The following is a 576716-nucleotide window of genomic DNA, read 5'->3' on the forward strand; positions in this document are numbered from 1 at the left end:
ACTGAAAATCTTTCTCAGAAGAGGCACAGGATGATTAAACCTATAAGTCCTGTAAAAGAAAGATTTGTGTTAAAATTGACATTGAAAAAGACAAGTAAAAACAATTATCAGATTGTGAAAACTACCTCTGATAATACCCTGAAAGCTAAATTTAGCTGCTGGTTTTGTGGTAGGATATTTGACAATCAAGATAATTGGGTGGGACATGGCCAGCGACATCTAATGGAAGCTACTCGGGATTGGAATCTGTTAAATAATGTTACTGAATGAATGAAAAAAGCAAAAAATTAACTACCATACAGTACTCCTTTTTAAAGAGCCAAATTATGATACACAGGTTATTTGTTTTATATTTTAGTATCACTGATAAAGTTTTAAAATAATTCAAAATGGTTCTATTTTAAAAGAGGAATGGATTTTTTTGATGATGCTGGACCTAGAGAAACAAAGAGCTTTGTGGGGTAGATATATAATTAATGGCAAATACAGTTCCATAAAACTGCATATTATTATTATTATTTTTTTTTGTTACTACTATCATGTCCTATATTTTTATTCTCTAGACTAAGTCTTCAGGGGTTTGGTTGTGTACATATTTAAGAAACCTAAACATGTAAATATTTTTATATTCAGTTATTTGCTATAAATCTTGCACAGAAATTTTCCTCGCCCTTCTTTCAGTTCTGTGCATGCACTACTAAAATTGATTTATAGGTTTTTCAACTACACACAGCTATTATCCTTGGGATTTGTTTTGTTTTAATTTCAGATGTTTAGTTCTTGAGTTTGTTGTTTTCAGGGATTGAACACTATTGTTAGCAAGTGCCTAAAAGATGTGAAGCAGTTTACATTATGTCAACTGTGTAACCATAGGTCCAACTAGGGCCATACCCCAATAGTTTCATTTAAACAAAGCCATATGTGAATGCTTTAAGCTATATTGCTATGCACATGACACTTGTACTATTTCTGTGCAGTTTGTCTACTTTCTTAGTGAAGTATTTTTCATATAAATTAATAAACATGTTACAATTGTGTTTAATACATTGAGCCTGAGAATGGAATCAGTTGAAAATATACGGTATGTGTGCATATATATAATATTCATAATGTATATAGTGTTTAAGAATGATGAACATTCCTAATTTGTATTGACTCATTAAATTTGCTATAACTATGTTTACAGATGATTGTGAGCATTTATAGAATTTCTAAATATGTTCTGTCACAAGCTGTGAGAAAGGGGTAGGATGTCCTGCACTCATTGTAGTAGCAGACCAGAAATTAGATTATAATGTCTTCGGTGGGGGGGAGGGGTAGTAATCTCTGCAGTTAGTAAGTATAGATTACTTAACTGTCTTCACTCATGCTTTGGCCATTCCTCATCCATACAAAGGAGAAGGGGATTAACATCCTCACAGGATTCCCATTGGTGAGGATGAAAGAAATAGCTAGTGAAAGTGACTAAGGAGCCTTCTGTTTCTCTATGTGTACCTGCCTGTAGCCTAAGAGTCATAACCTGTCCTTTGGAGATTACTATGTTCAGGTGGGGTAGACTAAATCTTGGAGTCCTTAATAAGTTGGTGGAAGTTTTGCCAAGATTGTACCCCAGAAATCTGATTTCAGCTTTCCAAATATTGTAGGAAATCACTGGTGAAATTCAGCAAAAGGTCATCATGTAAATCCGTGTAAGACCTTAAATTATACTTAGGCCATATGCTGGTTTTCTATAGAATGGTGCATTGTTAACCAAATCTGAATATGGAGACTGATTCTGATACCAGCAAAGGTAATGGTAAGCCTCTTACTGATGTGGGTGGGAACAGATTGAAACCCATGATTCATTTTTATAAGGTAATGAGTGTTAGCATATTTCATATGAAATTTTTCAGTGTTTAAATATTCATAAATCAGGAAAATGATTCAAGTACATTCATTTAATAGAAGCTTCCTCTTTGGGTCTCCCTGTAAAAAGTTTTAGCATTGACAGATTGCTTGGCATCATTTTTTATGCCTTTCTGGATGTGTTGAGTTAATATTTACTTGGCCCAGGAGACTTTTTTTAAATAAGTGTCTGAAGTTCCAAAATGTATTGAGTGATCTGATTTTTCTGTTCTCACCCCAGTGAGTGGTGACTAAGAGCAGCTTTGCTCTCAACAGACTTTTAATCTTGACCTCTAGATTTTTTTGGTGTATACAGTAAAGTTCTCTGTGGATGTTTTATGTCATTTTGTGGGTTTTTTTTCACTTGAGGTATTTTTTCAGTGGTGTGTGATTAAGGCTGTGTCTAGATCACACAGTTACTATGTCTGGCAGTGGCACTCACAAATGAGAGCACTGCAACATGCGCACAACCTCGGTCCAACTAGAAGTAGGATACAGTAGGCCATGTGGTGATGGGGGTAGGCTAAATGGCACTGCCCCTCAGCCGTGTTAATTAGCCTGATTTTGGTGCACATGAATGCAGCTGTACTGGTTGTAGAGGGTAACGCACTTAGGATCATAGGAAGGTAGGGGAAGGGGCCACAGGTTCAGATTTGGATTCATGCAGCATATTTTAGGGTATCATTGCCAGGCTTGCCAAACTTGTCATCTAGACATGATCTGAGGATTTTCCTAAAGAGCTATGTGTGTACTGTATTTATTTTAATAAAAAAGGAGGTCGTGTCCCCCCCCCCTTAACATGGAGAAAAAAGTTCCCTTCTTGGATTTGAGTATGGGGTTGTGGGGGAGGAGGATGGCCAACTACTGTGGCTCTTGACTGGCTGTAGCCCAGGATGTGTTAGCTGCTGCCTCTGCTGTCCCTGCCTCCATTGCTTACCCTCTGGCTATAGCTCAGCCATGGCCCCACTCCAGCCTGGCCTGGTAATGTTGATGATAGCTCCATTTCCAGCCCAGGCTGTGGCTCCAGGACCTGGACAGAGTTACCACTACCACAATAGCTGCGTGACCAGGTTGGACCAGGGCAGGACTGGAGCCGGGGAGGGAAGGGGGGCTAAAATTCAGGTGCCAGAGCATGCAGATGTCAGGGGGGTGTGGGGGTGCAGGTGCTGAGGGGCAGGAAGAAGTTGAGGAGCAAGGTCTGGCAGGGGGCAAAAGAGCAGGGTCTGGGCTGCGTGCCAAGCTTATCCTCTTCCCCCTACCCATCACCTGCCTCCCCCTGCCTCGCTTTTCTTGCTGCAGTGGTGGGGGGGACACATTGCAGGGTCAGTTTCAATAATGAAATACTATACATGGAAAATTATAATGAATACATTTTCTATGCATAGAATATATTGAATAGCGTTATCTTTTATATTCAGTCTTCTTGGCTTTGGATAAATATAGTAGTTATGGGAGTGGATTTGAATTGAAACATATGTGCATGTACATATGCAAATTCAAGATTGTGTTAATTCAACAGGTACTTCAAACTTAAGAGAACTGCTTTTCCTTCATGAAGAGACTGAAATTCAAATTTCAGTCTTAGTTTTAAAACAAACACTGTAGTGTGGAGAATGGAAGCACTGTGGGACTGTTGCTTAGCTTTTTAACACTAACTTGTGAAAGAGTCTACCACTTAGACTGCTTCAGTGTGGCATGTTGCAGGGTAACCAGACAGAGAGCCTGCATACTGATGACAATTCACTGCCGCAGCAAAATAACTTCTAGCAGCCTGAGTTGATATGTGGATGTTTTTGTAAATAAAAAAATTATAAAATTTGATATAGGGTATAAAATATTACAAACAATTTCTGTAATGTAGGTGTTCAAATGTTGATTATTTACTGGACTCACATGATCAACTACTAATAGCTAGTTTTAAAAAAATGAGGATTTAGGTTTATTGTACCTTTATATAGTCTTCTGAACCACTCAGGACATTTTTTAATGCATTGATCAAGTTACCATTATAGAAAGCATAACTATTTAGAGACTACAATCAAGTATACTGTCTGTATACATTTTTATAAGTTTTGCATTTCTAGAAAATGTTGGTATCTTTTGAGTGTTTTAACTCCTCATGCATCTTCTTCATATAGCTGAAGAATCCTACTAAGAGGGGCTTCTCTAATTCACAAGTTTGTAAATATTTGTCTGCCAAATGTAAGTATTGCAGGCATTTATTTAAAGACCTTCATGGAGGATAATAGCATTGGTTGATGTGAAAACATTTTAGAATAGATTATTAACATCAAACTAAAGGTCATGTGAATTGACTCTGTCACAATCTCTCTTAAATTAACATTATAAATAGAATACTTACAACCTCCTCTACATAAGACTAGATACATACTCCCCATTATAACATGTTGCTTTCAGTTGATTTATACATTTGCCAACTTTTAGCAGTTCGGAATGACGTTTTTTATGCTAGGTCATCTGCTTCAGGCTATGTATGTGGGTTTTTAAAATTGTGCAAAACTAGTACATCTAGTTCCAAGAACATGTTTAAGGACAAATTCATCTTTTTGCCCTCACTAAAAAAAAAAAAAAGACATTACAGCAGCTTAATTGAGATGCGTTAGTGTCTTTACTATGTGGCAGGCACTTTAAATGTGATAGAGACATGACTGTTGGAAAACCTTGATTCATGCATGTTTTGGAGACATTTGTTAGTGTTTTGGCAGCTAAATTTTCAAATGAGTTCATCTGTCTCTTGATTTCCAGGACTGCTTTTCTCATGTGTAGGTGAAGGGGTTAAGAGCCAGTGGAGGGTGGAGCTTGGGGAAGGGAAATAGGGGTGGAAGAGTAGATCTTTGTTGTAAAGATCTCAGACTAAAACATCAGAATATTTTTGACACTGGGTTCCCATTTGAAATTTCTGGGTTTATCTTGTGAATCATGTAGGTGTTTGCATGCCTAACTGCTAATATTTCATGGAACGCTGTAGCATTATTTAAAAGGATCTCATGGTACCAAGCTTAAGAATCACTGGTGTAACATGATGAATCTTAATTTTTTTTTTCTCAGCAGAACCCAGGAAAGTAGATACAAGCCACAACTACACAAGACACTGACTACGCAATAGCTCGTTACTACTGTGCAGGAGCATCACATGGCAGGAAGTGTGATTCAGTGCTACTGCGCAGTAGTAATAAGCTATTGCACAGTCAGTGTCACCTAAAAGCCATTCAGTGATGCTACTGTGCAGTAACTCCAGCTGCTGCACAGTTATTTAGTACTTGTTTATACAAGTACTAAGTGACTGTGCAATAATGACTGCGTAGTCAGCGTCTCATGTAGAGACAGCCACAGTAAACTGTATTGAAATAAGATATAAAGTTGCAATTGCAGGTATTCAAACTTGGGAACTGCCAAAATAATGTGGCCTGTACAAATTAATTCATCATATGCATATTATAATGTGCATATACGTCATAATGCAGGCTTTAATTGTCTGACTGCTTTTTCCACTGGATCCCTATTCCTTTCCATGCATAAATTGAAATTTATTGAATAAGGGTATGTTTAATGTGTTTTCTTCTCAAACCCTGAAGATAGGATGATTAATTTCCTCATTGGTATGGAACTGAGGCACCGAGGTTAACGTATATGTATCCACTGATTTCCACCACCCCCTTCTTTTTTGGATGTGCAATTGGAGATACCAAGGACCTGATTTTTTTTTTTTTTCCCCAAAGCATTCAGTGTTAAAGTAACAGTTCTCACTGACCTCATTTGGAGCTGTGAGTGCTCAGTTATGCAAATCTAACCCCAACAGTCTTAAATCTGTCACTTGTGAAAATGATACACACAGGCCACCTATGAAAAGACTGGTTTCAGGTACTTGACTAGTGTCCCATAGGAACTTTAGCAGGGGCATGGTTAGTGTCTTATTCTTCAGGGAGCATTTGTGTGCTTTAATCATGAGATCATTTTTTTTTCCATTGTTACAGTTCCTTGGCACATAAGGTGAGGGTCTTACAGACAGTGTAGCTGTGAACAAGCTAGCTGTGGTATTGGAAGCAGTGCATCTGCAGCAGGTTGTTCACAGCTAGATCAGGTATCTACACTGTGTTACAGACTATGCCATAGTTCAGTTGTCAGCTCTCTTAACTTCCAGGTTCTTTCTATGCAGAGGAGCTCAGCTGGTTATATTTTAGGAATACCTTTTCCCATGTAGTTTCCCAGCCCCATTATCAGGGTGCTGACACTCCTACTGATCTCCCTAGCTCTCTATGGCCCTTGAGAGATGTTAAAGGTGTGATGGGATCTGATGTATGATCCCAACAGTCATGCTTCCTGCCATGCCACATGTGCATGGGAGGAGGCGCAGTTGGCGGGATTGAGCATCAGATCCTATCGCAACGTTGTGGGGGGAGCCTAGGATCAGGATCCCAGGCTCCTCTTGTACTGGTAAGTAGCAAGCTTGTCTCCCTGTGCTCTCCTGGCTGGGAGGCCTGATCAATGGAGGGTGCTCCCAGCCTTTGGAACACATGGGAGTCCTGAAAGGCTCCAGTTTGTTCTGGAGGCTGGGAGTACAGGCACATTCAATTAAAGGTGTGACAGGAACCAGCCATAAAGTTATTACACATTTTTGTGTAATGACTTTGTGGTTTATTCCTTATTTTATCATGTCATTAATGGATCAAATGTGTGGTCAGGTCACTAAAGTTGTGACTAACTGGCTAATCACACTTTTAAGTGTAATGTCTGTCGGGAGTCTATTTTAGGTCTATGCTTATACTGGCTGACTTATTCGGCCACCTTTTTATTGCTTGAAAGATTTGTAGCAGGCTTCTCTTTCAAGGCTTTTTCCACACTTAGCTCTTTTTTCCAGAATGACATGAAATGAATTGGATGGTGGTTGATTGGCTCAGACCCACTGCTGAAAAGAGGACAGACCTTATAAAACAGCATTATAGCCATTGCTAGTAATGCTCTTTACCATTTAAAATTGCCTTACAGTTCCTGTTACAAGACTGTGCTTGTTTGCATATCATTTTCCCAAACATAACCATTTGGGCCCAGGCTCATGTATCCCTATAATTGCAGAATCTGGAATCCAAGTTGCTTATGATTCCCAGTACCCTAGTGTAAATTCTTGGGAGTGCTACCTAGTTCAGCAGTGAGTCAGCTCTGGCAATCTTACTCCCTTTGAGCTACTTAACACGCACTCTACTTAAGTGGAAGGGAAATAAAATTTGTGTAACGTGTATGCCAAAGAAACACATCTTTCTAATGGCATTGCTCTAATTTGTTTACACTTTTTTGTTGTTGCTTACAACTCCATTGGATTTATTTATCAAGGTTTTGGGGCTATAGATTCATAGATGTTAGGGTCGGAAGGGACCTCAATAGATCATTGAGTCCGACCCCCTGCATAAGCAGGAAAGAGTGCTGGGTCTAGATGACCCCAGCTAGATACTCATCCAACCGCCTTTTGAAGACCCCCAGGGTAGGGGAGAGCACCACCTCCCTTGGGAGCCCGTTCCAGACCCTGGCCACTCGAACTGTGAAGAAGTGTTTCCTAATGTCCAATCTAAATCTGCTCTCTGCTAGCTTGTGGCCATTGTTTCTTGTAACCCCCGGGGGTGCCTTGATGAATAAATCCTCACCAATTCCCTTCTGTGCCCCCGTGATGAACTTATAGGCAGCCACAAGGTCGCCTCTCAACCTTCTCTTGCGGAGACTGAAAAGGTCCAGTTTCTCTAGTCTGTCCTCATAGGGCTTGGTCTGCAGGCCCTTAACCTGGAGAGGGTCCAGAGAAGGGCCACTCGTATGGTTATCCGCATCCTTCTTGAAGTGTGGCGCCCAGAATTGCACGCAGTACTCCAACTGCGGTTTGACCAGCGCCCGATAGAGGGGAAGTATCACCTCCTTGGACCTATTCATCATGCATCTGCTGATGCACGATAAAGTGCCATTGGCTTTTCTGATGGCTTCGTCACACTGCCGACTCATGTTCATCTTGGAGTCCACTAGGACTCCAAGATCCCTTTCCACCTCTGGAAAGGGATGAATTATGAACACTGTGAACTATGAACAGTGACAGTTGTAATTAAGTTACATTTAAGTAATGTTTAGCAATGAAGGAATCTGGCATTGTTCAGCTCTTGCTATCTGGGGGTCGGACCTGATGATCTGTTTAGGTCCCTTCTGACCTTAAGCATTATGAAATGATGTGTAACAATTTTCAGACAAAGGAATTTGACAAAACTTAAGTAAAAAATATACATTGCAGAACAACATAAATACAGATGTGAGAAAAGTATATGTTAGTAATCTTGGCACTAGAATTTGTGCATCTTAACAGAAGAGTTTGTGAAATTGCTTATACAAAGGTAATATTTATACCAAAACTCAAGAGATGTAATGAAGTACAGCTGGAACTAAATGTCAACCAATAATACTATTAGACATTACATGCTTTAGAATTTTGAAATGTTTTATTTACCTATTAAAATACAACCATAAAATCTCACAAAGAGTTGAAAACAATACAAATTTAAAAAAAACCCAAACCCTAGATATTTTTACTGGAGATGATCACATGAAGGAAAATCCTATCTGCATACAAGGTCCATTGCCTAGGTATCGCCATTCTAATGTCAAGAGCTATGGATTTTGCAAGGAAGTTACTTTATTGAAAGCAGTAAATTCTTTAAATGTATTGAATAGATATATGCCACAGGTGGGTACATTTTTTTTCTTCACTTGCAAAGTGCGTATATTCTCCAGGAAATAAATCCCTTAAACAGGAATGACAGTCATTCTGTGGTATGTATCTTTTATTGACATTAATTTGGAATGACCACATTAAATGATGACACCACAAAGAAATAGTTTGTACCTTGTTTAGGTAATTATTAAAAACAACTCTTAGATATTTTGATAAAACAGCATGGGCTTGTAGTCCTTATGCACAGCATTTTTTATTGCTAAGTGGATACTTTCAAAGACCATTCTAGTGATTAGTATCTCTGGATGGCATGGTTTGCTTTCACAGTTCATCCGGAAACTTTGAAAAAGTTGAAGAAAAATTAAGTTTAACTTTTGCCACAGTTCGTTGTGATTATGAAACTCGTACAATATGTCTCAGTTTGGTGGAATCTTTTGTGTTGTTTTGGCTGTCAATTAGAACAAGGGATGTGCGCTGATGATTTTCTATTATTTCAGCAACACTGTCAAAGCGCTGGATTGAGAAAAGAGAAATCCATTAGAAGTAATTTATACTATGTGGCTAACACTGGCAATTGCAAAGACCATTTTCTTTTTCTTTCCTTTCTACCAGTTTCAGTATATGCAATGATAGAGAACCATGGGCTCCTCTGAGGGGAATGGATAGACCTAATATAGTGCTTTAAAAACAACTTGAAAGTGCTATTCAAATTGACTGGACATTACAAATCAGTTCAAATTATATCAAAAGTGCTCCTGGATGAAACAGATTGCCCTGAAACACTTCACAATAATGCTTTAGCTAGGAAGCAGTTGTATATCTATATGCTATTGAAGCACTACAAAGTGCTCTTAAATAAAAAACAAAAACAGAATTTGAAGCACTTGATATATCTGTCTCTGTATGCCCCAAGAGTGTTACCAAATGGTGGTTCTACTATTCCAAAACTTAAGCATGCTGTGTCTACAACATTCTTGGCTTCCTTTAGCACAGAATTCCAGTATAGCTTGGTAAAGCTAGTAGAACAGAGAAAATATCAGTACCCATAATGGTTTGTTTCTGGTGACACATTTACAGCAATAATGAAACTGTACTCCTACAGCTAATCTTATGAAAAGGATTTGGAGGATCCTAGCCTGAGTATCTTCTCTCAAATTTTTCTAGGTGATCTGGAAAACTATTGGCTTATGAGCAATTAGCAATAAACCTATTAGCTACCAGTCCAGCTGTCAAAGAAAGCTCCAAACATCAGGAAACCTTCAGGTTTGGAAAGCTCCAAACATCAGGAAACCCTTTCTTTAGAAGTGGGCTTATTTCTCCATGTAAAAACAGTCATACAGGGTCCTACTACCTTTTCCTCTTGGCTCAGGCCTCCTGCAGAGGTGGCTCTCTCTCCTTGAATTTCTTGATGTGCCTTTAACTGATGTATCTGTAGACCATCATATGTTCTCTGGCTTCAGACCCATCACCTGAGAGGCAGCTTGACTAGGTTCAGGTAAAGCTAAGTCAAGATCCCTCAAAGGCCATCCTAACCTATGAAAAAGCTTTTTTTTTTTTTTAAAATCAGTATTTGGGTTCCCAGTCTCCACGCAGCTTTCAAAATAGCTGAATTATGCAAGTGGTATAACATTAAAACTGGAAGAGTTTTAACAGTCTGCATCCTTCCTTTTTTGGTAGGTACTAGGCAGAGAGAGTGAGCGAATAATTCTAACTATATTTCTCTACCCTTCTTTTATGGCTGCTCTTTGTTAATGTAGCGTGAGCTTCAGAGGAAGGGTGGAGAGGAGTAGTTCCTGAGAGAGGTTCGAGAGTTTCGACTAAACTACAGCTCTGATCCTGGTGATGACTGTCCAAACGTGTATTTAAAGGCTTCTTACAATCTGTAATAAATTAGAATTCAATCTGGATTTAAAGTACAAATGTTGTATTAATTTTCCAGTATAAGGGATACATCTATTGTTTTATGGGTATATTTTCTATTTTCAGGCATCAAGACTTACACTCTTCACAGTGTAATTTAAAATACGTACTTTAATCTTTATCTACATGGGCAAAAAGTTGAAACAAGAAAAATCACTCACCTCCTCACCATTTTTTTCTCTGCCCAGTGCATATTGTTTTGTTGATTCAATAAATCGCACAGGAATATTATAAACTCTCTTGTTATAAAACACAACTAGTGTATATGGTTGCTTTGAGTCTTGTCCAGAGCTCTTCCTTATTAGAAAAGATCCATCCTAAAATAAGAAACAATGCAGTAATTTTAATAGTTTAAAAAAAAATTGTAGTAGCTTGCTACTTTGGTGTCACTGAATTTGTATCATTATTTAATATAACCAATGGAAAAAAAAATGATGGTGGGGGAAAAGGTTCCTTTGTCTCAACTAAACTTATGCAGATGTTATTTAGCAGGCTTCACTGTTGTCTCAAAAGCCTCTGTCACTGCTGCTGCATGTGCTCTTTCACCCACAGAGACAGGAAGAAAATGAGCATGCAGCAGCCTGTGCAGAGGCCATTTTAAGTGAAGGCTTTACAAGCTACTAACAGTAGTGAAAAGGCAAGAAAGGAGTGAAAACCTGAGAGAATGAAATATTTGCTGCAGCTTTGTAGAAGTAGCAAAGAAAAGCTGAGTGCTAGTGTCAGGATATGCTTCCTATGCAGCAACATCCTACTCTAAAAATTACCCCTGTGTTCAGTCCCTTCTCCTGCCTGGTGGAAACAAGTCCTTTCCAACCTTGGGAATCTGCCTGGTAGTCCAGGTTTTGCCTTTATATTTGATGCTCCCTATGGCACTAGACAGAACTTTCAGTGTAGGTAGATATGATCTCAAACAGGAAGCTGAGGTAGTATCTAAAATACTGATTTCTAAATACTCTGGTGGTGGTATGTGTGCGCATGTGCTCCAAATGTGGTAGCACCAGTTCCTATTGATACTAGCACTTTCATATGAGACAGTAGGCAGTGTTAGCTGATCTGTGACATGGAGCTTAATTAGCAGCTGTGCATTACTGCGTGCACCCATCAGGGATGGACATGAACTAGCAGATCTCTTCTCTCTCTCGTTTTCTACAGTATTTTTACCTTATATCAGACTCTGAATAGCATAGGTACTGCTTTGATTGGCTTTAGAGAAGCAGAACAGGAAGGTCCTATCAAGGGGCAGTATCCAAAGAGTTTAGAGCTTACTTCAGCCAAATTAGAATCCTGCAGGGAGTCTTCTAACTTGTTCAGCGTGTAGCCCAACCTTTCTTGGAATACTTCTAGTGTGTTCCTCATTCTGTATTTCTAAATTGTCCCTAAAAGAATGAGACTGTGAATGTGAACAATTTGCTTTACCTTATTTGATCTGTATAATGCATCTTCTGCAGTTTTGCGATCACAGTCAGCAGCATACCATGTTTTACTATGAACACCAGCATCCTGTAAGAGAAAGAGAGAGAAGCACTGGCTTTCTTTGATAAGACAGAGCAAAATGCAATGATGGTTTCAGCACTGGATTTTGTTGTAATATACAAGCTGCAAATGGGGAATAAACAATGACCCACTGGTACACTGAGCACTTAAAAATAACAGATAGGTAAAACAAGCATCTGCCAGGAGCTTATATCTTAAATGGACAGATGCAGTGCAAAAAATAGCGAGCATGTTCAAAACAATTTAAGTGGATTAGTAGTGAATGGTTATGGGGGTGGAAATCCCTAAAGGAGAGGTTTCCATGTTGAGAAAATGATTTTTTTAAAGCAGAAGGCTATTCCAGTGGAAGATGTGGAAGGAGTATGAAAGAGTTGAAAGTTTTTTCCATTAATAATTTAAGTGCAAAAGTATTTATTTAATACAGGATTTTTAGTTATCCTTTGACCTACTACTTTAACGGAATCAAAATTTCTCACCCTCAAAAAGGCTACATTAAAGCTGTCCATGTGTAAACACAGACTTAGGAATATAAATACATATTTTTTCAAAAATCTGACCTAACTTGCTCATAGTCAGAATAAGAGGGCTCTTGTACATGTGAGGAGATTTGCCCCTTTTAGTGGTTTAATTGCATAAGTGTACACATTTGGCAGCATGTTATGATTACATTTTGTAGCAGTAAACATGTTTGGCAGTGTATTTCAATTTAAATTTTTATGTAGCAAACTAAAACACATCTCATGTATTTTAGTTTGCTATGTAACAAATTACAGTGATATTCCTCACATGTACACGGGCCCTATCCAGAAAAGACACAGGGTGCTAGAAGCCAGGGCATGCTCAGGGAAGCTCGGGCTTGGCGGGTTTCCAGTGCCCTCTGCACCATCCCCACTGCCCTAGCTGGCTGTCAGCACACCCAGCTGCCCTCCTGCCACTTTCCCTGGGCAACCAACCCATTCCCAGGTGGTCCTAGTCGCCATTGGATCTGTCGGGTGCAGCCTGTGAGCTGGGGCTGTACCTGCGCAACTAGCACCTGCCTGGGGGGCACTGTCGCTGCAGAGGGAAGCACCAGGCCATCCTGCAGCTCAGGGGCTGCACGATCCGACATCAGCTTGCGTGGGTAGGCTCTTCTAGGGGAATGGCAAGGGGCCCGAGTTTATTTCCCCCCCCCCCCTTCCCTCCCAGAGCCTGCCTGCATCTCCCATGGCCGGGAAGTGAGCTGCTAGCAGGTCACACAGGCCTTGAGCTGCAGGGGACCCCAGTGCTTCCCTCTGTGAGAGTGGTGACCCCTGGGCAGCACCCGCTTGCTGACATGCTGCCTGGGTGGTCCTAGGGGCCACCACCATGGAAAGAAGCACCAGGGCACCTGTCAGGTTGCCCCCTGGCAGCGGGAGAGGTGGGCAAGCTTGGGAGGGGGAGGGGGTGGGAAGGATCAGGCCCCTCACTGTATTTTTTTTTTTTTTTTTGTGTCGTTCCCCTCCCCCCTCCCGGCAGAGCCTGCCCACTCCATGGTGGGGGGTGGGGGGGGTGTCCTGGTGCTTCATTCTAGCTCTGACTTCGCTGCATATCGCTTGAAATGCCTCAGGATCTTCTATAATAACAGGCTTATTCTGTCTGTCTGGAGCACTCTGGTTGTTTCAGTAAGCATTGTGATTGGCTGCTGAGACAACCAATCAGAGTGCTCCGGACAGAAAGAAAAAGCCTATAATTATTATAGATGCTTTTCTTACTCCTGAGCTGTTGTGAAGATTGTTTAATATCTGAGATGCTTTGAAACCAAAGATGAAAGCCAATTTAGAAGGGTAGAGTGTTTTCACTTAAATGATAAAATATTCTGTACAAAAAAGTGTAAAATTTTCAATAATACTTAAATTCCATTTTCAGAAATAACTTGGTTGCTTAGTAGCCTGTGTTCTATTAATTGCCAGTGAGGCTTGAGCTGATTAGGACTAGATCTACGAAGAGTTTTAGGGCAGAATTCTATTACCCTTTATGCACCCAAACAGCAGTTTTCCAGCCACATGCACATAAATGTCAAAATGCCGTAGGTTTTGACTCTGTTATCCATGTACTGTAGATAAGTATACATCCACACAGCTATGGAGCATGCATAGTTACTGGCTGGGCAGTGCATAAAATAGAAACATTTCAATAGGAGGGATTGGCAGTGATTTGCTTTGCTGCACAGTACAATCTAATAGTAAGCACATTCCCTTGTGAAGGGGAAGATATGATTTGAACCCTCCTCAAGGCAGAAATAAAGAGGCTAGAACCCCAATTTCCCACATCCTTGATGAGTGGTCAAACCATATAAAAGAGGTTACCATCATTTTGTAAGAAAGGGCTGACGAGCTCCAGCTCCCACAGAAGGTTCAGAACTGCAAATCAGTCATTTCAGATGTTGTTCATATACCTTATTCTCAGGATAGCTAATACATATTTTACAAGATTTTTTGTATTTTAGCCTTTTCACCTATATGTTTTATGTGGATAACATGCTTTTGTGAGGAGTATGAGATGTCATTTTAGCTTTATATGTTAAGGTAATTGTTTAACAAAAGCTTTATAAATAACCCACTCTTTTCTTCTATGTAATAATCCCAGAGGCCTTCAAGCACGGAACAGTGTGTGTGGAGTTATGATGATAAATAGAATGGGGTAGAGTGGCTCAGATATTACTGTAATGAGTTTTTAGTGTAGGAACCAATGCATATCAAAATACAGGATCAGCTTCCCACTGGAACTTTACTGCTTCCAGTCGCACACTGTCAGGAATAACCTATACGAGTGGAGACCTTATTTTGTTGGCTCACAGTTCACAGCTGGCAAAATGAAGGTCTTTGCTGATGTAAACCCTAAAAATCTATGAGAATATGTATCTTGAGGTGTGCTGCAGCAAACAGCAGTATCAGAGAACATTATTATTTTGGGGGAATAATAATACTCTCTGACTTAGAAAGTAACGCTTTTTTTTTTTCCCTCCGGTGAAATGGAGATATTTTATTCCGTTTCTTGTTTTGCCAATAACAATTATATTTGCTACAAGCTGTTTACTCTAGCATCTGCTGGATTATTTATATAAAAAAGACATAATAAATATCCAATGTGATAAACTGTTAAAATTATTCCAAAACTGCAGGTTCTTTGTGTTCCTCACTGCTGTATTATCGTTGTCATGTCAGCCTTTAGAACATTTAGTGTTACCGGCTTTGCATAATGGAGGCTTTGTTTTGCACTCAGTAGAACTATATTTATCTTGTATGTGCACGACTACTAGGCTAATAAGTACTGCTCCTTGCAGTTTATGTTCCCCCATCATCAAGAGAGATTTTGGAATAAAAGTAGTTGTATTGTCTTAGATTATTCAAAGCCTTAATGTTATAACAAAGTCTTCCAACTAACTACAAAACTAACTTGATATTTCTTAGGTTCCATCTCTGCTAATACGACCCCCCCCCCCCAAATAAAACAAATCCCCCAAAAAACAAAAACCCCAACAAAACACAAAACCCCAAACCTTCCTCCGCCCTCCCCATCTCCCACTCAGACAAACAAATGTGCCTTAAGGAGAGTTATGTTTTATGATCAAGATTCTGCTTTGTGCATTCCACCGGGCTTCTGTGTTGTAATAATTGGCAGGACCATTCTCCAACCAGGTTGGAACATTGCTACCTAGTATGTCTCACAAGTAAGCCTCTGTTTTTGTGCTAGTGCATTCTGGGATTTCTGAGTACGTATCTGCTGATGCAAGAGCTGCAGATGGATTGCATTGATAAGCTGGTACATACTTTCAGAGAATCTAGTTAGCAGCACAAGAAAGCTGTCAGATAGAAAAATTAAAGGGCAGTTGCATGTTCCTTGTAGCTCTTTGCAGCAAGGACAAAGTGAAGTAGAACATCAAGACATACATTTGTAAGCAGGTGGGCATGCCTTCTGTGGGCAGGTTTTTGTCCCCTTAGGAGTCCTTCAGACCATCCAAACCAGTGTTTCTCAACCTGTTGTATGCGTACCCCTGGGAGTACGTGAGACATGAACAGGGGGTATGTGGGTGCCACATTTTGAGTTTGGTTGCCCCCCCCCCCACGAGCCCAGCGAGTTGGAGATGTCTTTGCCTGTTCGGGCCAGAAGTTCCGGCTGCCATCCCTCCCGGTGCACTGGGGCTTTCACTCCCCAGCACCAGTGTGCCAGGGACAGGGAGGGAGGCCCTTAGCAGGCTGGTTTGCCCTGGGCCGTGGTCTGTGAGGAAAAAGTGGGACTCGGCTCACAGTGGCAAAACCAGAAGTGCTGTGGTGGGACTTCCGGTTTCGCTTTTGCCGCATCGATCAGGAGGGGGTACGTAAGGTACCAAAAGTTGAGAACCACTGATCCAAACAACAGTCCATAAGTGGGCTTGGGAATCTGCAGCCTCGCTATCTGGCTTTGCTCCCTTTGGAGCCTCTCAGCCAGTCCTTGTAACACTAAACAATGGTCCTTAGTCCAAACAAATACATATGTAAAGCAAACCTTTAGGTTTTCTTTGAGCATCAGGAGAGGGCCCTGCAGCTTTTACCTTTCCTAGAGCCAGGGTTTGCTGGGTTTGTCTGCTCCATGCTCAGAAACTGCTCTTTCTCCACTTGGACTTCTGTTTAGTTGGCTTTAGGTGCCAACTAAACACCCAGAGCTAAACACACTCCAGGGCTGTCTGCTTCCCTTAAAGGACCTGGCTGCCTTGTTATAACCCTGTTTATTTGGTATAGAATTATTTTATGTGAAGTGAACTGGGGAGTTGGGAGGATCTGAGACTCAGTTTGGTTCTGATGTTTTTGAGTTACTGTTTACATTGAGTGAGAAAACTAGTAGAGTCCTACTAGCCACAACTAAGTTCACTTTAATCCTATCTAAGCATTATTCTACAGCCTAAGTGTTGAGATACTGTCGTGGTGCGCTGTAACCATTTTTTAGTTGAACTATGCATTTAGGTGGTCTATAACATGACAAAAAATTCACCATAGATCAGGCCAGTGACTACAATTAGGGATGAAATGAAACACCAATACCCTAAGCCCCAGACTATGCTTTTTAGACAGTGGGTGGGGTGAGATAAAGGACTAGAAAATTCCTTTTGCAACACCTGTTAAGACATGCATTTCCATGTATTGTATTACCTTTTAGCTAACTTCTTACCTGGTCTGCGGTATTCAAACCAGCTGAAAGGCTGCTGCGTGGAGGTGTACCCACAATGCGACTTCCAGTGTCTGGTACTTCTGGGAAAGACGAGTAATGACATGTTTAAGCTTTCAAGGTAATTTACTATTATTTTGTTGTGGGTAGGCTTGGAAGAAATAATAACTGTGTCCAGGTTTTAGAAGGCTTTGGGATGTCTGGCCGTTAGGCATTAATGGAAAGAGGGCTATTTTCAATAGGTGGACTCCTAGTATCTGGTATTGTAATCTTTTGGGACTTAGAGCCTGGCATAGCTGATTTAAAATTTTCAACTAAGACATGGGGGAGGAACGATTGGAACAAACTGCTAGGTTCTTTACACTTGGCTTGATGCATAGGATAAATAAAATCAGGTGAACAGACTCATAGTAATGGCTAAAAGGAAACCATAGGTTAGGAAAATGGCTAGCAAGGACAAAGAACTAAAACTTGAGACCAATAGGTAGGTGAAGCTGTAAGTGAAAGGCTTGGACCTCATTTAATTAGAACTAGAAGTCAGAAATTGGAAATGAGAAACAACTAAAATGCCTGTACACAAATACAAGGACCCTGGCCAATGAAGTGGTTGAAGTAGAACTACTGTTACAGAATGTGAAACTTGACATAGGGCTAACAGATACACAATGAAGTAGCAATCTTGACTGATTCACATAGACTGGAGGGTATGCATTGCCAGAAAAGGTAAAAGCAGTGGTAGCTTTGTATGCTAATTATATGGTTAACTGTAAATTAATCGAACTGGTTTGGGTCAAAATCATTTTTGGGATAGGATAGTAGAACCTCTTTTACTGGGGTAGGATAGTAGAACCTCTCTTACAGCTAGGGATCTGCTAGAGACTCGTGGGTCAGATTTGGGTGTGCATGGGGATCACTTTAATAACAACAGAGAGAAAAATGATACCAGAAAAATGTACTATTATGGAGACTATTTCCTACATGCAGATAGCAGACAGAATGCTGCCTAATAATGATAGAGAAGAATTTTTCCTGCATGCAACAGTTGAAAATTCTTCACCAAATAGTCACTGGACCAACAAGGAGTTATGCTTTTTAGGCTTGGTTTCAGGAAGTAGTGAGGACATTGTAGAAGAGGTGGTTATAAAAAAAAAAAATAACCTTGAGTCAAGGAATCATGAGTTGATTCAGTTTTAATTAAATGAAAATATAAACAAAAATAGATCTGCAATTTAAGATTTTCAGTTTTAAAATGGCTGTGAAGTCTACTGGACTGAAGTGCTCAAGGAGCTAAATATGAAGGAATCTTAATTTTGTATTCTGAAATTCCATCTCTGGATTTATATAACAAGCAAGGGAAAGAACTTTCATAGGAAAGGTCTCTAGAATCCACTGAATGAATACCATCTCTAAAACTACTGATATAAAGCTTATAGTGAATGAGAAATGGGACTGATAAGCAAAGAAAGCTACCCTTTAGATTTCAGAAAGTAGGCTTAACATGAGAACTGTCAAAAGTCAAAGTGAATCAGGTTTTGCCCAGGATATTAAAATCAATAGCAATGAAAATCATTAGCCGTATAAATAAAGAGTGCAAGGATAGAAAAAAATTCCTACATCCCAGCATTCTGAAAAAATTGGTATATGAAATTGCAGAGAAAATACCTTTTTATAATCCTATCAAATTGAGAGTGGTACTTTTTGACGGGAGAACAGCAAATGTGATTTCCATATATAACAATGGTTAAGAGGAAAAAAATGTGACCTGGGAATTTACAGACCCATTTGTTTGACTTTGATAGCAGGTAAGGTTTAATTAATCTTTCCTTCATCATTTGTTTTGAAGGCAGAGGGGCAAATGGAAAATGGGATAAAATACATTATGCACGCACCAAAGGAGAGCACTGAATTGTAGACAACGAAGCCTTAAAAGGTCCTATTATCCAATTCTCTACTCCATGACAAGAGAAACTGTACCTGAATCCTTGCTCAGTGATGTTTTATAAATCCATTCTCCAGTGATAGAGCTTCTGCCAGTTTCTGAGATAATCTATTTTAGTTCTTACCTATATCCCTACAGTTAGATATTTTCCCCACTATTGCTTAACCTAAACCTCCCTTGTTGCATTTAATCCCATTACTCCTTGTGCAATCATCAGTGGACATGGAGAACAATTCATTACATTCCTCTTTGCAGCAGCCTTTTCTTATCTGAAGACCCTTGGTCTTCTGGGTCTCTTGTCCACATGACAGGGGTTTAGTTCCCTAAATTGAAATGGTGGGTTTTTAATTGCAATGATAGAAAATCCACTGTTTCAATTTAGGGCTTTCCAACACTAATGCAGTAAGGGGTCCAATCCTTTTTTTTTTTTTTTTTTCTTCTGGAGTCTATATGTCTGTCTCCTGCAGCTGGGGGTGGGGGGAGCTGCTAGTGGGCCTAGCAGACCCTGAGCTACAGGAGCCCCCAGTTCTTCCCTCCACAGTAGTGGTGCCCTCCCAGGGCTGCCTGGGTGGGCTGCTAGCAGGCAGGTGCCACCACCATGGAGAGAAGGTCCAGTGCCCACCGCAGCACAGGGCCACCAGCAGCTCACCCCCCGGCCACAGAAGACACAGGTAGGTTCTGGGCAGGGAAGGGGGGATCTGGCCCCTTGTCACTTATTTATTTTTTCTCTCAGCAGAGCCTGCCTCCTGTGAGCTGCTGCTGGGCCATGCAGCTCCTGAGCTTTGAGGGGGCCCAGTCCTTCCCTCTGTGCTAGTGGTTCCCCCCCCAGGGCCACCCAGGCAGGGTGCTAGCTGAGTGGGTGCTGCCTCAGTTTGTAGGTGGCACGTGCTGGATCCCACTGTTCCCTGAGCCTTCACGGGGAGCAGTGGACTTCCAGTGCACAGTTAGGGAAGAGTTGGATCTGGCGGCTGCTGCCTGTGAGCTGGGGCAGCACTCATGCAGCTAGCACCCCACCCGAGTGGCCTTGGGGGTGACCACTGCCATGGAGGGAAAGCCTGTGACCCCTGCAGTTGTTTTTTCTCCCACAGAGCCTGCCCACATCTCCCACAGCCAGGGGGTGAGCTGTTGGGGGGACCCTGAGCTGTGAAGGGCCTTGGACCTTCCCTCCATGGCAACGGCACCCCCTGGGGCCACCCAGGCAAGTGGCTAGTGGGCAGGTGCTATTTCAGCTCGCAAGCAGCACCCACCAGATCCAACTGTTCCCTGAGCCTGAGATGGGGCAGCACCCACCCACTAGCAGCCTGCCCAGGTGGCTCCAGAGGGTGCTGCTGCAATGGAAGGAAGGACTGGAGCCCTCCGCAGCTCGGGGGCAGCTCGTCCCCTAACTGTGGGAAATGTGGACAGGCTCCACGAAAGAAAGGATTGGGCCTCTCCCTGCCACTGCCTTCAGCCCACCTCCCATGGCAGGAGGGCAAGCTGTCAAAGGCTGCTGCATTACAAATAGTTACATTGCAACCTAAACTACATGTAGATGTGGTTTAGTTTGCAACCTAGCAAACTAATTTAAATCATAGGAAACCCCTGCATGTGTACAGTGTGATGCAGTTAAACCACAAAAATGGCCAATTTTCATCACTTTTACAAGTGACTCTCTTTTCTAGGAAGCCAATTCTTTCAATCATGGGTCATGTTTTCTAACTTCTGTTAATTTTTTGTTGCTTTATTCTGGACTATTTCCAATTGGTCCATGTCTTTTTTTGAAGCTGAGACCTTACAAGTATAGAATTGAGAGAGAGGATTACACTGTCTTGCAGATGATACTCCTATTTCTATACCTCAGTCAAATGTTTGCCTTTTTTCCAGCCCAATGCCATTGCTGACTTGCATTTAGTTTGTCAGCCAGTATAACCCCTATTATAACTACTCACTTTGCAAAGCTATTCAGCAGAACTGTTGCTGTGCCAGTCATTCCCTTTTTTACATATTCTTGCCAAGTGTAGTCTACATCTGGAATACTGTGTACAGTTCTGCATGGGTGGATCTAGGATTTTGAGAAGGGGGGGTGCAGATGGTATGGCACATCATCACATATAACAACATATTTTTCTACAGTTAAAGAGAAACTAAAGCTTTACTAATATGCTAGGGAGTTAACACTATAGTATTCAATTTAAGATCAAAGCAAAAACTAATATGTAAGTTTTGGATCATTCACTAACTTGCTAGGTTAGATATAAGCTTTAACAAAATACAAGAAACTAGGCAAAAAATAGAATAGTCAAATGATACTGTGTCATTAGCCCTGTAGTCATCATAGTTATATACAGGGATTCTGGTTTTCTCTGATTAAAAAAATAAAAATCCCAAATTTTCGGATTTAAAAAAAAGTAACCCAAAATCCACATTTTTCCATGATTGAAATGAAACAGCACTAATAGATATAGATTATATTTATTAGTGGTGGTTCATTTTAATCATGGAAAAATGTGGATTTCAGGTTACTTTTTTTTTTAATCAAAAAAAAAAAAAATCTTCAATTTTCAATCCGAGAAAACAAGGATCCCTCATTAGATAGAGAGAGATCTTTGATTCAGATGCCTAAAATAAAATCTAACTTTCCTGAGCAGCTTGACAGTGCCTCCAGTACTTTGCTGTTAGTTATTTCAACACCTGAGTTAATGTTACCACAACTAAGTTAAGGTTTTTGCTAGAGCTAAAAACAGTCTGCAGGGCTGTGAAATGAGAGATGTTACTATCAATGACTAACAGATGGCTATACTGCAGAAGAAAGGATAGTTTGAAGAGTGGAACATCAAGACAATTAAAAATTATCTTAAAGGTTAGAGGGAGATTAGCAGGAATTGGGGCAATAACGAGCCATGAAGTCAATTGACTCCTTCAGTCCCCGCTCCCCTTGCTGGCTGCTCTGTTGTGCAGGAGAAAGACAGACACCAGGGCAGCTGGCAGCTGACTGGAGGCAGGAGGTGGGGCTGGGGACAGAGCAGGCTGAATTCCAGTGAGCTGCCCTGCGAGGGAAGGTAAGCGGGGGCCCGCAAAGCAGCCTGGGATGTCAGTGGATAGCAACCTCACTTGAGTTGGGATGGCAGCTGGTACACAAGTTTTGATAGACCAGTCTAACCTAAATCACTTAAGTCTGATACCACATCAATCCAGGTTTATCTTAGACTGGGTTCCATTTTAAACCAGAGCATGTATGCTGAACTCCTCTTCTGTTATGGGGTTTAGACCAGTTCCCAGTCACTTATGGTGGTTTATGTGTAATGTCTGTGCCTGACCAAAAAACTTGGCTTGTTTAACTGAACAAATTAAAGCTGCCAGGCAGTATAATTTGCTTTTTATAAATACATTGGTGGTAAAAAACAGGGAAGGAGTACAGTTCTCTAAGCTAAAGGAAAATGTTGGTGTGAAAAAGTGTACAGACTGACCATTGACTGGAAATTAGAATTCACACAAACCATTTGAGGACTGACCGTCTGAAACAACCTGGCAATAGGAATAGTGGTAGTGAAAAACCTAACACATTTTAACATGGAGTTAAGTTTATGAGCGGACATGTATGATTTGCTTCCTGTAATATCAAGTGACTGGATTTGATAGGAGCACAAGTCCCTTTTAGTTGCATGCTCTATGTTCCTAACTGTTGGATGAGGGTATAGGGAGGAATATTCTTTCTATTGTGAGAGAGAGCCCAATATCCTCACAAAAATAATACTGTAGCTCGTTAAAGATCTCTGATGATTTAAAACCATTGTATGGACGTGCCGAAGGTTTGTTATTTATATTAACATATGATCTATTTTACACTTCTGTCTGTGAAAAAAATAATGAATTGCATATATGCATTCTATCCTAAATTCTGAACTGTAAATTGAGCTATTTCCAAATGTCTTGTAAATGTATTACTTATACATATGAACTTAAGCATTAATCATAACAGAAGTAGTACTTTTTTCCTGTAGTGCAAGAACAAATGGTTGAATTCTATATAAACTCCATCTGATTTTCAAGCTGCAGAAGCCTGAACCTGCCCAGAAAATGTCATATTTGAGGTTCTAGTGTGCTGTAGGAGCAAGATGAAATTTTTAATTTTACAGGACTCAACATGAATGGTTTCAGGTACAGACTTTCAGAAGCACCAAGTAGAGTCGGGTACTTGATTTTCCCATTAAGACTCCTCTAATTGTACTGGTTTAGCTAATAAAGTATAGCCAGGCAAGCATTTTAATCTCATTATTATATGTAGTAGAGACTAGTGTATTCAGAAACTAATGACTTGATGTATATAGGGCAACTGAAATCAATCTCAATTTAATCAAAAATGAAAGTTGTACTTACTTGGCAAGGTTGGTGGCTTTTGAGGTAATGGCCTGAAATTGAAATATTTAAGAGATTATGGGAAGATCTAAAGAGATCTACTCTATTCTTATGTTTTAGAAACAGTGAACATGCAGAATGTGGGCAGTGATATGTATGTGCCTTATTGAGACTGAAGACCAAAGCCTAGATTTCTGATGCATCTAGGCACTGAAATATAATTGAACTACTGATTTCAAATCAGTTGATGTTAGTCATCAAGGAATCTTAAAAAAACAAAACACAAACAAAACCCTGTCCTTAACTACCTTTAGCCTCTGAACAGGGTATATATCCTTTTTTGGTCACTTTTTTTTCATTCTGTGGGTACATTTGTCATACTGTATTTTTGGAACTCTGAGTGACTAGGGCTTCAGGAAATATAACTTTAAAAAAAGGGAAGTAGGAGCCACAGTGAGGAGACTGCTTCCCTCTGAATTTCTCTTGTGATTTTGTTCAACCTCAGTAGCAAGTGCTAGTATCCATACCCATAAGAAAGGAAATAAAAATAGATTTTACTTCTGGGCTCCAGGTAGGGGTGGAAGTGGGATCTCTTGAGTGGAACCTCTGCGCCTTTCGACTGTAGATACCTCTGTAATTTGTTGGGGGGGGGGGAAAAATAGGTAGATTAGGTTTAAAGTAACCTGCTTGAAATGGTCACCCCAAATAAGAGATTATTTAAATTTCTGTCTCTGTCTCCCCCCAAATTCATACACACTATCAAATATCCAGAGCCATGCTGTATGCAGAACCCCTCACTGATTCAGTTAGGGACTTCTCACAAATGAGTGATGTGATGTGATCCATTAAAACTAGAGAATTATACCACAGATTACTTAAAGAACAATGCCAGCAACTGAAAAAAGTAAACAATCAAGGTCTTATTCTTCCACCTTTACTCACTTCAGGGCTAGGGACAGAAGTAGCACAAACTGGTTTAAGTGATCAACAAGGATCCTGGTTTTCTCTGATTTAAAAAAAAAAATTCCCAATTTTCAGATTTAAAAAAGTAACCCAAAATCCACATTTTTCTATGATTAAAATGAAACACTACTAATAGATAGATAGTGGTGTTTCATTTGGTCGTGGAAAAATGTGGGTTTCGGGGTTTTGTGTGTGTTTTTTTTTTTTTTAATCTGAAAATTGGGTGGATGTTTTTTTTTCTTTTTATCAGAGAAAACCAGGATCACTGGTGATCAGAAACCAATTTAAACCTGTAGCAAACAGAAGTTCAGTGTACATAAACCACTTTCAAAATGGCTGAAACTGGTTTAAAATAAACCTGGTTGACTGTAGTATCAGACCGGGTTAAGGTCAAACCAGTCAAAAGAACCTCTGTTCCAGGTTTAACTTAACTCATAGTTTCCCAGCATTCCAGTTTGCTTTGCAGCCCTGGGCTGGGCTGTGCTGTCTGCTTCAGCAAACAGGGTTGGCTCTGCTCCTCTGCTTGCTAGCTGTAGTACTATCACTGCACCTACTGGCTGAGAAGGGGGTGTGGGTGGGAAACCCTGCTCAGGACTGCAGCTGGGGTCTGCCTGGCAGGGGTGCAGCAGCCCCTGCCAGGCTTTTCCCTGTTCAAGGGCAGGGGACATGGTCATACCCCGGCCAGCACACTGAAGCAGAGATGAGGGAGGGGGTTTAATCCCCCCACCCTCCCCTATCCCACCAGCATGGGACCCCAGCCAGGATCTGTCTGGCAGGGGCTGCTGTGCCCCTTTGTCCCCACTGATTGAGCGGCAGGGGCAGGGGCACAGCCAGATGCCAGCCCTGGGCCAACAACCTGTGGCGAAGGGGGGTAGAGAAGGAGGTTTAATGCTCCCTCCCTTCCCTTTCCCACTGGCATGGGACCCCTGCCACGCTTTCCCCCACCTGGTTTAAACCCCCCTCCCTCACCCCTCTTCTCCTCAAGCTGCCAGCCCGGGCTTGGTGACTGGCCATGCCCCTGCTGCTGTCACTTGAGTGGGGAGCTGGCTAGTTCTGTGTCCAAAGGAGAGGGGAGGGAGTGGGGGTTTAAACTCCCACTCCCTCTCCCACTTTGCCTCAGGCTGCTAGACTGGGACTGGCATCTGGCCATACTCCCTGCTGCTTGAGTGGGGAATGCGGGTGGGGAAAGCCTGCCAGTAGCTGCTGTGCCCCTACCAGGCAGACCCCGGCTGGGGTCCCGTGCCGCTGAGAGAGGAGAGAGGTGGATTAAGCCCCTCCCCCTCCTTTGCTGTCTGGCCATGCCCCTGCCACTGCTGCTTGGGGGGATGGGGGGAGCCTGGCAGGGGCTGCTGCGCTCCTGCTAGGCAGATCCTGCCCATGGGAGAGGGGAGGGAGTGGGTTTTATACCTCCCTTCCCTCCCCTCCCTCCACCTCAGTCTGCAGGTCCAGGCCTGGCATCTCCATGCCCCCCTCCCCCTGCCCCCCAAATCACTACAGCGGGAAGTGGGGGAAGCCTGGCAGGGGCTGCTTCCCCTCTCTCCCTCTAGGCACACCCTGGCTAGGGACTGCAGGTCAGAGTGGGGGTTAAACCCCTCCACAATCATACTCAGCAGCCTCCTGGGGCCTGTCCTTCCCCCCACCCCCAGCTTGAGCAGGGAGCTGGGGAAAGCCTGGAGGGCTTCTCTCCTAGCTTCTTTCCAGCCTTCTGGCCACTGTTGAAGGGAAGGGAGGGCTTGCTCTGGTCCACGCCTTTTTCCCCCCCAGCTTCTGGCCTGAGCCACAGCAGGCATGTGGCTGCATTTCCAGAATCAAAACCGAATCTCTATTCACTTGCTTCTCAGTTCAATCTGTGCTGTTTAGTAGGACTGTGTGAAGCTTCGGTCGCTGATTTGATTTGGCTCGATTTGGTGGTGAAATCTCTGAATAAAAATTGAATTGGGAGGCCCTTTAATCTCTTCAAATTGAATCAAAACCCTTCAAATTGATTCAGAAAGATTTGACGATTTGGACATAGACACACCTTGAGGTATGTAGAAAAAACATTTTAAAGTTATCGGGCAGCTCATGAATGCTGTGATGGTGGGGTGTGGATGGAGTGTCCCACAGGAGCGCAAAGGGGAGGGGTCCTCAGCACACTTGACAGCAGACCTGGAAGCGGACCAGAAGCACTTCCGGCCCAATTCTGGGTCCACTGGTGAGCACGCTAGCCCCCCCACCCCACCCCACCCCACCCCACATGCCTCCCTGGGCCTCCTGGCCTGGGGGGGGGGCACCCGGGGTCCCCCTGTGGCCAACTGTGAAGCCAGGAGGGGTGGGGATGCCCTCTGCATGCTCGGCGGTGGACCCAGTTCTAGGTTCACTGCCGAGCATGCAGAGGGCCCCCTCCACGCTCTTGTGGGATGCTCCATCTGCCCTACCATCACAGCATTCACGAGCTGCACCTTGTTTAAAAGCTGTGTCTATGGCCGAATCACTGCTTCTCCAAATCAGCTTTGAATCTTCAGAAATGGATTCAACTGAATTGAATTGGGGACAGTGATCTGAATTAACTAATCGAATTACTGTCCCCGATTCAGGATGAATCTGAATCAAATATGGCCCATTTCGCACACCCCTACTGTTTAGACTAACCTGCAAAGATTGAAATGATTCAGTCAGCCTTTTTGAATGTCTGTACTTGGGTCAGGTGAAATTCAGCTCTTTTCAGGTGACTCATTTAAGTCCTGCTTTAGGGTATATAGGACTTGTGCTGACTTGTATACTACCAATGTATTTTTTTTACCATATAGCATGTGGTATATACTGTGCCTGTAGGCCCCACTGATCTCAGGGGACTACTTGCAGAGAATGTAATGCTCAGTAAAGTACCTAATTCGGTTTGTAAAACAGGGATTGACAACCTTTTACCACTGTGAGCTACCACTTATGTTCCAGCTAGAGCTATGGGAAGCAAATCTTCCCCTCCCTCCATTCCTGAGGACCGAAGCTGCTTGTACTCACTTTTCCCACCAGCCCTATCTTCCATGGCAATGGAGAGGAACAAATTCTGTGTTAAGGTATGTGAGAGCAGCAGGGAAGGCTGTAAATGGGGGTGCTGCAGAGGGGATGGGCAGTACATGCTGCCTTCTATCCCCTGTGCCACCTCAGGCTGGATACTCTCTATGGGCAGGGTCTGACCTGTGAGGCATAGACTGCAGACCCCTGTTGTATATCACTAAAAAGCAGCAATTGGGATGTGATGCTTTGTATTTCTCTCACATTTTATAAGACAAAGTTAAATTCTGCGGAACATGAACAATTGTGCACAGAAATAATTTACCTTCATTAACAATCAAGTTATCTCTGGGTGGCAAACTTGGTTTCTATTAAAAAAAAAAAAAAAAAAAGAAGTCAGAAAAATACTTGAAGGACATCAATCTAATATTTTTGCATAGCAGACTTTACTATAAAGCAGCTTGGTTTTCAGCTTTATACAAAACTTTTCACTCAATTATATTCTAGATATAAACTGCATGGATGCTGTATAGCCACAAACATGGATGCACTCCTGAATAAAAATTATAAAATAATAGTATATAAAAGTTGTATCAAAAGGCTGTTGGGTTTGTTTGCATCTGAAACATGATACACAATGTAGCTACAAACCATTTTTATTCTTGCTTCCTGCTGGAGTGGTTGCAACAGTTTAAATTAGGGATAAGCAAAATCCAGTTTGTGGATTTATGTGGCCTGTGGCAGGTCCTTTGGCCCCACCCAGCTCAGGCACAGGAGCATCCCAGGTCATGGCATGTGCCACCCCTGGATGAGCAATGGGGGTAGGGTGGCATGGCAGCTGGATTCTGCTTCCTGGCAGCCCCAGCAGTGGTGGCTCCTTCCGGCTGCCAGTGCCAGTGTCACCACCACTGCCGCTGAACTTGGCCCCACTGCCTAGGCACCCCAGACTATCCACCCCACACCCACTGCCAGGGGTGCTAGATGGAGTGGGCGGGTGGTGATTTCTATGGAGACTGGCTTGGGGTCCCTGTGAGCAGGGCATGCTTGGCCAGGCAGATGAGATGGGGCTGCAGGTGGGCAGAGTGTGACATCTGGGAGTGGGACAGGCAGGCAAGGCTTGGCCAGGGCCAGGATCATGGGGCAGTGACTGGTCTAGTAATCTACCACTTGGGGTGTTTTGGTGAGCTGTTGCAGGCCAGGGAGAGGGAGGAAGGGGGGGGGGGGGGGGAGTACTGACCCAGCCTGAAACAGCTCACCAAAACTCCGTATGTGACCCTCCAGCCCAAATAATTGCCTTGGTTTAAACCCAGCTAAAATCTTTCCATAGCAATTTTAAAAATAACCTTTAATATTTTTAAACAAATCAAAGTTTCCATATCGTATTTGAAACTGTAACTTTGCATCATTCATTGTCTGAGCTGGACAAAATTCAAAAGTAAATACACTGTGAAATATATCAAGTAAATTTGGGGGAGGGGGTTCAGTTTCAATAATCCAAGCTATTAGTAGGTAAAATAATTTTGCTTAAAATATGTATTTTAAGTTGATAATATCCCCTTAAATAGATAGGGTAACTGGCTAGCTCTAATGGAGTACAAATACTGGAGATATACCTGGTAGTGACCAATTCTCAGGAGTTTATAGTGATTGGTGGGAGGAAGAAGTACTGAAGATGACCAGTGCAATGTTGACTTGAACCATAGTGGTGAATAATCCCATAGGGGTATTTAACTGAATATATTGCATATTGTCATAGTAAACAGTCATGGAATACACTCTGAGTTGGGTAAGAGCATGTGTATAAAATATCAAGAAACCTGTTATTTAAATGATTTTTCTATTTCAAATTTGCAGGAGCCTCGTGGTTGGTATATGGGGGAAGTAGTCTTTTGTGTAATGCACTTTCTGGATGTTTGTGCAATTATGATCAGATGGATTTTGCAACATAAACTTGGAAGCATTCCAACCCTAGAAATATGAGCAAGATGGACAAAAGCAAAATCTAGAATGGGGGGTGCTCAATGACTTTCACATTGGTGAATTTTCAGGATATCAACATCTCCAAAAATTTTCTGAACCAAAAATTAAAATGTTTGGTTTGGGTCAAAATCTTTCTTTGATTTTTAGATTATTTCTTCCACCTATATTCACTTAAAATTTTAAATGAAAAGGTGTTTTGAATTGGAAAGTAAGGTTTTTTTTTTCATAACTTTCAAAAAGAAAAACACTTAATTTTTAAATTCTATTTCAAAACAAAAACTTTTGTATTGAAAGATTAATTAAACCAAACTTTCCCAATAAAGCTTTTGGTCCCAACAAATTAATATTTTTCCAGTGAAAAACATTTAGTTGGAGAATCTCAGACTTCCTCTATTGTACTTTGTACACTGAGCTATCACTCTTATCAAATGGTAGCATTTTGTCTTCATTCTCTAGATTACTTGCACAGTAAGTCAGGGTTACTTTTTTCTGCAAAAAACTTGAGGGCAGAACATGGACCCATATAATTCCCGTTTTATTTCCTGAGTCCCAAAAATGTGGATTCTATCACTCTGTCATGGACCAGAGACTCCAAATATTGATCATTGTCTCGGGAAAGGCCACAACTACATGTATATTTAATCAGAACTTTTTTTTCCAAGAGCACCCAAGTGTTTTTCCCCATTGTTGCTTAGCTCATGTTAGACCCATACTCAAATCTTTATTCAAAAGACAGTTAATTTCTACCCATTATAACCCTCCACTGTCTACCTTTAAATGTTTTCTGATGGTATCAGATGTATATTTATTATCAAATTTATCTTAGACAAAATTATAGGCAAGATGCTGTATCATCATGAAAATACAAAGTCAACTTACAGATGGTATTACTGGATTAGGGGGTTTCTTTCTGAGAATTGAAAAAAATAAATGGTTATTTGACACATAGGATAGGATGCATGGAACAATTAAATATCCAGGTAACTGCTGGTACCAACTACTGGTAAAGGTTATATTTTGGGTTAAACCCTACCCATCCTTGGGTGTTGTAGCAAAGGGAAAAAGAAGGGCTGAGATCATTGCATGTACTTTGTTACATAGAAATCAGAAAATATTCTACTATGATGTATAAGAAAGCACTGTAGAACACAGTATGGCATTCTTGCATTGAAAAAGAACGTAAAGGAAGAAAAAGGAACACGACTACTGTGACAGACTTATCTGATCAAACTCCAATGTGTCTGGGGCTCGAGAATCCTCAATTCTGATTGGTGGAGCCAATCCACTAATCGGGAACAAGCTGGGGGGAAGTGGGCACCACCCCTTTCTTGAAGGGAGGGGGAGCAGAGCTCCCTGACTGGACTGTGGACTGCAGCATGGCAGGTCCACCAGACTTCAGGGGCAGAGCCCCTGAAGCGGATAAAAGGAGAGTGTGCTTGTCATGCTGGGGGGAGGATGTGGCAAGGGATGGTGAGGAGAGAGAGAGGAGCTCTGGAGAAGACTATCATCAGGACCCCTCCTGAGCCTTGATGGTGCACGGATCGGCAAATGGCGCTCAGACTCTGGGAGCTGCTCGAAGTGGCTTGAGCCTATAAACCCAGCAAGCAGCTGGGTGGGCAGTGCATGGATCAACGCAAGGACAGTTGACCTTGAGAGGCATCTCAAGGCTGCTCAAGTTAGCCCCAGCTCTAGGCCAGGAAACTGGAGCCCTGCAGTGTGGCTCAACATTAAACTAAAAGCCCCAGTGCCCAGACCAGGGGAAAGACCCTGGCATGAGGCCGGGGAACCGGAGCCAGTAAGGGTTTGGCTCCTGTAGGAGTGTGCTGGGTGCCCAATGCGGGCACCAGGCCATCGAGAGGAGCCAGAGGCACCTCCGGGGAGAGGCCCTTGCAGGACTGGCCACCAGGGGACGAGCCTCGTCTTCTTCAGAGCGGGAGTGTAAGTTGTTGGGGAAGTGGGTCCCACAGGGGAGGTGGGCTTGGGAGAGGAGGGTCTGCAGCCTCCAGGGTGTGTCCATATCCTGGGGCCCTAAAGGGGAGGGGCTCTAGGGAACACCCTGTGGGGTCCTGAACACACCCCATATTTTGTGATTGATGTTCGCGTTGTACTGCAGATATTAATATTGTTATGGAAACTCCTTAAGGCGGTTTATATGGGTTACCTGTCTTCATTACCTATATATGTTTACTATCTATTATCTGAACTTACCTGTATTGTTGCCTGTGAACGTCTGTTGCATTGCTACCTCAACTTACCTGGGTTTGTCTGAGTTTATGCTTATGTGTTTATTGTGTTGATGCCTTGACTTACCTGTTCCAGGGTGTTAATGTTCATCTGTGCAGGGGGGTTAATTATTGCCTATGCTGTGGATCACCTGTACTGAGTTCCCAGTTACCTGTTCTATGTTCTGCAGTCCCTTGAGGTGGTGCAATGTCTTGCAGGTTATTGTATATGGTGTCACATACCAATTCTGCTGTAAATATTTAATGTCTCTTATTCATATTTATTTTTGTATAGCAATAATTTTGTATATAGTTAAGTGCTTTGTCCTGGCCTGGCTCTATAGAGAAAAGAGGGAACTGCTCCCCGGTGGCAGAACCCTCTCACAGCACTCTTGCCTGACCACACCATTCCTTCCATTTGTGAACAGCACACACTGCTAGGTGTACCTCGGCTACACTATCTTATTTCTAGGTACTTCTGCAGATCCCTTTAGTGGCTGACTATCTTAAACTGGCCATCAGGTATCCTGTAACTAAAGGCCTGAACTAATTGGCAATAATGCTTACAGAAGTACTAGTGTGGCCTGCCAACAACAATCCTATCCTGTCCATTTATGCTCAACTCATAAATAGCAAGACAGATAACTCCCACTTTACTGGCTGCCTCCACCAAGGATAGGATTTAGCTCAGAATAAATCAAGCAATTAACAGTTAAAGAGAAACAGTGATATATGTTACTTACATGGCCCTTGGTAATGGTGATGGAGCTGCACCAGAGGGAAATTTGGATTCCTGAGCTCCACTGCTGCTATGACCTAAATAAACACATAAATATAATATAGTCAATATGTTAACTTATCCAAACATTGTTTTTTACTGTTCCTTATTTAACTGGTATACTTAGAACTGCACTGGTATGTACAGAATTAAATAAAAATACAGTTTCCCCTCAGAAAGCTGTTTCCTGACTTGTTTTCACATTAGTGAACTGAGAAATAACTTTATCAAACTTCCTTTAACACTGATGGTTGCAGTTAAAATTTACAGAAAGATACCAGTGCTTTTTTAAGGTCACAAATTGTATACTGATCATTGTCTTCAGTAGGAAATACTTACTTTCATCATTATCATGTGCGTCGTACCTGTCACGCTCCTGAAATTGAAATATAAACGTCAAATGACTTTCAAAGCAGTAGTTGGGGGGGAAAAAAAAGATAAATATGTAAAGCAAGAGTTCTAAGATATTCTAGATGAGTAACAGGATGGACATATTGTACCAAGGTCCCAGTATGTAGGTAGGTACTGTTTGCAGATAATAATACTCTATAGTTCTTCCTGCATCTCATTCAGATATTTGAAATTGTTTAATAAGTAATTAACTTTTTACACCCTAGTATTTAAACACTGGACCTAGAGCTCCATGTACTCTGCAGTGAAGTGGTCCTACACTAGGGTGACCATCTTTTTCAAAATGGAAAGGTGAGGCATATGCCTGCCTTCTCCCCTTGCCTCACCTTCTGCCTCTCCCACCACCACTGCCACCATTGGCAGTGGCACGGCCAGACCAGAGTCAAATGGAGTGGAACAGGGGGTAGATACAGAGGGATCAGGACTCCCTACCCTGCTGTGTTTCTCTTGGGAGCCCCATGGTGGGGGCATGCCCCCTACCCACGTAGCAACAGCACGAGGAACAACTTAATGTCGCTGCTGCTGCTGCTGCTGAGCAGGCAGCACCTTGCCATAGTGGTGCAGCCAGCATGGGACCCCTGGGGTCAGGGCAGCAGGTTGGGAGCTTCAAGCCCACAATGGGCAGCCCACATCTACATTGAGCAGCAGGATGCTTTAGATCATGTGGCACTCTAAAGCAGGAAACAAGAAATTCTGCATTAGATTCAGTCCCCAAGGGCCATGTGGGCTGCACCAGGTGTGCCATGCAGATGCTCCCCCACCTTCCCTGCTGCACCACGTGGGCCTGACTTACACCCCTACCCTCCTGGCCACAGACCCAAACTCACCCTCAGCTGCCCCTCTGCTGCTGCACTGCCCTGGGGCAAAGGTAGGAAGCAGCTGCTGGAGGAGGGAGCGGGGAGCCTGGAGAGTCCAACTACTATTGCAGCCACAGCAATGGGAGGGAGCAGTGGCTAGGCAAGAGCCCGAACCTTTGTGAGCTTCATGTGACTCGTGGGCTGCCAGTTGGATAACTCTGAAATTAATTAAAAAAACTAGGGCTTTGGTTCTGAGATGCAGCTGCAAACGTTAGCACTTGGAAGGGGATTCCTCTCCTCTTTTCCTCTCTGTTTTAGGTGGACATGCTGTTAAATTAAAGGTGGATTGAATCCTTAGTCTCAACCTCCTTGGGCACTCGTGGTAGCAATCTGCTCCAAGACGTATCAATGATGAATAAATGATCATCTAGGTGTCCTGAATACATGGGAAGATGAAAAGTATGATCTTTAATTTGGCTACAATTTAGTTCCCAGATGAATTAAGGGAATAATCTGGCAATAACTCGGACACTGCAAGTCACTGTTAATTATAGCCATCTACTGGAGGACTGCTATAGGATTGCTATATTGTCCCTGCCATAGCATGTCCCTAGCCTATTACTGAGACTCTACTACCTACCCTTCATGATGCTTAAAGGGCTGTAGGGATGGCACTGTCTGGTATGGCAAGAAAACAGAAGCTCCAGCCCAGTTCCCCAGCTTCTATAATGCCTGCCCTTTCCTTAGTTCATTTCTAGTTCTGGCCTGTAAGGGAGTTGGATTCCATATGGAATGCATTGGATGCTTGCCACTAAGGCTAAGTGCAGACAGTCAAAAAGCCTTAGGCTGAATTAATTCAGTCTTTGCAGATTAGTCTAAACTGCTAGATAGAGCATGACTCTCTGGCACATAGCCAGAGTGTGTGTTTGCTTCCTCTTCCTGCTTCCCCCAAGGTCCCTAGGATTTGCAGTCCACAGTCACAGCAGCAGGACTCTGTAGGGTTGCTCCTCACTTTCTCTTCCTGCTTCCAGGTGCCTCCAGGATTTATAGTCCACAGTTGCAAGCAGCAGTAAGTTTAGCAGGGCAGGACAGCCCTGTACTTGGGGGAAGGGAGATTTAATGCCCCCCCCCCAGCCTCAGACCCCAGCTGGGGTTTGCCAGGGAGAGGGCAAGTGAGGTGCAGTGAGCCAGCCCTCACTGCTCCAGCTGGGAGCACAGGGGTGGGGCCAGCCCTGCTCTCTGGAGCAGACAGCACAGCCTATCCCAGGGCTGAAAAATGCTAGGATGCTGGGGGACTCTGATTTAACTTGAACCAGGAAGGGGTCTGGAACAGAAGTTTCACGAACTGGTTTGACCCAAATTGGTTAAGTCTGATACTACAGTCAATCAGGTTTATCTTAAATGAGTTTCAGCCATTTTGAAACTGGTTTATATGCACTGAACTTTTATTCTGTTACAGGTTTAAACCAGTTTCTGATCATTTAAACCAGTTTATGTGCAACTTCTGTCCCTAGTCCAAGTGTCAGCATTAGCCCCTTGCCAGCCTGATTGCCAGGCAGTTAAACATTCCCTGTCTAACTTCAGGCAGAATATATATCCACTGACAGAAGAGATGTTACTTCCGTTTTCCCTGAACAACCACCTGCATGGACAGTGCGGGGCGGGGAAGGTGGTACTGGCATGGTGTAGTGAGTGCAGCTTGTCCAACACAAAGCTCCAGCCACTAGACAGCCCTGGTTTAGGTGAAACGCTATTTTCCAACAGACACCTGTTCTTTCAGAAATGCTTCAAGTAGTTTCCCCAGTTGCATTATTTCTGAAACAAAGAATCAGCAGCAGAACTGGCAGATAAATAATTCTGTCCCCTGCTGCCCTGTTTTAAGTTCTCACTCATTGCCTCTCTGTTTCTCTCTTTGTTGGAGCTTTGATGATGGTCTTTGCATGGTCGTTAGAATGCAAAAACTATTGGAAAAGAAGCTCTCCATGTAAAGGCTACATCAGGATTTTCAAAAAGAATCTTTTCAGAAGTCTTGGCACCATGCAAAAGTACCTTTAGGATAAGGAACTAAATTTTGTTACTGGATCCTATATCTGGGAAAGGAGAAAGGAAAGTGTGTATAATTACTGCTCAGATTCTCATATTGACTAATTCTGGTGCATTTAGAAAATTCAAAATTGCAAAAATATTCAAAACCTTGAACAAGGTTGGAAATAAAACTATAAGCCTAACTTTCAAGAGAGATGAATTATTTTGGGTGCACAATCTGACATTCCTTTAAAATAGATTTTCAGAAAGTGCTCTGAGTTTGGCAAACTTACTAGCCACTTTTGAAAATTAATGCTAGTATAGGGATTTTCCAGTACAAAAGTCTTTACTGGAAGATTGATAATTTCATGGAGCTTCTGATAGGTGAGAGAGGCCATAATGGGCAGCAAATACAGAAATGGGATTCATTCTTTCTCACTGTAATAGATCCATTGAATTGCATAAAACATCTCCAAAGAGACAGAAGGGGCATGCATGTGAATAAAAGCTTCTGCATCATATATTTATAGATAAATTATTTATTTTGAGCACTGTGACATGTAAAACATTATTTTGCTATTTTGAACTAAAGGGACATGCTTGGAGTTTTAATTAACTTACAATAGTAGATGAGCCAGTAGACAGCTGATGCTTTGGATCCATTTAGATTTAAAATTCTCTATCTGTCTATTTCTTTAATGTTTCTAATACAGATAATAATATTTGCCTATGCAGCATGGAGATTGTTGTATCTCATTTACAATTTTAAATGACATGGTAGCTACTCACTGCTTTTTGCTGATGACGATTTCTGGGAACAGGCACTACAGGTCTGGAAAATACAGAATACAATTTAAATTGTATACATTTTTTACTGATTTAGTTTCAAATTACTTTGCCCTAGTGTGTACGTTCTTTTCAGTTTCAAGCTGCATAGAAAGTCTTTAGCAAATAAGCTGTTAACCCATAACTATGTGTATGGTGCTGCAGTTTGTGTAGGTTTGAATTATGTCTTTAATTTATTGTCCAGAGCTATCAACTATGTGAAACTCACAATTTCAGGACTACTCAGGTCCAGCTCTGCATAGTCCCTTCAGAAACAGCAGCCTGCTGTTTCTGGTTCATATGGCCTTTTCTGCGTGGCAGCATGTGGGAATGAGACTATATCTTTGCCTTCTCCTGGCCTCTTCCTGTGCTTTTGGGAACATAGAGGAGAAGCTCACATCCACATATTTAGCTCCTGTGCACCTGATCCATGGGTTGTATGAATTCCTGATATGTATTTATGGCTTCACCACGCCCAATCAGCTCTTTTGTCATCCCTCAACCTAAAAGCTTGCTGAGGCAAAAAAAATCTCTTGGGGAACTTGGTTCTGGCTTGCAGCGGTTCTCGCTGGGCTTTGGGTCTTACAGTGCTGCCTTAACTATACTTAAAATTACACTCCAAGCCTTGGTGAAAGGGAGGCAGAGCTGCCCCTACACTTTTTTTCTCAAATTGCTTTTCAGAATGAATTTGTTGTTTTGGTTTTGAATAATAGGTGTCTTGATCCCTCCCTCTTCCCATCAGGTATGTTGACAGGGATCAACCACTCCACCTTTCTGCTAGAGGTCATGTTAAACATCTAAAACCTATTCAAGAAAGATTCCTGTCTCCAGCAGCTCACCAAAGTAAGGAAATTGAGAGATAAGTAGGAAACTTAGGGTGCAGACAGTAGGGCTGTGCAAAGCTTCACTCACTGATTTGATTTGATGGAAATACTGCCCAATTCAGAAGCACTTCTGGTCCACTTCCAGGTCTGCTGTGGGGCGGGTGGGGGACCCTCCTCTCGCCCTCTGGCTTGGCAAATGGTGCCTCCTGGGTCTGGGGGGTCACCTGGGGTCGCCCCGTGGCTAATTGCTGAGCCAGGAGGGCATGGTGGGGGTGCCCAGCACGCTTGGTGGCGTACTCAGAAGTGGACCAGAAGTACTTCTGGTCCACTTCTGGGTCTGCTGCCAAGCATGCAGGGGGACCTGCTCTCCTGTGGGATGCTCCATCCGCCCTACCATCTCAGTGCTCACAAGCCACGCCTACTACCTCAAGGTATGTAGAAAAAACATTTAAAGACATGTCTATGGCCGAATTGCTGATTCTCCAAATCAGCATTGAATCTTCAGATTCAGATTTGGCCATGTTGAATTGGGACAGTGATCCAAATCAATGAATTGGATCACTGTCCCCCGATTTACAAGGTTACCCCAGACCAAACAGAAGTTCACTGTTGGTTCCAGTGGGGAGGGGAATCTAGCTGGGGCCGGGAGCCTGGAGCCAGGTTCCCATGGCAATGGCTGAGGTGCTCTGCCAGTGCTGGCTGTTTTCAGAATGGGAGGAAGCTCATTCTTGGGGCTCCCCAGCTGGTGCTGAAGGGTGGGGTGGGTGAATTAGACCACCTGCACCTTGCGGGGGGGGGAGCCTCCAATATACCTGCCCCACCCTCCGGGGGGTGGGGGGGGGGACTGAAAAAACTGTGGACTGAACTCCCTCGGCTCCCTTTCTCCCCTCCCATTCTGAAAACTGCAACAGGCTGGAAGCATGGCAGAAACAAGTTAGAGAACAGATACATTTTGTAACATTTTTATCTGATACCTCATGCAATGAGGGTCAGATTTTCACCCAGCTGGCCATTTTTTAAGTTGTTTGCAGCTGTGCACTTGTGTTTAGTCACAGCTATAATCTGCTTTTTGTGGCCAGATCAGGTAAAAATTGTCATGTCTGCCTGCACCTTTAATTCTTAACTCATCCCACCCATGTGTAGGGCATTTGCACATATGTTTCACAGTAGCTAGGGTCAGGAGGGACCTGAACAGATCATCTAGCCTGACCCCCTGCCACAGGTAGGAATGAATGCTGGGTTCACAAGACCCCAGACAGGTGATCATCCAACCTCTTCTTGAATATGCCCAAGGTAGGGGTGAGGACCACTTCCCTGCGAAGTTGGTTCCAGATTTTGGCCACCCTAACTGTAAAATATTGCCTCTGATCTCCAACCTAAACCTATTCTCCATCAGCTTATGACCATTGTTCCTCATCACCCCAGGTGGTGCTTGGGGGAAAAGAGTTCTGCCTATTTGCTGTTGATCCCCCTTGATGAGTTTGTAGGCAGCCACCAGGTCCCCCCTCAGCCTCCTCCTGCTGAGGCTGAACAGGTTCAGGTGCTTCAGTCTCTCCTCATAGGCCCTGTCCTGCTGCCCTCTTACCAAGTGGGTGGCCCTCCTCTGAACCCTCTCCAGGCTGGCCACATCCCTTTTGAAGTGCGGTGCCCAGTACTGGACACAGTACTCCAACTGCAGCCTGACCAAAGTCACATAGAGGGGGAGTATCATCTCTCTGGACCGGCTTGAGATGCACCTTTGGATGCATGACAAGGTATGGCTGGCCTTGCTGGCTGCGGTCTGGCATTGGCGGCTCGTGTTCATCTTGGAGTCAATAATGACTCCAAGATCTCTTTCTGCCTCTGTGCTTTCAAGAGGGGAACTCCCCAGCCTGTATGTATGCTGTGGATTCCTTCTGCCAAGGTGCAGCACCCTGCATTTATCTACGATGAACCTCATCCTAGTCTCGTCTGCCCACTTTTGTAGTCTGTCTAAATCTAGTTGCAGCCTCTCTCTCCTTTCAAGTGTGTCCACCTTGCCCCACATCTTAGTGTCATCAGCAGACTTGGACGGTGTGCTTTCCACCCCCTTGTCCAAGTCGCTGATGAAGATGTTAAACAGCGTGGGCCTGAGGACTGAGCCCTGGGGTACCCCACTGCTCACATCTCGCCAGGTTGAGTACAACCTGTCCATCACTACTCTCTGGGTGTGCCCTGTCAGCCAATTTTTTATTGATGAGGTTGGGGTGAGAGACAGTGTCAAAGGCCTTCTTAAAGTCTAGAAAGACTATGTCCAAAGTGACACCATCATCCAATGATGACCAGTCAATCATTCCTTGTTTGAAGGCCTTGTGGTTGTTAGGCATGCTTTTGTAAGGAGATGATTTTGTTTTTGCTAGAATTTCTTATGCAGATGAGCAGACATGAACTCTGTTTGACTAACCTGGAAGTGTCCAATTGAGGAGGCTCCTTAGCTATGCTGTGGGTATGAGGATGTTTTGCATTTGAAGAAGGCTTGGAAGGGAGTGGTTTAGTGACCCTAGTAAGAAAACACAAGTTAAAACAGGTATACACACAGTATAGAATAAAAATGCGAAATTCCCTGAAAATCTAGAAAAAAACTTGGAGGTACAGTCTAAACTGATTAGGGTGGGGTTATTGGACAATAGAGAAATGAGCTGGCATGTCTGGTGGATGACTAATCCTACAAGCCCATCACCAGCATAAGTCCTGCTCCATTTGGACATAACCTTGCTGGTAGAAGGGAGATTTGGGTTACTGCTGGGAAACTTTGAGTATAGAATACAGGCATTATGTTCTGTCAGCAAACTTTTGTAGTGTGCACCAGCCTACTTGGTATAAAAGACAAGGTGTTACCTGCCTTTAGTAGCTGCCAAAATTCAAGCAGCTGCTGGATTAATTGCTTCTGCCAGAACTCTGAACAACAATGCAACCAGCCTAAATTAGGTGCTAACAGGTATGAACAGGCTGAGCAGACGGTATTCTAGAACAACATATCGGACACTGTGCCTCACAGGTGATACTGACCCTCCTGAATTGTTGTTCTTCCACTTATCAGGTTTCATTGCATCTCTGTCTGTTGTTTACCTAATAATTTCTCTTGTATCCTCCTTTCATTTACATATGGAGTTTTACTGCTTCCCAGAGACCTGATGAAGGGTATTGTGGTACCTGGAAGTTTGTCTAAGTCTCTCCCAAACATGCATTTGGTCCACTAAAAATATCACCCACAAATCTTCACAGATGCCTTTAATTCATTTTAAGCAATGCCTTGAATATACCAATCCATAGTATTTGGCCAATGACTCATGCCATTTGCACAGTTTAAACAGCTGCCTGCCTTGCCCCTAGCCACCTGAAGTGACTTGCACTGTATTTCTTAGTGTGTAGTTTGTGTGTTCTAGCTGTCAAAATTACAAAACATAGCTTGTAATGTTTTGTAGCTCTTCTAGTGAGATATTTAAAGCTAGATATTAAGTGAATAAAAACCACAGGCTATCAAAATATACTTCTTGACAAGATCTAAGGAACATTAAAGCATACCCAGAATTTCATAATAATGGATTACCTGTTCATTGGTGGTGATGGCTTTTCCTTTAAGAGAAAAGGCACTGTTAATTACTTGGTTATGTCTATTTGTAGGCATTTATATTATACAATTGTTTTAATTTGTCATTGTGGTATTTTATTTATTTGGTGGGGCACAGTTTTCTAGTAAAACTTTGCCTGGCATTGTGCTGAAAATGGAATAGTGATAAATTAATCAGTGGTAAACCATGTAGCCTAAAGCACAGGGCTCATCCAAATGCCAGTGCTGTGATATGGGGAGGAAATCACTGTCAGTGTTTCTTTTGTGGCAACATCACATCTAGAAAATACTCCTTTAGGCCCATGCTTCTCAGGGCTTGGATAAACACTTTTTAACCACTTAGAAGGGGGAAGGAGACTTGTTTAGGAGCAGCTGCTATTCTGTAACTGACTGTTGCATCTACATGATACTGTAGCAGTACAAGTGAAATCGCCCTAAGCTGGACTGGTTTTGCTACCCTTGTATTGCTACAAAATCATGCAGATATAACAGTTGCATTGTACCAATTTGTACCAGCATCCTTTGACAGGGATGCAGTTGTTACAACTGTCCAAACCTTCAGGCTAGATCTGTAGCATAATGTGACATGTGGAGGGGGCGGGGGCAACAGGGTGCTAACCTCAGCTGCCAGAATAGGAGCCCCAGTGAACTCCTGCTGCTGCCACACGCCTTATTTGGGGAACTTGTGCTGAGGTGGCAGCAGCCTGCACTGCCACCACAACTACAACAGCCCTGGCATAGAGAGGTAAGCACTTGCCCCCCTTCCTGCGCCACCAAGGCTCCTATACTTCAAGTTATACCTCTAAGATAGATCCCTTTACACAGGGCTGGGAACCTCACACCATCTAGAAAATCTGGGTGAATAAAATAAGTTTCCTGCTCTTTTGTGGAGGGAGCCAGAACCATGAAGTTGCCAAGGGAATGGGGAACCAGTATTAGTAGCACAGGCTTATTTCCACCCTCATTAAGACCTTACCTCCTCTTCAGGGATTTCATAGACTTCTGAAGGAAAAAAAAAAATTAGGTAGTTAGCAAAAGGGGATTGCAGTTGTTTGGTTTTTGTTTTTTTTTTAACAGGAATGCAGATAGGAATACACATTAAAGTTGCTTCTGCTTTTAAAGAGAAAATAAGATTCCTGTATGTAGTAGTGATTCAAGGAAATGGAATTATTTTCACTTAGTGACTGAATCTACCTTTCTCAGTCACAATGAGCTGTAATTTACTCCTCAGAGAGTCATATTTGTTCCTTTTAAATCTAAACATTAGAAAAATTACAGGAAGTGCTGACAAAAAGGATAAAAAGTCCATACCAGCAGGAAGCAATTACAAGCACTATATCATCCAATTTAATTTTTATCTTTTCCAGTCTTAAGCACCTGTACAAGAACTGGGAACTACTTTGAATACAAGTGTTCTTTTCATCACCAAAATCCTCAAATACTGTAGTTAGGGAAGTTAGAGAGCAAACACTAAAATAATTATTGCCCCAATCTAAGTCCAGTTTCTTCAATTGTAGATGAGCTATGTTTTTATCATATTAATGCTACAAGTTCTTTGCTGAACATTGCTCAAACACCCACTAGGGGGAGCTGTTTGTTTGTTTTGGGTTTTTTTTAGTAATATTAAAATCTGTCAAGAATTACTTGTGTGGTAACTGATTTGTAGAAAAATATAAGGCTGGCTGGTTGTTTAAAGATGTTTGAAAAGCCTGTGATAAAACTGAAAGTCACTGAGATAACTTTGTTGTCCATGGGTTGGAATGTAATCAAATTACTAATGAAATTACACAGTACTTTTTAAGAATTAACTATTTTGTGAAGTGTACATTTTAAACGGTTATTAACATGACTAGGAAGCAAAACTCAGTACTATCCAGCTAAAGGTGATTAAGTAATTATATTTGATTTTACAAAAGAAAATATGAGTCTGCTTTTCTGTTTTCTTTCTGCTTTTATTTTCTCTTTCCAAACTAATATCTTTTTATAGAGCAGTACTTGCACTCATAATAATCTAAACCATCAGAATCCTTATAATCTGATTAAGACTTAATCTTGTTTCAGTATTTTAAAAATGCATTTTAGTTTCTAGATAAAGTGACCAAAGTCTAGGACATGGTCCCAGATGCTCCACAGATTTGAGCGTAGCAACAGATATCTGGAACTGGAAGTAATCTAGCTGGAACCATAATGTAGCCACCTTAATGAGGCAGTGCAGGTGAGCTGAATTGCTGAGGCAAAGCATTGTGAAACATGGTTATACTTTTTCTATTAGAACTAATTAGCTCTCAGTAGAGGTAAGGTGCCCCCATGGAGCAGACTGGTGTTTGGATGGGGCATTTGGGAATGTTTGTTAGGAGCTGTCAAACTGGGATGAGTCTCTCATTTCAGGAACTCTTTGGGGATGCTGCAATGCAGTCCTCAAATCCAGGATGATTGGTTGCTTTATTTCTGTAGTAAAATGGGATTAGTGATTTTTTTAGTTTGGTAATTGTTTGGGATGTAGGTCCTTTTGCATTCTATATTCTGCCTTAAAAGAAAGTAAAACATAAAAACAAAAATGCAAAACCAAAGCCAAGCAAACCAACAAAAAAAACCTAAAAAAAACCACAATCCCAAATTCAGGGCAAGTGGGTAATTCCAGCTTTAGTAATTCTTGCAATGCATTTATTGAGCAGGAAGCTACAGTATCTGAAATACCTATGACATACCTATGTATCATAATTTTGTTATGAATATGTCAAGTACAATTAACATAATTTACTCTGTGTATAGAAGTGATCAATGAGAAAAGCTGTGAAATAAAATAGCTGGTAAATGGTTTTGGGTTAATTATAGGGTTTTTTTTAGCAGAATGTGGAGAATACATAAAAATGTTGATAAAGTATGATTTCATTTTGTAGTAATAAGACAGTCACAAGAGGTTCAGAACCATCAGGGTCAGTGTTGATAAGCATGCAAAAGAAATGTGTATTCATAGACCTACAAGTCACCTGATCCATGTTAGGTCCCCACAGAAGCCTCTGATATTTACATAATGGGTTCATGGTTCTCCTTCCACATGCTTATTGCTTCCTATCTGCAATAAATCTCCTTGCTTTTCATCATTATGTCCAGTTCAGCATTCCCTTCCTAACCTGGTGTGACGCCAAGCCATCTTTTAGTGGGCAACAGGGCAACCTGTTGTGACTCAGTAAACCTTTTGCTGGACAAATTTAGTAGTCTTTCTCTAACAGCAGGAGTAAGAAATCACCGTGGAGATTTTTTAATCAGAATTGCATGTGGTATTGAAAACCACAATGTGCACAAGAACTGGGGATGTAGGTAGGACCTTGGATGCTCCATGACTGCAAATTCCACTGCTGGGCACTTTGAAATTCAAGCACCAGTTGTTCTCAGTTGGGCAGGATTTCTGTGACTTGGGCCAACTAAGTAAAGTGCTATCCATCTGTAACTTGAGGCTGAAAGTGAGGTAATGACATGAACTGGGGACTATGGGCCATTCTCTGAATAGCAGCTGCCACTGGAGAGAATAGCAGCCTCTCAGATATTCTGTTGTTATAGATGGAGAGCAAGATTCCCAGATGCTTACCAAGAAATTGTCAGCAGATAAAATAAATATCAGCTATTTAGTTGGTTCCAGGGATGAGGTAAGATTTGAGTTGCTTCAGACATCTTTAATATGTCTGAATCAACAGACATCGTTAATATGTCTGTATATGAATGATGTGTGCCCCCAGAGGCTGGGGGGGCATGGCGACCACCCGCAAGTGGCAGTGGCTGCAGCAGGGGCATGGCGGCAGGGAGTTTTTGCAAGCGGTCGCAGTAATGTTGGCATTGGGGAGTGGAGGCGGGGTGGTGGTGACCGCCTACAGGCACTGCCAGCAGCATTGGTGGTGCACTCCCTGACAAGCATCACCAATCTCAGGGTTCACATGCACCCATATACCCCCCTATGCATTGCCAATGTGCCTGTACTTCAAAAGGGATGTACTTCAAGAGGGGTATGGATAACCTTGAGAGGGTTCAGAGGAGGGCTACTCATGGTTAGCAGCCTACAGGTAAGGCCCTATGAGGAGAGATTGAGGGACCTGAATCTCTTCAGCCTCTGCAAGAGATGGCTGAGATGTGATCTTGTGGCCGTCTACAAATTTATTGGGGTTGGAGGTGGGGTGGGGTGGGAGGGAGACAGCAAGGGATAGGAGATGCTCTGTTTACTAGGGCACCCCTTGTAGTAACTAGAAATAACGGCCACAAACTGACAGAGAGCAGAGTCAGGTTAGACATTAGGAAGAACTTCTTTACCATGAGGGTTGCCAGAATCTGGAATGGGCTTCCAAGGGAGGTGGTGCTCTCCCCTACCCTGGGGATCTTTAAGAGGAGACTGGACAAGCACCTGACTGGGGTCATCTGGCTGGGGAGCACCCCAGTGCTCTTTCCTGCCCAGGGCAAGGGGTCAGACTTGATGATCTGCTGAGGTCCTTTCTGACCCTAAGGTCTATGAATAACTCATTTCACATGGATTATCTTTCTTCCCAGCCAAATAGCTATGATCCCTGGCATCCATATGAGTTGCTGACTGCCTGATACTACTGCATGGTAGTGTTGTGCTGTGCTGATATGCTGCTGTGCAGTAGTATTAGGTTACTGTACAGTAGCATCACTTAAAAGGCGTTTGCCAGTGCTACTGTACACTAACTCTGGTTACTGTGTTTATTTAGTGCTTGTTTATACAAGTAATAAATAAATGCACATTAACCACTGTGCAGTAACATCTCATGTAGACATGCCCAGGGTGCATTAAAGAGGCTCCTCTTATACTAATATAAACTCTTCATACCTTGAATGGCAGAAGCAGGAGAGGGCTTTGCAGGGATAGGAACTGGTTTTGTTGTTGACTTCATATATCTGTTCACAGGAGCTTGAAAAAAGAGATAAATGTATCAATGTTATGTTTATGAAATGAAAGCAACTGGAAGGTCTGAGTTCTAGTTCCAAATTCTCTGAAGTGTTGAAAAAGTGACTAGCAGCAGAAAAAGAGCCTTTGATTCATGAGATTAACCTTATTCACAGTGCTCCCACTTTGCTGAAAAGGTCCAAGACTGTCAACCTTGTGAAAAGTTGTGCTCAGTTCACTTTTCACAGAAGACTGTGATTTCAGTTTCCAGCTTGCCATATGTGCAATCAAGATAAAATAAAATGAATTCCCAAGTTCCTATTAACTAAAAACTTAACCAGCTTTTTGTCTTTATGGTATACTCCAGTGGGTGGAGAATTTTAATACAGCATTGTTTTGGTTGAGAAGAGGCACCTCAAACCACAAGATTCTCAACTGGAAGGGTGCAGAGCTTTTGAATAGCTTTGGGAAAAGAAAGTAGCATCATCCAATCATCAGCTGAAATGATTAAAACTCACGTTTTGGAGATGGTGAACTGCTACTTTCTGTAGGTTCAATATAGTTATCATCTTCATCGTCTACAGGCACAACATAATCATCCTGTGAGTAATACAGAAAAAGCTTTATCAGCTAGGTGTGTATTATCTTGGATACACTACAGAGAGCAAAATCTTGCCTTGGCAGCAATGGACTAGATGCATGCCTAACATTTATACTCTCTACGTGAATTTTTAAGGCTGGACTTTTGCTAGGGACCTGTGTTCTTGTACCAAATAGGAAATGTCTCTAAGTGGGTCCTCCTCCTCTTCACTGCTTTTTTATGACTTCATCGTAAGAGTAAGGTGATGGCTTTTTATAAAAGAAAATGGATTAATGACTTGTCAGGACTTGAACATGGTGGAATAGAATTGCACTTAGGTGCCTAAGTCCACTTGGATACCTAATAGATGGAATCAAATGTCACCCTTAGTCTTTCAGTACTCTGTAAGCCCATCTCAGTGCTCAAAATTTCCCGTGGCTATCAGCAGTATATCATCATGGGTGAGGAGCAAATATTAAATGGGTGAAAGGGCTCTACAGATGATGTGGATAAATGTTGCCTATGGAACTACTGTGAGACTAGCAAGTAATTCTCTAATGATTTAAACCATAGCAGGCAGGTGGGAAAGGGTAGCATATTAAACTTGTGGACAAACTAGTTTGTGATATATTCCTGGGGCTGCCATTCATTTGTGCTGTAAAGATGTGTGGATCCATGACTTACCTCATCATCGACACGCTCATTTCGCTTAGGTGGCACTTTTGGTTTTGGAGCAGCAGATGGTGATGGCACAGCTGGTTTAGATGGTTTCTTGGGTTTAGATAAAGACTGACTTGGTGTGCTGGGTAGAGGCTTGATTATGGGTGGGGGTGGCTGGAGGCTAGTGCGATTGTCTGTAAAGGAAGGGGAAAATCACAAGGTTAGTACATAATTGCTCAATAGTTACAAGTCTTTTTTTTATATTTGTGTAAACTGAGCATTTTTACTCTGGCTAGAGCATACGTCATATAAGATTTTATAACTGGAACTGAACAGAACATGCCAGGTGCTATAGTCATCATGTACTGAAACACTTTTGTACACAACAGTATGTGTGAGATGGACCGACATAATCTGACCAAGTTCTCTCATGCACCATCAGAATGAATTAGAATTATAGAAACCTAGAGTAATATACAATCAGGGTTGGAACGGACCTCAGGAAATCATCTAGTCCAACTCCCTGCTCAAAGCAGAACCACCCCAAATATATAATCTCAGCCAAGGCTTTGTCTACCTAGATCTTTAAAATCTCCATAATGGAGACTCCACAGCCTCTCTCGGTAACCTGTTCTAGTGCCTTACTACCCTCCAAGTGAGAGTTTTTCCTAATATCTAACCTAAACTTTTCTTGCTTCAGCTTGAGACCATTGCTCCTTTTCTATTATCTGCCACCACTGAGAACAGTTTAGCTCTATCCTCTTTGGAACCACCCTACAGGTAGTTGAAGGCTGCTATTAAATCCCCACTCAGTCTTCTCTTCTCCAGACTATATAAGTCCATTTTCCTCAGCCTCTCCTCACAAGTCATGGCCCCCAGTCCCTTAACCATTTTTGTTGCCTTCTGCGGAACTCTCCAATTTCTCCACTTCCTTTCTGTAGTGGGGAGAAGGGGGAAGGGGCAAAACTGGACACAGTACTCCAGATGTGGCCTCACCAATGCTCAACAGAGAGAAATAATCACTTCCCTTGTTCTTCTGGCAAGGCTCCTACTAATGCAGCCCAGTATGCTATTAGCCCTCTTCACAACAAGGGTGCACTGTTGGCTTATATTCAGCTTATTGTCCACTGTAACCTCCAAGTCCTTTTCGGCATAACTGCTGTTTAGTCAGTTGATTCCCAGCATGTATCAGCGCTGGGATTGTTCCATCCTAAGTGCAGGACTTTTCACTTGCCTTTATTGAACCACATGAGGTTTCTTTTGGCCCAATCCCAATTTGTCAAGGTCATTCTGAACCCTAGCTCTGCTCTCCAGCTTTTCGACTACTTGGCCCAGCTTGGTGTCATCTGCAAACTTGCTGTGGATGCATGGTATCCCATCCTCTAGGTCATTGATGAAAATATTGAACAAATCTGGCCCCAGAACCAAACCCTAGGGCACTTCACTTGATACTAGCTGCCAACTAGATTGAGTCATTGACTACTACCCTCTGAGCCAGCTAATTTCTATCCACCTTACAGTCCATTCATCCAACCTGTACTTCTTTACCTTGCTTGTGAGAATGTTGTTGGAGATGGTATCAAAAGCCTTGCTAAAGTCAAGGTATATACTAGGAACAATGGCCACAAATGGATGAGCAGGTTTAGGTTGGACATTAGAAAGTACTTCACAGTAAGGGTTTCCAGAATCTGGAATGGGCTTCCAAGGGAGGTGGTGCTCTCTTCCCTACCTTGGGGGTCTTCAAGAGGAGACTGGACAAGCACCTAGATGGGGTCATCTGACCCCAGCGCATTTTCTAGCCCAGGGCAGGGGGGTGGATTTGATGACCTGAGGACTCTTCTATTCCTAACATCTATGGATCTATATTATATCCACTGATCTCTCCACATCCACAGAGCCAATCATCTCATCATAGAAAGCAGTCAGGTTGGTCAGGCATGACTTGCCCCTGGTGAATCAATGCTGACTGTTCCTAATCACCTTCTTCTCCTCTAAGTGGCTAGAAATGGATTCCTTGAGGACTTGCTCCATAATTTTTCTGGGGACTGAGGTGAGGTTAACTGGTCTGTAGCTCCCTGGATTCTCCTCCTTCCCTTTCTTAAAGATGGGTACTATATTTGCCCTCTTCCAATCATCCACTACACTTTCCTGATTGCCATGAGTTTTCAAAGTTCACGGCTAGCAACTCTGCAATCACATCAGCCAAGTCCCTAGCATCCCAGCCGGCCTGATGGATTTGTACGTGTCCAACTTGTCTAAATAGTCCCTAACCCATTCTTTTGACACTGTTGGCTACTCACCTCCTTCCCAAACTGTGCCGGCAATTGCAGTAGTTTGGGAGCTGACCTTCCCTGTGAAGACCGAGGTGAAAAAGTTATTGAGTACTTCAGCCTTTTCTACATCCTCTGTCATTTGGTTGCCTCCCACATTTAGTAAAGGACCCATGCTACCCCCGATCCTCCTCTTGTAGCTGACATACTTGTAGAAAACTTTCTTGTTATCCTTCACATCCCTTGCTAGCTGCAACCAATTGTGCTTTGGCCTTCCTGGCTGCATCCACATGTGCAAGGGCATGAGCCTATGTCCTGCCACATATACTTTGTTGTGGGACACCATGTCCCACGTTGGGCAAACTGCACTTGCCCAGCACCTCCTGGCTCCCAGAGTGCTGGGGCACGAATGGAGGAGCGGAGATGCTCTGGCCAGGTGCCATAGCATTTCCCTGGAGGACCAAACCTCTGTTTGTTCCAGTGCATGCTATTGTAGCGTGCGCCACACCGCTTTTTTTCCTGGCATGTTTTTTTTTTCCTCCCTACTGGAAAATTCTGGTAGCAAATTTTGCCCTTGTGCTACAAATTTGCAGTGTGGGGCACATTTTAACATTCCACATGTTTGGTTTGTGGCACCACAAACTGCATGAAGCCTGCATGTGGGGACATGGCCCCTGATTTCATTTCTGCATGCCCAAGCAATACTCTTATGCTCCTCCCTAGTTGTTTGTCCAAGTTTTCACTTCTTATAAGCATCCTTTTTGTGTTTTAACTCACTGAAATGTTCCCTGCTAACCAAGCTGGTCTTTTGCCATACTTGCTAGTCTTCCTGCACATCGGGATGGTTTGTTCCTGCATTGTTAATAAGGTTTCTTTAAAATACAGCCAGCTGTTCTGGACTCCTTGCCCCCTCAAACTGGCCTCCCGGGGATCCTGCCCATGAGTTCCCTGAGTGAGTCAGTCTGCTTTTCTGAAGTCCAGGGTCTGCACTCTGCTTCTCTCCTTCCTTCCTTTCCTCAGGATCCTGAACTCAATCATCTCGTGGTCACTACTGCCCAAGTTGCCATCCATAATTCCTCACTAATTCTTCCCTGTTTGTGAACAGCAGATCAAGAAAAGCATGGCTCCCAGTTGGCCTTTCCAACACTTGTACCAGGAAGTTGTCCTCACTCTCAAAAAACTTCATGTATTACCCTCCCAGCGGATGTCAGGGTGATTGAAGTCCCCCATGAGAACCAGGGCCTGTGATCAGGAAACTTCCACTAGCTGTTTGAAGAAAGCCTCATCCACCACATCCTCATTTAATTACTGGTTAAACCACATTTAATTACTGGTTAAACTGTCCCCACATTATTTGCAGAATGTGCAAGTGATTCATTAATTATATGTTTCAGAACTTATGTAAGTAATATTTTGTATATTCAGTATCAGAACCTAATAAAATGCAAGTAATAAAGAAAGAAAGGGTGGGATATTGTTGATCAATCTTTTTCCTATGGGCAAAATCTCGGTCCAACTGAAGTTAATAACAAAACGTCCTTTGTCTAGTATTTGGTTGAAAAAACATTACTGTGGAAGGAAGAGGAGGGTCTGTTAATTGTAGTGATTAAGTGGAGTAATCTTTTGCTTATACTGTTTCTTAGGGTTCCTACTCTCTGCTCCTAATTTTTAAGGGCAATCTGAGATTGATTTTTGTGTCTGTTATGATCCTTGCTTTGCTCTTCCTGGATTAACAAACAAGTATACTTGAATAAAGGGCTCCTTTAAACTTCATTCTTTTTTGAATAACCTTCAGTCAACAATGGAAAAAGCCGTCCTCCTATTAAAGCACCTTGGATTACATGCAAGGCATTCAATGCAATTTCTTAGCAACATTCCAATCCTTGGTTACAACTTCATGTTATGTTTTTCTAAGCGCCAACGTATTTTGTACAAGTCATTGGGCTTTGTACAAAATATAAACATTCTTTAGATGAGACCATCAATATCATGGTCTCTCACCCTCCAACAAGTCCATTATATCCCAGAAGCTCTGGACTCTGACAATCTTCCTTATTCAGGTTCATCTTTTCCCAGAGAGGAGGATGAACTAACTACCTACCATGTAGACACTATTTTAAATTCTTTTCTTTTTTCCAATACGTTAATATTTATGCTGCTAGTATTGAAAGCTGAGCCACTGACTCATGTTATCAACAGTTCCATAGATACCTGCATATTCTCCCCTAGAAATTGGGAATGCTGAAGGGATTTTCTTTTTTTCTTGCTCAGTTGGAGGTGGCTCATAGCTGTCATCACCATTCTCTTCACTTGGAACCACATACATCTCTGAATCAGAGTGGTCATCTGGATTTTCATAATCGCTGTCCTAGAAAGAGACAATTTCATGTTTCTCACTTTGTAAGATACTTGTAGCTTCATTCTTAGCAGTAGCACTCAAACACCCCAATCGCTGCATTATTTCATGAACTACAAAAACACTTAAGAGTTATGAACATTATTAGGGTGATGAATATTACTTTATTTAGTCACAGATTGATGATGAAGGAATTAACCCTTAGGGGGGAAAAAGTTTCTGAGTACTCCTCACTGCCTCCTCATCTCAGCTGGAGTACCACACACATCTCACTCCCTATTTCCTACTACTTTCCAACATCTCCAGTCTTTCTTCTAAAGTGAGAATGCACCCCTCACATCAATAAGCCAACAAACAGCCTGGTCCACTTCCAGTGACCCTCATTCTCTCGAAATAGGTTGTAAAGCAAGGCATGTTCTAGGAGGAGGGATGGGTCATGACTTGCTTTTGTCTAATGTTCTGAAAAGTAGAGCTGGTCAGAAAAAAGCACTGCTTTTCAATTTAAAGCCAAGATGATTTAGTAAAATAATGTTTTAAAAAAAGAAATATAACATTTTAATAATATCAGTTTTCATTCTAAAATAAACAATTGTATTTTGTTTTGAATTGATTTTTTGAAATGAAGAAGAAGACTAAACGTCAAAACTGGAATATTTTTAGTTGTGTTGAACTGATGTTTTTGATTGACTTGAAATGGGGTTCTTTGTGGAATATTCCATTTTTTCATACCATTTTGAAAACAGGATTTTTTTTTGACAATATGGAATTTACTGTGTGTCATGACCCAAAGGGTATGATTGTGTGCGCGCTTCGGCACTGCAGAATTATTTCCCGCCACAAGGAGCTTTCTTTGCATGGTGCAATTCTCAGTTGCATAGAGAAAACCCCGGTGCAAAGGAGTTCCCGCCACCTGTATGTAAATTCGTACCCCACTATTGGCTGTTTCTAAATTATTCCCACGTGGCGGCTAGCGATTGGCTTGCTAGCTGTATAAGAGGCTTGAGCAGTTTCCGCCCAAGTTGGAGGAGGAGGACTTCACATCCATCTTGTGGAGAACTCTAAGCGCGCTGTGGAGCCTAACAAACTCCGCGTGTGCCTTAAAAGAGGATACAGGGGCCTGATCAACCTCTAGCCTCCCCGTCGCCACACAATCCCTCGACGTACCCTTCCCTGCATGCTTTCGTGGAGAGTCACCTTTCGGACTCTCATTTCGGACGGCCCACGGAGCCTAGCATGAGCTCTGTTCATGTTTGTTTAGCGGAGCCTAGCAAACTCCGCTCGTGTGTCTTCGGTGGAGCCTAGCAAACTCCACGTGTGTGTTTTTTTTTGTAACTGCAACTCAAGAAAGTTTTCCTGCCTGCACCGCGACCACCTATGGTGTAAGTAAAATAATCTTTAATCAACCTCTATACGTCAGTGCCTAATTCTAGTTCGCCGTGCCAACCTTTTCCCTGGCCCACGTGCCCAGGCTGCTGGCCACAGCCCCTCAGCCCCGACACTGTGAAAGAGAAAATCCTGTTCCTGCCCACCTTTACTGATTAGACAGTATCTAGAAGTGTCTAAAACCCTTCTACCTCCCTTACCTGACATGCCCATAAAAGTCCTAGTTGAGTCATTCATCAGGTGACACCTGGGAATTAGTGAATTTCCTAAGAGTTAATAAATACTCTTAACACTCTAAGTTTCTTAAATATAGAAAATCTGGGCTGCTTGGTTATAGAAGGCATAGAGATTGTAAGGAGCTACTAGTTTGCATCTCAACTGTACTCAAATCTAGGTGTGTTCAGACCTGGGTTTCTTTACACGGTCTAATTCAAGGAAATATTAAAATCTTCACATTTAAATCTGAAAGGAGAGAAAATGTATATAGACTACATGCTTTCTGGGGACATTGTGTATAGCAGAAATCATGGACTAACTGAAATCAATGGAAAGCTTGCTGTTGTTTTCACTAGAGACAGGATTTCACCCTATGTTTCCAAACTGAGTTTGTAAAATGGCTAACACATTTTGGGCATGTCTACACTGTATCAACAGCATGTCTCAGCTGGGCTATTCCCAAACAAATCCTGCCCACCTGCATGCTCTAAACCCTAAAATATTCCATGTAGGTGTTCCAAGGCCCCTTCTGTGTCCACTCTTGAGACCTGTCTTTGGGGACTGTGGAGCAGCCTCATCAGTATATTTCTGGCTTCAGAGCATGCATGCATGCAGGAGCAGGTTGACAGGGCCTGTCCTGGCTGGGACATGCTACCAACTATATGCAGGCATGTCCTGTGGATTCAACTGTTATCTAAATATGAGACAATAAAAATAAATCACTTGGTTATCACACATTTTACAATACTGATAAATAAGTGAATTCCATATGTGCCTGCAAAAGGAGAGGCCAGAGTAATTTGGGACTCCTTAGAGGTTTAATTGTGATGAGCCACTCCCTTGCAAAAACTTCACCCACCAAAAATCTGGACCCCCAGGGGTGTGGGGCCCTGGGCAGTCACCTGGTTTGCCTTCCCCTAGAGCTGCTACTGATGCATGATTTGGAACTGAAGTTTCATTACTATCTCCCTTGGGGAATGTGTTGATAGAATAACTGCCTGTTATCCCAGGAGCATATACTTACAAAATCATCTGGCCATTGTTCCTCTTCTTCATCTGCATGTTCTAAACAAAACGTTTGAGTTATTTAAGGAAGCAGAATAGTAATCACAAAAACATGCATTTTAAAGACAGACTGAAAAATCTGATTGCATTTTAGTAACAAAAACAAAGAGACCCCTTAAAACCCCATACAAGTTAACACATACTTTGGCTTGATTAGCACTGGTAATCTGAATTAAGATCTAGTTTCTTATTTGTTTTATAGATTAATTAAAATTGCTTGTGAAATAATTCCAAATGGATGCACTGAACAATACAATCCCTGGGTCTGAGGGGAGCAGTGGAAGCTTTCTAGTATCTTTGGTTCTTTTAAACTAGATGGCTAGTTCAGGTCTTTTGAGAATTCAGACCTTCATTCCCCTGTTGTAGTTCCTAGGGGGATGCTGGTTAACAGTGGTAACATCAATCACTGAACAGTTATTAGATGGACAACTTTTAGTCACTACCTGCTTCATTCTGCTCCTGTATTTTACTGTATTGCCTCTGAGCAAAAAACAATCTCTATCACCTAACAAGTAGAAAACAAAATAGCTGGAAACTGACTTGTATGATAAGCAATTAAAGATTCACTTGCACTTGAAACTAATGTTTGGCATCATCATCTGGTTTGGTTTGGGTGGAAAGGAAATATTTTAGCCTCTTTTTCCTCTTTGTTTTCACTGTGTACAGGGTAGGCTCCCCTGACAGATAATGGCTAAAAATGGGCCCTTCTCCCTCCATGGAGTAGGTGAAAGCTGGGTTAGTTTGCAGGGGAATTTGCTATCAGCTACTCATTACTGTTTATCCTGCCCCTGAGAAAGTTCTCCATGAGTTGGCCTTCTCACATTTAATAAGAGAGTTGCAATATGAGTTATTGGTAATGGTTCAGTCTTCCCTTGTCTAGAAGAAATTATGAGCAAATATGTCATTGAGGCACTGTTAGGAAAAATACACAAATTTAAAGTTCCATTAAGCCATCCTTACCTGAAGCATAATCCCTTTGTGGAACACTTGGTGGTGGTGGTTTATTTGTTAGCCTGTAAACAATAATTATTGCATTTATGATACAATAAGTAATAGTTGCTGGGAGGAAGCATTAGCCAGATGCACAAAAAAAAGCTGGTGACAAAAATTATCTGCCACTGAAGAAATATAGTTTATCATCACAGAAGCTTAGCAAATAGCTGCAGGTGAATGCTCTAAAAAGCTGGAAATAGCTAAAAAAACAGAATATATTCTGGTTTTTTGTTTTTTGTTTTTTTTGCTATGAACACTTCTTTGAAATAAAATGGCTTGAAGTTACTTCAAAGTAGGTTTAGATTGAATATCAGGAAAAATATCTTCACTGTTAGAACAAGTGAGGCAATAGAACAGATTCCACAACATCCTTAGGCAGTCTCCATCCTTGCAGAGCTCTACTCGGCAGCTCTATCTGTGCTCTGCTATCTTTATTTTCCATGTATCATGCTGTTGGTGGTTGCTGCATGGGGCTGGGAAGGACTCTTTTCCCCCGCTCCTGTTGCTATACGTGTTGGGTAGGTAGGGGGGTGGTTCTACTTCCTTGGAGGCAGTGTGTGTTGGCAGCAGCCAAGGATGAGGATTTTGGCTCGGGTATGCCAATGCTCCTGCTGAGACTTAAACCTGGAGGTTCCTGGCTAGAGGGTCTTTCCCCCTCTGCTCAGGGTCTGCCTGGTTGCCATATTTGGGGTCATGAAGGAATTGTTTCCCATGATCAGATTGGTACAGATCGGGGGCTTTTGCTTTCCACTGTAGTGGGGTGCATGGCCCTCTTCCTTGGATCTCTCAGGCATATTTAGCAACCCTCACAGCAGCATGATATTGGCCATCGTTGTCCCCCTGCCTTACTTGTGGCAGGTTAATGTGTTATGCCTTCTGGTTGTGTCAGGGTTGACTGTGTTAGACAATGGATTTATATAGGATGGTTAGGATAGGGATGATCCTGCCTCTGATAGGGGTTTGAACTAGATGACCTCTGGAGGTCCCTTGCAGCCCAACTTCTCTATGATTCTAAACATCTCTTCCCTCCCATTTCCTCTACTCCAATAGGATTTCAGTGCAAGAACAGAAGATATAGGTATCTGGATAAATTGGGGTATATCTTTTTGAAGAAGTGATGTTTTTGAAGTCACAAAAGACTTTTCTAAGACAGAACTGGAGAGTACTTTACTGTTATGCTAATTTACCCTTTTAGATTTCCACTCAATCTGATCTCTGACTGGGATTTAAGTATTTCTGAACTCTTCCAGGGCCAGATTCTGCTCCTGTTCACAGAGATTTAATTTGCATCTTATTTCCATTGTCTGTAATGGAGCTACTGATCTCTCACCAATGTAAATCAGAACTGACTCCTCAGCCTTTGTACATCTGAGGAACTGCAGACTTGGCATGATAGTAAACATACTAACCAGTGGATCTTACATCGAGCATATTTCATTGAGGAGAATAATTGAAATAACTTTGGACTTGCAGTATTGAGGGAAAAGATTATTTGTAGAAACTAAAACAGTCCTTGTAGCTTTCTCTTCTTGTGCTTTAAAATTAAGGTTCAGTCTTATTTGCTAAGTTGCAAGCCATCATAGAGCCCTCCCTGAGGAATGTCATGAAGTGATATATTTATTATTCTGTTAGCACCTTGTAAGGAGAGAGATGAATTTCTGTTAAGTTAAAGTTATATCCAATGGTGCATATGGGACATTACACACCTGAGTCGATATTTCTGAAGAAGTCACATTTTGCTTTTTGTAGTAATATAAAGCATTAATACAATTTACATTAAACTGTCTCTAGAAGAAGTTTTAATATAATCCAACAATTTTCCTTAGCATCCATGGGACTACATCAAAAGCCTGATCCAATGCCCATTGAAGACTTCCATTGACTTCAATGGGCTTTCAATCAGACCCCAAAAGAGAAGCTTCTTGGAATGCTATTAATTTGCAAAGCTGAGCAAATATTCACAATGAATAAAGTCCACATAAAACTTTCTCCAGGTCTTGAAGCTTTCTCAGGAATTGTGATTTCCTCAAAAGCTCTTTTACAGCTTATTGCAAAAATTCAATACTCAGTATTCATGACTTGGACATGTCTCTTAGTTCTGATTTTTTAGAGAAGTCATATGCCTAAGTGTTATTTTTATTCCTGGAAGAGTTATGCAGTCACTTCTGGACCAAATCCTGATATGCACATTTTACAAGTCAGTTTCCAAGAATAATTTCTGCCACCATTCATATTACTAGAACTCAGCCAGTTAAATATTTTTTAAAAGTCAATGCACATGAATGGATGATGCAGAGTTGAAGTGAATTTACTACCAAGTTCAAGAAAATATCCAGGGAACATTTTTTTCATAGTGTTTGCCCAGCTCTGCTTGTTAGTGATGTTACAGGTAAAGTGTAGATGATTATTCTTTATCAAATCTTTACTGACTCATACCAATGTGAGTGTAACTTAGTTTGCAGGTAGTACATTAAAAAGCATTCTTAACACCAATTTGCATCTCATCTAGGTTAACACAGGCATGTTAGAAAGAATAAGCGAGGGCCACTGCCAGGGGAGACAGCTAGTACACTTATACCAAATCTGGGCATAGAAGAGGAGGTAGATCCAAATCCAGCAGTTTGCTCTGCAGTGGATTTGTGCTGTGGTGCACAGAGACAATAGAAACAAACAAAAATAGTGGAGACAGAGCCAGTAATAAGAAGCTCTTTGGTTGAGAATCTGGGATATTTGACCTAGGCCACATTGTGGGTATTTGTAGGATAATCAAATAGGAAAATTTGCTTCCATACTTTTTTTTCCCGGGCCTTGTAAAGCCTGGCTATGACCCTGGCAGAAAATGTAAATATGTTATAACAAAAGAGTACAAAGCACAAAATAGAGCTCTGTCTGAGCACTCTATCATGCCTTGCGTAGTTCTGAAATAGCATACCGATCCCAAGTATTTTTCCCAGTTTTGCAAATTAAGGCCACTTGTTCAGTTTGGAACCTAAATATCAATAGAAGAAAATAAGTCATGTTTGCATCACAGGTTTGAAAGCATTTATGGCCATATCTATATTAGTTATTTTCAAAGGCTGCTGGTTATTTTAAAACACAAATGCAAACACATAGAAGTTACTGTGCTGTAGTAATATTTATGAGCAAGTGCCAACATTGTAAAATCCTGGCAACTTGGAAATCAATGGGAGCTTTGCCATTGATCTCCTTGGAGCCAGAATTGAAGTTAAAGCTGTTGTTCAGATCAGTGAAGTTAAAATGTGTATAAAGGGTTTGTAGGACTATGATAAAGTCATAAGATCAAAAGCTCATCCTGAGCCTAGTGGTTGATCTGTTTTGAGTGTTTAAGGCATGCCAGTTTTGTAGCTAATGGCACCCATAGTAGTGATGTGATTGACGTATTGTCTGGCCATTTTTGACTCTCTAGCCTAAAGGCCCAGATAGCATAGGGTATAATGGAAGAGTGGTTGAGGCATCTCTCTAGGGAACCAGAGGTCTGAGTTTGAGTTTTACTTGAGACTTGTGCTAAACGGCACCTCTAGCTGATGTAGCTGGAACTTCAGACAAGGTGTTTTAATGACTGCAAGACTGGACCCTGGCGCATGTCACAGCACAATTTGTGTTCTAATTACACTTGATTTTAGGGATCCCTTTAAGTGAGCTGGAAATGGAGAGAGGACTCCACTTTTGTTGTGAGGGCCCTAAGGGTATGGCCCACTGTTGTCTCTAGACACATTTTATCTCTCCTAGTACTAAATATTTTTTTTTCCAAGATGTTCATTAATTTTACTACTGTTGTCCCTTTTCTGTAGCACATGCCCTTGCTCCTAACCCAGTTTTGCTTAGAGGGTGATTTAAAAAAAAAAAATTATGTTATGGTTTTTGTATCTTTATTGACTCATATTTTACTGTATTTATTATTGCAATGAATCTTGGTGTAGTAGATAAGTAAAACTATTATTAAAAAATGAATTCATTTGAACCTGTCCAAACCCTTTTGGATCTCTGAACAAATGCAGTCAAACTGGTTGATAAATTGGTCCCAGATTAGAATTTCATGACACAGTAGAATGGCTGGTAGCTGCAGGAGAAGTATCTGGTGATGCAACATTTTTCTAAAATATTTATGAAACTGTCTATGGTTATTATTAGTGTCTCTAATACAGTTTTATATAGTTTCTTTACAAAAGCCTGGGGTAATGTAATGTTTATGGCTATACAATACAATACTTTTGATGTTAAGAAAATGGCTAATTTTCAACATAGGGCATCAAGTATCAAGAGAAGGAAACCCTAAACACATAGCATTGCCACATACATGATTTGGTGTAAGTCACAAATTATGTTTTTTCTTTCTGGTTACCACTTTCTCAAGTCCTTCAATTTGTTTCCTGACTAGTTCCATCTAGTAAATATAGTATTTTTAAAGAACTGTAGGAACAGTAAGTGGTACAGAAACATGCAACATGAATGATCTGAAGTACTTTGCTTGTGTAAGGAAAAGATCATATGTGATCTTCCTGTTATCTTAGCATGTGGCACAAATATGATTTCAAGGAGCTAACAAACTTTGGCTACAGGAGGCTTCCTTATTTCACTTATTTTACTGACTTCGAAATTTCACTGATACCTCCAAGGGACATTCAAAAAAATGATGCATGTGTTTTTATAGGGCTCAGTCCTGCAATGTACGGAATGTCCTGAACTCATAGATCCAGTATCAATAAAGTATTTTAGCCTGTACCAGTCTTAAGGGTGAAATCCTGACTTCACTGAATAGTCAGTGGAAGTTCTAACATTGACTTCAGTGTAGTCAGGATATTGCCCGGAGAATGGAAGTTGTCTCATTGGAGCTTAAAGTTTGTGGTGTGCTCACTGCACCTTACTGAATCAAGAGTTGATGGCACTCGGTACTCTGCAGAATAAAACCCATAATTTCTGTCATCTTTCCTGTTTTCTGTTCTTAAAGACATGGACCTAGAAAATGGCTTTTTGTTATTTGTCTATTAAGCTACCCCCTATATCCATTGCTTACTCTATACTTGAATTAATACATCATGCACTATGGCTTCCTTGTAGTAAACAACTATGTATGTGATTAAAGGGAAATATGAACATTAGGATCAGGGCCGAATTTTTGGTTGCTCAGAGGAAGATTGTGACCTCAGGTGGGGAGTAAGCAGCAGGAGCTTTTAAGAAGTGAAGAGTATGGTACTGATCCTTTCTCTATAGTCCTCAAAAAAAGTCTAGAGACAGAAAAAAGTTGTCTAAGAAAAAAATTCACATTAAATCAAATACATCAGGCTTTAACTTTAAAACTTTAGACTCCTACAGGTACCATTTTCAGCTTTTCCAACTTTCATGATTTTATTGCGACTCTCATGATGATATTTGGTGTTTTTCTTTAAGCTTCAAGTCCTGGACTCATGTTAACATGTGACTCTTTTAGCTTTCTTTGTAAAGAAGAGAAATTTTCTAGCCCTCTTGGTTGCAGAGAAAAGCTTGATGTGACCCAGGTACGCTATAGAGGATCAACCATGAGAAGGCAAATAAGAACAGGCTGATTTATATCCATGTTATATATATGTGTGTGTACTAATATAAGAGCTCATATTTTTACACTGTGCCATGATTTTTGGAGGTTATAGATTCATGATTGTTGAATACTTGAGTCTGGCTAAAACACAGCAAAATAGAAATTCATCCTCTTCTCAAAGAGCTACTTCATTAACTGTTTTCAAATTCAGCTTGGTTCAACTTTTAATAGGATTCTTCCTAGTCTGGTCTTCTGGTAGCTATTTCTTTAAATCTGGGAACATCAAGCGTCTGCTGTACTAGCGGCCATTTTGTATTTGACTGCTTGTAAGTACTTTTTGTTTAAATTATTATTCTCCTTACGTTTTTCCTTTCATCCTGTTTTGAAGAGGGGGAGGACATGCACCATCAGAGGAGTACTATTTAAAAGCAGATTTTGCCTTTAGGCAATGATTGTTTATCTTTGCAAATTATAATGTTGAGATCCTTCTGTCATTTTTGCTATACACTTTCATTTTAGATGGATTTGCCACTGACTCACTGCAATGTGACTGAAACTAACTGCTCTGAAGCTGCTATTGAAACAGTGTTCTTTATGAAGACTAAGAATCTTAAACTGCAAGATATTCTTTGTGGGCTGATGCTTATTGAAATCAAAGGGGCTTTATGCAGATACAGAGATCTGCCTGGATAGCTAGAACAGTTTGTATGTGCACTATGACAAAAATCCTACTAAAACAAAATACATATATTTATATTGTCTTAAAGTCCTGGCAAATAGTTAAACCCGATGCATAAACATTACATTTAGAAGTTTGGGAGGTTAGATTGGGTAAAAAATGGCCTCCCAAACTAACTCAGTGACTCCTCACTTGAATCCTCTTCTTTGCAAATTAATTGCAGAATAGTACAGTCATTCCCAGGATCCCATCTACAGTCACACAGCTTACTTTAAATTGCATGATTGTAGATAAGGCACTGGCTCTACAAATATTCACTGCTTCCAGGAACCTGATCTAAGTAAGTTGAGGGGTGGGTGGGGTTGGGGCGGGGGTTAGTAGGTCTGTGGGGGGAAGGGGCTGGTCAGGATCAGTGGGGCTAATGGGTCTGCAGCGGGAGTGTTGGGAGGATTGGGGAGCCAGCAGATCATCTGATCCCAACACCACTCCTGGATCCCATTAACCCCTCTGTGGACCTTTTAGCTCCCTGATCCCACCAACTCACCCCCCCATGGCAGAGCTGCTATCCCCCTCATTCCTGCCCACTCCTCTTTCCACCCTGACTTGCTTAGATTGTGCTCCCTGTGAATGTCTTCAACACTGGCATCAGGGGTGGTTTGGCAGGATCAGAGGCTAATGGATTGGGGTGGGGGGAGTTAGCAGGATCAGGGAGGCTAGTAGGTCTGTGGGGGGTGCTGATGGCTCTACAGAGGTGGTTGTCCCCCTGGTGGGATTGGGGGGGGTTGTTGAGGGGCTAAGAATAACTTGGTTGGGTCAGGGGTGGGTAGGAAAGGTGCAGCCCTGGGGCTGAGGTGAGTGGTTGGGCTTTTCTAGCCCCAGGCTCCATTCAGAATGTGTATGCATGTTTAGTAGATCAGTCTAACTATGCCTTATCTAACTGTAGTGCACCTCAGGGGAACTAAGTTAGATTAGGTTGGCCATTCCTTAACCAATTTAATCTTTACGGAACATTTTAACCAGGGGTGGGCAATCACTTGGGCCTGGGGGCCGCACAGGGAGTTTTGAGAAGTTGCCATGGGCTGGGTCAGCACCCCAGGCCCCGCTGCCACAACTCACCAAAACTCCCTATCCGGGGCTACAGGTGGGCTGGAAGTGGTGTTTGGGAGTGAGACAGGTGGGTGAGGCTGGGATCATGGGGTGGGATTGCACATACAGTGGCCCCTGACCTGTTGGGAGGGGAAGGGAGTCCTGGGGGGAATGTGTTTGTGTGTCTGTGAAGGGGGATGCTTGGGCGCTAGGTCCCAGAAGCCAGCAGGGGAGTGAGGGGATGAAGGAGAGGCCAGGAGGCACATAAATCAGAGCTTGCCCGAGCAGTGTGGTATATGGCTGTCTCTGCAGTGCTCTGTATGGAGCTGAGCCCCAGCCCATCTAGGTGGGCAGAGTGGGGGAAAGGCATCTGGGAAATGGAGCCAGAGCCCTGAGTGCTGTGGCAGGAGTCACCCAGCTGAAGCTTCCTCCTGGTCAGGAGTGGCACAGCAGGAGGAGGAGCTGCTGGAGGCATGGGGAGTGGAGCAGCACCCACTGGAAGCTGTGCATGCTGGCTGGGGCTGGTCCAGGCCAGAGGTCACGGGCTGGAGCATGGCATGGGCTGCCCTGGGCTGGGTTTGGCCCTATGCGGTGCACTGCAGCGGCAGCTGTGGGCCAGATTCAATCTGCTGGCAGATCTAGCCCGCAGGCCGTATTTTGCCCACCCATGGTCTATACAGCTTGGCACTTTGGCACTTAAATAGACTTAACTAGGGATCTAACTGTAAGATCAGCACGTGGGTGAACCAAGTTAGATTGGTTAGTCATTTTTTTGCCTGATATAACCTTTCCAACTTCTAAGTGTAACATCTGTACATAACCAGATTGCAATTTAAATGTAAAATGGATGTTTAGTCCTTCACATGTTAAATGCAAGAAGAAGAAGAAAATGTAATCTTTAGCTTTGAATGTCCCTACTGTTTGCTAGCATGCATCATAGGATCACAGTAAAGTAGAACTCTAGTGCAGAACTGAGTCTATTTCTCCCATGCTTTCTCCCCCTGAATTTAGGTTAACATGGTCCCTGTTGTTTAAACGCATTGCTCTGTGTGTGTTCTACAATTGTTTTTTGTATGACACCATGGTCAGATAAACTCATACCGTCTTGTAATTTACTTTGGTTTTGTATATGGTGGTAAATTACACTGCAGCCAGGAAAGGACAGATGTGCAACTATCTCAGGGTAGGTCAAGCAATAGGTGGCAATTAATGTGCTTTGCCAATAAGTGGAAGGGCAGAAGGTAAGAGCTACTTTGCCTTTAGCTTATATTAATTGAGTTTTACCCTGATATGCCAGTAGATTGAGTAAAGTTAGGGGTTCATGTTATTCACTGGCTACTTTTTAATACTGGTGTAATGATATTATCTGTCCATGTCCTCAATGTTGCATTGCTATTCTATATTGAGTTACAATGAGTGTTTTATATGGCCTTCTCATTCAGTGTGAAAGACTTGTCAGAGCCAGCCTTAGGGAAAATGGTGCCCTGGACAAACTTGTATTTTGGCACTTCCCCCGCCCCCCAATCCTGTTTCAGAAATAAAGCTGTAATCTCAAAAGTTTTTTTATAATTTACTACAAAAAATACAAAAGAGGAAATGACACAAAATTCTATTCAATTAAACTCAAATAAGAAATTATATAATAAAAAGTAACATTATAGCTGTGACAAATAAACTAAATGTTAATTTAAACACTAATAAATAACAAAAATAAAAAACTTCTTATTAACTAAGATTCCAAGACTCGGAAGATGACTCTGTGTGCCTCTGCTGCCACAAACTCTGTTGTTGCTTGTGGCAGGTCTATATTTTGAGCCACAGCACACTCAATAGACAAGGTGGCTAGCAAGGATAGGCTGTCATCTCCCATGGTTGAGCACAAATATGTTTTGATAAGCTTCAACTTCGAGAAGCTCCATTCACTGCTTGCCACTGATATGGGCATGGCTAACAGGATCCTGAATGCTATCCATGTGTTTGGGAACTTGTCATGAAGTTAATTGTTGTAAGTAAATTGTAAAACTTCTTGGGGAGCGCTACAGTCCATTGGGAATAGACTTTGGGGTTAGTCAAGTTCTTTACAGAGGTTGATGCCGTTAATGTTGGAGCTCTCTCCATATATCAACGCACAGTGAAGGTCCTTACAGTGCTTCTTCAAAGTTTCTTTGTCAGGGAGTTGCATCGTGTTATGTAGGAAGTCCCAACATTCCTCATGTTGATTAATTTGCTCAAGCTGTTCTTCCACAGGCAGGCTCACTGTGTCTATACGCTGGTTGAAAAATTCAAGTTTGAACATGACTCCTGGATTGTTAACTGTTTCAAATTCACATTCATAGCTGAACTGACACTTTTTATGATGAACGCTTGGGGCTAGTTTAAACATTAGATCAACACCAAGATTGTGCAATTATCTTGTTTTATCCTTTGCTTTGCTTTGCTTCAGGAAATTGAAAGAATTGAAATGACTAGGCTACTTTTCATGTTGCATGATAATCTGAGACGCATGCTTTCAATAGTTCAAATGCTAGGGATGATTTTAGGTTCAAGTCAAAGACCTTGCAGCAGAAACAGAAAACATTGTCAGTGGACTCTGAGTACAGCAGCCAACTACCCTTCAGAACTGATGTTTTCAAGGTTTTCTTATAAAAAAAATCATAGAAAAAAATGGGAATTCTGCTCATCCAGAGGAAAATCCATTTTTTTTTTTTTTACTCTTAGTGGATCATTGGTCACTAGCAGATCTCATATTTTGGGGGTTAGATTGGACTATAAAAGCAGGATCAGAAATGGAATTGCCAATGACTATAATGGGAATAATTTCACACTATGACTAGTGGCATTATCATTATTCTGGTCCTGATGAAGAATTTCTATTTCATTTTGGGTCTCTGTTTCTCTTGCAGTGATTCTTGGAAGTTGAATTGTGTATCATCTATGCATTTTTCATCTGATGTCTCCTCTGTGACTGTCTTGCCACTACTGCAATCTGTTGTTAACAGATTTCAAGTATTTTTTCATCGCATGTCCATCTTTTTGTTTCCTGTTCTGCACCCTGACATCCTCTTTGTAGGTACTTGTGACATTTTCTTTCCTTCTAAGTTTTGTGGCTGGTAAAAATAAAACAAGCATCCTGGCACATGTTTGCATACCCTGGCACATGCTTGGACACCCAAAACAAATTCCCCAGCTCTGGCTTTCCTCCTGCTGCTGCACCCTGCCCCTGTGGGAGGAGGGGGTGCAGCTCTGGTATATATTAGAGGAGAGTATTTTTATGAAACAAGGATGTAGTAATACTGGGGTTTACGTGTGTGTGTGTGTGTGTGTGTGTGTGTGTGTGTGTGTGTGACATCAGTGTTTATGCAGCTTTTCAGTTTTCTACTCCAGTAAATTGGCAGCAGTGGTGATCCCTCATGGTCAAGGATGATCACTCCCATGGGTCAGGATAGTATGTTACTGGAATAAATACGTTAGGCTAGGAATCTGGTTTTAGTTTTCTGAGTTTTTAAAAAATCTGTTGTAATGGAATGGAAATTTGTGAGAACTGAACATTGAAGTTTGAGTTCTAAATATTATGGCTGATTAGTGGGGATTCTGGTTTTCTCTGATTAAAAATATCCAAAATTTTCTGATTAACCCCCGTCCTCTCCAAAATCCACATTTTTCCATGATTAAAACAAAATACCACTATATATCCCTTTAAAAATATATTTTTATATTTTATCTGATTTTTTTTTTTTAATCAGAAAATTTTGGATTTTTCTTTATCAGAGAAAACCAAGATCCCTGCTGATTAGCTGCCTGAAGCTGGAGTTCAGATTAGAAATCCAAATTAAATCATAGTAGATACCCGTATTTAGGTGTAAGGGGAAGGGGATACATACATGCCACTCTGATAACTTTGTCAAAGAATACATAGAAGAATCTCCCACTCCCCACACCTTTTACATTGATATTTTTTAATTGATCCATCACTAAATATACAATACTTTTGGGGCACAATTCTGCAGTCACTGGCTGTGGGATACCTGTTAATACTGATGACACTTGCATGTGGATAGTTTCTGGAATATTACCTTCTTAGTAGATATTAGTATATGCATCTATCAACAGTAATACATTATTATTTTCTTGAGTGGCCACACATTATTGGAGATGTTCTAGAAATTCTTATTGCTATGTTGACAAAAGTATTATAACTTACTTTTTGAACTTGCTCATTATTCCTGTTTCATTTTTCTTGATATCATGGACCATCTTTTGAAGTTTCCTATAAGAAATAGAAGGAAACCATATGAAAATTCCATGATATAGTTGATCAGATGATGAACAAAAGTATACATAAAATATTGAGAATTATTCTCCTTCCAATATAACTTGAATTTACACACTCTAGAGTGTTTGCTCACTAAGTTGTTCACTTGTTACTTGTGTGTATAGTTTTTCCCTTTTGACATTTTGTGAAAGGTTTATCTTTTCACTTGGTCTGGTTTGGTGCATATTAAGCAGTGCATTCAAAGCACATTGAGAGGACTGTGGCAGCCTACAAGCAACAACGATGTTGCTTGGGTTAAAGTGAAGTATTCTACTCCATAAGTAAACATTTTAGAATGGGATTTATAATTTCCTGTCACTACTGTGGTAGTGTTTTTTGGTTTCTAATTGACACAAATGGTTTAGAACAGGAGTTGTCAACCAGTATGCAGACTGGTCCAAGGGGCATGCATGGGTGGGCGGGGATGGAGCGTTGCTGCCTCCCAGGAGCAGGGCTGGGGCAGGGCGAGGGCAGTGGTGCTCCTCTGCGGGGTAGGGAAGCTTGTTTCGTAGTTTCATAGTAGCTAGGGTCAGGAGGGACCCAAACAGATCTTGCACATAGCTGACGTCATGCACCAACACAATGAGCTTCCTTGCCCTGCAGAAGGGTGCTGCTGCCCTCACCCCAGCCCAGTGAGCTTCTGGGAGGCAGCAGCACTCCATCCCCACCTCCCTGCTGAGCATCTGGCCACACACCCCTCTTCCCGCTTGGCATCCAGCTGTGTGCTATCCCCGCCCCTCCCCCTCCCCCTGCTCAGTCCCCAGCTACTGGGGGTACTTAGACTAAAAAAGGTTGAAAACCCCTGGTTTAGACCACTATTTACTACTTCCCTTGCACTGTGCTCCTCTTTATTAAAACAGAAACAATAATAATAAAAAAGTGACTTCCTGAAACCCCCTTTTTCCCCCCTCCCAAACGTGTAGTAGTTCTTCTGGGAAGTCATGATCTTGGGCTAACAGCTGATAATTTAGATTATGGGTACATGATTTGATGTCTGGGACAAAAGCATCTTTGTCTTTTGCTGAATTAACATCCTTAACTTTAGAAAGAATATACTTGTGAGTAAGGGGATCTGAACTTGGCTCCTAATTTGTATTTAAGGATGATCAATTTAGAGCTCAGCTTCATTTTTTTCAAAGGAAAAGGCAACCAGGGTGGCTCCAAGGATATATAATTATTTCTTTGTAAAGATACTGCTTTTATAAAAATCATAGAAATTAAGGGCTGAAAGGGACCTTGAAAGATCATAGAGTCCAACCCCTCTGCTCTGGACAGAAATACTGCTGAGATCAAATGATCCCAGCAAGATGTCTGCCCAGCCTCCTTTTGAAGACTTCCAAGGTTGGGGACTGTACCCCCTCCTTCAGAAGTCTGTTCCAGATTCTAGTCACCCTTATTGCAAAGATCTTCCTTACATCCAGCCTGAAACCATCCTTGAACAGTTTATGGCCATTGCTCCTTGTCCTCCCCTAGGGCTCCCTAGTGAACAATTTTTCTTCCAGCTTCCAATATTCACCCCTTACATCCTTATAGATGGCTACCAAGTCCCCCCTCAATCAACTCTTCCCCAGGGTGAACAGTCCCGGATCCCTTAGTCTTTTCTCATTTTGTAAGAAACAATGTTGTAAATGTAATAAGGCGATTAAGGGTAGTATACATTCCTATAGAGAGACCATTTTATTTAGTTTTCTTTGTTTTTTTCCTCCAGGAGTCAGTCAAGTGAAACATTGAACTATGCTTGATTTGTCTGATGATTTTATTACAAGCAACAAAGAATAAATATGCTTTAAAAATAGGCTTTCAAACTCCTGCCAACAATCTTCATTATACATTTTCCACCCCATTCTACATTTGGTTTCACCTTCTTTCATCTCCAAAGCAAAATGATTCCTATTAGGAAGTTATTGGAGGTTTTGTTTACAAAGACCGATTAAAATGGCATTCTACTAATATCTATTTCTAGAAGCTTTATAATATGGAAGCAGCGTTTCCTCTAAGCTGCACAGGTGCACTCATGCTGTGCTGCCAGGTGCGCCTGCGCAGCCATGCACGCCGCACAACTTAGAGGGAACACTGTCTGGAAGTCGTACTTTTCAGAGAAGTACTGAAAGCAGAGTGTTAGCTGAACATTTCTAAAATGAAATGTAACTTTCAGGAACTTTTGGCTTTTCTTAAAATGATTAAAACAATTTTCAAGGAGATCAGAATTAGCCAAGACCAAAAACCAAAACAAACCAAACAAAAGCAAGTAAAACAAAACAAAAACAATTGAAAAGTAAAATAATTTGTCTATGCCATGTGAGATTGGGTGTGGGTATGGCTGTGTAATTATTGTGTGCCTATGTCTTGGTTAGGAAACTGAGCTTAATATTTTTTTCTCCAAGCTTTGCACTGCAAATCAGTGACAGCTAATCCATATGTGCTTCTCATCTGTGAAATTGGAAGAATAGTACTTAGACTACTGACTTAACAGGAGAGTTGAGTGACTCCATTGAATAATATTAAGTATTTTGGGATATCAAATGAAAAACAGTATATATGAGTTTAGTTGTTTTTTGTTATCAGCGTGACCCTTGTGTGCTGAGTAGAGGACTTGAGCTTCTTTTCATTAATTGTGACTGTTGGACATTCTGCAATTTTGAAAATTGACCTATTTATTCAGGTGACTAAAATATGGCTTTAGATGCCTTATATGGATACATGCTCCCCTACTGGAGACTGTATACTAGATAAGGTGAACCTTGCATGACATCAAGTATGGCCAATCTCATGTTTCTGAATTGCTGTCTTCACTTGTATCTTACTCCTAATTAGAAAATAACTTAATCTTACTTTTCAGGTCCTCATCTGAAGAGGAAATCAGTGGAATAACTCTGTTCAATGAATCTAGAACACAATTTACAATGATTAAGTAAAAGGCTGTCCTGCTGGCGGCCTGTGTGTTGCGTCTGGCCCATAAAGTGTTAATATGCAGTTTGTAGTCTTTCATCCAGCTACCACTATCCCAATAGCTCAGGTTGCTGCAGTGGCAGGGTCTCTGGGACAGGACAGCAGGGTGGGAAGCATGAATGTAGTGGGGCCCAAGACCCAAAAATTATGTGGTGTGTGGCCTCCAGCCTCTCTGAAGTTGAACAGCCCTGATTTTAATATTTCAGCGTTTCTCAAACCACATGTGATCAGGTTTAAATATACAGAATAAAGCCAAATATAATTGTTGAAATACTCAGTTTAGCTGGTCCAAAATCCTGGATGCTTATCTGAAATAGCTATTGCAATTGCATCTGGAAAGACCAGACTCTTTGATGAGATTTTTGCAAATTTTATTTCTTGTCATGCTTGAAATGTCCTGAATAGTTATTTTGTAGAAATTTGGATTTTTGCTTTCAGCCCTAACTGGATCCTGAAATGCCTCTAATTGAACAGTAATTGGGAGTAAAAAAAAAAAAAATCAAAGCATTAAATGATTTAGTTTTAACTTTGGAGAATATTTATTTGCAGAGGGTGTTTGTCTTGCAAATGGGCTTGCCAGTCTTTAATCAGAATCAGCATTCGAGGACCAGCTATTTATTGTTCTTTAGAGATATATGCAAACTGAAGTTTAAGTCAGCTGAGATCTGCATTACATATGGAGATTCTGTCATTCATGAATCTTTGTCCTGGCAAAATTAAAGCTTTACTTTGGAAAATTCTGCTTTTTGCATGACTCATTTTGCTTTGTATAGGCATTTTGGCCAGGGACAAAATTACTTCCAGCTACCAGTTCTCAGGATGTGGTCACTGTTGTGAGCAGATTAAAGTTGATCATTGTGACATCATATTTGCATTGAATTACACTGACATTTAAATGAGAAATCTTTCCCCTCCTTATTTCCTGCAAATAGGTTGGAAATAAGTGTGTACATTCAGGTTAAAGCTAAATTCAAAAGTGGCAGGATATGCAATTTCTTATTCTTGCTGTATAATTGGATTTAAGCCTATATAATTTTAGAATTTCACAAATTTGGTCTTAGAGATCATAATCATGTTTTTGCTTCTTTCTTTTCTTTCTTTTCTCAGAACCCATGCTTTACTAGGGCTGTAGCAAAATCAGATGCTGCTGCTTTAAACTTCCTACTTCACAGAGTTGTAAAGTGGGGCTCAGTTACCTGCTAATAATTAACGGCTTGAGATTCCTGAATGTATGTTTTTAACATCATCTATATTTCCCAATATTGCTGATGTCTAAAGGGACAGCAGTCAGAGTAATTCAGGTACATTTTGCATTCCAGTTGTCAAAATTTTAATTAAAAGGCCAAACTAGAGAACTCGGAACACTGAATGTCTCTTTGTTCAGCATTGATTACGGGTTTGTTATTTAAAGCCAGGCTTGCAGATAAAGAGGAAGGCATTCTCTGCTCTGGTATTCTTTATCTGAAAACATTTGTGAGAAGTAGGTAGCTGATTGGGATCTTATCCAAAGTCTGTTGATCTCAGTGTACCTTGCATTGGCCCCTGGAGCATGGCCTTTCTCCATGTAGTAGCCTCTTTTGCAAAGCTTTGGATTTCTGATAAAGAGATATTTTAAAATTCCCCAATCTTCAGGGAATGTGCCACCAAAGATTCTCTGCAGAATGTGTCCTCTGTCTCCATTCCCCATTTCGTGCCTTGTTTCACAGTGTCTGTGGCACTGGAACAGCTACTGAATTAATCGATCCAGAACAGCCTAGCATAAGGGCAGGATTTGATTCTATGCTTCCTATGGCCTGATCAATAGATGGTTATTCTTATCTTTGAATTTTCTTCCCTTAATTGTTGGCATTTGGAAGGCAGTGACTTTATATCTTCATTATTCTCTAATGATGCCAAACTCCCTGCTTATGCCCCAAAAGGAATGACCATAAGTTAACTCATTTGGCAATATTGGGCATGTTTACACATGCATTATTGTGCTGTAGTTAGTGTGCATTAAGTTTAGCACATATAATAATGGGTACTAACTAAATGTGCAGCAACTGGCGCTACTGCATAATAGCACCGGTGCATGCCTTTAAGTGACATTAATGCACAGTAGACTAATTCTACTGCACATTAGCATGTCACGGTGAAAGCCATGCTATTGCACTAATGCACAGTAGAATTAGTCTACTATCCATTTAGCATCTTGTGCAGATGCGCCCATTATCTCCTTTTCTATCAACTCTGTGTTTATGAATCACTTGCTGGGCCCTAAATCTCAAAAGTACAATTATTGACTTATATAAAATATGAATTTCTGTCTAGGTGAAATAATTAAAAAGTTGAGTTAACATAAAGCAGCACCCTTTCTCTTTGCTTATTTCCAGTCAGGTGTCTCCAAACATAGAAATACTGAATGAGAGAAAATTGACTAGCTCCACCCTAGTTTTTATCCTTAATGTCTGGGCAGTTGTTTCTATGTTCAAAACACTCAAACATATGCTAATACACTTTGATACTCTTTTAACATGGTAAGATCTACTTAATTTTGTGATTTACAAAAAGAATAGAGGGGTAGACAGCAAGATGGCAAGCAACTGACTTACCAAAGACCATTGTCGCAGAGCACCTAGGTGCCCTGCTCCTAAGAAGGAAAAAAAAACTGCTAGGGAAAGAGCCCTATCAGTGAGTGATGAGCTGAGCTGTGGGTTGCCAGGGCAACCAGAGGAGGTCAGCTGACCAGAAGGGGCAGGGCCTGGCTCCCTTATAAACCCTAGGGGCTGAGGCCAGGGGGAAGTTCCCTGCCAGCAGCCAAGGAGGAAGGAGCTCTCTCTTACGGAAGAGAGGAGAAGCCTGAATGCAGGAGCAGCATCTAACACTGCTGCATGATGAAGTATCCCCAGTAGGCTTGAACGTGGTTATAGCTGGGCGGCTTCTGTTTATGTTATAGCCCAGGGGCTTGTGTTGTGTTACTGTTTAATACCGGTGGTTTGGGTGAGGCTATTAGGGGTTGGAGGAGGCCTCATAGGGGACCCACAGCAGTGTGAGGACCCCAGCACCAGTGAGGGTGCAGCAGTCTGGGTGCACTGACCCCAGCCCCAGAAAGAGGGCAGTTGAGAGGCCCCAGAGAGAGGGGCGTGGATGAGAAGTCCCAGTGTGGGTGTGGAGAGCCCTAGAGAAGAGGACAGCATTATTGTGGGGAAGCCCTAGAGAGAAGGGGGCAGTGAAGAGCCCCAGGGAGGGGGCTGCATTGACGAGTGCCAGAAAGGGCACAGGGTGAGACTAGGGCTGCGCAGGGCCCAGAGAGGACAAAGGGCTAGATTATAACAAGGCCAAGACGGAACAACAGCTATTCCATCTGTGAGGCTTGGGGCGTGGTACAGGGGTGGTTGGAGCCACGCATAGCCCATAAGGCTAGGGTGCCCCTGCAGCACCCATTGCAGAACGGTACCCATGAGGGGTCCGGGAAACCACGGGGTCTGAGTGTCCATCAAGACGTGACCAAGAGGGCGTAAAAGGCAGCCTCCCAAATATATTGTGTCATCAAAGACGTGGTGGGCGAGAATTTGAGGTTGCCCTTGGGCCAACTTGGCACGGGAAGGAGGCCTTGAGGAGATCACGGCCCTCCTGCAGGACCCCGTGCCATGACAACTATCATTACAAAACACTAGCAAAGACAAAACTAGATCCAGGTATCTTGATTTACAATCCTATCCTGGTACCGTGCATCATGTTGCTTCTCAGAAGATCATAGTCTACCTGACCAAAACAGTAAAAATGCAGGGGGAGAAAGGGATTCATTTATGATGTGGAGAGTTTGAGATGAGACATAGAAGTAATGTGCCTGTGCAGAGCTCTGCTTAGGGGAAATATGGTAAAAAATAACAGCAGGGCAGATGTCATAGATTCCTAGATGCTAGGGTCAGAAGGGACCTCAACAGATCATTGAGTCCAACCCCCTGCCCTGGGCAGGAAAGAGTGCTGGGGTCAGATGACCCCAGCCAGATGCCTATCAAGCCTTCTCTTAAAGACCCCCAAGGTAGAGGAGAGCACCGCCTCCCTTGGAAACCCAGTTCAAATTTTGGCCACCCTTACCATGAACAAGTTTTTCCTGATGTCTAGCCTAAACCTGCTGTCTGTCAGTTAGTGACCATTGTTCCTTGTTACCCCAAGGGACACCCTAGTGAATAGAGCATCTCCAATACCTTGCTGTGCCCCTGCTAATGAATTTTTAGGTGGCCACAAGATCACCTCTCAGCCTTCTCTTGCAGAGGCTGAAGAGGCCCAGGTCCCTTAGTCTCTCCTCATAGAGCTTGGCCTGTAAACCCTTAACCATATGAGTGGCCCTCCTCTCAAGGCTATCCACATCCTTCTTAAAGTATGGCGCCCAAAACTGGACACAGTGCTCCAACTGCGGTCTGGCCAATGCCACATAGAGGGGAAGTATCATCTCCTTGGTTCTATTTGTCATGCATCTGGTGCGGTTAGCTTTGCTGATGATTTCGTCACACTGACGACTCGTGTTCATCTTGGAATCCTCTATGACTCCAAGATCGCTTTCTGCTTCTGTGCTGCTGAGAGGGTCATTTCCTAGCCAGTAGGTGTGCTGGATATTTTTATGCCCTAGGTGTAGCACTCTGCATTTGTCCTTGTTGTACTGCATCCTGTTGTGTTCTGCCCACTTTCCAACCTGTCCAGGTTTTCCTGCAATCATTCCCTACCCTCCACAGTGTGCACTTCACCCCACAATTTAGTATCATCTGCAAACTTGGACAGAGTACACTTCACACCCGCATCCAAGTCACTGATGAAGACATTGAAGAGTACAGGTCCAAGCCCTGCAGGACCCCACTACCCACATCCTTCCAGGTTGATACTAACCCATCTACTACCACTCACTGGGTGTGACCCCTCCTCCCCCCAAGCGAATTTGCTACCTACCGGACTGTGTAAACATCTGTTTACAACTCTTAATTTGTTTATGAGAATGGGATGAGATACCATATCAAAGGTCTTCCTAAAATCCAGAAAAATGGCATCCACCTCTACTCCTGCATCTAAGCGTTTTGTGACCTGGTCATAAAAACGAAACCAGGTTAGTTAGGTATGATCTACCTGCTACGAATACATGCTGGTTGTCCTGCTGCATTATTTTTCCTGCTGGACTCCCACAAATATGGTCCTTAATAACATTTTCAAAGACTTTTCCAAGGATGGAGGTGAGACTGACTGGCCTATAATTACTCGGATCTTCCTTCCTCTTCTTCTTGAAAAGAGGGATGACTTTGGACCTTTTCCAGTCCTCTGGGACCTAGCCCGAGTGCCACGAGTGCTCAAACAGCTGTGCCAGTGGTTCTGCTATGACACCGGCCAATTCCTTCAGTACTTTCGGATGCAGCTCATCCGGGCCTGCTGACTTGAACACATCCAGTCCATCCAAGTGACTCTGCACCAAGTCAGTGACAACAGTTGGTAGGCTGGTGTCCCTCTGATGCCCATCTAAGAACCCATTAGGTGATTTATCTTGACCCTTGTTCAACAACACTGAGGCAAAAAACTCATTGAAGAACTCAGCCTTGTCCCACCTGTCTGTCACTAATTGGTCCTGCTTGTTCAGTAGGGGTCCTATGCTGTCCTGTGCCTTCCTTTTACTCCCTACATACCTAAAAAAACCCAACTTTTTGTTGTCTTTAATTTGTGTTGCCAGCCTCAGCTCTGTAGTTGCCTTTGGCCTTTCTGACTGCCTCCCTGGAGTGCAGGCCAAGTAGGTATACTCCTCCTTGGTAGCTTCCCTCTGCTTCCACCACCTACATGCCTCCTTTTTTTTGCCTTTTAGCCTCCCCTGGATTTTTATGTTTAGCCAAGGAAGTTTTTTGGCTCCTTTTCCCCCTTTCCCTCACACTGGGATCATCTTCCTCTGTGCCTGAAGGATCGCTTCCTTTAGGAATGACCTCCCTTCCTGGACTCCCATCTCACCAATATTCCTATCCTGCAGTGCGTCATTAACTAAACTCATGTGCCCACTGAAGTTAGCCTTCCTAAAGTCAAGCACTTCCACCCTACTAGTTATCTTGTCCACTCTACGCTGTATGGTGAATTTGATTGATTGGTTGTCACTGTCCCCAAGGTGACCATGAATCTGTAGCTCCCCTACCAGGTCCTCCCCCATAGCCAACACCAAGTCTAGTAAGGCATTCCCCCTAGAGGGGCAGTATACTTCCTGTGTTAGGTGAAAGGTCCTTGACGCAGGCTAAGATTTGGCTGAGGGTCAAAAACCTCCGTGAACGGCTGAATTTGGCTAATTGCTCCTCCCCGAAGATGTAAGAGTAGCATATGTCATTTCCATCTGAACGTTGGTTATCTACTGTGGTCCAATTCTAATTTTATTTCTAAGGCACCAAAGAGCCATCTTATTTCACTCTTCTTGAGTCCCTGAAAAACCATTAACGAGTATTGTTAGATGTGCTTTACCTTGACCTTAAGACTACATCATAAGAAGAAGCAGGTGGGAAGAGGACCTACCTACCTTTTGTAACAATGGTTTTTCAGAACTTATGTAACATAAAAGAGTATTATGTTTCAGGTTCCTAAACACCACTTAAGTATCTTTAGCAGTGAAATAAGATTTGGGTCCTTGTGTCCCACAGCCTTTTTTACACGTTTGTTCTTAAAAGGAGAGATATTGTTCTGCCACAGGTAACTAATTTTTCCATTTCCTCTTTCATGACATATACTATATAGGATAGTATTTTCCAAGTGGATGATGAGAAGAAAGGTGTAACTAGCTAGGATGTGTGTGAATACGGTGCCCACCGGTTCCTAACTGGGCCAGGACAGTCCTAAAATGGAAAGTCCTGGTCCTGGGCTGAATGACTCCAGGACAGCATTTGTCCCAGATTTCCCTGTTCAATGGAAAGATGGTGATGGGGGGAGCGATGCCAAGTCCAGCTTCGGTAGTGGTGGTGGCCAGGAGGATGCGGAAGCAGCAGTAAGCAGGGCTGGGGCTACCTGGACACAGAGGACACCCCTGGGGCAAGGCTTGTGGTGCAACCTGTCCCTGGCATGTGGGACACCAGCCCCTCCCTGCCTCTGTGGTGCTGGAGGGGCTGCTGCTGCCCACCTGCCCCTATTGTTCTGTGAGTGCTTGGGTAGGTCACATGGGGGCTGTGGGTGACCCATTCTCTTGGGCTTCTGGTGGTGGTGATAGTGCGGGGGGAGGGGGAAGGGAGAAGGTGGAAGGATTACATTTTCCCTCCCCTGTGGGCTTGGGATGGGCAATGGGGATGCACCCCCCCCCCGCTCCCCCCCCGCTCGGCTGCTGGCCTCATGTGTCTTGCTTTTGCATTTTGAAAAGGTGGCCATCTTGTGTGTAGCAGGCTGAAAAGCTGTAAGGACAGAGGGGTAGAGGACAAATCAATCTCATGGGCCCTGTATAAATAGTCTTTTCTTTAGCATCCACTCTCTGAAGTATGGTAGTAATCACACTCAGTATGACATTTCTTATGTTCTTAAGATTCATCATTGTAAATGCACAGGATCCAGAAAGAGCTTGTTTGAGCTCTGTAAATGTCCAGCTGTACCCAAGGACCACCCAGACTTCCCCCGAAGTTATTGCTGAGCATGTGAATAATAAGTGTGAAATGGAAATGATTTCCCTTATACACATCAACATTATTTCCTGTGGCACGTTATCCACACACACAGCATGCTGAAAGACTGACACACAATGGTATACCTCTTGTATACAAACCATCTTTCAAATGCTTTCCACAGGTAAAATAAAATCCCAGTGGTACATATGAGGAATTAGCTATGTAATATGTTTCCCAGTAAGATTTGAAACAAGACCAAGAGTCCATTTGTTGAGAGAGAGGGAAGACTTTCATTTCAGTGAGCTCTGTCTAATAAAGCAATTCTTCCTTCAGCTATGCAGTGGATATATTCTGTATCTTCCAGTATTAATAATTTGTTTGCACTTCAAAAATATACTGAGGGAAACAGCAGGGCTTTTGTGTGTGTCAGGGCAGTTGGTGTGTAAGGAGTTCCCTAGTTGCACAAAAAATCTTTGCTCAAAATAGAGATGGATGAAGTCAGAATTGGGTGTGGTGCTGATAAGGGAAATGTTTTTTTGGAGCAATGCCAACAGCAGAATCACTTATGGGAGTGGTAATGAAACTTAACAAAGCACAAGACATTAGACATGAATCACTGGCCAGGAAGGTATATAATGGTGTTCCAGGAATACTTATTTATCAGGAATATTGTAAGAATGTAAGACTCAAAAATCCCTGCCTTCTAGAACTGGAATTTTCAGTGGTTGCTGAATTATCTGTTGTATTCCTGGAAAGATCCTAACCTTGAAAATAAAGCCAAATGAGTAACAGACAGCTATGTTTGTGTAACAGGCCCCAGGTTTCTAGTTACAAAGGCCACCATATTGAAGAGGATCTGCTCTGGCAGAAAGGGGAGAAACCTGTGCAGGTCCCAAGGGAGTCTGTGGAAGCTACTGTGAGGTTGGTATCGAACAAACTAAGTAGTCTGTCTCCTAAATTACATTATTATTTTTATTTAGCTATAACATTATGATCCAGTTTAAAATAACAGAAAAAGAGAGAGAGAAAAAAAATATCACAGTAAGTGGGTGTCTCAACTACAAGATAATCCCTCTTTATTCCTGGGTTCAGCCTCCAATACTTCCCCGACATAACTGCTTCAAACTGATGGGGCTCCTTTAAATTCTGCGTGTAAAATGTCCCATATGTTAAATATACAGAAACTGCTGGTGCTCACTTACAAATGCTATATGCCCACATTGAAGGTGTCCCTCTACTGGCTTCTTAGAATAACACATCCCTGTGCTTAAGTGGAAAACATATAACGAATTGTATTTTTAGCCAGCCAACTATAATAGTTAACAAACCTGAGGTGAAGTCACCAGGAATATATCACATTATCTACTTAACTGTGCCATTCAGGCATTGTGGTAAGATTGGCACTGTCCTATGGGAGTTATTGGAATCAACTTTGTTTCAAGGACGCTGAATGCTTCCTTGGCATGTCAGAGAAGTGTGTCTGTGTTAGCATGTCAAAATAAATCTGTAAGCTTTGGAGTGAATGTTCTCTGCATGGGACAAGAAGAGTATGCTTTTAAGAATTAAATATTTTATTCAAATATTGCATGACACACAAACCAGAAGTGTTTGTTCTGCCAACTACAGTCCAAAACCCACCTTTCCAAAAAGGGGGATGAACTTAGGTGTCTGTAGCTACAACCTAGATCTTCTTACAAAAATGGTGGCTATTTTACCGTTAGAGAGGCTAGTACCATGGGATGCCATCTGACCTGCCATTTTGGGCATGATGTACATTCTTATAGGGACATGGGAACAGCAGCATATTTGCTTTCCCTTGTGCTATGGAAGAGGGTGGACAAATAAGGGACTTTTTGTATACTCCCTTAACTCTGTGCAGTTTGCTCTCCCTGGAAGTGGGCAGTAGGAAGAGAGATTTAATAAAGGCAAATTGGGACTGAGAGTTTGACATTTGCATACACCATAAAGGTGGTACTGAAAAAAGTCCAGTGGAAGACAGGAAAGAAGGGGAAATATAAGGGAAGTAGAATAATAAAACTGACGTGGTAGGAACATTATAAAATAAAATAAAAATAAAATACAACTGTAGCCATAATAACAAATTTAAATACAAGTACAGGCAGTCCTTGACTTACAATGTTTTGAGTTTATAACATTTCGTGCTTGCAACATTTATAAATTGACACCCTGTTTCATATTTATGATGTCAGTTTCGACTTTACAGCGCTTGATCTGATGCGATGCCACACCAGCGAACAATTTTACTGCTTTGCTCAACTCCCTGGAGAACATGTGTTCAAACTTCCTTGGACACTTTCTTTAAGAAAGCAGACAAGACTCCAGAAAAACCTGCAGCCAGGACTCCTGAGAAGACTCCAGCCAAGAACCCTTCAAGAAGTCCAACCAAGAGCCCTTCAAAAAGTCCAGCAAAGTCACTTCAAAGAAGTCCTTCCAAATCAATGTGATTGCTATCTACAATATAAATACATTAATGTAGCTATATCACTCCTCTATAATTGATCGAGTACAAAATTTTGGAGTATTTTTGGTGAAAATAGGGTATTGGGCCTTGGTTCAGAAACCAATCCCCATTTATAACATTGTTTCGTATGGGAAAAATGGTTCCGAGTTGCAATGTTTTGACTTAAGACATGGTTTTCAGGAACCAATTGTGTCATAAGTCTGAGGACTGCCTGCACATAGATTGAAAAGTGAAATGTTGCAGAAGAAAAAACATGCCAGGCTCCTTCTGCTGCTGTTCTTTATACAGCGAAGTCATTCCAACTTTTCTTTTCCAGCTGGTATTTATCTGTTTATTTTGGTTGGGCTTTCTATTAGCTTTTCAATTTTATAAACAAGTAGGCAGGTGAATTGTTAAGAAAGGTTTATTGTTCTTGGACAAAGGCAGAGAGCAGTTTTTGCCATGAATAAAGCTTGCTTCCTCTTTAGAACAATTGTAAATGTTTTGCTTAAAACTTGGAAAAGTTTAAAGACTTCATGTCTCACCACCCTAACAAGCCAAGATCATGTGCCACCTCTGTCAGTGTGCTCCTGCCAGAATTATGGTCACAGATAGGTCTCTGTGCACAGGTACTGTTTTCAGTGAAACATCTGAATCCATGTTCATTTTTTTCCTTTATGAAGTGAATACAAAGTCCTTATTAGCTGTTGGTTTTCAACAGTCTAAAATGACCCTACTTTAAAATAACAGAAATAATAGAAGTGACATGACAGACAAACACACATGATAAACAACAAAATAACAGACAAAGTTATCTCTTTTTCAATACCTGAAGTTCATTATAAGCCAAATTTAAATGTCCAAATGTGGCTGACCCTAAATTTCCCTCTTCAGACTTCTTTCAGTTCTACTTGGGGTATGTCTATACTACAGCAGCAGTATGAGCTAGCAAGAATACTTCTGATTATGCCCTACCTATCTGCTCACAAGCTCCAAACCCTGAAGCATGCCTGTGTGGCCATGCTGGGGTCTTCCCCTTGCTCTCAAGGCCTGAGTTTCCAAAAGGCTTGAGAGAAGCCACTGAAGATAATCCTGGATCAGTGTCACTCAGGTAGTATATTTGGATTTGGAGCAGGTGGGTAGGGCATATAGGGAGTGTCCCTTATTTGATTATGCTGCCACTATTTTTTTTAAGTATCTCTGTAGTCTTCATATAAGTGGCATTTTGGAGGAAGTATAAAATTCTGAAAATATTATCCTCTGATTTTACTATCTTGCCCATATTTCCACACTGTGCTACTATTGTTACTATTCTATTGTGATTCTTCTGTGTGACTGTTGGACATGTCAAAATGCTGGCATGTAGCTACTGTGTGCATATGAAACTGGTTTCTTAAGATTCTCCTTGTTCGTTGGGAGAGATTTGAAAGCTGTAAAGAGAGAGAGAAAGTGAAAGTCTATGCTAACTTTCAGGAAGAAATCAATGACAGGCACCTAACTCTTTCCCATCCTTTAATAGAAGGAAGCTGATATAACTTCCTCCCTTGCGTCCATTGCATTGATGGGATTTAGCAAAGGGAAGTGGAAATAAATCTTTGATTTTTGTCAGATTTTTTTTTTTGTTTTGTCTCAATGCCATCATAGTCACCTCACTTTTTAATAACTTACTATTCTGACAAAAAAACACTGTGTACATTTTGTACCTTTGTTTACAGAGTATACACAGTGGCCCAGAGAGGCTAAGTATTGAATATATTTTATCTCTGTGTGTCCTCTAGGACACATCTTGACAAACAGGCTGCTAGTCACACTTATATAAGTACTAACCTGAAATTTAGTTTCTCTATTTTGAAAACGTGGGCTCAAGTTTTAGCACGATGGCAAAGCAAGAGGTATTGCCAAAATCATCAAATTTGGTCAGTAGCTAATGGTGTCTTGCTACTAATTTTCAAACAGAAAACCTATTTCTCTTGGCAATGCTATATTACAATCTGCATATAAAAGCTACTTGTTATAATATGCACAGTGTGACTAATGGAGTTGTACTCGTTTTGTCTATGGATGCTATGGTGTGAGAGAGAATTGTTTTTCCTGATGACAGCTTCCTACATTCTGAATTGGGTAGGGAAGTTGTGTGCGCTTCAGCCAGGCAGAAATTGGCTGCTCCTTAAATGAAGTGTTTGTGGGTTTTTTTGGAAGTCTACTGTATTCTGCTTAATGATTTCAAAGCAGCAGAATTAAATGAAAGGCATTAATGGCCACCTTACAACAAATATTAAACAAATCAAAACTCACTCAGCTCCAGGCTTACATGAAGGACTAACATTACAATACTAAAGGGTATGGCAGAGCAGATATAATTGTTCAAAGGAGTTTGTATTGCTCTTCAAAAAAAAAAAAAAAAGAAGAGGAAAGTACAAAGTCACTGGAGGGGAACCAATAAAGAAAATGCATAGTAGAGAGGTAGAGAATTATAACCTATTGAGCCTGACATCACTTTTAATTACAATTCTACAGGCATTTTTGAATAATGACATAACATTCCTCTCCTCCTTTAAAGGTAGAAAACATAGCATGACTCTATGAGGAAATAGAAAGTGATGCAAAGAGTAAGGAGGCTAAAGGAAATAATCTGTTGTTCATAAATACTTTAAATGTTGTGTGTGAATTGAGCAATTGAAAATGAAGGATTAATATCACTGGTTTGAGATTGGCATAGCATGGACACTGATAAACCTCTATTCTCTTGTTTTCTTGTTCCACTTCACTTTGAATCTGGCCTTGCCATTTTAGCCCTGGGCATTTGTTGAGCTGCAACTAAAAATCCATCTTGAATTATACAGAGGCATTGGCTCAGATTCAGTAATATGTTTATGTTTAGGCACATGCTTAAGCATTTTGCTACATTATGGTCCTGATATTGTAAACAAGAAAGAACTGAAATGAGACCTTCAAATTCCCTTATGACCTGAAACATCTGCAGTTTCTGCCTAAGTATATTTTTTTTTACAAAGTAATCAAGGTAGACTAATATATGAACCCTGAAAACACATAGAAGTTCCCCGTCCCTCAGTAGATAAAATGCTTTGGTTTTATCATGGAGTGTTTTTGTGAATAGAACAGTAAAGCTCTGTGTACATTAGAAAATGGATTATATTTAAAAAAAAGTCCTATTTTACTCCATCTTAAACTGAACATGTGTAGCTGACTGTAGAAGCTGTGCAAAATGATGATCAGAATCCAGATCAAAAACCACACCTGATATCTGAAGTAGCACATAGTGCAGAATTCAGATGAGGCACTAAACTGAGGTCCCCCTGGCCTGTCCCCAGAAGTTCTGTAAGTGGAAGTTTTTGATTCTATATCCATTTTTAAAGGGGAGCCCCCCCCCCCCCTCAAATATCTTACTTCCAGCCAACATTCTCAATTTTGGTAAAGGGGTACAAATGGACAAGTAAGTCAGTGCTAGGAAAGCAGAGGTGTCATAAAAACAATGGAACATATGACTTTTAGGCACTTTCTCAAGGCAAGATTCCTTACAAATCAGTTAAATCACATGCTCAGTAAAGTACTCCACAGTGTGAGTCAGATCAGTAGAATCTGGACTTCTGCATACTTAAGGAACATGCACATAGCTGGATGCTAGCCATAGCTTAAATTTGTCTTTAACAGCCAGCTCCTTCCTTCCTTAGTGTCTGAATTGGATTCTTTGTCTTTCATTCTTTTAGGCAGCACTTCCTTGTGGCATTGAGCTGGGAAAAGATTAGTTTTTTCTCTGGTCCTGCAGTCAAGGATATTTTTTCTTTAATTTTTAGTAAGAATTGATGCATAGGAACTAACTTTGCTCACCAGTTGCCCAAGTCAAATGACTACAAGTTTGCATATACTTGTCAATTATGGGATTGTGATGGGCTGACAACGATTAGCTACAAGCCAATTTCCTAGTGTAGATAAGTCTTAATCAGTGCCAAAGAGGAGTGTATGTTATTTGCCTCTCTGGAAGAATGCCTTTTGTAACAAATCTCAAATGCTTACCTGCCTGTGGTGTGGAGGCCAATCCTGATTCATAGATTTTTAAGGCTAGAAAGGATAATTAAATCATCTAGTCTGGCCTCTGGCATACACGGTCCTTAGAATATCACCCTTTTGCCCCTGTATTGAACCCAATGAATGTGTGTGATGGTCTTGTATCCAGGTTGTAGCTGTATTGGTCCAGAGGAAAAAGGAATCAGGACTCATGGTACAGGTGGTATCTTTTATTAGACCCAACAAGATTTTTGCAAAAAACCCCAAACAAACAAACAACCCCCCCAAGCACTTAAAAGAAATGAAAGATTTATTTTTTCCCCCAAAAATCTTGTTGATCTAATTAAAGACCTCTACCACGAGTCCTATTGTGGTCTTTTACTTTACTGCTTTGGGATGCATTTTGATTATTGCAAGAATGTTGTATGTGGCATTTTCGTTGACATTATAGATTTGCAGCATATCACAGGAAGCTTCCTTATAAGTACTTCTGAAAAACAAGTGGCTATTTTGTAACACCTATAATGAATTTATTTTTACAGATTAGAAAAAGAGCTCGGCAGAACTTGCAGACTGCTGTTGGTGCTAAAGCCATTCAGTAGGGCTGAAGCAAACTATACAGTCACTTGTACCATCTGTGAGGTCCTTTTAGCATTCTGCCAAAATCTATGAGAGTTCCTAAACAGCTAAATAAGGCAATTCTGAATCATTGTCAAGGGTAATTTTTCTGGAGTTTTCCACCTCTATTGCTAAGCACATAATAGCTCTGATATATGCTTTTTAAAAGAACATATCTAACACATTGCATTATACTGTAGAGTATTTAGAATATGAAAGATGGGGTGTAAAACTAAATTTTACAACCAATATTTTAACCACCACATAAAGCATTTGAGAAAAATTAAATTAATACATATTCCTTCATTTCTAACACTAGAACTCTGAGCCACCTGCAGAAGTGAAGAGATTTTTTTAAAATTGACTACCACTTTTTTAGTCTGTGGTCTACATTATCAGTGGTTTTGAAGCATTTTCATTAGACATGTAGGCCCTGTCCAGATGAGCACAGACATGTGGTATGTGACACTGCAGACCTATCTGCAGCACCACACACCACACATGCAGGCGTTCCCAGCACTGCTACCCTGCAGTGCAGGGTTTTTTTGACCCCAGGACATCCTGGGGTCAAAAAACCCACTCTGAAAAAAAGCAGAGCAGCCCATGTGGGGGCAGCATGTGCTGCCATAACCAGAACCTGGCCAGCCAGAGCTACAGTCTGGTTGCTGGTCAGGCTTTCTGCTGTGGAGGCTGCTGGGGCCAGCACAGTTGCTGGCTCCAGCCTCTCCTACCCCACCTGGGATAACCTGCCGTGTGCCAGAGCACGTGTGTGGCACAGGCGTTCCCTGGGGACAAGTTGTCCCTGGGGAAACAAACGTCTGTGTTCATCTGGACATGCCCATAAAGTATAGCTGGTTGGGAATTTCCCTGCCTACAGTTTTCATGAAGCAATGCCTAACAATGCAAAACTGCAGTCTAGTATGAAAACTGGCTTCAGATGGAGCATTTCAAAAGGCAGTTCAAGAAACTGGAGAGAAGCATGTCCATGTTGTGAATGAAAACAATGGCTGAAATGTTGGAATTTCCTGCAAGATAGAAATGCCAAATTTCTCTCAGCTGTAAGGGGATTAAACAATGGGATTTTAACGAAGATGCAAGTAATGACGGCACACATTTTCTATCTATATTAGGAAAATTCACAATTAAAGTATAAGTCAAAAGATAAATTTAATCCAGGCTTGTCCTGCCAACTATAGATTTAAATGCAATCGGCCCGGATTTGTCTGCTGCACCTAATGGTTTTCAATACCAAGTTCAGGCAGCAGAGACAAAAATCTAGCTCTATTAACCTTACTAACTTTCTGAATAGTCAGCTGGCCATGATTTGGCCTGGGTTAAAAAAAAAAAAAAAAGACTAACTAAGCTCAAATCTGACTTTTTTATGGAGAAAGATGGTGAGGGTATCTTGCTATGTGTCTAGAAGTGTGCCATTGAGCCAACTCCAGATTTGCACAAAAGGCCTCCTCCACTCAACCCAGCTGTGAATAGGTTCCTGGTATTTCAGGCAGAGGATTCAAGGGTGACAGAATACCCTATCTTGTTGGCTACAGAAACAGCTGTGCCTTTAGTTAGCTGCATTTCTTTTACTGGCTGTTTCTTGTATAGCTATGCAAGCCAGAGGTGTGATTTGGTGTGAGTTGTGATTGTTATGGCTGTGCTACTAAAAGTCCCTAGTGTAGACAAACAATAACACTAGCAAAATGATGAAGCTGATAAAGCTGATTTTGCTCTGAGTAGCGTGTAGGTGGCAGTTTTGAAATAAAGTTCGTTTTGCCACTACGAGTCATACTAGGGGCCTGGACTGCATGAGTACAATTTAACATTGGTTCTGTACGTTTGTCTGAAGCAGACATGCACAGCTATTACAGGGTACCCACTTGGTAGGTAGCTATTACTGTGCCTTGTTATTAAGTTTCTAGGGAGTAGGCAGTAGCTTGTTTGCCTTGAGCTGAGGGCTGACTGGCCGGGCAGCAGCTCTGCATAAAAGGTCCTCGGGGTTATGGCAGACAATAAGCTGAATATGAGCCAGCAGTGTGCCCTTGTTGCCAAGAAGGCTAGTGGCATACTGGGTTGCATTGGTAGGTGTGTTGCTAGCAGGTCAAGGGAAGTGATTATTTCCCTCTATTCAGCACTGGTGAGGCCATATCTAAAGTACTGTGTTCAGTTTTGGGCCCCCCACTACAGAAAGGATGTGGACAAATTGGAGAGATTTCAGTGGAGGGCAACAAAATGGTACGGGGGCTGAGGCATATGACTTATGAGGAGAGGCTGAAGGAACTGGGCTTTTTTAGTTTAGGGAAGAGAAGACTGAGAGGAGACCTAATAGCAGCTTTCAACTGCCTGAAGGGTGGTTCCAAACAGTGTAACTTAGGGAGCTAGACTGTTCTCAGTGGTGGCAGATGACAGAACAAGGAGCAATGGTCTCAAGTTGCAGCAGAGGAAGGTTAGGTTAGATATTAGGAATAATTTTCTCACTAGGAGGGTAGTAAAAAACTGCAACAGGTTACCCAGAGAGGTTGTGGAATCTCCATCCTTGGAGGTTTTTAAGATGTGGCTAGACAAAGCTTTGGCTGGGATGACCTAGTTGGGGCTGGTCCTGCTTTGAGCAGGGGGTTGAACTAGATGACCTCCTACCATCTCTTCCAACCCTAATTTTCTATGATTGTATGATTCTATGATACTCTGGGGTAAGCTGCAGGCATACAACACCTACACTGCTATAAAGCTACATTGGTGTAATTTCATGCCTGATTTTTCAGATTCATATTAGTTACAGCATTGGATGGCTGAACTTCCTGCACTTATGCTTTTTTTTTTTTTTTTTTTAAACCAGCATAGGGGCTGATTATACCAGTGTTGAACATGTGTGTCAAGGTTCAAGCACCACTAAGATACTATAGCTCTACTGTCAACGAATCACTAGTGTGGATTTGGCCTGTACCTTAAGGTTGATAAATATTCAAGCTTATCCATGACTGCTTAGCAAGGGTTTTAGTATTATGGTGTTTTCTGCCATACAAAAAATCGGTCATGGTTTAATAGGTTTAAGTCACAACCATGTTTAAACAAATTTCTGTCTGTAATATAAACTGGGCCATAGATAAAACCACTGTGTAGACATAACATACCTATATGTTCCAAGCTCCAGAACTGGGCATGTTTTAAAAAGGTTTTAGTCTTATGAATTATTGCTGGAAGCGTTCACAGAAAATCTTTTGATAGAGGACTTCAAATGAAGAATGCCATCGGTTGGCAGACAAAATGACAAAGACTGCTCTTAGGAGTAAGAGGCTGCAAAAGGGTTTGAAGAGAAGTGAGTTTCAAGTGAAAGGAGAAGAGCAAAAAAATGGGCACAAACATAACCTGGAGTGGAGTTGGCTTTGGAGGTGAGGGCCAGATCAGCAGGTGGAAGCTGGGAAGGAATTTGAATATGTAAGTCATGTAGACCTTGCCGTGGAAAAGTGATTAATATAGTGGTATTTGGAGATGTTGAAATAGAGTGTGCCAAGAAGCATGAAGGAGTAAGTTTCAGTACTTGATTACAAATGACAAACAGTGGGAAATGGAAGTAAAATGGCAATGCTATATAATCGTAACTCCACATTTTGCCATGAATTGGCCCTAAATCCTGTGATGAGACCTTTAGTTTCTGCAGTGGACTGGGAATGCTGTAGAGGTGTCAGGGAAATTAACCTTTTCCTTTCATCATCCTGGTCACAGTCAGAAAAGAACTGAGACACTTTTCCTTTTGTCTTCCTGTGTCATCAATCTTGCTTGTCATGGGTTTTTATCTGGCTAATTTTTCACGCCCTACATGCCCGCGTAGGTGTACTGAAAGGTGGAGGAGCTAAATATGGCCCCTTAAGTAAAATGGAAACTTAGAGTCTATTTCCATATTTTTTGTGGGGGCTTTCTGTGTCAGATGTTGAAGTCCTAGTTTGCACAGGGCCACATGAATAATAAATAGTTTTTCAGACCAGCAATTCTATGTTTGTATCCAACTTCTCCTACACGGATTTCATTCTGAGTATGACATGTTGCATGTCAAAGCTTGATTAGGAAACATTCTAAACAATAATAATAATAGTAATACATTATTATAATAACAGGAATTAATTACTGAGATTAATACCAACACTTTCTTATAGCCCCAAATCCAGCTTTCTAACTTTTCCAATTGATTTTCCTCACAAAGAAAACTGTTCTCTGTGATAAAATATTTGATACATAATAGCACACTAGGTTCCAATTTACATTAACATGTCATTTTGCTCCTGAATGTGTTCATTTCTTGCTATGTACACTTGAGAGAAAGAACTTAGGGTAATAGAAGAGGCAAAGTATACCTGTATTGAGACACCTATCACATGAGTTTAAACAGGGGAATCTGCCAAACAGCACCCAGGACTATACTTATCAGTTAGAAAGCTCATGTTTTCTTCCAGTCCTGGAAGTGACTCTGTGTGGCTGTAGGCAAGTCAATGCTTGTAGTTAATATATGGTATCACTACAGTTTGTCTCCCTACAGTGGTGATAGTAACCTTTGTATATTGTACCTTTGTATGTTGCTTTGGGATATGTAACTAGTACTAGCTAAGTGGTGAAGGTTGTTATTAACTTTTGTGGTCATAATAGAGAATGTAGCAAGTTTGAGGAGTTCTAACACAATCACATATGTAGCTGCTAGAAACAGTGTGGAGCCAGGAGTTCTGGGATCATACTCTCAAAAGAACGAGAGCCACTAAAGCTATTGCAGGATTCTGAAAGCTTGAAGCTATATCTTTGGGTTAACAGCTGCACTTCACTTTTGCAGAGGGAAGGGGCCAGCCCTGGGCTCTGGAGCAGGCAGTACAGCACAGCCCAGGGCTGCAAAGCATGCTGAGCAACTCTTATTTAACTTGAACCAGGAAGGGGTCTGGACAGAAGGTTCATAAACTGGTTTGACCTAAATCAGTTAAGTCTAATACTACATATAACTAGGTCCATCTCAAACCAGTTTCAGCCATTTTGAAACTGGTTTATGTGCATTGAACTTCTGTTCTGCTATGGGTTTAAAGTTTAGTTTCTGATCACATAAACTGGTTTATGTGTACCTTCTGTCCCTAGCCTTCATGTCCACCATGTTTTCAGAGTAGCACGTAGAAACTTGCATTGCTATTGCTGCGCCATATTCTACCAGTTGGTTTCTTGTATCCCACACTTTTAAGAAATACACCATAAAGAATATAGGATCCTATGTCTATCACATAATTCATTTCTCTCTAGACAATCTTTTCCTGGAATCCAAGCTTTCCCATTTGGAAGCAATAATGTGTAATGGTTTTTGAGGAAATGTCTACATAATACTATGCATGCATATGATGTTACATGAAAATAATGTTGGAATTCCATGAAGCATGTTAAAGTGAATGAGTCTTACAACTGCAAGCACAATGTGCCTGTCCACAACATACTGGGTAGAGAGGCCTATAGGAACACTCTGGTAGTCCTATCTTACCAAGATAAGCAAAGCAGCTGAATGAGTTAAATATGCAGATCCAGTGATGTGAAACACTGATACAGTAGTATGAACAAAAGAGCACTCTAGTAGAATATAGTATACCACTTGGGGAGAAGATGAGAAATATTGATATCAAACCAGATTGTAAAATCTAGCTTTATGAATCAAGTCCTGAAAAGTTAAAGCTTTGGGCTCAGACACTGATTCAGCACTAAGGGCATCTTGATTCTTATGTAGACTGAGGTAGTTAGCTGTGTAACATAGCATCTGATGAAGTGGGCTGTCTCATGTGAAAGCTTATGCCTCCCTGAAGCAGGTGCCACCCTTGCCCTGCCTTCTGCTAGATTCTTGTGGCTACAAAATGAACCTTCAAGAAAGCTACCATTAGAAATCTTCTGACTTTAATTACAAAGGCAGTATTTATTATCAGTAGGAATTTTTGTCTCTGTGTTCATTCTCAGCACATGCAATTATTTCACCAATGTAATATTCAGTGTTAATAGTGAAAACAAGGGAGCAACACTTTGTTGCTAGTAAACCATGGACAATACCTTGTAGTGTGTTCCCGTATAAATCACAGGATGAAGCAATGCTACAGCCCCATTGCATTCCTCCCCTGATGTATTTTGTGCCTCCTAACTCTGGGCCAGTTATGCAGTTATGGAAACCACTGCTACAAATCAACAAAGCCTAAAATATTAATACTGCCTTATGGGCAAATGTTTGGGTCCCCTTCAGAAAAAGGTATTTAGTCCTTTGCCACTATTTAAGCATGGGAGTAGTCTCACTGAGAGTGATGGGGCTACTAACATGTCGAACAGTCGGCATGTTCTTACAGATATTAACTGGCCATGAGGATTCTTAACTGCTGCTTCATTTCTGCACTGCAAAATCATCTGAATTGACTGTGACCCAGCCTACCAGAAGCTATAGTAGAGCTTTCTCCGCATGAACTTTGAATTGGTACACAAACAATCATGCCCAGGTTAGCATGGCAGCGGTACACTCTTGTTTGTGCTTGAGCAAAGTTCTGTTGTGCCATAGCTGTGGAACATGGGAGAAACTCAGTAGCCAAAAAGGTGATTTTACACTAAGATAGCTATCTGGACATCAGACCCTTGTGGAGACTAATTTTTACCAACAGGCAACTAACAAAACTACAATCCTTTGTTTCCACTATGTTTTTCATTATTATGATAGACTGTGTCTTCACTGCTTATACTTCTGTTTGGCCCCTAACTCCCATTTTTCTCATCAAAGAAAGCTGGTCATAGAGCCAGACCTATTCAAACCACCAGCCTAGAGGACAGAGGCTCCATTAGAGAGAGAAACTTTTTGACTCAATTTTTTTTCCATTGGAAAACCATGGTCAGTGATGTACCTAGACTCCTGGCAACCCCAGGCGAACTTTTAGTATCGGGCCCCCCTTCGCCAGAGATGATGATGATAATAATCAGACAATGGAAAAAAAAATTACCATTTTTGAAACCCCTTTCTGTCTGGGCGCTGGGCAGCTGCCCGGTTCGCCCACACCTGTGTCTGGCTCTGAAAGTGATTTGCCAAACTGAAACTTTTTGCAGAAATAGTTCAGTTAGACGTAAGTCTCCTCTGACAGGGAAACTGGGATTCAGAGACTGAACCCAGATAATTGGCTATTGGTTATTGTGGGATGGGTATGTCTCAATCTTTTCCTCATTTTTCATGGAAAATATTCAAGAGGTATATTCTGTTCCTGTATGGAAAAGGAATTAAAAAAAAAATGTTCATGGTGTAGGAAAAGTGTGTTCCCTACTTGGTGCAGATTTTTTACAGAGGAGTTCTCCAGTTACCTTAGAAATTATTTTGTAATGATTTCCTTCTAATTCTTCCCAAGTATGCTATATTTAGAATTCTCTCTCCTTTTTTTGGCCTGTTTTGTGCTTTCCTTCCCCTGATACCATTCCCTTCCAAGATTTGGATATATTAACAGTTAAACAGAAGAGCCCTCTTACAAAACTCTGACATGTTTAAGCAAACTCCTGACTATGCGTCAAGGGCCAGGTGAGTTAATGTTTAAAAAAAAAAAAAGACAACTTTTAAAACAAAAAAGAGGAGGCTGCTGTTCACTGAAAATAAAAACAGCAAGGACAGAGTCTGCTGTGAAAGCTACTTGGTTATATCTGAGTTTTATTCACATGACTGTTTTGTCATCATTTGAACTGTGCTTTTCTGCAGCTCTGTAGATAGGTCATGATCTTTTTTACAAAATGCTCTGCCACATATATTGTGCCTCAAAATCTTCAAATCCTTTTTAATTTTAATATGGAAAATGCTCTTATTTTTATGTCTAATCTTCCCTTTGTATGCTTTATTGGCTATGCTTATTTTCAGTTTTCAGAATTTTAGTGGCACTGGTAGAAGCTAGAAGGGAATGTGTTTTCCAGCACAACAGGTTGTTTGGCTTTGCACTTTTCTAAACATAGACCAATACCAATTTCCCATTTCTAAGCCCAATCTGTCCTCTAACTTGTCTTATTCAGTTCTATGAGCACAGCAGTAAAGGAGAAGTATGACAAAATCATGGAAAACAAAACATAAAAGGAATAAAAACTCATACCTTAGCTTCTCACCAGCTGGCACAGTGATCTTATTGAACTTGTCCATATTCCTTGTAGTTAGAATCAGGTAAACTAGGAACCTTTTAGTGAAAACATGTGGTGGCTCTTATGACCATAGGAAGGAGTGATATGTCAAACTGTCGACCTGAGATACAATCCCACAGATGATCTCTGCCTGGCTTCTAAGACTATTGTGCGAAGGAGGACACTCATTTATTAGGAGAAGCAGAACTTGCCTGAGCACATAGTCAAGTTTCATGTTTCGAGTGAATCATGTGACAGAGCCAGCCAGACAGCTTGCTTGAACTACTGAATGTTGTGCAAACTTTGACAGACACCTATTGGGTATACACATTCCCCTGAATGTGCTCAAGTCTTTTATTACTTCCTCTTTGTGCCTTTCATGCAGCTGGTGTTTTAATCAGATGGTATGACTGGAAAATATACAATATGACGTACAAAACACACTCACTCCCTGCTGCAGGCTGGCTACTTCTTGAATGATCTTTTTTTCAGTGCTCTTCTAGCTTGTTAAAGACATACAAAAAACTAGAACTCTTGGTTCCAAAATGATACCTTTTTATTAGACCAACTGGAAAATGACAAGAAAATTGTCCTTTTCTAGCTTGTTAACAAATTTATCTGGGTGCTGCAACTTGCCAAACTGTATCCTAGCATTTGCAATTACAGTGGTGGCAGCTTGTCTGAAAATATTTTCCTTGTTTTCAGAATAAGGTGTTGATGTTTCATGAATTGCCCCTTCCAAGCAAAAGCAATGTTAAATGAGGAACATCATCACAGACAAAGGAACTCACTGATGATGCTTCCCAATGCATCCTGCAACATGGTTGCTAGATGCTATGATTTTACTTAAGATGTACTAGAAGGAAAAGTCTTGCCTACCATAGGAAGCAGGGTTGCTGAGACACAACCCCCCCCAAACAGAACAGAACAGAACAGAACAGAACAGAACAGAACAGAACAGAACAGAACAGAACAGAACAAGAAAGAAATTAAGCAAAAGGGAAACTCTGCATTTAAAGCCTGGTGAGTGTTTTTTGGAAAAAGGCCTTGGAGAAAGACCTTAAAGGAAGTTGTACTAGTTTAACTAGAGGTGAGTTACTACAACAGTTGAATTACAGAGGTAACTCTAGCCTCAAAGGTTTGACAGCACAGGGCCTGATGGTCAGAAGTGTGGAAGCAGCCAACCATACTGCTAACCAACACAGCTGGGCTGACAAAGTCTATCTGTAGATGCAGTTATCTACCTTAAGCTATTCCTTTTGCTGGATAATTTATTTCAGTTGGGAAATTGCTTTACAATTTATTTTTTCTGGTGTAAGTTGTGTCTCCTGGTGGGGGGGGGGAGGGGTTCTAGCCTAGCTCTAAAGGCAAAGCTCTACCAAGAAACCATTCTTTTTATTTTAATTTTTTTTACTGTGTAGGCAAGACTAAGGATTTAGTTAAGCCCAGGTTATTTTATATTTGTTTACCCTATGTGGCTAGGGACAGAAGTTACATCATAGGCAGTGTGTGCTTCCTGAGGCTGGGGGGCACGGCAACTGCCTGCAGGTGGTGATGCAGGTGTTGGTGGTGAGGGTGGGCTGAGTGGGGACTGTCCATAGGTGGCTGCGGTGGTGAAGGGTCCCCCCCCATGGTTGATCACTGACCAGGGGGTGGGGGTCCTCCCATGACTGGATGCTGTGCCAAGAAGTGCCAGTGGTGTGCCTGGAAGTACCAGCGGCACTTCTTGAGGTGGGGTGAGGGAGTCCACCAGCGCTCCGCCTGTCCCCCCTGCCCATTGCTGAAGCCAACAGTGTTCACCCTCGGGGGGGGGCACCAGCACTCTTAGGGTGTGCACATGCACCCCAATGCACCCCCTATGCATCACCACTGAGTTACATATTAACCAGTTTAAGTGATCAGAAACTGCTTTAAACCTGTAACAGAACAGAAGTTCAGTGTACGTAAACTGCTTTCAAAATGACCAAAACTGGTTTAAGATAAACCTGGTTGGATGTAGTATCAGACTTAAACTTTTTTGACCTAAATCAGTTATCGAACTTCGGTCCCAGATCTCCTCCTGGTTCAGGTCAACTCAGAATCTTCCAGCATCCCACGATCCTTTGCAGCCCTGGGCTATGCTGCCTGCTCCAGTGGGGCAGGGGCTGCCTCACCCCTCTGCTCCTTAGCCTGCTTCCTACTTGTCTGTCAGCCCAGAGGGACAGGGGGGCAGGGGAACAGACCACCAGCTCCCCTTAGCCAGGGTGTGCACAGCACATGTGGGGAGGGAAGGCCCCTGTGGTGCAGGCTTTTCAGACCCTGGCAGCTTTTCTTCCCCTCCTGATCCTTTCCTTAGAACCTTGCCTCAGCCCTTGTGAGTCTCAGGCAGCTTGAGGGAGCAGAGGAAAGTTCTCCTGCTCCTCTGTAGCCTGTTTTGCCTTAGCTGCTATGAGCCTGAGGCAAAACTAATGCAGGAGGGCAGAGGAATTTCCCTCTGCTCCCTGTGCTATCTCTGAGAATCCAACAGCTAAGGCAAATGGGTAGGGTTAGGAAGACTTCCTCTCAGCTCCTGAGGCTGCCTGGGGCTGGGGGGGACTCTGGGCTGGGTTGTGGGAAGCCCCCCAAGGCAGGGGCTCCCCAGTGCCCCCCTGCTGGGCTGCAGGGGCAGGCACCTGGCTGAAGGACTCCTCCTCCCTGCACCTGTAGTAGTGGCTGAAACAATCAGTGGGTTGGAAGTGGGAGAGGGGACTTGGGCTGGGGAACCCAGGCTGGGGGAACCTCCTGAAGAAAGAGGCTCCCCCAAGGTGGGCCAGCACCTGGCCAGGGGGCTCCTGCACCCCCTGTGGGGGGACAGTAGGAGGCTGGGGACACTTGGCTGGGCTGGCAGTGACCTGGAGACTGGGAGACATACTCTAATGCCTTCTGCCTACTGGTCTGGGTCAGTGTAGGCCTCTCCTTGCCTTTCCCACTAATTGAAAACTGAATGTCAGTTCCGTTGGTTATCTGTTCAAACTATATAGCATAGAGGAAGCTGCCTAGTTTGAACTGATTCAGCCTCAGGCTTTATAATGAGGTACTTAGCCTGTGGGGTAAACTAAACTGCTGTAAACCAGAGTTAAATCCATGAGTGTCTACACATAAATTTGCACGGCTTTAACTGAACTTGGACTGGTGAAACATCTATGTATGGAAGTCCACAATGCCTTTATACAGGTCAATCACTCTGATCCTCCTCAGTTAAGATACAAGAACTCATAACATACTTTTTTAAAAACTTTGTATCCGAGGAAAAATTAGCCCAAACTAATTCCAAATCCAAGAGTCCAGAACAATAAGTGGCCCTACTACTGGCAAACCTCCTCCACCTACACCTGGGGCTTCAGATGTTTCCATATCCTTTGGCAGGCATCCTACTTGCAGGCCCAAGCTCATAGGCTTGGGGTTCGGATGCCCCCAAGTTTTGCTTGCCCTGAGCCATAAGGCCTTCCAAGCAAGCAAGGGTTTATGAGCACCCCATGAACTCTTCCATAGCTTCTTCAGCAAACACAGGAAAGGCAAAACTTCTGTTTCTACTTGACACAACCATTTCCCCCTCCTTTGTTTTGAATTATGCATGAATAGGACCATCCTTACTTATGACCCAGGCTGATCTAGGACATGATACTTATGTCTGAGTATATGAATTTTCACATAGCCTTGGGCACAACTGTTTGTTTGACTATATATAGTGATGGCCTTTATACTGAGCTCACCTACGCATGCAACTTTGGTATTCAACAGCAAAATAAGCAGGTGTTAAAATCCATTCATCTTTTACCAAGACCACATTTGATGGGTCCTTTGAAGTTCTTGGGTGTTTTGGGCTCTGTTGGTGATGTTTGTTTCCTGTTGTTGTTCTTGTCTAGCTATGGCTTTGTCATAAGCCAAAGTTTTTCTGGGTAAGAAATCTGTAGGATATTTATTACCCATTCAGGGGTGGCAATGGCCATTCCATTATTATGTGCATTTTGGAGCAGATAATAGTGACTTCTTAAAAAGGCGTTTCAGCAATTTATACTTGATTTCTTCTTGGATGCTTTCTCTTCCTTGACTGTATTTTTCATGTGAAAATACAGTAGTAAAACACTTTTTTTTTTGGATTAGTGCAAATTCCATTCTACTGGGGAGATTAGGAATTGGCCACAAGATCTGTACCTCTGGTAAGGATGCTCTTTTGAACCTTGTCTTGCCAGCATCTTCATCTTATATTTCATGTGACAATGTATACAACTACTCTAAAGGGGAACTTGATGAACAAGCTGCATGCTCTTGTCTGTTTTGTCTGTTTCTAGATTTCCTACCCTTCACAAACATCAGTGGAGTTATTTTAATATTTAAGACCCTGGGATACCAAATTGCATTATGTGTTTTTATGAATCAGTATTCTTTGTGTGCAAGAATAATGTGTGAACCTCCATTGGAGTTTAAAGACCCTGAACACTGCTCTGACAGTGTAAATAGGCCTTGAATAGATGTAAATTAATTGCATTTACAACTACTTAACAGCCCTATTTTAAAGCAGCAGAGTGTAATGAGGTTGCAATGTAAGTGAGAATTGGGATCTGACCTCACTAGATCTATGTCATGCTTGCAGGGGGGGGGGGGGGGGGAGGATAATTTGCAACTATGGTTTCACATTGTTCTGATTCTTTGCCAGCACTTCCTTCCCAATTACCAGCTCCTGATAATTATTGGAAACTCTCAGTTGTTTGCATTCCTGTTGAGCAGCAAATTAACTAGAGTTTCCTGTTGGATCTGCACAGAAATGCTAACAGAAATTTGGGTTTTATTTATTTTATACATAAAATATTTTATACATTCATTTTATATATGCATTTTATTTTATACATTTATTTTATCATATTTACATACACACACAATGTGCATGTGTGTATTTATTTATGTAAATATGTATATGCATTGTTAGTCTCTCTATAAGGTGCATATCTACTCTCTCTGTTTGACTTCAGCCCAGCTAATAACTACATCTCTTAAACCACTGAATACCAAAATAGATAAGCAACAGTAAATACATCAAGCCACAAAGACTTTCTCGTTATAACAAGAGAGGATTAAAACCACAAAAACCCTAAAAAAATAAAATAAAATATATAAAACCCTATTGTGTGACACTATAAGTGTGAAGATATTGTATGCCAGTATCCTCATTTTTAATATAGTATGATATGATACAAACTTTTGTGAGCTACAGCTCACTTCATCAGATGCTGTGAATTTAGTGGCTTGCTAAAATTGCTGTTTTTGTATATGCTAAAGGTAACAAAACCTCCAAACCTCTTGTATTCCCACCAAAATGTTTTATTTTACATTTTTATAAGGAAATAGATGATCTAGTTCTCTGAGGCTTTTGTCACTTAGTTTTAATTCCTAATGCAGTTACCTTTTTCTTTCTGTACTTGCAGATGTTGTTACAGTGATCTATTGCAGTATCTGCAGATAGTTTCATTTACTGGAAATATGCTATTGCCATTCCTCATACCACAAACCCTGAAGGTCTCTCTCTGCATTTTTTTTGCAATGTCACTGATGCATTATCTAGCTGCTTATGTATTTTTTTAAACTTAGGTTCATGTGATTCCTTTTTCTTTTTGGTCCGTGTGATAAAGTATTTGTTGACCGTTTCCTTCAGTGAGCTGTGTGTGTGTGTGTGTGTGTGTGTGTGTTGACTTATTTGAACTCTTACAGAGCTCTTATGATTCTTGGAGCTCTTTCATTCAGGTAAATAACAAGTATTTTATTAATTCATATTTTAATAGCCTGTCCTTGTGGGATCTGATATTTTTTGTGATTTATACTGATATCTGTTAACTTTCTTCCTTGAGCACAACTAAGAAGAAGATGGATTAGTGTCTTGACCTAGTGATGGCAATGGATATTTTGCCATTTACTTCAGTGGACACTGGATTTATATATGTTATATTTATATCTCATTTTTTAGGCCCAATGTGCCCTCCTGCTTTTGGAAAGTTCTTCTCAGTCTGCAGACAACATAACAACAACCTAGATCCAGTAGTACTTATTTTCATCACAGCAAATGTCATGGCTTGGCTTGTGTTTATCACATTTTTCTGTTTGACCCCATTTTGCTGCAATTTTGCAATTCTCTTAGGATCTCTAGTTGTTAAATTCATTCTCTTTCATCTCACAGCTATGGACAGGTTGATCCCTTGTGTCCCTCTGTGGGTTAACTGCTTTGTTTATCCATTTTCATCCACTTCCACCTCACTGAGTACTGCTCTCTCCTTTCCCTAATCCTTTGTATTTAAATGACATAATTACTTTCTACTTGGCACCACTGCTCTCTGTAAGCCCAATTATAGTCTGTAGCAGGCTTGCCTTTCGGAGCTTGGGTTGAGTCCCAGGCTTAATTTTGCTGTTTTGATTGGTAGCGCCCATCCACCAATCAGGAGGCAGCAAGAAGAGTTAAGCTCCCCCCCCACCCCCCCAGACCTGATTGAAGACTGCAACACTTAGGTCTGGAAGACTTCAGGGGTGGAGCCCTGGAGAGTATAAAAGGAGCTGCATGCCCAGCATGAGGGGAACACATTCGGGGCACAGAAGAGAGAAGAGTGGGGCTTAGAAGAGCTGAGGAGAGCTCCTTAGCAGGGCAAAGCAGTAGCTCAGAAGTGCCCCCAAAGACTTCCATCAGCAGGGAATGGCAGATGGCTCCAGAGGCTAGATTCTCAGTTAGCAGCACAGTGCACAGCATCCAGACCCTGGGAGCTGCGTGAGGCAGCTCGGGTCTGCAACCTCTGGTGTGCGGCCAGAGACGCGGTACACAGCCAGCATACAGGTCTGAGCCAGAGACCTCAGAAGCCCTGCATAGAGGAGCCCTGTTCCAGGGGACAAGGACCGCCTCCCCCCCCCCCCCCCAAACGCCCACTGCAGGTGAGAGAGCAGCTTGGTGAAGTGGACGAGGGCCACCCTCCAGGCCTGGGAGCCGTGAGTTGCAGGGAAAAGAGGATTCCCACAGGGGAAGGGGAGTCCCCCCTGGTTAGTTAAGGGCTCCTGAAAGTAGAGGTCCCACTGGGAGGGCCCCCCTAAAGTTACCAGCGTCCTTGTGGGAAACACCCAAGGGCATTGGGGTTTCCCCTTGGGATTAAGTTTATCTTTGGGGTTCTTGTGCCCTAAATGGTGTGATGTCATGCCTTATATTTTGTGAACTCTCATGTTTGTAAATTAGTAGATGAGTAGAGTCCTAGGGCTCTGCTGAGACCCCCTGTTGCTATTATTTCACCTGTTGTTTACTTGTATTTATTTGTGGCTTATTTATTGTTCAGCCATACTTATCTATACTTTTTCTATTGGCTATCTATGTTTATTTTGGGGTTTATCTGTTTCAGATCACATACTTACCAGTCTCTGGAGCACTGGTATAAGGTTTTATAGCATTTACCCTGCAGTTATTGTTTATGTTATTTGTTTAGACATCATATATATATAGTACATATGTTTATATCCATGTTTCTTTTCCTTGTGATAAGTTAATGTAAATAGACTTGTATATAGTTAAGTCCCCTGACTGTCCTGGCCTGGTTTTATAGGGATGGAGGGAAACTGAGCAGTCTGCAGTTCCCCCGCAGCACACCTGCCAGCTAACAATTCCATTCAATTGGAGAACGGGAGTATATACCCTAGTTACCTGGGCTACATTTTGGGGGCTTGCCCAGGATTTGTTAGCAGGTAATTTGATCTTGTAACGTTCTGTGTGTGTTTCTATAGAGAGCCAGAAAGGGAATCATGTCAGATCCTGCTAGTCCTCAACAATCTGGGGAAGAGGATCCTCTGAGCAAGGAAGGGCGACAACCTCCCCTGGTGTTACCTCTGAATGGACTGTAGCTTTGCAGCAGGTCATCAGGGAAGTGGTAAATTCTTCAAATGACCGAGCTGCGTATAAAAGACTGAGAAACTTCTTAGGAAATCTCCCAGTCCCTGCAGGAGAGGAAGGGTTTGAGGCCCGGATTGCCCACATACAGGAAAATCTAATTACATGGCAGATACCGGATGAAGAGAAGCGGCGGCGACTTCTTGACGTACTCCCACCTTTGGAGTCATCCAAACTGCTAAGCACCAGAATCCTGGTATCACCACACAGCAGTGCCTTCAGACCCTACAGGATGTGTTTGGATGGCCGTCCCAGGGTGGAGGAGCATACTACGAACTGCTTAGCATGTTCTAGCCCAAAGGTGAGGCTGCATCCTCGTATTTGTTACGCTTGGAGCACGTGTTGCAAAGAGTGGTTGTGCAAAGGACCATTAGCCTGAGCAAAATGGATCATGTGAGGCTCTGGCAGGTCCAAATAGGGGCTTGATACAGCTTGTCCCTTATTAGGGATCTGAATCTGGCTGGTCAGAAAACCAACCTTCCTGGGTTTAGCCAATTAGTGAAAGAAATGAGGGAGTAGGAGGAGATCCTTCACCTCTGGGATGCCATGTGGTTCTGGGAGGAAGTCTCCTCACATCAAGGACCTGTTAGTTGGGTAATGGTGATGACCCCACAAGAAGAGTGCCCCCCCAGAGGTTGAAGAAGAGTCCTCCCAGCAAGTGTGGGCAGCTGTGGTCTCCAGGGCTCCTCCTGGGAGGCAGCCTTGGCCCCAATTCTTTGCCCCACACTGGGCCAAGACCAAAGTTGGGACTAAGATGCTGGGGATCTGTTATAAACATGGGGAATATGGGCACTTGGTCTGAGAGTGTACACAGCCAGAAACCCAGACCTAGTTTTTCAGTGGCTAAAGGTCCGATGTGGGGCGGGAAACTAAGGATGGGTGGAGCAGGGGAGTCGGCTCCATCCCAGGGCCTGCCAGGCTCCTGAGCCCTGGTCTCATACTCACTGCCTGAAGGACTAATAGGCCCTAGGGCAGAGGTCCCAGTGGCAGTGAATGGCCAAAGATGTATGGCCATTCTGGATAGTGGATCGCAAGTGACCATCATATTTGAGTCCTTCTATAAAAACACCTTCATCCACTTACTGGGCTGGATCTATGTGGGCTTAGCCACAACCTGTACCCATACCGTGGGTACTTAGAAATTCATATTAAGTTCCCTGCATCTGTGGCTGGGGTGGAGGAGGAGGTGAACTCCATTGCCCTAATGTGCCCAGACCCAGGTTGGATAAAGGGGCCTCCCTCCTCACTGGGATCAACTCCAGTATATTCCAAGTCCTGGCCTGATATCTAGGCAACAGGCTGGTCCAGACTATCAGGAGTGGTCACCAATGCACGCTCTATGTTCTGAGGCCTATGGTCACTGAGAAAGAAAGGGTATGGGGAAATCCCCCCAAATACTGGGAGTTTTGCATTTCTCTGGGATGGCTTCTCAGAAGATCCCTGCCCAAGGCCAATGGGCCCTACCTACTACATGCAGGTGGGGAGGAGAGCCACAGCAGCTGGGGCCTGTTGTGGTGGAGACCCTCTCTGGAAAAAGGGGTTTGGGAACTTTGAGAGTCCCTGATGGAGTATTCAAGGCTTGAGAATTGAAAGAGGAGCAGGTCACTGTAGTGGTGGTAAATCCTTCCCTAAGAGATATAGTAGTGCACCTGAGGCAAAAAGTGGCCATTGTACAGGAAGCGGATGTGGTGAATCTGGCAAAAAAAGACAGTTCCCTGCACATAGATCCTAACCGTTTTTTCTTTGGGGATTCCCCCGCACCTGAGGAATGGAAGGTTCAATTATGGAAAAAACTCCAGGACTGGGCCAGTGTATTTTCCCTGCATGACTGGGATGTAGGGGAGGCAAAAGAAGTTGAGTACCAGATACACCTTAGTGATCCCAGACCCTGTTGTGAAAGGTCGCATCGCATACCACAGGCTGAGATGGGGGAGGTCCGGCACCATCTGCATGAGCTCCTCAACCACAAAATCATCACAGAATCTAACAGTCCCTACACCTCGCCAATTGTGATCATGCGCAAAAAGAATGGGAGTCTGTGGATGTGCATCGACTACCGTGTATTGAATGCCCTCACGGTGGTCGATCAATACACTGGACCTCAAGTGCAAGAGGCATTGGACTATCTTGGGGGCAGCAAGTGGTTCACCATGCTTGACCTCTGTGGTGGATATTACCAGATCCTGTTGAGAGAGGCAGATAAAGAGAAAACCGCATTTATCTGACCACTGGGGGTTTTCCAGTTTGAGCGCATGCCGCAGGGCATCTCAGGGGCCCTGGTCATGCTTCAGCACTTAATGGAGAAAGTAGTCTAACCCAGGTGCTGGTGTATTTGGATGACCTCATAATGTTTGGGAAAACACTTAAGGAACATGATGAAAGGTTTCTCCACGTGCTAGACCAACTTGAAGCTGCTGAGCTTAAGTTGGTGCTTGACAAGTGCAAATTCTGCCAGGCTTCTGTCAAATACGTGGGACACATCATATCCCAAAATGGAGTTAGTATTGACCTGAAAAAGGTCAAGGCCATGACCACTTGGTCACATTCTTCCAACTACAGGGAACTTAAAGAGATTTCTAGGGTTTGCAGGGTTTTACAGGAGATTTGTACCAGACTATGCAGCCATCACTAGGCCCCTGAACCAACTCACCCGAGGGTACCAAATAGGGAAGTCTTCTAAGAAGCGGGGTGCCCAGGACCCGAGCAAAGGGATTCAGAAGGTATGCAGCCCTACAGAGCCTTTTGGGTCACAGTGGGACGCTCAGTGGGAGGATGCGTTCCACAAAATCATCCAGCGCCTTACAGAAGCACCCATGTTGGCGTATGCTGACTCAAATCACCCATTCATTCTGCACACAGACGCCAGTCTTTCAGGACTGGGGGCTGTCCTGTATCAACTGCATGAAGGATGGCGACGCCCAGTAGCTTATGTCAGTAGAAGTTTGGTGCCCAGTGAGACCCGATACCCAGTACACAAGCTTGAGTTTCTGGCTCTTAAGTGGGCCATCCCTGAGAAGTTCAGGGATTACTTGTATGGAACCACATTCTAAGTATAGCCCAATAACAATCCCTTGACTTACATACTAACCAGCGCAAAGCTGGATGCGACCAGGCATCGGTGGGTGGCTGCTCTGGCGGACTATTCATTTAGCCTGCACTACAGGGCAGGGCAGCAGAACATTGACGCCGATGCCCTCTCAAGACTGGCATCCCCAATTGACCGGGACGTGCTGCTTCCAGAAACGGTCTGGGCCCTCTGTGATCTGCCTGCATGGGACTCTGTGGCTGAGGGAGTGAACATGATCTGTGTGGTTGAGACCCTAGGAATACCACCCGATGGGATCCCACTGGTGTGGATACAGTATATGACCCTGGCCTCTGCTATTCTTCCCCAGATGACGGCAGCTGAATGGTGCTGGGCCCAAGAACAAGACCCTGATGTGAGGGACATGTTATGGGCCCGACAGAAGAGCACTGAGCACCCTCTCCCTATTGGGCGAGTCATCCCTGTGGCCCATCTCCTGGCGAGAGAGTGGGAAAGGCTGCGGCTTATTGATGGGGTGCTGCACTGTGAAGTACAAGACCCAGAGGGAAGGTCGCTGCTGCAACTGATCTTTCCCAAGCAGCAGTGGGAGCTTACACTCGGGGGCCCTGCATGATGACTTTGGTCATCTGGGTATGGAGCGCACCCTGGCTTTATCTAGGGAACATTTCTTCTGGACCCAGATGGTGGAGCACATGAAGGATAAATGTCTCAACTGTGAGAGATGCATAAAGAGGAAGACACTGCCAACCTGAACACATACTTGCACACCATACAGAGCTCGCAGCCATTGGAGCTGGCGTGCATGGATTTTTTTATCTATAGAAGGGAAGGGAAATCAAAAGGGCAACATACTCGTGGTGACTGATCACTTTACCAGATATTTACAAGCCTTCTCTGCCCACGACCAGATTGCTCAGCCAGTGGCAAAGGTGCTTTGGGAGAAGTACTTTTTGGTGTTTGGGCTGCCTGCATGAATACACTTGGACCAAGACTGAGATTTTGAAAGCAAACTACTAAGAGAAGTGTGTGCCATTGCCAGAATTCAGAAGTCCTGATCTACCCCTTACCACCTGCAGGGGGACCTGCAATCAGAGTGATTCAACAGAACACTCCTGAATATGCTTGACACCTTAAGACATGAGCAGAAGGCTGCCTGGAGCCAGTATTTGGCTTACCTGGTACATGCATACAATGCTACTCATAACGATGCTGCTGGGGTCAGCCCCTATCTATTGATGTTTGGACAACAACCCCAATTGCCCATAGACTTGTGTTTTGGGGTGGAGAACGCCTATAAGCATCACTTAACCCACGGGCAGTATGCCCAACAGCTGTGGAACCGGTTGAGGCGAGCGTACCAACTGGCAGCTGATGCTGTGGGGAGGAATCAACAGCGCCACAAGAAGAACTATGATGCTCATGTACGGGAGCAGGGACTGCACCTAGGGGACTGGGTGCTTTTATGCAATCTCAGATTGGCTGGCAGACATAAGATTGCGGTCCAGTGGCAGGCTAAGCCCTACACTATAGTTCAACAAATGGGGAACTTACTGGTATATGAGATTGTCCCAGAGGCCAGGCCTGGATGAAAGTGAGTTGTACACAGAAACCTCTTGCTGCCTATAGGGGAACTGGTGGGGACTTGCCCACTGGCTCAACAACCTCCACAAGCCTGGCCCTGACTCTCTTGCCAGAAGGGTACACCTGCACCTGACCCTCCACCTGCCATAGTGCCAGAAGATTCTGACTCCGACTCTGACTGCGGTGTGTGGTATCTGTCCGAGTTCCACCCCAGCCTGGGGCCCCCACTCTGCAAGGTGAACTGGGCCCAGGGCCTGATGTGCCTGAAGCCCCACCCATAGGAGTTGTCGGGGTAGGGCGATCCACCTGTAGGCTCACACAGAGACGTCTTCATGGACTCTATCCACCAGCAGAGAAGGCACCATGGGTGACACGAGACCCACACTGCGTGGGCCTCCTGGGAGCCCAGAGCCTGACCACACTCCTCGTCCCAGATGTGACCGTAGGCCTGTAAGGCGGTTTATGTATGATGCCTCTGGGATACCAGGAGAGGTACCTACTACCACCCCATGGGTGAGGTGAGAGTTAGGCTTGGGGATGCGACCTTCACCAGGGATGGTGAGGATTCCCTCAGGGGAGAGTGTAGCAGGCTTGCCTTTTGGAGCTTGGGTTGAGTCCCAGGCTTGAAATCTTGCTGTTTTGATTGGTAGATCCCATCCACCAATCAGGAGGCAGCAAGAGGAGTTAAGTTATGCCCCTTTCCTGAGGGGAGGAGAAGAGGAGTCCCCCCCGGACCTGATTGAAGACTGCAATACTCTAGTCTGGAAGACTTCAGGGGTGGAGCCCTGGAGAGTATAAAAGGAGCTGCATGCCCAGCATGAGGGGAACACATCCGGGACACAGAAGAGAGAAGAGTGGGGCTTAGAGGAGCTGAGGAGAGCTGCTCAGCAGGACAAAGCAGTAGCCCAGAAGTGCCCCTGAAGACTTCCATCAGTGGGGAATGGCAGACGGCTCCAGTGGCTAGACTCTTGGTGTGCAGCATGGCACAAAGTGTCCAGACCCTGGGAGCTGCATGAGGCAGCTTGGGTCTGCAACCTCTGGTGTGTGGCCAGAGACACGGTGCACAGGCCGGTGCATGGAGTAGGACCTTTGGAGTGCTTGGGCAGCTCAGGTCCTCAACCCCCGGAACAAGGCTGGGAGCTCAGTGCAGGATGTGCTGCATGGAGGGTTTAGGAGTGGACCGAGCCTGGTGCTGCATGAGGCAGCCCAGGCCTCCGACCTATAGCAAAAGTCCAGGGAGCCAGATGGTGCTCGGGCTCCTGAGCCAGCAGACAGGGCCGAGCCAGAGACCCCAGAAGCCCTGCATAGAGGAGCCCTGTTCCAGGGGACAGTGACCACCCCCGACACGCACTGCAGGTGAGAGAGCAGCTTGGGGCAGTGGACGAGGGCCACCCTCCAGGCCTGGGAGCCGTGAGTTGCAGGGAAAAGAGGGGGGCGGAAGTCCCCCCTGGTTAGTAAAGGGCTGCTGAAAATAGAGGTCCCACTGGGAGGCCCCCCTAAAGTTACCAGCATCCTTGTGGGAAACACCCAAGGGCATTGGGGTTTCCCCTTGGGATTAAGTTTATCTTTGGGGTTCTTGTGCCCTAAGTGGTGTGATGTCATGCCTTATATTTTGTGAACTCTCATGTTTGTAAATTAGTAGATGAGTAGTGTCCTAGGGCTCTGCTGAGACCCCCTGTTGCCATTATTTCACCTGTTGTTTACTTGTATTTATTTGTGGCTTATTTATTGTTCAGCCATACTTTATCTGTTGGCTATCTATGTTTATTTTGGGGTTTATCTGTTTCAGATCAGCTATTTACTGGTATCTAGAGCACTGGTTTAAGGTTTTATAGGATTTACTCAGAGAGTATTGTTTATGTTATTTGTTTAGATATCATATATATATAGTACATATGTTTATATCCATGTTTCCTTCCCTTGTGATAACTATATACAAATTTATATACATTAACTTAAGTCCCCTGTCTATCCCGGGCTGGTTCTATAGAGATGGAGGGAAACTGAGCAGTCTGCAGTTCCCCCGCAGCACACCTGCCAGCTAACAATTCCCTTCAGTTGGAGAAGGGAAGTATATACCTGATTTACCTGGGGTACAAGTCCATAAATCAAAATAGGGTATCACTTACAAAAATGTATGCCTTTCTGAACAGTCTCTAAAGTGCTACCCTTCCCTGCGTTCTGCTTGGACCAGGATACGGCCTTTTCCCACTAACTCGGAGCTGGAATGTATTTTTTACCCATGATGTTGTTTTTATTTCTGACTTCCTTTTTTTTTCCTTGTATTTGTTCTTTATTTTCAAGAACTTATATCTGACACCATGTTTTAGTTTCTGTTTAAGAATTGGGAGAAGGTCAAGGCATGATCCGTACTCTATTTCATGTACGTAACAAACTGTCTGAAGTTGCTAACATTTCATCCTCATTTGGACACATTTACATTGTACATCAGGGGTGGACAAAATATGGGCCAGATCTGGGCCCTCAACTGACTGTATCTGGCCTGCACTCCCTCCAGCCCTGGCCCCGGCCCTGACCCCTGGCTAGTATGGAGCTTCTGGTGGGGCTGTTCCCATTGGGCTGCAGCCAGCTGGATACTCCTCAGCCCCCCTCACCTCTAGCTGGAGCTGCCAGGCTGAAGCTTCCCTCCCCACCCACCTGCCTGGAGCGGTGCAGCAGGTTCAGGACCATGAGCAGGAGCAGTTGCTGGCGGTGAGGGGAGTCCAGCAGAACCTGGCTGGCTGCAGCCACACCAGGGATAGTCCCACCAGAAGCTGCATGCTGACTGGGGCTTGTGAGGCTGTTCTGCTCCTCTTGCCTCCAGCTACGGCCGCTGCTCCTGCCCCTACCGTGTGGCTCCAGGCTGGTGAGTTGAGAGGAAGCTTCAGCCAGGCAGCTCCTGCCCTGGGCATAGAGCTTTGGCTCCAACTTCTGGTCGCCTTCAACCTGTTTTGCTTGTCTGCAGGTGACTGCTTATCACACCAGGTGGGTGGAGTGGGTGGAAGACAGCCCTGAGCTAGAGCCAGAGCTCCATGTGCTGGGCAGGAGTTACCTGTCTGAAGCTTCCCCCTTGCCCAGAGTGGCACAGCAGGAGCAGGGGAAGGGGCATGAGCAGCAGTCAGAGATGGAGGCAAGGGGAGCAGCCCTGCTGGCCTGGGCCCTGGCCAGTGTATAGTTTCCAGTGGGGCTATTCTTGGTGCACTCTGTTCCCCTTGCCTTTCTGGTGACAATGTGAGCCCGACTGGCTGCATCCACACTGGGAACAGCCCTGCCAGAAGCTACATGCTGGCTGGGCCCAGGGCTGGGACAGGGACTGGGGTTGGGGGAGGGGGGCAGGTGGGTTGTAGCAGGGCACAAGCTGCCCTGGGTGGGGCTTGGCCCCATGTGGAGCACTGCAGGGACAGCTGTTAATGGGGTGAGCTCTGCTGCACATGCCCTACTCCTTCTCATCCTTCTCCTCACCCCTGGCTGGCTTTCAGGCAGCCCTCCCTCCACACACCCATACACCCCTGCCATTTCCTCCCAACAGGTCAGGGCATGTAGGGAGCCAATCACACCTGTCATGCTCCTGAACACTGCTCGCCACCCACCCACAACCCGATAGGGAGTTTTGGTGAGTTGTGGGAGGAGGGGGGAAGCTGAACTGACCTGCAACAGCTTATCAAAACTCCCTTTGTGAACCTCAGGCCCAAATAATTACCCACCCCTGCTATACAGTATTGCGCCATGCTTCATTTCTCTAGAGCCTATAGTTAAGATGGTAAGTTTTTATACTTCCACTGACAGTTATAAAGCCAGTGTGACTCAGGATCTCAGAGGATCTTTCCAATGCATTCTGGTACCTAATAAATGATGTACTTGAAAAATAAAAATAATGTCACCCAATACCAATTGTCAGTAAGAAAGCAATTGGTAAATTTTCATTATTGATCAACATCAGGAATAGGTGTGTGGGTTAAGGCTTATGCTTTTCCTAGATTCTAGGTTTTCATCTCACTTAAGCCGTATCTGTAGTTTATTTCCATTGAAATGAATGGTGGTAAAGTATTATATTTTACAAGGCATGTTTTGTGAGTTTTTATTTTTCAATATGTTTTGTGCCTTTATCAATAAACTGTATAATAAAGTCCCCTAAATAAACTGCTACCTTTTCTATACAGTCATGACTCACTGCAATGATATGTGGTGCTGTATGCTGTTTTGTTTATAATAAGCTGAGTTGCCACAGTCATGTTAACTTTCACAAGTCTCACAAAAGCTAAGGGTGTTTTTTCAAGTCCCTGCTTCTGATGTTGGTAGAGAATCTCCACTTTCATTCAAAATTGAGGTTTCATATCGTTGCAGTGAAATGTTGGAAATTGTGAGCCAATTGTACCTAAAAGCTTAGGAAACAGAAGAAAAGGGCTAAAAATTTGTTGTAGAAATGTTATGATTAAGTTGATCTCTTTTTTGAATGCAGTTCTAGAAGTATTTCCAGAAAGAATCTCAAGGGACTATGCACTGCTTTGATTCAGGAAGAAGGCACTGCATTTTTTTTGCATACCCCATGCCCCCGAGCAAGACAGAGGGGTTGTTTTGGGAAGGCAGAGTGAAGCAGAAAAGACTTTACCTGGTCGGGGGCTGAAGACTGGTTGTGTGGCGAGGAACCAGAAGACTCTCTTCAGTCTCAATCCCCATCAGCTGTGGGGCTAACCTCGGAGTCACTGACAAACTTTATATGAGTGATGCTGTAAAAGCCTTAATTTAGCAGTGCCTGTAAGATTGAATGCAGTAACTGTTGGCCAGGCAGGCACCTCCACCTGCAGCCATGGAAGGTGGCGTGAAGCAGATGAAGATATTCCTGCCCCAGCTTTGTGTGGCCGGAGCCTCCAGCCTTTTCAACAGCCCCACCTAGTCAGTCCCAGGGTTTGTTTCCTTGTTTAAGACATGTACACTAATTTTTTAAAATTCCTAATTGTTTGGGGAAAAGGTGCAGGTGGTATGTGAAAAAATAAGGGTAATTAAAGATGATATTAATGCTTATATTCATTTTCTAGGGGACTCTTTACAGATTCATTATAGACTCAGCTGAGACGCTTGCTTTAGAACAGGCAATCAGAGTAATATTCAAGTTTTGAGTATATTTTTGTTTTGATTATGGTTTCTTCTCTACCGCTCAGCCATCATGGGATATCTTTTTTATAAAAGGTTTCAGTTTGTTCAGTTTTATCCCCAGCAGTAACAGAGTAGATGCAGTCACAGAAGTGTTTTCAGAACTATTTGAGAGTCAACTTTTGCCATGCTGTCGCAAATGATTTTCAAAAAAATGTTAATTCACTATGTCCTGTCTGCACTAAAGATATAACTGAGCTCTCTGAAAAAGTTTCCAACACTCACTTTGTTCACAACCTTTTTTGTGATACAGCTGGCACTTTCGCTCATCTGTGGACTTCCCCACCTCTATGCTAAAACCCAAGCTGCTAAAGATTGTAAACGTTTTATGAACTTGATTGAAAAATCCTGATAGCCCTTTTTTTATCCAGAGGCCACATGACTCAGTCTAAGTCCAATGGTGTGTTTCCTGACAGACATCACTGTTTCCCTAGAAAGTCTACATCTGTTTCCATGCACTTGCTGCTAATAAGCAGTGGCTCAAGATCTTCTGTTTGATATTTTGGAATATGTATGATATTCATACTGTTTATTGAGATTATTAATAATCTTTAGGGACTCATTAAAATAGTCATTCATTTAATTTATTTAGCGTAAAAAGAAGCTACCTGAATAGCAAGCAAAACATTTTCTTGGATTGTTGATTAGGAAGCCTAATTTATACCCCTTTCTGTGAAAGAATTAAGTGATATCATGCTGGTTATGCCAACAGGAAAGCTAAAAGCCATTTTAGTGACAAACATTGGGTCAAGCTGCTCTGTGACACAGTAACTGAACCCGATGTTAACTCTGGAAGAATTCTAGCATTGGCATCAGTAAACCTCAGAAGATGACATTGGTAACCATTTTGGATGGCACATAACTTTCTTAAAACTGGGAAAGGAGCATTCCTAGGTGTAGGTGAATTTTTCTTTTTTAAAATATTGCACATAAAATCAGATCCACATTTAGGAGTGCCTCTTGGCTTATCACAGAAAGGAAAAACTTTGTGCATTTTGGCAGTACCGTTACAACTCTCATCTGAGGGTTGGGCAAAAATGTGAAAGCAGCAAATTCAGTCTGAGTTTCTTATGTGGGAACAAACTCATTTGAGCACCTGCACAGGCCATGCATTTTATTTCCCCTGAGGATAAAGCCCACTGTTTGAAAAGCGATACTTCTGCTTTTTCATTTTACTGTCATCTGTTCTCATCTGCTCTTAGGGGAAAAAAGAAAAGAAACCAAACCCACAGACTGACTAATGATCAAACGCTCAGCATTGGAATGTTTGGGGTTGGACTGGGGACATGAAGTTCAGCTGCATCCCTCCTGAAATGCAAAAGAGAAGAGGACTTGCTGCATCACCTTCCAGGATGACCCTGTATGCTCTTTCTCAGTCTGCACCAAGTCAGCTTGACAGGTCCCTTGTTCCTCCTTAATTTGGTCTAATGGTGTGACTATGCTGCAACAGGGAGATATTACTGTAACAAAGGTAGGCATTCCCACACTAGCATTATGCTAGCTAGCACTGGTAACCATAGCAGTAAAGACATGGAGACACATTTCAATGCAGGCTAGCAACCCAAGCACACACCCAGACTCCCCTGTGGGCATGTTCAGCATGTACTGACATCTGTGATACTCTGTTCAGTGCTGTTATTACCCAACCCAGCTCTATTAAAGCTAGTTTGCACATGTATACATACACATGCAGTGATCCTGCCTCGCAGTTGCACTGTAAATGTACTCTCTGTAGCTTACTACAGGGTATCTGGGGAAGTGTGAGGAGTATGTTTGTGACTGGCTCTTGTGCAGGGACATTAGAGGGTGGGGTACAAGTGGGGAAAGCTCCTCATGCCCTTCTTATTCTTGCGTGCCAATCCCCAATTCAACTGTGTTTGACAGCGTTTGTAACTGACTTTGCCAAGGAGAGAGGTGTCTTTCTGCAGGCTTCTAAACAGAATTGATGAACTAAGATAAGACATAATTTGTGCAGCACTAACTGCCGATTGCAAACATAGTGGGCTAGCTCCTAGCTTTAGCTCACTCTCCTTTATGCCCCTAATAGTACAAATCAGGTGCAAGGCTTCTAAACAACCTCCTCTCTTCTTCCTGAGCTGCTGGTGTGGCCAGGGAAAGCATTTGGAACATCTCTTGTTCCATCCAAGTATGGGTGGAACACCTCTTTGCCCGGGTGTAAGCTGCTGTAGGGGCCCCCATTAAAAGAAACTCAGAGTGTTCAAGAACAGTAAACTGCTAGTGACAGAGGCCTCTTGCACACTGAGAAGTTTCTGCCTTGTCCTCTGCTTTCTAAACCATATGGCTTCATGGCAGAAGGAGGCATTAAGGAGTGGCAGAAGGATGCTGAGGGCTTTCTTGGCTAAAAGCTTGGTATGTAGGAGAGACCAAACAACAACTGCGCACCAGAATGAACGCACACCAGAAATCCATCAAAGACAGAAATACCCAATTACCGGTGGGGGCACATTTCTCACAGGAGGGCCACTCTCTCTCCAATCTCTCAGTCCTGATCCTCAAGGGAAACTTACACAACACTTCCCAGAGATGATCCTATGAGCTCCATTTCATCAACCTCCTGGATACTAGAGATCATGGGCTAAACATAGACATTGGATTTTTGATACATTACAATCTGCCTGGCAACTGACTCCCCAGCCCAGCCCCTGGCTTCTTTACTTTTCATTCCATCCAGGAAGAGCACACACCGACTGCTGAAACGTCCTTAGCCTGATGAAGGGTTTTTGAACCCGAAAGCTTGCTTAATAACTTTTCTCCAACTATTTGGGTTGGTCTAATAAAAGATATCAAATTCACCCAAGGAACCTTGTCTGCCTATGTCTTTAGACCAACAGGGCTACAACCTAAACCCCTGGTAGCTATAAATGCAGCCTTTAAAACCAGGGTGGATACAATGTGTATATGGTTAGATGAACAGAAGAAATTCCTATCAAGTTGTTAAAGTATCAAAGTAGGACACAAAATAACACGTATGGTTTTATGAGTGTAGATGCTATATCAAGAAGGCTATATGACTTGGCTATGATGAAGGATCAATAGACCAGTAAGGCTTCTTTCTCCAGGGAACAATTCAGAATTACAACTACAGCCATGAAACTTGTCTTTTTATCTAAAACTGTGGATTTTGTGAATTGTTGCTGGTAATATGTTTGCACAGTTGATAACTTTAATTGAGTTAAAACTACAGAAATGTAGCAATTTAATAGGAGTACACCAGTATATCAGAAAGGGTCATTATTTTTTATGTGTCCGTTGCAGCATTTATTGTGAAGTTCAGCATTTGAAAGAGTTATTTGGTGAGTTTGAGGTCATAAAATCTTGTAACTTTTTATACTCTAGGGGGATAGGAGGAGAATAAATCTACATTTAACAGCAAAGTTTATGTTTTAATATAACTATTTTTTTTCTTTTGGGCTTATAAGAGAAAAGTCATCAAGGGAATAATGTTTGTGAAAACCTATACTTTAAAGGAATGTTATCCAGATTAAAATATTTGGGAAAAGGTCAAATGGAAATTTGAATGTAAATTTTAACAGTACTAATTCTTTGTATTGTAATAACACCTAGGAATCTCATTCATGGATAAAGGCCACATTGTGCTAAGTCCTGTACAAACAGAGGGAAGGTTTTTGCCCCAGATAATTTACAATATAAATTTAGGATTAAGGAAGTTTCTGGATAGAGATACTTTCTAAACATTTCTAAAGTGGCCCTCTTAGCAATATTTAGACACCATTGATTTTTCCACAGATGGCCATAGCATAATTTCTTGCAATTAAAACTTTTGCATATTGTATGTATTTAATTGAGATTTTAGGTTGTTATACTTTTGAAATTATCCTGTTTTATTGCCATAATATTAACAATAGTTTGGTTACAGGGTGTTTACTGCCAGGAAAATGTCATGAGCTAAAATCTATATTCTAGTAAATGTACTATCTAATGTTAACTATTGAATATTTATCTAATGTTCACTGTTAACTGTTGAATATTTATATGTTTGTGAATTTTTAAATGTTCATACTTATTAGCAAGTAATTAAATGGTGATATTATAAGACTGTACAACGGGAAAGTAGCTTTTCTTGAATGCTTTTTAATTGGGGGTTGTGGGCTGCAAAACATTTCTTTCCAGGTTTAGTTTCATTCTAGGTCTGCCTCTTAACTTTCAACGGTATATTTGTAGGTCAATTTCCCTTTTCATGTTCTGGAGAAAAGAAAGAAAACCTCAAAATGTCATCAGCTTCTAAGAAATTGTAATCTGCATGGCCTGATGGTACTGGATTGCAGTGAATAGCACCAAAATTTTCTATGACTATTTGATCTGAAGTGCAAATTGATTCATTTGAACAGTGTCCATCAGGGTATGGTATACCAATTCTGGTAGGGAAACCATGATCATAAATCTCCCTGCTCACGCTCTGCAATTACTTTATGCACATGGCAGGATGCTTTTTGAATTGTAAGTGAATATTGTAGAATACTATGATGGAAGTGAATGTTACATTGGTAGCTGCAAGTTTTCAGAGTTGCAAAGAGCTGATTCTAAGACTGGCCAGTTAAGGAAGAGAACTATATTTCCAAATGTTCCCAGGGAATTTTTCAGGAATGATTAACATATTACAACCATACAAAAGGTGGGACTGGCATAGAGGCAGTCATGTGTTTAGTAGGCAGGGGTTTCATGTTATAAGATTTTCATGGAGTACTTAACATCCTCTGGTTACATTTTAAGATGTTGTTTTCAACTGAGAATAATCTAAATGGCCCAGAACTAGTGTACCTGAGAAAGAGTTTACTTCCCATTGTTTGCTGCCACATCAGTGATTAATATAGATGATCATGAAGCATTCCCCTCAATATGCAAGAGATGAGGCTGTTGGAATGGCACTTTCTTTAAAGGCCCTGGAGTTCTGTAATGACTGTCTGACAGTAAAATGAAACAGGCTAAATTTGTTGATGACCAGGATGCATTCTCTATAGCTGTTCTTCTTAACTAGGGTGCCATGAGATCCTTTCAGGGGTGCTGCAAGATGCCATGTAATGTTAGCACTGTTTGGTGCAAAAACATGATTCACAAGATAAAATAAATCATTTCCAGTACAAGTCCATAGTGTTATGAATATGCTGACCTGCTGTGGTGTTTCTGAGTTCTTTGCAACAGAAAAATATTTCCATAGTCCAAAAATGAGTGAAAACTAAGAGCTAACATCTTTGGAGGGGTGCTTTGAGCCTAAAAAAATTGACACCCATTGCTCTATAGACAGTTTGTCTCCATTAAGGAGAATTAGAAGACAGGAGCACTGACCAATATATTGAGGCTGATATGTTTTAGATTACCTGTTCAGTATGAACGGTGGTATAAAGGGACGGCAATTTCAGTTTGATCTGTACTTTTAAATAATTGTCAGGGACACTTATATAATGTTCTTGCAGATGCTTAATGAGAAAAATTGGAGTAAAATTCGGATGCAGAAATTATTTAGAAACAAATTTCAAATTATGAATACATCTGAGAAGACTTCACTCTGGAACATAAAGAAGGTGATACATAAATGTAAAATGTTGATTATGAATTGTTTACCCAGCAGCACTACGCACCAGTATTTTAAAAAAGGAATTTACCTAATAAGGCATACTGATGCTATTTCAAGCTATATAATAATCCTGGTTATTTGTATGGTTTTGAACAACATTGTCCACTAAAACAAGGAGCAGAAATTTCCCTTTTTTCAAACTAGATTCCAGGAAATCTAATAAACTGGGATGTTTAATGAGAGTTCCAGCAAAGATCAAGGGTAGAGACAGTCATAGAGACAGAGCCAGGCAGTTCTGCACTGAGACATGTTGTGCCTGATCCATGCCTATCTCCTCTTGAAATGGAAGCAGTGTAGTCTGAGTGCAGAGCTACATGTGCACTGCTTGGCTCTAATGAGAATTAATGTCTAATGGCACATGGCAACAACTGCATTTTATGAAGAGTCATTCCTGCCATGCTTGCAGAGGTTTGTGGCCATTAGAGAACACAGGTGAAGGAGTACCTGGTTTCTGCAACTTACTTAGTCTTAGCTGAGAATGAGGTACTAAAATGCTCAGATTAGGATGGAGTTCTAGGAACCTGAGGAACTTTCAGGTCAGACTGGGAGACCTCTTGTGAGTTCAGCTGTCTCCAGGGCAAGGTGGCAATTGATTAGGGAGATTTTTAGGTCAAAGTTTTAATTTAGATGCCTTGAGTCCCCCTAAGCCCATTATGATTTTATGAGATTAAGATGAGGGCACTGGGTTTATTTAGTTTGGAGAAGAGAAGATTGAGGGGGGATTTAATAACAGAAAGATGTGGTAGATTTCAGTACAGGGCTTCCAGATGTCAAAAGAGGATGACAGAGACTTTGCTCAGGGGGCCTTTTTCCCTCTGGAGGAGAGTATTTTATCCTCTTTTTTGGGCTGGATAGCCAATGAAGGATGAGCCTACCTGGTCAAAATTATCTTATGATATAGGGAAGCTTCAATTGCATCAGAACTTGAGGATTTAAAACCAGGATTAAAATTAGTGTAGTGCTTAGGATAAGTGAATTAAAATTACATTATAGTCTAGACTATACATTTTTGTAAATTTTTAGGATTTTCAAACTGAGACTATCTACGCCCCAGCACTATGATACTTACTTAACTACACACTTTTTTCCACAGTACTTCTCAGAAACTAGGAATCAAATATATGAGTGTTAATATCATCCAAGGATGCCCATGAACAGGTACCATGATGCTAGCCTCATGTTGGGTACTATTTTGCTGCTTCATGTTAGAACTGCTGGAAAGGCAGCTTCATACATTTGTTCTGTGGTTCACTGTTGTCAGTGGCATATGTTTGCATGAGGGGATGTGAATTCAAGTCTAGTTGGGGTTAAATTTTAAATATCTATTTTGGGTAAGGGTAATCATTGTATGGGCTGCTGACTTGTGACTGCTCAGTCTGTTCTGATAATTCTGACGCATCATTAAAGAGGTATGTTAGGAAGAGGCTGAAATATCAAAGGCCTGTAGCAGCGTTCCCTCTGCACTGCAACTCTGTTTGGACAGGGCCAGCCGTGCTAGGTGAACTGTGCTGATACTTTCCTAAGTGACTGAATGCTATAGTACCTGCTGTCTGACCAGCTGTAACTGGTCTTCCTGCCTCTGTCACATTAGTCTTACTTGCACCTCTGCCTGCACCTTGCATTTAGCTTATAATGCCACCTGTAATTATTACAGTCCCCTTGAGGCTTGCAGGAGAGGCTTTTGCCCTCTCCTCCAGATACCTTATACTATTTATCTTCAGTTGTCAATAATTCCTTTGAATTCTCACTTCTGCATTTAAAAAGTCCAAATCTGAAGATGTTTATTTATTTTTCCCACTTTAGAAGTACTGGGGAGTCTACCCCTACCACAACACAGCCCCCTAATATATAGTAAATTAAATATTATATTGTTGTACAAAGGCAGGAAAAGATTACTTTTTCATTGGTTATCAAAGTAGCCACTCGAAGGACAGAAGGAGGTAATACACTTCTGCAGAGGGGCTCTGTCTGTGGCAATAATGTACAGTAAATTAAGTAATGTATTTCTTTTAAAAAATGAGAGGAGTCAAGTTAGGAGACTTGGAGTGAAATGAGTTAAGATATCTGTTCTGTTCTCTGTACAGAGCGTGCTTGAGCCTCTGCACATGTGGAATTCAACTGAAATGAGATTATAAATTAACAATTCTTCATGCTTCATTGCTTGAGTGACCTAGAAGTTATTTTCTTCTGATTTTGAGTCCCAGGTGCAGCACTTTCCGATTTACCAAATATAACTTTTTAAAAGGGAAGAAAGCCCATTGAACTGAAACAGCAACAGCCTGTTTTCTGTGGTCTGAATGCAGCTTTGCAATACAGGAAGGCAAAGCAAATCAGCTGAAGGCGTAGGGGAAAAGTGCTTGAAGGAGATTGAGGTTCTGTTCTTGACTTTGCTGCAGACTCCCTATGAAAACAAGTAGTTTGGACCTACAAAGATTGGCCTAAGGTGGCTGTTTCAGGTTTTTAGGAGGTAACTCCAACTTGAATTATCTAGAGACCAGTTTTCAAGAGCAACGGGCATCTGCAAAGCCAAATGTGACTGTGAACTGTGGAGACTTAACACTTTTAAAAATCACAGCCAAGACATCTCAAGTTGGGTAATTAGATTTTCTCCTCTGTTTTTTCTCTCTCCGTCAATGAAATTGGGATAGCAATGTTCAACCATCTAGTAGGGGGGTTGGCATAAGGTTCTTGCTTCAGTGCTCAACCCACATCCGTTCAGCACTCATTCTTATGAGGCAGCTGTAACTATTAATTGACAAACCATGGCATCATAAACTCCATGGTTTATCAGACTAAAAGCAGTAGTGGTTCATGATTCACCTTCCTGGCTGTCCCTAACAGGGAGTAACAGATCCTCCTGTAAAAGAGAAACTTATTGTAGGGGCTGGGGTGAGCTGGGACAAGCTGCACTGCATCCTGTGCCCCCCAAGCCTCTTGTCCCCACTCACCTCAGTCCCTGCTGCAGCAGCCCCGGGAACAGCCAATGCCAGCTGCCTACATCATGGCATGGAGCAGCCCAGGGGCTGGCGTGAATGGGGATAAGTGGAGCCCTGGGGGCTTTGGGGCATGGCGCAGCCCAGCGGCTGCAGGCAGGTGGCATCAGCCACTCCCAGAGCAGCTGCAGCAGGGGCTGGGGTGAATGGGGCCCTGGCTCCATGGCCCTTTCCCCTTCCCCCCACAGACTTACCTGCTTGGGTGAGAGGGGTGCGCACCTATGCCGATTGCATAAGAGTGAATTTACTTTGCATATAATGAATTTGGGGTATAAAAAAGGTTGTCACCGTGAACGCCACCTGCCCCCAGAGGCTGAGGGGGCACAATGACTGCCCATAGGCAGTGGTGTCAGCAGCGTGGGTGTTGTGGTGGTGAGTGGAGAGCTTCTACAGGTAGCTGCGATGGTATTGGCGGCAGGGAGTGGGTGGCGAGCGCTGACTAGTGGTTGGTGACCATCTGCAGACACTGCCAGTAGCATTGGCGGTGGCCAGTGGCAATCAGGGACTGCCTACAGATGCCATTGGTGGTGTCGGTGGTGGGGGGGAGAGGCTGGTGAGGGGCAACTGCTCGCAGGCACCACTGGCAGTGTTGGCAGTGCTTTTCACAGGGGTTGCATGGCTAATCTCAGGAGGTGCATATGCACCTATGTGCACCCCCTATGCATCACCAGTGGTCATCACATAAGAGCAAATTTGCATATAAAGAACCTGCATAAAATGAGGGAAACCTGTAGATGAATAAAAGCTTCCATTGCTGATTCCTCCCATATCCAATTCTGTTTTAATTTGCTGCTTTCACTTGGTTGGGCATCATAAGGTGAGTTGTACTAGTGAGGAGAGAGCAGGAAAGATTACCCAGCAGCCTGAGACCTGCTTCCAGGGTGGCCCTTGCTTTATTTACCAGCAGAGCTCTTGAAACTATCTGCAATAGCACCATCTGGTGATCTTCCTACAACCAGTGTTCGTTTTTATATCCTTCTTTCTCTACACAATACTCCAAATGTACCAGTTCAGGTTAACACTTTTTTTGTTGAGAAAGAAAGGCAAGACCAGTCTGGTCCTTGCATCTGTTTCTGGTCAACTTTTATTTAGAATGCTTGTGCAATGGTAGTTGACATGGTGTATCCACCTTTGTGTGAGTTGACTTTTTTGTGAATTATGGGCATTTATAGACCTGCTCTGGGAGGTGAGGGGAGAGGGAAATACTTTAATTAGAGTGGCTCTGAGAACTGCTTTAATTTAAGGACCCAGAGTGCCACATGTATCAGCATTCAACTAAAGCCCCCCCCCCCCCCCGCTGCCTTTTTTCAGCACGGGGATGCTAATGCACATGATGCTGGAGTCTGCTGGTGTACGGTAATTACCATGTGCTCTGATGCACTGTAATTACAGCACATTGGAACAGACTCAATGTACATGTATAGATGTCCTTAGGTATTAATGGATAGGACTTCAAAGGTGCAAAAAGGAAGGCATTGAAACAAATGTTTCAAAGTGCAGATTCAACAATGGGAATGAGCAGCCACAATGGAAGTTACTGAGGGGCAAACCTCATAAAGTCACTTACATAAGTAAGTAGGCACATCATTGCAAAGCTATTTTCTATGTTTGGCATCTAAGCCACAATGTCTCTGATGACATAGTCTATGGGTTGGCATACTTACTTTCTGGCACCAATCAAGCCACTCAAAATATAGACACCTCCCTCCTCCAATAACTTACCCAAACCTAAGAGTAATAAAAATGAACTAAAATTTAAAAATGGCTGTTTGGTTTTTTTGGAGGGAAGTCTGGGCTGATTCTTATGCACTGGGAAATGTTATAGAAATTTCTGGTTAGGATCATTTTGTTTTTCAGCTGTTGGAGAATTAAAGTATGTTTGGTGGGCATCTCCTCCTCCACAGAGCGCTTTGTATCACAACAGTTGGGTAGCTGAGGCAAGGGAAGTAACTGAGGTAGACAGTGCTCTTGGTTCATGGCCATGCAAGCTGTTTTGGTGCACTGAGGCAAGGATTTCTTAGGGTGATAACTTTTATTGAACTAACTAAGTAGCTGAGATAAAGTTAGACAAGGTTTTTTAATGTAAGTTGTTCTTCCTCAGGAGACATCCTTGCCTACTATGTAGCAGACCCAAACATACAAACTACCGTAACCTTGGTGCACTGAGTCATTCACCCCCCTTTTGATCTTAATCAATTTTCTTTAGTATTGCTTAATTCCTATATTATATGTTAGGAGTAATTTGCAAATAAGACTCTTTTTTACCTTACTTTTTGGATGCAAGATTAAAGGTACTAACTAAGGGGTACCATGGGCTCTTTGGCTGCACTGAAGATCTTGCAAAGGAGGATTTCAGCTTTTGGGGAAACTGAAGTGAGGTTAAGGCAAAATTATCAGTTTAATATATGGAACCTGTTTCCTTTGAAGCATTTATATTGCTGTATAGTCTATGTTAGCAGCTAAGACAGAACCCAGATAAGATGTTTATTATGCTAAAATACAAAAGACTTCTTGCAGGCTATATTAGGTGTTATTTTTATTATTTGTGAGGGAGCTACATTAGGAAAAATAATCTAAACCTTAAACACAATTTTCTGTGGCACTGTTCATTTTCAGCAACAGGATAAATCAAAGATTTTGCAAGTACTGTTGAAACTACACAGGGAAATTAAGAAAAGCAAGGCACCAGAATCTGCATATTTAAAACTGTACGACTGTGTGTCTGAGTCAGCACTGGCATTTTGAAGCAATATGGTAATTTAAAATCCATTATAATATAGATGTGCTTATGAGAGGGGTAAACTTTGCTTACTTACTAATTATCATGATAGAAAGCACTAGTTACAGAATGCTTCTCAGCTTGAAGCCTTCATTGGGAAGAAAGTGCAAATGTGGAAAGTTGCAAGTTTTCTGTACAATTACTACTCATTTAAAATTGGCAGTACTCAAAAGTACCAATACAAAACATTTTTTAACTTATATTGCTTATAAAGGGCTCAATTTCACACTCATCCAAATGGTGTAGTACCATTTCCTGTGCTATGAAGTACTAATCCTAATGGTAAAGCTGAAGTAGAATGTAGAAAGCAAGTATTCAGTCAAGAAACTGAAAATGTTAACTTTCGTACTGAAGCATGGCATCACTGCTAAGTTTATAGTACTGACATAGCCCCAGTTATGTAGGTGCAAATATTTCCCATGGAACACATGGGGAAAATACATGATGTAGCTGATATACTGGCTTTTCCAATTCACATTTTCCTCATCTCTTCTGTCATGACCCAAAGGGTATGATTGTGTGTGCGCTTTGGCACTGCAGAATTATTTCCCGCCACATGGAGCTTTCTTTGCACGGTGCAATTCTCAGTTGCATAGAGAAAACCCCGGTGCAAAGGAGTTCCCGCCACCTGTATGTAAATTCGTACCCCACTATTGCCTGTTTCTAAATTATTCCCACGTGGTAGCTAGTGATTGGCTTGCTAGCTGTAGAAGAGGCTTGAGCAGTTTCCGCCCAAGTTGGAGGAGGAGGAGAACTTCACACCCATCTCGTGAAGAACTCTAAGCGCGCTGTGGAGCCTAACAAACTCCGCGTGTGCCTTAAAGGAGGATACAGGGGCCTGATCAACCTCTAGCCTCTCCCCGTCGCTGCCTGATCCTTCGATGTACCCCACCCTGCGCGCTTTCGGTTGGTCCATGGAGCCTAGCAAACTCCGTGTGTGTGTGTATTCAGAGCTCTGTCCGGTTTGTTACAAGAGGCTCGAGTTTTCTGCGGGTCTTGTTCGAGTTCGTGTTGTGGAGCCTAGCAAACTCCACGTGTCTGTCTGTAACTGTAACTCAAGAAAGTTTTCCTGCCTGCACCGTGACCACCTACAGTGTAAGTAAAATAATCTTTAATCAACCTCTATGCGTCCGTGCCTAATTCTAGTTCGCCATGCCGACCACTTTTCCCTGGCCCACGTGCCCGGGCTGCTGGCCACAGCCCCTCGGCCCCAACATCTTCCAGGTGAAGAAATCTTGGAAAATTTCATCCCCATATTAATTTGTTTAAAAAACATATAAATAACCAAAAAAGAAAAGTTAGAAACTAATTTGTAAATCAGTCTTAACTTTAAAGTATCTACTTCATGGATACCAAAACTGTTTAGTTATTTTATAAGCTGATGACAACTATAAATCACCACTGTGAAAAGTGGTTGATGATTATTGCAAAAAATAATCCAGACACTACCCACATTATAATTAGAAGGCCTTTTAATTATGTGCTATTAATTTGTTCATCTATTGTACAATGACTGAGATACATGCAGTGTTATTATATGTAAATGAGATAAAACCAAGACATGACATTTCAGATCTAATTTAGAGCATGTTTATACCACAATGGCAGGGGGCTCTTGTTGGAAAGATCCTGACTGCGCCCCATCCCTAGTTGTATTATATATGACAAAGGTCTTCCAATTTAATTATTCCTGGGAACATGAAATATGAGTAAATGAGGCATATTTTGATATAGTGTCTGTATAAATACCTGACATTGCAAGCCTTGAACTATCTATACCCTGCTTAATTAAACTATAATTATGTCTCTCTTTCTGAAGATTTACTTCCAAATTATGGATATGTAGCACTCAATTATACCTAAGACTCATACGTCAGTTTGGCAGCTGTGAGTTCCACAAACTCCCTTACATTGCCTTTTGAACAAAACTAAGTAAGCATTTTCAGAAAGAATAAGGTAAGATTCTTCAGAATGCTGCTAAGGCTATTTTGATATGACTTCCTTTCTGTCTTAGATAACATCCTTGGTCACGTCCAGACGAGTGCAGTTGCATGTTTGTGGTGTCGCAGAGGTGTCTGCAGCACCACATACTGCACAGTCAGGTGTTCTCTGTGCTGCAAGGGCACGTGGCCCAGGCATGCACTGCTCCATTTTTCCCCCCACAGGTTATCCAGAATATCCAGGGGTAAAAAAAAAACCATGAAAAAGAAAAATGGAGAAGCGCGTGCATGGGAAGCATGTGCCCCTGGAAAGCGGAGCTGGGCCACCCAGAGCTGCACTGCAGCTGCCAGCCAGGTTCCACTCAGCAGGATCACCACTGTTGCAGCCCCAGGATGCCCCCAGGACCCCAGGTAAGGTTGCTGGGGCCAGCACAGTGCTGGCCCCAGCCTCCTGTACTGCCCCCAGGGTAACTTGTCACACGTCAAAGTGTGCATAGCATGGGTGTTCCCCGGTGACAAGTAGCAGTGGTGCACGGTGTGCTGCTGCTACTTGTCCCTGGGGAACCAAACGTCCACTCTTGTCTGGATGCAGCACCTGAGAGTACTGTGCTGTTCTGGTTATCTTTTTCCTTGAATAAATTTCAGAAGTGACTAAATCTGCTTGTGACCACAATAGCTGGGATGTTATAGACCTTTCCCAGGGAAATGCTCTTCAGAATACCATCTGCATTTGGAAACTTTGGACAGATCCCAGCCTGTTGAGGTGAGAGAGTTTGAATTGTCTTCTCATTTGTGGAGTGTAAAATGCTAATGGTAGTTGAGCTGTCTATTAGTGTGTACCAGTACTTTCTGCAGCAACCAGGGGATTACTGGGACTTTCCTCCACATGTTGATGGAGTCTGATTCTGGCTAATTTGTCAGATGCAAGGTGGCAGTACAATTTAGAATGACTATGAGCTTTAGCCTTTAGACTGCTTTTGGCTTTCTAATTTCAATCTCTTTCCAGTTATGCAGATAATTAGAATATTTAGAGTCACAATAATAAAGATTAAAAACCAACAGGGGGCATATTTCAGGACAGCCAACTTCTATTTAATGGGAATTAGAAAGGAACATTCCTTTTCAGCAGGGTATTCCATAGCTGCAAGAAACCTTAAAATAGACATCTTACCCTAAGCATCTGGCATTGGCCATCATTAGAAGGAGAATACAGGATTGGATTACTAGTCTGATTTTATCTGGCAATTGTTCTGTCCCTATTTTCCAACTCATATGATCCTTGTGTCAGTTTAGCCAGTTAAGACATGCAGTTCTATAGAAGGAATGAAAATTCAGAGCCCAGTGATGGAATATAGCCACTATAGTTCCTCTATTGCCCACAGGGTATTAGCTTGTTATATTGCTTAATTAAGTTTACAAATTTTTGGCCAGTTTTATGACTACAAATAATTTCTTTCACTTTTACCCTCTGCAAGTTGTTAGGGGTGCATTCTCCTTTTATAAAAAGCAAAGAATAATATTTTAATAGCTCTTGTTTAAAATGAATAATGAATTAAAGTCTAAAGTGTTCTTTTAAAGAAGTAATTTTATAAAGAAGAATTCAGAAAATCGTAATATATATATATATCTACATCATACCATTGATCTTGTTTATTTCTTCAGAAATCAGGACTTAAACTTTTTTCATACAAAGTGAAGTCCATTTTGGAGTTTTTGTCCTGGACTCGATGACAGCATTGACATTACAGAAAAGTTTATGTTCTTCTACTTACAATTAGACAATTGGATGATTAAAAGGTCACATCAAAGAGAGTCAATCCCTGATGGCAAATCAAAGGATTCTATTGACTTTCACTATGTAGTGGATCAGACCCATACATGTCATAGAAAAAAAGGTCATGGTTTCAGTCAGCTTTACGTTATTAATATCCTCTACTGTCAAAATGGCACTTCATTATACTTAATTTATTTGCAAGATGGTCCTCTGACATTTCCTTATTCATCTAGTTAATTATTAATACGAGCCTACGATAATATTAACTTTCTTTTTCATCCAAGTCTTTATCAGTAGGAATACAAGTGTGATGGGGAAAAAAAACAAGACTCATCAATAGAGGGGGATTTTGAAACTCAGCTTTTTTAAAAAAACAGACTGGCATTAGTGTTTTATGAAAGAGGGGAAAAAATAACCAGGCATAAAAAGCCATGGGGTGAAATACAGCATCTTGCTTCATCACAGCTGAATGCATTTTATCAGTTAATGAAATACACTTCTTGATATCATTGTTTCACATGAGAAAGTACTTCCATTGTCCCTAAACCATAGGCTATGGGCAACAAACAGCTCATAGCTACAAGAAATTAAAATATATTTAATAGGGAAAGCAAAGTATGATGATACTTGCAGTGTTATTTGCTTGGCATTATGGTCCATAGGCTACCCAAAGTTGGGGACCAGCAGTTAAAATGCATCCAAGAAAAATAATCTCCCAAATATGAAAGTTTTTACCTTAACGGGATTTTAATTGCCATACCTTAAGTGTGTGAAAAAGTTTTACAACTTTATCATCACAGTTGTTTGTATCATAATTTTATATTACAAACAGCATTCAGAAGGATATTGAAATGTCAAATGTTAACATAGGTGTAAGTTGTAGCCGTGTTGGTCTCAGGACATAGGCAGATGAGTTTCTTTGGGTGAATCTGATATCTTTTATTAGACTAACTTAAATAGTTGGGAAAAATTTTTTTAGCAAGCTTTCAGGTTTAAAAACCCTTTGTCAGGCTGGTGTGTGTTCTTCCTGGAATTCATTCAGGAAGAGCACACACCAACTGCAGAGACTTCCTCAGCCTGATGAAGGGTTTTAAAATCCAAAAGCTTGCTGATTTTTTTTTCCAACTATTTAAAATGTTAACATGAGACATTGCCTATAAATATTGGACCACATGAGATTTGGATAACATTCATTCACCAGGAAGTGAATGAAGAACTCTCACTCATTTTACGTAGCTCATAAATAGTATCACTTTGGGGTCATTAGTAGCTTGCCTCAGATATGATTAAGTGACATAGACTCTCTAAGGTCATTACTAATCCTGTGAGAACTAGCTATTGTCAAAGAAGGTAGATTGAAATTGACTGCAAAACAGGCCAAAATGAAAACCTGAGTAGTTTGAATTTGGACCTGATTTTATGAAAGTGATCCTTGTTTTATACAGAACAGACAGTACATAGCAAAATATCATATGCTTTCCTCTCTGTGACTTTTGCTTCCCTGAACTGATTATTTACCTGCAGTCTGTGCATACAATGGATTATTATCCGAACTATGTAACTGCTGCCAAGTTTTCATGATTTTCAAATCTCAAGGTCAGATTGACAAAAGAACTCCCTTACTCACATAATTAAATAACGACATATATTCAAAAGGACTGTGCAGCCAGTAGCTCCCAGTGTATTTTCAATGCACGTTATTTACTGAGCTTTGTTGAAAATCTGGCCACCTAAATTGGTGTCTAAATGTGAGAATTGTTCATCTGAATATGTAGTCCCCTATAGTGCAAACTGTACCATGCTTTTGGGTTCCAGAAAAGTTGATAAAGTTAAATTTGCCTTTTTCCTAATGTTGGGAAATTATACTGTTTTAAACCTGATTACACTGTTAAGAGAGTATCATATTACATGAGAATAATTGTTGCAAGAATAAGAGAAACTATATTTTTAGCTACTCTGGGCCTCAGTTCTGGTGAATATTTTACCACCCTTCTGTTGAGTAAAACACTAATTGCTTACAGTCTATAGCTGTTTGGTGAACAGAAGTTTACAGTTCTTAGCATCAACCCATTTATCAACAGAATGAATGACAGTATACAGTAGAACATTAGTAAGCTCATGTTCATGAGGAAGCAGAAAGACATGAGAGACTTACGGCTGGTGCATTATGTTGAATCTCTTCAGCTCATAGTCAGTTATATTCTGAAACGAGAGAGAAAAAGACAATCTCAAGAAAACTGCAAAATTAAAAGTGAATTTAAATGGGGATCAATGTATAGACTGAATTATATTCTTAATTGTGTTAAGCAGTGACTTATTTTAAAATTAGCCTGTTCATGCATTTACACAGCCATCTAATCTGAGTTAAAGCTTAACTTTTTATTACTAGCATTCTAAAATACAGTATAGTTAGGAATTTAACCTAGAATGTCTCAGGTTAAAGTTCACTGGTTAATGAATCATTCTTAAAAAGACAGACAAGCTCTCTTGTTTGTTATTTCTCCTTTCCAGTTCTATCACACTTTCCAGATACATTTTTCTGGCTTCTCAAACTTTTACTGAAATTAGTGGAAATTATGATTACATATTGATGGGAGACTAAACCATCATACTCTTGCAACACTTTTCTGTGATTCTTCACACTCAGTTTTTCATTGGGGTAGGAAATGAGTGGCAGAACTTGAAGTCAAATTTACAACCTGACCTTAACAAGTTTCTGTCATTCTTTGTAGCTTTTCAAGGAATATATACTTTTTTTTTGCAGTGCAAAATTGCTGGTATAATTTCCATGCTTGTTGTTACTTGACTACCTTGGAGTGCAAATATGTGACTTAGAGGAAGTGAATAATTATATCCACAATTCTATGTATTCACAAAAGAGGAAGACAGCAGATGGAAAAAATTGTTATATGCAGGAACTGGAAGAAGGAAAATATATCTAAAAGAAAGTCAATTTATGTTTTGAAGTAAGTTTTTTCTTATAGTTGATACTCTGGAGCAGGGGCGGGCAAATATTTCAAGTGGAGGGCTGCTTAACAAGTTTTGGCGAGCTGTCAGGGCTGTGTAGGTAGCCCGCCCCTTGACAGTTTTCCCACCCCCTGGTCACTACATTGGGACTGGAAGGCCTGTCCCCTAACCCCTGACCTTTGCCACCAGAAGTCCCTCCAATTGCTGCCCCCCCATACTCCTTTTGGGAGTGGGGGGTTGCTATTTTACAACCAGAAAAACCCAAATCATACACTAGAAGTCAAAGATTTACTATAATATATTTTAATTTTATTAGAAAAAATATTTGTCATGACTTGTGATTGTGTACTGTATATAGAAGGGATTGCATAATAACTCAAAAATAAAGTGTCTCTCTTATAGTGTGTGTGTGTGTGGGAGTGTGTGGGGGATTGTGAGAGGGTGTGGCTGGGTAGGGGGGCATAGGGTATGTTGGGGTATATGTATATGTCATTGGGGGTTGTTGGGGCAGGGTGTAGATGTGTGGGGGTGTGAGGGAGGGGTGTGTGTATGGACCCCACACCAACTCCTCCCATGGCATGCAGCCCCCACTGCCTGGCAGCAGAAGCAGGCAGGGAGGTCAGGGCAGGTGGTCAGTGGGGTGCAACTCTGCGCAGTGCTGTGTGGGGGGAGAGGGGCAGGAGTGCAGCCTGCCCAGCTGCTTTTATTGTTGGGGCTCCGCACCATGTGCCTGCAGCTCCAACACTTGCAGCAGGGGAAGCCCCATACTGGAGCCTGCCGCCTGCCCTGCCCCCTACTTCCCCCTGGAGTCCAGCATGGGGCTTCCCCGCTGCAAGTGTGGGAGCTGCGGATGCGTCATACTGAGCCCCTGTGATAGAGGTGGCCAGGTCACTTGCATTGGGGCTGCGCTTCTTGCCCCCAGTGCAGCGATGGCTGCCTCTATCACAGGAGCTTTGCGAGTGCTGGAGCTGCAGGTGCATGATGCAGAGCCCTGGCAATAGAGGCAGTGCTCTCTTCCACTGCATGCAGCGCTGGCTGGAGCCATGCCCCACTGAGCACCTGTACTGGGCACAAGCTCCCTGATCTCTCTGCCTGCTGCTGCTGCTGGCAGAGGGGGCTGCATGCCATGGGGGAGTGTACCAGGGTCCCTACACCCCTCACCCTCACAACCACACCCTGCCCAGCTGAACTCTGTGCTCCTGCTGTCCATCTGGGTGCAGGCTCCATGCTGAACTCTACGTTTCCTCCCAGCTGCAACTCCACCCCACACCTCCCACCAGCTCCGCTACTTCCCTACCTGCTGCCCCAAATGAGTTGGACTTCCAGGAATCCAAGCAGGTTCCCATGGGGTGGCTGCAGCAGGAACCCCACCCAGAAGCTGCTGTTGGCTGGGCAGAGCCCTTCCTCCCAAGAGCGTGGAAGTGGAGCAATAGGGTATGTTGGGGGGTTGAAAATGTGGGCACCTTGCTCCCACCCTCCTGGGCAAAAGGGCTGGGTGGGGTACAATTCGTTGTGGGGTACCACATGCCAGATGAAAGTGCCTGGTGCAGGCTATATTTTGCCCATTCCTGTGCTGGAATAAGTTGGTCAAACTCCAGTGGCTTCAGCAATACTGACTTTATTGCAGCACAGTTGACCTGATTATATGCAGTTGAGCTGCATCTCAAGTAGGTTCAAGGAGGTGATCCTCCCCCTCTACGCGATGCTGGTCAGGCCACAGCTGGAGTACTGTGTCCAGTTCTGGGCACTGCACTTCAAGAGGGATGTGGACAACATTGAGAGGGTCCAGAGGAGGGCCACCCACGTGATCCGGGGACAGCAGGGCAGACCCTACAACGAGAGGTTACAGGACCTGAACCTGTTCAGCCTTCACAAGAAGGCTGAGGGGGGACCTGGTGACCATCTATAAACTCACTAGGGGGGACCAGAAGGGTTTGGGGAGACCTTGTTTCCCCTAGCACCCCCCAGGGATAACAAGGAATAACGGCCATGACCCTGGGGGTCTTTAAGAAGCGGCTTGATGCCTACCTGACTGGGGTCATTTGTGCCCAGTTTTCTTCCTGCCCAGGCAGGGGGTCGGACTTGAAGATCTACAAGGTCCCTTCCGACCCTACTTCTATGATTCTATGATAATTGGTCTCAATTTGCCACTTTGAATGCAAGAAAAACAAGTGATTCCATTTGTCTTTTTCATTTGGTCCTTTGATATTACAGACACATACATACAAGCACCTATGCTTAAAGTGATAAAACTATGCTGCAATAATCAAATGAAATGAACACATCAAGTGAAGCACAAGCAGAATCCCAACCGAAGCACATTTTCTCAACCTATATTTAAATTCAAGTGTCTGTCTGCATTTCATTAAGTTATTTGATATTTGTTGGGAGAATGTGCCATTTCAGACAAGAGAAAACCCTTTGTTTGTAATACTTATCCTATAATTATACTGTAACAAAAAGCAGCTGCCTATCTGCACATAGTGTGCACAGTAATTAGCAGATGATATGCCAGATCTGGAAATTAGAAAATTCCTGCGGAACTTTTAAAAACATATCTAGCTATCTTATTGACATATTGCACAGTTGAACATTTTTAAGTTCAGTCAGCAACTAATGGGCCCTCAACTCCTCATTGTAAAGCGGTGGCTCACAGCAGTAGAGGAAGGTAGTTAGTCTAAGTTAGCCATTATTTTCTGGTACTTAATCTTCTAAGCCAGCAGTTCCCAACCTTGGGGTTGTGAGCTCATTTGGGGTTGTAACAATAAGAAATGGGACTGTGAAGACACTCGACAGTGTTTACTGATTATGATGAAAATCACTGAAAAAAGCAGGAAATGGCAGGTTCCCTTTGCAGACTGGCAGAGTTCCAGCCTGCAAGTTGCTGGTTGGAGCTGGGGGGAGTGGGAGAAGGGCAATCAGGTTGGGGAACCGTGTGTGTGCACATGGACACATGCATGTGGCAGCCAGGCAGCATGGAGAGCAGCTCCCACACTCCCTCCAGTTAAGTCTATTGTGGAGGGAGCACAGATTGTGGCCCCCATGGTGAGGGAGGGAAGGAGTGGGGCAGGCCTTGGGCTGTGGGCCGGGTCCTGTCTGCTGGGCCATGGAGGCCCCTGGGGGGGAGAGCAGCAGGGCGGGGAGCCCCGAGCCCACAACGGGCAGCCAGCATCTTCCCCCACCACAGGCTCTGCTCTGGCCATGCTGTCCTCACGGGGAGGGGGTGTTGATCTTGTCTGCATCATTTTGGGGTTGCAAAAAATTTCCAATGTTTAAATGGGGTCATGCTGAGGGAAAGGTTGGAAAGCACTCTTCTAAGCACTGAAGAGAGAGAAGGCCTTGCATCTTTATATACTTAGTTGTTAATCACTCCTCTTTCACCACAAAAACAGTATTCCATTTGATCAGAAATTGCATATGAAAATCCCTAAGGCAAAACTGCATGTAAATTGCAACTAATAGTCTTTCTTTTCTTCAGCCATCATCCTCAGCAAAGATCATTTAATTTGGGAGCATATTAGTGCCTCAAAGAACGGCATGAAGTCATAGCAGATTCACTGAGATGTCAGCTAATACTACAGGTGAAACAACCAAGGAGACAATTCTCTCTTTTAATCTATCTTTCTCAGATGTACATGTAGAAATTGACATTTGGCTCTGAACTTTACCCATGTTTGGCATTAGCAGATTAAGATTTATTAAGGCCCTGGGCAAACATAACATTGGAGGCTCCCCATACCCTGTTGGAGGCTCCCCCTACCCTAATAGAACCCCCACCTGATTCAGCAGCCATCAGAGACAACCTGCAGTGGCTGTTCTCCAATGTGGGAGGCGCAGGGATCGGGGCTGGGATCAGGCCTGGACTGGTGGTGGTGGCGGTGCAGGCGAGGCTGCAGGCTGGGCCAGGTTCCACAAGCCCGAACTGCTCTGGCCCTTCGCCTGCCCTGTGGCTGAGCTGTGCTACTCTCTGGAGTGCGCTGGGCTGTGCCTCATGATCCTCAACACCTCGCCAGGTGCCGCTGGATTGGGACCTCCTGGGATTGGGGCCCCTTGCATTGGGGCACTGCTGCTGGGAGTGGGACCCCTCTCATTGGTAGCATTAGAGATTTTTCCCATGGGGCCCCTGATTGGCAGGGGCGCCGCAGGCCCAGGCATTAATGCGCCGTTGATGTCTGGGAATGCTTTGGACTCAGTTTGGTCCCTCAACTGAGTTTTGAAGTTCTAACCTAAACCCTTTCAAAGTTTGAGGGGATTGTAATTTGTGATTCCAGCTGATGCCCATCTCTTCTTAGCTTGCTTGGCGTGTTCACCTTTTGTAGGTGAACATGCTGTATACGCTGCTGATCATAGCTGAAGGTTGCAGCTATCTGGCTGTCCAACTTCTGAGTGGCTGGGCTCTGCAAGTACTGTGCCCCCTGCGCCCCCCAGGTATGGGCTCTCTCAGTTCCACCAGCTATATGGCACCATTTTGCTCCTAGGGGCTTGGACAGGGGAAGGAAGCAGAAGCTGGAGGCGGAGCCTGGAGACTCAGGCAAAAGCAGCAGGAGAGTGATGGGGAGAGTAGCACCTGGACTAGGACCCAGAGGGTGGGGAGGGAGGAGGTTTGAGTCAAGTTAACCCTTTGAGGATCAGATGTCACCTGCAGGCAGCCAGTTGGACAGCTCTTATTTAGAATAAATTAGAAGACACCATGCAGACTCAGAATTCATGAAATCACATGATAGTTTGCAGGAAAAGATGACTCATTCTCCCAAGTTTTCATTATTTACTGCTTCTGTTGTTGCAAGTTTTAGAGCTTATAATATGTATTGGTTGTGACTCATACCAGCAAGGTTTGGAACATACTGCAAATGAATGTACATGGCAAAGAAGTTAAAATAATTTCTTTCCTGGAAGGAGTTCAGCTGAAGGCTGCACAATGAGGAACTACAGAGAAACTGGAGACTGTTGTCAAAAGACTTCATGGTAAAGTGTCAGTGAGCCTTTAAACAGGGTAAATTGACACCATATTATCCTTAATACAGACTTAAAAAAAGTGAACCCCTCTCCCCCCTCAACCCCAAACAGGTCAGATCAGTGCCTAGGTTTTAATTTTTCACAACAGGAGCTTGGTGCTTTAGCTATTACATAAAACAGCAATGTTATGAGTAGTGCCTTGGTGCTGTGAGAGCAATCAGCTTTTAGTTCTCATTAGTTACACTAAGATAATGAAAATAGTTCATTAGGGTAAATGTGTTTTAATTACCATTTTATATTTGTTAGTCATTAGGATATGCTTTTCATGCTATTAATGAAAAATGAACATGAAATAATTGTTTCATTATGGGGTCAAATTTACTACCAAGAAATAAGAATGTGTGACTAGCTTTTCTGTCACCCTTCAGGTGAATTTAGTGGATTCTTGCCTTTTGTTACTGTTAGTTACACAAAGTAGTGGAATGTAAGGGGAAATACAGGTTTGGTAGAAATGCATCTCATAAGCAAACTAAATAAGATATATATACAGCATAAGCTTTTTGTAAACTTGAGTTCACTTCATCAGATGTTGTGAAAGGACAGCATAGAGCAGTGTATAAACTGGAGTGATTTGAAATGTATCTCTGAAATAGTTTTCCCTGTCATTACAAATGTGTATTGTGATTTCTTTCCCCATAGACAACATTTTCACTGAAGAATAATTATTGAACTCCAGTGGCTATGGATAATGTCTTAATGATTCTCTACTTTAGGAATTTACTATTGCTTTTTTGTTTCCTCCCTGCTTCTTCATTTTCCTGACCTCCTCTTCTTCCCTACTAAGGTAGCAGGGAGAGTTATAGTTAGTAGTTTATCAAAACAAAGTTTATATGAGGAACACAAGCTCCCTCTAGCCGCTTGAAGTAGCAAGGCAGGCAAGGTTCTTTGGGTAAATCTGGTATATTTTATTAGATGAACTCAAATAGTTGGAAAAATTCTTCTCTAAGAAAAATTCTTAGCTAAGAAGAATTTTTCCAACTATTTGAGTTGGTCTAAGAAAAATCAGATTTACCCAAAGAACCTTATCTGCCTATGTCCTTAGACCAACACAGCTACAGCCTTCTATACCCTGAAGTAGCAAGCACACTTTATTCTGTGTGGAAGGTTCATCAGTCCCCTGCCCACTGTGGTTGCCAGAAGCTCTAGGAGTGGGCATTTCTTAGCTTAAACTTCCACTGCTTGCCTGGGGTTCAGGAATTCCTAGCTGAGAACTTATCGAGGGGTGTTTTGTTTTATCAGTTCCTAAAAGTTCAGATGTCCCTGAAGAGGGGTTATTTGGGATGGCATGTTTTTCCAAATGGAGCTGTTCTTCAGCTATGTGTTTGGCTCATTTTCAACAGCACTGGTATACTAGCACACCCATGGAGGAGCAGCTTACTAAGCACATGTACCACCTGAAAGTGACAGCAGGTACAAGTAGCACTTTAGAAGAATAGTATACGTCCACTGGAAGCTTGTAAAAGGCCAGTCATTGTCTGGGAGTAGGTGATAGGGATTCTCATGACTCTGCTTTGTAAACATAGTGCACTTCTTGGTAAGGTCTCAGCACCTGACCCCTGAGTGATGTCTCTATGCTGCTGTCCTTGCTATGACCTGACAGTACTGAGAGTTCTGGCCTTTTCTGTTGCTAAATGGCTATCATAACTTAATCCTAAGGGTCTCCTGATTTGATGAATCCACAGATAGAGAGGTGAACTCTGGCTTTTTGGTGAGGTGTCTGACATAATTGGATATCTAAAAGTTGGAGATTCTTGGGTCCATAATCCTAGCTTCTAAAAATGCATACATCATGCTGATGGGATCAATAAGGGTGAGAAGTACCCATCATGCCATGTTGTTCCCCAGTGTAATCTACATCAGAAATTCATAAAGGCTCAAACAATCAGCCAAACATAATATTCCCAAGCATTAGCGTCCAGAAGGGCAGATAAGACGGATAATCACAGTGAAAAGTAAATTTTCTGCTGCGTAGGTAGCAATACAATTTTATTGTGGTCCACATAAATGTGAATCCCTAGTTCTTTTTAAGAATATAACTGCTTAGAACCAGAGGTGCACAGATACATTGATCTGATATCAGATTGGCACTGATATAAAGAAAACTGACTGCATCAGAAATCAGCCTGATGTAGCCAATAATTTGGCGGATAAATGCCCATGTGTGCATGCAAGCTGTAGTGCAGCATGTAGGCAGCAAGGAGCACAGCCTGGCAGCTTGGAGAGCTGCATGCAGGTGGTAAGTGTGTTGTTGTGGAAAGGGAGCAGGGAGGGAAGAGGCATGGGGGGTGGGGCAGATCAGTGCCCCCTGCAGTGAAGGAGGGAGTGGGGTTGGGGCTGGGGCAGGTGCTGCCCAGCTAGGGTGGAACAGGGCGCCAGATGGAGTCGCAGCTCATTTGGAGGGCATGGAGAAGGTGAGATGGGTGGGCAGCTCCCACTGCTGCATGCACCCCAGGAAGGCATGGGGGGTGTGTGCCCCCAGATCTGCATGGAGTGGGGCAGGGCAGGCTGCAGCTGCAGGCTGGGGCTGAGGTAGTGCCAGGCTCTTCCTGGTGGGGGTTGGGCCGGGCTGCATTTGGGCTGGGCAGCAGCAGCGCTGGGAGAGGGGTTATAGGTGGGGCTGCAGCCATCCCAAATTTCACTGTAGCCCCCCACCGTAGTCCCACCTCCCAGCGCTGCCACCCCTCACCCCGAGCATAGCCTGGACCAACCCCCGCCAGGAAGAGCCCAGCACAGCCTCAGCCACAGCCCACAGCTGCAGCCCACACTGCCTGTCCTGTGCCGATCCAGGGGGGCACATACCCACCTATGCCCTTCTGGGGTGCATGCAGCGGCAAGAGCTGCCCCCTCCTCCCTGTGCCCCCCAGATGAGCCAGAGCTCTGCCCCATGCCCTGCCCCCCCCCCTCAGCTGGATAGTTCCTGCCCAAGCCCCAGCCCCATACCCTTCCTCACCGAGGGGGATGTTGAACTGCCCACCCCATACCCTTTCCCTCCCACCCCCTTGCCTTCCACCACAACAGACTTACCAGCTGAATGGAGCTGTGTTGGAAATTGGATCAGTATTGGCTGATATGCCTCCTTAAAAATCAGCTATCGGTATTGGCCCCCAAAATCTCTATTGGTGCACCTCTACTTAGAACATATCAAGACTCCAGATGTCAAAACACCTAGTTTCTGCCTCAGTTAGAGAATGATGTAGCAAATCATGAGCTATAACTGATACATTGCAATGGTCTTATGCTGGGAAGGACATGGAAAAATGGGTCAATATGCTGAATGAAGGGGACGACTAGATTTGCTCAGTCATGCCTGGTTGATGTATATGATGTAATTTCATATAAATGAGGCACAGTATATGGGATATATCACATGGATTGTATAGATGGACTTATTCACTTGGTGAGCATGCTACAGTTTGCCTGCTACTGGTGAAAAGACCCAAAGTCAGAGACAACCATGAGGAATCTATTTATAGATGGACTAGATATTCCATATCTGATAGCTGGATATATGGAATAAATAAAATTGGTCAATATGCAGGAAGCTAGCAGAAATAACATTAGAGAAGTTACAGATTTATAATGGACCAGGATGGTGGTGCTCAAAGTTTTGGCCCCATGGGGCAGATGAATGTTGTGGGACTGGTCCATGGGGGTGGTTCAAGCCCAGCACCACCCATGCCTAGCTTTGTGTGCTGGGATCAAGCTCTAGGGCTCTGTGCTGCCCCTGTCCGGCACCATGCACCCACTGTCCCCACCCAGTTCCATGTTGCCCTGTGCCTTAGCAAGCACACAGGCCTATGGCCTGTGGGACTCCTCATGGACATGTGTGGAGCTCTGGGGGCTGGATCTGGTCTGTAGGCTGGGGGTCAAGCACCACCCAACTAAGATAAAAGGCATGTCTGCTGACAGAACTGTGGATTTGTTCTACGTTCTCAGAAGACATATGACCTTTCCTGGTGGAAAATGGCAATTACTGCAGTCTTACTCAGTATGAATACTAAATATGACCCACCAAGAATAATATCTGGACTCTGTGGGGATATGGTAGAGATGTGTAGTGAAAGATGTTGATGTGTTTCATACATGGTCATGCATAGACTAAAATTTGCAGTGGTAATTTCTTGATCCCTTTTCCTTAGGTGAAGGAAAAATGGTGCAATATAGGGAAGGTGGGAGAAGAGAGTGTAATGGGGTCCCTAACTCATTACTGAAGGAGAGAGGGAGCCAGAGAGCAGCCGGCTGACTCCAATCCCCTGGAGGGACTAATAGTGGCAGAAGACCCTTTAATAAAATGGCAGCCTACCCCAGGTGCAGCCACTGATTGACAAGGCGGGGGTTGAAGCAGTGGTCAAATAACCCATAGCAAGTGTTAGAGGCCTTCTAAAACTGGGGCTGTGGTTGATGCCCAAGGAGACTGGGGTCTGACTGTCCATGGTGACCTGCAGCTGCTGCACCCTGCCTGCCCTGCAGTGCTCCCTTGTTGGCTGATTTTGCCTTAAAGGGACAGAGAGCCCCAGGCTCTCTTTTAAAATGGTATAAGTGGACCAAGGCTTGGCCATGAGCCCTGAGAAGCTAGGAGGCTGCAAGCAGCACCTGGGGTGAGCACTGCTAGCAATTGAAGGACCGTGGTGTGTGGCAGAAAAGACTGAGGGCACAAGCCCAGAGTCTCTGAAAGGTGAGACAGGGGCTGAGGGGCCTGGGAGCTTAGGGTCCTGGAACAGTAGATCCTGGGCTGAAGGTCTCAGCCAGAATAAAGAGGGCCGAGGTCAGGGGGCTGTGGCCCAGACAAGGATCTAGGACCTGAAGCAAAACCCCCCGATCTCTAGGGACAGCTTGCCAGTTTAATTATAATATCAAAGCATGGCAGGTGAGATGACAGGGTGGGACCTTGAGACAGGATGAGTGAGGCAGGAGCCAGGCAGCTGCTAGGTGGGGAATTGGCTACCCCAGGGCCTGACTTGTTATGGAGAGGAAGAAAGATAAAAAATTGAGTATCCTTGGAATTAAGACTAACATGTTATTGCTCTTATTCAATAACCCAATGTTTTTTGTCAGTAAAAATGGGAAAACAAAGAAATATATCTATATGGTAAAAGTCACTGATTTATTGATGCATCCATTTACTTCAAAAAGTATAACTCTGACATCTAGTGGTAAAAATAGGACGTGTATAAAATGGAGTTCTACAGCAAATCAGCTTGCAAAGGAGATTCACCAGCCGTAACTGTACTACTGGAAATCTTAGCCACAGCCTTGCCTCAGTCGGACTGTGAGATCACATGGATGCGCTAAGTGTAAACTCCCTTTATTTGCGGTGCGGAGCCTTTTATCCTGGTAAAGGTTCTGCACCAGGACTCAAAATTCCTGTGCAGATTTACCTATCTCACATGTTAAATGCACTTAAGAAAGGAGTGTCCACATATTAAGGCAGGAAAAGATGAGCTAAGTGCATTCTTTACATGTACTCCAGTGCTGGGGGAGGTGCTTTAATTAGAGTGGCTCCAAGAGCTACTCTAATAAAAGCACCCACAGTGTCTTGTGTATTCAGTGTCCCACACTTCAAAATGGTAGCAGGGCACTTTAAAGCTCATTCGATGAGCTTTACTTAAAGTGCCCCCCCACCATTTTGAAGCACTTGGATGCTGAATACATGAGACAAGGAGGCTGGTGGAGCATGCTAATTAGCACACTCCAACAGACTCAATTAAGTCTGCTCTGATGTGCTGTAATTACAGTATGTCAGGGCGGTGTCCCGACACACCTACAGGCACCCTGAGTGTCTCAAAATTGCTCCTGTTCAGGCGAGAAGTATCTACAGCTGCTGTTAGGCGGCTTGTATTGCAGCAACGTCAGTTAACTCCATGGGGCCAACACAAGCAATTTGTGGTCTTTCAGCATCCTAGGATACACTGCTCCCAACCCCCTGCTCCCCACGACATGGATGATCTACCCTCCTGAACTCTTCTGCCTTAGATTGACAGAGTCCTGGGAGCTGGGCAGCTGGACTGATGGTGAGCTGGGGAGTTAGGCAGCCACAGGAGAGTCATGGGAGAGCACATAGCTGTGGAAGAGCTTCCAGAGAACTGGGCAGCCGCAGGGCAGACTTGGCAGCGCCTAGCCATGCCCGTGCTTCCCAGCACTCTAGTGGCAAATCAGAGCTATGCAGGACAGAGAGGGCATTAACTCTTAATATGTGACTGCTCACAGAAGATTATAACTTTAGTACCACATAACATCCCATAGAGTTAGTATGTGAAAATTGTAACATCAACTGACACTCTTAGACAAGTCCACTAGGACTTGATTCAACAAACCATTTAAGTGTGTAAGTGCCTGTTAAAAAGACTTTACTACATGCTGAAAGTTAAGCTCATGTGTAAGAGCTTTGCTGAGTCAGGGCCTATGAATATTCCTGTGCTGCAGCTTCCAATCTGTACATTTATAGTGATGATGCTTTTTCTTCTATCTATTGTCTGGTCTTGTCTATTTAGATGTTAAGCTCTTTGAGATGAGTGAATTTTTCCATTGTTCATACAGTGTCTACCATGATAGGGAAGTCACTTGATTGTGGGTGAAGCCTTTAGATGCTGTCATACAAATAACCTGTAAACTAACAGAAAATAATAAACAGAACAAAACAAATGATATATAAATGGTAAATGAAATATTATTAGATAATTAAATGTATGGATCCAATATCTACTTTTAAACTGGTGGAAGGGAAGAGTTGAAAAACACCTATGATACCATCTATTCTACTTCTTTCATTTTCCAGATAATGAGATCATCATACTCAACAAGTAGTCCTTAGTGGCTCAATGTCTAGCTGGGAGGAGGTATCATGTGGAGTTCCCTAGGGGTCTGTCCTGGGTCTGGTATTATTCAGCATCTTCATTCATGATTTGGATGGTGGGATTTAGTGCACATTTAGTAGATTTGCAGATGACACTAATTTGGCTGGAATGAGGAACACTCCAGAGGGCAGGGCTAGGTGCAGAGCCTGGGTATGAGCCTGGGCAGAGTATGGTGGGAGCCCATAACTATGTTTAAAATTTATTCCAGACATGTTCAGAAGTCACACTGACCTTGCCCATGCTGAATATCAGATACTATGCCGTGATTAGTTTATCCCTGGTTCAGCTCCATCAGTGCTAACAATGGCAGAAGTATTGGTATGCACTGTCAGGACTCATAGAAGAGATGATATCTTTTATTAGACCTACAAGATTTTTGCAAAAAAAAAAATCTTTAATTGCAAGCTTTCGCAGTACAAACACCCTTCATCAGGCATTTGAGTAAAGGTTTTAAAAGTTCTCCTGGGTAGAAATGAAAGTTCATATTTCATAGCATTCCTATGAAATATGAACTTTCATTTTTACCCAGGAGAACTTTTACAATCTTTTCTCCAATGCCTGATGGAAGGTGTTTGTGCCCAAAAGCTTGCAATTAATTTTTTTTTTTTTTGCAAAGATGTTGTTGGTCTAATGAAAGATATCATCTCTTCTATGAGTCCTCATTGCCTTTTCCTCTGGACCAATACGGCTACAACCTGGATGCCTGGTATAGACAGTGGTACTCAACCTTTGTGGGGCTGGATGGACAGTGCCCAACCTTCTTCAGCCAGATTCAGCTGGTGGACCCAATCCAGCACCCAGAGCATCCATGGCAGGGCCCTATCCAGCCACACACAAGCCGATGGGGACAGTCTGGACCTATCTATCTACATGGGAAAAGAAGGCATGATCCTGACTTGGCCCTGTACCATGGAGTCATGGCTCAGGCCTAACTTGGCCATGTGGAGGGAAGGGGTGTGGCCCAGCCTCGAACCAGCTATGCAGGGAATGGGGGCCTGGCCCTGCAGGAGGAAGCAGGCATGATTCAGCTCCAACCTGGCCAGATGGAGAGAAGGGGCTATGGCCCAGCCCTGAACCAGCTACACAAGGGGAGGGGGTGCAACCCAGCCCTGTGGGGACAAAGGGGCACAGCCTGACCCCAACCAGGCCACATGGAGGGTAGAGGGTTGTGGCCTAGCCCTAGGGTGGCTGTGTGGTGGGAGGGTCATAGCCCAGCTCTGACCTGCTGAATCCCAAGGGGCTTAGGGTTTTGACAACAGGGAGGGTGCTGGTGTTAACTGCCATTGTTCCCCCACTGCCGAATTTTCTGACCTGTGGGGAGACCAGCAGGTTGGACTCCAAGGCATCATGGGCCCTATTGGCCCACAGGCTGGAGCTTGAATACCCCTGATATAGTCCAGTATTTCTCAACCTTTTTAGACTCAAGGCACCATCCGTGACTCTTGTGAATTGAGTGGCACCCCATTTCCAAAACTAACTTATGTGTTAAAGTGCTTACTTCCTTGCAGAGGTGCTGAGCAGTAGGGGGTGGGGAACAATGAGGCAAGGACTAAGCCCGAACCTTTTTTGTTCAGCTCTTCATACCCTGTGGCACCCTTCAAAGGATCTTGTGGCTGAGAATCACTCCCATAAACTGTGGAACTGTTTCTTTCACTGTCATGTAACTAACCTGAAGTTGGTGTGATGTGGTGGTAACAATGTCTGTACTTCACTCACATTAGAGATCTGATTGTTCTCGGAGCCAATGTAGCTGCACTGGCATGAGACCAGCAATGGGAGAAATGCAGGAAATGTTTGGTATGAACAAGGCTATTGAGGAGGGTTTCCTGAGTTCACTGTGGCCCTACTATCAATCAGCAGGAATTGTTGCTCATACATATTTTTTTCTGGAGAAAAATAGCTTAATTATTTTCTCTGGGGGCTGTGTCCAAGCAGTACAAGACTCCAGCACATGGCTAGATTGCCATCTATTCTGCAAGAAGGAATGGTGTTTTCACCATGCCAGGAACAACAGCATTTATTTTTTTCTAATGCAGATGGAGATTTTCTTATTGCTAGAACATATTTTTAATTTTCCCCATTAAGAGTCAAGATTGTTGAGTAGCTGTTTATTTTTTCACAGGTAATTCCATTTACTAAATGTTGATCCATCACAATGTTGTTCTTATCATGCATCATTCCTTACAGTAAAGAGATTCCCCTACATTATATTTCCCACTGATGTGATTGGTGGATTATCATGAAATAGCTTCCATGTTAAGAAGTCACTTGGTTATCTTAGTGTCTTGTGGTTTGCATTTTTGAGGTATGTAGCACTTTAAGTTTGAAGGAGCTCTGCCAGTCAGCAAATCTAGCAGTGAATCAAAGTTTAAAGTAATTTAAGTATTCTCCTCTTGCATATGCCACAAGTGGGCGGTGGTCAGTGATTGATTTGTTTGTGCACTGGTAAGCAAAATACAGGCTTTTCCCTCCTGTATCACAGAAGTTGTCAACACACCCAGCTCTGAGACTTTCTTGTATGTGTACTATCATACTTCTCAAGCCGCAGCTGACTGAATGGTACCCTACCTGCTCATTGGATTGGAACAACTAGGAGTAAAATTTAAATTGTAGCATAAAACTGTCTCTTGAGAGTATGAAACAGAGGAAAGTTCATGCTTTATTCTGGATCATCTGGTGCCTCTATTAGTCTCTTAGCTACAATCCCAGATACAGAGTACAAAAGGAAATCCAAAGCTACTTCAAAATCACATTATCTCCCTGCCTACAACGTGGTGGTTTGTGGGCTGAGTTCAATGTCTGCATACTCTTACTCGAAGAAGGAAAGAAAAGGAACTTGCAGATTAGTTACAGTAACATATTATACTGCATGTTTAAGCAAAATGAAATCCATGGCGATGCTGAAAAAGAAAACGAATCACCACATACAGGAATTGCACTTGTGACCAATTGTGACCAACAGAAATACAGCATCAGAAATAAATAAATAAAAGAACCCCAGCCTCCCACACCACAGCCTGATGCTGATATGGAGAGTAGGAGTGTGAGAGTTTTTTAAACTGGCTGAAACATTTCCAGTGGAATGGATTTCTATCTGAAGCTGTAATCAATGTAATCAAACTGTTTTGCAGGAATTAATTAATCAACAATTTCAAGGAAAAATGATAGAAATGCTTGGTTCTGACAAGGCAGTAACACTTTGTTTTTTTATAGAATTAGATAAAAGTAAAATGAAGCACAACAATAACTTTCATTTGATAATTCTAATATGATTTTTTTAAATATTATTTTAATATCATGGGACCATCTGTCATTCCATTCTTGTTCAAGAGAAGAGAAAGGTTTGAAATGTCCAGGTTTCATAGAGTGGAAAAGCTAGGTCTGGAAACTGGCTACCAGGACATATCATGGACTTTTATAGCTTGTAGCCATAGCTGCAGGGAGCTGTTACTGCCTCAGAGAAGCAAGACTGGGCTCCATCAGTATTTGAACAGAACCTCCCTGGGTGAAGTACGGGAAGGGACATTGGTGTTAAGTGACACTTGACTGAAGCAGCCTGGTACCAGTAGGCATTGTGCTTCTCAGAATTTTGGCCGCACATTTGTGGTGATGATATTTGACATGATGGATATTCTATTAGATCCCCTTCCACTCAAACACTGTACCAGGACCTTACAAGATTTGGAGTTACAGCCTCATTCTCAAGGTCTGAGTCTTCCCAATAACTGTACTTACATTCTTGCAAAGCAGATATCACCCCATTCTGGGGGGCTGGTTGATTAAAGCAGCCTTCCAGGTAGAACATCATCTTAAAGCATCACAACTTTTCTCCTTATCATCATAGTTCTTTTATTTCTTTCCTTCCCTCTATGAAAACATGGTATTGTTGCTTGGCTGTTGTACTCTGCCTGTTATCAGGACTTTCTACTATTGATAGTTCCAGACAGACTTTTTCCATCTAGCCGTGGCAGAGAGCTCTCACCATGAAACTCTATCAGAACCCTTTTTTCTCCTTGTGTGTCTTCCCTCTGGGCAGGCTTGCTTTTATTGGCCTCAGAGCCCTTCTGGTGTGAGGCAATCTTATGTGTCCTGTGACACTTTTCTATGCTAAAAAAACCACTTTCTGTACCCATGACTAGTGGAGGGTCTAATTTGCATGCTGAGGAGCCTGAAGAAGGCAAATTTAAAAGGGTGGGGTTTTAATTATAGGTATCTGCTTTGCTTCTGGCATTAATGGAACAGTGCCAGCTGGGAAATCACAAACATGCCCATCTCTCTTTGGAAGAAACTGTGCAGTGCTCTGCACAACAAAGTATTTTTCTTTATTCCCTGAGCATTACAATTTTGCATTATCTGCAGAGGAGGCAGGCTGATATTATAACAAGGGATTGCACAGTGTGAGGCCATTCTTAAGTCAATGATTGAAGAGGCTGTGAATGCCTCTTCTGACTTGTAGGGAATAATATCATGGTCATCCTCAAATGCTGATACATAAGGCAAGTAGCTGAATGCAGAAGCATTGTAGGAATCCCAGTCCAGCCAGAGTACGATCAACCTTAGGTGATCCTAGAAAATGAGGATTTCAGACCCCTCTTTAACACACTTAGCCCTTGCTGGCCAAGGGCCTGGGAACTGCACAAAACTACTCCCTGCTGACGCTGCCTGCAAGAGCAGCTGTTTTCCGCTGCCCTGAATCTGGACAATAATAATAATAATAATAATAATAAGAAGAAGAAGAAGAAGAAGAAATCTGTGCTGGGAAGTAGCTAGGTAGAAAAAAACTGTGCAGAAGTGTGAGAATTGTCTCGCCTCCCAAACCAAACACAATACCATGAAGTTCCATAATTTGGCAACTGCCGTTCTTCCATCCAAATCACATTTTAACCAACATCTAAGCTTGATTTGAAAGTTCTGGTTAGAGATGCAATGACAAGTTGATGACTTCCCTCCTCCCCCACACAAGTACTCCCACTGGGTTTGGGTTAAATGTTACATTTACTTAAAATCCATCTGCAAGTTAAATTGATTTGAATAGTATTCTCATGTTGTGCCTTGTGATCTAACAATGCTGCACAATGAAAACATGTTTTGCATTCTCTCCTCCTTACTATTTAACCTGTATATTAAGTGTATATAAGTATATATGTGTGTATAAGTAAGTGTATGTAAGTATAATAAGTGTATATTAAGTATATAAGTGCCAGTCTGTTTCCTGATGCCTGCATTTCAGTGGTGGGTAAAACAACTTCTGAAAACAGAGATTTGCAAGAATTTAAAATGCTTGCAATCATTCCAAATGAAAGGAATTAGAGGTTGGGTTTATTATGCTGCAGGCAAATGAAGATTCTTGTTGTAAAGAATATGTGCAGGAGGCATGTTGCTGTTAGGCCCTGAACTTCCTTGTCTTTCATAATTAAGAAGCTAACTGGCCACCACTTGAACGCAATGCTATTTTTGGTTTCAGGACAAATGAAAAAAAAAGCAAGAATGTTCAACCACATATGACTTCCTTTTGTTTCCACTTTTGAGTTATATTATGTTGATAGGTAGTCAGATATTCTCTTAAGAAACTGAGGCTATAGCTATACTGCAGGCACAAAACTAGCTACCTCAGGTACTGGTCTAGCTATGATAGTACAGAGCTCAGTGTGGGCTAATTTATCCTGCTGAGAAACTCACCATTCAGCTCTTTGATTGCATCTTAGATATATGCATCTAGGACTAAGTTTGGTCTGTAGGTCCTATTTTCAATCTTTTTTTTCTGATTGAAAGGCAGTCTGTGAATGTAACATTTATTTTGTGTCATATCAGAATGCTACTAGATTTGCTATGGGTTTAAATAAAATCATATCTGGTTCAAAACAATACAATAACTGATGTGTTTGTTAAAATGTCTGGTACTATTGACCATGTTGGATGATAAATCATTATAAAGAAACCTACAAAGGCAAAGAGAAACAAATTAAAGCTTTAGTTTCTGTGAATGAAGGGACAAAAATATCAGTTAGAAAACATTAAGAAAAGAGAATAAGGTGTCTTTGGAAGACATGAACCTCACTCTTATTTGTGCCTGTGAATACCCAGGCACAAAGATTCCCAAAGATTTGTGCCTGTTAGCAATATAACTTTTGATAGGTCACCTGGGTATTTGTACTTGTTTATTTCACATATTTGTATTTTAGTAGCCCTTAGGAGTCAGTCTGGTATCAAAGCATCACTTTATGAGCCACTATACAAATGCTGAAGATGGTCCCTGCTGTACGTATTGTCATAAGTAATTATTGTTTGGGATTTCAGTCTAGAAGAAGCTTCACAGCAAAGATCATCTGCCTGAACCTCTGGGGTACGCTAAACATGTTTGTAAGAACCCTACAATACTCTGAATCTTCAAAACAAACATGCAAGTTTATATTTGACATGAACCAGTTAAGAAAATTCAGACCTGTATTTGAACTCCACAGAGGTCTGGGATATTCAAATATGTGTTTTAGTTTGAGTCTACCTTTACAATATGCTGTACTGCTTGTATGCTCTTTGATAGTATATGTTGATGGTAGCTTTTATTGGCCCTTGTTTGAAATTATCTGTAGATGCATACCAAGGACTGAATTGTATAGATCATCCCAAGCGCCATAAACTTTTTACTCTTCTGAATATCAGTATGTATTGTACTATTTTTAGAAAATTTTATGGGCATTTTTCTTATGCCTTTGCCTATGTGGCCAAAGTGCATTATTTACTAAGTGCAAGTCTTTAGAGTGAAAGAAATTACAGAATATTTTTCAAAATTCCCTACAAATCATCTAAAATTCTTTTGTATATTTCAAGGTTTTGCTGATATCTTGTGATTGGATATCTTGATGCTGTTAGATGCAAACATTGTATAAAGAATGTATAAGCAAGGAGAAAGGGATTTGGTGGTAGGGGTCTGCTACAGACCCCCACACCAAGGGGAAGAAATAGATGCGGGGCTCCTGAGGCAACTCTCGGAGACCATAAAAGCTAAAGAGGCGGTAGTCATGGGGGACCTAAACTACCCGGACATCTGCTGGGAGACGCAGACAGCAAGGTCCCATCACTCACGCAGGTTTCTAACCTGTATACAGGACCTCCACCTGACACAGGAGGTGCATGGTCCCACTAGGGGGAATGCCATACTGGATCTGGTATTGGCAACAGGGGATGACATGGTAGGGGACCTCCAGATCGGTAGCCATTTGGGAGACAGTGATCACCAAATAATAGAATTCAACATAAGACATCGAGTGGGTAAGGTAACTAGTAGGGTGAAAGTGCTAGACTTTAGGAAAGCTGATCTCAATGCACTCAGGCGATTAGTCAAGGACGCACTGCAGAGTAGGAGTTTTGAAGGGATGGGAGCCCAAGAAGGGTGGCTGTGCCTAAAGGAAACGATCCTTCGGGCACAAAGCAAGACGATCCCGATGCAAGGAAAAAGAGGGAAAGGGGCCAGGAGGCTTCCTTGGCTGACCAGAGAAATCCAGGGCAGCCTAAGGGCCAAAAGGGGAGCACATAAAAAGTGGAAACAAGGTGAGATCACTAAAGATGAATATACCTCCTCTGCTCGTGCTTGTAGGGAGGCAGTTAGGCGGGCCAAAGCTACCATGGAGCTGAGGATGGCAACCCAAGTAAAAGACAACAAGAAATTGTTTTTTAGATATATTGGGAGTAAAAGGAAGGCCCAGGGAGGAATAGGACCCCTGCTAAATGGGCAGAAACAATTGGTGACGGACAGGGGGGACAAGGCTGAACTCCTCAATGAGTTCTTTGCCTCAGTGTTCCTAAGTGAGGGGCACGACAACTCTCTCACTGGGGTTGTAGAGAGGCAGCAGCAAGGTGCCAGACTTCCATATGTAAATCCTGAGGTGGTGCAGAGTCATTTGGATGAACTGGATGCCTTTAAGTCGGCAGGCCCGGATGGGCTCCATCCGAGGGTGCTGAAGGCACTGGCCGACATCATTGCAGAGCCACTGGCGGGAATATTCGAACGCTCATGGCGCACGGGCCAAGTCCTGGAGGACTGGAAAAGGGCTAACGTGGTCTCCATTTTCAAAAAGGGGAGGAAGGAGGACCCGGGTAACTATAGGCTGGTCAGTCTCACCTCCATCCTTGGTAAAGTCTTTGAAAAAATTATCAAGGCTCACATTTGTGAGAGCCTGGCAGGGCAAATTATGCTGAGGGGAAACCAGCATGGGTTTGTGGCGGGCAGATCGTGCCTGACCAATCTAGTCTCTTTCTATGACCAGGTTACGAAACACCTGGACACAGGAGGAGGGGTGGATGTCGTATACTTAGGCTTCAGGAAGGCCTTCGATACAGTATCCCACCCCATACTGGTGAACAAGCTAAGAGGCTGTGACTTGGATGACTACACAGTCCGGTGGGTGGCGAATTGGGTAGAGGGTCGCACCCAAAGAGTCGTGGTGGATGGGTCGGTCTCAACCTGGAAGGGTGTGGGCGGTGGGGTCCCGCAGGGCTCGGTCCTTGGACCGATATTCTTTAATGTCTTCATCAGTGACTTGGACGAGGGAGTCAAATGTACTCTGTCCAAGTTTGTAGATGACACAAAGCTATGGGGAGAAGTGGACACGCCAGAGGGCAGGGAACAGCTGCAGGCAGACCTGGATAGATTGGACAAGTGGGCAGAAAACAACAGGATGCAGTTCAACAAGGAGAAATGCAAAGTGCTGCACCTAGGGAGGAAAAATGTCCAGCACACCTACAGCCTAGGGAATGACCTGCTGGGTGGCACAGAGGTGGAAAGGGATCTTGGAGTCCTAGTGGACTCCAAGATGAACATGAGCTGGCAGTGTGACGAAGCCATCAGAAAAGCCAATGGCACTTTATCGTGCATCAGCAGATGCATGACGAATAGGTCCAAGGAGGTGATACTTCCCCTCTATCGGGCGCTGGTCAGACCGCAGTTGGAGTACTGCGTGCAATTCTGGGCGCCACACTTCAAGAAGGATGCGGATAACCTGGAGAGGATCCAGAGAAGGGCAACTCGTATGGTCAAGGGCCTGCAGACCAAGCCCTACGAGGAGAGACTAGAGAAACTGGATCTTTTCAGCCTCCGCAAGAGAAGGTTGAGAGACGACCTTGTGGCTGCCTATAAGTTCATCACGGGGGCACAGAAGGGAATTGGTGAGTATTTATTCACCAAGGCGCCCCCGGGGGTTACAAGAAACAATGACCACAAGCTAGCAGAGAGCAGATTTAGATTGGACATTAGGAAGAACTTCTTCACAGTTCGAGTGGCCAAGGTCTGGAACGGGCTCCCAAGGGAGGTGGTGCTCTCCCCTACCCTGGGGGTCTTCAAGAGGAGGTTAGATGAGTATCTAGCTGGGGTCATCTAGACCCAGCACTCTTTCCTGCTTATGCAGGGGGTCGGACTCGATGATCTATTGAGGTCCCTTCCGACCCTAACATCTATGAATCTATGAATCCCAGCTGTCTAATGAGAGAGAACAGTTATTTCTTGCTTCGGTAGTTCACAAAGCACTAAAGCCTTGCATGTCAGTATAGAAATAAAGAGCTGAGCAATGGACTGGCAGCTAGTGTCACTTTAAATGTCTGTTCTTTATTGGATCATTGGAGAGGAGAGGAGGAGAAGCCAGGCTCTTTTCAGGGAAAAATGGTGGTTTGGAAGCTGTTTACAATTTTGGAATGTTAAAAGATGAACCAGCTGAGATGCATTAATTGGCAAAGTGCAAATGATACGCGAATGCAGATAAGAATACTTATTTTGGCACAAAAGAGACTATTTCCATGTTCACAGTCTCAAGTGACCCCTACTTTGGAGTTCTTCCACTTTTTTTTGTAAGAGAGAGTCACCATTTTCCTTATATAAAACAATTTAATGCACAGTGAATCTCTCATTCTGTATGTTCACTTGCTCTCTGTTTCACTGGGTACAGAGGTTGCTGTTTAAAATTTAACAAATGCTTTTTCAGGCAAGAAAATTCCAGCACAAATACTGTGTTATGCGATCTCCTTGCAAAGACAAAGTAAAGATTTTAATGATGATTGACTACTACATGCTAGTGCACATATGCGTTCCACAAGATTTTTGATGTATTCACTAAAATCAAGAGGTAGTAACCAAAACAACCTGCAAACATTAAATCCTATGTTCTGTACTACTGATCTTGAAAGAGTGGATAAATATAAAATGAGTAGAACAGATAGAAAGAAGATGAGTCTTGGTAAGTGTCAGCTAGTTAAATGTTGTTAAATACTGGATACTCTGTGTCTGCATATGTATGTGTATATGTTTACCAGTTGTATTAAAAAAGCATATGTAGCAACTTGCATAAGGATATGCATCAACAAGCATGGGCGACTGGTGCCTCTGGAGTCTGGGGGGGCACCAGATTGCCAATTGGAGGGGGGGGTCCCCCAGTGCCCGATCGCTGACCTGGTGGTGGGGCAGCCAATTGCCAAGCCAGCGGTGAAACCAGTGAACCCGGAAGTGCACCTCTGTTAGCACTTCTGGTTTCACGGCTGGTGCTTCCAGGGGGTGCACGGCCAATCTCAAGGGGTGCATGTGAACCCACATGCGCCCCTTACGGATTGCCAATGTCAACAAGAATCCAGTATTCTCTGAGCCACACTAAGGAAAAGAATCTATAAATTTGAAAGATCCAATCAATTTAAGTTCAAACAATATTCTTATTAAATTACTTAATAGATGGCTAGCCATTATTAAATTCTTACCAGATCCTCCATTATTTTTTCACTGATTCACAGAAGTTTAGGGCATTAGAAACTTCTTTCCAGTAGGAATAATATCATCACTTCAACTATAGGGTTCCCCTCCTTAGAGTTTCACTACAGATATCAGCATTCTAGTACAATGAAAGTATGACATTTCAGTGTAGTGTTAAAATAGGGTTACCATAATTCCAGCATAAAAAAAGAGGACATCTGGGAGAGGGAGGAGGAAGCGGGGAGGGGCATGTGATTGTGAGGGGGCAGTGATATGCCAGTGCCCTGCCTCTGCCCTCATTCCTAAGAACCTCTTCCCCAGTCCTGCCAGCCCCCCTCACTCCCAACCCACAGTCCTCTGCTCCCCCACTGCCTGTCAATCCTGACCTGCAGCCCCCTGGCCACCCAGTGCCCCTCACTCCCAACCCACAGCCCCCTGCCCCTCAACCCTGCTGGTGCCCCTCACTCCTAACCCGCAGCCCTTGCTCCCCTGGCCCTGCTGCCCAAGCAGCTCCTGTGTTGCCTGCACCCATATACAGATGTACTCTCTCTCTCTCTCTCTCTTCACCTGGCTTGCTTGGCCTGCATGGGGAGCACATGACCCCCAACAGCCAATCACCTTGATTGCTGCTCCCAGCCCCAAGTAGTCAGCCCCAGAGAGCAGAGGAACAGCAAAAAATCCAGACATTTTGCTCTAATTTTAAAAACCCATGCGGACACAGCAAAGGGGGCCAAAAAAGAGGACATGTCTGGGAAAACCTGGACGTATGATAACCCTAGTTAAAAATGCGTACACTGGCCAACTTCCCAAGTCAGGAAATAAAACCTCTTAAATAAACAGGAGAGAAAGCTGCAGAAAAGATTGTTGTTAAATTATGATTTTTGTCTGCATTTATTTCTCAAACTAATTGCTTTTAAAAGAAAAAGTACAGCCTTTTCCCTCCATTTATACAGACCTGATTAATCCTTATAACTTTATTTGAAAACTTATAAATAGTTAAAAGAAGTCATTGTGATGTATACAGCTGAACAAAACTAATAAATGTCTATTTAAAAAAATGACTAAATCAATTTAACTTCCTCCCATTTTGTGTGTTACACAGGGACTTCAATTATATTGTTACACAATATATACATATCAACCAAGTACAGACAGTCAAAAAGCGCAAAGTTGAATTGATTCAATCTTTGTAGGTTACTCTAAGCTGTATAGATCGAATTGATAAGCAAGTGAACAGACGTTCACTTTTGATTCCAGAAGTGCAGCCACATGCCTGTAGTGGCCCAGGCCAGAAGCTGGTGGGTGCTAGAGTGTGCCTCCCTGCTTGGCTACAGCAGACAGCTTGGGCCAAGTCTTGTGAGGGGAGGATTTATTGAGGAGGTGTAAGGCACCCTGGGATGCTGGGGGACTGTGTGCTAACTTGAATTTGGAGGGGGTCTGGGATAGAAGTTCAATAAACTGATTTAACCTGAATCAGTTAAGGCTGATACTACATCCATTTGGTTTATCTGAAACCCATTTTGGACATTTTGAAAGCAGTTTATGTGCACTGACCTTATGTTATATTACAGATTTGAACTTGTTTCTGATCACTTATACCGGTTTATGTGTAATTTCTGTCCCTAGCTAGCATGGCTAAGTGGAATATTTTCCTTTTTCTTACTTATAGGGAATTACTTGCTAAACAACATGTTACAGCTGGACTGTCCAACTTCTAAGCCCTTGGCAGTCACACCATGTTCACTGTGTAGATGCTACTACCTACCTAGTCTTTGCAATGGGTGCCTGCATAGGCACCCTTCACTGCTGTACCATGGAGGTGTAATCCCTCACCCCTCTGCAGGCAGCCCTGGATTCACCCATAGCACACTGCACTGCTACACTGCCCTATGTCCTGGATTGAAGGCAGGAAGAGACAGCTGTAGTAGGGAGGTGGGGAGCCTGGAGACTCCATCTGCGATTGCAGCCAGAGTGATGTTGGGTAACAAGCAGCTAGGTGAGAGCCTAGAGGCTGTATATTAATCCTTTGCAGGCCACGTGTGGCCCATGGCCCATGAGTTGGACAGCCCTGTGTTCATAGGTGATGCATAAAGGAGGCATGGGGGGCAGGGTGGGGCATGTGACCTTCCTGAGACAGAGCACTGGTGCCCCCCCTGAAATTGGTTCTGGTGGCGAGACATTGGTGGCAGCAGTGTGGCATGTGGAAGGCCTGGCACTTCCACCACCGCTATGCCACTGGTGTGCTCAGCAACCAGCTGCTGGGGGACCTGCCTGCACCCCGGTCACCACGAGTTGCCTCTGGGGGACCTCCCACCCCCCAGTTGTGCCCCGCTAGTGGCCCCCCAGACTCGGGAGGTACCAGTCACCCATGCCTGTGTTACTGTATCTTATAGGGAATGACATTGTAACTCTGAACTGCACACAATACTGGGCACACAATACAGTATATAATACACATACGTGCCATTATAATGCTTTGGTAGTTTTGCTAATCTCCTGCTCATGATGAGCCTGATTTTGCTAGCTTTACTCATACTGAGTAGTATAACTGAATTAAAGACAACTAACATTATACCTATATACATACATAAAGAGATTTTGTTTTTAGTGAGTGCTGCCAGTTCTTTGCTTACATACACATTTTCCTCTAGTGTTGTTCACCAGGTAGAGCTAGCTCTTAGCTAAAGATTTTTTTTTAAATCTGCTTTCTGGACTTCTTTATTTAGCATGTCATCTGTACTCGTCTGTTTAGTTCTTCATTTAGTTCTTTGTTTCTGTATTTATATATAGTTAGGCCTAGTATGTTTGTTCTCTATAGATCATATCATTTTGAGCACAATGGTTACTTCCATTATGCTGCTCAGACCCTATTTTAGTACAAAGGGGCTTTTTCATAAGCCATGTTGGAAAGTCAAAATTTTACTTTAGCAGTGGGCCACTGCTAAGATAAATCACCATAGAACAGCTGCAAGGCTCTGGTGGGTTGTTTTTCTTTAATTATTATTATTTATAGTCATGGGTCTTGTCATCTCTCTAAATATGGACCATGACCTGTTACATATACAGATGGTGCACAAAAACCCTTCCAAAGGATTGTTTTGAAGGAGAAAGAATCGATTGAAATCATGGACAAACTGTAAGAAAAGCTTAAGGAAATGCATGTGGGTATTCCTACACTGGAGAGAATACTGGATGGACACCTTTCTCAAGTGTTTCAAATAGGAGTTCTGTGGCTATTGAATTTAAGAAGCAGATCTAAACACTGCAGGTCATATTACCAGCAGCAAGTGTAGGCATCCAACAAATAGAGGCCACAACCGTGGGGATTGTACACAGCTTTCAGCTTTAGAAGCCTAAAATCTCAAATTCTTATTTTTCTAAATACAGATTTCGTGTGAACTCTGGGAATTCAAATGCTTTTCCAGTATGCCCCTTTCTAAATGTTAATGCCTAATGTGTTTTTTCAGCAGTGCAACCAGAGCTGGAAGCCAGATTCTCTTAACATTAAATTATGAGTTTATGCACAGGATTGGCACTTGGAAAATTCACTGATGAAACATCTCTGCGATTGGTTTTTGTATGCGATTATAATGTGGGCAAACTCCTTGGGTTTTTAAATATGGAAAGACTGGTAAATATTTAACAAAAACTCCTCTGAGCCATTCCAGGAATAAGTCCTATTTTTTGTTGCTCTGCACAGCATGTTGATACCTGGCTGGTTGCAAAAGTCATTCCTTCTTCCTATTAGAGCATTTTAAATTAAAAACAACTAACACTGAAGTTAATCGGTCACTAAGCTCACAGTGATCTCTTACAGGTTCCTGTTTTGTATGTGTGCCTTTGCCTAGCTTCATGCTTATTCAGAGCAGATGGTGTCATTTAGGAGAAAACAGGATGGCTTCATTTTACTAGGGGAAAATTCCTTTCACTTCCTAACTTGTTCTTTCCCTCTCTGTGATTTAGTGTTTTGTTTCTGTATAATTTGTATTTCAGACACTGTGAATTTTGCTTTTAGCTACACTGAATCTTTTAATGCAACTATAACACCTTGGTCAGCATTAGCAAAAAGTGGTCAGACTACTGTGCACGCTATTCAAACTTGAAGTCACTGGCTTGTCTACAGAGGGAAACATAGCAGAAGAACTACAAAGCAGCTTAATTATACTTCTGTAACTCTCCAAGTGATCACCTTATTTGGAACACCAGTGGCTTTTTTTAGTTTACTTTATGCTGCTGTGTAATGTGTACTGGTTTCTAAATCTGCCTGGAGACTTGGTAGCTGTTATGCAAGCAAAATAATAATAATAAAAGAATCCCTTCTTGGGTAACCTCCAAATACTGCCTTAGTTCCTCTTCAGCCATTATTTTTATGTCTTGTTTTAATTCCTTTGGGCCTTTGATTTCTGTGAAAATGTTCATCATTTTACATGCTGGTCTAGCAGATGTAGCAGCTCACACATTATCTCTTTGGAAACTATCCCACTCTAAACTCTGTGCCCATTGATCCAAGCTGTTAACCAACATGTAGGGTTTGGCTGAATTGTTTCTTTTAGGAGGGAAGTTGCTGCTAAAGTCAGAGATATTCTTTTGTATAATCCTGTTCATTTATATAGTCCTGAACACAGTAGAACCAAACACACACACATTTTTCAAGTCTATCCCCACCACTCAACTCTGTCTCAGGATTCCTGTCTGCTCCTCAGTGAAACAAATGATTGCTGTTCTTGCTGTCTGCTGGCTTTCTACTCAACATGCAAACAGCTTGCTAAAATAAATCCATAGTCCTATGTTTAGCACCAGCCCCAGGAAACTTCTCTGACTTCTCACTCAGATTTCCCCATGTAGCCTAATACCTCCTATTGCTTTTGGCTATCACTACATGAAAAGGCATTTAATCACTCTTTCCATTTAGTTTAGAAGAAGGGTGCTTAGCTCACCCAGGTCTGTGACTTTTTTCTAGATCAAAAACCCACTTCCAGTGGGTTTTCAAGCCTACTTGCAAAACAGTCAAGTCAGCAGTGACTGCATCATCTGTTCAATATTTGGAACTATCTGTGTGCTAGAAAATTCTGCTTCTTCTTATTTTGGATGCTAAGGAACTATAATGTTCTTTGCAAGCTTTTGGGCACAAATGCCCTTCTTCAGCCTTGGGGAGAGTTTGCTGGTGTCATGTATTCTTCATGGTAGAATAGAAGCGCAATAGACATCAATAGACTCTCCCCATGGCTGAAGAAGGGTGTTTGTGCCTGAAAGATTGCAAAGAACAATTTTTCCAACTATTTAGTTGGTCTAATAAAAGATATTTTAGGTATATATATAGGTGCATGGTCCCACTAGGGGGAATGCCATACTGGATCTGGTATTGGCAACAGGGGATGACATGATAGGGGACCTCCAGATCGGTAGCCATTTGGGAGACAGTGATCACCTAATAATAGAATTCAACATAAGACGTCGAGTGGGTAAGGTAACTAGTAGGGTGAAAGTGCTAGACTTTAGGAAAGCTGATCTCAATGCACTCAGGCGATTAGTCAAGGACGCACTGCAGAGTAGGAGTTTTGAAGGGATGGGAGCCCAAGAAGGGTGGCTGTGCCTAAAGGAAACGATCCTTCGGGCACAAAGCAAGACGATCCCCGAGCGAGGCAAAAAAGGGAAAGGGGCCAGGAGGTTTCCATGGCTGACCAGAGAAATCCAGGGCAGCCTAAGGGCCAAAAGGGGAGCACATAAAAAGTGGAAACAGGGTGAGATCACTAAAGATGAATATACCTCCTCTGCTCGTGCTTGTAGGGAGGCAGTTAGGCGGGCCAAAGCTACCATAGAGCTGAGGGTGGCAACCCAAGTAAAAGACAACAAGAAATTGTGTTTTAGATATATTGGGAGTAAAAGGAAGGCCCAGGGAGGAATAGGACCCCTGCTAAATGGGCAGAAACAATTGGTGACAGACAGGGGGGACAAGGCTGAACTCCTCAACGAGTTCTTTGCCTCAGTGTACCTAAGTGAGGGGCATGACAACTCTCTCACTGGGGTTGTAGAGAGGCAGCAGCAAGGCGCCAGACTTCCATACGTAGATCCTGAGGTGGTGCAGAGTCACTTGGAAGAACTGGATGCCTTTAAGTCGGCAGGCCTGGATGAGCTCCATTCGAGGGTGCTGAAGGCACTGGCTGACATCATTGCAGAGCCACTGGCGGGAATATTCGAACGCTCGTGGCGCACGGGCCAAGTCCCGGAGGACTGGAAAAGGGCTAACGTGGTCTCCATTTTCAAAAAGGGGAGGAAGGAGGACCCGGGCAACTATAGGCCAGTCAGTCTCACCTCCATCCTTGGTAAAGTCTTTGAAAAAATTATCAAGGCTCATATTTGTGAGAGCCCGGCAGGGCAAATTATGCTGAGGGGAAACCAGCATGGGTTTGTGGCAGGCAGATCATGCCTGACCAATCTAGTCTCTTTCTATGACCAGGTTACGAAACGCCTGGACACAGGAGGAGGGGTGGATGTCATATACTTAGACTTCAGGAAGGCCTTCGATATGGTATCCCACCCCGTACTGGTGAACAAGTTAAGAGGCTGTGATGTGGATGACTACACAGTCCGGTGGGTGGCGAATTGGGTAGAGGGTAGCACCCAAAGAGTCGTGGTGGATGGGTTGGTCTTGACCTGGAAGGGTGTGGGCAGTGGGGTCCCGCAGGGCTCGGTCCTTGGACCAATACTCTTTAATGTCTTCATCAGCGACTTGGACGAGGGAGTGAAGTGTACTCTGTCCAAGTTTGCAGATGACACAAAGCTATGGGGAGAAGTGGACACGCCAGAGGGCAGGGAACAGCTGCAGGCAGACCTGGATAGGCTGGACAAGTGGGCAGAAAACAACAGGATGCAGTTCAACAAGGAGAAATGCAAAGTTCTGCACCTAGGGAGGAAAAATGTCCAGCACACCTACAGCCTAGGGAATGACCTGCTGGGTGGAGGTGGAGAGGGATCTTGGAGTCCTAGTGGACTCCAAGATGAACATGAGCCGGCAGTGTGACGAAGCCATCAAAAAAGCCAATGGCACTTTATCGTGTGTCAGCAGATGCATGACGAATAGGTCCAGGGAGGTGATGCTTCCCCTCTATCGGGCGCTGGTCAGACCGCAGTTGGAGTACTGCGTGCAATTCTGGGCACCACACTTCAAGAAGGATGCGGATAACCTGGAGAGGGTCCAGAGAAGGGCAACTCGTATGGTCAAGGGCCTGCAGACCAAGCCCTACGAGGAGAGACTAGAGAAACTGGACCTTTTCAGCCTCCGCAAGAGAAGGTTGAGAGACGACCTTGTGGCTGCCTATAAGTTCATCACGGGGGCACAGAAGGGAATTGGTGAGTATTTATTCACCAAGGCGCCCCCGGGGGTTACAAGAAACAATGGCCACAAGCTAGCAGAGAGCAGATTTAGATTGGACATTAGGAAGAACTTCACAGTTCGAGTGGCCAAGGTCTGGAACGGGCTCCCAAGGGAGGTGGTGCTCTCCCCTAACCTGGGGGTCTTCAAGGGGAGGTTAGATGAGTATCTAGCTGGGGTCATCTAGACCCAGCACTCTTTCCTGCTTATGCAGGGGGTCGGACTCGATGATCTATTGAGGTCCCTTCCGACCCTAACATCTATGAATCTATGAATCTATGAATCTATATCACATTTACCCAAAAAAACCTTGTCTGCCTATGTTCTTAGACCGACACAGCTCCAACTACAACCCAAGGAGCTATAATGTTACCGGTCTAGGCATCCAGAGAAGGAGTCTAGTCAGTGAGTGTAACTTTGTTTCTGTTGCTGTCCTCCATTAATTCCATGCTAATCAGATCCATTTACTCTCTCCTCCTAGACTTAAAAAATGTGTCATCTTGAGGTACCGTAGCCTTTTTCAGGCTATCTTGTAAAAGTGAATTTGGGACTAATTAAAAAAAAAAAAGGTTTCCTGCTTTCTACTGATTTATTTTCAGCTTCCGTTTCAGTCACTCCAATCACCAGTATAATACATGCTTTTAGAGAAACTGCAGGAGGATACATACTGTCCAAATGGGCAAGTAGACTATCTACTAACTGCTGTGGAGAGTACAAGGCAAACAGCCTGAAAAAGACAGATGTTTCTTTTTGATTTCCTTCAATTATAATCAATTTGGGACTACTTGAAACAAAAGAAGGTGCAGCATTTTCAGTTGGAAATGTAGAATTGAGTTTATGGTATTCATTTAGTTTAGTTTAGTAAAACCCCAACCTGTTCTTGCAATTTGATAAGTTCGTAGTGCCAACATGCTGTTTCTGCCACACATCTGAAGGATGGTTTCCACAAGGTAATTGGTTTCCTATCAAACTAAATTGGAATAGATATTCTTTAGCAGTTGCACCATCAGTTCAGGTGACAGATGGATGGCTACCCATTTCATAAATAGACTATCTTCCAAGTGTAAATATTTGGCAAATTCTTCCAGGTCATTCCAGATTACAGATTTACAGAAGTTCAGGGCTGGAAGGGACCTCATGAGATCATTAGATCTTCATTAGTAGAAAAAGCATGAAGTGCAACTTCCTCAAATACTCATAAATGGTTACCCTGACTTTGTCTCTTTTTAATGATACAGTGACACAAAACAGCCTTAAATCTGGTTTAACTAGAGTTCATGTGTGCTAATGCTGTATGCAGCAGGATGTCAGAGTACATTTGGCCCACTTTTTCTGTAAAGAAACAGATTGATAGAAAAGCTAATCTTATCTCAACTACTCTTTTTAGTGACCTTCCATAGAGAACATGCTCTCTGAAACTGAAAGTGCTCAGTTCCTCAGATAACCTATGTTACTCATATTATGCATAACCTGTCATTACCCTCTCTCATTCATGTTGTCATTTAATATAGTAGAGTCTTTTGCAGGTAATAATACCCAGAAAGAATTTCAGTATGTATTTCCTATATTCTTTTTTGCTCTTCAGGTATAAAGAACAGACCATTAGAAACAGTCTTGCATTGAAAGAGACTTGTATTAATAAAGTATGACTGAAATTATGATGATACAGGAATTCAGGGAGAAGATGTCATAAATGGGTAGCAGCTGTAGTATGATAACAGGAGAGTGACCAACATTTTCAACAGAGGTGAGTGATTTTTGGGTGCCTAACTAGAGGCATTGTACAGGGTCTGATTTTTTTTTAGAAAGCACCAAAGCACCAAAAATGGAAGTGACCCATATCAAAAGTCTTGAAACACTTGGTTTCTTCCCTTTAAACAAGCTTTGAGATGGTAGTATCATATTTGAATTGTTCTGTGTCCTTACAAGGCAAGTATGTCTGAATAAAACATAAACAGGAGTTGGCTTAACACTTAAAATACTGAGAATGCATGGAGCCCTTCCTTTGTGCAGTTCAGTTCCTATAAATGTGGAAACTATAACACAATGGCTTTGTAAGTTCCCACCACTACTCAGTCCTGTCCACACTCCCTGAAGTTGAAGCCTCCATAAAATTTTAAGCTTTTTATTAAGATCCTGTTTAAAATTATCTTAACTTTAAGAACAAAGGATTCAGCATCAAAGAATATGCCTTTAATCCATATTTAATGTAATTATGAATAGTTTGATATTTGAAGTTGCTTGGATTATTTTGTCAGGGCTTTTCATGGATTGGAATGCAGACAAGCACTTCCCATCATTCACAGCTGCTGAATAAAAACAAACAAAATTCATGTTCAAATCATTTCTGGCAGCAATATTTGGAACTTGAATAGAAATATAATGCTGTCATGGTAAAAATTAAGGCTGAAATCCTGCAAGGAGGACTTTGGCATTAGCTTATTGTTTGCTGCTACTGAATTGAATTGCAAGATCTAGGTATTAGACAGTTTTACTAAGTTACAACTTGGGTTGTTGGAAAATATCTAGCAAGAAAGTAAAATGAAACAACTTGATATACTTTCATTGTTTATTCAAACATTCATGGACATCTGGCACCAATAATGCTTGTTGACTTTATACATGAATCTATTATTTTCTTTACAATCTTAAAAATGAGGTTATTTTTGCCATCAATTTGTTATTGTATTTTTGAGTGGCAGTGTTAAATGGTGCATAACGTCAATGTTGTAGATTTCAGAAAATACATCTATATCCAGTAAGCTAGTCTGTTTTGTCCTTTTTTTTTGAAGAATAGAGATAAATATGCAATTTTTGCTTCCATTTTTATGAAGTCCTGCTTTGTTGAAGGGACATGAATATGTATTGCCCTTTTACCCTCTTATTTAATTGAAGATGATTGATAGCAGCTAATGCATTCAGCTGTAAAATGCTTTCCTTTTAACCCAGGCCTTAAGATCACTACAAAATCACTCTCTGTTCCAGTTGCATTATATATACAGCAACACTTTGCCTTTTTCTTGATTGTGTTCCCAGCTATTTCCCTCTTTCTGATACCACCACATGATTGCATATTGCCGCTTTTAGAGGGAGCCTCAGATTTGGTTGGAAACAGTAAAAATAGTTCATTTAATGGATAATGGTGGCCCAAGGTGACCAAGAAAACTTCTTAAAATAAACTAAAATGCCAGTCATCAGAACTTCAGTGAAACATGGCTGCAGATTTAGACACTGAACCAATCCTGAGTTGGTGATGATCTGTATATCTGGATTTGGACCAGTTTAAAAAAGAATCCAGTTTTATCCTTTCCCTCCAACACCTGGCATGAAGAGAGTCCAGTGTCTGTGTTACTTCTGCTGCAGTTGTCTCTCATAATGCTAATAAGTATCAAGGCCAGCAGCCCTCTATCCTACAATGCTTCCTTTCTCCCATTTTGTTGCTGTATGTCTACTGTCACCTGAGAGAGAATAGTCTTTACCTTCCAGCCCCCAGGCATGTTTCAATTAAAACCAATTTTGTTCTAAACAGGCATTTTTTGTCATCTGTGGAGTGTTGGCTAGCAAAGTCAAATGGCTCATTTCTCACAGTGTACACCTTGCTGTGTCCAGCTCCCTTAGGTATCCAGGTTTTTCATAGAAAAGGTGAGCTCTGGGGCTTGTAAAAGCAGCTGGGACAGTTGTGCTCCAGGTCTGCCAGCACCAGCCAGGATTGGGAGGATGGGTAGGGAATGGTAGCGTGCCCAAAAAACAGAGCAGAAGAACAATGGGAAACTGGGTAGTATGTCAGGGAAATATGTATTAGCAGGGAGGAAGCAAAGAGAGACCCAAGGGCCAAGAAAGCATGTTTAGTAGCAGGAGAGGAGACCATGAAAGGAGAGATGCAAGAAGAATAGAATTCATGTGAGGAGCTAAAACCATATGAAAATTTTTTATGGTATTTTTTCCACATGAACAATTGCTTTGTAGCTGCAGTGTGATTGGCAGGGGATGGGAGCAAGCAAGTCCACAAGCCAATGTCTATCTTAAGATGTGGTCCACCTCCTGAGTATTCTGAGACTGTGGTGTTCTTATGGAAAGCTACTGGGTTTATGGTCTCCAGTTTGACTGTCCTGCTGGAATTTTAAAAATCAGGATGTTGCCCCAGTTGAAAATTTCTGTGCTATGAACACATGTACAGTTTTACCACTCTGGTTAGATAAATTTAATTTGTGCTGAACCTGGTTCTTCCTGAACTAAGAGTGTAGTCAGCTTAGTGGGGTGCTATGGTCTTGCTAGTAAGTTGTACTGAAATGAAGAGCTTGTTGGTACATGCACAGTGATATACTTAAGGAAGCTATCCTACTTCCTGAATCAGAAGAAGCATGGTGTGTATGACACTGACTGCAAAGTTGTGGCTTGTGAAATTTGAATACTTGACAAGTTAGTTAGAGAAAGCAGCTCACCAGCAATAATATACAAAATGGGGGAGAACATGGTAAGAATAAATATATCACAATTGACCACTGTTTGCATTAGTCTTCCACTGCCAGCCCATGCTGCAGCCCCCATTCAGAGTAAATATTAGCCCATGGTCTTTAGCGTGTTTGATATATGGGGAAGAACTGGAGGAGTGCTTTGCCTATGGGAAATGGGCTTTAAGCCTCTTGTTTTCTCTATAAAGCTAGGACTTTACCTTCAATTATTTCCCAAGAAGTTTAGTTGGGGAGTCAGATTCTGTCTTCAACTGAATACTTGGGGCCATATTTTTTGGGTGCAGCTGAATTGTGCTTTATGTTGAACTTGTTTGTGGGGCATGGGAAGGGAGGGGGGGCGGGGCATCTGACTCGTTAGCTCTGCCCTGGTTTATGTAATTTATATCTGCCTGCCTGTGGCTCCAAATTGGCATTCCAGCAGCTGGGATCACCGGCTGATGTTCATTCAGTTGGGAATAGGAAGAAGTAATGTAATGTAGATTTAAAAGCAATCTCTGGCACCATATGCAAAGAAAAATCTTAGAAGACTGGATCTGTCAGTTGTTTTGTACTGCCAGAGATATGCAGGACAGTCACAGTGAGGTTCATAGGTCTCTTCTTTAAAGGTTATTTTTTTATAAAAGTAAACCATTATTGTACTGTTAAAGAAGAAGTCTTTGTTAGCCCCAAAAATTTAAATCCCAAAGACCCAATATAAAAGTCTTGAAATAGCACCATATGTGAAAACATGGAACTGGTGAAATATGTCCAGAATCAGTGCAACTCCTTTGTTACTTTCAGGTATTTCCTCCACGCTTCTAGTAAAAATCTTATTTTTTTTGTTAAGAGTAGCACCCTAAATCTAACTACTTTATGATTCATTCCTTAAGGTCAAATCAGAATTCTGAAGTCTCTACTACTTTTTCACCCTCTAACTGGAAAATCAACATTAAATTAGAAAATGGCACCAAAAAAAGCAAAAAAGATTCTCTACAATAGAAAAAGCCAAGCACAGTGCTTCAAATATTCAGACATTAAAAAGCAATGAAAGAGAGAGAGAGAATATAATACACTGTGCAATTCAACTGTGCCTAAAAGCTGATCTACCCATTAGCACCAGATTAGCATCATTGAGATGTGACCTGCATTTGGAATAACTATTGCAAATAAAATACCATTGGTAAAGGAAGATGAAACTGCATTGCATACTCTCATTCTAATGTACCATGTTTTCGCATTTCAGCTTCTGCAAAAATGTTAGGGCAGAACCATTATCTCAAAATTTCTTTAAAATGCATGTAATCCTGTTTCTTACAAAAGAGCAGTTTGAAACACAGTATGTTTATAGAATAGAAATGAGTTTTATTATAAAAGCAATTGTCTTATTGCTTAAAGCCCAGATGAGAGAAAAATGTTCAAAGAAACAAAATTCTTACTGAATCTGAATGCCAATTACAATACTCAATTCCCCTTCTGGAACCAGAAAAAATTGATTTAAGGTATTGTGGCCACTTCATTGCATGTTAGGCAATTTTACTGCATTTTCAGACAGATTTTAAAACTCCAAATAGGCCTTAAGTATTGCAAGTTCATCCAGCTTATTTTCTTTTCAAATTCAGTATTTAGCATATAACCTGAACCTCACATCATACCAACAAGCCCCCTGTAGTAATTTTGATGTTTGTTTTGATACTAAGTGGTCTATGAGCTACATAATAATTTACTGCAGTTTTCCCAAATTTCTGAAAGCAGATTCACTCTTCAGAAAATTAAACCAATTAAACCTCATATTTCCCTATTTTGCAGATTTCCATGATATGTCATTGCTCCTTTCTTACATGTTTGAGTGATGAAATGATTATGTTGAAAAATATGATGTCCTCATTAGAATCTCAATGTCCAATAAAATAAAAGGAGCATTTCACATAGACAATTGCATTAGACTCTCTGCAAACCTAGGCAGATATCAATACATTGTTCTTGTATTCCTTAGAAGAACTATACAGTTTTACAGTCTTTGTATAGAAATCAAAGAAGAAACTTTCCATTCCTGGAACAGTTTGGATTTCCTGATATAGCTGACCAGTGATCAGTTACTGAAGATAGGCTGCTGCTTTAATTACTTGCAATGTAATTAAATTCTGGCTTGTATCTGTAGTAATGCTGTCTTGCAATTACATAGGTGTTGCTATTGACAATATAAGTAGTGTCCTGATAATGCAAGTTCTTCTATGAATGTATTTTTTGGTACTGAAATAATGAATTATTTCAAGCATATTTTATTACTGGTTTATCAAGTTGACACTGGTATTGAACAGTTCAGTTAAAGAGCACATGAAGAGCTCTAAGAGTCTTCTGTCATTTGAGAGCCGACACTCACAGTATTATAACAATACAATACAAAACACATGCGGGTAGTGGCTTACCATGGGGCACTTCCTGTAATGCCCTGAACATTACAATGTGTGAAATAAGGTAAGCTTAAAATGGGAAATCTTGAAGGGAATGCATAATTTGGAGAACATGCCTCACAGATGTTTTTCCTTTTGTTTTATTTTTTTCTGTCACAAGTGTCTTGCAGAACTTGCCTGTAGTTCCTTTTATGTTTTTTTGTGTGTCACTTTTGTTGTTGTAGGTTACCACTAACTTCTGAAAACATTTCTCACATCCTGTGTCCATTCCTACTGTGAGGAAAGTACATAATATCTTCAATCATTCAACAAAAAAAAAAGACTACAAAAGGCACTTGAGCTGGCAGGAACCAGTTTGCTTTTCTCACAGCTTGGTGCTAGAGTGCTAATAAGATTGCTTAGATCCAAATCCTGCAATCACATACATGTGAATGGATCTTTATATCTATCCCTTTCAGCTGCCAGATTCTTGTGTGAGTATCTAGATGTTTGTTTTATCCAGAGGTGGAGCAAGGCAAGCATTTACTACTGTGAGTAAATTATTCAGAGGAATAAAGTGGGATTTTTGTTATTATAATATTATATAAGAAATATAACACATAACTTGCCATGATTCTACAAAGAGCAAAGGAAGCTAACATAAGGTGTTGCTATTGTAAACACAAGCTTCACACTGGGAATGTCTACATGTGCGTTTATGTTGGCTTAAATTTACTGTGCAGTAAATTACCACGCAGTAAGCGGAAATAGGTTGGCATCTACACGTGCAAGCAATAAAGCACATTAATGTTGCGTATGAAATGACTTGGGACTAAAGTTAGTTCCAAGTCAGTCCACACACACAGCATTACTGTGCAGTAAGGTATCTACACATGTGTTACTGCTCAGTAACTAATTGGGCATAGGTTTGATACCTGCATGATGCTCATATCAAATTTACACTTAAGTTGGCATAAGTCACCATAGTTACTACGCACTATGGGCATGCACATGGAGACACATGCCCATATTACGCAGTAATTTTGGTTATTATGCAGTAAACTGATTATCTGTAAGGTCCCTTTCAGCTCCTAAAAACTATGAAATTATGAAATGTGCATGTATAGATGTGCCCACTGTGATACAAAAAGCAGATACCTATTATGAAATATTTCTGAACAGAAAATATTTCCATTACTTACCAGAAATTGGGGGCCATTGATATTCAGTTTTTCCACCACTACAGCAGATTCAGGCATTCCAAACTGAGATGAGAAAAGAGAGAGCATTTTATATATATATATATATATATATATATATATATATATATATATATGTGTGTGTGTGTGTGTGTGTGTGTGTGTGTGTGTGTAAATATATAAAATAATTTGAAAGTTATACAAAATCTAAATTGTAGCCTGGTTTATGGGTAAAATACTTCCATGTAGAAATTAAAAGTATGCAGTAGTGGCACAAGTCTGTACATTACATCTGATGCGGATACCTAGAAGAAGAATATTACAAAGAGTGACTAGGAGGCATTCCTAGACAGCAAGGCTCAGAGGCTATTGACTTTCAAAATCAGTATCTGTTCTTCAAGTCTGATATATTTTTTTCTTAATAAAACTATGACAGCCAATTGTAGAGAAAAATGAAACCAGAACCCAGAAGAAGCTCTCAAGAAGCTTTATCTTTATCTACAACAGGAAATTGAGCCCTTTCTAATATGAATCTTAGGGTACATACAGACTTCTGGGGAGGTTTGATTGCATTAACAATGTCCACCCAATCTAACTTAGTTTGCGTAGGTGCAGACCCTACACTTAGAACCTTTCATAGATTCATAGATGCTAGGGTCAGAAGGGACCTCAACTGTTCATTGAGTCCGACCCCCTGTCTAGGCACGAAAGAGTGCTGGGGTCAGATGACCCCAGCCAGATGCCTATCCAGCCTTCTCTTAAAGACCCCCAAGCTAGGGGAGAGCACCGCTTTCCTTGGAAGCCCATTCCAAATTTTGGCCACTTTTACCGTGAAGAAGTTTTTCCTGAGGTCTAGCCTAAAACTGCTGTCTGTCAGTTAGTGACCACTGTTCCTTGTTACCCCAAGAGGCACCCTGGTGAACAGAGCCTCTCTGATTCCTTGCTGAGTCCCCCTAATGAATTTGTAGGCAGCCACAAGATCACTTCTCAGCCTTCTCTTGCAGAGGCTGAAGAGGTCCAGGTCCCTCAGTCTCTTCTCATAGGGCTTGTCTTGTAAGCCCCTAACCATATGAGTGGCCCTCCTCTGGACCCTCTCGAGTCTATCAGCATCCTTCTTGAAGCGCAGCGCCCAAAACTGGATGCAGTACTCCAACTGCAGTCTGATCAATGCCACATAGAGGGGAAGCATCACCTCTTTGGTTCTATTTGTCATGCATCTGCTGATGCATAAGTGCACTTAGCTTTGCTGATGATTTCATCACACTGACGACTCATGTTCATCTTGGAGTTTACTATGACTCCGAGATCCCTTTCTGCTTCTGTGCTGCTGAAAGGATCACTTCCCAGCCAGTAGGTGTGCTGGATCTTTTTGCGCCGTAGGTGCAGCACTCTGCACCTGTACTTGTACTGCATTCTATTGTGTACTGTCCACTTTTCTAACCTGTCCAGGTCTGCCTGCAATTGTTTCATACCCCCGGAGTGTGCACTTCACGCTACAATTTAGAATCATCTGCACACTTGGACAGAATACACTTCACACCCATATCCAAGTCACTGATGAAGATATTAAAGAGTACAGGTTCAAGGACCGAATCCTGCATGATCCCACTATCCACATCCTTCCAGGTTGATACCGACCTATCTACTACCACTCTCTGGGTGCGACTGCTAAGCCAATTTGCCGCCCACTGGACTGTGTAAACATCTGTCACAGCCTCTTAATTTATTTATGAGAATGTGGTGACATACCATATCAAAGGCCTTGCTAAAATCCAAGAAAATGACATTCACCTCTACTCCTGCATCTAAGTAATTTGTGACCCTGTCATAAAATGAAACCAGATTGATCAGGCATGATCTACCTGCTATGAATCCATGCTGGTTTCCCTGCTGCATTATTTTTCCTGTTGGACTCCCACAAATATGTTTCTTGACAATCTTCATAATCTTTTCAAAGACCTTACCAAGGATGGAGGTGAGACTGAGTGGTCTATAATTACTCAGATCCTCCTTCCTTCCCTTCTTGAAAATAGGGACCACATTGGCCCTTTTCCAGTCCTCTGAGTGCTCAAACAGCTGTGCCAGTGGTTCTGCCATGACACAGGCCAATTCCTTCAGTACTCTTGGATGCAGCTCATCTGGGCCTGCTGTCTTAAACACACTGAGTCCATCCAAGTGACTCTGCACCAAGTCAGCGTCGACAGTTGATGGGCTGGTGGCCCTCTGATGCCCATCTAAGAACCCATTAGGAGACTTGTCTTGACCCCTGTTCAGGAACACCGAGGCAAAAAACTCATTGAATAACTCAGCCTTGTGCCCCCTGTCTGTCACTAATTGTTCCTTCTTGTTCAGTAGGGCTCCTATGCTGCCCTGCACCTTCCTTTTACTTCATACATAGCTAAAGAAGACTTTTTGTTGTCTTTAATTTGTGTTGCCAGCCTCAGCTGTGTAGTTGCTCTGGCCTTTCTAACTGCCTCCCTGGAAGTGCGGGCCAAGTAGAAATACTTAGTTAGGTCCATCTAAGCGTGAACTGTAGAAAAGTTCAAGATGGATAGATTGGTCTAAAAATGGCCAGCCCAATCTAAGTTAACTCTGCCTTAGAGGTAATCTAACTTAAATTGGGTTTGGCAAGCCTGATCTAACTGGATGTCTGTACAGTTCCCAGTGAAGCCATGGGGCTGGGAAAGTCCAGCTCCTGGTCCCAGCTCCAGGGCTGTGTTTTTCCAACCCCACTTGGAATTGGACTATTTTTACCCCCCAGTCCTCTGCCTCATTCCAGAAGGACAACATCTCCCTCCTCCCGAGGAACCAAGCCCCACCATCCCACAAACTGCTCCTGGCGCTGGTTTTACTGGTGTTTGCTAGTGCTGGGAGCCAAGGAAATAAGGGGTGGGGGGGGTGGGGGGAGAGCTAGGCAGGATCAGTGGGAGGAGGTTGGTTTGCTGGTGTGGTTGTTTGTCTGGGGGTTAGGTGGGGGTCAGGTGGCTAAAAATAATCCCTGGTCCCAGGGTTAGGGGGGGAGAGTCTCCCATCACCACAAGTCCTCCCCACAGACCCTGCTAGACCCCTGATCCTGCCAAATCCTCCCATATCATGCCAACACCCCTGTGGACACCACTAGTCCTCCTGACCCCCCTGTGGATACCACTTGCCCCCCAATTCCCCCTCTTGATCCCTGCTTGCCTCCCTGATCCCTCCAAGGCCTTCCTAGCCCCCCCTATCCTAACTTACTTTATATTGGGTAGCCATTTTAAAACTGAATCTAACCTCCCTCTAACTCCCTGAATCTGTATGTAGTCTTAGACTCAATGGGCACATCCAGATGAGCATGTATGTGCCTCTTGCCCCGTCTAAAACTCCTTTGAGATGGGGCAAGAGGCACATGCAGGAATGAATAAATGTTCCCTGCACTGCAAACTTGCAGCATGGGGAGAAAATTAGACCCCTGAATATCCAGGGGGCAAAAAAAAAAAAAATGCTCCTCAGAGCAGCAGAGCAAGGCATGGTACCAGACTGTGCCTGGAGCAGGCACAGGATTCAGTCCTCCGGAAGAGACAGTCCGGTTTTGGCCAGAGCATCTCTCTGGTGCTCCTGCTGCCCTTGGCACTTCCAAGGTAAGTAAGGGAATTGGAAATGGGGGTGGGAAGGTTTATGGGTGTGGATGTGTGTGAGAGGTGGCAGGGGAATGTGGGGGAAGATTTGGGAGTGGCGGGGGGATGTCCCTGGGGCTGCAGGGGGGGGAGTGGCTGGAGCAGCCGTGGTGAAGCTGGTGGCGCGCAGAAGGACATAGCCCAGACTGATGCGACTCACTAGTCCAGCTTTGCACCGGAGCGGGTCACATGGCTCCAGGAGGTGCACGCAGGAGCTGTGCCTCCTGGAGCCGTGTGACCTGCTCTGGTGCAAAGCCAGACTAGCGAGCCGCACTGGGCTGGGCCAGGTCCCACAGCGTGCCACCTCCCTGCAGGCACAGAGGAGCAGAGATGGGACCCAGTGTGGTGTGCGGGGACCGCATACTGAGCCCAGCCAGGTGCTGCCAGCCCTGGGGCCCCTCTTCTGCCTGGCCAGGCCAGTCCCATGGCAGCAGGACCCGGTGTGGCATGCGGGGACCACGTGCTGAGCCCAGCTGGGTCCTGCCAGCCCTGGGGCTACTCATGCTGCCTGGCTGGGCCAGTCCCATGGCAGCAGGACCCAGCGTGGCATGCGGGGACCACATGCTGAGCCCAGCCGGGTCCTGCCAGCCCTGGGGCCTCTCTGTCACCCAGCTGGGCCAGTGGCAGCAAGACCCGGTGTAGCACTGGGGGACCGTGTGCTGAGCCTAGCCGGGTCCTGGCAGCCCTGGGGCTGCTTGTGCTGCCTGGCATGGTGTGCGGTGATCACGTGCCAAGCTCAGCTGGGTCCTACGGTCCTCGGGCCCCTCTGCCATCCAGCCAGGCTGGTCCCATGGTGACAGGACCCAGCATGGTACACAGGGACCTCGTGCTGATCCGAGCCAGGTCTTGCCAGCCCTGGGGCTGCTCGTGCTGCTCAGCTGAGCAGCACAAGCAGCCCCAAGGTTGGCAGGACCCAGGTGGGATTGGATCATGGTCCCTGAGAGCTGGGATCTGGGAGCAGTGGGCTCAGAGTGCCCCACTCCTGCTGCTGCTGCAGAAGGTAAGTTATTGGCTGTGCCCAGGGGGGCTGTGGCCCTACAGGGTGCCTGCGACCCTGTGCAGGGGGGCCCCGGCTCAAATTTGCATCGCTTCTATTTGAGCTGCTGCAAGCGCATGTGCTTGCATGTGCGGACACACCCAATGTGGTTTTCCTTTCAGGAGATCCAAGGCAAAGAACTGGGATGGGAAGGACCTTAATGGCGTGTCTACGTGGAAAGGCAGCACCGTTCACTAGCTCCTGACTTGGAGCAGCATAATGTGATTGCTGTATGCAGGCTAATTAAATCTTCTGAGAGGCAGGGCTTATTAAGTTGGGGTGAGTGCCCTATTAATGTGACCTTATTGTTTTTGGTTTGGGAGCCAGCTTGGGTACTTTCAGAATGCTACCTTGTATACCTACATAGCACAATCTTTTTGATTGCTGGGTTTTAATGCTTTAGCCTGGCTTTAGAAAATAATTGTGCTTTTAGGTACAGAACAGAAAGTTTAGAAATATCAGTAGGAAAAAATTTGCAGAACTTCATTAAAAATATAAAGTGCTATTAATGAGTTCTGGCATTTAAGATTCTTAGTTAACTGTTCAGTTAGTTGTCAGTTCAGTTCAGTAAGTAGTCTGTCTACTTTATTAACAGTGAATTTTAAATCAGAGACTTATACATTCATTTAATTAATTTAGATGTAAACCATGGAACTCTGGAAAGCTGTTAAATATGTAGTCTTGTTGCTCAGAAAGGAGGCAAAATAGTTGTGTAAGAACTGCCTGCATTTACACAGTCAAAGGGAATTTACAGTGAACAGTAGTGTGAAGTAGGGGCTCCAGAATTGGACTCTTAATTGTTTAGCGATCTGGTGGCCCTAAGGAAGTTAGCTTTTTAAACTTTAGATTTCAATGAATGTATATAGGGCTGGGAGTCTAAAATATGGGGGAGATGCAGTGGTTGTTTGAATTTTGTTATATTTGTAAATATTTTGTTTGAATGGTCAATTTAAGCGTACAGTAACAAAAAGACTGTTTTGATGCCATTTGAGATATTTACAAAATAATATTTGAGGTAAATGGAAGTCCCTGCTTGGTTTTTAATTTTAGGATTGTAGACTCGTTCTGAAATGAATGCTGGTTTAAATGCCAATAACATGGGTTCAGGCTTGTAGACCAGGGTGCAAAACTTACCTGGCCTGATTGAGCTCACAGGGCTCCTTGAAGGCTGATTCTGGATTGCAAGGAGCCTGAAGGGCTATATCTGGACCCACTTCTGACAGCAGTGGCATGGGAGTTAATAAGCCATTGTTCACTCTCCCATCACGAACAAGCATCTGCAGTGAGGCTCCATGCTTGGCAAGTTAGTGACAGGCTCCACCACTGAATTCCCCGCCCTTTCAGAAACACCATGTGCCACATTAAATTGTTCTGTGGGCTGGATCTAACCTGTAGGCTGTACTGTGGCACTCTTGTTGTAGCTTATTCTGTTTTGGAGAGAAATCTTTACAGCAAGACGATGACTTCACAATCTGACCTCTGCACAAGAGGCTAGATTGTGAATGCACTGTTGCCAGAATAGGCCTAGGAATGCCTTATTTTGGAGGGGAAGGTGAGTTTGCCATTTGTAAGGTATGCTAGCACTAGGGTGGGGAATAGTGTTTGCAATGCCCTGTACGTCCCGCTTCTGCCTCCCTCTCCTCTATTTGCACAATAATGCCAAAGTAAATATATTGGAATGCATGGAAATATTGAGAAAGGAGATGCATGCTGAACAGAGGATGTTGTATTTCCATGTTTATACAATAGATGCAGGAAAATAGAGGAATAACTATTTGCATATAGCTGGAATATTTATTTTATGAACTTGGCTATGAAGAAGCTAAATCAATAGGTTTATTTTTTATTGTTCTAGTTACTGGTTTTCTACAAATGCTTTTGATCAGTCTTCAAACACTTTGCTGAATGACAATTTAATAATTATTTTAGATATTACACACAAATGCACACACACATGCACATACATATTGTATGTTAAAAGAACATAATAAGGTTGTAAAGTCAAGTACTTAAATATTAGCAAATAATTGAATTGAAGTTGCCTTGTGCATATGCATTATGATATGTTAAACTGCATAACATGTTTTCTGTAGTTCACAAGTACTTGGGGTATAAGTTGTTCACTGAGTAAGCAGTTGTTCAGCATTTTGCTTCTTGTGCGATCTCGGTCTTACTTAGTGCACACCACCCATATCCTGCACTGAAGACATAATTATTAATTTCTTCATAGCTTTTCTACATTACTCATCATTTTACTATTACCATGCTACGTAAATATGAAATAATTTATTTTTCAGAAGATGCTTGTAAAATGAAAGGGATATTATCACTCCATTTCACAGATGGGGAGCTGAGGTACAGAGAGGTTAAGGTCAACTAACTACTAATTTTAGGTGCCTACGTTGAGATGCCATGACCTGATTTTTCAAAATAGTTGGCATTAAACAGCACTTGTTATGTTCAAAGCACAGGTCTCCTTGACTTCTGTAGCTGCGAGTGCTCAATATTTGTGCACATGATAAAAGTGTCTCAAGTCAGGCACCCAGAAGAAAGGACATATAATTAAAGACTACTTGCAAAATATTTGGTTTAAAGACTCGACTGGCCTCAACTAGATCAGGAGCACTGGAATTCTATCGCACAGCATCATATTAACATGCAGCTGGATCATTAGCAGGTGGGACGTCTATGTCTACCACACAGACTGCTGCCTCATGAGCTAAGTGTGTAATTGACAGCATTAGTAGGTTGTCATCCTACTGCTGTGGCAACCTTACAGGGTGGTGAGACATTTTGGCAGTTACCTGTCATATTTTTAAATTGGAAGACCTGGTATATATAAAACTATTTGTAAAGAATTTGTCCCTGCAGTGACTGGAATTTAGGACTTTCAGATTAAAAGCTGTAGCTTTAGCACTAAAGCTGATTCTGTCCATTATCTGTCATTAGTAAAAGGATTTATATTTTGAGCTGGAGATCTACTGTTTAAAGAATAAGCACATCTGAATGAAGAGAGGATTGGGATACAAGCTAATATAACAGATTTAAGAACAAAGCTTTAACGGGTCTTTTTGCTTTAGGACAATATAGTGGAAATGTATAATCAGAAATAGAATAAAGAAATCCCTTCTGACTGAATTAAGAATAATAAATTGGCTGGAAGAAATAAGAAATAATTCTAGTAGAGAAGAAGCTTATGGTAATAATCTGTATAGATTTTAGGAATGCTTTGATATAGTAACATGCAACATATCTAGAAGGTGGTAGAAGTGATCTGGACTTGAGCTGTTTATCAGGTTGAAATGTCAAGCTGGGACTAATAGAATAGCAAAAAGACTTGGTCAGACTAAAATGATTTTCAGTTATTTAATGTGTCAACATACAACTAGTTAAACTCATGATGGGAGTATAAGGATAGGCATAGGGTGTGGCAGTGCATTGTGTGTGCCTGCCACTTTAAGGGCCTGGAGTTGGCAGCCTCCAGGTGCCTGATGAGGGCAGCCATTTTGAGGCAAGGGCTGCCTATATAAACAAGGCAGTTTGGCTGCAGGAGGCCAGGCAGCAACATTGCCTGGCCGAAGGGCTGCTGAGAACGACCCGGAGGTAAGGGGGAAGCTGCAAGGGGATGGTAAGGAGGCTCCTGGTCCTGGGCATGACCTGAAACTGCACCCTGCTGGGAGTGGGTGGCCTGGTGGGGCTCTCAGTGGCGCGGGAGCCCCCAGGAAATACCAGGCCAGTTATCACTCCGGTAAAAGGCGGGTCGGGGCGCCTTAACCCCTAGCTCCCACCACCGCGTGGGTAACCCTGTTTGTGGAGGGGCCCAGAGGGTGGACCCCGAGAGAGTGGATGAGTACCGGGCGTGGTGCTGTGGTTGCCCCTGGGAGAAGGGGAGAAGTGGCACGGTGAGGCTTGGATAGAGAGTGAGGGGCTAGAGACCCAGCCCGAAGGAGAGAGTACCCTCGACTGGCCCAAGCTGGGGCCAGGACCAGGAGGGTCAAAAGGGCTGGGGGCCCACCGCAAGGGACGGCCAAGAGCCAGGGGCCTGGGGTCCTGACTGGCCTGGAGGTGGGCCAGGGCCAGTTAGCCGAAGATCCTGGGGGGACCACAGCTGAGAGGGGAAAATGGCTTCAGGGGGGCTAGGTAGCCCGGATGACGGCTGAGAGGCCGCCTGATAGGAGAGGATCATAGAGGGGTCCTGTTTGGAAGATTCTGGGGCCCAGTGTGGGGCCAGTGATTAGGTGAACACCATGATGCCATCTGTGAGGCTTGGGCTGTGGTATTGGGGAGGTAGGAGCGACAGAGAGCGCCCCCTGGCATCAGGGCACTAAATGGGTAGCCTCCCACCTAATTGACATCTTAATTGAATCGATTAACATCAAAGGCATGGCAGGCAAGATAGGCGGGCAGTTGCCCAGAGACAGGTGGGCGGGCCGTGGAGATCGGCCCTGAGGCGGCCCCCTGTCACATAGGGTAAGTGTAGAAAAGATGTATGGAAATTTGAAAGACTTAGTTAAGCTTTCAAGGTCAAATGTGAAACAAGGAAGTAACAGCTTACCTAAACTCCCTTTTTAGTTTATGGGTTGCTGAGGTGCTTTTATTCATTTCCTGTCTTATATTCTTGTATATGGTTACTGAGAGTTGTTAGATGATTCTAAACAATGTCCGCTAATACTATATGGGGGTTAAGTACTTTGATTCTCTTTTGAGGGGCTACTTATTCAGTAACTGTTCACCAAGAGGAGTAAAGATTTCATAGCATCATAGAAAATGCAAATCCATATGAAAGATTTATTAAAATTTGTTTGAAAGGGAATGGCTGTTGCTGTAGTAGATTTTGGATAGATTATTATAATAGAGCAGATAAGACTCGTATTTAAAAAAAGTACAGAGAAATGTATATTCATGAAGACAAAACATGAAAGGAGACTACCAAATAGTTACGTGCTGTGAGACACAGGGCTCTGATGTCTGGATTAATAGCAGGTAACATTTAAATTTGAACCACAATGTTCAACAGTTTAAAGGGGAAAAACTGGCATGCATAAAAAATACTTGAATATATATTTTAGAGGGAATTATTCAAGTAGGGAAGAGATTACTGACAACAAGTTTAGAATATTGTGCACGCTTCAAGCTACCTGACTGTAATAAAAAGGGAATTGCATAAATAGGAAAGGTACAACAGAAGCAAAAGAATAATAAAAGAACTCAAGGACTTTAAAAGGACCCTTAAGTTGAAGCTAACATTTAGAATTTAATGTGGGTTTTATTCAAAACAGGTTCTTAAATAAATGCTCTATATTACAAAGTGACGGTCAGTGAAAAAAATTACGCCTACTTCTAATAAAATTGTTACTTGTTGCCACAAGGAAATAAAATATGATATGCAATCCCTTCTCAGTGGATATTTCTCAGGATAACCCTGGCTGCTACTTTTAACAATCAGTCTTGGTCATGATCTAAATCTCAATAAAAACTGAGAGACCATCAAGAAACTTAGAATATTAATACAAATGATGAGTTCTTGATCATTGCAGTTGCTGACTACAATGTCTTTTGGCATTGTATCTATGTTTCTATCTAGGACAGAGTAATCATACAAATTTTATAGAGTATAGATAAGACCAGCAACTCATTTTCTAGTTGAATTCATACTTTTCTGTTTACAGTCTGACATCTATATTTAGTACCTGTCTTAGGAGATCTGCAACTTGAGGAGTTATCCAATTCTCACATTCCTCTCGAGTGGGGAGTTTTGTAGCCATGTCGGTATCCAGTGAGGAGGATTTGATCTGTGTTTAGTAATATTAAACAGTTGCTTTACTAAACGTCACTCAGCTGCTGTGGAAATCCAAAGAGGAAGTCCCTTTTGCAACTTTTTCCTGTTTGCTTGCTTAATGCATATGCTGTTTTAAAGTTATTTAGAAACGACTGATTATTGCTTATTATGTCACAGTGATCATTTTGAGAGCAACTAAGTACTTAGCAACAAGCTTAAATCAAACCATTATTATATAGGCAGAAATTGCCACTGAAGTTGGCTGAGAAGAGTTCTGTTTGGAAGTCAGATGCAGAGATAGTTCTAGACTCTCAACATTTTTATTGATAGGCATGTTTGCAGCACCTGTTTTATTTTTCACGTATGTTATATAAAATAAATGTGTTAGTGGCAGTTGACTCTTGCTTACCTTTTACCTTCTTGCGCAGTCACTTGGATAAACCCATAGCTTGCATCTGACACACTACTGACATACATCTCATGCTATAAAACTCTGTAGCAAAAAATTGGAGCTTAGGTACAGAATTTTTACTTCCAGTTTGTCACATAATTTATCTCAGTCTTTGTGTAATGCCTGGGTTCAGTTTTCTTAAACTAAAATAAACCACTCGATGTGATATGAGTTCAAAAGGAATCCTTTCTTTTGTTGTAATTTTTTTAACATTTAGAGAACAAATTATGTGTGTATATGAAATATATTTTATTTTTTATTCAATGAATGTACCTTAAAATAAGGGAAAAGTTACACAGGGCATCCTCTGGATCAGGAAACAAGATTGCAAAGGTGCAGTTGCAATTGCTGAAACAAACTCAGCCTTTGAGCATAGATGCTCTGAGTCACTGTAACAGAAGTAATATAATAACTCCTACAAAAGGCTGGAGACCCTGGAATATTTAATTCTGCTTTCTACAGACTTTTCCTGTTTTATTTCCAAATTCAAACTGGCTTTAAGTTGCATATAAAAAATTAGAATGATTCCAGCTAAGCTAAAATGTCTGTCTATTTATCCTTTTTCAAATTGTGAAGTGATGTTTCTGTCCTAGGGTGATTGGCAGGTTTACTAGTAACCATAATGTTAATGAAAACCAAACTACAGTAAAACGCAACATAGTGATAAAAAACCTTTGGTACCACTGTTTAAGGATGTGTGGTTGTACCTTGTGACCTTCCAATGCTGAGTTCAGCAACACTCAAACCAGCAAATGTACAGTTAAGATATACCCTTACACAGACTTAACTCTGTCCCTTACATCTAGCCAGCAATAGCCAACAGGAATTATCTGTAAGTTCTCCAGCTGTTCTCACTGTGTTAGGTGTGACTGTCTTGAGTGAGGAAGGTATTAATAAGTGCATCTTGGCAGAGCTGTGATTGGAATGTGAGATGTTCCTAGAAGGAAATGCCCCCTACACAGTTGAGCCCCTCTGCCTGACTCCCACCTGTGTAGCAAAGCAAAGCATTACTTATATCCTTTGAGAGAGATCCTGTATGCCTAATTCAGCACTGTTATGTAGGTTGTATTAGTACTGGGGCTTGGTGCTTGTCAGCAGCTGGGTGGGGTCAGGGTAGGCCTGTGTATTTAATAATGAATAAATGAAACTTAAGTGTTATATTGCATCATACCTGTAAAGGCAAAGCGGTTGTCAAAGTGGTGAATGGAATGGTAATGTTTTACAGAATAACATGGGTGCTCTTTCTCTGGAGCTAGCCAAGTGTTTGGCTGTTGTGAGGTGCAGGCAGCCATTGTGGAGTGAAGTTACATGTGCAGGGAGTCTGCTGGGATACTGAATTTATAGCTCTCCATCCAGCCATTACTTCCAGCTCACCATTCCTTCCTGTCCTGTTGAGCCATTACCACTTTTGAAAGACACTGCCATGTAAAAAGTAGCTCCTTGCTGTCTAGTGCCCTCTGCTGTTATATTATAGACAGCAAGTCACTGGAAAGCTGTTTGCTACATTTTATCCTGAACCAGGCTCTGAACTCCTGGCACCCCCTGCACCCCTGCTTCAACCAGGTTCAGCACAGCTCAGCCTCTCTCACCTATTTGTCTTCTTGCCATGCTGTCTTCCTCCATCTCTAGACATTTTTGCCCACCATATGCATGGATGACATTTACAAATTTTTTATTTCCTGGGTTCTATTCAGTCTTTCCTCCTTAGATCTTGACACCCACATAGAAGGAGGGGAGAGGATGCAGGCCCTACTGCAGGAGAGGGGCTAAAACCAAGTATAAGTATAGGAACTACCAGAATGTGAGCAATGAAGTTGGTGCCTACTTGTAGACCTTAACTCCTTGTTGAATAACATGTTCAATTTTTGTTTCCTCAATAGGTAGAACTGGTAAAAAAGAGAAGTTTCTGGTTTACTAGAAACTAAAAACTAAAAGAAGACAATCCCTCTCTACCCAAAACCCCAAAAAAGACTCACCTGTGGTTTAGATCTGGTTCAGAGTCAAATTAGGTTAAAAAAAATCCTATCACCTTGAGTCTTCTAAGATCCTGCAATTACTCAGTGAACTTGATGTTCTTTTCCTGGCCTGATCCAAGTCATGGTTTTATTCATCAGGTAAGGATGTGTGGAGCTGTCAGGGCTAAGGAATGCTTCCCCCAGTACTTATGTCTTGTGTACTGTTGCTTTAGATGACAGGACATCAACTAACTCTTTCTAACACCCCTCTGGGGCACCCCGTGTGGATGTAGATTTTTTAACAGAGTGCAATTTCCTTTAATAGAAAGAAGGTTTCAAATAGTCCCATTTGCCTGAGTAAAAAACCCCAGGGAGACGTATATAACTTGAAACAATAGTTCTGAGACGTGTTCAGGAGGCATGTCCTCATGAGTGCACATGCGTGTTTCCCTGGGGACAAAGAGCAGTGGCACATAGTTTTGCTGCTGCTACTGGTCCCTGGGGCATGACCCTGCATATGCGCTCTGGGGCATGGCAAATTGCCCTGGGTGGGGTAGGGGAGGCTGGGGCCAGCACCTGGACTGGCCCCAGCAGCATTACTTGGTGTTCTGGGGGCCTTCTGGGGCTGCAGTGAGGACAATCCAGACACATGGAGCCTGGCTTTGGCTGGCCAGACTCTGGTTTTGGGTATAGCATGCTGCAGCCATGTGCCCTGCCCCCTTTTTTTTTTTTTTGGCATGTTTTTTTAGATTCCAGGTTTTCCCAGTATTTAATTTTGGCTTCACACTGCAAATATCTAGCATGGAGAACCTTTTAACATGCACCGCATGCATTTTGTGGTGCCTCAGAAACCTTTGAGGTGCTGCAAAGCACACATTCCCACTCATCTGGAGGCACCCAGGGTGTTCCTGTTGCCCACCTCCTGGTGCTAGTTGTTGGGAGCCTATGATAAGCCTGGCCATTCTTAGCTCTTTACTCCAGTCTCAGCCCTATGTTCTTGGTGCACACATCCAGCATGCCTATTTTCACCTCCTCAGAGGAAGGGATGGAGTTTCTTCAGATTCATGTGGGGAAGTGGTGGTGTTCAGACATCTATACAAGCACAAGACAGGGAGAGGAGATCAGGCCTCCTCCCTCTCCACCTATGAAGGAGTACCCTCTCTCATATCCTGGCTACTCCATGGAGAGGTGGGTGGGAGTGGAGCAACATACCTCCAGAAAAACAGGGTCGCCCAGATCTCGGCTCATACCAGGGGAACAGACAAAGCATATCAGGTACCCTCAGAAGGGCAGGCATACCCTATTTTCCAGCTGACATGGAGAGATAGAGAAAGGGGAACAGATAGGTGCAGAATATACCCAGAGGAGCAGGAAACACCCAGATCCTGGCTCCCGGGTAGGGGGACATGGGGGAAGGAGCACAAAGCCCTTCAAATCATGGTGTATGCATGGGTTCCGTGGGCATCCTCACCCCTAATACAATGCCATATCACTCCTTGTGGACTACATGCCTTTCCATCCTTCCCAATCTCCACTTCATCCTGAGATGGGTCCCCTTACCCATCCACATTTATCTTCCTCTCCTCAAAATATCTCCAAGTGGCTCTCTTCCCCTTTCACCTACTTCCTGTCTCACCTCAACCCTACCAGCAAGGATTCGTGTGTGGAATTTAATTTCTTTATAGAAAATATTCTGAGCATCTAAATGTTCTGCTATATTCAGTGAGCACCACTGATAGTAGCAAATAGTAGCAAGGTTCTCACCCTACTTCCTCCCCCCCAGATTTGTGCTGAGGAGCTAAATGTGAGTTGACAACATGGATGGAGTTCAATGTTTCTCCATGAGCCTTTCACCTGCCATGGGACTTAGAGGTGAGCGTTAAACTCTTTTGGCTAAAAACTTTTTTGGCTACTGCCCAGTGGGGGCGGATTCTGAGGGGGGTGCAGTGATGTGGACACAATCTCTTTCCAGTTAGCAACTTGGGAGCAGCAGCCCAGGACTTGTTTTAAGTCCCTGAAGAGAGTAAAAATTCTCCCACTCCTTTCTCCTCTGTGGCACATTCACTCCCCTCCCATTCCCTCTGCTCCTACCCCTGACACTGTCCTTGCTCCCACTCCTGCCACTGTCCCTGCTGGCTAAGGGGCTTCAAAGCCACTCTGCTCCAGGGAGACTCTGTGGCCAGGAACAGCAGCAGGGGCAGGCAGGTGTGGGGATTTGTTGCTGAGCACAGAGGGAAAGACAGGGGAACTTGTGGGGGGGTGGGAGGAAGATTCTTATCTGATTGGGGGACTAAAAAGTCCTCCTGCAGCTGCTCCTGCTGTGGGGTCTGCCCACCCAGCGGGGGCTAGAACCTGGGAGCAAGGGTTCAGCCCCAGCACCTTCCTCTACAAAGTCCCGAATCCACCCACGCTGCCTGCACATACTTGGTGTAATCTGTTTAGTTCACAAATTTAGGTTGTCTAAATAAAGAGCTCAAGTGTTTTGTCAGTATTGCTTGTTGCATTGCTTTCCTGAAGGAGAAGTTTATTAGATGTGGCAAATGTCAAGCAATTAAGAACAACTGGGGGAATGTGTAGAAATTTATTGTTAGACTACATCTCAGGATTCTCTGTTTAAAATGACCCAAATTTGGCATGTTAGTCCTATTCTTCATCTTTGTGAGATGTAACAGACTTCAGGATGATACAGGTAGGTATGTGGAGTTTAGCGTACATAGATATATAAGACCTTTAAACAGAAAGAGGTTCTCAAACTTAATTATAGCTGAGCTGTCACTCCACTACAATGGTTACTTGAATCTTTTACTTGCTAAAGCTTTGAAAATCCTAATCATAGCCTATACATGTTCTTACAATATGCAACTCTTTGGCATTTCATGAAGTAAACATTCAGTTTGCAACTTATTAGAAATCATTGCACCAAGCAAATGCACTAAAATAAACGGTCAGCTAATACCATTAACCATTTTTTTGCTAAAATACTGCTTCATCCTATCCAGCATATAATGATTTACCATAGGAAACTTATTGCAAGCCTTTCAGTCAAATTCAGTTTTACTAAAAAAGCAGCAGTTACAATGCTACTCATCTCCTTTCCTGGATGTTTATATTGAAACACCATTTTCATTAAGAATATACATGCTAACAAAATCTGTATTTCTTAAAGATTTAAGAATATAAACACTAGTTCTGATGTTTTTATTCCCAGCATGTATAAAACAATAAAAAGAACATGGCTTACCCAATGCAGATTAAAACACTTCCCACATGCATAAATTGGAGTCGATTCCAAGTAAGTTAAAAGAGCAGTTTCTTGTATCCGCTGTCTCCCTGCAAACACTCCCATGTGATTACTTGTTGTTAGAGTGAATGACAAGCTTGCTATGCCTGGGGTGGGGGAAAGAAAAGCCTTCTTAAAGTAAAAACCTACATTAAAGTGGATTAGTATAAATATATCCACAGAGAAAATCGTAAAAGGCTCTTCAAAATTATTTCTATAAAAGTTTGCTAAATGGCAGCTAACGAGGTATAAAAATAATTGTAGCATCATAGTAATGTGGTGCTGGAGGGGACCTCGAGATCATTTAGTCCATGCCCTTACATGGAAAATCAAATAGCCCATCCCTGCCATATGCCTGTTCTTAACACCCTCCAATGAAGGACATTTGGTAACACCCCCAGGTAGCGTGTTTCAGTGCTTCACTATCATTATTGTTAAAGGTTTTTTTCCTGATAGCTAAAGTAAATCTTCTTTGCTGATTTCTTTTTATCCTTCTGATATCTTATTGATTACCCCCTTCTTTTTATAATAACCTGTTTATATATTGGAAATCTACAAGTTGGGCAATGTAGACAGCTCATGAGTGCCTCATAATGGACCTGAGTGTGTGCCCCACTATTGCACTTAGCTCTCACTGGCTGAAGAGGCTACAGTGTGTACTTAGGGAAACTCCAAGCTGCCCAGGCCTGCTCCCAGTTTAGACACAAATGGGTGGAACTTATTTCTTGGTGGCAGTTTCAAGCTCACCATGAAGCCTGTAGAAACATAGCCATGGACTACAGAGAATAGCCATGTTTAATATGGAAGTGAGAAGTATTATTCAAATATGCTGTTGGAAATATGTCATTGAATCAGTGACATGTTTTAATCTTATCTTGTGAATTAGCCTTCATTTTCCAAACATGTAATTTTTTGGCAAAAGTTGATAATTTTTTTACCTGTGTTTATACGGAGGTATTGAAAACTGTCCTGCATACAAAAATAATAAAGAAAATATGGATAGTGCTGACCTCTTTAAGAGTAACGTCTCATCTTGAAGCAGGAAACACAGTTGTCTCATGAAAATTTTTGAACTGCTGTAGTGGTTGGCAGGATAGTGCTCCAGAAAGCAGTCATGACTCATATTGTAATAGGGTATGCCAGGGGATCTGCAAAATCTTTCTGGCTGTGCTGAACCAAGGAGTCTTGGGTAATTCTTATAGTAGGAACCTGTACAATGGGGGTTTGAGTTACAATTATGTTTGAGCATATTTCTTGTTAGCATATTTCTTGTTGGTGTCTTACAGTTGCTCTGGACTGGATGTGAGGAGATCTCGGTTCCATTCCAAACACTGATCTGGATTTTGTGTGTGACATGGGTTATGTAGAAGAGAGGGGCACAATGGTAAATGGGTGCCTCTGCAAATCTTGTTTCTGCACTTCAGTTTTTCATTTGCAAATGAAAGGGTGATAACATTTTCTTCCCCCATAAACATTACCTTTAATAATTCCTCCTTATTTTTCTAAGGGGACTTAATACTGTGTTGAGAAGTACCATGAAGAAGCTTATAAATGCACAACTATTTCCTAGGACCAATTTTCATATTATGGCAGAACACTATATTTTAAGAAATGCCTTTTATTCTTGTGATCAAAACAGGTAATGCTCCCCTCTTTTCCTTTTTCCCCCCACAAAAGCCCCAGCCCTTCCAATCCAAACTGAATAACACTGCAGGAATGTGCCTAACTTTGTTGCCACATTTCAAGATATATAATAATAGAACAGATGACTACAGGAAGTGAATGCGGCTACCTCCACAAAATGTCTGCATATGGCGGATGATGCTGTCCTAGAGTTCTGTTTTTTTGTTTGTGATCGGAAAGTATATTACTTGTGGTCATTGAGGGCATAGATTGATTGATGAATCGAAGCTTTGATATAGAGTATAATGACAGGAATGATGGATTTAGCTCTCTCCATGTAAAGTCAAACAGTAAGTAAGCTTTCTGAGAAGGAAAAGTTAACTGGAATTGTTTAATCATTGTATTCATTACCTTTTAACATAATTTATTCTAGGTCACAATACAGAGCCATCATCTATAATCCTTATTCAGGTAAAGTTTTGCTGAAGTGAATGGAAAATTTCTGAAAGGACTTTGCACCTTTATACATGCTAAAATGTGTTTAACTCTTCATTGTGAAAGCTGAAAATAATCTGCTTTGCACTCTTTAATTAAAATGAATGTAATTCATTTTAACTGAATAGTCCACCTGTTTAGTCTAAAGCAATCTCAGACATCTGCCATCTAAACCACATTTTTCTCCTGCGTTCAAAGTAAAAAAGGGAAAAAAGTTTCCATTGGAGGTCTAATAGTTCATACTCAGATCTGAAATTCTGCAAGGTTTCATAGTTGTTAGGGGTTGGGAAGGACCTTACAGATCTCCTTGTTTCTGCATGTCAGTTTTCATTTGCAAGTGAAAGGGTGATAATACTTTCTTCCCCCGTAAGCATTACCTTTAATAATTCCTCCTTATTTTTCTGAGGGAACGTAATACTATGTTGAGGAGTGCCATGAAGAAGCTTATAAATGTGCATCCCCCCTGCATTTGGGCAGGAAAGACTGCTGGGATCAGATGACCATAAGCAAGATGGGCATCAGGACACTTTTTGAAGATAGCTATGGTGGATAACAGTATCACCTCTGGGGGGAGCCTGTTCCAAGCCCTCGGCACTTGACTTGTAAAGAAGTTTTCCCTTATGTCTAGCCTGAAGCGCTCCTCAGTCAGTTTGTGCCCACTATTTTAGGTCCTCCCCTGGGGGGCCTTGGTGAATAGATGCTCTCCCAAGCCCTGATGTATGCCCCTGGTATACTTATAGGTTGCCATCAAGTCCCCTCTGAGTCTTCTCTTCTCCAGGCTGAACAGTCCCAAGTCTTTCAGCCTTTCCTCATATGACTTGGTCTCTAGGCCTCTAATCGTGTGTGGCCCCTCCTTTGGACTCTCTCAAGCTTTGTTGCTGGGTATTGGCTTAGCCTTAAACCCATCTCTTGTTCTTCACAGCTATGATATCTTCTACTACCTTGTTCAACTCACTTGTTCTTCTGTCAATTTTTATGAACTTATTGTTCAGGTAACGTTATTCTATCCTATAGCCAGCTACATGCCTTTTTGTTCTGTGTGTTATAGAGGTTTGATACACGGGCATAACAAGTCTTTAAACCATAAAGGGACTTTCTCTTCATATTATTATTTAACTTTCTGAATGTTCTTTTGTCTAGTTATCATAATCAACTTCACTTTGTCTTTCTGATTGACAGTAGCTTTCATCAACTGTCCTATAGAGATGTATCTTAGCAATTTCTAATTGTTTCTCATCAACTGATCTTTCCTTCCTTTGAGTGAAAATATGTTTACTCCTCTGCATATTAGCTTGGATTCTACATTTTGTACTAAGTTTTCTTTATCCTGTCATTTTTTTGCTCTTAACTGGTACGGTTAAAATAAAAAATTTTGCAATGCTTGTGACATTCATGTATCCAAAATTCTCTTTGATCTTTTTAAGATTATGATTGATGGTGAAATGCTTGGTTGTGATATTTTTTGCATGTGTTTCAGTATACTTTTCAGTTTAATTGAGACTCTTTTGAGTTATTTGTCTGAAAAGTTTAGTAGAGCTTGCAGTTAAAGCTATTGAACTGCAGTTATGCCTTGACATTTTTCAGTCTGAATTTGCACCTATAGTTTATGCCATTTCTTTGTAGGGCTAAAACTCCACCCAAGCTACATGCTCAAGTTCTCTGAAAGAATATAAGAAAATGTGTGGATTGATTCCCTGAGAACTGTATACAATTGCTTTATAAAATATTAGTTTTCATTTATAAAAGTCTGTCTCTGTCTGGTTATTCAGAAGATATAGGAACAATATTAACTGCTGTTGAGTATAATTTATAGTATTATATTCTCATGATGATAGTGTCTCTTGTTTTATTATTTAGATCACATCTGTCTCATTATTGTGTAAAGGAGCAACTGTGGATACTTTTTAATAAAGTTTTGTTTATATACTCTTAAATGCTCTTTTGCAGATTGTACAGATAGAATGAGTTCTTAGTAAAACAGCAATTTCTTTGGGAGTTTGTGTTGATATTTACATGAGGTCTTTCTCTAGTCATATAACATCCAATAAGATATAACCAAATCAATACCAAATTGCTACTTTAACTCACAGTTCCCTTACTGAAAAGCATGTGTAATGCTGGATCTCCATGAATAACTGACATTGTAAGGACCATTTTAATATTAGCATAGTTTAATGATGAGTCAATTTGTGTTCTATTAAGCCAGTCTCTAATTTAATTTGAGAAATACTAAGTCATTGGAACTAATTAGCCAACTCCTGCAGCTTATAGTAAAATCCAATTCTCCATTGATAATTCTGGAAATTTGTCCAGCTATGGACTTGACTGTTTGGCCTGTTATAACTAGTAATGGGTAAACCTAAATGTTTACCCAAAGGTTCAGTTTAATTAAGAATGTAAAAGAATGGATGCTTACTTAATGTTAATCCAAAGGGGTTGGGTATTGTCTAGTGGGTAAGTATGTGTCTGGGTAAAAGAGAAGGTGTATCAAAGGGAGATAATAGGGAAGCATTAGATCCTTCCCAGTGCTTGTTCATGCTGTATGACTCTGGCCTGACAGATGTTAAAGTAAAGGCATGATGGGATCTAATGTGGGATCCCACACATGCATGGCAGGAGGCAAGATTGTGAGATTTTGCATGAGATCACATTGCGTCATTTTGCTGGTGCAGGAGGACCCTGATCCTGGCAAGTAGCAAGCTTGGCTCCCAGTGCATGGTGTGTTTCCCAGTTGGAAGCCCTCAGCAGCTGAGGGGCCTCCCAGTCTCTGGTTCACACAGGAATCTTGAAAGGCTCCTGTGTGCTCTAAAGACTGAGTGCTGGCCACATGTTCAATTAAAGGCATGATAAGAAACACTACAATAACTTTGTGGCTTATTCCTCATTTTGGTACACTGTTGATTGATTGACCGCATGGCCAGGTCATTATTTAAGACATAAGAGCCTCCGAGAAAAGCATAAAGCAGTGGCTGGTTGACATGAGAGTTGGATGCAAGAGGCAAGTAACCATCTCTTGTTGTTTTTTCCATGTGTATGTGGAGGAACAGGTCTTTGTAGACATTTTGGAATAAATTGGACAGGATCAGACATCTCTAACTTGATCACCAATTTATTCTTCTAATAGACCTGGCCCTGAATTCTGGATAGCCGCTCATGGGATAAAACAATCCTAATCACTGAGGAACTGAGCTGGCATCTTATAGGCACAGGAATTCTCAAGAGCCTTTCTTGTATCTTTTGTTTTGGCCTACATTCTTTGAAAGTACCAAACCCCAGAGCCTCAATGGAATTTTACTGACATTCGGCTCCTTTCTGGAGGTATTTTAATATTTCCATTTTAGCCTCAACTGAATCCAGGAGGTGCAGCAAGTTGCAAAAAATAAAGTAAAAATATGAAAATAGTAAATGTAAATGGGTTTATGAAAATTAAACAATGTGTAACTGGGGAAACAGGTCAGCCTTAGACAAGAAGCATACTCTGGGTAGTGAGGCTAAATTCAGCAAGGAGACTAAAGGGCTATGTGTGTGGGTCTTGATTTCAGAAAATCTGATCCTTCCATATAGCTCTCCTTGTATAAGTGTACTTTGTGGCCTGGACTTGACAGGGCTTGGCAGCGACAGAGCACATAGGATTGTCTTTGTGCATCATCAACAAGCAGCAGTCAACTTGACAGAGCTGACTTGGAGGAGCGGAGTGGATATAAGGCAGGCCAGAGGGGAATGTAGTGAGGCCTGTGGTGAACAGAATAATAACCATTATTTATTTTTAATTTTTAAACTGTAAAATCAAAAGTATTAATTAAGCAAAGGGAGAGCCCAGCTTCTGCAGTGATATGGAATTAATTGAGAGTATGTAGTTTATTTTAAAGCACTCATAAAATAGTGATTGTTTTGAGCTGCATCCCTCTGTTTCTTCCCGTTTCCTGTAAACAGACAAACACAACAAGCAGCCACTATCATTATGTGTACTGTGTATTGAGATTTAAAAAAATATTATTTCAGTTATGAAAGCAGCAGTGATTTAACTAAAAACAGAAAATCACAGACTGAAAGAGGAGAAGAACAGAGGCTATAGTTTGGATAGATAAACCCATGGCTAAAATACACCATATAAAACCATGTCCGCTGTGTTATACCTGTCATTTGTCCTTGCTGGACTGTCTTGGGAAGAGGGAGGGAGAGGTGAGTTGTGTGGAATTGATTGCTTGGGTTTTGCACGTGCATGGTGTCAAGATTATACTATGAAAGTAAAACAATATACCCTTTAACCTTCCTCACCCTTCGAAACTCCACACATCATTTTACAATATGTGACAGATGGAAAATAAGGGAGAGAGACATTTGTTTGCCCTAACATGAAAGTTTAAAAGCCATGTAGAAACTCAAACTGCTTTTTGAAAATTCATCTTTTTATGTTCCTCATATGTGATGAGGGATGATTTTGTCTTCCAAAACCAGGAACCTCAAAGGGGGAAGCATGACACCCTTAGGTCTTGTTCATATTTAGAGCAGAACAAATAGCTGAGAGGGGAAAAGAACTGAAAAAAAAGGAAATGAGAGGAAAATGGTGAACTGCAAATCTAAGAGTCTCTGTAAGGCAGGAGGAAAGGGACTGACCAGAAGAGACCAATAAGGTTAGGGCCTGTAGGCTGGAGGAAAGAACTAAGTCAGAAATTGAGGGTTGGGAAACTCAGAAGGGGGATGGAATTGGGAAAGTTAATGGAGGATGAGGCATAGGAACAAAGTTGAAGGGTTGTGTATATGGAAGGAGAGATGTCTGTAGGGACAGTTGAAAGAACCCAGAGAACAGTGGATTGGTAGGCTACATGCAGACATGCGGGGGGCATGAGCATGCTTGTTAGTGGCTGGTTTTGTCTTGTCAAGTTGGTATTAAAACAGTATTGCTCCTTCCATCTTTCAGGATAATGAACAGGGGACAGAGGTAAGGACTTGAGGATGAAATACAGCTCAGTAGAGCCTGAAAGAGACACCCTCAGAGAAGAAGGCTGAAAGGAAAAATTAGGAGGGTGGGGCTGAGAAGAAGGGTGGCATAAGCAAAGCTAGCTGCATTTTATCATGCATCAGCAGATGCATGGCAAATAGATCCAAGGAGGTGATACTCCCTCTATGCGGCATTGGTCAGACTGCAGTTGGAGTACTGTGTCCAGTTTTGGGCGCCGTACTTCAAGAAGGATGTTGATGATAGGCTCAAGTGGGTCCAGAGGAAGGCCACTCATATGGTTAGAGGCTTACAGGACAAGTCCTGTGAGGAGAGACTGAGGGACCTGGACCTCTTCAGCCTCTGCAAGAGAAGGCTGAGAGGTGATCTTGTGGCTGCCTACAAATTCATTAAGGGGACACAGCAAGGAATCGGAGATGCTCTATTCACCAGGGTGCCTCTTGGGGTAACAAGGAACAATGGTCACAAACTGACAGACAGCAGATTTAGGCTAGATACCAGGAAAAACTTCTTCACGCTAAGGGTGGCCAAAATTTGGAACGGGCTTCCAAGGAAGGCGGTGCTCTCCCCCAGCTTGGGGGTCTTTAAGAGAAGGCTGGATAGGCATCTGGCTGGGGTCATCTGACCCCAGAACTCTTTCCTGCCTAGGTAGGGGGTCAGACTCGATGATCTGTTGAGGTCCCTTCTGAACCTAGCATCTATGAATCTATGGAAAAAAATTACAGTGTCTGAAGGAGAAGAGGAAAGAACCTGTGCAGAGGAGTCATGTGGTGTGCATAGACAGAAGGATGTGCACAGACAGAACAGAATGGGAGTGAGGAAAAGTTACAATTTTTAAAAAGCAGGAAGCTAAGCAACTAAAATAATTTGATCTGTAGGGGGCTTTCTTATAATACTTAACTCCTCCCTCAACTCCTAAAGAGGAAGCCGAGGATCTCGGATCTTGAGTAATTTTGGAACCCATAGCCATAGCTAGGCTTCTATGAGCAAGTGCATTTCTTGAGTCTTTTGTGACTTGGCTATAACATGTGCAACATTTTTATTATTGATACCATTTATTATTATTGTTATTATGTATTTATTCATTTGTGATTTATTTCTAATATTCTTTATGCTATTATATTTATGCTATTATAATGACAACAGACATTGACCAGATTGGTTCTAAATAAAATGGACACCTGGTCAAAGAATCTTATAAATAATAAGAAAGATATGGAAGGGAGTAATATACATTATAATGACTTTTGGTCATTACGTCAAAGGCAGAAAAGCATGTCTATTGTTATGCTCCTAACACAGAAAGATTATTACAGGATATTCTTTCCAACTCTCTTCAGTCTGCTCTTCAGTCAACTCTTTCGCTTGCCAGACTGTCTCCATAGCTTAAGCATTTCCTTCTTGGTTGCTATAGAGATAACCAAGGCGAACACCATTGTGAATATGTCTACTCCTATTGCCTGTTTACAGTGCCCGTGCCTCTTCTTGTGGTATGAATTGACAGCCATGCATAATTGTTTCAATTGCTGGAGTACATTCCTCTCTTTCCTTTCACAGGCATGGCAAGAAGCTAATCGACTGTTTTTCTTTGTGAATTCCCACGAAACTGAGACACATACTGGAAAAAATTCTGTGGGTTCAAAAAATCTGCACCTAAGAAATGAGTAAGATGATGGTAATTGTTAGAAGTTAGTTTTGTCTTTATAAGGTCATTTTTATATAACTAATGGAAACTACTTGACTGCTATCTTACTGTTTACACTGTAGAATAAAATAAATAAAACACTTCAACATTTTTTGCTATTGGCAGGGAATAGCATCATAGAACCATAGAATCTAGGAAATTAGGGTTGGAAGGGACCTCAGGAGGTTATCTAGTCCAACCCTCTGCTCAAAGCAGCACCATCCCCAATGATATCCCATCAAAGCCCTTGTCTAGCCTGGTCTTAAAAACCTCCAAGGATGGATGTTCCACAATCTCTCTCTGGGTAACATGTTCCAGCACTTTACTACCTTCCTAGTGACAGAGTTTGTTCCTAATTTCTAACATAATCTTCCCTTGCTGTAACTTGAGGCCATTGCTCCTTCTTCTGTCATCTGCCACCACTGAGAACAGTCTAGCTCCATCCTCTTTGGAATCACCCTTCAGGTAGCTGAAGGCTGCTATTAAATCCTGCCTCAGTCTTCTCTTCTCCAGACTAAAAAAGCCTAGTTCCCTCAGCCTTTCCTCACAAGTCATGTGCCCCAGCCCCCTAACTATTTTGTTGCCCTCCATTGGTCTCTCTTAATTTTGTTCACATCCTTTCTGTAGCTGGGGGGCCCAAAAATGGACACAGTACTCCATATGTGGTCTCGCTAGTGCTAAATAGAGGGGAAGAATTACTTCCCTTGATCTGCTGGCAACACTCTTTCTAATGAAGCCTGGTATGCCATTAACCTTCTCTGCAACAACAGCACACTGTTGGCTCATATTCAGTTTATTTTGTAAGTTTAAACCCAGGTTCTTTTCTGCAGACCTGCTGCTTAGACAGTCAGTCCCCAATCTGTACATAGGATTATTTCATCCTAAGTGCAGGACTTTGCACTTGTTCTTATTGAACCTCATGAGATTTCTTTTGGGCCAATCCTCCAATTTATTGAGGCCTTTCTGAATCCTAGCCCTACCCTTCAGCCTATTGACTACTCCCACCAGTTTGGTGTTATTTTCAAACTTGCTGAGGGTGTACTTCATCCTATATTCCAGCTCATTGATGAAGATATTGAACAAAACCAGCCCCAGAACTGACCCCTGGGGAACTGCACTTGATATTGGCTGCCAACTAGAAATCGAACCTTTGATTACTACCCTTTGAGCCCAACAATCCAGTCAGTTTTCTGTCCACCTTACAGTCCATTCATCCAACCAACCTGTACTTCCTTACCTTGTTTGCAAGAATGTTGTGGTAGACCATATCAAAAGCCTTGCTGAAGTCAAGATATATCATGTCCACTGCTCTTTCTGCATCCACAGAGCCAGTCATCTCATCATAGAAGGCAATCAGGTTGCTTAGGCATGACTTGCACTTGATGAATCCATGCTGACTGTTCCTAATCACCTTCTTTTCCTCCAAGTGCTTAGAAATTGATTCCTTGAGGACCTGTTCCTTGATTTTTCCAGAGACTGAGGTGAGGCTGACTGGTCTGTATTTCCCTGGATATTCCTTCTTCCCTTTCTTAAAGATGGGCACTATATTTGCCTTTTTCCAGTCATCTGGGACTTCTCCCAATCACCACAACTTTTCAAAGATAATAGCCAGAGCCTCTGAAATCATATTGGCCATCTCCCTCAGCACCCTCAGGTGTATCGCCTCTGGCCCCATGGGCTTGTACATATCCAGTTTTTCTAATTAGTCCGTAATCTGTTCTTTTGCCACTGTTGGCAGCTCATCTCCTCCCCAGACTGTGCTTCCAGGTGCAGTGCTATGGAAGCTGATCTTGGCTGTGAAGACTGAGGTGAAAAAGGCATGGAGTACTTCAACCTTTTCTACAACATCTGTCACTAGGTTGCCTCCCCCATTCAGTAAGGGGCCCACACTGATCTTTCTCTTGTTGCAGACATACTTTTAGAAACCCTTATTGTTACCCTTCATGTAACTTGCTAGCTGCAACTCCAGTTCTGCTTTGGCCTTCCTAATTTCATCCCCGCATTGCTGAGGAATGCTCTTATATTCCTCCCTAGTTGTTTGTCCAAGTTTTCACTTCTTGTAAGCTTCCTTTCTGTGTTTTAGCTCACTGAAGAGTTCCCTGCTAAGCCAAGCTGGTCTTCTGCCATACTTGCTAGTCTTCCTGCACATCAGGATGGACCATTCTTGTGCCCTTAGTAAGGTGTCTTTAAAAGACACCCAGCTCTCCTGGACTCCTTTCCCTCTCAGACTGGCCTCCCAGGGATTTCTGCCCATCAGTTCCCTAAGTGAGTCAAAGTCTGTTTAACTGAAGTCCAGGCTCCTTACTCTGCTGCTCTCCTTTCTTCATTTCCTCAGGATCCTGAACTCAATCATCTTGTGGTTACTGCTGCTCAAGTTGCCATCCACTACTACATTCCCCACCAAGTCTTCCCTGTTTGTGAGCCGCTGGTCAAGAAGAGCATGGCCCTTGGCTGGCCTCTATAACACTTGCACCAGAAAGTTGTCCCCTAGACAAGTAGTTCTCAACCTTCTTTGTACCAGGACCCATTTGTAAATGTTGATGGCTAGTGCTGACCCAGTAAATAGTTTAAGTAGAAAACAGCACCCTGGCCCTGCTGGTGTCCCTCACTCTCAACCCACAGCCCCTACCCCCTAGCCCTCCTGCTGCCCCTTCTCCTGATCCACTGCCTCCCACCCCCAAACTCCTGTGGGGCAGGGGTGTTGTGGCATTTGGGGGGCACATGACCCCCAGATTTATGCACCCCCAGAGGGCATGGGGCTGCAGCCTGGCTGGACCAGCATAGGCAGGACCTGTCTCCATGGCCCAGCGGGCAGGACTTTGCATGGGAGTGCAGAGCATGGTAGTGAGACTCATTGCTGCCACTGCCACTGGAACCCCCACACCAGCCGTGCCACCAGCACCATGAGGAGTAACAGAGGCTGGGGGTAGTCATGCTGCCATCACTTTCTATTGTCAGCTGCTCATACACTGGGCCCAGCAGTTGCTGCCACTCCCCTCAGGTGATGGCTGTACCCCAGAGAGATGGGATGGTGGGCAGGTGACACTATGCCCCCCCTGTCTGATCACCCTCATTTGCTCCCCCCAGCTCCAAGCAGCCCTTTGCAGGTTGGAACTCTGCCAACCTTCCAGGGGAAACCTGTGGTTTCCCACTTTTTTTCTCATTTAAAGGAGAATCCATTTTTAAAGTTTGTTGATCCACTTTTTAAAGTTTGTTACACCCCTTTCATATACTCTTGTGACCCACTTTTGGGTTGTGACCCACAGTTGAGAAATGCCATACACTCTTCAAAAGGTCCCTGGGTTGCCTGTGCACTGATGTATTGCCTTCCCAGCAGATGTCAGGGTGATTGAAGTCCACCGTGAGAACCAGGCCTGTGATTAGGAAACTTCTACTATCTGTTTGAAGAAAGCCTCATCCACAACTTCCTTCTGGTCTGGTGGTTTATAGCAGATACACACTATGACATCACCCTTCTTGTTCTCCCCCCCACCCTAATCCAGAGACTTTCAATAGGCCTATCCCCGCTCTGAGCAGTCATATAGCTCTTTTACATAAAGCACAACCCTTCCTCTTCTACCTTGCCTGTCCTTCCTGAACAGTTTATACCCATCCATGACAGTACTCCATTCATTGCACCAAGTCTCTGTTATTCCAACCATATCATTGTTCTGTGACTGTGTGAGGATTTCCAATTCTTCCTGTTTTTTTCCCAGGCTCCATGCATTCATTTACAAAAATCTGAGGTAACTAGCTGATTGCAGGAAGAATGAGAGAGCCTCCTCTGTTGCTTCCTCCTACTTGTGCTTTGTCCAGGTCACCCACTTTCCCACTTACCTCAGGGATTTGGTCTCTATCCCCAGGGGAAAATCTAGTTTAAAGCCCTCCTCACTAGATTAGTGAGCCTGCATGTGAAGATGTTCTTCCCTCTCTTTGTCAGGCAGATCCCATCTCTTCCTAGCAATCCTTCTTCTTGAAACAATAACCCATGGTCAAAGAAGCCAAAGCCCTGCTGGCAAGACCATCTGTGCAGCCATACATTGATCTGCAGGATGTATGCACTCCTGCTTGGGCCCTTCCCCTTGACAGGAAGGGTTGAGGAGAACACCACCCTGTTCCCTTCACCCTTCCACCCAAAGCCCTGTAGTCACTTTTGATCTGCTCAAGGTCAACCCTGGCAGTATAATTGGTACCCACGGGATGAGCAGCACGGGGTAGTAGTCAGAGGGCTGGATGAGTCTTGCTAATCTTTCTGTGACATCTTGGATCCAGGCCCCAGGCAAGCCACACACCTCCCAAACCAGACATCAGGCTGGCAAATGGATACCTGCATTCCCTGCAGAAGGGAGTCTCCAACTACCACCATCTGTCACTTCCTCTTGGTGGCAGTAGTCTCAATCCTCCCAACCTTGGGGATGCCTGGTCTGGCCTCCTCCACCAGTAGTAGTAGGAAATTGCAGTATGAAGATTGTTTTTTTGTTTTGTTTTTTTTTTGTGTTCCATGGGATAAACTATCCTTGTAAACCTCAATCGAAAGCAAAAGGCTACAGTAACAGCTGCTATTCTGTTGTAAATATGCCACCACTCAAGAATATGGTGTTTGACTTTAAATAAGTTACTTTTATACAGATGCTGTCTTTTCAAGGATGTATCTTTGTATAAATTGGGTGATATTCATGCAATATTATAACATAAATTGACTAATTCAACATATTTTCTCATTAGAACTTTGGTTACATGATAAATTTGTCAGTTTGACATTGCTGACAAATCTGTCTGTCTTATATATAATACTGTTATACTGTGATGCTTTGCAGTCCCTTAGTCCATCATACAAAGCTGTTCAAGAATGATGAATAAGCTTTGACTGGAGAAACATGGGAAATAAACACACTGGCTAACCTTCATCTAAAATGAGACTTTTTATTGCAAAATGCCTTCTTCACTGCCCAGAGTAATCGATTTCGGGTAATTCCAGTGTATTTTAGGCCATTGCTATTTATCAGACAGTGTACAGAAAGATGAGCAGCTATTCAGGGGAGCACTGATAAAAGCAGGTTATTGTGAGCATCTCATATACATTGATGAGTGTCCCTTGTTCAAGGCACAATGTAACTGGAATTTGCAAAACAAAACTGGAGAGCATCAAAAAGAAAAGCTTCCTATTCTGGTGAAATGGTGGATGTTTCAGTTCTGTAACATTGGCACCAAAGTTCTGGATAGATTTGGAGCATATAAAGTCAGAAAAAAATGTTGCATTCTGCTAATATTTATTCAACAATTGTTCCACATTTTGAAAACCTTCTGAAAAGCAGTTCTAGATAATAAGCCTATGTCTGTCTTCAAAAATTGAATTGATGTGTGGTGAGAATGAGACTTTGATAACGTCACCTGCATTACTGATAAATTGAAGTGTGACTATTTTGATCCAAGCATGTTATGAAAAGCCAGTGGGAAGTGTTTATACATAACCTTCATGTCTGCATCCCTTTGTTGTTTGAAAAAAAATGAGATGACAGTTTAGGACATCAAAACTCTTTCTTTTTTTCCATAGTAAATGTCAAGTTGATAAAGACCTCAACATTGACCTTCAGAACAAACAAGGAGATGAAACTCAGATGTGATTATCCTCTGAGGTGAGAAGTTATTGAAACAGTGCAGTTTCAGTCCTAAGTTGCCACTACAATTTAAATAGCACTGTATGCTGGACAACTTACTCCAACATTTTGAACATAATCTGTTATTGCCCTCCTTCGGTTCCCTATCGCTTCAACACCAGTAGGCTATTTAACTCTCACTGCTTGGTAACTTGACCTAACTCTGGGCACAGTTGGCATATCAATTCTCCAGTTTCTTATTACAGCACTCCATGCCGAACACAACAGGCAGAAGCAAAAGCAAGGGCTGCTAAAAGGGCTGGACACCCACCTCGACTGATTTGTCCATAAGATGAAATGGAGATGTCCATAGTACACAGTTTACTGCAGAAGTTTTATTTCCATTATAAAATAATTGACTATGTAACTTTAGTCCTGTAGGGGTTAATCTTCTCTTGCCTATCTACCATAATGTCTGCCTTTTGTTTTATTTAAAGGCACAACAGCTAGCACTGTATCAGAGGTTGTATAGAGGTTTTAAGGAATGATACAGTGTTCCCTGGTCAACCAAATCAATATCACTTATCTCTCCAGTCTGGTTTGAAGACTTCCAGGTAAAAATTTGCCTAACTACTAACTGACAAGGTGTCCTGTTTCTTTCTAATTAAGAAAGACCAAGAAAAGCAAAAACATGCTTAGCAGTTCTTTAGATTAAAATTTATAGACAACATAACCAATTAAAGCAGTCAGCAAAAAACCTTCCTTGTTTCACTTCCTGAGTAGGATCCCCTCTAGATGTCATTTTTGGAATTTTCACTGAGTCACAGCTTATTCTGGGCCAGGATAATCAGAGGTGGAAGCAGGTTTAACAAAACGGATGTGTCCAGTATGCAAGGGAGTAGGACTACTCAAAACAGTGGACTGGAAATAGGAGCAAAATGTTTTCTCCTGACCAGTACTTTGAAGTAAGCTAAAGATCGAAAAGCACAGTGAGGAATCTGCATAGTAAAAGAATGTGACACAGGAGTAAGTAGAACACTTGTAGAAGCAGATCATGGGAAAAGAGACTAGGAGGCCACTGAGGAAGAAGAGAACCATATCTGTTGAGAGGAACTGGGCCAAGGCTTATGTGACCACAGAGACTATGTAGTCAAAGCAGTACCTTGTAGTCATAGCAGTACCTCTGTCTTCAGAGTCAGGTCAGTACTGAGGTATAAATATGAACTACTTAATCTCATTACCTGAGAAATACTGGGAAAACTTGTTGCTCTGGAAGAGGCAAGTTTGCAAATTCTGAAAGATCTGGAGGAATTAAATGAGGGTAACTAAGCTTGGGATTTCAGATTGAACTCCTGGGAGGATGAGAAGGAGAAATTGTACTTGCACAAACAAGGAATATAGGAAATGCTTAAAAAAGACACCAATTGCTCCTGGAAACTGACCAGCTGAAAAGAGAAGTGGAGGAAAAGATGATGATTGCCTTGGCTTTGGGTAAAGCCCTATGGATGGGGAAGAAGTGTTTCATAAATTCCCTTTTCCAGGGAGTTAAGCCTAGCTTATTCTGTGATGGATTGGCCATTTCCCTACTTATCCTCATGTAGAGGATGTCCCTCCAAAGTTGCAAAACCAGGTGAGAAATGGTCACAGGCTGCTTACACAGGCTAAAAGCATGGCTCAGGAAGAGAAACTGAAGAGAGGGATTAGCTCCTGTGACTGGCTCTGAAAGCAGGGAAGACAATGCTGTGTGGTTAGCTTTCTGTAAGTGAGAAGAAAATGGTGGAGAGTGGGAGATCATTTGGTTTTACATTTCCCTTGGGGGCTATTCTTTAAATTTACTATCAGCCATGCCATGAACACTGATAGCTTCCTGTCAGTAGCCTGAGGGGAGGGTAGGCCTGAAACAGCCTCAAGACAAGGATGGTTGGAGATCTATGGGGAAGGGTGAGTAGCATCACAGATATAGGCCACAGACAGAAACGCAGCTCCCCGCTGGAGCTCAGAAGGTTTTGCAGGAAGCGTTCTCAGTTACAACAGTCCCCTGACCAAACAGAAGTTCACTATTGGTTCCAGGAGGGAGGGGATTCTAGCTGCTGGCTGTAAGCCTGCAGCTGGTTTCCCCTAGCAATGTCTGTCTTCAGATTAGGAGAAGGGGATAGGAACAGGGGGTGGTTATTTTAGTGGTTCTCCAGATGGCTCTACAGGGTGGGGTGGCACCTCGGGGGGGGGGGGGAGGCTCAAAAACATCTGCCCCACCCTCCAGTGGGGGGCTGAAAGAAACCCCAGACCAAACTTCCTCTGCTCCCTTTCCCCCATCCCATTCTGAAAGCAGTGACAGGCTGGGAGGCAGTGCAGACAGAAGTTACAGATGATGCTATGTTTTGAAACATTTTCATCTGAACCCTCATGCAACAAATGTTCAGATTTTTACCCAATCAGCCATTTTTAAGCTGTTTGGAGCCATGCACTTGTGTTTGGTCAAGGCTATAAACTGTTTTGTGTAGCTAGATTGGGCAAAAATTGTCACTTCTGTCTGTGTCCATAATGCTTTTAGGGGATTCATGAGGCAACAGAAGTTGTGGAATGAGAAAGAAACCAATACTTGTATTAATAGTCATGGAAAATGACTACAAAATAGAACCTTCAATTTTTCTGTTCCCTAAGGTTCACCTCCTAATTTCCACACTTGCAACACTATCCGTTATAAGGGACTGTCTCTAAATTTTAATCTTTCACTTACATATCACTACAACAGCTGGCTGGAAGTGAGTGCTACAAAATGTAACACTTTTATGTCCTCTAAAGCAGTGCTTCTCAAAATGGTGGTCCGCAGACTGAGCCACTGGTTGCCGGTCTGCAGCAAGTTGCCAGGAAAGAAAGAAATATATTCGCTGGTCTGCAGTGAGTTGCCAGGAAAGAAAGAAGTATATTTTCAGAAGCATAACATTGATATGTCATAGCACCACAGTTCATATGTTCCAACACTCCAGGTGATGTCATGTCGTGCGAGGTGAGGAAAGAGGAAGAAACAGCTGGTCATGCATTTGTGTAGTGCTGTTACACACAGTTGCTGCCACCAGCTGAACCAGGCACCGGTCCCTGGCCCACTGGAAAAAAAATTGCTGGTCCGCCACATCAGATACTTTGAGAAGCACTGAGCTAATGTGACCTACTTCTACCTTGCTACTTGTAGAAAAGGCAGATATGAATCTTGGTGATCTTTAGAAGAATTCTCTATTTGCTTTCCTTTTGTCTTTTTTTCTGTCAATTTGTCTATCTGCCTTGAATTGCGAGTGTTTTTTGGAGGAGGGGGGACTGTGTTTTCTTGAATGGTTAGAGAGTACATAACAAAATAGCAACAAGAGGATGGCAAAATCATCTATCACTGCTTGCCTGCCCCATTCTGGACACTGAATTACCAATCTATTCCACACCTTTTTCTGAAAGACTTTAGGGGGTGCATGTTCTCACAAGGGAGATCCTTCTTTAGTGAAAACTAAGTTTAAACCAAGTGATTAGAAAGATCATGGAGAGAATTACGGACACCTTTTTGCTTTGAACTAAGAAAATTTAAATCGCCTTAGTTGTGAGGCATATTTGTTCTTTATTTGTGTTTTAGAGTCAAATGCTAATTTCTATCAAAGAGAAAAGTAACTTTGACACTTTTTTATTTTTAATATTTTTCATCTTTTCTGGAAGATGAATGTTATCTACATATCTGAATGACCCAGGTATACAATGGCATTCAGGCATACCCTGTACTTGATTTAATTTCCTTTCATCATTTTGATGGTTCACAAAAGTAGCAGGATCTGACTGAATTTATCACAGTAGAATACACTGAACATTGTGTTTCTGGATGTTTGCATATGGATCACAGGTTCAGGAAAAACACTTTTATCAGAAAATGTCATTTTGCTGAAATCAAAATAACATTGAAATATGTTGATTTTTTTTTTACTATTTCATTGAATGAAAAATGTGAAAGAAGCATTTTATAAGGACAGAAGTAGGGCATAACACTACTTTTTACTTAGAAACTTTAGATTTTATAAGATGAGTCATTTCAGTTTTACAAAAATTGAATGTTTTGATTGATCTTAAACAATTAAATTACTTTATGGAAAATTTTGAAATTTGGTGTTCATCCCACTGAACATGGCCTGGCCCACAAAACAGAAATCCTGGTTCTCAGACAACTGTAGTTTTAAATTCTTATTGAGCATTAAACAGCTAATTCATTTGCCTTTGTAATCTTTATAAAATGCCTTGGGAGTCTGATGATGTGGAATGATGTGGTGCAGTGCAAAACACAAGGGTGCTCTTGGGCTGAATTTTTTAATGAACTAAAAAGAACTCATGATGGATCCCATTAATTCATTTTAACAGTTCATTAGAGAAATTATTAAATCATATTATTATAATAAATATAAATGCTCAGGCATCCCATGCAGAGAGTTTCAGGTTTATTTTTATATTTCTATATTGCATAGGGGCTTCAAAAGGACTGAAGGGTCTCATTGTGCTAGGTACTATATAAACACATACTAAGGATCCCTGCCTTGAAGAATTCATAATTGACCATATTTCACGATATACGAAATATAAGTAGACCCCAGTTTTTGGATGCAAAAAGTCAGGAATTAGATAGGCACACTGTATAAGTCGACTCGCATTTTATTGGGAGTTGAGAGCAAACAGTAATTGGCATGATTAGCACAATCAGCACCAGTCACCATGGGTTACATGCAATTAGCAATCAGCACAGATCAGGAGTGATCAATCGAACAATTGCCGCCATGAATACCATTGTTAGCAGCAATTAGTACCAGGCACTGCGGTTTGCAGTGACAAAACATTAAAAAAATTCCTCATTCAATAATAATAATTCCTCATAATACTAACACTTAAAAACCCCTCATTTAATAATAATAATCCCATATAATGCTAACAGTTAAAAATGCATCATTTAATTGAGGCATTTAAAGAAAACTAGTAAAAATTGAGAATTTAAAAACACTCATTCCCTGTCATCATCCGAACTCTCAGCCGCAGACAGTTCTTTCCAATCTGAATGGTTGGAAATCTGATCATCATCTGGATTCTCGGCATCAGTTGTTTTGGTGTTTTCTTCCTCTCTTTGATCTTCGTCACACCACAGAAAATCATTCTCCTCACCATCTATAGAATTACTGATCCCAGATTTTTTTGAATGAATGTGAAAGATTTTCTGGTTTAATGTCCCTCCAAACTGTAATAATCCAGTGGCACACAGTTGCTAAGGAGGCTGCTCACACATTCCCAGCTTTTGTATATGAAAGTTGACTGCTCATCATCCAGGTCTGCCACTCGATGCAAATGCGTGTTACCAAATTTGCCCATTACTTTGGGGTGTGCTCATTTATTAGGGATAGTTTCTAGGGTCTTGGTGATTCTGTCAATGTGCTGCTTGTGTTACTATACGGAGTTGTATTTCTCCCTTCTGCAAGCCCTCACCCCCAGTGGAGCTATTTTGCAGGACTCAATCTCAATGGGACTGGGTTCCTCCAGTCACCAAATCAGTCATACACACAAACACACACACACACTAACGTGACACGCCTGACCTGGCCGGGCTGATCAGCATGGACAGGCTGACACCCTCATATGCCAAGAATCAGTTCATAAGAGCAACAATAAAATGCAGTCAAACACAAGCACACAGGTAAACAGAATCCCTCTGAATCCGGCTGGGTGTCCAGCTGACACCCTCATGGGCCAGCATTCAGTTCATAAGGGCACGTCTGAGTCAAACTGGGTCAATCAGCCTGTACAAGCTGATCCCCTTATGTGTTTCAAACTCAGCACGTCCCAGTCTTTGGCCTCTTGATGAGCAAACCCCACAATAATCTAGGCTTCACAGGGATCTTTAGCATAGGTAAAAGAAGCGTTGCTGCAGAGCACGGGAGGAAAGAGAAGCAGAGAAGGAAAAATATACCCAATTACTACCAGTTTGCCTATAAAAGTTATTTATTGCTAAGCATATGAAATATATAATAGTACTAGTAGTAATAGACATGCAAAAGAAAAACAAACACAAACAATGACAATAATATTCTGGTTTCACTAAGTATTTGGGGAAACTTAGCTCAAGCTTAACTAATACAGGTCAGGTTCAGAAGTTTATGCCTAGAAAGAAGAGAGAACGCTGGGAATCTCACCGAGTCCACGGTACCCAGGCTGCAAAGCTGACAGGCACAGTCCGTAGCACAATCCTTGAAGAGAGAGACGATCTGTTCTTCCAGTGTCCCAAGAACGACAGGGGATGGTGTCAGCACAGGAGTTTTCTTCTTTTTTCTTCTTCTCCTTCTTTCCTCCTGCTTCTTCTTTTTCTTTCTTTTTTTTTTTTTTAAGCACACACACTTACAGATTTTTATACCCTCAGTTCAGCTGCTTCAAAGCACCCTCAGTAGTGTAAATCATTGTCTTTTCTATTGACAAGGGGTTATCTGGTTTGGACCATCTCAGGAAACTGATTGATAATCAGGAAACACTTAAGATGGTTTCAGCCTCCGCAAGAGAAGGTTGAGAGGCGACCTTGTGGCTGCCTATAAGTTCATCACGGGGGCACAGAAGGGAATTGGTGAGTATTTATTCACCAAGGCGCCCCCGGGGGTTACAAGAAACAATGGCCACAAGCTAGCAGAGAGCAGATTTAGACTGGACATTAGGAAGAACTTCTTCACAGTTCGAGTGGCCAAGGTCTGGAACGGGCTCCCAAGGGAGGTGGTGCTCTCCCCTACCCTGGGGGTCTTCAAGAGGAGGTTAGACGAGTATCTAGCTGGGGTCATCTAGACCCAGCACTCTTTCCTGCTTATGCAGGGGGTCGGACTTGATGATCTATTGAGGTCCCTTCCGACCCTAACATCTATGAATCTATGAATCTAAGAACCCAAATACTTGGGAGCCAGCTTGAGATTCCTATGGATGGCAGATATACTGATGGGATATCTCATGGTTTCTTCAGGAACAATAGATAGCTTGCAGCATCAGGATTTTGGATTTTTACTTGTTGTGCACAAGCCTCAGCTTAGCATGACTTTTCCAGATTTTACTATAGTTTTTTAACAGACTTAAAGCAATTGTTGGGGTGCTCATAACCTTTTGTGGAGAGGACTCCCACCAGTCGTCTTGGGAAAGATACGACAACACCTGGGATTAGGGCTCCAGCAGGCTGGATGCTGTGATGAACCCTTAACCATTGTTCAAATGTTGCCCATACCCCCTCTGACTCGGTCTCTTGCCTCAGCATTCCATAACCCGGCAGCTGAGTTTTAGTCAATCAAGTTTAAATAGGCCTCCCATAGTGGGACCAGGGAATGTACGGCCTGAGATGCCTATTAAACTTAGAGCTGTGTCTGTGTGTCTGGGGGGGGAAAAGTCCTTAGCAAATCCAGATTAGAACTGGTCTGATAAATGCTGAGCTGGGTGTGTGTGAACATGGGTTGATTAACATTGGAAGCACAGATTCCCCATCATGCAGCGCTCTCCTGCTTCTCTGGTCCCAGAATTCACTGCAGTTTCTGCTTCAGGCTTTCTGTTTCCCATCTCTCATGTAAATGAATGGTCATTTGGTTCCATCTCAGATGCAAATGAGACCGAGGGCAGTTGTTCACTCGTCACCCTTATCTGGAGAGTTTTAGGTGCGTCTCTCACTGCATCTTAATCAGTTTCGTTTATGTAGAGGAGGGGAGGGGGGGGGTGAGTCCTTTGTGAGTCAGACAGACTGCATCCTGTGCCAGGGTTGCCCAAGAACACAGAGCTGAGACGTAACAATGCGGTCTTCAAATGGTTTGTTTAAGCACACATCCAGTGGCTGAACAATGGATGTTAGCCCTCCGGGGATGACTGCTAAGTCTGTTTTACTTTGTCACAGACTCTTTTGCACACCACTGCAGAAGTGACCCCTAAACATGTCTGACACGAGTATCGACTTCAGTTGTAACAGTGTGCCAGGGCACATATTCCATACTTGCTGTATCCAAATGTGAATGCCTTCCTCACCCATCCAGCCTTCTAGGTGAATGTGAACAACAACACCAGCAGAGAATTTTTTTTCTTGGGGAATGTTTTCCTTTTGAAGATGACCATTGGTTTTAGTTTATCCTATCAGCCATGCAGGCAAGAATTACAGTCAAGTTGGTTTTCTCGTGGCCCATAGTCTTCAGCAGCACAGTATTAGAGCCAGTGACCTCCACAGTTCGGTTTGTTGGTATATTGAAACACATGGGTGTTTCATCTATATTCCCAATTTGGCTGAGATCATAATCGTTTTCTTTCAGAGGTTCAACACAGCTCTGTAACTGGGTTATCTTGTCTTTGAGGTTGGCTGCTAATCTCTGTGATATCTTTGTTCCCTGGTGCAGAGAGAGAGAATTCCTTTTCATAAACTGGATACACCAGGTTAGGTTGCTGGTAGTCTTTCAATCCTTTCTCCATAGCCCATATCTTGCCTTGCAGTTGGATGATGTTTCTTGTTACGACTCTGCCAGACTGCTTCTGATTGTATACCTATTTGGCGAGGTCTCTTTCTAATTCTGGTCACATGCATTGGTTTCTGCAGTCTGCATACTTCTTAGATGGTATCTTCTTTATGTTGTTGATGTTTTTCTGCCAGTCACGAACCAGTTTCTCATTTACACCAAACTGATGGGCTGTAGAACTATTGTTAGTATCAAGAGCAAAGTTGACGACCCTGGTCTTGAATTTGGCATCATATTTCATTCATTTCAGCGGCATCATGAGTACTGGTAATGAAGTTTGGTTTTCACTAAAATAGTGCCAGTAATTAATGCACCTGTGCTTCCTGTAATTAGTGGGACTGATCCTCCTGCGATGTAATTAGTGCGACTATGCCTGTGGTACTTAGTGGGATTCCTCCTCCTGCAATTAGTGCAGTTAATGCAACTACACCTCATGCATTTGTTAAACTAGCGGTTTGTCAACGGTGATTTCTTGAAGTGGCATGGTGTATAAGTCAGGTTTGATTTTTAAGACACCAAAATTGGGCTTCAAAACGTGACTTACACACCATGAAATACAGTAAATAGACAAATGGTTGGAGGAAAGGCAGTCATATAAAAGCAAAGTGTCTGGTCTAAAATTACAAAGCAAGGACGTGGCAGTCCTGAACAGAACTTCAAGCCAATGGCCTGTCACTGGCTCACACTGCTGCTCTAATATGGGGAAGATTTCATGCACTAACAGAATGACCTTGCCTGTGAAATGTTTGTAAACACTTGCAATGAGTTCTATGATATCATCAGAAATCTCCAGTCCTGGGCACTTTTTACAATAAAAGATTCAGTGCAATAGAACTTGCTGGAACTCTTAGAGCAGCCACATTACAACCTGTGCAGGTTATTTCCCCCCTCTTCCTTTACACCTTGAAAATTACAGAAGCAAACATCTTTTATGTAATATTTCTCAATGAAACTGGATAACACCATAGCAGCAGAATAATTTAAAAGTGGAGAGTCTAATTCATGGGTGTTCATGTACGTCTTTTAAATGGAGATAAGTTCTGACAGTAATAACTTTGCTTGTAGAAGCAGACATTCTTCTTTGTCTTTCATGAAGAATTAGTTTTAAGTTTGTTTCCCAGAATAAAACTAATTTGCAAATAATGTCTTTGCATGCTTTGGGGATGGGGTACTTTAATTCGAGCGGCTCTTGGGAGCTGCCCTAATTAAAGCACCTGCAGCCTCTCATGTATTCAGTGTCCCATGCTTCAAAATGGCAGCAGGGCCACTTTAACTAAAGCTCATTAAATGAACTGCTGCCATTTTGAAGTGCAATTAATTGAGTCTGCTCTGACGTACTGTAATTACAGTGTTTTGGAGCAGGCGTTCCGCATGTCTATGGGCATCCTTTGTTTTGGAAATTCAAAGCAGAATTAAAACAACTTCCCAAGAAGAGATTACTCACTAATTATCAGCTGGTGATCAAGCTCCAGAACACTAACAGCATCTTTCTTCTAATGAGCATGTACAGAATGGCTTTAAAGATCTTCTCTAATATTTCTAGAAAAGATTAAAAATAGTCATAGGGACCATTTGTCAAGTTGCATATAAGGAGTTTCTACACTGAGGCCTTCATTTTTCATGAGCATTACTGAGTTTCTCTGATGCTAATCTCCATAGTCTAATTTTGCCCTCTGAATCTCATAGCAGGGTTAAAAATGATACCTTCAAGCTCTTAGAAAAATGCATTGAAAATAAATGGCAAGTTTGTATATATCAGTACCCCATTTGTTTCTTTGGTCAGGTGTCTAAGCTGTAAATCCTTTATAGGTAAGCCTGCTCATTTCCTGACACTGCAGTTAAGCAAAGATAAATACCATCAGAAAAAGGGATCTAGTGGCAAAACATTACTGACATACTACTCTCCAGTTTGAATTCAGGAAGCAGATCAAACCAAATTGTATTTGCAGCCAGAAAGAACCCAAGTGAGGCCTGCTCATGTTTAATGCCATAATTTGACACAACAGGACTTTTAAGATAAGTTGCTGAAGAATGACTGTTTCCTCTACAACAAAACTCTGAACATTTTACGATAGGCCTGGGACACTTGACTGGATTGACAGAGCAGAAAGAGTGTGAAATTATATCAGTGTTACTTTCCTGTATGCACTCTGGGCAGTAAAGTTGGAAACTCTGGGTGCTGACAGACATGAACCCCCCCGAAAACCGCACTTTACCGGAAGCAGCAGTGCATTACTTTGACCCAGCTCTGTAGCATCTGTATAGATCAGGAGCTTCAGCAGGGCATATTGGCACTTTTATCTAATAGCTGATTCAATCAGCTGTTAGATTTTAGCAGCTGTCGATCTGTCTGGATCATGGTGTATGCACGTCACCCAGACCTTTGATGCATATGCCTAGGCAGGAGGTTTTTTGTTTTTTCTTTTGTTTTTTGGAGGAGGGAAGGCTGCTCAGGCCTTCCATCCCCCATTTAGGCCACTGAGACATTCCAAAGACCAGACTGGGTCCGGACATTTAGTGCCTGTATTTGTACAAGCATCTGGGAATTAAACCTGGGTTTCCTGTTTGGCAGACAGTCTGTCACTGAACTATTAGATAAAAGTGCCAAATTCCCCCCACTAAAGCGCCCAATCGATACAGACGTTGGGAAAGCTGGTTGCAACTAATGCACTGCCTCTTCTGGGCATGCACTGGGCTCGGCATCGGAACGTGATCAGTTTAAAGCGCTGTTTTTTGTTTTTTTTTCCACATCTGCAAGCAGTCTCTGTGTGTGATAGTAACCATCCATTCCATTGTTGTTTGGTACTATCTGAGACAAAGGTGCCATTTTCTTCTTTCTTCTGATAGATTAAACCTCCTAATGATGTGATAGAATGTGGTGTTTTTAACAGCTTTACCTATAATTAGGATAGATACCAGCATTTGATTTCAACACCTGATGATTCCCTCTGCATTTTGAGAGGGGATGATCTGCTCTTCAATGCCTGGATGAACGTGCTCTTTATGTTGAAATATGTTGAGACTTTTAATTCGACCCAAATCTATGCTGTGCAGAACTGAAGAATATTTAGTAAGGCCACACATAAAAGGATATATGAAAATCTCCCCTTCAGAATAACAGTTTATAAAAACAGAGATGTAGCTGTGAAGTTCAGCACAGTAGCACAAGTGTTGTCATCACGGCTGCCGTTTTTGCACCCTTTCTCAAGTTGGTGCCTGAAATTCACGCCCCATTTACCATCCCTTAGTTATGCTATTGTTTGAATAGACTATTTGGCATAGGGAGAAGGTGTTGGATATTTCTGATTCTTGGAGCAGGTCTTTTGCATATTTAGTGCCTACATAATCACTTACAAACACTTGTTTTTAATCTTCTGAGCACTATAGAACCTCTCTGCATTGCATAGCAAAGATTGTAGTGACTTATGCAAATATGCATGTTTTTAGTGATATTTTATTTCATAACACTTTTGCAGACAGAGGTTAAGTAGAATTTACTTCAGAGGCAAAGCCATAGCAGCAGATAAATGTTGTGATAGTCTAGACTAAAAACCTTAGCCATTTTGCTTTAATTATATTTTTCCTCTTTTTTATTTAGAAATATATACAGTATGTCACTGGTATTTAAATGCTGATCATAAGTAATAATTTTACATTACTAATATTAATAATACCCTGCTGTTTTATATTGGCTTTCATCCATTGATCTTGAAGGAAGCCAAGAAGTAATTATATGGCAGCTTTAAATGTCTTCAATCAAAAGTATATATTATGGGCAATATGCTAATCTTGGTTACAGTGGTATAAACCCACATTAACTGCAGCAAAATGTGTACAGTGCATGAAGGACATGGTCTGCCTTCCATGTAAAGACAGATAAAATACAATGCTATGCTATAACAAACCAGCAGGGGGAGTACTTAACAACCGTATAAAATTACTAAACCTTGAGAGTAAGAGATTAAATTCAGAATTTTTAGCACAAACTGAGCTTTAGCACAAATACTTTATACACCAAAGACTTCTTCAGACAGTTAAGCATAGAGAAGGGAAATCCCTTTGTAGATCTATTATTAAACATGTGAGTAAGTGCTTTGCTGAATCAGGGTTGAAGGCATTAAAATTAGTTTATAACAATAGTTCAGTGTTCTAGCCACTTGCATGAGATTTTGATGCACTTTTTCTAATTTAAACTTTTAGGAAGGAAAATTGTCAATATCTACATATGTAAGAATAGTATTTCATTGCTCTTGTTTAATATTAAAGAACAAAAGGTTCTACTGGCAATTTTACTCAGGATAATTGTGTGATGCCCACATTTTGAAAAGATGTGGAGGTTTTGGCTTGTTTTTTTTTTGCTTTTTGTTTTTATTTTTTCCTCCGATCTTAGTACAAGGCATATTCTGAAGAATTCTTAATACTATCTCTTTTGCTTATCTTTCAGTTAGAATGAGTGTTATGGATGTCATTTTAAATTCGCAAGTACTATTATGCCCATTTTACTGAGGTTAGGCAGAGGCATACAGGAGTTATGATTTTTTTAAGGAATAAAACTGATATATTTTTGTAACAATCTCTCCATGCAGCTTGATAAACAAAATGTTGTAACAGTCCTACAGGTTCTTGCAATACTTGCTCTTTATTATTGTCAAGATATGAAAGGTCCACTAAGCAGTTAAATTTCAGCATTTTTAATTCATCTTCAGGACTAATATTCACAGTAAACCTACCTTTCTTCTAAATTGAAACCATATGTTGTGATATGTGAAAACCTGGCTTTGAAACACTTTCTGATGGGTCATTATTATCTTCATTGTACTGATGATACCAATTTAGGAGTTAAATATTTGTTCAATTTGAAATGAGCTTTCAAATTAAGACTTTACGATTTGAAGATGGTATATAGCCATTGATTATAAACTTAATGGAATCTAACTCTGTATCTTGATTGATTTAAACTTTTGAGCCAGGGAACTGGGAATAAATGATCTCTGAACACAACCTTTCCATGTTTTTTTTTTCATGCTTCAGCAACTCCAGTTCAGAAAGCTGTGTCAACAGTATGCTTGAAGAAATACCTTAATCCCCAGAAAACCATTTATGAAAATGGCCCAAACTTCAAGCTACCTATTTGTATAGACCAATGACCCAAGGACAATTGCTACTGTACTTTCCTCCATCCAAGTCCAATTGTTAAATTTGTTAGCTCAAGGGAAGTGCACCAGATGATAACTGTGCACTTACTAATGAGAGAATGCTTAAAAAATAAGTCAATATGTTTAAGAAAAATATATCATACTGAAATGGGTCTATACTTGTTCTTATCTATTCTTTTACTGTCAGTCTTTAATGGTTACAGTATTCCAAAATTCAATATATTTAATGGAATACAACATTTGCTACAAATGCTTTACATGGCTGGGGCCTGGGCGAGAATGGTGATCCTAAAGAACTTTTCCATTGGAAGGCAGACACAGAACTGTGGCCTTTCTTGAGAAAGGGTGACACTGAATACCCATATCTGATGTATTTTGGCAGTCCAGATATGGCAAATCATTGATACTCATTTTCTCTGGGGACGTGCTTCCTTGGATAATGTTTGTCCACTGCTAAATACAAATTTCTCAAGCACATTTTTCAATGGTTTGACTTTGTGTTTTTCTCTCTTTCAAAGCATGCCAGGGGTCTGTATTTGCCATTACTGTCATTAGCTTAAACAGGGGCAGGGGAGTGCCAGACATAGCCATAGGCACAGGAGGAGCAAGAGGCAGGACAGGCCCTGGGGTAACTTTGACTCCCCCTAGAGCCACCCTAATCATGCCTGCACTCTCGGTCCTCTATATAATCCCCTTTGTTTATCTTGCCTACCATTGGATGTTCCTTTTATAATAATAGGGAAGCTACCCCCAAGTCCCAGCATGCCCTCACCAGTACTTTGCTTAGCTTGACTCATTTCTCATGATTGCTGGGCTTTCTGCTCACTAGCCAAAACCATGCAGTTTTCATGGGTGTCTCTTGCACCCTGGCAGAGCTACTGGTGTCCCTCTGGCACTGTGAGCCATTGGTCTCCCCCTATGGCCCAAGTGGTCCTTATTTAAGCCTTAGAGCTCTTAATCCTGGCCCCTTGCAGATGTCACTTGGTCACTGTCTGCCTTCCTGTATAGGCTTCAGCCTTCTTAGCCTTAGTCTACAGGTTACTTTGGCTGTAGTCTGACAGGTTACACTGTCTCTGGCGTGGCCTTTCCAGGCCTCATCAGACCCCCACCACCTCTCTTGTCCCCTCTGGGCTCAGGCTCTGGCCTTTTGGGCCTAACCTGACTGTGCCTTGTGCCCCTGCCCCTGGCAGGGTTCAACCTAGCATGCCCCTCAGGCACCCTTATGACCTCCTTTTCTCCCCTACCAGCAACACCCAGTCCTCTTGTCTAAACCTAAAATAAAAACCCACAAGCAACAGCTTTAAACTCAAAGTCCCCACGCCGGGTCATCCTACCACTGCCAGGCTACCTTCCCACTCTCTGGCTCTGCCTGCCCTGGGAGTACCTGCCATGGCCTGCAGCTCCCACTCCCCACCAGCCTAAGCTCATCTAGAAGGCAGAGATTAGGGCTGCACTGCCCCTCTGCTTCAAGACCCCAGATTCATATCCCCGGGCTTCTCCCCTTTCCAGTCAGGCACTCTTTTGATCAGCTACAGATGCATCTCCTCATCTTAATGGGCAGCTTACTGCATCTAGGCTGCAGTTGCTGCCTTCCCTCCTGCTCATCTGCCTGAGACCCTTTCTGTTGCAATCTTTCTGTGCAGGGGCCAGGCATGGAGAGGCAGGGGGATAGGTACGGGAGGCAAGGGGCAGATGAAACTCTGGCCCCTTGCCCTCCGCTGCTGCTTTCCCTGCTACAGCAGTGGATGGGGGGCAACAAATTCAAGATGAATTTCTACTAATAAGATTCTATATATGAAAAACTGTAGCAAATCAATAATTTTCCATGCATAGATTCTAATTATGGGAGGAAGGATTGTCTTAAATTCAAAGTTGCCTTGGATTTAGGTAAATACTGTATTTAATAATAAAATAATAAATAAAATAATAAATACTGTATTTAATAATAAAATAATAAATAAAACAGCCTGCTCCTGTTTGTGCCAAGCTATTTTGCTATTAGAAGTCACCATGATAAAAGCCTAAATTTTAATATTATAAAACGTAGGTATACAGTATCACAGAATTTTACTTTATCAGAAATACTCTAGCTTTGAGGCCAAGCTGCTGCACTGCATTAATTTTGTGAACCTCTATGGAACATATTTACATACTTTTATTTATGGGGATGGCCATTAAAAAGTCAGCATTTACCTGTGGTGCTATGTCATTCCTTCTCTTGATGGAGTTCCACTTGCAAACTGGCCAGGTGTAATGATGGGCAATTATGTAGACAATTATGTCCTGATTCAGCAACATATCTAAAAAGAGCCTAACTTCTTTAAAGCACGTGTAGCTACATTCAGACATTCATATGTAGAATTATTCTATGCATGTGATCTAGATTACTGTAAAACAGTGTTTAGGGGTAAAATTTAGATGTTACTTTGAAAATGACTCAGGAGCATGATGGCTAGATGCCAAGCAGGCTGTGGGTATTTTGACAATTTAAATAGCTGTTATATACCTGTTCCATGTAGCAGGCTGTACAGCCCTGGGTTAGGCACAGAGCTCCCTGGATTGTGCACACATTAACACATGAAACCAGTTTTAAGCACACTTTAGGTGGCTTAAAGTTATGCCACTGCAGGGCAGGTTTATCTCTGCTGTTACCCAGCTCATGTTCCATTACTTTGAGGCCACTCCCCACAGATGAGCCACTCAAGTTGCAGTCCTTCAGCACCCTAGATGCAGTGTCCTCTCCCACACCCTTCTGTTCTGTGTCAAACTTTCTACCCCAGAACTCTATTACCTGCCCCCATGAATGCAACCCTGCACAAACAGCCTGCAGAGCACATGCCCCGCTAGCCATGTCACAGGGCATGGTTGGGTCCAGGAGCAGGGTCTTGGGGTGGTGGAGAGGGAAAAAGGTAGGGGGCTGGTTTTGGTTTCCATGACCTTAGGCTTCCTTCCTGGGGTAGGGGCAGTAGCTTCCCCAAAAGTATCTTCCCACTCCCAGCCACCCCAGTAAGCATGACCAGCAACTCCCACACCCCAATCTCAAATCCCAATTTATTGACATATAGGACCTTCTATAATTTACTTCCTCTTTATTTGTTTTTAAATTCTTTTTCTTCCTACTTTTTATTTTACCCTTTAGTGACTGACTGACTTCACTTCATCACCCTCCCTCTACCCCCATTTCCCTTCCACCTCCCATTTCATTATTGTCCCCCCTTCCCATTAACTCTGTGCCTCCCAGCTTCATAATCTTACCCCATCCACAATCCATCTCCCCCCCACCCCCAAAAGCAGGAATAGAAGCCTGTGCTGACTCACCAGCCCTGTAGTGGCAACTCACAGCTGTAGCTCCTTGTCACCTGCCCTCACCAGCCCCTGCTCACCAGCCCTCTAGTGACAAGTCACAGGTGTGCAGGTGTGCAGGGGGACAGTCAGAGAAGGTTTTTAGCCTTAAGGTTTGACTGCTCCAAACTCAAGCAAGCATTAGCATCGATCAACATTTGAACGTCTCAAAGTGCAACATGTAACAATGCCCTTTGCTGCTTAGAAAAAAACTCTGAAACCATTTCTGTTGGAGACTGCTGCTCTGTAAATATCAAAATGCTTTAAGGAAACTGCTGCAAGTTTCGGTTTTGCTGGAACTTTAATTGAAAAAAATTCTGATACCTACTGTCCCAGTTTGATATTTTTAGAAGGAATTTGAGCACTGATGTTCTTTTATGTTAGAGGTGATAGGCTTTTAGTATTGCATGGCTTGAAATGGGATTTTGTGTTTTGAGGATAGTTTTAGTTTAGATTATGGGGCACTCCATGGTTTTGTGTGTACATTAAGGAACACCTGTCCAGTTAATTTTTCCAGGCCTATCTGAATTATTGCAGAAATGTTAGTTTCCCTTCTGCTTAAATTAATGTTTACAATACTTGTTGCCCTATACTGTAGTGCATATAAAGACTTCTTTTTAAGGTCTTCTACTGGTTGTCTGCAGAGGTGGAAGATGCCCCTTTCTTCCCCCTAAAATAACTTATTTGGCTTTTGGTGGCTTTTATTTCCCCTTCTCTGCAGCACTGGGCATTGGTTGGAGCGTGCTGGTATTCCTAATGGTATTGAGAAATGTTTCAGTTGCTTGTCTGGTGAGTCTTGCTCATATACTCAGGATTAAACCACTCTGATTTGGAGTCATATCTGACTAGTAGGGGCCACCTGTTCTTTGTATCCTTTCTTCCTGTGCCTGTCTCTGTCGTATGAGGTTATGATCTACTTCGTGGGGTCATGTAAACATATCTTGCTTCCTTAATTCTCTGCCATTGTGGGGGCCTGAGACACCAGCGGCACCCCCTCCCTCACCTTTGGCATACCCCTTTTGAAATTCAAATGTAAGCTCCTAAGTTACATAAGTTTTTTGAAAATGTTATCCTGGCATCCTGCTGAGTTTGACTACTAAGACAGAAGGTTTGTGACCAACAAAATGGATGTTAATATTGATTAACACTCTTGATCAGATGAACTATTTATATGAGTGGTGGCCAACTGGTGGTTCACATGCCACAAGTGACACAGGCAGCCAGTATGTGTAGCATGCAGCAGATCAGACAGGGAGCAGAAAGCAGAACAGTAGATCAAGCAGGGGAAGGGGATCAGAATGGTATTTGAGGAGGGTATGGGGCTTACCTTGTGGCACAGCTGCCAAAATGATTGGCTCTTGCTGATTTATACAGTATTTTTTCCTGTCCCTTCTGAAAAGACAGGTCATTGCTAAAATGTAGAAAGCAAAAAGGACGGTTTTTCACTATGAATTGTCTTTATATTCCTATTTAGAACTTCATGGTGAAATAATTCATCTGCATCATTCACTAAGCATTTCTTGGTCCATTTCAGTTCATTGTTCCAAAGTCTTTCTGTATAAAATGTTGTTAACACTTCACTGAAATATAACGGTAAGAGAGTTCTTTGCTAGGCTCTGCACATTTTATGGCCAAAATTAAAAAGCTTGTAAGACCTTCAATTACTGGTATGAAATAAGCATATAAAGAATTGATATGTAAAATAAATTTGTTGGAGGAAGAAATCAAACCTATGTTTGAACAATATCAAATCATTTTCAACTATAGTAGAAATAACAACCAGCATAATATTTGGAGTTATCCTTGAAATTAACTAACTGTTATGCTTTAAAAGAGGTCTTCCCTAGAATATATTCATTTGCCATGAAAGATATTATTGTAATGTGAGCTGTAAATATCTGGATAGAAAGCAGCATGTACCCTACATTAAAATACATTGCAGCTACAGAAAATTGTGACTGGGCCAAAAATACTTAACTGTATAGTAAGGCTGCCTCTCTTGCCCTTCAAGATATAAATTGTGAGTTTAAGCATTTAACCTGTCCAGTATGGTCAAGGTAGGCCTCCTTATCCACATACTGTATAATAGAATCATAAAATGTTTGAGCACACAAAGTGTAGTCCTTTCTGGGCAACTTGCCTATGACATGTCTACTTTTGGTTTATGTATTTATTTCTTGGATTTAAACAGAACATAAAATGTCCTTTCCAGTTTTGGGCAACTTTTCCATATAGTTTAAGTATAATCACAGTTTTAGAACCAGAAAGGCAGCAGGCTTCCTTAAATCAGGATGGGAAAAGATCAGCCTTCTGTAGAAATTCCAGCACTCAATTTATTCCTCGTACCCAAAGCCTGGGAAGAGAAATTTATAGATTCATAGCATTTAAGCCAGAAGGGACCATTGTGATAATCTAATCTGACCTTCTGCATAACACGGGTCATAGAACTGCTTGGAATTAATTCCTGCTTCAAGTTCAATAGCTGTGGTTGAAATAGAGGATCTGTCTCAGAAAAATATCTGGTCTTGCTTAAAAGATTCTGGTGATGGAGAAACTACCAAAACACATTCAAGTTGTTCCAATGGTTCATTACTACTGCTGTTACAGAGCTGAACCTTGTTTCTACCCAAATATGTTTGGCTTCAACTTTCAGCTAGTGGACCCTTTTTATACTTTGGTCTGTTAGACTGAAGAGCTATCTATCCACACATTTATTCTCCAGGTACCTATTTAATCTTTGTGCCTTAATCTTTTTCCTTGAAAAGCTAAGTATATTGTGGCTTTTGAGCCTTTTACTATAACACTTTTTCTTCCTAATCCTTTAATCATTCATGTGGCTGTTTTTTGAACCTTTGCTAATTTTTCAGAATGCTTCTCAAACTGTGGACATCAGAACTAGATATACTAGTCTTGCCACAGTTGCATCAGTGCCAAGTGCAGAGGTAAAATAAGTTATTCTGTCCTACTTGACACTGCCCTGTCTACCTATTCACTGTGCTCTCTAAGGTTTCTTTTCCTCAGTCCCTCCACTTTGCCCTGTTTTCTTTCTTCCTTTATGTACATTATATTTGGTCATATTGAAATGCATGTTATTTGCTTGCATCATTAAAAGCAGAGGGCCAAGGATTTGTGTTTTTGGGACACTAGCAGTGTAGATTTCATCGAGTAGGGATGAACCTAGCAACAATTTTGGACCAAAGAGAGGGAATTCCAAAGAAGAGACCTCCTCTTTGAGACTGTCTTCTAAAGAGTGGAGGCTCTGGCTTGAACTCTTCCGTGGAGATTGTGACTATACCAGCGTGACACAGGGGCAGAGGCAAGCTATTCTATTAACAACATGGCCATTGAAAACCACGGCAGCTTCAGTTTGAATGTAGTTTAAAGGGCAGGCCCTTTGAAGAGTGCATTCCAATAGTTTAGCTCAGGGCACAAGTGCCAAAAGTGTCATGGACAGCCTCTGTGTGTAGTACATGGCAGATTGATGAAGGGACAAGTAGCACAGTGGCAGATAGGGCAAGGAGAAGAAAACAAAGTATTATATCAGCAGGGATCTGGGTTTTCCTTTTCCTGTGGAAAAATGCAGATTTTCTCATTTAAAGGAGAAAATCATGGATTTTCCTCTTTAAAGGAGAAAAACCCAGGAAACCATAGGTTTCTCCTTACAGGCTGGTAGAGCCTGCAAGGGGTTGCTTGGGGCTGGGAAGAGTGGGAGGAGGGTGATCAGAGGCAGGGGGTGCCATGTCCATGTGTGTACACACACATACATGTGGCCAGCAATACAGCCAGGTAGCATGGTGGAGAGCAGCTCCTGGATCTCCGTGTAGATAAGTCAAGGGGGAGGGACATACGTGACCCATGCTGAGATAGAGGTGGTGGCAGCTTGCACCATGCCCACATAGTGAGGAAGGGAGTGGGGCAGGACTGGCAGTTGGTGGCTGAGGCTAGGCATGCTACCCAACCAGGGCAGTGCATGGGGCCCAGGGGCAGGGGCGGGAGCAGGCAGGAATGCATGGCTGCAAGACCTGGCTATGGAGTGGGATGAAGCCATTGGTGCCTTGTCCTGGGAGTGGTGTGGGGCGGCTCCCTGCCACTGTGCACACTCATGGGGAGGGGTCAGGCCCACAGATGATGCATCAGAAGGGCATGGGGGGGTACACATCACCTTCCCCATACACTGTGGGGCTGGGGCCTAGGGGTGGGGCAGCCAATCAGGAATGAGGGGCACCAGCAGAGCTGTAGGGGTGGGGGGCTGTGGGTTGGGAGTGAGGGGCACTGGCAGGGCCAGGGAGCTGTTGGCCCAGATTGAGGGGCAACAGCAGGGCCCAGGGACTGCAGATCAGGAGTGAGGAACACCAGCAGGGCTGGAAGAGGTGAGGGGCAATGGCATGGGCAGGGGCAAGGCACTGGCATATCAAGGCTACTCAGCACCCCAAAGCAGCAGGTGAGATTTTCTAACTCTGATTTTCTATGATAGAAAAACCAAAATCAAATGCCAAAATATATAGATATTTATAATTTATTTTATTATAATGATTGAGGCACTGGTAGGCTTCCAAATAGCTTTAAAGTGGTAAACATAACAATAAAACATTGTGTTCAATTGATGTGGCAGGCTTGCTGATTTTGCCTGGCAAGCCAGGCTTGGAAAAAGATGCTTTGGATTGGTGGAACATATCCACCAATTAGGTAAAAGCTTGCCCCATCCCTGCTTGGGGCAGGGGAGGGTGACGATGACAAAGAGCCCCTGGACCTGATTGAAGATCATGCTTTGCAGGTCTGGCAGACTTCAGGGTGGGGCCTTCTGTGTAAATAAAAGCTCAGTGTGCTCGGCACGTGGGGCAGACGTGGCGAGGAACTCAAGAAGAGCAAGGCCCAGAAGAGCTGGGGAGAGCAGCCCAGAGGGCAGAGCCAGAGCCCCTGAAGATGCTGCTTGGGGATCCAAGCAGTGGGAGGCTCCAGCAGTGCATGGATCAGTGCACAGAGCCCAGACCCTGGAAGCAGCTTAAGGCTGCTCAGGTCCGTCCATGGTGCACAGGGATGGTGGACAGATCCAGGCCCTGGGAGCCGCTTGGGGAAGCTTGGGCCAGTGGTCCCAGTGTGAGGCCAGGCAGCTGAAGTTGCTATCATGGCTCAGAATTGCTAAAAGAGCCCCTGGAGCCCTGATTGGAGACTGGGAGAGAAAGCCCCAGCATAAGGCTGGACAGCCAAAGCCTGGGTAGTGTGGCTTGGCTTAGCCACAGAGCCCTTGGTGCCTGGAGCGGGACACAGGGCCATCAGGGAAGACCCAGTGGGAGGCCAGGTGGGCTCAGAGCCAGCGGTGACACTACTCCAGGCAGCAGGAGAGCCCTGAGTGCCCAGAGTGGGGCACCAGGCAATTGAGAGGAGCCAGAGGCACCACTGGAGAGAGGCCTTTGTGGGACTGGCCACCAGGAGATAAGCCTTGTCTGCTCCTGAGCGGAACCGTGAGGTGCTCGGGAAGCAGGTCCCACAGGGCAGTGGGCCTTAGGAAGGGAGAGTATGCAGCCTCCACCTTCCTCCATTGTGGGTGTGTGTGTTCACATCCTGGGCTCTAAAGACAAGGGGCTCCAGGGAATACCCTATGGGGTGCTGAGCACACCTCATATTTTGTGTTTGATGTTTGTTTTGTACTGTTGATGTTAATATAATTACTGGGGCTGTGAGAAGCTTGGGTGCCGATTCGATTCGGAGGAGATTTGGCTTGATTCAGCTTGATTCAACAGTCGAATCTCCAAATCTGAATTGAATCAGGAGACCAATAAAAAGGTCCAAATTGATTTGAAGCTATCCAAATCGATTCAGAAAAGATTTGGAGAGCTTCAGAGATTTGGGCAGCCCCTGCTCATCGTCGCAGGGAGCTGGACCCAGACTCCATGCTGGTAAGTAGTGGGCTGGGGGGGGGACTGAAGGAGGAGGAGAAGGGTCCATGGGGGGACTCCTGCCAGGCCCCATCCCCTGCCTGATCCCCTAGTCCCCCTGAGTGTCCCCTGACCCCCTCCTACTCTCCCCCCCCCATGGCTGCCCTGCCCGGCCCCAGATCCTGGCTTTTAAAAAAACAAAAGCAAAAAAAAAAAGCCCCCACTCACCAGCTGTTGCAACAGCTGTTGGGGCTTGTGGGGCTCATGGCAGAGCCCCTCCTGCAGCATGGGGCAGCGGGGAGCAGCAGGGATCACCCCACCACTTGGTGAGTGCAGGCTTTTTTTTTTTTTTTTAAAGAAATGGGAGCCAGGGCTGAGTGGGGCAGCCATGGGGAGGGCTGGGAGAGTGGGCAGAGGTTGGGGGGCTCATGGCAGAGCCCCCCACTCACCATAGGGCAGTGGGGATTGTCCCCCGGCCTGGCAGGAGCCGGTGAGTTGGGACTTTTTTTTTTTTTTAAAGAGCTGGGAGCTGGGGCTGGGTGGGGCAGCCATTGATGGAGTGGGAGAGCAGGTGGGGGATTGGGCTGATTCAGAGATTTAGCTGATTCGGCAGCGGCTGAATTTCAAAATCAGATTAGGCCGAATCGATTCGGAACAGTGATTTGAATCACTGGATCAAATCACTGTTCCCCGAATTGGCCGAATCTGAATCTGAAGTGAATATTAGTCGCTCTGCACAGGCATAATAATTATGGATACTCCTTAAGGGGTTTTATATTGGTTTACCTGTTTCATTGCCCATATATGTTTACTGCCTATTACCTAAACTTGCCTGTGTATGTCTATTGCATTGCTACCTCAATTTACCTGGGTTTATCTGAGTTGATGCTTATATGTGTTTACTGTGTTGATGCCTTGACTTACCTGTTCCAGGGTGTTAATATTCATCTGTGCAGGGGGGTTAATTATTGCCTGCGCTGTGGATCACCTGTACTAAGTTCCCAGTTACCTGTTCTATGTTCTGCAGTCCCTCGAAATGGTGCAATGTGTTGATTGCAGGTTATTGTATAAGGTGTCACATACCAAGTCTACTGTAAATATTTAATATTTCTTATTCATATTTATTTTTGTATAGCAATAAATTTGTATATAGTTAAGAGCTTTGTCCCGACCTGGCTCTATAGAGAAAAGAGGAAACTGCTCCCCAGTGGCAGGCCCCTCTCACAGTACTCTTGCCTGACCACACCATTCCTTCCAGTTGTGGACAGGGCACATTCTCTGGGTGTACCTGGGCTACATGCTATCTATCTATCTATCTATCTATCTATCTATCTATCTATCTATCTATCTATCTATCTATCTATCTATCTTGGAATTTCATTTTAATTGTAGAAAAACATGTATTTAGGGTTTTTAAAAAGAGAAAACCAGGATCCCTGCATATCAGGCAAGGAGCACAGGGCAGGAAGCAGAAAGTGGAAAAGCAGCTTGATGAAGAAGTGCAGAGCAGGGAGCAAAAAGCAGCAGATCAGTTGGGAGAAACGTACTGGAGTGGCAGTTGGAGTGTGTGGGGCTAATTTGTTGCATGCCTGCCAAAAGGTAGGCACCCACTGCCCTAATCTGATAAATAGTATGGAGCCCTGTAGAAACCTAATCTGAACAAAATAGTTGCAACCTCTTAACTATGAAGAGATGAAGAAAAGAATCCATCCTGATCACTGCTGCAATGTAGTAATCAAAGTTCCCTCTGACCTAACACTCAAGTAACAAATGCTGCTCATGCTACTTCATTTTAAAGGAGCAGAAATATCATACGTCTAATTCCTTTTCATCCTACCCATATTACTCCTATTGTATGCACCATATTAAGTTTCAGGCTGCTTGTGCCCAGTGTTGATTCAATTTACCAAAGATTGAATCAAACAGTGCATTTACCAAACAAGTACCCACACAGTCAGTTGAAATAAACATACATTCTTCTTTGTCAGGGCTAATTTTCACTTCCCTAGCAGTGCAGAATGTCCCCAAGTACAGCCTAGCTTAACCCTTGGACAATTGCTTTATTGGAGAATCTTTGGACAGCATAACATTCTTTTAAAATAGCTTGTATGTAGAACTGAGTGGGGTTTTTTGTTTGATTAATTATGAATAGATTAAGAAATGTGGGTATGAGGAAACCAAAGCTGCTTATGATCTTCAATTTGAATTTAGCAAATAGTATCCGCTGAAAAAAAGTGGGGAAATTATGACAATGTCATAATACTTTAGTTGGAAATGGCATTTTTTTGTTTAAAAATTGACCTAAATTAAAAAAGTATAAAAAAATCTAAAAAATGAATGAAAATGTTTGGTTGCAAGTCAAACAAAATGTTTTGTTCAAATTGAAATGAAAGAGTTTTGACTTAAGCAAAATGTTTTCAGTCAACTCGAATTTTCTTTTCTTAATTTTTTATTTCACTGAAGTTTCTGTTCTGTCAAACCAAACTTTTGACAGAAGCAAAAAATCCATTGTTCATTCACCTCCACCTGTAATGGGAATCCTCTTCTGCTGCTCCTGCAGGGGTGGTTAGAGAAGGGCAGTGGCAAGGCTCACTTCACCTCAGTTGGTACTTGCTTGTTATAATGGCCTCCTTCAGCCGCTTGTGGCCTGTGATACAGTGAAATAGGTTTGGCACGAGACTTCTGCCCCTTGTGTTCTAGCCATTTGCAGTCCAGTTTCAGCAGATTCAGCTTATCTGTGAAAGAGGTCACCAAGAAATATATGTATTTTCTCTGTTGGCAATTCATGTATGTGGTGCAGCTTGGTTTAAGCTGGGAGTTAGGAAGATTTCTAACCCATTGCTTCATAACCCTTGGCAGCAGGCTGGAATTGCCAGGCTTGGGTCCAGGGTGGGCCAGGGCTAGGACCTAGCTATTGCTGATGCCACTACTTCTCCTCACTGTCGGACTATGGCACGGCATGAGAAAGCTTATCACCACCCAGCCTCCTGGCTATAGAGTGCATAGTCCAGTATGGTGCAGGGTGGCAAAGCCCCTGTTGCTGAACACCACCAAAGCTTCAGCTTTAGGGGCCAGATTCAGGGGTTTCGTGGGGAGATCTGAGTTGTAGGCCATAGGTTGCTGACCCGTGTTCTTAATTGACATATTCAATAATCTTGCATATATCACCAACATTAACCTCTGTTTCAGTTTTTAGATCTGTGAAGTAAAGATGACATTCATCTACTCTGCAGGCATGTTCAGAATTAATTTATAATATATAATAATATATATAAATGCTAAGTTTTAACATAATACACATGAGGACAAGATATCAAAGTAGTTAGAACAAGGTCCTAAATGGAAAAAAAAACTGGGATGTCCTAGGCCTGTATATGCTGTATATCAAATAACATCTGACATCCGTATTTATGGAGCACAATAATAAGCAGAAAATAGTGGAATTGCCTTTGAACAGAGCACTGACCAGTTATTTTGGTGTGTTAACAAGGCACCAAGAAGATTCATGGAGATTTGAATAGTTAAAACAGTTATGGCATGAAAACAGAAAAAATGAGAATGAAATTGCCACTTAAGATTCAAAGGCCTGAAATTAAACATATGTGATATCACTCAGAAAAAGGTGAGGTTGTGAGTGATAGAATAAAAGGCCAGAGAAATAACTCCCAGCCCTTAATGTACTAAAAAAATATTCTCAAATGGTAATGGGTTAGGAAAATCTGAAAAGGCATTCTTTTAACAGATTGCTGAATTTTCTCTTGTCTGCTCTGGAACTGACTGGGTAGGCTACATACCCTTCAAAAAAGGTAAGTCATAAAGCGACTGGCTCTACCATCCTATTCATAAAATGCTTTCTCAGCTGATTCTTCTGACTACTCTCAAATCACTCAAGCTTTGCAGATCCAGCATGCATGGCAGGTTTTCCCCACTGGGTTAGCAAGTCTGGTGTAGTTGTGGGTTCTCTTTGACTCAGACATTTTACAGAGAGGCTGAGAAGTAATTATTAATTCAGGACAGGACAAGCACTGTCAAGTGTACAGCATAAAATTGCTCAGTGCTTTACAAGGCTGCAACAAATTGTTTGTAACTGAGTCTCGTATATCTATATACTACATCCTTAGGAGTTTAATTTTAATAATGCTGTGTGTTTTCATAAGTACATTTTCATAGTGCATCTGTTGTTCAGTAGCATTACTCAACAATGTAGAACAAGCTAAGAATGTTTTGATCAGTCCAAACCCACTTAACAAGGTTGAATATATTTAAAGAATATTGTCAAGTACTCTTTCTTCCCCTGATTGTTTTTAGCCTTCTCATTTTAAACCAATCCTTGGTTTCCTGTCCTATCCCATTTATGTTTTCCTGCCTTTTGTTTCCCTTTCTGTCTGTGCTGTAGCTGTTCAATAGATGGGACAGCTCTTGAATAGTCAGGTGCTGGCTTGATACAGACCAGCAGGAGGAGCTCATTGACCCTGTATTTTAGCAGCATTGTAGGGGTTTTTTAAATAACCGGTGTGTGAAAGAAAGAACAAATGTAAGATATGTCAGTTTTAAAATTATAGTACATCTCCCCCAACAGGTAATACCTAGAAATGTTTTAAATGAAAAGTAATTGTTTAGTTTCCTCATGAATAGTAAATGCAAATACCCATCTATATAAACTCAAGAATTATTTCAAAGAATAGTATGTACACATATAATGTACAATTATGTATCCTGTTCTAATAATCTTTTAGTTTTTAGTTGAGAATAGCTGTTTAAGATTCTTCTCTAGTTTCTGCCTTTGAATGTATATCTCTGCATTCAAAGGCCTCCTCACCATCAGATGTACAAATCCTACCTACTCTGAGGCCCTTTCCCTAGACATACCCTTCTCCCTCAAAAAGCTCAGCAATGTAAATTACATTCCTTCTTTGCTTTAAATTGAATTCCTTAAATCACCTCCTCCTCAAATGTCAGAGCGCTTCTTTTTATTCCTTCTGAAAAGGGCTTTCACAAACTTTATCTTAGAACATTTCTTTAGCTTCCTTCTAGAAGTAATGATTATTTATCAATCGATGTTTTAATAGGTTGGTTTTTTTTTTAATAATTGCATTTAGCTTACATAGTAGAGATCATTAGCATGTTGATCTGGAGACTTTTCTTCTGGCCTGGTAAACTGAGAGCAGTCCCTCCCAACATCTCTCCCAGTGACGTTTCACCACCTGCAGGTTCAAAGAGCAAGAGATCAAGAAGGGGTTTTAACTCTAAGAACTCTTGTCATGAAACCAGGAAACCACTAGCTCTGCATAGAAGGATGAGCATAGACTAAATGTAATTACTTGTGGTAGAGAACTTGTTAGTGTTACTGATATATGAAAAGTAGGTCAGGAAAATTAATACTCCCAACGTCCTTTCTCTGCAGATGCAATAGACCAGTAGGGTTCTAGTCTCTTTGGCTAGCATGCCACAAATTAGCCCTGTACTCTCCCCAAGTACCACTCCAGTCCCTTTCCCCTGCCCACTCTGCTGCTCTGCTTTCTGCTTCCTGCCCTATCTGCTTCTGTGTCCCCTCTCTGATCTGCTACATGGCACCTGTACCATAGATTGGCCACCCCTGCAATAGACACTTCTACATGTCTTATTTAGGAATCCACACAATGTAATAGAGCTATCTGTTTTTTTCCAAATCTTCCATTAGTCATAAAATCATGTAATAGGAAAAGCCAATCATATTAGAAGAAATTGCATGGTACAGTAATTATAACATTTATATATTATTTAGTCAAATATGCTTTCCCAGGTCAATTTGTCCAGTTTTTAAACGTTCTTTTTAATTCACATCTCATTATCTGAACAGTGATATCAAGTAGGTGATATCTCCTCTGTAGTACTGCCACAATATATGTGCAACAAGACTCTAATAGTGATTAAAACTAACTTTATAATCACTTTCCGCATGTAAGTATTGTTTAGGTTTTTGTCTGGTTCAAATTTGGGAATTATTTTTTGAGGTTCAGAAGAATGTATAATGGCCTATTTATTCCAAAATAAACTTTTTAGAAAATGTTAATATAAATGAGCAAAATTCATATACTCCCCAAAAAGAAGCAATAACAAAACCAAAAGCAAAATTAAAAAAAATAAATAAAAAGATGCCTCTCCCAGGCCAAAGATCAGTGAACATATTAGGGATGATACCAATAGGATTTCATAGAAATGACTCTAGTAATCTCTAGAGCTTAATAGAGAATGAAATCTATCTTCTAGGTTTTAAACTTTCATATAGAATTTAGTAGTGAATTATGGCTGAACCTCAAAATGCTTAAGAAAGTTGTGCTTATTTGAAAATCCCAGTCTGTATCCCTGCTGTTAGTCTTGTATAGGTTGGTTTAAACATTATCTGGAAAACTTATTATTTTCAATTCCGTAGGCCATTTTCATATATATATGTATATATATATATATATATCAGTTTTATGAAACCACTAGAGTAACTACAACACTGTATCCAACAATCCACTTGAGAATGAGCATAGGTTTAATCCATTTGTCAGACTCCCTGTATGGCTCTACCTTTGAGCAAAGGCTTATACTGAAAGCAATTTTCTCCTTCAAAGAGGTATTCAGCATTTTATGAAACCAATCCTCTTAAAAAAAGAGAAGTGACTTTCTATTGTCTGAAAATAACCTTTGTAGCTACAAAAACTAATAGCCAAAATCAGCTTGATGAGGGAAAAATGTATTTTTAAACATGAATGCATATTTATGTGATAGCCCATAATTCAACAGTTATAAAGTCTTAGACTTGCTTTTTTTGCTAACAAAACAAAACACTGCTCAGCTCTAAATTCAAAGTACTAAGTTTGAAACAAACACTGATTATGCTTGGTAGATATACTTCTTTATGAATGAACTCAGAACTGGTAATATCCTTGAATTTATATATGAGCTGAAATCCTACAAACTAATGGTTATTTTATTTGATTTTTGACTATATTTTACATTAGTAAGATTTTTTTTCTGACCCACAATGAAGGAAACATCTTGGATTCATTGCTCTTCTCCTCTGCATCCAAAATTTGACCAGATTTTATATCATGACTTCCATCACCATATCTGTAAGGTCAAACTACCATTTCAACTTCCTCTTCTTCGTTCCACTTAATGCACATTTTGGCACATGTCCAAATGCTGTTGCCAAAGTTATGGTCATTGAGCACTGTAATGCCCATCTGTCCCCACTCTCTGAAGCCCGATGCTACATTGCCCTGTGTATAACTTTCAGTAATAGTGGTCTGTTGCAGTGGATCTTTATGTGAGAGCTTGAATGATTAATAAGTGATAATAAAGGAGAAAGGCTACTACTTTTAGAGAGTACAAACTCTAGACTCAGTCTCTGGATAGCTACCAAGAAACATATACCAGCATTTAAGTTGAAGGAGATTTCCTCTGTAATCTCTCACCAATTTGAGTGGGGGGAAGAGACCCCAAACCCCTTTCTCCCACAGCCCCCCTGCCAGGCCAGGCAGCAGTGTGCTGCTACCTAGCCAGGGCTGTTTTAGGGAAACAAACCCCAAAGCCTTTCCCGAACAGCAGCCCCAGCTGGGCAGTGGTGCACTGCTGCCCAGCCAGGGCTGCTGCAGATCTTAGGCTCTGGACCCTTTCTTCTCCCCAGCCAGGCTGCGGCGCTCAGCTGGCTGGAGGGAAGAGGTGCGGCTGGTATCAGAGGCTGAGGGAGTGGGGCTGGCTGGGAGCTTGGGCAGAGCAGAAAGCTCTGCCTGAGGCTAGAGTGCAGCCCTGTGCAACACTGCTTAAGATGGTGGTGATTGTGCTCTTAAGTTAATCCTTGATGAGTTCTGGCACTCATGTTTGATAAAGTGTTCTAACAGCACTTTAGGTTATTACACATCCGCCGAGGGTTAACTAGAGCATGATCTGCCATTTTTAAAGTGCTCTAAGAGTCCTAAACGTCTATTCAGTTATGGATTTAGAGCGCTTTCTGTGCAGTTAAAGATCAGTAGGTGTAACATCTGTACCTAGCCCTACTTGTCTCTTCCATCCATAGCCTTTTTTTCTAATAGCAAACAAGAGCATGTATCCTGACACTGTAAAAGTCCTTGTCCTTGTTACACAGTCACTGTTGAACCACCTCCATCACTTCACTGTCATCCTCATGGTTCATCTTTGATCCTCTGGGCTGTATGGAGGTTGGGTCAGCACAGACTATCCAAATGATGAGATTGCTTCTGTGGTGCACAAGCTGGTGTGTGGGCTAGTGTTGTCATGTCTCTGTCAGGTTCTTTGAATGTAATGTTTCAGTTTCATCTGGGTCTTGACATAAACCTCTGAGTTTACTGTGGCTACTCTAGGCAAGAAGGCAACAAGAACACCTCCCATGTCCATGGCTTGCTTAGGAAATAAAAATGAGGTGGCATTACTTTTTGACTGTGGGTATGTACACGTGTGCACAATTTCTTCTGTGCAAGAATGCTGTAAGAAAAATTCTTTCAGTAGTACTGTTTTTGTGTTTGGCAGTATACCTAGGCCTTCCTCATTTTTACTATCTGGAGTTTGTACGTTCTATCTTAGCTTGATTTTGTACCTGTGTAGTTCCACAGATTTAAACACTGTTATCCATGATTTTCTTCACTTTTATAGTCTACATTTGTTCTGCACATAATGCTCTCAGATGGGAGTTTCAGTATATTGTATGCCACATATATTTCAGCCAGCAGCAAAGGAAAATCACTTTATTGAATTATGAGTATATCCACATTCAAACTGTGAAAAACATGTTGTACCAAATGGCTAAATCAAAATGCCTCTAAATTATAAACTGCAAGCACTTTTCATAATTTTTTAAATGCAGAGTTCTAACAGATAGATGTTCACAGACAGATTTACCACTTTTAAATAACTCCTGCTCTCATACTCTTTGATGGATGATGGTTATTTTAGCCAGGGATATGGGAGAATTTAATACAAGGAAAAAGATCAAATGTGATGTTAAACAGGATTCTTCAGCAGAGTATGGTCTCAAGTTCACTTCATGCTGACATTTGACCACTGAATCTTGGCATAATAGTGCCTACAGATTGAACAATGACACGATGAAAATTAATTATCTTAAGACTGCAAAAAACCCAGCCAGCAGAAGAACAGAGTCAATAACACAAATGATATTGTTTGTGCTTCCTTATTTCTTTATGCTGTTTTATATTGTTTCCTTGACTAGTGTAATAAACTCTCAGAATTTGTACCCCTCATAAAAATGAAGCGGTATTCATCATAAAATGAAAATAATCATGTGACCTCTATACAAGAAGTCAGATTCATTGGGGGTGGGGGGTGGGGAGGAAGAATTGATCTAAGGGGTTTATTCTGGAAAAGATGTCAGAGGACATAATGAAATGCATAGATATTTCTGACATTTTACTGTATTATATAAATAATGGTGCATGTTAAAAGTGGCCCAGGTTATCTCTAATATTTGCCATGAAGGGAATAAAAGTGCAGTGAAAATTTACTAGTGAAAGGCCCACAAAAATGGGCTGCCTTAAGGGAAGTGGTATTTTAATAAATAAAATGGAACATGTTTGATGTTGGTGACTGCATGCAAGAATCCCAGAGTGAGTCAGGGTAGGAAGGTGTTAACGTTTCAGGAAATGTGGCCATTTATCTAGACTTACACAGTGCAGATTTAAGTTTCTGTCTCCAGTAAATAGAGTATGTAGTTTAAAGTTTAGAACATTGGTTCATGCTCTATATCTCAGAGAGGAACCTTCAAAACAAATGAAGGAAGAAAGGCGATTTATAATTTTGAATTGACTTAGTAATACTCAATTTACTGTAAGATGAAACCATGGAACAAATTTTGAGTTAGCCTGGAAGAGGAATTTCCAGTGGCTTTGAGAAATAAATTGATATTTAATGGGCAATTTAAAAAATGAGTTTTCAGTATAGCAAAATGTAGAGCTATAAGAGCTGCATAGCAAAAAGAATGATTTTTTAAATATTTCATAATCCCATAAGCAGTTACAAAATAAAAGGTGAAGTTGGGCAGAAAACAGAAAAAAAATGGCTCTTTGGAGATTATGCTCTGGATCCATGGCAGCTGTGGCTTTGGGTTCAAAAAATCCAGCTGGATAAATCAAATGCTTTCTCACTTTGGATAAATCACCCAGTGGTGTTTCATTTACCTGACAGTTCTGAATGAACTGAATTCAGTGCTTCAGTAAATCAAAGGGCTGAGCATTCTGTTCCATTCCAGTAGAATAAGCCACAGAAATTAGGACAGTAACATGAAATGCTAGCTCGTTTACTGAGGATTCTGATGGAAGGTTGGGTTTTCTGTTTTGTAGGCTATACTGTTTTTTGGCTTCCTTTGGTTTGTATTTTCAGAATGAAAAAAAAAGCATCTAATTGATTCTGTCCCCCTCCTGGAAACCTCACATCGTAGTCAGATGAACATCTGTTTTGTTTTCTCTCCAGAGGTAATGGGAAGATATGTATAATGCCTGTTTGCAAAAGTTCTTTCAACTTCTCTGTTGCTAATTTCAGTCTTTTTTTCTGCCATTTGTTTCAATAGAGAATGCAGAACAAGCATAATCCTTTGTGGTGGTATTAGCCATTACCTATCATTTTTGCTTAGTAGTCAAAAAGGAAGATAAACTATATAATTTTTCTAAAATTTGCATAAACTGCTATGGAAGAAATAGTCTGGTATTCTGTTCATTAGTTACTGATATTGCAAGAAAGATTGCTATGTTAAAAACACACACAAGCTTTTCCTTCCCCTTTTAATTATATTAACACTACTGTTTACTGTATATGATCTCACTACCTGCATTCTCTGATCTGATTATATCTTCAGTTTAATGAGGTGAAAGCTGCAGGCAAAATGAAATCTTTCAGGTAGGAACGTATTTTCCTTCTATATGAATTTCACATAATTCCTTAATTAAATGGAGCATAGACAAGCTGGCCTGCTTCTATTTTTCATTAGTTTAATTAATTAATGCACATCTTTCTTTATAGGCAGACAAGGTTTTTTTGGTAAATCTGATATCTTTTATTAGACCAACTCAAATAGTTGGAAAAATGCTTCTTAGCAAGCTTTTGGATTTAAATACCATTTGTCAGGATGAGGAAGCATCTACAGCTGGTGTGTGTTCTTCCTGGGTGGGATGAATAGTAAAGAGGCCAGAGGCTGGTATACATGCAAGAAAGACAGTCAGTGAAGATGTAAACTGAGGAGTCAGTGGGTGAGAGACAGGCTGGGGTTAGGGGAAGAGGAGGAGGAATGAATGTAGCAGGTAAATAGTGGAGAGGTACCTGTGGAGTCAGATGTCAGGCAGGTTATAGTGTGTCATAAATCCAATGTCTATATTTAGTCCATTATTTTTTGTATCCAGGAGGCTGATGAAGTGAAGTTCATAGGTTCGTCTGTGAAAAATGTTTTGTAAATTCCCTTTGATGATTAATACTGAGAGACTGGAGAGAAAGTGGTTTTCTTGTGAGAAATGTGCCCCCACTGGTAATTGGGTATCTTGTCTTTAATAGATTTCCAATGCACGTTCATTCCAGTGCGCAGCTGGTTTGGTCTCTCCTTTGTATCAGGGCATTTGGTGCATTGGATGAGATATATTACATTTCTGGAGGTGCAGCTGTAAGATCCAGGAACTCTGATGGCTCTGTTATGGGGTGTAGTAATTGTGGGGGTGGTGGAGATATGTTGGCAGGTTTTCCATTTCTTGTCATGGCATGGTCTGGATCCATTTGGTGTGCTTTGGGCCATAGGAAGTTTACTTTTGGTGATGAGGTTAGTGAGGTTCAGTGCTTGTTTGAAGGCTAGGATGTGCGGTTCTGAGAAGATCTCTTTAAGAATTGGGTGTCCTTCTAGTACAGGTTGCAATTGTTTGAGGATTTTCTGTATAGGTTTGAGAGAGGGGTGACATGTCATAATCAGCGATGTGAGATTCATGGGGGTTTCTCTTCTGTACTGCAACAGTTCTTCACATGATATCTGGGTGGCTCTTTCAAAAGTGCAATCTATCTCTCTGGAGAAGTGCCCTTGTTGAGTGAAAGCCTTTTTAAGATTTGTGAGGTGGCAATCCCGGGTTCTCCTCCGTACAAATTCAGTGGTACCTGAGGGCTTGGCTGTATATCATAGCTTTCTTAGTGTGTCAGGGCAATTGCTGGTTCTGTGCAGATATGTATGTTGGTCTGTGGGTTTCTTGTATAATGTGGTCTGTATTTTACCATTCTGGATACTGAACATTGTATCTAAAAAGGAGATGTTGGTTCTGGAGTATTCAAGATGAAGGATTGATGATTGCTGAATTTCTGATGGAACTCAATCCAGAATGGTTAAATACAGATCATGTTAAGAAGAAACTTATTGGACCAAAGATAGGTGGCACCACCACAGTGTTTCTGAGTAAAATTAATGGAATGGGTCTTTCTGGGAACTGACCCTGATTTGAATCCTAACAAATGAAACTTGGGCACCTGGTGCTCAAAGTGGATTTCTTCCAAGCATACATAAAGTCCCAGTCCAAGTACTTAGAGACTTGGTTCTACTGAATTTTGTTCCTTTGAAACAGGGCCAACCTGGACTCCTATTTGTAATTTATGTGCCTAAACTCTGCCCGAGTCTTACATGAATCCATTAAATCAACCTGGATCTGGCCCTAAACCCTTCAATTTTTATTTAAAAAAGACTGGCACCCCCAATGTGTGCCTGAGTGTGTCTGTGTGTGTGTGTGTGGGGGGGGGGGGGCTGCCTGGGAGCCAGCTGGGGTTGAGGGGAGGGAGGAGGAGGTGGGGGGCATGTGCTGTAGAGCTTGCTTAGTCAGTGGCTGCCCCTGCAGTGCTCTGCATGGGGCCCAGGGCAGCCCATGCCATGCTGCTGGCCCTGGCCCCAGCCCCAGCCAGTACACAGCTTGTGGTGGGCTGTTCCCAGTGTGGCTGCAGCTGGCTAGACTTCCATTGTCATCAGGAGGTGAGGAGAGCAGAGCAGCACCAAGCCAGCTGCAGCCACACCAGGAATAGCCTGACTGGAAACTGCGCATGTTCACCGGGGCCTGGGCTGGCAGGGCTGTTCTGCTCCCCTTACCTCCAGTAATGGCTGCCGTTCCTGCTCCTGCCCCTGCTGCACCACTCTAGGGAGGGTGGCCAGGAAGCTTCAGCTGGATGGCTCCTCGCTAGCCTATGGAGCTCTAGCTCCTGGCTGCCCTCCACCCATTCTGCCTCACCACTGGTGGCTACTCATTGTGCCAGGTGGGCAAAGCAGGTGGAAGGTAGCTGGGAGCTAGAGCTAGAGCTCCACATGCCCCAGCTCTAACTCTAGAACTCCACATGGGTAGGAGCCACGGCACAGAAGCTTCCCCCTACCTACCCTCCCGCCTGCCCAGAGCAGTGCGACAGGAGCAGGAGCAGAAGTTGCAGCTGGAAGCGAGGGGAGCAGAACAGCCCTGGCAAGCCAGGGCCTCAGGCAGCGTGTGCGGCTTCTGATGGGGCTGTTCCCAGTGCGGCTGCAGCCTGCTGAGTGCTGTTTTGCTCCTGTCACTTCCAGTGGCAGCTCCTCCATTCACTCCTGCCCCCACCGTGCTGCTCTGGGCAGGCAGGGAGGGGGGCAGCTTTAGCCAGGTGGCTCCTGTTAGAGGTGAGGGGAACAGAGCAGCATCTGGCTTGCTGCAGCTGCATTGGGAACAGCCCTATCAGAAGCTGCATGTTGGCTGGGGCCTGGGCTGCCGGGTGCCGGTTGGGGTGCAGTGTGGGCTGCCTTGGCAGGAGTAGGTGGGGTTCGGCCCCATGTGGAGGACTGTGGAGGCAGCTGTGGGCCAGATCCAGTCAGTTGGCTGGCTGGATCTGACCTGCAGGTTGTGTTTTGCCTACCCCTCGCCGAGGATACCTTTGAAAGCAGCTGGTTACAAGGAGATGGAGTCCAACTGTAATATTAGTAGCTGCTCCCATAAAAGAGGAGGAGGGGAAGAAGCTTTTTCAGGAAATGGAGACATTAGCAGAAGAGTTTCCAATAACAATGTATTGACTTGTAATATTTTATCTTTTTATGTTACAAGCTATTCTAGTCATCACAGGAATATTTTGTGATTGTTGACACTGGAAAATGGTCCTCGAGACATTCTGGGCATGTCTACACATCATTGTATGGTAATGTTGCTACGGCACTGTACTTTAGTACTTCCTTTTGGTACTGGTACTACCAGTAGTAGTGGTTACTGCGCCATGTGCATAGTTAATTTTCACCGCTAAGTTTCTGTAGCGACACACTATACCCAGGAAGTGTGCCACTATGGTGACATAGCTGGTGATCACGTGTAGACACACGTGATTGCTATGTTGTTGTAGTGCATTGCTACATCATTTTAGGACGATGTGTCCTCTGTGTCTTAAGTTGTGAGCCAAGCTACAAGCCATTGGTATAGTCTCCCTTTCTTGAGAGGTTCTTTGCTGCCAATAAATTAACCAGTGAGCTTTAGTATTGACAGTAATGGTTATTTGTTTGTTTCTCAACTAATGTCCATATGAATGTCCTTCTCTGTATCAAATCTCCTAGGACCTCCCATTTTGTAGTTGGTATTCTTGAGGTGCCCACATATGCAAACAGTTGATCCACAATTTTTCAGGGAGCTTTGATTCTTTGTTTGATGTAGCATGTTTTATCTCTGGAAACTGGGAAAGCAGTTGTAGCAATTTCTCTTGGTGATTACTGAAACTCATAGCAGGTATAACTGAAGCTCTTAGCACCGATCATACCATTAATTTCAGTGAATTCTGGGCAACATGCGAGTGATCAATCACACTTTTTTTTGTTTGTTATTAATGGTACCAGAATTTGTTCATCTAGGCTAAGAACATGTAAGCTTTTTTTGTATAATTATTAGAATCCAGCCTAATTGTTGCAATAATTTATACAAATTGCAGGTGGTTTTATTAATTTTAAAAGCTGTTATTGTTTTCATAAAAAGGCATATAGATCTACTGAGTAAGCTCAGTATTTGTTACTTTTCATAAATATACTAACAAAGTTTCTAAAACATTCTCTGACTCACTAGTTAATGAATATCATAGTGTCAAGGAGCCAGCTCAGAATGTGGGCCTGTGACAGAGAGCCTGAGGTGCTCTGTCACTTTGAGAGAGAAAGAGCCTAGGTGGAGCCCTGCTGCGCAGGTAAGGTACAGCTGCAACTAGGTCGCCATGGAGGTCAGTTGATGGGATTAATTAGCAGACACCTGCAAGCAACCCAGGAGATTTACCTGACTGGAAAGGGGCTGGGTCCTGGAAGAGATATAAGGCAGGGCTAGAGCTGGGGCAGGCAGTGTGGCTGTGGAGGCCTAGAAGGGAAGAACTCTCCAAAGGTGCCTGTAACTGAGAAGCGAACTGTGAATGTGCTAGGACCTGAGACAGCTAGGGAAGCTGAGGGCTAGCAGCTCATTAAGACCTAGGGTTGGGGAGTAGTTTTGTTGTAGCCAGAAGAGCTTGTGCTTGTGTTCTGGTTTGGTTTCAGTTTGGTGCAGTTCCTGGATGGGTGGACCACGAGAGTCTGGTGCCCACTAGGGGCTGAGTAAAGACCCGGTGGTTTGGGGGGCTGTAAGGGGTGGCTTGGAGGTCCCAGAGCACTTCGGGGGTGCAGCAGTCCTGTGAGGGGCAATCCCAGAGTGCCTGCAGGGACACACTTAGCATGCACAGAGAGGCAATCTCTGTGTCCATGAGGGACAATCCCAGAGCATCTAGAGGGGTGTTGCATGCCCATAAGGTGCAATCCCAGAGCCTCTGCAACATGCCCAGAGAGGTGATCTCATAGAGCCCCTGAGGGGCAATCCCAGCACCTGAGCAGGGCAAGGCAGACCTTGGAACAGATAAATCTAAGGCCTGGGGCTCAGATGGACAGAGGCAGTCCAGGGGGGCTCAGAAGCCCTGGAAGAGCTAAGCCAGAGCCCAATAGGGCAAGACCAGAAGCTGGGAACCCCAAAGCTCAGTTCAGTCGGTAGACTACAACTAGTTGCCTCAGCAAAAGCAAAAGAGACTGAGAAGGCCAAAGCCCGAAGCATGAACAATGGCAGGCTTGTTTTAAGACTCTCAGGCAGCCTCCCTCCTGATAAATAATAACATAAAAGGCATGGCTGGTAAGTAAAGGAGGTGAGGGCCCCTAGAGTTAGAGCTAGGGCAGGAACTGCATGGCCACCAGGGGGTGTTACAGCTGTCCCTGGGACCTGAACCTGTCACAGGGGCACACTGTGCGAGACACTTTACATGCACTGAATTCCAGGTGGAACCAGTCCTGATGAGCTGACTGTTTAAAAAGACAAGATAAGAGCAGGATGAGGGACAGTTGTATAACACACCAGTAGAAAAATAAATGTAATGGCAGCAAATCCTGTGTTAGGTCTATGGGTTTTGTGTGTGCTTGCCTGCGTGATGGTTTACTTAAGAGGACATAAGCTAAATGGAAACAAAAGTGAAAGGAATCAGGGTTAGAGGGAAGGGGAGAGGATTGTAATACGAAAGAGGGGAAGCCGAGTCATAACTGCATAGTATATTCTTTGAAAATCCAAAGATATGTCCTGCCCCATCTTATCCATTCCTGTTCCTCTCAGTTTGCATCAACTTTGTCTGCTTCATTTACGTTTAACAATGTGAGCTTGAGGGTCTGATCTTGGTCTTATCTCAGTTGTCTCATAGGGATTTTGGTTGTTGACTTTGCTGGGGGTAAGAATGGCATTACTGGACTACATTCTTGATTTATGAAAATATAAAATAATCAAAACCCACTGACACCATAGGAGTAGCATAGCACTTAAAGATCAATCCTACAACAGCATGTCAAGAAGTGGAAGAATAATCGTTCAAACAGGAGATGGAATATGATAGATACTTTTGCATGTATACAGAAAACTTAGAGCACAGTTATAGCTCATATTATCTAATATCAATCCAGAGAAGAGTCAACCCAGGAGTTTGTGGGAGGGTGTAACAGGGAATTTAGAGCTCCTGTTACTTTAAGGAGAGAGACAGCAGCAACTAGAGCCCAGGTAGCTAAAGAGGGGCCAGCTGCAAGAGGGAAAGCAGCAAGGAGATGCTGCTGCCTAGGCAGTAAGTTGCCCATCAAGGTAAAACACATACCTGCAACCAGTTTGGGGAAGTCACCTGACCAGGAGGGAGCTTAGGGAGCATATAAACCCAGGTCTGAATCTAGGCAAGTAGGCTGGCCTGGAGGCTTCTGAGTAAAGGGCCCTGGGGCAGAAGGGTTGCAGAGAAGCCCCTGACTGACACCTGAACTACCCTGGCAGGTAGAATCCTGCTGACTTGTAAGGAATACAGCGCAGGGTAGGGAGAAGCCTGGTGTATAGACAGTGGCCTGGGGTTATGTTTGAACCCGGTGTGGGACTGGTTTGTGTTATGGCCAGTGGGCTTAGGTTTTGTTATAGTTGATACTGGTGGTTTGGGTTGGGACTATTAGGGTGGTACAGAAATCCCAGTGGTAGCTGAAGGGCACGAGAGTGTTCTGAGTGGTGCTAGAATCTAGGGCACAGGATGCAAGCGGGCTTGAGCCCAAAGGGGTTATAGTCTAGAGAGAGGCCATACCTGAACAAGGACTGAAGCCAGACAGGGCCAGAGGGCCCAGTGTCCGGAACAGAGATAGGGCCAGAGCAGGCTCAGTGCTTTGGAGCAGGATGGAGCCCAGAAGCCAGGTCCAGCACAGTGGGCCTGGGCTAACTGACTCAGCAAGAGGAAAGAGGTGGAGGCAAAGTAGGCCAAGGCCCCAACAAAGAGAGAGTAATTGAACTACTACATCTGCAAGGCCTGGGTGTGGCAACAGGGGAGGCTGGAGGCAACAAAACTAACCCTTAAGGTGATCAGTGTGCTAGGTAGAACTCAGCCCTGAAACCTCTGGGCAACTTCCCTTTTCCAAATTAAATATTTACATCAAGGCATGGCAGGCAGGAAAAAGGGGGATACCCAGAAAGCCAGGGTGAAGCAGGAGCTATGTGGCTACAAGGGGGTGTAACAGCCAACCCTGGGGTCTGGCACTTTCTAAGTAGGGCATATATAGTGTCTTGATGAGGCTTGTACCAAAGAGGTAACAGTTTGGTTACTGCCTTTGCAAGGGTCTTGAATCTAGTGTTGTTTCTGTTATGCTGCACCGGGAAGTTCCTGCTGATCCCCAACCAGACTGTCTCCTGGGCTGCTATGTTTCCTGGGTACCCTGTTTCCAGGAAGATTTATTCTGTGTCACAAGGTGGGTAAACTGTGTTGTCATAAAACATAGATGTAGTCTATGCCAGGATTTAGAGCTGTCACTGACTACTTTTCTCCTCAAGCAAATAGGGAACTAGGGACCATACTGTCCTATTTTATAAGTTGCCTAAGTCACACCTGATCCTTTTAAGTTGAGGACTTAGAAGAAATTGTGTTTTCTAAAACTGTAATGACAGCAATCTCTATAATCCTCAGGCAAACTGTTCATTGGTATGATTCTTCTTGCATGCTTTCTATATGCCAGGGGAGTTCATTTTCCTTTTATAGTTTGTCGTCATTTTCATACTTCTAAATTCTTATAAGCAACTTCTCTACAGCAAAAGTACTATGTACTCAGTGACAAGTTCAATTACAAGGTTTATTTCCCTTCTAAGCCTTCCTTATCTTACCGTCCAAATGCAATAGTATAGCTAAGTAAACACAGCCAAAGCATAGTATCAGTTCAGTGGTTTTTCTATGGATTGTAATATCTATTTATAATATTCTTGATCCTCAGATTACATGATGAAATTTATCAGATCGTATGTGAGAACTTCAGTATGTTCTGCAAAGTTGCTTTCCCAAAATGTTCTCATGAGTAAATGCAATTGCTGATGCTGTCATGGAAACAGGGGTGTGAATATTGCTGGAAGTGAATTGATTTTTAAATATGCATGAGAACTCTTGGAATATGTTTTCCAGTGTTTGTTTTTCTTTAATTCTGGTCCACTTTATTTTAAATCCCTGCCCTTTAACATGACCACATAATACTTCTCTGTTTGCAGACTGGTTGAATAATTTTGCTGTGTAAGTTTTGTCAGAAGTCTTGGTCAATGGGAAAAGTAGAAAGATGCTGGTTTCAAGAATAGGTTTTTTTTGTTAAGTACATTCAAACAATATTTGCTGATGCTACTAATCCTGTCCAGAATCTATCAGATGCTGTAGCCTTTGAATCTAATTCAATGGTAAAACTTTGTTACAGCCTAGGGCTACCTATTTAACAATGACACCAACTACATCTAATTAACAATCTACTCAGATAGAACTGGATTAAGAACAGAAGTTTGAGGCAATAATGAATGCTATATATCATTCCCTAGTGGCAATCAAAATAGATGACTAAAATTGTGGTATTAAAAGAAAATAAAACTGCTTTTGCCTTTTAAACCATTAAAATGTATAAAGTTTATTTCATTTAAATATTTTACACTTGGTTATATTCACATCATTTGTTTTTATATTAGGGAATAAAAAGTATAACACAGGACAAATACATTTGAAAGTCTTTTCAGATTCCAAATTTGTTTCACAAAGACTTAAGAAAAAGGGGTGGGGGGAGATGATGGACTCTTTCTATTTTTTTATGTTTATTTTGAAATATTGAGACATTGGAAGATCATATACCAACAACAGATAGAACACGCAGCAGCAAATAAGGACCAGCACTGAAACACACAAGAAGTCACAGCAGTTTCCTAAGAAATAAATTACAGGCAGGTTAAAATATAAATATGGTATATGATCTTCCAATTTCTGTGTGTGTGTGTGTGTGTGTGTGTGTGTGTGTAATTGGGAATAAAAAATCTCAGTTTCCAAGTTTTGAAGCCAACCTTCTGCCACATTTCTGGAAGAAGCTAAGGTGAAATAATTCTTGATTATTATGGTGGCTGGAGCACTGTATAAATCTATCCAAACAGAAATCAGGAGGTAGAATACAAAAATCACTCCTACAGATTCTGTTGTTAGCAGTCTCTGTTCCCCATGTGCTCTGAAGACTAGCATATTGCAACTATGTATTAAAGTAATCTTACATTTCTTTGTTTTTGCACAAGAATGCCAAAAACTTTGCATAAAATATTTAAAATGTAGTTTATGAGAGAGTAAATTCCCAGAAATTAACGGCAGATGCAAGGCAACACATTTTAATATAGAAATGAGGTGGACCTGAGCTGTCAATTCTGTGCTTTGCAGAAACAGCATGCTCCTACACTACTTCTGATGCCTCTTCTACACGTACAGGTAAAGATGTGATGGGATCTAACATGCAATCCACACAGTTGTGCCTACTGCTATGTCACACATGCATGGCAGAAAGCATGATTATGGTATTGCACATTAGATCCTGTCGCACCTTATTGCCAGTGGACAGGGAGCCTGGAATCAGGCTCCCCCTGCACCAGTAAAAAGCAAGCTACTGTAGCTTGAATCTCCCTCAGCTGAGGGGCTCCCAGCTGCTGGGGCACTCCACACAGTCCCCAGGGTTGGGGGATCCCAGCAGTTATGAATCCCCCAGGCTTGGGGGAGCATGAAACACCTGTACTCAGGTGATCACAGATGCTGTGATCTCCAGGGCTTGGGGGTGTTTGAAACCACCATGGCACCACCATCACAATACACTGAACATTGTAGGAGAATCAGTTAAATACTAAACCACTTTTGTATACATCTCATTCTCTGTTTATGGCCCTACTCATCCTTTTGCATAGAAGTAACACCAGAAGGAAGAAATTTATTTAAAAAATCCCATGTTTTTCATAGTCACCTTGCCCCACTGTTCCCTAAAGAGAAATGAAATGTGTAGCACTCTAGAGGAACTGTATACAAAGTGGAATTGTATTTAGTAGAAAACTGTTCTGTGGTCTATGTGGTTTATAGGCCACTAGTCATGGGTGGTGAAAAATAAGATGTTTCATATGGTGCCATGACTCAGATAACGGGACACTCTTCTTCTGAAATGACAGTTCCACTATGCTGTAAAATGTTTGCAACAAAAATGCCTAATGAAGGTATCTTTATTACCACAGTAATAGCCCTACAGAATTACTCTAATGGAAAATAATGCCAAGACAGCCAATCAGAGCACGAATAAAGCATTACAGACAGACAGACTTAGGCTTTTATAATATTAGAATACTAGATGAGTTGCATTATGGTGTGTGATTGTTATTTTTTAACTGTCAGTGGATCAGTGACTTTTCCAAGTATGATGATTAAATTGTTTTGTGGACAGCATGTTCATGTGTAAGCTATAGATATACCTAATCTAATTTCTGGAAACAATGTATTTATTAAGCTTGCTCCCACAAAGAAGCACGTTCAGCAATATGAATATCCCAAGACTCTTGTTTTAATTTCAAGGATATATATGTGAAAATAGGCATCAGCCCAAAGTAGTGCCATTTAAAATAATTTTTGACATAAATTGTTTTTGACTAAAGGATTTTTTTTGGGTGTGGGGAGGGGCACGGGATTGGGAAGGATCTTGAAGAAATTTTTTTTTTAGGGGTTTTTGGCCAAAGATGGAAATATTTGACTCACCAACAGGTATTAATTACATTTTCACTTATTTTGCTGAAAATGCAAAATTTTGAGTAGAACCATGAGGAATGCTCACCTCATACATATTCTGACCACCTTTAGCTCAGATCTGAAAAGATCTATGTAAAAGGAGAATTCCTTCCCAAAATTTCCAAAGTCCATGATTTAGAGATATCCATGATTGGCATCCTTATTTTCAATGCTTTCTTTGCCACTTAGTATGACTTGGAAACCAATTGCAAGCAGTTATGACAGTTTCTTGATGGATGCATACATATGGGCATTTCAGTACTTGAAAGGAACTTTGTTCTCTGTCTCCCATTACACTATTTCTCCTACTTTGATTGCCTTTCATACACTAATTCTAGCTGTACTGTTTCTTGCAGAATGGTGGCTGGAAGGCACAGTTGGTGTGAGAGGCATACTGAACTTGCATCCATATTTGCTTAATTATATTATGCATCTTCTGAAAATCATTAAAAATAATCTAATTACTTTCATGCAAGGAGCAGACCCAGCAACAATTCAAGGTCAGCAAGGCAATACATTATATTTAAAGATATAGGAAGACTAGAATAATTTAAATTATGGTATTTGAATGATAAAAAGACTGTAGTAAAATCAGTTAATAATAACGTAAGTCTCCTATATACTCAGGAAAAAGGTTGAATAATTATTTTATATGGATAGGGCTTCTTATAAACTAGCAATTTATGAGAATAAACCAAAATTAAATATTTTCTTCTTTGTTTCTGGTTGGAAAAGATAAGACCTCTGACCTTGATAATTTCTTGCTTACTCCAAATACATATTCTACATATGGAATACAATAAAAATATTTATATAATAATATTGCCTGTAAGGGGGGCTATACCAGCAGGGACATGATAATCTAGGTAGGTCTATAACTTATCTCTGGGAAAATGGGATCACTGACAAAGACTTTTGCAAAACATTAATACTGCGCTCATTAGATAAATCCATGCAAAGAAGAAAAGTAAATCTAGTTGCATTAGGTGAAGAGCTATAGCAAAATCCAAAATTAATTTCAATTGAAGCTAGGTAACTAATGTGTTTAAACACTTTTGAAAGTCCTACCTGGCATCTATTTGCATCTTTAAGTGCCTAAATACTTTTGATAATATGGCTCAAGAGTTATTAAATGGGCATAAAGAAATAACAATTTTTTTTGTACCAGAAAGGTTTTACTGATACGAGCATCTTGATGCTATGCTATGGGAAATTATCTTTGCATGATCAGGAGCACTCAATTAGTTAGAACATAAAATAATTTTGTTTAACATTTGTAAAGAATCTGTTCATAAATATGTTATTCCTTGTAGGTTTTGAAGATGAACAAAGCATTTTACCAAGACTGGGAAGGTGGTAAACAGGGAGATGGCTGTCAACAGCTTGGCTGTCGGGTCAATCAGCAGTTTGGCAAACAGACATGAAGCCACAAAGCAGATTGTGCAGTGTCAATGACCGTATGATTAGTAGTTTTTTCCCCTTTGCTGCAAACCTTTTCTATGTAACCTTTAAGCATAGTTTCCATTTACCTATTAATATGTTTAAAAATACCATAAAATTATCTTTTGTGATAAAATCCCTGCTACAAATATTAAGTTGGAGTAGAGCTGATATTTTGGCCATAGGGCTATCCTCAGGCTATAGAAAAAATGAATGAATTTAGTTGAGTTTTCATGGCCTGAGGAGGGCCCCAGAGCTCATAGGCAAGTGTTTTAATTTTTGATGGCTAGCTTCTATTTTAACAATAATAACCTTTTCTTTGTATTGGTGACACACTAGCTGATGCAGCCAGCAGCTACAATGCTAGGGGAAGTGCCAATGATTCTTTTCATAATTTTATCTTAAAGTAGTGACCACAATGACAGGAGACAGTGTGCTTTGAATGACAAAGTGACCATTCAAAGCACACTGGATAGACTGTAATCATTATATCTGATGCTTGGAAGGATTTTCTTGTTTTCTTGTTCCTTTTTTGTCTGCTTGCTGATCTGTTCATACCATGACATTTTTGACATATTCTGTAGAATTGGTGGAATCTGTGTTTTCAATAATTCAGATGTGTAAATTTTGTTTCCTGGGAAGTTGGAAAAAGCTGGGAGAATTTTATCCTGAACTTTGCATTTCAGTGCAACTCAGATCAACACATTCAGCATAATATGGAAAAGAAGATGTGTTCCAGACAATAGCAAATTTGGGGGTCTGTGCTGGGGGGGGTGGGGCCAGTGAGGTAAGGCTGGGGGATGGGATGAGGGCAGATAGTACAGTGTGGGGGTGAGTAGGGCACTCCTGGAATGAGGGAAGCATGGTGTAAAAGCATGCAGTCCAGCAGTGTTGCCAACCCAAGTCTTTTTTTTTGTATTTTTCTATCTGCAAGCTTTTTTACTGACAAACAAGCTTTTTTTGCTATGGTTGATATTAAACCCTAAATTTGAACCCACCCTGTTCAGGACCTGGCAGAATAGTTACATTTACATTATGTAAAATATGCACCTGTAAAAAAGTTTGGTTATCATTAAAAAGTTTGCAGATTGTCAGTTAAAAAATATGTCTCGAGTTGGCAACCCTAGTAGAGGCACATTTCCCCATTTGGTCCAAAGTCCAGTGCCCCTGTGCATGCTGTGCAGACAGGCTTATGCTGGCAACATATCAGTACATTTCATCAAAGTATTAAGAGAATCATAGTTGAGAGTGACAGTGTCACAGTGGAGGTGGTTGAATCAAACATATGATAGTTGCCCAGTAAGTATGCTCATCTATATGCAATAAGCACAGTTTGTCAGATATTGGCACACTTAAAGTGTATGTATGTTAGTCTCAAATGCTTTGCTATTCATTTCCTTGTAATCAAATTGTCCAGAAATTCATTTTTATTGTGAAATTATTTTAAAATGCTTTGCTTCATTAGTTTGTTTTTTTAAAAAAAGTTTTTTTATCAACATTTTAATGAAGTTAAAAATACAACCCAAGAAGCAACTGGGCAAAATTACATAAAACAAAACAAACCCTCAAAATTAATTAGAGATAAATGACAAGAGCACAGAACAATGCAAGCCATAATTATGAGATGGGATTTAAATTCTTTCTCAGCAATACTTTCTAAGTAAAAATGGAAGCAATGTCAATTGTATATCTTATTTCCAAATGTGGTAATAATGTTGATATTGAAAATTATTTGAAAATGTTATTCCAATGGAGCTATGCCACTTTCTACCAATGAAGAATCTGGTCCAATATAGTTAAATCATTTGTTATGAAGATATTTTCTGGATTAAGTTTTCAGAGGCAATGGCCTGTTAAGTCCCAGTGAATTTCAGTGTATGTGCACCTGTGTGTAGTAGTTAAAATTCTTCCCACATGTAAGTTCTAGAGAAGTCTTCATAGTGAGTTCAAAACAACTGATGCTTCTGGGGTTTTTTTTGTTTTTTGTTTTTTATTTCAGAAGAGAAACAGATGAGAATGATGTCAATAGGTGGTGACATCAGATGCAGATTGTGGCTGGCAGAATGAATATAAGCTCATATTTAGACAGTCAAGTAGAATTCCATCATGAATAGGGTCAGAGCTCCAACATTGGTCCCACAGAGGAAAAAGCAGAAAGGGATGCATCTTACAATTTCTACCAGGAGCTATGAAATAAAGTTCAGTGAATTAGTCATTTTTATAATGGAGAGGAAAATGGGGGTGACCAGACGGAGATTCTTGATGGAGTTGGCAAGAAGAAAAGGTTTCAGGGTAGCGAATGAGCTAAGGTAGGAAATTCTTTATGTATGTACAATCTGGACATGATGGTGGTACTTAAAAATTTACTTGTGGTCTTGGAAATCTACATAAGATGTGTTGTTAGCTAATTGCAGGATATGCTACATTCAAGGTATATACTATAATGAAGGTTAATGACATACAATAGTGAAATAGCCAAGTAAAATCAAAAGATTGTAATTGTAACAAACAGTCATAAATACATTTATTCAAGTGATTGCAACTAGCTTTTAATTTGCATATAATCTTATTCTTTCCAATAAATGGCTATTTAGTAGATAGTTCTATGTTATAAAAATGAAGATAACTGAGGTAAGAGAACCTAGCAGAGAATTAGAAACACCTAGGCATAAGTAAATACCTTTGATTCACGATTCAAATTTGTCTTAAACTCTTGACTTTAATGAGGTTGCACTGTCCCCCATGTATAAAATTGAACAAATTCAGCTTCTTGAACCTGCAAAAATGTCTCACATGATTAAAGATTGAACACTTGGCTAGTTTTGCTGCAACCAATAAGCCAGATTCTTCAGTGGGTGTAAATCAGACAGTGTTTTTTCTCATTAGAGTTTAGTTATTACATAAATGTAACTGTTGGTTCCTGAAAAGAAAAAGTTGAAATTACCTATACAATAATGTGAAGCATTAATAGAACTTTATTCCTCCAACATCTCTTACTCATAAAAACATAAGAAGTGCCATACTAGGTCAGACTAATGGTCTATCTGGCCCAGTATCCTAACCTTGACAATGGCAAAAGTGGATGCTATGGAAGGAGCGCACTAAATATCTGGAGTGATCTATTCCCTATTCAATACTATCCTTGGCATCCACACAAAATAAGTAGAAATAATAGTAATAGGAGTAATTACTCCAGAAAGTAATTATTCCTCACTTGAAGTATCCCACTGAGCAATACGTTTGATTAAGGGATAAAGATACTGGAACATATCTTTGTTAAACTCTGCAGGCTCTGTGCAGAAATGTTTTTTACAGAAAAGGATCAGAGATATGGCATTTGAAGATTAAGGGGTAGTGTCATTGTCAGATTTGGGGAAGCCTGTACAGTATTTACTCTATATACCCAGTCCTAGCTTTAATTAGTGCGATCAACCTATCCATTTCACAGACATTAGTGTATACTTGATTTATTTATAATGTTAAAGGAAATCAAAATGTGTTCAACTCTCCATATAAAATGCCTGCTTAACATACTATGCATGAAGAACATAATAGGAGCTTCCAGCTCCAAAATATCTGTAGTCACATTCTTTCATGTAATCTTTTTAATCTTTTAACCCTATGTGCGAATCAGAAAAGAAGGAGAGTCTTCTTTTGGAAGCAAGCAACTTGTAAAATATCAAGTAAAGTAAGTGGATGGGATTAGGCAATTAGTGCTTGATCTAAAACCCATTCAAGACAGCAAAAAAGCTTATATTAACTCCAAATATCTTAAGATCTATTGATATGTACCTGAAAAGATTTGGGTCCATTTGCATTGCTGAGGCAGAGATGTGTCTTGCTAATATTACTAACTTTGTGTGAAGTCACAAAACAAAACTTTTTTGTTTTGTCAGGAGTTGGCCAATATATTTAATTTCAGGCTAGCTGCAACTGGATAAAACAGAGCTATTTAACTGTTGACTTTTGTTGTTGTCAAGAATGCCAGAGGAAACACTAAATTTGTTACATTTTCTGCCAAGAATCAAGCACAGCTGTACAGATACCAGAGGAAACTGGTGCACAACAACTAAACTGCTTCAGCAAGTATAATGATGGCAGAGTTCCCAGATCTGCAGCTTGGTGCAAATACATTAAAGATGAATATTTTATATAAAGTGAAATAAACCACAGGAAGCAGAAGTTCTGTGTCTCCAACTGAATTTTTGTACACAAGTGAAAATATGACAGTTTAATTAAAGTAGAACCTAATAGGGTTAAATAATAAATTGCCCACTGAATGGCCTCTCTCAGATATTTTAGAGATAATTGAAACAGACAATTTATATGTGCTGTACTCTACCAGTTGTGAAATGAGAAAAAAGGGTTTTCTTGCAGAATGAAATGTTTAACTTAACTTCCCCAAATACAGTCATTGTACATTTAATGCAATGAAAGATTATATGATAGCAATTATTTAGTGGATAACCCTGGAGACTTACTTACATGAGTAACCCACTGAACTTTATGAAGTCATGGGGGTTTGAAAAGAATAAGTTCTCTGGACTTGATCGATACTTAGCGATATGATATACTAGTCTCCAAAAATAATAATAAAATCTTGCTTTGAAACATGGTAATTAAGTTTCAAGCTGGAAGTGTGTGCCCTATGCCCTTCCATGACAGTTAAGTAGAATTATTACTTATGAAAGCGATGAATTGACTGACTGACTGAACTTCAAAGTGTCATATTCTATCTTGAACCATTTTGTGTGTGGTGTGAAGGCTGGGACTGGCTCCCATGTGGTTCCAGTTTGCTGGTGCTACATAGCACCAGGCCTTGAACAGGCCCCTGTGTGGTGGGATGTGGTAGGAAACCCAAAATTGGTTGATTTTTGGTCTCAGCCCTGGGATGACAGAGGAGCCAGTTCAAGATTGGTACTATGGTTCAAGGTTCAGTGTGGTGTAGGGACTGAGAGTGACCCCGCCACAGCACAGGCGCTGGTTCAAGGATCCTGTGTGGTACAGGGGTTGGAGTCTGCAAACAATGGATTGTCAGGCTTCCACCCTCCCAGCACACTGGAGTCTCCTAATCACATTACCTCTGTGGAGCAGTCCCATATTAGCTCAACATGTTAGTTGATAGGATCTGGAGATACTCCTTGCTGGAAAAGGAAAATTGACTATGGTTACATCTTATGCTGTAAGTCTCATGAATGTTGTTTGGCTTAGGGCTAACTTGAGTTTGGAGCAGTCATACCTTTAGTATAAAAGCCTTCTCTGACTGGTGCCCCCTACCTTCCCTGCTGTGACTTGCCCCTAGAGGCCTGGTGAGCAGGGAGGTCCATTCCAGCTCTACTTCTCTATGATTCTCTATGCTTCACCTGTCCTTCCTCTGCTGCAGCAGCAGTGTTCTAGACTGGGAAAGGGGTGGGAGGTGGCGGAGTCCCTCAAGAGAGGCTGAGAGACTAGGTTTTGGGGCACATTTAGCTCTTAACATGTTTCCTATGTGTTGGGGGGTTTGCTACCTGGATGCTCACTTGTTCAGAACTGACTTGGACCTGTTATAGCCCAAAGGGAGATTTGACATTAACCTAAAGGCTAATCACTTGGGAGGAGGGAATGAAAGCAGAGCACACTGCCACCATTTTCCCAGCATGGAGGTACACTGCACCGCTGATGCACGTGATGCATGAGGCTGCCAGAGCATGTTGATTTACGTGCTCCAGCAGACTTGATTAATCAAGTCTGCTCCGATGTGCTGTATTCCCAGCACGTCAGAGAAGGTGCCCCATGTGTATAAGTGCCCAGGATTCTCAAGATAAACCTAGATTTCAAATAGAAATCCATAGTTGTAATTTTTCTGCATTCTTGGCAACATAAAGAGTGCTCAATTATTTTTTTGTAGTAAAAAATAGACTGAAAACTAACAGTTGACATTTTATGAGGGGTGCCTTGAGACTATCCAGGGGTATCTTGAGTGTATAACAGTTGAGAACCATTGATTTATGTGGTTAAAATTAGGGATGCACTGATAGAGATTTTTGGGGACGATAGCTGATTTTTAAGGCGGCATATCAGTTGATACTAATCCAATTTCTGATATGGAGCCTGACAGCTTGAAGACCAGTGTCTGGCTGGTAAGTCTATTGTGGGGGAAGGGGAGGGGAAGGGAAAGGGAGGGGCATGGGGGGGAAGATCGAGGCCCCTGTGGTGAGGGAGGGAATGGGACTGGGGCAGGGGCTGGGGCAGGCACTGCCTGGGTGGGGCGGGGCACAGGATGGAGTTGTGGCTCATCTGACAGCTACTGCTTCTGTGTGCACTCCGGGAGGGCATGGGGTGGGGGGCATATGACCCTGGATCTGTGCAGGGGCAGCAAGGGCTGCCACTGTGGGTTGGGGCCAGGGCTGGGCTGAGCTCTTCCTGGTGGGGGCTGAGCCAGGCTGAGCCTGGTGTGGGTGGTGGTGGTTCTGGGAAGGGGGCTACACAGGGGGCTGCAACCACCCCAAAATTCACTGTAGCCCTTCCAACCCCACCTTGAGTGCCACCATGACCTGCCATGAGTGCAGCTTAGCCCAGCCCTCCCCCCCTCCATGCTGGGAAGAGCCTGACATAGCCCCAGCCCCAGCCTGCAGTGGCAGCCTACCCCACCCCATGCAGATCCAGGAGCACATGCCTCCCGGTGCCCTCCTGGGGATGTGCATAGCAGTGGGAGCTGCCCCCCCGCCCAGTGCCCCCTGGATGAGCTGTGACTCCATCCTGTGCCCCTCCCCACTTCGGCTGGCCAGCACCTGCCCCAGTCCCAGCCCCATTCCCTCCCTCACCACAGGGGCCTTGATCTGTCCCCACCATGCCTCTTCCCTCACCCTCCCCTTCCACCACAACAGACTTACCAGCTGCATGCAGCTCTCCATGCTTCCAGGCTGTGCTTCTTGCTGCCTATGTGCTGCGCTGTGGTTGCATGCATGCATGGCGCATTTATTGGCCACATTGTTGGCCACATCAGCTTGGAGGGATGTGGGCAGTGGGGTCCCGCAGGGTTTGGTCCTTGGACTGATATTGTTCAATATCTTCATCAGCGATTTGGACAAGGACGTGGAGAGCACCCTCTCCAAGTTTGCTGATGATACCAAGTTATGGGGCAAAGTTAGTAGACTGGAGGGCAGGGAGCAGAATCAGGCTGACCTGGACAGGTTGGATCAATGGGCAGAGAGAAATAGGATGCAATTTAATAAAGATAAATGTAAAGTACTCCACCTGGGAAGGAGGAACCCCCAGCACACCTATAGGTTAGGCAGTGTCCTTCTCAGCAGCTTGGAGGCAGAGAGGGATCTTGGAGTCATAATTGACTCCAAGATGAACATGAGCCGGCAGTGTAACGAGGCCATCAACAAGGCCAATCGCACCTTGTCGTGCATTAGCAGGTGCATGACTAATAGAACAAAGGAGTTGATGCTCCCCCTCTATGTGGCACTGGTCAGGCCGCAGTTGGAGTACTGTGTCCAGTTTTGGGCGCCGCACTTCAAGAGGGATGCGGGGAATCTCGAGAGGGTCCAGAGGAGGGCCACTCGCATGATTAGTGGCCTTCATGATGGACCCTATGGGGGGAGGTTGAGAGAGCTGAATCTCTTCAGCCTTCACAAGAGATGGCTGAGGGGAGATCTTGTGGCCACCTATAAATTTATTAGGGGAGGTCAACGGGGAATAGGGGAAGCGCTGTTTACTGAGGTGCCCCAGGGAGTGACTAGGAATAATGGGTATAAACTAGTTGAGAGTGGATTTAGGTTAAATATTAGGAAGAAATTTTTCACAGTAAAGGTAGCCAGGATCTGGAATGGGCTTCCAAGAGAGGTGGTGCTATCACCTAGCTTGGAGGTCTTCAAGAGGAGGCTAGATAGTCACCTGGCTGGGGTCATCTGACCTCAGTCCTCTTTCCTGCCAGGGGCAGGGAGTTGGACACAATGATCCACTGCGGTCCCTTCCGACTCTACAATCTATGAATCAGGCTGATTTCTGATACAGCCAATTTTCTTTATATTGGTGCTGATCTGATATTGGACTGACATATCAGTGCACCCAGAGATAACCAGAGCAGGGCGTGGGGCCCTGCTTCTGGACGCGAGGAAACTGGCAGCAGATTCGGGGGGAGGGCGGAGGGTGCTGAATGGCCAGCTGGCTGTGAAGCCAGCAGCGGCACGGAGTTGCCATGGCCTCTCCGCCCGGCTCCACGGGGACCCCCAAAGTGCAGGGCCTGGGAAGGTCGCCCCAATTCACCCTCTGCCAGGGACAGCCCTGGGTTCACCTCTAGTTAAAAGCTCTTTCTTGCATATAAATACAGATAAACACACACACTTAGAAATACCATTGGCTAAACCCTATTAAATGGTCAGCAATCAACCATAAGGGTTTTTCCCACCCAAGAAGTGGAAATGTAAAGTAAGTTTGTGTAATTTGAATGACTTAAGAGAACTCTTAAGTAGAGCTGGGTAGAAAAGAGGTTTTCACTGGGAAATATGAATTTGCAAAAACAAAAAGCATGTAATGAAACTTCTATTGGTTTCAACAAACTTGACAAAATACAGACAGGGCTCTGCTGCTACCCGGCCTGGTTTTTAGCCAATTCACAGGGTTGGTTTCTGGAAACACCAGAGCTTTTTAGTGTTCCGGACTCTGCAGCCAGCCCTGTCATATGGACTGCAGCACTGGGACCAGGGATGCTAAAAGGCATCCAAAGCACTCCAGGGCTCTTGGGTAGTGGACTGTCCCAAGGCCAGGGGCCCCATAGCTTCTACAAAACCAAGAACCTCAAAGCTCTGGGATACCTGGATATAGGTAGGGATCTTGGAACCTCAGGTGCCAGCTCTGCAGCATAGAAACCATGAGACAGTCAGCTTAAGATTTTAGGGTTTCCATGTGCCCTGCCACAGAGCTGGAAGGACGGGGAGCCCCAAGGCACTGGCTCACCTATGGTTCTCAGATCTCTAGGTTCTCAGTGTATTGGCAGTCTCCTAGTGCTAACTAAAGCTTTGAAACCTAGATCACTGGAACCCATAGCTGTGAACAGAGGGGCCCTGGAACTTGGGGCTCAATTTATTTGAAAATGTTGTGAATATTTGATTAGCTTAATATTTTTCTTATTTTTTTATCTTTCACAGGAAATTTAAAGCTTTATATTGTTCAGAAACAAAATGATTATTTTCAGTGTTTCAGAAGTTCTTGTGGAACCAAAATTGTCATTTTGGCTAAGTCTGCTTCTACCTTCTAGAACCTGAAAGTAATTATATATATAATGCCTAATATTTCTTTATCATGCATTTCTAGGAGGCCAGATGTTATTGTAGTGACTTCTGCCTCCTTTCTAAGAAAATCTAACCACAACTCTATCATATGATATAGTGTATGGTAGTTTAAATTTGTTCTGGAGATTTTATGCTAAATTATACCAGATTGGTTTTGCAAGAGGCCTGCATATTAATAGCAGGAGATGGTCTTCAGACATGATGCATAATTCATAAGGTTTGTTTTTTTTGCATATATTTACCAATACCTTTTATGAAGAGCTTAATTTAAGTATAGAAGATTTTAAGTTTACCAAAACTATTAGCAGCTGTAGAGTTTTGAAGGATTTTCTACAGCACATCTCAAAGTATTATGAAGTTCTTATGTATTGACCAGTAGCCTTATTTCTCTAAAGGCTGTCAGGTAACATAAAACAGCCTCTTCATTACAATACTGCTTGTGTAAGCCAAACAGTTTCCAAGTTGCAAAAAAATATGTAATGGAAAAGTGTCCAGAGAAGTTAAATGATGCTGAACGGAGGAAAATGCTGCACTTATAAGAGTTGTCAAACTATAAAGCTGTTCTTAAAATATATGGACTGAATAGAAAAGATACATTGTGATATAAAAACACAACTTGCTTTCCACATCCTGCCATACAATTGATACAACACTTCAGGAAGCACATGGTATATAAATATTAAAACAGCAGCTTTGCCGTGAGATACTGTTGGCTCCAAAAAGACAAAAAAACCCTCATCTTTGTATTTTCCTTGACAGCGATTCTGTCACCCACATTGTAGCAGAGAACAATTCTTGTGGTGAGGTTCTGGAGTGGCTAAGAGGACAGAAGGTGAGGGACAGTTCAAGGTTTGAACTTCTTGACATCTCTTGGTTCACAGCCTGCATGGAAGCTGGAAAGCCAGTGGATTCTGAGATCAAACATCGACTCATTGTAAGTCAGGTTCTTCATTATTAATTCAACTTGTTTGACAAGAATCAAAACTATCAGACAACTTCAGTGTGTATTTTTGGTGTTATTGAGTTTTGCATGAAAATGCAATGATATTTTTCTAAGAAGTGTATAGATTAATTCATACTGTTTAATAAAATGAAAGGGTCGCTTCCACAATATCTTTTTTAATAAGTTGCTTTTTTAAATCCTTTTTTATTGGCTGCTGATAGTGATGTTACCATAGTCTGGTGCATTATTACTGAAATAATAATATACATAAGTCATATAAATTGAAGGCTATTAAACGTAACCAATTACCGAACTATTTGTCTTTTGTGTGGTATCTGTGGTATTCCCACAAATACTTAAATAGGAAATGCCTCAAATGCCTCAAATGCCAGGGTAATTGTAGCTACTCTGAGAGATACAGGACCTATTCCAATGGCTCTCACTGCAGTACTTTGCATCTTTCAAGAATATATAAACATTAAAACTTGTACTGGTTAGGGTTGATCTACATACCCTTGAAGAACCTTTTTTTTCATAAAAAGACTGGTGATGCATTGTGTGTGTAAAGGAATAGTAATTGGACTTAAGAACCATTACAGACTTGGTGCTAGTAGGAAAATATACAGCAGGAATTCAGGTGTTGCGTTATACTACAGCAAGATCTATATTGAAAAGGATGCTGTCTGCATTCTGTAAATGGTGCTTGACCTTTCAGGTTATAGGAAGATACATAATAACACACCTAGCACCTGCACTATAACCAGCAAAGTCATATGGTTATACTGAAGTCTGGTTTTTGGAATTGAATGCATTATGCTGCAGAACCACTCTGGGCTACACAGTGTAAATGGTGATAGGTAGCATCACTATCCTGACAAGCTGTGCACTCTACATAATGTCATAGTACTACTGGGTGTTCTTCAAAAGGATGATGTGATGCAAAACCACTGGTAGACCCTGTGCCCCAGCCAACTGTATTTACTTCCCTTATTCTCTATGAATTTAACCATCACAATGATGGGTATAATGTTGCCTGGCAGAAGGTCTGATACAAAGCTTTTTGAAACCAGTGGGAAAATTCTTATTGATTTCAAAGAGCTTGAATGGACTGCATGAGCTGTAGCTCATTGCAGACCTATATTATGGAAAAGTAATGGACACTCAGACCAGTGTAGGGTTTTGCTGAGTATATCTTACTGCTGTGTACATCATGTCAAAAAATGAACCAGTAATTTCATAATAGTTTCTTCTTTAGTTCTTTTTCATCTTGATTATTAAAGTATGAAGAATGATCTATAATCCCCTCTGGCCCAGACAGACTGTGATGTCTGGGTCATTTTTCATTGCCAAAAACTAAACTACAATACTGAATCTATTCTTCAAGATTTTAGATGAGAGAATGCCTGTTTAATAACAAATATAAAAAAATGAGTACACCAGATGGAGCTATCGTTCTCAGACTCAGAATAATACCATGATGGCCATGTGTTTGTTTTCAATGCTTATTTTCCACAGAATCTTGTGAAGGTAGAATGCTCTAAATAAATTGATGCAAACAGAAATAAAAACAAAAACCATATATAGAAACATTATACTATCTAACCACACAGATAGGTCGAGGAGGTACGAATTTTTGGGACTACTATTTCATTTAACTGACTGAAAAAAAACTAAAACCCCTGCAATCCCAAATATACAAAACACCATAAAGACTTCTGGGGGAATTTAATTTAAGATCTAGCTTTAAGATGCACTGTTGTTATGTACTTCCTATTTCAGCACTGTCTGAATCCCTATGGCTTTAGATGGACCAGCAAATATGAGTATATGAGATGCTTTTAAAAAAAAATAAAGCTTCTGAAGTTCACTTTCCTATCCAAATATCACTATAAAAACTAGTAAAAATTAATAATGATTTTTTCTGCATAAGAGGGCCTGCCTGGATTTCTGGTAGAGCAAGACTTCCTGAAGGAGCTATGGTGGATAATTATGCTATGGAGAGATTAGTTTTGCAAGGGAGATCTTCTCATTTTATTAGGGTATAAATATTTCATACCAATAAACATAGACTATCATAAAGCACCACAAGTAACATAAATGAAAAGTATAGTAAACATACTTGTGCCAGTTACCTTGTTAACTTAAGAAGTAGATACTTAAGACCAGGTTTCTAAGTAGTAAAACAAATAAAAGCATTTTAAATGGCAAATAGATGGGGACAGTACAGGATTTCTTTTGCCTTAAGGAATGAGAAAAGTTTGAGATGAAGGTCAGTTTTTTAAAGTACTAGGTCAAACTCGTATCTGGTATAATTTAATTGGAATTGCACCAAAAACAAAGTTGTCCTTTTATGACAATCTTTTAAAATGTAAAATGAAAGTTAAACAGAAAACCAAAATACTCACACTGTATCATAAATTGTTACTGTATAAAAATGGACTGTAGTAGGTAAAAATTTTGAGTGAGACAATGGCTGGGTTTCAGAATTTGTTGTGGATCTTCCTGGTAGGGGAAGAAGAGGAAAGAAAGAATGGTCGCTGAAGAGCAATGATGAAAAACAGTTGTTGAGCAGTAAAAGGTCAGAGAAGTTGGGATATAGGTTGCAGCTATAATATATGATTTATGAAGTATTCAGGCATTGCAGCCCGCAGTATGTCCAGACTACCCAGGGTTTGAAGGTAAGTGGAAGAAAGTGACAGGAGTAATGGAATAAATACAAGTGTGTATGGTCCCTCCTCAGTTTAGTTACACAGGCTGAGAAAGCCTGAGGCCATAGTAGTAGGTATCCAGTGAAAGGAAATTTTCATTTGAAAGTGACTGAGGGAAAAACTGTAAGGATAACTATAAAAAAATGCTTTTTCATGAAACCGATGAACAGAGTAACTGTACCAGATCACTCTGTTTCAGGTTTGTGTACACAGTTTCTGTCACACCAGTCACCAATTTTATAGTGCACCTAGATCTTTGTTTTCCTCTTTACTTAAAATAGGCCTTTATGAGGTTAGCTGTGTACCTACGATTCTCTTACATTATAACCAACTTTAATGAGCCCAAGCCATCCTTACATTCATACCATCCTGAAAACATTGTCATAAAAGGACTGAAAATGAATGAACGTGTCTATTCAGAATGCTCCTAAAAATTGCTTTTTGATGTTGGCTGTGGGTTCAAATGCTATCTGGTCCCATCACACATGGTAAAAAACAAAGGCAACCAGTGAGATAAGTATTAAATTGCACCTGTTTGGGAGTAGAACCCACAGGCTCAGATTTTGGGTTTTTTTCAGCTAGCTAGTTTGTTTCTAGCATTCAAGAAGTAGGAGATCAGTTTTCTATTTTTCCACAAAAGAGGAATGGAAGTGGCAGCATGACAAATTCAGGTTGGCATTCTTCCCATACATGAAAGCAACAGACGTTATAGCAGGGAAATTATATAGACAATCACTGATTTGTGAAGGTTTAAAACTGCTGATATGCACTGTAGCGGAAAATGTTTGTAGATGCTCTGTAGTACTTGTATAGATATTAGAAATTCTTGTAGAAGCAAGTAATAGACGTACGTGGGATGATTTCAAACTAGTTTGACCCATGTTTAATTTACCATAATATGCATTTAATATGCAAGAGAGATTTCTATCTGCAGAAAAGGTAGATTAATACTTATTTTTCAATTATCTTAGTATTTGTTTCTTCACAGTGTGGTAAATTATCTGAAAGTGCAATGGCAAAGTGCTTGTGTTTAGGACTGGATGCACTGTGGTCACTGTCTTTGGTCAGAGGTTTGATTTTTGTCCCCTAATCTGTATTTCCCCCGTAATTTGTTTGAATAATAATATCCCATCTGTTCTCTACACTAAAAGGCAAAATAAATCCTGCTCTTTTGTTTAGTTGATAAAAGAAAGGGACAATTTCTTTAGTCCTCATGCTGTCACCTACCAATCAGACTCCAGTAATTACAGTTTACATCTATTTTGTTTTCTATTGATTTCTGTCCCAGGTTTGTTTTGATAAGTTATACAACCAGTGTTAGCATATTAAAAACATAAACATGTGGATACTGATTGAGGGGGAAAACTCAAATAATTTTGCAAAAGTAGGAGCAGGATGTTTGTGTGCCAGCACGCTGCTTTCCTGGATACAGTGAAATACTTTCTGCTTTACTATAGCACTCTCCGTGTACTTGGTTTAGCTGCGTGATGTCCAGGCTCTACTTCACAGTCATTCTTCTCAGGACTTCAGCTCTTGCATAGCTATTTTTATGACCTAGTGAAGTTAATGCTGGTTTACATACAATATTTAGTAACATGCTCTTTGCTCACCACCTTCCTAGTTGATGTTATAATTTCAGTTAGTCCATTAACTATAATCAATCAGAAGTGTTTGATATTTCAAATCAGTGTTAAAGCATAATTCATGAAGGTTTTGAAGAGTGGCAGAGTAATGCTATTTTTCCTTACTGAAACTCCTTTCTGGTTACATGCTAGAGTAGCCTTATGTAAAGATACAATAACTTCCTTCCTTTCAAAACATATAGTGAAAACTGTCAGAAATTTTAATTTTGCTTCAGCAATTAAAAAAATTACCTTTTAATTTTTATGAGTACAATTATATTATTGGATAAATTGCTACAAACTTTGCTAGATCATGCACAGTGGCTGCTTTTTCATAAAATCATTTTTAACTAATATATTATCTAGTGTTCTTGAATTCTCCTTGCCCATGTATATTATGGAGAGAGGAATCCTTTTTTCCCTTAATATGAAAACAAACCTCCCATTACACACGCACGCATGCACGCGCGCACACACACACGCATATTTCACTTGTGTGAAGCGGCTAGTAGTCACTTTGGATCTGGATTTGGCCGATTTGGGGGACAGTGATTTGATTCGGTGATTCGAATCACTGTCCCTAATCAATTTGGCCAAATCTGATTCAGAGATTTGGCCGCAGCCAAATTGGCTGAATCTCTGAATTGGCCCCATCCCCTGCCAACTCTCTCAGCCCTGCCAATGGCTGCCCTGCTGGAGCCAGCTCCTGGCTCTCTGAGAAGAAAAGCCTGACATTCATCAGCTGCTGCCAGGTGGGGGGGGGCGATCCCCGCTGCACCGCGCTAACCCACGCTGCATGTGGGGTTCTGTCATGAGTCCCCTGACCCCCGCCCACTCTCCCAGCCCCTGCCTCCATGGCTGCCCTGCCTGCCCCAGCTCCTAGCTCTTTAAAAAAAAAAAAGAAGAAAAGCCCTGAATCACCAGCTGCTGCCAGGGAGATTGGGGGGGTGGAACGGGCTATCCCTGCTGCCTCCCATTGCCCCATGCTGCATGGGGGGCTCTTTCATGAGCCCCCAGAAGCCCCAACAGCTAATGCAGCAGGCAGGGCTGGGAGAGCGGGAGAGGGTTGGGGGGCTTGTGGCACAGCTTTGCACAGCCCTAATACACACACACACACACACACACACGTATGTATGTATGTATGTATCACCAAACCCAAACCATAATGGGAGGTTTGTTTTCATATTAATAACCATTTAAATTTGATAACATTTTATTTCTGAAATAGTTCAGTAGTTCAGTTTGGTACTCTTGCAATGAAAGCAAAAGAACCTAAGGGTAGATCCACAAAACTGAGAAGTAAGAGGTGCTGTTGCCTTTTTACCCAGTTGTGTAGTGGTTAGGGTACTCAACAAGATGAAGGAATCCCAGGTTCAAATACCCTCTTTCTGCGGGGATTTGCACTATCATCACCTACATTCTAAGAGAATGCTTAATTAATGAGAACAATGTATTAGGGGATTTAGGATTGGATTGCTCTGTATCTCTTGCTGCTCACTTTGCATGGACTAAAATATTTACCAAGACTTAGTGAAGAAGACTGTGAAGGAGCCACCTGGCTTCCAGTCCCTGCTACAATTAATATTTAAGTAGTCTTTCCAAAGTGGAGCAACATCAAAAGAGGGAGCAATGAGTTACTGGACAAAATGAGTGTAAATGACTCTTTCTATAGCAGTTTTATGAATCTAGATCTTTCTGCTTATTGTTGTTGTTTTTTGTTTCCCTCCCTCTCCCTGCAGCTTTCTGCTGCTTATTGTTTTTTCTTCCCTTCTCTGCTACATTGCTTATCTTTCTCCTCTCCCCTGGGGTTTGTCTGTTTGTTTGTTTCCAGCTTCTTTGTTCCCTGCTGGCAGAGAGCTGCCCATCCCCCAAACCTCTGTTTTCTTGCAGGGGTAACCCTTTTTTTTTGCTGGAATGGCTGAAGACAGCTCCCAGCAGCTCACTGCTGGGGCTTCAGCCCCTCTGGACTGGAGCTTTGGTCTCTGGCTTCATGCCCCTCCCTCCATTGGAGTGGAGGAGTGTGCTGCTGCTGTGGGGGTGCTCATAGGCTGCAAACATTTCCTCTATGCTGCCCAGGTGAGTTCAGTCCCCTTCATCTTCCTCAGCTCCCCTGCTTTAGTGCCTGAGGTTGTGGTAGCAGGTGTGCCTGTCGGGGGTGTTTTTTGCCTTGCAACGCTCCTAGATACACCAGCCATTCATGTGGTAGCCTCGAGCATGCCTCCATTTCTCTCCGACGACAGCCTCACTAACTGCCTGCGCCCTTATGGCATGGTTACAGGGCCAGTTTGTAGACTGCTACTTGGCAGCAAGTTCTCTAAGCTCCAGCATGTCTTATCTTTTAAAAGGCAGCTGTTTATGCTTCTCAGCAGGGAGGGTTGGGTTTTGCCCTACTCTATGTCCTTCTTGTTTCATGGGCAGCATTATAAGGTCTACCTTAACACTGGGGACACCTTATGTTTTTGCTGTGCAGGTCCCACCTGGCTACCCAGTACCCAAAGAAGCTGGCTGCAGCAGAGCCACCTGTGGCTGCACCCAATGGTGGCTCATCCACCTCTAGTGTGGCAGCCCCATCGGGTGGTGGGGAAGGGCCTTCCTCCCAGTAGCTCCCCATTTCATTGGAGTCAGCTAGCTCTGTGGTGGTGGACCCAGCCCCACCTTTTCCTCCCCCACCTCAGGGGAGAATTTGCTCCCTCCTGCTGGGAAGGGCAAGTCCCAGAAAAAAAGGGGTCTTCTAAAATGGCTCGTTATCCCCTCAAGACCTCCGCACCACTTCAAGGGAAGCTGAGGTTAGTGAGTAGGGCCCCCCTCTCTGCCTGCCTCCTTAGCATCCCCCCAGACCCTGTAGTACTCAGGGGTGAACTGGAGGGAGGGGAAGTGGTGGTGGACAGTCCTCCCCCCACCTCTCAGCTCCTTGAGGATGACAAGGATGATATGGAGGTTGGACCCTCTGGGGGCCACAAGCAGCTCCGGGATACTGAGGATCCTCATGAGGGGACAAGTGCTCCTCCCAGGGATCATTGACTCTCAGTGCCCCCCTCAATAGGGAGCATCCCCACCACAGAGGTGGAACCTGTTCCTGCTTCTGAGGAACCTCCCTGTGTTATTTACTCAGTTGAAAGCCTTATTGAATTTCTAGACCAGACAAAGCACCACCAGACGGTTGCACAGCATATACATAAATGGTTCCCAGAACCTGAGATGTGTGGTGTCTGCTAAGGCTGCAAGAGTAGCACTGCACTCCACTGCGGGGATGCAGCGATATAGTTTTCGCCTAAGCAAGCTTGAGGGTGATGTTGGGCACTTGTTGTGAGCAGTGCCGGCTGGCAAGTTGTAGGCCTGTTTTTTTTCTGTCCTGCTGCTTGCTCCTCTCTGCTGTTCCTCTCTGTTCCCTTGGCTTTGCCTGTCCCCCTTTTCTATACCATTCATGTATGGCTGCCACAACCTTTGGTTCACTCAATGGCAATGGCTGCAGAGACCCTGTGAAGCAGATGGCACTCTTTGATTTCCTGTGCCAGAAAAAGATGGACATTACCTTTCTGCCAGAAACTCATAGTGATACAGCTAGTCAAGCTGACTGGCATGCCTCCTGGAAGGGTCATATGTTCCTGAGCCATGGCACCTGTCTCAGTGCAGGAGTTGCAATCCTCTTATCACCGCAGTTGATGTCTGACTCAGCAGTAACCCAAGAGGTTGTCCCTGGCTTCCTGCTAACTGCTCGTATCATGTTAGCACAACATCACTTCCTCCTAATTAACATCTACACACCCACTGCCAGGTAAGAATGGACAGCCTTCTTTGAGACCCTGGCTGACTTTTTGAGTGCAGCTGACGGTGACGACCTTCTTCTCCTGGATGGGGACTTTAATTGCATGGTCGACAAATGGCATGACTGGAATGGGCCAGAACCCCATCCATCCTCAGCCCAGTAGCTGCAGACAGCTTTGGAGGCAGGGGACCCTGTTGATGCCTGGCTCCATTTCCATGCTGATGCAAGGCAGTACACTTGGATAAAGGCAACCGCTAGTGGGATTGCCATGGCAAGCCTTGACCACTTGTACATCACCAAGCCTTGCCTGCTGGTCCTGCATGGCAGCCGCATTATTCCATTTGGACTCTCAGATTACAGTCTTATTTTCTGTGAGCTGAGTCTCTTTGACAGAGTGTGTCCCCAGGCTCCCTACTGGTGTTTTAACTCCAGCTTGCTGCAAGACGCTCACTTCTGTGAATGCTTTGCCTATTTCTGGTGGACATGGGACACTGCAAGAACCACCTTTTCCTTGAAGCAATGGTGGGATGTGGGGAAGGAACAGATCAGAGCTTTCTGTCAGCAATACACACAGCTGATAATGAGTGAGCTCTGCCGCCATGTCTGGGGCTTGGAGGAGGATGTAGCAAAGCTCAAGGTGGCCCTATGTGATGCTAGAAGAGGCACAGGACTACTTGAGAGCCTTAAGCTTCAGAAGAAGCACCTGCAGGAGCTGGTAGAGGGTGCAGCCTCAGGTGTGAGGGTTCATGCCTGCTGCCAAGAGCTGACAGAGGCTGATTCCCCAACCCAGTTCTTTTTCAACTTGGGAAAGCAATGGGCCCTGCAGAAAATCCTTGACCATCTCAAAACTCCAGATGGCTGGATACTCACGGATCCTGTTGAGATCTGCCATCACACTGTAGCCTTCTGTCAAGACCTCTGTGTGGCTAAGCCTCTCTGCTCAGAGTCCACTAAGCACTTACATGATTGGGCCTTCCCAAGCTGTGCTCAGTGGTGGCTGATGAAGTTGAACGAGAGCTGTCCCTGGAGGAACTCATGATTGCAGTGGGGAGCCTAACCATGTGCAAAGCCCCAGGGTTCAATGGGCTGCCTGCTGAGTTTTATAAGACCTTCTGGCCCCTCCTTGGCCTCTGCCTCTTGCATGTGTTTCATGAGAGCCTTGCTGATAAAATCCTGCCTGTCAGCTGTTGCTGGGCAGTTCTCACCCTGCTATCAAAGACAGGAGACCTTGGCTGCATTAAGAACTGGTGGCCAGTATCCCTTCTGTGTGCAAACTACAAGATTTTGGCCAAAGCCTTAGCCAGTTGACTGTGTATTGTCATAGCCTCAGTCATCAGTCCTGAACAGAGCTACTGCATGCTGGGCAGGACCACCCAGGATAATCTGTTCCTGCTTCATAACCTGGTGACAGCCACGGACCTCTTTGGACTGAATGTCAGGTTTGTCTCCTTGGACCAGGAGAAAGCCTTTGATAGGGTTAGCCACAACTACCTTTTTCAGACCCTAGAGGCCTTTGGCTCTGTGATCCTTTCCCGGCTTGCAAGGGCATCCACCAGGGCTGCCCCCTCTCGGGAATGCTGTACGCTCTGGCATTTGAGCCCCTGCTTCATGCACTGCGACAGCGCTTGACTGTCCTTGTTATTCTATTGAACTCTGGTTTGGTTGGCGGCTCGCTGGTTAGGCTGATGGTGTATGCAAACGATGTGACCATCCACCTCAGCAGCCAGGGTGATGTCCAGTCACTGGTGGACTGTCAGCATGCTTATGAGTGTGCTTCCTCAGCTCACGTTAAATAGCCTAAGAGCAATGCCCTACTCCTTGGTGCATGGATCAATCATCCCTCCTCCCACCCTAGACCTGCCCAGTGGTCTCACCTGGCAGTGCAAGGGCCTTAAAGCTCTGGTGTTCCTTGGCCCATCAGTCTTCCCAGTCCAGAATTGGGAAGGCCTGGGCGAGGAGGTGGAGGTGTGCCTGTGGCGGTGGTGCTGGCGCTTGCCCAACCTCTCCTATCATGGGCAGGTCCTCATTGTGAACAATTTGGCAGTCACAACATTATGGCACCAGTGTGCCATGTTGGACCCCCCCACTCGATTTACTTGAACAGCTTCAAAGACTTCTGGTGGACTTTTTCTGGGATGGATGGCATTGGCTCTTCCGAGCTGTTCTCTATCTGCCTATGGCTGAGGGAGGCCAGGGCTTGGTTGACCTGGCAAGTAGAGTGGCTGCTTTCCACCTGCAGGCTCTCCAGAGATTCCTTTATTGTGGAGACCACCCTCCCTGGCAGCAGCTGGCCTGTGTGTTTTTTGCGCCGGGTAAGGAACCTTGGGTTTGACTGAGAACTCTTTCTCCTGGATCCTGCACTCCTGGACTGGGGAACCCTCCCGCTCTTCTACTGCAGCCTTCCACCTCCAACCCCGGGCCAGACATCTGCAATTTCCACAGTCGCTGCAGGAGCCACTTCTCTACAATCCAGCCCTGCAGCACAGGTTGTTGAGCTTCAGGTCTGATAGCCTTGCTGACTCATCCAGCCACGTATAGTCCGACTAGGCCACCTTCTCGATATGGCACAGCCTGACTGGCTGTCAGCTGAGGTTCTGGCTGCCCAGTTGGGCATGCTTTCAGTTCACTGCACCACCTGTCTCTTGAGGGATGTATGGCCCACCCTCCCAGTGGAGGCAGCAGCTGCCATTGAGGATTACCTCAGAGTGTAGTGGGACATCCCTGCCAGAGATGTCTCCAGAAAGCCCTATCCACCACTGCCTATTGTCCTGGCTGTGGATAACGATCTGGGCGGTGGGCTTGACACCTTGTTGACTCTTCCCGTACCTCCTGACGGTGATGCTGGGATTCCTCTTGATGTGCTCCCTTGGAAATCCCTGTACATATGGGTGGTTTGTGTCTGCCATGCTCACATCCTTGCCATTTGACCTGACATGACATGAAGGCAGCACTTAGTGACACTGGCACTCACACCAGCTTGCACCACTTGCACCAGTGGTATATACTTTATAAGTTACCCATTGCCAAATGTACTGGTGACCTCCAGTGGTGGTTGCTGCATGGGATACTGGCCACCGGCACTTTCATCTGCCACATGGACCTGACTGCATCAGTGGCTTGTCCCTTTTGCCCAGGGGAGGTAGAAGAGGATTTAGTCCGTGCCTTCCTCGGGTGCCCCAGCTGCTGCCACTCTTTGCTGTCCTTGGCAGCTTGTTTGAGGTGCTAGACTTGGACCTCATGGAGGCCACCTATTTGTTTTAATTCCCATACTGAGCAGCAGAGGGGGTGTCATGTGCCTGACCAACTTTTTGTTTGGTTGGGTTAAGATGTCCATCCTCAAGAGCCGCAGGAACCTCTCTGGGGCTGGCTCTGATGATGCTCTGAGACTTTCAATTCTTGGTCTGGGCACACCTGACACTGGAATTTGAACATGCAGTCCTCCAGCAGACAGTACCCACCTTCCAGGCACATTGGGCCATTCAGGGGGTATTGTGCAGCATTGAGGGCATCCATTTAGTCCTCATGCTATGATACTGCTTTCCCCTTCCCAGGGTACTTGCAGGGGTCTGAGTGGGCTGTTGTTGTACTAGCTGTTTTTTTTAGACTGTGAGGGCAGGGCTTGTGGGTCATAGCCCTAGGCTCTGTCTGTTGTGCCTGGGCCCCTGCATGGGCAGTGTTTTATTTTTTTTGTTGGATTGTTACCTCCTTTCCCCCTTAATAAACCTGTATAAAAAGTCAAAAGTCTTTCTTTCTTTCTTTCAAAATGGCCACTGACAGGTGAAGCCCTTCTGAGCTCCTGCAGCTCAGGTCCCTTCTTTGCATTCCCCTTCACTCCCTGCCCCCCTGTTCCTCTCCCCACCCCCCCAAACCTTGTCTCTCCCCAGCCTGTGCTTTGGGTCCCCCTCTCTGGCCCTTTTCCCTGCTTTCTGAGCTTTTTCCCCTGGACTTTGACATCCTCATTTGCCTCTGTACCTCCCCCACCCCAACCCCCACCTGTGCTTTCCCTTTGATTCCTGCTGCCTCCCTCCTCTAGAGCCCCTTACCTTGGTCTGTGCCATTTCCTCCTGCCTTAGGTCTTGCCTTCAGCCTCTGCAGGGTTGTTCTGCCCCACTAAGGCTGATTTTGAGGCTGTTTCAGCCCCCTCCCAGTCCCCTTCATTCTGAGGCTTTTTAAAAAAAATATTTTATTATTACTTTTTTTCCTGTAGCAGCCTCTGTGGGAGAGTTAACCCTCTCCTGCCCAAGATGCCTGCCAGCAGCCAGGGCACTTGGCACGGGAATGTCTCTGTGGACCTTCCCCTCAGCCATGGCTTGCGGGTGCATGCTGCTGTCCACATCAGGGTGGAGGCCTGTGCTGGAGCTCTGGTGGATCTGCTGGAACACTGGAGCATCTGGTACACCTCCCGGATAAACTCAGTGCCCATCATATACTTGAGCTCTCCCAGCCTGGTGAGGGAGGTGTGTGTGGCAGGGCTGGAAATCTCGGGCATCCACTACCTGGTTATGCCCATGGAGACCCTGGTAGTGTGGGTAGTGGCCTCCAACATCCCCCCCACACCTGACAGACTGGGACCTCACCAAAGCGCTCGAGCTCACCAGCTCCTGGCACAGGTTGACCGTGGGGAGCAGGGACCCCAGGCATAGGCACGTCCTGTCCTTTCAGAGGCAGGCATTCATGCTTCTCATGGGTGGCACCCAGATCCTGCCTTTCTCCATGATCTTTGTGGTGGATGGGAGGCCCTATGTGGTCTCCCTCTCCCAGGGCGGGAATGCATGCCACCGCTGTGGTGGCAGCTCTCACCTGGCTGCCCAGTGCCCACAGGGGCAGTCAGCCAGGGCACTGGCTGCTGCACCTACACAGGGGGATGGTGTATCCACCTCTGGTGTGGGAGCCTCATCAAAGGGTGGGGTTGGAGGCTCCTCTCAGCCCCACTCCACCCCTGCTCCAGCTGGTAGGATTGACCCCTCTGGTGGGAGCATGCCACCTGGGGGGCGGTTCTGGGATGTTGCCCCAGGTTCCTCCCACCCCTGTCAGGGCTGATGCCCCACCCAGTGGAGGGGCTGGTGACTCCTCCCAGCCCCCTCCTGCCCCGGTCCCCTCTGGGACAGCTGGTGCCCCGAGCACTGGCGCCCCACTGGGTGAGGCGACCATGGCCCCCTCTCAGCCTCTTTCCCCCCTCCCCATGACTGATGGGGCTGCCCCCCCAGTATGGGGGTTTCGCCTGGTGAAGGGGCTGGGACATCCTCCCAGTCCCCACCCTGTCCCAGTTCCACCCAGGGTGGCTAGTGTCTTAGGTGCTGGAGCCCCGTCAGGTGGAACAACTGAGACCTCCCCTCCACCTCCCTCCATCCCTGCCTCAGTCGAGGTGGTGGACCTGGAGATGGCGAACCCCAAGCAGCATGGCCTGCCCCCTTCAGGGGAGGTGCCACCTGCTCCCAGAAAAGCCAAGAGCAAGAGGCAAAAGGGAGCTTCTAAAGGAGCCCCTGCCCCTTTGGGGCCCACCTATGACAGTGCTGGGGAAAATGTAGCCAGGGAACCTGACCCCACCCTGCCTGCCCCCCAGGAAACTCCACCACTGGGTGTCCCAGTGACGTCTGGCAACCCTTCGCCCCCATCGCAGCTCATGGGACTTGTGAGTGGCAGGGCAAGGAGAGAGTGCCTGCCTCTCGAGCTTTAGGCACAGGAGACAGCAGAGGGGCCTGCCACCCCCACACCCACTCCCCTGCCCACCGAGACCAATGAGAAGGAGATGAATTGCCTGCCTTCTGAGTGCCGCAAGCGACCCCAGGAGTGGGATGATATTTGCCCCCCAAAGCAGATGGGGATCTATCTCCTGGAGACAGTCCTTGACCCAGATACTGAGGGGGGTCTACTAGGGAGCCTGGCCATTGAGGGCACTTTCACTGGCCTCACTGGTAGGTCCCTTTCCAGAGCGAAGCCCCGCTTGTTCTTGGTCAGTAACATCCAGCTCCTGCTGGAGAACCCCCCCGGGTGGTCCCCAGCTATGGAGGCCTTCTTGACCTCTTAGAGCAGACCAAGGGCCAGAGGAATGTGGTAGAGAGTATCCAGCAATGGTGCCTGGACCCTATGCAGTTTGTCCGCGCTGCCAGTGACATGGTGAGACTCATGCACCAGGACCCAGGCATGCATCAACATGCCTTGTGGCTTGAGAAGCTGGTGGCCAGGTTGAGGGAGGTGTGGGGCCGAGGTGGGTCCACAGAACAGGGTAGGGCAAGGATAGGCCTTCCCTGTCTCTACGGTTTTGCCCTGCTCTATCATCTCCTCTCCTGCTGGTACCCTGCTTATCCTTCTTCTCTATTCTCCTGCTCATGGCAGTTACCACAATTGCCTCACTGAACACCAACGGCTGCAGGGACCCGGTGAAGCGGATGGCCATCCTGGAGGCTTTGCAGCAGAAGCGGCTGGCGATCTCCTTCCTCCAGGAGATGCACAGCAATGTGCACATTCAAGCTGACTGGCACGCTGCCTGGAGAGGCCTCTTGTTTCTAAGCCACGGCACCAACCTCAGCACAGGAGTGGCGATCCTCCTCTAGCCTCAGCTTCAGTATGACTTGGCAATGGCACAAGAGGTCATCCCCGGCCGGTTGCTGACCGTCCACATCACCCTGGCACACCAGAGCTTGCTCCTTGTCAATGTCTACATGCCCACCAAGAGGAGAGAGAGGGTAGCCTTCTTAGAGACTCTGGGTGACCTCCTGTGTGATGCCAGTGAGAACAATGACCTGCTCCTCATGGACAGGGATTTCAACTGCACTGTCGATGTGCTATTAGACTGGACGGGGCCAGAGCTGCACTTGCCTTCAGCCTGCAAGCTGTGGACTGTGGTGGGTCCTCACGTGCTGCTGGGGATGGGAGGAGCCTGGCTGGGTCTACACCAGCCAGGAAAGGCTGCATGCAGCTGAAGCCAGCTCCTTGTGCTGCTGGGGATGGGAGGAGCCCACCTGGGTCTGCACCGGCCAGGACAGGTGGCATGCAGCTGAAGTAGGCTCCTCATGTGCTGCTCGGGGTGGGAGGAGCCTGGCTGGGTCTGAACCAGCCAGCAGAAGTGGCGGCGGAGCCATGTGCCACTTGCGACCGACTGGCACAGGCAGGGGGAAAGTGCAGCTGAGCTGCTGCTGCTCCGGCTGGGCTTGTCCCGTCCTGAGTGGTACACGGCTCCACTGCCGCTTCTGCTGGCTGGTGCAGACCTGGCCGGGCTCCTCCCATCCCCAGCAGCACGTGAGGAGCCGACTTCAGCTGCATGCTGCCTTTCCTGGCTGGTGTGGACCCAGCCAGGCTCCTCCCATCCCCAGAATCACGCGGCTGAAGCCAGCTTCTCACATGCTGCTGGAGATGAGAGGAGCACGGCCAGGTCAGCACTGGCCAGCAGAAGTGGTGGTGTAGCTGTGTGCTGCTTGGGACTGGACAAGCCCGGCTGGAGCAGCAGGGGCTCAGCTGCACTTTCCCCCTGCCTGTGCCAATCAGTCCCAAGCGGCATACAGCTCCACTGCCACTTCTGCTGGCCAGTGCAGACCCAGCCAGGCTCCTCCCATCCCCAGCAGCACGCAAGGAGCTGACTTCAGCAGCATGCTGCCTTTCCTGGCTGTTGCAGACCCGACTGGGTCTGTCCCATCCAGAGCAGCATGCAGCTGAAGCCAGCTTCGTACGTGCTGCTGGGGATTAGGCGAGCCTGGCCGGGTCTGCACCAGCCAGAAGTGGCAGCAGAGCCGTGTGCCACTCGGGACTGACCAGCACAGTTAGAAGGAAAATGCAGCTGAGCCCCTGCTGCTCCAGCTGGGTTCATCCTGTCCCAAGTGGCACACGGATCCACCGCCACCTTCTCCCTGGTGCTGACTGGGCCAGAGTTGTGGCCCAGCTGCTGTTTCCCCTCCCCAGTGCCAGCCAAGCCCAACCGACCCTGCACAGCCCAAGCAGCATGACATGGGGAAAGCCTGCCCAGCAACTGCTTTCCTGGGCTTACCTGCAGGGCAGGGCCCTTTCCAGTCCCGTGCAGCAAAGCCAGAAGTTGACCCAGACACTGTTTCCCCTCACGGGCACCACAGGTTCTGGCCCAGCACCCCCTGCCCCTCAAGCTGAAAACGTGGCCTGAGCCAGAGGTGGGGCAAGGCCAGCTGAGTCAGGCTGAGGTCAGGGTTGGTTGCCTCACAACCAGAACCCAAGGAAACAGCCTGAGGTGCTGCAGCCGGCAGCTGGTGCCACTGGAGGCTTTTAGAGAGGCAGCCGCCATTATGTGGGTTTTGAAGGGGCTCCGTGGGCCAAAGGGAAGTGCTTGGTGGGCTGGATCTGGCTTGTGGGCTGTATTTTGCCCATCCCTGGCATAGACACTGCCAGAGAGCTGAAGTGGGAACTGTTTCTGGAGAAGCTAGCAGCCGCTGCAGGTGGCCTCACCTCTGGCAAAGCCCCAGGCCTTAATGCGGTACCTGCCAAGTTTTACGACCTTGGCCTTTCCTCAGCACCTGCCTCCTGTGCATTTTCTGGGACAGCTGCACTGAAAAGGTCCTACTAATCAGCTGCTGCTAAGCGGTGCTCATGCTGCTGCCCAAGAAGGGAGACTTTGGCTGCATTAAGAACTGGTGGCCCATCTCCCTGCTGTGTGTGGACTACAAGATTACAGCCAAGGTGCTGGTGACCCACCTCCGCACCATCATGGCCTCTGTCACTGGGCCTGAGCAGAGCTACTGCATGCCGGGCAGGACCATCCAAGATGACCTGTTTCTGCTGCATGACCTACGCACAGCCAGCAAACTCTTTGGCCTAGACATCAGCCTCATCTCTCTGGACCAGGAGAAGGCCTTTGACTGGTTGAGCTATGCCTATCTCTTCCAGATCCTGGAAGCCTTTGGCTTTGGGCCCCTCTTCGCTGGGGGCCTCTGGGTCTTGTACCAATACACCTCGAGTGCTCAAGGTGAACAGCATGTATTGCACCCCATTCCCCATGCACAGGGGCATCCATCAGGGCTGCCCCATGTCAGGCATGCTCTATGCCCTGGCCATTGAGCCATTGCTGCACATGCTGTGGTACTGTCTGAGCAGTGTGGCACTGCCAACGGCCACAGGCCCGTCCATTGGCCCTCCGTTCTGGCTGTTGGCATATGCAGATGGTGTGATCATCTTCCTCAACACTCAGGAAGATGTGTGGGCCCTGACAGATTGCCAGTGAGCCTATAAGCTTGTTTCCTTGGCCCGTATCAACTGGGCCAAAAGTGATATCCTGCTGTTTGGTGCATGGACCAGTGAGACACCCCCTGGTCTTGCCAGGAGGCCTCACCTGGCACTGTGAAGGCCTCAAGGCCTTGGGAATGTTCCTGAGGCCACTGACTTTCATGGCAAGCAACTGGGATGGCCTTGAGGGGGTGCAGGCCTACCTGTAATGGTGCACTGGGGCCTACCCAGCCTCTCCTACCATGGATGTGTCCTCATCACCAAAAACCTGGTGGCAGTGACCCTGTGGCATTGGTGCACTGTACTCAACCCACTGCTGGACCTACTCAAGAGACTCCAGCACCTCCTGGTAGATTTCTTCTGGGATGGGTGCCATGGGCTCCTACAAGCTATCCTTTACCTATCTGTCACTGAGGGAGCTCAGAGCCTGGTGGACCTGGCAAGTAAGTTGACTGCCTTCCACCTGCAAGGCCTTCAGTGACTCCTCTGAGAAGAAGAGTGCCTGCCCTGGTAACAACTGGTGTGCCAGTTCCTGCAGATTGTGGGGCCCTTGGCTTCGACCGGGAGCTCTTCCTGCTGGACCTTATGCTCCCAAACTGGGTGGTGCTTCTGGCCTTCTACCATGACATGGTACGAGCCTGGCAGGCCACCTTCCACCTCCAGGCCCAGGCCCAGTGCCTGCGGTTCCCACAGCTGCTGAGGGACCCCCTGGTGCAGAACCCAGCTCTGCAGTGCCCCGTGCTGAGCCTGGCCTCCACCAGCATCACAGCCACCCTCATCCAGGCATGTGTCCTCTGCCTAGGCTAACTCCTTGACCCCACTCGGTTGGCCTGGCTCTTGCCTGAGGCCCTGACCACCTGCCTGGGCATGAGCTCCATCTGCAGCATGGGCCATCTCCTGCATGACATCCAGGCTGCCCTCCTGCCAGAGGCAGCAGCCACCCTGTACGACCATCTCCATGTTCGCCAGGTCCCCCCTCACCACGGATGCCCCAAGTGAGACCTTCCCACCCCATTGCCAGTTGTCCCGGCTGGTGGGCCTAGCATCCTGGTGACACTCCCTGTACATCCTGACAGTGACACAGGTTGCCCCTTTGCTTCCCTGCCCCATAGAAGCCTGTATGCCTGGGTAGTTCATGTCCACCTCATCCAGGTGTTGGCGGGCCGTCCTGATACACCATGGTGACAGTGCCTGGGGCTGCCAGATTACTGGCCCATCCAGCTTGATGCACGCTGTATAAGCCACCATATTTGCATCCCACTTTGACCCAGCCACCTCGACAGTCTGCCCCTTCTTCCCTGGGGGCATTGAGGAGAGCCTCTTTAACACCATTCTCGACTGTCCCTGCCTGCAGCCACTCTTTGTCACCCTTGAGCTACCACTGTGGGCACTGGGCAGGAGTCTTTCAGAGGACACCTATGTGTGCTCCTACCCACACTGGGCAGCTGAGTGGGGCACTGTCTGCCTGGCCAACTTTCTGGTGGGTCAGGCCAAGATGGCTGTCCTCAACAGCCGCCACAACTGGCTTGCCGGGATTGGCTCAGATGATGCCCTGTGGTTTTTCAGCCTCCTGGTGTGCGCGCATCTGTCACTAGAGTTTGAACGTGCTGTGCTCTGGTGGGCAGTGTCCACATTTGAGGTGCTCTGGGCCCTTGAGTGAGCACTGTGCCACATGGAGGATGGCCTCCTTCAATATGCGCTCTGACATTATGACTGGCAAGGTTCCCTCTAAGCTGCGCACATGCGTGGCCATGCATCACTTTAAAACCATGCCACACATGAATTTATTAATGCCGCGCACCCACCCAGTGAGGAGCTGGGCTGCGGCTTTGAGAGGAACTGGGCAGCAAGCTGAGCATGGCAGAGGCACTGAGGCTAGTGTGGGACATTTACCGAGGTAAGCTCAGGCAAGGTGGGGACAGGGGCTGGGGCTGGGGGCTTGCACCGGGGAACTGCTCCGCTTCCCAGCCCTGGCGCCATGTGCTTCCTTCTGCCAGAGGCATGGGGAGGCAGGGATGGGGGCTGGCGCGAGCTCTGCCAGTGCTGGAAAATTGCTCTGCTCCCCAGCCCCGATGCCACGTGCCTCCTTGCTCCCAGACATGAGGCGAGGCAAGGCCGGGGCTGGGGCCAGGAAACTGCTCTGCTCCTGGCCGTGAGGCGAGGTGAGGTGAGGTGAGGTGTGGCGGGGGCTAGGGCTGGGACTGGGAAACTGCTCCACTCCCAGCTGCATTCAAATTTAGGAGTGTTTTCCCAGATTACTTGAATATGCGTGTGCAACCTCAGACTAAGCTGTTAAGGCTTGTTGCTGCAGTATTTCAGTGTCTAACAACTGCCTACTAATTTCAGTGGGAGTTAGGAGCCTAAATATGTTTAAAATGTCATTTCAAAGGGAATTGGGTACCCAGGTATCTTTAAAAGATCTTACCTTTAGCTGCATCAGAGAGAAAAATCTGTTCTATTCAGTGACTCTACTCAATTTCCATCCAATCAATCTGAGATGCTATGGCTGACTAAAGCTCACAAGACCCTTGGACAGATAAACTAATATCTTAGGATACAGCTAAGGTGAATCCTCACTATGCTTGCCAAGCTTGAAAAACAGAAGTAGTGACTCACTATATATGGTTCAGTAAAGCTAGAACTGGTATGAGTTAAAACCATCAAAAACAGGCATATTAATAAGTGAAAAATAAAAAAAATGAATTCCAAATGAATACCCAATCCTCTACACCCTAAAATGCATTTGCTGCAGAAATAAAAGCAGATTTCAAATCAAAAGAAAGGCCAGTGTTTATGGCCAAGGTTCCCTCCAAGCTGTGCTCCCAGAGGCGAGGTGGGGGCTGGGGCTGGCGCCAGTTTTTTAGCCATTTAGTGGTTTGTCTTTATTGTCACTAGTTTTTGCATTTGAATTTAAAAGTATTAAAGTGGTGATTACAGCTGTGTTGGTCTAAGGGCATAGGCAGATAAGGTACTTTGGGTAAATTAGCTGTTAGCGGCTTTTACTATCATTCTAGCTGCTTAGCTGCTTTTTCTATCATTTATTTACCAAAGGTAGACAAGAGTCATTTTGGTAAATAAAGGTTATAATATCATCTTTTGTTGTTATATTGTGGGGCAGACCAAAGTGGCACACACCAAAAGGGGGAGGTGGGACCAATTCGGGAACGGACCAAAGTGGCATGCTCATGGACCAAAGCAATGCACTCATGGACTGCTACACCTTAGAGGGAACATTGATGTCCAGTCTGGGTAAATGGGCAGGGTCGGTGGTGGACTGCGACTCCAAGCTCGCGCTGCACCCTGAGCCCTCACCAGGCTCCTTTTTGCTTTTTTTCTTTGTGTGGGAAGTTGAAGGTGTTGTCTCATGTATGATTGGATAGAGCAGGGTAGGAATCATTTGTTTATAGAGGGCTTTGGTCTGTATGACCATGTGGCTGGGTGTCCCGACCACATAATGGCATGTTAGGCATGACGTGTAATACAGCAAAGGTGTTTGTCATGGTGTGATGTTATGACTGTAATGACATGGTGCTCTTGGTTTGATGGTAATTTGTTTGTCTTTGCTTTGTATATTGGACCCCATAGGGGCCAACTTTCTGTACCCCAAATCCCAGAATAAAGTAGCAAAAAGTCAAAGTCCTTCCTTTCTTCCTTTCTGTTTTGGCAGAAAAAATGGACAAAAATATTTTATATTAGTTTGATACAAATAGAAATAAAAAATTAATTATTTGAAAAGCTCTGCTTTCAACCCTTCTGTTGTTATCTGGAAAAACTATTTAGGTTTTTTCAACCATAACCAGTTTTTAAGTTTTCTAGTTTGGGAATCATATACCATTGACAAGAGAAGCGAGTATTTAGTGTATCCAGTGCAAAAATAGGTTTTGTTTCCACTTTACCTTTGAAATCTATATGTGGAAACCAAATATTCTCAGGAAGCTCAAACACCAAATTTCTCAGTGGACAATAGGAAAGTTACTTATTTTTTTATAGAAAAGAGTTAATGTAGGCTTTTAAATTAACTAAATTTAAATTAATTTTACTATTCTATTGTTCTAGAGAATGTATTTTGGATGGTTAAAATGTTCTGACAGACTCAGTACTTGTTTTTCTTTCTCTCACATCAGGTGCAACAAGCTTGTTCTGCTACTTCAGAGACATGTGTATCAGAAGCTTCATCACTTGCTGCAGACAGAGTTTCTCAATATGCATGTCAGAGGAGGACAACTCTAAATAATTACAACAAAAAGTTCACGGTAGTTTTTCTTTCATCCTTGAAAGGCTTAATGAGGAGGGTAAACAAGCCAACATAGCATTTGCTCAAGATTATCCCTATTACATTGATCAGTCAAGTCTGCTCTGATGTGTTCTATTCAGAACGTGTTGGAGCACATGCAAAAGTTCCCATAGGTTTTGAGGAAAAATAGAATCCTCCAAGGAGAGCAGCCCTTCAATCTAGCCTAATAAGTCAGTAAAAAGGAGTAGGTTATTCTAGTTTTGTTATCTGGTTGGGCTCTGGATCCGTTTCTTGCTTCTCTTATCAGTAATCAATCTGCATTTTGATTGCTTCCTTTGCTTTGATTAAGGTGGTTGTCATGTCTGCAAACGTTCACTTTGTGGTTACTCAGAAATAGGCTTTGGGACACTTCTGCAGTGGCCAAGTAGGCTTGGCCACACTTCTGCAGCTTGGCTTAGGCTCTTTGAAAATGACCAGGGTTGACAACAATTTGTAGGTGCCCCATAGTCAGAGGGGATTTGAATCACCTTTTCCAGTAGGTTAGGAATTTCCCTTTCCAGAGGACTTCTTGAATTCGGCTCAGAGGACAGTCAATAGGGGAAGATATATGAGGTCAGGAAGAATTCCACAAGCTAGGAGGGTGGCTCAGTGAGAGACACTTTGCTGGAGGGGCTATCTTCTTCCTTGCCATTTTAGGAACACATGGACCTGAACAATTCTATTCCATCACAAGTGGAAATAGAATACGAAAGTCATATAAATACCAAGAATTGCACTTAGATAGATGGTGGCTATGCAAATGCTCCTTAAGTGCATAAGTTGAAATAGGACTTATCCCCTAAATTGAACGTTGATTCACAACTAGTAGAATAGGATCTGGCCTTATGTCTCTTCCAGTGGAATAGGCAACTCAGGAACTGAAACTGTCATACACTATTACTTAGCATTTTAATTGCACACACAGCCTTCCATGTCCTTGATATATTCACATATGTAATTGTGACATAAAACAACTTTGTCATGGCAGGCTTGTTTATTATTAACAGTTACTAAATCATGCTTATCAATTTTCATGAAATTCTGCTTATATTTATTGAGTAAATGCTATAAATTAGGGGAAGATATGTTGTATTTTTTATAAGTTACCAGTTAGTCTATTTTCTGTCTCTAGTGCAACATTTCAGTTCATTTCTACAGAGAGCTGTAAATGGTGAACTGTGAACTTGCATACTACACACCCACTTTCCCTGAAATCAGCCCTCCAAAACTGGGGTATGTGTCTTAAGAGTGGTCCCAGCAAGCAGAAGGGGCAGAGTTCTGTGTTAACCCTCTCACAGCTGCAGTAGCTAGTGGTTGAGTTGTGTAGCTTTTGCCTGAAGCTGGCTCAGGGCATGTGAGCTGCTGCATGCTTTCTGTAGTATCTTGATGAAACTTGTGGTGTGGAAACAACACTTCATTATTTATAGGAACTTATATAAAGAACTATTTAGTGTAAAGAAATGACACTCTTGCTACTGTTGCTGTCCTGCTATACCACCTGTCCTGTGTCCTGTGGACTGCCACTCTTCTTGGCATGTTTTGAGGGGAGCTTACTTTATCACCCCCCACCTTTTCTGCATTCTGCCTTCCAAAACCAAGGTGTATGTCTTTATTTGGGGACATGTGGTATACAAAAAATATGGCATTTATGATGGTCCTTTATTTCTCAGTATCTTTTGTGAGGGCTAGGATAGATTCCAAGTTTATCATTGAGGAAGCACCAGATTCATATTTGATAAGTTGGTGTTAGTTGAATGCACGAGAATCATTCTAACTGGTGACAAGAACAATGACACATTGAGCCTGTGTGGCAATTAATTTACTAGGGACAAGGGCAGTATTGTTTTTTATCTTCTTGATTTTCAGTCCAAGCAACCTGCAATGAGTTGACTGCATATATTTCGGATGGTGGCCCCTGACAAAATGGCAATGCTTATCTGTCCGAGACATTTTCACAAGCTACAATACACATTGGCTTGTTAGAGCTGCTCCTACTTTCTTCTCACACCTCACCTTGCAGTGGAGTCAGCTGTAGGCACTAGTGAGCAAGTAATGAAAAAGTAAAGCCCTTATTTGGAGCATCAGTGGTCATTCTGTCTAATGTTACAGAAGTTTGATCTTCAATTTTGCTGTTATTTCTTGGGTCTGGTAATAAACCTATAATTCATGTATTCAGTTAAGTGTTCTAACACATTTTTCAGTGCATGTACTTAACAACCGCAATGAAGCATCAGTATAATTCACTTGTGCAAGCTGTAGGCAGCCAACCATTAAATGACAGATTGTCTCTGGCTCAGTGCCATATCGCCTGCAAATTAGGTCCAGACCATCTTGAATTATATGTTAGTGATAGCATCTTGTTATAATAACTTTATTCAGGGAGCCAAAAATGTTCCTATTACTCTTGTACTTTTAAATTTCCTTCAGATAACTTTTCTCAGTGCTTGTAATTTGCGGTGTGCTTTCTACATTATGGGCATAGGACAAATGAGTTTGTCACTCTCTTCGGAATGATTTCCAGAATTTTTCCTTTACTCCCATTTTAAATCGTCTTCTGGAAGAATGGATGCTGAGTAGAGGCAATTAAATATGCCATTTCCTATACTGTCCATCAGAGCAAGAAAACAGGTGTTTTGTTAACATGGCAGTGATTTGTGTAATGAGGCTTGTGTTGTACTTCTTCCTTAGGAGGTGTATTCCTTGGTGACTCTTTTTAGATAATAACATTTATTTAAGTCATTAGTTTTCATCTTGAATTACAATTCATAAATTCTTTAGTACCTAGATATTTATTTTTTCAAACTGGCTGACAGAGATTTTTGAATTGAGCCTCTGATGACAACATCTGTGGTAGAGTATAGGTTCAGTATGTAATAATTATGCCCCACGGTCCCATTTTTCTTTGCTATTGTATAATTGAATCACTTTTTTGTTCTTCTATAAATAATTCAGGTAGGTGCAACAACTGAACCTTTATAAGTCATAGCAGAAAATATGGTGGGTGGACTAGATGGTAGTGCCAAGCACAGTGATTATAATCAAACATCTTATACTGCCATGAACAGAACAATAGGGAAGTCTTAAAGCAGATGAAACACATCACCTAAAAAAGATTAAATGATATGTGAGCCAATTTCTGCATAGAAACAGAAGGGAACCAACCACATGGTTTAATTTTTGTCCATGTTTTTTTTTTCTATATGAAAATATGTTTTTTTCTTTTCTGTATACATGGAATAAGTTGTACTGTGTTATCATGCCACATAGTTTTTATTTGCAGTTTGTTTATTCAAAAAACACTCATGAGAATTTTTTCCACTGTGACCATCACAGTAAAATGATTTTATGCCTATTTTTGTGGTACAGATTAGGGCTGTCAATAAATCACAGTTAATATGCGCAATTAATGCATTAATTGGTTTTTGAGGTAATTTTTTTAATGCATTAATCGTGCACATGATTTTGGAGCCCATATCTGGGCTCTGCTCTGCCATCTCTGGGCCACCCAGCGGGACAGCAGTGGCAGCGTAGAGGACTGCAGGGCAGCCTGGGCGTGGGCTCCTGGCACCTGCAGGTTGATGCGGGAGTGGGGCACACACACACACAGACAGGCAGCTGCAGCCTGCACACTGCATGTAGAGAAGCACTGCACTGGTAAGCCTGTGGAGGGAGCAGGATGGGGGGAAAGGGTAGGGGTGGGGTTCAGATGAAGGACCCCCAAAGTGAGGGAGGAAATGTGGCAAGGGCAGGTTCTGGGATGAATGGGGCCCTGGGGCCAGGGTGGATCATGGGACAGAGCCAGAGGAGGCTCATACAGAAGTGCGGGGGAGAGAGGCATGGCTCCCTGTCATGGTGCACACCCCTGGAGGAGGCATGGGGGGGCATGTGCCCCCTGGACTTGTGCATGGGGCAGAGGCGAACACCTTGCTGCAGGCTGGGGCTTTGCATCCTGCTGCCTTTGCCCTGGGAGCTGCATGCTGGCTGCACTGCACGTCGCCTGCACACCCAGTGGTGGGACACACAGCATGGCATCACACGACTCCTGGGGAAAAGGCAGCAGGGTGCCGAGCCCCAGCCCACAGTGGGCAGCCTGCCTCTGCCCCACGGACAAATCCAGGGGGCATGTACCTCCCCATGCCTGCCCAGGAGTGCACATAGTGGTGGGGAGCCACCACCCCCTGCACTCCTGGACAAGCTGCCTGCAGCTCTGTCCCATGACCTGTCCCAGCCCTGGGTCTCATTCACCTCAGTGCTTGCCACTGCCCCTGCCGCTGCCCCATTCCCTCCCTCACCATAGGGACCTCAATCTGCCCCTCACCCCTTCCCCTCCACAGACTTACTAGCGTGGAGCTGTGTGTGTGTGTGTGTCTGCTCCTCACGCCCAAGCCACAGCCACCCCAGCCCTGCTGCTGCCCTTCACTCCTGACCCACAGGACCCCCACATCCTGCTAGGATGTGCGGGGATCCACCCCTCCCCAGGCTCCAAACCCCACACCTTTAGAAATTCCCCACTCCCACACACACACTACACCCCCCCACCAAGCATATAAAGTACCTGCATAATTTTGCATAATTTTGAGTTTCTGCACATAATTTTGAATTTTTAGCTGTGCGATTAAAATTGCGATTAATTGTGACTAATTTTTTTAATTGTGCAGTTAAACATGATCAATTTTTATAATTGTGTGACACTTTCTTGAATATCATATGCCCCCAGATAAGACACACATCTTGTTTTTGGAAGGCAGAATGTAGAAAAAAAGATATTTTCCAGAGTCATTGCTGACAGTAAACATGCAGCAGCTCACGTGCCCTGAGCCAGCTTCAGGCATAAAATACAGGGCTAACCACTAGCTACTGCAGCTGTGAGAGGATTAACACAGGATTTTGCCCCTTGTGCTTTCTGGGGCCAGAGAGAAGCACCAGCCATCTTAGGAGCCATTAGAGCCCAGTGGGTACATCTACATGTGCCATTAGGAGTCACCAATAAAACTGCAGAGCTTATTGCTCCTCAGTTTATTGCTCCTGGGAAGCTCCTGGTTGTGCATCTGCATGTGCACCTGGACCGCAGCACATTGAGCTGGGTCCCAGAAACCCCAGCTCGCAGGGGACCCAGCAGGTTGGCTTGCCAGCCAGTGCTGCTCTGACTGGGGTCAGTGTACTGCGGATGGACTGGCTTGGATATGAGGACTGCTTGAAGATGTTAAAAAAGAACAACCAAACAAACTGTGCTTTACTGGAAGAAGCAGTGCGTTAGTTTGATCTGGCTCCTCAGCATCTGTATAGATTGGCTGTTTCAGTGGGGCTTTTGGGGGATTTTATCTAAAGGTGGATCAATCAGCTATTAGATACAAGCACCAAAAAAGCCCCACTGAAGTTCCCAAACTATACAAATGTTGGGTGAGCTGGGTCCAACTAGGGTGCTGCCTCTTCTGAGCATACGCGGGGCTTGGTGCAGGATCATGCTGAGCTTCAAGTGAAGCACCATTTTTGTTTTAATGTCTGCAAGCAGCTGAGGGTGTGTAAGTGTGGGGCTAGTTGGCAGGAAGCCCCAGCACTGATTCTCCCTTATGCCCCAGCCAGATGGTCAGCATGTACAAGTGTGCTGCTATGCACAAAAAGACTCCACAGCAGGGTAGGACTTACATGCCCCCATTGCATAACACATGCCCCCAGATAAGACACGTATCTTGTTTTTGGAAGGTAGAATGTAGAAAAAGTGTACAAGACCTACCCTGCTGTAGAGTATATTATTTTCATGAACTCTGACAGGGGTCCATGTGTAAACACTGAGACATTTACTGCTCAGTTAATTAGGTAACTGCAGTAAATGTCCCATGTAGATGAGCCCAGTGTCTACATACTTCGGTTTGTCTCTGCTTTTATACCAGGCAAGAAAAATCAGCTTCCCTTCTTAAGATATGTAACCCAATTTTGGAGGGCTGATTTCAGGGAAAGGGTGTGTTTTGTATGCAGGTAAATATGATATATATCTTGCATGCTCTTTCATGTGTGATAATATTAAACACCCCTAACTAATCAATCTGGTTAGCTCAGATTCTGCCACTTTTGTATGTAGTGTGCTTAATTCTCTGCTGCTCCTGGGCATGGGTGACTGTCAGGCAGTGGCAACGCACATGCACCCTCTGAGAGCACTGGTGCACTCCCTGTCAGGCCATGCTTCCTGTTTAGGCAATGGGCAGGGGGGAAGGTAGGAGTGCTGGTGCCCCTCCTGTGAGTGCCGGCTGGGGAGCCGGGATGCCAGCAAAAGCGGTCATGCTACTTCCAGAAGTGGCTGCAGGACTTTCAGAAGTGGCCCTCCTGGTCAGTGAGATCGGCTGCCGGGGCCCCTCCCCCAGTTGCTGACTGGTGTCAGGGGGGGCATGTGCCCCCCTTGACTCAAGAGGCATCAGTCGCCCATGCTGTTAGGGATGTGGTTATAATAATGTCCTGATTTTCAGCTGCCTGGACAGCAGACTTTTTTTTTATAAGGAGATAGCTTTGATTTATGTCACTAATATAAGGTCAGGTTTGGTTAGGGAGAATCACATGTAATGAAGCTTCACTCCAAACACCTCCTATTTTCCTAGGTGCATAAGAGTTATTACAAACTCCCTCTAGGCCCCTTCATAGGCTAGCTAAAGCTTGGGGTTAGGTGTAAAGATATAAACACTTACTCAGTGTTTTCCCTTCATAAGCAGCTTGGCAGGTGGTGAAAGGTTATGAGGAAAGGGGTGCTATGGAGTATTCAGAGAAGCTTTATTAGCTCTCCCTCCTTATAGCAGAATTAAATTAAGAGAAGGGGAACTGCAATTTGCAGCTTGTTGCTATATGCCAATAGCAAATGACTACTTCCCCCAGAAAAAAGGGGACAGCGTGGAAGAGACCATGATTTGGAAAGGTATTTCTGTGGAGCAAGTTTTTCAAGAACAACTCCTAGGGGTACCACCTATTGCTCTAATCTGTAGCGAAAGGCAATCTAGCTCATATAATACATAAGGGTCAGAAAAAATGAAAACAATTTCTCAATTGGCAAAACAAAGGGAAAAATGAGACAAGAATGGGAAACTCAAGTGTGCTTTGATTACTTTGAAAGCCTATCACTATTGTTGTATCTACAAAGCATTTAACACACACAATGATCAGAGCTGTGATGGAGATATAATGGCTGTGTTTATGTTAGTTGTAAATACCTGAATATTCAGACTATTAAAGGTCTGAACTTGTTACCTTGAATCCCACAGTTCTTCTATTGTATATGTAGCCCAGGTAACTTGGGTATATACTCCCCTTCTCCAATTGAAGGGGATTGTTAGCTGGCAGGTGTGCTGGGGGGGCACGGGGTGGGGGGGGACTGCAGAACGCTCAGTTTCCCTTTCTCTCTATAGAACCAGGCCAGGACAGTCAGGGGACTTAACTATATACACATTTATTTACATTAACTTATCACAAGGGAAAGGAACATGGATATAAACATATGTACATTATATATATATTTATAAGATATCTAAACCAGTAACATAAACAATACCCTCTGGGTAAATGACATAAAACCTTATACCAGTGGTCCAGATACAGGTAAGTCACAGGTATGTATCTGATCTGAAACAGATAAACTCCAAAATAAACATAGATAGCCAACAGATAAACTATAGATAAGTATGGGTGAACAATAAACAAGGGACAAATAAATACAAGTAAACAACAGGTTAAATAATAGCAACAGGGGGTCCCAGCAGAGCCTTAGGACTCTACTTATCTACTAATTTAGAAACATGAGATTTCACAAAATATAGGCATGCCATCACACCACTTATGGCGCAAGAACCCCAAAGATAAATTTAATCCCAAGGGGAAACCCCAATGCCCTTGGGCTTTTTCCAAGCCCTACAAGGAAGCTGGTAACTTTAGGGGGGCCCTCCCAGTGGGCCCTCCACTTTCAGGAGCCCTTAACTAACCAGGGGGGACTCCCCCTCCCCTGTGGGAATCCTCTTTTCCCTACAACCCACAGCTCCCAGGCCTGGAGGGTGGCCCTCATCCTCTGCGCCAAGCTGCTCTCTCACCTGCAGTGGGCTTTGTGGGGGTCACTGTCCCCTGGAACAGGGCTCCTCTATGCAGGGCTTCTGGGTCCTCTGGCTCGGCCCTGTCTGCTGGCTCAGTAGCCCAAGCACTGTCTGGCTCCCTGAACTCAACCTTTTGCTATGGGTCAGAGGCCTGGGCTGCCTCGTGCAGCACCAGGCTTGGTCCGATTCCAGACCCTCTGTGCAGTGCCTCCTGCACCAACCTCCCAGCCTCATTCTGGGGATTGAGGACCTGAGCCGCCCAAGCGCTCCAAAGGTCCTACTTCGTGCAAAGGTCCTACTGATGGAAGTCTTCAGGAGCGCTTCTGGGCTACTGCTTTGACCTGCCCCTGAAGTCTTCTGGACCCAAGTGTTGCAGTCTTTAATCAGGTCCGGGGGTGGGGAACTCCTCTCTCCCTCCCCAAAGGAAAGGGGTGTGACTTCACTCCTCTTGCTGCCTCCTGATTGGTGGATGTTTTGCCAATCAAAACAGCAAGATTTCAAGCCTTGGACTCAACCCAAGCTCCAAAAGGCAAGCCTGCTACATATAACTGTAGCTACTCAACAATGGTAAGATAACACATTTAAACCTGTGTAAGTGGCATTGTGCTTCTTTAAAAGAAGCAATGGATGGATGCCATAGGCCCTTAAACCATTCTAACTTTCCTTGTATAAAATTATCCCTGAAAATTGCAGTGTCCATTTCCATTTTTGGGGAGCCATTTCCTGAGGACAAGCAAGCTGCTATCTACTCTCCTACCACTTACTGGTGAGGTACAGAAATAGCCATCTACTGTGTGCAGCTACCCTAGGATAACTTCACATCTGTCCATTCCTTATCCAAGTATAATTTACATTGACGTATACAGTTGGTGTAAATTACAATGCGGGGTGTGTGACCATCTGTCAATTCCATGAGTAAGACAGCAGGATCACAGGGCAATGTGTTTGACCAGAGGCAGCTGTTTAATAGGTTGTCTTTGTGGTTCTGTCTTAAGCACTGAGATTGAGAGAGAATAGAATAGCAAAGCATTGTTCTCAAATTAACTTATAGTTACCCTTCCATACTCCTCCAAAAGCATACACTGGAGGCTGCATCATGATTTCATGTGGTAAAATAAACAATGTCATTCTGCTTTGTCCAAAAGGGATTGTAGGATTTGAATATTAATACTGGTCTGCAATAAAATTCAGAGAGGCATTATTCTTTGAGAGGAATACAATTTAATTCTTACAGAAGAAGCTAATTTAGTTGGTGGCAAATGATTCTGTGATTCTGGGGCTTATTGCTGATGCTACTGAATGTTACTCTACTCTGGCTCTTACTCATGGTAATAAGAATGTGAATATTTAGCATGGGGAAGATGCCAGGTTGTCTTTCTTTGCTGTTTATGGGGAAAAATGGTGGTTGTTTTCATTTTCTTCTCTGTTTCTTTTCCATGTAAATATTATACCTAAAGGCATATGTTACAAACGTCAGTTGTATCCATTACTTTTGTAACATAATACATTTATTTTATTGTATTTTACATCAGACCTACACAGTGCCCTAGTTCTCCTTTTACAATTAACTTTGGGTTCTTGTAAGTGAAAAAACACTAAACAAGATGTATGCTTTAAATAACATCTCCTGTCTCACACTGACATTGTATTCTTTAGAAGAAAGTTCTCCAGGCAATATGTCAAAACAGTAACATGAGGTATGCTTTGTGTGTTCCTAAGGAAAATGGTTAGGTGGGTTGGTTGAAGAGGAAATGTGTTGCTTATTTTTTAAAATAATTTTAAATAAGTATCACACAAATAGGATATAAACTTTTCAGCAACCTATATTCACATACTTTACCAAAAATATGCTATTTTCTCTGGCCATATGCATGTTTTCTTTAGCAGAAATTTCCTCAGTGTTTTACACTTTACCTTACATTATATGTTTTCACCTTTTCACAGATTGATACCCAGGGCAAGCCTAAGAGAGTTAACGCTCTTACTTCATTACTACACTCTACACTCTACCAGTGATGCTAGTTCAGGGTTGGGCAAAATACGGCCTGCGGGCCAGATTCAGCCCATGGAGGTACTTTGTTTGGCCTGCAACAGGTCCCTCAATCCTGCCTGGCCCAGGTACTATCAGGTGGTGGCATGTCCTGCCGACCCCTGGGCACACAGCAGGGCTGAGGCAGCTCTGCAGCTGAACTGCCTTTCTAGGCAGACAAGGCAGAGGCAGCTTCTTGTATCTGCTGCTGTCCCTGGCCCCAGTCCCACACTGATGGGGACCCGTGCCACAGCCTTGACCGGGCACACCCTGCACTTGCTCTGGACTCACCTGCTCATGCTAAACAGCAGCAGCACCAGTGCCAGCTGGGCAGAAATTGCTGCTCAGCACAGGGGGAAAGTGGCCCTTTGCCGCTGCCCACGCTCTGTGCTACAGCCACACAGAGCCCACACTGGGCTGCCCTGTGTCTCATCTGCACTGCCACCACTGCCCTGTGGGGCAGCCTGGAGGCAGTGGTGACAGCAGTGGAGATGCAAGGCAGCCCAGCGCAGGTTCCAGGTGGCTGTCACAGGAAGCACTGGGAAGCAGCAAGGGGAAGGGCTGATTTCCCCCTGTGATGAGCAGCTGTTTCTGCCTGGCTGGTGCTGCTGCTGTTGTTTAGCATAAGCAAGGAAGTCCAGTACAGGTGTGGGGCGCGCTCAGTCGGGGCTGTGGTTTAGGTCTGCCCCAGTACCATGGGGCTGGGGCCAGTGGTGGAAGCAGATACAAGAAGCTGCTGCTGTCTGGTCTGCCTAGAAAGGCAGCTGTGGAGCTGCCGCAGCCCTGTTGTGGGCAGTAGGACATGGCACGGGCAGGAGGTGCAGAGCAGGCATGGGGTTGGGGCTATGCCTGGGTTCTGGCTGATCTACTCTGGTGGGGGTGAGTCTGGAGCAGGTGTGGGGCACTCTGGGGCTGCGCTCTGTTGGCGGTGAGGAGGCACCAGAGGGCATGGTGGCTCTGGGATGTTGTGGGGCAAGAGCAGGTGCTGACTGGCTCAGGGGGCATGCACGGGGGGGCTCTCCTGCTAACGCACCATACCCACAAACCCTCCCCAGCAAATTCCACAACCACACCCTCCCCCACACACTCACTCACCCCACAAACACCACACCCACCCACAACCTCTCCCTCATCCCTCCACAAACCACACACCCCTCCTCACATGCACCCCCCCACACACCTGTGCACCTCTGGAGTGCAGTCCCACTCACTGCTATGCACACCCCCCCACCACACACATACCCACACCCCACCATGCACACCCCACACCAACCCACCATGCCTCCCAGCCACCTTCTGCCTCCACGCTACCCACAAACCCCATACCAACCCACACACACACCCACACATCCCCATGACCCCCCCACAAACCTCCATACCCACCCACCCACATCCACACATACCCCCACAACTTCCCTCACATCCCACATAGACCCACAGCCCCCACAAACCTCATACTCCCCACACCTCTCCACACCCCCCATTATATACAAGAGTAAAACTTCATTTGAGTTATTATGCATAGTCACCTCTATATATATATATATATATGATGCAAACACACATGGATCAGGACAAAAATATTTCTTTTAAATAAATAAGATATATTATTGTGGATGTTTGATTTTTAGTATATAATTTGTTATTTTCCAGTTCAAAGATGGCAACCCCTCCTTCCCAAATGCAGTACTTCTGGGGCAAGAGAAGGGGCTTCCGGTGACAAAGGTCACGGGTTAAAGGGCGAAATTTCTGGTGCCAAGAAGGCGACCAGGGTGCAGGGCAAGGGTGGGGCTCTAAAGGGGAGGGGCTACCATTGCAGCCCTTGACATCTCACCAAAACTCATTAAGTAGTCCTCCACCCGAAAAAATTGCCTGTCCCATGCTAGTTGTAAGTGTCCATTTGAATTCATCTCTCTCAATTGCCTTCATTCTGTCTTCCATGCTACATGGGATGTTAAAAAGCCACTGCTGTTTCCCTTTTTACTTTTCCTAAGCTTCCAGTTCTGTTGTTATAGTAGGTAACCATCGATCCACTGGATCATGGTGTACACATAAGAGGTCTATTCAGATGCCTGATGAATCTGCTTGTATGGAGTCCTGTGACCATCACATCAAGACCTTCAACACATATGCCTAGGCAAGAGTATGGAAGAGTGCAGGCTGCCCAAGACTTACCATCCCCACTTTAGACCATCCTGGCAGAATCCAAAGGCCAGATCGCATCCAGATATTCAGTGCCTTGATGGTTGTAGCTTCTGCCAGAGAGCAGCAGATAAGACTGCCTAACACCTCAGTAAAGGCATGTTTCTGTCAGAGTGATGTCCCTTAGCTTTTCTCCAACCAAAGAGTACCCACAAAGCAGTGGGGGCTAGGGTTTTGAGGTTCCCTATACTCTCCTTATTCTGGAGGTTGCACCATTGTGGTATTTTATAGGAGCTTTGCCCAAGTAGCCCCACCACATTACCACTAGGCCCTCCAGGCAAGTGGAGTTTATGGTCATGCTGAGGACCAAGCAACTACTGATGTTTAACTTCAGGGATAGTTGATGCCATCTGATATTTATTTTTAATAAAATAATATATTGCTATCTCCATGATTCAGAACCATGAAGTTATGCACATTACATTATTACTGTTATCTTCATTTTCTCTCTTCCCCTTCTCTGCTATTGTTTTAAAACTAGGTTGTAGTATCTTTAGGGCTGTATGAATAATGGAATTCTTGTTCTGCAAAATGAATAAAACAGAAGATGTTATTTTACATTAACCCTAAATACTTAATTTGACCTGAAATGAAATCTTTTGTTTAGTCTATACAAAAGATAAACTGATTCTCTTCATCAACTCATAGAATTACTTATGATTTATATTGGTGAATGTGAGAGGATAATTAATCCATTGTATTTGAATGGATTATTCATTCTAAAGCCCATTTAAATTTACATGGTTCTGTTTTGAATACTGGCAACTGTAGTCTGAGAATCATAACCCAGGTTCAGGTTTACATTTTACTGAATAAACTTCAAGTTAAAAAAATATGGTCCAGAACAAAAACAATTTAACCTAAATTACTAGTGCCAGTATAACGGCTTTTCAACATATGCATATTAATGCACAGCAATAAACTCTGGTGCAAATCATGCCAGAGTTTATTGCTCCTGGGCACCACATTTACACATGTGCCCAGGACCGCAGTACATTGAACTGGGTCGGAGCAGCCCCAGCTGGCAGGGAGCCCAGGAGGTCAGTCCAGGGCTGCTCTGACTCAGCTCAATGTGCTGCAGAGGGGCTGGCAGTACACGGGTGCTTCAGTGTGGGGCTAGCCATCAGGTAGTCCCCACACTGAGGCACTCTAGTGCCCTAGCCCTCTGGACTAACAAAACACTGTTTACATGTGTGTTGCTGTGCACAAAAAAACTTTGCAGCAGGATAGTACTTGTATTTACAAGTACTAACCTGCTGTGGAGTTTATTAATTTCCTGTGGCCTAATAGGGCCACATGTGTACATGTTGAGACATTTACTGCAGAACTAATTAGGTAACTCAACAATAAATGTCTTCTGTAGACATGCCCAGTATCTATTTCCAAAATACCCAACAAAAAGTATTTATTTAACGTGAAATTACAGAGTCATTAAGTGGGCAAAAATGTGAACATCTGAGGATTGTAATAGCCAATTGAGGATTTAAACGTTGAGCACTGTAGTGCAAGAGATGTGGGGCAGCAACAAAGAGTGACCCAATGATCTCCTGTGTCCTGACACAATGAAATAGGTGAAATATTATTTTTGTGACAGAGATTTAAGAATCCAAAAAGATTCATAGGCTGCACAATTTCAAACTGTTCCAGGAACAAATGCAACTAAATTACTCTGTCATTTACAGAGAGGCCACAAAACAGCTACACAAATATTTTACATATCCTGGAAAAGAATAACAATTTGTATCATTTTTTCCCTTTACCTAAGCTTCAGATCTTCTTTCAGAATAGACACCTCTGCTCACTTAGCAAAGAAAAATCTGTAGATTTTTAGGTTAGAACAATGTTAGTTCTGAGGGTCAAAAGACAAAATCCACATGTTGCAACCTTCTTTTACAATCTAAAGCTTATCCATGCATTACATAGATGGACTGAGGAAATAAAGGAAGTTGTGCAATGAAAACATTTCACAAAGCGAAGAGCAGAAATTTTGCCCATCTTTCTTTCATAGTTAATTAAAGCCTCATCCCCTGAAGAATACTCTGGGATCTATGAAAGTCCCAAACATGTTAGAGGTCTCTAGGCATTCGGTTTTCCATTCAACTATTTTCACTTAAATAGACAATCAGTGTGTCCCAGGGGAGCTGGGACGCTGAAGGAACCCCGGGGCAACAAAGAGTCCCACTTACCTCCCGCAGAGCCGGAAGAGCCGGAGGAGGTGCGCATGCCGAGGATGCTGGCCCAGGTGATCATCTGGGCGTTTATCCGGCTGAGGCAGAGCAGCGGGGGTGGAGGACGCCTCCCGGAAGGAACAAAAAGTGGCCCCGCCGAGGCAGCAGGGTGGCTGATGAGAGGAGACCAGAGGAGTGAGCTCCTGCGTGAAGGAGATCAGCCGCCGCACTCAGCTGCGGAGAAAACAAGGGGCGGAGCCAGAGCGGGCTCCAAGAAAGCCGGCAATGCAACCAGCAGCAGTGCTGATGGTGGGGCCGGATCCGAGGCTGTTGGCAGAGCCGGTGAGGGAACCGGCTGCATCACCGACAACAGAACCAGTGAAGGAGCTGGCTGGGTGACTGGCAGCAGCGCCGGTGAGGGAACCGGCCGCATCGCAGGCAGCAGAGCCGGTGAGGGAACTGGCCACATCGCAAGCAGCAGAGCCAGTGGAGAAACCAGCGGTATCACTGGCAGCAGGTTTAAGGAAGGAGCTGAGGCGGAAGGGCCGGGCTGGTGACCCCAGTAGGCTGTACATTGAGCCGAAGACCTTTACAGCCGGCCAGCAAATTGGGAGCAAGAGAGCGGCAGGCCAAGGACACTGTGGAAGCCAAAAAGAGGTAGAGCTTCAGGTGGCGAGTGGCCGGGGTGTAGGGGAGGATGGAGCCCCGAGAGTACCCGCCAAGAAACGTGCCGACCACTGAAGTTCCATCCAAAGTCATGGCAGGCAAGTTAAGGGGTCCCCCTGACGTCAGCAGGGGTAACCTCTGGGGCTCACCTGTAAGCCCAGGGCACACGAGATCTTGGGCCTGGGCAAAGGCGGCGCGGGAACACCTATTAGAGCGGAGGCGGGCACACAGTGTTCTGTTTAATTAGTAAGGAGTGTGAGACAGTTCAGTATTTAAGTTAAGAAGCCATGATGTTGCAGAATTGGGGTGTGGTCAATAATACACTCTTGATTATGTTGCTGGAGATGGGATTTCTCTGATGAATTCTAGTAGGTTACAAGCTTCTTTTACGAAAAATAAAATTGATCAATTGAGAGCTATTTTATGTGGTTTTCTTCCTCTTGAATGTTATCTAATGCATATTAGGGTATTGCATAGATAGCTACTTGCTTGGAAATTAGTTGTATTATTTTTTAAAGCAAAACAACTCTATCAAAATGTCAAAACTGATTCCATGTAGAAAGACAGATCTATAATTAATTGCAGCATTTGCAGGCAATGTTTTGTACAGGGAATAATGCATATTCAATACTAGTTTAATTGTTTATTTAAAATAGCTTAATGAGCTCTGCAAAAGGAGGAAAACACTGAATAATGCAAACTTGATTGAAAAAGAATGCTTTGATAATATTTTTTCATTGACTGTCAACAACCTCTGACTAATATGCTACATCTGATTGCCTTTTTAAATAAAGGTAGTGACACAGCTTTTCCAAGATCTGTCCACCCACTGGCAATAAGTAGCAACTCCTTCCCTAAAATAGCAATGCCATTGATACATGCAGACACATTTATCATGACAGCTAATGCAAGGTTAACTTGAACTTTGATGGGAAATTAATCTGTTTAAATGTTCATACAATAGCCTGCTATATGGTGTGGGAGATATACCTTAAGATTTTTTAGCTTGCAAGTCAAATGAGAGAGAATACCCTATTAATTCAGTATCATTATTACATAGTGTGTAGCAGGTCAATGCAGAAATTATTTTCTCTCTATAGCTCTGTTTTGAACAAACCTCTGGTTTGTTTTTACAAGCCAGCAGGTATGAATACCATTTAGTTCTTCTTTATGTGCAACTCTTTTGGGGTTAGGCGTCAGTAAAAGAAAAGCTTTTGCCAACCATGGCTTGCTGTAAGCTAGGTACATTCATACTCCAAGGAGAGAATGAGAAGGGCAGGGAAGTAATCTTGACACCAAGATGGCAGGCGATAATTTGAGCAAAAGTTGTGTTGGCTGGGGGTTCTTGCTGTTATTTGACAAGAAGGAAGTATCACATTCTTCTCATACTGAACAAGGAATTTTACTTGAGTAAGGGAAACTCTTTTCTGTTCATCTCCCTCTTTCTGCATACCTTTTGCCTAGAACTATCTCTAGTCTCTAGTAAAACAGGTTCTTTATCAACACAGTTTTTTTTACTTTATTTTTATCAAAACAAACAAAAACTAAACAAAAAATTCCAAAACCAATTTGGGGAGTTTATTTTTGGATAAAAGTAGAACTTTTCTTTCAAAAAGGAAATTCCTTTTTTCCACAAAAAGTTTCATTTAGTTAAAAACCCCATTTTCTTTTGAAAAACAGTTTTGATGGACAATTTTTGACAATGTAGTTTCTGGCTCTAATGCTTGAGGAAGAATACTGAAAACCTGATACTGATGTAACTAAAGCCTCAGAAACCAGAAAACAATTAGGAACTATCTGAAGTGTATTATTAAACCCCCCCCCCCACCAACCCCCACCCCCTAATAAAAAAAACCCTGTAATTTTTCTTAAACCAATACTATAATATTGGGGTAATATTGGGACTGATTCATGAGGATTTGGTTGGCAATCATGAAATATCCATTCTTACATTATATAGTCCCTCAACTGGTACTGCATTCAAGTTTACATGGAAATCTTTGCAAATTGCTCTGTGTGCTTGTTGGCAAAGGGCAGGATTTGTTTGCAACAGGCTACTTGCCCTTGGAAGGCCACCCAGAGAGGTAGTGTTGGCCGCACAAGATTCTTGCATTGTGATTTTCTTCCACTTATGGGTCTATAGTTGGCTATCACAACCAATAAAGAGGAACTGCTGGCTGGAGACGGAGTGGATTTGACATGCATAACATACAAGTTAGGTATTCTCTTAACAGCCTATAGCACAGGCTTGTTATAGAGCTTTCAAAGGAGATTAAAATTGTTCTTTGATTAAAAGACCTCTATGGAAATATCTTCCACCTCTCCACCATCACAGGGAATACTGGCTGTAGTACCTGCACTAATATACAAACATACTATACTACTTCCCTTTGCTAGTTGAAGTAAATCTACTTCAATTTACACTAGTAGTAAAAAAAAAAAAAGGTATTCCCCCTTTATGGGTTCATGTTCTATATAATTTATGACTCAAATTTGCACCCCCACTTCTGTTAAAAAACATACTTATGTTATAGTGTAAATAAATTAATACAGTAAGACATTGGAGACTTAAAGAATTAAGAAAAGGAAATGAATAAAGAAATATGTTGAATGAAACACCATCAACACTTAGGTATAATGGCTTTAAATATAGCTGTTGAGGACCAAACTTTTGTGAATTTTGTAGTAATAGACTATCAGGTCTCAGAAAAAAGACCTTCTCCCCTCCTTTTTGAATATTTTATACCTATGCTTATACCCAACTGAATATAAATAGCTAAAGAAGCTACCAAATAAGACATCTTCCTCAATAGCTATCTATCTCTAGAGGTCTTTCATATGATATTCTGAAATAAAGGATAGCACAGCTCTTATTAGTCTGGGTAGAGGGAACTGATAAATAAATATATAGCTAGGAATAGGATTCCTCTTGTGAGGTAGATTAAAGGTGACTAATCCTTGGGGAGATTGAGGGATAAGGTTACTCTGCAGAGAAAACATATAGCAAACAGAATTCTTTGTAACAAGACGATGTCCTGATGAATTTATGTTAGATGAAGCTTGTCCTTGAAAACAATAGAGGAAACAATGAGAGAATCAAGCAGGAATTGTTTCTGGACCTATTGTATGAGAATGCTGTTATTTCTGTACAGAACACTGCAGGAAAGCAGGCAAATTGTTAACCCTCAACTCAGCATATAAGGAACACAACAAGATTTCAAGGGTTTCATAAAGTTGTGTTTAGTGGTAGAATAAAGGACATGTATATACAATAAGGTTAAACTTTTACTTATGGAAAGGTGTTACATTTGTGTTGGGAGAAATGCCTTTTACATGGCACAAAAAGTGTGCAGCTATTCAAGGGGCATTTTTTGCAGAACAGTATTGGCTGTTCCTTAAAAATTAGTGCAGTTCCTACCAGGAAGATCTGTCTTCTCCTGCACCAGTTTGAATGGGTGTGCACTTCTACCCCTTCTGCAGATTGAGGCTTCCCCAGTTTGTGAAACATTCAGGGGAAGGGGCATCTCCCCATGGCTTAGCCTGCCCCAGTCTGGGACCAGGATGAGTCAATCTGCCAGTGGCCAGTTCTTCCTTTCACTTCCACAGACCAAGGTCACTCTGGTCTGGGAAGGGGCATATCCTTTCCTTGGCCCTCCATATCTTCCATAAACTGGGGTCACCCTTATCTGTAGAAGGTGTGGGAGGCATTTCCCTATGAGAACTCCACCCTTGGTTGCTAGCAAGGGTGAAGGATTGGCTGCTGGGTGAAACACCTATGTGCTCCTTCTCTTGTTACAATTCCAGTGCTATGAATTTCTCAGAAATTTGGAATTGAACACTGTGGCAGTGCACCTTTTGATGCCTGCCACTTTAAGGGCTTAAGCAGGTGGCAGGCCCAATCAGGTGGTCACATGGCACCCAGGAAGCTGCCTGATTGGTGGAGGGCTGGGCGGCCTGTGTGTAAGACCAGGCCCTGAGAGCAGAGCTGGCCAGTTGCAACTGGGGAGCCGAAGGATGAACATTACTTGGCCTGAGTACTACTGCTCCCAGAAGACCCAGAGGTTAGGGTAGGAACTATGGGGATGGGGATGGAGGAGGTTGCTGGTCCTGGGTAAGACCTGAAACTACACCCTGTTGGATGCCGGATGCTGTGGTAGGGCTGTCTGTAGTGGGGTAGTCTCCAGGAAATGCCACACCTGTGCCTCCACAGTGAAAGGTGAGGATGTGGTGCCCTATAGCCTCAGCCCCCACGACCTGGTGGGTTACCCCATAGAGGGGACAGGCTTGGGGTCCAGACACATTGACACACACCTGAGGCCTGAGTGGGCTGTAGGTCGAGTTTGGGATGCCTGAGGCCAGAGAAGGCCAGGGGCTGGAATTAGCCTAGAGTATGGGGTGGTAGGCCTGATGCCCCATTGTAGATTAGGGCCTGAATTGGGCAGCCTGAAGGTCTGAGAGGGATCAGGGCCAAGCGAGGGAGAGAGGAAACTTGAAGGGCTATATGGAGTAGGGCCAAGGGGGCCTGAAGGGCCATACAGAGTAGGGCAATGTGACTGAGGCTCAAGAATGGGGCAGAGCAAATGTGGGTATTGGGGTAGTATGAAAGAGGCCCAGCACAAGGGCAGAGTTTGGCACTGGAAAGGGCTATGTGAGTCAACTGTTTGGATGCCATCTGTGAGGCATGGGACATGGTGCAGGGGTGGTTCAGAGCGCTGCATTATGCCCTTGGCATCAGGGCATTAAATGGGCAGCCTCCCACCTAGGTACAGCTATTCAATTCCAACAAAAGTGTGGCAGGCGAGTCAGGTGTATGGACTGCCCCAGACAGGTGGGCAGGCCAATGATTGGACTGGCCTCGAGATGGCTCCCCTGTGACAAATACCTCTCCCTAACCATAGTTTTCTATGTGAAATCTGATCTTAAATATAGCTGAAAATTTTGTACCTACACAAAATGCAGAGTCCCACTGTCTTCAGTGGGCTGCATCTGAGCAAGGGATCCAACCACAGATAATGGAATGAATGACTTGGGCCTTTATAGGTAAATCTGTTTGGCTGGAATCTTCTTTCTCTGTCCTTTCCAGAGAATGGAAAGCAGAAAAATTCAAAATAATATAGACCAGTATGAGAGTATCAAATCATTTAGTAGCAGGAGTGATAAAGAGGCTGGACATTATAACTTGGTTTATGTAACTTGAAAATGGAGATTGCACTTAAATTCAGTGAAAACTATCCCTGCTTGACTGAAAGAAGGATTCAGAGAAAGGTGAAACAAATCATCCTAATCAGAATGCAGTCCCTGAGCAAAGTATATGTCAATATTCTCTGAATGAAAACAGTGAACAGGCATGCAGTGTGTAGAAAGAATTACAGCATTTCAAAATGTTAATGCACACAGAGAGAGAGAGAGAGAAAGAAAGGGAAAATCCTGTTTTCTTTTAAAGGTAAACTGTCAGGTCAATATAAAACCCAAGTATAAATCTATTTTTAAGAGTGTTTGCAAAACTGATGATCAAAATGAATCCTAGACCAAATTTTGAAAACTTTACATTATTTTTATTGGACTGTATTCTTTCAGTTTAGTGGGTCAAATTCTAGTCTGATATGTGTTAATCGATGTGAGGAGTAATGATGTGGAACTGGAACCAGGCCCACTGTGTTTGGAAATTCTAAGCAGATAGAATTTTAGATGTATGGACAATTATGCTGGTTATATATTATGGTTTCATCCACTTCCCAGAATTCATTTTTGCTATTGATTGTATTAGCATGTTCAGCCCATTTATGCTGTCCAAATATATTTTTTCTCTTCATAGTATTTGTTTTCATATTTGTCAACACCTATTTGTGCATCAGTCTTTGAACTGCTGACCAGCTGCCTTCCTTCTAGGTAACATCATCTTTTGTGTATATTCTAGTGGTTGTCTTTGGTATACAAAGGCACTTGGTTAGTTTATTTAGATATCTAACCTGGGGTCAGATTGAGCCTTCAAGATCAGCCCTTTGCAAAGGTAGATTATGGCTATACTGCTGTAGAAGGAACACTGAGTAACAATTCTTTTCTTGCTTCTCCCTTGCTCCCAGGAAAAATAATGATTGTAGCTCTTCCTGTGTCTGTTTTAGGGATTGAAGTCAAAACCTCACTCTTTCTTTCTCTCTCCAGATCCTTTCGGACACCTGCTTAGTTGGGGAAGGGAATTCTGGCACAATGATGAGAGATGTACTAACAGGGTCATATGTGGAGCATAGGAAGGCGCTTTCTGTTTTTCTGAAGGTCTCTGGATTAGAGAGCAGAGGGGTATAAGTATTCTGACAGCTAACCCTTCATTGGTATCTGAAGATGTTAGTGGCCTGTGGGTCAAAAGAGAGCAGCAACAGGGATGAAATTAAGCTACTGCTACTGGAGGGCAAGCAAAGTAAATAAAGAGGGTTTACTAGATTTTAGGGTAGATGGGCAGTGCTGTTAGCATTAAGAAGAAATATCCAAACCTTCATAGACCAATGGTTCCTGGTCTGCTGTGCCATGGATTCTACTCACACATTTTACATAGCTCTTGTCAATGTAATGAGAAGCTGCCCTGGAAACAGGGTGCACTAAAAATCTCATAAAACCAACCAAACAGAAAAACAGTTGCTATTGCAGATGTGAGAGTTTATGAGATTTACATAGGGTCTCATTAAGCACTGAAATTTTTGGCTGCTACTCTGTACCAGCCTGCAGAAATTCCTGCACCACTGTTTTTAAAGTTGCACGACTTCAGGCACTGTCACAGAGCTTGTTATCTTTTGAAACATAGAATTTTACCTTGGGAAGGACAAAAACCAAACTTCTTCATACTCCTGAAATGGTCTGCATTTCATATTTCTACAAATTTTTCCAGTTTTAAAGAACATCACTTCTCTGTCAACAGCTTTTGAATGCAACAGCTTCAATAAACAGGGCCCCAGATAAATGAAGAATCATAAAAGGCTGTTTTTTCCCCCTTTGCATGGGTTAAGAAGTTGGGGGGTGAGGGGCATGTGCTGTTATTTGAGCTTGCTGACTTGAAACACAGCTGTACCTTGAAGGAGAAGAAACTCTTGGGGCGGTAGGGCCTGCCACAGACTGTTTTCTTTGAGTGTGCTTTAGAAACCAAAAGATGTCATGTAGTGACATGGTGGATAAAGTGCATTTGGGTAGATTTCTAAAAGCTGCAGGAGCTATTTTACTTTTCCTTTGGCAGGCTCAGGAGAGTTTTCTCAAATTCAGGGAGGTGGTGAAATCGCCTTCAAATGTCAAGTGCCAGGTGGCAGTTCACTGCAAGGTCTTTTTTTATTAAGCAAACATAGGAGTCTTTGCCCCTGTAGGTCATTCCCTATTTATGACAGCTGTGTGAAAGATGGAAATTTGTTTCCCAAAGGATTTTAATCTTTGGCTTTGTTTTGAATTAGTACAAAACAACAACATTTCAAAATTCTTCACAAATACATTTTTTTCCATATCGATTAACCTAAATATGCTTTTAAAAAACTTTTAATGTTATATTTTATGTTCTATTGTAATCTATAAAATGAAATTAAAATGTTTCAAAGTGAAAAAAAATGAAATATTTCATTCCAGTATTGTATAAACATCCCACTTCAATATTCTTGGACTCATCTTCTTCCAGCTCATCTCCAAAACAAATTTTCAGTGAAAACTACATGAATTCATCTAGTATTTTGATGTTGTCAGAACTGAATTTTCCATTGATAGAAGGCTTTAATGAAGTTTTTCTGGTTGGCTGTATTGCCTATGTTTATTGTACAGGTACTCCTCACTTAATATTGTCCTGGTTAATGTTGTTTTGTGATTACGTCGCTGATCTATTAGAGAACGTACACATTTGAAGTCACACGATGTTTGTTTATAACGTTGTTTGGCTGCCGCCTGTTAGTAGGTAACTCCTGTGACATAATTGGATTTGCTTAACATTATTTTTCTTAAAGTTGCATTTTTCAAGAACGTAACTACGACGTTAAGTGAGGAGTAGCTGCATAAAAAAGTCTGCAAATCCTTCTGCAAATTCTGACATTTATATATTGTATTAATATTTATTTTCTTTTGCAGGATGCTTTTGAGATACTGGCTGAAAATTGTGAGTTCAGAGAAAACAAACTAGGTTGTTTGGAATTCTTGAGAGCAGTTTCTGTGCTGAAATTCCTTCCATTTCCTATAGTAAAAATGAAGAATATAGAAGGACTGCCTTGCATGGGAGACAAAGTCAAATGTGTCATTGAGGTAACATTAGCGATCTCTGTGCTAGATGCTTCTTTTACATTTTTTAGAAATATCAACGAGAGAGACTGAGTTGATGTGCGTATGTGAAGACCAGTATGTATGCCTCCTGTAATAAGGTATAGGCAGAAGGTAGGGCAGGAGGGCACCTTAGGCCATAAATAGACATTACATTTGCTGCAGGATTCTACAGATGTACAAATGATTTGTTTTACTTCAAATCTGTCTGAAGTATGCCATATAAAGTTTGCTGAGACTTTTCCCTGAGACGAGGCTGTGTGCGCATCTGTAGAGTTATTGCAGGCCATGCCAGAGGCAAGCCAGCCAGGCTGTGCTGTCCCTCGCCATCTCCTGGCAGAGGAACAGCAGTGACAGGTGAAGTTTATAAATGGCTCAAGTCATTTATTAACCTCAATTTTACAACTTTCGCTGCTGAGATGCACCCGTTTTGATCTGGGCCAAACCCTGGGAAAAGCAGGCCTGTCTCAAATGTTTATAGCCTTTGAGACTTAGCTAGTTTAGGGAGGCATAAGCTTTCATAGGCAAACACCTACTTTGTTGGATCTAGCAATGGTTTTAGGCTATGAAATATTTTACTACCATAGACTCAGTAACTTCTGGAAAGTTTTACAATAATTTGAATTTAAATCTATGATTAATATGACATGCCACAAAACTTCCCAAACGAATTAAGGTGGTCCAGGAATTTTTGTTATCATTATTATTGATACTAATGATAAAAAATGCATATGTCATTTTAAAAAACCCACTCTCTCTAATTTGGATGTAACAGACTTCTCTGGCAATATTGGTTAGCTTAGCCTGATGTGATTTAACACAGAAGATGGTCTCATGCTTCAAGGCTTTTGCTGGTCACCTGTTAGCCAGGGATTTTTCCCCTCTTATGATTGTGGCTGGCTTCTGGGGCTGCACATTTTTCTGGCCACAGTTAAGGCTCACATTTTTGTCTGGGGTGTTACTACATTCCTGTCAATACTTTAAGACCTTTGAGGTTACTGACAAGAGGGTCTTGCTGTCACGATGCTGATCCCCAAATTTGGGGCCAGGAAGGAATTTTCCCCTGAGGTCAAACCTGTCAGGGACTGTGGGGGCTTTTGCCTTTTTCTGTAGTGTGGAACATGGTCCTTTTTGCAATACTTTTGTCTGGTAGCTTTTACCTGTGGCATGTTGTAGGGTGTTCTTCATGTTTCTGTGTTTTGCCTTGTAGTTCTTTGTGAAAGTTTGAAATGGCCATTTTGGGCAATACTTGGGTAAATGTTTGCTTGTAAATGCAGAGGACCACATATTTTGACTAAGGAAGCCCCTTTGAGTCCTGTTTTCCCAGGTCCTATCCCTGTGGAAATGCTATTTTAGCAAAACCCATAAACAGTTTAGTAATTTGATGATATATTTTGACTGACTTCTAGTTGTACATGATTCTTTCATATAGGTGAAGGACAAACTGTACATTCTTGCTGAAATCCCTCTTCTTTTGGATTCATAATAAGTTTGGCTCTTTCAGCACCTTGCAGACATTTAGCATCGCAGTAGACATTTGAGCAGAATGACTTACTTGTGTGGAGAAGTTACTCTTGTGATTCACTTGATTCCCCCTTCCTTTTTCCTTTCTTTCAGAAGTTGACAATATAACCTCTACAGTGCACTTAGTCCCTACTGACCTAGAGACTGGGAGTTTGTGTATAACTCCAGGCAATAGAAAGGAGAAAGATTGGAAGAACTGTATACGGAGCAAAAATATACCCACTGCTACTATAACTCTTTCTTTTTTAAAATGAATACGTTTAATCAAATACAGAATAATGACATATGCAGTCTACTTTGCATAATGAAACAATTGCTTTCCAATTGATGATTTATTTACTAGGAATAATGGCCTTAAGTTGATTGAGAGCAGGTTCAGGCTGGACATCAGGAAGCACTACTTCACAGTCAGGGCAGTTAGGAGCTGGTACCAACTTCCAAGGGAAGTGGTGCTTGCCCCTACCCTGGGGGTCTTCAAAAGGAGGCTGGATAATCACCTAGCCGGGGTCATTTGACCCCAGCATTCTTTCCTGCCCATGGCAGGGGGTTGGACTTGATGATCTGCTCAGGCCTTCTGACCCTACCAACTATGATGAGTAATTTCTTGATTACAGACCCATTTCTTTATAATGTGAAATATTTTGGATGGTTCAAACCTTTACACCTTTCCTGAATTAGTGAGATTTTTTTACTTGAATAAATATTGCAGGATTTGTTTGCAAATAAATAAAACTATTTTGTTCACCAAAAATGCTCTGTTTGTGCATGTGTGCGTGTGCATGTTTGGGATATGTGTGTTCACCTGCTGATATGACTTCCTACTGTACTATTGGAATATTAAATTCAAGATAAATTAATTTAAAATCTTTATTCTAAAAGTACTCTATTCTTCTCCATACAGGAAATAATAGAAGAAGGAGAGAGTTCTCAAGCTAAAGAAATATCAAATGATGAACGATACAAATCATTCAAAGTAAGTATATCCTCTTCTTAATTTGGTCATAGTAGCTATAATATTTGTTTGATCACTCTTCACTGAATCGTGCCATGTACATTATTGTAAAGGGGCATCCCAAGTATTAAATTATCAATATTAAGGAAAGAGTAACTTAGTAAAAAAGAAGCTGCATAGTAGAAAGAGATTTGTTCTGAAATCAGCTATCTTTCTAATTAATGTGATACATATGTAATTGGTATTGAACTTAAATTAAGGAGTAATTTTCTCCTGAAAAACAATGTAACATATACTCTTTTCTGGCTTAGGTTTAACCCAATATTATTCTGCTTCATTAGTCATGATTGTCACAACCAAGTCTTATTCTGATCTTGGAAAAATGTCAGGCTGAGGATGATGACTAAGAGCTATCTTTAATTCTGGTGAAATGTGCCTCCCAGGAAAAAGGAGGGGAAGGATGGAGGGATAATTTTGTCAGCAGGCATTTTCTAGTTTCACAAGCAAAGTGACAGTTCTGCTTGGGATACAGCACAGCACAGAATCAGATGGGGTAGTAGAGGAGTTCCCACCTAGTAAACTTTCAGTGCTCCTTCCACCACAGGAACTCTCAGTTTTTTCAGTGTTTTATTGCTGACAAAATTTGATATGGCACATGTGTATTCATGCATAACCTTCTCTCTTGCATATAGTGCAAATAAGGAAACCTAGTTTCTTTTTTGCTAGCAATTGCCTATGCTTCTTGCTACGGATAAACTCAAATGCAAAAACAAGCTTTATTTTAATTAAGAGAACATTATAAAGACAAAGACAAAGAAGATAATCTATAATTTTGAGACTAGTACTGGTCATTAATGTTACGGGTAAAAGTCTTATTGCACATAATCAGAAAAAGGTGATGAGAAAGCCTGGACTATGGAAAACAAGAGAATCTAAAAGGTTGAGATTGTTTAATTTAGGAAATAAATAAGAGGGAATGATCTTTATCTATAGAAAGGATCTTCTGTTTTCATAATACACAAATAAATGGGCATTCAGTGACAGTTGCTGAGATCAAGAATATAGCAGGAGTCAAAACTGGAGTGGATATATATATATATGTGTGTGTGTGTGTGTATACATACGTGTATACACACATACACACCATTTTGTTTTTATATATATATATAATTTAAACAAATATATATAAACAAAATATATACATAATGCGTGTGTGTGTGTAAAAACAAAATCTGGGGTCCAGAGTTGTCATAATTTATCATGATAAAAATTTAGGATAAGGTATTAGGGTATTTCAGGCTTTGGGGGTTAAAACAAACTTTTTAGAGACCAAAATAAAACACTATATAGGGAATGGATTACCTCACATTTGCCTATCATGGGGTTCTTGCATCTTCCTGTGATGCGTCTGTTATTGGCCACTGTCAGAGACAGGATACTGGGCTAGGTGGACCTTAGGGCTGATCTAGTTGGGCAATTGCTAAGCTGTTGTGACCAAACTTGCGTCTCCTTCAGATTTAAGTTAATGCTTTAGACATTTTCAGTAATATCTTCCTAAAATAACATTATAATGAACATTGTGTGATCATTACATCAGTGCTGTTAAATGTGCATTTTGTTACATGCAAAAAACCAATGGTAATTCAATACACTGCACTGTTAAAAATCATAGCAAATGTCACAAACAATGGGTATATCTCACACTTCACAATATAAATGGTGATTACCCAGTGAGATACACACGTAAGGACAGCTCTGACCATAAATAATTACAAGTAACTCTCACTGATCTTACGGGGTGCTACAAAGAAATGAAAATAGTGACTGGATTTTAATATAGAACATGAAGAATAAGAACTCTTTTATACGTATGTGAATATGGACACCCAGAAACTGATGGGCATTCAGTTTAGACCCTTCTGAAAATCCTGCCCTATGGAAATTTGTAGACAATTGGTTATAGTTGCTTTGAAAATTATATTTCATTGGAGGCCATAAGTTTTCAGGTTTATGTAAACCTTAACTTGCCTAGATACCAATGTGATAGGCACCTTAGAAATATCTTACATGGAAAATGTCAGAGCATAACAACAGCTAAGCACAAGACAGTAGAAGCGTGGGCTGCTTTGCAAATGTCTATATCCATACTGCTCCAACAGTGTATCAGTCCTACTCTGCAGTAGTGCTGTAATTTTAATGGGAGCTTCTGTTGCATGCAGACTATCATGTTGAATAGTTCCCAGCTGTGTGGCAGTTTTGTAATACACAGAAATGTTTACTGAGAAAAAGGATGAGGCTACAAAAATTTGGTGAAACTCTTCTGAATTTGTATGACTAATGCCAGAATTTTAAACTAGGTCTCTAGAAGTTAACTGCATGAACCCAATAGGCTTCTTAGCCTGGTAGGATTTTTTTTATTGTAAGCAAACCAAGCATTATATAAATATGAGTTTTTTAATGTTACCAAATTGCAGCAACTTTGAATATATGAATTACAACAAACATTTGGAGAATAATTTTTCTCATTACTGAGACTGTAAAAAGTGAGTCAATATACAGTGACTTTTACCATCAGAAATCCAGCAGTAACAATAAATACAGTATCAGGAATGGGGTATCTATTACACAAAAAAACCTTAGGTAGTGAATTTTGTGCATCTAACTTCACTGAGCGCTAAAGAATTGCAGTTTATAGTGAATAAAAAGTTAATTTTGTTTTTTTCAAATGACAGTAGCTTAGAGTCCATTTTCTATAGATCTCTAACCATTACACAGAGTTAAAGTTTCTTGCAATTGTTCTGGAACCAATAATGGCCCTTTTAGAAAATGCAGAGCTAGCAAAAACATTAAAAGATAAGAATCTAAATGATTTTTTAAAATAAGATTAAAAATAATTATATTCTTTCATAAACACCCATGCTTCAGACAGACTAAGTAATTTAATCCATTATATACACAAAATCTAGTGTAATTCCTATTTAATATTATCCAAGATTTTCATCCTTCTTTATTCTTTATCTTAATTACTTCCAAAGAATTAATCTCATTAGAAAAACACAGGATACAGCTAGTATGGTCTAAATTCAAAGGCTGCAGATCCAATAGAAAGGCACAGTGATATGTGGCTTGTACAGCTATTCATCAAAACCCTATGAATGTGCAGTGCAACTGTTGAGAGAGACAGTATTGACAAAATGAGTATAAAGAACACATTTTGGGAGAGCAAGGAGGTTTTCTTCTCCACTTTTCATGTCACTGTTCACCTGAGATATTGATCCACTGAACACTGCTTACATCTTTGACATATCTGCTTTGATTTGTTTCTTGGAACAAACTTGGTATTCAAAATTATCTTTGAATGAATGGAAGCAAAACATACTAAAATCCCAATGCCAGTGACTTGGGGTTTTTGTTTTTGGTGAATAGTAAATTCATCAAGAAATATGATGCTGGATATTTGAGATCTGTTTGTGAAGTTGATCAGATTGTGCTGAATAGCTTTAGCTGAAAAAAACATTGGGGATCTAAATTCACAAAAGTGCCAGTGCTGAAGAAATCTTTTTTTATCTGATAGCTCGGGGGTTAGAAAGTTCACCCAGAAGAGGGGTTCAGTTCCCTTTGCTGTCTGACAGGATTTAAATACATATACCCTAGCTGCCAGCAGGCTTTGGAGCCACCTGGATTCCAGTCTGTCCTGGAGGAGCATCTAATTATTTATACAAAGAGTTGGCCTTTCCTGTGGGAGCTGACAGTTAATGTCCCCTTTGAAAGAGGAAGGAATTGAACTTATTCTCCCACAACCTGGGTGAGTGACCTAACCCCTGGGCAATCAGATAAGAGGGACACCCCCTTCTGTTTTGGCAGTTCTGGGAATCTAGCCCTTTACTTTTCTTATGATTGTCTAAAATGAAACTATTTACTTTGGATTGAAAAATTTTGTTTTTAGTTTTTGCTTTGATGAGAGGGGAAAACATAAATTTTAGTTTGGACCAAATTGAATTTGTTTCAGGTTTTTTGGCAGCCAGCCACTCTGAAAAACCACTTATTCATTCAGAATTAGTGGGTGTATCTAAATGAGATACTTACTGCTGAGTTGCCTGATTAGCTCTGCAGTAAAGTGTCTCTGTCTACATGAGCTGTGTTATTAGGCCAGAGTAAACTAATTAACTCTGCCATAGGATAGTACTGCCTAACACAAGTACTATTCTACAGCGGCTTATTTACTCTGCTGCAGCACACGTGTAGACAGTGAGGAGGGTTGGCCGGGGCACAAGGGTGCTACAGCGTGGGGCAGCCTGCCAGTTAGCCTTGTATTGTAGCACCCTTGTGCCCCAGTCAGCCCTTCCCCAGCACATTCTGCTGGGCAGAAGCAGCCCTGGGCTGGCAGACTGACCCCCTGGTCCCTTTGCCAGCCTGGGCTGTGCCATCCTGGCTCAGCCTTCTGTGGTCCCTGGCACTTTTGTAAATGCTGAGCCTGGGAGCAATAAACTGTGTGAACTGCGCTGGAGTTTATTGCATCAGATTAATTTATACGTAGATGCACCAAGTGACTAGTTTCATTTTACGTACAGATTGATGGGTCTTACCCAGGAGTGAATGATGCAAATATTAATGTTTTTATAAATGAAGCAACCAAATCCTAAAATGTGATTCTCCTATTCAACTTTCACACCATTATTATTTATGAATGTAGGTGTCTTTGAGCAATCAGAGAGATAACCATCTGCTTTGTAATTAGTGAGGACAGTAGAAAAACCTAGGAGTAGAAAGCAACGTATTAAATGGCAGCACTACTACACAGATAAAAGAAGGCAGGTCATGAATGAAAATGAATGTGACTTAAAATCTGGTGTTTCACCTGAAACTGCAAAGCTAAGCAGTCTAGCTTGTGTTAGTAGTTTACCTTGATTCTCTCTCCTGACACTGACCTTGCTGAGTAGTAATTGTAATAATTTATATCACATACAACTTTTAATAATTCATTCCCCTTTTGTTCTTTTTCAAAAATCCATATTGTTTTTTAATCCCATGGATTAATATTTCTATAGTAACTTTACTCTGGGAATTCCCAAAAAAAGATATTGCATGATTGAGAGGTCATACATGGCACACAGTGGTCACATAAGGTGTAAAAAAATCCTGTGCTTTACTGGAAGAAGCAGCGTGGTAGTTTAGCCTGGCTCCACAGCCTCTGTATAGACTGGGTGTTTCAGTGGGGCATTCTCCTCCTTATCTAACATCCAGCTCAAAACCACCAAAGACATTTCCTTTTGTGCAAAGATTTTTTCTGCTGCCAAAGTTGTGACCTAATCAGTGAAATGTGGGAACATATGGATGCAATTCTGTTTTGATGTGAATGGAGAAGAAAATTTAATAATTAAAACAACATAACAACAACTTCTTAGCTGTAACAATAGCTAGTGGAGCTCATTAGAAATTTTCAGACAAAAACATTTAATTGGGGAATGCTGTTCTGAGCTTCAAGTAATTTGTTTGAAGTTTGAGCTATGATGTAGCCCACCTTGTGCATCTGTTATATAACTGGGCACCCTGGAGGTCCAGGGCCCTCCATGATTGACTTACCCTGGAACTGGAGACCTTGGGAACCCACCACCACCTAGTCAATGCCATTTGACATTCCTACCAAGTTTATTGCTCTTACAACATCAGTTTCACTCAGGCCATGTATAAACGTTCAGTTTCGTCTGGGAGAGTCGCTGTTCTCTCAGTAGAAACCACAAGTGTACAGATGTTTAGGATTTCTTTCCAAGAGCAAAAATGGCTACTCCAGGAGAAAAATAACCTGGGAGCAACCAGGGTTAAATTTTTCCTGAGTCTGTCCTGAGAGAGCAAATACCTGTACAAATCTCCTTCTGAGAGAAGCCACAGAAAAGTCTTCCAGCATTCCAGGGTGATTTCCCCCACTCCTTCCCCCTCCCCCCATGCTCTGGGAGACAGTGTCACTCAAGATGGATTCAAGTGCTCTAGCTGAGCAAAGAGCAGAAAATGTCCCTTTCACAATTCCCACATGTTGCTGCAGGAAGACACTGGCAGACAGTGAGCAGTCTGGGTCAGCCAATTGGAACTGCCCTATATATTGCTGCCATTTGTCTCCAAGCACAATGAAAGAGTCTGGAGAGCATACTGAGATGTGAGATGTGTGCATAGAAGTCCCTTGTTTATGTAGTATCAGCACTGCTAGTTCTCTGTTCTTCAGGGGCTCAGCAGTCAAATGTCTGTTCAGGAGTGTCCAGGAAAGGGTTCCCACCCCACCCCCTGAGGAGAAATTTCCCAGACTATTTCAATGTGTGTACCCCACCTGAGTGTCTGCAGATCCCAGTGAGCTTCCGGGTTGCAGAAAATTTAAACTGAAAATGAACTGCAACCTAATAAGAAATTTCCCATTAAGCAGAAACCCCAAATTTCACTGAGTTGTAATTTTACTAACTGAAGGGTAATGATCATAGCTCTGTCTTCCCAAGACCTGGGTGTATGGGTGTGATAAAAAACCTTTCTGTAGCAACAGGAGAGCCTGAATGACCCAACTTCCCCTCCCTCTGCACCTGTACCAATTTAAGCCTAAAGATATTAGGGGGAGATAATACTATCTCTCCTATCCCAATAAAAGAGCAGCTTAGAGTTAGAGGCGCACCAGAGGTACAGCTTGATATAATCCCAGGTTTATCACCTGGGACCATCATTGGCTATGATTAATTGGGTAGGAAGACCCAGGTATCATTGTAGGGACCATCCCTACCAAATCTTTCCTAGTGTGCCATTACATTTGTGTGTAGGATGAGAGGATTAATGAGGACAGCAGCACGGAATTGGACACAGGCCCAGTTATAATCTGGCAGATAGCATATACTGGCACCTTCACTAGAAAAGATGTTTGTGAGAAAGATGTATGCAGAGAGAAAAGATAAGCAGTAGTATTGTCTTAGGCCAGGAAAACTTATCTTTAAGCAGGGTCATGGCAAACAACTGCTCTATTCTCAAACACAATACAATTTAGCAAATGTAAAAGCTACCGCCCTTACTCATGTGAAATCTATATTTCAAATAAGGATAACCAGTAGTGAGAAGTGTAAGAAGGCCTGCAGGATTGTCAGTCTGTATTTATAACAGTTGAAAAAAACCCCACCCTCTGTATTTTCATTTGAAATTGAATTGAATTTTGAAAAATAATTAATCAGAATCAGGTCCAAATTTATATTTTATAAGTTACTTTTTAAAATATAGAGCCACTGTTTTTATTTATGTACCCTCCATATCCAGAATTCCATTGACATCTGTTTCCATCCATGTAGATTTTAAAGATCCAGACTATTCTCACTGATCCTATCTCCTGGGAGTGGAGTAGCATCAAAGTTCAAATGTACAAGCAAAGACTTGCAGTTCAAAAATGGAAACAAATTAGGTCTAAATAGACTAAGTAGAAAACTTTGGGTCATTTTTTTTCTCCTTCATACTGTGAAGTCGTTGTGGTAGTTTGGAAGAATAGCTTTTTTCTGCCTATCAATTCAAGTCAGATTGCTGACCTCTGGCATCTCAGCGTGTTTTGCAGGAAGTGTGGTAGCACTTGGCTCATTTTGGGCTGCTCTGGCTGAGTACCCAGCAGACCCTGCCCCTGGGCTTTCCCAGTGCTAAGGAATCACAGCCTCTCTCCACAGCCCTGCCTCCTGCCTCCAGCCACCTGTCAGCTGCAGCAGGCAGCAAGAAGTGAGGCATCTGTGTTCCCTGCATGAGCCCTAGGACCTGGGCACCCACATCTCAGAGTCATGCCCTCACACCCCCAACACCTTGTCATGTAGCACCCTACAACATACATGCAGACCCCAACACTGAGATAACCCCTGAACTCAAGCACAGCCCTGAAGACACTGACCCTGGCACCCCCAGGGACCCCCATGCCTCTGCACCTGGGCACAGCCCCATGTACCCTGACCTTGGCATCTGCACACCACATCTCAGAGGCCAAAGGCAGGCACCCTGTGACCTGGACCCCAGCATAGACAGCCCCTCTCCTGAACAGGGTGGCAGGGGGCAGAACATCAGGACTAGGTCTGCACAGAAATGATCCTGGGCATGGGGTGTTGCCACCATTATGGGGGCACCTGCTAGAAGCCCCTGGAAAGTTTGAGGTCATGGGAGTGGCCTGTTCAGTGGAGCCCCAGTCACTGTGGAGCAGGGACCACACCCAGCTGGAGTGAGAGGGAGAGCCATGTGCTGGGATCCACACCCACATACAACCACCCTTCCTTACATCTCCTCACAGCCAGACCTTCACCCACTCACAGACACTTAGACCCCATGGGTACCAGCATAAACCATGGAAGAACCCATCCCATCCTTCTCCAGTTCCCAACTGTGGTCACACAACTGAAGCCATGGGGAGATGAAGGATCTCATTGCCCCCTGGGTGAGCAGGAGACCCAGGACCAGCTCTGCCAGAGAGCAGCATAACAAGGGTGTGTTCAAACACATTGTCCAACAGATGTAAGTATAGAGCCATGATGAGGACTGGGTGCAGTGCTGGACCAAAGATTAAATGGATGAAGATTCAGTACAAGTGTGTGCATAACACCAATAAAAAATTCGGAGCCAAAAGGCAGAGCATACCCTTCTCTGAGGAGCTGTCCCACTTCTTCAGCATGGACAGGGCCATCACCACCTCACATATGTACAGCACGACTGGGGAGCTTGAGGAGTCACTGGCAGGAGCATCATTGGAGGAGGAGGTACAGGGAGGTCCTAGGATGAAAGTACAATCAGGTGCCTGGGAGCAGGTCCCTGGGGTCCGTGAGGTGCAAGGTATGTTAATGGGGATGGTCCCCAAGGTCTCTGGCCTGTTGGTACTGGTCCCCAGTTCATCACAGGATCTCAGAGTGAAGGTCCACCTGCAGCTAGACCTGAATCCCCCTCACATTTTCTCAGGCACTGTTGAATGAACAGACCACAATGTGCAGGACCTTGGGGAAAGCTCCAATGCCATGGTCATCAGGACCCTGGGCCCCAAACCTATGCCCATTGCCCTCCTCCTTGTGGGAGCACCCCCATTGGTTCTTGACCCTGCAGACCATGGCTACACATCCAGCCCCCAGGACACTGTTTCTGACAATACTGTCACAAATGTTCTGCTCCCACTCCTCCAATGGCTTCTCGCTGCCCCCTTTTCACACACACAGAGCACTCCCAAAGCTCCACTGACTACTAGTGCAGCACCCACACATGCAGCGCCACTCAGCACTCATGCCCAGCCTCCCCTCAGTTCTGGTGAATACTTTGGAACTAAGCAAGGATGCCCTTCTGCCCAGGACATTATGGCTCTACCCCACTCCACATGACTGTGATGGAGGCCTAGGCACTGGCAAAAATTAAAAGTTCCTGGAGAGAAGTGGGGGGAGGGAAGCGGGTGGGCTATGCCCACAGCCAATGTGGTGGGGAGTTAGCAGCATGATGATGCTCTGCATGCTGTGCCACCTCTGTCCAGGATTTGTGGAAAACATCGTCCTTGGTTTCACAGATCTTGTAGGGGATGCATCTAGCAATGATGAATTTTGGCAGATTCTCCTCTTCCACCTTGAGGCATGTGGTGAGATCCTCCCAGCATGCCTTGAGGTGGCCAAAGGAGAAATCACCAGTCATGCAGCACTTGCTCAAAAAGTAGCTGAAATGCTCCTTTAGGCAGTCCAGCTGCCCCCAGTAGGGCTTCGTGAGCCAAGGCTGGACGGGTTAAGCCAGGTCCCCAATCATGAAGGAAGGGTCGATGACAGTACCAAAGATGAAACTGGGGACAACAGAAAAATAGCTCTTGTGGATGCATGGCATCGCTGTGGGCCTGAGGAATCACTGGCAGGAAATTCATTGCAGGAGGAGGCACAGGTTGCCTTTGGGTGGGCAGAGGATGAGGATGTGGTACTGGCCATGGCCCTCCTGCAGTTGGGGAAGCCCATGCAGTGGAAGCTGGTGACCACCTCCTGTGGATTGTTGCGGTGGATGAAGCAGTTGGCCAGGACATTCTAGATGACCAGCGCACCTCTTGGATGGCCTTTCTGGCTGTGGATTATGCATGCTGAACTGATTGGTGATGTAGCACGGAGGTTCCCAACATTTTAATGCTGAGGACCATCATAAAACTGTGGACTGGAAGTGACCATGGGCCAGCAAACTGTGAATTGGCAGCCAACCTTTTTTTATACTCAGTATAAAAAAGGATTGGCTGCCGGTCCGCAGTATGCCAGTTACTTCCAGTCTGTGGTTTGCTGGTCTGGGGTTTCCAGTCTGCGCTCACTTCCAGTCTGGCAGCCAACCCTTCATGGCCCAGTACTGAGCCATGGCCTGGGGGTTGGGAACCCCTGATGTAGCAGACTTCTCGGGCTGGCCAGCTTCATGTTTCTCCAGAGTGAGGGGGTGGCTGCATACTGATGTCCTGGTGTGTGATGTGGGGCATGGTTGCCCATGATTGGCAGCCAGTCAGGGTGGATTGGGTGCTTGGCAGTCTCTAGCACCCTAGAGAGTCTGCAGGGCACAATAAGAGGCATGCAGAAATGCCGCTATGCCTCCCTCCCCAAAAGGGAGGCAGTTTGCTCCCAATCTAAGCAAGGTCATTTAGAGAAAACCACATAACTTAAATGTATGGGCACTTGGTGCTACCTTAGTCAGGGGGCGCATGTGCCTCCCCCCCAGCAACCAGTCAAGGAATGTTGGGGGGGGGGAGGGGAGGTCTCCCATGGCCGAACACAGTGACCAGGAAGCGGCCGCGGTGCTTCTGGAACTGGTTGTGGCGCTTTATCTGGCGCTCCCACTCCCTTGCCAGCACTGACAGTAGGGCCACCAGTGCCCCTGCCTGTCACCTAAGTGGGGAGCATGGCCTGTCAGGGGGTGCACCAACACTCCCAGGGGGTGTACATGCACCCCCATGTGCCCCCTACGCATTGCTACTGCTGAAATTGATTCCTCCCCTAGTTTTTGAATGTCTGTATATGTCCATAAAGATTAATAAAATTACTCTTTTCATCCCTGAATGCTGAAAACAAGTATAGTTTCTTAGTCCTACTGATAATTTTTGATCAAAGTGCACTTATAACTAACTCATACCAAGTGGGTGGGACACTACCTATTATTTTTTAGATGTTAAGTTCCTAAAAGACAATAAATGTATAAAAGCACTTGACTGAACAGGGGAATTGTACACAGGAATTTATACTCATCTGAAGTTAGTTAGATATGGATGAATTCTTCTCTCATTATAGTCCTGCTAACAAGCCTGTTTGTTTTTTGACTTTTTTGTGTTTTACTTTCTCTTAATCCAGCGTACCCTTAGAAAGCTGCACTGTGTTGCCCCACCAATTGTTTGTATTTCACTGAAATGTGTGTTGTTCTGTTTGCTTTAGTTGTTTACTTCTGTGTTCGGAGTGGGGTTGAAGACAACTGAAAAATGGTACAGAATGGGTTTTCGAACTCTGGAAGAAGTAAAAGCTGAGAAGACTCTGAAGCTGTCACGAATGCAGATAGCAGGTAAAATCCAATTAAAAAATCTGTCTCAGTGCTCTACTACCTTGAAAACAGCATTAATTAGATAGGTCTTTCAAAATTTAAATAGGGCCCTTTTCATATTCTTGCCTTAATATATTTTGAATATTTAATTATGATATTAAAAAGAATTTTTGAGATCTCATACTATTATTTTAAAAGATGTTTTCTTTTAAAACATATGCATATGTTAACACCTATATTCATTCTTTAAATTAGATAATATAATCTCTTCTTTTAAAATCTTCCTTATTTTTTTTTACACGCAAATAATTATGTTAAAGAACATTATTGTAGTTGTGAATTCCAGCACTGAGATTTTAGGAAATGGCAGAGCTATGGTTGTACAATATTAATCTGGCCCTTTTGTGTATATGAATCATGATACAGTATTTAATGTCATGAGCATATGCTATTGTTTCCACTGATTCCCTGAGTTTTGCAGTGCTTTAGACCTGCTTTGAGAATGATTCTGGATTTATGTAGTAAAGAAACTGTTCAAAACTGCATAATTCTGGCATTTCCTAACATGTGAGGGCTTGACTTTAAAACATTATTAAAGTTCCTGCATTTAATTTCATAGATTAAAGAAGAGGCGCTTCTCCAAATAGTAAAACTGCTAGAAGGCATAGAAGGGACAGGTGCTAGTGCATTTCTCAGAAGTTCACTCGTAGCAGAGAAAAGGTGAAGTCAGGAATCAGGTTCCATTCCAAGCTGGAAACAGCGGTGCTTTCTACTGGGTTTGGATTCTTCTTTTCAGTCCTCTCAGGTGTCCTGTCTTTTTCAGGTGTGAACCCTCAGCTCTGTTCCCTCTGGCCTGATTTTGCTAAGCCCCGTTTTACCATTCCAGCACCTCATCCCAATCTTGTCCTCTTTTCTTTGGTCTTCTGATCCCAGATGCAGTCTTCCTATGCTGTAATTCCTAATTTCATTTTTCTGGACTGTCCAGTAACAATCTCTTTGCCTATCCATTCCTAATTTCCTTTCTTTTCATTCTTTGTCCAGTTTGTGTCTCTTTCCTACATGGACTCCAGTTGCCTCTCTGACCCCTGTTCCTCATTTCTACTAGCTCCCTGTTCCATTTTTTCCTACTGGGGTTGCTTGGAATCTCAGTGCGTGCTCCACTATGTTCTTATCCCAATTCTCCTGCCCAACTACTGCTAATCCTCTCCCTCACCTGATTAGCTCATCAAATTTATCTCCCTTTCTACATCTTTCTCCCCATCCTTAATTCTCAGTTGTACTCTTTTTGTCTAGCTAGTCCCACTCTTTCCCCAACTCCTGGGCTCAGACTCTTTGTTCATCCTCTCCCAGTTGTCCTCCAACCTGACTTCTAGTCCATTTCCCTCTGCCAACTCATGCAAGTCACAATTCATATCATCTCCCTACCCAGGAGCCTTGTGCAAATCTATGCCTCTACTCTGGTCCAATCCTGCAAGCCAGCTCTTGTTACCTTTGTCAGGCAGTTTCCTATTCCCTGCTGCTTGAGCCCAGTATTGTAAACAATGAAAGTACTGGAGAAACAGGCTCACTACACTCAGGTCAGATTCCCATATGCAGGTCTTACATTGGCCACAGCAGTCCAAAACTGCAGTTGTAGAGAAAGTTCCACTTAACTTGAGGCTGGTACTTGCTCAATTTGCGCTGCATCTTTGGGAATTTAGCAGCTAACAACAGGGATTTCTATTAACTGAAGCTCATTATTTTGCCACATTTGGGTGGATTCATGGGGGACATGACTGGAACATGACTGGCGGAAAGGCCACACCATGTCAAAGCATGGGGCAGGACAACTTTTCAAAGAAAAGATCACAAGAATTTTTTTTAACATGGACAAAATACTGTATTTTTCTTGGCCTTAAAGAAATAGCTCAGTCATTTTAGCTGAAAATTTTCCAGCAGATGCTCAGCATGGAAAACTTCAGCCCAGATGTTTAAAGTGTGGCAAAGTTATAAGTAATTGTGTCTTATTAAAGTTACCTGACACTTCCCATAATAAAAGGAGATGCTGACAGGCCTACTGATGTTGAATGAAGGCTTATATAAGTTCAATAAACTCTTCTTTTGAGCTACACAGTCTGACAAACTTTAGATGGCTTGGTAGGCTCCCTCTTCATAAAAGTGTTAACATGACCCTTATCATATACTGTAGAGTAAGGCTGAAAAAAATGACAGGAAAATGTGTGTCATAAAGTTAGCTGTTAAAATCAAACATGTTCACATAATGGGAGCTCCAGCAGAGCAGAATTAGCACAAGGTACAGTTCAGAATGAGGTGAAGTGTGGTTTCATTCTAAACATTAATATGGGAAGTGTGTGAAATATTCTTTGGTTTAATAAAGTCCTATAGAGTGAGGCAAGTTGTATACTAAGTACTGGTGCAGTCTCACAAATATTGCACTCACATGTACAGCGTCTTTCATCCTTTGACTAAGAATGGCCCAAATTCTGATTCCAAACAGATCTTGCAACTGTTTAAATTCAATGAAACTTTAATTGGAATTCCACACCTACTAGGGACCAAGTTCAGGAGTAAATCGACCTGTTGAAATAAGTCTAGAAGGAGCTTATGTTGGTATATTTTCTCTTGGCACCCCCAGTGTGTTTTTATATCAACTTAGGATCTCTGATTGCCTTGCTTATATTCACCCTCATTTTCTATTCACATTCGCTGACACTCAGTGTATAATTTTGGGTACATCTCTTCCTTTTAAAAATCATATCTGAATCTATTTCATCAGCCTGCAGGATCAAACCATAGTTTCATAGTTGGTAGGGTAGGAAGGGACCTGAGGAGATCATCTAGTCCAACCCCCTGCTGTGGCAGGAAAGAGTACTGGGGTCAAATGACCCTGGCCAGATGTTCGTCCAGCCTTTTTTTAAAGACCCCCAGGGTAGGAGCCAGACCCCATATTTTGGAAGTTGGTTCGAGGTCCTAGCCACCCTGACAGTGAAATAGCGTCTCCTAATGTCTAGCCTGAAACTACCCTCCGCTAGCTTGTGGCCGTTGTTTCTTGTAGTGCTCGGGGGAACAGGGACTCTCCCAATGCCTGCTGGTCCCCCTTGACTAGTTTGTAGACTGCCACTAGATACCCTCACAGCCTTCTCTTTTGGAGGCTGAACAGGTTCAGGTCCCTCAGCCTCTCCTCGTAGGGCCTGCCCTGCTGACCCCTGATCATGTGGGTGGCCCTCCTTTGGACCCTCTCAATGCTGTCCACATCCTTCCTGAAGTGCGGCACCCAGAACTGGACACAGTACTCCAGCTGCGGCCTGACCAGTGCCGCATAGAGCGGAAGGATCACCTTCTTGGACCTGCTTGAGACCCTCTGAGTATAAGCGTCTCAGACTGACATATAGATAGTCAGGATATTTTGAATGTCAATCATCCTCTAAGCTCCTGTTCTTAGGTAAAATCATGTAATTCCAGGAAGGGTCATCTTTGAGATGGGTGTTTCTAGAAATGACATTGCTAGGTACTCACAGAAGTACTAGACTGATTTACAGGCATTCAAACTATCAGAGAAGGGAGACAGATACTGAAATCACCCAGGTTCATACAGTCCCAGATTAAAGACAAATTGGTGGGTCTAGTGGGTCTTTTTTTCACCATCTGATATAGGTGCTCCCCATTTTCAATGAGTTTGGCCCTTGAAGAGGATTGACTACATCTGTCCCAGACCCAGTTTATCTGGGAGGAAATTAGTAAAGTTATGTGGCAAAGATTGGCTAATAGGTGGATGCTGGGGGATAAAAAGGCAGCCAGTGGTTCAATAAAAACGGGAAGGTTGTGCTGTTGATACTCTACAAAAGAGGCAGGAGATACGTGCAGGGAGGAATGTTGCTGGGGTACAACAGGATTCTTGTGAGTTGTGCAAATCTGCCAGAAATGAAGTATAGACCTAAGCTGTGATCACTGTGTCTGAAGGAAGGAGTTTTAGCTCAGAACTGAAGGGAGGATGGGAACTAAATAGAATAGTTTCTTGGAGTGGTAAAGGTCTGCAGTGGAAAGAAACTGAGGGCCGAGGGTACCCTGCTTGATCCCAAACACAGCTGTAGGATAGGAGAGGCTATCTTTACCCTGTTTTAAGGAAGGTTTTGTTTGACCCCAGCCAGTAGTGGATCCAAGAACAGGGCAAGGGGGATTGATGCACCCTGTCACTTTGCCTGTGTTGTACATGCTCAGTGAGCTCTGAGTTCATTGTGTGGTCATTATGGGCTCTTCCATGTAAGCAGGGAACTCTGAGCATACCTGCTGATTGGAGTGGGGTCTGGCTGTAGGGCTTGCTTTTGGGTAGCTCTAAAGCCCATGGGCGCTGTTATTTGCCCTTCCCCTTCCCCTTCTACCCAACTGAATTCAGCAGCAAGGAAAAGGAAGGGATGAGAGGCAGTGGCAGCATTCAATCCCTGGGTTCTGGAGCAGCAGGAAAGAAGGGGCTCTGGCCACACCCCACACTGAGAGCTCATGTGTGGCTACACCAAATGGGGCTATGACCATAGTGCTACACACCGTGGGGATTTACCCTTGACCCCCCAGCATTAGAGCTAGGAAAGACTAGAGGGAACAAACTTCCCAGAAACCCCAGGTTGGTACATAAGCTCTGGGCAGAGAAGAAAGCAAATTTGAATTATAGAGCAAATTGGCTCCACTGTTTAGGGTACCCAGCCTGGCAGCTCAAGACCAGAGTGGGTTCAACCCCCAGTCCACAGGCAAGATCTGGCCCCTGGTGCCATGTTATCTGGCCTATGGGGCTCCATGCAGGTTGGTGGGAAGCCCTGCAGGCTGTGGCCCTGTGTACTAGGGAGGTGTGCAGGGCCTGATCTAGGGGGGCAGCGTGGAGCTTCAGAGCCTGACACCAGTATGTGGGGCTGAGTGGGGGCAATACAGGTGAGGCCCTATTTTCAAATAGTGTCAGGAGCCTTGTGCATGGGAGTGGTGTAGGGCCCAGTGTAGGCAGGTGGGGGTCCAATCCTGATGTGCAAAGACTTTGTGTGACAGGACTGAACCTCAGGGCAATGTCATTGCCCAGCACAGGACGGGAGTGGAAGACTGGCATTTTTATTTGGATTCTAATTATGCTGGAGGGGGTGGACTTTTTGTGACTTGGCCAAAAAGTAAAGTTATTCAAATGCGTGTTTCTCAACTTTTATAGCTAAAATTTTCTAATGTTTTCAACCCATACATTTCATTTGAACTTTCCTTAGATGGTGAGCTAGCTGAGTGATTTTTAATAGAACTTCTTCCTAGGAAGCTTATTGCAAACTCAAGTCAACTTTAACAGTTTGTGGTACTGTAGTAAAAGTCTTTAGTTCATTTTGAACTGGAAGTATGAAGATCCAGCTAGAATTATGCCAGAGGAAGAAGAGCCTCTGGGGATTTTAAAATAGTTCTGATTTTGTTTTCAAGAAGAATTTTCAAAGGCATTTTTCAGTCACTAGAGAACCACAATGAACGTGATTAGTAGAGATTTGAACTTTTGTTGCTACTAGCCCTGAGTTTGATTGCCCATGCTAGTAAGCCACAAAGGGCACCTATACACATGCTCCAGTGTGTTCTGATTAGTCTTGATTAATTGAGTCTGCTGGAGTGTTCCAATCAGAACACTCCAGCATGCTGCAGCGTCTCATGTATTCAGCATCCCCACATTTCAAACTAGTGGTGGGGGTGCTTTAGCTAAAGCTTGTTGAACAATCTTCAGTTGAAGCATCCCTGTTGCCATTCTGAGAAGCAGGAGGATGAGTACATGTGACACTGTGGGCGTTTTAATTAGAGTGGGTCCTGAGAGTTGCTCTAATTAAAACGCCCCCGCCCCCACCTCTGAGCACATGTAAAAACACCCTAATTGTAATTTTAATACTTACAAAATAATTATCCGAATGTATTATTTTTCTATTCAAGATGAAGTAAAGAGCTCACTCTTCATCCAGACATCCCATCTATCTCAAGGAGTAAAACCTTGTGCTTTTACTGTTAAGGGTCCCAAGTTGATATCCAGCTATTGTGCAAGCATACAACTATGGATTTCTTGTTTAAAGAAACCACAAATGTTTATCCTAGTCTCCTTTTTCAAAACAGGTTATTAAACCTCTTTTTCCTAGGCTTATGTGCAATATTTATGCCTTTTCAGTGCATTGCAAGAAAAAAATAATTTAATATAAATGCAAGGGTAAAAATACCACAATATCATTTTTTTCCACTTTTGTTAGGATTAATTCCATATAATGGTTATAAAAGGAAAATATGTTATCACAATGTATTGGAAAATTAGAGATAGCAAATTATATTTTCTTTAATCTTCCATTCATTTAACTGTTAGTATGGATGCTATAGAAACTCCCTAACTCACTCCATTTGCTGTTTTTTGCAATAATCTTTGTGCAGATAGATGCAATTTTTACATGTTCTTTTTCTCTCTCATGTATACTAGATAGTGATGTTCACAATCTTGTAGCCTGCTCTACAGACACTCTTCCTGCCACTCTTTGAAGACAGCTTTTATAAACACTAATATTGCATATTTTTTCATAGAAGTCAGTGTTCAAATGATTGTTACAATAAAGTTTTCAGTAGTAAATTTTCACTGATGTCTTAAGCTGTTGGAATCTTGGTATTAGCTCTCAAAGAGGCCATAGGTTTTAGGCTAGTCAGATTTAGAAAAAACACACTCAGAATGAGCTATTCTTCTCTGCCTCCCAAGATTATATAAGAACCCAAACTCCTCCTCATCTTTCCTGACACTTTTCCCTTAGCTCTCCTAAGAAACATAAGGACCCTCCAATCTTACTGTGGCAGTTTCCAGCGCATGGGACCAGGCAGGGCACCATGAGACTTTAGAGCCATGTTTCTATTTGGAAACATGGCTTTGGAGCCATGTAGTTTCTAGTTGCAAAGTCCATCCTGGCCCTCAGCATTACAATATTTTTTTTCGGACCTGTTGGATTATAGCCCATCTGAAAACAGGACCTTCTAAGAAAATCTACTAGTGAAGTATTTCCTTTGGGTGCCCTGTACCTGTCTGGAAGCATTCTCTTACAAGAGGGGTACAAATGCTTGCGATCCTTTTAAAGATTTTCTTTCATTGAGATAAAAAATACATAAGGAAGATTTAAAGACAGCCTGAAATCTTTATCATCAGGTCCTCCCAATTATGTTCTTGGGAAAATAAGAACATTCTTGAATTGGCATTCGAGAGGTAGCATCATAATTTAAATATCATGAAAGTAAAATAATCTTTTGAGCGATTAAAAGCACAGACTTCATTATGAATATATAGTCTGAAAATCATCAAAATCATGGTTTGGAGTGCAACACCTGCTGCAATGCCCATTGCTTGAAGGCACACGTACAATGAAAGATCTCACAAAGTACAATAAATGGGCACAAGCATGTATAACAAAATGGCCAGATGTAGTATAGAGACACAAAAAGAAGAAAAGATCTAGTCTGAAATCCTATGCAACACATGTAATGACACACTGTCCAGTAATTTCTATAGCAAACTTGTAACTTCCAGGTAGGTACATAATTCAGAAAGCAATTTAGTCATAACCCTGACCATGCACCTAATGGTCGGCAGTCTCATGTCCTTTATATGAATTGAGTTAGTCCTTTTAGGTTTTCTTTGTGAGAAGGTTACCATCAGCTTTATTTTTGGCTTGCTTATTGCTATGTGTGTCCTAATTATTTTACCCAGTGATCAAAACGTGTTGCTTATCATATAATATTGCTTTTCAGGGTTTCTCCACTATGAAGACATTGTTTCCTATGTATCTAAGGCTGAAGCAGATGCAGTGAGCCTACTTATAAAGGATACTGTGTGCATGTTTTTACCAGACGCTTTAGTGACCGTAACTGGTGGTTTCAGAAGGTAAACAGAATATTTCAAGGGTGACTTGTTAGCCAGAATGCTGATTTCTAAGCTGTAGGCTAAAGAAAAAAAAACACAAAATGGGAGGAGGAGGAAAGGGGTCATTAAAATTTGTTTCTAATACTATGCAGAATACACATAAGCAAATCCTAGGATAGATGCTTTTTCTTTTCTGCCATATTTACAGGATTTTTTTCTTGGTTTGTCACAATATACATTCTTGGTTTGTCATTATGAGAACTGGTTAGCTGACAAACGAACCAGATAAAGGATGTGTCTCTGTTCTATACTGTGGTTTAGCACAGAATTTTCCAAGCAATTTTTTTTTTGCACTTGGATTTGAATTCCTGAATGTACTGTACAATAATAGGAAGCTTGTGTTTGAAATGAAGGCTAATTATCTTATTCAAGGCAATGATTTTGCCTTGTGATACTCATTCTTAGAAACACCGTCAAGGTAGGAAGGTGGTAAGAAAGAGCCTGTAACTACAGAAATAGGCATGTTGTGCCGGCTGGACTGAGAAAACTATAATCTTGGAGAGATGAAGCAGTTTTAGAATTACTGACATGCTTGGTTATCTATTGCTCTCAAAGCTTTCAAACTTAGGGAAAACCTACTTGATGTCCATAGAAAAAAATTCTCACGTCCTGCACAAAATTTAAAACGAATCACCTAGATATTCTGTTCAGCTTCACAAATAGGTGAAATTGAAGAACAAAACAATCTCTTCCCCTGTGGCCCATGTCAAGTTGGCAACATATCGGAATTCTAGCCCAAGAGTTCTAGCCTCCCAGTCCCACGCTTGGTTCACTATTTAGTGCTATTTCTTGCAAATAACATCACATATATAAAAGTAGACATATTTTTAGGAACAAAAATAACTTAAATTGCTGGATACACAGCCCTGGGGTATTATTCTTTGTGTTGAGTATATTTCACCACCGTTGTGTCCTTTTTATAGTGGCTCCCTACATCTGTAATAATAATAGTAAAAATATGAACTGTACAGTATCTGGATGTGCTGTATAACATAGTGATGGTAAAAGGTGGCTTAAAGGTCAAATGTGAACACACTCAGAGGTTTTGGAAAAAGATGCAGTATTGTATTCTGGGATCACTGGAAGCTCTTTGCTGCACCTCCAAACTTAAGTTGGCTTTAACTGCAATCTGTTCACTCTGATGCAAATTAGTCATAGACCTTGTGTTCCCAGTAACTTTGATGTAAACTGATTAATGCATGTGCCTTGCTAGGACAGAGTTTTGGATATAGAACTGTCATCACACTCCTAAAATCACAGCTTCTTCTGATGTGATGTATACGTGAGGCTTGCTGGCAACATAGTTGTTTTCAATGTGTGAATCTCACAGATTCAAATTTAGGCCTGTTGTGGTATTCACTCTCTCCATGTCTCCTTTGTGTTTTTGTAATTATATCATTGGAATTTAAAAAAACCCTAAACAACATTGTGCTTCTGAATCATTCTTAAAGTTGCAGGTAAACTTTGAGGGCAAAAGAGTATATAAAAACATATTTACTGTAGTCCTGGTTGAGTGGTCCCATATATCAAATGTTCCTTCTAACATGTACAGGGAGATTTAAAAAAAATGCTTAAATGTGACTTAAGAGCACAAGCTTCTCCTTGAATAATAGCTTACCAAACTAAAGTGAATTAAGACATTACTGAAGTTTGACTTTTAAAGTGGGTTGGCATAATATTGCTAGCACATACATTTTGGTAAGTGGGAATCAGTGATGGCTGTACAAGTGTTTTCTTTTACCTTTCTAAGATTATAGTGGTTAAATATATTACCCAGTTTACTGCAGTATGAAATAAATAGAAGAATTAGCTCAATACCAACTACAGGACAATTTTAGTTAGTGACCCCTTTGTTTCGCTGGTTCTCCATTGTGTATGTATTTAGCTTAGTTTTAAAAAAAGGAGATAGGCAGACATGTAGTTTTATTAGACACTAGCTTTGCGCCTGAGATTCTTCCATACTACAAGTATGTAACTGTGCGGGCGGGGTCGAACCCTGGGCCCTTTTCGTCGCTCTGCACGCGGGCTGTGGCCGGCAGCCCGGGCAGGCCGGGTAGGAGAGGGCGGGCACCGAGCTAGAATTAGGCACAGACACGTAATGGTTGATTTTAAGATTGTTTACTTACACCGAGATGGTTGCAGTGCAGGCTGGAGACTTGCTTGAGTTGCGGTTACAACAGAAAACACGAACAATCACGTGGAGTTTGCTAGGCTCCACGCAGACAGAACTCCGGATGTCCAGGACAAGGGCGCCTCAAATAGAAAACTCGTCGCTACGTCTTATAGAAAGTTACCGCTCGAAGACGGGAAGAGGTGGGCGGTGGATCAGGCCGCCAAACTCCTCTGAGCAACACACAGGGTTTCTATTTCCCTGCCACACACACCCAGAGTCCCCACGAGATGGATACAGAGTCCTCTTCGGCTTGGGCGGAAACTGCTCAAGCCTCTTATACGGCTAGCAGGCCAATCGCTAGCCGCCACGTGGGAATAATTTAGCACTAGCCAATAGCGGGGCACGAATTTGCATGCGAAGAGAGGGAACTCCTTTGCACCGTGCATTTCTGTGTTGCAAAGAAAATGCACCCTGCAAAGACAGCTGCAAAGTGGTGGGAACACTCTCCTTTGCACGCGGGTTCTCTGTGCAGCAGAACTCCTCCGTGCAATGAAGCTGTAAACCCACGGGGATAATTCTTAGTGCCGAAGCACACACAAAAAATCAGACCTTTGGGTCATGACAGTAACTAACATATTGTAAGAAGATAATAGGGTGAGGGATGATTATTGAGATTGTCTTGCTGTACATCTCTGATTTATAACTTTGGAGATAAAAAGCAAACAAATAACTTTCTTTAGACAAGGAGGAAAGTTAGAAGAAGCCAAAGGTCTATGAGTTGGCAAGCAGTGCTCACTATAAGTAGAAATGGAGAGAAGATTATAAGAGATATAACATAAATGCTGTTAAGGATCTTAATTAATAATAGGTAATTAATCATTTGGTGCTTCAGCAGCAAATAAAGATCAAGAAAGTTAGGTGCTTCCTTAAAGCTTATTTGATTGATCTAGTTCTGGAAACATTAAACAAATTTTATCCCATTAGATTTTTGGCTTTTCTTCATTATACTTAATTTGAAAATTCTATGCAATATGGTATTTGAGTAATTATCTCAATCAAACTAAAAAGTGAAGATGTGAAAATCAATTAAAGAACATCATTCTTCAAATATCAAACATTTTCCCCCTTTAGGTTTAATTTGAAGTTTGAGCTAATATTCCCTCTGTTTTTATTTTATTCAAACAAATTTCCCTCACCAATATGCATGTGCACACTCTCTCTTTTTCTGTTGTTTTACTGAAGGTGTTAAGTGCTACCATAAATCACAAACCTGGTGTAAAGCTGATGTGTGTTTTAGGCTGTGTTTTAATACACCCATCAGTTTTACACAGGCCTGTGTAAAACTGATGGGTGTACTAAAACACAGCCTTCATCCATGCTAAATTCAGGAGTGCTTAAATGCCCCTTTGTGAAGAAAGACTTAAAGCAATAGAAGCTACTGCCTTAGTTACTAGACATCTCAGCTATGCCTTATTAGAAGCCAAAAAGGCTTCTGTTTTGAAGTGCACAGGCAGAGAGGGTGAAGCATTGACTGCTGGCAGCTCTGTGCATCAGGCCCCTGGCAGATGTTACTTTTAAGACATGATTAACGAGTTTAACAGGCCACACATTCATGCAATTAATGATGCAATAAAACAGGGAATAAGCCACAAAGTTATTACATAAAACACCTGTAATAACTTTATTGTTGGGTCCTGTTGTGCCTTAAATTGAATGCATGGCTAGAGCTGTTCACCTGAACATTGCTCCAAGCCTTGGGGAGTGCACCAGAGCCTTGAAGTGCTCTCATGCGCACCTGCAGCTTGTGCAGGAGCTGATTGGAACTGTTTTTTGAAGCACAGGTTTGGCTTGATGCTTTTTTTTTTTTTTTAACCTATAGTGTTAAGGGAAACAGGACTTTGTGTACATCCTTTGTAAATGAACAGAATGGCACCAGTGAAATATCTTACTAGTATAATCAGTTTCTCCTCCTGATTTCTCAGGCAAAGGGACTAGTCTATAGATAATTATCTATAATTCCATTCTGCTTATAAACAAGAGAGACTATTACAGAATCTGCTGCTGCAAAGGCAATAGGATAGTCTTAAATGGCATGTAGGCTTCTTATTATGCATGTTCCAGTGAATTATGTAGATGATAATGAATATTCATTACAAAGCACTAGAGAATCATAGGGACAATGTGGCTGTTCATGTCTTGGTTAGAACAGAGAATTACTTTACATGACGTCAGCAGAAGTTTTACATGAGAAGGGTTATAGAGGTAAACTCTTGAATGTCTTTCATCTGCAGATTGCACGATATTGAAAATGTCATTATTCTTATATTTCTAGTAAGCAGTAGCAGAAAAGGAAGAAGGAACTTCAATTGATGAGAACAATAGGAAATAATGTACCACTTCTTTGAGCCAAGTGGTTAGCCAAAAATTCTGGGTTTTGTTGGTGGCTCAAATTAAGAAGAGAAATTGGAAATTGAGTCAGGTGTTTCTTTGATGTAATCTTGCTTATTTAGAAAGAATATATGCGGGCCTGTTACCTTGACTACAGCAGGAATTAAACCAGTGAAGATAGTTTTTTACTCTTCAGCTCCAACCCCCTTTCAGCCTGCACTCAACCTGAAAGCTTTCTCTCTCGGCTTTTCCTCAGGGCTGTGCTTCTGTGCCTGATGCTTCCTTGCTGCATTTATCACTCCACATTTTTAATTTCTTTGCCCTTCTTTCATAGAATACAAAGTGATGACTGATGAAACCTTTGCCCAGATGCGTCTTGCCTGTGCCTTTTTCTTTAAAGCTGTTTATTTGATGGCTACTATCTTTTTAGGTGCCTGCTTATATATACGAGAGGTGGCTGAAATAAGACAATGGCTACTTCCTCCCTTGTTGCAGTGAGGTGTAATTCTATCAGTTGACTGGAAATAATCAATAACAAAATTGAATAAACTGAAGAAGTCTGGATGTGCTTATCCTTTGTTACTGTATTGCAGAATCTGAGATCTAAGTACATTTTAAATATCCCACTTCACTTTGATTGAGAGTTTTGATATGGTGGTTCTTGTATGTCAGATTGCGAGAAGTTAGTTTCTTTTTTGCTATGACACACTTATCTGGGTGATTTTGAAACATAAATTACAGTGCTGAAGTGCAAGGATAAATTTAGAAATGGAACAGCTGTACTTAAGGAATGAATAAATCTCTCACTCTTCCACCCACGCTGTCCATGGGAATGCATTTTATTGTCTATGTAGTGAATGCTGAACTGCTCTATGCTGGACAGAGTAGTGTTGAGGAAACTGATAACCTAATATAAAGCTAATAGAATATGCAGTTCCTTTATGGATGGAATTGCGTCTAAACTAAAATGGGACAGGTGATCAGGAGGTGACAGAAGGAGAACAAGTTGCAAGATGAGGATGAAGTGAGATTGTTTTGGTTAGTGATGTTAAGCATATCTTAAGTATCTCCATTGAGTGGGGCAGATTTATAGGCTGTATATTTATACTCATTCCCTAGATGGCAGCTAAAATTGAGATACTGATAATTTCTTGTGGTCATTAAAAAATCTTGTTTCTCCTTCCTAGGAGATTTTTGTTGGTGACTGTATTACCTTGTTTTCTGTGTGTTCATTTTACATATAAGAAGATAATGCCACTATGAGCAATATAGGCCTTATTGCTCTCATTATGAACTAATGCCATTATCTACACAAACTATTAGTAAGGAAAAGTGGGATTTTTAATGAACTCATGGTTATATCTCGACAAAACAAAAATTCCAATAACACAGCATTCCCTTATACTATACTGGCACATTCATTCAGCAAATATTCTGAAAAAAATTACTTTCCAGTTGACTAGCAACATATATTGCAGCATCCAGGATTTTCCATGATTTGATTTAGCTGACGAAATTTGATGATTCGTTAACTAAAGGTGATTTAGCTGAAGGCTGCCTACTAGCAAAAATGCTTGGAGGAAATCCCAAAGGAATTTTCTAATAGTAGGTGAGATGGTTTACAATTTGTGTAGAAGTTCCACAGTCTGGCTTGATAATTCTCATCTGATTCACAAATATATTCTTTTAACTGGAGTCATTTAGTTAAAAAATCAGATTTACAAAAAGAAAATAAAAGTATGTTACCCATTTACTGTATTGCCCAATACAGTACTGTTTACCACTTTATATATACATGTAATATATATACATATGTGTAACTATAAATAACATACAATGTAATGTATCATATAGATGTAATATTTTATATATTATATGTAATTATATATAGATATAATGGGAAGTAGCACTATCTATTTATCTTTGTTGGGTTTTTTTCCCAGATTAGTTGTAAATGGATCAAAAGATAGGCTGAAGGCAGGGTAGAGATGCACTTTATAGACCAACTAAATCAGAGATGCATAAGCTTTTTCTGAGCCCACTTCATCAGATGCTAGGAAAAGACATGCATGGAGTGGTCAACCCTATCAGAAGACATAAACATATGACTGGAAGGGACCACCTGGATCATTTATACCCATCCCTCTGTAATCACAGATCACTGTAAGCCTCAAGTTTTTGTTTTTTCCATGTGGTGGGGCTTGATGGTGAGTTAGATCTGCATGGGCAAATGTAGTTTTGTGCTTTGTTTGGTAGGGAATTCAGTGCTGATGTACCTACAACCATAGGCGAAGGAAGGCTTAGCCCCCACATGTGCAGGGCAGCGGTGGCAGCCTGGGTGTGGGCTCTGGGTGGCTGCAGCAGTGTGGGGGAGGGGCATGCACAGACATGCAGCCACAGCCTACACACAGCCCAGCAGCATGTGGAGCACTACCTAGGGTTATGATACATCTGGGTTTTCCCAGACACGTCCTCTTTTTTAACCTTCTGATCTTTCTTTGCTCCACTGGTGGGAGCAGGGTGAGGGTGATCAGAGGCAGCAGGGAGCACAGACATACCTGCCTGCAGCTGAGGGCATGCGCAAACCTGCATGTGGTGCTCCCTGCTGCCTCTGATTGCCCTCCCCCTGCTCCCACGAGCAGAGCAAAGCAAAATCCTGGACATCTGGCTAGGGCATGAGGGGCAGATGTGGAGGCTGGGGCTGTTGCAGAGCTGGGGGGGGCAGGGGAGGGTTGCCTGCCCCTCAAGTGGGGGAAAGGGGCAGGTCGGGGGGACCCTTTGAGAGCAGCAGGTATTCTGTGGCTGGGCGGCAGCACAGGGGTTGGTGCCTATTCTCACAGGGGCCAGGAGATGCTGCTCGGGGAGAAAGCAGGGGAAGAAGGAGGGCTGTGGCCAGACTGTCTAGCATGGCATGGCAGCCCCATCCCAGGGTTGGGGGTGCCAGAAGCCTCCCCTCCTCTGCCCTCCAGCCCGTGCTGGGGCGGACACACTCCACCACTGCCTGCATGAATCAGAGCCACCACGCTCTGGCCCAGTCAAGATGGGCACACCTGGGGCCCCTCCAGCAGGTCTGGGAGTGCAGGGGCCTGTGGGTTTGGAGTGAGGGGACTGGCAGGTATGGCTTGGGAGTGAGGGGCCCTGGGAGGACAGGGGACTGTGGGTTGGGAGTGTGGGGCACTGGCAGCACCAGGGGGCTGCAGGTCAGGAGTGAGGGGCACCAGCAGGGACAGGCAGGAGTGGGGTGCTGTGGGTTGGGAGTGAGGGGCACCATCAAGGCCCAGGGTGGCAGGGTACTATGGTTTAGGAGTGAGGGGCACTGGCAGGGCTGGGGTCAGTGGGTTGAGAGTGGGGGGCAGAAGCAGGGCTGGGGTACTGTGGCTTGGCAGTGAAGGCCAACAGAATGGTCAAGGGCAGAGTACCAGCATGTCACTGCACCTCTTCCATCATATTCCCCACCCCTCATCGCCCACCTGCATGACTGGTGTCCTCTTTTTTGGACCTGGAAAATGGTAACCCTAGCACTATCCAGCATGGCAGGCAAGTCTGTGAAGGGGAAGGGGCATGCGGAGGAGGACTGAAAAAGGGAGAGAGTGGGGCAGAGGCAGGGGCAGGGGCTGGGGCCCTGAGGTGGGTTGTGGGACAGTTGGAGTCCAGGCAGCTGGTTCAGGAGTGCAGAGTGGTTCCCACTCATGGTGACATTACTTGTGTTGCTAGTAGATGTCTATGTTATATTCATCCCTGGCATGACACCAAAAACTTAGGCACGTACAGGTGAGAACAGTTCTGGCTTGATTCTTCACCTCATGTTATAAGTGGTTACATTACTATATAAAATTAATTAACCTGATTTTTCTAGAGGTCTGCATAAATTTTGTTTCCTGCATTTTTTAGATATTTTAATGTGCTGCTTAAGCAACTAATGCTTAATGAGTGAATATTATCCTTCATTTTGAAAGCAAGTTCCTATTCATCTCATTCATATTGGAGTCCAAATCCTGAGTTTCTTCCTTAGAAGAATTTTCTTGAGTAAATTTTGTTTTGGTTGCTGTTGCCTCAAGGTAGAATGAATAAAAGTAGACTAAGGATGTCTACTTATTATTCCATGCTTTTCACTGTAGTATTGGAGCACTGGTTACTGACTCATTAAGCAGCATGACAGGCATCTATTGTGTGTGCGTGCATGTATGTGTGTTTAACCTTCTTTCTAGGGGGAGAAACATGTATTAGAGAAGGGGTGGGCAATTATTTTGGCTGGAGTGCCACTTAATGAGTTTTTGGTGAGCTGTCGAGGGCTGACAAGCCTCACCCTTTGACAGGTGCCTCACCCCCTGCTTGCCATCTTTGGGCTGGAAGTCCCACCCTAACCCCTGACCTTTGCCACTGGAAGTCCCTCCCCTTGTTCCTGGAAATATTCCTTGTGGGAGGGTGGGGTTGCCATCTTGGGACCAGAAAAAAACCCAAATCGTATACTAAAAGTCAAACTTCTACAATAACATATTTTAATTTTATTTCAAAAAATATTTTTGTCTTGACTTATTTGTGTTTGCATAGTGTATATAGAAGTGATTGTATAATAGCTCAGAAATAAAGTCTTACTCATATATTGTGTGTGGGTTGTGATTGGGGGGGCTGTGTGTGTATAGTGGGGTGTGTGGGGCTTGTGAGGGGTGTGGCTGTGTGTGTGGGAGGGTGTAGGGTGTGCGTAGAGTAGTTGTGGTGCCAGGTATGGGTGTGAAGGAGGGTGGGGGAGTGTGGGGACCCCCCCCCCACACCTCTCCCTATGGAGTATAGCCCCTGCCACTGGTGGTAGCATCAGCAGCAGCTGGTGGCAGCAGTTGTTGGTGGTGGGCCCTTGGGGTGCTCATGGTCACGCAGGTGCAGTCACCTGGCACTGTGAGGCTCCAGCCAGTTCTAGGAGCGGCACATGGCAGCAAGGAGTGGAGTCAGGCTGACCCATCTCTATTGGGCAGGGCTCTGTGCAACTCATGTGCAGCTCCTGGCACTTGCACACTACCTGGAGGAAGACCCAGGTGATGGAGCTGGCTGCCATCCCCACTCTGCTGCCATGTGCAGGTGCCAGGACTCTGCAGAGGAGTAGAGAGTGAGGCTCCCTGCTACTTCCAGTAGAGTCCCGGCAGCTGCATGTGGTAGCAGGGAGAGGGGAAGGCAGCTGGCTCCATCATGTGGGGCTTCCCCTTGGTGGCACGTGAGTGCTGCGAACTGCATGCGAGTTGCAGGGAGCCTCATGCAATAGAGGCGGCTGGCCAGGCTCCACTCCTTGCCACCATGTGCAGCTCCTAGGACTGGCGGGAGCCACACATCTCTCGTTGTCTATGCCTGTGTGGGCCATATGCACCCAGAGGACCTGCTACTGCTGATGATGGGGGCTGAGCAACATAGGGGGGTGTGTGTGTGGAGGGGAACCCCTCCCTCCACAACTCCCAGACACACGCACCCTGTCCACCTGAGCTCTGTGCTCCATCCTCTTCCCTGGGTGCTGGTCCCGGTCTCCATGCTCCTGCTAGCTCTAGCTCCACGCTCCTGCCCAGCTGCAGCTTCCCCCCTGCCCATCACCACTTCCCTATCTGGTGCCCAGAATGAGTGCTGCAGCAGGGACACAAGAAAGACCTGCTGGAGCCCTGGGAGTCAAGCAGATCCCCTGGTGAGTGCAGCAGTGGCATCAGCGGCTCCACCTGGAATTTGTGCATGCTGGCCGGGCCGGGGCCCTCCTGTGCATGAGGGTGGAGGGGGAAGTGCGTGGGCTGGGGGGCAGGATTAATTAATTGGTGGGTGCCTGTGGACCAGATGAAATCGCTTGGCTGGATCTGGCATGCAGGCCATATTTTGCCTGCCCCGTATTAGACTGTCTTCTGTAGGCATGATTTTAGATTAATTTCTCCAGTATGTTTGTAGTTACAAGTTTACATTTGGAGAGGAACGTGGTGAGGTGGTTGATAGTTTTCAGTTCTTAGGGAAGTTCATTCTGTTGGATTAATGCCCAAGAACGTTCTGCCTTCCTTAGAAGAAAAACTTTATCCTTGTTTTAGAGATTTCCGTTGTGCCAGAGTGAAGTAATAGTCTTCACCTTTAAGGTTGTCTTTTAGATATTCAGTGAAATCTATTGTTTGGACCAGAAAATAAGGACTGAGACCTTGAACTTAATTCAAAATTCTCTGGAAGAGAGTATAAAAGAGATTCTGATGTGCTCCTTATAGCCTATGCTGCAGCTTTTAGTATTAATTGGGGTTTTCTCCAAGCTGATGGATTCAAGCCAAGGAATATCACATTGCTCTAATGCAGTTGAGAGGGATAAAGACATGAATAGCTGAGACCAGATCATTGTCTGCCAGGATGGGATGGAGTTTCCTAGCCAAGAGATAATAGAATTTGTTATTGGAAGATACTGCTGTGTGGAATTCATGTTGTCCTAAACTACAGGACCAATTATGGGTGTGCCTTCAATTAAATGAGACTGCATGGTGGTTTCAGATTCTTCACAATGCTTTTACTTGGTCAATTTAAGCAAGCTATTTCTCATCTTGAGTTGACCTTATCTAATAACTGGCCACTTTGATGATAGATTATACATGCTGAAGGAGAGGTGGACCAATGTGGGATTTTATCAGAAGTTTGAGAAAAAAGATGGTTAAATTGTTACATTTCTGGCTTGGGATATTGGAGACCCATGTTCGGTATTCTTTCCTTTTATAGACTTGGTTAAGCATTTTCACTATGAGTACACTGATAATTAGGGTTGACATTTAAGATTATCCTCAATCCTCATAGGCACTGACCACATTGACTGTAAATCCCTCATCCTGACCCACAACAGCAGTCCACCCTCACCCTGCAAGCTCTCCTAACCTTTTGGGTGTTAGGTTGACCCTGACCCTTCCTTCAGTGTTCTTGGCTATGCATTTCATGCCTTGATCACAGAAAGTTTGCTAACAGCATTCAAACTATTCCTTCTTCCTGTCTTCCGACTTCTGCACCTCACTTTATGTACTGCCTGTTAGTTGTCACAAACACAGAGAAGAGACAGTAGTCTATAGGCTGATTCCTTTTGCAAGGGCTCTCCTTCTCCTAGTGCAAGGGAAGTAGAGAAGCATTTTAGTGCAATGTTCAAGAAAGTAGGGGCGATATGCGGATGACCTATAAAGTATGATATTCATGGGGAAGGAAATTTCACATCGCTCATCCTGATTGAAAACATATTCTTAGTTTCTCTGAACCTCAGTTCCCATCTGCAAAAAGAAGGCAACAACATTTACCTGTGTCAGGAGGGTTTATTAGAATACATGTATTAAAGAGTGAGGCACTCCATATGATAAAGGGTCCATTTAATTACCTGTAGAGGGACTAGGACAGGAAGCTTTTTGCTACTTTGGTGCACCCCATTTTTAGTTAGTTCCATATAGGTGTACTGATAGCATTACTATGGAAGATTTAAGTGAGCCTTTGAGGAACTGAATCATTTGGCAGTATTTTTTCCACATCAAGATAAAAGAGTTTAGGAAAATGCTGTTTATGAAAGGCTAGAGTTATGTCCCAGGTGCCAAACCTTGCCTTCATGTGTGACTCATACACCTGTCATACACCTGTCACTGGCTGATCCGTGTGAAAATATTTCACCACTTCAATGCCCCATGCTTCTGGTATTGTGGTGTATTTTCAGAAAAAGTCATTTTCAGTTTAGTGAAAACAGTTCTTTTTAGTATATGAAATCAGAAAAACAGTAATTTTGGTCCAAGTAATATGTATTTGGGCATTCTGCCAGAACACTTTCAAAGTACAGTATTTAAATAAACCTCCTGCAACAAGTCCACTTAAAGCCCACATCTTGAATAAACAGCCCAGATGATCTGGCAAGATCTCTTGGTGAAAAAATATGGGGCTTATATACAGCAGCCCTCAGAAAAGAGTAATAGGACTATGTTGCCTAAGATTCAGGTAATACTTGTTCAAGAGGGAAATATTTTAAAGACTTTTCAGAAATACTGACTTTAAAAAATGTAGACCACAAACAACATATATTAGTTGTGCCAGAGAGAGACTTTCATAAATGATTTCACAACATTGCACAGTATTAGCAGTCTTTGTGGCAGTGTTGCCTAGGGACTTTTAGAAACAGAACTTTGAGAAGGGTCCTACAAGGACAATCAGTCCTATGGGGTTGATAAATAAAGCAATGTATCTTCTCATTAAAACTGTGTAGGAGATAGAATATGTGAAATATGCAAATAGTTTCCAATCTTGCTGAAATATCGTTAAGACATCTGTGGTTAACTGAATGGAGCTCCTCAATGGGTCTGTAAGGAAATTCTTTGATAAATCCTGATACAAAGAAGCTCAGTGGGCACAACAACATGTGCATTAGTGCACTGTAGGTAATGTGCATTAAGTTTAGTACCTGTAATAACAGGTACTAACTGAGTGAGCAGTAACTGGTGCTACTGCACAGTAGCACTGGCGTACACGTTTTTAGTGATGCTAATGTGCACTAGACTAATTCTATTGTGCGTTAGTGCAATAGCATAGCTTTTGCCGTGATGCACTAATGCATAGTAGAATTTGTCTATTTATGTAAATGTGTCCAGTTTGACATTATTTTTTTGGGCTAATCTGAAGGAAAGTGCTATATGGTAGGAGTTATAGGGTGTGTCTACATGTGCACTTCAATTTGCAGTAGCCAGTTTTACTGTACTAAGCATCACATAAAAAACTGCAATTACACTAATGTGCAGTAAAATAGGCTACTGCTCATTAAACATCACTTAAAATGTGCACCTTCTGTATTGTGCATTAGAGCAACCTAATGCGCATTTATTTAGTACCTCACATTGGAGGTACTAAATTTAATGTGCATTAAGAAAAGCACATTAATGCGTGTGTAGACACACCCATAGTGTTGTATTGGATTAGAGCACTAGGCTTGCATATAGACAAGGGTTCAAAGCTTGGCGAAATCATGAATATAATATGGTTTTGGTGTCATTTAAATTGATTTCCTTTCTGCTCAGGAGAAACTTAAGACCACATTAATATTGGACTTTGGACTGATCTAGCAAATGAGGGAAATTTGCTTTCATGTTGTTTTCAGTCAAACCAAACAGCAAAAGTTCCTTTTTCTACTCACATTTTAGCATTATGAAATATCTTGGCAGTTGCACTGATTCTTAGATACCCTCATTTCTTCATGCCTTTTACTCTAAAACATTAGCTATAATAGGGGAAGATGTAACCTGTACTAAGATGCTCAAGTCCAATTACTGTAATGTCTGCCTACTTTTTTCCAGTGCTGTTACAGGGAGGACAATTGTTTTATCTGCTGTTATTTCTCATTTTGTCAGGGAGAAATCTGCTTTAGGGGAGCTTTGAGGCAAAATACTCTCTGAACACTTGAGCTGGTCGAACTGTTTGCTCATTCTCCAATTTAAACAGATCCTAGATGAATTTGGCAGTTCTGCCAGCAACAGACTGAAGAGAACATTTGGACATCATCCATGAACTCAAGTTTGCCTCTGGTAAACTTCAGTTCGCTGAGGATGAGGCTTCTAACCAGACATGCTTTGATCCACTTTGTCATACAACCTAATGATATATATCTTCAGCTCATAGCACTCCCTAAGAATATAATAGAGATTACCACTCATTTATATTTCAAAAGTTCCTATAATCCTTAAATCATCAGTCAGAAAATAAGCAAAGACCTCCATGCCTAACTGAACAGCTGAATACATTTAAAAGATCAATTTGATTTACCCCTGATTTCATTCAGACAATGACTTCTGCCATCACAGCTGTGACTGTTTCCCCTCTCATTTCATGCAATGCAAGCCATTTGAAGACATGATCAGCTGTGAGGGAGAAGTTGGCAAAAAAGGTATTTGATAGATACAGTATCATTAGTCATGGGCAAAAGATTTTCACAGTAGCCCACGAGGACACTGACAGAGTAGTTAGTGGGCAGAAAACTCCCTCAAAGCATCATGGCAATAATCTTGTTTTACCAGTATCCTTAGGTGAACTATTAAACAGGTAAATCACCCCAGCTGAATCAGAGCACCAGAGCTGTGGTGTTAGCAATCAGTTTATAAGAAGGATATTGTGCAATTATAGCCTTCTCGTTTCTGAAAGCTATTCCAAACACTAGATCCAGAGCAATGATGGCAATTGGTGAAATCCTTTTTCTAATGAAGCCAGTGGGTATTTTACCATTGACTTCAGTAGAACCACATCACCCTCTGTGCCTAGAGCCAGAAACCACCTATTGTTATTGTCTTATTGTTTCCATGATAGTTTGACTTCCTCTGTCAGCCCAGAAGGAATATTTGCATGAACTTAAGGGCTTTGTTACACATTACACATGGCATGTGCTAATTTTAATTGGTGTTAAAATTTGTATGTGCTTTGAGCAGTCACACATTAAGGGCTAATACCCCCTGTAATGTGCATTGCTCTGACCTGCCCCAGACAGCCGGTAAGCAGTGATATGGTTAGGAGCCAAGTTAGCTCTGTTCCTGCCCACCTCATCTGCTTTCCAGGGCAGGTTAAGTGGCTCAGATTATAGATAGCTGGGGTCTGGTAAGGTCCCATCAGGTCCCCACTGCTCCCTGCTGCCTGGATCCAGCCCGCTGCCTCCCCACCCTCCTGCTGACTAGCTTGAACCAGGACATTGCCCCCTCCCCCCATTCATCCCTGCCTTTGGGGCTCCCTGTCTATCCCTTGGGGATCCCCCAGTGTCCCCCAGCTTACCTGCACTGCTGTTGCTATGCCAGGGGAGCAGGCAGGGAAGTGGAACATACATAGCCAGCCACCACCATGACCACTGTCACTGCTGGGCCACTACTGCTCTCTGGGCTTGCAAACGGCCTTCCTTAGGATATACTCCAGTAACTTCCTAGGTATTGAGGTGAGGCTAACTGGTTTGTGGTATCCTTGGTCCTCCATTTTTGCCTCTTTTTAAAGAGGGGCACTCAACTGGTCCTTTTCCAATCATCTGGTGCCTGGCCCATCTCCCATGACTTCATAAAGATCATTGCCAAGCTCTCTGACTGTCTCTTCTGTTATCTCATCCCTCAGCTTGCCACATTTCTTACTCAAGGAATCCTTATTAGGTGTCTGGCTGCAGCTTTTTTTTTGTGAAGATTGAGGCAAAGTAGTTGTTAAGTAGATCCACCTTCTTAGCATCTTCTGTTAAGAGTTCCCCTGGCTAGTTAACAGTGGACTAACACTACTTGGTCCTTCTTATCTGGCCAACATACTTACAGAATCTCCTCTTGTTGTCTTTAACCTCCCTCACCACGTACAACCTGTTCTTTATCTTTGCCTTCCTGATTTTTTCCATGCAGGTTCTTGCTGTTTCCTGGTATGCTTCCTTGGTGACCTACCCATTCTTCCATTGTCCATATATGTAGCATATTAGAAGCTCCTTATGCAGCTATATTGGTCTCTTGCCATTCTTCTTGTGCTACATCATGTTGGGACAGTTTCTTGTTGGGCTTCCAATACTGTGCCCTTTAGAATCTCCCAGACCACCTAGACCCCTTTATCCTATAGTTTATTTTCCTGTAACACCATGCCTATCAACTCCTTGAGTCAGATTAAATCTGTTTTTTTGAAATCTAGCATCCTAATTTTTCTGACCTAATGCTTTCCCTGTCTCAGGATCTGGAAATCTATCATGTCATGATCACTACCTCCCAAATTACCCATCATCTTCACATCCTCCATCTGTTCCTCCTTATTGATTTGGACAAGATCCAAGGTAGATGATCCCCTAGTTGTATCCTCCACCTTCTAGAACAGAAATTTGTTCTCCACAAAGTTAGGAACTGGCTTGACATTTTACGTTTGGCTTCATTGTTCTTCCAGTAGATGTGTGGAAAATTGAAGTCTCCCATCACTACTGTCCCATAGCTTTTGGATAGATTTGTCACCTGTTTGAAGAATGCCTCATCCACCTACTGTTCCTGATCTGATAACCTATATGAAATCCTCACCATTATATCAGTGCTGCATTTTTCATCTTCAGTCAAATGAATTTTGTCTTGCTGCCTTCCTCCTGAACCAGGGAACAAGTGCATGTATTTTTTACATATAAGGCACTACCACCACCTCTTCTCCTAACTCTGTCCTTCTGAAACTGTTGACATTCCAGTCATAAGAGTTGTCCCACCTGTTCTCTGTGGTACCAATCAGGTCATAGTTCTTTGCTTCCAGCTCATCTTGTTGTATTCCATATTTTCATTGTGGGGAATTGAGGCTGTCCCCATTTTGATGCTTAGCCTTGTCCCAGTGTTAATGACAGCATCAGCACCTGGCATACTACATGTTCAATTTATGGTACTATCCAAAGGAGCCACAAAGAGATTCCACATATTTTGTGAAATATCTTTGTGGTAGATTTGCCATTTTATGGTGCTATAAATCAGCTGCATGTTAATTGTGCCTTAAATGTAATGTGCCAGGGGGCTATGAGTAATGATCTAAAAGAATTCTACACACACAGAAATATACATTTGTCTGTATTTGCTGTGAATAATGCATTGAATTTTGTTTGTGTTTTCAAGTGAAAATCAAGGTGTATGCAATTACTACAAGTTAGAGTTTTATACTGAAGATGCTGCTTGTTCTGATATCACAAAAGACTAAAATTCATAGAACTGCAATGATACTTGGTAACGTACAGCAGAGAGGTTGTTGCCTTTTCCATATGGTTATTCTAAAATATTCTAGGAGGGGGCGTTTTTGATTAACCTTATGTTTTTAAGTTAAATACACCCACAAGGTTGGAAATTATCAGATGCAGAACAACCCGATAGGAAGGCTCTTGCTGCAAGTGGTGGTGCTTTGCAAATGTTTAAGTAATGGCAGTGGGGGATGAGAGAAGAAGTAAAAATGAAAAGAAGATGGCTACTTGGTTTTTGAGCAGAAAATGTGAAATATATACATGTTGTCTATGAACAGATTGTCAGATATTCTTGGGATTCAAAGAATTTTTCACCTTTGCTTCTTTTTATGATTCCCCTTTAAGGTCACTTCTAGTAATTTTTGCAGCAGACGGGCCATTCACTTGACAACTCTGGGTTTCTTAATTATATGGACATATTTTTAGAATGCCTGCCATTGCATAAAACTGAAATGTTAATGGCTTCACTAAGTCAAATTAAATTTTAATGGCTATGGTTTAATTTTTTCTTTAGCCTGTTCACATACTTTATATAGCATTAAATGTGATCCAGTTGTCTTCTAATATCATAGCTGACCTGAATAGCCATTTAATTAGCCTTTTTAGATGAAGCAAATCTGATACATTTTAAATAAATAAAGATCTCTTTTTATTGGTTAAATGCTGATATTCACAGCTCATTTAGTCCATTTATTGGGAAGCAATGTCAAAAGAACAACAATTTCTTTGTGCAGTGTTGCTGAAGTGTAGAGATGAAACAGAAATAATCACAGTTTCTCTGTTTCTTTGCAAGTGAATGGAACTGAAGAGGAACTCCAACAGTTCTATTTAAAATTCTGCAGAAACAGATACGTTATTAAGTAATATTAAGGCAAAATGGTTTGCTAAGAAATTATATAAATTAAACCATTTTAAGAAGCAATGAGTGGGAAAAGTAGCAAGTTAACAATGCGGACTTCTCTCATGAGTTTATTTTGACACCTTGCATATGGTCTAATCTCAAAACAGTGTAAGAAGGTTCCCTGTGGGCTTTAAATCCATTTATTCTATGTTAATGTAATATGATTTAATTTAATCGTTTCATGGCCTATTTAAATGCTTAAAATTATATGCTTATTACTTATAAAATAATAGAACTATGATTATAATTTTAGAAAGCTACTGTACCATTTTAGTTATTCAAAAGTATATTTGATCTGTTCATAAATGTTGTTTGATGTTTGCTTTCACTTTTGGATGACAGTTTCTTAAAACCTCCTCCACATAACATAGACCACCTACTATGATAAAACCTTCACTGCACTTGGGGTTGGGGTGGGTGGGTAGGTGAGTGGGAAAGACCCTCCGGGTGGAACACTCAGCATGAGATACTACCAAAGCAGTCAGAGGTGCATTCGCTATATAGGAAGGCTAGGATGAGATCGATTTGCTACAAAAATGTATGTTTTCCTATTGCTTTGGCCATCAAAGTGTAAAAGAAAAATAGTATCAACTTTATTAGTGAGGGATATTTTCAATATTGATTCATTTTTTCCATTTCAGTTTTTTAGAAGCATGCTAGATTGTAGATGTTTCCACTAGTAATATATTTCCTTCAGGTAAACAAATGCCCATTTATTAAATTTAATTAGAAATCCCTAGAGAAACACTGTGGTAACCACCATTTTCAGTTCCATCATCCCAAATTCAAATGGCAGCTGTTTGTGTTATGTAGTATTTTTAAAAATCAACATATCTTTAGAATATATTTTTTTCAAATCAGAGAACTGTATTGTTTTCATTCTTCTATAGTGCAAAATGGTATCAAGAATTTTATTTTAGAGCAAAGACAAGAGCTACAAAATTTCAGCCCTGAAGTGAATATTTAAAAAAGATATGAAAACACTAATTATGATAAAAATTGTTTTGCAGACATAAGAATATCAGGGACCCTTAAGAAAATAAATAAATGTGTTTAGTAGACTACAGTCAGCTGATCTTATTTTTTCTGTTAAGTTGGATCTGACAGCTTTAATTATACCTTTATGATAGCTCAATTCAGGGATATATTTTAGAACGATTAATTTTTACAGTTCTGGTAGTGTCTACAGTCGAGACGGGGTGCCGTGGTATGGCTTTACCACCTCTGTTGGACTGGATTGAGCACCAGGAGCCTTGGGACTTTTTAAAAAAAGTCCTCAAAGAATGTAAGAATCTTTCCGTTGCCTCCATGCCCAAAGGTGCACCTCTTCCTTCTCCCCCCACCTGCCACTGCTGCTGTCCAGGGCCAGGAGGAATCCAGGCTGTGTGATATCTGGGCTCAGCTGGGAACATAGATAGATGTAGATAGCAGTAATGAACAGGGAGGTGGGTTCTCCTACCCTGCCTGTTCCCTCAGGAGCAGGCACAGGGATGGGGGACCCATTTCCCTGCCCATCCCCACTGCTGCCATTGAGGCTGTTCCCAGCTGAGCCCAGCCCCCATGCAGACTGGCTTGAGGGGTAGTAATGGCTTTGAAGTTTCTCCCACCCCCCCCAGGGCAGCAGAAAAAGCAGCAACAGTAAGCAGGGAAAAAGGAGGAAGAAGAGAAGAGGGGAGGGGTTGTGCCTTTAAGCTGAGAGGTGAGGGGTGGGGGGAATTCGTACATGCTTTGGGCTCTTTAAATGTCCCCAGAGGGTCCTATAGCTCAGTCTGCCTGCACAGGTGGGTGTGGGGGATGTGGAGGCTAGCAGAGGGGATGCAGCTACTCCTGCTGTATGGGTGGATGCTTCCACACCCTTTGTCAGATGCTGGATTTTCCTCTGCTAGTGTCCATGCATTGATTCAACTGTTTTCTTAAGGCAGTCTGAGCATGAACATCAGAATGAGTGAGATTTGCGTTGATCCTGCAAAAAGGTGAGCCATCTCAAAGGGTAAAATTAATCTGTAAGCAGGAGGCAAGTAAAAGGTCTTGGGTATTGTATAAGTCCCAGCAATGCCTGTTATGCAATGCATAGGCTGCATACTGGCTCCCTGAATAGGGGTGAATTCCATTGATAAGTTTTAGTCTCTTCTGCTGTAGGTGAAACAGTAGCCTTCAGCAATATGAAAACATGCAATAAGTTGTACCATTAATTTGGGGCTTTTTATATGTTTTGATAAATTATGAGCACATGATTGAATAACACGTATCATTTTAAAAGAATTGTGCAATTGGCACCTGATGATAATATGAACAAACATGTACACTGAATAAAATATATTTTTAAATCTTTAGAAAGAGTGACAAGTACTTCTTTACAAGAAAACGATCAATGATAATTATGTTAGACTCTTGTAGCAGGGTCATGTCATGTCATGTGGTATGCTGGTAACTTGAAGGGCATAAAGTACTGTTAGTCTACAGTTGTTTGTGGACACTTTTCTTCAATGCTGCTAGTTATTTGTTGTGTTATTTTATAGAAGGAAGATGGTATAAGAGTTACTATGGCTTTCCTGAAGGAATATAGACCTGTTTACTTTTCACTGAAAAGCTTGGATTTTATTATTTTTATGCATTTCACTGTGAAGAAGAAAGTTTAAAATCAATGAGAATTTTGGTATTTGCATCTTGTCTTTTTCACCCTTTTTTGGATGTTTCTTTTTCTGGATACTAGGGAAAAGGGAATTTGTAGGAGATAAGTGGGAGGGAGGAGGGGCCTGATAAAGAAATAATGAGGCATTATAGAAAAAAACAAAGAATAACTTAAGACAATTAAAAAACCCATTTCCCCTTCCTGGCCCTGTAACATAAATATGTTTGTAATAAGTAACAGTTTTCATATACAGAAAGTAAGGCAGTGAATAAATTAGGGGTAAATTCTACTGTATTTTTTTTTTCAAAATTGGGTGTTGGTAGAATATTAGGTTTTCAACAAAATGACAATTGAAAAAATATACGGGCAAAAATATTCTTCTCTCTGTGGAAAATTTTTTTTTCATTGAAAACCTGAACTGAAATATTTAGAATCTGAAATGTTGTGGTGGAGTCCTTAGTTCTACTTGAAATATCTCGTGCTCTCAGGCATCACCTCTACCATTCTGCTGCCACGATCCAGTACCTCTCTTCTCTAAAAGGTAAAACTATGGGACATCATGGGAGTCCAATGACACATGCAAAGCACAACAGCTGTGGAGGCTCCACAGTAGTAGGGTTTTTAAATTATTATTCTTTAAGGTGAATTATTTCAGTATAATGTCTTAGGAAAAAAGTCTAAGTTCTCTGTGTATGACTTAGACAAAAATGTGGGTTTTTTTTTTCATTTTTGTTGAAATTTTGTGTGCAACTCTCTCCTTGTTTATGACTAGCACTGTTAATCATATAATTGTGACTAGCACATGCAGCAGAACGGATGAAAGAGGTAAGAAAACAGTAATGCCTCTGTTATCACTTGGGCCTGTAAGGTAAGGGCCAAACACCCCCAAATACTTACCAGAGTTTTTAAGTACTTGTATTTTTTTCATGTTAACATGGAATGCTTTAGTGGCATTTAATTTTCAATAATTCTCTGAGTTACCACAAAATCAAGTCTCTTTATGGTGTGTAAAGTCAATTTTTAGAAACTGAAGCATCCAAATAACTATTTTAAAATCTGGGACACTGAATTTCAACAGAACATATTTTACAAAAACAGGGAATTTGGGACATCAAGTAATAAGGTATGGGCAAAAGGGAGAGCATAGGGGAAATGGAAAATGTTCCAAGTGGAAGTGTCTCCAAAAGTTATATGGGCTGTCTTGCAACAGATATTTGAAGAGAAAAATATTTCTATGATGGTATGTAAAAACTGTTAATAAAAGGTGCCCACAAATCATAAAAAAATAGGAAGAACTAGAAAGAAAACAGAGTATATATATATATGTAGGAAATGTATAAAACAGATAAAAGAAAAGAATAAAAAATGGAGGAAAGATTTCTGGGAATGTGACAAGATAAAAGTGAACATGAGAAACAAGAGGTCAAAGGAAGGAGACAGTATGGCCCTGTAGATATGGAAAGTATAATTGATTGCATAGAGAAAAATCCAAGCAAATATGAAAGCCATAACTTATCTTCCTTGGGTTTCAGATGCTGAAAATACAAACCCTGAGAAAAATAGACACTCAAAGTGGGAAGGAAATAAGAGAAAGTTTAAGCAACTGCCTATTTAGAACAAATGAAATGCATCCTTACTCATTTAAAAGGCCACCTGCATTGACTAATGGAAATACAGTTAGTACTGGGGTGGTGCAAAGCTTTGGGTGGTGATTCAGTTCGGAGGAAATTTTGCTCGATTTGGTGGCCGAATCTCCAAATCTGAATTGAATCAGGGGACCAATAAAAGGTCCAAATTGATTCGAAGCTCTCCGACACTTGTGGATAATAATAATAGGTTCCTTTTAAGCTCACCAAGCATGTAGGACCATATCATGCTGTCTGTAGGGCTTCATAATTTGACATTAGGTACACACCAGGGAATTATGCAAATATGTGCCCGTGCAATTTTGTGCATAAAATGTATGGCCCTGTATAATTATATAATTTTGCATAATTTAACCCAGGCGGGCTCTGTGCTTCCACCTCTGTGGGGTTCCTTGTACTCCAGCTGGGAGCCCTATGTGGAGGCATTGAGCACAGTGGTGCATGGCTGGACAGCTGGTTAGTGGGGAGAGGATCTCCTGCCTGCAGGTGGTGAAGGGGGCATGGGGTTTGTGGATGGGCATGGGGGCGTGAGTGGGTGTGGGGCTTGTGAGTGGGTGTGGGTCCCCTGCCACACTTCCCTCCCCTTCCCTCCCATGGTACACAGTCCCTGCTGCTACTGGCAGCAGCAGCAGGTAGCAGACCTTCAGGACACTAACGGCCACAGCAGGCAGAACCCCCCAACAGCATGCGGTTTTAGCTAAGTCACAGGGGTTGCACATGGCAGCACGGAGCCAGCCCGGTTGGACCACTGGTGCACACCTTTGATCCAGACCGGGCTGGCTCTGTGCCAGCACATGAGGCTTGTGGCACTGCAGGCGGGAGCTACATGCCATCAGGCAGGGCCAGCCAGCTCCATGTCTCCATGTGGGGCTTCCAGCACTCCAGTGGGAAGCTGCATATGGAGTCATGGAGCCAGCCTGACCCGATGCTACGTGACTCTGCCTCCACGTGCAGCTTCCCATTGGAGTGCTGGAGGCATAGAGCCCGCCTGACTCAATGGCATGTAGCTCTTGCCTGCAGTGCCATGAACCCCATGTGCTGGCATGGAGCAATCCTGGGGAGTTAGGGGAGTGGTGATAATGTTAATTGCCACTGCTCTGCTGCAACCAAATTTCTGGACCCATGGGAAACCCTGTGAGCTGGATGATGTGGCTCTGTGGATCACATTTGTCCCATGAACTGTTGTCTGAGCACCACTGCTTTAGACCTCTACAGCTTTGGCATTATCCCAAAAGACAGTCCAAAACCTATTTTTTCTTACTTCTGCAGCACAGGTTACTTGCTGAATGCTTCATATTTATCTCGTAGCAGGAAAAACTAGAAAGGGAGGAAAATATCTTATGGGGCTCTTTTGAGAAACACATTTGTCAAGCAGAAAAGTATTTCTTGCATGCTTAACTTTTATTTTAAAATGTTTAGGTTTTTTTGTTTTTTGAAGTATTTGGCTAAAGACATTTGTGGGTAATAGTAATAGCTTCTTTTTAATCATTCAACCTCACCTTGTTCAAGGCATTTGTGCCAGAACTCTGCCAGCAATACTAGACTGATTTCCTTGCCTCAGTAATGCAGCACTTAAACAGTGTTTAGTGGCTATGACTGATCAGGAGATTTAATTAGTTTTTCAAAAAAGAACAATTGTAATGACTTCTAGTCACCCCTCACCCAGATACTCCAAGGCAGCTTGCAAACTAACATCCATTTTTTCACTCTAGCTCAGACAATTACTCTTCAGCATCTCTTTCTAACTATGTTGCTTATCCTTAAGCAGTACAGGGTTTGCTTATACTGCTTCACTGACACATTTATTTGCTCCCTTTTAGAACTTGCTGATGCTTTCAATATGTTAAAATCTATTTTGATATTTCATGTGGTTATTCATGTATTAAGATAAATAGGCATACAGTCTAACAGACAAATGTCACATGATCCATAGAAGAGTTCATTGCCAATGCCTTGTAATAATGCAAATAGTTACTCATTTGAGTAGTCTCACTGACTTCAGTCTTTAACCTTACTGCAACATCAACAATTTTAAAATCAGTGAGTCAGGTGAGCAAAGTTACTGATGCTAGGTTTGCAGGCTTAAGCAGTACATTAGCTGTTTATAGGTAAGTGGTTTAGATACCATTTAAATTCTATTTACTGTCTTGCCTTTGCAATACCTTTTATTACTAGAAAATGGGCCCAAAATGATATTCATGGCTTGGTTTGTCCAACACTGCTGTTTACTCCTCAGTAGAAGTCCGTTTAGTTTATTACATGACAGTAGCTATAAAGATAGTTTGATGTCACAATTTGATAATTGTGATTTCATGGTAGAAATAATCATGAGGAAAAAACCTCATACCATTGACCTTGTGGTTGTTTAGAGTGACTCATGATTTGGTTGAGGATATGTCTTGTATAGATCCTGGTAACAAAGAGTGGCCATACTATAATTAAGTATGAAATAATCATCATAGCAGTTGTGAAGAGATAACATAACAAAAAGTAGACAACAGTTGGCTAGACATTTTTCAGGGAGTAATTCAAAGGGCACTTTCTGTACATGGCAGGTAACATAAAAAAGTAAAAAGGGTATGGGAAAACTCAAATTGGGAGACTGAGCCTGTAATAGTCATTGTAGATGCTTTAAATGCTTTGGGTGGTAGTTCAAACAACCTTTCTGAATAACAGGGAATCAACATTGTATATTGAGTTCCAAAAACTGATCTAATAGAATCAGTTATCCATCACCTTTGGCAGGTAGTTTACAATGCTCCAGGGGGCTGTCTGGAAATAAAAAATAGAGCTTTTGAAACTATGGATTGCCTCTTCTCAGAAAGAAAAAGTTCTATTATCCCATTTATATGGACTCTGTTGCTTGCTTGCATCTGCTGATAATAATCAAACTCTGCATGAAATTCATAATTTATTTAGCCTACATATGAAAGTCATTTAATTATGAAAATATAAAATAGGGCCCTGATCCAGTAAATGGAGCATAAAGTCTTGGCTAGTTATTTCTATGACGGAGGTTACTTTGTCCAGTTGCCCCCATTTTCTCTGCCGTAATTATAACTGCCATATTAAATACCAGTGCTTGTGAAATGTCCCTTTGTTGATCTAATAATATGCTTCTGTTGTAGCAGCACAGTACATGTCATTGCCAGAATGAGTAAAGGTACGCCATGTCTCCATAATTAAATTTGACAGGAAAATCAGAGCGGAAACATTGAACAGCAGTCTATTGGTAACTAAAAGGCTTGAAGTCAATGCAAGTCTTGTAATTGATTCCAGTTGTATCATGGCTAAGTAGAAGGGGGATAGTCTCATCTGAACTTGTAGGAATTTGTGTGCAATTCTGTGTATGTGCTCCAGGTAGATATAATGAGTCTTCAAATATTAGAAGACCCAAAAGGAGGATTAAAGTGAAAAATGGAGACAGATTTTTGCCTCTTAAAAGCACTCATAATAGCTGGGGAAAAACTGAGAAGTAGCACAAAAAACCAAAATCAAATAGACAATATTGAAGAAGAAAACTTGAAAAAGTTTAAACTAAGTTTAATGTTCAGAGAAATGTAATGTAACTGACTTTCTAAGAGAGTCTTGGGAAAAGTAGAGGACTCTACAATGTCCAGATCTGGGGAAAAGGCCAGGTGAAAATGTTTAATGGTGTCACTCTGCATGGAACATCCCTTTGCCACATTTAGGGATTTACAAAGGCAGTTAATTACCTTTTCAGGTTAGGATTAAATTAACTAAGTCTACTGGTTGAGCAACTTCGACTGAGGATCATGTTTTGAAGAAGAGCAAGGGAATTTTTTAAGTAGTCTGACAAGATCTTAGCAAAGCCAATTGGCTATTGGACCACTATGGAGATATTTACTTAAGATTTACATAAAGTAGAAGATTGATTTAATAAGAGGCTTGTGTACACTTTAAAAAGTTTTTCTGTATAGCTGTATCAGTAGAGTTATACTGTAAACTTTCCCAGTGGACGTGCAGCTTGTACCAGCAAAAGAGTTATTTTGCAAATGCCATTGAAACCAGTCCCCAAACAGAATAAATTATACTAGCCAGAGCGTGTGTTTACATGTGTAATGAATGGTATTTAGACTTACTGTGAAGTAAGTTACTGCACAGTGGGCACATCTACATGTGATACCATATCACTGTAGCAATGCACGACAGTTTTTGCACATCAGCGGGCAAAAACCGTGTTGCCACAGCTGCATCGCTGTAGTGAAGCTCCCTCAGTATGGTGCGTCACTATGGTGATGTAGCAGGTAAAAATAACCAAGCACCATATGGACGGTGCAGTACAGGCTGTTACTGAAGCATCTTTTAGTACTTACAAAAGGAAGTACTAAATGACAGCACAGTAACAATGGCACCATAGGGGCACATGTAGACATGTCCAGTAAGTCTGCTCTGGGAATGTGTCTACATGTGCACCCTTTTGAGAGAAGATTTAATCCTTATAGGATTAAATAAATCCAGGGCTGCTTCTGCCCTGCTCCAACCTCCTGCGGCATCCAGAGGTCTTCAAGTGGGGATGTGCTCAACCTGGCAGGGGTCTCCAGGAGGGGTGGGCAGACACAGCTTGGCAGGGGTCTCCAGGGGATGGATGGGTAGGCACAGCCTGACAGAGGTCTCCATCCTGGAGAGCAGGCAGCATAAAGGAGGCTGCTAGTGCCAGGATGCTGTTGAGCACTTAGTCCTCCTCCATGGCCACCACTGCCCAAGCCACCACAGAGGCTTGCTGGTCCTGGGTGCACCTCACTCTGTTGCTTACACATGTCAGAGGGAACTGCCCATTAGGGCATTGTCCCTGATGCTGCAACTCCAGTGGCTGCTGGTGCCTCTCCCCCATGAACAGCTGCTGGACCTGCAGAGCAGGTCTGCTGAGAGTCCTCTGGGTGTACCACAACAAGTTGTTTGGGCACACTGAGGAGTGCCTGATCCACTACACCCTGCCATTGTGTCCCAGGTGCAGCTGAGAACCTGGCATGGGGCCCTGAGCTTCCATGGTGCACCAGGCAAACCCATGCTTCCTCACAATGTGCACCTCTGCCTGGAGGGGTACATTTGCCTATGCTATGAGGCTCTGACTCCCACAGCCAAGGACATCACTGCTGCCATCAACAAGTTTCCTTCCATGTGGCAGGTGCCTGGCTGCCTAACTGGGAGGGCATGGCCTGCCCCCTTGAATTCTGGAGGACAGGGGGGGAGGGAGAACTCATTCAGGGAGGTCCCTACCACCTGCCTGGGGGCGAGTGGGTGAAGTGCTGTGGGCACAGGTGGCTGCAGTGCCCCACACTGTCCCAAGGCCTGCACCCTGTGCAGGGCTTACTGGCTGCCTGTGGAAATGGTAGGCGGTCCTGACAATCGGTTTTGGAGCCTGGTGATGGGGAGATGGTCCTGCTGCCTGTGGGGTGCCAGGGCATGGAGGCTCAGTGCCTGGCCACGTGGCCATTGGTCCTATCTTAAGTGGAGCTCAAGCTGGCCATGGGCTGCCTGCACTGGACAAGGAAGCCATAGGTGGTGAGCATGCTGGCTGCTGGGGCTCTGCAGCACTGCTGCTGCCAAAACAGGCCCACAAAACCGCATCCCTCCGGGGCCAGGAGCTGGCAGTGGCTAAAGACCAGGCAGGCACTGCACTGCAGCTGTCCCCTGGCCCATGGTTGGATGGGCTCTCAGCCATGGTGCTCTGCCCCTGGCTGGAGGCTGGCCCCCTAGTGAACTGGCTGGCTGAGAGCAAATTTGATCCCAGTCAGCATCTACACATGTGCTAATGTGCTTTAGCTAATGCATATTAAAACTAGTACCTGTGGGTGCATCTACACTTGCACTTTACTGCACAATAGACTAATTTACTGAGTAGTAAAGTGCCACTGTGTACACATGAATGGCAACTGGGCTGGTGTAGACCAATTCACAGCACCATTGGATAGTCTCATCAGACACAGATATTATCCAATGGTGGAATAAATTACTGCACTTAAATGCATGTGTAGACAGTGACTGTATTTTCAGGTACTAGAAAAATATGCATTAACTTATTATAATATCCTTTAGACTTGCCACAGTTTCTCTGTGCAGCTTTAATGCACATTAGATTAGTCTAATGCACATTGAAGCATCTCATGTAGACATATCCAGAAAGGTGTGAGTAGGATTATTGCTGGTATGGTTATGTGGTTTAAGGCATGCTAGCAAAACATTTAAGTATAGAACAAATGGGTATTTTGAACTGCATTTCTTATTTGGAAAAATGGCTATAAACACACATCTTTGTGGGGTTGATGTTTATTTCTTTTCTCAGTAATTTTCAGGTAAAATATGCTTAGTCCATAAGTAAAGGTTATGCTTTGTTTTGTGCAGTGACCTCACCTTGCACATCTAGTCTGGATTTTGATCCAACAGGGTTCTTTTCTTATGCAGGATCACTAGACTTAAACAGGTTGAATTAAACCTCAAAAACTGCAATCTCATTTTTTAAAAATAATGCCTACAGTAACACCTCTTTGGATCCATTATTTTCCATAGGTGTGCACAGGCATAGCTGACTGGAATTTTGGAACCAATTCTACAAAACTTTACATATGCCTCAAGCATGTGAACAGTGCCATGGGATTGCACGTGCCTATGCTTGAAGCTTAATATCTGCATAAACATTTGCATTAGCATGCCTTGAGTGAACCTTCATTTTGCTACTGTGTAAGGAATAACAGAATCCTATCCTACTGTTGTGAGGCTAACAGGAGCTAAAGAACTCTGAAAAACTTTAAGTAGGTATTATTATGATGCATGCAGAGAGAAAAGTTGAGTAAGAAATTGTCATTTTTACATAGTTTTCAAAGAGCTTTCAGCGGTCTCTCACAATGAGTGGGACAGAGATAAATGGCAACATCATGCTGAAGATCTGCAAGGACATGCAAGTATGGAAGAGTTCATGTCAAATTCATGGTGCATTCAGTACTGGCCACCCAAAGAAAGGCTTCTATTCAGGAATAGTCACCAAATATGGGCATTTATCTAGGACACAAGACAGTCTAAGAAAAAGTATCTTCATAAAGTCACAGGGAAGGAAAAAACAAAACAAAACAGGGAGCGAATCCAATCTATATTTGTTTGCACAAAATCTTTAACTGAAACAAGCCAAAGCTAATGTTTCTAATGAACGCTTAACTTTCTAAAACACATTCGTTTCATGCTTTTGTGACTGTGCCACCTGCATAGCCACCTATCTGCTCTTCTCAGCTATCAGTGAATGAGTTCATGTGGAAGAGACTAACAATCCTATTTAATGTTAAAAGACTACCCAGAAGGTAGTTTTCTTTTGACCCCCCCCTCCCCATTTGGTTGAATCAAAGTAATCCATTTCTTAGTTCAAGGAATTTTAATGGAAAAGCTGTCATGTTTACATAACTTCCAGTACATCTGAGCAGGAAGAGAGTAGCAACCTTTCTTTTTTATGGTAGGTTGACTGCAGATTGTTCCATCACCACTGAGAGAAAAAAAACCCCAGGCTTCATGTTTAATATTGCTAAGACATTTTTTAAAATATGCACATTGGCATTTCCAAAAATCAAAATATTTACTTGAAGCAATTTAAAAGACAATATCCATATGCTAGTAAGAAAGGCAAAGTAGATATACAAGAAAAAGAACATTTTACTGGAAGTTGTGTTGGTAAATGAATGACAAAAGAATAATCCATTTAAACTTTCCAAGGAAGTTAGCTAGATAGAATTAAAATGGTTTGGGATTAAAGACACATTTCAACTCTGCCACTGAAAGGCTTCAGTCCTGTAAATATTGCTGCCATTAAAAGTATTTGTTAATTTTATTTTAGTGTGGGCATAGGAAAATACAGTTCTCTCCTTTCTGTCAAAATAAAATATAAGCTCTCAAACATATTAGTTTATATATATTAATGAGATTCCGAGTAAGGAGAATAGAAATATAATTCCAAACCAAACAACCCTCTTTTGGATAATAAAAATCTAAACTAGTAAATGAAAACTGAGCTGCAAAATATTTTTTCCAGGTGTTAAAAAATATAACTGCAACAAATAGCTGCATAAAAGCATATTTTTAAATATAAAGCTTTCATAATTAATAACCTAGACTCTTGTCTACTTATTTCAGTAAATAATTTGAATGCAGATGACCTTTCTGTTTTCCCCTGCTACATTATTAATGAAACTGAAGAGATCACTGGGTTATTGTTCTAGCAAATATATCTAGCTTAGCTGTGGCTTGGGTGTTTCTCTAACGCTTGTTTTTTAATGTGGCACCTGGGTAGTTTAGTGTTGGAGGGATGGAAGAAATAAACAAAAGTTCTTTAGTCCACAAATCTGGAATGTCAGATCATTTCACAAACTCAGCTTAAATCTTTATCTTGGACAAAAATATAATTTATTAGGGGTGTGCAAAGCTTTAGTCACCAATTCGATTCAGACATGATTTGGCCCGATTTGGAGGAGGAATTACCGAATCCGAATCAAATCGGGAGACAAAACCCCCCCTCTGAATTGATTCAGAGTCTCCGAATCAATTTGGAAAAAGATTTGGAGATTCGGAAGGCAGTCTTTCAGGGGAACAGAAACTGAGAAGAGGGAGGGGGAGCAAGGGGGAAAGACTGACATCTTTAGCTTGCTAATGACTGTGATCTTTCCCTGAGTCCCCTTCCAATCGCAGTGCTCTGGGGGAAAGAGCACATAAACCTCTGTCTGCAGCCTTTCTGTCCCTTTTGTGAGCTGTTTCTGCTTGAGCACCAGGAAGGCCCCTGTTACAGTCTACCATCCCTGATGTTTTCATCCCACTGTGCCTTAACACACACACAAAGTCACACATGTCACAAGTTTTTCTTTTAGAAGCTTGAAGTGCAGTTTCACAGAAACCCCAGCACCTATATCCTTGAAACCTGACAGTCTTCATGGCCTCAGAAGGGGCTACCATCCATGTTGTTTTCACCCCACTGCACCTTAACACATGCACAAAGTCACACATCATGAGTTTTGCGTGTCAGCATCTTGAGGTGCAGTTTCCCAGAAACCATTGGACCTATCTCCTTGAAGCTTGGCAGGCTTCATGCCCTCAGAAGGGGCTATCTTCCCTGCTATTTTCATCCAGAAACTGCCAAAAAAATGACAAAGTTATAGGTATTTCAGAGATTTCCCCATTATAGTCCATGGCCGAATCACTGAATCTCTCCGAATCAGCACTGAATCTTCCAAAGCCAATTTGGCTGAATTGATTTGGGACAGTAATACAAATCTCTGAATAGAATCACTGTCCTCTGAATCGGCTGAATCTGAATCCAATACTTCCCTATTTGCACAGGCCTATAATTTATGAATCATGTGGGGATAATCCATATTTAAATATATGGGATTTTACCCATATTTACTTTCACACCACTCACAACTTCCCCCCTAAATCCGAAATTGAGGAGCTCCTTAAGCAACAAAACCAATTTTTCTTCCTTGGAACAGAAGCAGTGAGTAGCTGTGCGGTAATAGTTGCCAAAATGGCTGCCACTTCTTTTTAAATCAGAAGGTACAGGGACAGAGTCTAGGATTAACTCTCTCCCAGCTGCTGTTTGCTAAACATTATTGCTTGTGCCTGAAGCATCAATTAAGCTGGTTTGGGGCAAATGCGCTGCTGCATGCATTTTATAGTATCTTGATGAAGCTTTTGATATGGAAGCAGCACCATCATTTATAGGAATTTATATTTAAAAAAACTATTAACAATAAAAAGCAACAGTTTTGCTTCTGCCCTTGCAAGGGTCTTGAGTCTAACCATGTTGCTGTTCTGCCATACCAGGAAGTTCTTCCTGCCTAACCCAGACTATCTCCTGGGTTGCCACACTTCCTGGACACTTTGTGTTTCCAGAATAATTTACTCTATGTCACACACAACCATGACTCTGGAAAAATCTTTTTTCCCACATTCTGCCTTTCAAAAGCAAGGTATGTATTTTATTTAAAGGCATATAGTATGCAAGAAGATACAGTAGGTTATATTGTTTTAGATTTATCCCTGAGTAGAAGCTGAATGTACCATTTCAATCTATTTTGAGACAGAGGAATGCTGATGTATAATTTCTGGATCAAATTCTGAAGGTCTTTTAAAGTCCTTTTATATAGGAAAGTCTTTGCTGAAACCCTTCTGAGAATGCTGATCACCAGTTGTTCCCATTGAATTGAGTCAGGAGTTGTAGGAATTTAGCATCTCATAGGAGCTGATGTAATAGGATGTTTTCCTGGGTAAAGACTGAATGAAGAATTTCAAGATTTATTCTTGTGTTTTCACTGTTATACTTTAGTTTCTAGTTGCAAGAAATGCATTATTTACTTTGGAATGATAAACAATAAGAAATCACTTAAAGGTTTGAGCAGAGCTGGTCTTAGGGGTGGGTGATGTGGGTAACTACCCAAGGTGCCATAGTTAGGGGGGGGGGTTCTCATCCTGCGTCCAGCTGATCCTCTTTCCCCCTGCTTCCAGCTGCTGCACAGGAGGAGCTTGGCATGGGCTGCTGCCCAGGAAGGGACCAACCATGAAGCTGGAACGTTCTGCCCCAGCCAGGTCCCTGCAGTGCCACCATGGGCAGGGGTGACAGTGCAGCTCATAGACCTCCTGCATGTGGGAGTCCCCAGCCCAGAAGGTGGGAATGGGCTGTGCTTTAAGCTCTGAGCCAGGTGCCATGCTGGTCAGTGAAGCCACCCCCCCCCGCCTCCACTTCTCCCCTCCTCCCCCACTTCCCTCTCCTTCACTGCCTGCTCAGGCTGAGGAACAGGGCCCTGGGCACAGCTGCTAAGTCCACCCCTCCTGCTCCACTTTGCCTGGTTCTGCCCCCTCTTGCCACAGGGTGATGGTTGTGGGGCTGCTGCTGGTGCTAGCACTGGTGGGCATTGCAGGGGAGGGCTGAGGCTGTTGCCAGAAGTCCTTGCCTTGCCCACCTTGGGCTGCCAATGCTACTGCTACCAGGATCTGTGGCAGCTGGGGACACTGGCAGTGTCCACACGAGGCCCTACAGTCCCTGCCTCCCATGTTGTTTCCTCTTCAGCTGAGTCTGTCTGCATCTTGTGCTCCAGGTGGTTCCTGTCTCTTGATCATGGGGACAGGAAAAGGGATGTGATGACCCAGGCCAGGCCGGATTAACCCTTGGGGCAGGACAGGACAGGGGGAACAGAGCAGGGCATGCCAAAATACAATTTCTCCCAGGGTACCATTTTCCCTAAGGCTGGATTTTGGTTTGAGTATTTTCAGTGTATCAAATTCTTACCAGTGTTCCAAACTTGTTAGAGATTTTTGCCAACTTTGCATTTTATTTAGCATAATGCTATTAATACTATAACTTGGGTGATACCCAATCATGTATTCCCTTCTCCAAATGAAGGGAATGTTAGCAGGGCAGGAGTGCTAAGGAGTGAAACTGCCTGTGGCACACAGTTTCCCTCCTTCCTCTATAGAGAAAGGCCAGGACACGTGTTAAGGCTTAACTGTGTACAAATTTAATAAGATATAAAAGTTATGGAGTTAACATATTTATACATAAGATATAGGAGATAAAACAGCTTATATACAGGTCAATGCAAATAATATATATAGGTGAGGAATCAAAAAGGGGATCAAAGCAAGAGTCTTACTCAAGTCATGCAAATTATATACTCTAATGGAATGCCACTTTACAAAGTGTGAGGTGCACAGGGTTCAGTAAATATGAGGTGAAGGGTTCACAAAATATGAGGTGCAGGGCCCGGGGGGAGGAGGGGGAAGAAAGAAAAAAACCCCACCAAATAATAAGCTATATTAAAACAATAGCAATGCCCCAGGAGAAGGAGTGGCCCTAGATGACAGGAGGGGAGTGGAGAGCCCTAGATACCCCAGCTGCCCCTTTAATCAACTTAAATACCCCAACTTCTTATCATGGGGGGGGAGGGGGAAAGACCCTCCTCCCCTGTAGGAATCCCCTTCCCAGGCAACTCATGACTCCTCTGAGGCCCCGGTGAGGCTGTCCTCATCTTCCAGGGCAAGGCGCTTCTTTCCTCAGCAGGGGGCCCTCAACTGCTTTGGGTCTCTCCCGGCCTACAGCCCACTCAGCCCCGTGCATGACTCCATGTACCGTTAAACCTGCCTTGTGCCAGCGGTTGGAGACCCGAGCCGCCTCATGCTGCGCTGAGGTCTTGGTCTGCTCCCAGACCTTCCATGCACCAGCTGTGCACTGCATGCCCGGCCTTGTTCCAGAGTTGGGGACCCGAGCCTCATCTCTGGGGCCTTGGTCCACTCCCGAACCCTCCATGCACTGCCTGTGCACCGCTCACCCTGCCTTGTGCAGGGGGCTGGAGACCTGAGCCACCTTGTGCCCTAGCTGGTCTCCTGGGACAGCATAATATGTTACGCAGGTCATATTAACATGGTCTCAGTGATTTACCTGAGCGCTTCCATCCTGGTCAACAGGGTGTCCACAGAGGGCCTGGACATTGCGGGTGTACACTATCTTGTCATGCCCCTAGTTACCCAGGCAGTGAGGGTGGTGATTTCCAATGTGCCCCCACATGTGACCGACTGGCAGCTGGCCAACCCCTATGGGGCTTCTATAAGTCCCTTTCAGTGATGGACAATCGGAAGCAAGGGCCGAAGCTGAACCATGTCCTGTCTTTTCAAAGGCAGGTTTTCAAGCCTGCGGTCTCTGCCTCACTCGTTTAACCTCATGTTCGATGGGCGGAGGTTTGTGATTTATTTTTCCTTGGGGGAGACCACATGTTTCCAGTGTGGTAGCTCTTCCCACCTAGCAGCCCAGTGTCTGCGGGGGAAAGCAGCTGGAACATTGGCAACTGCAGCATTGATGGATGGTGCATCCACTTCTGGGACACAGGCCCCGCCAAGTGAGGCTGGGAGCTCTTCTTGACCTCTTTTCACCCATTCTATCTGAGGGGGCTGGGGTCTCTGGTGTGAGAGCACCATCCAGTGGAGTGGTTGGGACTACTCCCCAGCCCCCTCCCCCGCCCATTCCACCTACGGTGCCCACCCCCCGGTGCAGAGGCCCCACGAGGTGGAGGGGATAATGCCTCCACTTGCCCCCTGCCTGCCCTGACCACCCCAGCTGAGGTTCAGCTTCAGGCCAAGGCTGGGGTGGTCAGTGACTATGGCACCAAGGCCCTGTTAGGTGATGGAGCTCAGGCCTCCTCCCGGCCACCCTCCACTGCAGCCTTGTCTGAGGTGGCTGGACCTGGGGAGGTGGGCCAGGAGCAATCTGGCCCATCCCCTACAAAGGGTGGGCCACCTGCCACTAGGAAGAAGGACAAAGAGAGGAAGGTGAAGGGGACCTCTCAGGACATCCCATTGCTGGTGGGACCCTCCTTGGCTGGCGCTGGGGGGGCCCCCTGCTGGAAAGCCTGACCCTGTTCTGGCTGTCATGCTGCCAACCCTGTTGACCATGGACAGGGGTGGCTTGGAGGCTAGGGAGGCAAAGGCAGGGGGCACCAACCCCTCTCCTGTCTCCCAGCTTCCAGAGTCAGGTGGCAGCTCTTCTGGAGGCCTGACCCAGGGGGTGGCAGAGGAATCTGCTGACCTCTTGGTTACGTCCCAGCCTACCGAATTGGATGAGGAAGCTAGTGAGATGGAGATCCAGCTTTCTGACTGTCACAAGCACCCTTGAGAGCAGGATGACATTTCTCCCCCCAAGAAGGCAGGGATCACTCTCCTGGACCTAGTCCTTGACTTGGACAATGAGAGGAGGCTGATGTGTCTAGACATTGAAGGTGTAGACACTGCGTTTGTGGGTGAGCTCCCACCTGGGGTGCAGCCTTGCCGTGCTTCTGTTTGGAAATGTCCAACCCATGTTGGCAGACCCTTCCTGGGTCAGCCCCGACTATGGGTGTCTCCTGGCCTTTTTGAAACAGAACAAAAGACAGAAGAATGTAGTGGGACACATCACCCAATGATGTGCAGATCCTAAACACTTTGTCAAGGCTGCCAGAGCTGTGGCTAAACTTATGCAACAAGATCTAGGCACTCTCTGGATGGCTTACCATCTGGGGAAGCTCACACAGAGGTTTAGAGATGAGTGAAGCCTGGGGGGTCCCTGGAGTAGAGTAGGGCATGATAGGCCTACCCCAACCTGTCTCTGTTTTTTTGCTCTGCTCTTGGGTGCTCACTCTTCTACCTACACCTTACCTCATGTGACCGTTGGCACTTTTAATATCAATGGCTGTCTAGATCTGGTGAAACGGGAGGCTGTCATGGAGCTTCTGCACCACAAGTGGCTAGCCATCACCTTCCTCCAGGAGACACATTCTGATGGGCTCAACCAGGTGGCTTGGCACACTGCCTGGTGAGGCCACTTGTTCCTGAGCCATGGCACCAACCTTAGCACCGGGGTTGTGATTCTCCTATTGCCACAAATATGATATGGCTGTGGCACAGGAGGTCATCCCTGGCCAACTGCTGATTGTCCGGGTCACCTTAGCACAACACCACCTGCTACTTGTCAACATCTGTGCACCCACTGATGGCCAGGAGAGGGTCACTTTCCTAAAGAGCTTGACCACCCTCCTGCACAATGCCAACAAGGATGATGACCTGCTCCTCATAGGCGGGGACTTTAACTGCACCATTGACACCTCGCTCAACCGCACGGGGCCTGAGCCTCACCTGCCCTCAGCCCGCAAGCTGCAGTTTGCTCTGGAGACTGCAGGCCTTGTTGACATCTGCTGAGCCCTGCATCCTGATGCACACTAGTATACCTGGGCCAGGATGAGTGCCGGTGGTCTCACCATAGCCCGCCTTGACTGCCTTTATGTCACTAGGCACCATCTGTCACTCCTGCACAGCAGCTGCATTGTTCCCTTGGGTCTGACAGATTATGGCCTGGCCTGCTGTGAACTGAGCCTGCTGAGGAGATTCAGTGGATGGGTGCCTTATTGGTGCTTCAACATCAGCCTGCTTCAAGACTCCTACTTCCGGGACTGCTTGGCCCACTTTTGGTGGGGCTGGGAGGCCACAAGACTGAGCTACTTCTTCTGGAAGCTATGATGGGATGTGGGCAAGGTACAGATCTGGGCATTTTGCCAGCAGTACACCCAGCTGGCTACAAATAAACTGCGCTGCCATATCTGAGAGCTGGAGGAAGATGTGGCAGAGCTCGAGGCTGCTCTGCTGGCTGCCAGCAATGATGCGGTGCTGTGTGAGAGCTTCCGGTTCTGTAGGAAATGCCTGCATGACTTGGTGGAGAGCGCAGCTCACCTCAGCGGTGTGGCCCTGCCAACAGCCATGGGCCCAACCATTGGCCCTCCACTCTGACTGTTGGTGTGTGCGGATGATGTGACCATCTTCCTCAACACCCAGGAAGACATGTGGGCCCTGATGGACTGCCAGTGAGCCTATGAGCATGCCTCCTTGGCCCGTATCAACTGGGCCAAGAGTGATACTACTTGGTGCGTGGATCAGTGTGACCCCTCTGGATCTGCCAGGGGGCCTCACCTGGTGCCGCAAGGGCCTGAAAGTCCTGGGCATGTTCCTGGGACCACAAACCTTCATGGCATGCAACTGGGACAGCCTTGAGGAGGGGGTGGATGCCTGGCTGCAACAGTGGCACTGGTGCCTACCCAGCCTCTCCTACTGTGGACATGTCCTCATCACCAACAACCTCAGGCTCAGCAAATGGGTGGATGAGAACCTGATGGTGTTTAACACTGAAAAATGGAAGGTTCTCCACCTTGGGAGGAAAAATCTGCAGCATCCTTATAGGCTCAGTAGTGCTACACTGGCTAGTACTATGGAAGAAAGAGACTTGGGGGTCATCATCGACCAGAAGATGAACATGAGCCTGCAATGCAATGCTGTGGCTAGTAAAGTGACCAAAACTCTGGCTTTCATCCATAGATACTTCTCAAGCAAATCCCAGGATGTCATTCTCCCCTTGTACTCAGCCTTGTTGAGGTTGCAGCTGGAGTACTGCATCCAGCTTTGGGCCCCACAATTAAAAAAGGATGTGGAGAAGCTTGAGAGAGTCCAGAGAAGAGCCACGCGCATGATCACAGGTCAGGAAAACAGACCGTCCAATGACAGGCTGAGAGCTATGAGGCTCTTTAGCTTGGAAAAGCGCAGGCTCAGGGGTGATCTGATGGCTACCTATAAGTTTATCAGGGGTGGCCATCAGTATCTGGAGGAACATTTGTTCACCAGAGCGCCCCCAGCGATGACGAAGTGGAACGGTTATAAACTACTTTAAGACCGTTTCAGGCTGGACATAAGGAAGAATTTCTTTACTGTCCGATCCCCCAAGGTCTGGAACAGCCTGCCATCAGAGGTGGTTCAAGCACCTACATTGAACACCTTCAAGAGTAAATTGGATGCTTATCTTGCTGGGATCCTATGACCCCATCTGACTTCCTGCCCTTTGGGCGGGGAGCTGGACTTGATGACCTTCCGAGGTCCCTTCCAGCCCTAATGTCTATGAAATCTATGAAACCTGGTGGTGGTGACCCTGTGGCACCAGTGCACCATACTCGACTCACCAGAGGACCTACTTGAGAGGCTCCAGTGCCTCCTGGTAGATTTTTTTTCTGGGATGGGTGCCACTAGCTCCCATGAGCTGCCCTTTACCTACCTGTCACCGAGGGGGGCCAGAGACTGGTCAACCTGGTGAGCAAGGTAGCCATCTTGTGATTGCAAGCCCTCCAGTGACTCCTCCATGGTGAGGAGCATCTGCCCTGGCAACAACTGGGGGGAGGGTGGTGGCCCTAGGCTTTGACCGGGAACTCTTCCTGCTGGATCTCACAATCCTGAACTGGGTGGTGCTTCCGTCCTTCTACCATGACATGGTACAAGCCTGGCAGGACACCGTCTGCCTTCAGCCCCAGGCCTGGTGCCTGCAGTTCCCGCAGCTGCTGAGGGAGCCCTTGGTACACAGCCCTGTGGCACCCCATGCAGAGCCTGGCCTCTGTCAGTCTCACACCTCCAGCCATCCTGGATGACCATCTCTGGGCATGCCAGGTCCCCTGCACTGTGGATGCCCTGAGCAAGGCTTTTCCTGTGCTGCTGGTCACCCTGGCCATGGTGGCAAGCTGGCCAGCAGGCCTGGCATCCTGTTGACGCTCCCTATGCCTCCCAACAGTGCCATGGGTTGTCCCTTTGCTTCTGTGTTGTGTAGATGCCTTTATGCCTGGGTGATTCACGTTCACCATTCCTGGCACCCTGATACACTGTGGCGATGGCACCTAGGCTGCCAGGTTCCCCACTGGTCCACCCAGCTTGGTGCACATTGTATAAGCCACCAACCACCAAGAAGACTGGCTACCTGCAGTGGCAGTTGCTGCATGGCATCTTAGCCACTGGCACATTTACATCCCACTTTGATCCAGCCACTTTGATGGCCTTCCCCTTCTGCCCTGGGGGCATCGAAGAGAACCTCTTTCACACCTTCCTCAACTGTCCCTGCCTGTGGCTGCTCCTTGTCACCCTTGAGCCACCACTGCCAGTGCTGGGCAGGAGCCTCTTGGAGAGCACCTACGTGTGCTCCTACCCGCACTGGGCAGCTGAGTGGGGCACCATCTGCCTGGCCAACTTGCTACTGGGTCAGGAGAAGATGGCTGTCCTCAAGAGCCTCCGCAACTGGTTTGCCACAACTGGCTCAGACGATGCTCTGCGGCTTTTTGGCTTCCTGGTCCAGGCGCACCTCTTGCTGGAGTTTGAGCATGCTGTGCTCTGGTGGGTGATGCCTGCCTTTGAGGCATGCTGGGCCCTTGAGGGAATAATGTGCCATGTGGAGGACAGTCATCTTCAATATGCACTCTGATGTCATTGTCTCAGATGGCCGGAGCTGACTTGAGGTGATTTAGAAATTGCTCGGTCGTTGGGTGGGCTGGTGAATGGAGAGGCAGACAAAGCGTATTGGTTGTAAAAAGCTTTACTTATGCTGCTAGTAGTCACGATGCAAGTGGTCTGGTCGCTTAAACAACTACACGAGTTGCTCCAGCTAGCAAGGCTCAGGCCAGCGAATCCGTACACGAAACAGGCCGGCAGGGAAAAGGGTATGTCGAAGGATTGCGCTCGGTGACGGGGAGAAGAATCGATAGGTGATCAGGCTATCGATCGGCTCAACCACAAGTCAGGAATCTTCAAAGGCACTCTGCAGTGTGCTCAAAGTTCTCCGACTTGGGCGGAAGTCTTACAGAATTTTATATGGCTAACAAGCCAATTGCTAGCCACTACGTAGGAATAATTTAGAACTGGCCAATAGTAGGACACAAATTTGCATACGAATGGCGGGAACTCTCTTGCACCAGAGTTTTCTGTTGCAGCAGAAAACTTTTGCTGTGCACAGAGACACTCATGTGGCGGGAAAATTCCAGCGTGCCGAGGCACTAAAATCATTGGGTTGTGACATGCCCCCTTGCTGATGGCACAACTGGAATTTTAGACACATGAGCACGTTATAAGGAATTTTCGTTTTAGGATTCACTGGCCTTACGGAGCTTAAGCAACCAACAATAATATATATATATATATATATATATATACACACACACACACACACAAATAAACAATTTTACAGACTGGTCTTTAACAAACTATAAAATATAACAACTTGAACAATTCGCCACGGTGGGTGGCGAATTGGCTAGAGGGTCGCACCCAAAGAGTCGTGGTAGATGGGTCGGTCTCGACCTGGAAGGGTGTGGGCAGTGGGGTCCCGTAGGGTTCGGTCCTTGGACCGATACTCTTTAATGTCTTCATCAGCGACTTGGATGTGGGAGTGAAATGTACTCTGTCCAAGTTTGCAGATGACACAAAGCTATGGGGAGAAGTGGACACGCCGGAGGGCAGGGAACAGCTGCAGGCAGACCTGGATAGGCTGGACAAGTGGGCAGAAAACAACAGGATGCAGTTTAACAAGGAGAAATGCAAAGTGCTGCACCTAGGGAGGAAAAATGTCCAGCACACCTACAGCCTAGGGAATGACCTGCTGGGTGGCACGGAGGTGGAAAGGGATCTTGGAGTCCTAGTGGACTCCAAGTTGAACATGAGCTGGCAGTGTGACGAAGCCATCAGAAAAGCCAATGGCACTTTATCGTGCATCAGCAGATGCATGACAAATAGGTCCAGGGAGGTGATACTTCCCCTCTATAGGGCATTGGTCAGACCGCAGTTGGAGTACTGCGTGCAATTCTGGGCGCCACACTTCAAGAAGGATGCGGATAACCTGGAGAGGGTCCAGAGAAGGGCCACTCATATGGTCAAGGGCCTGCAGACCAAGCCCTACGAGGAGAGACTAGAGAAACTGGACCTTTTCAGCCTCCGCAAGAGAAGGTTGAGAGGCGACCTTGTGGCTGCCTATAAGTTCATCACGGGGGCACAGAAGGGAATCGGTGAGGATTTATTCACCAAGGCGCCCCCGGGGGTTACAAGAAACAATGGCCACAAGCTAGCAGAGAGCAGATTTAGACTGGACATTAGGAAGAACTTCTTCACAGTTTGAGTGGCCAAGGTCTGGAACGGGCTCCCAAGGGAGGTGGTGCTCTCCTCTACCCTGGGGGTCTTCAAGAGGAGGTTAGACGAGTATCTAGCTGGGGTCATTTAGACCCAGCACTCTTTCCTGCTTATGCAGGGGGTCGGACTTGATGATCTATTGAGGTCCCTTCCGACCCTAACATCTATGAATCTATGAATCTATTATAACAATAATTATTAATTATCAGTTGACTGGGAAACATCTACTTGAGACTCTTCCTCTATGTCAGTCGACGGAGTGTGGTCCTCAATGACATAGTTGTCACGGAACGTTCGCCTTCTTCCATAACAGACAGTGCCAATTAAAATACTTCCCAGTACTAGAAAGAGACTTGCACCTACTGCACTACCGATGATGGTACCCCAACTGCATCCCTGAATTACTGTTGAGGTTAATGCTGACGCTAAACCCGTAATGCTATTAGTTGAAGGATACCATGAAACCGTGGGTGATCGTGTGGTGGTGATGGTAGAAAGATCCAATACGTAAATAGTCTTTCGATTGCTTCTTTGACCAAGGGAATTTCTCACCCTACAAATATAAGTCCCGCCATGATTGTGGGTTAGTGGGCCATTGAAATGTAGAGTATTGTTTATAGACAGTAAGCCTTTAGGCCATTGTCCATCTAATCTGGCCCAGGTAAACTTTAGAGGTGGCGGATTAGAATTAGCATTACACTTAAACTGAACATTCTCTTTGCCGAAAACCCAATTTCCATCATAACCAGTTATTGATACTTCAGGGGCATATTGGACATCTAGGACGTGAGAGTACCTTATTTCTTTGTCCAAAGCTGGGTGTTTCACAATACAAGTTATACACCTTCCCCTCGCAAATTTAGTAGAAATGATCTTATATTGGCTTATAATTGTTACTGTTCTATTTGGAAAGGAAATTAAACTATTTTCTATTTTACCAAAGTCTCCTTCCCAACTTATATTTGCAGCTGGTTTCCTAGTGGCTGCTGTACAAATAGCTGCCACTGTCCACTTTCCACCATCTATTCTATCAGAGAATTTGGCTCCTTGGTCAAACTTATAGTGGGCTCAACAAGTACAGTTACCATTGTTAACGATTCTGTATTTCCCAATGGGAATGTAACTGCCTTGCATATATACTTTCCTTCATCATAGAAACTCACATTATACAGACTGATCGTTGCATCAATGGACGATGAACTTCTATATAACACCCTCCCGTGGTATTTTCTTTGAACAGAGACCCCATATTCAGGATGATGCACAACAATAGTTTGCGCACTTTTATCATGTAGTTTTTCCCATGAGATTTGTATTATGGTTTTATTCATGTTAATTATACACTTTAATGTGACATTCTTTCCCCAAACTGCTGTTACGTATGGATCAACAATAGGTCTAATTAACATACTGCAGCAGAAATGAGAGAGGAGCAGCATCAGAGCGAGTTCTGACCCGACGGACATTTGCTGCCTCGGTGTCTCCTTCATAGCTGTCACTCCATTGACTCGAAGGAACCACAGTTTGGTGCTCGACGGATCTCACAATCGAGCGGCTGTAGATTACTGCTTTGTTGAAGTCAGGCCTGTAAAGAAAGGAAACAACAACAGAACAAAACAAAAGATAATCGTAATTGAATTTACTATAAGGATACTAGGTCAACGTTGGAACGACGAGTCATCCAGTTGTGATGACCGATAATAGGGGGACAATCGGGCTTTTCCTCTAATTGGACAGAATAGGTATTAGGATATTGTCCCAACCGTTGAACTGTTCCCTTGTGAACTTGCGGATGAGACTGGTGGGGGTGCGGTATTGAGATCCACACTAACTCATCTGGTTGGAGCTTAGGTTCCCAAGGTAGAGGTTTCTGGACATTAGCTTCGTCCCATAATGGTTTTGCGGTGTTCAGTGAGATGAGAACATCATGATTGAATTTAGTCCAGTTTTTAAACGTCCCTCCTCCTCTGAGACAAAGTTGTTCTTTGTACAGGCCTATATGTCTTTCTACAACGCCATTGGACTGCGGGTGGTACGGCAGATGGAGATGCCATACTACATTGTGAAGACGAGCAAATATGTCTAGAGCATTAGAGTTAAAAGGGGGCCCCCCATCAGACTGAATCTCATGAGGAGGTTGCCAGGTGGCAAATACAGCAGTTAAAGCGGAAATAACAGCAGTGGCATTGCTTTTCCATAAGGGAATAACTTGTAACTGTCTTGTTCCCAAGTCGACAACAACTAATCCTTTATTTGGCGGCTTAGACCCTGGGAGGGGTCCTAGCAGATCTACCTGCCAGACTTTTCCTGCCTGGAACTGCGAAGAGTCGAAAGCTCCGAGTTGATGCTTAGTTCTATGACACTTCTCCTTAGCACATATCTCACAGGCCTGAGCTACCTTTTCCCAATCGCGCCGAACTCCATATGAGGCCAGCTCCATAATGGTTCGGCACCAACGTTGATGGCAAGCTTGTGGTCCCGGGTGACCCCAGTTTTCATGAAGCCACGCGAGGAACGGAATTATTTCAGGACCAGAGGTAGATGTGATAGGCAAAACTACGTCGGTCCGGAGTGGGTCTTCTAAGAGCTTATCGATGACCTCATGTACTGGATCAGTATCCGGACAGTGTGACTTAGTGTGCCTAACCAACGGGAGCCGTGCATATTTAGTTAACTTTTTCCAGATATCTTGCCAATCATTCAAATTTTTGGTAGGAAGGGCTGTACCAGTAAGAATTTTGTAAATATACTGCGAGTCGATTGCGATGATTGGAACGGGGAGTGTATCGTCATGATGTATCAGACAATGTTCCAGTACCTTGAGGAATCCTAACAACTCACATTTTTGGGCCGAATTGTCATCTGGGTAGGCTTGAAATATTTTCTTATCGTGTCAAGCCTTGCAGTAATACCCATAGCCTCCGCCATGTCGGGAGGTTCCATCTGACGCCATCCATGCTGGGGCGTGATGTCATCTACAGGATGTAGGCATGACTTTTCCTCGTTGATCGTCCACCCCTCACTTTGAAGGTGAGCGACTAGTTGATTGACTATACTAGTAACTACGGAACTATCATGACCCATGATAGTAATGTCATCGACATAACTCCAGATTCTTAATTCCTCCTCTGGGGGAAGAGAGTGTGAGGCTTGAAAATTCTTCAGGGTGTTGTTCATGGCACCAGTAGCTAGCGACGGAGCGTTGCGATATCCCTGTGGGCAAACCTCCCACCTGTACATAGTGCCATCAATGCACATATTTAGTATTCCTTCAGGTTCAGTTATCGGGATGGAAAAGAACATGTTTTTCAAATCCAGTGTGACCCCGACCCAGTTACTTTGCTGGAATTGAGCCATCTCGAACATGCATTGTGGTAGAGTAGAAGGGTTAGGTTGTTGAAGTACTTGACATCTTTTGTTGGCCTCTATAATCGACAACTAGCCGGGCTTCATTGGGCTTTCCAGGTTTCGCGACTCCCCATCCTGGTGACAAGCAGGTGCTAGCAGTTACAGTTTTAATATATCCTCGTTGCTCGAGTCGCCGCAGGAGGTCAGTAAGGGATTTTTTTAGGGGACTCTTGGTTGGGATTGGTCGATACCGCCAGGTAGAGGTGTTACGAAGTGTTGGTTGATGCCAATCTTGTTCTGGGATAATAATGGGTAACGCTTGTAACACTTATTCTTTAAGGTCGAGCGCTTTTATCCCTGGGATTCCTAGAATGTTGATGCCCCCTAGGACAGCCTCTAGGGGGTATCAATGGCCTTGGACTAAGAATTTGACCTTCGTTGTGACGGCAATAGCGTTAAGCCCTTGTACCTTGATCGTTTTGGTGGTCTTCTGGTGAGGTATCGTTGAGGTAATCACATTGACTTGAGCTCCAGTATCGAGAAGGAAGAATACTTGTTGTCGGCTATCTGGATCAGCAGGGTTGTAGACAGTAAGTTCGGCGTAAGGACGAGGGTCAGTGGGGTCAGGTTTAAATGGGAGAAGGCCGCCGGCGGAGCCGACGGCCATTACTCGTTTTTTGGTGGGTCCTTGAATTTGAATCCTAAGGCTTCAGCTAGACGACGTTGGCTCCTTTCTCCCAAAATACGCAACTGATACTTTGTAAGTCCGGAGTGGGTGAGAAGAAATCCGAACATATTTCTTTCCTTCAAGGTTCTTGGAGGTGACCACCATAGCTCTCGCCGGGGGGTAAATTCTTGGCGTCTTGGTCTCAGTGTTTCGACTGGGTATGCCGAAGGTCGGTCTCTTATATCATCAGAAGTTTCTTCACTTTGTTTCATGAGCACCTGCAGTCATGGGAGATGGCCTAAGAGATTTCCCACTGGCTGACCCGCCATCGGGTTCAAAAAGAGTTGGAGCGTAACAGCATTTGTTCCTCCATATACCTCTACACAGGCGTCTATAGCTTCCAGGGGCGTTGGAATTGCTCCGGGGTCCAATAGGTGGTGATGAGCCCATTTTTCCTTGCGTTGGACTGCTGTTAGCCCCATTGGACTTGCTCTTGGGCTCCATGAAAGATATGATACTCAGTTATGGCTAGGAGGAGTTGCTCCGCAGTGGCCTTCTGTGGGCGACCCTCATGCCAGGTGTGGAATTTGTGGGTTACCTGTCCCCCTACAAGCGCCGGGAGTGGGATGGGCCTGTGGGCACTATCCATGACCACGTTCAAATCAGTAGCACGCCCTCCGCTCCACGCCACTTGTCAGGTCAGGGCACTCGCTTCTTCCCTGTCTAAAATGTCAGATCCAAACTCTACTATTAATTGTCCTAACCACATGGCCAAAGTTTCTTCTGGTTTTATTTTAAATTCTCTGCAAAGTTCTTGAATTTCTGGTCGGGTGCGTGTGCGAGATGTGACAGTGGTACGCATGGTACCTTCTTCATCCACAACACGCTTCATCACAGCTATCGGGTGAGCTGCGGCAGAGAGAGAGTTAAATTCTTCATGCGGGAGCGTTGGGTACATCCCTCCTCCCATTGCCCCCTCCCCGAGGCAAGGAGGCGGGGCCGTTGGGAACGACGTCACCTCAGGGGGCGGAGTTGCTAGGCGGATCCCTGCCGGGTCTTCCAAAGCTCCGCCCCTCTTTTCCGGGTTCTCCGGATAGCTCGCATTTCTTTTGGCGCCATTTTCTATCAGCGGCATCATGCGGCTGGCGCTATTGATAAGCGTCGCTCTGGAGCTCTTTGCCGTCTGCTCCAGCGACTCCTTACCTGCCGTATGCAGCTGAACCTCCAAATTTGCATATTCCCTTAGCAGACCCGCTACTGTACGGAACAACACATTCATCATTTTTCCCTTCTTCCATTTAGTTAAACCCCATTTGGGCACGTGACGGCCCTTGGTTTCTAGGTCCTCCTGGAGCTGAACAAGAAGCTCATGACCCCGCGACCCAGGCACCAAATCCGGACAGTTGAACCAGTCTGTTGGGGTGGGTTCCCCTCCTTCCCTTAAGTATCGGGTGCATTGAGCAAACTCCTGAGCGGGGGTCAGCTTTTCTGCCTTCTGTGCCTTCACCCCGGCTAGGGATATGGTCGATGTTTCTTCCGGGGGTCGATAATAGACCCGGTCACTCCCCATTATACACCCGAACTCCCCAAGGGATAGCTTAGTTCTCCACTCTTTTATGACCGCTTCTTCTTTCTTTACGGAGAAGTAGCCATCAATATTTCGTTCATCCCCTTCTACCGCCTGGTGGTAGGCGATATGTGCCCATAGATCGTTTGCATTCTCTACGCGACGAATCCCGGTGCGCCAAGGGCAGCACCCAATTAGGTTCGTCTCCAACACCGTGCCCTTAGATCCCATCCTCGTTGCCATGTCTCAGACAGCCGGAGCCGACTTGAGGTGATTTAGAAATTGCTCGGTTGTTGGGCGGGCTGGTGAATGGAGAGGCAGACAAAGCGTATTGGTTGTAAAAAGCTTTACTTATGCTGCTAGTAGTCACAACGCAGGTGGTCCGGTTGCTTAAACAACTACACGAGTTGCTCCAGCTGGTAAGGCTCAGGCCAGCGAATCCGTACACAAAACAGGCCGGCAGGGAAAAGGGTACGTCAAAGGATTGCGCTCGGTGACGGGGAGAAGAATCGATAGGTGATCAGGCTATCGATCGGCTCAGCCACAAGTCAGGAATCTTCAAAGGCACTCTGCAGCGTGCTCAAAGTTCTCTGACTTGGGCGGAAGCCGCACAGAATTTTATACGGCTAACAAGCCAATCGCTAGCTGCTACGTAGGAATAATTCAGAACTGGCCAATAGTGGGACACAAATTTGCATACGAATGGTGGGAACTCTCTTGCACTGGAGTTTTCTGTTGCAGCAGAAAACTTTTGCTGTGCACAGAGACATTCATGTGGCGGGAAAATTCCAGCGTGCTGAGGCACTAAAATCATTGGGTTGTGACAGTCATGACTGATCTGGGTGTCTGAGCAGGCTCGGTGATGGACTGCGACTCCAAGCTTGTGCCATGCCCTGGGCCCTCACCAGGGTGCTTTTAATCTTTGTGTGGGAAGTTGAAGGTTTTGTCATGTGTACGACTGGATAGAGCAGGTAGGAATCTTTTGTTTATAGAGGGCTTTGGTCTGTATGATTGTGTGGCCGGTGTCCTGACCACATAATAGCATGTTAGGCATGACATGTAATACAGTGAAGGTGTCTGTCACGGTGTGATGTTATGAATGTAATGGCATGGTGCTCTTGGTTTGATGGTAATTTGTTTGTCTTTCCTTTGTATATTGGACCTGGAGCCCTTAGTTGCCAACTTTTTGTACCCGAAACCCTTGAATAAAGCAGCTAAAAAGTCAAAGTTCTTCCTCCTCCTTCTGATTTCAGAATACTTATATTCTATAATACTGAATAGTCAGACCTACTGTACCAGTGTCATGCAGAATATTTTCCAGGATTGAGAAAGTTTCCTGCATGTTATCATAAAATATGCTGACAGTAGAGTTTGTACATGAAAAACCAGATAGATGTTTTAAGACTAAAGTACCGGCATCTGCATACTCTTACATTTCAGCTGAGTACATCAGATCCCAAATCCATATCAATACTCATTGGAGTGTATATCTTTTTTGAACACTGTTGAAGGGTTTTTTGCTTCGGCATTGATTGGCACTCAACAAAATTTATGCATGCAGGAAGTTTCTATGATGTCATTTGAAATGCTTGATTGGAATGGAATGTAATTTACAAGATTTGCCAAGACAGCAAAAGGAAACTTGAGCAGTGTATTTTATGACTTTAAATAAAACTGTGACAGATTGGTATGGTACATTTCATAAGCTTTAAAAGCTTGAAATTATGTGGACAGCTTCCAGGTACAGTTGCATTATTTACACAAAGTAGAGACTGAGCTACCAGTGATTCAGAGCTTAACCATAGTTTTGTTTTGGACAGTGAAATAGTGGATTTACTTCCAAATAGAATTTGTTGGATCTAGAGATGTTAGTACTAGAAAATCTTTGCATACCCAAACCAAAACAGGCAATTTCTTTAGCTCCAGGGTATAGTTAAAGACACCTAATTTTACATGCCTAAAAACTAGAGAGCAATGATATTTTATAAGCAGTAAAATTCCTATATTACATACAGATGTCTATATTTTAAGAAAAAGGTAAAATGGTCCATAAGAGAGTTTGAAGCCACATATGAGCAGTTGTCCTAACTATGGTGTGTGTGTGTTCAGCCTCCCGTTGCAATTCAACCTTATGTAGGACTTGGTCTATAAAACTTTTAAAATATTTTTGTATCATACAGTTCATTTAAAATGAATTCACTGTAACTAATTGTTTCCTTAGAGATGTTAATAAGGTTGAATATTTTATGTGGGAAATTAACCTTTTTCCTTTTGGTAAAAATCACCATGGAATTAATCCAGCTGTTTCTTTTTCCTAGGAAAGTTACTATTTTCTTTAATACTACTCTAAATGCCTCATTACTACAGGTACTTAATGACATGGAAAGTTAATATTTCCTTTCATAATACAAACTGATGTAGAAGAGAGCACTGGAATATACTTGATAAAAACATATCTTGAATATGGGGTGCACTTGGTAGCTGTGTTGGTCTGAGACCAAAAGACATACAAAAAACCAGAACTCTTGGTTCCAAAATGATACCTTTTATTAGACCAACTGGAGAAGGCAAGAAAGTTGTCCTTTTCTTCAAGCTTTTGGGATCAAAGTCCCTTCTTCAGGCTCTGGGAAAAGTGTAGATGGTACCAGATGATAAAAAGTCCCCATAGGTAGGAAATAAATTTCATTTTTGCACAGAGGAAGCTGAAGATGGAAGGCTGTCCCTCTGGGTCCATGAGAGTGCCTTTGTGAGCTGTGTTGAGCAGCAGTTTGATGTGTTGATCAGGTAGAATTTTTTATCTCCCTGACTGCCATCTGACACCTCCAGGGAAGGAATTCTACCTGATCAACGCATCAAAGAGCTACTAAACACAGCTCACAAAGACACTCTCATGGACCCAGAGGGACAGCCTTCCACCTTCAGCTCCCTCTGTGAAAAAATGAAGTTTATTTCCTACCTATGGGGACTTTTTACCATCTGGTACCATCTACACTTTTCCCAGAGCCTGATGAAGGGACTTTGATCCCGAAAGCTTGCAGAAAAGGACATTTTTCTTGCCTTTTTCTAGTTGGTCAAATAAAAGGTATCATTTTGGAACCAAGAGTTCTGGTTTTTTGTATATTTTGAATAAGGCATGTAAAGAAAATGAAGACTGCTAAGCTAATCTTTTAATACCATTGAATTTTAAGCAAAAGTGGAAAAGTGTGTGACATCTGAGTGCCTTAAGGTGCTTAAAAAAAAAATTAAAAAATAAAAAGGCTAAAAGCCCAGACTCTGTTCTACCAGTTATATAACCCATAAATTCTAATAATTTTGTGTCTTGATTCATGGGAGCAAAACCCTTTCTTGGCCATAGATCTTCACAGATCATGTTAAATACCCCAGATGCAAAAGTGTGGTTTCACTATATATCTAACTGTAAAAGAGTCATGCTTTTTTTAAAGTTTTAAGTAAGCATGCTTTGAAAGAACACTGATATAAACACGTGTGTAAAGGCCCACAAAAATTCAGCAAGTACAAGAGTTCTTAAAGGAAAAAGCCCAACTGGTCAGTTTATTCCTTCCATAAAAGGGCTACGTAAATAAGGATGAAGTTACATTACACCATGCTCTGTGGAACAGTAAGCAGTGTTAAAATCAAAACATGTTGTGAGTAGTCACACATTAATAATTAACACTGGTTTCTGCCTGAACAGCTCTGACTTGCCACTAGCAAGCAGGGACATGCCTAAGAGCCAGTACTCCTGGGCTGTATTCCTGCTCCCTGGGTAGGAGGGGCTGGGAGCAGTGTATCTTGGGACGCTGGAGGACTGTAAATTGCTCAGTTTATCTCTGTGGAGCAGACTGAAGTTACCCTAACATGAGCTAGGTAACATGGCCTAGAGTTAATTCTCACTTGAAGAGGGTACTTAGGATAAGTTAATGAGCTTTAATGTGCAGACATTTGTGTTTTAAGTGCCCTTAGTATGGCCTAAGTGTAACATGTAACTTTACCCCAAGTATCTCAAGGGTTTACATCATAATACTTTAAACAGTTAGATATTTTTTTTATGAAGATACTCTAACATGGATTTTAGACATATAGTGAATTTACCTTTAATTCCTCAGTTCTGGTGGTTTCAAGTGCTTTGTGTATAACTGTTTCTTGACATTTCTTCTCATTACATTAAAGGCCTGCCTCTTGTAAGAAATGTTAAGTATGGGGGCAAAACAAGGGTTCAACAGTTAAATATTTTTAATATTGTCTTCTACCTCTTAGATAACCAAGTGTTAGGGCTGTGCAGAGCTTCAGTCCCTGATTCGATTCGGCAGAGATTTGGCCCAATTTGGTGGCTGAATCTCTGAGTCTGAATTGAATTAGAGGACTCTTTAATCTCTCCAAATCGAATTGGAACCCTTGGAATTGATTCGGAGAGATTGAGAGAGGTTCAGAGATTCACACATAGAGACAGCTTTAAATGTTTTTTCTACATACCTCTAGGTAGCAGGGGGCTCATGAATGTTGTGGTGGTGGGGCACCTGGAGTGTCCCACAGAAGTGCGGGGTGCTCCCCAGCGCACTCAGCAGCAGACCCAGAAGTGGACCAGAAGCACTTCCGGTCCACTTCCAGGTCCACCAGGGAGCTCACAGGGCCACCCCCTGCGTCCTCCCATCTTGGTGGCTGGTGCTTCTTGGATCGGGGGGGGGAACCTGGGGTCCCCCTGTGGCCGATCCCCAAGCTGGGGAGGGCATGGGGGAGGGCCCTGCGAGCTCCCTGGGAGACCCGGAAGTGGACCGGAAGTACTTCCAGTCCACTTTTGGGTTCACTGCCAAGCATGTGAAGGGCCCTCCCACACTCCTGTGGGACGCTTCATCTACCCCAGGACTGCAGCAATCATGAGCCATGCTGGTACGTTGATGTATTTAGTAAAAGCTTTTAAAGCTGTATCTATGTCCAAATCGCTTATTCTCTAAATCACCATCGAATCTTCAGATTTGGATTCAGCCAAATTGAATCAGGGACAGTGATCTGAATCAATGAATCAAATCACTGTCCCTGATTCAGGCTGAATCCAAATCCAAATTGAATAGGGCCCGCTTTGTACACCCCTGCCAAGTGTTACTCTCAGGGCATGTATACATGAGCAACAAATATGTGAAGAGGACCATGGTCTACATGTGCACTGGTATTAGGGCACAGTAATTAACTTTGATGTAAGATAGTACTACTCCCAATAGTACTATCTTACAGTGGAGTACTTATGTGTGATCAAACACATGTGTAGATTGTGACAGGGACTGTCTGGGGTATGAGGGTGCTAAAGTGCAGGGGCTGTCTTCTGGCTAGCCCTGCACTGTAGCACCCTCCTGCCCCAGCCAGTCCTTCCAGCACCCAACATCGCCACTTGGATCCTGGGGCTGAGTCCCCAGGCCCCGTGCCAGCCCAGGGCTGCTCCACCTTGGCTGTAACTGCAGTCCCAGGTACACTTGTAAACACTGCATCTGGGAGCAGCTGACTCTGGTGCAAACTGCACCAGAATTTGTTTCATCATATTAATTGCTTGTGCAGATGCATCCACTATGTAATTAACTGTGGAACTCATTGCCATGAGGTGTTATGGAGGGTGATGGTTTAACCTGGTTCAAATAATGGGACTGGACAATTCTTGGAAGAAAGATCCATCAGTAGGTATTGAATTTGGTAGATAGAGGTACAGCCTCTGAATCAGAACTTTCTATACCTGTGAATATTGGAAGCTGCAATGGAAGCAACGGGTGGGAAATTTTGGACATGCCTTATTTACCTTCTCCTACAGCATACATTTTCTGTTCCTGTGTGAGATAGGACACTATGTAGACAGACCTATTATCTGATCCAGTAAATGGGATTTCTTTTGCTTTTATGTTGATAGTATAATTCACATACATATAGACAGAAACACACACACACACACCCCCACACACACACCCTATATATGTATACATACACATATGTTTATACACACACATATATGTATGCACACACATGTATATGTATACGTGCATACACACCCCTTGCTCCTGCCCCCAGCAATATGAACTGTTCTGCCTATAGCAGGTGACACTTATTTATTTTGCCTTGACACAAGATAGATAATCTGTTTGGCTATTTTCCTAGATGCCTGTTTGGTCAGTAGCTTCTTATGCTGTGTAATGACCGATATCCTAATAGATGTGAACAAGATACAACTAGGACTCTTGTCTTGTGTATCCAGTATTAAAGGGCTGTATTCCCATAAGTAGTATAAAGAAAGTTTCTGTTTCTCAAACAAAAGGGATTTTCTATTGCTGCTGCAATTTAGCTGGATTAACTTAAAAATAAAATAAATAGCTTCCACAACCACATAAAATGAGTTTTCCCTCTGGTGAATTAGAATTAGTGTTCCACAGGTGAGAAGAGTAACATTTTAATGAAATCTCCACCCTTAAGCAGCTCTCTGGAGAGCACACCCATGAATCTTAGTCAAAATATTTAAGTATTCCAGCTGAGTTTCTGTTTAGTAACTTGGCTGCATGAGGAACCTGTTACCTTTGGCAACTCAAACTCACATGTAACTTCTATAAAATGGAAGCCTTATTTATAGTCACTCATGAGAATGCTTGCTCAAGTTTTCCTTTTTTCTTCTTGGATGTATTTGAACCTAAAACTGTTTTCTTTTCAATTGAGAGAGAAATGAATTCTGTAACTTTACAACTGTTCTATATTTTGAGCACAAATTACCTCAAAATGACCCTCCAATTTCTTGCGCAACTCTTGTTATCTATTTAGTTAAAATACATCATAAAGTTAATTTTCATATTATTTTTCATTTCCAGTGGCAGAATTTATTTAAATTAATTTGATTTGATTATTGCCATTTCAGACATCCATCAGCTTCCTATTAGAGCACTTCACAAATATTAATTACTCCTCAAAATAGCTCTGTGTCATGCCATTATGGAAGAAGTATCCCCTTTATGGAAGAATTATTTAGGCCAGATTTTCCAAAATTGAACTGTCATTTTGGGTGTAAAACTTAGGTCCTGTTGGGTTTGTATTTTCAGAATTACTAAACCTGTGTATCTCCTGTTGACTTGTGGCTGTCCACTGCTGAAAATTAAGTCTAAATGGGTCACCTGAAACCCAAGGCATCAAGAATCAGAGACCACTTTAAAATGTTGCCCAAGTGTCTTGCCCAAAGCAGTGCTTCCCACCACATCAGATATTGTGTACTGTATCACTCTCACCCATAGGTTGAAAGGAGGAATGAATTGGGATCCCTGGCAGTAAACCAGCCAATTTAGGGTTTGGGGAAGGGAAAAGAGGGGGCAGGGAGCCCAAGACTGTGGGGGGCAGGGGCAAGAAAGGCAGTGAGGGGGGCAGATGCTGCAGGGGGAGAAGATACAAGGGGGCAGGTAGCAAGGACGGCTACACCCCACTGCCCTCCACTTCTCCTGCCTCCACTGCTTACTGACTGCTTCCATACCTGCTCTCCTACTGACTGCCCCCCTGCCACTGCTTTTCCAAGTGTAGTGCACTGTGGAATAAATTTAAGATTATTCTCCAATAACTAGGTTCTGTACATGGAATATTATAACAGATCTATATGGACATTTTGTTATAATGGAAATGGAAAAAAAAACACCCTTTTCCATTTATAGACTCCAAATAATGGGGGGAGGGGGTAGATCATCTTAAATTCGAGGTCATCTTGGTTTTGGGTAAATACATTAAATTTTTCTTAATCTCATGACCCAGGTTCCTTATTGAGTCCCTATCTTATAATGAAACTTTTCTAGTGTTAGGACTCCTGAATTGGTTCAAATGGTTCTGGCAATTAGACTGCTTGGGAGTTTTACTATAGCTCCAAAATGATGAACTGTATAGATCTATCTTTTAACCGTGTAATGTGATGAATAATAATAAGAAATCTTACTGCTGGCTTCCACAGCAGTCTTGTTTCTTTGTCCCTGATGGCAGATGGAGGTTTAAAGATCATACATCTAGAGAGTATGCAAACTTGGTACAAAGCTTATATGATCAGGTGTCTGGGATTTATTCTTGCTGAAAACCCTCTTTTCACAAGCTCTTTAACAAGATAAATAGAAAATACACAGGAAAAGTCAGACCTGGGAATGATAACTTTTGGCATTCTGCTGTCTGTGTGTTTTCTGTGTCAGTGTTTTTTGGACTGTTAACTTTAGTTGGTTTGCACTTCAGTGAGCCTTTATTTTCCTACTGCCTATTCTGTATATATGTGAACCAACATTGCATTGATACTATTGGATCTATATGCTGTTTTGAAAATGTAGAGCTGATTTGAATATTAAGGAGATCTGCTGAATTAAAACAGAAAGTGAATTGAAGAATGGTGTGGTATCTAGTGGTTATTTGGTCATTTGTGATACTACTAGACTGGTATAATATTTATGCTGACACTAAAGCTGTAAATATTATTCAAGGGATTGATTGGATTAAACAAAGTATTTAATTTTTTTAAAAGAATCATCTTTTCTTCACAAAATCTCACGGAAGTATTCTGCTGTTTTAATTGTGGAAGTTATTATAAAATACATATTATCTAGTATTTAATATTTGAAATGATCTTTGTGTGCTATCTGATTTTCATTATTGTGAACACTAAGAAATATAAACTTTTTCATCCTTCAGAGTCCTTTGGCATAAACCTCCTTCTGCTTTGGGCTCTGTCCACCTGTCCCTTTTTCACCTTGATGAGGCAAACTAGGCATTACTGTCCACATGCTTGGATGGCACCTACCTTACAAGTGGTACTATAGAACTGATAATATCCAGCCTAAATCCATGATCTTCTTAGTCACTTAGGCTCTGGGAACCAGAGATGTTGACTGCATAATAAATTAGTCTAGTACCAAAAGTCCATGTATACTAGTTTACTCTCATCATAATAGGTCCAGAGTTCAAACCTGGATTTTGGAAAATCAAAGTTGATTCTGTAGCCAAAGAATCAGACTATTCATTGGATCCGGTGCATTTAATAACCATAGTCTCCAGGAGGAATTTTATTTCTTGATTTTATTTTTATTTAGCTAGTGGTCTGCTGTCCCTGCTGTCTGTTATGTGTCCCTGTGGTATGAACACGTTCATTAAACTGGTAATTGAATAAAGAGTCGTTATTCAAGAAATTCCTTATAAATCGGGAAACTAGAGCAGAGAAATGCATGGGTGAAAACCTAATTCCATGAAGTCAATGTGACTCTTGCCATTGACTTCAACAGGCCCATGATATCACTGTATTTGCACATCACATTCCACTACTTCCAGTGCTAAGACAATATCTTGCTACTCTTGAATCTGGTAAATCTGCAGCTTGTAGTTGTTTTAATAACAATACAAATTTAAACCTGGAAAAGTCATTTCTAGATATACATTCTCATGAGATAGGCAAAAAAAATCTGCACAAATTATCTGACAGTGTTGGGGTGAAAATATTTCTCCTGAGAAAGTGAACGATGGTAAAAAAAAAAAAAAAAAAAAAAAAAAAAAAAGTGGGGGGATGTAGAGAAGCCAAGAATGCTATTCCTTCTCTGCTATTAAAATGGTTTATATTAACTTGACTTGGAGTTGTATCAGATCCATAGCAAAAAATAAGAAAGTCTCCCTGGAACAAAGGTGAGGGGGCAGTGACGGAGACCAATAGCAGAGGCATCTCAGAAGGGTCTATGCATGTGTGTGTATTATAACTTGTTTGTCTACTTGTGAACATAGAAGGTAACCTAATTTACAATAGGAATTTTATGCTATCAATAAATGAGTTAGTAGTAATCTCTAATAATAATGATCTCACTTACCAAACCTCTCTGTTTGCCATTTAAACAAAAGGTGATGTGCTGCATCTCAGTCTGTTGGTCCCTTTGACTCTGTGTACCACTCTGCAACATTCAATTCCTTTTCCATTGTCATGCTATCATCACTTCAGCAATTACTTTTGGTTTCCTAGACATTTATGCATGCACTGGTTCATCTATATTCAGGGTATTCTCCAGATAGCCTCAAATATTTTCAGATCACTTGGGGATGTAGATGTCTATATGCTGTCCTCTCTGCTTTTCCCATAAGAAGTACACTGTGGGAGATGGCACTTAATTTAACATGTAGTAAATTCCCGTATTTCTTCCCAGAAATAGAGTTGTCATTTTCTTTGATGTCAGCTTACAGCATCTTAGTGGTGTCCAGCCTGTTCTGTAAATGACTTTCAGCTGGACTCTTTTTAATCTCAGCTCTTTGGGAATTTTGTGTGCATCTGTGATATTTCGTTCATACTGTGCATATATTATCTTAACACCCCCCGCCCCCTTCATTGGTTCTAGGGGGAGTTCTGGAATTCCTATAACTAATTGTCCCACTTTATGAAGAAAAAGTGCTCTTAAACAACCCCCCCAGCACCTTCCCCCCCCCCCCCCTGCTCCCCACAAAAATTTGAGATCAGGAGACCTTTAGAGGCATACTGCTCCTGGGTACATGTTGGTTGTACAGCAGTCCCCAATAGGCTGATGTTTTCTCTGTCTTTCCTAATAGGGATCATTTGCTAACATCTGTTTATTTCATAGCTGTGGTTTACTTTTTTCTCACTCAATGGAGAGGCAGTGAATGATATGGGTAAAAATGCCATTGATATTTTTATACAGCTTGAATGTATTGCTTCTGAATATATTGTTTTGGTAAGAAAAGTCCAGTTTCATCAAGCTGTAAATTCAGAGCATTGCCTAATATCCAACGTTTATCAATTTGTATGTCTTTCCCCACAAAGTAATTCTTTTCCTAATACTGGCAAGAACAAAAAGTACAAACAAAAGACCTGTAAAAGCAAAATTAGAAGAGTTTCAGAACTCTTTCCTATTCTCTATTATTCCTTCACATAAACTTTGTATATCATATTTTGTGGACTAGGTCTCTCAGATGCATTAATGTTGTCCTGGGCATGAATGAGTAAATGTAGCACAGTATTTGATCATTTATGGCCTGTTATCATGGAATCTTGCTTCATTCATTGAGTTCTAGATCATTTTATGATCATACTAATCATTATTATGGTTTATCAGATGTTGAAAATGGCCAATTATTATTCATTTAAGTCTGTCCCTAGCATGCAAATGCTTGTACATTTCAGTGAATGCAAATCAATGGTTCCTTTGAAGTTACTTGGAGTGTTCAGATATATAAAGTTCAGTATGTGTGTAAGTGGTTTCCAGGATCAGGTCCATGTGGACAATAATCAGTACCTGTAATACTGCCAGTGGGATTTTTGTCTGAATGAGGAGGAGATAAGGCTTCCTGAATAGACAGTAACTTGGCTGCACTATGAATATTGCAAACTGAACAATTTTAAAATGGAAATTTTCCATCTGTTTTTCTGAGAAAACAAATAGAAATTGGCTGGCCTGCCTTTAATCTAGGCTCTGAGAATTTTTAGAGCCAGTGGGCCAAACTTCTCCCTGGTGATATATCTCAACAACTGTTTGAAAACCTTCTTTCCCTTTTAAATATTGAGTGCTTTTTTCCCTAGTGAGAGTGCTTTTAGTGCCCTTCACAAGATGCATTTGAGGGGTGATTAAATTACAGAATATGGCAGCTGTGAGGAAAGATTTTTTGACTGCCCTGAAAACTGTATTAGTAAATCACATTCTTGCTCAAAAACTCCTAAGCAACAGAATAATATTCACTAGTTTTCTAATTATGTCAGTCAAATTACTTGCTATTCATTTGACAAAGATATGTTTGAAGTGAATGATACAGTTTCTATATGCTCCTTTAACACAAGAAATAAAATCCTTTCTGAACTTAAGTCCTTGAATAATCAAGTTAGAGTTGAAGCAGTCTGCAGGACCTGATTTAATCAGATACTTAAGCTTCCTGGCTTTTCCATGGAAGCCTCTTTTCCAAATCCTGAGGAAGGTTAACTTCTTAGGATAAAGTTACACATTACACTTAGATCATACTAAGGGCATCTAAAAGGTGAGCACCTGTATGTTAAAGCTCATTAACTCATGCTGAGCATCTCAAAGTTACAGCAGTTCAGGCAAGGGTTAACTCTAGGTCATGCTACCTAGTTCATGTTAGGACAACTTCAGTCTGTACCATTGAAATAAAATGAGGAATTTGCATTCTTCCAGCATCCCAGGATAGAATCATAGTAATGTATAAAATTAGGGTTGGAAGGGACCTCAGGAGATAATCTAGTCCAACCTCCTGCTCAAAGCAGGACCATTCCCAACTATATCATCCCAGCCAAGGCTTTGTTTAGCCTGGTCTTAAAAACCTCCAAGGATGGAGATTCCACCACCTCTTGGGTAACCTGTTCCAGTGTTTTACTGCCCATCTAGTGAGAAACTTTCCCTAATATCTAACCTAAATTTCCCTTGCTGCAACTTAAGAACATTGCTCCTTGTTCTGTCATCTGCCATCACTGAGAACAGTCTAGCTCCACCCTCTTTCAAACTAGCCTTCAGGTAGTTGAAGGCTGCTATTAAATCCCCCCTCAGTTTTCTCTTCTCTAGACTAAATAAGCCCAGTTCTCTTAGACCCTCCTCATAAGTCATGTCCCCCAGCCCCTGAATCATCTTTGTTTCTCTCTGCTGGATGCTGTCCAATTTGTCCACGTTCTTTCTGTAGTGGGGGGCCCAAAACTGCATACGGTACTCCAGATGTGGCCTCACCAGTACTGGATAGAGGGAAATAATTACTTCCCTTGATCTGCTGGCAACACTTCTACCAATGCAGCCCAATATGCTGTTAGCTTTCTTGGCAACAAGGGCACACTGTTGGTTTATATTTAGCTTATTGTCCACTGTAACCCCTAAGTCCTTTTCTGTAGAGCTGCCACTTAGTCAGTTAGCCCCCAGCCTGTACAGGTGCAGGGGATTGTTCCATCCTAAGTGCAGGACTTGCACTTGTCCTTATTGAGCCTTATGAGATTTCTTTTGGTCCAATCCTCCAATTTGTCTAGGTCTCTCTGAATCCTAACCCTACTCTTCACCAAATCTACTACTTCCCCCAGCTTGGTGTCATCTGCAAACTTGCTCAGGGTGCACTCTATGCCATCTTCCAGGTCATTGATGAATGCAGGCAAGAATTTTCCATGCCATGGAAAGGAGGGTGATACCTCAATAGTCCCCACATACAGACTTGTTTCCTTTTTTGGAAGATAGACATGATATTGGCATTCCTCACTTATCCAGGGATCTCTTCATTGTTCCAAATTCAAAGAATAAATTCATGGAGTCTTAGTACCAGTTCCTCACTGCCCACCTTGTAGATGTCAGCATGTATGCCATCTAGTCAGTAGCCTTGTTCTTGGTTTTCTTGATGGCACCCCAGACTTTAGGATAGGAGATCCTAAAGGGGTCCCTTTTCAGGGTGTTGAGGGATAGACTCAATGGTTATATTCATCACAGCTGACTTACAGTTCAGGAGTGCTTCAAAGTACTCTTTACATCTAGCTTGGATAGATTCACTGTTTTTGAGGAGTGCCGAACTGTCCTGCAATTGCAGGCAAGTAGGGCCATGGGAAATCATTCTGTAAATGGTTTTCATTGCCCAGAAAAAGCTATTCATGTCATGTTTGTCACCACAGAGCTGATCTCTGTGGTTTCATTTGCTGCCACTGATGTTTGATTTTCTGGATCCCCCTTTAAGCTCTGGCTTTGAGGAAGTCTCTTTCTCCTGCTGAGATGAGGCATCATCTTGGCAAGAAGAATGATTCATTTTCCTGTCAAGGAGGAACTGGATCTTGGTGTCACTCTCCTCGATCCAGTTTTGGTGACGAAGGTTGGTATAGCCAATGGATTCAGCACAGGCAAAATGGACAGTGGTTTTAAATATCTTCCAGAGTTCCTCAGCGTTGTCTTTATTTGTAGATATGGCAAATAAAGGAGAGCTTTTCATGGAGACACTGTTGGAGATCCTTACAGACCTTTGGATCTTGAAGAGATTTGGTGTTGAGTCCTTCACATTGCTTATACCTGTTTTTGGTGTTTCAGAGCAATCTGGGTGTTCATATTGGATCTAACAAGATGGTGATTTGTCCATCAGTACTTTAAGATAAAAGTAGCCCAGCCAGGGAGCACTGCAGCAGCTGCCAGTTGCAAGGGCAACAGGGCAAATGAGGCAGTTAGCAGACACCTGCAAGCTGACCAGATGTAGGCAGGGCCCTAGACTGGGGCTGGCAGGGGAGTCTCTCCCTGGCAGCTGCCAGGGGAAGGAGCTCCTGCCCAGGAGAGCCACTCAGGGATGCTTGACTTTCTGCTTTGCTCCCTACAGGAGTAATGAGGCCCCAAGAATTCACAAGGTACCCTGCCCTTAAAGCTTGGGGTGTCCTTCAGTGGCACAGTTACAGAGTGAGGCCCAGCAAGGGGCCTAAGGACCAGTGAACCCTGGCGAGGGTCCTGGGTACAGACAGAGACTGTCAGGGTCCAGCTAGAGTGAGGTCATGCAAAGGCCTATGGGCAGCATCTTTATTCATTTATATTTCCATCAAGGCATGGCAGGTGAGATGGGAAGGCACTCTAGAGGCAGAGAGGGGCACTGTCATGGAGCCACCAGGGGACATCACAGCCACCCCTGGTACCCTGATACAAGCAGTCATTGGTTTCTTGCATGACTTGCATGATATGAACTTTGATTTGATTACAGGCTGTAGAGTCATGCAGGCAAGAAACAGTATTAACCCTTAATGTGTGATGGCCACAGCATATTTTAACTTTAACATCACTTAACAGTCCGTGGATTTAATATGGTTGAAGTGTAACGTGCAGCTTTCCCCTTATTTAGAGCACCAACATCAGTTATTCCAGTTTATTCTTCATTATATAACAGTGCATTGAGCAAATTGAAACATTTTATGAAGATCAGAGCAAGCTTCAAGAAATAAGACAATGCATGTGTACCTTTTGAAAGATTGTTGGAGGAACAAGGAAAAAGCTTGGAATAGGAAGACAAATGTATAGATAAAAAAGTAAATAACTGTAGTCTCGAGATAATCCAGCAAAACAGAATGGAGCAGGAGTATCACAGGAACTGAGCATACAATGTTTTAAAGTAGAAATGTATTAAGAAATACAATTTTATGTAAAAGAAGGCAACATACCTTATGCAATAAAAAATAAAAGTCAACTAAAATTGAAGATGGATAACCAAAAAGGGAAAGAAACATTAATATAGCAAGGATACTTGGCAAACTGAGCTATGTTTATGAAAATCTCTGAGTAAAGAAAGACCTAGATTATATCTGAAAATATCAGCAAGAGTATTGTTAAGCAAGAGGAGCTAGAAGGAAATGGTGGTGGGGATGGAGGAATCGATCATTCAGAATGTACGCCTTTTGAAGTAGTGATGTTTCTCTCTCTGCCAATATGGCCAGGCACACTGTAGATTTTCTGAGATGCAAAAATACATAAATTGTTGAAGCACAATGAAGTGTCAATAATAAAGGTTATAATTAATTCAGTTATATAAAGATGTTTAGCACTGTATCAGATCTATCTGAATATTTTGTAACTGAATTTAATTTTCTGTTTATATTTCCTTCTTTATATTCTTGGACATAAGCAATTCTTTTTTCAAACATAAAATGTTACCATTTTCTTTGTATTCCATACACTTCAGGGAGGGGTGGAAGGTTAAGACAAGATTATATAAATTCAACCACAGACATGGAAATCTAATATTTTTCTTCATACCCACTTGAACTCTGTGTAAGCATCAAGGTTACTAAATGGTTTTCAGGATTTTGACACACAACTCTTCTCTTCACAAAGGCTGTTCAAAGCCATCTATTAGTGAACTCTGTGTATGTGTAAGCAGAGTACCACTCCACTTACCCTCAAACAGAATTCAGTTTATCAAGATCACTGCTGCTATGACATAGTCATTAAAGTGATTTAAAGGTGTCCCCAAAACATACTGTACATACTGTAGTGCTTAACATGTTACAGACATTACTTCTTTAGGGAATAATACTCTTATTTTCTCAGATATTATTTTTCAACAATATTATTCATGTTTGATAAAAATGCTTTTAATGTATGGTGAGTTGAACTCTAAATTTTAGATTTAAAGAAATCCAAACTCTAACAACCCATACAATTAATTTAGTGTACCATATGAGACACTTACCAGCTTTAAACAAATTTAGCTTGACATCATTTGAACACATAATTAGAAGAAAACATTTTGCTGTTTATATACTTCAGACCTGCATATGTAATGAAAGTAGTCCCCTGTTACTCTAGGTTTAATTCCGCTATGTATCAAGACTTATGGCCCCAACACAGAAAAGCACTTGGAGCTAGATCCAAAAAAATTATATAGGTGCTGAAAACAGGATTCAGATTTTAGGTTCTAAATCTGAAATTGCAATCCAAAAAACAAAACAAACAAACAAACAAAAATCCCTGATCAGCAGCTGCCTGGTTATGGATTTTCTGGGATAGCCTCAAATTCAATGACTCTGTCCTTGATAACTCCCTGACAAATACCATACTTTGAAAAATTGGTCCCAGATTGGCATCAGGCAGTGTCCTGCTGCGTCTGCTGAGAGGATGCAGCTTGATGCTGCCTGGCACTTTAAGAATACTGCTCTATATAATTCCTCCAGGTGGGAAGGAAGCCAGAAACAATCTCTTGAACAAGAGGTTCATACGGCACTGTGCCCAGGCTGATTAGCTCTGCCTCTGTTCTGTGTGAATGTGGCTATTCTAATTAGCTCTGCTGAGAGGCAGAGATAACTTACCTGGGCACAGTGCTATGTGACTGTGGCTGTGTTTCTTCGGGGTCAGGAGGTAGCTGTAGCTGAAAATTCCCTGGATGTCTATAATGTTTTTAAGGTATCAGTAGCTATTGAGCATGGGAGTTAGGGATACAGCATCAGAATTGGAACTTCAGTTCTGGACATTGAAAGTGAAAGAGGAACAGTAGAAAAAAAACCCTGGTTATGCCCAGTTCACTCTCCCTTTCAGCATCTACTGTCTGCCACTGCACGGCACAGGATCCTGGGCAAGATAAATCTATGGTCTGACTGAGTAAATGGCAGGTCTTATGTTCTTATGCTCTGAATGGCCCAGAAGTTCTTATGCCCAGAACTAGTTTCAGGAGCATGACACCTCCCTGGAATCCAAGAATTAGGTAGACCAACACAGAAGTCCCCTGAGGGAGCCTCATCTATTAGGCATATGCATCAATAGGGCTTGTTAGGAGGTCTGGGTTCTTGTGTCTATTCCAGTGATTACCACTGGTTTTTATCCAATGGCTGTTTAATGTGTAATATATAACTAGCCATGGGAGCAAGTGCTAGAACCGCCATGAGTGCCCTAATCATTGGCTAGGGAAGGGTGAAGCATCTCTACCCTTCTTGTTGGGCAGGGTGGCACCTTAGATACTAGTGGTTTATAGGGGCATGAGCTTTTGTGGCATCTGACAATAGTTTGTTGCCTACAAAAGCTTATTTCTCTGAACCAGTTAGTTTCCAAGGACATTTTTACATATGCTCCGGGGTGTGGGTGGGGTGTTTTAATTAGAGTGTTGGGAGCCGCTTTAATTAAAACGCCCACAGTGTCTTGTGTATTCAGTGTTCCACATTTCAAAATGGTGGCAGGGGCACTTTAACTAAAGCTGGTTTGATGAGCTCTGGTTAAAGTGCTCCCATTAGCATTTTGAAATGTGGGGATGCTGAATACCTGACATGCAGCAGCACATTGGAGCGTTCTGATTAGAATGCTCCAGCAGACTCAGTTAATTGAATCTGCTCCAATACATTCTAATCAGAATCTGTTGGGTCACATGTGTAGGTGCCCTAAGTTGCTTTCCTTCCCTGCCTTCAACCTGACTTTATACTAACATGGCTGATGACCTCTCTACCTATCTTATGTTGTCACTGTGTCATTGTGCAGAGATTCATAGATTCATAGATGTTAGGGTTGGAAGGGACCTCAATAGATCATCAAGTCCGACCCCCTGCATAGGCAGGAAAGAGTGCTGGGTCTAGATGACCCCAGCTAGATGCCTATCTAACCTCCTCTTGAAGACCCCCAGGGTAGGGGAGAGCACCACCTCCCTTGGGAGCCCGTTCCAGACCTTGGCCACTCGAACTGTGAAGAAGTTCTTCCTAATGTCTAGTCTAAATCTGCTCTCTGTTAGCTTATGGCCATTATTTCTTGTAACCCCCGGGGGCGCCTTGGTGAATAAGACCTGACCAATTCTCTTCTGTGCCCCCATGATGAACTTATAGGCAGCCTCAAGGTCGCCTCTCAACCTTCTCTTGCGAAGGCTGGAGAGGTCCAGGTGCCCCAGTCTCTCCTCATAGGGCTTGGCCTGCAAGCCCTTAACCATATGAGTGGCCCTTCTCTGGACCCTCTCCAGGTTATCCACATCTCTCTTGAAGTGTGGCGCCCAAAATTGCACGCAGTACTCCAACTGCGGTCTGACCAGCGCCCGATAGAGGGGAAGTATCACCTCCTTGGATCTGTTTGTCATGCATCTGCTGATGCACGATAAAGTGCCATTGGCTTTTCTGATGGCTTCGTCACACTGCCGACTCATGTTCATCTTGGAGTCCACTAGGACTCCAAGATCCCTTTCTGCTTCCGTTCCGCCAAGCAGGTAATTTCCTAGGCAGTAGGTATGCTGGACATTTTTCCTCCCTAGGTGCAGCACTTTGCATTTCTCCTTGTTGAATTGCATTCTGTTGTTTTCTGCCCATATGTCCAACCTGTCCAGGTCTGCTTGTAGTTGTTCCCTGCCCTCCAGCGTGTTCACTTCTCCCCACAGTTTTGTGTCATCTGCAAACTTGGACAGAGTACACTTCACTCCCTCGTCCAAGTCGCTGATGAAGACATTGAAGAGTATTGGTCCTAGGACCGAGCCCTGCAGGACCCCACTGCCCACACCCTTCTAGGTCGATACCGACCCATCCACTACAACTCTCTGGGTGCGACCCTCTAGCCAATTCGCCACCCACTGGACTGTGTAGTCATCCAAGTCACAGCCTCTTAACTAGTTCACCAATCTTTTTCTCCAAGGAGCTGCTGGTGGAGGATACCATCTAAAAATCTGCACCATTTAGGATGGAAACAGACATTGCCTTTTGTCACCTTTGGGTGCCAGTACACAAGCATGGAGGCTGCTCCAACATGCTGTAATTTCCATGATTAATCGAGTCTGCTGGAGCATGGTAATTACCATACTCCAGCAGCCTCCTGCATCTTGTGTATCAACTTCCACACACTTCAAAATGGCAGTGGGGGTACTTTATCTAAATCTTGCTGAGCAAGCTTTATTTCAAGTCCCCGAACACCATTTTGAGGTGTGATACATGAGATTAATGGGCACTTTAATTACAGTGGCTCTTAGAGCCACTCTAATTAAAACACTGCCCCTTCACCCCTGGACTGTGTGTAAAAGTGCTCACACTTTTTTTTTTTTTATGGCAGTACAATTTTTTTATGGCAGCACAAAGACCAAGCAAACAAACCGTTCATACCCCTTGTCGTATGACAAACTGTGGCCATGATGAAGGTGGTATCAATTTGTGCTGCTATTTAGAAGTGGATGTGTGTTTACTTTATGGCAGGACAGTGTTGGCAGTCTGGAGCTGCCTGCATTTTCTAGCAGCTCTACGCATAGCTTGTGGGACTTGAGGCACCTGATCCTGCTGCATACCCCAGGAATTCCCATGCAGGATTGGGCCCCTCAAACCCCTGGAGCCCCTTCCTAGAGTGTCTGGAGAGTGAGGTTGGCTCCAGGATGCCAGTGCTTTCTCTCCAAAAACTAAATTAATGTCTGCTGCTAAATAGAGGCACAAATTGATACCACATCCACAGTTTATAGCCAGATGCATTCCAGCACAGCTGATCTGCTTCATTTGACTGTCCATTTCTAGCCTTAATGAACTAAACCATAAAAAGAAGTGTGGAGGGGCAGAGAGTGCCTTTAATACATGAACAGGAATGACACAGAAATGGGTTTAGCTCCATAGCCTTGTACATCCATAGTTTCATAGTAGGTAGGGTCGGAAGGGACTTGAGCAGATCATCAAGTCTCGCTCCCTGCCATGGGCAGGAAAGAATGCTGGGGTCAAATGACCCTGGCTAGGTGATTATCCAGCCTCCTTTTGAAGACCCCCAGGGTAGGAGTGCGTACCACTTCCCTTGGAAGTTGGTTCCAGATCCTAGCTGCCTTGACTGTGAAGTAGTGTTTCCTGATGTCTAGCCTGAACCTACTCTCAGTCAACTTATGGCCATTATTCCTCGTTACTCCCGGTAGTGCTCGGGGGAACAGGGACTCTCCCATAGCCCCTTGCCCAGTTTGTAGACAGCCACCAGATCCCCTCTCAGCCTTCTCTTGTGGAGGCTGAACAGGTTCAGGTCCCATAGCCTCTTTTCGTAGGGCCTGTCTTGCTGCCCCCTGATCATGCGAGTGGCTCTCCTCTGGACCCTTTTGATGCTGTCCACATTCCTCCTGAAGTGCGGTGCCCAGAACTGGATGCAGTACTCCAACTGCGGCCTGACCAGTGTTGCATAGAGAGGGAGGATCACCTCCTTGGACCTGCTCGTGATGCATCTGTGGATACATGACAAGGTGCAGTTAGCCTTCCTGACTGCGTCCCCACATTGGCGGCCCTGTTCATTTTGGAATCAGTAATGATACCAAGATCCTGTTCTGCCTCTGTGCTGACGAGAAGGGAGTTCCCCAGCCTGTAGATATGCTGCTGGTTCTTCCTCCCCAGGTGCAGTACCTTGCACTTGTCAGTATTGAATCCCATCCTGTTCTCATCCACCCACCCCTGTAACCTATCTAGATCTAGTTGCAGCCTGTCCCTCTCCTTCAGTGTGCCCACTTCTCCCCACATTTTAGTGTCATCTGTGAATTTGAACACGGTGCTTTTCACCCCCTCATCCAAGTCACTGATGAAGATGTAGAACAGTGCGGGACCAAGGAGTGAGCCCTGGGGGGCCCCACTGCCCACATCCCTCCAAGTCAAAAAATACCCCTCCACCACCACTCTCTGGGTGTGGCCCTCCAGCCAATTTGTGACCCATCTGACTGTGTAGACATCAATGCCACAGTCACCTAATTTTTTAATGAGAATGGGGTTGGAGACAGTGTCGAAGGCCTTCCTAAAGTCTAGAAAGACTATGTCCACCACAACACCTGCGTCCAAGGATTTTGTGACCTGGTTGTAGAAGGCCACCAGGTTTGTCTGACAGGACCTGCCTTGAATGAACCCATGTTGGTTGCCTCTAAGTGTGATCTCCCCCGCTGGTCCCTTGCAGATGTGCTCCTGGATCCCTAGTTCCCTGAATGAAACTGACAAGAGTAATTAATTTGTTGGTAATAATTGGGGAACTACCAAATTGAGGAAGCAGGTGGATGATTTTGCAGGCAGATCACAGGGCTGGCTGCCATTTTCATGGGCTTATCCCAGCAGTCCCCCCACCCCCCACACATCTCTGATTGACTGAGGGGGCCCCAGTGCACTGCCCCTTGCTGCTGATTGCTTAAGAGGGCTGTCCATCAGGTGGCTCTGTCCTTTACTGCTGATTGGCAAAATAGGGCACGGCTGCATGACAGGCAGGCTTCTCAGCCAGTCAGCAGTGAGGGTTAGGTACTCCACTTTTGTGCTGGCAGGCTGTGTGGCAGGCTGCAGCAGCCATGAGGACTGCTGCTTTTATTTTTAGTATGTTTCCACCCCCGCCCACATATTTTGCAGGCATTGCCCTATTTCATGCCTAATTTAATGATTTTTGTGAAATTTCAAATTAAGTAGGTGTGCAGCAATAATGCTAGAGGAGAGGTAGCATGGACTAGTCACTAGGGCACTAGACCACACAGCAGAAGACCTTGGTGACCTTCTTGACCAGGGGTGGGCAAAATACGGCCTGTGAGGCCATTCTATCTGGCCCACGGGGCCCCTAAAAATTTTAGAAAATTAATATTTATCTGCTCTTGGTTCCTGTCAAAAACGACAGGAACAAAGGGCAGTAGGATGCAGAGGAAGCCTGGCAGGCTCCCACAACAGCAGGGCCCACCCACCTCTGCCCCTCCAGCTGGAAGCCCCAGCCGGGGCTTTTGGTCTGGGACCACATGGCTGTCCCAGCGGTACCAGAACCTCAGGTAAGGTTTGGGGGAGGGAGGGCAGGGCAGGACCCTGGACAGGGAAGGAGCCCAGGGAAAAGTGGCCCGGGGAACAGCTGAGCATGGGTGGAGGGGCGGAAAGCAGCCCCTCCCCCACCCCGTGGCCGGCGTGCCATGCTGCAGCTGCTCACAGCTTGCCTGGGGCTGCCTGTGCCTGCTCCGGATAGCCCTGTGGGCTGCGAGCGGCTGCAGCAGGGAGCACCAGCCACAGGGCAGGCAAGGGGCTACTTCCCCCATCCTGCACTCAGCACCACCTTGTAACCCAACCCCACTGCCAGCCTGGGCCCTGCGCTGGCTTCGGGCTCGCCCGCTGGGACTGTGTGTGGTGACAGCAGCTGCAGCCCCCCCGCTTGCTGTGCTGGGCAGTGTTTGCCACTGCCTCCTGTGGGCTACCCAGCGTGTGCTCTGGGCGGGCAGCAGCAGCCAACACTACCTGGTTTGGCCAGAAGGGGGGCAACAGTTGCTGCCACCGACAGGCAAGCCCAAAGTCGGTGCGGAGCCCAGGCTGGCAGCGGGGCTGAGTTACAAGCTGGTGCTGAGTGTGGGGAAAAGCGGCCCCTCGCTCACCCCATGGGCAGCACCCCACACTGTAGCTGCTTGCAGCCTGCATGGGGCTGCCTGTGCCTGCTCCAGACAGTCCTGCATGGGCTGCGAGCACCTGCAGCAGGGAGCACCAGCCATGGGGGCCGCTTTTCCCTGCACTTAGCACCAGCTTCCTCCCTGCCGGCAAGCAGGGGGTCAGAGCTGTGCACTGCCTCCCACTTGTACTGCAGGGCTGGGGGCACTGGGAGTGAGCAGGTGCAGGAGCCAGCAGGAACACAGGATCCACACCGGTGTCCCGGGGCCAGTGCTAGCAGGGCCCAGAGCAGGGTGGCAGGAGCACAGGGTCCCAGCCAGCAAGGGCTCTATGGAACTGGGTCAGCTCCCCACTCTTCCTGCTGGTGCATCCCAGCCCAGTTCCACAGACCCCTGCCAGCCTATGCACCGCTTTGGGCCCCACTGGTGCTGGCCCTGGGACGTTGATCCCAAGATGGTGACCAGGGTGTGGGGCACCTGTCAAGGGGTGGGGCACCTGTCAAGGGGTAGGGCTACCTATGCATCCCTCAACAGCCTCCAAAACTGAGTAAGTGACCCTCCACCCGAAATAATTGCCTCCCCTTGTTCTTGACACTTCTATTGACCAGTGTGTCCCATGGGACAAGTGAGTCTTACTTCTATGCTTCATATTCCACAAATATTCCATAGTTTCATAGTAGCTAGGGTCAGGAGGGACCTGAACAGATCATCTAGCCTGGTCCCTGCCACAGGCAGGAATGGATACTGGGTTCACAAGACCCCAGACAGGTGATCATCTAACCTCTTTTTGAATTTACCCAAGGTAGGGACGTGGACCACTTCTCTAGGAAGTGGGTACCAGATTCTGGCCACCCTAACTATAAAATATTTCCTCCTGATCTCTAACCTAAACCTATTCTCCATCAGCTTATTACCATTGTTCCTCATCACCCCAGGTGGTTCTGGGGAGAATAAGGCTCTTCCTATATGCTGATGATCTCCCCTGATGAGTTTCTAGGCAGCCATTATGTCCCTCAGCCTCCTCTTGCCGAGGCTGAACAGGTTCAGGTCCCTCAATCTCTCCTCATGGGGCCTGCCCTGCTGCCCTCTCACCAAATGGGTGACCTTCTTCTGAACTCTCTCCAGGTTGGCCATATCCTTTTTAAAGTGCAGTGCCCAGTACTGGATGCAATACTCGAATTGTGGCCTGACCAATGCCGCATATAGGGGGAGTATCATCTCTCTGGACCAGCTTGAGATGCATCTTTGGATGCATGACAAGGTATGGCTGGCTTTGCTGGCTGTGGTCTGGCATTGGCGGCTCATGTTCATCTTGGAGTCAATAATGACTCCGAGATCCCTTTCCGCCTCTGTGCTTTCAAGAGGGGAACTCCCCAGCCTGTATGTATGCTGTGGATTCCTTCTCCCAAGGTGCAGCACCCTGCATTTATCTATGTTGAACCCCATCCTATTCTCATCTGCCCACTTCTGTAGTCTGTCTAAAGCTAGTTGCAGCCTCTCTCTCCCTTCAAGTGTGCCCACCTCGCCCCACATCTTAGTGTCATCAGCAAAGTTGGACAATGTGCTTTTAATCCCCTCGTCCAAGTTGCTGATGAAGATGTTAAACAGTGCAGGCCTGAGGACTGAGCCCTAGGGGTCCTCACTGCTCACATCTTGCCAGGCTGAGTACAACCGTCCATCACCACTCTCTGGGTGCGCCCCATCAGGCAGTTTTTTACCCATCCAACTGTGTAGGCATCAATGCCATAGTCGCTTAATTTATTAATGAGAATGGGGTGAGAGACAGTGTCTAAGGCCTTCTTAAAGTCTAGAAAGACTATGTCCACGGTGACACCATCATCCAAGGATTTAGTTACTTGGTCATAAAAGGCAATCAGGTTAGTCAGGCAGGACCTGCCTTTGGTGAAGCCATGCTGATTGCCTCTAAGCATGATCTCCCCTGCTGGCCCCCCACAGATGTGCTCCTTGATGATTTTCTCCAAGATCTTCTCGAGGACTGAGGTGAGGCTTACGGGTCTATAGTTACTTGGGTCCTCCTTCCTTCCTTTCTTAAAAATGGGGACCACATTAGCTAGTTTCCAATCCCCTAGCACCTGGCCAGGTGACCACGAATGCTCATACAGCTGGGCCAAGGGCTCTGCGATGACCCCTGCCAGCTCCCTCAACACTTTTGGGTGGAGGGTATTTGGACCTGTAGATTTAAAAATGTCCAGCCTTTCTAAAAGATCCTTAACTACATCTGCACTGACTGAAGGCCTGACAGAGCTATCCCCGAGATTGTCCCTACCTCTGGCAGGAGGGATGTCCTGGTCTCTGTTCAAGAAAACAGAGGCAAAGAAACTGTTAAAAATATTGTCTTTCTCATCTGGCGAGGCCACAAGGTTACCATTTGAGTCTTGCAGGGGCCCTACATTGCCTGGTGCCCTCTTCTTGCTCCCAATGTACTTGAAAAAGGACTTTTTGATGTCCTTAATCCTGGACTCTAGCCTGAGTTCCATCTCTGCCTTGGCCTTCCTAATAGCCCTCCTACATTCCCAGGCCGAGGAGGAGTAGTCCTCCTTGGTGATAGCTCCTCCCTTCCATTGGTTGTACACCCCCCTTTTAGTCCTCAGGCATTCCAATAATCCTGTTCCTTGAAAAGCATCTTATGATAGTTAAATAACATATGTGATAGAAGAGTTTAAATGACCATAATAGTTCTAAAATATAATAGATTTCATCTTCTAGTATAAACTAAAATGTGTTTCATGGAGAGTATTTTACATTCTTAATGTCTCAGAGCTTTAGCTGCTATTCTTATTTTATGCCTATACCAATGTTTTGTTCCAAACTTCTTGTTAAAGCATTTCCATTTGTTTAAGAGGTTTTGACTTGGTTGCAGTCATGGCACAATAGTTGTATTATTCTAAGTTAGACTGCTTGTCAAATGTAAAACTGTGATTTTCATTTTTTGCAGCTAAATCTACTCTAGCATCTCTCAGTGAGATGATTTCCTGTCATATGAATGCCAGTTGACATGCTTGTCAGTTATGTGAATTCTTACAAATATTCCAGAGTTAAAGAACTCTGATTCATTTTTATAAAAGCATTGTAGGATAAAAGATCTTTGGTTTTGGATGTTTCTAATTTTTACTTTATTATGTTACAGTCATTTTATCTATTCTCTGGTCCTGCAGAACCGGAGAACGCACATACACACTTGAATTGTAATATGTGTGATACAGCCACATGATGTATGATGTATATAGTATTAGCTATAAAGGCCCCAGTTTTCTTGCAATAATGTTTGAGCAATATGGCCTCTGGGGAAATTTGAGTAGATGAGAAGGTAAAATCTATCCCTCCAACACAGGGCAAGGTTTGCCAGGTGACAGTCTGACACAATTTGAGCTGGAATTGCTTCTCCAGATCCATTTGAAAAACTTCCACAAGACTTTTGGGTTACTATAGTTGTTTGCATATACATATCCCAAGATCTTGGACCTTCTATCTCACAGTCCTTTGAAATGGCCTATGCACAGATGTTTAGGCAGCCAGTGTGGTAGTTCTTATACCATGATGATAGCATTATGCATAATCTGCATTCCAGGGGTAAACTTCATCTCAAAACAAAATGACCTATCCTCAAACCTTTCATAAGTCTAAGGTAGAACCTCCATGTAGCTTGCTTTTTATTTGCTTACACTAGTTAGATTTATCCAGCTTGCCAAATGAGTTAAGATAACATGGTTACAAGGTAAGCTGAATAGATGTATTAAAAAAAACAAAAGTGGGACGTTGTGACAAATAAAGTTTTGTTTTCCTTAAAAAAAAAAAAAAAAGAAAATATTTCTAATTAAAACTCATGTATATGGGACCTAATTGTGCAATCCTTCCTCACATTCCTAAACAAATTTGCTAAGTTGTATAAAAAACCCTTCAAAAACTGATCTTATACTTTAAAATACAAGAAATATCCTACATATAGGCACTGCATGTCTTTCATAATAGAGTAGAATAGCTGCAATCTTACTTTTTGTTCATTAAAATGTCTATCAGGAGCTAAAGAAAAATGTTAGGGGCTGCAGTTAGACTGGCAAGTTGATCAGCTGCTGCTGTACAGGACTCATAATATCCACTACTTGTCATGATTATGATTTTCTCCAAAGACAAGTGAAACCTTCTTTTCTAGGACTAAAGAGGAAAAGGAGAGATTTAACATCACCAAGGATCTACACTATCTAGTTTGAACAACAGAAGAAATACATCAAAAACTTTAAATCATTGCTTAACAAAGAACACTGACAGACCTGATAAAAGAAATAGAAGATTCTATTTTGATTATGTTTCAGAAAACATTGCTATCATTTTATACTGCAAACTCTCTTTATATGCAGCAAAAATATTCTCTTTGAAATACAACAGAAACTTTGCTGATTTATTCTTCTCCCTATTTCTTATTGCTAGGGGAAAGAAGACTGGCCATGATGTAGATTTTTTGATCACCAATCCAGGACCAGAGGAAGAAAAAGAACTTTTACATAAAGTGGTTGACTTATGGGAAAAACAGGTAAAATATTTTTTAAAAAGTAAAAAAATATTTTGAGATGAAAGAATGAACTTACCAACAGTGGAGTCAGCACTGGAGCCTTGACAGAAAATGGTAATTCATCATTGGAGGCTATTTCAAAATTTGGTATCATTCTGCTTTGAAATAACAATAATAAAAAAGGGAAATTCTCCATGATGTGGAATTTCAGTTCTTCCCTAGCTCTGTGGGTAGCCTGAGCTCCAGGGTGGTCTCCTCGATGGGTTACCCAAGAACTAGTGAGTACCAGGTGCTCAGGACCCCACAAGGTGATAGGCCTCCCAGAGCCTCCATGTTTCTGGTTCCACAGCAGTCCAGCAGGCCAGGCACCACTGGACACCTGTCTAGTTCCCATTTGAAAAAAAAAAATGGTCCTGCAGAATGTTTTCATGAATCAGCAAATTTTGATGAAAAAATGTTTCAACCTTTTTTTTTCTGACTGTCACTATTCAGCACTGCAAACATTTATTTTATTTTTAGCTATGTAATCAGTGCTATAGAGATGCTTATACTGTTAATATTAACTCTTTTTGGAAAGATCTAAATACTAGCTGATACAAGGGGCTCATAATATTAGGTCAATACATGTATTCTGTTGGAAATAAGCAGTGTATTAGTGCTTGTATTAGCATACTAATAAAATATCTTTATAAGTTTAATTTTGCACTAAGCTTTTTCATATGGAGTGTAATATTGTTTGCATTTGAGAAATGTACACTCACTCTTCAAAGTCTGTTTTCTTTGTATTGAAAACATTTTGGCTATTTGCAGACATTTGGGGAGGTTAGATTGCATTAAAAATGGCCCCACAATCTAACTTAGTTCACCCAGATGCAGACTTTATACATAGACCTGGTTTCAGTAATCAGAAATTAATCTAAACCCCATAACATCAGTACAGTTACCTGCACAGCCCCAGGGCTGGGAAATCCCAGCTGCTAGCCCCAGTCCCAGGGTTGTACTTTTCTGATCTGCCTATCCCCTCCACAAGCCACTCCAGGTACTGGTTTTATCAGCTATTATGGATGCTGAGAGCCAAGAAAGTAAGTATTGTTGGGGGGAGAGGCAGGAGGGATGCGGGTAGGTCCCCTGCAAGCCTCCCTGTGGACCCTGTGAGCTGTTCTGATTGTGCCAAACCCTCCCAGACCCCAGGAACCCCCTGTGGACCCTGTCTACTCCCTTGATTGCTTCTGCTGATCTTGCCTGCTCCCTGATTCTGCCCTCTCCATCCCCCTGATCACTTTCATGGATTCTGCTTGTTCCCCCATACCCCCAACCCTTCCATGAGCCCCCCCCCCAACTTACCTCATATCAGATAGCCATTTTTACTGCAATCTAACCTTCCCCCTGAATGTCTGCACTTAGCCTTAGCCTTGTGTAAAAGGACAGTTCTCTTTTTTGAGAGAACAAGATCAGCTTTCAGAAAGCCTGGTTATTGATCAGTTCTGATATCTACATATTCAGGGGTGGGTAATTGCTTTGGCTGGAGGGTGGCTTAATGAGTTTTGGCAAGCTGTTGGGGGTCTCACAGGTAGCCGTGCCCCTTGCCAGGTGCCCCGCCCCCTGTTTGCCATCTTGGGGCCAGAAGTCCCACCCCCCAACCCCTGACCTTTGCCACAAGAAGTCTCTCCCCTTGCCCATGGAAGTGCTCCTTTCAGCAAGGGGTTTGCTATCTTGGAACCAGAAAAAAAAAATTCTAAAAATCAAACATCTACTACAACATACATTATTTGATTTCAAAAAATATTTTTGTCCTGATTTACATGTGTTTGCATAGTGTACATAGAGGTGATTGCATAATAGCTTAAATAAAGTCTTGTATATTGTGGGAGGTTGTGGGGGAGGTGTGGGGGTATGGGTGGGTGGGTATAGGTTTGTGGGAGGCTGTGGGTATGTGTGTATGTGGGGTGTAGGGGAGGCTGTGGGCATGTTTGGAGTTTGTTGGGGTGGTAAATAGGTGTGGGGGTATGTGTGTGGGTGTGGGTGAGTATGGGGAGCATGTGGGTGTGTGCGTGTAAATATGTGGGGTGTCCATGGAGATCCTGCCAGCCTGGGCTTCACTCTCCTGTCACCCTGCCCTGGGACCCCATTGTCCCTGGCCCTGGGGTACCCACCCACTGCTGGTTTTCTCCCCACCTGCTGCCACTTCCCTGCCCACCCGTCACTCCCTGCACCTATCTGTCACTGCTTCCCACCTGCCTGCCTGCTGCTCCGGCACCATGTGGTTCATGGCTGGCTCCTGCTGTGCACTGTGTGATGCTGGAGCCAGCCTGGCCTGGCCAGAACTGCGCAGAGCCAGCCAGGAATCACAGGGGCTGGGCCGGCTCCTGCTGCAGCAGGAGGGAGAGGGGGAAGCTGATATGGCTCCATAGAGCCCCTGCCAGCCTGGGCTCTGTGCTCCTGCCACCCTGCCCTGGGCACCCACTGATGTGGGCCCCACACTCCAGCCCAGCTGTCACTGCAATCCTGCCCGCCTACTCACTGCTACTCCCCCACCAGCAGCCACCACTACCACTACCATTTCCCCACCTTCCCACTGCTTCCCCCCACCCCCCTGTGCACCCTCCAGGTGCTCTGGTAGCGTGTGGTTCCTGGCTAAATGTCTAGGACTACAGAACATGGCAGGAGCCAGCCAGGCCCCCATGGACTGGGGCAATCACTGGCATCCTTCCCTTTCCCCTGTTCTTATCTGACTTGCACTCTTGGATGGAGGGAGGTGGGGAACAGCCCAAGGTCACCAGGCCAGAAGTCTCTGCTAGGCAGAGGCTTCCAGTTGTGGTATGGGGGTGGGGCAGAGCCAGTCAGGCTGTGCTGCTGCTGCCCCTGGGTCCTGCTGGCTTCTCCTGGGTCCTGTTACCTCTGGTGCCTTGTCAGCTTAGACAGGCAGCCACAGACAAATAATAATTAATTTTATAAATTTTTAGGGGCCCTGTAGGCTGGATAGAATGGTTTAGCAGGCCAGATCCAGCCCACAGGCTGTATTTTGCCCACCCCCGATATAACTGTTAATATCTTAATAAGGGATGGGCATAAAGAATTAATGATCTAAAAAAATATCTAGATAGATGTGTATCTAATCTGTGTAGATACCCTTCAGGCTTGCCATTTTTCTATTAACTTCCCCAGTAGCTCCTGGAATATTCATGGGCACACAATATAGCTTCTATACCCTTCTTCCAGTTGGCTTGTAGTCTTTGAAAATACTCTAAAGTCCTTCAGAATCCTGCGTTTCCATATTTTCTGGAGCATCTATCTTATCTATAGATTTTCACAGCATTGTTGAAATCAGTGGCACTGTGAAAATTGATACTAACTGAGGATCTGTCCAATTACATATTTAAATTAGCCTTCATGAGGATCCCACTCGCATCATTTTGGGAACAGTACACCATCTCTTAAATAGCTGCCCTTAGGCTTTATGTAGGAGGCATGGGGTACTGGAGCCATGTGAATGCTCTCCAATTGGGTGTCAGACTGAAGACTATATAGTGCCTCCAGCTAGGGCAAGATTCTGCATGCTGAGTATAGCCTTTCAAACTTTCCATACTATCCCATTCACATTCATGGGAACTGTACTTATATTCTGAGAAATGAATCAACTGCACGAGTAAGCACTGAAAGCATTAAAGCTGTGCAGTTCACCCTGAGCTGCTTCAATTAAATGGAAGAACTAACATAAACTATTTATTATAAAAAGGATAATGAGGCAAATAAAGGTTCAGGGAGAGTGAGGATAAGTAAAACTAGGCTAAGAGGTTGAGAATTTACTTAGGTTTCAGCTACAGAAAGTGTGGAAATTAAAGAGATGGAAAAATAGTAGAAGGAGGTATGTGTGGTGGCAAAAAGAACCAAACCCAAATAGGCTGGGATCATTTTAAGTGAGAAGCATAGAGTTTTTCTTGTACTTATTTTTTTTGGGTTATGATATATAAACCTACTGACCCAACTGCTGATTATACTGCCTGAATTCATTGCTATGTCAGTTCTAATATTCAGAATCTAACTGTCAGTGCTGGAGAAATTAGCTCCTAGCAAAATCAAAATACAAAAACAAAGACAGGAATTATACTCCTCCTGCCTTTTTATTACCTTTGATTTATAAAAAAAAGAAATTAAAGCACTTTTATACTCTTTGACAGGAAACCTGTCTGCCTCTTCACAGCTTTCCCACTTTCGTGCCACTGCTTCAAAGCTCAGGTGCATCAAAGAACGTCTCAAAGGTCATGATGTTGACTTTCTTTTAGATGTTTTTAGTGAAGGATTCTGCAATGTTTAACTTCTAAACTATATGAAAACTAATTTAAATAGTTCAGAATTGGCTTTTTCTTAGCTGAAAAGTTGAATGTTGCAGAATCCTTCCCCTGAAAGTTATTGAAAAACTAAGTAAAGTCAACAACATGATGTTCTTTGATGAAGCATCATCAGGGATAAGTAGATCTAGAAGATGCAGTCTCTCCTCTTTACTTCAGAGTAGAATGGTAAAATGGAAAAGCTGCAGTGTGGTAGACAGACTATCTTTTAATAGTTTAGCAAAGCTTTAAAAAGGAAGTAAAAATGACTTTCTCTCTGGGTTACTGCTTGGAAATCTCTGGTCTAACAGTTTCATAGCCATATGTGTGAATGAATACAATGCACGTACTGTGTAGGTTTTCTGCCTTCAAGTTCTTGTTAAACATGTTTTTATCTAGTTATTATCTGGTCAATGTAGCAAGAGGAAGTATGGTTGTAAGGACTTTTTAATTGTGACTTTTTCCATTTTAACTGTTCAAACTTAACTTTGCACCAACAAGGCTTGGCATTCATCTCCTTGAGATTTTTGTAATGAAAAAAGAGAGGGAAAAGCTTCTTCTGCTGCATAATCTTAGCATTTAAATGGTTCATCTGATACTTATTCTAAACAACCAGTAAGATGAATGTGTAGGATGACAGGAGTTTCAGTCTCATGGGAATGACTGGTAGGAAATGAGTAGAAGGGCTAGGTCTTGCACAACTTGCATAGTTTTGCTTCTGATTTTTGCAAAGTTGGCTCAAAGCGGGTGGAGCAGCATATTTATGGTTAGATGTTGATAACTGAAAAATTATAGATTTTTAAAGTTAGTAGTTTAAAATACAAAAACAGTCTCAGGAACAAAATCCAGATCTAAGTGCCCTAAACATTTGGCTAGACACTCACATTTTCACTTTCTCTTTGGCCAATGATTCTTTAATTTATAAAAAATAAATTAAAGCACAGTAGTACAGCTTCAAGTGGAATAATTTCAGACAGATGCAGGAATTCAACCTGGGTCAACCTCTTCCCTGATGAATGCTCTGGCCACTAGTAGGGTTGCCAATTCTATTTGAATGTATTCTGGGAGGTTTCATCACATGATGTAATGACATTAATGACTGATCTACTATACTGTAATCAGGAAGGCAAATGCACATTACTATTACATTTTAAAAACCCACTGGACTATGGTATAAATTGAATTCAACATTTAATACTTATTTTAATGAATGATCTATCATTTATCTCCTGGGTGACTCTCAGCAGTTTCCTGGAGACTATATCTAATTCCTGGAGACTCAAAGGCAATCCTGAAGGGTTGGCAACCCTAACCACTAGATTATTGTATGAAGAAGGGCAGGGTGTTCACCACCTTCCCTACCTACTGCTTAAAGAGAAAGAAGAGTGGTCGTTGCTGTCACATTTTGTTTAGAACCCAATCTTGTTAGTATATGTTAGGTATATTCTGAAAATGCCTACTAGATCAAGCCCTTAAGGGGACTGAGGTGGAAAACAGGTAATTTCTGAGTCCTGGTTTGGCTTAGGCATGAACTAGTTGCTAAGCTGCTCAGTGCTGTCAAAACAGAAATGCTTCTTGATGTGTTCAGAAGTAGAAAGTTTTGATGCTTAGAGAACTTAAAGATGAAAACCTATATTATGTCTAGAGTAGAGGCACTCTCTGGGTTAGACAGTGCCTCAGAAGAACTTTATGGGGTTGCAGCTTTGGACTTAAATACCTACTTCCATTTTTTTTGGATCTAGCCCTATATATTTAATGGAAATGGTGACAGTCTTCTTCATGCAAGCTGTCTTAGCAGAAGACTAAGACCTGTGCCTTTCAGAAACACATGTTGAGGAGTCCAATGTTATAAACTGGCCAATTTTAACTTCAATCAAATCATGCTACTTTCTACCAGTTGAGGTTCATGACTGTTATGCAATATTGCAAATTGGATGGGACTTCCTTACAGTCTGCTTAAAAGTAATCTCATGAGTACCTCTGCAGAATGCTCAGAAGTGATTTTCAATTACTGATAGTATGTCATAGATTTCATAGACATTAGGGCTGGAAGGGACCTTGGAAGATCATCAAGTCCAACCCCCTGCCCAAAGGGCAGGGAGTCAGCTGGGGTCATAGGATCCCAGCAAGATAAGCATCCATGTTATTCTTCAAAAATTGGGGAACAAGCAGGAAAAACTCACACTTCTGCTTGCAGATAATAACTTTGATTTAGTGGGGCTAACAGAAATGTTGTGGGACCCTGCCCATGACTGGGTGGTACACATTGAGGGCTACAGGTTGTACAGAAGGGACCGAGTAGGGAGGAAAGGGGTTGGGGTTGCTCTCTATGTAAAGGAGCATTATACATCTACCCTAACCAAAATGGGATCAGAGGAGGAGAAAGTTGAAACATTGTGGGTTAGGATACATGGAGGTCATGGGTAACAGGACTTGGTGGTGGGGGTCTGCTATAGACCACCACACCAAGAGGAAAAGCTAGATTTGGAATTCTTGAGCCAGCTCTCAGAGGCTGTACAGTCTGGGGATGTGGTTGTCATGGGGGACCTAAATTACCCTGACATCTACTGGGAGGAGCGGTCAGCCAAATCCAACCATTCACGTAGGTTCTTAACCTGTGTGCAGGACCTTAACCTAATGCAAGAGGTATATGGTCCCACTAGGGACCTTACTGGACTTGGTGTTGGCTACGGAGGAGGACCTGGTAGGGGAGCTGCAGATTCGTGGTCACCTTGGAGACAGTGACCATCAATCAATCAAATTCACCATATGGCATAGGGTGGGTAAGATAACTAATAGGGTGGAAGTGCTTGACTTTAGGAAGGCTAACTTCAGTGTGCTTAGGAGTCTAGTCAATGACACACTGCAGGATAAGAGTATTGGTGAGATGGGAGTCCAGGAAGGGTGGTCGTTCCTAGAAGAAGCAATTCTTTGAGCACAGAGGAAGACTATTCCAGCACAAGGGAAAAGGGGGAAAGGAGCCAAAGAACTTCCTTGGCTAAACAGGGAAATCCAGGGAAGCCTAAGGGCAAAAAAGAAGGCATATAGGCAGTGGAAGCAGGGGGAAGCTACCAAGGAGGAGTATACCTGCTTGGCCCGCACTTGCAGGCAGACAGTTAGAAAGGCCAAAGCAACTACAGAGCTGAGGATGGCAACACAAATTAAAGACAACAAAAAGTCTTTTTTAGGTATGTAGGGAGTAAAAGGAAGGCACAGGGCAGCATAGGACCCTAGTGAACAAGGAGGAGCAATTAGTGACAGATGGGGGCAAGTGTGAGCTATTCAGTGACTTTTTTGCCTCAGCATTCCTGAACAGGGCTCAAGATAAGTCTCCTAATGGGTTCTTGGATGGGTATCAAAGGGACACCAGCCTACCAACTGTCGACGCTGGCTTGGTGCATAGTCACCTGGCTGGACTGGATGTGTTCAAGTCAGCAGGCCCAGATGAGCTGCATCCAAGGGTACTGAACAAATTGGCTGGTGTCATGGCAGAACCACTAGCACAACTGTTTGAGCGCTCATGGCGCTCAGGTCAGGTGTCGGAGGACTGAAAAAGGTCCAATGTGGTCCCTGTTCTCAAGAAGGGGAGGAATGGTGATCCAAGTAATTATAAGCCAGTTAGTCTTACCTCCATCCTTGGAAAGGTCTTTGAAAAGATTATGAAGTGGGAGTCCAGCAGGAAAAATAATGCAGCAGGGAAACCAGCATGGATTTGTAGCAGGTAGATCATGCCTGACCAATCTGGTTTCATTTTATGAGAGGGTCACAAAATGCTTTGATGCAGGAGTAGAGGTGGATGTTGTTTTCTTGGACTTTAGCAAGGCTTTCGATATGGTATCTTATCCTATTTTCATTAATAAATTAAAAGGCTGTGACTTAGATGTTTACCCAGTCTGGTGGGTGGCGAAATGACTTAGCGGTCGCACCCAGAGAGTGATAGTAGATGGGTTGGTATCGACCTGGAAGGATGTGGGTAGTGGGATCCCGCAGAGTTCGGTCCTTGGACCTGTACTCTTCAATATCTTCATCAGTGACTTGGAAGTGGGTGTGAAGTGTACTCTGTCTAAGTTTGCGGACAATACTAAATTGTGGGGTGAAGTGCACACTCCGGAGGGTAGGGAATGATTGCAGGCAGACCTGGGCAGGTTAGAAAAGTGGGCAGTACACAATAGGATGCAGTACAACAAGTACAGGTGCAGAGTGCTGCACCTATGGCGCAAAAGTATCCAGCACACCTACTGGCTGGGAAGTGACCCTCTCAGGAGCACAGAAGTGGAAAGGGATCTCGGAGTCATAGTGGACTCCAAGATGAGCATGAGTCATCAGCATGACGAAATCATCAGCAAAGCTAACTGCACTTTATCATGCATCAGCAGATGCATGAGAAATAGATCCAATAAGGTGATGCTTCCCCTCTATGTGGCATTGCTCAGACGGCAGTTGGAATACTGAGTCCAGTTTTGGGCACCGTACTTCAAGAAGGATGTTGATAGACTTGAGAGGGTCCAGAGGAGGGCCACTCATATGGTTAGGGGCTTACAGGACAAGTCGTATGAGGAGAGACTGAGGGACCTGGACCTCTTCAGCCTCCACAAGAGAAGGCTGAGAGGTGATTTTGTGACTGCCTATAAATTCATTAGGGGGACGCAGCAAGGAATCGGAGAGGCTCTGTTCACCAGGATGCCTCTTGGGGTAACAAGGAACAATGGTCACAAACTGACAGAGAGCAGATTTAGGCTAGACCTCAGAAAAAACTTCTTCATGGTAAGAGTGGCCAAAATTTGGAATGGGCTTCCAAGGGAAGCAGTGTTCTCTGCTACCTTGGGGGTCTTTAAGGCTAGATAGGCATCTGGCTGGAGTGATCTGACCCCAGCACTCTTTCCTGCCTAGGCAAGGGGTTGGACTTGATGATCTGTTGAGGTCCCTTCTGACCCTAGCATCTATGAATCTATGAAATTCAACATCCAAACTTTGATCATGGATTTGTTCCAAAAGGAACAGTGCTAACATGCCAAAATTAAGCCCACATAAAAAATATATTATGTTTTAGAGTTGGAAACCTGTTCTACCCATGTTCCTTTGACATGCTTCCCCCAAAAATCATGTTTGGATTTGACAAGATGGCAAACCTCTGTTAAAAAAAAATTGCTTATACTAATCTTCATTTAAAAATCTAAACTGCAAATAAGAACTATAGGAAAATAGAAAACAATTCAACAAGATGATATTTGCAGAGAGCTGCAGATGCACTAATTTATAGAGAAACATAAATATTCTGTTATGTAACTGGCAATATTCAGAGTTACACATGATCTTTATAGCTGACTGCCCCCTTTAACAGTATTTTTTTAACTTAGAGAAGTGCTGTTTCAGCTGCATTTTATGAAGCAATGGTGATGTCCAGTGCCTAATCAAATTAGGTTAATCAGAAACATTATCCCAGTGGATGTGTCCTGGGCTTTGATTCCTATTTAAAGGTGGCATTCTGGCTTTGAATCAGATTTCAACTCCTTGTTGTAGTCAGCAGTTGTGTAATTGTTGCCTAATTGCATTTTTAAAAAATGTTGGAGTAGCTATTTACAGCATGGGACATCTTGTATGTCCTTCCTATTAACTTTTACAAATTGCCAAGCCACTTAACTATGGAAACGCAATAACGATAACCTAGAGATATGCAGTCCTGAAATGCCTTTCTAGTCACACTTGCTAACCACAGCCATCTGCAGATATTGAAAATGCATTTACTGGAGGATGTGACCCAGTCAGTAGGGGAAAAGTGTGTTCTATATGAGGACTTTGACTTGTAATAACCCCAGAATTGCATGATGTAAATCTAAAGTGAACTAGAAAATATTTTCTTGACGTTTCTATAAAAAGGAAGCAGAAAATCAGGCAAGAAGGAGTACTTCTTTAAACACTGGGCTTTATCCAGTTAACAGCTGTAATTGCAGGACTGTCAATTTGTTAGAGAACTACTGGAATGTCTCTCAAGAAAACCAATGCAAAGCACTGGAAATCAAATCAATTTTCAAAACCTAGAAACTAAAATTGAAAAACATTAGCAATACACTCACAATGATGGTAAACAACCTGGAATGAACAGAATCAAAATTAAACTAAAACATATAGGTCAGAAACAAGATTTCAAGGGAAAGAAAATAATGATGAAATAGGGATAATGGGGCCACCGGCGGACAGAGAGTATGACAGAAAAATTAAATTGGATGGTTACAACTTGTTCCTAAGGACAGAAAGTGTGTGTGGGGGGGGGGGGGGGGGCAGAAGAAGGGGGTGTAATTTTTTTCCATCAGGCATTGTTAGTTATTATAGGTCATAAAAGATTCAGAATCATAGGTTCTCAACTGGATCAAGGTTCTAACTATTAATAATAAAAATGGGGTTCCAGTGGGCATCTCCTGCAGACCACCAGTTCTCATTAAAGAGTAAGATAACCTGCTCCATAAGCTTTTTGTCTCTAATCTGTAGAAAGAAAAACTAAGTTATTGCTCATTTTAGCTGAGAGGCCTGCACTGGAGATCTCATCTTGCTTGGGGTTTCTAAAAATAGTGGATGATAATTTCTTACAAAGAAAGTCCAAAACTTAACAGAGCAATTCAACGTCTGATATAATTTAGATGGACAAAATAGCAGTAGCCTAGGAATTGGTGATTATAACCTGGGTACATTTATTTTATGCAGACAGAATTCTGAACCACCCACCAATATTTCTTCTTGAAACTTTAAGAGGGTTAGTATCCCAAAGCTTAAATCAGTTATCAGCATATGAACTGAGAACATCACACTGGAAGTGATAATGATGACTTAGTATTGTTTATGGACATCCCCCTTATAGTATGACTGGACAAGCATGAAAAAGTAAAATAACATCTAAATAGAAAGGAGATGTGGAAGTCATTATATGATATAAAAAGATCAAGATATAAAGAATGGAAAAAGGGGAAAGTTAAAAAGAATGTTGGGAGATTGTCAACAGAAACTAAAGTAATCATTGAGATATCACTGCCCAAAGAAGTCACACTTAAACATATTTGGAACAAGAACCCCTCTTCCCCCCCCACAAAAACAAACAAACAAAAACCCAACCCTGAGGTCCAATGCCAGAAGCAGATAATAAAATCATAAATAGCAATGCATTAATATCCAATATCCATCTCATTGATGTTGAAATAAAAGGTTTACCATCTGTAACAAAAATTACGTGAAGCAACATCTACTAATATGTAAAAAAGTATCAAATAAACAGAACTGGTTAATTTATATCCAAAAGTCTTAATATTTGAGGAACTTTCTGAATCACTAATGTTAATTTCTAAAAAAATCTTAGCAAACCGGGGAAATTCAAAGTAATTCCAGTATTTTAAAATAGGTGAAGAGTTGACCTAAGGAATAATAGTTTGATGCCAGTTCCATGCAAAATGATTAAATGATTTATTTTGGACTTTACTGATAGAGGAAATATACCAACAAATCCATCTCAGAAAAGATTAGAGTCTAAAACTGTAATTTATGATAGTCAATATGGTCTCGCGGAAAATAGTTCTGGTCAAACATAACTGTGATAAGGGTTTCTTTTATAGCATAATTAGATTCTTTTAAAGGCATTTGATTCAAGTACCACATGTCACCTTGATTAAAAATCTTTCATTCTATGGTAATACAGGATACATAATAGAACTCAAAATGCAGTTGTTGATGGGGACGGGTGGGTTTCATATTAGAAGAAACCTCCAGGAATCATTTTTGTTCTTTTTCTATTATTACTAGTGATCTAGATAGTTTATAATCCTTGCTGGTGAAACTTGTCGATTACATGGAAAATAACATGGCTAACTACCTCTCTCTGCTGCATAGAGACTGATAGGATAGTAAATACAGTAGCTTCACTAGACGTGGGCAAGCAGAGAACCAGCTCCGGGTACCACCTTAATACCAGTGCCAGTACCATGGAGGTGCCAGTATCATGGTTATAGTGGCAGCAACAACAAGTGTGGATAGGTCATACTGTTGCAGCGGCAACTGGGGCCTTTGAATCTCTAGAGCAGGTAAGATTCTAGGGCTGCCCCTCTCTTTTGGGCTCCTGGCATCCCCTTTTCAAGTCCTCTCCAGCAGGGGGTTGTCCAGGGTACAAACCCTGCTAGTTAGGCTACTGAGTAAATTAATTAGGAGGACTGGTTACCAGTGGAGAGTGATCTGAATTCTCTGGTTAAATGGTCAACATCCAGTGACATTTGTTTTAATACATCCAAAGTCAGGTGTTTATCTTTCAGGAGTACAATAATGGGAAACAGTATAAAAGAGACACGCAAAAATGATCCAAGGGTTGGAAAACAAGCCTTATGATGTGCGTATCTTAAGAAGCTTAGTTTATTCAGCTCAAAACTAAACTTGAGAGGTGATTTAAAAAATAGAAATGAAAAAAAGAAAAGAAATATCTTTATATCTGATTGCAGGGGCCTTTTTAGTCTTACACATAAAGGCACAATAAAGTCAATGGTTGGAAGTTGAAGTTAGAAAAATTTAAACTTGAAACAAGACCTGGTCTCTTAGCAGTTAGAGTAACTTTGGGAAGTGGCTCATTATTGCTTGAAAGATCTTTGCATGATGTCAACCCTAAAAAAGTTTGAGTGGGGACTGAACAGTGATCATTATTTCCTGATCATAAGGCAAGGCTTGGCAGTTCCTAAGTATTGCGTAGCCACCTCTGAAGGTGTTCCGTTCTCAGTGTGAGCATCACTACTTTGGCTACAGTGCTTCACTGATACAAGCAGTTCTGCTGGACTCCATATTGCTATTAGGCTGGTATTTGGTCCATCACTGTACAGTATTGTGGTACCTGTAAAAGATATAAACATATCAAAGCCATTTTTTAAAGACGAGCATCCAGGAAAATTGAAAAAAAAATGAATGTGAATAATGTTTTCTTTTTAGGGCTTACTTTTATACTATGATGTCATTGAATCAACATTTGAAAAGGAAAAACGGCCAAGTAGAAAAGTTGATGCTTTGGATCATTTTCAGAAATGCTTTGCAATTTTAAAATTACATCAGCAAAGAACAGGCAACAGCAATAGCAATATATCCAAAGAATCTGATAAAGCAGAAGTCAAAGACTGGAAGGCAATCCGGGTGGATCTGGTCATAAGCCCCTTTGAACAATATGCATATGCTCTGTTAGGTTGGACTGGCTCCAGGGTAAGTAATAACAAAAGCTGACATTTTTCTTTGAGCTACTAACCTATTTTTTGAGGTTGTAGGACTATTCAGAGTTCATGGTTCTTTAAATATTCTTTCTCCCTGCATTTTTGTATTATTTTCTTTACATCCTCTCATCAACAGGCTATCATAGCTTACACACATAATCATCACTGATATTTGTATTCTTTATTCTTTATATTCTTTTGAGTATAAAATTCACTTAAAAAACAAATATTTCTTCTAAAAATGGCATCTGTCTTAAATTCATATAAAACCAAAACAGAAAAACATCAAAAGCCCTTTTATATGCACAGTAGAGGTTGTATCCTTGTAAATGTGTCTTTATGTGGTGTTTTATTTATTCCTAAATTGGGACTCAGAAATTGTGGGTGCATCTTAAATTCAAGGGTGTCTTATTCATGGTATTTGGTATATGACATATATAGTATTTGCCTGCCTAAAGAAAATTAACCTTACTCTTCATTTGAGGTTTAATTTTTAGAAACCATGGAACAGACTTTTGGCTTGCCTATGGCCCCATTACAGTCCTTCAGCACTGCAAAGGGTTGCAGAGGGGACTTCCAGAGGTGGCAGGAAATTTTATTTCAGGAAAAGAATGTTCCAAATTCAGAATTTGAAATGTCCATTGAGATTTTATTTAGGAGCAGTCAAAACTTTTTGTTTCAATTAAGCCTTTAATCAATATAGCTTTATTTTTACATTTTTAAATTAGTGTTTAAGAATTACTGTAAAATGATAAAATAAAATCGTTTGTGACTGGCATCATAATCCATAAACCTAATGTGAATTCAGCATGTGCAGTTTATACTGAAGGGGCTGAAACACAGGAGAGAACCTGGCACAACAGCTTTGATTCACTGTTACATGGATCCGGTTTTACTTTTGTAGTTGCATTAGTTGAGTAGATACCAACTGGGATTAAGATGTTCAAGAATCCTGTAGTGAAATATATGTTGTGTTTCTATTTATCCAGACCTGTAGTTCAGCACTTAATTTACTATAGAAAATACCAACTTTTTCCTTTTTATCATCAGGCAGCGCATTCCAGTGCATTTTTTGCTAAGGGGCCTATGGAACTCAGTGGTTTATTAAAGAAAGAGAAGCCTCATTAATGAATTCCCCTTAGGTTAATCACTTTATAAGTGTTTTTTAGAAAGATACTTGAAACACCTGATTATTTTCCTTGCCCAGTTGTAAATCTCAATTCTAATCTCTTAAACCCTTTTATTTAATTCTCAGGATCTTAAATCTGCCTCCAGTTTAGGTTTTAAAATTGTATTTCCAAGCTTGTTTCAGGTCCTGTAGGCCCAGCCTCTGTCCTACCTGTGGAACATTTGGCAATTGGGAAGGATCTTTTTCCCCTTCATTCCCAGGCACCAGGCTAGCACACGTGCCAAATATGTGCTTTTTCCCAATCCTCATGAACCCCATTTGGACAGCTAGGCCAGAGCTCTCTCACTTTCTCCATGCCACTGGAAAAACCTAAAGAAAGCAAGCCTTTTCTGACTTAGAAAAATAGGGTGATTTATAAACAAACTGGGATTTTACTGTGTGTTAATTTAAACATTTCTTTGTTTTAATAGGCAGCTATTACCAGGTAATATGATGCTTTATTTTATGTCAAATAATGCCTCTTTGAGATATCATCTGGTGTGGGACTATCAGGGATAAGTTAGGGAAAAATGCAATGTGCAATTGCTATGTTGGATACCTTAATGTCACCTGTACAATAATGTAGGCCTGAATGACTATCCTTTTTTATATCACATATTTTCAAAACTATTTTTAAATATGTATAATTACCTACTACTGCAGGCAATGAGAATATAAATTGTTGTGCTGCCAATTCAATTACAGGATAAAACAATGTATTTAAATGCATGTCTCAGATACCATTTTTTCATGAATGTCTTGTTTAGCCTGACTGAATCTGTCCAGAATATGGTCTTTTAGTGAAACCACATAATTTAAAAATGTGTGTTTTAATATGTGAATTGTTTTTAGAAAGTTTATGTATACAGCAACGAAGTAGGCACTCATTTGGGTTTGTATCATATTGTGAATTTATTATGTATTGTACAGCAATTTGAACGTGACTTACGAAGGTATGCCTCTCGTGAAAGGAAGATGATGTTGGATAACCATGCCTTATATGATAAGACTAAGGTACAGTTTGCTTTTTGAAATAAGACTATAAAGTCAGAATTCTCCAGGATACATTTTCAGTTTATTTACGCTACTTCAGTGCAGTGTATTTGACTTTCCTCATTCCCTATACACCATCCACTTGCTGCAACAAATTAAACAGGGATTCCTCAGATAAGAACCTCCTTAACTGAACGTCTGTGTCTTATCTTCATACTGAATGATTTTGAAGATGTTTATTGATGTAATTATAAGAGCAGGCTGAAATACCCTGTCCAAACTAACATTAATTTCCTCTGTATATAATCTTAAAGAAAGGAGGCTAGGGCAGATTCACTACATATCTAAATGCAGATAAAGAGGAGACATCTTTATTGGCATTGTTACAGTATGTTGTTCTTTGTGAGAACAAGTAACTAAACACTGCATATCAACTAGTTCCTTATTTACTAGTCATTTTCAAATGTCAGTGAACTTTCCATTTATATAGAAACATTAAATCATTGTTCATTTAATCTGGTACCCTGTCTCCAGCAACTCCCAAGATTAGATGCTTCAAAAACAATTTAAAAAACCCCTCTATGGTGGATTATGTAATAAATTGATCATTGGAGAAGTTCTTAATCTCTAGTAATACTGTATTTTTTGCATGCCATGTGTGCCCCCTTTGTAAAGCATTCATCTTTGTTTTTGGAAGGCAAAATAGGGATTTTTTCCCCCCAGCATCATGGCATAGTGCTGACTTTTTTCCATGGAGAGGCTGTGCTGAAAAAATCACTTTCTCTCTGGGACAGCTGGCAAGCACACAGAGGCAGGGCACATCCACATGAGCACGCATGTGCCTCTTGCCCTGCTTCAAACCTCTTTGCAGCGCAGGGAGAAAATTTGACCCCCGGGGTCTAAAAAAAGCGAAGTATAAAAAAGCGGAGCAGGCAATCGGAGGCTTTGTCCTCCATAGACATGCTCTGGCTGCCAGAGCATCTCTATGGTTGGCCCCTTGCCCTGGTGCTGATACATGCAGCAGGCCAGGCTGCGTATTTCAGTGCTAGGGCTCCAGTGTCTGTGAGTAGGGGTTGGGGAGGCTGGAGGAGGGGGGAGGGGACTGTGAGGGGGACCCCCGAAGGCCCTGCCCACTCCAACCCCCCCTCTCCCCACCAGCCCCCCCAGGCCCCTGACCACCGACACGGCCAACCCCTCCCCCTGCTAGCCCCCCTCTCCCTGCTGGGCCTGACCCCTGCCAGGGCTGGCCCCTCCCCCCACCCACCCACCCCCACCAGCCCCCTGACCCCTGCCACAGCCAGCGCTTCCCCCCGCCAGCCCCCCCGAGGCCCCTGACCCCTGCCCTGGCCAGCACCATCCCTCCAAACCCACCCCATCCCTGCCTCACCACCCCATACTTAAACCCTCCTCTCCCCCCCCCAAAAAAACCCAGCACTTACCGGCAGTTGCAGCTGCTGTCTGCTGCCTGGGGCCCAACCTGCACAGTGCAGGGAAGGGTGACAGCCCCAGCAGCCCCAACCTGGACCCTCCTGCCCCTCCATTGTCCTGTGCTGCCTGGAGGGCTCTGCCAGGAGGCCCTGGAGTCCCCCTATCCCTGCTTCTCAGGTAAGCAGAGGCTTTTTTTTTCCATTTTTTTTCCTGTTCTTTTTCTGGTTTTTTTTTAAAGTGATGGTGCCTGAGGTTGTGGGGGTAGCCTTGGGGGTCTGGGGGTGCAAGTTGAGGGCTGGGGCTGGGTGGGGCATCCATCGGGGAGTCTGGGGGAGCAGGGGGTGGGGCAGCCATTGGGGGGCTGCAGCTGCTGGTGGGGGATGGGGCCAGGTGGGGCAGTGATCAGGGGGCTGGAGTGGGGCATGTGGACCTTGCAGGGGGGTGGTAGCCACTGTGGGGGCCAGTTGGCCCCTGTTGGGGGGCCATAACCCTTGTGTGTGGGATGAACCCCCTGTTGGGGGTCTGAACCCCTTTTTGGGGGGCTAAAACCCCTTTTGGGGAGCCAAACCCTTTGTGTGTGGGGCGAACCCCCTGTTGGGGGGGTGTAGCCTTTGTGTAGGAGCTGAATCCTCTGTTGGGGGATGAACCCCTTGCATAGGGGCTGATTCCCCTGTTGGGGAGCCATAGCCCTTGTGTGGGGGACCAACCCTTTGTGTGGGGGCCATCGCCCTGTGGGAGGGCAGTAAAATATGTATTCAGGAATTGATGAAACCTTTATTTAGAGTTCACTTTATTATTATGATAAGAGACTTGCTCTAACACTGTAGATATATCAATAAAACATTGTCCAACTGATCGCTGTCTCTGTCTCACTATCTCTCTCTCTCTTTATAGTGGTCTTTTGTTTTACTTGTGGAGGAACATGGATTTGGGGGTATTTTAGAGAGTGACTTTGGGATTTTTTTTATCAGGGATTTTTCAGTTTTCCAATAGGGGACACCAGAATTCCTGTTAGGGAGGCTAGTGGCAGGACCCTGCCTGCTTAGAGCTGGCACCTTGGACCCATGTGGCTATGGCTGACCTCCTGGCCAAATGGGGCCAGGAGGACATGCTTTGACAGTTCAAAGCAGGCCACCACACCTGGAACATCTTCTAGGTGATAGCTGCCCAGATAGCTGGGCAGGGGGCACAAATAGCAGTAGTGCCGCACAAAGGCCAACCCTGCAACCGCAGTCCACTGGCAGCTGGCCCAGAGGGCAGATGCCTTTACTGGCTTTGTAGTCCCCATCCAGGTCTGGCAGGTGCACAGCAGGTCACAGCCAGGCAGCAGCCCCCACTGCCAGACTGCTGCAGTGGGTAAAGGGTGCAGGGAACTCTCAGGGCTGCTTCAGCAGTCCAGCTGGCACAAGGGGTAGTGTCCACAGGTACCAACTGGCTGGGCCCCAGAAGCTCCTGAGAGCTAGTAGCCCTGAGCTACTTGCCAGGGCAGCTTTTTATACTGGTGGGGCCAGGACAGGGTAGCTTTTTATACTGCTGGGGACAGCACAGCTGCTGGCCCCAGGCTCTAGTTCCCCCTGGCTGAAGATCCAGGGGCAGCCAGGCAGGGTTATTTTTTCCCTAAGTGGCACAGTTTGCTCCACACCAAAGTGCATGTCTGAGCATGTGCACTGAGGCAAAAAGCCCCGGCTCAGATTTGTACCACTTCTATTTGAGCTGCTGCAAGTGCACGTGCTTGCATGTGTGGACGCATCTGCAGAGTGCATTGTTAACCCTTTAACACAGCTGCTATGGCATTGGCAGCAGTTTTTGATGGCTGTGAAAGGGTTAAAACCAGACTCTGCCCCTGCTTGCTTGCTGCCCAAGAGAGATGGGGAAGTCATTTTGCAGAATAGCCTCTTCATACTGCTTCTCTTCCATGATTTTATTTCAGTGAAGAAAAATAGTTTCCCCACTTAAGATACTCTAATTCTGAAGGGCTGATTTTTGGGAAATAGGTGCTTATGGTATGCAGGTGTATATGATGTGTTACTGTTTTTTGTTTTACATGGTGAGGGTTGAGATGGCTTCTATATTTTAAATCTTCTAGTGTAATAAATAATATAGTTTAATTTTTCATATGACTGTCTGCTTAAAAAAACTCGTCCTAAATTCTTTGCCTCTATTGCATATTATGGGGAGTGAGTTCCACAGCTTATATGTAGTTACACACAAAAAATAATTCAGAACTTTAGGAAATGCCAGAATTAAGGTTTCTTGCAGCTTAACTTCCATCCCTGCCTCCTTCTTTGTATGCACTATTATAGGGTGTGTGTAGATGACACAGGCGTTAATGTAGAGCACCTGAAAATTTTAACCCAGTTTTTTTTGGTGCGGTGCATTTGTGTTTGCACGACACGGTGTTTGTATTTGCATGAATGGCTCTTTTGAGCGAGTTAAGCCTCATGTGTCATTCCCCGCAGATTTCAGTAGAGGGAGTCAAATACCAGCTTACCCCCTATAATGTCTTTCCTAATCTATTATAGCAGGAGGTGCATGTAAACCACCTGGGCTCCCCAGTCCTCACTCCTGGGCTCTCACTGGGCAGTCCTGACTCACACTGGGAGTCTCCCTTGGGCACGGTCATGGTCACCCCAAAATCCTTGTCACTTGTCACTTGCACCCACCTATGCTTGGTCAGTCTAGTCTCTCTCCATCAGTATGTGATCCCAAAGACCTCTTCCCAATCCCAAAGACAAGCTGCTTGAATCTTCCCCTCCTGTTCCTTTCCCTTCCCATCCCACCATGTTACAAATATATGTGTTTTTTCTTTTATTTACTATAGCTGCTATGATATTCAGAGTAGCGGGTGGGTGGGTAGGTGGGTGTTTGTTGCCACCCAGTTGATTGGCGATTGCTGTTGATGGTTGTGGTGGTGGCGAGCTCTTCTGGATTTTTTCTCCTGTTTTTTTTTTACTACATTTCCCAGCATTCTCAAGCTCATTGATCTTCATATAGTTTCCAATGGGGGCTCCCACTGGAACCCTCCTGTTCCCTGCCCAGGTACACCATCAATCTGTTTGTGCAGTGCAACATACGGCTTTTGGAGGTGTGTTGTGAATTGTTTTAGAAATGTTTTCAGAATATTTTTGAAAATGTGGGTTGCTGTTTGGCTTTGTCCCCCACTCACTTAGCCTGCCAAGAGCTATAATAGTTAACCTTCTCACCCACGTGGGGAGGAGGGAGGGACTCATTCAGATGTGGCTGACAGTGCGTAATGCCCCCCTCCCCCAAACCAGTCACAGGGGTTTGCTGCTTCCAGACTAACCTAGTCCAGATTTCCTCCCCCTTCCCCTTACCATCTTCCCTTCTGCCCCCTGTCCGCAACACTGCAGGACCCTGTAGACAGACACAGATTTAAAGTGTAAATAAATTTATTTTAACATAACAAAGAAAAAGAACAAAGCACTTCTAGGTGTTGTTGTCAGCAATATATGCTGCCAGACAATTGTACACAAGGGGTGCCTGACCAGCCCCTCCTTGAGGATATCTCCTCGGACCTTGTGCTGCTGCTGCTGCCCGGACATTTCTCTGTTGTCTGGCCAGTGCCTGTCACACTTCCCACAACTCCAGGCAGGGCCAGTAACCAGGCTGGCTGCCTGCCTGCTCCTCTCCCTCTCGCCCTCCCACCACGCAGCCCTTCATCCATCCATATCATGTCAAGGGATTACTCAAGGGACCTTGGGAGTATATTGTGAATTGGTGTTTTATCTTACTGTATTGTGTTTGCTGGCAGTGGCTGTACTGTAAAAAATGTATTCACCAGTTGATTACCAATGGTATGGTCGAGTAAAAAAGTCTATACTGTTTTAGCTTTATTGTGATTTGTATTTGCTCCTGCTTGATTTCAGGGCATGGACCTGGGAGTGGGGGAGCAGTTTGCAGCTGGTCAGGGGTGGGAGTTCAGTAGCTTCACAGGCTGGACACAAAGCTGGTCAGGGCCCATATTTTAGATTAGTAGGCCTTTCCTCCAGGCACCTCAATAATATGTCTGGCCATAGCCATCTGCTGCATAACACTTCTGCCGTCTCTACTGGGAGCAGAGTGCTTTTCTAAACCCTGGCCTTGGCTAATTAGCAGCTCCCTGCTTAGCTGAGTCCCATCTGATGAGGACATGCCAATACCTGGTGTGGAAGGAGGTATTACAAATTTCTTAAATTTGATGAAAAGAAGTTCTCCCACAACGATGCTTTCTTTCAATACACTTGATTCTGCAGAGGCCTAGATGTAGTTGAAGAGATTACCCTGGGCTGCCTTGGGAGTGCTGCTCCTGATTTCCTGCTCACCTTTTCTCTGTCCTTTGAGAAGGTTGAGAGGAGAGATGTGGCAAGGGAGGACAAAGCAATCCTGAACAAAATCTATATTTTAGAAAATTAAGGGATTATTTGTCTCCCCTACTTTAAAATAATAATTGGTCTGAGCGGACCCGTCCCAACCTGAACTGCATGCTGTGGGGGAGGAGGGAAGAATGAGGAGTGAGGGAGGGTAAAAAAGAATACACAGTGGCACCTACTGGCTAAAGGCTGGAACATAGCTCTCCCTCGTGGTGACAGGAATTAATTAGCAGTCTTTAGAGTCTCTGTCTGTTTGCATGAACAAATCTACAGTTGGAGTGGTGTAACTGGAGAGCACCGCAATTAACACATCTCTGAGTAGTGTTAGTTTAAGGCACTAACTGGACTTCAGAGCAGTGGGAAATCCTGGGTCATGCAAACGTAGTTGCATCAACGTAAATGAGAAATATTGTTTTGTCTACACATGCCCACAGTCTTTAATTACATTTTATTACTTTTTTTCACAGAACCCTGCTACATTTAGTGCATAGAACAGACATTGTCCACTTAGTGAACAGCTATTTGGTATCTTTTTTTTTTTACTTTTCATTGTACAGTTTACGGCCCTGTGCCTTATATGTTGAATACATTCAAATGAAGAGCATAAAATAAGTGACCTCTCTGAAAACTCTGGTTGGTCTTGCTAATCATTACCTCATTCCCAGCACAGCATCCATTTTCTGTAACAAATTAAACAGGGATTCCACAGATAAGAACCTCCTTAACTGAAAGTCTGCATCTTATCCTCATATTGAATGAAGCAGAGTTTCAAGGGGAAAAAAAAGGTTGAGATCACATAATAAAGGACTGCAGTATGGCCGGTATTTTTCAACAAAAATATTCAGTCCAAAAATGCCAAACCATCAAAACTGAAACTTTTTGCTCGGCTGGACTAGTTTTGATTAAGTGTTTGATAAGAGAGGTGTCACTGCTTCTGTATGGAATTTCTGGTCAATAAACCTGTGACTAGAGCACTCACCTGGGATGTGGATGAATCTGGGAGACCAGTAGTTGACCTGGGTCTCCAATATATCAGATGAGGAGTACTCTTAGCACTAAGCTCTTGATTAGTTTTTGGATTAATCTAGTTTAAAAAAAACAGCAACCAAATACTTCAAAAGCTTTAAATTGCATCCTGCAAAAATATTTATGTAAGCCTTCTGGGATAGAAAAAACATTACCTACCCAGATGTTATCATCATTTATATGTATGGGGTGTCAAGTCAAGATTAAACAAATAATATTGTTCTCAATAATGAATATTCTTTTATTCTACTTTATGGGCAATTTTCTAGGTTTTTGTTTTAAATAGCAAATCAGGGCAGGGGGGAATATCATCCTGTGGCATCTTATTGTCCTCTGTATCAATAGGTTTATAATCTTCAGATCTACTGCACAAGCTTCTGCCACTTAGGCTAATGGAATAGTAGGCAGCAGTAGTAGGTTATATCCTGTGTGGGCCAGCATTAGAAAGGTAAGGTGCTCTGTTGGTAGTTTTCACAGAAGAGGGATGCTAAATCTCAGGGTTTATAGTCTCAATGGGGAATATAAGCACAGACTCTTTTGCCTATTCGGGAGAAGTTTTCCCCATCTAACCCCCCAGTTCTGGTTTTATTTTCATTACCACTTGCCTCCAGCCCTATTCCCACATTTTTACTTCTAGGTCCCTTGTCCTGATCTCCTTGTCCCCAACTTTCACCACAGGTACCTCCTTCATATTTCGGTCAAGCTAATTTCTCCTACATCTGCCTAAACCCTGCATGGAGAAAAAACAAGAGAGAAATGGAGATGCACAGAATTCAGAGGACAGACTTCTTTATCTTAATTTCTCCCTGACATTTGTCCCTTTCAGCCAAATTTTCAAGTTACTCCAAATCACGGAAGTGCTAGAACTTTCCAAAAGAAAAGATCACAAGAATATTTTACCATGGAAAAATAATGCATTTTTTCCCTGGCTGTGTCCTCAGAAAACATCTGAATGGTATTTGCCTAAACCAGTGGTTTTCAACCTGTGGTTAGAGGACCTCTGGGGTCTGCAGATTATGTCTAAGGAGTCCACAGAAGAAAAATATGATCAATCACAAGTACAATTCAAAGAGGTCCACACCTCCTTTCAAAACTTCCAAGGGGGTCTGCACCTCCATTCAACATTTTTAGGGATCCACAAATGAAAACGAAAACCACTGGCCTAAATAGTACCCCCCCAAAACAAAACAAAACAAAACAAAACAAAACAAAACAAAACACCCCAGACTGAGCCACATACCCACTGTGGACAATTTTAGTCCAATGAATAAACATTTGGTGAAGTTCTAAACCGATGAAAACCTGAAAACAGATCTTTGAATAGAAAGTGTAAGGTAGCATTAAATAAAGGCGGGACTACTAGTTTGCTAGATAATATTTTTTGTCATTAGAATTCTCTCAGGCTTTGCAATAAAAAATCAAAATATATTTCCCTATATAAACTATTCAGCATCATATAAAACCAATTATAGAAAATATCTTCTTTAATAAGAACAAAAAGTCTTCCACTTCCACCCAATTACTTGACATGAACATACACATCAAAGGAATGTTGACTGTAGTCACCAGGGGCCTGACAATGGTCCTTGGTAGAGGAAGATGAGCTTGCAGGAAGTCTTGCTTGCATGGTCTGGCTGCATGGTAACCAAGGTTAATTTATGTTGAAGGTCACTGGGGTAGCAAATCAAGGGTGAGCTTAAAATCAATGAAGAAAAATAATTAATAACTTGAGTGCTCTTCCAGGGATCAAATCATGAAATATTCATTTTTATTTAGTTCTAAAGAGCAAAGCATCTTCCTGTCATTCTGGAGGTTTTACTTCAAAAGCATTTGATTTGGGGAAGCAACCAAATGTATGGATGTTTATCTGAAGCCTACTTGAATTGATTTAGTATGAAAATAGTACTGCAAATTTCATTTGAACAGGTTTTCTTGCAGTGAAAATCCTTGTTTCCTTGCCACAAAAGTACACTTGTGACATTTCATTAAGGGTAACAGTAACAGTAGCAGTAAATACTTATATTATGGTGGTGTCCAAAGACCACAACTAGATTTGGGATCCTATAGTGTTGGCTCCTCTATGTACAATCTAGATACCAGCACCTCAATGTTAAGATATAAAAATATAGCATAGGAATTAGTGACTACATCTTTCTAGTTACATGTGTTGTCATTGTTTCTGATTTTACGTTGGAAGTAAACATAGAGAAGAAGGAGAGAGGCGAAGAATAATAATTGCAATCCATCATCTCTATGCCTATGATCATCAGGATGGGTTTTATAGGTAGCACATTAGAGGTGAGCCTTAAAAAGCAATTTTATGGAGGATGCAGTAGTGGCTGCACATTATACTGGGGAGTTTTCTTGATGCCTCAGAGTTTGCGTATGAGAGAGTACAACTGTGATTAAGGGAACAGTTCAATGCTGTCAATAAATATTGCGAACATGGATAAATTAAAAATGAACATTAGGATGGGTTACTTGATCAGCTATGGTAGAGTACTGCTAAATTATGAAGGGGTTTCTAGATTAAGAGCACAAACTGGAATGTAAGGAAGTTAGAATTGAGCTAGCAAATGAGTTGCTATTCCAGACTGTCAAGACAATTGAAATATTAGGCTGAAGACTCACTGCATTTTACATCTAATGTGGATAGCATTGTTTCAAGTCAATGGTACTGATGATTGCCAGTTGGAGCTTCAGCTCATCATATATTAACTATGGATTAGTAAGAGATTCTTATAGAACTTGGAATTAAGTATAAAACCTTTGCTGCATTTGAGTCTTCAAAAAGATGGTTATATAAAATGGGTGCATCTACATGAGACACTTTACTGTGCAGTAGTGCAGTTTACCGCACCGTAAGCATATGCACATGTAAACATGTTTTACCTTTGCACGTGCACATGCTTACGGTGTAGTAAACTGCTCTACTCATGAGTAAATTTGATACCTGCAAATGCAAGTAGCAAATTTAATCATGAGTAATTACTGTGCAATAATGCATGTATAGATGCTGACTAGGAGCAAACTTGCCCCCAGTCAGCCCTGCCACTAGAGGGCTAGCCTCACCCTAGCCACAGGGCCCCCATGCTGGGAGCCCCCTGGGCTGGGAGCCTCTCCCCTCAGCATGGCCCAGGGCTGGGCTGGCTCTGTCAGTCCCAGCCCTAGGTCCTTAAAAGCCTGCAGGCACTGTGGAGCCCTGGGGCACATGCTGGCAGCCTGTGGTCACACACGACCACAGCATCCTCTTGCACAGGCCACAGGCCAGATCAGCCAGCCTGCCTGTAGCCCAGCACTGCTCACTGCACCACAGTGCTGCGTGGCTGCCAGGGCCACACCATCCAGCCCCTCTGGGTGCTGCAGGCACCTGCCAGACCTGCCAGCACCTGGGCCCAGCTGCAAGCAGCTCCTGGCCACCAGAGCCATCTCTATCAGGCCACAGATGGCCTCTAGCAGCCTGCCCAGACCCTGCAGCTACTACCTGGCACTGCTTTTCCCTGTGGCTTCCAGTCCTCCACCATGCCCCTGCATTGGGCACTGCAGGCAGCTGCCCAGGCCCAGCAGCACTGAGACAGCCACACAGAGGCCCAGAAAGTCATCATGGGAGCCATACTGGCATCCTCACTAGTGTCATATGCTGCCTCCCAGGACTTGAGTTGGTTGCTGGTGGAAACTGGGGACCTCGTGGCACTGTGGGGTGAGGCTGAGGTGCTGTTCACATGGGGTGGGTGCTCTTGCACACATGTTTGAGGGGCTTCCAGGCTGTATGTGGGAGCCTGGTCATGACCAGTCATTGTGCCAGTGTTGCATAACTTGGACCTTGAAGGCACAGTGGGTCACCGTGACTGACCACAACTGTCAGTCAAAGACTGCCTACAAGTCCATGCCCTTAAGCCCTTGGCTGTGCTTTGCACTGCAGCATGGGTGGCCTGCCTCAGCCTCTGCTATAGCCTGGCACCTGTGGTGACATGTCACTGGGGGAGGACCACTCAGCCTGCCAGCAGCCAGTTCCACAGTGTGCCCTTCTCCCAGCATCATCCATCAGCTCTGAGAGCCCAGGCCAGCACCTATACCTCCAGGTCCACAGCCTCAGCCCCAGCTATGAGGCCAGGCCAGCCACATCATTGCCAGCCACCAGCAGCACCAGCTCCTCCCTCAAGGGGGATCCTGCTTGGGGAGCCACACACTGTGCCCCTCCGACCCAGGACACCACCAGGAGCCACATGCTGTTACCACGAGCCGGGACTAACTTCAGCCACTGGACATGCCAGCCCCACCCATGTGGTAAGCCCCCCACTGTGGGGAGGGCCCTCACTGCCCCAGTACAGCCCTTGGGCCTGGGCCTGGCCCTACCCAGGGCCCCAGCCCCCGCCCCCCCTTCCCACTTGGTCCAGCCATGCTCCCCTGGTCCCTAGGTTCCCCCTCACAGCATGCATGGAGGTGGGAGACAGTGCAAAACTTTACTGAGCAGCCTGTGCCCCTGCAGCTAGGTGAGCATGGCCCTCTTACATGTCAAGGTATGTGTTGAAGCTGGTGGCTATGTCTTCCTTAGCTATGGGGGCTGGGACATGTAGTGTAGCTACAGGTAGTCTTCCAGGTGGCAGCAGAGGTTGCAGAGCAGCATGGGATTGTCTGCTGCACTGTTGAAGCTCAGGATCCTATGCCAGGTATGCAGGTGTGCCTGGGACACAATGGCCATCAGCAGCGTCTGGGCATAGTGTTTCAGGCACCCCTTCGTCCACACAAACAGCTCCATGTGCTGCCCCTGGGGCACTCACAGTAGGGGCATGCTGGGGGTGCAGAGCCAATGCAGGGGGTTTGGCACCTGATCACCTCCCTGGGGGGCCCCCTGTGGGGAAGGTGGGAGCGCTGGCAGCTCCACATCCCAGTTGTCTGGGAGCCCCATGCCCCCTGAGCCCATGCATTGTGGGCTTGGCAGCAGCACAGGAGACAGGCTGGCCTGCAGAAGGAGCAGGCAGGGGATTGGGTCTGGAGCCACAGCAGCAGGTGCTTCCAGGAATCAAGCCTGTCTCTGCTTGGGAATGGGGTGAGGGAGGCAGGCTGCCTGTGGCCAGCACTCCGTGGCCCACTGGCCCCTGGGGAGTGAGTGGGGGTGTGGGGCTTGGCTGGCAGCTGCCTGGGCCCAGGCCTGCCCGGCTGACTTACCACGGGCACCCATACATGCATAGCACCCAGTCTGAGGCCAGGCAGCATACAGCCCCATGGTACAGAGCATCTTATCTCAGAAGTGTTGCAAACTCTCACAAACAGCTTCTTTCTCGTGACTCTGCAGGTCCTGCAGCAGCATGTGGGGGAGAGGCTGCATTTGGCAGCCAGGATGGTAGCTCAGGGTCACCACCACCCTCAGCCAGGGCCCTGTGGATGTGCCAGCTCCAATGAAGGAGGACCCAGGGGAGGATCCTCTTCCTAGACTGCCTAATGACAGCATCAGAGGAGCTCTGGCAGGTGCACAGGGCTAGTGATCAAAGGTTTCCTGGAAGGATGAATAGTGTGCAGAGGACCAGGCAGTGAGGTGACCCTGCAAGGAGGCATGGGACCAGGAGGACTGGGTATTCAGGGTATGGTTCCTGGCCCTGGAGGAGCAGCATGTGGAGGCCTGGAGTGACAGGCTGCACTTGTGGCCAGGGCAGTGGAGGTGATGGAGAAGAACCGCCTGGTGCTGGACAAAATCCTGGCCCTGGCTGTCACCTTCATATTGCCTGGTGCCCTGCTCCTGACTGCAGCCCCACCTGGCCCCTGGCAGCTACCTGCTACCCAGCAGCAGACCCCTCCATGGGCCTGGGCAGAAGTCCAGCACCACCTCCATTGGCAAGGAGACCCCGCCCTGGCCCCCAACCTGGGTCCCCCACCACCTAGCTCCCTGCCTGGGCCCAGCCCCCCTGCTCACCCCAACTCCATGTTGCTGCAGAGCAGGACCTGCCTGCAGTGGGGCCAGGACTGCTGACCCTGGCCACTGGCTGCTGGAGTGGGAGATGGGCACACTGGAAGACAAATGCCCATCATTGCCCCTGGGTGAGCCTACCACCTGCTGGGCTCATCATGGTATGCACACCCATGGGGGATTGGCCAGAGGCTGGGATGCTGGGTGCCTGTCCCTAGTTTCCACCCTTAGGCTCCCCACCCCAGGAGGGCACTCACAAGCTACCACAACAATGTACATATTTCACACAGGAAATAGGGTGTTTTATTGGTGGTGGGTGGGGTGAGTGATGGAGGGTCTCTGCTGTTGGGGAGAGAAGGGTGTGAGGGTCTGTTGGGGGGGAAGGGGAGGTCTGTTTTGGGGGAAGAAATGGGGAGTGGGGGTCTGTTTGTGTGAGGGCAATAAAGTGTTTTTCAGAGAACTGCCTGCAGTGAGCGTGGTGCTGGGGATGGGTGGTGGGGCAGGGGTGCATGGGTGGCTGTCAAGGTGGGCTACAGCAGGAAGTGCAGGAAGAGGTGGTTGGCCAGTATCTCTCACATCCGGTGGCCTGGTTCCTACTGGTTGGTGTGCAGCTTGCTTGGGGCCTCTGTGGGGTGGGGTGGTGGGGAGGGGAAAGCCACTGGGGCCAGCACCATGGCCAGCAGGAGTCCAGGGTGCTGGCCATTGCTGCCAGAGGCAGAGGCCAGAGCAGCCATGGTATAGGGAGGCAGAGGCTGTGGTGGAAGAGGCACTGCGTGTTGCTTCCAGGTTCTGCATGCTGCTCCAAGCCAGAAAAGTGGCTGGCCAGGGAGCAGGGATGCTTTTTGCAGAAGGCTGCTGGTCATAGGCAGCTGCAGCCGGAGACTTCAGCTTACCCTGGTGGTGGTAGGGACCCATTGCAGGGTTGTAGGAAGCAGGAACAGTTTGCTGCTAGGAGCAGCAAATCTGCTCCCACTTTCCTGCACATGCAGGTGCCTGTCTGGGAGTGTTTACTCTCTAGTAGTTTACTCAAGACTAAACTGCTGCTGGATCAAATGCATATATAGATGCACTCAATAAGAACCCAGGCAAATCAGAACATCATTAAGTCATTGTGTAAGAAAGAAAATGGATTCTGGTGGTCAGTAAAGCATACAAATTCAAGTAGGCTGTTACCAAACAGGTAGTCCACAACTTTATTTAACTTCACAGTGCCTGTGGTAGAAATTGACACCAGTCAGCAGCCTGTCCAGAAAAGAATTAGGATAGCAGCAGTAGCTAGAGGTAGCAAAATCAGCTGAACTGATAGGAACATTAAGGCACTATTTAGTTGCCTGTCACCTACTGCACTTCTTGGCTTCATGTGGGGCAGGAGATTATCATACAGCTGCCATTTTTCAACCAAGAAGAAATCTGGTGGTCTGCTGAGAAAGCACCATGGGCTGGTAACATCACTCCTAAGTTGCTGAAAAGAGTGCTGTTATGCCATGGTTGCAGATTCCTCCAGATGAACTGGTTTCCCAGTATCATCCCTGATGACTGAAATAAGGGTGTGATTTTGCCTCTGTTAAAAAAAGGGAGATAAAGCTAACTATAAGAACTATAAATGGCATCCATAGTTTTTGGTTTTGTTTTAATATATCTTGAATCATTGAGGCACTTTGTGACACGGGGTGATATAGTTGGTGTTATCTTTGACCTCTTCATTCCACTGATATTCAGCTTCAGAGAACTTTTCAGAAAAGATGGCTAAAAATTAATAAGCCATCTGTTCATGCGTAATTCTTTGCATCAAATAAGATTACAAGATGAAAAGGTGACTTGGCATTTCTGTAAATATGGTGTAATATAGTGTAAAGATGAGTTTAAAGGAGTTAAAACATGAAATAGTGATGGCTTAGATGAGGATTTTAGCTGTTGGTTGGATAAAAAAAATCCAGATCTTGAAGTTTCATAAAAGAATTAACAAGATATAGAAACAGCCTGAATATAGGTTAAGTGAGAGAACTAAGTCAGTGATGACAACAAATTCAAGGTCATGATTGACTGGAGAGATTATGGTTGGGTTGACAGTGACAGAGAAAATGGGGAAATGTGATACATAGTAGACGCACACACCCTAACATTGTTCTGAGAACACTGATTCTTTTAATGAACGATTAAATAATAACACCAGCTAGATAGTTACAGTTTCCTGCATAGGTATAATCAATCTCATTCTCAAGCTACTTCCCTAAAGACTACAATTTTCATGAAGCCCTCTGTGGAGGAAGGACTGCCAGAGGCAGCACTAGAGAAGGAAGAGGACATGGACTCCCAGAAAGGTGGAAGCTGGAAGCTTGTAATTTCTGGCACCTAACAAATTCTCCATCTCCACTAGCAGCAGTTTGCCTGGAGAATAGATATGAAGCCCTAGCAACAGAGGAGCAGGAACATGGTCCCATGGTGAAGGAGGCCAGGCTAGGCATCCCCAAGGTTGGGAGGATCGAGACTACTGCCACCAAGAGGAAGCAATGGGTGGTGGTGGCTGGAGACTTCCTTATTCAGGAGACAGAGGCATTCATCTGCTGGCTTGTCCTGTTGTCTCAGGAAGTCTGCTGCTTGCCCAGAGCCCAGATCCAAGATGTCATAGAAGGATTACTGCAACTCATTTGGCCCTCTGATTATTACTCCATGCTGATTATCCATGTGAAATCAGTGATACTGCTAGGATGACCCTTAGCAGATCAAAAGTGACTACAGGGATCTGGCTGCAAATGGGAGTGGGGCAGGGGTTCAGGTGTGTTCTCCGTGATCCTTCTGGTCAAGGGCAATGGCCTGGGTGGGAACGGATGCATCTTGCAGATCAATGCATGGCTGTGCAGATGGTGTCACCAACAGGGGTTTGGCTTCTTTGACCATGGGATGTTGTTCCAAGAAGAAGGATTGGTAGGAAGAGATAGGATCCACCTGATGAAGAGCATCTTTGCAGACAGACTTGCTAATCTAGTGAGGAGGGCTTTAAACTAGGTTCACTGGGGGATGGAGACCAAACCCCTGAGGTAAGTGAGGAAATAGGTGACCTGGAAGAAGCACAAGCAAGAGTGGGCAACAGGGGAGGCCTTCTCATTCTTCCTGAGAAAGAAGGGTAGTCAGCTAGTTACCTCAGGTATCTGTACATGAATGCATGGAGCAAGGGAAACAAACAAGAAGAATTGGAAGTCCTTGCACAGTCATGGAACTATGACATGATTGGAATAACATACTTGGTGGGATAGTAAACATGACTAGAGCACTGTCATTGATGAGTATAAACTGTTCAAGAAGGACAGGCAGGGGAGAAGAGGAGGAGGAGTTGTGCTTTATGTAAAAGAGCTGTATGATTGCTCAGATCTCCAGTATGAAACTGGAGATAGACCTGTTGAAAGTGTCTGGGTTAAGGCCAGAGGGGAAAGCAACAAGGGTGATGTTGTGGTGGGTATATGCTATAGGCCACCAGACCAGGAGGATGAGGTGGATGAAGTTTTCTTCAAACAGCTAATGGAAGTTTCCTAATCACAGGCCCTGGTTCTCATAGGGGACTTCAATCACCCTGACATCTGCTGGGAGGGCAATACAGCAGTACACAAGCAATCCAGGAAGTTTTTGGTGAGTGTTGGGGACAACATCCTGGTGAAAGTGTTGTAGAGGCCATGTAGGGGCTGTGCTTTTATTGATCTGCTGCTTGCAAAGAAGGAAGACTTGGTAGGGAATGTAGTAGTGCATGGCAACAGCAACCACCCAAAATGATTGAATTTATGATCTTGAGGGAAGGAAGGAGAGCAGCAGACTCTGGACTTAAACTCAGTCAGGGAACTGATGGGCAGGGTCCTGGGGAGGCCATTCTGAGGGGGAGAGGAGTCCAGGAGAGCTAACTGTATTTTAAAGAAACCTTACTGATGGTGCAGGAACAAATGTTCCCAATGCTCAAGAAGACTATCAAGTAAAGGTGCACTGATAGAGACTTTTAGGGTCGATACTAATCACTGATTTTTAAGGAGCTGTATCAGCTGATACTGATCCAATTGCTGATATGCGGCTCAGCAGAGTGGAGAGCAGCCGGGTCTGGCTGTTAAATCTGTTGTGGTGGAAGGCATGGAAGGAGGGAAGGGGCATGTGTTGGGGGGAGATCAAGGATCTTGCGGTGAGGGAGGGGGTGGGGCTGGGGCAGGGGTAGGAGCTGCCAAGATGGGGTGGGGCAGGGCATGGGATGGAGCTACGAGCAGCTCATCTGGGGGATACAGGGAGGACGCAGCTTCTGCTGCTATGTGCACCCCAGGAGGGCATGGGTGGGGTGCCCCTGGATCTGTGTGCAGGGCCAGGGTGGGCTGCAGCTGCACTGTGGGGACAGGGGTGCGCTGAGCTATTCCCAGTGTGGGGGATGAGCTACACTCCAGGTGGGCAGCAACAGTGCTGGGAGGGGGGCAATGGTGGAGAGGCTGCAGCCTTCCCAAAATTCACCGTAGCCCCCCAACCCTCCCTCCCAGCATCACCACCACCTGCCCTGAGTGCAGCCTGACTCAGCTCCCTCACCAGGAAGAGCCTGTTGCTGCCCCAGCCCCAGCCTGCAACAGCAGCCCACCCTCTTCCCATGCACAGATCCAGGGGCATACTCCCCCATGCCCTCTGGGGTGCACACAGTAGTGGGAGCAGGCCCCTCCCCACATGCCCAAGCAAGCTGCTTGCAGCTCTGTCCCATACCTCGCCCCGCCCCAGTTGGCCAGCCCCACTCCCACTGCCTCCCTCACTGCAGGGGCCCCCCACACGCCGCTTCCCTCCCTCCACTTCTTCCACCACAACAGGCTTACCAGCCAGACACGGCTGCTCTCCACATTGCTGGGCTATGCTCTTGGCCACCTGCATGCTGTACTACAGCTGCATGCATGCATGGGGCATTTATTGGCCACATTATTGGCCACATCAGGCAAAAAAACCAAATTCCTGATGCTGTCAATTTTCCTTATATTGGTGCCGATCTGATATGGGACTGATGTATCAGTGCACCTCTACTATCAAGTATGGCAGAAGACCAGCTTGTTTTAGCAGGGAACTCTTTAGGGTAATTTAGGGAACTCTTCAATGAGCTAAAACACAAAAAGGAAGCTTATATAAAGTGGAAACTTGGACAAATAACTAAGGAGGCATATACGAGTATTGCTCAGGCATGCAGGGATGAAATCGGGGACGCCAAAGTGCAACTAGAGTTGTAGCTATCAAGGGACGTGAAGAGTGACAAGAATGGTTTCTACAAGTATGTCAGCAACAAGTGGAGGATCAGGGAAAGTGTGGGTCCTTTACTAAATGGGGGAGGCAACCTAGTGACAGATGATGTGGAAAAAGCTGATGTAATCAATGTCTATATCATCTCAGCCTTCACAGGCAAGGCCAGCTTCAAAACTATGGTATCTGGCAGCAGTTTGGGGAGGAGGTGAGCAGCGAACAGCTATGTAAGAACAAATTAGGAACTATTTAGAAAAGCTGGACATATATAAGTCTATGGGGCCAGACGGGATGTACCTAAGGGTACTGAGAGAATTGGCTGATGTGATTACAGACCTGCTGGCCATCATCTTTGAAAACTCATGGCGATTGGGAGAGGTTCCAGATGATTGGAAAAGGGTAAATATAGTGCCAATCTTTAAGAAAGGGAGGGACAAGAATCTGGGGAACTATAGACTGGTCAGCCTCACCTCAGTCACTGGAAAAAGCATGGAGCAGGTCCTCAAGGAATGCATTTCTAAGCACTTGGAAGAGAAGAAGATGATTATAAACAGTCAAAATGGATTTACCAAGGGCAAGTCATGCCTGACCAACCTGATTGCCTTCTCTGATGAATGACTAGATCTGTGGATGTGGGAAGAGCAATGGAACAGTGTATGGAATATACCTACACTTTAGCAAGGCTTTTGATACTGCCTCCTACAACATTTTCTCAAGCAGGCTAAGGAAGCATGGGTTAGATGAATGGACTGTAAAGTAGATAGAAAACAGGATGGATTGTTAGGCTTAGAGGGTAGTTGGCAGCCGGTACCAAGTAGAGTGCCCCAGGGGTCCTCAACAACCTGGAAGATGGGATGGAGTGCACTGTCAGCAAGTTTTCAGTTGATAGAAAGATGTGGGGGATAGTAGATACACTGGAGGGTAGGGCTAAGATTCAGAGAGACCTTGACAAAGAAATCTCAGGAGATTCAATAAGGACAAATGCTAAGTTCTGCACTTAGGATGGAGCAATCCCATACACCAGTACAGGCTAAGCAGCAACTGCGCAGAAAAGGACCTGGGATTTATAATGAACAATAAGCTGAGTATGACCCAACAGTATGCTCCTGTGAAGAAGGCTAATGGCATACTAGGCTGTATTAGTTGGAGTACTGAGGTCACATCTGGAGTATTGGGTGCCTGTACATACCACAGGGTTTAATCCTCATTAAATTAAATAGGTTTATAAAATTTAAACATGTTTATTTTGGAGTGTCACATCAATGTTTGCATGCACTAGGTTTCCAAACAAATTAAGCTTTGGAGCATCGCATCACTGTTTGCACATACTTAGTTTTTGAACAAATTAAGCTCAGCCCCTGGCTGGTGCCGCAGGAGAGTTGGACAGTCCAGTGCTGCCCCCCACCCCCTGGACCAGGGTTCCCCATCCCATGCCTTGTTACACAGCTGTGGGAGCATGGAGCCAGCAAATGGCACAAGAAAAAAAAAAAAAAAGCAATTCAAAGGTGGAAACAATTCAAAGGGTTGAACTACAAAAGAGCTGCACCGCCATCTGGTGGACAAAGCAGCTTATTACATGTCTTTGAGTGCCTTTGTCCTTGCATGCAAAGAAACCATGGACACAATGCTTTAATTTGTGGTGAGCCAAAGTAAACTACATTCAAGGAGTTTTACTTTAATGCACCAGAAAGACTTTTTAAAAAAGTGTCCAGAAAACCCGCTTGTGCAAACAGTCATGCCACTGCAGCGCAAGAAAGGGCAAAAAGCATGGCATGTACAAAGGCCCATTGTGTCCAGTTTTGGGCCCCTCACTACAGAAAGGATGGAGATAAATTGGAGAGAGTCCAGCAGAGGGTAATGAAAATGGTTAGGGGGCTGGGGCACATGACTTATGAGGAGAGGCTGAGGGAACTGGGCTTATTTAGGGTGGAGAAGAAAAGACTGTTTGGGAATTTAATAGCAGCCTTCAAATACCTGAAGGGTGGTTCCAAAGAGGATGGAGCTGGACTGTTCTCAGTGATGGGAGATAATAGAACAAGGAACGGTGGTCTCAAGTTGCAGCAAGGGAAGTTTAGGTTAGATATCAGAAACAATGTTCTCACTAGGAAGATGATAAAGCACTGGAACAGGTAACCCAGAGCAGGTGTGGACTTTCCATCCTTGGAGTGTTTTAAGACTCAGCTAGTGATCTAGTTGGGGCTGGTCCTGCTTTGAGCAGGGGGTTGGACTAGATGACCTCCTAGGGTCTCTTCCAACCCTAATTTTCTATGATTCTATATACAATTTTGCAGACATTTTTCAGAAAACAAAATACTTTGAAGTTGTATTAATTACTACTAACACATAAAGTTTGTTGGCTGTGACCAAGCTGTGCATGATTCAAATCAAGAGTGAAAAGAAACTCTTCTGAGCCTAGGCCAGATATGCTTGGGTCACAGTAAGACATAACTTTGAGCCATGTGAAAACTGTTTTTATTTCTACAGGCAAAATGCCAATATGCCATCTAGGAATCTCAGGAGAGATCTGTGGGCATATCTCCTTGCATTCTGACTAAATTGGAGATAAGTTGTGAAAGTCTCTACATGGGTTCTTCTCTTGCGGAGGAACTCCCAGGCTTAGCACAAAGCAGACACAGCAAACAACTGGACTGGGATTTGGGCAAAATAATATTTTCTTCTCCATGTTCTATTGTATACTGTGTGTGTAGGTCAGGGTTAGGGATAGAGCTAGAGGATGAGGGGATGGAATGTCCTTGGGGTGAGCCTAGCTTATTATGGATGCCTGTATTTTTTATGATGAAACTCTTTTCCTTGAAAGCACCTGCCTGTGATCATTTTGTTTTACTTCTTATACCAACCTGCAAAATCTTAAACTACCCTAAAGAAAATACATGTTGAAAGCTGATAGAACATAATAGCATTTAGAAGAGATTGAGACCATTGGAATAATTTTTTTGCCATGAAAGGCAGCACTTTTTCAGTCTGCTCCACATAGTGTTTAAGACTGGTATATATTTTTTTCTAAATTAATATTTATGAACCCTTTGGCACTGGAAGATCCACTGTGGCCCGTTGCCTGAAATGTGATGCATGCGAGAGAATTGTAGTTTCCAGTACTGAATGAGTTATGTCAGGGAAGAACTCTAGATACTTTACTATATTTCCAAAGAGACTTTGACAGGAAAAAGCAGCATTAACACACAAGTTTAGAATCAATTACATAGATTTGCAGATGAGAACCAAAGAAACAGAGATTCCTTTGGGGACTTGTTACAAAGGTACGCTATGAAATTATTCTTCAGCCTTGATTTTTTTCAAGTGTATGCATGTACATATAGTATAAATCATGTTTTTGTACATGTATATCTTTAGAGAGATACTATACAATTATAAAATTCATGTGCTTTTTCAGTTCTGCAAAAGATGTTGGTGACGCTTCATGCAGTATCATGTCAGTTGTGAATGGTAAAACATAATTATAAACCAAGCTAATAACATGCTAGGTGAAAAACTTGATTTTCAAATCCTTCCTCTGTAGTTTTGATACACAGCATCTGTAAATTAGAACTTGACAGCCCAGTCACTTTGGTCAAGGAAAAATATAACTCATGTTTAAACACAGTTTCACTTTCCCATATAAATTATAGATCAGGCCCCCTCCAGACAGCATATTTGTAACTTGCTTAATGTGTCAATTGTGTAATAAATTGTAACATGTCACACAGTCAAGCAATTTATCACGCAATAAAAATGATGAATCAGCTTCAAAGATGTTTCTTGTGAAATGTTGAACATCTTTGTGGTTGGCTTATTGCACTTTAATTTGAACATGTGATGTGTCAGCTTAAAGGGTGGGGGTGAGGTGGTGTGGGCGCTAAGAAACGTAGTTGACAGCTCAGAGGTTGCAAGGTCGAGGCCATAGGAAAAATGCTCACAGCACAGCCTGTCAGATTCCAAATGAAATCTGTGAATTCTGCTAAATACCTTGTCACAAGGACACAGGAAAAGAAAGCTTAAAGGGGCACAGGGAACCTGGACTCTGGAGTTGGTGCTGGGTTGCCCCTGCGCATTTAAACTTGCTAGCAATGTCAGAAGCCCTGCATCATAGACCAGTTTCCTGCTGCTGGGCTGTGTGCAAGCCTATTTAAATTTCCTAGTATAGGGGGTCCAGCACTGAGGACTCAGTCCCAATTCAGGGCTCCCTGGACTCCAGCAAGTTTAAATGCTGCATTGGCAGCCTGACACTGGGTACTGGCTCCCTGCTGCTGGGCTGAAGGTGAGTCCTTTAAAGGTCTGGGTACATGGTGATCCCAGGACCAGGAGTGGCTTCCTGGTTCTGGGCTGCATATGTGCCCTCTACATGTCTGGATAGGAGAGGACCCCAGAATTGGGGTGTAGTGCCCTGATCCAGGACCTGCATGCACTAACATGCATGGGATGGGATTTGAGAAATTTTATTTTAGATCCCCAAAATTCTGCATCCTGTCATGCCAGACCTTGAACATTTGGCATAGCAGGAATTGTGATTTTGGGGATTAAGGATAAAGTTCCTCAGTACCCATCCTACAGTTAAATTAATGTCTGGAGAGGGCTCAGTTTAGCTAAACTACAGATTCTGCAAAGTTTAGGTTAAAATGACCTTTGCAAAACATTTTATAATTGGATTTTTTCATTCTCCACAAAGTGAAAAGATTGGATAGTACTTTTAAAGTGGCACTGGCAATGGTGTTTTATTTTAAAGCTGTTCTCAGGCTGTAGCATGTCAGTTTTCAAGCTGTCTGACTAGACTGATACCTTTTAAATTATTTTTTTCTCTGTAATAACCATAGATTTTTCTCTGTTTAACGTTAGGTTTCATGTTTTTGAGGTAATGCTTAATTATGCCATCCTTGGTATCTTTAGTGATTGCTTTCTGTTTTTTTCCCCTGTTTATATTAACCAAGGAAACTCATAATTTAATTGTCTCTAGTGGGTTATGGAATAGAGAAGATCCCACACAACTTACTGATTCGTTTGATGCACTGGCTGGGGAAATTTTCAGCTAGTTGCATGATTTCACAAGGATTTCACACTTAATTTATACAACACAATTTTATTTTAAGAAATACCATAAACATCAAAAACATAATAACTATATATATATATGGAACAATACTCTAAATGCACTTCTTTAAAACAATTACAACTTATATAATTTGAACCAGAAAAGTTATTACTATATTATACTTACAATCCTAGAATTCCGAGAAGCCAAACACCTAGATATGGTTTCATTCCTCAGTAGTACAATTTAATGGGCTGGCCTCGGTAGTATGGTTCAATGGGCTGGCCTCAGTAGTACGGTTCAATGGGTTGGCCTCAGCAGTGATAGGAACACGTCCCCTTCCTTCAGTCCCACTCGGGTGCTCCGCGCCTTAAGCGTGAACTAAGAGATTCGTGTTCATGGAGAGGGTGGTTCAGGTGATCAGTCTGATCCGGCCTACACTTGAGATTCTTCCTTCGTTGTTCTGCAAGTGAGGTTACCTCCAAATTGGGACAGTAGGTTACAGTTTTTATTGGGTGAGTTGCTGTCTTGGGCCCCTCCTACCCAAACCTGTCACTACTCCCAAATTTGGGCTCGGATCTTACTCAACAGGTTTTTTGCTAGGTGGTCAGTTTGTCTTCCACAACAGAATTTGTCCGCTGACTATTTAGTTTATCTGAAATGTTGCTTTGGAAGATTTTCCATACCACTGCGGTGACCTTTCTTTTACAACCCCCTTTCAAAAGGCTTCTAAGGTTTTGATCTCTTGGAATATTTGCTTAAGGGTCATTTTTCTCTGGTCCTTAGGATAACTTGTTAAAAGCCTCTAGAGATAAGATCGAGCAGCCAAGACTTTAAGCACGTTGGTTGTAAGGCCAGGTAAAACAATGAACCTAGATATGAAGATGAACCTTGCCTTTTTCTAAACTGGCTAATGGTTAACTATTACAAGCATTCAAACTATTACATTCAATATGACATTAATATCAGCTTCACATGGCTTGGTGTCTCAGAAATGCTTCCTTCGGGTAAAAGGTCATCTTCAGGAACTGCTCCATCTTCTCTCTCTTCAGGAGTCAAAATTCCATTTCCATTCACTTCGTTTGCAGTCTGTAACCCTAGCATCATCTTTGACTTTGTTTTCACCTCCTCCTTCTTATGCATCTCATGTCTCCAAATGAGATGCCTCCACAATGTTGCTTTCACTTCATTTATATTGATATTTATTTCTAACACATGTCTTTGTCTCTCCTGACCTGTCCTCTGACACTCTGCGGCTCAGTTTTGCAGAGTCCATCATATGCATAACATTGCTCTCTGCTGCTTCATATATTTTAATAACACTATTGCCGTTACCTGAGAGCTGTTGCTAACTGGCCAGATTTTAGCAGTGGGTGGAGGAAGAGGGCAAACATAGAAGCTGCAATGCCTGCCTCAGTTTTGAAAGAATCTATTTAGCTTGAGAGTTTAGCATTCTTAGAGGGCTGCTATAGATTTTTGAAGACTTAGCATGGGATTCATAGATTCACAGAGTCAGAAGGGACCTCAGTGGGCCATCTAGTCCGACCCCCTGCCCCTGGCAGGGAAGAAAAGAGTTACCAACCCTGGGGTCATGTGATCCCAGATAGGTGCCTGTCCAGTCTCTTCTTGAAGACCTTCAAGGATGGGGTGAGCACCACCTCCCTTGGGAGCCCATTCCAGATTCTGGCAACCCTGACCATAAAGAACTTTTTCCTAATGTCCAGCCTAAACCTTCTCTCTAGTAGCTTATGGCCATTGTTCCTTGTCATTCCAGAAACAATGCGGACAATCTAGAGAGGGTCCAAAGAAGGGCCACTTGCCTGATTAGAGGCTTGCAGGGAAGGCCCTATGAGGAAATGATTAGAATTGACCTAAAAGTCTGTCTTAACAACTAACGACAAAGCCTATTCTAGCCTTGAAATACTGATTTTAGCCTTAAGCTTAGTTGAAGACTACACTAACTTAAAGAGGCTTTGTTTAAACTTCTCAGAGTCTTGTTCCTACTCTTCCAGCTTTTACATTAGCTGAGAACTATTTTGCTATGAAGTTGATCAAGAATTTTTAGTAATTTCAATTAACAGTAGTGTATTTTTCCTATGTTTTTGATGATTGTAAATCCTTTTCTGCCTCTTTTTTCCTTTATCATATCTGAGTCTACAACTCAGATACATCTCAGACAACTGAGTGATATTGTGTTACTCTGCTACCTCCTCATTCATTTGAATGTCCAATTCAAAGCTTCCCTTCCTAAAATCATAGAATAGTAGACTGGAAGTGACCTATAAGATCATTAAGTCCTGTCCCCCGCCATGAGCAGGAGGCAGTTGGGCTCAAATGAGTTCAACGAGGTGCTTGTTCAGTCTCCTTTTGAACACCTCCAGGGATTGCGACTGCACCACCTCTGCTGGGAGTGTGTTCCAGATTCTAGATACCCTTATGGAAAAGAAGATTTTTTTCTTATGTCCAGCCTAACTTTTTCCTCAACTAGCTTGTGCCCATTGGACCTTGTCCTTCCAAGGGGTGCCTTCCTGAAGAGTTGTTCCTCTAGATCTTGGTGTTTACCCCTGACATACTTGTAGGTGGCTACCAAATCACCTCTCAGTCTTCTCTTATGCAGACTGAACAAGCCCAGTTCCTGTAGTCTCTCCTCATAGGGCCTATCCTTAGGGTGGCCACAATAGAAGACATTCCGGTTCTCTGCTACATGGTCCTCTGTCCTCTATTGATACAAAACCGGATGCCTTTATGTCCTCTATTCTTCTTTTCAAGAGAAAAATAGAGGACATAAAGGTGTCTGGTTTCGTATCAATAGAGAACAGAGGATAACCAGACTCCTCTATGATGGCCACCCTACTTATCCTCCAGGCCCCTATATGGGTGGCCCTTCTATGTACCCTTCTGAGCCTAGCCACATCCTTCTTGAAGAGCTGGACATAGTACTCCAGCTGTGGTTTCACCAATGCCAAATAGAGGGGAGGAGCACCTCTCTGGATCTATTGGCAACGCATTGGCTGATGCACACCAGAGTTCTATTTGCCCTGCTGGCAACATCATTGCACTGTTGGCTCATATGCATCCTCTGGTCGATTGTCACCCCCAGGTCCCTTTCATATGCAGCATCAGCTAGGGGACCGCCACTCATCTAATAGTTATGATGAGGGTTCTTCCCACCCAGATGAAGGACCTGGCACTTGTCCCTATTGAACCTCATCTGATTGTGTTGAGCCCATAGGACCAGCCTGTCAAGCATGGGTGACTGGTGACACCTTAGTCAGGGGGGGCACGTGCCCCCCCTGTGACCAGTCCCACTGACTGGGGGGGGTATCCCCACGGCCAATCTCAGTGCTCAGGGTAGGGGGAGGGGAAATGGCTTCTGGAAGTGGCAATTGGTGCTCCCACCTGCCCCCCCGCCTATTGCCTAAGCGACGAGCGTGGCCAGTCAGGGGGTGCACCGACACTCTCAGGGGGTTCATGTACACACCTGTGCACCCCCTATGTGTCGCCACTGCTGTCAAGGTCATTCTGGATCCTTACCCTGTCCTCAGATGTACCCGTATTTCCCCACAGGTTGGAGTTGTCCACAAACTTAATCATTGTGTTTCCCACTCCATCATCCAAGCCATTGATAAAGATTTTAAAGAGCATGGGCCCAAGCACAGATTCCTGGGGTACACCACTTGAGATGGCCCTCCAGGATAAGGGCAGGGTTGTCCCTCTTCCCTTTCTTAAAGAAGAGTACCACATTAGCCCTATTCTAGCCATTCAGGACCATTCCTGAGTTCCATGACTCTTCGAACAGCCTTGCCAGAGGCACCGCTATGAGGTCAGCCAGTTCTTTCAGGACTCTTGGGTACAGGTCATCTGGCCCAGCAGACTTGAAAACAACCAAATGTTCTAAGACTACTTTCACCTGTTCAGGACTGATTGTATGTGGACTGCTATCTCCCCCATATTCCATGGGCCTTTGGACAGGTGACAAGTTCCCATCTAATTTCAATACTGATGCAAAGTAAGCATTTAAGAGTTCTGCCTTTTCACAGGGATCAACTGTGCGCTGCCTCTCTATATTCAATAGGGGTCCGACAGTGAAGCTTGTTTTTTTCCTTGCTCCCTATGTACCTATAGAAGGACTTTTTGTTGTCTTTTAATTTGGTTGCCTGCTTGATCTCTATGCATGCCTTGGCTTACCTTGCCTCATACCTGCAGACCCTGGCTGTACGAGTGTACTCCTCTCTGGATGCCGCACCGTTTTTCCATTGCATGTACACTTCTTTTTTTTTTTTTTGAGAAATTCTCCAATGTCCCTGTTGAGCCAAGTGGGTCTCTTGGCCCCTTTCACTCTTTTTGACCGCATGGGGATGGTTTCTTTTTGAGCAGTGAGAATTGCCTCCTTAAGCAGGTACCACCATTCGTGAACTCCCACATCATCCAGTTGCTGGTTGTGATGGGCCTTTCTAACTAGACTCGTGACTTTACCAAAGTTAGCCCTTTTGAAGTATAGGATTTCTGTTCTGCTGGCAGAATTTCTAGCTTTTTGGTGGATGGTGAATGTGATCAGATCGTGATAACTGTTACCCAGAGTACCTCCAATCTTCAGGTCACCTACCATGTCTTCCGCTTTGGTCAGCAAGTGTCTTTACCCCTAGTCAGTTCCTCCACAGCCTGTGTCAAGAAAAGGTTGTCTATAGCTGCCAAGAAATTGGTTGACCTGCTGGAGCTGGTGGAATGGGCTTCCCAACAGATGTTAGGGTAATTGAAGTCATCCATGACTATCAAGTCTTTAAAGCTGGGTGCCTCAGTCAGTTCCCTAGAGAATGCCTGTCCACTCTCCTCTTCTATACTTGTGTTTATAAAACAGCTATGGGCACGTTCTACTCTATCTCAGTAACCTTCCTTTTCAGTTAATATTGTGATGTGAATGTAATGTACATAACAGCAGGAAGGACTAGGGAGCAGTCTGCAGAACTGTGCTGACTGTTAATTTGGACTACAACTCCCAGAAACCTCTAGGGTTTAGGAAGCAAGGGAAAAAAGAAGAGGAAGTTTGAAGTTGGAGTAAGAGGAGGAGGGAGAGAGTGTGCATGTGGAAGCTGGTCAGCCTTACACAGAGGAGTGCACAATGAAGCTGAAGATCTCACTGGCTCAGTTACCCAGGACTGTGGACTGAAACAGTTGGACTTAGACTTGGGGGAAGCTACTGGCTGCTATTTGAACACTCTAGGGATTAAAGGCTTATTTGGGGACACCTCCTATGGGGGGCGAGGGGGGGTGTTAAGGTGTTGAGTGTCTGTTACCACACTGCTGATGTTTTTTTACCTTTTACCTGTTCCCTCCCTTTGGCCCATTGACTCGTGACCCTAATATGATGATTTTCTATATAAAAGTGGGAAGTCCCCCTTGTTTTTTGTGCCAATTTCTGAGGCTGCAGGGTTGGCACAATACTGAAGGCAGCTTCATCACATGACATTGATAGTAGAAGAATCTTTTCTATTTTGTCTCCCCCTGTCTGGAAAATTTTGGGATACACATGCTTTTGGACATTATAACATATACCCATCAGTAGACCTGACATAATGTTCTGTTGTTGACTAGGGGCACATCTACATAAGACATTTACTGTGGAGCTGTCTAATTAGCTCCACAGTAAAAGTTTTCACGTCTACACATGCACCCCTATTAGAGCGCACAAAACAAATAAACTCTGGAACAAATAAACAAAGACAAGTACTAGCATACCAGAGTTTTTTCATAACAGCAATGCACCTGTAGATGCTGACTGGCTGGCTGCAGCATGAGGGTGCTTCAGTGTGGTGGCTGCCTGTTAGGTAACTCTGCACTGCTGCACCCTTGTACTCCAGTCAGCCTTTCCGCAGCACATTTGAACTGTGCATTTGAGCTGCTGCCAGCCAGGGCTGCTCCAATCAGGCTCAATGTTCTGCACATGAATAAACTCTGGATCACTTTACTCCATAGTTATTTGCTTCTGGGCACATGCTCAAATGGCATACCCGGCAGCAAAAAGCTACCGAGCAATCAGCTGCGGAGTTTATTTGTGTATATTAATTGCACGTGTAGACACACCTTCTGAGTGTCTATGGACATAGAACATCACTGCATTTGTAGGCAACCAGACCACATGTTTCCATTCTAATGTGAGAGAATTACAGTGAGGTAAACTTAATACAGATAGGCAGAACAGAAGAGAATATTTGTGTCATGAATGTTATATATTTGAATGTTAAGAGTGGTCTGGTGTCCAAGCTCTGAACTTGAACTAATCTATAACAAAACAACTTACACCTTTGTGCACTTTGGTATGAAATTTTGAACATGATTCTGCTATTCCGGCTTGACACAGAGCAAACAGACAACATCTGTTGACACAGAGTGGGCAGTCATATGTGGACTGGCAAAAATCTCTGGAGATCTTCAACTTTTCTTGTGCCTGCTTTTATTCAGCTGTAAACCCATCCTTGCTTAATACCCATGTCCTATGTCTGATCAATTTGTAAGTGGGCATAATGCCATGCTGACAGATTGCCATGAGTGTAAACTGCCAAAAGATCATACATGCACATCAAGTGTGTGGCACTGGAGGGCAGCAATCCCAGATGGAAATATTCAAGCAACTCATCTTAATTATCCCTAATTAAAGGGCTGCACCACTAATCTACTGATACATTTATAGATTAAATAACTCTTACCAAAAAGGCAGAATGAAAAAGAAAAAGGTACAAAGCAGACATCTGAAGTGGAGTGGGAATTGCACAAAGTGAGAAGAATGTAAATTGTGGCAAGAGAAATTGGAAAGGTAGCACAATAACATCCAGTTATGTTAGGGCCTTGTTACATGGTAATTTTGGGTAGCTCCTGGAGCTTTTCACCCCTGGATTGTCCTCACATTAACACTTAAAACTAGTTTTAAGCACTTGCCAAGCAGCTCAAAGTTACACCACTCCAGGGCTAGACTGTCTCTGATCCGTGTTATCCAGCTCATGTTATGCTAATGTGTAGCCATTCTAAGCTACACTCTAGTGTAAACACTCTACCCATCCATCCTCCTCTGCTAGCCTGGATTGGGCCCACTTCCCCTGCTCTTCCCAGCACCCCAGATCTCCATTCACTGTTACCTCCCCCCACTTTCCTTATGTGTGGCTGCCTGCACTGTCTGTCCTGGGGGAGCAGGCAGGGAAGGGTTAACCTGCCTGCACAGCCACCACCACTGCGGCTGCTGCTGCAGTCTGGCAGCAGTGGCAGTGGGGGTACTTGGACTGCTGACGGATGTTTATTTAAAGGCTTAATGGGTTCTGGTCCCCAGTCCCAACCTCCTCCCATGCCACACATGCATGGCAGGGACACATGATTTCAGGATTGGGGATCAGATCCCAATTGTTCGCTACTTGCCAGTGCCAATGTTGGCTGGTTCCAGAATTTAAACCGGCCCTGGGGCAGTGCTTGCCAGGCAATGATCAGCTGAATGTTGGCTGTCTCTAGTGACCTCTCCAGGGCCTGCTGAAATCCCAGAGCCAGCTGATAATCAAATGGCTGCCTTCCAGCAGGAACTGCACCAGGGCCAGTTTGAGCCTCAGCGCAGTCCTGGAGCCAGCCAATGATCAGCTGATTTCAGCTTGTGGGTTCTGCACCACAGCCAGCTGGAGACTCTGGTACAATCCATCCTACCACACCTTCAATGTACGGTGGGGAGGAAACCAGCCACAAAATTATTATACTTATTTTGTGGAATAATTTTATGGTGTATTTCCTGTTTTATTGTACCATTAATTGCCTGAATGTGTGGCTGGGTTACTATTTAAGACACAATTAATAATATAACTCTGTGGTTGCTCCAGAGCTCTGAAAAATGGAAGCCATCTAGTCATCAGCTCTGCAGTAGTCCATCTGGATTGCTGCTGCAGGACTAAGGGGCCCTGGATGCCTGCTCAGTTCTGTTGGAACTCTGCCTGGTTTCTAGAGGATCTTTGCTGAAATTGAACCATCTGCATGGAACATTTAGATTTTGGTGAATCAGCAAATTGTGGAAAAAAGTGCTGTTGTATAATCAAAGATTTTTTGATCTAGCTCTATTAAGTATCTTAAAGATTGGGAAGCGCGCAGATACCATGGTAAGTGAGGTCAAATAAAAAACAATGCTAGATAGATTTCCACCAACTTTTTCTTTGCTCAGAGCATAACATAGGATTACATTTCACTGTTTTTTTAGCTGTAAAGTTAAAAATAGCCAAGATTATTGGCATCTTTCGGTGGAGCTGTGTACTAGGTACAAACCAAATCCTAACCCCACATGTGCAAAGTGTGCCTTGCAGGTATATCCAGTGAGCTAGTGCAGAGCTCAGACCTACAAGGCCTTCTCACGTTGTTCCACAGGCACTTGAGTCAAGAAGTCTGGCAGAAGTCTGCTTCATTGAATCTTTGAGATGTAACTGATCCCCTCTACATAGCATAGCAATCAGTTCAGAATTTATCATGCCAAGCTTATTAAATCTTACAGTTCTTCACAGCACCTACTTCCCAGTACATCAAGGGTTTTTGTGAGTTAGGCAGAATGAGAACTGAGAAAAGAGGGGAGATGGGATGTGAGGATCTGCTACTTCATGGATTCTCCAGCCCTTTCCTTTATGCCTCATGGGCTCAAGTATCTTGTGTGGAAATGCAACACTGATGTTTTATGTTGGAAGCAAAATTCCTCCTCTCCTCCGGAACACATCTCCAGACTCAGCCAAGGGGGACTTGACCTTGTTTTGAAAATAAAATCCTATATTTTTAAAATAATATTTTTGAAAATCATCTATACATCTACCAGTTATTTTCTGAATCAGAGAAACTGGAATAAAATTGTATAAATAATTAACATTGCTTTCTTGTAAGTGAGTGGATGTGGTTCCTAATGTATAATGTGAAATAAACTGATTAAATTATTAGCATATTAATGTTCCTGTATTAACACTGTAGAATTTTTCCTTGCAAACTCAAAGCTGTTTTAAAAAGTCACTGAAGTAGAAAGCAGTTATTAGTTTTCCATCCTGTGAAAATTTAAGATGTGGAATGGCTGTCTTAATTATTTCTATTGTTAAAGAAATATTGGAAAAATATGAAACTCCATGCAGTTCTAGATATGACTGATGACAGTTTTGTATTTAAAAACTATTGTGTGATTTTGAATGATATAAAATGTTATTTAGTCTCCCAATCATTAGGGAGGCGGTTTATGTAACTACCCTGAATAGAAAATTCATAAGGTGCCCTGAAAATTCTTTAAGGGGTCCAATTCTTGCAAAATGTGAAGTACCCCATGAGAACTCTATTCTATGATATTAATGATTTGCAGCTAAGGATGCAGTTTTCTTTAATGAAAATTGGTATAAATATGAAAGAGGGGCATACATATTTTATTCCAAATTACAGAGATGGAATGAAGTAAGTGTTATGAATGTTAAACAACATTTTATTCATTAGTGCTTCAGTTTAATAAGCAGACAAGGTTCTTTAAGGTTCTTTGGGTCAATTCATCAGTTTAATAAAGCATTCATAATGCTGCTGCTGAAATTAGGGCCTAATCTGTTTGTCTTCAGAGGGTATGTCTACACAAGCATTTGATCCAGAACTAGTTTACTTGTGAGTAAATGTTTCCAAGCAGGCATCACATGCAGAGACGTAGGAGCAGATTTGGTGCTCCTAGCAGAAAACTGCTCTCACTTCCTGTGGCCCTGCAATTGGCCCCTGTTGCCACCAGGTGGGGCTTGAGGCAGCCAGCAGCCAACAGCCATCTTTAAAAGGTAGGCTTCCTCCCTGCTCCCTGGCCAGCTGCTTATCTGTCCAGAAGCAGTGTGCAGAGGCCAGGGGCAACACATGGAGGCTCTCTCACTACAGTCTTTGCCTCCCTGCACCATAGCTGCTCCAGCCCCTGCCCCTGGCAATGACACCCAGCACACTGGGCTCATGCTGGCCCCAGCAGGCCCCCTCCTGCCAAGGCCTGGGTGAGCTGCATACCTGCCAGTGGGGCCAGGGCACCAGGTGTGAGAGATGCTGGCTGACTACCTCCTCCCACACTCTTTGCCATGAACACCTCATGCTTCCTGAGGCTGCAGAGCATGGCAACTGCCTGCAGGCAGCAGTGGCAGTGGGGGCATGGTGGCAGCAAGCGGGGACTGCCCACAAGCTGCTGCACTGATGTCGGCAGTGAGGGCGGGCTGAGAGGTGACTGCCCACAAGCAGATGCAGTGGTGTTGGCGGTGGGGGAGGGAAGGTGGCGAGCGTTGACCAGCAGTTGGTGACCACCCACAGACACCACTAGTGGTGTCAGTGGTGAGAGGAGGGGCTGGCAAGTGGCAACTCCCAGCAGGTGCCGACAACACCATCGGCAGTGGCCAGTCTCAGGTGATGCACTGCCAATCTCAGGGGGTGCATGTGCACCTATGTGCATCCCCTATGCATTACCAGTGCTTCCCACTATAGCCCACCTGGACAGCCTCCCATGGGCCACCCACCCCCGGCACCATGCTCACTGTAGACAGTTCTGAGAAAAATACTTATTTGCCCTCACAACAAACAGACCTCCCCCGCCCCTGTCCCTTTTCAACCCCAGAGCCCCACACCAGCCACCAACAATAAAACACCCTCTTTCCTGTACAAAGTATATGCAAAGTATCTATCTGTGGCCTCCCAGGGCAAATAGCCATGGTATGGGGGCATCTGGGGGTGGATCCTGGGGACAGATGGCCTTCCCCTTAGCCTCTGGCTGTTCCTCTGTGAGTACACATGCCACAGCAAGCTTGGAAGGTGTAGGGCTCATCCAGTGACAATCGTGGCCATTGGTCCTCTGGTGCATGAAGCTCCCCCTTCAGCAGCCAGTGGCCAGGGACTACAGGACTGGTGTGCAGTCCTGGCTCTGCTGCAGGCAGCTCTAGCTCCATGCCTACATGGAGCTGGTGAGCAGTGGGCCTGGTCCCAAGCAGGGGGGCTGGGTTATGGGGAACCTGGGGTGGGGGCCAGGGTAGGAACTCTTGGCCGGTGAAGGCAGTGCTGGACCTCTGCTCAGGCCCAGTGGGGGCTTGCTGCCAGGCAGAATCCAGCTGCCAGGGGGCAGGTGGGGCTATGGTCAAGGACAGGGCATCAGGCAGCACAAAGGCAACTGCCAGGGCCCGGATGGTGTCCAGCACCTAGCAGTCCTCCTCTGTGGCCTCCACTGCCCTGGCCATGATTGTGCCATGCTCCTACAGGGCATCCATGAAGTCCTGCTTCAGGGCCAGGAGCTGCACCCTGAATTCCCAGTCCGCCCATTCCTGTGCATACTTATGGGTGATGTCCTTCAACAGCTGCACGTCCTCCTGGGTAATGTCCTCTGACCACCACCTGTCCTAGCAGGCAATGTTCTCCTCCCACCATGTCCGCACATCCCCAAGCCAGTCCTCTGTGGCCATCACCAGCCACTCTAAGAAGAAGTGGGTTCTCCTTTTGTAGAGCTGGCGCATCCATAGGGCTCTGGCCTTGGGCAGTGGTAACCCTGAGGCTGTATCATGGCTTCCAACTGCAGCCTTTCCCCCACATGCAGCTGCAGGCCCTGCAGAGCCATGAGGAAGAAGCCATCTGTGAGAGTTTACAACATTTCTGAGATAAGATGCTCTGTACCAGAAGCCCGTGTGCTGCCCAGCCTCGGATTAGTGGTCGTGCATGCACAGGTGCTCACAGACCACGGTAAGTTAGCTGGGCAGGCTTGGGCCCAGGCAACTGCCAGACACATCACTCTGTGTACCAGGCTGGAGTGGGGGCTTGGAACCAGCGCGGCTGTGGCCTGAGTCCCAGGATGCGAGGATATCATTCAGATGCTGCATAAAGGGCATGGATATGTGGCCAATTCCTGCCTGATGGTTCTGGTTGGTGATGTAACCCATTGTGTCCACAAGGCTTTGACCTTTATGTGGCACCACCTGTGCTCCTGCATCCAGCCTGACAGCCCCACATAGAAATGCACATTGGAGCACCAGCCCCACAGTGCCAAGAGGTTGCTAGTTTCCTCCAGCGACCATTTGGGGCCTTGGGTGGTAGAGTGTGGTGTCAGTGATAGCTGAATTTTCATTTTGTTGTGTATATATCCTTCATGTCAGTCCTCTCCAAGAAGGTTTAAAGATGATCATTAGTAAAAGCTGCTTATACATTTGGTACAATCACATAGAGTGAGCTTACTGTAAGAGAAGTAGGTCATGTTGCTCTGCTAAGAATAATTTCTAAAAGAACCTGAGCAACATACATGACCATTATTGGATGGTATTGGCTGATGTGAATTATTAGCCTAATCCTGAAAGTAAACTCCCTTCACATGCAATGTATTAGAGGCTGGAGAATCTGCATAGTGTGTTTTCTGTCCCTGTCTCTGTCCATCAAAGATTCTTTGTGTGCTGATGTATGGGGCACATGTATGGAACTGAGTGATATACAAAGGTGTAATTTCTTCAGAGGCCATCTGAATATTGCTCCAATTTTTGCTTTCAGGAAGTCCCTCTGAACTGCAGAGACAAGACAGGTTTTTTCACTTTCAGAGTAAGAAAATGACAAGAACATATATATGGCAACAGAAACAAGAACCAAATGCACCAGTTCATGCTATTGAATTAATCCTAGATAAAACAAAGACCGGGCCAAGTAACAGACAAGAAAAACCTTCCTGTAACCACTAACCAATATTTTTGATAGAAGCACAGTTAGTATTTCTCTGCTACCTTTTTTGGGGAGTGTCAGCGTGCCCGTCCTGGGTATCTGCTTCTCTTGTAGCTCCCACAATTCCCGCCTGCCACGACTTGATCTAAATGCAAATTTTGGGGGAGGAAGAGTTGTTACATGCCGGTACTGCGGTAAGGAACACGCTGGCCAGATCTTAGTCCAGAGTGCTTTATTATTAGTAGCCTGTTATGCTCTCTAGGAACGTCAGGCAAAAAAAAAGGGAGTTAGCCATGTGGGTCCTCACTGTCTGTCTTCCATGGTAAGCACTATTTGTTATCTGGACGATCAGTCGCTAATTGCTTCATTAGCGGCTGATTGATGCCAACACCAGGATTCCCCGGCTGCGGCTTGTGCCAGCATGCGACGCGTGGCTCAGTCACGTTTCTCTTTTCTCTTTTTACTTTTGTTTTCTGTCCCCACGCCTCCCTTCACTCTCTGGTGAGGGATCGGGGTCCCGTGCCTTCAGGGCAGGATGGGGTGTGCCCCCGCCCTCTCTCTCTCTTTCTACCTCACGCTCGGGGAATCCCACCACACTGTGTCCCGGAGCTGCGGGTTTTTCCCGTGCTGCTGCTCTGTTTCTATGACTCACTGCAGCGGCTGTCTTTCCAGGTAGGAAGCGATCCATGTGCGTATCGATCCCTCAATATCCTGTCATCATCTGAGATTGAGTCCCTGTCTCCTGGACTCTCTCGGTATTCCTGGTCGCAGGGCTCCTCGCCCACCTCTCTCAATCTGTATGTGCCCGGAGGCACCTTGGGAAATTTCCTCCCTCTCTTTATTTCTCTTTTCTGGGTCCTCATTGGCTGCCTGGGGTATTACATTTCCCATTTCCCAGATGTTCTAATCTCCGGCAGCTGCTACCCCATCTTAGTAACAGAGTTGCGGCTTCGACGCTGTTACAGGGAACTCTAAACCTCAGAATCTACACTTTTGGCTCTAACCAAGGGTAAGTCTATACTGACATTTAGAATCAATTTTGAGGTTTTCTTCAACCAGCCCGATACATGTAAGGTAACCTTCTTTTCTTTATACTATCCTTGTTACTCATGCCAGAGCTGTCCACATTATGCTATTTATTATTTGAGCAAGGTATTGAGATATATACCAGATTTTCTTGTGGAGCCCTGGCAGCAATCTCTCTCTGGATTACTTATCTCGCTTCCAGACTTGTTTTTCACTTTAGGCATAGTGAAAGAAAGTGGGATGCAGAAGGCCTGGATGGCAGGAGCAGGAAATGGAACTGTGGTTGCTGGTGGACTTGTTGTGCTTTGACGTCTGCAGGGATGGGTAAGGTCCAAGCACACTTCAGAAAAGGGAGGGCTAAGAAGGGAGTGAAGATTGGGTGCAGTCTTATAAGTCCAGAAGTCCAGAAGATTTTCCAGAGTTAGGGTGGACTGCAGCACAGAGTCAAATATAGGTTTTTACAATTTATGTATCTGGTTTGAGAAACAACCTTAAGATTGACCCAAGCTGTCAGTGTCTACATAGGCCAAATGTCTAAAAAGAACCAGGAAACTGATTAAAACTATCAGGATTTTATTTTATTCTTTTTTTAGTTCTTCTTTCTTCATAGCTTTTGAGTACAATTTTCATTATTTCAGAAATTGTGGAAATTTCATAAAATACTTTCTTTCCTCTTAAGAACTGAACTTAAAATGGAGAAACTATTGGTAATACTGCCACATTCTAAGATTCAGCCTTAAAAGTGAAAAGCTGTAATGTTCCATTAAAATTGAAACAGATTCACAAATTGTCTGAAATTATGGTTAGAAATAGGTATGTAGGTACTTCTGGGTACATAATGTAAAGTAATGCATTGGGCTATATTGAATACAGAACATTATATACCTGCTTATTTAAAAAAATATATATATATATATCTTAATCTTCCTTTTTATTCTGCTTGACCAAAGACATCAATGAATAATTGGGAATAATATAAAGTTTTAAGTATGTTCCTAACTTTTGAATGACTTCCCCTTCCCCAGGTGATGAACATGGTGAAAGATTATCAGATGCACTTCCAGTTACTTTCTAGAGGGAGGATAGGATGCTGTAATGCTCTAAAGCCAATTCCCCAGTTCAGATTTTTTTTTATTTCTTTCCTCCTCCTGTAGTGGTTGTCTCTGCTTCCCTCAGCTATCAGCTTGAGACAACATAATTGAGAAGATGTTTTATCTCTCAGAATTCATATCTGTGGAGGTAAAATCCTGTCCCATTTGAAATAGATGCTATTGACTACAGTAGAGTGAGAATTTAATCCCTGGCTTGCTCTTTCTTTCAGTTCAAAATATCTGCCTATTATTACAGTTCGATAAATTAGCAAAGGATATTGGAAATTAACTTCCAAAGCAGATACATCTTTCTAATTGAGAGGATAATCTAACTCAATGTTAGGAATTAAAAGCCCAGATGGAATGATTTGTTAATATGAAGCAGGTCATAGGGCTATTAGAAAGATTGTATTACCTGAAAAGACAGGATATGTTAGTTAAATGTGCCTATACTTGTTGTTTGACAAAATTCCAGATTGCACTGTAGCTACTTAACTAGAATTTGGAAGGAAGAACACAGGTTACAGGAGGGAAAATCTGGAGGAGAGACCAGGAAGTCAGTCTGAATGCTAGTTCCATTATCATGATAAATAGTTCACTTAATAAAGAGTCAATTTAATTTTCCAGTTGGAGTCCTTCATGCTATTGTTTATCATGTGGTATCTGATATGCAGCGGTGGCATTCAGTTTAGTGAGACCCACAGCAAGGAACAGAGTAACAGAGGTTTGCAGTGCTGCAAAGAGTGAAGAGGAAGCATGGGGAGACTCCAACCACCAGGAATCTTGGAATTCCAGACAAAAAAAACTTCACACAAACCTGGAAGCAATGGAAACAAGAACTGAGTCTGTGTTCAGAGCTAACCCTGAAGAATAAAGATGAGGTATGGGAAGTGATTGAAACAGTATGGCCAGGAATAACACCCAATACTCTGGTACACTTGGTGATGGTGCTTGATCTATACTGTAATGACCAAACAAGGCTGAATAGAAATACTAGGTTTTTTATCCAAAACCAAGCAGCAAAAAAGCAAACACGATACAGGTGAGAACTCTGACATCCATTGTAACAAAAGATTCCCTAATGGAAAAGCGAATTGGGGGATAGAGGATTCCAGCTTGTGGGAGACTGTCAAGGGAAACCAATGTAAGCCAACTACAATGGCTGTCCAACCTGTGGGCACATGCAGCCTACAAAGGGTTCCACCTGGCTGCCACTCACCCCTATCCAGTTGTCCTGCCCTGGCTGGGAAGGGGCTGCATTTGAGGGAAAGAAGGGAGCTGGACTGCCCGCACTGCAGATGGGTAATATGTGTAGCCTAGTGAGTTGGGTGCTGCTTATGCAGTGGCAGGGGGGAAACTGGCCTGCCTGTGCTGCAGGATCAAGAGGCTGCCCATGCAGCTTATGTGGCTGAGAGAAGTGGTAGAGCTGGGATCCCCCCACTGTGTGCATGGTGAGGGGACCAGTGGGCAGCCTACATGGTGCACATAGCTAGGAGAAGGAGGGAGTTGAATTGCATGAGTTCACTGGGCAGCCCATACAGTGCATGCAGCTGGTAGAAGAAGGGAAGCTGGGCTGCCTGTGCTCTGCACACAGTAGGAGGGGCACTAGGCAGCCCATGTGTTGGGGAGAAACCTGGGAAGGTGCAGTCTCTGGGTCTGTGCTGTTCCTTCCCCCATGGCTTTAGGTTCCCAGGTTTGGAGCCCCTGGCTGCCCTGAAGTTGGCTAGATCTTGCCTAGAAAATGGTTCTGAAGAGCAAGGACAGTTGATCTGTACAAGAAAAGTATCCAGGCAATAACAGCCACTTGTGTAAAACAAGTATACAAGATTAAACTAATGGCACCTAGGAAACAGGAGAGAGAGACATCCTAGCTAGTGTCTATCCTGTGAAAGCTAACTTGAAAAACAGAAAAAAAAATGCCCAGGCTGTGACAGAAGTACAAGGCTAGTGAAAAACAACTCCAATTTCTGTAGCCACTCCAGGAAAAGAAAAGGAGCAGTACCTGCAATGGTTGAGGATGTAGAGACTTCTGAACAAGAAGAGGATATCTTCAGAGTGATGTTAGCCTTTTACCTGCTCTGCAATTGAAGGCTGCCAGCCATTCAAATGATGTGTTTGCAGCTGTACTTTCAGATCAATGACCAATTTGATTCCAGCTGAATGTAATGCCAGTGACATTGATATGCAGCAATATTATACCAGAGATATGCAATCAAATGCTGGTGACATGCAATTAAACCAGTTTGAGGCTGGTGGATAAATGCAGGCTCTTGATGAAAACCTACAAACAAGGGAAGTTAATATCTGGAGTTACAGTAGTTGATGCACAGGGATACCACACACTGCAGCAAACAGTTGGAAGCTTGGAAGCCAAGCTTATATAAGGCTTATACTCCACAGCTGGTCAGATCCCAAGGAGCAAGTGCCATAGGAAGTTACCTCTTGTACCAGACAAGGGGTGAGATGTGTGAGAGTTCAAAGAGTTGAAAGACTAGATTTTGATTAACAGGGAATAAGCAGTACTTACAGTGGGGGCATATATACATATGCTTTACCGCAGTAAAGTGTCACAGTCTACATGTGAACTGGTATTAGCACACAGTAAATTAATTAACTCCACAGTACTGTTGGGAACAGTACTATCTTATGGCGGAGTAATTAAGTGTGCCAAAATGCATTTGTAGACAGTGACAAGGTCTGGCTGGGGCACGAAGGTGCTAAAGTGCTGAGGGATGCCTGCCACCTAGCCTTTAGCATCCTTGTGCCCCAGCCAGCCCCTCTGCTGCCTGATGCCACCACCTGGAGCCCTGGGTTGACCCCTTTGCCCCTTTCCAGCCTGGGGCTGCTCTGCCCCGGCTCAAAGTACTGCGGTCCCAGGTACACATGTAGAAACTGTGCTCAGGAGGAGCTGACTCCGGCACAAACTGCGCTGGTTTATCACATCACATCACATCAATGCATGTCTAGATGCACCTAGTATGTTTAAGAGCTGACATAATGAGATGGATACAGGTGTCACACCTAGGGACAGAGGCATGCTGGAGATAAAAGAGAATTTACCCACTGGCATTGAATGAATGTGCAGTTGAGAACAGTGCATGAGTGCAAAAAGCATAGAGATAGACAGCCTTATAAAGAACCAACCCAACTCTGGAAAAGGTTAGGACAGACTGACTCACTTTTAATGTAAAGAACTATAAGGTCACATTAGATGACAACTCCAATTTTCTGGTTGGTGGGCCATATGGAGAAGAGTCAGGCAAGAACTCTGATTAGGAAACTGAAGGTGCATTTTGCAAGGTCTGACAGAATTGGTAAGGTACATTCAGACAGTGGGCTACAATATGCTGTAACAGAATTCAAATGATTCAATACATAAAGGTAAATTTGAGTACAGTATGTATTCCTCAGGGTACCCGCAATGCAAGGAGAGGACAGAGTCAGCAGTAAGACAGCCAGCAGACGGATATCAAAGTGAATAAAAACACAAAACATTCCCTCCCAGGAAAAATTGGATCACTGGATACATTCTTCCAGGGACAAGATACTAACCTAACACAGAGATGGAGCTTTTGGAGAACCAAAATTTTCTTTTCCAGGAGAGGTAGCTGCATAGCATGAGAGGAGTAATGAACAGCACAGAAGCACTCTGTCAAGCTAAGCAAGAAACTACATGTGTGGAGATCTTTATCTAACCAACCATACAAAGCAAGGGCAAAAATGGCTAAGCTGCAGTGGGGAAAAGGTCATGTGACTTAGTCTTACCTGAAAACAACAGCAAGGGAGTGGCAGAAGAGGCCAAGTCCATGGATAAGTAGAAACAGCCTCAGCCACCAGCTGCCCTGACATAGAAAGAGAAGAAATGAGGCATATGAACATTATAGAGGACTAATAAGAAGTCACCCAACAGAATGAAACAGGACATAGTGGAAATAAGTCCCTTGCCAATAGCAATAAGAAAAACAAGAAGTGGGAAACTGATTCAAAGACCATTTCACTTGACCTAATTAGGTAAAATGTGATAGTAATAAAGGTGGGCTATGTACAACCTAATCCAACTAAATTAGAAAATGCTTGTACAACAGCACTTGTTAAAAGAAAAGATGTAACAACCTGCGTGGAACATGCCTGGAAGGATATAGAATGTACCTGGTTGGAATACTAGGTGTATTTACAGCATTTCCATAAATAATTCTCTTATTAAAAAGCAGGTTAGTTTTACAAGCATGGAGTTTTTACATGTTATTGCTAGGGCCTGGTTTAAATTGCAGGCCCAACTCGCTAATATTGTGACCTGATTGTAGTGGGGCCTACCATTTTTCATATCCAAATAACGGTGCACCCCAGACACCCTGATGGCTGCTGCAGACTGGGGAAAGCATTCCTCAGCTGACAGAAAAAGCCTAGCACCCCAGGGGAGGGGGGAAGGGGTCGCAAAAGAGACAGGGGGACAAGAGAGTTTGGGGTTGGGTAGGGAAAGGCTTTTTGCTCTTCTGGGTGGGAAAACTGGGGTTTAGGGGGTTGGGGCACTTGGGGGCTGCCTTGGCAGATGGTCCTGGCACTGGGTAGGAGAAGGGGTGTTTGCTTCTCCGTGTGTATGTTCTCTCCGCTTGCCCCTAACAAATAGCCCCTCCCCTACCCATCCCCAAGCTCTCTCCTCCCTCTGCCCCTTTTGCCCCTCCTTCGCCCATCCCCTGGGCTGCTAGGCTTTTGCTGTTGGCTGGGGAATACTTTCCACAGGCTGCAGCATCCATCTTATTGAAACAAAATGCCATGTTATGGCCGCTTGCTGGAGAACTCCCTAAGAAGTGGCCATATCATGGCATTTCATTGCAAATCACATTTTTCATGAAAATCACTTAATTTTGTGATTTCCATGAAAAAAATGGGAAATGGTGATTTAAACAAGGCCCTAGTTATTATCCAGCATGTAGTACATGAAACAAATCTTAGTAGCCTGCATCACCAGAAGGAACTGAGAAGAGAAAGATTTATGTTATAAATACTTGTATGTACAATATATTTAGTATACATATATACTTTTAGCTATAATGGTAAGTAGCTATAATTCTGAACTCAGTTTTCTTGGTGTAGTATCTGAGAGTGTTTATTTATTTCATGCCATCTTTCAGAGCAAGGAAATGCCTGCAGCAGTTTACTTGCAGAGCTAAACAGACATTTTTATGGTTCTTTAAAAACTGAATGTTACAGTCTTATTTTGGCAGATGCTATGCTAAAATTATGAGGTTATAACACTGAGACAGTCGGCCTTGAGAACATCTTGATGAATTAAACATGCTACAGCTGCAGAATTTGCTTTAGATGTCTGCAATAATGACTGGATTAAAGCTGAAGTAAACATAAAGATCCAGAGTTTATAATATTGATTTCCAATGTGATCAGTGTTGTTCACATAGTCATTACTACAATTAAACACTGAGTCATTGTAAACAGATGCACATACTTGCATTTACTAAATGTCTCCTATTCTTTTCTCTCTTTTGGCAAAGAAACAATTCTGCATGTGACTGGGGATTTGTTCCTCTTTGCACCTGGTCTGTTTTAGAAATTAAGAATTTAAAAATCTATTTTTTCTCTTGATAAATAAAAAATGATAATGAATTTTATTCCATACAAATGCCTTCCAAACAATGTTCATTTAGCAGTTTAAATGTCTAGTATATTATATGTGATAGGTTACTTATACAAAGCCAGTGTATAATTCACTTACATACACAAGTTGAACCTCTTTATAACAGCAAACTATGTATCCAGTACAAATGGAACTGCACCTTACCACAGCCCTCTGCCTCATGTGTTTTCTGAAAAGCACAATGAATGATGGGCTAATATGGAAATGATGTGGTTTTTAAACTGTGTGAATATTAGCATATCCTAAACATTTTGACTATGCTATTCTTTACTAATGGTAATTTCTACAGCTGTACAGTGCCAGTAGTGCCTTATTTTGGTTATTACTTAATAATTCATATGTGTAGGTAAATGTATTAGATATGGGGTTGGTAGTATAGACTATAATTAAGGTTACTTGACACTTCCCAGTGTAAGAATTGAGACTGGTTTGACAGGAAGCCTGAATTCAGGAGCCAGGGAGAGGAGAGGCTGAAGGTAGCTGGGCAAGGAACCTTGGATTGGGAGCCAGTGAAAGAAATAGGGGAAATAGAAGTTTGGGAGGAAAACATAGATACGACAAGGAACTGGTAGGACTGGGGAGATTTGGACTGCTTAGAAAATAAATTATGGCTAGGATTGGAGTGTGGGGGAAAGAAGATGCATCTGGTAAGTATTGGGGGCACAGTAAGAGAATTCAGACCGTCTGGTCTAAAAGACTGGGTCAAGAAGCCGGGAAGGGGGTTGATTGAGTCAAGGAACTAAGGAGATACTTGTTGGGGAGACTGAGATTGGATGAGGAGCCCAGGTAGGTAGACCAGAACCAAACTAGAAGCTAGTTTAGGGGTTAAGGAGAGACAGATCATGAGGATAGCTAGGAGGGGAGAACTGGGCAAAGAAACTAGGGACAAGGAACTGGAATAGGAGAGAAGAAACTGTGCCTTATTAGGCAAGGATGGAGGATAGTGGGTATGAAGGAGACTAAGAGTGTATAGAAAAGGAAACTGGATATGTCAAATCCTTTGCTTGCTTGAAGGAGCCAGGGCTAGACAGAACAGAACTAGGATAGGGGCATATTGAAGCAATTTGGTCAGAGGGAGTTGAATTTGGGAGTAATGCAGAGAAGAGTCCATGCCCACAAGAAAATACTTTTCTTTTGATCCTTTAACACAGCACAAGATTTCTGTCTCTGCTGTCACCAAATATTTGTGACTGTCCCTGGCCTCACCCCAGAATTTCCCTCCATTGATGGTTCACAAAAGGAATTATAGTGCATGTCTATACTGCCTCCAACTGTAGTAAGGACTGTCACTATGAAAACACTCACTCCTACTCCACACATGCTAAATGCTGACAAGTATAATGTTGTTGACATTTGCTGTGTGTTTAACTTTGTGATATACGTGGAGGATAATCAAGTAAAGTATTTAGCACACACCCAAGGGACAGACAGTTGGTATGCACCTGGGGCCAGACAGGGTGGTGACAACGAGTGGTTGAAAAAATAATAGCCTCTGTAACTGGTCAAATGGTCTGATCAGGTAGACATTTGTCTACCTGTGAACCAAGTGTTACCTTTGGGTTCTCATTCTTGGTCATGCTTACTGACCTGTGTCCAGCATTGCTTTAATTGTGGCTACAATATGTGTTCTGTTATTTGTTACACATTGAGTGGAAGTGAGCAGGCAGGGTGTGTATTCATGACAGTGCTTCCTATCCCACTTGGAGGTGAGGTATACACATCCATAACCTACTTCATTAGACACCTGGTATCAAGGCAAGGTAGCAGGGAAATAAAAAGAATGATAAGAAGCACATATGCATGGATGTGACCTGCAGTTGGATTGCTGGATGACGTGCATCAGAGGCAATCGGGAAGGGGGTGGGGCTAAGTATAGGCTGGGTGAGAAACTATGGAGAACTGGGCTTGGGAGGAAAGCAAGAGAGTAAGGGTGTCTGTCATCTCCACGGTTTCAGTGTACAGGTTGAACTTATTCAGGAGACAAATATGCCTTGATATAATGAAGGAGAACTTTGTCTACAGGATCTCTGTTTCATTTGCTATAAAAGATTGGTAAGTTTATAGTGAATGAAGCAGGAATTGCAGGAACAGAAAGGAGGGTTTCATGGGTAAGGCAGTAGGATTCTGCCTTGGACAACTGAACTCTCTTCCTAGCTCTGTCACAGAGTTTCTATGCAAGAAAAAGTCAGATAAACTAAACATTTCACCAGTGGTCACTGTGACAGACTCCATGCTGATAAAACACTGGGGCGACCATGTATATGTGCCAGAGTTTATTGTGTCACATCAATATGCACATGTAGACTTGCCCACAGATACCAAACACTGCAGGAGTAAATCAAATTTGGGAAAATATCCATGCATGCCACACAATGAAGCTCAAAAGCAACTTTGCTTGGGGGTGAATCTGTAACAGTTACTAATTGTGTGAGCCTCATTTCCTAGTGTCCTGCTGGAACTGGAGTGTATGAGATCTGCTTTGAACATATAAAGTATTATATAAAGTACTGCAGAAAAAATATCATGTCATAGTTATTTCAAATTGTAGGAGTCTTGTTAAAAAAAAATTGTGAGAGATCATAAAATGAAAGTTTGTGTCATATCTGCACATAATTAAGGTTGCCCATGCAACTTCAATTCTGACATTGTCTAATTCTGAATGCTTGACTTCGCAACCTTAGTAGGGTTCTTCTAATATAGTTTGTGTGCAATAACAATATAAATGAAATTGAGCTGTAATGCATAAAATCCAGACTCTCACTAAAGCATCCATATGTACATTTCTGATCATAGTAATTCAGATGAAGCTTTACAAAAATAAACAGAATGGCCCAGCCTAATAGCATTTGACAAGCATTTGAGCTACTGTAAATATAATATTTTTCTAGTAAAACAAAAATAAAGCTAAACTGGAAGAACAAGTCATCCCTAATAATCAATTTTGATGACCTTATGAAATGGAGAATTATAAGGGGCTCCTACTGCACAGCTCCTATAATTTTCAGTGGAAGTTGTATTTTCACTGCACAAGTTTTCCTTCCTCTTTATGTATGGTCACAAATTAAAACTTAGATACTTCTTCCCTAGATGGTAACTCATAATTTTTTTCTGCTTTTAACATGAATTGAATCTGAGTGTTAAAGCAATAAGTGGAGGAACTCAATTTTAGTTCCTTTCATTAAAAGTAATCATCAATGTACCATTGATATTTGAATTTGTCAGAAATACTTTTTATTATATAAAATGACTTTTTATTGTTTTCAAATTAAATGTGCAAAAGAAGGAAGCATCTCTTTTCATTATACCATGGATAGTATTCACATGTTTTGTGTATATTTCAAAGTGTCAAACGCCAGGAGCCTTCAAGTGGTATTTTGTACTTAATCTTTTTGTTTCCTTCACTGTGGGTACACCTTACAGTAATGTAGCAATCACATGTGTCTACATGTGCACCACTACAGCAATGTACCAGTGAAATTTAACCATTCGCTGCATGCATGGCGCAGCATACTGCGTAATGCTTTAGTATTTCCATAAGGAAGTGCTAAAGCATAGCACTGTAGCAACATCACTATATGACAATGTGTAGACACCTCCTCTAAGTACAAAGCACTATACCTAGATACAAATAACATGTATTGTTAATGTGTATAAGTTAAGAAAAGGTGAGCTGAAAACTTAGGCCTGTGGATGCTTTTATAACATGATTCTAAAGATACAATAATAGGATAAGAGCTAAGGATATGCTAATATTAGCCCGATTATTCTGCCTTAAACACTTGGTCTACTTATGATTGTTCATATATTTATTATTAATAAATCTATAACTGCAATCATGGACAGGCTCTTTCCGCTATAATATTTCTGATTGAGAGCACAGGACATGTCCGATACTAAAATGAAAGGAGAATTTATGATTCTAGCTTCTATTACCTTCAACATTTATTCATGCCTAGAATTATTAGGATAAATTCCACTATACTATTTTGCATCAATACCATTACATATGATTTTGCCTGAGGGCATTGCATCAATGGGTAATGCTTGTAATGCTGCTTTTTCAATCATGGTTTGTTATAATATCATTTCAAAGAGTCATTTTTTCCTGCTGACTTATTTGTCATATTATTTGTAGCTGGATTAGGAATGGATTAGTCCTTATTTTAAAATGGGTATGGTGATGCAACTATTACTACAAAAATACCAGTTAAACATGAAATTTATATTTGTGGTATAACATAATGTCAAAGGCACTTCAGGTTATTTGCTGCTGGAAGCTGTTATGGTACCATCAGAGAGAGTGCACAGCACACACAGAGTGCTGTGGAATATTATTACTGCAGTTGATGAAATACTACACATCACTAACACAATTAGCACTACAGTGTTTATGGTTTGTAATTATCATGAAATTGTGTGTTATATACTGATGGTCCATTCATAAGCTTAGCCATATTCATAAACATAAGTACACAGCAAAATGTGTATTTAAAAACAACAGAAAACAACATCAGCCAACAAATAACTGTCCCCAAACAAAACAAGAGAAAACAAAAATAAAACACTAGGAATGAAGTGGCAAATAATAGTAAGGTTGGAGACTTTCTGGAGGCAGGAGGATCTAGGATTTTTTTTTTGTGACATTGGACAAACTTTACAGCAGCCCTACCCCAGGGGTCCCCCACCTGCACACCATGATGCCCCTGACTGCACCCTGCACCATTCTGCCACCCAAAGACTTACCTCTGGCCTTGCCCTCCCTCCTCATACTGGTATGGACACCCAAAGATGGATTATTTCTCTGTTAAGCAGTGGTACAGTGAGACCAGACACTATAGCAGCTGCATATGGCTGGAGAAGGGAGCTAGAAAGACTTCTGTAGACCAAAAAGCCCTGATAAGAGCTGCCTTGAGGGTGATGCATGTCTGCTCAGAGAACAGGTGGTCTTGTTCTGCTTTGTTTGCTCTTCAAGACTGCCTCCAGTTTCTTTCCAGTGATGGAGCTTTGATCTAGCTTCGGTGTCAAGTTTTTTTTTTTTAGGGACAGCACCTTTTTTTTAATGTATTTTATGGACAGGCATTTTCTGCCTTGTTTTTATGGTTGCTCCATAAATTTATACACAGCTGGCAGCCCTGCTGGGTATGCTTTTCACAGGGTATAATCTGTCTGAGTGTGCCTTGAGAGTAGTCACATTCACTGTTGGTAGAGTAAGGAATGACTATGCTGACATGCCTAACAATGGCAAAATCAAGCCCTCAGATAGGTTTGCTATTCCATACGATTAGGGCCTTTGCCCTAATTACATTTATGATGTGATTGTTAGCAGTCCAGGATTTTAAATAGGGGAATGCAGAAGTAGTGACCAGTGCTGCAGGGGTAGCTGCACCCCTGACTTCTGGCATTCTTCCCCACTCCCATCAGTGTGGGGCATCCATGCCATGGAAGCAGCAGCCAGGGAATTTTTTAAGTCTCCAAAGCAGGTAAGAAGTCCATGGCTTACCCTCCTGCTCAGAGGCACATCCCCTCTCCTCTTCTCTCCTTCCCACCCTCCCCTGCCCGCTGGTGTGTGTCATCTGGGTTATCAGTGTCATCCTTGCTGCTGTCCTTATCTGGTGTTACTGATGTGTTGTCAGTGCTGAAGTCTTAGAAACTGCAGTGTTGACAAGTCACAGCCAGGAGATTCCAACACCAATCTTGTCTTAAGGAATGACCACAGGCTTAGTTTGGTGGCAAAGATTCAGCCAGATTTATTGTCTACAAGCACGTTTTGGCCTAACAAGCACATCAGACCAGGAGTTAAGGCACTTGTAGCTGTGACAATGTAGTTGGTGCAACACCACACAGGCACCCCCAGGGGACTACAAAAGTTTCCCTGCTTTCCAATTCTCCTTTTATACAATGATCAAAAACAAATTACATATTGCATACCATCTGCATCTTGAATGTTTCTAAACATCTTTACCGTGGGCTTGTTTCCTATTCTGACCTGAGTGTTCCCATTCCAGCCTTATCATCCTGGTACCAGATTTTCCTACCTTGTACCATCATCTCTCATTCCCATCTCTTGGCAGGAGTGCACATCTGGCTCACATGCCAAGTTTTATTTATGTGAGGAATTCATGCATCAGCCAGGTTTGCTGGTGAAGCCTACTCTGGCCCAATGCTTTAGCAAAGCCTTTGTGTGACTAGCATATATCGATCAATGCTCCTGCAAGGCCTACATTCCCCTCCTTTTTGTCTTTTACAGAGGAGGATATTTACCCATTGTTCTGGAAAAGCATAATGTACAGATAGAGGATTAAACTCAGTGGGCTCACTAGTTAACTCTGTTTTGCAGTTACCTTGTTACATCCATCTATTCATTTATGCCTCACCTGTCTACATTGATCTGCACATTCCCCTCATATAACCAGTAGAGTTTTTTGTTCCCAATTGTTTTTCCCATAGGTTTAGGCCTGGGAATGTTAGGTTCAGGACTTAAGTTGGGAGGAGCGGCCTGCTTGGAACGTGTCATTTATGCAGTAATAATAAACCATATATAAATTCAACAGATGATAACATACTGATACTGATAAAGGATGCCACTAAAACCTAAATGCATGAGTATATATAACATGCATAGAGCCTCAAAGTTGTACATCCAAGAAACTCAAAGTTTTTAGAGGTGTTGTTTTCTCAGTCACATTTTTATGCATCTCAGGTGGTGTTTCAGTCACTACTGATTTTTGCACCGGTTTCCCCTGGTTTAGTCTTTTTAGATGAACTTTAGGCTCCTTTGATAACAGAGTGGATTCCCATTAAACACTTCACTAGTGCAGGAGATGATACCAATTTAAGTTCCATCTTGGATTTTCACAGTGATGTCACATATTTACTGAAGTCCCACAGTTTTGGTTCAACAGTCCAGTGTGAGATGCATAATGCCCACTTCTGCAAACAGAAGTTTCACTGGCTTTGGTGTAGCTGATACGTTCAGAGGAAGTGGAGAACCTTTGTCTATGTCTATAACTCAACCAAATAACAACTGATGAAAAATGCCTTGTTATATTTCACAGTAGCATAAAGCATAATACAATAGCATTGGTTAATGACTGAGTATTAGGTAAAGTATTAGTAGAGTATTAGGTAAAGTGAGTATTATTGGTTACTATAGCCCTATTTATAGCTAAAGTTGATACCTTTTCAATCTGGTTTTGCAGTTTAGCATTCTGGTGTTGGTAATGTAGATAAGAGCACATCCCAATTAACACAATTACAATTACTCCTTTTATTACCATTAGTACCACACTTAATGGTTTAACTACTAGATGCTAGGTGACATCTTCTGGATTGCCCACCAAGGTGTTTTTACTTTTTTTCACACCTATTCTATGTTCTGGATTTGTTGCTGTATGAGGTCAGTTATGAAAATTAAAAAATTCTTTGTACTTTTTAATAGGCCTCGTGGCTGCTTGCAGATGTTTAAAACAAACAAACAAACAAAAAAACCTCACTTTACTGGAAGAAGCAGTGCATTACTTTGACCCGGCTCTGCAGCATCTGTATAGATTGGGTGCTTTGGCAGGCTTTTTTGATACTTTTAGCTAAAGCTGATTCTATCAGCTATTAAATTAAAGCACCAAAAAAGCCCCAATAAAGTGCCCAGTCTTTCCAGATCTTGGGCAAGCTGGGTCCAACGAAGTTGCTGCCTCTTCTGGGTATGCACGGGAACACACTGAGTTTAAAGTGCAGTTTTGGGTGTTTTTTTTAAACATCTGCAAGTAGCCTGTATGTCTAAGTGTAATTTTGTGATGGGGGGAATAGTTAATCAGCAAACCCCTAATATTGTCAGAAGGAAAGATAAACTCGGTTAGAGTGCTTGCAGTGCTGGTTGGCAGGAAAGCGGGAATTCTGATTTGGATTGTGCTTGTCATGTTCAGGCAGAATCCTTTCCAATTTTCTAGATAGGCTTCTTTTTGCATCATAAAATGACAGTACCACAAACCACAAACCATATTTTTTACTCATTTACTATGCCTCATTATTTAACTCTTTTGTACCAATTGGACCCAGCCCCTTTTTATACTGTTGGCAGTGATAGAGGCATAGCACTCACGGAGTCATAATCCATTGTTTTATGAACAGCAAGTTTAACTTTTAACCCTGTTTCTATTAACAGGTGAACACTAGAGTAGTGCTGCATATATACAAAGGTTCCCATGCTGTTTGCATAGTATACTTTTACTGGAGGATTATTCTATCTGAATTGACATTAAGATCTTGACATTTTTATCCTAGTACAGGAAGGGAGCCTGGCCAAACTTAGCAAATTTAAAAAGTTGTGTTTTTTAATTTTTGTTTATGTTTATGTATTTTTGTTGATGTAGTTGTTATAATGGCTGCGCTGTTTAACAGGCAAGACCATTGCTGTAATTGCAGTTGGAATAAACTTTGCTTAACCAAATCAACAACTCTATTTCCATACATTACATGTGCTATGGCTAAAGAGATGTCAATATTGATAATGGATACAACTGCACTGAATTCCCTGTCCAGAGTTGTCATGTCACACATAGCATGTGTGTTGTTCAGTCACTATGTGTCAGCCAATCCATTTGTAGTCTTACTTCCAATAATCAAGACCAAAAGTTTCATCGTTCAAGTTAGGGTTGTTTCCTGTAAAAATAAAATATGAAATCATGCCCCCCCCCTTTTTTCATTTTTAAATACATGCATACACCAGTATAGTAGAGATACATTTTAGTGGTTTTCTATTAGAGTATTTTTTTGTAACAAGTACTAGGAATTTTACTTTAACACACAAATTAAACTATGTAACTGGCCATTTATATTAGATACAGTGATGGTCCTAACTTATTTACAATAGGGTAGGAGCCATGGCATTCATTTTTTGGAATTTTGTCTGCAGGCATATTTTTAAAACTTCCTGGGTGCTTGGACTCAGACAACGGGGGGAGACTTTAAAGAGCCCAGCAAGCCAGCTTCCTTTGGCTTCCCCACTAGGGACTTTAAACACTGAGCCTGATAGCCCTGGAAAGGCTTCCAAACACAGGGTATTAGGGGCTCCTAGTGAGCTTTAAAGTCTCCAGCAGTAGGAGCCCTTTGACTCTGTCTCCCCTCTCCACCACCAACAGCCTTAGATCCCTTGGGCCTGGCAGCCCAGCCACAGGTATAGGGTAGGGAGTTTTGACAATCAGTTGATTGTTAGCTTGGATGGACAGCCCCAGTCTCAAACCAGGCCCAGGGCCATCCCAGCTGAGACTGACAATCAGATGATTGTCAGTTTACCACTCTGGGGACTTGAAACTGGCTTGGTGCAGTCTAGGGCTGGGGCTAACAATCAGCTGATTGCCTGCCCTGCCTCAGACTCTACTGGAGCTAGTTCAAGTTCTAGGTGTGGGCCTGGGTGCAGGAGGTGACAATTAGCTGATTTTCAGCCCTGGCTGGACTTGCAGGCTGCATCTGCAAATTATGATCCTGGGTCCCACTGCACTGGCAAGTAATAATGGCACATTTGGAATCTGATTCCTGATTCCAATAATGTGTGGCATGGAAAGAGGCATAATTGTTGGGGTCAAGGATCAGATCCCATTGTGATGTTAAATGAAAGTGTGCCAGGGGCTTTAATTACAGTTTTCCTATGGCAGTTGTACCACAAGAGACAAATTGATACTTACTATGCATAAAGATCAAACTATATTTAGTTTTCACTATCAATAACATTACTGGGCTTTATTTTTGTGCTTATTGCCAACATTTTTGAGGTCAGAAGGAATCATTTAGATCTGTAGGGGGCAATCTTTCTGGCTAGCATGCCATAAATTAGGTCCACAACCTCCCCAAGTGCCACTCTGATCCCCTTCCTCTGCCCAAACTCCTGTTTTGCTTCCTGCCCATCTAATCTCCTGCTCTGTTTTCCATTTCCTGTCCTATCTGCTGCTGTGCTGCCTGGGTGTGTGTAAACAAAACAGGGGCCCTAAACTGAAGTGGTGGGTTTCAATTTAGGGCTGATTAACCCCCTGTGTCATTCACACACCCTGCTGACTTACCTGCCTCTCTGGCGGGGAGGGGAGGGGAGGGTGAGCTGCCGGTGGGTGGAGCAGTCCCTAGGCTGCAGGGAGGGAGGGGCTGGTGCCCTCCCACCTCCCATGGCACCTGCCCACAAGCACCTGGCTCGGGGAGTCCAATGGGGCACTGCAGCCATGGAAGGAAGTACCACCCCCTGCACAGTTTAGGCAGGCAGGCTCCAGGGGGAGGGAAAACAAAAAGATGAGGCTTGCTGCTTTTCATGGGCGGAGGCTGCCTACAGGGCTGTGGAGCTGCATGGAGCCCAGTGCTTAGCTCTGTGACTGTAGGGGCATCAAACTAAAACTCCCTGAAGGAGTTTTAGTTTGCTGCGCCCCAAGTCATTTAAGGGACATTCGCCACCAAATTTCCTACAACAGCTGGAATTAATGCGCAATATGTCCCCAAGGCATGCAAACACCGGCGGTGGGCAAAATGCAGCCTGGGGCCTGGACACAGTCCGCCAGGCCATTCTATCTGGCCCACAGGGCCCCTAAAAATTTAGAAAATTAATATTAATCAGCCCTGGGCTGAATGTCATGTGGCCCTAGATGGCTTGCCAAAACTCAGTAAGTGGTGCTCTGCCCAAAATAATTGCCTGCCCCTCGTGTAATGGTAGATTCTATGTTTGCAATTGATATAAAATGGTGAGGATGCCTTTTAAGCCTAGCTTTGTTGGAGCTCTGAAGTTATTCTTTTTTCACCAGAGAACTAATTTTCTTTTTTTTTGTTAAGATCCTTCATAGAAAAAGGAGAGAAGATACCTGACGACATAAGTAACATATCCAAAGTACAGCTCTGAGTGTATCCAGAACAGTAGAGTAGATCTTGTACCTACTTGGTGGGATAAAATGGAATCATAGACAGGACAGGTTTCTAGGTCAGGGCTGTCCACCTTCTCAGTTCCTGGGGCCAAATGGATGCTCCATGTGCCCATATGAGCACCCTCCCCCATCACTGCACCCGGTGCACCCCACCTTCCCCCATTGCTGCACTGTGCAGGTGTGATTCCTGGTCCTCCACTGCAGGACCTTGGTTTCTTTAAGTGATGTGTTGCATCCTCACCATTTTATACCAACTGCAAACATAGAATAAATACATCCTTCAGAAGTGCTGCATAGTCTAACTAATCGCTCAGTGAATAGGTGTCAGTGAAGGAATAGTGTGATGTGCAGGATATTACTGGTGATGAGGTGCAAGCAGCAAAGACTCAGCTTGACTTTCAGATCCTAGGATGACTTTACAAGGCTGGAAATTGTAGGAAAAAACACATCTTTTTGCTTGTAAAGTGGGTGCATTTGTTCTGGAAGTGACTGAGATATAAGAAGCCTGCAGTCCTCCATACTATTTTTATTTTGAAGGATCAGCTATACATGCACACCTTTCATTTCATGTCTAGTGAATCTGTTCAGGTAAAAGAAGCAGCAGCTTGAATTTTCTTACTAGTCTGTAACAGAACCTCATAATTTGAAGCAATTTGGTTTTCCTTCCTCATCCTATATTCTGTCCCCATTATTTCTTGCTTTATGTACCCTCTTCATTCTTGTTCTTGGCTAGAAGCAGAAGTAGACTCAGAGAATGTCTCAGCATGTTTATTCTTGTGAGATTCCAGCCTGATTTTATAGATAGCTGAACCAAGGGGTAAAAAGCAGTACCTGGACTGAACCTCAACGGCTTGTGAAGTGATTCCCTCTTCACTGCTTTTTTTTCAGTCTCACCTTCCCCACTCATTATCTGCGCTGTGCTTGCTCTCCATATGAAAGAGATAGCAATATATTGGAGAACAATAGCTGTATTAAGCTGCGTTGAAAGTTGAGGCTTCAGCAGTGATGTATATAGAGGAAATACTATCCTTTTTAGGGCTTGTCTTTACCACCTCTGTCACACTATTCCCAGAAATGAGGTAGTGTAGCTGGCTAAGGATGATCCTGATCACATTACCATGCCATTCTCAAGTTTTGTCACCATGGTAAACTTACCATTCCCAATAGTGCTGCACAGGAGCATGCAGCTCTGTTCTGGGTGGGCTGTTCCTAAACTGGAAGCAGGATAACTGCTTATGTCAAGTAAGTTATTACTGCTGATTAGCAGGGCCAGTTAGCCAGTCTCCAAGCTAATAAGTTTGCCTGCAGCATTGCAGCTACACTGCTGATTGTCTAGCAAACAGACCACAGCTTGAGGAGGATATTGCCAAGCATGGTGAGTTAATATTGTAAATATAGCCTTAAATTCTGTATCTTAGAGGTACTTCTTGGTGCACTGGGATCAAGTCACTTTTAGGTGATTAAGCTTCCTCACTGCAGGATTTGGCTGGTACAGTGTGGGTGCAAGTGGACAGGATGTACTTCTTAGCAGCTGTCCTAGACACATCATGGAGGTGGTGCAGACATGCCCCTTACTGGCTGTGTCTACCAGTACTTGCCTTGATTGCTACTGGTGTACATTGTGAACGTACCCCTGCTCTGTCATCTAATATTCTCCTTTCCATTTCAGTTTTTCCTTATCATTGTTCTCTTACTAATATCCCCCTTTTTGGTCTTTTTTCAATATTATTCTTTCCCAAGTGCTTTTAGAAATGATGCCAAGTGCTCCAGGCTCCTGGAGAATTCAGCTTAATTGAAATCGATGGAGAACAAGAATATAATCAATTCAAAATGCTATTTTGGAACTTTTAAAGGATGATTATCAATACACAGAATGTCCAATTAGTTGTGCAATGGAATTTGTTTGGTTAACATTTTATCACCCAGTCCAAACCTGATTTGCTATGTCTGAGTGAGGCTTCTGTAGTGTAAGTGCATAGCTGATATTGAACATATGTTCTACTCATCCTTTCCTTCTTGTCTCAGCAGAGACAATTTCTTTGACAGTGGCACGTGTCTTCTTCTACTTAAACTTTTTCAGTCAAATACAACAGTGTGGCTGGGAGTGCTACCTTTAATTTGAAGAAATGCTGTGGTTGCTGAATGTTGATTTTTTCTGTCACCTCAGTATTTAATGGGTTTCAAACTTGCTCGTGGTTGTGTGTCTAATGGAAGCATTCATACAGGCTGGTGATGCAGAACAGAGCAGTGAAAAGCAGCAGTCACCTTGCATGGTTTCAGGAGGCTTGTTTACCAGGGTTCACCAACAGGCCAGGTCATTCACTGTAGTCTGTAATGAAAAGGTCCTGTGAAATGACCAATATTAATATTAATGCCTCACCTTACTAGTATAATGTTTCTTGGAATTTATGTGGCTGACTTAATCTGTTAGAGCAGCAACCACCCTATCAAATTTTCTTCAGAAATACAGAATGGGAATTTTAAAATATTCCTATGTAGTTCAAAGCAAGCCATTTTAAAGGTATGTATTATATTCAACTGGTATGAGAGGCTCTTCAGTTTTGCAAACCAAAATGTATGAAAAAAATGGTCTTCTTTCTCTGCCTTCTCCTTATTGTGTCCATGGCAGACAACTATGTTGTTTTAACAGGTTTCATTCTCACTGTTCTCCTTGCCTCAGATCACAGAACTGACTATCACCCAGCAAGGTGGTTAGCACTGTTAATCTGAGGTTAGGCAGGGTAGATTTGCACTTTATAAACTAAATCAGAGAGGCATAGCATAAGATTTCATAAGCAGAGGGCTAATTTAATCAGATGCTCTGAAGGAAGTAGAGCTTCTAAACAGAAAGCAGTGATTAGACCACAAAGAGGACGGAAGGAGGGATGAAAAAGGCAGGGAAACTGCAAAGAGAGGCAAGTGAGGTAGGAGAGAGAAAAAAGCAGTTAATCCACTGAGGTATATAAAGGTTATAGTTTCTTCATTGCATAGCTGAGTATGAGCCAACAAAGTGCTCTTGTTGCAAAAACAATGCAAGGTACCTGGCTTACAAACATGTGCAAGTGTCCACACAATGAACTGTCACAAGGCTACCCAAATCTGCTTTGAATATAAACATTCCAGGACCTCAGAAGAGGTGAATTATTACATTTATCTTTCATTTTTTCAAGAGAGCCTAATTTTTTGTTCCCTATTTCTTGTTTTCTCTGTGTCCCCAACCTGTTTAACATTGCTGTCTAAACTGAAGGGATATTAACAAACACATGTGCCTAGACTTCATCTCACATAGCCAAAAGTAATTATATTTTAGGTTTGGTGTTCCTAAAATTTGGCTCAAAATGTATCTCATATAAATATGAAGGAAAGCTATAAAATAGGGAATATCTGGACTATATAAGTGAGAGGCAATCTGCAAATGTTTCAATCTGGACAAGCAACCAGGGATTACAGGAACCTGGTGCAACTATAGACTAGTGAATCTGACAAAAAAGGATAATTGTTACAATAGGGCAGGGTGGCACTATTATAAACAAATTCATCCTGAGATACAAGAGTTTTTGTAGGCTATGGCCTACTTTGTCCGATGGTATGAAGTGGAAAGAAATAAAGAAAAAAGGATAGTGAAAAGAAAAGAAACAAGGGGACGTTGCCAAGAGGGGCAATTTTGGATTGAAAAAAAATCAAGAGGGATAAACAAAGCAGTTTAGCCATTGTGGGACAGTGGGAGGGCCTCTAATAGGCAACCCAGCCAGGACTAATTGCCCAGCTGGCCAGATCTTCTACAGGCTCTAACTGATGAACCAGCTGGCCATTGTTAGGGCTTCTGATTGGCTGCTGAGGTGAACAGCCTCCCCATTTAAGCCCACCTGTGGTAGGAGACTGCAGACCAGTCAACAGTTGTGTGTGAAGGTTTGCTGTCATATGTTTCTTTGGATCTTGTGCTTTAGCTTTCTAGCTTCTGACCTGGCTTGGTTCTGCTTCTGGATTCTGAACTCTTGGGAACTCAGTAATTTGGTCCCTGATTCTAGAATCTTGACTCGGCTGTGACCTGGACTCTGCCTCTGGAATTCCTCCTTGGGTTTGGGGACTTGGACTCTGGCTCCTGGTCCCTTGTGTAGTTTTTGGTTCCCCCAGCTTCTGTTTCTAGCCCTTCCCTCGTGGCCTGCCTATTAGGACAGACTGCATATGAACTAGTCCTTACACCATGAATTATATACCCAATAGTTTTTAATCTCACAAATAGGGGGCCAAAATGATACAGGTTTGATTTTTTTTTATATGTGAAACTTGTTACATAATCTTGCTAACTGCTCAGGTAAAACAATATTGCCTCTTTCCTAGTCTATTTTTCTTTTATTCTCCAGAGCTATATTGTAAGCCCAGTATTCTTTTTTTCCTTGAAATGATGATGCTATGATAAATGGAAAAGTTACTTAAGTTCAAACTTTTGAGAGACCTGTTTATTTCTTTCTTTGTCTGTTTTTTTGTGGATTAGAAGAAATGCCTTTAAGCTAATGTCAGATATTACATTTAATAACTACATCAAGCAAAAAATTCTATGGACTATAGTTATCTTATAGAAAAACTCAATAGCTATCTTTTCTAGTCTTTTATAATAGGACACTGATAATAGTGACTGGCTCTTGTACCTATTGAAGCTTATTTGTTTTATGTTCATTATTGGTATCCTCTATAATAATTTGCTTCATTTGTGTCTTTGTCATTCTGTCTGTCTTACTAAAAAAAAATATTTGCGCTCATTTTTCTGGACTTCTATTAGTGATTTGATTTAAATTAGTTATGGTGTACTCATGGTATCTGAACAAAAATTGTCCTCTAACACCCTTACTTTAACCCATAACACCCTTACCAAGGTGAAGCAAAGAGCAGATGGCAATTGAATGCAGAAAGAATGGCAAGAGTCAGACAAGATGAAACAAATGAACAAAGAGGATATTGTGGAAGAGATGCAATGGAAAGGCAAAGCATTCACAGAGACACTAGAAGACAGGCTGAAAGAGTAGGCAAGAATAGATTCACTGAAGATGAGACTGAGGAACATAGTTGTAGATTGATGAATGTGGTATGCCAATTTTGTAACTCTTTAAACTTCCAAGCTGAAAGACTGTCAGATTACCTTTATGACAACAACTCCAGAATTGGCTAAGTGATGCTGCCTCCAAGAAGAGCAAAGATCATTGTGACGAAATGTATGCTTCATGAACTCTGTGGAGGATTAAATCCAAATGCACCGTGCATGGGAAAATCATCAATAAATGAAGAAGTTTACAGAGGAGACACTTGGCAATGTTGATGAATACCTGTTGTATAGAAGAAGACTAGGCAGAACAGCTCAAGTTGTTAATGACACAGTGGATAACAGAAATGTAGTGCCCTATAACAAGTAGCCTATTTTTGCCCGTCACTTTTATGGGCTTTTACGCTAGTACCTAATATTTAATATCTGTAAAATTATTATGATGCTGACACTTTGTTGCTGCTATTACCCCACTCTGAGCTTGGTAAAATGTAAGTATTTGGGCTGCAAAAGATATGCAAAATTTCAGGAAATGGGCTGCAAAAGATATGCAAATTTCAGGAAAAAATGTAAAAGAACATAAAGGCCTGTAGAACATAAAGACTTCCAGCCTTTCGTTATGGATAGGCTGTTTTTCCAAACACTTTTCCTGGTTGGGTGTAGGGGGGAGGGAGCAGTGGGGAAACTAGATTCAATTTTTAATTGAACTCATATGGTTTCCTTTTGTTTGCTATCTAGAGGGAGGGATGTGTGCAAAATGGAAATAATGAACACAGCAAAAATAGAAATGTAATACAAATGAAACGCCAATATCAATAAAGAACATATTTATGCAGTCTGGGATTTGTATGTTACACAAGTAACAAGCTGATCTTTTATCAGATGATGAAAGTGTAAGGTGAGAAACAAGAATATTTATCCTATGCAAAAATCATCTGTTCTTCTACAGTGTGTAGTGCAGTGGTTCTCAACCTATTTAGACTGAAGCTACCTCTTGGAAAATTTCAGCCTTTAGCTTTTATTCTTTTTTTTTTTTTTTTTTTTTTTTTTTACTATGGGAAAATAATAGAGCAATTCTTCTGTGGAAAAGAACCTAGAAATACTGCAACAGATCAGATATGGATTGAAATCTCTTGATTTGTCTTGTGTAGGTTTTTGCATACCTAACAATGCCACAGTACCCTGGTTGAATCACTGGATAGTATTTTTCCTTATCAACAGTGTAGTGCACTGTCACAGAACAACACCAAAAAGTTTTTATTCTGAAATTGTAGGACAGTTTCAATGTCTACTAATACTCATGTATCTAAGTATATTTTAGCTTGGAGGGAAAAAGGAATTGGTTACCATCAACACTGGGAGCTAGAGAGATATGGGAACTTTAGACAAAAAGAATCGACATGAAAAGATTGAAAGAATCGTTTCCTGGGACTTGTTTATGATGCTTCTATTAATGCATCTCCAAATGCTGTTAGGGTTTTGGGGGTTCTTTTGCAACAATATTACATTATTGACTCATATTTAGCTTGTGGACCCCTATAACTTGCAGACCATTTTCTACAGCCTAGCCAGCTTTCCTTATTTTGTATTTGTATATTTGATAGTTTTTCAATAAGTGTAGTGCACTTATTCCATTTATTAAATGAAATTTATTCCCTTTAATGAGGGTCATTTTATTTATCAAGGTTATCTTGAATGTAATCCTGTCCTCTAAAATTTTTCCTATATCACCCAGTTTGGCATCATACACAGATGTAATACGTGTGCACTAGGGCTGTGTGAAAATTTCGCTGGTCATTTCATTTCGATACTGTTTTGACCAATTTTGAGGTCAAAACAGAGAAATCAGAATGAAACAAAGGCCATAAAAATATCCTCAAAGCAACAAAGTGAGGCTAGTCAAAACGTTTCGAAATTTGAAACGTTTCAACCATAGGCTGGTGATGGGAAGTCAGTCCAACTGGGCTGACATCCCATTCCCTGCACTAGATCCCCATCCGCAGTGCTAGATTGTGCCAGGAGCAGGAGGTAGCTCAGCTGGGCTGCTTTCCCATCTCCGGTGCTAGATCACGTTGGGGGCGGGAGGGAACCCAGATATTTCAGAATGGGATATTGTGTCTTGTGGTAAATTCATCATGTTTGTGTTCTGGTTGCTGCTGTCTTGACTCGCTCCTGTGATACTGGTGTGCTGCCTATGAGGTGGTTTCTGTGTGAGCAGAAAATTGTGTGAGCAGTAAACTCGTGGGTGCATCTACACATGCAGTTAATTTGAAGCGATAAACTCCAGAGCAGTTTGGCTAGGGACAGAAGTTACACATAAACCAGTTTAAGTAATCAGAAACTGGTTTAAACTTGTAACAGAATAGAGGGATCAGTAAAACATAAATCGGTTTCAAAATGGCTGAAACTTTTTTTTTTTTTAAAGATAAACCTGATTGAATGTAGCATCAGACTTAACTGATTTGAATCAAACTGGTTTCTGAAACTTCTGTCCCAGACCCCTTCCTGTTTTAAGTTAAATAAGAGTCCCCCAGCATTCTTTCCAGCTGCATGTTCTGAATCAAAGGTAAATGTGTGTCCAGTTGTTTCTTAGTTTAATCTCTGCAGTTTAGACTAACCTGCAAAGACTGAATTGATTCAGCCCCAGGCTTTTTGACTGCCTATACATAGCTTTTGAGCTAGAGTAAACTACTCCCAGGTGCAGCATCTACACATGCACCTTGGACAGCAGCAGTTTGAGCCAGGATGGAGCAATTTACACCAGGGCTGCGCAGCCCCAGGCTCTGGGTTGCAGTGTCAGGTGGTGGAGGGGCTGGCTTGGGACTGTGGGTGCTGAACGTGCAGAGTCCTGTGGCTAGGCAGCAGGCAGAAGTCTAGCCCCCAGCTGTCTGGGTGCAATTTATGCCCATGGTCAGTGTCTATACATGTGTTCAATCACAGTAAGTTGCCCTGGCATTACACAGTACTGTCCCTGACAGTAGTATCTTATTGTGGTGTTAATTAGTTTACTGTGGCCTAATATCATCACACGTGTAGACAGTGACGCGTTACAGCTAATTAGTCTACTCCGCAGTTAAGTACATGCACAGCCAGTAGTTCTCTTGTTAGCCTGTGGTATTATTTACTCCAGACTCCAATTTTTATTATGGCATTTTGATTTATTCTATATGATGACTGTGCTTTAGATCAAATAGCCCTACATCTCTTCTATGAGAACTGCAGGGAGTAAATAGATAATTTATAGCTATTTGTATTTCCATCAATGGTGAATATGTTATTTGGACAAGCGAGAGCAGAACCAGTGTGAAGAACTGAACAGCCTTGCACTTTTGATCTAACAAATCAATCATAGTCTAATGTTTAAATTGCAAACCATTGAAAATGTCAATATATTATCCCTGTAACTTACTATTTAATGAGTGCAATGGCCTCTCACATAGGGAGAATAGTTTCACATCTTGAAGATATAGAAAACCATGCAGGAGGCATAGTCTTTGCTTTGTTCCAATAGGTTCCCCAAAGAACCAAACTAGTTTGGCATGATGAGTTATTTTGGAAGAGGAGTCCAGATAGTACCTGGTAAGAAAGACACACTTGAGGCTGCATTACAGCATTACTTGATCACTGTGCCTAATTTTGTGAGCACTGTTGTCACCTTGATTTCATCAAGACTAAATTTACCCACAAAACTGAGTTTAAAATGGACAGCTTCCAGGCACAATGAGCAATTGAGTCCCAAGTTTTTAAATGACAATCTGTCTTTTCTTTTTCCTTTTTCATTTGTCATTGTCTTCCTTGCTGCTGCTATGATAATTTCAGACATGCTGGAGCCATATGAGTGCACAGTACTTATCCAATATTCTGAAAATATTGCAAAGTTAGAAATTATTATACTGCCAATTATATCTCACTTTTTAATAATTTGAAAGTGAATAAAATGCTAAGTTAATTAAGTTAATGTAGGGAGATGTCACATGCCACATGCAATATGAAAATTAGTGAGTGCAAATCAAAATTAAGTTAGAAAATCACTAACTATCCTGTACCAGAGAACTTCTCATTTCAAAATATGTACCATTTTTAGATATGAAGGGAAGGTTACACTAACTTCTTAGTATACATCTATGTAAAATCAGAACTACATCAAACATTGCATTTTTCCTTCATAATTTATGTGAGCAAAATATTTTTGACGATACCCTGTATCCATTACTTTTTTTCAGTGGATTATGGAGGAGCATGTGAGAACCAGATCTTAAAGGCCTTAAAGTCTGTGACTAAGGGTCTACTTAATTCACCATTTCGTGGTTTAAAATGATGTCTGCAATTGCCAGGAAATATTTCATTGGCCATAATTTCCCACAAAATCAACCTGCAAAAAAGTGTATTATTCATATAATATGCTGTTTTAGAATGTCCCAATGCTTACTGCAATATAAAGACAACGTGACAATCACTGAAGTCAGAGATCACTGTCTGCTAGTGACATAGTGTATGTGAAGGTGTCAGTCAGTGAAGTAAAAATGTTTTAGTGCCATCTTTTTTAAGAAATTAAATGCAATGCCTATGACCCTCCCACTCAACGACGAGGGGCCAGAACACTGGAAATGACCATGGAGTCAGCTCTTTGTGTTGTGACCAAGCCATGAAAATTGCTTTGTTTCACTGCAAGTTAAATAGACCCCTATCTATGATCTCAAGAGGTCTCATACTTCAGGGAGGGCATTCATCTTCCAGCTTTCCTATATTTCATGTTTCACAGCATGAAGAAGGGTAGGAATAGTATCCTATTGAATATTTTAAGGAACTACAACAACTCGTGCTACCTTATGACTGGGGAAAATAAGGTATAATATAGATAGGTCTTTGAGAGGTCTTTAATACGTAAGTTACACCACGATCATGTGTGCATTTCTCAAATGACCTTGAAGATAGGAAAGCAGCAATGTGTATATTTTAAAATGAGAACAAATATCTTTTGGGTGGCATTTGCAAACAGGTTGCCATTGCTTGTCTATTCTTTCTAAGGAACCAGAGCAAAGTCCATATCAGAGATAGTAGTTATCCCAATTTTCCTTCTCAGCGGAGAAGCTCAGGATATTTAATAACAGATAGAGAAAATTTACTGCTGATTCTACCACCAGATGACTCTTGCTCTAAAGTAAGGAGTATATAGTATGTGACAGTTTTTACTGAACATTTTATACCTTTCATCTCTGAGGACTTCATTTTTTAATGTTGTTGGTTGGCCTTTTTTGCAGGTGTTAAATCCACTTTTATTAAATAGATTACATCTGGTGCTAGGAAATGGTAAGTACTAGCTGATACTTTAGGAGTTAAGTCTTGGACTACTGTGTCATCAGTTCACCTATGAACTGCTGAGGTGACAATAAATGTGATTAAAGTCCTCTAGTGAGGGATGTGTAACTTTTTCTATTTTAATTACACAATTCAGTAGATTTGTTTTTTGTTATTTGGTAATGATGATAATGAGAGAGTGACTGAAGGCATGGAAACTAAATACAAATGTTTCTATTTTGAAGGTAGGTAAGCAAAATAGGTGAAGATGACTGTGTCTTTGCAATAGCTACTGCCCATTACAAACATACAGGAAAAGAAAAATCAAACCAGCATGCTTGCTATTCAAGGATGTTTGTGTTTTAGGTATAAAAATTGCATTTTAAAAGCTTATTATAGCTTATTATAGCGTATGATGGCTCTCACATAAGGTAGATATACTAGAGTGCCTTAATTGGCCTACTGGAGAAAGGTCCTTTGTTTTGTATCTGTCAATCAGCATTTTCCACATGGTAAAAACCAAACTTTGTTTACTTTGGGCTTTCTTCCCCCGTACATCTACTAGATTGGATGAAATATCTATTACCTGCAGAAGAAATAGCTTAGTCATCATAAGACTGCTTGTTATGCATGTTTCTTCCTATGCAGATTGCAGTCCAATAACAAAAGGAGAAAAGGGGCGCCGCTGAATCTTTGATTTGCAGTAATCCACAGTGCTTTATAACCCTGAATGTACAGAGGAGTACGAACTCCTCCAAAATTGCTTTTCTTCCCCCCAAACAGCATGATGGGTTGACCAATTCTCTATTTGACCAATGTTTAACCAATACTAGAATTTGTATTGATCAATTAATATTTTAATTAGTTGGCTTCATAACAGTAGCAATGAATTTAAGGATACTAGTAGCATGACATCTATTTGAACTTTGGGATTACCAATTAGGAAATCATCAAGTAGTACTAAGTGTATGTGTTCACTCTCTCTACTTCACTTTTATTAAAGATATTATTGATCGTTAATGCCAAAATGAAAAGTAAGAGGTAGCAATTCACATAAAAAAAACATTTGGAAGGCAGCTGTTCTGCATTAAGTGTTGTTAATGGGCATGTTTGCAACCACAAATGTAATATTTACCTCCATTGAAGTAACAGAATTGATTAGATGGGATAAGGAGAGAGAGAGCACGAGCAGTTGCTTCAGACCATGCCTTTTTTCTGTGAGTTTGATTGATTAAGAACATATCTTGGCTCTGTTGCATATTGGTAAGGAGCTGCAAAATTTCACAGCTAGGTTCATTATTTACTTCTCTTTGTGAGCAAAAAGAGGGGAAAAAACAAAAGAAGAAACAACAGTGTTGATTGTAATCAAATATGCATCATTGTATTAACTCAGTACAGACTGATACAGAGGCAGGATAATAGGTTATGATTAACATTAATACCACTTACAGTGCTGAAGTGGTTGGTAGATACCAACGAGAGATTCATTAAGAGACATGGGTTGTAGCTACTCAGAAGAACAGCATGTGCTTTGTATTAGATTCCCCCCCACCCCTGTCAAGCAAACAAAATGCTCTGCTCCCAGAAGAGGCTTGTGTATTAAGCAGGGTGATGAACACTTTTTTAAAGGGATGTTATTGTCTAACAGAAGTGGGAAGTAATTTGGGGTCCCAGAGACATGAAGTATGTTAAGAAGCATACCTAATAGATATCTACAGATTTTGAAAATACCTTTTTTATTTTACTTTATCCTTTCAGGGTTTCTGCAATGGTTTATATATGAGGATTGCCTTTTCTTGTCAAGAGAAATAGAAGGAAAGAGAGAAATCCAAAACCTGTCCTCCCACACAGAGCAGAGAAAAATAATTGTTTTGCATGACTTTTGCCTCTCTAATTGAATGAGTTTGTGCATAGTTTGTTAAACTGTGGAGAAAAAAATTATTATTATACAATCAAAACAGATCTCTCAAAGCATAATGTAAAATATAGCACTGGATCCTCTTAATCTTCTGTGAAAGTGCTGCATGTATGCTATGATCCATGCTTTCTTCCCAACTGCCCCCATCCAGTATCCATGATTTAGAAGTAATTCAATAAACAGAGACAGGAAGCAAGCAGGGTTAGGAGATGAGCCGGTTTGGATCTCTCCAATTACCATGGTGACCAGACTACCCAACTGGTTACCTTTCCACATTCCAAATACTAGTGGATAATAGGTGCTACCAAGTACTTGATGTCATTCCCAGAAGTACAGTCATGAAGTAATGTTAAGTGTTCACCCTTCCAAAACTGTAGCAACTGATGTTTTATCATTCTTACTACTTTTTCAGATATTGCAATATCTGGAATGATGCTCTCATAGCACTGCATGGGAATTTGAGGAGTTCGGTAAAGTAGTTAAGAGTGCCTTCCTGTGACTCCATAGCCATGAGCTGAAGTCTTTCCCCAGGCTTGTGTTGAACATTGCTTCCCAGTCAGCCTAGCTATAACTGGGTACCTGGACAGCTGGGCTTGAAAGTCAAAGGTTGCTCGATTAGATCTAGTCACATTATTCCCTTGTGTGCTGTTGGTTACAGACACTGTCATGCCTTACCCCTTGGTCAGCCCAACCAATCACCTAGGCCCAACTTGGTAGATATTTTGCTTTTGCTCTCTGTTCTTAAATGTTGCCTTTCCTCCTATTTTTACATTTTTCACTATATCAGAAAGGATTATGGGGAAATATATATTTTTTTTAATGATGCTTTCTGTAGTGTTCTCTTTTATTCCTGGAGATTGTTTGCTTTTAATTAGTTCAAATATAAACATTGGAATAATCTGTATTCAGAAAATAAACTTTATTATGGCAGATATAATATTGAACTTGCAATTCATTGTGAATTCATGATTATGAGCAGTTTTCATACTTTGGCTATTTACAATCAAAATCTATAATATTTAAGCACCTGGCCAGATTTTGGATATTTACATGCTGGGACTTTCACATGTAAAAACCAGAAGCTGGATAGAAAGTCCTTTAATAATAAGGCCTTTTTCAAAGGTCATGAGCAGGTGCTTATTTTTAGCAGTGGTCTGATGTGGGAGGGAGTGGAGCAGTGGGGCAAAGCCTGTAGTTGGTTCCTGAGACCAGGTAGCTGCTTGTCTGAGGAATCATGGGGAACCTTGGTTTAGGAGTGAGGAAGTAGAGCAGGATACAAGCATTCATTCTTACAAGAGAAACTTGTTAACCTAGAAGATTGTTTTTCCTAGAGAGGGTGTGTTTCCTCTGGGAGAAATTGAATGAATGCTTGTACGCTCCTAGTTTTTACCAGGACAGTGGCAGTTCTCCCAGTAAAAATGGCCTGTGCATGGCTTAAGTCTACAGCTGTTAAAGCAAAATCAAGATGTTGAGTTCATTCCATTAGATGCAATAGTCATCTTCAAAACAGTAAGCCAAATTGTTCTCTAAGGAATATATGGCTTGCCATGAAAATTGTCTTAGTCATACAGAATTAGTTATGTTAAAGTGGGAACAGTTCTACCTAACTGGTTAGACTTGATTATTATTGTGGTCAAGAGACTGGCTATAAACAGATACCGGACATCTTCAATAAATCTAAAGTGTTATACCACCAGTTGAAATCAATGGATTTATAGTGGGGCTTGATGCAAAGTCCTTTAAAATCAATGGAAAGACTTCCATTGTCTTCAGAGGGCCATGGTTTAGGTGAGGAACATTTTGTTCATACCAGGTCTCACCAGCAAGTGGCATATGAATCTGGAATATGACTGCCAAGTAATTGTGTGATGTAACCAAGTAGCTTCTAGGCTTGGTAAAGCACCAACAAACATGGGCTGTTCTGAAGAGGAAGAAACTGATAAAAGGTTTTAAAAAGTACCTGATTCCATTGTTCAACATTTAAAAAAAATCTTTAATGTTAGAGTAAGGAATAAATACTACTGCTACTCACTGCTAAACTTATTTATAAGTACTTGCCTGTTTAAGGTAAGCCTGTCTCCAATTCTCAAAAAAAAAAAAAAAGCAAAAATGTTACATACTGTTACAAAGCTTGGCAGTAATTTGCTGAGAGAAATGACTTATAGTTACCTTGGCTAGATTCAATTGTGTATCACTGAGAACTTCCCTTAAACACCTGTTTAACAGCTTGGCAACACTGAAAGCATGAAATCAGAACCGCATATCCTTCTGCCTGCTAAGTTTATTGGAACTTTAAAGGCTTATAGATACATTCCTCTTGAACCCTCTAACCTCTGCTACTCAATTCAGTCCTCATAACCTTTCTAACACAGTTAAACTAGCTTTCATTTTGTTTTGTGGTCCTGAAAAATAGCTTTTAAGGAAGTTGCCAGTTTTAACTGTCTAGACTATTCACATTAAAAGGTGCTAGCGAAAGGGATCTACATTTCAAATGCTCTAAATGGCAGAGGTGTTTCCAGTAAAAGTTTTGATTCAGGTAGCTCTATTGTGGAAATAGGGCCCAGGTGTAATATGGAGCCACTATCAAGGTTGCCTATATACAACTGTGGAGGCTGCTCTGATGTACTATAAATACACCACATCATAGCAGACTCAATTAATTGAGTCTGCTTCAGCGTGTTTAGCATGTTCCACAATTACAACACTGCAGCCAGCCTCCACATCCCGTGTATCAGCATCCCTGTGCTTCAAAATGGTGGCAGGGTATAGCAGTGTTTTAGATAAAATGCCCCTGCTGCCATTTTGAAGCATGGGGAAACTTATACACAAGGCACTCTGGGCACTTTAATTAGACTGGCTATTGGAACCGCTCCAATTTAGAGCACCCCCCCTACCCCCCAATTGTCAGAGCACATATATAACTGCCCCAAGTTTGCAGGCTCAGTTCTGCCCTGTGCCAGAGCAAAGGTTGGGAACTGGAAAGGACTGGGCTTTGCTTGTACACTGGAAAAAGGATAGCATATTTTAGGTTGTGCTGTTGGGAGATCTCCTGCCAGCAGAGTCGCATTGTGCCAGCACATTACTGGGCCTCTCTTGATCTGATCACAGACAGTCCTTCCTGCTCCTTCTTCTTATTTTGTAGGGCAGCACAGCTCTGATGGAGACGTTGGTAGGCAGCAGAGTGGGTACAGATACTGACATAACAATTTCCATAGCTTTATACTGGCCAGAGACTCCATCTACACAAGGAAAATCCTTCAGGGAATTTTCCCATCCAGTTTAGATTCCCTCTGTCATGTATGACCAGTGCTGAAAAAACTTTAGATCACTAGAGAATTGGCCCCTGTATTCTTAATGGCTCTGAAGTTTGTGATTGTTCAGATCTCAGATTTTGATTGAGGGCCATCTCTTCTGAAATACACAACTCTCTCAGTTGTCCTGCTTCCAAACTCCAAATAGTGGGGTCTAGCACTGCTGGGGCCTGGATATTTAATGCAGTTGTACTGGTATAGTTTACAGTGGTTTTGTACACAGATATAAATTAAACTTGGATCTGAAATGGACAGATGAGTAGCTGCAGGCAGTAGATGGTTATTAATGTACCTCACAATGAGGTGACAAGGGAACAGGTATTAGCTTGTTTACCATCAGCAAATAGTTAGTTTAGGATGAGCTGCTGAAACACAACACCTGCAAGGTATAACTTTTTCCTTACAATAAGTGTATAACTTACCCAGATCATCAGACTAATCCTACATCAGATTGAAACTATACTGGTGTACTGCATGTTTATATAAATATTATGTATTTTTATAGATGCATAGATATGTTTACCACTTTATCACTGATAAAATGTTGATTTTAGTGGGGTAATGTGCCCACTCCCTCAGTCTGTTTCATTACTATCTCATCACAGTGATGAAAGCAATGTATAGCTACTTTAAGTGACCATAGTATACCATTAGGTAATGAGTTAAATGCTTGTTCCTGATTTCTGCACTAAAGTGCACAGGTATGTAAATGCAAGAACACATTTTACTGGGGCAGGTGAAGAGATCAGACTCTAGTTGTCTATTCCACTAACATTTTCTGATCACTTGCCCAGACACTTTTCTATTTTTTTTTCATAGAAAATTGTGTAAGTGTTGGAAATTGGGAAAGTTTTGACACTTTTGAGATTTGCCCATAAATAATTAGTTGCAATCACAGTGAACAGATCTTTTTAGAACAGTGCTATGTTAATTTATAAAACACTGATGGGCTAGTTAGGAAAGCCAAGCTTTAGGCCCCAAGGAGGGAGAGTCTTAGCTTTCATTTAATAATTAAGTAAGTTTGCAGTCCTATTCCTCATAGAGATATCCTTGAAAATGTAAACTACTTATCAGAGATGAAAGTAACAAGCACCTTGGCTCTACTTCTACAGCATAAGGTCATCTTTGTGCATAGTGATGTGGAAATGGAAAAGGGAGACTAATGGACACGTTGGGCAGGAGTGTCAAATATTGACTAAGTTTTAAACTTCAAGAATGTTCATTTAAATCTACTTCCCTAACTCATGTTAACTTTTTTTTTTATCCTTTGCAGAGGACATTTCTCAAAGCTGAAAGTGAACAAGAAATTTTTGCCCATCTTGGCTTGGATTACATTGAACCATGGGAAAGAAATGCCTAAACAGCTTTGCCTGAATAACTTCATCAGCACTTAGAACATTGTCAGTGTCTGCTTGTAGACTTCACTGCTATAGCACCTTTTGAAATGAGATATGCCTCAAATATCAGTGTGCCTTCGCTGTTTATCAAGAAAATTATGGGAAAAAGTTAGAATTCATTATAGATGCTAATATTTTAAGTGCTTGTAGAAAATAATATGTGGGAGATGAAATTTCATCACAAGTTTTGGACAAGAGTGTCAAGTTAGTGTGTTTTGAATGTTTTCAGACATTGTGCTTGGTAGTTGTGCAAGAACAGATTGTGAAATTTTAATAATAGGTTAGCCAATCACTTGTTTAGGGTGGTTTAGATGAGGATAACCCTGTCTTGAGTGGGGGGAAGAGGGCAGTTGGACTTAATGACCTCCTGAGGCTCTGTCCAGCCCTACTTTGTTTTGATTCTGTGAAATAAAAACCTTACGTAAAAATGATTGTTTTGTGTCACTCTCTGTATTTCCTTCAAATCCTGCACCTCATGGTGCTCAAACATTTATTATGGCAACTGGGGATAATTGTGACACACGGAACTGTTAGGCTTTGTCTGGTACCTGAGAACGGTCACAAGAGTGGCAGAGAAATTTAGGAGCTGAAGGGACTCCTAAAACTCAGGATAATAATCCTGTGCCCAGTCATACCTTGTCATAACACAAAGCAGACCTGTCTTAGGACAGAGTCTGGGACACAATTTGCCAAGAAGGTAAATTCCAATATTAGAGATGAATTGTATCAGTGGCTATTAGAGCAAATTGGGAAATGTGCTTCTGTATCATGAAAATTCCCAAGATTTCAACATTTTCCTGTGCACTGGATTCATGGTTTTATGAAACATGGATCAAGACCCCTTAGTGTAGCCAATAAGTAAATATTGGAACAATTGGGATGTAGGTGGCCTGTATCGGAGTCTCTGCTTTTCCAGCTGCACACCAAGTACTTGAACCACAATATCCCAAATCTTAGCTGTCCTAACTACCATGTTATTGATTATTCTCTATTGGGGCACTCTCTGTATCATGCTAGTGCTGATCTACTTTCAAATTAATAATTAAATATTAATTGAGAAATTTGAACCCAAATGGTCCACATCCCAGATGAATGTCCTTGGTCTACCTTGACCAGACATTCTTTCCTGAACCTGGAAAGTCTTTGTAACTGATAGCTTCCCTTAAAAAGTATTAAAAAATCCATATTTTATGCCAAAGCATTTTTTCTTAGAATACTCATGGCCCATTTTAGTGTCTATTATAGAAACAATAACAAGATTTGTAACATATTTATGCTTTAATGCAATTCTTCCTAACAAGAACATGTTTTGCTTTAAAATGTAAGGTAATTAAAATGTAACTATTAATTTAAGTTGTAGATTAAAGGTGATGACAACACCAGGAGTGGCCAACTAATTTTCTCTCTAAAAGCAGAGAAACTCTGAAGGCTGATTTCACATCTCCAGATGATAAGGGAGAAAAGGAGAGTGAGGGGGACCATGTACAGCTATTATTACTAATAGTAATGGCTTCCCATATTTAAATTATATCAATATCCCATGGCAAAGTGGACTTTAAAGGTTCCACGTATGCATAAAATATGTCAAAACTAAGAAATAAATTGACAAAACTACTGGAAGACTGATTTAAAGTGCTGAAGTTACAGCTGGTAAGAGGTAATTATAAATAGGAACCCTTCAGAAGCTGGTCCCAAAAAGTATTGTGTTTTTAATTTAGTACCACTGTGAAGATAAGTTCTAGTACACATTTTATATGCAAGCATTGGACTCTAGTTAATGAAATAAATAGAAAACTACCCATTCTTTAATCTGTGGTAATCCTAATTCATAGTGACTAGGTTTAGTAAAAGGAATGTTTTGTAAAAGTATAGGCACAAATTTGTGACAAAGACACTTACATGACAGGTTTGAAACCGAAACATTATTCTCACGTTTTTACTGGTCCCAGTCAACTAGGGAATGGATTCTCAAAATTGAATTAAACTGTATTAAAATTAAACCAGGGAAATAGAAAAATGTGATAATGGCATGGAATTTTATTTTTTGCCTGAGCCAATAAATCCATTCCCTTATATGAAGCTTTGCTAACTGAGCTGAAAATATAACGCTACCTTCAAAATTGCTGTAACTAGAAAGCACTCATATTGTTTTCTGCTTCATCATCATGCCACTACATGAAGTACTTTCCACAGTGTTTCACATCAAGATGCTGACACTGAAGCAGCAATGAGATTTTTTTCAGTCCTAGTGCATAAGAACAAAAGCTTTAGCTGCTTTCCCAGATATACTTCTTCAAGCAAAAATTTGTTAGAAATTATATATTCTGGTGGTGCTGTTTCTGCAGATTTCATACCACAGAAGAAGTATTTAACATTCTTATAATCCACAGAAAGAAGCTTTTGCAACCTATAACTCCCATTTTCCCTGTATATGTGTTTCTCATAATTATGCCACCTGTAGGAAGAAGTATGACAAACAGAGATATACCAAAGTTTCTAGTATGGGAGAAAATATGGCAACGTTTTGTCCTTTCTGTCACTTCCTTCATTTTGAAAAATATTTTGGCATATGGGAAAATAATATTGCAAATGTCTTGAAAAAGAATGACAGGATTGAATAACAAATATTTACAGTGAATTAATGACTTACAGCATTATTATTGTTAGGGGCAAGATTCTTTGCCCTGTCTTATGCAGGAGGTCAGACTAGATGATCATAGTGGTGCTTTCATGAAGTCTATGAAAAAGTCACTTTTTGTATTTACACCTGTCTGAAAGGAGCAGCTATACTAGTTATTACCATAGTCATCACAGCATTCTGATAATGGACACCAGTGTAAATTGGGAAGTGACCTGAAACATTCAGAGTTGGACTGTATGTCAAATATGAGGCTTAGAAGAAATTGGTAACAAAATGGCCTCTGATAGTGCTGCATTGCCCAAGTCACAGCATATGCCAAGGCAAAATGAAGTATATGTTGTTAGCAGAGGATGGACACAGGAACAGAAACAAATTTCATAACAAGGACAAGTAGGTCATTTCTTGAAAGAGAAGGAGTGGAAAAGAAAAACAACAAACAAACCAAAAACCCCAATAACAACAAGAGGAGGATTTAAATACCTAATATTTAATCAGCTTCAACTTGTTACAGAACAGTTATTAACTATGCCATATTTTAAGTAATAACTGAGGCCATGGGGATTACAGAAGCTGTGACCAGACCTGTAGCAGTGGCTATCTCCCTGCTTCACGATTCTGCACCCCTCCCCTTCCCTCCCCCCCCAGGGAGGACAGACCACACTGCAGGAGCAGCAGTCAGAGATTTTTTTTAAGTCCCCAAATCAGGTAAAAATCCTGCCTGCTTCCCCCTCCAGCAGCTCCTCTTTTCTCAACTCATGCTCCCCTTACCCCTCTCCTCCCATAACTGCCGCTGTCCCTAGGGCTAGGGACACACATTCAAAAAGCCTGAGCCTGAATTGATTCAATGTTTGCAGGTTAGTCTAACCTGCCCTGGTTGAATCAGGTTGCTACTGCACAGACATTCTCTCTGGACTGAGGAAATGCAGGCACATGCCTGCACTGGCTCAGGCTTAGAAGCTGGGCTGGGGCGGGGGGTGCTAAAGCAACCCTCCCTTCCCTTCTCCAGTTCTGAGCTGAGTGGGGCATGGCCAGGCACCAGCAGGATGTTTGGATTAGGGAGCGGTTTAAACCCCCACCATGGCTTGCACAGTACTAGACATTTCCCTACTTGCTGCTCAACGGGCGGGAGTGTTCCCAGCCCCCAGATAGCACTCTGAGGCAAAGCAGGGATATACAGTGGATACATCTGTTGATGATACTGAGCTTTTCAATCTCCCTCTCCCTGCTTCTTCATACTGTCTGCAAACCTGACAGGCAAGGGAGTCAGCAGGTAGCTGATAGCACAGTGTTTAGCAGCCCATCAAAAAACAAAAGCCTCTCTCATTAATTCAAGCTCTTCTTAAACAGCTTTTTCCAAGGAAAGAATGGAGGGACATTATCAGGTGACACGTTGATTAGCTGCACAAAGCCCTAAGTGGACACTGTTCTGTCTGCCTGTCCCAATGAAATTGGAGACACATACACATACAGACACATCTCAGCATTAGCTAGCATACCACATGCCTAAGGTCCATGGGGCTGGGGTCCGTACTGTGGGAGATGGGAGGGGGGTCCTTGCTTGAGCAGCAAGGCAGGGAAAGCCAGGGAGACCCTGCTGTGCCTGCAGTCTGCACCAGAGCTCTGGCTAGGGAGCAGAGGGGTGGGGTCAGCCCTGTTCTCTGGAGCAGAGAGCACAACCCCGCCCAGCCCAGCCAAGCCAAGGGCTGCAAAGCATCTGGGATGCTGGGGAACTCTGGTTTAACTTAAACCAAGAAGGAGTCTGGGACAGACGTTGCATAAACTGGTTTGACCCAAATCAGTCAAGTCTACATTCAACCAGGTTTATCTTAATCCAGTTTAAGTCATTTTGAAACTGGTTTATATGCACTGAATTTATGTTCTGTTACAGGTTTAAATCAATTTCTAATCACTTAAACTGGTTTCTGTTTAATGTCTGTGCCTAGCCTGGCTGACCCAGGAGCAGGGGAGGTCCAGCCTGTCTGTGCAGGAGCTGAGCTTAGCTAGGGACAGTGTTAATGGTGGGTGGGTTCCACCGTCCTGTGTCTGCTCCCAAGCTGGCAGGAAACAAGTGGGGACCAGGCAGGGAAAAGCACCACTGCCACTGCTGCTGTTGTTGAGCTGATGGGTACCCTTGAACTTTCACTATGCATTTTCTACTTCGGGAACAGCTTTGTATGTTTTGAAAAGTTTTTTATCTAACCAAGGGCATAGAGTAGGTTGTTTAGGCTGGGGGAGATCGCTTGTTGCTTAGTTGCTTAATTGCTGGCCTTGCTAGAAGGAAAGCTGTATCAACAAAGTCCGGATCTGGAAGGGGGGTTACTTGGGGGGGAGCTGGAAGGGGGGGTTACTTGCTGGGCTTGCTATACATTTCGTCACATCAGCAAGTTTAACCTGTTACATAGCTATATAAGGCAGACGCCCACTGGGGTGTGGGTGCTTGCTTTGCAAACGATTGCCAAGCACCACTTTCTGCGCAGAAATAAAGATTAAGTTGGATCTTTCAACCCTGTGTGTTTATTGGCACAAGTGCACCGGGCAGGAACTCACCATTGTTTGGGGACAACAATTTCTGGCGACCCAGATGGGACCCTAGCTGACTGCCTTGCCCGGTCCACCTCTTCGGCTCTGGCAACAACTGTGGACGGCGCGAGGGCCAGGCGCCACCGACCTTATTCGTCAGAGGTCTGACCGTCTCCTGGTTGCCTGACGGAGTCGGGGAGGGGCACAACGGCGCAACGCTTGAAGGACCAACTTAATCAGGTGGGGCGAGGGAGGTTTCAACGGACTGGTGAGTACTTCTTTCCATATTTTGGGCAGGTTGGGAAAGAGACGGCTTTGAAAGTTCCGACTGTATAGACGCCCTAGGCGAGTGAGATCGGGTGGCAGCCCCGTGAACTCCCTTTAATCAGTCTGGTTCTGAGGCTGAGCGGCGGTCGCCGTCTGGTAGTTGGACAATGGGAAGTAACCGGTCTAAGATTCCACCCTGCAGTCCCTTAGGATGCATTTTTGAAAAATTGGCCAAAGTTTGGAAGTGACCCTATGACAAAACAACAGATGATTCGGTATTGCAATACATGTTGGCCACAGTACCAACTTGTGGATGGTGCAGCCTGGCCGGAGAATGGGTCTTTGGATTATAACACAATCTTGCAGTTACATTTGTTTTGTAGGCACCAAGGGAAGTGGGATGAGATGCTTTATGTAGAGGCATATATGACTTTGTATGGGGATGGGGTTACGCAGAAGCTGTGTGGGATATTTAGGGGAAGTGGGGTAATGGCTTTAAGGGGGGTCACCACAGTATGTCCAAAGGAGCCGGAGGAGGGAGACGTTGCTAATTGCTCCCACGGCTCCCCCATCTCATCCTGTGAGCCATGCGTCACCACAGGGGACTTTCACTGCACCTGTAACGGCTTGTCAGGGACTCCCGGCTGGCTCATCCAGTCCGTCGTCCCCCACCTCCCCTGACAGCCTTGGGTTGCCATCCCTGGGTCCGGCGGATGCGGGTGGTAGCAATCTGGTGGTAGAAGGGACTGTAGGAGATTGGGCGTTTAGCCCTGTGGCGAGTCGCTTACGATCAGGGGCCCAACCAGTAGTTCAGGCTCCTTTACGACAAGCGGTGGGTCCTGAGGGTGAACCAGTTTTTGTCCATGTGCCATTCAGCACGGCAGACTTGATAAATTGAAAACAGTCTGTGGGCCAATATCACCAGAATCCGGAGGCAATGGCACAGTTGTTCTCTACTATTTTCCTCACCCACCAACCAAACTGGATAGATATTCAGGTCTTACTGGCCGCGCTTCTGACTCCAGAAGAAAAAAGGTTGGTCTTAGAGAAAGCACGCACGATAGCACAGCAGCATCACCCAGCCGGTGAGGTAGATGAACTTTGCCCTAAGAAAATCAAGACTGGGATCCCAACACCCGAGGGGGCCGGAGGGAGTTAGAGCTGTATCAGGAGTTTGTGCTGGCTGCTCTCCGGCAGGCTATCCCCAAGCAGAAAAATTTGTCTAAATTGTACGAAGTGCAGCAGGGTCCGGAGGAGGATCCATCCAGTTTTTATAAGAGGTTATGCGAGGCAGCCAGACAGTGGACGGATTTAGATCCGGAGCTGCCAGAAAATGCCAAGATGTTTAACACACTGTTTATAGGACAGTCAGCCCCAGATATTAGAAGAAAACTACAGAAGACTGAGGGAGCAGCTGGAATGAGCATCAGCCAAATGATTGAGATTGCTTATAAAGTATACTCCAACAGAGATCAGGTTAAGGTAAAAAAGGGAAGATAAGAGAATAAAGGCACAGGCGTTGTTACAAGCATCGTTGTTGGCAGTGGCAATTGTAGATCAGAGGAGTCGGGGACGAGGCAGGGGAAGTAGAGGGCATAGAGGAGGCGTGGGCTATGCTCCGTGAGGCTACGGCCAGGGTCCCAGGTTGGGACCTAATCAGTGTGCTATTTGCAAGCAGGAAGGGCATTGAAAAAATGAGTGCCCCAAGAGGGAGAAGAAGAGACGAGAGGAGGAAGAAAGATTATTGATGTTGGATGGTTCTGACCAGGAGTGACGGGGACCGGGGGCTAACACTGAAGTAATCTCTGTCTCCCCCGACGAGCCCCTGGTTAAAATGCAAGTAGGGGGAGAACTTATTGACTTTCTAGTAGATAGTGGAGCCACGCATTCAGTTGTAACCAATTTTATCAAAAATCAAGATCCCCATAATTGGAGCCACCGGCCAGCGGACGTATCATCCTTTTGTGCCACCCATGGAATGCAAATTGGGAGGAAAGAAAGTGTCTCATCAGTTCCTGTTATGCCTGAGTGCCCCATACCTTTGTTTGGGAGGGATTTGCTGTGCAAATTGCAGGCCCAATTGACCTTTTCAGAGGGGAAAATTACTATGAAGATACCAACTGAGGAAGCCTGGAAAGCTCAGGTGTGTCTCCTATTGCAGGAGGGGGAGGAAGGGAGAATTCCCCCAGAAGTAGAAGACGCTGTAGTATCATGGGTATGGGCAGGAGAGAAGCCAGGAAGAGCCAAACTGGCCACCCCTGTAAGCATTGATTTAAAGCCGGGAATTACCCCGCCCAGGGTGCCACAGTATCGATTGAAAATAGAAGCTTGGAAAGGCCTGGAACCATTGATGAAGAGATTCCTTAAATATGGTTTACTTCAGGAGTGTCAATCATCTTTCAATTCCTCCATTTTGCCTGTAAAGAAACCCCACAGTAATGAGTATTGTTTTGTGCAGGACCTCAGAGCCGTGAACAAGGTCACGGTGACCCTTCATCCGGTGGTGAAGGACCCTTATACTTTGCTAACTACTTTGTCTGCAGAGGAACTGTGGTTTACAGAACTGGACCTGAAAGATGCTTTCTTTTGCATCCCACTTGAAAGAGACAGCCAAGAGATTTTTGCATTCCAGTGGGAAGACCCGAATACTAGGAGAAAAACCCAATTGTGCTGGGCAGTTTTGCCTCAGGGTTTTAAGAACAGTCCCACTATTTTCAGCACTGCCTTAAGTACCAACCTTCAGAAGTGGGACAAAGGGACATCAGGAACCCTGTTACAGTATGTGGATGATTTGTTAATTGCAGCAAAAATGAAGGATTACAGCATGATTGCATTGAAACTATTGAGAGTGTGTATGCTAGCCGGCCGGATCTTAAAGATGCCCCACTACCTAATGCAGACCTTGAATTCTACACAGATGGAAACAGCTTCATGGATAATGGAACCCGAAAGGCGGGATACGCTGTGGTTACATCACGGGATACCGTGGAAGCAAACGCCTTGCCTCCAAATACCTCTGCACAGAGAGCTGAGCTTATTGCGCTGACCCGAGCTCTCCATTTGGCAAAAGGAAAGAGAGCCACTATATACACGGATTCGAAGTACGAGTCTTACACACCCACGGAGCTATATGGAAAGAGAGAGGACTCTTAACGGCAAGTAAAAGCCCAGTAAAGCATGGAACAGAGATCCTGAAATTACTTGAAGCCGTGATGGAACCACTAGAGGTAGCTGTGGTGCACTGTAATGCCCACCAAAAGAGAGATGCTGACGTTATTAAAGGAAATAGACGAGCAGATGCTGCGGTGAAAAAGGCAGCTAGAGGACAAGTTCAAGAGACTCAAATGTTGGCATTGATGCCTCAGGTAATGTTACCTGAGGAACCTCCCAAATATACTGAAAAAGAGAACCAACTCGCAGAGAAATTGGGAAGCAAAGAACAACAAGATGGATGGTGGGTTTTGCCTGAGGGACAAGTCCTGATGCCAAAACTAACTCTTAGCAAAGTGCTCCAAGAGTACCACCAGAGCACCCATATGGGAGCTGACGCCATGACCCAAGGTCTCCAAAGAATTGTAGTGGGACCTAAGATGAGAAAAACAGCAGAACAAATAGTGCGTAGATGCCCTGTCTGTTGTGCCAACAATCCTAAGATTTCCCCCAAACCTCCGCCAGGAGCAGGAAGGCAAGGACTATTAGCAGGAGAATGTTGGCAGATAGATTTCTCTGAAGTTCCCAGGAAGGGACACTACAAATACCTGTTAGTGCTCGTGGACACTCTGACTGGATGGACTGAGGCCTTCCCGTGCCAAACCAACCAAGCAAAAGAAGTGGTCCGGGTGATGCTAAAAGAAATGATTCCACGATTCAGAATCCCAGAGGGATTAGCCTCGAATCGAGGGCCACACTTTGTGTCAGAAGTGACCCAGGCAGTTTCCCGGGCTCTGGGGATACAATGGGACCCTCACACAGCATGGAGACAGCAGTCAAGTGGACAGGTGGAACGAATGAATCAGACTCTAAAAAGACAGCTGGCTAAACTTTTCCAGGATACTCAGTTGAAATGGCCCAAAGCTCTGCCTCTTGCCTTGCTTAGAGTGCGCATAGCCCCTAGAGCTAAATTGGGAGTTAGTCCATTCGAATTAATGTATGGCAAGCCATATCCTAAGAATCCAGTGGTGATGCATGGGAATCAAATACATGTAAAAGGGGAAGGTTGGGTAAAAGATTATTTGTATTCTTTGTCTGCTGTATTGTCTTCTCTCCACAGGTATGTCCAGGAACGACTTCCACTCCCTCTAGATACACCAGTCCACAAGTTCCAGATCGGAGACAAGGTACTGGTCCGGACGTGGAAAGACGAGCCACTTCAGCCCAGGTGGAAGGGACCGTATCCTGTGATTCTTACTACTCACGCTGCAGTGAAGGTTCAGGGGGTAAAACCGTGAATACACTACACCCGGGTGAAGGCCGCACCAGAAGTACCACCGGCAGGAGAAGTGGCTGAGAGTGTTGCACCAGAAGCCAACACAAACGGACACCATTGGACAGCAGAGCCAGTAGAAGGACTTAAATTTCTGTTTAAACATCAACCATGTGGAAAGTAGTTCTTTGCATAGGTGTAATGCTTCTAGAGTCTAAGGGGTTGGTGCATCAAAGGTTCGATAAGCGTCACCGGAGAGGTTCAAAGGTGCTAGATAAATCCTGTGATAGTGACATAAACCTCCTGAGTGAGGCCGAGGTAGTGTCCTTAGCAGTTTTCCTAGTAGGGGTGCCAGGCCTAGTAGTGGATGCTGAGAGGCAGCTTGGTAAGGTGGCCTGTGCCCTGGCAAAGGGCCTAAATACAACTTCACAGGCCCTAGCTGCCCTCAATATTAAAATAAAAGAACTAAGAGGAGCTACTCTGCAAAATAGAGCAGCCATAGATTACCTGTTGCTGAGGCATAACCACGGATGTGAAGAGTTCGAGGGAATGTGTTGTTTTAATTTGACAGATAACTCCGAGTTGATAGAGTCAAAAGTGCAGAAGTTAAAAAAAAAGTTCTGTCCCACATTAAGCAAGGGGAAGGGTTCGACTTCTCATGGCTTACTTCTTGGCTTCCTAATGTTTCATGGCTTAAGCAAATTTTCCTATTAACTGTGGCAAGTATGTGTATTTTCTTGATGATCTGTTGTGGGATACAGTGTGCGCCAATGTGTTGTGAGATACTCAAGAAATCAATTTCTTCCCCAGTTCACCGCGTGATGTTTGTAAAATCATCAGTTATAAACCTGATCCAAAACAATCAGGAGGAAGCAAAAAGATTTCTGGAGATGAGAAAGATAGTCGAGAACTATGGGCCTTTTCCATAAGGGCCATAGTCTCGAAGTGGGGATTTGATGGGTACCCCTGAACTTTCACTATGCATTTTCTACTTCGGGAACAGCTTTGTATGTTTTGAAAAGTATTTTATCTAACCAAGGGCATAGAGTAGGTTGTTTAGGCTGGGGTAGATCGCTTGTTGCTTAGTTGCTTAATTGCTGGCCTCGCTAGAAGGAAAGCTGTATCAACAAAGTCTGGAGCTGGAAGGGGGGTTACTTGGGGGGGAGCTGGAAGGGGGGTTACTTGCTGGGCTTGCTATACATTTCGTCACATCAGCAAGTTTAACCTGTTACGTAGCTATATAAGGCAGACGCCACTGAGGTGTGAGTGCTTGCTTTGCGAACGATTGCCAAGCACCACTTTCTGCGCAGAAATAAAGATTAAGTTGGATCCTTCAACCCTGTGTGTTTATTGGCACAAGTGCACCGGGCACGAACTCACCATAGTTTGGGGACAACAGAGCCAGAGCCTAGCTCCCTGTACATCCTAACTGGAATGAAGCAGGGGTGGTACTGGGGCTTCCTCTGCCCCTGGGTCAGCTGGGGACAGCAGCAGTGTTGGATAGGGGAAAGGGGAGGGAAGTATCAATAAGCACAGAGGGAAAAGGAGGAGGCATGATTCTTACCTGCTTTGAGGACTTAAAAAAGTCCCCAGCTGCTGTTCCTGCAGCATAGTCCAAAAGGGACATGCATCCATGACACTGCGCACTGCTGGATTTGCCTCTGACTGAGGCCAATCCACCAATGTGCTGAAGTCCCTGAGCCCTCTGCTAGTATCACTGGCACTTGACAGTTCTCCGCACCTTATGGAATTGAGCCACAGTTAAGGCAGGGAGAGGTTATAAGAAAGAATCAGGATGGAACAGGTTAAAGGAATCAAAGTCTTGATCATTGGAACATAGTCTAATCAAGAAGAGCTACTGCAATCTCCCTACAGTGCTAGTGGAGCTATAGGACACATTGGTAATAATTCTTGTAAACTTATGAAGGACAGGTGAAGCCTGGGGGATTGGAAAAGGGCAAACACTTGTAAAAAGGGCAGACCTATGTTTATGAAGGGAGGAGGGAAGAGGGAATTTCAGATCAGTAAGTTTAATACCTATTAAATTGCGAGAATGATTAATAGACTTTATTTTTTAAGTACCTAGAGGAAAATAAAATGATAAATCATGGGTATCATGGATTCAGCAAAAACAAATCATTCCAAACTAATCAAATGCTGGAGTTCCTGGAGGTTGATTTAAAAAATATCTGCCCCTCCTCCCCAGTTTGCATGCCAAAGTAATTTGGCAAGATTTTTGAGGGGGTGAAAGATCAAAGATGTTAAAAGCTTTAAAAAAACGATTCTGATAATTGGGCGGTGACCCTATGGTAGGGAGTTACAACAGTGTAACAACATAAAATTATAATACGAATGAAAACACTATGTGTTTCAGAATTGTCATGCAATTCCTGTGATTTTCAATGACTGACAAATAGCCCGTGTCATGTTTTCCAACAATAAATTGAGATTTGTTTCCCATATTTGGGTGGAGGGGCGCATTGTTCTGGCACAGGGATACACATAAAGAAATGAAGACTGAGACTTTAAAGGGCTTTGCAAGGAGGATGAACTCTCTGAGTGACTGTTGTTGAAATAATACACTAGATATGAGCTGATGCAGTTGTGACACACAGGTGCCTAAATAGAAGAGGATGTGAGCTAAGGGCCTTCCAGGTCTCTTGCAGCTAATTAGCTGGTGTGTGTGTGTGTGTGTGTGTGTGTGTGTGTGTGTGTGTGTTTACAAGTGTAATTTTCTATATAACTCATTTTAATAAGCATTTGCCTCTGCTATGTTTGTACATTAAGCACCTTTTATTTTAATCAAATAGCACAAGATGAAATGTGTTTAGCTGGACACATGTTTCCTTAGTGGTATAGAAGAACCACCCAGAGGGAACACCTTCACGTGCACTTTAATATGCAGTATCCTATTTTATTGTACATTAAAGCATCACATAAAAAACATGAAAATATGCTAATGCACAGCAAAATGGCTACTGAACATTAAGTGTCACTAAAAAGCATTTGCTTTTGCTACTGCGTGTTAGGGCAGCTTACTGTGCATTTATTTAGTACCTCACATTGGAGGTACTAAAATTAATGTGAAGTAGAAAAAGAGCATTAATGCATGTTTAGAAGTGCCGAGATATACTTACCAGTACTTCCCTATTAGACCCAGTACACTTAGCATGACCCATCTCTTGTGGCTATTCATCTTTTCTCCTACATACCATTTTTATGGTATTGTGTATATTAGCTTTATCAAATGTCTTGTCTGGATAGGTTAAATGAAGATTTAATTCTTGCAGGATGGAAGTGCAAAGGCCTCAATATCCCAGATTTCTTCCATTGTTCCATTCCAATGGGAAGCAATTTCCAAATATTCCTTCTTTCTTGGCGTTCCATCATTCCCAGAATGTCCAAATAATGGTGTTTAGATTCCAGCTACAATCCAGTCTAGATGGGGCTTTTTATTCTGTCTTCTCTGCTTCATTTACCTCTTGAATTGTTTAGGTAGATAGTTGATACTATGGTGCTTCGACTCCATCAATAAAAGGCATTTAAGTGGACCCTCCCAAGTAATTTTTGTAAATTGTTGAGTCATAGGCTGAACCATAGAGGCATGTACCATATAGTTTGAATACAGCAGCTTTTAGTTTCCCTCTTTAATCCTTACCCTGCTTTTTTGGCTCCAGGACAGGCTTTGGCCACTGTTGCTCTTTGACTATTTTATGTCATATGGCTACGTCCAGATAAGTGCAAACATTTGGTTCCCTGTGAACAAGAAGCAGTGGCACACTTTGTGCCGCTGCTACATGTCGCCAGGGAATGCCTGTGCCATGTGCCTTCTGCCACATGTCAGGTTACCCTGGGTGGGGTAGGGGAGGCTGGGACCAGCAACTGTACTAGCCCCAGCAGCCTTACTTGGGATTCTGGGGGCCAGGGAAGTTGCAGCCATGGTGCTTCTGCAGCCGGGAGCCATGGATCCAGGGGGCCAGGCTCTGGTTTTGGGTGGTGTGCATTGCTGCCATGTGTGCTGACCCACTTTTTTTCTGTGCAGGTTTTTTTGACCCTAGGATCTTCTCCCAGGGTCAACCCCCCCACGCCCCATGCTGCACAGTAGTAGCACAGGAAATGCCTGAATGTGCATAGTGTGGTGCCACAAATGGGTCTGCGTCACCACATACCACACGACCATACCCATCTGGATGCAGCCTATGTGGTAATTTGCTTTTTGTAATAAAAAGCTGTTAGTGTGCATCACAGACAATCTATTGCATGCCTCTGGATTTGCACTGGGTAGAACATGAGGAAATCATAGGGAGCTGGGGAGACATGGGCACTCTCATTTAGAATTTATGTGATGTTTCTAATTTTCTCCTAAATACCATATTGTCCTAAGAAACAAAATAAACAGAAGACTCAGTCCCCTTGCCTCTCCTACACTGATAGAGGTGGTTCTGGACCTCTGATAATCTTCCCTGAGAATAGCTATAACAAAAAAGCCTCTGTAGCAGCTTCTGTCCAATCCCCATTCCCTGCAGTTGAGACCATGAATAGGGCCCACATCTGGCTCAAGAATCTGATTTCTGTAACAGGCCCTGAGGGCAGAGTGCACAGCAGTCTCAAAACTCAAATCATAAAGTACGTCTTTGCTCCTCTCTGCTTTTAGCTGTGATATGACTTTCTTGGACTCTGAGCATCTGGGCCTGATTATATTTCTAAAATACACACAGTTTACACATGAGGAAATACAGATGATTTCACCTAACCCTGTTGCATTGCTAAGCATACGTGATCAAACCACAGATCCAGTAAGTATGGTACCTGTCCCTGATAGTTGATGCTTGACCCTTCAGAAGTGGAGAAAGCTTCAATAATATTTAATTTTTAATTATAAAATTAAATCAATATAATTTATTTTTTCAGTCTAACTGTGGATCATTTTGTTGGTGAGATGCTAAGCATTTCCCAATCCTGTGGGTAATTAAGGGTTAGTAAAAAAATCTATATTATAAAACATAAAATGAAAATAATGAAAAGGACAAAAACTATCCTTTCAGCTCAAGCTCAGGGGAGTTCCCCAATCACTAACAACACAGATCAATCCATAGTATTATTTGGCCTAAGGCTCTCTACTAAAACCAAGTTCTGTGTTCCAATATCACTTCATACAATGTCAAAGTATAACTAGGAAAAATTTTCCTGCTTTGCTTCACTCAAACCTCTTTGGAAACCTTCATCTTAAAAGCATAAAATCCTTTCTTCAATCAAATCATGTTATAGATAACCAAGAAAACCTTACATACTCCTTTAATCCAATACATGCAACAAATATTATTTCTTTTCTCAGTTCATAGGCCATTCCCATAATCAAAAAGGGTACTAAACTGCATATCCCAGAATTCATTGTACTGAGATCAAAGATCACACTCTGCTGCTGCTAATACTACTACAGTTTGCAGCCAGCCAGCTGTGGCCATTAGTGAGAGACCTCTGTTTGTGAGGACACCATGGATGAGTATTAGGTTTTCTCATTTCAGTTGTTTGTTTAGCTGTTTAAGGAAGCAAACAAACTTGTTTGGTGAAGAAAGCAAAGGTACCTTTGAAATGTTGTATGTATTAAAATTCAGCTCCTCTTAAATACAGGCAAGAGATACTATGCTAACTCTTTGCAAACTGTTATTCTTCCCCTGAAAATAACACAGTGATTCAAAAGGACTTAAAGGGATAAGCTTTCAAACTCTTTTACCATTACATTTTCCAGGTCATAAGAAGTAAGGAAACTTAAAGGCACTTAAAGGCTTGTGTGAGGAGAATTTCATTAGTATGCATGCCTACCTTCTTCAGTAGACTCTTTATTATGTCTGCTGTGTCTTTTCCACCCCAGAATACTATTCATTTACACCTGATAGAAAGAAAATAGCAAGTGGGTAATTTCTATTATATCTGTAGAAATATTGTATATTCCTGTTGCAATGGGACATAGCACCACTGGATTAATATTGCCTCTGAACTGAAAGTTGGTGGATGGTTTCACGCGAAGAAGAAAATGCTACTAAAAGTTCAGAGGTTTACCTATCAGTCTTCATATTCTATGTGTTTAATGTTGATATATTATGTTTGCATGTTAACATTTAAAGTATATTTTTAGGGCTGATTCTTCCTTTCTACTGGGGATACTTGTATAACTCCATGGAGTTCAAAGGTATTATTGTTCTGTAAAACAGAATCTAAACTTAATTAGTCTGATGTGTGTGATGAGTCTGATGTCTGTTGACTCCACGCAGATCTGAGGGTCACCAGCAGGTATCTGGTTGCAGGATTAGGTTTGTGACAGTATATATTCTTTGGGGACAGAGAGATTTTTTTTCTTTTGCATGTCTTCTAGTGTAGGGCCATTCAATTAGCAATAAGAACAGATGTTATGCATCTAATAGCAGTATGTCTACACCCTTTAAAGGGTATGATGTAGAGAAGGCAAAATAATTTCTGTGTTGGTGAAAACACGAGCCAGAGAGGAATACAGGTCATGGATATCATTAAGCAAATAAGCATCAGAAGCAGATACATTAGGCCTCTAACCAACTGAACTTGTTAAATATACTGCAAGGGTGTGCAGAGGAAGACACTATGAAAAGCCTCAAAACAAGATAGAAACTGTGGATGAGTGGGCCATGCCGCAATGATTGCTAGCAACAGATGGCTGTTTTGACAATCCTGATAACATGAGAGCCTACAAAACACAATTTAAATATAAGAAAAGTGCCTCCGTGAAGATGTTCTAGTTTTGGATTCAGCTTTAGGAAACGAATGAAATAATTAGTGAACAAAAAACCTACAATTTGTTAAAAAGAAGAAAGGTTAAGTCTAGAAGACGTAAAGGAGAAAAGAAGATATCGCAGCTATTGATGATGCAGTGATGCATGAGAAACCAGGGCAAGCACCAGATGACAAGACATCTGATAAAAGCAGGCAATATCTTGTGCTAAAAAAGCGTATGCTTAGTCTATGGTGAGGAAGGCCATTATGTCTGAGCCTGGAAAATCATATTAGCTTTGATGTTAAGGGTGGGACAAATTAGCCGCAATTGACTAGGAGGGAATATTGAAGAAAAAGGGTGATGAGCTGTTATTAGTTGCACATGTCAACTATCAGGATGTAAAATTTGTAAAACAATAATTGAGGGCTGCAACATATCTTATTTTAACAAAGGGTTGGGAGCAAAAGTAAACTGCATTATGTTAATGGAGTTCAAGAAAAATAAATGGAGTAAAATCACACAGGATGATAAAGAGGGCCATTTGTGACAAATAACTGTTACATGTAATTTGAAGATGATAAGCAGGGTGCTCACACAGAGGGAACTGATGCTTTGTGGATGCCTGCTTTAGTGCTTAGCTATGGAACAGGCACACAAGAAAGCATAGTTAAAGATTTCTTTTAACATAATAAAAAAATTGGTTAGAAAATGGTTACTGTCAAATGTAAGGTATTCTTAACCTGACAGATGAAAACGTTAAGATGATAAAAGTGAAGTTGCTGAAGCCTAGGATTTTTGGCAGAGGTTTACCACACTTTATTGTAAAAGCATCATGACCTAGGTATCCATGCATTTAGAAAAGTTGCTAATATGGTATTGACATTTGGAATCTGAACTAGGATTACAGTACTTGCAAAGGCTAGAAGGCATTATTATTGTAGCAACTCAGGAAAACTGAGGATCAGTTGAGTCCCAAGAGACCTCAATAATACAAGAGAATGAGAGCATGGCAAATCAACAGTATAAGAAGACTTTTCAGAATTTTTGCAGAGCCTCTATATTGAGTAGGCTAGATGCAGAGTCATGTGAAAGGAAAGTCAGGCTGAACGAGGTACCCAGTTACATCCTATTGTTAAAACACACTGTATGTCAGGTTTAGATTTTTTGCAGTGTGGTTTGGCAGGATTTTCACTTAAGAAATCTTTCAGTGAGGGGCCCACAATACATCAGAAGATTTAAAGTTCAAACTCTAATAGACTTCTGTTATTCATGTGATGTATTACGCAATATGCTAGGTGCTATTTAAGTTCCTGGGAAGAAACTGTTCCAGTTTAGAAAAGCTCGCAATTTGCATCACAAAACAGATAAATGTATTAGATTGAAATAATTTTCTCCATTTTTCTCTAATTCCTCAGTCCTTTAGAGAAAAAAGTGCTCCTTTTCCTGTCTTGCATCTGCAAGCCATTTCACAGAAATAGATATACTGATCCATGAGTGACTGGTGCCTCCCGAATCTGGGAGGACACCCGCAGAAGCCGCTGATGGTGGTGGCTCTGTCAGGCAGCATCACTATCAGACATCGTGGGGGGCACTGGCCTGTCAGGGGTGACACGTTCACCCCTGTGCATCCCCTACCAGTCGCCTATGTACTGATCTTTACAGCAAATTCAGCCCCAGCCAGCAGTTTCATGGCAAACTGTACCTAGCAGCAGAGACAACAGAGGATGTATTCTCTAATGGATACACCTATACACCACATGCCCAGTCTTACGTATGGATTATTTAGATACCAAGAGAATCACCAGACACAAATGGCTACAGAAAATTAACCCTGAGGATCTTGTCTAATAGGTTTGCTGTTTGCTCTTGCTGTCCCAGGCACTAATTATAAAAGTGGGCTCAGAAGTTTTCATATTTACTTTTTGGTTGCATATAAAACTTACAGAGAAAGTAAGTTAGAGAACATGGGAATCACTATCACCCCAGGGGTGTTGTCCACTCTCCATGCCATAGCTTTTTACAATTTACAAGAGACAAACTGAATACCACCATGCTTAAAGAAGGATGATACAGTCTTTTTCTGTGTAAAACACACACTCACACACACACACACACACACACACACACACACACACACACACACACACAGAGGAAATATAAGTAATAATGTCATGACTCATAAAGTTTTATGACACCAAGGCACTGTATGGTATTGAGCCTAGTTGAGATGCATGACAAAAGCTTTTGTTCCTGCTTACACAGCGTGATGTGGATGCTACTGCTGTCAGTCAAAATATGTGATTCTGTTCTCATGATGTTAGAGTTATACTGATGTAACTCCTCTGTCTATTATGGAGTTACTCCTCATTTATATCAGTGAAAGATCTGAACCAGACCCAGAATGCCTGTGTGGAGTGAAACTGATATAGAAAAGCTGCTGTCATTTGGGTAGATCTATATGGCGTAAGGCAATGCTGTGCAGAGATACTCTAAGCTAGCTCTGCACCTGTTTGCTCTGGAACTAAAAGCAGACCTAGTGCAGGGTAATGCAGGGTAATTACCTCTGCTGAGAAGCAGGGCTTATTAGCCCAGGTGCAGTCTTGCTTTAGTTGTATTGTTTACAGTTCTGAAACTAGTGCATGTCAAACTAGCTTGGGTATTTCTGCACAGCGCTGCCTTGCATCATGTTGACTTTGGTATATGAGTTAGTGCATTCATATTTAGCTCAGAGTATCTCTGCATGGTGCTGCCTTGAGTGAGGGAAAAATTACATAAGGATGTTTAAAAGGTTAACAAAATATCTCAGAAGAATCCAGCTCCATGAACTTGAGTGAGAGGACTGGGATACCTTAGGAAGGGGCATCGTACAGAAACCTTCAGAGAACACTAAATTATTAATGTTTTGCAGAAGGTCATTTTATAGAGTGTTCTGGATACGTCAGATGAGACTTCTCGATTTTAGAATGTCAAATTAATGAACAAATGTATGGAAACTGAAAGCATGCTCCATAACTGTACAGAAATTCTTTGTTCAAGCATCATCAAGGCCAGGAAGAGACGAAGGCTTGTCTTGCTGTCTGACAACCCAGTATCAAGCTGTCAAGCATCATTGCACTTATGCTACTGTGGACTGTATGAATAAAATATCATCAGAGTTCTTCTCTGAGAGATAACACCACCAAAACTGCTCATGAAGTTCTTACAAAAGCAATTGTGATTTCCTGAGAAAACTGACTAATTAACAGCTGCAAAGAGAATAACACATGCATCAAATGGTGATAACAAAATCCCTCCCTTCTATTGTCCATTATCTAACTGCAGATATTGGGCTAAATTCTGCCCTTAGTTACACCTAAGCAACTGAGACTAGAATTTAGTTAACCAACTGTGTTATCAACCTAATTGATTTTGTGAAGAGGCTAAAAGGATGATACTTCCATTGCTTTGGCTATTAAAAATGTCTTAGCTAAACACAAAACTCAGTTTACTGAATTCATTAGCATTCATGACTGATAATGCAAATGTGAATTATGTCACGGTACACTCAATATACCATCTGCTCCAGAAATAAAAACAGCTGTTGGTAAATGTAAACTGCAGAGCTTACGTGGTATGCAATATGTTCAAATACTGTATGGAATAAATAAATTGGATGTTGACAATCTATTGTGTTACAAGTATACAACTACTTTCTTGACTCTAAAAAAGGAAGCCTTAGCTGCAAGTATTTTTGAGATGGCAGAGGAAATCATTGTGCCATGTCCCATCCAAATAGCTCTTGCTGAAGCCAGCCATTGACAGGCTGCAGCAGTCATCATCTGCAGTTATGAGATGCTTTAGAAGCATGGACATAGATGAGTGTGCTCCTCTATAGCAGAGGTTTCTGTGGGCGAATGATGATGATGATAATGATGCCATTGCATTTTGTGTTGACATTATTGAAATTGACTGAAAAATGTTGCTGAAAGATTTGTTAAATTTCCAAGAATACATTTTGGAATTCTGATTTTGTGAAAGATTTTTGTGATTTTTCTCATTTTGTGAAAACAAGGATAATGGAGATCACTGGATTCATGAGCAGGACAGATTTATGTACGCCCAAAGAAGGTGTTTTGCCTTTCCTTGAATTTAGTTGCTAGGATACTGTTGGATAAGTTAGAGAAAGGCAAGGGTGACGTTTTGAATTTCATATAACATGAATATGTAAATGGTATGTCCATACCGCTGTTTGGGGGCAAGTTGAAGGCTTACTGTCAACTACCCTTGGCCATATGAGTCAGCCCTTCCTGTCTAAATTATACTGCTGTGGCAAACTGCAGAGAGCAGAGGATGAGGCATAAGTAATGAACAAATGGATTCCTAAAAACAGAGTCCTTTTAGGAATCACATTCACTGATCCTCTCTCTCTGTGCTTTTGTGCTAAGCTGAAAGAGGAAATGGGGTGCTGAAGGGATGCGTATTGAGTGTTGACCCACAGTGTGTTCAGTGTAGAAGAACTGGCTAAGAGAAAGCTTGACTTAGGCCTCTGATACTCAAGAGAGCTGCGTGAGGTTGATTGGATTGCTGCTGAGAGGCAAGCTAAGAGGTTTGTAATGTGGATGGATGGTTGGTGTATTTGGGCTAGAGGGCAGACATGGGAGGCACCTTTAGGTAGCAATATAAACTCACCCATCTTCTGATATTACAGTACTTGTAAGCAAATGGTCAACGACCTTTGAATGGAAAGAACTACAAACCAGATGCTGAATTTACATGTTTTTTATATTCAGCTTTCAGGTAAATTATATATTTCAGTGTAAGTATTTTTGCCAAGTTCTCTCTGTCTTGATTGGGGGAAAGAGTTGTAGGAGAAGCGATTTGCAAGAATTCTCAAACACAGCAACTGCTCTTCATGCAACAGTTACACATAAGCTCTGTAGAAAAGAGGGCATTTTGCTTTTGCTTTGAATGTTGCCCTAGACTTCCAGCTAAGACAACCATTGCATAATTTCTGAGAGAGAAAAGTAGCAGTGACATCTCCTTCTGGGAATCTGTGAGGTCCTCCAAATCCTGATGTAACATTCGTTCCTACTTTTCTTGTGGGAAACACAAATTGGGAAAATAGCATAACAACCTAGCTTTTAAGATAAAATCCTTACAGAGAAAACTGTAAAAGCTCAGGATTTTAATTTTAATTGGATGGAGGAGTAACCACTTTATTAGCATTCTAAGAAGGAATTTATCAGACAAACTATCACTTGAGTTTAGGTAAGCATCTATGATTTTGTTAATGCTAAAGTGTCCTGTCTCCAGAGTTTCTGTACTTCCCTAAATACTTCCTTGTTGTATCACTTCACATTTCTCTAAGTTAGTTACATAACCTTCAGATAAGTCTTTAAGCTTTCATACTCCAATACACTCCTCTCAGCTGACTATTCTTTTCCTTCAACCTTTCAATATATCCTTATTCATTTATAACCCACAACTAGAGGTGGGCAGATTCTGCAAACACTGTTTGCAAAAATATGCATGCAAATTTAAACATGAATTTGCTGCATTGCTATTTGTGACCTTCTTTACACATTGACCATGAATATTTGTCTGAAAAAGATATTTGCTTATAAGAATGCTGATGGAAAATGAAAGTCATGCAGATACATGTGCCAGCATGAGTTTGTTTCAGACCCTGAAAGTATCAGTGGGTGCGTCTATATGTGTTATTAATGTGCTTTAGGCTTACTGTGCAGTAAAATACTGTGCAGTAAGTCTTCCCCTGGAGCAGGTGTACATGTGCTCCCTGTTGGGAAGCCTGGTATAGGACTGCTCCCGTATGGCTCTGCCCTTCTGCTACCCTGGGAGCTGACAAGGGGCAAAAGGGCTGGTCCCAATGTACGTGGAGCCAGGAGAGCTCTGCTGGTTGCAGTGGCAGCTGTCTCCTGGCTTTGTGCATATCAGGACAGGACCTGATGAGCACAGGGCTAGAAAACAGCTGCTGCTGCAGCTGGCATAACTCTCCTGGCTCTGTGCACATTGGAATATACAGATGCCAGTGAGTCCCCTACTGGGTGGTAAAGCAACAAAAACTGTTGTCATAAATCCATAGGATGACACTGTTCACATTTCTTACATAACTAGTAAAATATATATACTTAAGTATATGCCTCTCACACGTGCTTACTGACTAATTTACAAACAGAAAAAAGGCCAAAGACATGGCATACATTCTCCTAGTCCTACTCACATTCTTCTAACACCTAGTTGTTTCCTCTTAACTGTTGAATTTTCCAGTAGGCCTCTTCTTTATGCTGTGCTATATGCCTGCTCTTCAGTTGATGATTTTGGATATTTCTTAATTAAAGATTTTTGCACATCTTGAAGCTAGTCTGGGGCAAGTGCTGTGGGAGAGAACTGCAAGCTGAGCACAGTCTCCCCTCTCCCTATAGAGCCAGGCCAGGACAATATAAAACTATATACAAATTTATTAATATTTACAGGGAACCTTAAAACATAACTGTTAATATAAAACTGATACAGATATTTACATATAATATACGACTTGTTTCTCTTAATAATCTTGTTTCTCTACAATGGATAACCACAACTGGGGTTCAAGTAAGTTACAAGTAAACACGGGTAAGTTATGGGGCAGGGTCCTAGCAGGACCTCAATATAGATTTTACATTCTAATGCTAGTTTTTCTTACTGATACAGGAGCACACAATTCACAGGATACAATATCAAAAAACATAAAATACAATATCACAAAATATAAGGCGCAATATCACAAATTATAAGGCACATAAGCATAGGAGTAATCTTAAGCCATTAAAAGGGTGCCCAAGGCCCTGCCATGTTCCTGGGTCCTAGATTACACTCTAGTGACCGGTGAGGGAAGATCTTATTGCCTGTTGGGCCTCACACCAAGCCCCCTAAACAGTCCACAAACTCAGAAGGGATCCTGCCTGAACCTCCTCTCCAGGAACCCCTTTCTAACCAAGAAGGACTTCCTCTCCCCTGTGGGAACCCTATTCCTTAGCAACTCACAAATCTGATGCCCAGGTGGCGGTCCTCGTCCCCTCAGCGAGTGGCTTCTTGTTTGGAGAAGCACTCTGGAGCCTCTGGGTCCTGGGCTGCTCCCCGTTCAGAGCCTCAAGCATCGTTGTGTGCTCTTGGGGGCTTTGACTTTTGCTCAGGGTTGGAGGCCTGGACTACCTTGCGCGCCTCTGGGGCTTGGTCCATTCCTAGGCCCTCCAAGCAGTGTCTCCTGCACTGGGTTCCCCGCCACGTGCTGGGAGATGGAACCTCGTGCTGCCATGGATGGCTCCTGGAGTCTCACTGGCTCCATGCCTCCAGAGCCCTAGCCACACACCAGGGATTGGAGACCCGAGCCTCTTGCTCCCAGGGTTTGGCTCTGTGCACCGTGCATGTGCACTGAGTGGCTGGAGACCCGAGCTGCCTCACACAGCTCCCAGGGTCTCGCCCTGTGCCCTGCACTGCACGCTGACTGGGGCTGAAGCTGTCCTCTGCTCCTGTCCAGTGAGAGGCATCCACAGGGGCTCTTTAGGGCAGCAGCATATGCCCGCTGGGCAGCTTTTCCCCAGCATTTCTTAGCCCCACTCTCATCTCTGTCCCTCGATATGTCTTTTGTGTGCTGAGCACGCAGCCTTCTCTTTGGAGGCTCTGCCCCTCCAAGTTACGCCAGACCTGCAGAGTGCAGGCCTAAACCAAGTTTGGGGCTCTCCACCTCACCCTGGGTAGGGGCAGGACAAGCCATTACCTGATTGGTGGAAGGACTCCACCAATGATTTGGTGGATGGACTCCACCAATCATACTGGAGATTTTCCAAGCCCAGACATGCTGGGCTGTATAGGTAAGTCCACCACATATATATATATATAGATATTCCCCCCCACCACACACACACACACATTATGTATATAATACATAAATATATTCATATATATAAATGCCAACATTTAAATATATATTCAGCTCTCCTCTGAATAAATACTAATAAACCATACTGTTGAATAAAAATAGCGTACAAAATTTCAGTGAAGGCAAAGGCAGTAGAATTTTTTTTTAAAAGCTGCTTGGGAAATAGAGACTTCTTTACAATTATCTTGCTGAAAGTAATGAAAGCACACACCAAGATACCAATAGCTGATATCCAGATAATAAAAAATTGGTCTACCTTGCTTAGATTAATAAAGATAATTTGATAGTAGAATGGATGCCACCCTCACAGTCAAGTCTCAGTCCAGAAGTCCCTCTTTTGTTTTAATTGTTGGCCTGAACAAAAGATAAGTAATGACGCTGCATGACAGGAAAATGATAATGCAGCAAAACACAATTCAGAGCCAATAAGAATTGCTTCTGCTTTTCTGTCAAATTTAGATGCAAAATATTGCACCTAATCTAGTAGCTGAGATCAGACAAACAATGCAATAACAATGGAAATGCCTTGGGGACAGAAGGTGTTGAAGAAAGATATAGCTGAGGATCAACCTTCATGTAGGGGCCCACACAGTACTAATGAATTAGGCCTCCAAGGGCCAGCATATAGATTAGGAATACTGGTGGGCCAAAAATGGAACCCCTTTGAGGAACATCAGTGCTGAGTTTAAGCTCTGCAGAACAAAAGAAGAGTCCAAGGTGTCAAACTGACCATCCTGCTTCAAATTCAAGGTAAAGAAACCAAGGTTGGAACTGTGGTAAAAGATAGCACTTTAAATTTATTCATTAGAGTGAGCAGCGATGACTGAAAGAACACAGAGAAAGACAGAGAGTTTCTTACTCATGCTGAAGTGTAAAATGGAAAGTCTTTTATAATTTTATCAATGTTTACATTTTATCATTTTAGCATCTTAACTAAAGATGCTGAAGATCATAATAGAGGGCTGGCCACAATTCACAGGCTTGGTACTTGGGAAGGACCAGGAAGTTGATAAAAGCTAACAACAACAACATTCATAATTGAGCAGCTGCAGAAACTTTAAAGCCAATTCAAAATGTCACCAACCATAGTCTAAATAGATTAAAAGTTAAACTATTTAAGGCTTTGTGGGCTAGTGTTGCGGATCAGATATAGAAATTAGCATGTAGGTAAAAGATGAAGCAGACCCTAGTGTTTTTTAGGGGACTAACATACTGTACAGATTGTTTGAGATCCATAGATCTTAAACAGCTGTTTGTGTTTGTCAGCAAACATGGAAGTGTTGCTAGTGCTTGTAGGAGTTGGTCACTGCAATGAAGATGCAAAACAGAACCAGATCATTGTAAATTTGTAAAATCTGTTATAAATCTTGTCTGACAGCCTTTAAAATAAAATAAAGGAGAATAGGCTGAGAAAACAGACAAGGCAGTGGCATCTAAGAAGCAGGAGAGATCTGTGGGGAGAAGCAGTAATAGAATTCACAAGAAGCTGGTCCCTCCTGGGAAAGAATAGAGGTGCTGGCAGTTGACAGGCCAAGATAAAGGGCTGTCTTACATGCCTAACGGCAGTGGAAACAAGGACACAGGAAACCTGGCGGAACATAAGTTTGAAAAATAAGGCTCTTGTAAATAAGGCCTGAAAAGAGCAAGTTGCTATAGAGTTAAATAAATTATACATAAAAGGAAAAAGTGTTAAGTAAATGAAAGGCATATCAGGAAATCAGAGCAGTGGCAGAAACTTCCCAAATCTCAGTTCACCGGGACCGTTGTCAAAACGAAATAGGAACGATTGTCCAGGAAGCTTTTCTCCCATTTTTGGGGCTTAGATGTAGGTTTGGTTAAGGTTGGAGTTTGTATCCCTTAGTTAAGATCTTCCAAGAGTCATCCTAAAAATTTACTAAAGGAAATTTGACAATGAAAATGTGCTACTCCATAGTCAAAACACATCTAAAATTCATAGGTGCCCTCCATAGGAAGTGCAGACTTCAGTCATTAAAGTGGAATAAGTAAGTATTATGCAATTTACCTCTAGTTATTGAGGAGGATTTTCTGCAGCTTTCATGTATTAGTTTCATTTTACAGTTGAAAAAGCTGCATTATTTATGGTGTGTGTGGAACCTGATTCTCTGTGGTTTATGAGAGCTTTAAAAATCTAGCTGCACATTACATTTCTCAGCATCATGCCAAGAACAAGTCCTAAAGTTGTGAGTACTCCTACCTTTTCCATTGGTTTTAAGATTACATCTAAGATTTACAATGATTTTCCAGGGGATCAGAGTTGTAGCAGACTGGATATTTTAAACATGAGAAGACAGGATTATTGGCTATTGTTTGTAAAATGTTTAAATCTAAAAATGCTACATAAATAATATGGTATATTATAGTCAAGTAAAGATTTTTTTTTAGAACTGCTCAGTATAACAGGATCAACCATGGATCATCCCCACAATATTTTGAAGGCACTATGCTACTACGATGAGAACATATATACTATGGGCATCAATAAAAATAGACATTTACACACATAATAGTTAAACTTGCTAGTGTCTCAGTTTATTTTCTGTTCTAAAATTGGGAGATGCTGTTTTGTGGCTGTGAAATGGATTTTGGTTCTAGTACAGATAATCATCGCAATGTAGTAAATTACTGCTGTGGTGTCCACAGCTCTCAAAACTGTCACTACCTTAAGCTCTGTTTTCTTTTTCCCCTTCTCTTTTTTTCTCTACCCCTACAGTCTTCCTAGTATTTCTCTTCTTACTATTCCACATGTCTGCCACAGTCAGTCCCCTGTTACCTTTGCTTCTGATTATACATTGCTTCTATTCTTAAATAGGCATTTAATACCAATGCCCATCTGTTTTCTTTTTATTAGTTTACTCCAGGTGGCTTCTTGCTCTGTACAATCCTCCCTCTCCTCTACTTCCCTTATAGGCTTTATTTTACAGCACTAGTTTTGTGCACCTTCACCTTTCGTGATTGTTTATAGTTTTAACTCCAATCTACATCTCTAGTTTCTCACCCTCCTCCCTGTGATCCTTCTCATTTTCTCTTTTGTTTGCTTTTTTTGTCTCCTTGTCCTATTTTAGCTGTCTGCTTTCTTTTGTTTCATGGTGGAACAGTTTCCTATTTCTTGTTTGCCAATGTTCTCCCTCACTTCTCCAACATTCCTCCTTATTCTTCTATCATCTCTATAAATTCCACTATTGTCTGACTGAGATCCTTGTAGGCTTGGTTTCCTGGGTTGTGAAGCATTTTGAACACTGAGAATACTCCATACTTAGTAATATACTAAGTTCTTAAAGGTTCAATGATTGTTTTTGGATTACCAAATAACTTAATTGATTAAGCGCATCCCAAGCATTTTAAGTTTCTTTAAAAAAATTAAGAGCTAGGATTTACTACATCATCTCCCACCTTTCTCTGTAGGTCTCAAGGCTCTTTATGAAGGAGGTCAGTATCATTTCTACTTTACAAATAGGAAAATAGGGCACACAGTGAAATGATTTTCCATATTATGCCAATGGAAATGCCCGAACAGATCTCCTAAGTCCCATGCCTTGCTCACTTCAGTAGATCACACTGGAACCTAATTTCTTATTTCCTGAAGCAGTTTTGATAAATTTGGAGAGCTATACACAACATCCTCCTACTCACTTAAGGATTTCCCCTGTGGGAAGGGGAAGTATCCTTAGGTGAAGTCCTGCCTCCACTGAGGTCAGAAAGAATGTTGATATTCCCTTTCATAGGGCCAGGATCTCAGCCTTAATATATAAGGTTTCTGTTAGTCAGTAGACCTATGTAAGGAATCAGCACAAAAGTCACAGGAGCAAGAAATGCCTCTATCATGTCCTCATTAAGAATGTTTCTAGAACATATAAAAGGGTAATGGTCCTTGCTTCAAGGGAACTCATGTCCTTGATGGAAGCTTTGTTCCTTCAACTTGTGTGTTTTCCACTTGTCTCCTGTTCCTTTGTGCTGTATGTGTATGAAATAGATGCATGAATGAAGCACGCATCTAGGAATCTATATAAGACTCTATGTTGTGGGAAGATATTTTCCCCCTATACTTCTAAAAATGCTTTGGATTACATTTCGTTGAGCGTGTCTACACGTGCCCCTATGGCACCATTCTTACTATGTTGTCATTTAGTCCTTCCTTTCGGAAGGATGAAATGATGGCGCAGTAACAGCCCATACTGTGCCATGCCAGTGGCGCATGGTTATTTTTAGCCGCTACATTGCCATAGCAACACACTATAGCGAGGGAGCGCGTTGCTATGGTGACATATCTGTGGCATCATGGTTTGTGCCCACCGACGCTATGTTGCCCGGTGTGCATTAGACAACATGAAACTATGTACTTCTCTTTGTATGCACTAAGTGACACATTCCAATAGAAAGTGTGGAATTTCTGTCCTTAAATTATATGTTTAAAGATCCAGGGGCATTGGGAGATGCATGCAGATTAAAAAAATCATGAATCTGTTTAAAAAACTCTGTAGAATAAATGGGCTACTCACTCTGCCAGTGTTTCTTGGCTGATTTTGTCATTTACTTTTCCTTCCTGTAAGGGAATATGACTCTTGGTCTTTTGTAGTACAAGTGGTAATTATAGCTTTAAAATAGAGAGCCAGTTTCTCTGCTGGGATAACTCTGAAGTCAGTAGAGTTATGTTGGGAATGGGATTATGCATCTTAATAGCACTGCACATTCTAGAGTTCCACCACATCCATCATGTTATTTGTTGGCTGCCAGTCTTCCATAATGGTTTCCACAGGAGTAAAGAGCCAACTATTGCCCCAGTAAAAGCCTTTGAATTCACTGATCTTTATGCTGGAAGATTAAGAGATTTGTCCCCTAACATTTTGAATGGGTTAAAAGACCAAAGTTATGAGCAAGCATGAGCTTTTTCTTGTCCTATGTTTTGCTTTTGTAGCAAAGTCTCCTGAGATGTAGGTAACTAAATTCCATTTACAGAAGGCAAAATGAAACTCTACCTGGATTTTACTTGCGACCATCACAAGTAAAGAATGTTACCAAATAAATTATTCTAAAGGAAAGAACAGTCTCAGTCCCCTCCGTCACAACCCAAGGGTGTGATTTTGTTTGTGTGCGCTTTGGCACTGCTAAATTATTTCCTGCCACTCGGAGCTTTCTTTGCAGGGTGCATTTCTTAGTTGCAAAAGAGAAATGCACGGTGCAAGGAGTTCCCGCCATTCGCATGCAAATTTGTGCCCCACTATTGGCCAGTTCTAAATTATTCCCACATGGCAGCTAGCGATTGGCTTGCTAGCCGTATAAGAGGCTCGAGTGGTTTCTGCCCAAGTTGGAGGGCTCCACAACCATCTGGAGGAGGAGAACTTCACATCTCGTGAAGATCTCTAAGTGCTGCGGAGCCTATCGGACCCAGCGTGTACCTTGAGAAGGCTACAGGGGTCTGATCAACCTCTGGCCTCTCCCCGTCGCCGAATGATCCCTCGATGTACCCTTCCCTGTGCGCAAGTTCCACGGAGCCTAGCAAACTTCGTGTGAGTGTATCCAGAGCTCTCTGCTTCGAGTTGTTTTCTTCGGTTGACACGACGGGCTCGCGTGTTTAGAGCCTTCAACTGGATTGGGCTAGAGGTTCGTGTGGAAGGAACTCTTGTCCGCCTCTCTTCTTTTCTGTCTGTAACCGCAACTCAAGCAAGTTTTCCTGCCTGCACCGCGACCATCTTCGGTGTAAGTAAAATAATCTTTAATCAACCGCTAAGCGTCCGTGCCTAATTCTAGTCCGCTGGCCTGCATTCCCCAACCCGCGTGCCAGGGCTGCTGGCCACAGCCCGCGCCGCGCGAAAGCCCCTGAGAACCTGGGACCGCTCCCCAGCCCGCACACCCTCCATCACGCAAGACTATTTGTTAATACTTGTCACTAGTGTGAGTTACTAGAAGTACAGCCTACACTGTAGTTTCTTATGAAATATGAATGGATACTGTTCTCTCCCCTCCCCCCCCCCTTAAAAGTTCATTTGGTGCCCAGAAGAGGAAGATACACAAGTGAGAGACATGACTGTGACCACCCTACTTGCTGTCTGTTCACAAATCTATCTCCACTGGGATGACTACTGACATTCCCATGTTCTGAGTGGTTTCAGATGGCTGATACATCTTTCCCTTCCACAAAAATGTTTCACCTCCTCCACACAAAGCATATAATAGTCCAGATATGCCACAATTAATATTCATTTCAGATTTGATTTAAGGCCTGTGACAGCTTCAAGGGCTGATATCTAGAAAATGAATAGGAGTAGAAACAGATGAGCTGTCCCACTAGAGAGCTGGAAAACTCTCATTTCTTGTGGTAATGAGCTTTCCTTTCTAGCATTAGTGAATGGCAAGGTCCTTTATCCAGCCTGATGATGATCTGAGGTGGATAAAAGATGGTTCTTAAAGCTCTAAAAATTTTATTTATCCTTTTTTTCCACTCTTAGGCCTCTCTGATTGGATTAATTGTAGAACTGGAGCATGATTTTACAGGGGAAGGGATATAAAAATATTATTGTAAGAATAATACTAACAAACTTCAAGCCTTTTTAAAAGCAGTTTTTATACAAAAATATGTGGCATATATGCAGGCTACGCTGCGACTTCAGAGCTACAAATTCATTGCATAATTGTTTCATTGCTGCAGAATCTAAACTTTTGTGAAAAATAAAACTTCCCGGGTCTCAAGGTCTTAAGGAAAAATACCCATATATGGAGCCATCATAGTTTATGAATTAGCATTCTGACATGCTGATGATCTACCCCATCATCTTGGAGGTATTCGTTCTGAAGCCCAGTAACAGTAGCATAACTAAGGGGAATACCTGGGGAAGCAATCCTGGGCCCTGCCTTTGAGGGAAATGCGGGGAGCACATAAATTGCCCATGCCACATCCAGCGGCTTTTACCCTGCCAGCATACAGAAGTGCAGCGCTCTCACTACTATGGGTGTTGTCACTGTTCAGGGCAGTGTTATGCCTCTGCCCAGCGGTAATTATTCTTTAGTACTATTTTCACTATTTTTCACTTAATACTCTCAGAGGAAATACAAAAGACAGCTGAGTAGATGCTAGTGTAATGGTTGCAGGGAACAAGAAGGGCCTTTACTTCCTGAGCATCTCCCATCAAGTCTTTTCTCCATCGCTTACCCCTTGCTCGATCCTAATGCTCCCCAGGGAGTCCTGATCTCTTGCTTCAGCAACAGATAGCCAATTTCTTGTTGTGAAATGCATCACTGTGAGAGATGATCTCTTTCAAAAAGTTACAAAATGACCTGACCTGTCCACATTGTGGAATTAATCCAATAGATTCGTGGCAATAAGATGGTTGTTTTTCATGATTATACTGTGTCTTATATACTTACATATTATCTATTGCATGTAAACTGTACTATACATAACAGCAAACAGCGTTGGGGATAGATGTCTTGAATACGTGGCCTATATAACACCACAATAATTCATTGTCAGTGAGAGTTCACTTTTAATGATTGTTGGTATTTAAAATCCTTTTAGAAAGGACATTGCTTGCAAAAAGGATACATTATTTTAAATCATACCTGGATTTTCCCCATTTTCTGGTTCACATGTGAAAATTATTGTGTTTATAAACTATGGAAGACATTGTGTGCCATCATCTATGGCTTTTATTCAGAAGCATGGTAAACAAGGGAATGCTAAATTATGTGAAATCTGAAGGCACCACAGAAAGTGTACCAAGAGATGCAGGTGAGTGAATTCATGACCAATATATATGAGTCATTCTGAGCCATAAAAAACTGATGCTTGTTCCCTGGCAAACAAAAACAGCATGATAGTTTCTATTAAATTAATAAGAAGGCGGCCCAGTTATTTCTCTTCTTAGAGCACTCCTGGATGTACTGAAGATCATTAAAATGAGAGCTTCATCAGCATAAAAAAAATGATTTTTGCACAGCCAGTATCTGTTGATTTTTTTATTTTTTTATTTTCATTGCAATAGAAAATGCTGAAGGAAAAAGCAAGTGACTGCCAATGACACAAATATTTAAGGAGATTTATCTTCGTAAATATTTAATAAAACATTAAAATTAACTTTCTAATTTTGTACAATAAATGGTGCAACACGCAGGTAAGGATGAGTTCCAAAAGTGCCACTTCTCAGTTCTGTAATCAAGGCAAAGATATAATGGGCTTTATTTGGGTGAATTTTCTTTCTAAATGAATTGTGGTGGTTTCATGTTGTATAGGATGTTTTCTAATGCATTTGTAAAGGAGAGTATCATTTTTTGCAGACATGTAGCATTGGAATTTTAACTAAATGTGGGCTTTTGGTATATTTTTTGGGGTTGGCAACTTAATCCATGTTGAAAAGAAATATGTTTCCCTTGAAAATAGACTTGTCTGCTATTAATACTAAATTTTCCATGCACTCAGTTGTGGCTTTCTCATGGCCCTGAGCATGGCAGCACATTAGTAGCACTGACCTAGAAGCAGATAGGGAAGCAGACTAACTCAGAATTGCAGTCGACCTCTTGTTTCTTCCTCTTGCTCCAGTGGTAGAGAAAGTTGTAAAATAATCTGCATTTATCCCATGCCTATGCAAACCTATTCTCCGTCTGGGCACATGGAAAAGCAGTGGCTCTCTAGAGTCTGTTTGTCTCCTATGGTGCAGCTAACCCATGGAAGGACACTGTGTTTATATTTCAGGGCTTTTCAATGTGTGGAAATAACCCAGAATAGGTATTGCAGAGTAGGATGGTAACATACATATAAACAGTTCCTCCTGTGGTAAAAATAAGAAGAGAATAAGGAAAGACATAGGGCTGTATAAATGAGAATGGAGGAGAGATTAACAATAATTTAGGTACAGCTCCAACTCTAAATGAGTACTTTGTCTGGGTTCTCAGTAAGGTCAGTGATCACAGGGGCAAAGGCAAGATGGATAATGTGAAAGCAGGTATGAAAATGGAAAGTGGCACAGCCAACATGGAAACAAAGCTTAAGCAGTTTAATAGACTCAGTTTTAGAGTTATTCTGGATAATTTACATTCCAGAATTCTGAAAGAGCTGACACGCAAAATGATATGCCCGGTAGCAAAGATTTTAAATGAATCTATCAAGGCAGGATTTTATGCCTGGAGAGTTGCATAATTCCTATATTTAAAGAATGGGCTGGGGGGGAGCAGGGGGGAGTTATCCAAAGACTATCAGGTCTGTTGGTCTAACCTTAATAGTATGTAAGGCTTTAAAACCAGTTTTGAAGGAAAAGATAATTAAAGACGTGGACACAAGGATAAAATAGAATGAAATGTGACATTGGATTACCAAAGACACCTTGTAGCAGACTAGCCTGCTTCTTTTCCTTGACTAGGTAACTAATATTATAGATAAATTGGCCAACCTGCAGCATGGGTGCCACATGAGATCAGGGAAGGAGAAGGTTTCAGATAGGGAAGACAGCAAAAAGAAAAGTAGCACATTGGGCAGGGAGCACAGGGCTGGGAGCAGAAAGCCTAGCAACAGATTGGGCCAGGGAAGGGGATTGGTGTGGCACTTGGGGAGGGTAATTTGTGGCATGCGTGCCAAGAAGGCTAGCTCTCCCTGGTCTGGACATGGTAAATGTAGCAGATTTAATTTATCTGGATACAAGTTAAATATTTTATATGATGTTACATGAATGGAGAAGTGGTTAGCCATGTTATTTTGAAGACAGACATAACATGGGGCAGTATGGCACCTTAGAAGCTAATTGGTTCAGAGAGGCATGAGGTTTTCTAGGTAACAGCCTACTTCATCAGATACTATGAGACAGTTAGTCTCTAAGGGCACTTTTACATATGCTCTGGGGTGGAAGGGCACTTGAATTAGAGCAGCTTTATAGTTTAAGCGCTCCCACCACCATTTTGAAGTGCGGGACGCTGTTACATGAGATGTGGAGGCTGGAATGAACTAATTAGCATGCTCCAGTAGACTCAATTAATCGAGTCTGCTGTGATGTGCTATAATTGCAGCACATCAGAACAGCCTTCCAGCATACCTACAGACACCCTAAGATACTACCTTAGAAATGGTTTGTTAAATGGGAGAAGATTGGGTTTAGCACAGGAATTGGAAGGTAAGTAAGGAACTAGCTTAAGGGAAATGAAATGAGTGGTGTTGAAAGGGGATAGGGATATAGTCTAGGAATAATTTTCCTTAATAGTTTTCTTAATAAGCTTGATGCACAAACTAGGGGAACTGTGCTGAAGATGCTAAGTTAAGAGGCATCAAGTACAGAGGAAGATCAAATGAGATAAAATGCCATAACATTCACCCTGAATGAAGCACAATTAAAGTTGAAGTAGTTTTGGTACCCTATATCACAACAGAAATGTGCAGGTGTAACTGTTCATCATAATGGTGAATATCAATGCAATTATTATGTCATGGTTGGCAACCATCAATCCTCCTGGATCGTGGTGAATGCATGAGGACCACCCAACCTTCAATATGAATATGCTTGGGCAGGAATGTTTTTTTGGAGGAGTGGAGGTTGCCCAGACCCTTCATCCTCCCTTTAGGCCACTGAGACAGAATCCAAAGACCAGACTGAGTCTAGTTGTTTGGTGCCTCTACAGTTGTAGTTGTATAAGTATCTGGGAATCTAACCCAGGTTTCCTGTGTGGAATTCTACCACTGAACCACAGGGGACTCCATGTCAAGGTTGAATGCTGTCTATAAATGCATCAGGATTTAAAACCAGGAATGGTAAAGAGCTTTTTAAATGAGAGGACACGTTTTGCACAAGAATAAGTGGTTAAACTGACCGGAATAAACTTAGGCTGGAAAATGTAAAGGGATTCTTAATCATTAGAACAATGAGGTCTCACAACAATCTTGCACTGGGAGCAGTGAGGTCAAAAACCCTAACTGCTTTTAAGAGTGAGCACAGTACCTTTTTGAAAGATATTTGTAATAGCAGGAGACTGGAGTCAGTGACTCAGGAGTTTTTTTTCAGTCATGTGTTCTTACTAGACAGAATCCAAAGACAAGACTAAGCCTAGTTGTTTGGTGCACTGGCTCACCATGGTTCCTGACTTAGGTGCATCTACACATGCAATTAATGTGAAGCAATATTTTCTGGAACAGTTTGAGCTGGAATAAAGTACTCCTGGGTTCAGTGTCTACACATGCACCTGGAAAGCAGCAATTTGAGCCAGGACAGAGCAATCCTAGGCTGGCAGGAAGCATGAGGGGGTAGGCAGGAGTCAGCTCCAGGTGGTGGCATCAGGCTGTGAAGGGGATAGCTGGGGTAGGAGGGTGCTGAAAGTGTGAAGCCACATGGCTAGGCAGGAGTTTGCCCCCAGCTGGCTTGGCTAACTGGGCACAATTTATGCCTGTGGTCAGCATCTACACATGCATTTAATTGCAGTAAATATCCCCAGTGTAATAATACTGCCCCCTCATAGTACTGTGATGTTAATTAGTTTGCTGTGGCCTAATACTTTTGCATGTATAGATGGTAATTTTTTACTCCACAGCTAATTAGTCTATTCTGCAGTTAAGCATATGTGTAGATGTGGCCAAAGAGTGACTTTACTATTCCATCAGTAACTGGGTGTATATTTGTTCTGCAATATCCTTTCTACAAATACTCATGCAGTGCAGGTTCCTCCTTTCATTACTGGTGTGACCTCTCTTATGAGCACACTTAACTGAGATGACAATGCTCAGGGAAGCCACTCCACCCCAGTCTTCAGATTTTGCACCCTTCCCCCCCACCTCCAATTCACGCTCCAGCACAGTGGACCCTATTACAGTGAATCCCTGGAGAGTAATGTTTTTGCAGTCTCATTACTACGCAGTGTATTAGGGTGTAGCAAAAACAGCTTAATGAAAAAAAATCCTGTTATAGTGAATGATCATTTGGCAGCATTGGTTGTTTTAATAAATGCATCACTTTAAACTAAGCTTTCACCATCTGTTCTGGCTTCTAATTATAAATTTAAAAAGGACATAATTCACAAGTGTATCATAAAGAGGATAATGTAATTGATTAAATGATACCTCCTTATGTATGTGTTGGTTATTCAGTGCCTCTGTTTTTGTTTTTATTTAACACATAAATCAGGGGTAATGCAATGTATAGTGACTTTTTATGGCAAACATGCAAGAAATTAACTCTATTATATTTGAATAAGGGAAGTAAGTAAAGCTAATGATGAATGGAAGGGGGAGATGGAAGAGAGAGGTAAACATTATCTGACCTAGGATGAAGTGGATATGTATCAACTCTGATTGGAGCTGGAAAAACCCACTGTTCTACGGCCCTGCTGAATACAAGAGCCTTCTTGGCAAATGTTCTATGGTAAGCAAAGAACAAGAAAGAATCCACTTTCTTAAATGGTGTCTCATGTTCTATCCATGACTCTCTTTGTAATATAATGATGTTTCCTCCTTGTTCATAAAGGAAAGTGTTGGTTGGTTGGTTATCATAGGGTGTGTCTACACATGCATTTACTGCTCAGTAAGTGTTTTTTAGGCCAGTGTCTATATGTGTAGGCATTACAGTGCAGTAATGCTGTGTGTGGACCAATTTGGGAGTAAAGCTAGTCCCAAGTCAATCCCCACACACAGTGTTACTGAGCAGTAATGGGTCTACATGCTCACTATTTTGCAGTAAGTACTCGGGTGTAAATTTTCTACCTGCATGATGTTGGCATAGTTACTGTGCAGTAATCTAAATTACTGTGCAGTAAATCTGCACATGCCTATATTTGAGCACTTTATTTACTCTTAGGGACCCTGCTATTAACTATGGTTCGTCTAAGTACTTTGGCTTCAACTAGTATGAAATGCTAGAAAAAGAAGTGGGGAAAGAGGTAGGTGACAAGACAGGACAGTCGAGCACAAGATACAAGGAAAAATATTAGTAAAGTGTAGAACCAACCAGTAGGACAGGGTGAATAAACTGCGCGCAAATAAATTCTAGTCTCTTTAATTTTGTTTCCCTGAATTTAGAACAACAGAAAACAGATAGACCTTTACCCTTCATACAGACATATTAGTCTGTCTATAATAACACAGCCTCTTTTTTAAGAGTTGATTGTAAGTAGGGTTTTCAGTACCTCATTATCTCCCAGCTGGAGTTCTTTTCAGCTCATTGAAATCTGGCTGAGACTTAACCTCTCTGCAAAGCCTCAGGTTGCTGTCTGGCTTGGTGAGACCTCCTTATATGGACGCCACCAGGGAAAGATGCAGTTGAGATTTGGAGTGCCTTTTAGAAAGCTCTAAAAGGAGTGTACGCTCCTTCAGTGTCACCTATCTTATTATTTGCACTTTAGTTTCAATTGATTTTCAGCATTCATGAAAATAACTTCTGTAGTGCAAGTTAAAGTATGTGTAATTGCATCATCGTGCTTCTGTTGCAATATGCCCATGAAAGCAGATTATACATCTGCGAATGCACAAATTGGCCCCTGAGTTCTGAATCTGTAGTATTAGAGAACATTTGAAAATAAGCAGAAGAAATGTGTTCTTTTGTAATGTCAGAGTGTATGGACTGGGTTCTCATTACTGATGTAATCGTTAGTGCCATCAATAGAATGTGTATACACTGCAGCTTCCTGGGTTCCCAAATAATTCTAGCTCATTTCTCCCAAGTGGCTGTTCTTTGTTATGACCTTTGTCTTCCCATTTAAGGAGCTACAGAGGGCTAGTAGTTTGTGACACTAATGTATATTTAATCTAGTTAATTAATTTTGCAGTTTGGCCGTAATCTTTTCCCAAGGTCTGTAGTACACCCAGGTTGTGTCCTGTCATGTCTTTTTCTCTTGCTATAATGTCTCCTTCCCTCATTCTGACAGGTAATTTAGTGAGCCTGCCACACACCTTCCTCACACCTGACTCCATGGGATATGAAGTTAGGGACAGAATGCTGTTGGAACAAAATAATTCTTAGCTCTTTGGAGGCATGATGGAAATTGTTAATATATTAGATTTTATGCTATAATAGATATTATAATATAATATATTAATATCTATATAATAGATAATATCTATATAATAGATAATATTCCTATATAATATTATATGTTAATATTTGTATTAACTTTCAAGAATTTCCTAAAAATAACAATATGGTAGGTGGGTGATCAACATTACTTACCCAATACGGGAGACATTAAAAATATGTTCATAATCTCTGTCTCTTTTCATGGATTTTTTCTTTACAAATTCCATTTTTTTAATTATTTTAGTATAGTAAAAGTAATTTGATATTGTCCTTCATGGTAGATGGGAGGTATGGTATATATGTGAGGTTTTGAACAAACATGGAGAATGGAGAAAGCTAAGCAAAACTATGTTTAAATCATAATGATATAAATAAACCTCTGTGAGAATACCAAAACTATAAGGGTGGCACCTTATAGACTATCTTGTTTCAACTGATATATAATAAGGCAGCCTCAGAATAGCAAATACAACAGGTATCTCAAAAACATGACACCTAAATAAGAGTATAGACAGTAGGGCTGTGCAAAGCTTCAGTCCCTGATTTGATTTGGCAGTGATTTGGCCCGATTTGGTGGCTGAATCTCCAAATCTGAATCAAATCAGAAGACCCTTATCTCTCTGTATTGATTTGGAGAGATTCGGAAAGATTTGGAGACTCAGACATAGACACAGCTTTAAATGTTTTTTCTGCATATCTCTAGGTAGCAGGGGCTCATGAATGCTGTGATGCTGGGGCAGATGGAGTGTCCCACAGAAGCATGGGGGGTCCCCAGCGTGCTCGGCAGCAGACCCAGAAGTGGACTGGAAGCACTTCCAGTCCACTTCTGGGTCCACTGGGGAGTGCGCAGGTGCCCCCCACGCTCTCCCCCCGGCTCATTGACTGGTGCCCTCTGTGTCTGGGGAGGGGCACCCAGAGTCCCCCTGCAGGGGATTGCCGAGCTGGGGGGGGTGCGGGGGGGCCCCCTTGCTTGCTCCATGGCACACCCAGAAGTGGACCAGAACTACTTCCGGTCCACTTCTGGGTTTGCTGCTAAGCATGTGGAGGCCCCCCCCCCCTTCCTGTGGGTCTCTCCTGTGCCCCAATATCACAGCGATCATGAGCCGCATCTGCTACCTTGAGGTATGTAGCAAAAACTTTTAAAGCTGCATCTGTGTTCAAATTGCTGATTCTCTGAATCAGTGTTGAATCTTCAGAGTCGGATTCGGCCGAATCAAATCAGGGACAGTGATCCGAATCAACGAACTGAATCACTATCCCTGATTTGGGCCAAATCTGAATCGAATAGGGCCTACTTCGCACACCCCTAATAGAAAAAAACTTTCTGACCATATTGCAAAAGCAGCAGCCAGGGATTTTTCCTAAATCCCCAAAGCAGGTAAGGATTCCTTCCCACTTTCCCTCCATGCTCTGCAGTACGTACCATCCTCTTCAATTCCTGTCCTTCTCTGTTTACTACTGTTACTGTCCCTGGCTGATCCAGGGCAGGGGGAGCTCCAGGGCCACTCCTGTCCTGCTCCACTTGGGTTGCATGGGCAGTTGTGTTCAGCTGGGGACAGTCACAGCAGCAGGTATATTCCTTCTTTTTTCCCAGTCTCCCTGGATATTCTTTGTCAGCTGAAGAACAGGTGTGTGTAGGGGGAACCCACCTGCCACTGTTCCCATCTGAGTCCAGCTCCAGTGGATCTGGAGCTCCTTCCCCTCCAGATTGGCTGGGGATAGTGACACAGCAGCAGCAGTGGAATGAGATAGCAAGGGAAGGAATGGAAGGGATGGGATATGCAGCTGAGCATGATGGGGAAGGAAACGGGTACAGATTGGTAAAAATCCTGCCTGCCCTCCCCGCCCCCCCCTTCAAGACTTTAAAAAGTCCCTGGCTGCAGCTTCCATGGTGTAGTCTGACCCGCCATGAAGTGAGGGGAGGGAGTGGGTACAGCCAGCCTGGAAATGTCAGTTGCTGCTTCTGCATCTCCATTTATAAAACCCTGGATCCATCCATGTTCCGATGTAAGCTGTCGGGGCAAGCTGAATATTCCAGTGATACAGATATAGCAAAACTGCTCCAACTTTAGCCCTTCCTCATTTGGTTCAAAGTTTGGACTATTCAGCTGGTGTGTATTACCAGGGGACCCTGCAGACATAACAGATCAGAACAGCTGCTATACGCTCCTGGGCAGCACCTCCTTTCCCTTTAAAGAGCAGCCAGAATGTATGCTTATGCACGCTCCAAGTAAGTAAAACTCTTAAATGAGGCTCTGACCCTTTCATTAAAAATGCACAAGCAGATGCATGAACTCATTCATATGAAGTCCTGTTGACTTATTTGGGGCTTGGAATTGGTGCAGCCTTGGGGTCGGATCCAAACTTAACTGAGTCAGTAGGAGCTTTTACATTGACTTTTAATGGGCTCTAGATCAGACTTAGTCATTTACTCCAAATGCTGAACAGATATGTCTGACTACATCTAACTTATTATACATTGATATATTGTTCTGTGACTAACTGGAGTCCTCAAACCAGCATATCATCACAATATGTCAAAAACGTATCATGCAGGATCCCTCTCTATTCAAGAAAGATTGCTCACAGCAGAAGTCTTTTATTGATTAAAAACAGAAGACCTGAATGTTGTTGTGTTCAAGGCAATAGAAAGCTTGCTTGCTATATTTGGGTTTGCTAAATTAATTAAAGGTGATGAACCTCTTATTGCTGTTACTGAAATGGATGTATTTCCCCACAGGTCACAAACAAACAAGTGCTTCTCTATTTAAGGGAAACCTGAGCTCTGTATCAGAGAGTGTGGAGACAGACAAACACCTCTAAAAGTGGGTGGCCATCTATATCTATCTATCTAGCTATCTATCTATCTATCTATCTACACATACACACCCCATACATAATTTATTGATTTTTTTATCGTATTTTCTCTTTTTCCAACCCCTCTCTACTCCTTTTACACAACCGCACAGTATCTGGTTGTTTTACTTTTTCTGCTTTCTATTCCATTTACTTTAATTTTGAATTGGGTTTTCTTGCCTCTGGGCTTCGTTTTCATCTTCAGTAGTATGTGGACGTAATATTAGAATCTGAGTCCTGCATTTCAAACCCATACTTTTCTGTTAGTTTTGAATTTAGCCAAAACAAATTTGCCTGTCCTTATTATAAACAGATACTTAATGATATGACATCAATTGATCTAGAATAGAAATGTTTGGATCCCAAGAGATATTAGAATTAAATAATAACAAATAGAAAATGTAGACTTTATAAACAGAAACTAATTCTAGTTATAATGTTAGTCCACAATGATTCAATAGAGCAGACTTTTAAGCTCCGTGTGACCACAGACCACATTTTTTTATTTTCCAGTAAGAGGAGAGCAAACCTAACTCAGTTAAGAGTACGTGCTGGCAATGTTTACAGTAGAAGTTATTTTAACTACCCTAAAACTGATTTATAAGGTGATTTGAAGTCTGTGGCAAAAAGATCCTAAGACGCTGTCTTAACAGTGACACTGAATAGCTATGCACTACATGGCTAGATGAAAAAGAGAACTTCAACTAACCTCAAGGTACTTAATTTCAGGTTTAAAGTTAATGAGATTGTTATAGACAGAAGGTTTAGGAAAAATTAAAGTGACAATCTAGGCCAGTGGTGTTCAGCCTACCCCCCCACCCTGCCCTGGGCTGGATCTAACCCATGGGCCATTCATCAGGCCCATGGGGCTCCCTATAGGTCTAGAATTAGAGTAGGGACTGGTAGCAACATTAGTTGCTGCAGCATCTCAGCTGCCAAATTTCTAGTCCTGCAGAAAGCCCCAGTTCAGTAACTAATGAAGCAACCTCAGGGTACCACCTGTGTGGGGAAGGATGCAAAAACAGCTGCAGCTACCATAGGCATGGTGACAACTAGTGCTATCCTCTTCATTGTGGCTGTCTGAGCATGGAGCTGCCCTGCTATGCCTGTAGCTGGCATGACTCCCTGCTGCAGTTCAGACCACTGCCTTGGGTTGGTTCATAGTTGGATACAGTGCATGGGCCAGTCCACTTCTTGGATCCATTTGTGGATCATCTCTGGACACCTGAGCTAGCCATAGACCAGCCCCATGCCACTCATCTGGCCCATGGAGCTGGATGGGTTGGGCACTGCCAGCCTAGCCTAAGCTCTCAATAAAACTGGTGACAGGACTATTCTTAATTGATTCCTGTTAGAACCACAGCATAACTTCTTAGAAAAATATCTCTTCTTGATTTAAAAATTTCTAGTGATAGAGAATCTTTCAGGACCCCTGAATAAGCTGGTCCAGCAGTTAACTATTACCTTTGCTATTAAATTCTTATTTCTTATCTACATTGTTCTAGGTTTAATTTTAGCTCTCAAGTATTGTTATTCCTTTGTCTGCTAGACTGAAGAACACTCTTTTATCAAATTTCTTTTTTCCCATATAGATACTTAAAGACTGTGATGAGGTCATCCTTAAATCTTCTCTTTGATAAGCTAAGTAGAATGAGCTCCAGGAGTCTTGCTCTGTCAGGTGGGTTTTCAAGTTCTTTAAACATTCCCAGTTCTTCTTGAAATGGTTTCCAATTTTTCAATTTCCTTTTTGAATGGTGAGCACTAGAACTGGATGTAGTCTTCTAGTAGCAGTCACACCAATACTAAATCCTGGAGTATTATATAACCTCTCTACTCTTATCTGGTATTTCTGTATTTATATATCTAATGAGTGCATTTAGATTTTTTTTGTCCACAATATTGCATGTAAAGCTAATTTCATCTGATTATTCACCATGATCCCTAGCCTTTTCATAGTTACTGTTTTCAGGATAGAGCCTCCTGTGATGATCCATATGGCTATAGTAAAATGCATGTTATTTACCTGTCCTGGGTTTTCCAAAAGCTCCAGAACAGTTTGTTTTCAGTGATGTTTACTTTTTATTAGTTACTGTTTCCCAAATTTTTATGAAATCTTTCAGTAAGGTCTTTACCTTTATTCCCCCCCACCCCAAGTCATTAATAAAAACATTAAGGAGGAGAGGCCAATAACTGAAGGACCCCACTAAATCACACACATTTGAGGACAGCTCCTCATTTTACTATTAATTTTTTAGTCCTAACAATAGGAGAGTTATATTTCTACATATAACAAATGTCATTAAATCATTATAATTTGCATTGAAGCATATGCTAATTTTTAGTTCTGTGATGAATACCTAATGGGTGTGTCTACATGAGACGCTGACTACATAGTCGTTACTGCACAGTTGTTTAGTACAAGTTTTCCTCGCTTTATGCAAGTTCTGTATGTGCAAATTCACTCATATGTGATGACCCTTTTTATACCAAAAATTTGTTATATGTGAGATAAATTAACTCTTATGTGATCGGTGTGGTGGAAGCCTGCAGTCAGGTGCTTTGTGCCGTGTGTTGTGGGAGTGACACTCACCAAAATATAGTCTCCTGTGTGGATCTATGCTCCTCATTCATTGTCTGTGACACGTGTTTCTGTAGCTGCCATCCCCATTATAACAGTGCCCTGTGCTTGTGTGTACTGTCTGCTGTTGGTGAGTACCAAAATTGTCTTGTAAAAGTTGTAGAAATGGGTCTGGGGGCCAGTACAGTCAAGGACTTGGAATGTATCCCTATTTGTTACATTGTAATGTGGGTTCCCTTTAGGCAAATTTGAGTTATGAACTGTTTTCCAGGAATGCGTGTACAGCATAAAGCGAGGAAAACCTGTACTTATATAAACAAGTACTAAATGACTGTGCAGTAACCCAAGTTACTTCCTAGTAGCGCCAATGAATGCCTTTTTTGTGATGCTACTGCACAGTAGCTTAATACTAGTAGCATTTAGCTTAATGCTCTGCGGTAGTGTCACATCATGGTTTTTTAGTAGATAGATGAATATCTACCATGGAATTCCCCTATGTTGGATCTGACACTTTGAGTTAGGAAATACTCATCTATAAATTTAGGTTGTTCAAAGAACATTTTAGTACTGGCAGCATGAGGACTGTGTCATATTTTACACAGTTTGAAGTCCCCTACTATAACACAACATTTCCCCCCTTAAAGATGCTTAAAAAGCAGGTTATCCTGCTTTGCTGTGATTTTCGCAATCTATAGTAGACACCAACTGACAACTCAGCTTGTATCTTATCTGGTTGAAACTGGTTTGTGAATATTTAAATGATTACTTGCCATGGCTATCACATAGTAATATCAACAACTATTGGCAAATGCTGCTTGTCGATGGCAGTGTAGCTATTTTGAAATATCTGGCCTAGAAACTCTTTTCATGTAAATGAGAACAGCTGAATCTGGATCTCTGTCATTCTTTCTTACAGTTTAGAGGTTATTGCCCATGTAAAATTGAAAGTATGTGAATATTCTTTTATATATGGCAGGGAGCATAGGAATCTGTCAGATCTGCAGCATGACTGAAATGGCTTCAGAGAAAAAGGAAGAGGAAGCAAAAAACAGAAAAGCAAGAGGAGAAAAAATGAAGAACATTGAACAGTCTTTCCTATTTATTCATATATATAATGAATGATTAAAAATCATTCTGTTCTTTACAGTTCCTCACTGTATAGGCCAACATATTTGCCTATTCTTTTATCCCACCTACCACTGAGACCTTGTAATAACTGTGAAAAATAATGCCCTACTTAGGCACAAGAAAAATTAAAAAAATTATAACAGAGATCAGCATAATTTAGTGCATGATTAAAGTTCTGGATTAGCCATGCTGACTAGGGCTGTGTGAAGCTTTGGATGGTGACCTGATTCGGAGGAGATTCAGCCTGATTCAAAAGTCTGAATTGATTCAAAGCTCTCTGAATCTTTGGAAAAGATTTGGAAAGCTTTGATGATTCGGGCAGTCCCTGGTAGCTGCAGAAGGGAGCTGCAGCCGGACTTGGAGCTGGTAAGTACTAGGAACAGGGGAGGGGACCATGGAGGGTCCCCTGCTTCCCCAGCCCCCCCATGGCTGCCTTGCCAGCCCCAGCTCCCAGTGCTTAAAAGAAAAACCTTTGTGCTCATTGGGTGTTGCTGGGCAGGGGAGCGATTCCTGTTGCCCCCCACTGGCCCATGCTGCATGGGGGGCTCTGCTTACATGGCAAAAGGTTAATTATTTTGTGAAAGATGTGAGAAAGGGCATGTCTATGACTCTGGATATAATGAAGAAAGTAATGAAATCCCTCTGTGGGAATTCACATGTTTCACACAGGATCTGCCATTTTTTATATATATGAAGATATGTCTATGAGTAGCAGTGAGTATAGGTAAGTTTGGTAGAAGCAGAGTAAAATCTTGAGGTTACTATCCCCCTTTTCGAGGGGCATGCTACTGGAAAGGGTCATGTTCCTCACACAGGGAGCTACAGATCTACAACTAATGTTACGTGAAATTAAGATTTGGCCATTCAGTGGTCCCCAAGCAAAGGGTGGCTTGAGGCAGTGGCCTGTCCTGCCACTTATATTTAGCTGACAATATTATAAATAGCAACAGATGCTGTGATACTTCAGATTGGTCTGTGTTAATGAGTATGATATTATAAGTGTTACACAAGAAAACGTGTGTTTCCCATATGTTTGGAGGTGCATTCTGTTTAGTTGCATGAGAGAAGTCTGTAGGGTGGAAAATAGTTCTGTTCAAAGCTTATCAAAATATGTGCACCTACTCTATCAAACAGATTGGGAATGCATAACAATACAGTATGCAATATTTAGGGCACTATTCATTAGTGGGAAAGCCACGAGTGAGCCATGCAAGTCATACTGAGCAAATGTCAAAGTGAGGTACTTTGGATGACACCACACAATCACATGAAGTTGTTTATGAAGCATAGTTTGTAGACAAGGCACTTTAGAAATGCCTTAAAATGTATTATCCTTTTTTTAGTCCATGTGGTACAGACATCTTTTATTAGACCACCTAGATAGTTGCAAAAAAAGTCTTTATTTGCAAACTTTCAGGCTCACGCACCCTTCCTCAGGCAAAGGAGAATGCAAAGATTGTAAAATTTCTCCCAGGTATAAATGAAACTTGTTATTGTACAAGAGAGTTGGAGGATGGTATAAGTTCTCCTGGTTGGAAAAGTTCATTTGATGCAAATTAAGCTTGGATAAAAGTTGGAGCAATCTATTTACCTCTAATGTGTCTGATGGTAAGCAGGATGTTGAATGTTGCTTCTTTTTTGTTAAGATGTTTCATATTTCAAAGGAGGACTCATGGTGGAAAGGTTCTCCTGGGCAAGGAAGTTCTATTGTGATAAGGCTGCTCTGCAAGTATGAAAATTTGGCTTGGCAAAAAGGGGACGAGCAGGGGTGTTAGCTTTCATGTCTCAGGGTGTTGACTTTTGCTGCTTTCTTGCAAAATTATGTTGTTTTCATTTCAAAATGGATAATTATTATATCTTCATGTTTTAGGGATAAAGGCCGCAATATGAAGTTTTATTTCTACCTGGGAGAAATTTTACAATCTTTGCATTCTCCTTTGCCTGAGAAAGGGCGCACGAGCCTGAAAGCTTGCAAATAAAGATTTTTTTCACTATTATCTAGTTGATCTAATAAAAGATATCACCTCTCCCAATTTTCTTGGGAGAAATTCTTTCATTTCTGACTACAGGTTTTAGGAAACTGAATTCTCTGAAGCAGTATTAATATTTGTTGTTAGTAATATATTTACATTCTGTAAATATAAATAATGTTTTATTAATTATTGTAAAACCTGATGCCTACCCTGAAAACTTACAGGTGAACACAGATTAGACAAAATACAAGATTCTCATTCAGGAAAGATAAGGCCAACTGTAGGTGCAGCACTTGGTAAGAATAGATTCACCAAGGGCAAGTCATGCCTTGACTAACCTGATTGCCTTCTATGATGAGATGATTGGTTCTGTGGATGTGGGGAGACCAGTGGATGTGATATACGTTGCCTTTAGCAAGGCTTTTGATACAGTCTCCCATAACATTCTCGTAGGCAAGCTGTGGAAGTACAGGCTAGATGAATGGACTGTAAGGTGGATAGAAAATTGGTTGGATCATCGGGCTCGGAGGATAGTAGTCAATGGCTTGATGTCTAGTTGGCAGCTATTATCAAGTAAAGTGTCCCAGGAGTTCATTCTGAAGCAGTTTTGTTCAATATTTTCATCAATGACCTGGAAAATGAGATGGAGTGCACCATCAGCAATTTTGCAGATGACACTAAGCTGGGGGGAGTAGTAAATACACTGGAGGGTAGAGCTAGGATTCCAAAGGACCTCGACAAATTGGAGCATTGGACCAAAAGAAATCTCATGAGGTTCAATAAGGACAAGTGTAAAGTCCTGCACTTAGGAATGGACACTCCCATGTACTGGTACAGGCTGAGGACCAACTGGCCAAGCAGCAGCTCTACAGAAAAGGACCTGGGGGCTACAGTGGACAGTAAGCTCAATATGAGCCAAGAGTGTGCCCATGTTGCAAAGAAGGCTAATGGCATACTGGGCTGCATTTATTGGAGCATTGTCAACAGATCAAGGGAAGTGATTCTTTCCCTCTACTCAGCAATGGTGAGGCCACATCTGGAGTACTGTGTTCAGTTTTGGGACCCCACTACAGAAAGAATATGGACTTATTGGAGAGAGCCCAGCGGAGGGCAATGGAAATGGTTAGGGACTTGGGGCACATGACTAGTGAGGGAAGGGTGAGGAAACTGGGCTAATTTAGTCTGGAGGAGAGAAGACTGAGGGGGGATTTAATAGCAGCCTTCAACTACCTGAAGGGTGGTTCCAAAGAGGATGGAGCTGGACTGTGCTCAGTGGTGGCAGATAACAAAACAAAGAGCAATGGTTCAGATTGAAGCAGGGGAAGTTTAGGTTAGATATGAGGGAAAACCTTCTCATTAGGAGGGTACCTAGGCACTGCAACAAATTACCTAGAAAGGTTGTAGCATCTCCATCCTTGAAGGTTTTTTAAGACCTGGCTTGACAAAACCTTGGCTGGGAGGATCTAGTTGGGGATGGTCCAGCTTTGAGCAGGGCTTGGACTGGATGACCACCCTAATTTTCTATGATTCTAAGTAGAGAGGTTCATCGCCTGCTAGCTAGTGTACTTCCAGGTAGAATTCCACCATGGTCTCCTTCAGCCCATTAAGCTATAACAATGCTTAGGACTTGCAAGGTGCTTTCCATTGATCTCAAAGCACTTTGCCAAAGGGAGTAAGCATTGTTTTCCCTATTGTACAGATACAAAAATGAGGGACAGGGAGGTAAAGTAATTTGCTCAATGCCTCATCCTATCTGTAATATGCCATAAAGGGCAGTTTGTCACCATTATGATCTCATATTTGAGGCATCATAGAAAATTCTAAGAAATACAGCAACTTCCTGCAGGCGTAAAGCAGGCAAAACTCATTCCAGCTTTCTGGTAACACCTTGGTTTACTCTGAATAGAAAGTGTACAAGGATCTCAGTAGCAAATTCTTCAGCAAAAAATAATTTAAAGGGCCTCTTTGAAGAGCTTTTTCCCTGACCATGAAGAAAACGTAAGCACTGAAAAACCTAAGCAAGTAGAGAGAACTTACAGAGATACATTTTTTATTGAAACATTGACAGGGAACCATGCCATGCATGATTAAATTTAGCATAATTTATGCTGGCAAAGGTATTTGTTTTGGGAGAAGGTCTCTGTGGAAAAATTGATTAGGATGATTCAAGAGAAGCAAACACTCAGACATTCCACGAGCTGGAATGGGCTGGTTTTTGTGGACACAGCCTACACAAATGCCAATTTGAAAGATAAAGCAGTTTCCACCTTTAGCTCCTCGACTTGTTCCTATAAGGAACTCAGTAAATGAAGGTTAATTTATTTGAGATAATGGATGGTGCTGAAGGCTTTATCTCTCTAGATGAAAACAGAGTGTTGTCAGAAATGAGGGGTGATATGATTACCACTACAGAATATTTAGAATTCTCTTACAAAAGATGGAAAGAAGAACTGGCTCCAGTGGAATGAGTAGTATCACCAATGTTGGGGTCAGCCACTGGAATTAAAGTTCTCAGGAATGTCTGGATAATCGGGTTCTTTGGTCCAACCAGTGACCAAACTAATTGTGAAAAAATAACTGAATATTATGCTCGTGGGTAATGAGAAAGAATTCAGAGTGTGTATCATATTTACCTAATGGAGGATACCTCTCAGAATGGTTTGATTTCATTTTGGTTGGGAGTAAAGTTAAATACAATATAGACTCAATCTAGTGTGGGAAGACTATGAAGATCTTTATTAATCTTTTAATTCAGGACTATCCAACTGCTCCCCCCATTTCTCTCCTGCTGCTGCTGCTGCAGCCTCTGGGCTTCCCTCCCTCTTTCAGCATCCACTTCATGCTTCTTCCCCTGAAGGTGCAGTAGGACAGTTTAGCACATGGGGCCTAGGGAAACCTCAGCCTGGAGATTTTGGGAGGCCTGTACTGCATGGATGTTGATGCAACACAGTACAGTGATCTGGAAGCCCTTATGGCACAGTAGGGAAGCTAGTATGGCATGTGGCCCCTAGGCACTCAGAAGTTGGACAATCCTGTTTTAATTGATTCATATTTATACTGATGATGTTAATTTAAACTTGCAGGGAGTTTTTTGATTTTGAGGGAGTTCTATGGGCAAGGTATTAGAGGTATTAGAACCTGTAATTGTGGTGGCTGGTTCTAAACTATATGACATCTTTCTTTTTGCCATATTTTCTACTAACTGACAAAAAAAGTGAAATTGAATAATGATACCTTGAAGAGATGCAGACTTGCCGGAAATGACTTTTTAGTGTTTTAATAAAATATAGACTTACAGGGAGTCAAAGAGAAGGACTGGTAGCTGACTAGGCAGAGAGGGGACGGGACCTAAAGCTACGTCTACAGTGATAGCTAGAGCAAACCTTATGGCTGCCCTCAAGCCCATACCTGCCATCCATCTCCAATGAATACTCAGCTCAACTCCTAGCAGCAGTTCAGATTGACTCTAAAAGCTCTGCTGGACTTTCATTGTTGTCAATGATGACAACCGAGACTGTAAATCTCCTCTTACATTGATGATCCTTTATTTATATATGTAATCCCACTGAAGTCTATAACATCCTTGAGTCATGAGAGTGACTGCTTCCATGTGTAAGCAAGGAGTTGGAATTCAGCCCCACATAAATAATAAAAAAGATGTGTAAAGTAAATTCTGTACCTGTTGTATCATGCTTCTTTTCCAGTCAGACTTACTTGGAGAAAACAAGCAATCCCAGTGTAAACCTCTATGACACATTGCTACACTTGAGACTCACTAAATGTTTTCCTACAGTCCTTCTGTTGAAGCACTCCATTTACAAAATATAATGAATTTGGCAGAATGACAGAACTTGGCCTTTTTGGCAAACAGGCATCAGTCACACAGTTGTTAGCCTGTCTTCTGCAAACAAGCCTGACTAAGAAAGCATTAGACTGGCAGGTATTGGCACCCCTTTGAATGTGTGTGTGTGTGTGAGAGAGAGAGCGTGAGAGAGGTATAAAGCATAGAGCTGCATGCATGTTGCACTGGTGTATAATACAATAGCTAGATTTTTGGCATGTAAATGTACGAAGTCTGGTAGAGGGCTAAACCTGAATGAAAGGAAGTGTGTGAAAAGTACACACATTGTAAAGAACATGATCGCTCAACATATGCAAACAGAGACTTGACAACAGGAAGTTTTCTGCAGCAATTGGAAAAGGAACAGGACTTGCTTTTAAAAAGAAAAGAAAAACTAAAGGGAAAAAATATAAAATCTTTCTGATAGTATTATAGAAGAGCAAGTGAATACAGTGAGAGCATTCAAATCTCAGCCCAGGGATCAGGGTCCAGAAGATTCTGAGCAGAACAGAATCAATGAGATGTGATCTCAGGCTTGTCTTCTTTTGGATTGTTGGGATTTTGCAGAGGGTGCTTTTTCTGAGTTTCCTTAATTATTTTGCTTATGTTTGTATTTTCTTTTTCACTTTGAGTCCAGTAGCCCATGCATTCTTTGGCTCAGAGAGTCTAGTTCTAGATGCTTTTTAATCTTGCTGAGTTTTTGTAATGTATATAAAGTAACAGTGAGTCCAACCACCTAATTCTGCACCACGTGTGAACATTTACTATTTTACTTCCTAGTGCCATTTAAATATTCCTTTGCTGTTATGTTATGAGATTATATATGAGTGCATCTTTTCCTTCTCTAGGACCAGCTATTATTTTGTATTCCTCAATTGCTGCATAGCACATTTATTTTCCACATTGTGACCCCCAACTACAACAGAAATGGTTTGTGTCCCTCTGACCCTCTTCCTCCCCACTACTGTAGTTTGGTCTTCCCTTCCCATCCAGCCCTAAAGAAAAGAAGAATGATTAAAATGCCTTTTGATACATACTTGAGAAGAAGCCACACTCTCTAATGTCTCTTTTTATTCACCTCATCTCCAAAATAAACATTCTCAAACTTTTCAGTTCGGGAGACTTTCAGTATCTTCCCCGGAAGTCTCACCTGGCCTCTGACACCTTTTTCCTTTGCCAGTCTCTTAAGCCTATTTCTGTTATATCTTGTTTTACTAGAACTGCAGTGGTCAGACATGTTCACCAACATTGTCTAAGGAGCTTTGTCAGAAATAGATCAGATCTCAGAAGACATCTTCATATCTTGGTCTTTCTTTCATTGCTGCTGCTGCCATCTTTGAAGTCCTAATATTAAAGTTACTTTTAGGATACAAAGTCATAAACTTTTCCTTCTGGTTACTGTGGCTTTCGTGAGAAGGCAAGTTACATTTAGAGAAATCTATCTCTCTCTCTCTCTCTCTCCCTCCCCCTCTCTATAAAATTCTAATATAATAAAAGGCTTAGTTTGTCTGTCTGTAACACTTTTGCTCAACTATGCATGTGCCAATTGGCTGCGCAGGCCAGGTGGGCAGGGGCAAGGCCAGCTGAGTTAAAATGGGAGTCCCGCTGCCAACGCCACCTCCCCCTGCAGCCTCTGGTGCAGTGGTTCCCTCCTCCCCACCTCCACAGAGGAAAAAAAAAAATTGGCATGAGCACTTTACAAGCAGCAGGGCCAGCTGAGTTAAAACAGGAGCCCCTCCATTGGCACAGCCATTGGCTCCTTCCACACCCCTCTCCAAAGAGAGAAAAATAAATAAATGGGCAGAGCACTTTAAAAGTGGTGGGGCCAGCTGAGGAAAAGTGGGAGCCCCTCCATCGTAGCAGGGTTGGACCCAAAGGGGGGGAGGAGGGGGGAAGGGTCAGATCCAAGTGGGGGAGGAGGGTGGGCGGGGTTGGACATGAACTCAGGCAGGGGGGTAGGGCCAGAACTGGTAGGGGAGGGGGTGGGGACAGGGTTGGACCCGAAGACAGGGAGGGGATGAGCCAGGTTGGACCCAACGCAGGGGGGAAGGGGTGGGAAGCGGGGTCAAACCTGAAGTGGGGGAGGGGATGAGCAGGGTCAGACCCAAGCTGCAGGGCAGGAAGTGCAGGGTCAGACCTGAACTGGGGTGGAGGGGGTGGAGTGGGGCCAGACGCAAATGGGGGGGTGGGGGGGGGTTAGACCTGAAGCGGGGGAGGGGATGAAAAGCATTGGACCTGAACCAGGGGGAGGGGGTGTGGGGTCGGGCCTGAACTGGGGGGGCAAGGTTGGACCCAAAAGTGGGGGTGGAGCAGGATTGGACCCAAAGACGGGTTAGGTGGGGCACAGGGTCAGATCCAAACTGTGGGGGGGGGAACAGGGTCAGACTCAAAGGGGGGGGTAGGGGGGCAGGTTTGCATCCAAAGTGGGGAGAGGGGGTTCAATCCCTGCCGCCCCTGCTTCCCCCGTTATTCTTGATGGGCAATTTGCTAGTATAATATGTAGGCTCGAAGCCTTTTGTATTCCACTGTTCCCTACATAAAAATATATTATAACATGTAAATTAAAGAACAGTTATTATGCTAATGAACTATACATCATGATTGGACTATAACAAAGAAGAAATATCTATTTATTAACATGTCAGTACATACCTATTAGTTCAATAATACCTTTTAAAATAACATTTATAGTAATTTCTAATGCAAACTGAATAAAACACCAATAAAAACTTCATAAAGGATATGACTACATAATAGCACTCTTAATTGATTATGAGCATTTGATTTAGCCACTTTTAGCAAAATTTATAGTTTTGGACTTCCTGACTAAGGCATTTTTTACATAATTTTAAACCAGTAACAGTACATTTCTGTGGATCCTACTGAACTTGAAGACTTACAGAAGTATGGGGAATGCTGCTACTTTTTGTTTTAGTAGGAATATTTACAAAAAGAAACTAGTTTTGCAAAGAAGTACGTGTCTTCAGATTCTTTCTAAATGGGCTTTTATAGCTTAAATACCCCATAGGCTATGAGTTAATATGTCTTCCAGTTTCAGGCTCAAGAAATATTTACAGAATTTGTTTGTTTTAGGGTTCATTAAATCATTTTTCCAGGGCTATTTTGGTGGTATGATGTATTTTAGCATGTGCTTCTCCTTATGCTTGATTGTGTACATTCTTTAACCCACATTTTGCTTAATAATATTGGATGGTATCCAGATAGTCTGCTTAACAATGAATTATAGGCTGGTTTGTTATAACCCTGAGGCACAGCCAAGGGCATACAGTAGTGCACTCCTGTTGATTATTACCTGATTGGTGAAGAGCAAAAACATTAGGTATTTTGCTGTTAAAGGCTATGCCCTGGCTTGTGGTTTTTTGATGGAATTTTAGTTAAAGTGATTGTGATCTTATTCTCTCACCATCAGAATAACTCCACTGATATTTCCATGCAGTCTGAGATAAGCAGTGAGAACACTACAGTTTTAATATTAAATTAACTTATTTTATTGTGAGCCTTCAAAATGAAAATTTTGCCCAGCTGACTTAGTTCTTTCCTTTAACTGAACTTACCATTGTCTTATCATGACAGGATAGAGTAAGAATTCATTTTGGAGATAAGGTTCGGCCTGTTCTCTGCAGTGATGGCCAAATAACAATACTATCACTTCCATGTAGGAAACAAGAATGCACAATTCCCAGATCATTCAGTGCTGCAGACAATGGCTGAAGGGTCATGCACAAAGAATGAGAGTTGAGGAATTCCTTAAACACTTTCAGAAAACATGCAGAGCTTGTGATAATTCTATTTGGATTAATGCATTGATTTCTGGAGTTGCTCTTCTTAATCCACCATGCATGTGAAAAATATAATGATCGTCCATTTACCACAAAAGTGGGTCTTTTATTATTTACCACCATCAGTCCACTTTGGAAAGCTATATTTTTGCTGCTGTCTGCCCATCAATCTGTATCATGTCACTCTATAGAAGGTCAGTCCAGGTAAAGAGAATCTATTTCTCCATTCTCCATGCATGTTTGCTGCACATATATTTTAGGGAAAAGCTTATCTGCAGCTGTTTTAAGATTGAGGGAGGGGGTGATATATCACCAGGAAATCAGTGAAGGGCCAGGCCCCCATCAAAGGATGCATACCTCAATCTCTGTGGAGGGTCATTCACAAGTTAATTTTCCAATGGAGGTCTGTCACTGGTGAGAAACATTACACTTCTTCTATCATGCTGGTTTAGGGACCAGAATGTGGCCGGTCAGGAGCAGTTATATGTAGGCAAAGTCCAGGAGCTGGGTTCCCAGAGAGCCAGCAGTCAGGATCAGAGCTAGAATCTGAACTTCATGAGAATTTTGCTATTAACTTAAATGGGATCAGGATCAGAATCAGAAACAGCCTTGAAAACATTGTCTTATGCCATCCTAAATTCAGCATAGGTATCAACCCTGAGGATACCTTCAGCCAGCCCAGGCCACTTGATGTACCCTTCCCTATCTATATCATATCCTGTAGCCCAAATTACCACCATGCATATTGGACTGCTTGTTCTTCAAATGGTGTTAGTTTGCAGACTCCTTGCAGACTCCTTGCTTCTCCATCCAGGATTGTTTCTATGTACAGGAAGTGAGATGTAAAAAGGACAGGAAGTTGTAGGATTGCAGCCTGTGAACTTCCTGCACTCAAGGTTTGGAGTATGCAAGTAAGCAGTTAAACATTAGGGCTGTGTGAAACAGCACTGTTTTGTTTCACCGTTTCAACAGGACAGTGTTTCATTTTGAGTTTCATTTCATTTTGAAAGCACTGTTCCATTTCATTTAGTCAAAACTTTCCCTGTTTTGATGCTGTTTCGACGTTTCGCCCATAGACTATAATGTAGAAGCACAAAACTGTCCACACCTTTGTCATTTTTTGGCAGATTTGGATGAAAACAGCAGAGATGGTAGCCCCTTCTGAGAGCACGAGACCTGCCAAGTTTCAAGGAGATAGGTGCAGGGATTTCTGGAAAACTGTACCTCAAGCTGCTGACAAGCACAACTCCTGTCACATATGTATGTTAAGGCACAGCAGGGAGAAAACTGTAGGCATGGTGGCCCCTGCTGAGGCCATGAAGTCTGCCAGGTTTCAAGGAGATAGATCCAGGGTTTTCTGGAAAACTGCACCTCAAGCTGCTGACAAGCAAAACTCGTGACGTGTGACTGTATGTGTGTGTTAAGGCACACCCTCACTGATGCTGGGGCCTCTACATGACAGAGTAGTGTGTCTCAATGAGGCCTCCTCCTCCCCTATAGTCTCAGTCTTGTCCATTACTTTTAATAACAACAGGTAATAATAACTTAGTGAGAAGCACAGTAGCACTAGCAGCATCTCAGACACCCAACTATCACAGAGCCTTTCGTTTTCTGCAGGAGCTTCTGCTCCAGCAGCTGCCAAAGAACCCTCCCTGCCAGCCCCAGCCCTGGGGCTTAGATGTGCCCAGGGCCCTGCATCCTTCCAGTCAGCTGACTGGGGACAGGTGCTAGGGGTGTTGGTCTAAGGACATGGCACTGGCAGACAAGGTTCTTTGGGTCAATCTAACCTGGTATCTTTTAGCAGACCAACAGAATAGCTACAGAAATATATCTTAGCAAGGTTTTGGGTTGAAAAACCCTTCATCAGCCTGAGGAAGCAGCTGCAGTTGGTGTATGTGCTCTTCCTGGATGGAAGAAATAGTACAGAAGCCAGAGGTTAGCATGCAACGCAGGCAAGAAAGGCAGTCAGTGAAAATGGAAATGGAGGTGTCAGGGGGTGAGGGACAGGTTGGGGGGGGTGGGTGGGGGATGTAGCAGTGCAGGTAAAAGTGGAGAGGTACCTGGGGAGTCAGATGTCTGACAGGTTGTAGTGTGTCAGAATTCCAATACCAAGGGTATATGGTCAGGGTTCTACAAGTATGTCAGCAACAAGAGGACAATGAGGGAAAGCATGGGTCCTCTACTAAATGGGAGAGGCAACCTAGTGACAGAGGAAACAGAAAAAGAGAAGTACTTGATGCTTTTTTCACCTCAGTCTTCACAGGCAAGTTCAGTTCCCAGACTACTGCACCTGGCAGAACAGTTTGGGGAAAGCAGCCAACAGTGGCAAAAGAAGAGGTTAGGGACTATTTAGAAAAGCTGGATGTGTATAAGTCCATGGGGCTGGATGGGATGCACCTGAGTTTGCTGATGGAGTTGGCTGATGTGATTGCAGAGCTGCTGGACGTTATCTCTAAAAACTCACGGTTATTGGGGGAGGTGCTGGATAATTGGAAAAGGGCAAATATAATGCCCATCTTTTAAAAAATGAAGAAGGAGGATCCGGGGTACTATAGACTGGTTAGCCTCACCTCAGTTTCTGGAAGCATAATAAAGCAGATCCTCAAGGAATCTATTTCTAGGCACTTGAAGGAAAAGAAAATAATTAGGAACAGTCAGCTTGGATTTGACACGGGCAAGTTATGCCTGACCAACCAGATTGCTTTCAATGATGAGCAGGGATCCTGATTTTCTCTGTTTAACAATCCCAAATTCTCTGATTTAAAAACCCCAAACTACATTTTTCCATGATTAAAATGAAATGCCACTATATCTATAGGTATCAGTTGAACACAGTGTTTTATTGATATATTTATAATGTTAAAGCAATTTGGAAGCCTACCATTGCCTCAATCATTATAATGAAATATATTCTATATACCTATTTTGGAATTTGATTTTGAGGGTTTTTTTGAAAATCAGGGTTCCCTCTACCCTCTCCGCTCGCCAGGATGCAGGTCCAGCTGTGACTGTACCCCGCACTGCTTTGTGGCACTGAGCATCCCTGATATTCCAGTGCCCTGCCCATGCTGTTGATACTCACTCCCAAGCCACAGCCTCCTGGCCCTGCCAGTGCCCCTCACTCCTGACCCACAGGCTCCTGGCCCTGTCAGTGCCCCTTACCCCAATCCACAGCCCCTCCCAGGCCTGCTTGTGCCCTTCATTCTTGACCCACTGCCCCCAGGCCCTAGCCCCCCAGTGTGTAAGGAAGGTGGTAGCTGTGTAGGGGGCCAGTGTGTGGGAAAGGGTGTGTGTGGGCACAGGAGATGCATGGGGATGGCAGGGGAGAACAGGCAACCCATCAGGGGTGGGGGAAAGCATGCACTTCCCCAGATATCTGTGCCCACAGTGGGTTGCAGGGCATGGAACTGCAGCTGGGCCAGACCAGCTCTGGGCAGGAGCTGCCTCTGCAGCCCAGTGGGTGGGACCTAGCATGGCAGGGGACACTGCACTGCTATGGTCACCAAGATGAGGTGTGGCAACAGGGGCAGTGGTGGCAGAGTTGTGCTCCTCTCTGATGCTAGGTGGGCAGGGGGTGCCTCAACTTGGTGGCCATGCCAGTACAGTGCTCCCTCCTGTGCTGAATCCCACATATTGGGCTGCAGAGGTGGCTGCTGCCCAGATCTGGTCTGGCCTGGCTACAGCCCCATGCCCTGACATGGGTACAGAAATCTGGGGGGCACTTGCTCCCCGCCACATCACTGGGGCCTTCCCCACCCCCCATCATGTTGCCTGTGACCCCCCCACCCCCATGCATCACCTGTTCCTGCTCACCCCCCTATATATTGCCTATGCCAACCCTACCCCTGTAGACTTACCTGAAGGAAGCTGTGACAGCTGCTCTGCACCACACTGCCTGGCTGCCATGTAAATGTGTGCATGCTCACATTCGTGTGGCTCCCCATGCCTTCTATGTCCTGCTCCCCACAGTCCCAAGCAGCCCCTTGCAGGCTGGAACTCTGCCAGCCTGCAAAGGGAAACCTCTAGTTTCATGCCATTTTCTCCTTTAAAGGAGAAAATCCCCATTTTCCCATGGCAAATGGAAAACCCAGATCCCTGATGATGATAGCTCTGTGGATGAGGGGAGACCAGAGGATATGATATACCTTGACTTTAGCAAGTTTTATGATATAGTTTCCTACAACACTCTCACAAGCAAGCTAAGGAAGTACAGGTTGGATGAATGGACTGTAAAGTGGACAGATCATCAGGCTCAGAGGGTAATAGTCGATGGCTTGATGTCTAGGTGACACCCAGTACCAAGTTGAATACCACGGGGGTCAGTCCTGTGGCTGTTTTTTTTCCCAATGTTTTCATCAATGACTTGGAAGATGGGATGAAGAACACCCTCAGCAAATTTGCAGATGACACCAAGATGCAGGGAGTAGAAGATATGCAGGGGGGTAAGGCTAGGATTCAGAAAGACCTCAACAAATTGGAGGATTGGATCAAAGAAATCTCATGAGGGTCATTAAGGACAGAACAATCCCATGCACTACTACAGCCTGGGGACTGACTGCCTAGGCAGCAGCTGTGCAGGAAAGGACCTGGGGGTTACAGTGGACAGTAAGCTGCTGTTGCTGATGAAGCAAGTGTCACCACACTCGTATGTTGGAAGCATGAAGGCCAGAAAGCCAGCAACACATAGAATGATCAATGTCAATAAGACCTTGGGCTACTGAAGGAGGTCTGTAAGGGCATTCATAGATGATGAGGTTGGCCATCCAAGCTTGAGCACCATAGTTGCAGCCAGCATCACTGGAGAGGCCCCAAGAGTACTTACTCACCTTAAACTGTCCAACACCCATTCTGAGATGGTTAAGAGTAGTCCAGGCCCTGCAATGCAGCTGCCATCCTGAGGGGTGGAAGCTTGTGTCAGGGATAAAGTTATTTAGCCACAGTTCTTGTGCAAAATATTGCCTGCTGCACTGATGGGAGGCCCATGCTATAGGCAACATAATATCTGCAGATTCAATAAGCTTATTGGTCTGAGTGGAGAATGGGTTCCAAGACTTCAGGTGGTAGTTGGTTTTCAGGCTTGTGGCTACTAGGCTGTGTGAGGGACCACTCCAGTATTCACCTGGAGTGTTCCCCTAGCCATGGGCATAGGTTCGGCCAGAATACTACCTCAATGCCACTGCAGGAGCTCCCAGTCCACCTGAGATCATTTTTACCACCTTGTCAGGTGAGGTGGATTGGCGGGGATCCATGGTGGTTGCAGTATCTGGGGCTGAGCAGGGAACAGGAGGAGGGCGGAGAAGGTGAAGGAGAAGACGGTGGGCAGGTAGGACATCTGCAATACCCAGCCCAAGATTGAAGTTCCCAGGAGTGGGACAGGAGACTGATAAGGTCTTGGAGGCTCGTAGGGGGCCCTCACTAAAGAAAAGAAAAAGATTGGAAAGAGAGAGTGCAGTAACAGACTTTCCCTATCAGCTAGTTTGGGTTTCAGTTAAGAGTACTAATTAACTGCCACAGACTGTCAATTAAGCTGGACGCGGCAGCGATCAAGAGGAAAAAAAAAGGAAAAAAAGAGGAACCCATTTGTTGGAGGCACCATGAGCCAGGTGCCTGGGAGGAAACAGCTGAAGCCAAGGAGAGGGAGAGAGAGAGAAACGACTGCTCTCCCTCAGCTTACATTTTTTTGTATGCATCAATTAGCTGCCGCAGGCAGCCAATTAAGCCGGGCACGGCAGTAATCAACAAAAAACCCCCAAGAACCTCTCCGCTTGCCAGTAGGCATGGGGAGTCAAAAGAGATGGTAGGCAAAGCACAGTGGGTTGTCCTACCCCTGACTACTGGGGAGGGAACTTGATGTGCTTAAATGAATCTTCTTTTTTTTTTTTTTGTGGACTTTTTGTTGCCCTCTCTGGTTTTTTTTCAATGTGGAGCTCAGGGAGTGTGAACTGGTGGTCAGTTATGGTTGGGGCGAGGAAGTCATCACCCCTCCCTTTCGTTTACAACCTAGAAACATCAAAGTCATGGCAGGTGGGAATAGAGAGACAGAATGAGAGCCCGAACCAGACTGACCAGAGGGTCATGACGCTCTAGAAAAGACTGGTGAATGTCAACTGGATGCAAAGGCATGCACCCATATCCGGTGACCACCTGACAGGCTGGAATGCAAAGAATGGTTTGGAACTTGGGCTTTGTGGCCTAGGGCCAAGATAGCAGGTTATCCGTGGACATCAGGGTTGGGGGGGATGCTTGAGAGGACTGGTAAGCAGTCAACTGGAGTTGGCATAAGGCATCCGGTAATGGTCCTCATGACCATTGAGCTGAATATGAATGGCGTACCCTTGTTGCAAAGAAGGCTAACAGCATACTGGGCTACATTAGTAGGAGTATTGTTGCTGGCGGATCAAGGGAAGTGATTCTTCCCCTCTGTTTACACTGGTGAGGCCACATCTGGAGTAGTGTCCAGTTTTGGGTGTCCCACCTAAGGAAGAATGTGGTCAACTTGCAGAAAGTCCAGCAGAGGGCAATAGAAATGGTTAGGGGGCTGAGCACATGACTTATGAGGAAAGGCTGACGGAACTGGGATTATTTAGTTTGGAGAAGAGAAGACTGAGGTGGGATTTAATAGCAGTTTTTGACCACCTGAAAGGTGGTTCCAAAGGGGATGGAGTTAGGCTGTTTTAAGTGGTGGCAGATAACAGGCCAAGTAGCAATGGTCTCAAATTGCAGTGAGGGAAGTTTAGGTTAGATAGTAGGAAGAATTTTCTCACTAGGAGTGCAGCAAAACACTAGAACAGGTTACCCAAGCTGCTGTGGAGTCTCCGTGCTTGGAGGTTTTTAAGACTCAGATAGACAAAGCTTTGGCTGGGATGATCTAGTTGGGGATGGTCCTGCTTTGAGCAGGGGGTTGGACTTGATGACCTCCTGAGGTCCCTTCCAATCTTAATTTCCTATGATTTACATAATTGTAAATTTTTGCCCTGCCTTGTCTCCAGTGTGTGATCTATAATTTTGCAGAAGGCAGTACAAAACTCCTCTCTGTGGTTTTTGCATAGCCCTCTGGGTTTTGTGTAGCCCTGCATCTGTATGACTGCAGCACGAACATTGCTGCTGCTTTTCAGATCAAGGTCACTACAGGAGCAAGATTTAGTTCTGAAAAATGTATTTGAGAAAATTGTAAGCAACTGAAAAGGGAGATTAGAATGGCAATGTCATCTTGGTCCTTTTGCAGTGTTCTATAGCACAGAATATTCATATCCATGTGGAATACCTTGGTTGATAAGAGCTGTCCTTGAGAGATGTTCCATATCCCTCTTCTGGTGTGATTCCCAGATTGCCAATTAATTCATTTTTAATAATCAAGTTTTAAACAAATTGTGAATTTTTAGTAAAGGAAGGGCAATGTAATATGTTAATCATGAACAGCTATTTAGCTGTTTTCTTAGTGACCTCAGCAGGTGAGTAAAATAATGTACATATGCATCCCCTTGTTGTCCTTTGGTAATGTGTCTTGTAGGTTCAAGAATGACTTTAGATTTTACAGAAGTTGAAGGAGTTTGAATTACACACGATTCCCTTTAACACAGCACAGGAATCAGTAAAATTTGGATATCTTAATAGTAGAAAAAAGAATATAAATGGCAAATGAAATCCATTATCATATTAAAAAGAAAGTATAGTAGTACTTAACAAAAGATACCAATCTGTTCTTCTACGGCAAGTATGGCTCTCTGTGGGGGATATGTTTGTTATGTTTTTGGAAGCCTCTTTGTGACATTGTCTCTGAAATGCTTAGAAAATAATAATAATAGATATTTATCTCTGTCTCTGAAACACTCAAACCCTTTATTTAGATGATTGATTTACAAACAGGAAAGTTTTTACATTTTAAAACAAACAATAAAAGCACCACTCTTAGTGGGTACTCAGATACAGGCACAACAATACTTTTTGTAACTTCCTGAAAACCTGGATAAAAAAGCTTATCTTTAATCTTTTACAACCTTAGATGCATGATTCAGAATGTGTCCTGTTTTTAAAGTGAGGAAGGTTGAGATGTTCTTGATGAATTCAGCTTCAGACTACAGTTACAAAGTTCACAGAATAAATCCCTTTACTTTTTGTTCCAGTAAATGGGGGCATTGCTAATCATCTATTTAATTAGATACATTTTACTCTTTGATATTTGTAGGTTCTCAGTAAAATGCAGTCCATATTATTCAGATCTTGGAACTAAAGCTTCTTTCTGGAAATGGCTGATATAATAGTGGAAATTACTAGTACTCAGACAGATGTCTCCAAGTTCACTTACTGTTAGTATTCTCTAGGTCCTTTCCATAATACCCATAGATAGCAAAGTGATACTGACTTATTAAGTTTCAAAACAGGGCAATTTGCTGCTGAACATGCTGAGGAAATCACAGCTTTGAACATGAAAGATGTTATGGCAAGGCAAATGCTGCAGTTTTCAGTAACGTATTTATAGTTTGCAAGTATGTGGCTAGAGATTTTCACACATTGCAATTTTTATAGTTCTTCATATAGTTTTTATTCCTGACAGATCTTAATTAGTATTTCATATTTTAATCTTAACATAGACATGATGATTAGATAATTCTGAACAGAGGTGACTTGGTGTATATTTGCTGCATATTTAGTAATTGACAGAATATTGATTTATTACCTATTTCTTTATGAATTATAGTCCTTTTAAACAAGATAAAAATAAACAGAATATCTAACCCTTTGTCTTTCTTACAATCCCAGATGGGTTTAATACTGAGATTGACTGAAGGGTTTGGGTTCAAAGGCTGAATTAGGGCTAGAGTTTAGGCCCAAATTCAGAAGTGGGAGAATATTTGCATATTGGGTGCTGCTTGATATTTCATCCTCAAATGGAAGAAATAAACTATCTTTTAAGTTTTTGGCCACACCTGAAGCAGAACAACACGTCTAGCTGCTTCCAGTTTGGGGTCCAATTCAGAAATAAACTGAGAACAGGTTCAGATCTGGCCACTGGAATTATTACATATCTTTCTACTTATATTCAGTGTTGTGAGGCTTATTACTAAACTCCATCCACCTGTAACTAATGGTTGTGATGGGTAAAGGGTTTGATTTCCTTCTTATTAGTACTTGTGGGAAGGCAAGTGCCTTACTGAAGTAGGTAGGATGTTCACATCAAAAGGTAGTGATATTTGTATAGCATCAGTATCTGCAATACAGAGCAACTTTGTCCATTTATAAGAGCCCTGCTAGTGCAGACAGGCTGAAGGATGGATTTCTCTTTCTTCCTGGTCACTGCTACCCATTTTGGTGATGAGCTGGCTGATGCTAGACTCTGCATCAAATTCTCAGGAACAGTGGTGGATACCATTACTCTGATGTCTGAATCTGAACAGTTGCTGAACTTGAACCATTATTTGGCAGACTGATATCTGGCAGACAAGGAAGAAATCTTAAAAGGGTCTTAGAGAGATGCATCCTTCATCTAGTTTAATATTTATACAATTGGCACTTTATGTATAACAGGTAGCTTATAGTTCTACTGGGCCCTGCAGTCTCTATACCACTGAGACTTATTTGTAAGAATATGTTCTGTGTGTATTAGATTCAAAATAAGAATATAAAGAAAGCATGAAGTATATGAATATTTTTGCTCTGGTGGCATGAAAGAATCAAATATAGCACTTGTATCACTAAACCTGAACAAATTGGATCTTTCAAAGAAAAATACTTCTTGTTCCCTTTTTCAACAACAATCAATTAATTGAGGACAGAGGAAGAATGGTAGCCAGTTCTCCCAAGCTTTAATCAGAAGCCACTGGCATGTGGCATCATTTAAAAACATTTCAGAAACAGAAATGATGGGTTGAAACAGCCTTTCACACTGTACTGAGTGGCTGAATCTTTGTGTCAAAGAGTGAGCTTTGCCTGTATAAAAGCAAAAAATGGTTAACTGGGTGGTGTGGAACTACTACACCGCCAATATTAATGAGTAAGTAAAATAACTTCTAAAGGATGCTATCCTGTGTTTGTAGCCAAGTTCTGCCTCGGTGGAATACTGTCACTCGATTTTGTGAGAAGCAGTATTCTAAACTCTTTTTTCCCTCACTTACAGTGCAGATGGTGTAAGTATTTAGTCTAAACATAATGTATTGTTATAATAGTCTAGACATTCTATGATCAAGAGGCTGTAAACGGGAACAATTTGTATTTGAAAACTTTTTATCTGATTACAGGGATAATGACTCAAAAATCAACCTGGCAATTTTGCATGATTAGAAAAGTGATATTCATGCAGATTTTTCTTCATGTTTCCAAATGGAATGAGATTCCTGTCACACATTACGTACCATTTATCTCATAAAATTACTCAGTGCCTCTCAGTTTCAGCCTTTAAATAGTCTCAGATACTCTATGCATATAGCTATTTTGCTATTTTGACAGGCTAATATGTATCAAAATCATGTATTTATTAACCACTTTTCCACACCACTGAACCTGTATCAACAACCTTTCTAAGGCAAAGAATGAGATTTAATTTTTTAAGTTTTCATATTGTGTTGATTCTCATATTTGTGCAAAAACAGATTTCTTAAAGAGCACATTTTATATTGACCTAAACACTTCTATGTCTTGTATCTTGTGAATGACCATTTCATTCTCTTTCCCTCATACTGTGTAATCATATTTAAACTTATATTTGTGTGCTTCTGCCACTGGCTAATAGTATTATTCTGAAATGAAATAGAGTTATTCAGGCTGATCTCTGTGTCTATCTGTCCATCTAATCTTGCTGTAGAGCACTTGTTAGTGTGACATCTAAATGGCATATCAAATTAAATCTCTGTCTTGCTCTCTGTTGCTCCTCTAGTCTGCTTGTCCTGAAGCTCATGTGTGGTATTTGCTTGCTGCTGTTCCTATTAGATCAAATGAAAGTCATGCCATGTATGTTCTGCTTGGGAGTAAGTAAGGTTTAATGAATATCCTAGTTTCTTTAGGATGTGAGTTCCAAGTCCATGGATTAGTCTTTCCCACCAGTGAGTCTTTCTGTTGAGGTTGACTATTTGTTTTATCTAAAACAAGATGAGGCAGTCCCATAGGTAACTTCGGTCAAACCTAACATAGATTTTGAAGGTAGTGAAAGAAACCTTGACTCTGAATCAACATTTGATACCAGAGCTGGTTGGTGTTACTGGGGTGGCAAGTTATTCAGCATGGCCATCATCAACTCAGTCTTCTGTCAGGATGCAATTTCAAGTTCAGGCCTAGGGCACAAGTGGTATAAAAAAATTCTGAAATTTCCCAAAGCAATATGTCTTCATCTCAGTAACGCTTTAAGAAACATCTACTATTAAGTCTATGTCCATGTGTCATGAGGGACTGGCTAAAAAAGAGATTGGGGGAATGGGGATCGAGATCATGCCAGGAGAACGCCGCTTCTGGAGCAGCTGTTCTTTGAAGTTGGAAGGCGGTGGCATGGTGGGGTGTGGCATGCAAGAAAAAAAAATAGAGCGGAGGTCTGGAGGAAGAGGAGCTGCGGTGTGGGGACTGGGATGGGGAGATCCCGGAAGCCGGCTTTGTCTGGAGGAGAGGGACTCAACCGGAAGGGAAGACCGGGAGCCCTTGAAGAAGAGATGACTGTTAAATTGCCTGTCTCAAGGAGAGAGACAAGGGCAAAAGCTATGAGAGGAAAAGAGCGGTAGATTCACAGAGGATTTTATTAAGGTCAAGTTCATTCTTACCTGGTTTTGTTTTCTTGGTCTTGTTGAGATTCGATTAGGGCCAAGTTGTGCTCTGGGATCCATTGGAAAAAAAAGAAGCAAGAGACTGAAGGATTTTTTTTTTTAGTCTAATAAAAGAAAAAAAAATTATAAACAGTTCTCAAAGTTGACTTTACCTAGTTTTATACATGTTGTTTTATGTTAAATAATTGCAACTAAGTGTCCTTGAAAGTAAATTAGCCAGACAGTTTGAAAGAGTCACAGGCTGTATGACTGTTATATGACCAAAACTGTAAGAAGAAAAAAAAAAAGGATTTTGTTTTATAATAAAGAGAATTGATCAGCCACATTCAAATTGGATTCATTTGGTGATAAAAATTCTGGGCATTGTCCGAAAGAGCTGGAAATGAGAGATCAATCAGAGGAAAAAAAAAATTTATCTATATTGCTGGTGTCCTTCTGTGTTAGTAACACCTCCCAACTGATTACATAGAATTAGATCAAGACGTGGCAGGAGAGAATCAGATTTAAACATGGAAGTACCCAAGTCAGACAATCTGAGAGGTAAGAGTAAAAACCAGACTCTTGAGTATAAAGGAAAAACTTCACACCATGTCATGGGTGACTGGTGCCCCAGTGGCCAGTCGGTGACCAGGGGGGTAGTGCCCCTGCGGCCAATCACACCAGCCAGGGAGGATGAGTGGTGCTCCTGGAAGCGGCTGCAACACTTCCGGAAGTGCCAGTGGCACTCTCGGAAGTGCCAGCGGTGCTTCATCTGGCACCCCCACTCCCCAGCTGGCACTTGCAGGGGGGGCACCGGCACTTCTGCCTGCCCCACTGCCCGTCATCTAAGTGGGGGGTTCTGCCTGTCAGGGGGTGCACCAGTGCTCTCAGGGGGTGTACGTGTACCCCCATGCACCCCCCTACATATCACCACTGGTCCATGTTCTACTGGAAGTACCAAGGGGAAATAAATATCCAGGAGTCACTAGATTAGCCTGTGATTTGAGAGACTTGGGTTCCATTCCTTTCTCTGCCATAAACTTCCAATGTGACTTTGAGAGAGTGGTTTCTTTCTCTCTGACTTACTTCTCTGTAAAATGAAAATCACCTTTACTTCACTAGGGGGTACTGAGCAGTTAAGGCTGTGAGACTCAGCTCTCATGATAATGGGAGCTACAGTGTAGTAAAAAGAAGTTTTGTTAAAATAGTAGTCTGAGGATAGAGCTTCCTCCTTTATGCTGTTGAGGCAGAAAAAAGAGAAAAAAAATTGGAGTTTATGGTCCATGTAAAACTGGAAACATAAAAAGAAACCTTATGTTTGAGAGATTTTCATCTGTATTTCTTGGCAATGAAGAAACAAATGGGTATCTGAAGTCCTAAATTTATTTCCAAGCCAAACCTTTAAGCTTGTCAAGGCTTAATCATGACTGCATAGGAGCTTCAGGAGCATTCACAGAACTCAATAGGGATGAACATAAATTAAATTAATGATTTTTAAAAGAAAAGATACAGCTGCATATAAGAAAATGTATAGATTAATTGTACCTTTGTCTCTCCACAAGGAGAAAATTTCATTCCTTCTTTTGCAAGTTGTTTGTTTTGGAGTTTGCATCTTCATGTATGTTTACATATATGACTGGCTTTGTGGATGCGGAGAGACCAGTGGATGACTTGACTTAACAAGTCTTTTGATGTGGTCTCCCACAACATTCTTGCAAGCAAGCTAAGGAAGTATCAGTTGGATGAATGAACTGTAAGGAGGATAGAAAACTGGCTGGATCATCAGGTTCGGAGGGTAGTAGTCAATGGCTCAATGTCTAGTTTGCACCCAGAATCAAGTGCAATGCCACTGGGGTTGGTCCTGGGACTGCTTTTGTTCAGTATCTTCATCAATGACCTGGAAGATGGGTTGGAGTGAACCCTCATCAAGTTTGCAGATGACACCAAGCTGGGGGGAGTAACAGATGCATTGGAGGATAGGGTTAGGATTCAGAGCCACCTTGACAAGTTGGAGGATTGGACCAAAAGAAATCTCATGAGGTTCAATAAGAAAAAATGTGAAATCCTGCATTTAGGATGGAACAATCCCATGCACTGCTACAGGCTGGGGATCAACTGGCTAAGCAGTAGCTCTACAGAAAAGGACCTGGGGGTTACAGTGGACAATAAGCTGAATATGAGCCAACAGTGTGCCCTTGTTGAAAAGACAGTATACTGGGCTGCATTAGTAGGAGTGTTGTTGTTAGCAGATCATGGGAAGTGACTCTTCCCCTCTATTTACATTGGTGGGGCCACATCTGGAGTACTGTGTCAATTTTTGGGTGCCCCTACTACAGAAAGGATGTGTACAACTTGGAGAGAGTTCAGCAGAGGGCAATGGAAATGGTTAGGGGGCTGGGCACATGACTTATGAGGAAAGGCTGAGGGAACTGGGATTACTTAGCCTAGAGAAGAAGAGACTGAGGGGGGATTTAACAGCAGCCTTCAACTACCTCAAGGATGGTTCCAAAGAGGATGGAGCTAGACTGTTCTCAGTGGTGGCAGATGACAGAACAAGGAGCAGTGGTCTGAAGTTGAAGCAAGGGAAGTTTAGGTTAGATATTAGGATAACTCTTATGATCAAGAGGATAGTAAAATCCTGGGTCAGGTTGCCCAGACAAGTTGTAGAATCTCCATCCTTGGAGGGTTTTAAGACCCGACTAGACAAAGGCTTGGCTAGAATGAACTAATTGGGGATGGTCCTGATTTGGGCAGGGGGTTGGATTAGATGAGCTCCTCTACTGAAACCTCCCTGATCTCAGAACTCAGAAATTCAGAGCAACTCTCACTTGGGGGCCCTGCCATTAGCACACATGCACAGATATCCACCCTCTGCTTTGCACACTGTCTAAACTTGTAAAAAAAGTAACTTCCTGAAATACAAGCCCCAGTAGTGGCAGCTCAGTACTGGCCCCTTCCAACCCTAATTTTCTATGATTCTATATCACATGGGGACCTAATTCTGATTAGGTCTTGTTGGTGCTACTGCAACATAAATGCTTAATAAAAATGCACACAAATTAAAACTGATCAAGTAGTTTTTATTAATCACATACATAAATGGATGAGAGAGAGAAAGAGAGAGGTAGGGAGAAAGTGCCAGGATCAGAGGAGTGGGAGGATAGCAACAATTCTTTAAGGAATTCAGAAAAGAGTAAATTATTTAAAAAGTTGACATTTGCTCGTAGTATCAGCCAGTGGTCTCTAAGATACTGATCTGTGATATAGGTATTAACTATGGCAAACTGTTGGTAAGCCTGTTGTAATGGTGACCAGTGGACCAAAAGAACAACAGCTATTGACATTGAGGTTGACTTAGTATCATATCTTCCTGTGCTTACTCCCTGTGTCTTCAAAAACGTAAAGCTGAAAAATCATCTATTCTATGCCCCCCTCTCCTTTTCACTGCAATTATTATTAATAAAATCTAATGTATTTTCTAGAGTACTTTTAAACATTGCAGCTAGTGATGTGTTACCATTACTCCCTTTGGGAGGCTATTCTACTACTTAATGGATCTATTTCCTAGATGTTTACAACCTTCAGATGTTTGCAGATGGTTAGCCTTCATGTCTGTTGCTACTTGGCCAAGGTAAATGGCCAAGCAATATTTACTTGCTTCAGTCTTTTTTCATGCCCTGATAATCTAGGTTTTCTTCATTTTATTTTTCACCATGGAAAAAAAAGGGAGACTGGAGAACAGGTGCAGAGAGAAGATAATATTGTTATGGGAATGTTCAAATGACTCACAAAAATAGGGTAGTAAAGAAGCAAGGAATTAAGAGGAAAGTGGCATTCATTGTTAAATCTGGGATAGAGGAGACAGCAGCAAATGAGTCCAAACAATGAACAATCATTATCCTTGGCTCTGAACTTTCCAACCGTGTCTATACATCTACCTGTCACCATTCTGTAACATTATCCATATTGGCTACCACCCAAACATTTTCTTTGCAAAACTTTGAGCTCCATGTTGTCTGATGTAACTGAGGCATCATGGTTTCTGCCCGCTGATGCTATGTCCTATGTCATTGTAGCATCTTGTGTAGATATGCATGGTGTGGTGCAGGGCTATTATATTTTAGAAGTACCTGCAGCAGAATGCTACTGCCTGTTTCTTTAAGGTTGTGATCTTTGGTACATCAGCGCTATTCCAAAGACCTTACACTAAAAGGCAGACACCGCCAGGTGTCCTGGACACTGACCACCAATGGGAAATCTAAGGGGTGGAGGGTTGTTAGGCCTCCTCAGGCAGCCAGGGCCTTTCATATGTTATCTCTGTTAGGGGTGGATTTTGGAGTCAGTGATATACATAGAGCTACAGCCCGCCCTCATATACCCTATAAATACACAGAGGCTCCAGTAAAGTTCAGAAGTATATTATAAACTCACAATCGCAACAAAAACAAGATTAACAGTAGGAAATGTACATAACATCAAGCATTAACTATATACACTGGTTAACTGCAATGCACCATAAACAGAACTGCCGGTCTGTCCCTCAGTGACAGTCGGGCCCTCAGTCTTTTCCCTCAGAGGGTCTCAGACGGAGAGTGAGGTAAGGCTGATAATTACCAGTCTAATGGATGATTGAGGTCCTGATCCAATAATGCTTTTGCAGGTAAGTATCCAATTATAATCCAATCCAATAGGTCACCCCTCTCTCTCTCTAATTGCTACAGTCACTGCTCATACATCTCAGACATGTGGGTATGATCACCAACCAAGTAAGCTTGCACACCATTCAAACCTCAAGTACTCTCAAGCATCCCTATTCCATTTGCATGCCGAATCATGCCTCAGGATTCCTTAAATACTTACCAAAATCACACCATGTGTCAGTCATTCTTCTCACCAATCATACTCATGTGCACACTGTTTCCCAAAATTTAGACTAATAACAAAGTCAGTTTCTTTTCAGTGGGGTAGTTTATTGCTAAGTGTACTGGGGAGCTATACACTTGGTAGAGACCATTAACTTATTAGAAATTGCGTTACCCTACCATACACACACTCACAAGTACATTCTCACAGATGACACACTTACATAATTTCAAGGGTGTTGCAGATAGGCATGGCCAGTCCCTATCCATTGAGGGAGCGGGGTATCCAACCTGGCATGCACAGGCATAGGCTTCAGTGGCAAGGCAGGTTCTTCCCTATGTCATCCTTTCTCTTGCTTCCTTTTATACAGTTTATGTTGCTGGGCAAGGTTTCTTGAACCCTTTCTCCAAGGCATGCGCTGTTTGCTCATCACATAGAAAGATTTTCCTTATCTAGCTAGCCTGAACTGGTCTTCCTGCCAAGGATGTTGCACAGGCATTTGGCCTTCAATGGTCTGCTTTTAGTTGCTGACACTACAACTTCTCCTTTCTTATCTGTTCCATTTTCTTCATGTTATCTGCTTCTTTGTTAGTCATGTACACCACATTCATACACTGTATTGCTGACTGGGCTTATTAGTGATAATTTTCTCTAACCTACTGGCTACAAGATGTTTAAAATAGCTGTTCCTGAAGAAGCCCATCCCATGAAGATGTCATACCAATTTTATGCTAACATTTGTTTGGCCCTTTCTGAAACCTTCAAGATTTCTTTACCTGATGCAATATTGAAATACTGCCCACTTTATTGAAATACTGCCCACTTGTGCATTATTACGAGTGGCAGTGGTTAATTAGGTTATTTGAACATTCTGCATCAGAAGTTTGAGCAGGGTTGTCCAACTGACTCCTACAGAAACATTAACATTCAGCAAACTGTTATCTTCTATACCTATATCCTGAATTATTTGTTTTGTGAAATAATACGTGAAAAGGGGAGTTTGAAGAACAGTGACATTACACATACATTGCTGCACGGGAGGAAATGAAATGGTTAATGATACGCACCAGTCCAATTCACTTGGAATCCAAAGTATGTTTCTTTTCTATTCCAGTTATAGATACATAACTGATCATCAATTTCCAATAAAGTGGGTTGCCAATTTTTTTTCTTTTTAACTGTGCCAACCATTTATACATGTCATAGTTAGCGGTATCTCCACATTATTAAACTGATCCATCCATGTTCATCACCAACTTCATGGGCCGTCCACTTTGTATTTTGGTTTAATCAGTAAAGAGTTTCCTTACTTCTTTATACAAATACTGATGTGCTAGGTTTATCAACTCTTGTTTTTCCTGTAAAACAATGGGTTAATGCAGTTCTCTCACACATCCTGTTATGTTGGTGTTCTAAATAGTATCTAAATACAAATGAGATTTCCTTTATAGCCTGAAAAACATTTCAACCAGTTATTTACTAAACACACATATTACTTTTTTAATAAATGCCATTTTGTTAAACAAGTAAACTTTACAACTTAAAACTTTCACATGAATTGCTGTTCTTTGTTTCAAAGATTAGAACAACTTTCCAGTCCAACTGGACAGAAGTGTTCTGGTCTGGGATCCACAGACATATTTAATTTTTAGAGAGAGTATTACCAATGATTTTTATTACATCTTTATGATATTCATATACATTTAAACTTTTGCCAACTTAAAATAAACTAATAAATTAAGTAAACAAAAACAACACAACAAGACAAACAACACAAACCAGACAGACAAAACAATTTTACTGTGATGATAAAACCATAGCTTTGGTGAAGAAAATGCTGTTGATGGTAATGAGGCCTCGTAGTCTTTCAGTCACCTTTGCTACTAGATTGAATTTTACACTATAGCTTCTGCAAAAGAGAGGGGAAAAAACCCCAAACACACACAAACCTACCAAGGAAAACTCCTTGCAGTAAAATATTATCTATATTTACACATTTACAATTGTGACATGTAGTAACAATGCATATGTTATTACAAGTCTTGGGGTGCTTTTCTTGTGTACATACATATATATTAAGTGACAAGGATTATTTACATTTATTTTACTATTTTTAATGGTTTATTACACTATTTTGGAAACTGGAATTGGGACCTTTACAAAACATAATACTATTGTTCCCATGGATATCAGTTTGAAATGATACCAGCACCTTTGTGCTAAGGAAATAACCAAAATAGTATATTAGACAAATTTAACATTAAAAATAATTTTACCCCTCTTGCTATAGCTGCTGGAACTTTAGAGTATTTTGCCATATCAGGAGCTAACACAGTTGTTACTGGGTTTAAAGCTCTGAAGTTTATTGTCAGTTTTCAGCTTTTCTTGTTTGCCCTTAAACAGACCAAAATTGGGGAACTATACACATTAAACATCTATATTATCATTTTTAAACTTAAATTATCTACTATAAGGTATAATTCTATTTTAGCCTTTAATAAATATGTATAATGCCTTTATGGGGGAAAGTTTCATTCCTTATTCAAAACACGTGTATATTCTGCTACATTTAACTCTTTCCACCTGCACCTTGCCTTCATTTACTTGTTTTGATTAACCCTATTAATTACTGCAAGACTCTTAATAGTTGTTACCAAGTTTTCATAAACACCTTGATAGTCTCTGCAATACAGTCCACTTTTTAGGCTTTACTTCTGTTACAAACATTTACAGTTTCTAGCACAGAACTTAGTCTTCTCTGCTACTGACTTCTTATTGGACCAGTGATACAAGTCGTTGTACTTAACCCAAACAGACCACAACATGACCTCTGGCACTCTGAGATCAGAACACAACTTTTCCTTAAAGCAATTGTATCTTTTCCCTGCTGTTTCCCAAACAGTGTAACAAGCTGTTACACTTCTGTAACAATCTTTATCTCTTCTAGGCTCTTCACTGTTCCTGGAGAGGTGGTGGTGGTGGTGTTTTCCCCCTCACTTCCAATCACAAATTCTCTGCCACTGCCTGAGCAGATGTCTAGTAACATACCTTGTCTCTTTCTGTGCCACCTCCTGCCTCTATTTTCTGGACATACAGGACCCCAGCGTATCTGTCTCACATTCCTCTAACTGTCTCTGATCTCTCTGAAACTGCACTGCCTGCATAACACTCTGCCTTCCCATAACCTGCACTTGTAATCTACACCTTACAAACTCCACAGAAAGCACACAACTGCTCTTGTAACCATCCATAAAAGACTGTAACCCTTCCCAAGGACCCTAGAGTCAAAGAACCCTGTTTATTCATACAGCCTTTCCAGCAGAGAGATGACTTTCTCTGCTCTCTAGCTTCCTATTGCAAACATAACAGAAGGTTTTTACTTAATCCCAACTGTACCACAGCATATACTTATGTCCACTACTCTGCCTGATCTGGGCAAACAAAGTCTTCTGGTCAGCAGTATCAAACCACCTCTGTTGCACAAAACTTATAACTTTAGTCTAAATTACTATACAGCTCTACCTTACTACCAATTTTAGCTAACCCCTTTAGCATCCTAACAGTTAATCAGACGGAGGAACAGATTTTTAGTAGCTTCCCATAAAAAGCCACAACAAACCAGATACCTGCTTAGCCTCCAAAGGGCCAGATAATGAACAGAACTTATCAAATGTAGCCTCCAAGCCCTCCATCGTAACCCCATCAGGGACTGCCTGAGAGGACCATGGGGTTGGACCGCCACTCTGAACAACAGCCGTCACCTGCATTGGCCTATTCAAAAACTTATCTGCCTCCTCCTTATTTCCCTTACCCTTTTTCTTAAACAACGCCATATACCTGCTAGTGGGTACCCAGACCAGGATCTACAAAGCACAAACAAAATAATTGTAAGCCACAAGCGAGCCATAAGTCCTAAGTACTGAGAAATCCAGAAGTAAAATCAACACCACAATACCAATTGAGTATTAAGAGTCGTTAGTTGTAGACGAGCCGAGGCAAAAGGTCTAAGCTACCAGGTAAGCCTAAAGTTTCAACAACTGCTCGGAGCTCACCATCCTGGATCCCAAAGTTTCAAAGACCACCCAGAACTCACCATCCTGGGTCCCAAAGTGGCACCTGTGCCTAAATCTCAACCTGGGTGCATCCCAAGCCCTGCCTCACCAGAAACACATGCACTCCACATTCCCCAGCACTGCATTCTCCACCAAGACGTTTCCCAAAAATTAGACTAATAACAAAGTCAGTTTCTTTTCAGTGGGGTAGTTTATTGCTAAGGGTATTGGGGAGTTATACACTTGGTAGAGACCATTAACTTATTAGAAATTGCATTACCCTACCATACACACACTCACAAATACATTCTTGCAGACGACACGCTTATATAATTTCAAGGACATTGCCAATAGGGATGGCCAGTCCCTATCTATTGATGGAGTGGGGTATCTGACCTGGCATGCACAGGCACAGCCTCCGGTGGTGAGGCAGGTTCTTCCTCATGTCATCCTTTCTCTTGCCTCCTTTTATACAGTTTATGTTGCTGGGCAAGGTTTCTTGAACCCCTTCTCCAAGGCATGCGCTGTTTGGTCATCACATAGACAGATTTTCCTTATCTAGCTAGCCTGAACCGGTCTTCCTGCCAAGGATGTTGCACAGACATTTGGCTTTCAATGGTCTGCTATTAGTTGCTGACACTACAACTTCTCCTTCTTTCTTATCTGTTCCATTTTCTTCATGTCATCTGCTTCTTCTTTGTTAGTCATATACACCACATTCATACACTGTATTGCTGACTGGGCCTATTAGTGATAATTTTGTCTAACCTACTGGCTACAACACGGGACCCTACTGTTGTGCTCTCAGCACTCAGGTGTAGCACATGGCACTCTACTGGACCACACAAGCTACTGCGAAGGCTCCCCAGATGTAAGTGGATCACTGACATCATCAAGGTGGAAAGTTTAGCTATTCTAGAACCTTCCCACCTCTAATCAGTGTGCACATGCTCAGGAGGGATCTCATGTTATGGACCACATCCAACAACATGACCTCATTCATTTCATGATCTTGTTCTGAACTGTTCCCTTTGGTTTATAAAATCCTCTGTTTGACTTGTGCCAGTCTCCCCTCTAAGATTCTCTGCTGTCATTTGCTCCCTGTTCTCTCATTTATCTGTAGCCTGTTGGTGCCAGTCCCTACAATCCTTTCACTGTTTCATTCTTATATAAAGCTTAAAGCCAGGAGAAACCATTCGATCACATTGTCTGACCTCTTGCTCTCCATAGGCTGTTTAGTTTAACCTACTTTTCTCTACAGTAAGCCCAACAATTTGAGTTTCATAGTTTCATAGTTGGTGGGGTCAGAAGAGACCTGAGCAGGTCATCAAGTCTGACCCCCTGCCATGGCAGGAAAGAGTACTGGGGTGAAAAGACCACTGTGAAGTGTTCATCCAGCCTCCTCTTAAAGACCCCCAGGGTAGGAGCCAGCACCACTTCTCTTGGAAGTTGGTTCCAGATCCTAGCCACCCTGACAGTGAAGTAGCGCCTCCTGATATCTAGCCTGAATCTACCCTCTGCCAGGTTGTGACCGTTATTTCTTGTCACTCCTGGGAGTGCTCGGGGGAACAGGGACTCTCCCAATGCCTGTTGGTCCCCGCTGACTAGTTTGTAAATGACCACTAGATCCCTCCTCAGCCTTCTCTTGTGGACGCTGAACAGGTTCAGGTCCATCAACCTCTCCTTGTAGGGCCTGCCCTGCTGACTCTTGATCATGCGGGTGGCCCTCCTCTGGACCCTCTCCATGTTGTCCACATCCCTCCTGAAGTGCAGTGCCCAGAACTGGACGCAGTACTCCAGCTGTGGCCTGACCAGTGTCTCACAGTGGATCACCTCCTTGGACCTGCTTGAGATGCATCTGTGGATGCGTGACAAGGTATGGTTAGCCTTCCTGACTGCTTCTCCACACTGTCGGCCCATGTTCCTTTTGGCATCGATAATGACTCCAAGATCCTTTTCTGCCTCTGCACTGATGAGAAGGGAGTTCCCCAGCCTGTAGGTATGGTGCTGGTTTTTCCTCCTTAGGTGCAGTACCTTGCACTTGTCAGTGTTGAAACCCATCCTGTTCTCATCCACCCACCCCTGTAACCTGTCTAGGTTCGATTGCAGCCTATTCCTCCCTTCTAGTGTGCCTGCTTTTCTCCACATCTTAGTGTCATCTGTGAATTTGAACAGGGTGCTTTTTACCCCCTCGTCCAAGTCGCTGATGAAGATGTTGAACAGTGCAGGCCCAAGGACTGAACCCTGGGGAACCCCACTGCCCACATCCCTCCAGGTCAAAAATGACCCATCCACCACCACTCTCAGGGTGTGGGCCTCCAGCCAACTAGTGACCCATTTGACTATGTAGGTGTTGATGCCACAGTCTCCTAGTTTTTTAATGACAATGGGGTGAGAGACAGCATCGAAGGCCTTCCTGAAGTCCAGAAAGACTACGTCCACTGCGACACCTGTGTCTAAGGATTTTGTGACCTGGTCATAGAAGGCCACCAGATTGGTCTGACAGGACCTGCCTCTAATGAACCCATGTTGGTTGCCCCTAAGCATAATCTCCCCTGCTGGCCCCTCACAGACATGCACCAGGATAACGCTCTCAAAAAACTTAGCCAAAACCGAGGTAAGACTGACTGGCCTATAGTTTCCTGGGTCCTCCTTCCTCCCTTTTTTGAAAATGGGAACCACATTTGCCCTTTTCCAGTCCTCTGGCACCATGCCAGAGCACCATGAGTGCTCATAAAGCCATGCCAGGGGTCCTGCAATGACCTGTGCTAATTCCCTCAGCACTCTGGGGTGGAGATCGTCAGGACCTGCTGATTTAAATACATTCAGTCCCTCCAGAAGTTCCCTGACTAGGTCCTCACTGACCCTAGGGCTGGGTGTGCCTCCCCTGAGACCTACAGGGGTCCCAGTGGGGGTGGGGGGTGACCCAGTCCCTGCTCAGAAAAATGGAGGCAAGAAAATTGTTAAATAGTTTAGCTTTGCTGTCTGGTGTGACGACCAGATTTCCTAGCGTGTCCTGCAGGGGCCTCACATTATCTGGTACATTCTTTCTACCCCCTATGTATTTCAAAAAGAACTTCTTGTTGTCCTTGATCTGGGTAGCTAGTCCCAGTTCCGTCTCCACCTTGGCCTTCTTGACCGCCCCCCTACATCCCCGAGCAACCGAGGTATAGTCCTCACTGGTGATGGCCCCTCTCTTCCATTGGGTGTATGCCTCCTTTTTAGCTAGGAGACATTCCGTTATGCTTTTGGTGAGCCATGGGGGCTTTTGCACCCTCTTGCCCCCTTTGATCCACATTGGGATTACCTCCCTTTGGGCTTGGAGGATCGTCTCCTTAAGAAACTACCTCTCTTCCTTGACACCCGATTTTCCTCCCCTTCGGGACCTCAGTGCCTCCCCGACTATTCTCCTCACCTCATTGAAATCTGCCCTCCTGAAGTCCAGGGCTGCTGCCCTGCTGCAAGCCTTTGCCACCTTGTGCTGGATGGTGAATAGTTAAATTAATGCATTTCAGTCCTCAGGAGACTAAATTGATATGTGCCACCAATGCCCGAATCCCCTACAACAGCAAGAAATCCTGTTGTGAAACAGTGGTGAAGTTCTAGATCAGATATATTCATCTGTGCATAACAGACAATCTAGCCCCAGGCCACACAAGAAGTTGAAAACCCCAATCCCTGCCAGCATCACCAGAGGAAGACTTTTTCCCAGACTGAAAGTAGATGAATAGTTTGACCATCAGCAGGTAAGCAAGGCACACCAGCAAGTACCTGAGAAAGAGGATTCTTTGCATCAGCTCTGAGAACAACAAGTCTGTCCTTGTCAGGCTTCTGTTTCTAACTAAAATCAATTGTAGGTCAGGGATATTTTCCTTCCTGATCCCTGTAGGCAATTAGTTAACATCTGAAGCATAAAACCAAATATAGTTATAGTCTTAATGGAGTGTTGAAAGTATTACTGAATGTTGAGGGCAAGGCCAAGCTTGCCAGTGAAGAGAGGGAATGAGCAGTGAAGGTTGGGGTGAGATGGAATTCATTGATTTACAGGTACTAAAGCCAGAAGAAATTACTGTGATCATCCATCAGGAGTAGGTGAAATGGGGCTAACATTTCTACACAAAGCTAGATTTATAAATATGTTTTCTAAAGATACCTGGTCTTGCCTTAAAGACCAAAAGTGATGTTGAGTCCACCACATCCACTGGTTAGCTATTCCAATGTTCATTTACCCTTCCTCTTAGGGAGTTCAAAATATTCACTATGCATGAGCTCTTAATATAGGTAAACGTTAAGGACTTACAAACTTGCACACAAAGGCATAAAAAGATTCAGCTTCCAATATCTGAAGCTTAAATTAGACAAATTCAGCCTTGAAATAAGATGCAGTCACCTTTACTCCTAAGGCTGGTGACCCGGTCCTAGGGTCATGTTGTATACTGTAATATGTTCACATTCTTCTTGAAGAGGGCATGTTCAGAAGTGGATGTTGCATTCTACCAGTGCTGTGTACAGAAGCAAGATCACTTCCCTACTTCTATTTGATATTCTTCTTTTCATATGGCATAGCATCAGTTTAGGTTTTTTTTACAACAGCATTACACTGAGAGATCATGTTGAGGTGACTATTTCAATATGCCCTATGCTTATCTCAACAGGTCTGAGAAAGGCTTACAACATTGTAGACATCATTTGTGTTACTTATTCCCAGGTATACTATGCTGCCTTTGTTGTAATAAGACACATTTTGTTGGATTCTGACCATATCACCAGGCAATTCAGATCACTCTTCAACAGTACCCTACTGTTTGATATCCTTTTCCTTTGCAGAGCCTATCACTTGGAACTGATTTCCTACACCTGCCATGCAAAGTACTGCTCCATTTCCCTTCAAATTCACTTTTAAATATATCTTTCATCCCTTGTTTTTAACTTTTAATTTTTCTCTACCTCTGCCTTCTAATTAACATTGTAATACATTAATCACTCAGGGTGCATCCAGACGAGCCCACACATGCCTCTTGCTAGATGTCAAAGCCATTTGAGATGCAGCCAGAAGCACACTGGGAACAGAAAAATGTTCTGTGCACTGAATATTTGCAGTGTAGGCTCAAAATTTGATACCTGGATATCTAGGTATATATATAAAAACAACCCACAGAAAAAAGCGAGGCAGGGCACAATCCAGTGCAGGCAACTGGAGGCTCAGGTCCTCCAAAGGGATGCTCAGGTAACTGGCCAGAGCATCTGTATGGCTGCTCCTTGTCCCGGTGCTGCAGCATGCTGCAGGACATGCAAGGCAAAGAGCAGTGCAGGCTTGAGGGACCTGGACCTGGGCTTTGTCCCCAGGTAAGTGGAGAGTGGGGGTGGGGTGAGGGGCTGGAGCTGGGACTGTGTGGGTGTGGGGGACCATGGGGGAGGGGGACTGTGGGGTGGGGACTGCTCAGGAGGGATGGGTCTCCTACCTGCCCCCTGCATGGCCCACATCCCCACCACCCACAGCAGCAGAGGCCATCGGGGCTCGAGGCCCTCCTGGAGCAGGCCCCCCACCCAGCGTGGAGCAGCGTGGTTTGACCCCAGCCACCTGGCACCTGATGCTGCCTGTGCCCCATCATGTGGGCCTGGCCCAGCTCGATGTGGTGCTGTGCACCTTTGCGCAGCTCCAGGCTGCTTGGGCTGTCACCCAGGACCCTGCATCGCTTGCGGGGACTGCATGTCACACTGAGCCATGTCCTGCCTGCATGGGCTCCATGCCCTGGGCCAGGCTGTTTCTGAGTAAGCAGGACCCAGCTCAGTGCAACACAGTCCCCAGGAGTGGCTCCAGGTAACAGCCCAAGTGGCCTGGAACTGCCCAAAGGCTCATGGCACTGTGCTTCACTGGGCTGGACCTGTGTGATGGGGCAGAGGCAGCATCAGGTGCCAGGAAGCCAGAGATGATCCATGCTGCCCTGTGCCATGGGGGGAGCTGTGCCAGGAGGGCCTGAGTGCCCCGACAGCTGCTGCTGCTGCAGGTAAGCTCTGGACCCTGTGGGTGAGGGCATATGAACCTTGTGGATGAGGGGGGGGTTCCTATGGAGGGGGCATGTGGGTCCTGTTTGGGAGCTGTGGCCCCTGTGGGGAGGAGCTGTGGCCCCTGTTGGGGGGCTGTGGCCTATGTGGGAGGGTCTGGGACCCTGTGGGGGGGCAGTCCATGTACTGTGTGGGTGGGCTACCCCCTGTGGGGGGCAGGATCTCCACCCCTCCTGGGCAGTCCCCCCACACTCACAGTCCCCCCCACAATCCCTCCACTCATACCCATACACTGGCCCGCATCCCTCACATTCCTCCACATCCACACACACCCAGCCGTATCCCCCAACACACCTTCCCACCCCCTTCCTGCAAAGCTCACATTCCCCCATCACACACCCATTGTGTGATAAGAAAACCAAAATCAAACATAAGAACATACAGATATTTAGAATGTATGTTATGATGATAGAGACACTGGTAGGCTTCCAAACTGCTTTAACCTTGTAATTATAGCAATAAAACATTGCTTAACAGATCTCTCTCTCTCTGTATATACATGGGGTACACCGATAGAGATTTGGGGGGGCTGATACCGATAGCTGATATTTAAAGGGGCATATTAGCTGATACCAATCTGATATTGAATACAGCTGCCTCCATTGTGGTAAGTCTGGTGTGGTGGAAGAGGAGAGGGGAGGAAGGAGTGTGGTGGGGTAGATCAATGCCTCCCATGGTGAGGGAGGGGTCAGGAGCAGGCATTTTAAACTGCCCAGGAGGGGCAGCAGGGGGAGCATGCGACGGAGCTGCGGCTCATGGGGTGGGGGCGGCTTCTGCTGCTGCTTGCATTCCTGAGGGGTGTGCCTCTGGATCTGTGTGGTGCTGAGTGGGCTGTAGTTGCAAGGTGGAGCAAGAGCCAGTGCTGTGTGGGGCTTTTCTTTTCAGGGGTGGGCTTGGAGTGGGCTCCAGCAGTGCTGGGAGGAAGCTGCAGCCCCAGCTTTTCCCAGCGCTTGGGTAGAGGCAGGGTATTCAGCCGGGGCTGTGGCAGGTGATGGTGTAGTGGAGCTGCGGTGAAATTTGGGGTAGCTGCAGCTTCCTCCTAGTGCAGCCGGAGCCTGCTCTGAGCCCACTCCCGACAAGAAAAGCCCCGGACAGCATTGGCTCTGGCGCTGGCTCTGGCTCCACTCCAGAGCTGATGCTTGCCCCACACCATGCAGATCCAGGGGAACATGCCCCCCAACCCTCCCGGGGTGCAAGCAATGGTGGAAGCCGCCCCCACCCCACGAGCAGTGCCTCCGTCCCATGCTCCCCCACCCCAGCTGGGTAGTAGCTGCCCCTGCCCCCTCCCTCACCATGGGGGCCATTTATCTTCCCTCCTATGCCCCTTCCCTCCCCCCTCCCCTTCTGAGTTACCAGCTGGAGGCAGCTCTCCACACTGCCAGCTCTGCCCCGTGCTGAGGTGCAGCTGCGTGAAGCATGGGCATTTATCGGCCAAATTATTGGATCCATAGGGATGATATCTGATATAGACAATTTCCTTCATATTGGTACTGATTCGATATCGGGCCAATGTATCGGTGCACCTCTAATATATATATATTAGATATATATACCGATACATTGGCCCGATATCGAATATATATATATGTAGTAGTCTTTTATTCTAATTGTGGAAGAACATGGATCTGTGGGGATTTTAAAGAGTGACTTTGGGATTTTTTTTATCAGGGATTTTGCAGTTTTCAAATAGGCAACACCAGAATTCCTGCTAGTGAGGCAGCTGGCAGGATCCAGGCAGAGAAGCCTGCTCAGGGCTGGCACCTGCAACCCAGCTGGAGGTGGCTGACATCCTGGCCACTTGGGGCAAGGAGGACATCCTTTGACAGTTCAAAGCAGGCAACCACACTGGGAACATCATCTGAGCGATAGCTGCCCAGATGTCAGCGTGGCAGCACACATGAAACTAGTGCCACACAAAGGCCAGTTGCATAGCCACAGCTCACTGGCAGCTGGCCCAGAGGTGCAGATGCCACTGCTATAGGCATGTGGTCCCTGTCCAGGTCTGGCAGGTGCACAGCCTTGGGGCTACATGCTGTTGCAGGTGGCAGCAGGTCTTAGCCAGGCAGCAGCCCCCATTGCCAGACTGCTGCAGTGGATAGAGGGTGCAGGGAACTCTCAGGGCTGCTTCAGCAATCCAGCTGGCACAAGGGGTAGTGTTCCCAGATACCAATTGGCCGGGCCCCAGAAGCTCCTGTCTATTTGTCCATCCAATTACCATAGGCAAGGCCCACCTGGCTAATGAGTAGCCCCTTTTTACTGGGCATACTGGATGAATGGAACAACTAAATTCTTGGGACAACTAATGAAAAAAACAGGATAGGAGTGTCATGTGGGTCAAAGGGTCAAAACATGAAAATAAGTGCACGTGACGGGGGACATGGAACAGAGCCCCCTGGGCCACATCCACCTGTCAAAGGCATCCAAGGAGCCGGTGGATGCTGCCCGGTGGTGCTCTGCCTGGAAACGTGCATGGACATGTGACAGGAAAACAGCCCCTCAGTCCCTAGGCACCTTTCCAGCCAGAGCCTCCTTCCTGGTCATGTACAGGGCCCACTTGGCCAGGGCCAGGAGGAGGTTTACCAGCAGGTCCTGGGATTTGGTGTGTCACAAATAAGATGCCCAAAAATAAAAAGGTGTGGGGTGAAGTTCAACCAGAACCTCAGGAGGAGCTTCTGGAAGTGGATTTGGAGAGGCTGCAGACTGGCACACTTGAGTGTCATGTGCAACAGGTTCTCCCTCTGCTTGCAGAAGGGGCAGGATACCGGGGTGTCTTTGAAGCTCGCCACATACATGCCTGTGGTGATGGCTCTATGGAGAAGGCACCAGCTGAGGTCAGCAGTGGCTCATGGGAAGAGGGTGGAGTACAGACTCAGCCACTGAGGTGCCCAGTTACACCCTCGCCGAGCAGGTCCCGCCACTTGGTCCCCAGAAGCTCCTGTCTATTTGTATCTTTCATTGGACATGGGCCTTAAGGCCCACCCAGTTAACTAATAGTTCTCACTGTGTGGAGTTAAAGAGTGAAAGATACAACTACTAATTTTTTTTGTGGGGAGGCGGGGACAACTAAGGAAAAAAACAGGATAGGAGTGACGTGGGATTCAAAATGTGAAAATAAGGGCTCTGGAGGGGGACAATGATCAGAGCCCTCTGGGCTGCATCCACCAGTCCTCAAAGGCATCCAAGCAGCTGGTGGATGTCATCCACTGGTGCTGTGCCCATAAATGTGCATGGATGAGTGACAGGAAAGCAGCCCCACAGTTCCTGGGCACCCTCCCAGCCAGAGCTTCCTTCTTGGTCATGTACAGGGCCTACTTGGCCAGGCCCAGGAGGAGGTTGACCAGGAGGTCCCGGGACTTGGTGGGGCCATGGGTCAGGTGTCCAAACATAAGAAGGTGGGGGGTGAAGTTCAACCAGAACCTCAGGAGGAGGTTCTGGAGGTGGAGGTGGAGTGGCTGCAGCTTGGCACACTCAAGTGCATAATTATATGCAAAATAAAAGTTGCACTATGAATTGTACCTTTACCAAAGAGGGTTGAATCAGTGATATATACTTTTAATACTACAGCTTAGATCAAACAGGTTCTATAACTGAGGCTTATTTCACAGAATCATGGGGTGTGTCTACATGTGTATTAATGAACTTTTGTTAATGTGCATTAAATCTAGTACTACAGAGCATTTGTACACATGCTTGTGCTTCAGCACCGGGTTCTTTTAAAAGTGCCTGGCACTGTGGCACATGCAGTTGCATAAGTGGCAAAATGTGCATCAGAGCTGATAAAATGGTGGTGGTGTGTTTTTTAACTAAAATATCTCAAAGGTCTTTTAGTTAAAAAATGCACTGCCGCCATTTTCTGCACAACTGCATGCAATGCGGCGCAGTGCATGTCAGCTCACTTGAGGATCAGACTCGATTAATCTGAGTCTGCTTAAGCACATGTTGCTGGGACTTGGGTGGAAGTGCTATTGAGTTGGGTGGGGTTGATTAATCTGATTATCAAGTCTGCCTCGACCTGCCGTATCTTCAGTGCGGTGCATGATGAAAAGGTATGTGTATAAATGCCAATATCTACCGATGTGCTTTAATGTGAATTAGCCTATTTTAATGCATAGTAAAGCATCACCAAAAAACTTGTGCTCTTTAGTTAATGCTCATTAATACAGGCTAATGCACATTTTCCTAGTACCCCACAATGGAGGGCATTTTTATACATGCTCTGGGACATGGCACCAGGTGCTTTAATCAGTGACGTGCTCTAATTAAAAGCACCTGTGAATCACATTTATCAGCATCCCTGTGCATCCCCACACTGAAAAAAATGGCGGTGGGGTGCTTTGAACTAAAGCTCATTGAACTTGTATTTCAAAGCACCCTGCCACCACATTTTCAGCACAGGGATGCACAAGGACACGTGACATGGAAGACTGCTGGAGCACATCAATTTAATGCTCCAGCAGACTCAATTAATTGAGTTTGCTCTGATGCTCTGGATTTCATCCTCAATTTCCTATATTTAATGCACATTAACTAAAGCATGTTAGTGCATGTGCAGATACACCCTCCATTGTGAGATACTAGGAAAATGTGCATTAGCGTGGCTTATTGCACATTAACTAAAGCAAACACTTTTTAAGTGATGCTTAATACACATTCATCTATTTTAATGCACATTAAGTAAAAAGCACAGGAAAATTTTACACATGCTCTGAGGGTGGGGAGCTGGCACTTTAATTAGAGTGGCTCTGACTGCTGCTCTAATTAAAGCACCACCACATCTCCTGTATCAGCATCTCCGCACATAAAAATGGTGGCAGGGGCACTTTGAACTAAAGCTCGTTCAACGAGCTTTAGTTCAAAGCTTTAGTCCAAGTGGCCATCACTGCCAATTTTAAGTGAGGGGATGCGGATACATGAGACACAGGATGCTGCTCGAACACAGCAATTACCACACTCCAGAAGATTCTGTTAATCGAGCCTGCTCTAATGTGCTGGAATTTCAGTGCATTAAAGCAGCCTCTATACTTATGTATAGGCACCCACAGCTTTTACATGATGTTTTAATGCATATTAAACTAGGCAATGTGCATTAAAGCGTACATGTAGATGCACCATTCAGGTTGGGTCTGTGTCCTCAATGCTGAGAGAAACTGTCCTTAGGCTTTATTTAGTTTTACACCTTGCTTGTTTTTAATAACATGGGCGCATCTACCCATGTACTTTAATGCACATTAGCCTATTTTAATGCATATTAAAATGTCACAGAAAACTGTGAACTTTAGCTAATGTGGATTAAAATAGGTTAATGCACATTTTTCTAGTATCTCATACTAATAGGTGTGTTTGCATGTGTGCTTTAATGCACATTAGCCTATTTTAATGTACATTAAAGACACAAAAAATGTTCTTTAGCTAATGTGCATTGAAAACAGGTTAATTCACATTTTTCTAGTACCTCACAATGGAGGTAGTAGATTTAATGTGCATTAGCTAAAGCACATTAATTGCATGTGTAGATGCACCCATGAATTTCACTAAATGCTTATTTCATTGAATCATGTCTTTAAATTCCAACTCATAGTGGGATACCCCATTATCAAGTCAGGGTTACAGTCTGTAAAAATATCTAAAAGTAGACTGAAGGGAAAAGTTTTTTTGTGGGTGGAAAAGCATTAATTTATTCAGACTGTAGCAGGACACTAAGGTGCCTGCTACTGGGAGAGCCAGGAAGACTCTTCAGGTGCCAGTTGCCAAGGCAACCAAAGGGAGCTAATGGCTTACACCTGCCTAGCCAGCTGAAGGAAGGGACAGGGCCTGGCCTCTATATATAAAGCACAGGCAGGAGGCCAGAGGCAGTTCCCTACCAGCAGCCAAGGCAGAAAGAGCTCCCTTTGCAAGGATGCAAGAACTGCAGGTACTGCTCAAAGCAGGGTTAAGGAGGGCAGCTCTGGGACGTTTTAATAATGTAATTACAGAAGGGCGGTGTTAAGTTCAGTTATGGCCTAGGAGCTTGTGTTTGCTTACACCGGTGGTTTGGGTGAGGCTATAAGGGGATGGAGGAGGCCTCATAGGGGACTCATGGTAGAGTGAGGACCCCAGCCCCAGCGAAGGCACAGAGTTCGGGGTGTACAGACCCCAGCTCCAGAGAAGAGCCCTGGGAGAAGGGCGGCGTACGGAGAAGGCCCGAGAGATGGGTCGGCATACGGAGAAGGTCCGAGAGACGGGGCGGCATATGGAGAAGGCCTGAGAGAGAAAGTGCGAGAGAAAGAAACCGAGAGATGGGGCTGAGGAGAGCACAAGCGCTGAACAGGACATGAAGCTAGGACCGTGACCAAGAGGACTGAAGGTAGCCTCCCTATAAAAATTCATAACATCCAAGACGTGGCAGGCGAGAATTGGAGGGTGCAAGAAGACAACTTGGCACGGTAAAGGAGGCAGCGGGGTAGAGCACGGCGACCCTGACATCACTCCCTGTCACACAGACCATGAAGTAAATGGGCTCTGTCTGTACATATCACTCAAAAGAAGGCAGCTATTTTACTAGCAGTCAGATAAACTCAGGAAATTAAATAAAATATTGGTATATTGGAGACCACAAAGGATTATTGTCAATATATGACATATAGTAATAGTGGTGGAAACTGGGAAAATAACCACTCTACCAGTCAAAGAATGAAAACTTTTGTATTTTACAGCACAGAAAAACTTTGTCCCATGGCTTCTCTCTTGTGCAGACTGAAACATATCAAAACCATAGTTTTTCCATTTTTTTTTTCCACACCATTGAATGTGTTTAAAGGCTGGGGAGCCTTAAAGCCTTGGCGTTAGAATACATTGTCTACCTTTGGGAAACAACAGTTATAGCTTTGCAAGCAATTCACAGAGTTTCATATAATCCATTAAATTAATTAAAGCTAGCTTCAGTTGAAGCTGGACAGGGGAATTTCAGAATTTTTATCCCCGGTTCTTTCTAAACTGGTGCTTCAAAGTGAGCCATCTTCCTTATTTTACATGAGTTGGACCAGGTGGTGTTGAGCAAATTCACGTGCATTTACGCTTTCACTGTAATGCATCAACAGGCTACAATAGAATGTGGATTCTTTTCCTCTTGGGATGTGAATTCTAAATGGTACTTGTATTTTAAAGAGCTATTACCATTTATTAGGTGGAAAAATGAATTGAAGTGGCATAAAAATCCATTGTTTTAATCAAATATGTCTGCCACTAATGTATGCCTTGTGTCTGAAACGTTTGTCCATGAGCAGCATTGGACCTGACCAGCTCTGAAAGGTAAGCATGTTACATTGTGTTGGCTTCCTGGTGCCATATCTATTTAAATGCTATGTAGACCTACACTCATTTCCGGAGGCAGAGTGGTCTGATGGTTAGTACTAGGAATCAGGTACTCAAACTCATGCCATACTCACTGGAGAGTACTTTGATTTAAAAACTTCATGAGCAGAAACTTACAAGGGCAAAGGGAAACTAACTAGTCCCTCACTAAGAGACAAACTCTGGTCACAGAAAGGGGAAGCCGCATATAATATCCCCCTAGTCTGAAGTTAGAGGGCCATCCCCAGCAGTGATTTTATTCACTTTAATTTCCCCTGTGGTAAGAAGGATCGACGAGAGCTGGAGCTTTGTATTCAATTATTTAATAAATTCCCCATGATTTTGAAATTGGAGCAAAGACTATGGAACTCTCCCATCCTCTCCACATTATAGAGAAATATTCCTATCGTACATTATCTGACATTTCAGTTAACCACAAAGGCACCCTTTGAATACCTTCCTTTTGCAGGTTGCACATTTTGCTTTGTTTTGGCTCGTAAATCAATTACTTGTAATAGATTATATCATTAGTATCTTGTAGCTTGTTTCCGGTTGTTATTTGGACTTTCTTTTTTAAATGGAGGTTGGGATTTACTGTTTAAAAGTCATTTCCCACTTTGCTTTCTACCTTTTTGGACTTTCTAGTTGTGATGTCTCTTTGTACTTTTATCTATAGTATTATCAAATTCCTCCTTCTAATTCCTGCATCTAGAAAGACAAAGCATCAGAGTGCCAAAAGGAAGTAAAAATCATATTCACTTCTCTGTTGGTCTCTTCATGCATATTTCTTTCCCCTCCCTGCAAGGTGCTGATGCAGATGAACCTCTTAATTGAAAACATGTTACATGTAAACCCTTTGTAGGTGAGGGAGTGATAAAAGGAGTGAATACACAGGATGGTTCAAGAAACGCTTTGCCTGAGCAATCAAGCAATGCATCTGGAGTGATTTAAACACCTCTGGTGCCTTGAAAGAGCTTTTGTTTTCAGAGGCCAGATCTTCACCTGGTGTAAATCAAAGTCCCATAGCTTTCACGTCCATGGAGCCACACACAGATATAGCAGCTGAGAATCTGTGTGCATTGGTTTCTTTTCACCTCCTTTGGCTTTTTATTAAATTAGGTTTAACATCCCAAGTAAGATTCCCTTACTTGTCTGCCTCTAGAAAAGAATTACATCACTCTTGAATAGTTGTGCAGAGCTGAGGATGAAGTGAAAAGCCCTATATTCTTTCCCACACCTTTTGAAAAATTATAATTTTACAGTTGTTACAATCCATCTTCTTTCAAAGATATAATGACATGTTTTCCTCTTATCTGTCCTTAAGACATTAAATCTTTTATATGAATTGGTTGACAGGTTTGAAGGATAACCTTTTCAACACCATAAAATAAATGGAGGTGGTGAAGGATTTAGATTCTAAATGCTTTACCAGTGCAGTAATAATTTGATGAGCACTGCTATCATTTTTCTAAAATGGCACTAGATTAAATCTTACTCTTCCAGCAAATTCCTTTGAAAAGACTCACCTTTAAAAGTTGATGCCACAAAACAGCTTTGAAATGTAATTATGTTATTTGAAATGCCCCATCTCCAGAGTCCATTATTAACACTGCATTATGAGTATTTGCACATTGCGTTCCAAGACTTATCTTTATTTTTTAAAAATATATATATTTACAAAGGCATGATATTGTTTCTTTTACCATAGTAAAACCTAGTGCTCTGGCAACTTTAGAACATTTTCTCTTTCTCCAGGCATTTGTGTCAGCAGTGTGCGGCCATGATGCGAAAGGAAATTGCTTCCAACCCTTCCAAAATTGCTTGCTTGGCTTGAATTAATCTTAATCGAATTTCTGTCTGAGATGTTTAAAAACCTTACAGAATCTCATCGTTTGAGCACAGCTTTGCTAATTTGATTCCATATAAAACATTCCAAAAGTAACGACAGCTTTTCAGGCCCTGCAGGGCTCCTGTTGCTGATAATGTTTCTATGCAGGTGGCACGCAGCACATTGTTCATTAATGTGACATACCTTTATAATGAATGGCCTCATATAATAGCTGGGGATGCAAGTTCATTGTTTTTCTGTTTAACAGCATAGCTTTGCCGTCTGAGGGTCAAATACACAATCTTGAGAGAGAAACTCTAAGCAAGATACAGTATCTTTATCTTTCAGGTGCTTAAATTAGGAAGCAAAATCACTGCTGTTATAACTGTGATCATTTTTAATCAAACTGATGCCAAATATAGAGATAAAACCAAGAAGGGCAAAAAAGATCAAGATGCTATCACTCAGTGACTTAAAGATGACTTTCAGGTTGTAACACTTCAAATCAATTTCAGATATCTGATAAATTGAGTTGAGTTACTTTCTAAATGAGGAGCAAGATCACAATTTTCATTTTCCTATATTGTGTGTACCTAGTTCTGCAAGGTATTTCTAAATTGTAAAATCCTATTTAACTGTATACAGTTTAGTTTTAGATTTATGTCCATTTACATAGCCTCCCTTTCCACAAGATTTTCTTTTTTCTGATATCTGGTCTGTATGAACAATTGTTTCTGTTGAAACAGATTCAGTCAGAAAGAACTCTTGGTAGTAGATTTTTCCTTTCAGTAAGGTCAAGAGTGCTAAGAAATCATTTTTCATTTTCCTTTCTCATTGCAATTTGTGAAAATCTCACTGAAGTGGTGTTGCATTAAATAAAAAAGTTGCCCAATTGGGCTACCTACCAAATGATAAAGTCTATATTACAACACTGTCAAACTCTGGAAAATGCTGAGGTACTTAGAAGCAGTCTTGGTGTTGAAAAAACTAGTTTGGTTACCAATTCGACGACTAACAGAGGTATCTTAACAGGCATTTTGTGAACCAAATTCTTCCCCCTCTAATATTTAATCTGAAATGAAGCTGGAAGGTGGAAACAAAAAAGTGTATTTTCCTTGGAATTTTCTCACATTTTGTCACCTGTGTCATATCCAATCCCAACCTAACATATGCATTGCAAGTAATGTTACACAGCCAGAGAATTCATAAGTATAGTGGTAGTTTCATGTGCATGTTGTATTGCTGATTTCTACACCACCATCAAGGTATTACAACCTGCCACTTTCCACTTACCTATGTGTAACATATGAACTTTACAACTTCACAAGTTGAACCAAGCCTTTTCATGGCTTACTTTTGAAAGCAAGTAGTTTGGTATTTTTTTCATCTCAAAGTTGTAATGTACAATAGGATTTTTTTCATTATCTTTATCCAGTTTTGGCAATCATGTTTCAAAGAGTTCCCATCACTAGAAGTATAGGTCAGATAGTTACATGGAAATCTAAAGTAAATCAAATTTCCTTCCAACAGTTATAGAGGAAAATTTAAAACAGGAGGAATTGGCCCTAAATTAACCAATTACTTATTTCTCATGTGCATGTGTCTTTGTCTCTGTATGCATGCCTACAAACCACAGTTTTCTTCTGTAATTCAAATATGTGTATTTAAAGCAGGGAAAAAGCAGATTATTGGTTTGACTGGCATTTTTCCATTATAATCAATGAAGGTCTTACAGAGCTTGACAGTAATAGAGGGGTGATGGTTTCACAAGGAAAAACTGTTCTTGAACAGTTCTCCAACGTATCTGCATAAACAGGGCTTCTTTAATATCAGGCAGCCTGCTTCCTATCTATTACATTCTATTCACTAAACATAGTGGCAATGAGATTCTCTTTGTAAAGCAATATCCATGCTCTCTTTATTATGTGCTCTGCAGGGATTTCCTTAATTTTGACGAGCCTATTATTTTGGTGTTATCTTCATTTGTTAGACATGTTACTCAGCTAGCAACTGCTCTGAGTGGGTGAGAATGCTGCTTATATTTTATGACTTTATTACTTTATATATAATCTGATGTGTGCAATTTCTTTTAAACTTCCTCCCTGTTGACTTTGCAAAGAAAAATTTAGCAACACACTGTTTGATAGCTGCAGCTCTGTATTGCTGGATTTTCAGTGAGGTTGCCGTTCCATATCCTAAAATCATAAAATGACCCTGACCATTTCCTAAGGACTGACTTGAGGAAATTCTCAAGAAGAACAATGTTCCTTGCTTTGAGAGGAGAAAGGAATCGTAGCCCTATATCCTCAGACCTCCCAGAGGTACTCTATGAGATCACGGAGCAAGTTGTCAAGAGGATGACTGGCTTCTACCCCATCCATCCCATAGGACCAGCAAGTAATATACTAAAAAATTAACAAAACCTCAGGTGGTATTCACTTTTGCAAAGAACTTGTGTTGTGGAAATTCATGTTCAGAGCTAGAGAAGCCATTCTTGCGGCAAACTGTATTAGAGTTACAGGTTTCTGGTGGATCTCCCAAGTTTTGTCGGTTCCAGGACCTGAAGTCCTTGGATGTTCTGGTGGAACCGCTTGCTTTCTGTCTTGCTTTTGGTTTTTACCACATTGGGGAATGATCTGGCTCTGTCCAAGTTTCAGTGTAATGACAGTTGTAAGAAAAGGCTCTAGCTATAACCCCTTGGAAATATTGCGCTATGTATATTGAGTTAGAATTATCATTTAAATGTATGGCCTTTTCATAGTAAATGAAAAGGCAAGTGAGGAGAAAAACATAAAACGATCAAAAATCCTACACTGGATCTAGCTTTTCATAGAGGGAATTTATTTGCTGAAGGGTTGTAGCAAAGGGGAAAGCTTGTACATATCACCATATTCAACAGAGTTGCATATCTCTGTAAGTCTTCACTCACTCAATTCTCTGGATTGAGTGGGGGCAATTGACTGCAAAGCTTGTCTATGGGTACATTTCAAATCACTGCTAAATCATTTTGGTTAAGTTGGGATTCTGACATTTGTTACACAAATCACCCAAATATGTAATCCCCTTCTGTGCTTGGCAGCAGTGACAAAATAATTTCACACATTGGCTAACATACAAACTATCTCTTCAAGACAGAAAACAAATGTACAAAAGTAATGCCTTATAAAACCAGGAAGCTTCAGTCTTCCTTTCTCACATTTGGTCCCTCAGTCCTTCCATCAAATTGCAGTAGCAAAAGTGCACTGCTGTTTTAAGTTACTGTGGGCATGTCTACACGAGATGTCTTAATGTGTAGTGGACTGTTCTACTGTGCATTAGTGCATCAGACAAAAACCTTGCTAATGGCTAATATGCAGTAGAATTAGTTTACTGTGCATCACAAATAAAATGTTTGCCTTTGCTACTGTGCCTTTATCTAGTCATAAGCAAGCACTAATGGCTTAAAACTGTAAAACAAGCTGTTAATTCTACTGAGCTCAATAAGACTACATGTATGAGTAGGTATTTGGAACATCAGGGTATTTGCTTCCAGGGGCAGCTTTAGTCTCTCCCTAGGTGCTAGCCCAGGGGCTGGCAGGGAGCACAGGGCCAGGAGACAGCTGTCTTCTGGCTGGGGCAGGGAGATTGCTCTCTGCCCCTGGGAGCTGCCTGCTGACCATGTCCCCTGCCCCTGTAGCAGGGAGCTCCCAGCCCTGGTTCCCTGGTTTGGGGGAGGGAGCTTGGAAAGAGCTGCAGGGGAGAGGGGCAGGTCCCAGCCACCTGTCCTGTTGTGCCAGAGGGGCAGCTAGCAGCGAGCCTCCGGCTGGGTCGGGAATGCCTGTCCAGCTGGGGGCTCACTGCTAGGGAGGGACAGTGTGTGTGTGGGTATGTGTTCATAGGGCAAGTCCCACACGCACACCCCTCCATACACATGCACCCACAACCCCCTTGTACTGCCATACACACAGACCTCCACAACTACACCCCCCTCACACACCACAGCCACCTTCCTTGCCACGCAGCCCCCTGCAAACTCCATGCCCACCCGCACCTCACACATATCCACACTCATACCCACATGCTCCCTCACCCCACCTCCCCACACCCTACATACCCATACACCCACAGCCCCCCCACAGACCTATCCCATGCCCCCCACCTCTCCCCACAATATACAAGGTTCAGACTTCATTTTAAGCTATTGTGCAGTCATTTCTATGTACACTGCACAAACATAATCAGGACAAAAATATTTTTTGAAATCAAATTAATGGATGTTGTAGATGTTCAATTTTTAAAATATAATTTGGTATTTTTCTGGTTCTAAGATGGCAAAACCCCTTGCTGAAAGGAGTACTTCCAGGGACAAGGGGAGTGACTTCTGGTGGCAAAGGTCAGGGGGTGGGACTTCCAGTCATAAGATGGTGACTGGGGAGTAGGGCACCTGTCAAGGGGCAGGGCTACCCATGCGACCCTCGACAGCTTGACAAAACGTGGTAAGTGGCCCTCTACCTGAAATAATTGCC

At 43.1% G+C, this 576716-nt stretch overlaps 3 protein-coding genes and 1 long non-coding RNA gene across 32 annotated transcripts in view; 2 read left to right on the forward strand and 2 right to left on the reverse strand.

Annotated features, from left to right (window-relative positions):
• ZNF518A (zinc finger protein 518A) overlaps positions 1-1179 on the forward strand; it is a 10289-nt gene extending 9110 nt beyond the window's left edge. For all 4 annotated transcript variants that reach the window (XM_014607849.3, XM_059729986.1, XM_014607850.3 and 1 more), the window contains exon 3: positions 1-1179. This exon is cut by the window's left edge and continues 4480 nt beyond it. In XM_014607849.3, the coding sequence (XP_014463335.1) occupies positions 1-270 (270 nt within the window). In that variant the 3' untranslated portion in view covers positions 271-1179.
• Positions 1180-8350: 7171 nt separating this feature from the next.
• BLNK (B cell linker) lies at positions 8351-182652 on the reverse strand. 7 transcript variants are annotated; one of them, XM_019484198.1, is made up of 27 exons: positions 182533-182652; positions 176797-176898; positions 166424-166486; positions 127601-127647; positions 66781-66846; positions 58211-58267; positions 55246-55298; positions 54245-54285; positions 51477-51633; positions 49296-49346; positions 47020-47189; positions 46274-46355; positions 45699-45779; positions 41838-41863; positions 40841-40866; positions 39695-39790; positions 36413-36455; positions 32730-32766; positions 32356-32428; positions 30270-30300; positions 27736-27778; positions 24012-24084; positions 23475-23506; positions 17183-17262; positions 11942-12025; positions 10687-10842; positions 8351-9118 (listed from the first exon to the last, which is right to left on the reverse strand). In XM_019484198.1, exons 1-27 carry the CDS (start codon positions 182635-182637, stop codon positions 8999-9001), a joined length of 1995 nt encoding a protein of 664 aa, XP_019339743.1. In that variant the 5' UTR covers positions 182638-182652; the 3' UTR covers positions 8351-8998. The 7 variants fall into 7 exon arrangements, with proteins under 7 accessions (XP_019339743.1, XP_019339747.1, XP_019339745.1 ...); XM_019484202.1 differs by lacking the exon at positions 176797-176898; XM_019484200.1 differs by lacking the exon at positions 58211-58267.
• On the forward strand, positions 123887-482100 carry DNTT (DNA nucleotidylexotransferase). 20 transcript variants are annotated; one of them, XM_059729991.1, is made up of 16 exons: positions 181093-181163; positions 182500-182583; positions 183858-183955; positions 191207-191313; positions 196888-196969; positions 252895-253069; positions 274482-274610; positions 297847-298017; positions 300458-300529; positions 311905-312028; positions 319775-319907; positions 394577-394679; positions 407936-408199; positions 410306-410389; positions 426635-426721; positions 481546-482100. In XM_059729991.1, exons 4-16 carry the CDS (start codon positions 191310-191312, stop codon positions 481630-481632), a joined length of 1515 nt encoding a protein of 504 aa, XP_059585974.1. In that variant the 5' UTR covers positions 181093-181163; positions 182500-182583; positions 183858-183955; positions 191207-191309; the 3' UTR covers positions 481633-482100. The 20 variants fall into 20 exon arrangements, with proteins under 20 accessions (XP_059585983.1, XP_059585982.1, XP_059585970.1 ...); XM_059729989.1 differs by lacking the exons at positions 181093-181163; positions 182500-182583; positions 183858-183955 and adding exons at positions 124176-124434; positions 159966-160127; XM_059729997.1 differs by lacking the exons at positions 181093-181163; positions 182500-182583; positions 183858-183955 and adding exons at positions 124177-124434; positions 159966-160127 and having other exon boundaries at positions 191207-191324.
• A 62068-nt stretch (positions 482101-544168) lies between these two features.
• LOC109282386 (uncharacterized) lies at positions 544169-553336 on the reverse strand. The gene is made up of 3 exons (XR_002089355.2): positions 553160-553336; positions 548092-548198; positions 544169-547614 (listed from the first exon to the last, which is right to left on the reverse strand). It is a non-coding gene; the product is annotated as an uncharacterized LOC109282386 (long non-coding RNA).
• Between the last annotated feature and the right edge of the window lie 23380 nt (positions 553337-576716).

Source organism: Alligator mississippiensis, chromosome 6 (assembly GCF_030867095.1).
Source record: "Alligator mississippiensis isolate rAllMis1 chromosome 6, rAllMis1, whole genome shotgun sequence".
In the NCBI taxonomy this organism is placed as follows: Eukaryota; Metazoa; Chordata; order Crocodylia; family Alligatoridae; genus Alligator; species Alligator mississippiensis.

What these genes read in the sequence shown, in the direction of transcription:
- DNTT (XM_059729987.1), top strand. Translation starts at nt 123,931, where the DNA reads ATGAAAAAGAAAAATGGAGAAGCGCGTGCATGGGAAGCATGTGCCCCT. An exon ending in AAGTCAAATGTGTCATTGAG is followed by an intron (nt 298,018 to 300,457) that starts GTAACATTAGCG and finishes TTCTCCATACAG; the next exon opens with GAAATAATAGAAGAAGGAGA. An exon ending in TAGGTTGGACTGGCTCCAGG is followed by an intron (nt 408,200 to 410,305) that starts GTAAGTAATAAC and finishes TGTATTGTACAG; the next exon opens with CAATTTGAACGTGACTTACG.
- BLNK (XM_019484198.1), bottom strand. Translation starts at nt 182,637, where the DNA reads ATGGGAGTGTTTGCAGGGAGACAGCGGATACAAGAAACTGCTCTTTTA. An exon ending in GGGAAAAATACTTGGGATCG is followed by an intron (nt 55,299 to 58,210) that starts GTATGCTATTTC and finishes TATTGTTTACAG; the next exon opens with GCTAACAAATAAACCACCAC. An exon ending in CCCCTACCTGGAGCCCAGAA is followed by an intron (nt 23,507 to 24,011) that starts GTAAAATCTATT and finishes TTTCAATTTCAG; the next exon opens with GCCATTACCTCAAAAGCCAC.